This window comes from Eubalaena glacialis, chromosome 8, assembly GCF_028564815.1.
Source record: "Eubalaena glacialis isolate mEubGla1 chromosome 8, mEubGla1.1.hap2.+ XY, whole genome shotgun sequence".
Taxonomy (NCBI): domain Eukaryota; kingdom Metazoa; phylum Chordata; class Mammalia; order Artiodactyla; family Balaenidae; genus Eubalaena; species Eubalaena glacialis.
The window spans coordinates 65,645,153-66,162,197 of record NC_083723.1 but is presented as its reverse complement, the minus strand read 5'-3'; the positions used below and the strand labels follow the sequence as shown (position 1 = coordinate 66,162,197).

Below are 517,045 nucleotides of genomic sequence, written 5' to 3'. Positions count from 1 at the left end.
TCTTCTCTCCTATCTACCTATCTATCTATTTATTTATTTCTTTCTCAATCACTTACTTTTTCATATTGGAACTCATGAATATTCAATCCCTTTTCCCTCCAAATATAAATCAGTGGTGGCCAAGATACATATTTACATTTTTATAAAAGTCAATAAAGATAATTTGGAACATTTTACGTGGTGCAGATGAATACTATTTGACATTGGATATGATAATATATTCTATAATTTCCCCAGAATTCATCTTCCTATAAATATCAGATATGTTTTTCCTTAACTGGCCATGACTGTAACTGTGTCCACAATAGACCTTCCCTGCAAGGCTACAAGTGTTGCATCGTGAGTGGAGCCCTCTTAGATACTTGGCCTTTTCCCATCTCATTCCCGTGATGATTGCATCTTACACATAATGCCATTCTTCAGCAAGTGGTGTGGAGGCAAGGTTATAGTGTAACCATGTTCCTCTTTAAAGAACCAAGAGAATTCATGATACAAAGAGCTCTACAATAGATACACTTTTTTTTTTAGTAATAGCAAAGACAAAGTTGTAGCTCCTTAAGTTTCTAAAGAAAGAAATGGTTCATTTTCAACCTTTGAGAAGTAATTTTAAGAAGCAGTATAAGGAAACTCAGTCTTTTATTAGAGGGGGGAGGTGCCCAAGAAACTCTTATTTTTACTTCTGATTAACCAAAACACTGTGTGCTAAAACATAAAGTAGATCTCATCCAATTTCTGTGACAAAAAATACCAATCAAAGCAAAAAGCATCTTATTTGTCCTTGGAAGAAACCTGAATATAGTTCTTTGTCAAGAATTTGCCCAGTCCCAATTTTCACCCCTACAAAGGAAATAAATTCCTTACAATCAAAGGTAAGGCAAAGGATAACTGCATCCAGAACAACCCATCAGTATGCTAACTCTGAACCAGGCTCACAAACAGCTTGTTAGTTACTACCCAGGCCAGAGAGGGAGTCAGACAATAGACCATTTCAGAGGTCAGTTAAGGAGACGGCCTCCCACTTAGGAGTGCTGCCAGGGACATACAATCCAGTGTCTGACATCTGGGTTCTGCAGCTGCCAAGTCTGCCCCTTGTGTGGCCACAGGTGTTGGCTATAACTCTGAGACACATGCAAGAAGGAACAGTTTCATCGTGCATATGTGTGTTTATGTGTATGGTTTTTTCTTTTAATTTTGTTTCCCAAAAGGTACATAATTTATTTTGTTTCACAATTAATGTATTTCTGCATTACGACAAGGAACATTTGGGAGGCTAACAAAGAAGAAGTTTTTGTTCAAGAACAAGGGCAAAACAAAGCCGAGTTCTTACACCTACAGGGTACGCTGTACACTCATATGCTGTGTGTGGCATTGTTAGCTTAGTCATTTGAATAGGTCTTCTCAGGACCAGAGAGGCAGAAATGGATGCAGAAAAGCAAACAGGCAGTTGGGCTAAGACAAAGCCTAAATACTTATTTTCCTCCTATAGTCTCCCCTGCCGTCCTTGTTTTGGATCTTCATGAGAATGTGTGTTTATCAATGTGTATTTCTGAACCTGGGACAGACTGTATCTCATTTTCTATCTCACACTATGCCAGCTATAACCATCACTTAACACAGCTTAAAGCAGTAACACTAAGCTCTCCTCTTCCCCTTTCAGGAGACTTGGCTCCTGTTTATGAGGCAAATCTAGAAGTTGCTATCTCAGATAGGTATTTGAGGTTCCTAACCCTAAAGTTATGGGCAGTAGTAGAAATGGGTTGATTAAGAGAAGGGAACTAAAACTGGTAAGAACAATGAAGAGCTAATAGTCAATCGCATTTATATCTATATTTCCACAAACATACACGTTCTCCTTGTTTTGCCTGCTTCATAGCCTGTAATTAGAAATTGAATTTAATGGAGGAGGAATGAATCTTCAGATTTCATCTTACTGAATCTTTTCTAAAGAGAAATACCTGAATCCTTAGGCCAGTGGTTCTCCACCTTTTAAAGCCAATGTGCCCTACAATGTCTTTTACACAGTATCCCCTCTATATTCCAACAGCCAAGAAGAATTGTGACAGGTTTTACTGTGTATTTTCTATTCCAAAGACAGTAGATGAATTGAATATGCTTTTTCCAAGCACAGCCACCACCCCATTTTCCTTAAGAACCTGTGCTCTCTTGTTGATGTTCTGTCAGACTATGCTTAGCGCATAATAAATCCTCCCTCAGGATTCGTTGAATGGTTGAGTGAACCAATGAAATAAATCATGAAATTATCTATACAGGAGACTCCCCAAACGCAAAGGAATAGAATTTCAAAACTTTTGTCGTTTTTCAGGCCCCAGTAAGTTCCCCAAGGTATCATGCTATGTTTCCACAGCTGAAAGTAATGCTTAGTTTACCAAGCTTCTACAAATTGTGCCTTTTGTCTGTTTGGGGTATTCTCCATGTTTTTCAGGTTGTGTTTTCCTCTGCCCATAATGACTATGTATGTCCTCATGATGAGTAAGAACTGATGCTAGACAACACAGTGTAGTTTGGTGCTGTGGATTAACTCATTTGAGGTTTTATTCAGCAGCCAACTTTCCCTTGTATGTTTTTGGTTGTGTTTGTGTATATTCCTGTCCCAGAGTTTTTTTTTTTTTTTTTTTTTTTTTTTAATTTATTTTATTTATGGCTGTGTTGGGTCTTCGTTTCTGTGCGAGGGCTTTCTCTAGTTGTGGCAAGCGGGGGCCACTCTTCATCGCGGTGCGCGGGCCTCTCATTATCGCGGCCTCTCGTTGTGGAGCACAGGCTCCAGACGCGCAGGCTCAGTAATTGTGGCTCACGGGCCCAGCTGCTCTGCGGCATGTGGGATCTTCCCAGACCAGGGCTCGAACCCGTGTCCCCTGCATTGGCAGGCAGATTCTCAACCACTGCGCCACCACGGAAGCCCTGTCCCAGAGTTTATTAATCCTATCTGACCTGTTCTTGAAAATGTTTTCCTTTTTGACATGGTTTCCTTTGAGCACATTTGGGTTTAAGTGAACTTGCTTTAGAAAAAAAAATGTTTTTCTAGGAGCAGTACTGCACCTTTCTGTTAGTACCCTTCTGTACCTGTCTCACATCTCCTACTCAACCACTTCTCTTCCCTTATAGAGACATGTTTAGATCTTTCTACCCCAACTCCAGCTATAAACTCTTTTTTCCTTCTCTTTAGTGTCAAGCTTCTCAGGAGAGTGGTTTGTATTTGTGTCTCCACTTCCTTTCTATTCAATCATCAACTTTCTGTAATCTGATTTCCCATCCCTGCTTAGAACCTCCACGGAGCTGGTTCATACGAGAGTCACCTCCAACCTGCCAAATGCCTTATCTCTATTTCTTCGAGGCAGTTATCACTGTTGATTAAGTCTACTCTCCTGAAATTGTCTTTACCCTTGATTGCTGTGACACTGCTTTTCTGGTTTTCCTTCCATCTCTGAGACCATTCCATCTTGGACCATTGGGGACTTCTTTTCCTCACTCCAGCATTCCATCTTTGGCTCTCTTCTCTTCCCTTTCTGACTTCTCCCTGCACAGTCATATTCAGGCCTATCTGCCAGTGCTGATCCCAAATTGATCTCTAGTCCAGAACTCTCTTAACTTCCGTATCCATAGCCATAATTTTCTATCAGACATCTCTCTTGACTCTTACACTCAGCTTGTACAGCAGACCATGGTAGCTGTTGTTTCTGTTTGCTCCACACTCTTTCTCACATACCCACCCCACCCCCCCCTTCTGCTTCCCTTATCTTTGGGAAATTCCTTCTTCACTCCATGTGGTCCTGATGGGAAGTTACTATGTGTCAGGCGGACACATAGCCTGACCTGGTCCAGTCAGCATCCCTCCATCAACTGATACTAGATGTAAGGAGAAAGCAGCACCTCTTTTGCTGGCATACTGCTGACAGCCATCCTTCCCTCCAAGTTTCAAAGTCCTGACCATATCATTTGAGGCCCTGGATTACTCAAGCAAGAAATCTAGGAGTCTATCCATTCTTCCTTCCTACACCCCTCCAAACTAAATCGATGATAAACTTTTGTTAATTATATATCTTAAAGACTTGTCTCTCAAACGGGTACTCTCTTCTCCATACCTACTGCCCCTACTTGGGTCCAGGCTGGTGTCATTTCTCCTAACTGATCTCCCTGTACCCAGTTTAGCCCTCTCCCATTCATCCTCTACACTAAAGCCAAAAGGAACTTATTGAAAAACAGATTAAATCCCTCAAGAGCTTTCTGGTATCTTCTGGAGAATTGAAGCAACTTAAGGTCAATAGGGGCCCCCACCTGCCTCTCTAACCTCACCTTGTGCTCTTCCTACCCAGTCCTCTGCATTCTTGCCCTAGTGAGCAATGCCCTACACTCCTGAACATGCCCTGCCTTCTCTCACCATCCTTACATTCTCTTCTCTTTGCCTGTACTGCCCTGACCTTCCTTCTTCTTATTGTTTGTTTGTTTTGTTGTTGTTTATTTGTTTTCCAGTCATAAAACACTTATTAAGGGATGCTCTATGGAATATAGTGAATATACATTTAGGATCACAATATGAAGCAATTTCAGTCCTCTCAAAATTCAGCCCAGCCCTCAATGCTCTGCAGGTGTAAAACCACTGGTGAGACTCACTAAAAGCAGTTCATCACAGAAGAGGCTTTTTGTGAACATTCACAACTAGAGCTTCTGTTAAGTGCAAAACCACATCACATTACACTTATGCAGCAACAATGCACTAACATTGTTTTCATTAGTCACTAGTCATCAACTTGCATAAAACACCAGCACAATAGAGCTCACAAAATGGGCTAAAAAAATGAATGTGTCCTTGCAAAACACACACTGTAACGGAAGAAGAGACATTTTTTTTAAAAACATCTTTATAATTGCTTTACAATGGTGTGTTAGTTTCTGCTGTATAACAAAGTGAATCAGCTATATGTATACATATATCCCCATATCCCCTCCCTCTTGCGTCTCCCTGCCACGAGACATTTTTAAAAAGTATTATGCGCCCTACAGAAACTGCATTCATTCTAACGATCTCAAGTGACCCAACCTGTGGTAAATTCTTTTACAAGCTTTCAACCAGGCAGCACCTCCTCTGGGAAGCCTTTTCTTATTCCTCCTAAGCTGGGCTGGATGTGCTTCCATGGTCCTGTACTAACCTGTGTGCTCTTCTTTCAAGGTTCTTGACCCACAGGTATTGTAATTGTTCACTTGTCTACTGCATAGCTCTGCGAATGGATCCTAACATATATATACTTCCATGCTTAGCATGATGCCTGACATATAGTGTGTGCTCAGTACAAGTTGGTCAAATGGGCACATGATGGAATCACCACTGATTCAAGGAAAATGTATGAAATTATTCATCTATATTAGAATCACCATTGATTCAAGGAAATGTATGAGGTTATTATTCATCTGTATTTGCCTTTGAGTCTCTGTCGGAGGCCTTTCGCAACATTTTAGATGTTTTGTACTAGAATATACTACATTTCCTTAATGCTGCCAAATTTATCTTGAATCCTAAATAATTAAGCTCTTAAATTTTATGAAAGTAGAAATATACTTTTGGTTTGGTTAGCTGTATTAGTACTAATATAATATAACCTTTTAGACAGTGTTGATTAAGTCTTTAGATTAAATCTGGGGGGTTTAAGTGACTGTGCATCCATCTATCATAACTTGGGTTTTATTTTTTGGTTTTCCTTAATGTACAGAGAGCAGGAACTTTTTTCTGCCTTCTATTAAATCAACACTGATTAATACTAATTAAATTACATGGCTCTTTTTAAATCATAGATTTGTGTAGATTTAAATATACACCATAAAAATTAAATGCCTGCTTTTTTAATGGGCTGTGGCATTTGTTTTCATGTGACCTAATCTTACTGAAGGTTTTGGAAATATTAACCCTTTTGGTAGTAGTCCACATTCATGAAGGACAAGCTCATTTTACTTTTTTTTTTTATTTTACTTTTGAGGAAAAACAAATAATTACCTAAGACAACCATCATGTTGATTTTTCATGCAATCAAAACATTCTAAAATATTCTTTAACTGGTCCATTTCTTTTGTAGCCAGTGTACTGCATGAATTCAACTTTTTAATCTCTGTAATGGATTATAATGATTTTGTACAATATTAGTCAATCACATTTCTAACCACTGTGGTCACCACATAAATTATTGCAACCTCTAAAGTTCATCATTTTCATGGATACTTCCTTCTCCCTAGATGTAAAGATGAAGATATACATCATTTTCAATAGATGGAGAAAATAATAGTAGCCAATCTCTTAAAACTTTCATTTAGTCTATAAAAGGAAAAAGGAAAAAAACCACTATTATGTTGGTTAACAAAATTCTGCATTTCTGTTGTCTAAGTAACAGCTTGCAAATACTTTATAACATCAAGAAGTAATAAAATTTTTCATTAGACACCTTTTCAGCAAAAACAGTCTCCCAAAATAAATTTGAAAGGAAGTTCTTAATCTTTATTACCTTCCCATTCTTGATTAAAACATTGTGTTAAATGAGTATCAAGGGTCAACAATTTCTTTTCTTTTTCTAATTGAAAGACTGTCTCCTGAAACTATCTCTACTCATCTTAGGTTTACCACCCTAGAAACTTTATTTTATTTTTTATTATTATAATTTTTTTACTTTTAAAAGAAAGCTATATTTGATGAGGGGGAGGAAAAGGAAGAAAAAATTAACATTAGCCACTGTGGGATCAATTTTCTCTACTTGCTCTGTTTAGTAAACAGTCGAAGTAATGCCTTCCAAGGATGATTGATTTTTTTTTTAACATCTTTATTGGAGTATAATCGCTTTACAGTGGTGTGTTAGTTTCTGCATTATAACAAAGTGAATTAGCTATACATATACATATATCCCCATGTCTCCTCCCTCTTGCGTCTCCCTCGCACCCTCCCTATCCCACCCCTCTAGGTGGTCACAAAGCACCGAGCTGATCTCCCTGTGCTATGTGGCTGCTCCCCACTAGCTATCTATTTTACATTTGGTAGTGTATATATGTCCATGCCACTCTCTCACTTCGTCCCAGCTTACCCTTCCCCCTCCCCGTATCCTCAAGTCCATTCTGTATGTCTGCATCTTTATTCCTGTCCTGCCCCTAGATTCTTAAAAACCTTTTTTTTTTTTTTTAGATTCCATATATATGTGTTAGCATACGGTATTTGTTTTTCTCTTTCTGACTTACTTCACTCTGTATGACAGACTCTAGGTCCATCCACCTCACTACAAATAACTCAATTTCGTTTCTTTTTATGGCTGAGTAATATTCCATTGTGTATATGTACCACATCTTCTTTATCCATTCATCTGTCAATGGACACTTAGGTTGTTTCCATGTCCTGGCTATTGTAAATAGAGCTACAGTGAACTTTGTGGTCCATGACTCTTTTTGAATTATGGTTTTCTCAGGGTATATGCACAGTAGTGGGATTGCTGGGTCGTATGGTAGTTCTATTTTTACTTTTGTAGGGAACCTCCATACTGTTCTCCATAGTGGCTGTATCAATTTACATTCCCACGAACAGTGCAAGAGGGTTCCCTTTTCTCCACACCCTCTCCAGCATTTATTGTTTGTAGATTTTTTGATGATGGCCATTCTGACTGGTGTGAGGTGATACCTCACTGTAGTTTTGATTTGCATTTCTCTAATGATAAGTGATGTTGAGTATCCTTTCATGTGTTTGTTGGCAATCTGTATATCTTCTTTGGAGAAATGTCTATTTAGGTCTTCTGCCCATTTTTGGATTGGGTTGTTTGTTTTTTTGATATTGAGCTGCATGAGCTGCTTGTAAATTTTGGACATTAATCCTTTGTCAGTTGCTTCATTTGCAAATATTTTCTCCCATTCTGAGGGTTGTCTTTTTGTCTTGTTTATGGTTTCCTTTGCTGTGCAAAAGTTTTTAAGTTTCATTAGGTCCCATTTGTTTATTTTAGTTTTTATTTCCATTTCTCTAGGAGGTGGGTCAAAAAGGATCTTGCTGTGATTTATGTCATAGAGTGTTCTGCCTATGTTTTCCTCTAAGAGTTTTATAGTGTGTGGCCTTACATTTAGGTCTTTAATTCATTTTGAGTTTATTTTCACCACTATTATTCAACATAGTTTTGGAAGTTTTAGCCACAGCAATCAGAGAAGAAAAAGAAATAAAAGGAATCCAAATCAGAAAAGAAGAAGTAAAGCTGTCACTGTTTTCAGATGACATGATACTATACATAGAGAATCCTAAAGATGCCACCAGAAAACTACTAGAGCTAATCAATGAATTTGGTAAAGTTGCAGGATACAAAATTAATGCACGGAAGTCTCTTGAATTCCTATACACTAACAACAAAAGATCAGAAAGAGAAATTAAGGAAACACTCCCATTTACCATTGCAACAAAAAGAATAAAATACCTAGGAATAAACCTACCTAAGGAGGTAAAAGATCTGTACTCAGAAAACTATAAGACACTGATGAAAGAAATCAAAGATGACACAAACAGATGGAGAGATATACCATGTTCTTGGATTGGAAGAATCAATATTGTGAAAATGACTATACTACCCAAAGCAATCTACAGATTCAATGCAATCCCTATCAAATTACCAATGGCATTTTTTACAGAACTAGAACAAGAAATCTTAAAATTTGTATGGAGACACAAAAGACCCCTGAATAGCCAAAGCAACCTTGAGAGAAAAAAAACAGAGCTGAGGAATCAGACTCCCTGACTTCAGACTATACTACAAAGCTATAGTAATCAAGACAGTATGGTACTGGCACAAAAACAGAAATATAGATCAATGGAACAGGATTGAAAGCCCAGAGAGAAACCCACACACATATGGTCACCATATTTTTGATAAAGGAGGCAAGAATATACAATAAAGAAAAGACAGCCTCTTCAATAAGTGATGCTGGGAAAACTGGACAGCTACATGTAAAAGAATGAAATTAGAACACTCCCTAACACCATACACCCTAGTAATTTTAAGTGACTCTAAGTTTCTATGCTTGGCAATGTACACCTATCAGAGAGCGACTGTAGGATTAAAACCCTCATTAAGCAAAGCACTTGTCTCCTGGGTGTAGGTTATTTCCACTCAGGCTTTTCTAGTGTTCATGGAGATACACTGGAGGCACTATTTCTTTTTTCATGTAAATTGTGATAAAAGCCTCATTTCCCAGGGCCGTCTATCACTACCCTACAGGTTGGAGACCACTGGGCTTGCCACCTTTGTTGTGCCAGTGGCCAGCAGATGCCATATCCTTCGGCCCGGGCCTGCTTTGTTACACTTGCTACGTACGAAATGCCAGAAATATACCCAGCATTTGACAAAACATAAAACACAAGAGGCTCTATTGTTACCACTTTTCATTCCAGAGTATAAAATAGCCAGTAGCAATCACAGTATCAGCTGGAGCACCAGTGACAGGTTAGATCATCAGGAAATGCCAGGTAAGTGAGCCAATTTAAATGAAAATCATGTAAAGATATGACTGGGAGGGTGTGTGGTAGTTATTCAGACGAGCCCAAGAAAATTTGTTGGGAGCTAGTTTATTTTTTTGAAACATTAATATTTTTCCCCTTGCCTAGAGTGTGTGAGATGAACTACAACAAGATATGAAAAAAAGTGGTCAGGGGAGGAACTAGTGAAACGGAATGAGAGTCTCCAGCACCTAGAAATGAAGCCATATTATCTTGTGACTGACCTGAAAATAATGAGCTACTTAGTGCCTGTCTCTTTCTGGGCACCATTCTCCCATTAAGCCTTATTTCTCGTGGTGGTCCAGTCAGGCCAACCTCTTACTGCCTAGTCAGCCCACCACCTCCTTTCTAGTGCTCTGTCATTCCTCTGTTGGTGGTATTTCCTTTCTTTCCTGCATGCCAACCACTACTCAGTGCAGTTCAGTTTCTAGCTCCCTCATGAATGTTCTCTAAGCATGGAGTTCACATACCATCTCAGACCCCCACGGCATTCTTACTTCCTCACTATTTCTTCCACTTGCTTTCTGAAGATATTGTGTGGGTGGATTTTGACTAAATAAATTGTAAGATACACCAGGGCAAGCTGATAATTATCTTATGTTATAAAACACATTGCACATAGCAAATGCTCCTTGAATACCTCACTTCCAAACATTCCAGTAGTTGATCTTAAATGTTGACCATCCACACTCATCTAAAAGGTCTTCTATGCCAAAGTAAGATCTGCTATCACCACTGACATCAGATTTACTATCATTTCCTCCTCCACACTTTTCTCCTACTCCTTGTTTTAATGTGCTCGTCAGTATAAGCCCCCTCCCTACACCAGATCCTCTCCCAAAAAATTTATCTCTCGCCAGCTAAAAAGTTGGCCTGCTGTGCACACATCTCTACTCTCTGCCTATCCCTGTTACTTGGAGGTAGAAGTTTTTCTCACTTAGGCAATGGCATTCTTCCTGGCACCAGTCATGACAGTCACTATACCGAGCTTTTATTTTGTACCTTGAGACATTAGGTGTAAAGGATGAAAGTCAACAATATTTATGAATCTGTTTAAAAAGTACTTAGCAGGATGAGGACTTCATAAGGCAGCTGCCTGGTTCATTGATAACTCTGGAGAAATAACACAGTCCTAGAGACATTTTTGAAGCTCATGACTGAGTGTAGAACTATTCCATAATCACCAAACATGTTTATTAAGCACCTCCTTTTCTTCTTTGTCTTTTTTAACAAATCAATTATGTGTCCCTTCAGCTTAGGTTTGAAGCATAGGATTTCTCCCATAGGAGATGCTCAATAAATTCTGGATGGATAGATGTATGGAAGGATGAATGGATAAATGAAAGTGGGTTGTTGTCCATCACATCTGCACATGGTCACAGATCCATGAGAGTATCATTTGCTTTGAACTGTACAGTAGGTTCTGATCACAGTTTTATGCCAGTACACATACATACTAGTACATTCCCCCTTGGAACAAAAGACAGTTGACAGGGTGGATGTGACAGGTTGGTATTTAGTGATAGCAGTAATAATTTTAGCTTACATTTGCTAAGTTCTTCTTAGGTACCAAGCACTGTTCTAAGTGCTTTAGGTATGTTATTTCATTTAATCTTTTAAAACCCTGTCATTGCCAAAAGGTGGAAACAACCCAAGTTCCCATCAACAGGTGAATGGATAAACAAAATGAGGAATACATTGGAATATCATTCAGCCATGAAAAGGAATGAAGTTCTGATATGTGCTACAACATGGGTGAACCTTGTAAACATTATACTAAGTGAAATAAGCCTTGTGGATCAATATTGTATTATTACACTTATATGAACTGTCTAGAATAGACAAATTCATAAAAACAGTAAGTGGATTAGAGGTTAGCAGGGATTTCAGGTTGGGGAGAAGGTGGATGACAGTTATTACTTAATGAGCACAGAGTTTTTGTTTGGGGTGTTGAAAAAAATTGTAAATAGATAGTGGTGATAGTTGCACAACATTGCAAATGTATTGTAATTGATGCCACTGAATTGTACATTTAAAATGGTTAAAATGGCATATTTTATTATGTATTTTACCTCAATAAAAATTAGTGAAAAAACCCTATTATTATCCTAATTTTAAATTTGAGTATATCAGGAATGTTTAAACAAATAGGAGTTATATATTCTAACATAACAAGAAGTACAGGAGGGTGATATGGCATTGGTTCATGGCCTCAACAATATCTAGGTCATCCTCTCTTTGAATCTCTTGCCTTTCCCTAACGATAGTAAGAAGATGGCTGCAACTCTATATATTACTTCCACATTTGAGATAGAAAGCAGCCAAGAAGGGGATGACACCAGTCTGATCTGTTTCTTGTCTCAGGAAAAAACCAAAACTTTCCTTATGCCTCTAATAGATTTCCACTTATCTCTTACTGGGCAGAACTGTGCCTCCGGGCTATCCCTAGCTGCAAGGCAAGGGAGGCTGGCAAAATAAGTATTTAGTGTTTCCAACCTCTTCAGTGGAGGCAACAGGGAGATGGATTGGAAATGTCCGTTAAGGAATGAACACCATCTGGCACAATGACAAAAATGAGCAGCAGAGAAGTTAAATCAAAGCTTCTCAACCTGGCAGTTGACATTTTGGACTGGATAATTCCCTTTTGTGAGAGGCTGACCTGTGCATTGGGGGATGTTTAGCAGCATCCCTGGCCTCTACCCATTAGGTAACAGTAGTCTCCCACCCCCCAGTTTTGATAATCAAAACTGTCTCCAGACATTGCCAAATGTCTTGGGGGGATGGTGCACAAAGTTGCCCCCAGTTGAGGACCACTAGGTTAGATGATGGGCCAAAGTCTCATTGCTGAGAAGTGGTGGAGCTGAGGTTTGAACCCGAACATCTGACTTTACAGCCTTTCTTCTTCTGAGCAGCCTATGCAGTTGAACAAATGGCCTTGTAGTTAACAGGAGCTATGGATCAACTGGACTAACTTGCTATACACTGAGTTAATGAGACACGCATGAAATGCTATGCTGACCATCCATATGCTTTTCCTGAGTGCTTGTTATTTAGCCATAACCCCTTACAGTTTAGAAGTAATAGCAGATATAGGATGTAGGAGAAGGGATCAAGTAGCTTTATAACCCAAACATTCTCAACAGGGCAACTTGTTTCTTGGGAGGCAAATATGTCTTAGATATTAAATGGTCTGTGGCCCTCCTTACCCAACAGATCTTATCCCAGTATTTCATTTCTGTACAAGGGAGCATTTAAATTATTTTTTTTCTCTCTGAGGTAGCAAAATTAAAAAAAAAAAAAAGGTTGAGAAATATTGTAATAGCCTAAGCAACTAGGTGGAACAAGGAGTATTTTTCAGAAAAGGTGAGAAATACTATTACCTAAAATAAGATAATGTGGGATCTCTAGATTGTGAATGGTGAGTGAATTTTAGGCATCCTGCTGGGTGTTTTCATTAGATGCATCCCTTTGACTATGGTTGCAGTCACTAGTCATCCCAGTTAATTCACTTTCATGTCTCTCTATTCATGAATGTAATACCTTTTTATGTTTGTCTCTTTTTCATCACACTAGTTTCACTGGAATATGCCTTTCAAACAAGCAAATTCCCCCCTCCCCTTTTCTTCATGTCTGCATTATTCAAAGAGGCATCTCTCTAATGTTTTCTTTAAGAAATAAGGTCTAGAAATACACCCACAGTATTAAAATGTGTCTGGATCAGCAGCTGATTACTCACATCATAAAATAATAAGTAAAGGTAGTGAGGCAAACAAGTTTATGAGCCATGAAATTCAGTAGGTCTAAGTCTGATTCCTTGACGTTGGACAAGTTATATGACCATTTTCTTATGAAATGGGCATAATGTTTACTTCACAGTGTTGAGGTAAGAATTAAAGGAGATATTATATGTCAACTGCTTAGCAGAGAAGCTAGCCAGTAGTTAAGTGGCAAATATATGGCAACTACTGGCAATAGTGTCTGTAAATAATATTTAGTAAAGCAATTTTTTTTCTGATAGAAAAAAATAGATGGTAGTATGAGAATGGACTGGCTCAAATCAAAGTGATCTAAAAGGTTCCTCTTCACTCAGTGGTTGCCTCAGGACTGTATGCCAGGATTGACTCTACCTGTTCTGAATCTACCCATGGTTCCTGCCAAGCACAAAGACAAGATGCCTAATGTCCACGTAGAAAAGAGGCAACACTGGACCCTATCTCCCTTGTACTCCTCCCTAGAGCTGATGCTGTCCACCACTTTCGGCAAGTCACTTAACATCTATTTATCAGCATCCTCCTTTAACAAATTAGGAGGATGGTACCTGCCTTTCTCTCCTCATGAGATTGTTTGTGGAGAGCAAATGAACTCATTCATGTATATCTATTCTGTTTAAGGCAGAATAAGGCACAGTCCCTACTCACACAGAGTTTACATTTGATCCACTGGCCAGAGGATCTTTCTTATTTATTAAAAACCCTTTGCTTAGTGCTTAACACATAGTAAACCATCAAAAAAAATGACAATTGTTTATTTGTTGTTTTGTTATTCTCCAAAACATTATCAATTTAAAATACACCTTAGCAATGTCATGCTGACTGATGGCCTGAGGGAAGTGGGTGCCCATTGTTGCCTGGGTGCCTGAAGTAGGTGGTTTGTATGAAGAACTAGCTATGCTCCTGGGTACACAATTCAGTTGCCTATTGATTTTGTATAATAAAGTGTTCAGAGAATAGATTCCTTTTATAACAGATCACTTTAGCAGTCACTTTTATACTGACCATACTCATTTAAAATCACTATAACAACTACAAACCACTTTATTTGCTAGAAAGGCACATATTCTAGACTAAATTTTGGCTTAGGGAACTGCTATTAATTCCAACACATGAAGAGTCACAGGATAATCTTACAAAATGTTCATACCTAAGCACTGGATTTATCTTCTTTGACACTGTACCAGTCCTTAAAGAATTTCTTCTGGCTTAGAGGTGGCTGGTACAAATCCTCCCAGCTTTTGACTTGAAATTGTTGCTGGTCCCAACTCTGGGACTTGGAAATCTTATTGCCTTTTAGCCATCATCTCAAAAAACATAACTGAGTATGTGTATTCATCTCTTCTGAAACATTTCCCTTCAAATCAACCTAATTCACCTCTTCTCTCATCTCCTTGTAGTATTAATTTTATCACATACCAGCTTTCTTTTTTTTTTTTCTAACTGCACGAGTGGAATTGTCTGACTATAAAGTTGAAAGCACAAAAGTCATGAAATGCTAGGCGAAAGCTCTCCCAAAAACAGTAAATCCTCCTTATGGCCCTTTCTGCATCCTTCAGTACTCATTTAATAGCCCAATTCATCATCCTCCATCCTTTATAGGAAAACATTAATTTTTGGCTCCCTGGCTTTTGCATAATTGTGTTCAACCATTTCTTTTACTTTGGAATTTCTGGTTCATTTTTTTTCTTTCTGCCTTATCTCCTTTATTCTAAGGTGCAGTGGGGTTGGAGATGATTTATATTGAAGAAGAAAAATATACAGCCCCAAACAGGAATTTCACAAAATTTGAGGTAGGTTTCTTTAGACCCAGATGGAACTCTTTGTCTAGATTTATCCATCCCTTTTTGGTTTCTTGGATATGGTAAGGAATTCTAACATCTCGGCCTTTGGGATGGAGTAAAATGAATAGAGGTGCTCAGGAAATATCTCTTAATATAATAATAAATGCTCCTTTAACTGTTTACTTTATTCCCATACCTTATATCATTTGACACACCATGCAGTTTGAGTTCTGCCTGGTGGATGCCTGTGCCTTCGTGCTGTGTGGTATCATTCTGCTTAGGACGTCCTACAGCACGGTATCAACCTAGCCAAAGAACAATTATTATTTTCTCCTATAAAATAAAACTTTATTGTATCACATAAATACAAATGTAAAGGAACATTCTGTTTAATTAAAAGCCACACAATAAAACCTACACTCTACATTTTAAACATACTTTTTATAAAAGTCATATATAGTGCTAAGACTAAAGAAATACATGTATCCCAGGTACCAATAAGTACCTCACTAACATTTAGCTATTCTCAGTCACTGTAATCTAAACTCACTGTTTCTCTGGGCTTATGTAGATCCCAATTTAAATAGAGAGCCTCCCAGGGCTTCTCCATCTGAACCTCTTTGAGGAAGTTTCTAGAAAGCCTTACATTTCTCTCTAGTAACAGTGATCTTTGCCTGCTGGTTCTCAGTTTAAAAGAGGGGAGAAGCTTATTTGCCATTCCAAGAATAAAGACCCATTTGCCTTCCTAGGCTGCTACTTTCTCATCTAACCTAAAACATATAGAAAGTCCAAAAACAGCTAGCACCACTAAACTTAATCAAAAGGAATCTCATTGCCACTTCTCAAATCCCCACAACTTCCCTGTACCTACGTTGGCCTCAGTCTGCCTTATTTTTAAGATTAATCTCTTTCCTCAGAACCTTTTTCTTAAATTCACGAAGGTACAACATTACATAGTATTAAAGTTGAAATATTAGTATGGAGGTTCCTTAAGAAGCTAGAAATAGAGCTACCATATGATCTGGTGATCCCACTCCTACGCATATATCCAGAGAAAAACATGATTCGAACGGACGCATGGACCCCACTGTTCACTGCAGCACTGTGCAATAGCCAAGACATGGAAGCAACCCAAATGTCCACAAACACATGAATGGATAAAGAAGATGTGGTACATATATACAATGGAATATTACTCAGCCATTAAAAAGAATGAAATAGAGATAGCCTCATCCACCAGAGGGCAGACAGCAGAAGCAAGAAGAACTAAAATCATGCAGCCTGTGAAACAAAAACCACATTCGCAGAAATATAGTCAAGATAAAAAGGCAGAGGGCTATGCACCAGATGAAGGAACAAGATAAAACCCAGAAAAACAACTAAATGAAACGGAGATAGGCAACCTTCCAGAAAAAGAATTCAGAATAATGAAGTGAATAGTGAAGATGATCCAGGACCTCGGAAAAAGAATGGAGGCAAAGAACGAGAAGATGCAAGAAATGTTTAACAAAGACCTAGAAGAATTAAAGAACAAACAAACAGAGATGAACAATACAATAACTGAAATGAAAAATACACTAGAAGGAGTCAATAGCAGAATAACTGAGGCAGAAGAACGGATAAGTGACCTGGAAGACAGAATGGTGGAATTCACGGCTGCGAAACAAAATAAAGAAAAAAGAATGAAAAGAAATGAAGACAGCCTAAGAGACCTCTGGGACAATATTAAGCGCAACAACATTTGCATTATAGGGGTCCCAGAAGGAGAAGAGAGAGAGAAAGGACCTGAGAAAATATTTGAAGAGATTATAGTCGAAAACTTCCCTAACATGGGAAAGGAAATAGCCACCCAAGTCCAGGAAGCGCAGCAAGTCCCATACAGGATAAACCCAAGGAGAAACATGCCGAGACACAAAGTAATCAAATTGGCAAAAATTAAAGATGAAAAATTATTGAAAGCACCAAGGGAAAAATGACAAATAATATACAAGGGAACCCCCATAAGGTTAACAGCTGATTTCTCAGCAGAAACTCCACAAGCCAGAAGGGAGTGGCAGGACATATTTAAAGTGATGAAAGGGAAGAACCTACAACGAAGATTACTCTACCCAGCAAGGATTTCATTCAGATTAGACGGATAATTCAAAAGCTTTACAGACAAGCAAAAGCTAAGAGAATTCAGCACCACCAAACCAGCCCTACAACAAAGGCTAAAGGAACTTCTCTAAGTGGGAAACACAAGAGAAGATAAGGACCTACAAAAACAAACCCAAAACAATTAAGAAAATGGTCATAGGAACATACATATCGATAATTACCTTAAAAGTGAATGGATTAAATGCTCCAACCAAAAGACACAGGCTCGCAGAATGGATAGTAAAACAAGACCCATATATATGCTATGTACAAGAGACCCACTTCAGACCTAGGGACATACAGACTGAAAGTGAGGGGATGGAAAAAGATATTCCATGCAAATGCAAATCAAAAGAAAGCTGGAGTAGCAATATTCATATCAGATAAAATAGACGTTAAAATAAAGAATGTTAGAAGAGACAAGGAAGGACACTACATAATGATCAAGGGATCAATCCAAGAAGAAGATATAACAATTGTAAATATATATGCACCCAACATAGGAGCACCTCAGTACATAAGGCAACTGCTAACAGCTATAAAAGAGGAAATTGACAGTAACACAATAATACTAGGGGACTTTAATACCTCACTTACAACAATGGACAGATCATCCAAAAAGAAAATTAATAAGAAAACACAAGCTTTAAGTGACACAATAGACCAGATAGATTTAATTGATATTTATAGGACATTCCATCCAGAAACGTAATATAAAATGGCGAAAATCTCCCAGAGATCTCCATCTCAACACCAAGACCTAGTTCCACTCAACGACCAGCAAGCTACAGTGCTGGACAACCTATGACAAACAACTAGCAAGACAGGAACACAACCCCATCCATTAGCAGAGAGGCTGCCTAAAATCATAATAAGGCCACAGACACCCCAAAACACACCACCAGACGTGGACCTGCCCACCAAAAAGACAAGATCCAGCCTCATCCACCAGAACACAAGCACTACTCCCCTCCACCAGGAAGCCTACAGAACCCACTGAACCAACCTTAGCCACTGGGGACAGACAGCAAAAACAACAGGAACTACGAACCTGCAGCCTGCGAAAAGGAGACCCCAAACACAGTAAGTTAAGCAAAATGAGAAGACAGAGAAACACATAGCAGATGAAGGAGCAAGGCAAAAACCCACCAGACCTAACAAATGAAGAGGAAATAGGCAGTCTACCTGAGAAAGAATTCAGAATAATGATAGTAAAGATGATCAAAAATCTTGGAAATAGAATGGAGAAAATACAAGAAACGTTTAACAAGGACCTAGAAGAACTAAAGAGAAAACAAACAGTGATAAACAACCCAATAAATGAAAGTAAAAATTCTCTAGAAGGGATCAATAGCAGAATAACTGAGGCAGAAGAACGGATAAGTGACCTGGAAGATAAAATACTGGAAATAACTACTGCAGAGCAGAATAAAGAAAACAGAATGAAAAGAATTGAGGACAGTCTCAGAGACCTCTGGGACAACATTAACTGCATCTACATTCGAATTATAGGGGTCCCAGAAGAAGAAGAGAAAAAGAAACGGACTGAGAAGATATTTGAAGAGATTACGGTTGAAAACTTCCCTAATATGGGAAAGGAAATAGTTAATCGAGTCCAGGAAGCACAGAGAGTCCCATACAGGATAAATCCAAGGAGAAACACGCCAAGACACATATTAATCAAACTATCAAAAATTAAATACAAAGAAAAAATATTAAAAGCAGCAAGGGAAAAACAACAAATAACACACAAGGGAATCCCCATAAGGATAATAGTTGATCTTTCAGCAGAAGCTCTGCAAGCCAGAAGGGAGTGGCAGGACATATTTAAAGTGATGAAGGAGAAAAACCGACAACCAAGATTACTATACCCAGCAAGGATCTCATTCAGATTTGACGGAGAAATTAAAACCTTTACGGACCAGAAAAAGCTAAGAGAATTCAGCACCACCAAACCAGCTTTACAACAAATGCTAAAGGAACTTCTCTAGGCAGGAAATACAAGAGAAGGAAAACACCTACAATAACAAACCCAAAACAATTAAGAAAATGGTAATAGGAACGTACATATCGATAATTACATTAAATGCAAATGGATTAAATGCTCCAACCAAAAGACAGAGACTGACTGAATGGATACAAAAACAAGACTCGTATATATGCTGTCTACAAAAGACTCACTTCAGACCTAGGGACACATACAGACTGAAAGTGAGGGGATAGAAAAAGATACTCCATGCTAATGGAAATCAAAAGAAAGCTGGAGTAGCAATTCTCATATCAGACAAAACAGACTTTAAAACAGACTATTACAAGAGAGAAAGAAGGACATTACATAATGATCAAGGGATCAATCCACGAAGAAGATATAACAATAGTAAATATTTAGGCACCCAACATAGGAGTATTTGCCTTATGTATTGAAATCATATCAAGTATCTTTTCCGACCACAACGCTATGAGACTAGATATCAAGTACAGGAAAAAAATCTGTAAAAAATACAAACACATGGAGGCTAAACAATACACTACTTAATAACCAAGGGATCACCGAAGAAATCAAAGAGGAAATCAAACAATACCTAGAAACAAATGACAATGAAAACATGATGACCCAAAACCTATGTGATGCAGCAAAAGCAGTTCTAAGAGGGAAGTTTATAGCAATACAATCCTACCTTAAGAAACAAGAAACATCTCAAATAAACAACCTAACCTTACACCTAAAGCAATTAGAGAAAGAAGAACAAAAAAACCCCAAAGTTAGCAGAAGGAAAGAAATCATAAAGATCACATCAGAAATAAATGAAAAAGAAATGATAGCAAAGATCAGTAAAACTAAAAGCTGGTTCTTTGAGAAGATAAACAAAATTGATAAACCTTTAGCCAGACTCATCAAGAAAAAAAGGGAGAAGACTCAAATCAGTAGAATTAGAAATGAAAAAGAAGTAACAACTGACGCTGCAGAAATACAAAGGATCATGAGAGATTACTACAAGCAACTGTATGCCAATAAAATGGACAACCTGGAAGAAATGGACAAATTCTTAGAAATGCACAACCTTCTGAGACTGAACCAGGAAGAAATAGAAAATATGAACAGACAAATCACAAGCACTGAAATTCAAACGGTGATTAAAAATCTTCCAACAAACAAAAGCCCAGGACCAGATGGCTTCACAGGTGAATTCTGTCAAACATTTAGAGAAGAGCTAACACCTATCCTTCTCAAAGTCTTCCAAAATATAGCAGAGGGAGGAACACTCCCAAACTCATTCTACGAGGCTACCATCACCCTGATACCAAAACCAGGCAAAGATGTCACAAACAAAGAAAACTACAGGCCAATATCACTGATGAACACAGATGCAAAAATCCGCAACAAAATACTAGCAAACAGAATCCAACAGCACATGAAAAGGAGCATACACCATGATCAAGTGGGGTTTATCCCAGGAGTGCAAGAATTCTTCAGTATATGCAAATAAGTCAACGTGATACACCATATTAACAAATTGAAGGAGAAAAACCATATGATCATCTCAATAGATGCAGAGAAAGCTTTCGACAAAATTCAACACTCATTTATGATAAAAACCCTCCAGAAAGTAGGCATAGAGGGAACTTTCCTCAACATAATAAAGCCCATATATGACAAACCCACAGCTAACATCGTCCTCAATGGTGAAAAACTGAAACCATTTCCACTAAGATCAGGAACAAGACAAGGTTGCCCACTCTCACCACTATTATTCAACATAGTTTAAGAAGTTTTAGCCACTGCAATCAGAGAAGAAAAAGAAATAAAAGGAATCCAAATCGGAAAAGAAGAAGTAAAGCTGTCACTGTTTGCAGATGACATGATACTATACATAGAGAATCCTAAAGATGCCACCAGAAAACTACTACAGCTAATCAATGAATTTGGTAAAGTTGCAGGATACAAAATTAATGCACAGAAATCTCTTGCATGCCTATACACTAATGATGAAAAATCTGAAAGGGAAATTAAGGAAACACTCCCATTTACCATTGCAACAAAAAGAATAAAATATCTAGGAATAAACCTACCTAGGGAGAAAAAAGACCTGTATGCAGAAAACTATAAGACACTGATGAAAGAAATTTAAGATGATACAAACAGATGGAGAGATATACTATGTTCTTGGATTGGAAGAATCAATATTGTGAAAATGACTATACTACCCAAAGCAATCTACAGATTCAATGCAATCCCTATCAAACTACCAATGGCATTTTTCACAAAACTAGAACAAAAAATTTCACAATTTGTATAGAAATATAAAAGACCCCAAATAGCCAAAGCAATCATGACAAAGAAAAACGGATTTGGAGGAATCAGGCTCCCTGACTTCAGACTATACTACAAAGTGACAGTAATCAAGACAGTATGGTACTGGCACAAAAACAGAAATATAGATCAATGGAACAGGATAGAAAGCCCAGAGATAAACCCACACACATATGGTCACCTTATTTTGGATAAAGGAGGCAAGAATATACAGTGGAGAAAAGACAGCCTCTTCAATAAGTGGTGCTGGGAAAACTGGACAGCTACATGTAAAAGAATGAAATTAGAACACTCCCTAACACCATACACAAAAATAAACTCAAAATGAGGGGCTTCCCTGGTGGCGCAGTGGTTGAGAATCTGCCTGCTAATGCAGGGGACACGGGTTCGAGCCCTGGTCTGGGAAGATCCCCCATGCCACAGAGCAACTAGGCCCGTGAGCCACAACTACTGAGCCTGTGCGTCTGGAGCCTGTGCTCCGCAACAAGAGAGACCACGACAGTGAGAGGCCCGTGCACCACGATGAAGAGTGGCCCCCGCTTGCCACAACTAGAGAAAGCCCTCGCACAGAAACGAAGACCCAACACAGCCAAAAAAAAAAAAAAAAAAAAAACAAAAAAAAACCACTTGTCTGTTGATGGACACTTGGGATGTTCCACCTTTAAAAAAAATAAATAAAAAAAAATAAACTCAAAATGAATTAAAGACCTAAATGTAAGGCCAGACACTATCAAACTCTTAGAGGAAAACATAGGCAGAACACTCTATGACATAAATCACAGCAAGATCCTTTTTGACCCAGCTCCTAGAGAAATGGAATTAAAAACAAAAATAAACAAATGGGACCTAATGAAACTTAAAAGCTTTTACACAGTAAAGGAAACCATAAACAAGATGAAAAGACAACCCACAGAATGGGAGAAAATATTTGCAAATGAAGCAACTGACAAAGATTATTCTCCAAAATGTACAAGCAGCTCATGCAGCTCAATATGAAAAATACAAACTACCCAATCCAAAAATGGGCAGGAGACGACATTTCTCCAAAGAAGATATACAGATTGCCAACAAACACATGAAAGGATACTCAACATCACTTATCATTAGAGAAATGCAAATCAAAACTACAGTGAGGTATCACCTCACACCAGTCAGAATGGCCATCATCAAAAAATCTACAAACAATAAATGCTGGAGAGGGTGTGGAGAAAAGGGAACCCTCTTGCACTGTTGCTGGGAATGTAAATTGATACAGCCACTATGCAGAACAGTATGGAGGTTCCTTAAAAAGCTAAAAATAGAACTACCATACAACCCAGCAATCCCACTACTGGGCATATACCCTGAGAAAACCATAATTCAAAAAGAGTCATGGACCAAAATATTCATTGCAGCTCTATTTACAATAGCCAGGACATGGAAGCAACCTAAGTGTCCATCGACAGATGAATGGATAAAGAAGATGTGGCACATATATACAATGGAATATTACTCAGCCATAAAAAGAAATGAAATTGAGTTATTTGTCGTGAGGTGGATGGACCTAGAGTCTGTCATACAGAGTGAAGTAAGTCAGAAAGAGAAAAACAAATACTGTATGCTAACACACATATATGGAATAAAAAAAGAAAAAAGTTCTGAAGAACCTAGGGGCAAGACGGGAATAAAGACACACACCTACTAGAGAATCGACTTGAGGATATGGGGAGGGGGAAGGGTAAGCTGGGACAAAGTGAGAGAGTGGCATGGACATAGATACACTACCAAACGTAAAATAGATAGCTAGTGGGAAGCAGCCGCATAGCACAGGGAGATCAGCTCGGTGCATTGTGACCACCTAGAGGGGTGGGATAGGGAGGATGGGAGGGAGGGAGGGAGACGCAAGAGGGAGGAGATATGGGGACATATGTATATGTATAGCTGATTCACTTTGTTATAAAGCAGAAACTAACACACCGTTGTAAAGCAATTATACTCCAATAAAGATGTTAAAAAACTATAATGAGGTATCACCTCACACCAGTTAGAATGGGCATCATCAGTAAATCTACAAACAACAAATGCTGGAGAGGGTGTGGAGAAAAGGGAACCCTCTTGCACTGTCTGTGGGAATGTAAATTGGTACAGCCACTATGGAGAACAGTATGGAGGTTCCTTAAAAAACTAAAAATAGAATTACCATATGGCCCAGCAATCCCACTACTGGGCATATACCCAGAGAAAACCATAATTCAAAAAGACACATGCACCCCAATGTTCATTGCAGCACTATTTACAATAGCCAGGTCATGGAAGCAACCTAAATGCACATCAACAGATGAATGGATAAAGCAGATGTGGTACATATATACAATGGAATATTACTCAGCCATAAAAAGGAACGAAATTGGGTCATCTGTAGAGATGTGGATGGATCTAGAGACTGTCATACAGAGTAAAGTAAGTCAGAAAGAGAAAAACAAATATCGTATATCAATGCATATATACCTAGAAAAATGGTACAGATGAACCGGTTTGCAGGGCAGAAAGAGCAACACAGATGTAGAGAACAAACGTATGGACACCAAGGGGGGAAAGTGGTGGGCGGCAGTGCTGGTGGTGGTGTGATGAATTGGGAGATTGGGATTGACATGTATACACTAACATGTATAAAATGGATAACTAATAAGAACCTGCTGTATAAAAAAATAAATTAAATAAAATTCAAAAATTCAAAAAAATAAAACCCCTAAAAATAGAAAAAAAAAAAAAAGAAGAATGAAGTAATGCCATTGGTAGCAACATGGATGGACATGGAGATTATCACACTAAGTGAAGTAAGTCAGACAGAGAAAGACAAAGTTCACAGGACATTGCTTATATGCGGAATCTGAAAAAAATGATACAAATGAACTTATTTACAAACCAGAAACATAGTCACAGACTTAGAGATGGAATTTATGGTTACCATGGGGGAAAGGTAGAGGGGGGAGGATAGATTGGGAGTTTGGGATTGACATGTACACACTGCCATATTTAAAATAGATAACCAATAAGGACCTATTGTATAGCACAGGGAACTCTGCTCAGTACTCTGTAACCTAAATAACCTGGATGGGAAAAGAACTTGAAAAAGAATAGATACCTGTATATGTATAACTGAATCACTTTGCTATACATCTGAAACTAACACAACATTGTTAATCAACTCTACTCCAATATAAAATAAAAATTAAAAAAATAAAGTCGAAATATTAGATTTTTTTCACCCTTTACTGTCATGCTTATAGTGCATTTTATCTACCAGAATTATTTAATAACTTATTAAACACAGCTCCTTGTAAGGATATTAAAAACCTATCCTACGTAGCCCTTCCTAAGGAAGTGACAGCAAAATTCCCCCAAATATTGCCTGCTTGGAAAGTCATCTAAAAGTTTAGTGCTGAGGAAGTGACGCTGAACGTTTGGCAGCTTGGAATGTGTTCTTCCAGAGAGGCTGCCCGTGTGCACAGTTGGCAGAGGGGACCTGGACGGCATCAGAAGCTCCTTCAGCCACTCGGAATTGGAGGTCTTGATGGGATGGGAGAGTGGTAAGAAGAGGAAGCGGAAGCTGGCGTTGATTTCATGCTCCTCTGATTTGCCTCTTGTCCTCTAGGCACAGCCCAGAGATGCTCTGGTAGGAGTGGGAGCAGCTGGAGAGATTAAGAAAGGCCTTTTGTCCCTCCATTCACTCACAGACCAGATTTGGGGTGACAGATGTAAAATACACAGGACTTCAGGCAGGTCTAGAATGATCTTAATATTCTGAAGCTTATTCTCGATTAGCAAGGTTTTAATTGTTTGGAAGTAGGTGGATTTTCATTTTTGGATGTTTTGAGGAGAGCTTCACCCCCTCATCCCAATAAAACACTTAAATTTAATTTTAATACATAACACTAAACATTTCTGTTTCATTTTTCCCCTCTGAAGAATGATCATCACTAAGAATATCTATAAAAGAATCACAGGAAATAACAAAATCTCTCAAAATCTATTTTTATGTGCTGTTAGAAACAATCATGTGACTTTTTTTTTTTCTTTACTCAATCATTCTGGGGGAAAAAAAGGGTGGCCAAGGATCATGTGGAAAACTTCAGCATTAAAAATAAGATCCTAAGTAATCCAAAGGGAAATTAATTTCACTTTGAAGGTGTTCACTCACACAAACACTGAAATAATGAGTAAACTGGCTCTCCTGAGAAAATGCCAACTGTCGCCTGCTTCCCACTGGGCTCCAGGGGTAACCGGCCTCTCTCACTACCCTAACTTCTGACTCTGTGTCAAGGGATTTAACAAGGACATCTCTTCAGGCAATCAGAAACAATCTATTGTGTTATGAGACACCAACTTCTCCCACTAAGTCAGAATCGCTGATTTCCTTAACAAGTGAAACTATCATTGCTATTAAAAATAATAGTAATACAAGGCAACTTAGAAGGCAAAGGATGTCTAAGTTGATGGTATCTCATTTTACAGCCCTCCAGTCACAGTGAATCTGATGGAGTACCCATTCACACCCAGATAGAGAGACCAGTCCCCTGTGGTGCTGGGGGTAGGGCTTTGTTGACATTTCAGGTAAAAATAAATCAGCAATTTCAGACTTAAACTTTCTAGCAGATTTGAAAGTGTGTGACATGTAGATAATTTAAATGTATCTTCCATAATGTTCCATGCTCTTATATAAAAGGTAGAAGTTGAAGAGAAGAAATAAAGGTCCTGAGAAATCCACTAAATTAATAATCATTTATGGAAAAATTAGCAGTGGTGCTGTAAAGAGAGTAAATCCTAAGAGCTCTCATCACAAGGAAAAATATTTTTTTCTATTCTTTAATTTTGTCTCTATATCGGATGATGGATGCTCACTACACTTATTGTGTTCATCATTTCATGATGTATGTGTAAGTCAATTCATTATGTTGTACACCTTATACAGTGCTGTAGGTCAATTATATCTCAATAAAACTGGAAGAAAAAAAATTAGAAGTTGACTCTGAGGATGCCAGTTACAGACTTGGCTTGTTGAAACCACCTTCTTCTGTGTCCCCTTCCCTGCAAATCGACTTATTTTAGTATCTCCCACCATTTAAGGGGTGATACAGGCTCTGCCCCTCCAAGCTCCATACCTCAACTCTCATCCATTAAATTCATAAATATCTTCATCTGTTAGTATTTTTCAAGAGTAGTAGCAGATGTGGACCATGCTGTGAACAATCTTAGCAATACTGACTTTAAAAGGTTCACAGTTCCCCCCAAAGAAAATACCTCAGCCCAACTATATTCAAACTAGCGTCACATTTGACTAAAACAATACCTGCTTTTGATAAGTAGAGCTACATGCCAGAGGTTTTGGGGGTGGGGGGGATGGAGAATTAAAACCTGAATGGGAAAGTCAAAGGAGGACAAAACTTGTGGGTACATTATCTTCCCTTGCAGTGTTAACATGGAAATAAAAATTAAACACACTTAAATGCCCCGGGAGGAAAAAAATCTATGAAAACTTTTGAAAAGGGATATATAATGATTTATATGGCCAAGTCATCTAAAAAAAAAACTTAAAGAAACATATCTCTCCACCCCCAATCCTCAAAATATCTAAAATGAAGTTTAGGACATTAACCCAATTATTTTAACTTTAAAAATTCTTCTCCTAAACAAAATTAATAAAATAGAAACTATCAGATGGAATTTAAGAAATCCCAAGGTCACTCCTAGCAGCTGTTCATAACTTTGTTGGAATGCTGGTATATCAGAGGGTGCATTTCTAATCCTTTCCCCTCAGGTTCTCTGATACAGGCTGCCCTAAATTGAAATGAGTCCTTCACTGATTGCCTCCAGCTTTCCGCCTTGCTCTCCCTGGGCTATATTATTAATTTTGTGCTATGCTAGCGACTGTTTATGTTGACAGATTTCCTGAGGACTGTTGATGAGCCCACAAGGAATCCCACATTTTTTCTTCATTGGTGTATTCGTGGAATTTATAATTTCAACCCATGAGTTAACTCAATGGAGAGATTGTTTAAAACACTACTTGAGACATAGCAAAATATGGATTAACATAGCTAATCCAGTTCATTATCATCTTTATCAGGAATTGTTTGCTTTTGTGTATAAGTAAAAACAAATGTTCTAGTGTACAATTATTTTGAGCTTAAAGACCATGCTGGGCCTTCCCTGGTGGTGCAGTGGTTAAGAATCCACCTGCCAATGCAGGGGACATGGGTTCGAGCCCTGGTCCGGGAAGATTCCACATGCCATGGAGCAACTAAGCCCGTGCGCCACAACTACTGAGCCTGTGCTCTAGAGCCTGTGAGTCACAACTACTGAGCCCACGTGCCACAACTACTGAAGCCCGCGCGCCTAGAGCCTGTGCTCCACAACAAGAGAAGCCACCGCAATGAGAAGCCCACGCACTGCAACGAAGAGTAGCCCCCGCTCGCCGCAACTAGAGAAAGCCTGCGTGCAGCAACGAAGACCCAGTGCAGCCAAAAGTAAATAAATAAATAAATTTATTTTAAAAAAAAAAAAAAAGACCATGCTTATTAGAGAGAGACAAGACTGGGATCCTGTAGTTCCCTTTTGGGCCCCCAAGCTGTTTTCCGTATAGTCATGCCTGTCTATATATTAAATTGTATTTATAATAGTTTCTATATAGACTTGGATTGATTTATGTATATATGTATATAAACTTGAAGACAGAAATAAATAATTAACCAAAATATAATTCAAAAAGGAAAAGGACTGGAAAATATGAGAATAATTTAAAATATTGAGGATAAAATGAGAAAGTCTAACATATGTCAAATCAGAGCCACAAAAAGAGAGAATAAAGCTAATCAAGGAGTGATAATAGCTGAGAAGTTTCCAGAAATTCTGAAAGCTATTTATTTACAATTTCAGAAAGCATAATGTTCCCAAGCCAGATAAATGACAAAAAAATCAATGCCTAGATGTTACCTCACAGTGACTCTGTAGAGCAACAAAGACAAAAATTTTTAAAGCAACCAGAGAAAAGATTATTTCATGCACAGCAGACTGCTCCACTGTAATAACAGAAAACAGAAGGCAATGGAATAGTATATTCAGTGTTGAGAGGAAATAGCTATTAACTATCAAACCTCAGAGTGAAATAAAGACAGTTATAGATGGCCAAAAAGCACATGAAAAGCTGCTCAACATCACTAATTATTAGAGAAATGCAAATCAAAACTACAATGAGGTATCACCTCACACCAGTCAGAATGACCATCATCAAAAAATCTACAAAGGGAGGGGCAAGATGGCGGAAGAGTAAGACGCGGAGATCACCTTCCTCCCCACAGATACATGAGAAATACATCTACACGTGGAACTGCTCCTACAGAACACCCACTGAACGCTGGCAGAAGACGTCAGACCTCCCAAAAGGCAAGAAAATCCCCACGTACTTGGGTAGGGCAAAAGAAAAAAGAAATAACAGAGACAAAAGAATAGGGACGGGACCTGCACCAGTGGGAGGGAGCTGTGAAGGAGGAAAGGTTTCCACACACTAGGAAGCCCCTTCGTGGGCAGAGACTGCGGGTAGCAGAGGGGGGAAGCTTCGGAGCCACGGAGGAGAGCGCAGCCACAGTGGTGCGGAGGGCAAAGCGGAGATTCCCGCACAGAGGAGCGGTGCCGACCAGCACTCACCAGCCCGAGAGGCTTGTCTGCTCAGCCGCCGGGGCGGGCGGGGCCTGGGAGCTGGGGCTCGGGCTTCGGTGCTAGCCGGGAGGGAGTCCGGGAAAAAGACTGCAGCTGCCAAAGAGGCAAGAGAATTTTTCTTGCCTCTTTGTTTCGCGGCGCGCAAGGAGAGGGGATTCAGAGCGCCGCCTAAACGAGCTCCAGAGACGGGCGCGAGCCGCGGCTATCAGCGCGGATCCCACAGCGACAGGAACGCAGAGGGAAAAACGGAGAGATTCCCGCACAGAGGCTCGGCGCCGAGCAGCACTCACCAGCCCGAGAGGCTTGTCTGCTCACCCGCCGGGGCGGGCGGGGGCTGGGAGCTGAGGCGCGGGCTTCGGTCGGATCCCAGGGAGAGGACTGGGGTTGGCTGCGTGAACACAGCCTGAAGGGTCTAGCGCACCACAACTAGCCGGGAGGGTGCACGAGAAAAAGTCTGCAGCTGCCGAAGAGGCAGGAGACTTTTTCTTGCCTCTTTGTTTCGCGGCGTGCAAGGAGAGGGAATTCAGAGCGCCACTTAAACGAACTCCAGAGACGGGCGCGAGCCGCGGCTATCAGCGCGGACCCCAGAGACGGGCATGAGACGCTAAGGCTGCTGCTGCTGCCACCAAACAGCCTGTGGGCGAGCACAGGTCATTCTCCACACCGCCCCTCCCGGGAGCCTGTGCAGCCCGCCACGGCCAGGCTCCCGTAATCTGGGGACAACTTCCCCGGGAGAGCGCACGGCGCGCCTCGGACTGCTGCAACGTCACGCCGGCTTCTGCCGCCGCAGGCTCGCCCCGCCTCCTCCGTACCGCTCCCTCCCCCCGGCCTGACTGAGCCAGAGCTCCCGAATCAGCTGCTCCTTTAACCCCGTTCTGTCTGGGCGGGGAACAGACGCCCTCAGGGGACCTACATGCAGAGGCGGGTCCAAATCCAAAGCTGAACCCCGGGAGCTGTACGAACAAAGAAGAGAAAGGGAAATCTCTCCCAGCAGCCTCAGAAGCAGCGGATTAAAGCTCCACAAACAACTTGATGTGCCTGCATCTGTTGAATACCTGAATAGACAACGAATCATCCCAAATTTAGGAGATGGACTTTGGGAGCAGGATATATTAACTTTTCCCCTTTTCCTTTTTTTTGTGAGTGTAGATGTGTATGCTTCTGGGTGAGATTTTGTCTGTATAGCTTTGCTCTCACCGTTAGTCCTAGGGTTAGGTCCGTCCGTTTTTTTTTTTTTTTTTTTTTTTGGCTTAAAAATTTTTTTTTTCCCTAATAAATGTTTTCTTAATAATTTTTTCCTTATTTTCTATTTTTAAAAAATTTTTAATAAGTTTTTTCATATTTTTTATTTTAAAAAATTAAAAAATTTTTTTTCTTAATAAATTTTTTCTAAATAATTTTTTTCTTATTTTTAGTATAAAAAATTAATAAATCTATTTTTAAAAATTAAAAAAAATTTTTTTTCTTAATAAATTTACTCTTAATAATTTTTTTCTTATTTTTTATTATAATTGCTTTATTTTATTTTATTTTATCCTCTTTTTTTCTTTCTTTCCATTTTTTCTCCCTTTTATTCTGAGCCGTGTGGATGAAAGGCTCTTGGTGCTCCAGCCAGGCATCAGGGCTGTGCCTCTGAGGTGGGAGAGCCAACTTCAGGACACTGGTCCACAAGAGACCTCCCAGCTCCACGTAATACCAAACGGTGAAAATCTCTCACAGATCTCCATCTCAACATCAAGACCCAGCTTCACTCAACGACCAGCAAGCTACAGTGCTGGACACCCCATGCCAAACAACTAGCAAGAGAGGAACACAGCCCCATCCATTAACAGAGAGGCTGCCTAAAATCATAATAAGGCCACAGACACCCCAAAACACACCACCAGACGTGGACGAACCCACCAGAAAGACAACATCCAGCCTCATCCACCAGAACACAGGCACTAGTTCCCTCCACCAGGAAACTTACACAACCCACTGAACCAACCTTAGCCACTGGGGACAGATACCAAAAACAACGGGAACTACGAACCTGCAGCCTGTGAAAAGGAGACCCCAAACACAGTAAGATAAGCAAAATGAGAAGACAGAAAAACACACAGCAGATGAAGGAGCAGGGTCAAAACACACCAGACCTAACAAATGAAGAGGAAATAGGTAGTCTACCTGAAAAAGAATTCAGAATAATGATAGTAAGGATGATCCAAAGTCTTGGAAATAGAATAGACAAAATGCAAGAAACATTTAACAAGGACGTAGAAGAACTAAAGAGGAACCAAGAAACGATGACAAGCACAATAAATGAAATTAAAAATACTCTAGATGGGATCAATAGCAGAATAACTGAGGCAGAAGAACGGATAAGTGACCTGGAAGATAAAATGGTGGAAATAACTACTGCAGAGCAGAATAAAGAAAAAAGAATGAAAAGAACTGAGGACAGTCTCAGAGACCTCTGGGACAACATTAAACGCACCAACATTCGAATTATAGGGGTCCCAGAAGAAGAAGAGAAAAAGAAAGGGACTGAGAAAATATTTGAAGAGATTATAGTTGAAAACTTCCCTAATATGGGAAAGGAAATAGTTAATCAAGTCCTGGAAGCACAGAGAGTCCCATACAGGATAAATCCAAGGAGAAACACACCAAGACACATATTAATCAAACTATCAAAAATTAAATATAAAGAAAACATATTAAAAGCAGCAAGGGAAAAACAACAGATAACACACAAGGGCATCCCCATAAGGTTAACAGCTGATCTTTCAGCAGAAACGCTGCAAGCCAGAAGGGAGTGGCAGGATATACTTAAAGTGATGAAGGAGAAAAACCTACAACCAAGATTACTCTACCCAGCAAGGATCTCATTCAGATTTGATGGAGAAATTAAAACCTTTACAGACAAGCAAAAGCTGAGAGAGTTCAGCACCACCAAACCAGCTTTACAACAAATGCTAAAGGAACTTCTCTAGGCAAGAAACACAAGAGAAGGAAAACACCTACAATAACAAACCCAAAACATTTAAGAAAATGGGAATAGGAACATACATATCGATAATTACCTTAAATGTAAATGGATTAAATGCTCCCACCAAAAGACACAGACTGGCTGAATGGATACAAAAACAAGACCCATATATATGCTGTCTACAAGAGACCCACTTCAGACCTAGAGACACATACAGACTGAAAGTGAGGGGATGGAAAAAGATATTCCATGCAAATGGAAATCAAAAGAAAGCTGGAGTAGCAATTCTCATATCAGACAAAATAGACTTTAAAATAAAGACAATTACAAGAGACAAAGACGGACACTATATAATGATCAAGGGATCGATCCAAGAGGAAGGTATAACAATTGTAAATATTTATGCACCCAACATAGGAGCACCTCAATACATAAGGCAAATACTAACAGCCATAAAAGGGGAAATCGACAGTAACACAATCATAGTAGGGGACTTTAACACCCCACTTTCACCAATGGACAGATCATCCAAAATGAAAATAAATAAGGAAACACAAGCTTTAAATGATACATTAAACAAGATGGACTTAATTGATATTTATAGGACATTCCACCCAAAAACAACAGAATACACATTTTTCTCAAGTGCTCATGGAACATTCTCCAGGATAGATCATATCTTGGGTCACAAATCAAGCCTTGGTAAATTTAAAAAAATTGAAATCGTATCAAGTATCTTTTCCGACCACAACGCTATGAGACTAGATATCAATTACAGGAAAAGATCTGTAAAAAATACAAACACATGGAGGCTACACAATACACTACTTAATAACGAAGTGATCACTGAAGAAATCAAAGGGGAAATCAAAAAATACCTAGAAACAAATGACAATGGAGACACGACGATCCAAAACCTATGGGATGCAGCAAAAGCAGTTCTAAGAGGGAAGTTTATAGCAATACAAGCCTACATCAAGAAACAGGAAACATCTCGAATAAACAACCTAACCTTGCACCTAAAGCAATTAGAGAAAGAAGAACAAAAAAACCCCAAAGCTAGCAGAAGGAAACAAATCATAAAGATCAGATCAGAAATAAATGAAAAAGAAATGAAGGAAACAATAGCAAAAATCAATGAAACTAAAAGCTGGTTCTTTGAGAAGATAAACAAAATTGATAAACCATTAGCCAGACTCATCAAGAGAAAAAAGGAGAAGACTCAAATTAATAGAATTAGAAATGAAAAAGGAGAAGTAACCACTGACACTGCAGAAATACAAACGATCATAAGAGATTACTACAAGCAACTCTATGCTAATAAAATGGACAACCTGGAAGAAATGGACAGATTCTTAGAAATGCACAACCTGCCGAGACTGAACCAGGAAGAAATAGAAAATATGAACAGACCAATCACAAGCACTGAAATTGAAACTGTGATTAAAAATCTTCCAACACACAAAAGCCCAGGACCAGATGGCTTCACAGGCGAATTCTATCAAACATTTAGAGAAGAGCTAACACCTATCCTTCTCAAACTCTTCCAAAATATTGCAGAGGGAGGAACACTCCCCAACTCATTCTACGAGGCCACCATCACCCTGATACCAAAACCAGGCAAAGATGTCACAAAGAAAGAAAACTACAGGCCAATATCACTGATGAACATAGATGCAAAAATCCTCAACAAAATACTAGCAAACAGAATCCAACAGCACATTAAAAGGATCATACACCATGATCAAGTGGGGTTTATTCCAGGAATGCAAGAATTCTTCAATATACGCAAATCAATCAACGTGATACAGCATATTAACAAATTGAAGGAGAAAAACCATATGATCATCTCAATAGATGCAGAGAAAGCTTTCGACAAAATTCAACACCCATTTATGATAAAAGTCCTGCAGAAAGTAGGCATAGAGGGAACTTTCCTCAACATAATAAAGGCCGTATATGACAAACCCACAGCCAACATTGTCCTCAATGGTGAAAAACTGAAACCATTTCCACTAAGATCAGGAACAAGACAAGGTTGCCCACTCTCACCACTATTATTCAACATAGTTTTGGAAGTTTTAGCCACAGCAATCAGAGAAGAAAAAGAAATAAAAGGAATCCAAATCGGAAAAGAAGAAGTAAAGCTGTCACTGTTTGCAGATGACATGATACTATACATAGAGAATCCAAAAGATGCTACCAGAAAACTACTAGAGCTAATCAATGAATTTGGTAAAGTAGCAGGATACAAAATTAATGCACAGAAATCTCTTGCATTCCTGTATACTAATGATGAAAAATCTGAAAGTGAAATTAAGAAAACACTCCCGTTTACCATTGCAACAAAAAGAATAAAATACCTAGGAATAAACCTACCTAAGGAGACAAAAGACCTGTATGCAGAAAATTATAGGACACTGATGAAAGAAATTAAAGATGATACAAATAGATGGAGAGATATACCATGTTCTTGGATTGGAAGAATCAACATTGTGAAAATGACTCTGCTACCCAAAGCAATCTACAGATTCAATGCAATCCCTATCAAACTACCACTGGCATTTTTCACAGAACTAGAACAAAAAATTTCACAATTTGTATGGAAACACAAAAGACCCCGAATAGCCAAAGCAATCTTGAGAACGAAAAATGGAGCTGGAGGAATCAGGCTCCCTGACTTCAGACTATATTACAAAGCTACAGTAATCAAGACAGTTTGGTACTGGCACAAAAACAGAAATATAGATCAATGGAACAGGATAGAAAGCCCAGAGATAAGCCCACGCACATATGGTCACCTTATCTTTGATAAAGGAGGCAAGCATATACAATGGAGAAAAGACAGCCTCTTCAATAAGTGGTGCTGGGAAAATTGGACAGGTACATGTAAAAGTATGAAATTAGAACACTCCCTAACACCATACACAAAAATAAACTCAAAATGGATTAAAGACCTAAGTGTAAGGCCAGACACTATCAAACTCTTAGAGGAAAACATAGGCAGAACACTCTATGACATAAGTCACAGCAAGATCCTTTTTGACCCAGGTCCTAGAGAAATGGAAATAAAAACACAAATAAACAAATGGGACCTAATGAAACTTAAAAGCTTTTGCACAGCAAAGGAAACCATAAACAAGACCAAAAGACAACCCTCAGAATGGGAGAAAATATTTGCAAATGAAGCAACGGACAAAGGATTAATCTCCAAGATTTACAAGCAGCTCATGCAGCTCAATAACAAAAAAACAAACAACCCAATCCAAAAATGGGCAGAAGACCTAAATAGACATTTCTCCAAAGAAGAGATACAGATTGCCAACAGACACATGAAAGAATGTTCAACATCATTAATCATTAGAGAAATGCAAATCAAAACTACAATGAGGTATCATCTCACACCGGTCAGAATGGCCATCATCAAAAAATCTAGAAACAATAAATGCTGGAGAGGGTGTGGAGAAAAGGGAACACTCTTGCACTGTTGGTGGGAATGTAAATTGATACAGCCACTATGGAGAACAGTATGGAGGTTCCTTAAAAAACTAAAAATAGAACTACCATATGACCCAGCAATCCCACTACTGGGCATATACCCTGAGAAAACCATAATTCAGAAAGAGTCATGTACCAAAATATTCATTGCAGCTCTGTTTACAATAGCCAGGACATGGAAGCAACCTAGGTGTCCATCATCGGATGAATGGATAAAGAAGATGTGGCACATATATACAATGGAATATTACTCAGCCATAAAAAGAAATGAAATGGAGGTGTTTGTAATGAGGTGGATGGAGTTAGAGTCTGTCATACAGAGTGAAGTAAGTCAGAAAGAGAAAAACAAATACAGTATGCTAACACATATATATGGAATCTAAGGGAAAAAAAAAAAAAAGAGGTCATGAAGAACCTAGTGGCAAGATGGGAATAAAGACACAGACCTACTAGAGAATGGACTTGAGGATATGGGGAGGGGGAGGGGTGAGATGTGACAGGGTGAGAGAGTGTCATGGACATATATACACTACCAAATGTAAAATAGATAACTAGTGGGAAGCAGCCGCATAGCACAGGGAGATCAGCTCGGTGCTTTGTGACCACCTAGAGGGGTGGGATAGGGAGGGTGGGAGGGAGGGAGATGCAAGAGGGAAGAGATATGGCAACATATGTATATGTGTAACTGATTCACTTTGTTGTAAAGCAGAAGCTAGCACACCATTGTAAAGCAATTATACTTCAATAAAGATGTTTAAAAAAAAAAAAAAAAAATCTACAAACAATAAATGCTGGAGAGGATGTAGAGAAAAGGTAACCCTTCTACATTGTTGGTGGGAATGTAAATTGGTACAGCCACTATGGAGAACAGTATGGAGGTTCCTTAAAAAAACTAAAAACAGAGCTACCGTATGATCCAGCAATCCCACTCCTGGGCATGTACCTGGAGAAAACCATAATGCGAAAAGATACATGCACACAAATGTTCATTGCAGCACTATTTACAATAGCCAGGACATGGAAGCAACCTAAATGTCCATCAACAGAAGAATGGATAAAGAAGATGTTGTACATATATACAATGGAATATTAGTCAGCCATAAAAAGAATGAAATAATGCCAATTGCAGCAACATGGATGGACCTAGAGATTGTCATACTGAGTGAGGTAAATCAGAAAGAGAAAGACAAATGTTATATGATATTGCTTACATGTGGAATCTAAAAAAATGGTACAAATGAACTTAATTACAAAACACAAATAGAGTCACAGATGTAGAAAACAATCTTATGGTTACTAGGGGGAAATGGGGGGAGGGATAAATTGGGAGATTGGGATTGACATATACATACTACTATATATAAAATAGATAAAGAATAAGGACCCCCTGTATAGCACTGGGAACTCTACTCAAAACTCCGTAATAACCTATATGGAAAAAGAATCTAAAAAAGAGTCGATATATTTATATGTATAACTGATTCACTTTGCCATACAGCAGAAACGAACACAACACTGTAAATCAACCATACTCCAATAAAAATTTAAAAATTAAAAAAAATTTTTAAAAGACATTTATAGTTAAAACTGAGAGTTTATCAATAGACTCACACTAAAGCAACTTTGAATCTAAAGTTCATTCCTTAGAAAGACAATATTCTCTGATAAGAATTCAATTTATATAGAAGTCAATAGCAAAGAGATATTTTTTTAAAGTTCTCTCAACTTTGGAAATAGAATAGCTATTCATTTATCAATTAAGAAATGAAGTTTTTAAATACTTGAAGCTAAATAATAATGAAAATATAGCATGTCAATACTAATATTTTTGAATGATATCTGTCATCCATAATGCTTACATTAAAAAGTTTGAAAATGAACTAAGCACCCATCTTAAGTATTTAGAAAGGAACAAGGAATAAACTCAAAGAAAAGAAACAGTGAAAATAAGAGTAGGATTCCATGAAAACAAAAGTACAATAGAAACATCAATAAAGTTAAAAGTTGGCTTTTTGAGAACACTAATGAAATAGACAAAGCTTTGGAAAGACTGAGAAAAAAGAGAGTACAAATAATATAAGGACTAAACAGGGAATGGAAATACAGATACAGCACAGATTAAGAAGCAAATACCATGAGCAAATTTATGCCAATGAATTTGAATACTTAGACAAAAATGAAATACTTCTTAGAAACATATACCTTATCAAGACTGACTTAAGAATTACAAAACTTGAATAGTCCTAAAACTATTAAAGCAACTGAATCAATAATTTAAAATATTCTTACAAGGAAAGACCAGGCCCATGAAATTTTACAGGTGAAATCACTAAACATTCAACAGCTAATTTATATCTTTTATGGACTTATGCAGCAAATAGAAAAATAAGAACTACTCTATAAATCATTCTGCATAACCAGGCACCAAAAATAGACAAGTACAGTTTGAGAACAGAAATTATAGATCACTCTCGCTCAAGAAGCTAAACAAAATATTAGCAAATCCACTAGGGCTAAAAAAAACAATAAAACATAAAAGGTTTATTTATCATGACTTAGTTGGGTTTATCTCAGGAATGCTAGTGTAGTTTAACATTAGAAAATCTAGAATTATGATACACCATAATACATTAAGTGGAAAAACCCACATATAATCTCAATAGAAACAGAAAAAGCATTGGATAAAGTTAAGCTTTGATTCAACATAAAAAGTCTTAGGGGCTTCCTTGGTGGCGCAGTGGTTAGAATCCGCCTGCCAATGCAGGGGACACGGGTTCGAGCCCTGGTCTGGGAAGATCCCACATGCCGCGGAGCAACTAGGCCCGTGAGCCACAACTACTGAGACTGCGCGTCTGGAGCTTGTGCTCCGCAACGAGAGGCCGCGATAGTGAGAGGCCCGTGCACCGCGATGAACAGTGGCCCCCGCTCGCCGCAACTAGAGAAAGCCCTCGCACAGAAACGAAGACCCAACACAGCCTAAATAAATAAATAAATAAATAGAGTTCCCTTTAAAAAAAAAAAAAAAAAAGTGAGCATACACTAGGAAATTAAAAAAAAAAAAGTCTTAGGAAACTTTGAGTGGAGAATTTTCTTTATATGAATGAAAGTATCTACCAAAGCCTTAGTAAACATCATTCTTAATGATGAAAAGTTAGAAGCATCCCATTTGACATCAGAAACAGGACGTTTGCCCACTGTCATGTTTTGATCATCACTAAAGCTGGAGGCTGTAGCCAGACAATAAGATAAGAAAATAAAGACTTAAAGACTGGAAAGGAACAAACCCAACATTAGTTGTAGATACTATGATTATACATATAGAAAACCACAAACAATCTAAAAACAACGTATTAGTAACAACAGGAGAGCTTAGCAGCTTTACCCTCCTATTGTCTACAGCTCTAAGACCAATATACAAAATTTCACTGTCTTTCCAAACAACAGCCATAAACATTTTTAAATGTAATAATTAAAACGTACAATTTATAATTGCAACAAAAACATAAGGTATCTGGGAATAAATCTAATAAAAGGTATACAAGATTTGCATAGAGAAAATAATAAAACTTGATTGAAAGTCATTAGAGACCTAAATAAATGAAAAGATGCACCATATTTATGGATAGCAATATTTAATATTTTACAGATGGATATTCTCTCAAATTGGTCTATAGATTTAAAATCCCAGCAGGATTTTTCGTGGACTGGGCAAGCTAATTCTAAAATGTATATGGAAGAGCAAACAGCTAAAAAAACCTGAATCTCCTAAAAAATTGTGTGACGATTTGTACCAGGTTTGAAGACCTTTTTTTTTTTAAATTTTTAAATTTAATTTATTTTTTTATACAGCAGGTCCTTATTAGTCACATCAGTGTATACATGTCAATCCCAAACGCCCAATTCATCACACCACCACCCCCACCTCCCCACCGCTTTCCCCCATTGGTGTCCATAAGGTTGTTCCCTACATCAGTGTCTCAATTTCTGCCCTGCAAACCAGTTCATCTGTACCATTTTTCTAGGTTCCACATATATGCGCTAACATACGATATTTGTTTTTCTCTTTCTGACTTACTGCACTCTGTATGACAGTCTCTAGATCCATCCACGTCTCTACAAACGACCCAATTTCGTTCCTTTTTATGGCTGAGTAATATTCCATTGTATATATGTACCACATCTTCTTTAATCATTCGTCTGTCAATGGGCATGTAGGTTGCTTCCATGACCTGGCTATTGTAAATAATGCTGCAATGAACATTGGGGTGCATGTGTCTTTTTGAATTATGGTTTTCTCTGGGTATATGCCCAGTAGTGGGATTGCTGGATCATATGGTAATTCAATTTTTACTTTTCTAAGGAACTTCCATACTGTTCTCCATAGTGGCTGTATCAATTTACATTCCCACCAACAGTGCAAGAGGGTTCCCTTTTCTCCACACCCTCTCCAGCATTTGCTGTTTGTAGATACTCTGATGATGCCCATTCTAACTGGTGTGAGGTGATACCTCATTGTAGTTTTGATTTGCATTTATCTAATAATTAGTGATGTTGAACAGCTTTTCATGTGCTTCTTGGCCATCTGTATGTCTTCTTTGGAAAAATGTCTATTTAGCTCTTCTGCCCATTTTTGGATTGGGTTGTTTGTTTTTTAATGTTGAGCTGCATGAGCTGTTTATATATTTTGGAGATTAATCATTTGTCCGTTGATTCGTTTGCAAATATTTTTTCCCATTCTGAGGGTTGTCTTATCGTCTTGCTTATGGTTTCCTTTGCTGTGCAAAAGCTTTGAAGTTTCATTAGGTCCCAATTGTTTATTTTTGTTTTCATTTCCATTACTCTAGGAGGTGGATCAAAAAAGATCTTGCTGTGATTTATGTCAAAGAGTGTTCTGCCTATGTTTTCCTCTAAGAGTTTTATAGTGTCCGGTCTTCCATTTAGGTCTCCAATCTATTTTGAGTTTATTTTTGTGTATGGTGTTAGGGAGTGTTCTAATTTCATTCTTTTACATGTAGCTGTCCAGTTTTCCCAGCACCACTTATTGAAGAGACTGTCTTTTCTCCATTGCATATCCTTGCCTCCTTTGTCATAGATTAGTTGACCATAGGTGCATGGGTTTATCTCCGGGCTTTCTATCTTGTTCCATTGATCTATGTTTCTGTTTTTGTGCCAGTACCGTATTGTCTTGATTACTGTAGCTTTGTAGTATAGTCTGAAGTCAGGGAGTCTGATTCCTCCAGCTCCGTTCTTTTCCCTCAAGCCTGCTTTGGCTACTCGGGGTCTTTTGTGTCTCCAAACAAATTTTAAGATTTTTTGTTCAGGTTCTGTAAAAAATGCCATTGGTAATTTGATAGGGATTGCATTGAATCTGTAGATTACTTTGGGTAGTATAGTCATTTTCACAATGTTGATTCTTCCAATTCAAGAATATGGTATATCTCTCCGTCTGTTTGTATCATCTTAATTTCTTTCATCAGTGTCTTATAGTTTTCTGCATACAGGTCTTTTGTCTCCCTAGATAGGTTTATTCCTAGGTATATTATTCTTTTTGTTGCAATGGTAAATGGGAGTGTTTCCTTAATCTCTCTTTCATATTTTTTATCATTAGTGTATAGGAATGCAAGAGATTTCTGTGCATTAATTTTGTATCCTGCAACTTTACCAAATTCATTGATTAGCCCTAGTAGTTTTCTGGTGGCATCTTTAAGATTCTCTGTGTATAGTATCATGTCATCTACAAACAGTGACAGTTTTACTTCTTTTCCAATTTCTATTCCTTTTATTTCTTTTTCTTCTCTGATTGCCAGGGCTAGGACTTCCAAAACTATGCTGAATAATAGTGGCGAGAGTGGACATCCTTGTCTTGTTCCTGATCTTAGAGGAAATGCTTTCAGTTTTTAACGATTGAGAATGATGTTTGCTGTGGGTTTGTCGTATATGGCCTTTATTATGTTGAGGTAGGTTCCCTCTATGCCCACTTTCTGGAGAGTTTTTATCATAAATGGGTGTTGAATTTTGTCAAAAGCTTTTTCTGCATCTATTGAGATGATCATATGGTTTTTATTCTTCAATTTGTTAACATGGCGTATCACATTGATTGATTTGCGTATATTGAAGAATCCTTGCATCCCTGGGATAAATCCCACTTGATCATGGTGTATGATCCTTTTAATGTGTTGTTGGATTCTGTTTGCTAGTATTTTGTTGAGGATTTTTGCATCTATATTCATCAGTGATATTGGTCTGTAATTTTCTTTTTTTGTAGTATCTTTGTCTGGTTTTGGTATCAGGGTGATGGTGGCCTCATAGAATGAGTTTGGGAGTGTTCCTTCCTCTGCAATTTTTTGGAAGAGTTTGAGAAGGATGGGTGTTAGCTCTTCTCTAAATGTTTGATAGAATTCACCTGTGAAGCCATCTGGTCCTGGACTTTTGTTTGTTGGAAGAGTTTTAATTACAGTTTCAATTTCATTACTTGTGATTGGTCTGTTCATATTTTCTATTTCTTCCTGGTTCAGTCTTAGAAGGTTATACCTTTCTAAGAATTTGTCCATTTCTTCCAGGTTGTCCATTTTATTGGCATCGTGTTGCTTGTAGTAGTCTCTTAGGATGCTTTGTATTTCTGCGGTGTCTGTTGTAACTTTTCCTTTTTCATTTCTAATTTTATTGATTTGAGTCCTCTCCCTCTTTTTCTTGATGAGTCTGGCTAAAGGTTTATCAATTTTGTTTATCTTCTCAAAGAACCAGCTTTTAGTTTTATTGATCTTTGCTATTGTTTTCTTTGTTTCTGTTTCATTTATTTCCGCTCTGATCTTTATGATTTCTTTCCTTCTGCTAACTTTGGGTTTTGTTTGTTCTTCTTTCTCTAGTCCCTTTAGTTGTAAGGTTAGATTGTTTACCTGAGATTGTTCTTGTTTCTTGAGGTAGGCTTGTATAGCTATAAACTCCCTCTTAGAACTGCTTTTGCTGCGTCCCATAGGTTTTGGATTGTCGTGTTTTCATTGCCATTTGTCTCTAGGTATTTTTTGATTTCCTCTTTGATTTCTTCAGTGATCTCTTCGTTATTTAGTAACGTATTGTTTAGCCTCCATGTGTTTGTGTTTTTTACGTTTTCTTCCCTGTAATCCATTTCTAATCTCATAGCATTGTGGTCAGGAAAGATGCTTAATATGATTTCAATTTTCTTAAATTTACTGTGGCTTGATTTGTGACCCAAGATGTGATCTCTCCCGGAGAATGTTCCGTGCGCACTTGAGAAGAAAGTGTAATCTGCTGTTTTTGGATGGAATGTCCTATAAATATCAGTTAAATCTATCTGGTCCATTGTGTCATTTAAAGCTTCTGTTTCCTTATTTATTTTCATTTTGGATGATCTGTCCATTGGTGTAAGTGAGGTGTTAAATTCCCCCACTATTATTGGGTTACTGTCAATTTCCTCTTTTATAGCTGTTAGCATTTGCCTTATGTATTGAGGTGCTCCTATGTTGGGTGCATATATATTTATAATTGTTATATCTTCTTCTTGGATTGATCCCTTGATCATTATGTAGTGTCCTTCCTTGTCTCTTGTAACATTCTTTATTTTAAAGTCTATTTTATCTGATATGAATATAGCTACTCCAGCCTTCTTTTGATTTCCATTAGCATGGAATATCTTTTCCCATCCCTTCACTTTCCATCTGTATGTGTCCCTAGGTCTGAAGTGGGTCTCTTGTAGACAGCATATAGATGGGTCTTGTTTTTGTATCCATTCAGCAAGCCTGTGTCTTTTGGTTGAAGCATTTAATCCATTCACGTTTAAGGTAATTATCGATATGTATGTTCCTATGATCATTTTCTTAATTGTTTTGGGTTTGTTTTTGTAGGTCCTTTTCTTCTCTTGTTTCCCACTTCGAGAAGTTCCTTTCGCATTTGTTGTAGAGCTGGTTTGGTGGTGCTGAATTCTCTTAGCTTTTGCTTGTCTGTAAAGCTTTTGATTTCTCCATCGAATCTGAATGAGATCCTTGCTGGGTAGAGTAATCTTGGTTGTAGGTTATTCCCTTTCATCACTTTAAGTATATCATGCCACTCCCTTCTGGCTTGTAGCGTTTCTGCTGAGAAATCAGCTGTTAACCTTATGGGAGTTCCCTTTTATGTTATATGTCGTTTTTCCCTTGCTGCTTTCAATAATTTTTCTTTGTCTTTAATTTTACCAGTTTGATTACTATGTGTCTCGGCGTTTTTCTCCTTGGGTTTATCCTGTATGGAACTCACTGCGCTTCCTAGACTTGGGTGGCTATTTCCTTTCCCAGGTTAGGGAAGTTTTCGACTATAATCTCTTCAAATATTTTCTCTGGTCCTTTCTCTCTCTCTTCTCCTTCTGGGACCCCTATAATGCGAATGTTGTTGCATTTCATGTTGTCCCAGAGGTCTCTTAGGCTGTCTTCATTTCTTTTCATTCTTTTTTCTTTATTCTGTTCTGCAGCAGTGAATTCCACCATTCTCTCTTCCAGGTCACTTATCTGTTCTTCTGCCTCAGTTATTCTGCTACTGATTCCTACTAGTGTAGTTTTCATTTCAGTCATTGTACTGTTCATCTCTGTTTGTTTGTTCTTTAATTCTTCTAGGTCTTTGTTAAACATTTCTTGCATCTTCTCCATCTTTGCCTCCATTCTTTTTCCGAGGTCCTGGATCATCTTCACTATCATTATTCTGAATTCTTTTTCTGGAAGGTGGCCTATGTCCACTTCATTTAGTTGTTTTTCTGGGGTTTTATCTTGTCCCTTCATCTGGTACATAGCCCTCTGCCTTTTCATCTTGTCTATCTTTCTGTGAATGTGGTTTTTGTTCCACAGGCTGCAGGATTGTAGTTCTTCTTGCTTCTGCTGTCTGCCCTCTGGTGGATGAGGCTATCTAAAAGGCTTGTGCAAGTTCCCTGATGGGAGGGACTGGTGGTGGGTAGAGGTGACTGTTGCTCTGGTGGGCAGAGCTCAGTAAAACTTTAGACCGCTTGACTGCTAATGGGTGGGGCTGGGTTCCCTCCCTGTTGGTTGTTTGGCCTGAGGCAACCCAACACTGGAGCCTACCTGGGCTCTGTGGTGGGGCTAATGGCGGACTCCGGGAGGGCTCACGCCAAGGAGTACTTCCCAGAACTTCTGTTGCCAGTGTCCTTGTACCCACGGTGAGCCACAGCCACCGCCCGCCTCTGCAGGAGACCCTCCAACACTGGCAGGTAGGTCTGGTTCAGTCTTCCCTGGGGTCACTGCTCCTTCCCCTGGGTCCCGATGCGCACACTACTTTGTGTGTGCCCTCCAAGAGTGGAGTCTCTGTTTCCCCCAGTCCTGTCGAAGTCCTGCAATCAAATCCCGCTAACCTTCAAAGGTTGATTCTCTAGGAATTCCTCCTCCCGTTGCCAGACCCCCAGTTTGGGAAGCCTGATGTAGGGCTCAGAACCTTCACTCCAGTGGGTGGACTTCTGTGGTATAAGTGTTCTCCAGTCTGTGAGTCACCCACCCAGCAGTTATGGGATTTGATTTTACTGTGATTGCACCCCTCCTACCATCTCACTGTGGCTTCTCCTTTTTCTTTGGATATGGGGTATCTTTTTTGGTGAGTTCCAGTGTCTTCCTGTCCATGACTGTCCAGCAGCTAGTTGTGACTCTGGTGTTCTAGCAAGAGGGAGTGAGAGCACCTCCTTCTACTCCACCATCTTGGTTCCTAATCCTGAAGATCTTCTATAACGCTATAATAATTAAGACTGTGATTTTGGCAGAGAGTTAGAAAAATTGACAAATGGAGAGTAAGAGAATGAAACAGAGAATATACCCAAGCATATATGAAAACTTTATATGTAATAGAGGTGATATCACAGATCAGTAGTGAGACAAGTAGGGTATGGAGAAACAGGGGAAGAAGGGGCTGGGAATGACTGCTAACGGGTCTAAAGTTTCTGGGGGAAGTGATTAGAGTACTGTAAAATTAGAAGATGGTGATGGTCATACAAGTATGTAAATATACTGACAGCTGCCAAACTATATAATTTTTTTTCTTTTTTTGGCCATGCCACGTGGTTTGGGGAATCTTAGTTCCCCAACAGGGATGGAACCCGGGCCCCCTGCAGTGGAAGTGTGGAGTCCTAACCACTGGGCTGCCAGGAATTCCCGAACTATATACTTTAAATGGGTGAACATTATGGTATGTAAATTCAGTATCAATAATGTTATTAAAAATGAGTGTTCTACAGTAACACAAAGGGATAAATCTTTAGAACTATTAAGTTAAATTTTAAAAGGCAAAATGAAATCATATATTATCTACGGATATACACATACATGATAAAACTATTTGGAATATTGCAAAGGCAGGATAAACATACAGGAGAGTTGCTCCCTCAGGGGGAAGAGAAGGAAATGGAACAGAGGAGGAACCCATAGGCAGATGCAATGAATGGTATTGGTGATTCTTTCAGTTCTTGAGTTGAGTGATTATTTAAAAGTTTTCATTTTGATTATTTATAATTTACATATTTTACATTTAATCTCTTGAATGTATCAAATATTATATCAAAATATTTGAAACGTTTAAAATGATAATAATATAGGTATACCAACAAAAAGTAAGTCAGGAATAAAGGAGGAAATCAGATTAACCCCAGTCTTCCCCACCCCACCCTGAAAACCAAAGACAGTGCTCCAATGTCTACAAAGTTCTGATGAAAAGGATGCATGACTTGAAAGTTTTAAACCCAGTCAAGTTACCTCCTAGGATAAATGTAACAGATAGATAGTAAGCATGAAAGAATGCAAAGAAATCAAAATCCATGAGCTTTTCTTGGAATAAAAATTAATGAAAAACTACTGTATGACAAACTCAAGGCAACCAAGTGGATCAGTCAAAGGTAAAGAGTGCAGAAATGGAGAAGCCAAGGCAAGAAACAGGCTGGTGGTGAGCACCAAATCATTTAAAGTATCAATACAATCAAGAGTAAACAACTGTTTGAATGATGGTTTCAGAACAGGATATAAATGTTATAAACCCAAGCACTGTACAGAATAGTAAAACTAACCAAAAATGGTGTTAGAAGGGGAGAGGTGAAAGAAGGTAAACTGGTGTCTGTTTCCTCAAATTTCATAAGAAAGTCAATAGAGACTATGCAAAATTGAAGCATAATTTTAAAAATATATTGACTCTACCTCAGTGTTTGTCACTGGGGGAACTAGTGAATTTGAGGATGGGCATGTCTTTGATATTACGAAGGTCCTGTGCATTGTTAAGATGTTTGGCATCTCTAGAGCCCAGGCACTAAATGCCAGGATCACTTCAGTTATTGTGATCACCAAAAACATGTCCACGCATTTCTAAAACATCCTAAGGACTTGGCACTGCCTTAGATTGAGAAACACTGCTCTAACCTCAAAGTTTTTCAAGTATTTTTTTTTTTCTCTTCAATTTAGAGCAATGTTAGAGAATTAAAATCTCTTTATTTAAAATCACAGAAGGGATCATTGACCTGAAAATCATTCAATTTCATATTGGTGTCCCTTTCTTCTATTGAATTAAAATAAAAGTAAATTTAATACAGAATAAGCCCTCTTATCAAATACAAACATTTGTAAGTTAAAAAAATATTTGTTGAAACATGGAATCTGAAAAAATAAACATACCTACTTTGCATATTTAATTTTTTATTGTGATAAAATATAGATAACATAAAATTTACCATATTAGCCATTTTTAAGTGTACAGCTCTATGACACTAGTTGTAGAACACACATAGTTGTACAACTATCACCACTTTTCATCTTTGGAAATTTTTCATCTTCCCCAAATGCATATTTTATGTTAACATAATCCAAATATATAGTCATTTGCCAATCTTTTGATTTGGGGCCAAGATCTTTCCTTTGAGAGCAGCCCCCTGATTGGAATTCCCCCTGGCCATCTTTTTTGCATGAACTACGCCAATAACGCACTCTCCAGGATTTTCAGTTTCGATTTCTTTAAAATGAAACAAGAACCGAAAGACATTTGGGAGAAAATCTGAGTGCAGCATCCTCCTAGATCCCCCTCTACCTCCCAATATTTCACCAGTGTCATGCTCACACCTAATTTGAAAGCAAATTTTGAATAACCTTACATTTATCTAGTCTTCCTAACACTCAACCTGTTTTTTATGGAAACACTGATTTATTCTTTTTGCATTGGTATTTTATCAGTTTTCATAAGATTTAATTAAGTTATATGATTTTAAATGTTTGGGTTTAAACACAGTTGACTCTTAGAAAGTATCCAGCTGAACTGATGGGGACAGAAGAGTAGGGGCAGCTAGAGAGCTGTCTGCTTACTGTGAGCATTTTAAGTAAAGGGTATCACTTAAGAAATGACCTAGCAAGTTGGATTAAAAGTTAATAAATTTTAAATAATTTTTATAATAAAAATTAATAAATTACAAATAGTATGTACACCTGTGATGGTTAATTTGTGTGTCAACTTGACTGGGCCACAGGGTGCCCAGACTTTTGATCAAACATTATTCTGGGTATGTCTGTGAAGGTGTTTCTGCATGAAATTAACATTTGAGTGGGTAGACTGAGTAAAGCAGATTGCCCTTCCTAATGTGGGTGGGCCTCATCCAATCAATTGAAGACATGAATAGAACAAAAAGGCTGAGTAAAGAAGAATTCCTCTTGCTTGACTGATTTGAGCTGGGACATTGGTTTTTTTTCAGTCTTTGGACTTGAACTGAAACATCAGGTCTTCCTGGGGCTCCAGGTTACTGGCTTTCAGAATGACACTATACACTGGTTATCCTGAGTCTCTAGCTTTCTAACTGCAGATCTTGGGACTTCTTAGCCTCCAAAATCACATGAACCAATGCATATAAGTAAATACATAAATAAATAAACAATAAATAAATAAATTTATTTATTTATTATACAATATACACACACATTCTGTTGGTTCTGCTTCTCTGGAGAATTCTGACTAATACAATACCTGACGAGTAAATGCAATGTGAATCTTGGAACAGAAGAAGACATTAGTGGAAAAACTGGTAAAATTCAAAGTCTTGAATTTAGATAATAGTAATATATCAATGTTGGTTTTAAATATGTTAGATGTACCATGGTAATATAAGATGTCCATAGTAGAGGAAGCTGGGTAATACCCTGTACTATCCTTACAACATTTCTGTGAATCTAAAATTATACCAAAATAAAAACTTTGTTTTAAAACATAGCACATACCATATGATCCCTCTTTCTGAAACCACCTCTAATTATCTATTCTTCTCTTTGTATTTACGCATTCTGTTCACCAAACATTAGTAATCTTTACTTTGTGAAATTATTTACCTCTTCCTTTGTACCTTTCTGTATTGCTTGAATTTTTTAAAACAAGAATAGACATACATATTATTTCTATAAAACAGTAAAGTCATTCTTTAGAACATTTGAGTCTGTTTGACAGGGGGACTTTTAGAAATCATCCAAACTCTAAAAGCACTATGATGTTTGATTTGGTGTTAGTTTCTAATAACATGGTTTCATCTGTAACACTCTCCTTGTGGACCCAAAGGTGACTTTAAGATGAGGCTCTAAGATTATTAATACTATGCCACAGAACTAGAAGAGTGACCAGGTAATGTTAATATAAGATCATGATGTTTCTGACATACACAGCTTAATGGTCTACATCTCTGTGTTATTTTTGCTTTTTGTCAATTGTAAGCATCATAAGGGAAGGGAAGGCTTTTGGTTGCAGTTCTGCAGTTCTGTTCAGTGGAACAGTGAGGGGACAAAAAACTGTTAGGGATCCGTATCTCCAAGTCACAGAACTTGCCATTGAGTAATTGGAGGGATTAAAAGGACAGATTCCTCAATGTTCTAATACAGATAAGATTGTTTAATGCTCACTCTCTTTATCCTCTTATTTCTCCTCTTTTATCTTTGTTCTCTTCATCCTGTCTCTACTCTCTCTCCTGCCATCCAGTTTCTCCCTTCGACTTTGATAATTAGTTACTTGTAAATTCTCAAGGGAGCCATTTCTTTTCATTTTTCACTCCAAGACTGTGAAATACTTGGAAGTATTTCTGGATATGGCTCACATGGCAAGGAGATCTTCAAAGATACTTTAGGATCTTTAAAAATACCTCCAAGACTTCCTTTGCAGACAGGAAGAGTAGCCTCTTCATTCCCATGTCCCCATCACCTAGCATAGTCCTCACCCATCAGTCATGGTGAGGATTGCTAAATGGGTGACTTTGAGACTGGAAGTGATGGTGATATCTCTGAGCTTAGTCACAGCTGCAAACAGAACCTCTGGGGTTTTCTAGTTCTCACTCATCCAAGTACTATCTCTCTCTTCTTCTCTATTGTTTTCCTTTCTCGGCCCCTTTTCTTCTGTAATTTATAACTAGAGCCTTGTTGCCTTTATTCTGCACCTCCTGAATGTGCCTCTACTCTAGGGTCATTCTGCTGTTTGCATGAGGTCAGGTCTTCCCTTTAATTTGTGTTTCTAGAAAGTGATCATCTATATTGGTGGTTCTTAAACTTGATCGGGCATCAGAATCACCTGGAGGACTTGTTAAAATACAGACTGCTGGGTCCCAGCCTCAGAGTTTCTCACTCAGTACGTCTGGGGTAGGGCTGGAGGATCTGCATTTCTAACAAGTTCCTAGTGATGCTGATGCTGACACTGTTGCTGCTGGTCCAGCGACCACACTTAGAGAATCACTGATCTATGTGCTACAGAAGTTCTAGCCAGTTAGTTGTCTAATCTCCTCTGCCAGGGAGAAAAAAGAAATAGAGGTTTCATTGTCTAGAACTTAACCATGAAATAAAAATAACAGGAAGAATATGCATGTTTTGTTTTAAACCCAAAGTATAAAGGTTTTTTTCTTATAATCATCATTCTTTAATTCAAACCGTTCCATAGGCCATAAGTAAAGTTAAAACTCCTAACAGAGAAAAGACTATTGATATTTCTATCAGAGTATATAAAAAGGTTAATTATGATGTGCACATCTTTAAAGATCTCCTTGCCGTGAGCCATCTCCAGAAATACTTGCCATAGAACTGAAATAGAAATGATTATATGAGTAAATTATCACCCACACTCCTTGCATGCATCATTTCGTACTGCAAGCCTTTTCTCTTTTCAAGGAATAATGGTTTTACATTTTACTTTGTGATGGCACTCTAATTGCTAAATATAATAGGGGCATTATGCTACAAAGTTAAAAGATTCCAAGTGAAAAGATAAGTCAAATATAGTCATCTCATCCAGCCAATGATTCTTAAAGTGTGCTCCTCTTTTCTCCCAGCCGTCCCTGAATTCTGATCTCTCACAGGATGATTGAAACCAAATACCATGACAGAAAAAAGCTTAAAAGGGATGCTAGAATTCAACTAGTCCAGGCATCTGCAACTCTTGACTCACTGGCCAAATCTGGCCCACCATTTTTGTAAATAAACTTTTATTGGAAAACAGGCATGCCTGTTTGTTTACATATTTGGATGACTGCTTCCACACTACAATGATGGAGTTAAGTAGTTGCAACACAGACCATGTGATTCAAAGCCAAAAATATTTACTATTTCACTCTTGACCAGAAAGATTGGCTAACCCCTGCTCTAGTCCAACCTACTCATTTGGCAGGTGAGATAACTTATCCCGAGAGAGAAAGAGGTAGCTCAGGGTTATACATTCAAACAGACACAGGATTGCAGAATGCCAGGCATCGTCCTCAGCAGCTCCCATAAGAGCTTCGGTCCCCAGAGAGTCACATCCATCATTTACGTATTAGTAGAGAAGGGGATATTGGGGTAAGTTTGCATCTCATTACAATTTTCAAAGAGCCCTCCATATGACAAACCCAAAAAGAAAAGTGTGACAGACGTGTGCTTTGATGTTAGTCCAAAATGTATAATGGCATCATTTTTTTTCACACGTGCACAAAACACATTAACTGCCTAACATTTATGGCCCATTTCAATAATTAAAATGTCCTTTTCATTGATAAGAGAATTGTTAGGATCATCTTGTCTTTCAGAAAATGTACTAACATTCTGTCGTGTAATATTCTCCACAGTATCCAGAGCTTTCAGGAGAATGTGCCTGATGGTGTGAATTCTTATTTCCTCAAGGTATTAGACTCACAAATTGACAAAACCATATGGGTGAGTGTGTGCGTGTGTGTGTTTACAGAAGTGTTTTTATGTGGTTTATACATCTGTGTCTAAAATAAAATGATACGATGATGCTAGGTGTAGTGGTCCCCCGATCTCTCTTATTTGTATGTTAAGGAAATATGTCTATTCTGTAAATGAAGCCAAATTGTACGGTTTCAGGCAAATGCACAGAGTTGTACAATGAATTTAAGAGGAGTGTTTTCACCAAAAGAACCATTATTTTATTTGTTCATGCATCAGTGCTTTATTGGGTATCTCCTCTGTGCCAGGAACTCACTGTGCTGAGACTGATTCACAAAGAGAGTAAGACGATCTCACTGTCTGTTGGGGGAGGCTGTCATCTAAAGACATGTAGTACAATATCCCTGTAAGTTCTGCCGTGGAGAGAGCACTGGAAGAGACATTTGAGCAGAGCCCTGAAAGGTAAATAGGGGCTTGCCAGGCAGCTATGCTCATTCCAGGGAAATGAAAACACAATTTTAGTGTTACCTCTCTTGGGAGCCTTTCTTGACTCCTCAGTCTTATTTAGACATCCCTCTTTTGTGTTCCAATAGCATACATCTATCATAGGACTTTTCTCTCTGCCTGGCCTTCAGTAGGTATTCATTAAACTAATGCATGGTGAGTGAATGAATGGATGAGTGAGTGAGGGAGTTAATGAACATACAAAAGGCAGAGGTGTGAACCACTATGGCCTTTTCAGGGAACTGCTTATATGGCTAGAAGACAGGGCATGGGGAGGAGGGGACAGGCCCACTGGGAGAAAAGGCTAGAGAGGTAGATGAGGGTAAGAATATGGTGGACGTGTATACCACCCTAGGAACTTGTACTGTATTATTTCAGCAATTCCTTGTTGGTCCCTACTATGTGCCAATCCTGTGTTAGACTCTGGAGGTACAAGATCTGGCCCCTGCCCTTATGGAGCCTATTGTTTCACTGAAGCATGTTAACCATGGATCCACATGGGCTCTGCATACAGACTGCCTGGGTTCCAGTTTTAATTTACCCTTCACTAGCTATGTGGCCTTCAATTTCTCAGCACTTCAGTCTCTTTATCTATAAAATTAGAGTAATAATAGAACCTACCTAATAGTTGTTGTAATGATTAAAATGAGATAGTGTATATAAAAATGTCTCACACATAGGAAGTACTTAATAAATATTAGGCACTCTTATTGGGAAAACAGACATTGCACATAGAATTTTAAGTGTGTTGGAACCATAATTCGAAAAGATACATGCACCCCGTTGTTCATTGCAGCACTATTTACAATAGCCAAGCCATGAAAGCAACGTAAATGTCCATCAACAGAGGAATGGATAAAGAAGCTGTGGTACATATATGCAACGGACTATTACTCAGCCATAAAAAAAGAATGAAATAATGCCATTTGCAGCAACATGGATGGACCTAGAGATTATCATACTAAGTGAAGTAAGTCAGACAGAGAAAGACAAATACCATATGATATCACTCATATGTAGAATCTAACATCTTATGGAAAAACCCAAACGAACTTTTTGGCCAACCCAATTAAAAAATTATATAAATGACCTTATTTACAAAACAGAAACACTCACAGATTTCGAAAGCAAACTTATGGTTACCAAAGGGGAAACGTGGAGTGGGGGAGGGATAAATTAGGAGCTTGGGATTAATATACACACACTACTATATATAAAATAGATAACCAACAAGGACCTACTGTATAGCACAGGGAACTCTACTCAATACTCTGTAAAAGAATCTGAAAAAGAATGAATATATGTGTATGTATAACTGAGTCACTATGCTGTACACCTGAAACTAACACAGCATTGTAAGTCAACTATACGCCAAAATAAAATTTTTGGCGTATAGTAAAATTTAAATAAGTAAATAAATAAAGTGTGTTGGAGAGCTGCAGAAGGTGAGGCGCAGACTGTAATGAGAGTGTGACTGTAGTGGATGGTGACAGGCACAGGATCAGCTGACACAATCTGGAGATTCAAGGGAGGCCTGTCTAGGGGAAGAGTGGGTGGAACGATGTTCTAAAATAAGGAACACCTTGTGAAATGGGGAGAATTGTTGTGAGAGTGAATTACGATGAACACCAGTCTGGCTACAGTTTATGTATTGAGAGGAGTGGGGAGAGAAGAGTGACTGGAATTGAAGCTGGAGAGGCAGGCAGAGGCCAACTCATGGAGCGTCTTATGAGTCATGGTAAGATTTTGGTCTTCATCCCAAGTTAGTGGCAACCAATGAAAGGATTAAGCATGAGAGCAGAAAAACCAGAATTGTGTTTTTAAAAGATGGAGAGAAGTGGGCATATTCAAAAGAATAAAGGAACTGAATTAATTGGTGATTGACTGGATATAAGATGTGAGGGAAAGAAAGGTATAAGACGTCTCCCAGACTTCTGGATTGAGCTGTTGAAGGGACAATGAACCATTTACTCAGCTAGGAACATGAAAGGAAGAGCAGATTTTCAAGGTCAAAGATGACAGCAGTTGAAGTTGAGGTGCCAGCACAGATGGTGATGGAGTTCAGAATATAAATGAACAGAGGAACCTGGGCAAAATGAGATTGCCAAGGAAAGTATATTAAGTGAGAAGACAACCAAGATAGAACTCTGGGGATAGAAGAGGAATCTGGAGGAGACTGAGCAGAAGTGATCAAAGATATCAGTTAAAAACTAGGAGATTTGGTATCACAGAAACCAAGGGAAGAGAAAGGAGGATATGGTCAACATTATCAAATACTGTGTCACTTTTTAATAAGGACTGAAGATGGTCCACCTGATTTGGCAATTAGGATATTTCTGAACAGGGTCATTTAAAATTCTAGATGCTGGACACACTGATTTCTGGACATCCCACCTCATATTATAGCAAACATTAAAATGTGCCAAACTCCACATTAAATTTATCTCATAAAAGACATGAGATTAAAATTTTTCCCTTTGAGATTAGTACTAATTTTAAAAAGTTTGTAGTTTCCTTTTTGTATTTAAGCCAATCAATTTTTCTGTAGATCACAAACATTTTACAGGTTCTTGAAAACCCAGAGGAGGTAGACCGTTATCAATGACTACTACATTCAGAGAAGGCTACGCTGGGTTATGGAGTGAGTGAGTGAGTGATGAAGTGAGGACAGTAAGAATGGACTTCTTTTTCACAAGCATAACTAGAAAAGAAAGGAAAGAGAGGGTGAGAGGCAAACAAAGGCATAAAGTCCAGGGAGGGTATGATTTATTTAAGATTAGAGCTTTTCTGCTCAACATTACTAATTATCAGAGAAATGCAAATCAAAACTACAATGAGGTATCACCTCACACCAGTCAGAATGGCCATCATCAAAAAGTTTACAAATAATAAATGCTGGAGAGAGCATGGAGAAAAGGGAACCCTCCTACACTGTTGGTGGGAATGTATATTGGTACAGCCACTATGGAGAACAGGATGGAGGGTCCTTAAAAAACTAAAAATAGAACTACCATACGATCCAGTAATCCCACTCCTGGGCGTATATCCGGAGAAAACCATTATTCGAAAAGATATATGCACCCCAATGTTCACTGCAGCACTATTTACAATAGCCAGGACATGGAAGCAACCTAAGCGTCCATCGACAGATGAATGGATAAAGAAGATGTGGTACATATACACAATCAAATATTACTCAGCCATAAAAAAGAACAAAATAATGCCATTTGCAGCAACATAGATGGACCTAGAGATTATCATACTAAGTGAAGTAAAAGACAGAGAAAGACAAATATCATATGGTATCACTCATATGTGGAATCTAATTTTAAAAAATGATACAAGTGATGTTATTTATAAAACAGAAACAGACTCACCGATTTTGAAAACAAACTTATGGTTACCAAAGGGGAAACGCAAGATGGGGAGGGATAAATTAGGAGTTTGGGATTAACATACACACACTACTATATATAAAATGGATGACCAACAAGGACCTACTGTATAGCACAGGGAACTCTATTCAATATTCTGTAGTAACCTACATGGGTAAAGAATCTGAAAACGAATGAATATATGTATGTGTATAACTGAGTCACTTTGCTGTACACCAGAAACTAACACAACACTGTAAATCAACTATACTCCAATAAAATTTTTTTAAAAAGATTAGAGCTTTTCACAGAGTTTGAAAGAAAAAAGTAGCAAAAAAAAAAAAAAAGATTGATGATGCAGGAGAGACTATGAATATTTGATCAAAATGCTACTTGGGGAGACAGCAGATAGGAAGTGATTCAGAACATAAGTAGATTCACCTTCTTGAAAGTCCCTCTTTCTCTGAGTCTAGATGGAAGGAAAGGAGGACAAGTGGGTAGATAGATGTTCACAGCCTATAGCTATTATTGATAATGTTAAAGTCAAGACTATCAAGTACCTCCAATACCTCCAGTCAGCATTGCTCTTCTTAAGATCAGAGAATACGAGAGTGGCACTGAGGAGGTTACAGCAGTTAGCAACTCTGAGTTTCATAAATAGTCCCAAAGTACTCTGTGGTGTAGAGTGCTGTGTAGATGCCTGTTGGGGTTTGGCTCTGGTTCTTTTATAAGCCAAGAAGAGGCAAGTACTGTCTGGGAGTAAAATGCCCACCCACTTGTGTCAAGCAAATTGATTTGTCAAAGATACCATCTGATATATTAGTTGATATACACAGAGAAAGCAAGAGGTATATGGAAAGTGCATTAACTCTTTGGGGCCACTAGGGCAACAATAGTAAGTCATTGCTACAGTACTAAATGGTTCCCCGAATGGCCTCAAAGAGTAAATGCACCCCCAAAGAGTCTCAGATGGTCCCAGGTGGTCATTTGCCCTCAGAGACTCAGAGTGATTACAAGTACTTTTCAAGAGCTGGGTCAGCTCCACTTTACAGATAAGGAAACTGAAGTTTATTCTAGGCCACTTGGCCAGTTATGACAGAGCTTAGGTAAGACATTAGCCAGCTAAAGTGGTTAACTAATAATTAGCATTGCTTTCCAGTGATCATCTTAGTAAATGTTTGTCATTCAAAATGTAATTGTTCACAGTGAAATACTCCATATTTTTTCCCCATGGAGTACACACATGGTTCCAATAAGATGAAATTGAATGGTCTTTTGCAAGAACTTTATTTTAGTTGTGGGTTTTTGTTAGATGGTTGTCAGTTGTAGAAATTTGAATGAAAGCTCAAGTTAATAAAGGAGGTAGGAAGTAAGAGAAGTTGAGGGTAGGACCCAAGTTTTGAGAGTGTGTTTATCAGGCTTATGCATGGACTAAATTGGATCATCTTTGAAAGTGTCACTCAATGACCCATGAGTGTTTCAGAGCTGAAAGGAGCTTTGAGATCCTCGACTCAAGGGTGCTTTTTTACAAATGGAAAAATTGGCCCCAGAGTGGGCCTTTAGCCTTAAGCTAACAAAGTGAGACAGCCCATTTACCTGAAGGCAACAAGGAAGAAGGGCTTCCCAGGACTGCAAGTCTAGAGGCCACTTCCAGAGAGGTGGAGAAAGATAGTATTGTACATGGTCACTATTATAACTCAGGTTTATCATAAAAAAAGGCTACCAATTTTTTGCAAAATATACATTTGGTCACTAGGCCTTCTCCCCCTTCAAAGGAAATGACAATGTAAGTTGACAAAAAGAGCAAGAAAAGTTGGTTTCCAAATGATAAGCATGTAAAATTTAAGTCAAGGATGTTCCATCCCACGGCTTATCCACCTCTTCACCTCAAAGTTTACTGGAATGGCCAAGGGCTTATGGAATTCTGTGACCAGATGCCGAGTTGTGAATTTTCTAGAAAGAGAAAAATTAAGGCTGCAACAATAAACTGTGCTCTGTGAGCACAATTGAATCTTGATTATTTTTGATGATGCTTCTTAGTATAATATTATGAATGTGTTATTCTAAAGCTTACATAGAAGAGCAGTGCTGTGTGTAATTTTTGCCTAAAATGGTAGTTTTTTGGTCAGTGGACCAAGAATGAGGACAGCTCAGGGTTCTGGGATTGCATGAAATGGGACATTGGTTTTGTTTTGTCTTGTCTTTGGTGATTAGATTTAGGACATAAGTGCCAAAATAACCCATTTTAATCAACAAGAGGACTTCCCTGTTGATTTCTTGGCTGAGTTCAGTGAGTTGTACAAACACAGAAAAAGCAGACTTGAGTATAGGCAGAAGGGTGGCTCAAAAAGGAAATTCAACTTTATTGCCTAAATAAAAGATGCATGTGATTATTAACCAAAATAAATATAAGGGTCAAATGATTACAATTGCATTAATCTCTTTGGGGATTTAGGACTTCTCTAATATCTATAAATTAAGAATAGTTATTAGTGAATTCATAATTTAAGAATAATCCCTTGCACTATGTATGTCACGTGTTACACATTACAGAGTGCTTTCATCTATTATGACTTTGATGTTCACAACAAATCCGACGTGGGCCGGGCAAGTGTTATTATCCCCATTTAACAGATGAGCAAGTTAAAGCTGAAGATGGTCCAGAGCTCCTTCCATAGAAAACACTGTCTCTAAGGTCCTGTTAGCAGTCCCCTTCCGATGAATAATAACTTCTTTGCTCAAGTAAGGGCTGAGCCTTCGAGCACGACTGTCATTTAATATACGTGTTGACCAAAGATGTGTCCACTCTGCCCTGGAAACATAAGTAGTGTGCCACCAATATGTGTTTATGAAATTCAAGCAGGCTAACTTTTTCTAGCAATAAAGATTGAAATATAGCAGCACTATTCACACAATAGCAAGACATGGAAACAACCGAAATGTCCATCGACAGATGAATGGATGAAGAAGATGTGGTGTATGTATACAATGGAATACTACTCAGCCATAAAAAATAATGAAATAATGCCATGTGCCGCAACATGGGTGGATCTAGAGATTATCACACTAAGTGAAGTAAGTCAGAAAGAGAAAGACAAATACCACGTGATATTTATATATGGAATCTAAAATATCACACAAATGAACTTATCTATGAAACAGACACACAGACATGGAGAACAGACTTATGGTTGCCAAGGGGGAAGAGATGGAGGAGGGATGGACTGGGAGTCTGCGATTAGCAGATGCAAACTATTATATAGAGAATGGATAAACAACAAGGTCCTACTGTATAGCACACGGAACTATATTCGTTATCCTGTGATAAAACATGATGGAAAAGAATACGAAAAAGAATGTATATATATGTATAACTGAATCACTTTGCTGTACAGCAGAAATTAACACATTGTAAATCAACTATGCTTGAATAAATAAATTTTTTAAAAATGGAAAAAAAGATTGAAACAAATTAAGGAGAGTGCAAATTAAACGTATGTTTTCAGTTGATGGTAGGAATGTAAAGAGGAGCCTAATTAATGAATTTGTTAATGGCTCTTCCTACTTTGCTGGATGCCCAGTTATCAGTGCCAATGAGGTTTGGACTTTGGCCATAACATTTAGCTGTTTCTCCAAAAGCCATTTTCATTCATACTCCAGTTAAGGTTACCTAAGTTGTACAGTGCACTTTTGCAAGCTTGGTGGAAGTTCTGAATGCCTCCAGACCAGTGTTCCCTAAAAATCTGTAAAATATTCTTTACATGCCAGCTGTTGTGCTCCTTTGATCCCTCAATTTGCATATGGTACATTACTCTATAAGAGAGTTTTCTTTCTGTTTCACCAAATGCAGGTGCACAATCATGCCATGAGATCTCTCATAATTGGGCATGTAAATTACCCCCCCAGGTTGAAGGTCTAAAAAAATTAGTTTCTCATGAAGACAATGAAAACTGCAATATTTGTAATTTATATATTTTTTTCAATCGTCTTCCTGCCCATAGCAACCTCACAAATGGCACCAGTCATTGTGGGAAGGGTTTTTTAGCTGGTGTAGGTTTGTAGAAAAATTTTTTTCCAAAACCATAAATAAGTGATGAAATATATTGGCTCATTTTGCTTTCTGAAAAAGCCCACCAAATTTTTTTGTTTTTATGTTTACTTTTAAAATCTTCCCAGATACTTAAGAATTCTTGGACTCTGTATCTTCTCAAGTATTACTTTTTTCTTCTGCAGCCATTTTCTATAAAAATGTACTTGCCTCACACCAAGAATACCAAACTGAAATACTCAGGTGGAAAAAGGTTTTTTTCATTTCTCAGTTACATTTATGTGCACGGATGCTAACTGGAGTATAATAAAGGGATTATGAACCTTTAGACATTATGGAAAATCTGGGCTTCTTAAAATATCGAGTGTCTTTAGCCTTAATTCTATAACCAGAAGTTAAAAGGATATATGAAAGATCAAATAATTATCCTATTGCAAATCAGATCCCAGCAGTTACAGTTTATCCTATAACTCTTTGTAAAGTGTCAAAAATTATATCACATCTCGCATAAAGTGTATGATTTTTCATGCAAACTGAGATTTTCATTAATAATTCAGATTTTAAGATGATTTTGAATGTATTGATTATCAATATAAAATGAATTTTTATTGATATGAATTGTTGCTTTACTCTAAATTTGCAAAGTCATTAAACAAACACATAAAGAAGGAACACAAAAATTTTCTCCAAATGACTTCTTTCATTCTTAAGCTTTGTTCAAAGCTTGGGCTGATACCATGAAAGACAAAAAAAAAAAAAATTCTTCTCTGCTTTTTCTTTAACTTAGTTTCCAAGCCAAATTTTACAATCACATTTAGGTCACTGAACTTTGATTGTTTATATTTTATAGAAAGGAAAAAGAGTATTAGACTTGGTGTCCTTTATATGCCAAATAAGGCATAGTAGAGCCTTAAATTGTTTGCAATAATAATCAGATCAGAAGGAAATGCATGCTTTTATATTATACAGTATTCTGTTTGCTAAACTCAGACTGCCAGCCTCTTGCCACCCCACCTCAGCTAACTTAGTGGGTCCCTTCTCTGGATGTCACATAGGAAGCCTGTGCTGGTAGAGTGGGGGAACCTGAGACAGGTGAACTCAGACACCAACTTCAGGCTCAGAAAGATTCGAGAGAGTTCTAGGTCCAATAGGCTTTGCGGAAAAAAATAATTGTGTGCCATTAACATGGGCAGTTTGTCCAAATTGGTTCATCTTAAATATGCTTTCTGGTCAGCTGTCTTTCCTTTCCATTGATCATCAGGCCATTGGGAGAAATAAAAGGATTTTTGCAAAGTATTTGTCCTTCCAGGAGACTGCATTCTGGGTATGAAAATGTATCACCCCAATACCCTTTCCTGAGAGCCTGCCAGTCATCTTATCGTCCCTCACTCATCCTTGCCTGGAGCTCAAGTCCCAGGCTCCTTTTACCTATGGGATTTTTTCTTATCCACTTTAGATTGTGCCAACTTGCTTTCTTCAGCACATTGTTGGTGCTAAATAAATGGTGTCATTTGTAGTAATAATGGTGATGATAATGAATCTTAAAACACCTAACTAATCCCAGTGAACTCTCTGTGATGTTAAGGCTGTAGAACACATGGTTGACTAACAGTGATAATGACTGAAAACGAGGTGATAAATTACTATGCAGATTGCTGATGGCCTATAATTGTCTCAAAAGGAGGACATTTTATAATAGCCCAATCCTATTTAAACAAATATATGTGTAGTGTTGTAGACATATAGGATTGCATCTGTACAATTTTTACAGTAACCTGCTCCATAAAATACAGGGACACCAAACGTGGACACTCTTAAGGTCAAAGGCCATGAGAGGTAAGAATTAGGGTTGTGTTTGTCCTTTCTTGAATGTTGCATTGTTCCTGATCTGTAAGTATAACTTTAGAGACTCCACCAATATAAACACAAAACTACCTAGTTATGAGCCTGTGTTTACACAGTCCGGATCAAAAACATAGACATTCATTCGGGTTCATTTGCACTTGCTGTCAAAAATGTCCTAATTCTTCTTTTGAAAAGGAGTGATAATTCGTATTTTGATGCCATTCACTCTGCAGGTTAATTTAAATTTACAAATTTTATAAAAGGCCTTGTGTGTGTGTGTGTGTGTGTGTGTGTGTGTGTATGTATTTTTACCATGTTGCCATACTTTTTTTCTTTTGAGTAGCATTGTTCTTTTCTAAGGAATTGATTGTGTGGTAGACCGTCGGATCATTGCAGGGAGCACAGATGAAAAGCCTGTTATTCCAAAGGATTAAATTACAATTCTTAGTGAACCATTGCCAGGCTATGCTTTCAAACCCCGAGAGGACTGGAAATAGGAAATGTTATGCCTTGAAAAGGGGTGGGTACCGTTGAGTGGTTGAGAAAGAATAACCATCCTAGTAAGTGTTATTAAATTCTCTTCAAGTAAAATCATGAAGCAAATAAAAGATGATAAAAATCTGTAAAACATCCAAATGATCAGGAATAATAACTGAGTTTGTAAGCAGTAATGATATCATGGGATGGATTTTTATTGAATTATAAAGATGGACAAGGAAAATAATCTAATAGATGTAGCATATGCACATGAATATACAAAAATGATTAAGATCCAAACCTCACTTCAAGGCTCAAGAAATATGGGGGCAGAGGACCTAATATTTGCAAATCACTGATAGCTTGCATATGAGCTCTCTTGGGAAGGATTATAAAATGTAGTGGGGAAACAAAATGAAAGGGAGTCTCTACCAAGGTTACTTGGAGCAGGATAAGTGAGCCTTCCCCAAAAGTCTGACCTGCTAAAACCAAGAGTAGAAATCAGTTGTCTTTTGAGACTCCAAACACTAGGGAAGTATCATATAACCTGGGAGGGAATGGGATAAATAAATTTGGGAAAGCAAACACCATAGAGAAAAGATGTTTTGAAATTCAATTCCGAAATATGCTAATGGATTTGGAGGGAGATAAAGGATTTAGGTGGCCAATGGCATAGAGACCTTGAAGGAGAAAAGAAACTGACAATTTAGACAATGGGGACTCTACAGGATGCCACTGTGGTTTCTGCTAGTTTATCACTATACAAATCAGGAACAAACTCCACATGAAATGCTGTAAAAAAAAAAAAAAAGAAAGAAAAAAGTTCAAAAATATGCACTGACGGTTTCCCATATTTTGGGCACATATCAAGTATGATGGCAGGTGTTTGGGATAAAAAGGTGGGTGAGATACAGTCTGCTCATTAAGAGTTCACTGTATATTGAAGAAAAGAGAGACACATAAACAGATAATCCCAGTAAAAGAAAATGGAGCAAATGCTACAAGCATATGTAGTACAAAGGAAGCTGAAGAGGTACAATTTGCTTGGCCGGGAGAAATCAAGAAATGCTTTGGAAAGGGGATAATGTTTGGATTGGAACTTGAAGGATGAATAAGAGTTCTCCAGGCACAAAGAAAACAGATGCAAAGAATAAGGTGCATACAGTGTAACGAGTTCAGGGCGTGTGAGGTTGGAGAATGGTGGAGTCAGACTGTGAAGGGCCTTCTGTACCATGCTGAGGGGTCTGGCCTTAACCAGGTAAGAAACAGAGAGCATTACTAGCTTTGAAACAGGGGAATGACCAGATCTAATGTGTGTCTCAGAATGGAAGCTCTGGCTGTGAGGGGTAAGGTATGGCTCAAGTCTTGTGGTCATTGCAACAGAAGAGCAGGGAGATGAGAGAATGGATTCCATAGAATCTTTGGAGATAACATGAATAGATTTTCATGAGCTATTAAATGTTAGGGGTGAGGAAGAGGGAAAGTTGAAGGGGCCCCGCCCCAGCTCCTGAAATGGTGATGCTATTAACTGAGATAGAGAATACTGGAAAAGGAATACACCATTTACGCCTGTAGCAGGGCGACATGTGGCGGCAGGGGAGGCTAACAAATCTTTTGTTAAAATCCTCCTTGTATAGTGGAGGAGTCTCCAACTCCGAAAGGATCAGCCAGAAGAGTGTCCTCGCTCTGCCTCACCCGACTATGTCCTTGAGGAGACTCAAGGGGTCAGAAAACATTTCACTGGAATTTTACTTAATTTTTAACTACTACAAAACTATATATTTTTTTTAAAAGGCATATTCAAGTGTGTCACATACAAAATGTTACTACAGTAGAGGCCAACAACATGCTTACTGGCCTCGCCAGGTTAACTCTCTTGGTACAGCCCTCAGAACAAATGAAGCTCCCTCTTGTTACTTAGAAATGGAATGGTATCCTTAGATCACAAGGCAACTTGTATAAAAACTCTATTTTTTACCATTTCCAACAGTTTATCATTGTAATCAAGAAAAATCTTGATAATATGCAAGAAGTAAGAAATCACAGAAATAAATTGGTTGCTGAAGCTCACGTAAGATAATTGTCATTAATCCCCTAATTTTAATTTTTGGCATTCATCAAAACAGGCTTGTTTTCTCACTGAATTTGAATAAATATGATAAATCTGAACTAATACAATGTTTACTAAAAATATTCTTCCTATCTGTTTTATATATTTGTGATTCTTCATAAGTTTCCTTCTGAAAAGAGGGTTCTACTCCTAAAAAAAGTCTTTTTAAAAACTGAAACGTAAAGTGTTATACTCCTTCTTTTTCTACTGACTTTTGTTTCTGAGATTGTTAAGCAAGTCTTCAATTTATTGGACTCGTTTAAGATTCTAAAACCATCTTTTCTCTCTTCTCACACACATCCATATTTTTCTCCCTGCTCCCCACTTCTCCCTCTGAGCTTGGTGTTTGTGTAAGACAATAACAGGAACAATCTGATTTGGCAGGATAATAATCAACCAAAATGTGTCTCTTCTGTTTTTCATTTTGCTTGATTACAACATCAAAATGCTAGAATGGGTGAACTATTTTGAAGTCTGGGCTTTGAAAACACCTGTTTAGTGATGTGGATGTGTGAATTTTCCTATTGAACAATAATAGCAGCTTACTCTGTCACTTTCACACTTTGATTACAAAAACAGTGGTCTGGACATATCCTGGCAAAATATATTCAGAGGTTATGGTAGCAGTTGAAATTCTCATGGAAGAATAAAAATGTACATTAGGACAATTTACACTTATTTTATTTGTTATACAATCTTATATAAGCAATGATCAACTCCTCTGTCCTAAGTAACTTTTTAATGTGTTATGTGAACTTCAGCAGCAGCTTCTTGATTGGGTCTCAAGCACTAATCAGGCCCCTCACAAGTACATTGGATGCTTAGACATCTTGCCTCCATCATGAAGGGTAAGTAGGATCATAATGACTAATCACATTAGCATGATTTAAAAATGCAGAGCGTGAATAGCTTTTTTCCCCAAGATTTGTAGTAAAAACATACGCACAATAAGACTGCAATAATTCATTACACCATTGGCTTGTTTATATTATAACATATTTATGTGCCCAGAAGAATGAAACCATAAAACCACCATTAACAAGCAGAGGAAAGAGACTGTTTTTTTAACTGAATTCAGGATGAACATAGAAAAAAATATATTTCAAAGAAGGGAAACTGCTATCTTGTTATGTCCTCTAAGACATTACAAAACCCAGTCTCACTAAAGATCTTTTTAGTAACCTATATTTTGTACTTCCCACTAAGAACCACTTTCTGCCCATAAAGCCAAACAGTGAGTTCCAGGTGAAGTCACTGCAAATCACAGAAGCATGTCACTAAGGGAAAATTCATTCCCATGAATTTTCATGGGAAAATTCCCATGTTTCCCATGAAAGCAAAAACCCTTACCTTCGGGGGAAGATATCCCATTTACAAAAAGTATATTGCCACCCAAATGGATGTAAGTTCACTGACTCCCTCTCAGGACTTGGGGTGTCTGCTTTAGGGCTGAATTGGTCTGCTAAATATTAGCTAGGTACTGAGCAAGGTGCCTTAGATGCAACTATGAAAAATGACAAACGGTTCTTGCCTTCTACAAGCTTACCATCTAGTGAGGAAAGCACTAGATACTAATTATAGTATCAAGAGTTCTGTCCTGGAGGGTGTAATGACAGTGTTGATACCTGGAAGGTAAGCAGGAGTTCAGGGGAAAGGACATAATGATGCAAAGTATTCCAGGCAAAGTATTCCATTACAAGGAATGTTTAAGGAACTGAGAATAGTTTGTGATCAAATGATTATTGAATATTTGTTGAGTGCATACAGCTAAACTATAGATTACAAGGGAGAAAGTGGTGAAAAACAAAGCTAAAAGGGATTCAGGGGGCCAGATTTATCAACTTAAACATTCAGGGGCCAGGGGCCTATCAGTGCAAAAGATAGACGTGGTATCTGCCCTCAGGGAGCTAATAGTTTAGTAGGAGAAAAAGATTTTTAAAAATCAACACTAATGTCAAATTGTGATCAATACAATGAAGAAAACAAATGGATGTGAGGAGAGAGTAACAGGAAGAATCTACTTAAGATGGGCTCAGAGGAGACATCTCTGAGGAGGTGAGATTTGAAGGATGAAAAAGGGTCAGATCATGAAGGGCCTGGTGAACCTTATTAGTGAGTTGTGGGTTTTGTGGGTTTTTTTTGAATTTTGTTTTTTTTTTTATACAGCAGGTTCTTATTAGTTATTTATTTTATACGTATTAGTGTATATATGTCAATCCCAGCCTCCCAATTCATCCGACCACCCCCTCCCACTTTCCCCCCTGTGTGTCCATACATTTGTTTTCTACCTCTGTGTCTATTTTTGCCTTGCAAACTGGTTCATCTGTACCATTTTTCTAGGTTCCACATATATGCGTTAATTCACGATCTTTGCTTTTCTCTTTCTGACATACTTCACTCTGTATGACAGTCTCTAGGTCCATCCACGTCTCTACAAATGACCCAGTTTCATTCCTTTTTATGGCTGAGTAATATCCATTGTATATATGTACCACATCTTCTTTATCCGTTAGTCTGTCGATGGGCATTTAGGTTGCTTCCATGACCCGGCTATTGTAAATAGTGCTGCAATGAACATTGGGGTGCATGTGTCTTTTTGAATTATGGTTTTCTCTGGGTATATGCCCAGTAGTGGGATTGCTGGGCCATATGGTAATTCTATTTTTAGTTTTTTAAGGAACCTCCATACTGTTCTCCATAGTGGCTGTACCAATTTACATTCCCACCAACAGTGCAAGAGGGTTCCCTTTTCTCCACACCGTCTCCAGCATTTGTTGTTTGTAGATTTTCTGATGATGCCCTTTCTGACTGGTGTGAAGTGACAACTCATTGTAGTTTTGATTTGCATTTCTCTAATAACTAGTGATGTTGAACAGCTTTTCACGTGCCTCTTGGCCATCTGCATGTCTTCTTTGGAGAGATGTCTATTTAGGTCTGGGAGTTGGGGTTTTATCTTGATGGTTATCCATGTTTAAAGGTTTTAAGTAGAGGAGAGATGCAATCAACTTGTATTTTAGACAAATCATTCTGGCTGCTATGCAGAGTCTGGAGATGAACAAGGCAGAAGGAAGAGGTAGGGAGATCAGCTGGATGGCTTTTCCAGTGAACTGGGTGAGAAAGAATTTCCTAGTGCCAGAATACTTTAGTAACGGTGCTATTAGGTAGAGGCATTATTAAAATATTTAACAATCAGTTTGGCATGAGCATTAACTCATCAGGATGGGTGGTAGCTTCAGCACTGAGCAGGGTCTGCAGACGTCTCTCTGCTGGGCCAGGCTGGATAGACAGGTGGAACCCAGAGGTGAGGCCAACACAACTGGGGCTTAGACTAGCAGCTCTTTGCAACCAGTATGGAAGTATTTCAATATTTCAGCAACAGACACAACTGTAGTAGTCTGGGAATTTGGTATAGAGAGCCAGGGAAAGATTCAGGAGATGGTTAGGAAAGAGAAGGCTTACATTTGGGTAATGCGTGAGATGAGCAAAAGGGAGGGGTTAGTGATTAGGCTCTGGGTTCTGCTTGGGCAACCAGGTAAACTCATTTATTTATTCAATCATATTTATTCAGCACTTTATGTTTAAGACACCTGAGAGATTTGAAATGTCAAGAGGGCCGTTGGATATGTGAGGCAGGAACGCGGGAAAGATCTGGACTGCAGAAATAAATGTGGGAGTTTTCAGTACATCATTTGAAGCTAAAGAGTGGATGAGGTCCCCAAAGGAGAGACAATAGACCCAGGATGGAGGCCTGAGCAACTCTGCCATTTAGAGTTTGTCAAGAGGAAAAGGAGCCTTTGATGGCAGAAAGAGTGGCTACTATTGTACAAGGAAAACGAATCCTGTGAGGTTTCGGAAGCTAAGAGCGGAGAGTGTTTCCAGGAGGAGGGAGTGGCCGGCTGTGTTCTAAGCTGTGGAGAGAGTGAGTAAGAAAGAGAGGACTGGAGACTCTCACGGATTTAGCAGCACAGAGATTGTTGGTGACCTTGATGAGAGCAATTTCAGTGGGCGGTGAGCACAGAGGTCAGACTGTCTAGCACTGGAGGTGAATGAGAGGTGGGGAGGTAGAGATGGTGTGTACAAGACAACTTCTTGCAGTGATGTGGGACTTGGATTTTTTTTTTTTTTTTAAAGGGAAGAGGCTTAAGCAAGTTTAATTGCTAGTAGGAGAAGCAGTAAGGTATTTTAATAGATTCCAGGGGTCAGCAAACTAGGGCTACTGCCTGTTTTTATAAATAAAATTGTATTGGAACCCAGCCACTCCCATTCATTTATGTATTATCTATGACTGTTTTTATGCTGTAACAGCTTACTTACTTTAGTAGTTGTGAAAGACACCCTATGACACAAAACCAAAAATATCTACTCTCTGACCCCCTTACAGAAAAAGTTTGTTAGCCCCTGGGTTAAACTAAAGTATTACATGCCCTTTTAATTTCCACAGAAATGCAAATAAATACATACCATATATAAATGCATACATAATGGCATACACTGACAATTTCCCAAGTCAAAAGTGCTACGGAAATTCTCCTTCATTAGTTTACCAATTTATCAATTACAAAAAAAAGACAAAAAGACGTAGCTACTGCTCTTCTGTGCATACTACATATCTGTTGTTGACAATATAAAGTAAACACATTTTATTCACTACAGCACACCTAGTACCTGGCGCTGAGCCTGACATGTGATAGGTGCCCAATAAACACTGGTTGAAGCAAAGAAGAGAAGGAACCAGGTGCTGTACTAGGGAATTGCCTGGGGCAAGGGGTAGGGGAGCTTTTTAGATTTGGGTAAATAGCAGAGGATTCCCTGTGTAAATGAACTTAGAACCATCCCAGTGAGGTTTGTGAGGGCTGGAATAGATCACATTCCTCTAGAATTAATCTGGAAAGTGAGGGGGAAATGGCTTGGGGGGATCTGGCTAAAGCTGAAGAGTATCCTTGATGTGAAAACAAAATCACAAAGTGGCAGTTTGTAGTTTGGCAGCAGGAGAGGGCAGTCTGCACAGTTCTTTATTTGTTGTGATGAAACAGAAAGTAGAGATGAGCTGAATTTATGTACAGTTCAAGCCAACTTATTCCTCAGGAGCATGTGTTGCTCTGTTAAAAAGTAGGTTAAAGTAACAAGTCAAAAAATGAAAATTTCCAAAAACATTTTGTTTAACTGAAAACAAGCATATATAAGTTGACCAATCTTTTGACATAGGAGCAAGGCTTTTGAGCACAGGGCATCACTCTTGAAGAGAGAACATCCATAACATTAACTGAGATTTAAAGTATGGGTGTCTTTAAAGGAGAATGAAAACTTATAGATAAAGGGGAAGCGATCTGAGTGCAGAATTCTTCTAGAGTTTTTCCCACAATCTTTTGCAGCTATATCGCTCACACTTTATGAAGCTTTTGACTTGTTCACTAGAAACAACTCTTTTCTTTGTCTTCATATTTCATCTATTTATGTAATATTTAATGATATCACATCATTAAAATAACAAAATGCAAGTGTCATAAACAGACGTAGGAAACAACTGCTTCACAGGGAGGATACAATTCATATCAGAAGGTAACCTACTAACCTTGTTCTGTGGTGGGAACGCTGGGGTACAAAGGGAATAGGCGGTGATTCTGGTGATTCCAGGAAAGGGAGGCAAGTTAAGAGTGTTTCTCAGGACTTCCCTGGTGGCGCAGTTGTTAAGAATCCGCCTACCAATGCAGGGGACACGGGTTTGAGCCCTAGTCTGGGAAGATCCCACATGCCCCAGAGCAACTAAGCCCATGTGCCACAACTACTGAGCCCACGTGCCACAACTACTGAAGCCCGCATGGCTAAAGCCTGGGCTCCACAACAAGAGAAGCCACCACAATGAGAAGCCCATGCACCACAACGAAGAGTAGCCCCCGCTCTCCACAGCTAGAGAAAGCTCACGCGTAGCAACGAAGACCCCACGCAGCCAAAAATAAATAATAAGTAAATAAATCTATTAAAAAAAAAAAGACTGTTTCTCTGTGAGTGTGGTACAAGCATGTTACAGGGCCCCAGCTGGTGCTCCTTGAGTCACTGACAAGCTGCCAGCATGGCTGGGTCCCCTGAATATTGACTTGGGGCAGCTGTCCCAAGTCATCACACTCTAGGGACTGTGCAGTATTGTGCCCTGGAAAGCATGCATTAAACACTTGCTTTAGCTTCTTCTGGAATGTAGTATGTGGAATAATAGATGACTCCTCTTAACAACGCAACTACCAGAGAATTACAACTGATGAGGGACCAGCCTTATATATCCCGTAGCAGATTTAGCTTTGCAAGGCACATTTAACGTTCTCAAACTGCTGAATCTAGAGAGAGACAGTAAAATCTCTGTAAGCATATTCTGGCAGCAAGTCACCTGGTAACTAACAAAGAACACCCAAAATAGCAGGCAAAGATGACTGAACAATATAAAAGTCGAGAATCAAAGCAGTGGTTAATATATTACCATGAACTGAGACTGGGGAGCCCACGTTTTGCAGCAAAGGCCCAGCCAGCTTTCTAATTTATTTTATGCTAAAATTGGGTTGATAAAAAATGACCCTATTCTCTGCTGTCAATACTTTGGAAAAATTTTCCAATAGTTTGGAAATGAGGGAAATAAGATTTCCCTGTGAGAGTTAACTGTAAAACCAAGAATGTCATTGATTACATATAGATATGCAGTCTCTCAAGAGATCGAGTATTTCCAATATGAAACCATTTCATATTGTTCTATATCAAGGCCTTAAGTAATGGTAGAACTTGAAGGAGCCTAAAAGGTTCAAATGTTAGGACTCAGAAAGGTTACATGATATGTTCAAGGTCCTAAGGTCAATTATGAGTTAATCCAGCCTATGACCTAGGTCTCCCAGGTCCTAGTCTAATGTTTTTCTCATTATAACACCCACCTTCTAGTTGGACTTTTCTGATTAGCTGGGGTCACTGTATCCTTAGAGATACGGTTACTATAGCTGAGGAACAAATTACCCTACAAATCAATGAGGTAAAACAACTGTTTATAATGCTTATTGGGTCTGTGGGTCACAATTCAGATAGGGGCTGTGGAGATGACTTGGGGCTAAGATCCCCTGAAGACTCACTCACTCACATGTCTGCTGACTGATGCTGGCTATCGCTGGGATCTCAACACCTACAAGTAGCCTCTCTATGTAGCCTGAGCTTCCTCACAACATGGTGACTGGCTTCCAAGAGTGGGCATCACAAGACAGTCAGGCAGAGGCTATATTGCCATTTATGACCCAGCTGGGAAGTCATGCAACATGACATCCACCCCATCCTCTTTTTGTTGGGGCAGTCATAAAGTTCTACCCCAGTTCAAGGGGAAGGGAATAGACTGCACCTCTTGACGGGAAGTGGCAAGGTCCTGGAACAGCGTGTGGGGTCAGAAATATTGCTGTGGCCACTTATGGAAATGACAATCTGCTACAACTAGAATTAAATGCCTTCTTTACAAGAAAAAATTAGAGGGAGAAAAAAGGCAGCAGAAGAACAACTAACAAATCACACCTGAAGTCTGAGTATGCCTGCTCCCATTTCTCTCCCTCTGGGGAACTTTGCAATCTGTGCTTACTGCAAATTGAATGGGAATAAAGCATGTTAACTCAACATGATTGAAGCTTTTATTTCATTTAACTGTCTAGTTTGGTGTGTTGGAAAGTGTGTTTCCAGCTTTTATGCTAGGGATAAGATGTATCCTTCACAATGAGGAAAAGGGGAAAAACTATTTTAATTGAAGAACTTATTTTTTAAAATAGATCATGTACTAGACTATAAAGAAAACATCAACAAATCTCCTAAAGCACAAAGTGCACAGACATTCTCTGACCACAGAACAATAAAACTATAAATTAGGAACATTTAAACAAAAATTTCCCACCCACTTGGAAATTCAAAAATACCCTTCTGTATATCTCTTGGGCATAAAAGGGGAAATATGATTGCAATCATAGAATATTTAGAAAATAAAAATAATGAAAACACTACAAATCAAAACTCATGGGATACGGCTAAAGCTATATTTTAAGAGGCACATAAATCAGTAAAGAATGAATAATGACAATGCCAGCAGCAGCAGCAATGGCTAACACTTTCTATTCTAGGAGCTTTATATGTATCGACTCATTTAATCCTCACAGCAACCTACAGGTAGATGCTATTATTTTCATTCTCATTTTACAGAGGAACAAATTGCGACACAGAAGGGATGAGTGATTTGAGCGAGATCATGCAACTAGCCCCTGTCATTCCAGGCACTGGGGTTACACAGTGACCTAGAAGGCAAAGTCTACGCTCTCTTACAGCTGTGAGCTCCTCATTACTGCTGGGCAGGTGTGGGAGTGCCAGCTTCTCACGAGGCCTTCACGGATGCCTTCCTGGATGGGAGGGGCAGAAGTGCCTCGTTACCGCCGGGTGGTGGCAAAAGCCCTGAAGCTCCCCTAGGCCTTCTCTGGCAGTACCCCATCTGGGATGGGGAGAGAGGCCTTGTTACTGCCAGTGGGGGTGGAAGTCCAGGCTCCCCGTGTGGTCTCCACTGGTACTGTGGAGAGGGGAGGGAGGAGAGTGTGTATCATTCATGCCTGGTGGGGATGAAAATCCCAGCTCCCTATGTATCCTTCTCTGCCGCCACCTTGGCAGGTGTGTTGGAGTGCCTTGGTACAGCCTAGCGGAAGGCTGAAGTCTAGTCTCCCCTCTAGGACTTGGCTGGCATGGGTGGGAGTGGGGCCACAGTTTTTTTGTTTTTTTTTTTTTTTCTGTGGTTTTTGGCTGGAGTAGAGCTGCTTAGATAATTCTAAAAGTTTTCTATTTCACTAGGCTGACCTATTCCTGGTTCTCTGGCTAAGCAGAGCAGGCTTTGATTGAAGGTTTGTTTTTTTTTTTTTTGTCTGTGCCTGTTGGCGTTTGCAGGTTGCTAGCTTCTTCAGCTCCAAGTCTGGGATATATGAGGTAAACAAACAAACAAGGTAGGAACTAACCATGTGTCATTCCTCAGGTCTCAAAGTCCCTAGCTGATCTGCCTTCCTCTCTCTACCTTTCAGCCTTCTTCTGTTTCTTTTATATGTAATGTCCAAGGGTTTTAGTTTCACTTAGCTGTTGGAATATGGGAAAGTACATCAACTTCATCTTCCCAGAAGAAGTTGTCTCTTATGTTAAGAAAAAAAAAATCTGACAGGATGTGTTGATTCTCAGAGCAGGAGGAGAGTCAGAATGACAGAGAACCACTGATAGTGAGGGGTGGAGGGGAGAGAAAGGGGGTGGGATCTTGTGCACAAGTGGACAGGATGGCCCTAGATGTGAGCATGGAGAGTTCATCTGAAGTCACAAGAGGAAAAGATGAGAATCTATTAAAAATGCAGGGAGTTTGGTGGTGAGTGGATGAGGATGTCTCAATGGAATAAGGGAAGCCATCAACTGAGAAAGGGGGCCGGGGTCAGGGAAGGCTGGGGATTTGCAGAGAGAAGCTGCTTTGAAAGGTGGTGGAGAGAACTGACTAGAGAAATACAGAAGGATTTCTCTACATCCTGAAGCCACATAAATTTAGAAGGAAACCAGTTAGCCTAGTTGCTTGTTTTCCTCCAGAACTAGGTATAGAGTAGGCAGATAAATGTGGGTTTAATCAATAACTGTGCCAGATCAGATGAGAGAAGGAGGAAAAAAAAAAAAAAGAGACATGGAGGGTGTGTATAAAGGAGTGATTATGATGATGAAACACAAAGTCAGTACCATAGCATGGCACAACTACAGAAGGCACTATTTTTATTGTATTTTGCAACACAGAGACCCAGCATAGACTCTAATATGGAAGAGGAAGAACCTGAGTAAATGGCCAGTGAATATTTGGGGGTGATTGAATTGGGAGCCCTAATAGGGCTGGAGAATTGTTAAGGTGGGACTGGTAAATCAGAGGCACCCAAAGGTAGGAGATGATGGCCATAGAGAAGATATTTGAAATTGAGATTTAGGAGGTGAAATAGATATTAGAAATGAAAGATCTAGGATATGAGAAGGTGTAGCTGAAGTGAGGTGGGGGGTGCTTAGCAAACTACATGCCCTTAACAAACTTCCCATTGAGAATAACTAAAAACAATGAATAAAATATAGAAATATATATATATTTAAATGCATCAGTGACCTGCTAATAAAGTAAGGCCAAAATGAATTCAAAGCAAGGCCCAAGTGAGATGACCCAGGCACTGCTAATGGCCTTTGCACTGAGGACTTTTGACAAATCAGGGGATATTGAGATCCAGTGTTCACAGCCTTGTGAAATATGGATGATAGCTGACAAAGCCTAGGTCCAGCCCAAAGAGGGCAGCATAAAAGACAATCCTACATAAAGCTCGAAAGGGTATACTAGAAATAAAATTGCCCCCATTGCAGACAACAAGGACATTTGCTTATGTTAAAATTTGGCGCTGGTAAAGGAGAAGAAAAATCTTTCCTGAAAGTTTCTAAGTACAAGCTAGCCCTCATGTGTGAGTTTTGTTGCCAGAGTTGCACTACCTGGGTGGTCTGGAAAACCTTCAAGCTGAGAATTTAGTTTAAAGTGGCCCTCCTTCAGTAGTACCCATGAGCATCTGGCAGAAACACATGCAAATCCTTTTTAAATGAACTCCCTTCTATCTAGGCTTCAAATAATTCCCATAGAAATATGAATTCACAATTAAAAAAGAAAAGCATCATGAGCGAGACCCAACAAAATAACAAGCAACTCACATCACCCACAAAAAGTCAATCAGGTGTTGGAAATATCAGATAGTATAAAATTTATATATAATTTATAATGATTAGAGAGCAGAAACTAGGGAGTCATCTGCAGGAGATAAGATTTTTACATAGAAAATACAAAAGTATCTATACATAAAAATAGAATTAAGATTTTTTTTAGTAAAATTGATACTTATAAGGTCAATATTTTAAAAATGCATTTCTATATACCAGCAACAAAAAATTAGAACGTGTACTAAAAAGACAGATGCCATTTACAGTAGTATCAAAAATATTAATTACCTAGGAAGAGATTTAACAAAATATGAGTAAGACCTGTATACAGAAAATCATAAAATGACTGAGAGAAATCAAAGGAAATTTAAATAAATGGAAAGAGATACTATGTTTATGGGTAGGAAGATTTAATATTATAAAGTTGTCATTGCTTTTCAAATTGATCCATAGATTTATTTTATTACATTTAAAATCCCAACAAAGTATTTATTTTGACTGGTGGGCATTGAGGAATGGATAGTGGAACTTGGCAAGTTGGTTCTCAAGTGTATCAGAACGGACACTGAAAATCAGTTGAGAAAGTATGAGCTTTAAATAACTGATGCTGAGACAACTGGTTATTAATATAGAAAAAAATGTATCTGAACCCCTACCTCACACCACATGCCAAAAATCAATTCTAGGTGTCTAAAAGACACAAAATTAGGTAGAGTTTTTAAACTTTTTGAAAGTAATAAAAGAAAATGCCCTTTTCAATTAAAGGATGAGAAGAATCTCTGAAGCGAGACAGAAAAGCACAGAGAGTAAAGTAAATTACTATTAAAGTCAACTACATTAAAATTAAGAACTTCTGTTCATCAAGATATACCATAACAGAAGTGAAAAGATGAGCCACACACTGGGAGAGGGTATTTGCTATACCCATATGACAAAGGGTTAGTATCCAGACCATATAAAAACTATAAGCCATTCAGAAAACTACAACCTAATTTATTTTAAATGGGAAAAAGATTTGAATGGGCATATCACTGAAGAGAGAACACAAATGGTAAAATAACATATGAAAATATGTTCAACTTCATTTGTAATCAGGGAAATGCAAATTAAAACCACAGTGGCATATTATTTCAATCTCATCAGCTTGACAAAAATTTTTAAATGTGGAATACCAAGAATTAGAGATGTGGAACCACTGAATTCTTATACAGTGTTTGTGGGAGAGTAAATTTATTTCAACCATTTTGGAAGATAATTTGCATTATCTATTAGGTTGAAGGTATGCATGCCTTTTGACTCAGCAATTCTACTCTCTGATGTTTGGCCTAGAGAAACTCTTGTACACATGTAGTGGGAGATAGGTACAAGATGTTCATAGTAGCATATTTGTAAGAGCAAAAACTAGAAATAACCAAGATATTCACCAACAGTAGAATGGAGTAAAATTCTGGTATATTCATATAATTGAATACTATACAGAAATAAACATGAATAAACTGTAGTTATTTGCAACAACATGGATGCATCTCAGGAACATGTTATTAAGTGGAAAAAGTATGTCCCAGAAAGACCCATATGGTAAATTCCAATTATATGAAGTTCAAAAGCATGCAAAAATCATATATACATACATATATATGTATATATGCATACACACACACACACACACACATATATATATATATATATATATATATAGAATGATTAGGAAAGATGGGATTGGAGAGGGACACATAGGGGCTTAAATGTTCTATGTCTTAAATGGGACAGTAGATGCACAAGTGATCATGTCATTGTTACTTTTTTTATCCTTAAACATTTATTTTATAAATACTCTTTTGTATATATCCGATACTTAATAAAATGCCAAGGCTCTTTGGAATTGAGGAGGTAAAAAGAGCTTTATCACAGAATGATTTCATGCTGGAAAGTTAGAAACAACAACAAAGGTCCCCAGTAAAAGTCTGGTTAAATAAATTAAGGTACATCTGTATAACAGAATAGCATCCAGCAATGAAGTGCATACACTGACATGAGATGTTCCTTGTATAGTAGATGAAAGAAGTTACAGAACAGTATGATATCTCATTTACATAAGAAATATAAAAATACACATACATAAGAATATAAAAAGCGTTTAGTGAGTACACCAAAAAGTTAACTGTATTGGAATCTGGGTGTTGACTATTAGAATTATATTTAGGTTTTTTTTTTCTTGATTTCTTCTCATTTTTTCTACCAGAAACATATATTACTATTATACCAAAAAAAGTCAGAGAAAGAGTAGCAAAGAATATCTAAGAAACATCAGAAAGAAGAATGTAAATATAAAATATTTGGAAACGACCTTCACAAAATATATTAACATATTATTTGAAGAAAATGGCTACACTTTTATTAGGGTTAAAAATGAGATTTGAAGATAAATGGATTTATCTATCTATCTATCAAGTTTCTGGCTAAAAGGCAATATAATAAAGATTTAACTTCTTCCCAATTTAATTTACAGGATTAAAATAATCCCAAACAAAATCACAATGAAGTTTTTTTGTTGTTTTTTTTAAAGGGCAAATCATTCATTAATTGTTTAAAGATTGCAAGACAACATCTGAATTTCTGTAGCACAATGTAAATGTTTTACTTTTTTGATAAAGCAGAGTATAATAGAAAAAACAATTAGTTTCCAGTAATATCTATATCTCTATTCAGAATTAAGTCTTCCACAGACATGTTACCTGGAAACAAAAGCCTGTTACAATAAGCAAAGCTTCAACCAGAGCGGCTCCTTTTCGGGCCAGGGAAAGGTTCATCCCTATAGGAGGAGGATGTGCTATGTAAAATGGCTGCAAGGTCACAGCCTTGAGGGCGTTGGAAGTCTGTTATCCTATTCCACATTAAGTAGTTTGGTGAACTTCAAACGTCCGTTCATCTGCAACCAAGCTGGCAACCTTTAACTGATTATTTCAAGCAGGTAAAAAATAAATTAAAAGAAATCCCTACACTGATGTTCCTTGATTTACACTGTTAAATCGTTCATTAACATGTAATTCTGGCTAAGAATTACATTTGAGACTCCTTGCTCAGATTTTGGTTAACAGTACAAATCTTTCAGAAATTCAAGTTCTTATTAATCAATAATTTGTCAGCTAGGATACATTCAGGCATCAGCTGCAACTACAGAATGGGTGCACTGCCTCAGCGCTTTGGAAAGACAGAATCTAGAACACTACTAGCAGACAAAATATCTGTTACTAGACAGCATATGTGCAGTACAGCAAGACAAAAACATATATTCATATGTTGGCTTGTTTAAGCCTCAAGCCCTCAATCCTTTGTTGAAATACAATAATTTCATTCCTATGGTTTTCAATACCAAAAACTCAACCTCCAGGAGGGCTAAAGTCTAATTTATACTCCAAGTAGCAGTGCAGTTCGCTTCTACTGAGGCTGAATCCATAAAGACTTCAAGACCACGTCCAGAAGACAAGTTATTATATATAACACCCTAGAAGGTCTGAAACATAATAATCATATACATAGCTGGTCCTCCAGAGCTTTTTACCTATAACATGTTTTTTGATGAAAGTTATTTAATGTACTGGAGATAACTGTGACTTACTGATCAAATATTTGAATACTTATACTTACCTGGGATTTCATTTCTGCTGAAAGAAAAAGGAAGAACAGGACTCACTTAAAAAAAAAAAAAAACAAACTTTAGAAGTGAAAGTAAAAATCTTATCACACACTATCACTTTTGGAAGCAGCATAGAGGGACAGTCAACGGTAAAACACTGGTGAAATAGGTCAAAACTCTAGGCCAAAAATCCATTATTATTATCATCAGTGACAGTACAACTGTGCCCTTCATAATTAATAATCACTCCTAAGAATCTTCATTTGGCACCAGATGATGTGTTTAAGAGAAACACTCTGGGAGGTTTTGAATCAAACTTGGTTTTTTGTTAGCCAAGTTACAGGAAAATTTTTAAAGTGGGGGGAAGGGAAGAAGGAAACGGACCAGAAAAAGAATTTAAGCCATAAACCAACAAAGCACTGATAGTTCCAAACATGTCAGACACTAAAATGACTGATACAGGCTCAAGTGGTTTATAAAACCTATAAAAAGACTACACCAGCAAAGTCCCCATTTATCTGTAGAGTTCAGAAACTAAAACAAGGAATATTTTAGCTTAAAACCTTATCTCGAGAGAATCATATACACTTCACATGAATAAAAATACCTGAAACCAAACATTTTTAATAGCTCCAATACCCAAAATATAAAGAAAAAAAATTAATTCAGAAGACTGGGCAATCTCTATCTCCCCTCCACACTAACCACCCATCCCATGGAAGACCAAGGGAGAGCAGACCTTCCAGACTGATGCAACGCCTGGCTGCTGCAAAATTCTATGGAGACTCCTTGTGGAACAGCAGTTTCCCATCTCTTGTGTCTCTCCCTGTCATGATCATGCAGGAAGCAAGTCTGGCTGTGCTATTTGTTATCGTTGTCTGTCACCCATCTGCAACATGATATTGCACAGATAAGTACAAAGTAATGTATCTAGTTCCCTTTCCCCCAGAAGGTTGAGGCTCAGGTACAGGGGTAATTCTCCTGTGCACACAGTCATTATTTAGGCCGACTCAGTGACTTCAACAGGCTTAATCATGTGATCAGGTTTGTTGCCAGCTGCATAATGCTCCCACATCTGTAGATAGAGCCGCTCTAGTTCCATTGTGTATTGTTTGGTGTTGAACAGAGGGCTAGATATTCTCTGCTTCCAGACTTTGCCACGAATTCTCTTCAGGTATTCTAGATCAGTTCCCAGTTTCACAGCTATGTCTTCATATTCTTGTCTATTTTTAGCAATAAGCTCAAGACAGCCTAAACAAGTGAGCTGGGAAGCTGCAACTCGGGAAGCAAGAGTCTCTCCTGGCATAGTCACCATGGGTGTCCCTGACCAAAGGACATCCATCCCTGTGGTGTGTCCATTACAGAGTGGAGTGTCCAAGCAGACATCAGCCAGCTGGCCTCTCCGAACATGTTCCTCTTTAGGAGCAACAGGTGAAAAAATGATACGGTTCTGGGGAAGGCCCATACTTTGTGCGTACTGTTGAATATTAGGTTCTCCTACTGCTGGAAAACGCAACAGCCACAGTACACTATTGGGAACACGCTTCAGAATATTTGCCCACATCTGCAAAGTAGATGGGTCAAATTTATATAACTGATTAAAGTTACAGTACACAATGGCATCTTCCGGTAACCCGTACTGAGAACGTGTGGTTACAATAATGGTACGGGGAACCTCCTCTCCAGTGGCAGCCTTATTGTTGATCTGGGTAGTTGCCAGTCCATTGCTAATACTGAATCCATTAATTGTTATCTGAATTTGTCCTCTGTTAATCATTTCAATAACTGCTTCTGCAATCGTATTCATAGGAATGACAGGCATATTAAGAGCTATATTACTGCTGTCTGCGTCGTCTCCTCCATCAGGACATTTCATCTTGACAAGTTTCACATCTGGTAGACTATCAAGAAATGCTTTGAGGTCGGTGCCATTCAGCACAATTCGATTATCATAAATGTGCCCATTGGACTTAAAATCGATGACTGCTTTTTTCTTCAGGTGAGGGAACATATTAGCATGATCACCAATAAAGAAAGTATGGGGCATATAAGCCAGTTTCTCAGAATACTGCTCAGCAACTTCAGCAGGTGAAGTTTCCTGATCAGTGACGATATAATCCATGAAAAGCGCGCCACTAGTCCCAGGGTACCCCAGCCACATTGCCTGAATAGGAGCTGGCCTGAGAGCAAAGAGTTCATTTCGAGCACCCCTGGTATAACCATTCATATTTACAAGGATGTGTATACCATCTTGATGGATGCGATCAGCTGCTTTTCCATCGCATGGAATCTGAGAAAGATCAATGAAATGATTGGCTTCTGCCATCACCTTCACTCGGAAGTTTGTGCCATCATCTGGGCTCAGGGCATAACAGAATACCTCAAATTTATCAGGATTGTGCATGCCTGGAATAGACTGCATAAGATGAGAAGTAGGATGGTTCCCAAAGTCAGAACTCACGTATCCTACACGCAGTCGACCATCACTGAGCTTCAGGTCTTTTGGATGTTCATACGGTGGTTTATGAAGGACATTTATGTTATCCAGGCAGAGGTTCCCATGCCTCTCAGCAATAACCTTCCTGAAGCCATGAGAAAGAGGATAGAGCATACTATGATGAGGCTGCACAGAAGGCAACCTATTCTTCTCTAACTGGTCAGCCACAATGCTGACCAACTTCTTCATTCGCTCATCATAGTCTGTCCAATCACAGACAATCTGCAGGCAATGAGCCAGATTACAATAAGCGTCAGGAAAATCAGGTTTAAGCTTCAGAGCAGTGCGATAAGAAGCAATTGCTTCTGGAATATTCCCTGAATCCTTGTGAATGGAAGCCAGATTGCTGTGGGCATCCGCAAATGCAGGGTTAATCTGAATGGCACGAGTATAACACTGCAAGGCTCCCTGAACATCCTGCATCTCCTTTAGAGTGTTTCCCATATTAAAGTAGGCCTCAGCAAAAGTAGGACTGATTCGAATAGCCTCCTTATAATGCATCAGAGCTTCCTGCAGTTTTCCCTGCTGCTGCAATACACTTGCTAAATTTGAATGGGCAGCAGCAAACTCTGGGAAGACTTCTAATGCTTTACGATACAAGCGAACTGCCTCTTCAATGTTTCCCTGTTCTCGTTTGATATTGGCTAGGTTATTCAGAGAGTCTGCATGGGTGGGACACAGCCAGAGAGCTGTATTATAACAATCTTCTGCTTCGGCAACACTGCCCTTCTCTTTGAGAGCGTTGGCTAGGTTGCAGTAAGCGTCAGGGAAATGTGGTTGCAATTCAATAGCTCGCCTGTAGGTGTCTATTGCCAGATCTATCAGGCCTTGCTCATAGTATACACAAGCCAGGTTGCCATGTACCACTGCATGATTTGGACTCAAGCTTAGGGCATGAAGGTAAGCTGCCACAGCTCGGTCCAAAATCCGTGCCTCTTTGAAGACATTTCCTAAATTGATATAAGCATCCAGAAAATTGGGGTCAAGGGTGACAGCCTTTTCAAAGTGATGAATTGCAAGCCAAATCTCCCCTTGTGCATTGAAAACACAGCCAAGATTACTCCAAGCTACTGCAAAGTTCGGTTGCGTCTCAATTGCTTTCAAATAACATGCCTTGGCTTCTTCCAAGCGACCCAGGGCTTTGAGCAGGTTCCCCAGGTCACTGCAAACACAGTACAGATCAGGATTGTACTGAAGAGCAGAGGCGTAAGCTTGTACTGCCCCTTCCATGTCGCCTGCTGCTACCAAAGCGGCTGCCAGGTTAATATAACCATCAATGAAATCTGGTTTGAGACGCAATGCATGCCGGTAATGCTCAATTGCTTCCTGCAACTGCCCGCTTTCCTTGTACACATTCCCCAAATTCGAATAGGCTTCTGCCAGAAGAGGGTTCTGTTTAATTGCCAGAGTACTAAAGTGGGCAGATCCATCCAGCCTTCGACACTGGAAGTGTATAGATGAAAGTAATAAAAGTACACCAGTATTGTCTGGCTTTTGTCTCCAGAGCTGCATGCAGTGTCTCTCAGCTGCCTCAAAATCTCCCGCCTGATATTCTCGACGTGTCAACTCTGCTAACCCTTGGAAGGAAAGCATACGTTTCGTTGGTTATGTGCTGTCGGCCACGTTGCCCACGGAAGACGCCATCTGGAGCTTCTGGAGGGAGTGCGAAAAGAGGGTAACTGAGTCCCGCTGCCGCCACTACTGGCAAGAATGTTTCTAGAGGTAGCAAATACAAGGGCAGCAGCCGTACCACTGCTTTGGCAGGCTTAAGCGGCGGCAACAGTTACATACACTGAACCTTAGGAACTCTGGTTGGCCATCTATCTCTCACGGTCTTGAAAAAATCACAATGAAGTTTTTTTAATTGATAAAATGGTTCTAAAGTTTATCTGGAGATGCAAGAGGGAAGAGATGTGGGGACATATGTATATGTATAACTGATTCACTTTGTTATAAAGCAGAAACTAACACACCATTGTAAAGCAATTATACTCCAATAAAGATGTTAAAAAAATATAAAGTTTATCTGGAAGAATAAATGGGGCTATTGATAATAGAATTCTGAAAATCAAAATTAAGAGGTTAGACTTGTTCTAATGGATAAATTTTAAAATGAATGATAAAGCGACAACCATTGAACCACTATGATACAGTCAAATAGAAAGCTCTTAAACATCTAGTAGAAAGTGCTCAAACATCTCTTTATATTTTTAGAAACAGTGAATGTTGGAGGAAATAATGGTAATAGAGAAAGTATAAAATAAATAATGTTGGAATAATGGTTAAGGAAGGGTAGTTAATTTTTTACCTTAAAATACGTTCTAAAACAAATTTGACTGTATTTACCTAAAATAAATTATAGATAAGTTAATGTAAAAAAATTTAAATCATTATTCAGAGGGAGCACAGAAAATATGTAACAGATTCACGATGGTATAAGTCACTAAATCCAATGACTTTGCAGGACCAACTGATAATCTTGACTACCAACACTCTTTTTCTTCCCTTTGCTTCCTTTGACTTCTATGACACACACTGCCCTGATTTTTCACCTCACTTTGGTTGCTACTTCTCCAATTCCTTTGCAAGATTATCCTCCTCTGAAAGCCATTACATGTTTGAGTTCCTCAGGGCCCATTCCTTCTCTACACTGTCTCCCAAGATATTCACATTTATACCCACAGCTCCAATTACCACCTCTACTCAGGTGACTCAAATTTAACTCTCCCCCAGGCATTTCTTACCTATCAGTATAAGTCAGAATCCCTGAAAGAGACAGGTGGCACACTCAAATGTACCGTAATTAAGGAGACCGTAGTCAAGAGATCATTTGCAAAGGGTTTGGGGAAAACAACAGAGGACAGTAGTCCAGCATCTCAGGGAGCTTTTACTGCCTAGGCTTAAAGGAGGAGGTTAGGGACTTCCCTGGTGGCTCAGTGGTTAAGAATCCACCTGCCAGTGCAGGGGTTCAAGCCCTGGTCCGGAAAGATCCCACATGCCACGGAGCAACTGAGCCTGTGCGCCACAACTACTCAGCCTGCACTCTAGAACCCGCGAGCCACAACTACTGAGCCCGCATGCCGCAACTACTGAAGCCCGCGTGCCGCAACTACTGAAGACCGGGCACCTAGAGCCCGTGCTCTGCAACAAGAGAAGCCACCGAAATGAGAAGCCCACTCACTGCAACGAAGAGTAGCCCCCACTTGCCGCGACTAGAGAAAGCCCGGGCGCAGCAAAGATCCAACGCAGCCAAAAATTAATTAATTAACTTAAAAAAAAAGGAGGAGGTGGAAATGATTACTGGATTCGAGAGAGAAAAGAAGAGGAAGAGGTGGGAGGAAGAAGAGCAGGAGGAGCAGGAGGCAGAGGAGGAGGGTTTGAAGGAGGCAGGGTGGAAAGAGGAGGAGGTGGGGAAGAGGAAGAGATGATGCAGGATGTATATCGTATAGAGTAAATACTCAGCCTTCACGCTTCTTCCTTCATGTACCTCCTATGGGCTGAACGCAACTAGAAGGCAGAGCACACGGGAGCAGGTGCTGGGGATACATGGAATCTTGACATCCCACACACGTCAATGTCTCTGGACAGGGATCAGCGTAGAGATGGGTGGAGAGTGGCTCTAGATGGGGAGGCAGAAGATATCTACCTAACAGACACCTCCTACTTGGCTTCTTCTCTAGGACATCCCAGGGATATTTAAAACTCAGCAGGTCCAAGATTAAACTCATGAACTGCCCACTCCACAACCTCTCAAGAACAAAACTAATGAAAAACAAACTGGTCCTCTTTCAGTATTTTCTGTGTCATCAAATGGTATCAAGGTCAGGTCTGTCTTCCCATAACTGTGCAGGAATGGATTGGAGTGGGGCAAGTGTAGGTGCAAATAGATCATTGAGGACGCTATTCCCCTAGTCCAGACAGAAATGATGATAGAATGGGCTGAGGAAGTGTTGGTAATGACGAACAGAAGTGGATGGATTGAAGTGGATAGATTGAAGAGATATTTAGAAAGCAAAATTGTTAGGACTTGTTGTTAGATTGGATGTTTGGAGGTAAAAGTAATGTGGTTGTCAAAGATGACACCTTCAGTGATTTCCCATAGATCTTAGGAAGGAGACACAACTCCTTAACATGGACTTATTGGCCCTGCGTGGTCAGCATCCCCCACTTCCCACCCTTCAACCTTCCACCTTCACTTATACCAGGCCCCTCTGAGGATGTGGACTATGTTCTACATTCTTTCAGTCCTTCCTGTTTCCTATGCTTGCCCCTGAGCAGGACCTTTGCACCTGCTATTTCCACTGCCTGTAATGCTCTTAGCCAACTACCTAAGTCCTCTTTATCATTCTTAGCTCAGTCACCACTTCCCCAGGAAAGCTTCCCCTGACTTCCCGAACTAGACCTAACCCGCCTATGAAAGCGCTCCTATACTGTGTCCTTCCCTCTGTAGCCTCTATCCTTTAGTAGCTTACACACACTTGTGTGGCTTTTCAGTTAATGTCTAACGTATTCTCAATCCCCCACCAGGATATGAACTCCACGAGGACAGGGACTGTGTCTTTCTTGTCTCACAATAGTCTTATTGCCTCTCGTAGTGCTTGGCACCTTGTAGTACACACACACATACACACACACACACACACACATGCACACACACACTCTTTAACGAATGAATGAATAAAAGTAAAAGCAATGGAATATATCATGCAGAAAAACACTGATGGATTTAATAGACTTAAATTATAATCTTCTCTATATTAAACAAGAGTAAGGAGTAAATGATAAGTGATAAACTTAGAGATATATTCATAATATAAAGACAAGAAGACTATATCTCAGTAGAGTTCTTGCCACATCAACAATACAAATAATACCCAACAGGAATTGACAAAAACAAAACAAACCAAAAAACCCCCTAGAACAGAAAGAGTTATGACAACTTTTCACTGTAAAAATTGAAACTCCAAATAAAACTGGCCTAAACAATAAGGAAACCCACTGTATCACGTAACCAGAAGGACAGGATGGCTTCCCTCAGGATCATGAGACGGTACCCAACGATCACCGGGGACAGCATGCTTTCTCGTGCACATTCATCAGAGGAGAAATGCAGTCTCTTTGCTAGCAATACAATACAAATCCTGGGCTTCCCTAGTGGTGCAGTGGTTAAGAATCTGCCCGCCATTGCAGGAGACACGGGTTCGAGCCCTGGTCTGGGAAGATCCCACATGCTGCGGAGCAACTAGGCCTGTGCACCACAACTACTGAGCCTGTGCTCTAGAGCCCGCGAGCCACAACTACTGAAGCCCATGCGCCTAGAGCCTGTGCTCCGCAACAAGAGAAGCCACCCCAATGAGAAGCCCGTGCACCACAACGAAGAGTGGCCCCTGCTCACCACAGCTAGAGAAAGCCCGTGTGCAGCAACGAAGACCCAATGCAGCCAAAAAATAAAATAAATAAAAATAAATAAAAATAAATAAATTTATCAAAAAAACAAAAATACAAGTTCTTCTCTTTAGCTTCACTGAGTCACTTTAGGACCAAGCTGGATCAATTCTGCTGTCAGAGGATGCCATGTTCTGATTTTGAACCACTCACTAGCAAGAGAGATTGGATTACCATGTTTGGTTTGTGTTAATCAAGACCCATTCCTGGCACTAGGGTCAATTCCAGAAACCACACTGTTGTTGAGGAATCAAATACAAGGTCCCCTAATATTGGCCACAATCATGGGGGGAAATGGTCAGCCTTAGGAGTGAGGCAGATGCAAGAAAACAAACATGGCAGTGAGGTATCATTGTTCAACTTGCAATTTTAAAGTTTGTTTGCATTTAAAAAAATTATTCATTGAAAATGGATTATAAATTGATTTAATCTTTCTGGAGGGCAATTTGGCAAAATACGAAAAAACCTTGGAAACATTTATGACAAATTTTGGAAAGTATACATGTGTGTAGAAATAAGGAGGAAACACAAAAATGTTCTTGTGGTTGTTACTGGCTGGCAATTTTATGGGTGACTTTTTCTTTTAAATGTTTTCCAAATATTCTTTAGCCTAATTTTGTTTATTTAAACACAAAGGACACGAAGGAACCTCTTCTTTCAGAACGTGGACCACTTTCCGTCAGGAATATCCTCTGGAAGCTTAAGCAGTAGGCAAAGTAGTTGCAGGGTTTCATTGCTCCCTTAAGGTAATGAAGAGAAAATAGCAAACGATGTGAATCAAAGATTCTGAGTTATGGAATTCTCTGCTTCTAAAGTTCTAGTTTGGCCCAATTGGTCTGTAATCCAGGGGAAAAAAAGAAACAAGGCATAAAACACTGCAGAAAGATACGTAGTTACAACAGAACATTTAGCATAAAGCTTGTTCTTCTAAAATTCAACCTCTAACTCAACTCCATAGGCTCTTGGCTATAGGCCTTAGTGAGTAAACAGTTGAAGCTACATGACCAGACTTAGCTTGATCTACTGTCACTTTTGCTGAGGAGAATAGGTTGGACAGTTTTAAAAACTTGAGCATAGGAAAATATCTGAGCTCATTTTTAAGTTAAGTGTCTGAACGTCCGGGATAAAGGAACGTGTGTTAGCGAACTGGGATTTCCAACAGATCTTTAACCGTGAGGATCAGTGACGCTGTTCTTTCTCCAGGTTTAATTTGATAATTTCCCCCATTCTTCTCAGACCACTCTTTTGGTTCTCTTTCTGCCTTTATAGTCACCCTTCTGAGTAACCTTGGGCAAGTCATTTAACCTCTGCTGTAGCCTTTCTGAAAGAGCCTTCCATCGTGGATTTCCCTCTGTCTAAACATCTCTAAAGCTTCCTTGGAGTGAAAGATCAGGAAAATCTATGAATTTAGGATAGCCCTTAGGCTAATGAGGGGGTACTGCATTTTTACACAGTCCTCCTTTTAAGGGCTTAAAAACAGATCTTTCACCTAGATAAGAAGGGAATATGCCAGCATCAGATTCTACCCCATCAGTCTCCCAGCAGTTACAGCAAGCCAACAGCTCAGCCTGTGCCTAAATTGGCCATGAATAGACAAGTAAGGACAGCAGAGAGGCAGGAAATGGGGTTCGGTTGATTTCCATCTATTAGCAGCAGCTTAAACTGGTACGCTGGGCAGCTCTGTCTCCCATTGGCTACAGCTGCTGAGAGCAGCAGGCTGAGGGTTGACCTATATCTGTCGGGTGTCAGTCAAACCCTGAATTTGTTTGTAGCAAACTTCAGTGTTCCAGAACGCCAAGTTTAACTTAACGCCCAACCACATACGATATTTTTATCAGGAACCGTGATATTCTCCACCTACGAGGAACTTACATCTGTGGGTTTCCCCCCTCCTAGATTTTTTTTGCTTTCTTTCTCACTGCCTCTCCCTCCTGTCACCCTGTGACCAATTTTGTCGCCCTGCATCTGTGTTATCTTCTGGCTGGGAGGGGTTGTGATGGTCACAGCTGTGCTCCTTCTAGCAATCATGGTCACACCGGCCCTTCTCTGCCTGCCCCAGTTTCCATCTGACCAAGTTGTGCCCATCCCTTGCACTTGCAGTTGTTACGCAGGTTGGCACTGCCTCATGACCACGTGTGCCCTTCTGGGCCAGCGCGAGTTTCAGAATGTGTCAGTTGCTAATACAACTGCAGCTGTAGACAGACAGAAATATGTTCAAAACGTGAGTTCTAAACTTCCTACACAGTAACTGTTTCTTAATAGTTTTTGAAGACCAAATAATCTTTTTTTTTTTTTTTAAGATAGTGTTTAAGTATTCGGACGTTTATTTTCCTAGATTAGAGAATAAACTACTTGAACTTTCATGTAGGCAGCTAACCATCCAAATGTGGCAAAGCTCCTTTCCTTTGTCTTGGGTCTCAATCAGTACATGGATATTGTTTTGTCTCAATCAGTATGTGTATGTATTTATTTACACTGACATCACAATGTGAAACTTAACCTACTCAGTTCTGCCGTCACACTAAAGCATCGGCACACTTAGGCTTCTATTTATAATGCAGAAACTGCTCTCCATGACCTATTATCATCTCTTCACTGGGGCCCTGTAGTAGCAGAAAAGAAGCCCAGATGATGGAAAATTATTCTAGCAACTCAGGTCCCCATGCACACAAGCCACATTGCAGTAATTTGAGATGGAAAAGACCTATTAAGTCATCCCACTGATTCTCTGAGGGCATGTGGTGGTTTTTTCCCTCTCCAATACACTGATCTACGTTTTAGTGCCTTTTCCAATTGCAAATGGCACAAGTGACGGGGCCTCCATCCCTCCTGGGGGACAGGGCAGCACAGTCTATAATAGATCTCTCCATTAGGGCATGAGACTTGCTCAGCCGCCTAAATTATCTTTGTTTTGACTTTCATTTCCATCACTCCTCCTGCCGTCCCCTTGGACCACACGACATAATTTCTCCCCGTCCCCGCTATTTACACCCTTCAAGTCCTTGCGGCTGATGAGCCAGTCCCTGCTAGTTAGAGCCAGTGGTCATGCTGGGAGACCTGTCTCTTTCATCTTCCCTCTGAAGGCAGTCCCTTCAGGCTGATAAATCAGATCTGTTGCTCTTCGATGAACGCTCATCAGTTTCTCAATAATTTGCCTCATTTCTTTGTCACTCAGGCTGCTCAGGAAAATCCCCTTTGTTTGTCTCCATTGTTGCAAAATAAGATGATGGTGGTAGAATCTCTGCTTACAGCAAACAGAGCACATCTCTTCAGCCACCAGGCATCCTCCTGCCCCCAGGACACTGGCGTCACCTAGTCCGTTATCTTTAACTCTCTTACTTGGGGTGTGGAGCTACTGTGTTAACAGGACTTAGGTGTGTTTGTAGAGACAGGAAGAGTTGATCTGTATTTCACCTGACCAGCTTTCCTTGTTGTATATTTAGTTAATGCCCATTAGCTCTTTAAATCGTAGTTTGCTGCCCATCTCAATTCCCCATTGGAAAAGCTTCCTTGAACTCCCTCAAGAGAATGCTAACCTCCTTTCCATTAATACTCCCATGTTTTCTGATATTAAAGTGGACATCAGTCACCATATCAGACATCTTTGCCAAACGGGGAATTCTGTTGCTATGAGCGGGGCAGGATGGCCCCTTTACCTTGAATGAGCTGAATGTCACCGCAAACCAGGAAATTTGGGGAGTGGCTTTTGCAGTGCCAGCATCAACAGTGTTCAACCTGTCCCTTCTCTAACTCCCCAGGTAATGGCTCCCCTGAGTGCTAAAGCACCCCATTTAATAAGGTCTTTCCTAATGTGCTCAATGCTCATATTTATGCAATAATAATAACCAACATAGTGCTTTACACACTGTTTTCATCTAATTACATCATCCTACTTAACAGTCACAGCATCCTGTGAGAAAGGAACTATCTTCTTTATTTTACCAGGGAGGAAACTGAGGCTTAGGGATGTTCCATTGCCCAATTTCACAAATATTCAGTTAATTACCCTTTCCATTCCCCTTTTGTTCTCCTTCTGAAATCATTGGAAAAAATGCTCCATGAACAATATGTGAAGAGGCGCTAACTGTATACAGGTTCCTAAAGTCACTGGGATGCTGGCCATTGCATAATATTTTTCTGTACTCTTAGTTGGCAAAAATAGAGTGAATAGACATCATCCACAGTTCAGTATGAGTCCTATGGTTTATCAGTAGGATAACTCAGTTGTTATTCGATGACAGAAAGAGTATATTAAAATTTATAAGACATAGCCTGCTATCTCTTTCTAAACAATAATGTAATGTTATTAGGCATGAGCTAAAAGTGAGCTTATCTCCTCCAATACCAGTTCAGACCCTGAGGGTATCTGTTTTTCCTGCAAAACTGATAAAATTATATACACCTAAGATAAAAGAAGAAAGAACTATATATGTCAATACATGTTAATAACATGATTTGAAGAAACAAAGGACCTGAATAATACTGACTTTTTTGAGTAATTTAAAAAGCAGAAATATAATTTTCTACCAAATACATGGTCAAGGAAGCACAACATCCTAATATTGTGCTAACAGCTAAGCAAAAGATGATGTTTATTGCATCACTTGTTTTCAAGGAGTGCTTAGCAATATTTTTAATTTGGCACAAATGTGATTACAGTAGGAGAAAGACCTGTACTGAAGGGTTTTTATGCTTTAAGGGATTGAGGCAACATCCAAATAAAAGTCTCATCAGAGCCAGCATTTTGAACAAAATCCAGATCAAGAAATGTATGCTGTTAAGTGAACTGCTCCTTGCTGTGTCCTGGCCAGAGAAAGCAAATTGCGTGTGTACACATAAACTATCAACGCACAGAAACACGCAGAAGTCTCCGTCTCTATCAAGATGGAAGGCAGAATTCTTTTTTCTCCATCTCTATTAAGACAGAAGGCAGAATTATTCCTTCTGCATCAGCTTGTGAGCCCTCACTGTCTCATGTGTAACTAACTTTAAACTGTACTTAGTGGCTGGACTGGATGGTGCCTGTAACTTTCTTGCAACAAATTATTAAGCAAACGCAACCTTGAAGATGCACCCTTGAAGATTCCAGCTGTATTTCATCGTACCCAGGGTTTAATTGTAAAAAAGAAAACTCTTATTGCTTATTTTTAATTACTGCAAATTCAAACACATGTTTACTATGGTGAAGTTTAAAAATACAATGAGAAAAAAGAATCCGATAGTTTTTATTTAGAAGTAACCAATTTTGACACACCCTCCTACTGCCTTATCTACATAGCTATATATATGTATATATTCATCTTTTTTTTAAACAGTAAGTTGTTGGTTTTAATAGTCAATAATACTGACTTCTTTGTTCCTTTAACCTAAGATCTCTGAAGCCCTTATGCAAGAACTGATGCTGTTTTGAGCTGATCTAAAAAAGGTGAAAAAATGCTGTAATTAAAAGTTTTTAAAAACACATTTACTTTATATGACTCTCATGAGATTTGAATCTCTTAAAAGTAAAAGACACCTTCTACAGCCAAACCTTGGATAAATACCTAGAAAATACATTACACCTACTACCTACATTACACCTACCTACGTACTATTCCACTATTAGTCTATATGAACCTTTTCCGTGGATTCCAGTGTACCAGTGATTGACAACACAATGCAAAGGGACTGACATTGACTAGACCCAGCTTTGGGAGCTTAGGGAAAGGGGCAGGAGTTTGAGACCAGACCTAAATCACTGATGTCAACATTAGGCTCATTTTCTTTCCCAACTACCTCCCCCTGACCATGCATGTCATCTCTGCTCCCAAGAACAGATTTTCTCAGGACCATTTTTTTTTAGGAATTTTCCAGCTTACTCTTAAGATAACTCTCAAATACTAAAACATCTATGAAGTCCCTAGATGGGAGTTTTGATTTTTAAACTGTATTGAATATTGTATTTCATCAAATCTAAGACACTATCTATTGTTAAGTTGTATCATTATTTTAAAGTGATACTAAGAAAAAAGATGCTGCCAATTAAACTATCATATACCATTAATTTCAAATTTGATCCAATTTCAGAGATGTTAAAATGTGAAAAAGTATCTTACAAATGAACTTTGGCATTTATTTAAACCTACACATTGCATAAAGAATATTCAGTCACATACCATGAACAGATTTTTAGTGCCTACTACATATTAGGTTATGTACAGAGAAGTTAAAATTAGAATAGATATCTTTGACATTTAACTTGTTTATTTTTTTGGATTGAAATCAAAGCAAAATGTTCATATTTTAATGTTTATGTTTCTATAGAGAATACTCATTTTCTAGACCGAACTTTATGGTCTCAGAGTGGAAGCAGAGGCCATCCATGTGGTCTTGAGTCTCTTTATCTCTTTGTAATGTATCCTCAGAGACAACAGAATTTTAAGTTAGACACCTTTTTACTTCAAGAAGCATGTCTGGGTTCTTTCATCTTCAAGATTTCAGTTAGTCACTTAGTTTTTTAAAATTCATCAGGCTTGGAAAATGCAGATTTATTCCCATCTGTGTTTATCATATTTTCTGCTTGGCCAGTTTAATCACCAGATTTTATAGTTAAAGACAGTGAAACTTAGGCCACTTAACCGATTTGTCCCTCAGCATTCAGGTGGGTTCTTTCTTGTCTAAGGAAGTCTGTCCAACACAAAGTACAGTCTCGTTCAAGGCTCTTTTAATCTTACAGATCCAAATATGTTCTTTCAATTGCCTAAGATATCTATTCTCTTCTACACCTTCTAAAATCAAAGTCCATATTTCCATCTTCTTTTAAATTGTTCTGCCCCATATTGGCAGCTGCTTTCTAGTATCCAAATCTAGAACCATGTAGTTTCCCCTTGGGGAGAGAAAGAAGCAGTCCCTATTTATGCACAAAAGTAATTTGCTACCTGGAATATAAATGTAGAGCCACTAGCCAGCCAAATATGAATTCGTGCTGAGTGGGAGACAGTGAGGGAACTGTCTTACAACTTTGTATCAGTTCCCAGCCTTTCCTCTTTGAGTTTTACCTTGTCTGCTCCTTTTCTTGCTTTAAAATGATTATCTTTCAAGCACAAGAGAGAAATAGAAATAGAAATATTAAAAATATTTAAAACGTGAAATTTTTATGACGTTTTTAAAAAAAGCATATTCCAGGAAATATAGACACCTGTGATCTTTGGTGGAATTAGTTTACCTAGCTGTGTACTGAAAGGTAATGGTCTTTTGAGCCCCCTCTCGAACACTATCCTGCCCCCTGGGGCCACAGATAAACCTGTTAGCTAGAAAACAAGCTGGTTGAGGCTGAGCAAAGATTTATGTATATCACCCAGGGCAAACTTTTTTCTGAAAAGGTGGGAAAAGCCTCAATAGCTATGAGGAAGGTGGATTCCAGAAGGCATGAATTCGCAATGGTCCTGAAGGGAATCCTGCAAGGCAATTCGGAGAAGATGGTCAGAGAATGAGGGCCGAGCTAGGAAGGGGCAGGATTGATATGTGAGCCATAGTCCTGCATTGCGTTTGGGAAATGGCTGCATTTGGCAAAAGACATCCTTATTCTTCAACGAACAGAAACATTTGCCTCCAAGTCATCTGGATTTTTTGCTCCCCTAAATAAATACTTCTGGATTCCATCAGAGTGGGAGACAAACAAATTTAGTTGTTTAAAATCCCACTCATATTTCTGAGCCGTTTTCTTATCAATTATCATTGGAGTATCTTTCACTTAGTAAGTAACTGAGGTTCTAATTCTTGGTCTTGAAATGTGATACCAGACCCAAGCCATATTCTTTGAAATCATTGGGTTAATGTGTCTTCATCTAGAAACGTGACTCCTCCTAAAACGATTTCCCTTAAAAACTGTGGGGCATTTAACCATTCCAATTTTATCTAACACAGATGATTAAAACACATTTAAGCAAGTGTGTGTGTGTCTGCTACAGACTGAATGTTTGCGTCTTGGCAAAATTCACATGTTGAAATCCTAACCCCCAATGTGATAGTATTAGGGGCTAGGACCTTTGGGAGGTGATTAGGTCATGAGGGTGAAGCTCTCAAGAATGGCCATAGTGCCCTTGTAAAAGGGACCCCAGGGAGATTTCTGGGCCCTTTCACACTGTGAGGAAACAGTGAGAAGACAGCTCTCTACAAACCAGGAAGCAGGGCCTCACCAAGACACCAAATCTGCCGGCACCTTGATCTTGGACTTCCCTGCCTCCAGAACTGTGAGAAATAAATGTTTGTTTTTTTAAGCCACCCAGTCTATGGTATTTTTGTTACAGCAGCCTGAACTAAGATAGTTTCCAAATGGATGATGATATTTTCAAAAAAGAATTTTAGATGTCTTTTTGTTTGTATTATATAATAAAGGACGTATCTAAATTCAAAGCTGTTTTTAATGACAAATAAAAATTGTAAATGCAGATTCAAATAACAGTGTAGTTATAAAGTGCTAATATTTTCTTTATATTTCAGTCATTTTTGGTAATATAAACATAAGCGGAATGATTAAGGAAAAATGAAATTATCTCATGGCTTCATTTCCTGTTTTCATTACTCATTAAAACTTTGATAAGTGTGGTGAATGAAACGTACTACGCAATTACAATGTGCCAGAGGTTCCTTTGGACACAACCTACATTAATTGTAAGGTTATTTTTAAATGAAGTATGTGTGCCAGCTGACAGATATGAACTTCTTAGATAAACAACCGTCTTCCTCTGTAGAATTCTTCTGTTCTTCAGCTTCTCAGTATAACACAATAACCAAGATAGCCAGCATTTATTGAGTGCTTACTATGTGCCAGGCACTGTGCTAGGAGCTTTAAAAGTATTATTTTATTGAACTCTTTTGAGAACTCTGTGAGCTAGGTGTGATTATTATCTCCATTTTACACACACGGTACCATATGCTTAGCTGTGTGTTTTCTGTGTGCCTTCTGAGTAGAGGATTTTAAGCAGGGAACTAAACTCTGGTAGTCCTATAGAATAATTTTAGCATAATAAGAAATTACTTGAAGGGCCAATTTTATTTTCAGTAATGGGTACACAGACAGTTTGCTGCCACCAATGGGCTTGATGCTATTTAATAAATTTCCCTTATCCTATACATAATTGCGTTCATAATATATTGTTATTTTATTTCTAAGTTTTAAAACATTTGCAGAAAATTTTGTTTGCGGGTGTGTGTGCACAGGCACATGTGTGGTGTGTAAAGCATTCTTTCTAGTAATATGTGTAAGACCTATTTTTTTCTACATTTAGAAAAATGTAGAGAAGCCCAGATATGAAAATAAAAGCCATTGGTTATGCCAGTGCCCATAGGAACCACTGTTAATATTTTGGTATATATTCTCCCAGTTGCTTTTATCCATGCATATGTAAAGATATATTTAAATTCAACTGGAAACATACTTTATAGCTTGGTTTGGTTTTTCTGATTTTTTTAAATTCTTTTGATAATAGTATATCAAAACATTTTCTTATAATCATTAAAATTTCCTCTACATAATTCTAACATAGAATTCCATTGTATGGTTATACTCTTAATTATTGGACCAATTCCTTATTGTTGGACATGTAAGTAGGTGGAAAAACTTTAAATATAAATTCCTAAAGTCTTACTCATGTTATAGGTTTTAGATCTTTAATGATTAAAAAATTATAATAATATGCTCAATAAAAGCCTTGGACTAAATCTCTATTGATCTGAATTTTAATCTAAAATTACAGGGCTAAAGGCAACCTCAGAGGAATTTAGTCCATTTTCCTATTTCTAGATAGGAATATATCATCGTCCCAGATATATCTTTCTAGAAACTATCTTGAATTTAATGAGGGAAGAAGAACCATAACCTTACCACTGTAGTATTACAGAGACTTGGTGTCAGGAGTACAGGCTTTGAAGGTACATAGACCCTAGGACCAAATACCAGATAAAGGCCTCTGATCTTTGAGTTTATTACTCTCTCTTATTCTCAGTTTCTATGAGGATTCCACTGCAGGGTTTCTGGAAGATTCCATGAGATGATGTACACAGAGTGCCCTGCACAGTGTAGATGTTGAACATATGCTAGTTCTTTTTACTTACCCTGTCTTTCTCAAATCTGTAAGATTTCCTTGCATTCTTTCTACAATTAAAAAAAGAAAATGCACATACCATACTTATGGCACTAAATAAACCTGAAGATCACTATTAAGTCCTCTGAACTAGTTTGACTTTTTCTAGAGTCTACTTTCATAATTCTTTAAACATTCAGACCCTCCTAAATTGTGGGACACCAAATTACACAGGATATATTACCATTGGTCTCGCCAGTGATACAGATGGTGGGAAATTCCACCATACTTTATATATTATCTCACTGCCACTATAGCAAGAACTTGCTGAATTCTTTAGAGATTATGATGTTATTAACTCAGGTTCCATTTATAGGCCAGCATGACAAGGACAACTGCTTTCCTGTGTTGCATTTATTTCTTGATACTGATTCTTCCTCTTGCTTAGAAGCAGTTCCTTCATTGTTTCAAGTTAGTTTCATTAATTTGGATCAGTTTTCCAATGTCAGACTATTTGCTTTTAATCATATGGTCTTGTCATCTGCATGTGTACTTTATTCTTAAGTTTAGAGGCAAATGAGTTAATATGCACCCTCACAGATCAACAAGAAACCATTACACATCTATGCAGTAGTGACAGAGAAATAAAGGCTACCTCTTTTGTAAGCAGTTTTTTTTTAATGTGAGCCCAGTAGCACTGAAACTTTCTTCAGCCTTACATATTTGAGTAGATTTTAGTATGTCATCTGTGTGGATTATGAGTTTGTAGGCTTTGGCTCTGAAAGCTGTAATTACCAATGTTTGAAAGACATCTGTGAGGGTGAGGATATGGAGAAGATAAGCCAAAAGCAAGATATATAATTACCACACCCTGTCTTCCTATTGGGAACTCTGGATGTTTTCAGCAATTAGGACCTTTTAGACAGGTCCTTCTCCTATCAGAGTGCAACATCAGGTTGCTCTGAATGTAAGTAATCGATCTTTCAGGCAGGAAGTGTCCTCTCTCACATACACTATCAGCTCATAGGTCCTTCAATGACTAGGGGTGGAAAAGATCCATACTTATCTATTACTGAGTGAACATATCCCTGACTCTCCTGCTATAAAGGCAATTTTTATAGAGGGAAAAACACTGGGCCTGCAGTCAGGAGAACTGATTCCCAGCTCTGAATCTCTCATGTGCTGTGACCCTGGCCAAGGCTTCAAGCCTCAATTTTCCCATCTGTAAAATGGAAATAGTATAACTACCTCACAGAATTATTACAAGCAAGAAGGTCATATTTATGAAAGTGCTTTAAAAATACTATGAAATTTCTATACAATTCAGGATATAGAAAATAAAAAATCATGTAGAGTTGCACCATTTCTTTGGAATGTTAAATATTTGTTTCTGTTTTCATCTATGGTTAAATACTGAACATATATGCTTTCAATATTTATGAATGCATTGAATGCACAGCTCCGCTATGAGTAGCTATGACTTGGAAATATTGGGAGAAATGACAAGATTCCTTGTTATTGATAATTAACAAAGGAACCATTTCTTTCAAAGGTAAGGGTAGCTTAAACCTGACTCACAGTACTTTGCTCTGCCTCATTTTAAGAAAAACTGCTTAAAAGTTTTCTAAGAATAAGTGAGGTAAGATTGGCCCTTGAGTAAGGAGAGTGGGCAGCTAAAGACTAAAGCTTCTTTCTCAATAACAAGTTTAAGTGCCTTGTTTATTTTCATGTGATTAAATGACACTTGTATAAATACCTTACTGAGTAATGGTGCTGTGGCAAAACTGAAGTTTATTTAAGACACTGCTCCACCCAAGGTGAGCAATTAAAGCAGGTATGTAAACTAAGTCACCTTTGGCTTCTCTACTCAACCCGATGAGTAAGTAGTACTAGAAAGGAAAAATGGTGTGGGGTATATGGCATGGCTGGAGGTGGGAAGAAATAGGAAGGCAGAAGAAGCCTCCCTGAAAGAATGAAGGAAGTGTGAAGGGTGGTAGGGAAACTATAACAATTGAAAATTGATTCCGACTATTGATATCAGTCTATCAAGTTAATGCAAATTAAGGTGGCATGAGATTTCTTTAAAAAAAAAAAAAAAAAGCCTTTTCCCCATACAGTGTAATAATAACCACCTTATTTTAAATGTAGCCAAGAAGGGCTGTGTTTGCTCATGTGATAGTATACTTCCCATACTTTCCATACTTCCCACACCTGGGGAAGTATCAGCTACTATTGATTTAGCGCTAATTTATACCTGATGGTCAGGACCAACTATAATAGAGGAAAACTGGTACAAATTAGTGAGGCCCTGTGGTCCCAGTAAGTGGTCTGGGGCCCAACTGTTGTATATCAATACAAATAACTCTTTCTGGGAAGGAATGGAAAAAATATTTTAAATGGATCTGAATCTGCTCTCAGAAGCTCTAGTGCTATTGGGCTAAAGATCTCCTTTAAGAATGTTAGGAATGGGTAAGATCAAGTTACATTCTTAGATTTTTATTATGTTTAGCTTATTAATTTGGGAGGTAAGCAAACTAGAAGCAGAACAGGCTTTAAAACATCTGACTTTGTTATTATATTATGAATAATAACTGTTAGCTGGTCCATTCCATTTACCTTTTCCTCAATGAAATTCTCTATAAAGAAATATCCATAAACTAGTCTTACATTTTAAATATCGCTGCAGATTATTTGGAACCATAGAATTAGATACCAATCCACTGAAAACTGTTTTCTTTGGGTAATTTCCACGAATTGACGTCAGTTATCAACATCTCTTTGTATTTGGCTAAACACTGAGAAAATATGTGGGGCCTGCAATTAGATTTACTGAACTTTTATTCATTTCTAATCCAGTTTCCCAAATTTGCCAAATCATAAGCATCACCTGGGGAACTTGTTAAAAATTATACAATCCTACCCCTCCTGCTCCCAGACCTGCTGAATTAGACTCTCTAGGGAATGAGGCTGAAATCTGTATTTTTAGAAGGGCCCCAGGAATGCCTGATGAGATAAATGTTTGGAAAACAATTCTATGTCCTTGTCGTATTCCTCATGATGTCAGAGCTCTTCAAACCCCAATATTCCCTTCTGACTACCCCTCTCCTCAGTGATTGCAGGCTTTTTTTCTGTTCCACCCCACCTAAGAAATAAGGCACATTCCCACCAACCACTGTGGCCCTCAGCAGCAGTGAGTCTCTGCGGCAGTTGCAGTGGAGAGCATCTACCATCTTGGGTAGGGAGGTAATGGAGTAAAGGGATGGAGGTGTGGTCTGGAAAAGTCTTTCCAGAGATTCCCCTTGACAACCAGTTGTAGATGACATTGCTACCTCCTCAAATGGCCATGCTCAACTTCCTTTGCTCTACATAAATTTTTTCTTTACCTTCACTCTCTTAACGTCCCTTCCTCCTGTAAATGGAGGGGGAAACATTGTCCCGTTTTGTCAAACTTGTGCTCTTGATCAAATCCTCTACTGCCTCATGGAAACTAAATCTATTAATCCTCCTCATTCCAACTTCAGTTTTTTCTCTTTTGGCTTCTATTGGCATATCAGTAGACGTTTCTTCCCTATTCTTTTTAAACTAAAGCAACATATACTTTCTTGGACTCTGATGAACCCCAAGATCCCATTTTACTTCATGCCTTATGTTTACTGTCAAATTTCTCAAAAAGAGAATTCTACATTACTTGCATTCATCTTCTCACCCTTCTCATCAACCCAACTGTACCCTGGCTTCCACAGAGCCACATTTTATGGACACTATTGGTGTGAAGACTTCCAGTGATGAGATCCAATGACTTTGCTTAGCCCTTAACCTTCCTCCCCATCTAACAGCTTTTGACATTGCTGATCACCACATCCTTTTAAAAACTTTATCAATTAGTGATCATTTAACTATAAGAACAGAAACCTATTCAAATGATTGAAACAGCAAGGGGGAGGGTAATATAAGACCAAAGAAACTCTCTCACAGAAAGTATAATAGGGCTGCACAAGGATTAGCATCAGGAACTAGGAAGCTATCAGTAACCAATAAAGTTTTAACAAATAATTCTCGGGCACCTGCTATATTCCAGGCACTCCTAGGTGTTCAGTGACCAAGTAGTAAACAGAAGAGACAAGGTCCCTGCCTTGAGAGACTTTATAACCTAGTGGGGAAGGCTTACATAAACAGGTAAACAAATGTGTATTTACACCGTATAATGAGCACTACAGATGAAACAAACTGACCTAATGATACATTGTTATAGGTTATTAGTGATAGGCAAGGACTCAGAAAGGATACTCAGAAGACAAGGCATTTAAACTGAGATCTGAAGAATGGGAGGGAGCCACTCAGGGCAACTGAGGATTGGGGCTGTGGAAGGAGTGTTTTAGGCTGAGGATACACCTGTGTGCAGGCCCTGCAGTGGTGTTTCGGGGGAAGTGAAAGGAGGCCACTGTGGCTGGAACTTAAAGGGTGAGGGGGAGAATAGAGGGAGGTAAGGTTGGAGGAGGCAGAAGCCAGAGCAGGCCAGGCCTTTTAAGTATTTAAAGGAATTTGGATCTCATTGCAAACTAATTGGAAAACATTGAACTGATTTAAGCAGGAAACAACAGGGTCCAATGTATTTCCAGGTTTACCCTGACTGATGAGCAGAAAATAGATGAAAGGAGGCAAGAGTAGAAGGTAGAAGACCAGTTGGCAGCTATAGCAATAGCTCAGGAAAGAGATGATGGCAGTTTGGTTTAATGTAGTAGCAGAGGAGATGGAGAGAAGTGGATGGACTACACATCTATTCATGAGGAGCAAATAAGAGGACCAGCTGATAGGTTAGAGTTGGGGAGGGAAGGAGAGGGAAAAATCAAGAATATTGCCTGGGTTGTCTTGTGTACAATAACTGGGTGAATGGTGATAACATTTACTGAAGTGGGAAAAAGTAAAGATAGAATTTCTTTTTAATAGTGAGGGGAGGAAAGCAGGTTTATAGAAATTGAGAGTTTAGTTCTATTTCAGATGCATTAATTTCAGATATTCACGGAGACTTGACATGTCATACAGACAAATGAATATCTGAATACAGATTTTGGAGGAAATGTCTAGGCTAAAGAGATTAATTTGGGAATTTGTTACCATTTTTAGTATTTAAAGCTATGGGAATGACTGAGATTACCAAGAAGGTGAGTTCACAGAGAAGAAAGCAGAGAATAGAGCCCAGTTTTTAGAGGGCATTAGAGGAGGAAAAACCCCTGAAGGTCACTGAACAGCAGTGGTTAGAGAATTAGGAGACAGACAAGCCAATAGAAGAGATTTTGTTTTCAAGAAGTTGAGCCTGACCAACTGTGTTGAAAACTGCTAAAAGTTGGAGTAGGATGAGGTCCAAGGAACATCCATTGGGTCCAGCAATATGGAGGCTGTTGACAACATGGATTAGCAGTTTTCATTGGCGTGGTGGGGGTGGAAGTCAGATTTGAGTAGATTGAATAGGAAATCAGAGTTAACCTGTAGACATCTCTCTCAAGAAGGTTTGCTGTGAAGGGATCAGAGAATTAGTATTACAGATGGAAAGGGATAGCATAAGAATCTTTGTTTTTTTCTAAATGTTAGGATGGAGCATGTTTATACATATTGGGGATAATCAAGAATTTGATGATGAACAAGAGGAAGGGAATAACTGAAGAAATGAAACCCCTAAGAAGAGGGGAAGGAATTTAAATCATAAGTAGAGGAATGGCTTTTGATAGGAGAGGAAGAAAGAAAGGAGAGATGGGTCCAAATGCCAAAAGATTTGTAGATTTGATGGTAGGAATATACTGGAGTCGCATCAGGGTAGGCAGGTGTGGGGATGGTTTTAGAAGATTGAAGAAAAGGGATAAGACAGAAAATAGTCGTCATGGGAAAATAAACATACTCTCAGTTTCTCTCTCTCTCTCTCTCAGGTCATCTGTTCTCATTTTGATTTTCTGCAAGTCACTTCATTCGTTTCTTTCAGAAGGCAGGTTTCCTCCACTTTTCTGTTTCTGTGACAGAAGATGGCCACCCCATGCACAGGTTTCTGTGATCACCCAGTTCATGCCCTTAATAGAATAACATTGTAGTTCTTAATTCCAAATTCCCAGGGGAGAAAACCTGATTGGTGCAGCTTTGGTCAGTTATCGAACTCAGGTCAAACCAACCATGGTCAGAAGAACAAGGTCAAATTGTACAAACATAGCTGTCAAGCCCAAACCCTCTGTGTGTTGGCGGAGGATTAGTTCTTAGAGAAGGGGACGTGAGCTCCCAGGTATCCCACAGACATCTGCCAAACATCCTCTGAGACACCAAATTCTTTAATTAAGAAGTTCTTGCCTTCTGCCTTCTTTCCTAGTTTTGTTTTCTTTGGATTGTTTGTTTATTTGCTTACTTTTCCTCCTCCACTAATGTATAATTTCTCAAAATTTTGTCCTTGATCCTCTTTTTCTTTATTTCTATATTTTTCTCCCTCGCCAACTTCATTTGTGCCCATGGCTTCAACTATCATATGTACATGGATAACCCCCCAAACCATACCTATGCTCTGCTCAACTATCATTTAAAAACTGCTCTTAAAAACTCCAAACGATTTTTTTTCTCTTTTTTCCCCTTGTATCAAAATCAGATGATGAATGTTAATTAGTTACGGTAAACATTTCATAATATAGGTAAGTCAAGTCTTTACGCTGTACACCTTAAACTTATACAGTGCTATATGTCAATTATATCTCAATAAAACAAAGGAAAAAACTGTCTCCACTTGAATATCCTCTGGTTCTCTTATTTATAGATGAGCTCATTATCTTCTCCCAAACCTACTCCTTCTCTTGGCTCCCTATTCCTGTTAAAGCCACCACTATCCTCTTAGGCATCCAAGCCTGAAGCTTCAGAGTTGTCTGACGTCCTACTTTCAAGGTCCATCAGCTAAGAAGGAGTATCACCTGCATCTTTTCCTCCCCTCCATGTCCCCTATCATTCTCCTAACTCTCATTACCTAAACTCCCATGGACTATTCTTAAAGTCTACTAAATCATCTTCCAGTTTACAGTCTCCATCCAGGTTGTAAACTATTCTTGCATTAATATTCAAAAAGCCCAGCTCCATTCATGTTCTCCCCACCCGCTCAAGAATCTTCAACAGCTCCTCCCTGCATACTCGATAAAGGGCAAGCCTTGCCTGGCAACCTCCATGACATGTCATCAACAGACCAAGACTTATCTTCCATTTACCATCAGTCGAGGCAGACTGCTCGATCATCTCCTAACACATCCTGTGTATCCCTAGTGACAAGATTTCCTCATACTCTTCTTTCCTGAAGCCTTTCCTCAAAAGTGATCTTTCCCTCCCATTGCTTCCATTGGCTTTATTTGCATCTCTCTTATGGAAGACCTGTGTTTAGACATGGTTTCTACCTTTATCTGTAGAAATTACCTTTTTCCCTCTGAGAGACTACAATTTACCAAAGTGTGAAAACAAGGATCCCTTACAGAGTATACAAGAGCGTCGCACTTTGAAGGCATTTAATAAGTGACTTGATGAGGAGTTACTAAGGCCTGATGCTAGTATTATTGCTATTAAATCCTCATGTAGGCCTATTAAATATATTAATATGAACCTTCTCAATAGGATGCTTGGTAGGACACTGGAAACCTTTTCAATGGGATGCTTGGTAGGACACTGTGCTATAAAAAGTTTGAAATAATTTTAATAACTTCTCTAGTCAAGCACTGCTGATGAGTTGATTGCACCTTAACAACAGTCACTCAACACACTTATGTGGTAAAAAGTAAAATTCAGTCACAGAGGAGGAAATTAATCAACACATTTTAATCACTCTAAACTCTCACTTAAAAGAAATAGTATTATGATAATCAAGCACAGTCTCTTCATAGGACCACTACTGCTCTCATGTACTGTTGACACCATGTTTGGAACTAAAACAAATGAAATGTCACAGCAAAGAGAGAATATTTGCAGTTTTCTTGTCCCCAAATCTTTATTTAGCCTCTGAATGTGTTGGCTTTGTACAATATAGTCTTTTAGTTAAATGATAAAACTCTACTTATGTATCAGCTTAGGGGATGTGCCCCTGGCATCATAGCTGGCGATAGGAATTGCTGTGGAGATGAAAGCTGAAAAATTGGTGGTCCTCATCACTATTTTCCATCCAGGTAGGAATAATTGCATACTTACTCTTTTGATATTTATCAGTTAAAAAACAAGATACCCCCTCTTTCTCTTGCTTCTTCTGAACTTCTTTTAAAAACAAAGCATAGGGACTTCCCTGGTGGTGCAGTGGATAAGAATCTGCCTGTCAGTGCAGGGGACACGGGTTCGATTCCTGGTCCGGGAAGATCCCACGTGCTGCGGAGCAACTAAGCCCGTGCAACACAACTACTGAGCCTGCGCTGTAGAGCCTGTGTGCCACAACTACTGAGCCCATGCGCCACAACTACTGAAGCCCACGCGCCTAGAGCCTGTGCTCCTCAACAAGAGAAGCCACCACAAGGAGAAGCCCATGCACTGCAATGAGGAATAGCCCCTGCTCGCCACAGCTAGAGAAAGCCCATGCACAGCAACGAAGACCCAGTGCAGCCACAAATAAATAAAGTTAAATCTTTTAAAAAAAAAAAAGCATAGGGAAAAGCTCCTTGACATTAGTCTTATCAAGGATTTTATGGTTATGACACCCAAAGCATCACAACAAAAGCAAAAATCAACAAGTGAAACTACATCAAACTAAAGAGCCTTCTGCACAGCAAAAGAAACAATCAACAAAAACGAAAAGACAACCCACAGAATGGGAGAAATATTTGCAAACAACATATTTGATAAGGGGTTCATATCCAAAATATATAAGCAACTCATGCAATAGCAAAAAACCCAAACAATCCAATTAAAAATGGGCAAAGGATCTGAGTAGACATTTTTTCCAAAGAAGATATTCAAACGGTCAACAGGTATATGAAAAGGTGCTCAACAGCACTAATCATCAGAGAAATACAAATTAAAACCAAAATGAGATACCACCTCACACTTGTTAGAATGGCTATTATCAAAAAGTTAAGCAATAATAAGTACTGGTGAGGATATAGAGACATGGGAACCCTTGTGCACTGTTGATGGGATTGTAAACTGGTGCAGCCACTATGTAGAACATTATGGAGGTTCCTCAAAAACTTAAAAATAGAACTACCATATGATCCAGCAATCCCACTTCTGGGTATATATCTGAAGGAAATGAAATCAATATCTCAAAGAGATATGTGCATTCCCATGTTCATTGCAGCACTATTTACAACAGCCAAGATATGAAAATAACCCAAGTGTCCACTGATGGATGAATGGAAAAAAATTGTGGTATATATACACAATGGAATATTATTCAGCCATAAAAAGAATGAAATCCTGCCATTTGTGATGACATGGATGAACCTTGAGGGCATTATGATACGTGAAGTTAAGTCAGATGGAGAAAGACAAATACTATATGATCTCACTTACATGTGGAATCTAAAAAAATCCAAACTCATATAAACACAGAATAGGGGCAGGGGCTGGGGAGTGGGGGAAATGGGTGAGGGTGGTCAATGGTACAAACTTCAAGTTATAAGATGAGTAAGTTCTGGGGACGTAATGTACAGCATGGTGACTATAGTTAACAATACTATATTGTATATTTAAAAGCTACTAAGAGAATAGATTTTAAAAGTTCTCATCATAAAAAAGGTTTATAACTATGTGAGGTGATGGATGTGTTAAGTAACCTTATCGTGTTAATCATTTTTCACTAAATACCCATATCAAATCATTACATTACACACCTTAAACTTACACAATCTTTTATGTCAATTATATCTCAATAAAGCTGGGGGGGAAAGAAACAAAGTAAAATATTTATTATTGACATGAAATGTTCCTTTCTACTTAATTAAATATATATATTTTTCAGTTTCCTTACACAGGCCTCTTGAGAATTGCTCCTAACAGAGAGATAGAACTAACTACATATCAGCAGATGTCACTCTCTAAGTGATCCTCCTCAACTGTCCTTCTGTCAGTTTCAGTTGGTTATTTTTTTTTCCTGCAAATTTCAACTGCCTTTTCTCCATTACCAATTTCAGTTTCCATTTTCAACATCTGATGAGCCTCCAAGAGCCACTAGGACTAGTATTTTTTTTTTTAAACATCTTTATTGGAGTATAATTGCTTTACAATGGTGTGTTAGTTTCTGCTTTATAACAAAGTGAATCAGTTATACATATACATATGTTCCCATATCTCTTCCCTCTTGCATCACCCTCCCTCCCACCCTCCCTATCCCACCCCTCTTAGGACTAGTATTTTTCACTTTGCCTGCATAAGGCTCATAATACAAGATATGCTTTCCTTTTGAATGCTGGCCCCAGTGTGAATATCTGTATAGTTTACAAAAGCCACATGGAACATTTTTCTACTCTGTGGCTATGTCTTTGCAACAGTGATATACTTCTTATTATCAATTTTTTTTTTCTGATGAAAGGCACAGTTCAGTTCATGGGACAAGCACTGGTTAAAATTTGCTACTCTTTTCAACAACATTGAGCAAATATTGTCTACCAGGTACCAAGCACTATTGTAGAGATTCAGCAGTAATAAAACAGATAAAAAGTCTTGCCTTCATGGCTCTTACATTCTACACGGACAGAACAAAAAATAATTAAAATATACAATAGGTGGGTGGTGATGTGTGCTCTGGGGAAAAAAAAAGTAAGAGAGTAGGGAACATCTAGGGGGTGCTTGCAATTTTAAAAAAGAGTTTTCAGAAAAGCTTTCATTGTGAAGGTGATGACATCTGAGTGAAGACCTGGAGGAAATGAGGGAGCAAGCCACGTGGGTAACGGGGGTAGGAACTGCTCAGGCAGAGGGAACACCTAGTGCAAAGGTGCACGTAGCCTGTCACAAGCAGTAAGGAGTTTTACTGTAAGCATCTGCCAGGGACAAAAATTCAGGCAAGGCTCTTTTTGTTGCTGTTATAAAGAATCCACCTACAAGAGAGTTTAATCAGCTTAAGATGAACATCAGTGCAGATCTGTTTAGTGTTCTCTCTCAGCCGTGACCTCATTTCTGATACTGACAGCCTGGACTGCCTCTTAGATTTGGTTGGAGCTTGGATGCATCCCCTGGCAAACCTGGATGAAACTAGAAGAGGGAGGTTTTGGTAGCTCTGTAGGCCCGTTAGTTATCTCATTCTCTCTTCACATGGGGCTACATATCAATCAGATGTAGCCAATGATTCCAAGTTTTAATGTAACCTAAAGTATAGTCCATTACCATATATGAACCAAGAAGTAAGTGTAATAGTTCTACTTCAGATTAGCTAACGGTGGAATCTTGTTCCACAAACAGCCAAGACACGGGTTACTGAGAACAAAGGTATTTCCCACGCCACCAAATTGTGCTTTCAGTGTTGTCTTCTTCTAGGTAGGTCAACATAGTAAAGAGGTCATTACCAACATTAACATATATAGAATTTCCAGGGATTGTTACACTTATATTCAACAAATAGAGATAATCTGCAAGGGACCTAACCATCCCATAGCTAGCACAGTCGGGTAACAATGCTCTTCTCGCCCAGCAATCCACACTTCCTTCTAAGGGGGGGTCCCAATTTACTGAGGGGTATGTTTTCCTAAAGCTTCTTTTCATACCCTTGGAGCCCACTCCCAAACTCACTAAGAATAAAATACTGTTAAGAACTCAACAAATGGACATTTGAAAGCCGATACTGGGTTTAGTTTATTTTAGCCCACCTTTGATTTGTTTGGAGACTGAATTCCTTACACATAAAGATCAGTATTTATTTCATGAGAACAAAGGTTTAAGAGGCAACCAAGATATATTTAGTAAAGAGAAGGTGATTGAACCTCCAAATAGGTCATGGTGACTTATCAGCAACTGAAAATAGTATTTTAAGATCATACTAGTTCTCTGTGTGCATCATTTAGGTTTGTTTTGGTTGTCTGATTTAAGTTGGCGTTGGCAGTTTTGAACAAACACAGAAAGACTTTAACATATGGCTAGGTACGTTGTTTTAGATCCAAATCAGGTATTGATCATTAGGACTGTGGCTTGGTATAAATTTAGAATTACTGTAATCTAAAGTGTTGGGGTCGTTACATACTTATATTTAGGAGTGGCCAGAGATAACATTTCTATTATGAAACCATGCTGTAATCAAATCGACAACTTGGAAATTTACCAGCATTTTAAAAAACTTCACATATTTTAATCCGTCAATTTTTGTTCTTGATATTCTGAAAAAGTCATCAGAAAGAAGCCATTTATCATTCTTTTTCCCCATGAAGGAAGGCAATTTCCTAATGAATGAGGAAATCTTTCATTTTAGATGGAAAAAATAATACAATAGGTCAATTATACTAAATTTAAAAGAGTAAAGTTTTTACTACATTTATATTTAATATACGTTATTCTGGAAAGCAAATACATGTGAACACAATGGGGATAATAGTAGTATCGTACCTTGTGGATTATAGGAGGATTGAAGGAATTAACACATAAAACATTCTTAGAACAGTGGCTGACACATGAAATGCTCAGTAAATGTTAGCTGTTATTCTACTATGTGATAAAGTGAGGAACTGTCACTAGTATTCATGGGTGCAATTCTTGCATTTTACAGAAAAAGTGGTTTCATCCACTTTTTACAGAACCTAGTATGCTTTCTGTTCTGAGGGCACAATGAAGCTGAGAGGGATGGCTCCTCTAAGTGAAACTGACCCCTGCATTTAGTGCCTGAAATCAGAGGAAGCTTGTCAGTGTGGGCAGACACCAAGAGTAGACCAATCTGATCTCCTACTTCTTTTTTATCTCATGGAAACGAATGGAGGGTATCTGATGTGGACCCTTCAATCAATTGTTCCTGCTTAATGTTTAAAACTTTGGTTTACTGTGGGGTAAACTTCGGTTCCTGACAGTCATCCAAAATCTTAGTTTCTCTTCAGTTCCACTGCAGAATAAAAACTAAATTTACCCCAGTGGATTGTTACATCAAGTCTGGTATTATTTCTCCCAAGAGGCCATCTGCTTCTGGGAAAAGACAACAGGGTGTGCCCTCCATTACACCTCCATTTAACTGACGGTGCAATGATGTACAATTCCTTGTTGACCCCTGCAATTCAGAGTTATTGTCTTGGAACATAAGATTTGATGATCTCTTTTCACTCCATAGGATAACTGTAAAAGTATCCACCCAGTGTTCAATCCAACCCCCAGACATTGCTTCTGATGGCCTTAAATTCTTTTGATTAGTCTACGCACCACAAAAACTCAGATTACTAAAATTAGTGGGGAAGGGATGGATTCTTCTAAAACATCCCACCACCAGAACAGGTGTACTTGCAAAGTAAAGTTTGCCTAACGTATCCTCTGTCTCAAGTGGTACAAACGGCCCTGGAGGGTGGAGCCCTCACAACCTGCTTCCCTGGGCGTGCGCGTCTGTGGGTGTCGGGGTACGCGCAGGACACACACGGACCCATTCTCCCAGGGCAGCCCAATCACGGTCCCCCTCTCACCTCAAAGCCTGTCAACTCTCACGCCCCTCCTTGAACGCACAGCCCCTTTCTCCCCCTTCGCTCCTTCGTATCCCGCCTCCAAAGTACGACGCCCACTTTCATTGGCAGGTGCTCCTCTCACTCCTACCCTGAAACCAATCACTCGCGTTCTGGTGGAGAACGACGGAGACAATGGGAATTCTCGTTGCGGCAGCTGCCGGCCCCGAGCGCCGGGAGGCGGTGCAGGGGGCGGGGTACGGGTTGGGGGGTTAGGTGCCTTATGGAGTGAGGAGCGGGCAGAGGAGGCGGCGGCGGCGGCGTTTGCGGTGGCGCGGCTCCGCGTTCAGCCAGGCACCTCGAGGCCCTTTCCCCCTACCAGGTCCCCAGAAGCAGGGATCCCGGCCCTCCCTGCAGCTGCCGGGCTCTCCTGCGCGTGCAGCCCCGCGAATCTGCGTGATCCCGGCGGCTGCCCCTTTTCCCTGTCAGCGCGATGCCCGGGGCGGCGGCGGCGGCGGCTCCGGGCTCCTCGCGGCCCCGGCCGTAACCGCCACACCGAGCCCGGTCGGGCGGTTGGGGCCGTTGGACGTTTGTTTTCGCAGCCTTCCCCTCCCCCCCTCGCTGAGGCGGCGGGGGTGCGCGTTGCGAAGGGGGAGCCGAGAGACTCCTCCCCCTCCACGATACCCCCGCCCCTCCCCCTTACACACTCGCACGCACTATCGCGCCGGCTCCCACACGCTCGCGCGCCTCCCGCTCCGCGCCTCGGTGTTGGCCGGCATCGTCCAGGGCCCGCGGAGCCACCATGTCCACTGCCTCCTCCTCTTCCAGTTCCTCTCAGACTCCTCATCCCCCGCCGCAGAGGATGCGGCGCAGCGCCGCGGGTTCCCCGCCCGCCACCCCCGCCGCCGGGAGCGGGAACGGTGCGGGCGGCGGCGGCGGCGGCGGCGGCGGCGGCGGCGGCGGCGGCGTGAGCTGCGCCCCGGTTGCGGGAGCCGGCCGGCTGCTGCAGCCCATCCGCGCCACGGTGCCCTACCAGCTCCTGCGGGGCAGCCAACACAGTCCCACGCGCCCGCCCGCCGCCGCCGCCTCGCTGGGCAGCCTCCCGGGGCCCGGCGCGGCCCGCGGCCCCAGCCCGCCCAGCCCGACGCCGCCGCCGACCGCGGCCCCGACCGAGCAGGCGCCGCGGGCCAAGGGCCGCCCGAGACGGTCCCCAGAGAGCCACCGGAGGAGCAACTCACCTGAGCGACGGAGCCCCGGCTCGCCCGTGTGCAGAGGTAGCGAGCCCAACCCTTCCGTCCTCCCGGGCTGCGTCTCCCCGACGGTGCCCTCCGTGGAAACTTCAGCCTCTCCGGGCTTCTCTTTGCTAGTGCATTATCGAAGGTGTGAAAGTGGCTTTGGGAACCTCACCCCCCTGCGGTCGCTGCGGGGCTTGGATGAGCGAACTGCGGAGCAACTTTTATTCGACCCTCCTGCCGCCCCTCAGCTTTTATCTTCCATCACTCGCCTGTATCGAAAGGTTTTTCAGTTTAAGAGCTGATTAGCTCACTCATGTGTTTGCTGTTTGTAGTGGGGGAAGGAGGAGCTGGGCGAAACACTTAAAAAAACACGCACACAAACTCTCCGGCAGCAGATAAGGTGGTGGTTGTAATCTCTACAGCCTCTTTGTGCTTTCCTACAAAGTTCCTATAATGTGTCTGTGCCTACCGGGATAATTTTTTTTCTTTTTTGGGGGTGGGGAGGTGGAGGCACCAGTTATGATGTAAGGATATCCTGTTGGGTGTGTAGAGGGGACAGTTTTGGATGTGCAATTGAAGTGTATAGTGTTTGGTTTGGCTTTTTTTTTTTTTTTTTTTGGGCTCCCTCTTTTCTCTACTTTATATAGTCATATGCATCAGGGCGGTACTGCACTGGAAACAGTTTATGCCCAACTCAAGACTTTCATGGTAAATTTGTAAGGACCTATTTGTGGAGTGTGCTCACTTTTTTCCTTCTATTTTTAAGTACACTTAACAGTTCAGTTGAGCTGTTAAAGGATCTCAAGTTTCGTTTTTCTTAGGTGTCAAAGGTAATGGTGAGCTGGTGGATGCTGTCGGCTTCCCTTAATGTTTTGTGTTTTGGTGTGGTTTGGTTTATGTTTAGGGACACGGTGAATGATCTAGTTTAGTCCTGGGGGAGAAAAGGAAGTTTAGCCAAAACAGGGATGTAAAGCTCATAAGGGAGGGAGGAGTAGCTCATGTTATTAGATACCACGCTAGGGCTACAGATGCTGCTGCTGCATTGTGGAGAGAACGGATCATACCGAGGGTAAAAATCTCTGCTTGGAAGGGAATCACTGTGGAGCCTGTGCAATGTTTATGTGGTATGTGTAATTTTTTTAATGGAGTTTTCTTGATGAAGGTCTTAGACTTGGAGAAAGTGATTGTGTTAAGATAGATTGCAGTTCTGGTGTTTTGTTTTAATATTTCTGAGCTGTAATTAGCATGTTGCTAAGGCCCTTGTTTTCAGACCACTTGATGGTGAGGCAGGGTAGGATGTAGTGCAGTGGTACGTGTACAGGAGCACCGAGAAATGCATCCTGTAATCAGTATGCACCAGAAGGAATTTGCTCCCCCACTCCTCCCCCAGGTCAAGCCAGCTGCAGAAACTGACATCCTCCAGCAAATCCTGAATGAATGAATGAAAACAACGTGATCGCCCTAATAATGACCACAACTGAACACACATCTTTGGCTGTATTTTATAGAAAAGGCCACCATTTTCTAACAGATTAATGCCATATGCAACTCCTTTGCACATTTTCTAGAACTGTATGAAATGAGAGGTAACAGAATGAAAAGAAGGCAGCAGTTACATAAATTTTTGAGTGATTTAGTTTCAACAGTACATAGATTGAGTTTTGGGATTTTCTTTTAGGGACTAATGTAAGAGCCATAAAATAAGCACTGCAGAAAGACTGTGTTCAGAGGGTTTTGTGGGCATAGTGAGTAGTTTCAGCAATTGCTGCAACAATATATTGGTCATCTAGTACCTCCTCCCCTTTTGTTGATAAACACATCTTACAACAGATCGTAGTACAACTTGTTTTTCTGCATCCTTCAAAAGTCTTAATTGCTTAGGAATTACAAGGTCCATCATCAAGTAGTTTTAATGAAATTTGTGACCAGGCTTAAACTGTCCTCTTTGTTGTAGTAATGTCACATCTGAGTTTAATGCAATTTTAACACAATCATGATGAAAACGCTTCTCTGAGTCTGGTTGTTCAGGAGACAGATTTGCATCAGAGAGCTTGTATTGGGAATAGAGGAGGCCTTTCTGCTGTTTTTAACACCAGGTGGTTTTGTCAGTTTCTTACATTGAAATGATTTTGAATGTAGGCTCTTCTGCCCCCAGTTCCCTGATGATATTACCTTTCTGTTACTTCTCCACATCCCACCTTGCTCCTCTCTACCTAAGTTAAAACTATACAACTAATCTATTCTTTTTACTTATCTATTTAAAATTCATGCTATGAACAGTTGAACAATTTTTCAAACAATTATCTACTCAGTTTCTTTTGAATTCTGCAAGGTTCTGACTTCAGTGGATTGTAGCCTCCACAGGTCAAGGCTCCTGCCGCTGCTGCTGCTGCTGCAGACACTGACATCACTATACTGCATGAATGAAAAACAACAACGTGCTCCATTTCTGGCTCTCCACCTCCTTCCTTTTCTGCACACTCCGTGTGTGTGTGTGTGTGTGTGTGTGTGTGTTTAAGATGGTATTACGCTGCATTTGAAACTACATTTAAAACTGTTAAATTAGGTAGGTGGTGGCTCAGGGATATGTGTTTAGTATAGAAGCATACTGCTTACAAAAAGCTTCAAGTGCTATGAGCATTTGGACTAGAGGTGACATAACAGCATTCAGTATTTTTTTTATCTGGACTGGTGGTTATGGAAGAAAATACAGAAGATGTAAACAATTTTCTTTGTAATTGCTTTACCAAGAAGAAGTTATGAGACAGTGTAATTTCTTAACATGTTAGATCATTATTGTCTCCCTCTGAAACATTCTTAATATGCACATTTATAGGGTTAAGTCTAGAATAATAAAGAAATGATACTCAGATTATTTCACAAGGCTGAGGAAAAGCTGAATTATGTAAATAGGCACAATTTTAATATGATATTTATAAAATCTAGCAAGAAGATGGTAATTTTCTTTATTTTTGTAGCACAGTTTTAGATAATTTCAATGGGTATCATAATAGAAGATACATAAATCTCCAAACACCTTGCTCTGTATAGAGAACATGGAGTTTTAAAAATTGAAATTATCTTGTTTATGCATATGATCATATTTTTGTTTGCATTTTTAAAATTTTCTTTTGTATTTTTAAAACTTCAAAGTTTGTTATTTATATTCATTTCTTCTGCCTTTAGCAAAATGTCACCCTCCCCCTTGTTTAGTTCTGAAGGGTCTTGAAGTGGTGAATGACAAGCTACTGAATGCATCCTCAGGCTCCCTGTGATGTGTTTTTAATAGATGTAAAATCATAAAGTATTATGCAAATAGTTATTTTTTTGTAATGGTAATACATAAGTCTACCTTTGAGAGAAATAGAACAACCCAAATGAGAATATAGCGGGATGTTGTGTTAAAATTAATGATCTTTAAGCTAAAATCATGAGTAACAATGAAAATATAATAAAGTTGCTTCTTTCTGAAAACTTCATAAAGCAAAACCTATGAATTCAAAAACAGAACAAATACAATTTTATTGTGCAAGACAGTAAATAGCAATTGCAGGTCCTTTTGTGGTTTTTTGTAAGGATTGAGCACTGAGATGAATTATAAATTCTAAAAGATATAAAAACAGTTGCGTTAGAGCACTCGATGTAGAATACCGCTTATTTTTAAGTGTACCAAACCTAATAACAAAAACATGGAAGAGCTTGTAATTTATATAGTTCCTGCTATGGAAAATAGCATGTGTTGATTCCTGATTTAACATGCCTAATATCATTAACTCTAGAGTGAAATTTGATAAGAATTTTTCATGAGTACCTTGAGAGCCTTATTATTTTATACATTAAGATGTTATGATTATATTTTAAAAGAAAATACAAAGCCAGCTAGCATATAATGCTGAATGACTGCCTGCAGTGTGTGTGCATGTATGTGTGTGTGTGTGTGTCTGTGTTTTGATCAATTAATTTGCTTTCAGTTTTTTATTTTTCATTAAATTTTCCCTTGAGTCCTTTTTACTGCTATGCTCAGTTTGTGGACTTCCAACATTTTAAATTACTTTTTTTCTCTCTCTTTTTAAAGATACTCAGACATTCTCTTATAAAGTTACTTCTCAGGCCGATATTGTTGAAAATTAAGGTCCTCCTCTTGTCCCCCCACTTTTAAAAATAGTTTTCCTTGAGTGCTTAGAGTTAACTTGTTTCAAAGCTTTCTTATACTAGACTGAAAACAGTTAAAGCTTTGACTGTTTTTCCTAAAGAGACAGGTTTCAGATACTGATTTTTGGGAAAGGTTTTCAGCCTTTGAGAACTACACTAAGTATCAGCAGCGTTCATTAACTAAATTTTCCCATTAATTATGGTACGTAAAATTTCTACATCAGTGGGTCAATAGCAAAATAGATAAGTGAATTTATAGAAGTTTTTTTATTCTTAAACTGTTTTATGTTCAAAGATTATATTCCTTTCAAATAACTATTATTCTAAGCATATTGAATATTGTATACCTAGGGTGTATAAAAAGCACCTTGGTCAATTTAACTGTATGTAAAGTCGTGTATATATATTGAGCTAAAAATTCTTTCATGATTTACAGTACTTTTTACAGAAGGACATTTCATTCACTGCAGTGTATATTGCTTCAAGGATTTAATGCAAATTAGGATACATACATTGGGGAAGTGTTGAAGGGTAATGGTATCCTTGTGATTTTTATTTGTGATAATGTGGACTAAATGTGAATAAGAAAACAAAGGAGTAATTGGGCTCCATGGCAATGAATAACAATGGAAATAAACGGCAGTGTTCAACAAATGGCGAGTAGGAGAGGATTTTTCTTAAATCTGAAATTTAAAACATTGCTAAAAGCCTGTTTTATCAAAGCTTCCAAATACAGCTAATAATCTGCCAAGAAGTATATACTAATGACTTTGTTATTCTTAATTTTAGTTTAGTCTTTTCTCCAGAGTTTAAATCCCCAGACACCACCACGATAGGCTTTTTCACAGCACCTGTCCTGGGTCTGTGCCTGGCACTGTTGTCTTTTGTCTTCAATATATAATTTTGTTCTCTCATTAAATGTCAAAGAAACCAAATCACTGATGCTGTTTCTGTCCTATATTCTATTTATTTTAACAAGAGGTTGAGCTTATCTGATGATGGTCTCTAACTGGGTTTGCCAAAAGTAAGTGGAGGAAAGAGAGAACACTACTCACCTATTGATGTGAAAAACCTGAGTGAGAAGCTGATGGAAGAGCCAGAAGCCAGTCTCTTTCCCTTTCTACCTCTCATCTGAACCCCTAGAACTGACCATGACTCCATGGATCATCCAGTTGTTTCTAGAAAGATAATACTTGTGCTTATTCTGCAAAACAAATTATAATGGATTTATAGTAATTCTAAAGAAAACAGGATTATACTTAATTATGAACAAATTGTGGAAAAATACTTTCCTAGTATTTCATTTTTGAAGGAACAAACATGGCAGATACCTTTAAGCAGTGTTGTTTACCTCAGGTGAATGTTATTGTGGCAGCTTGCAGGACGAGGCAAGTTCATGAATACCTGAATAACCTCCCCAATATTATGTTGTATCTCTAATTGTTGTAGGTACAAAGGAAGAAAACATGTGAGCGCTTTACTCTATATAAGGCAATATATACTTTCATTCATCAAGAAAGTGGATTTCAAATCATATCTTCCGATTCCAGATACAGCGTTCATTCCACAGGATTATCCTATTTCTCCTAATTAAAAAGAGACTGATATTGGTCATCAGCTGTGATTTCTGAGCTATAAGAATTACTGAAGAATAGGTTTTCTATTGGTTCCACAGCACTATTACACTGTGCTGGGGTATGCTTTGACATTTTCAGAATGTCTAAAAATGTGTCAGAGAGAGAGGGGGAGAGAGACAGAGAGGAGGGTATGAGCAACAGTGTGTGTGAGAGAAATCCTGGTTCCTGAGGGGTCAAGGATATGGACTTGGTTGTATCTGGCCCTGTGTACTTCTAGAATCTGTGCTGTTCTTGAATCGTATTATAGTGAGAAGTATGTTTCTCTGTGATTATTAAAAGTTAGTTATACATGGTGGTAAACTGGTAAATGCTTCAGGAATTACTAAGCAGAGATTCTGGTCTCAAGTGATTGTCCTGGCAACTGGTACTAGGTTAATTTAGCCCCACCAAGAGCTAATAGTTATCACTGCAGTTTGTGGGTTTGAACTCTGTATATTTGTAACTTAAGGAAATGCAACTATGGTGCACCTTAATAATGGCTCACCAAAAATAAGGATGAGTTAAAGAAACTAGTGAGATCCATTATTGTGTGGGAAGGTTGATGTCCAAAATTGTCTTCCCAGTTATTAGAATTCAGAAATCCATTAAACTTTTGGATGTTTCATAACAAGAAGGCAAAAACTGCTAAAACTTGCTGCCTAGTGTCTAAAGATAAAATACCTATCAACTACTGACAGTAATATCCCCTTAGTTAGCCAGTATGGCCACAGGGTGAACTTCTGTTAGTAGTCCCTATAGCTAATTTTAACTTTTATATTACTAAAATATCAATTATTTAGTGAAACATTTTCTAAAATTATTATACAGTTGTTTTCTTGAGCAGAACAAACAAGACATGAATGAACTCTTTGTGGCTTAATTAGCTTTGTTAATACCTATGATATACCTAATAAAATGATTGCTGTTGATACTATTGAATATAGGATTGAATGAGCACTGACTGACAACTAGAGTTGCCCTATAACTGATTCTATAAATTTGCTTTGGGGATTGTCTTATTTCTGGTAAAGGTGGAATGAAGCAGTGTGTGGCTACATTTATTCCTTAATGGAATAACCTGGCTTTTTTCTCTAGAATTAATTATCAAGTTAAAGACCAAAGAAATGATTTTCCAAATGGTTCCATAAAAGAGGCTTAGAAACAGAAAGGTATACTGAAAAATATTAGATTTGGAGTCAAGAGACTTGGGTTATATTTCCACTTCTAACATTTGACTTACAGTAAGTTCTTAACTCTTTGCATCTTATTTTCTCTATCTTTAAAATGATATAGGTGGGCTTTTTAAGAGTTTGGTTGGGTAGGGAAAAGATTCCACTATGGAAAGGAAAAGTAAGTTTATTAAAGGAAAAGTAAGTTTATTATTTACTGAGGTATAACTGACAAATAAAAGTTCTGTATATTTTAAGGTATACAGTGTGATGATTTGGTACACATTTACAATGTGAGATGATTACCACAATCAAGATAATTAACATACCCATCACCTCACATAGATGCCTTTTTTTTTTTTTGATGTGTGATGAGAACACTTAAGATCTATTCTTAGCAAATTCCAAGTATACGATACAGTATTATCGACTGTAGTCACCATCTGTACATTAGATTCCCAGAACTTACTCATAACTGAAAGTTTGTACCCTTTGACCTCCCCACTTTTCCCACTTGCCAGTCCCTGGCAACCATCATTCTACTCTCTGTTTCTATGAATTAGACTTTTTTAGATTATGCACATAAGTGAGATCATATTTGTTTTTGTTTTTCCCTGTGTATTTGTTTTTCTGTCTGGTTTATTTCACTCAGCAAAATGTTCTCCAGGTTCATCTATGTTGTTGTGAATGGCAGGATTTCCCTCTTTAAAAGACTGTATAATATTCCATTTTATATGTATACCACATTTTCTTTATCCATTCCTCCGTGAGTGGACACATAGGTTCTCCACATCTTAGCTATCGTGGATAATGCTGCAAAGAACATGGGAGGGCAGATATCTTTTCAAGATACTGATTTTACTTCCTGTGGGTATATACTCAGAAGTGAGATTGCTGGATCATATGATAGGTCTATTTTTAAGTTTTTGAGGAACCTCCATACTGTTTTCCATTCCCACCAATTTATATTCCCACCAATGTTATACAAGGGTTCTCTTTTCTCCACATCCTCACCAACACTTCTTATTTTCTTGTCTTTTTGACAATAGCCATTCTAACAAGTGTGAGGTGGTATCTCATTGTGGTTTAAATTTGCATTTCACTGGTGATTAGTGATGTTGAGCACTTTTTCGTGTACCCTCATTAGCCATTTATATGTCATCTTTGGAAAATGTCTATTCAGATCCTTTGCCTATTTCTTAATAAGGTTATTTGTGTTTTTTGCTATTGAGTTATATGAATTCCATATATATTTTGGACATAGCAAATGTATATATCCACAACACCATACGCTTATCAGATGTATGGTTTGCAGATATTTTCTCCCATTCCATAACTTGCCTTTTTATTTTGTTGATTGTTTCCTTTACTGTGCAGAAGCTTTTTAGTTGCTTGTTTATTTTTGCTTTTGTTGCTTGTGCTTTTGGTATCATATCCAAAATATCGCCAAGACTGATGTCAAGGAGCTTTTCCCCTATGTTTTCTTCTAGGAGTTTTATAGTTCCAGGTCTTAAATTTAAGTCTTTAATCCATTTCAAGTTAACTTTGTGCATGATGTAAGATAAGGGTCCAGTTTCATTCTTTTGCATGTGGATATCCAGTTTTCCCAGCACCATGTATAGAAGAGACTGTCCTTTTCCCATTGTATATTCTTGGCACCCTTGTCAAAGATTAGTTGACCATATATGGGTGGATTTATTTCTGGGTCCTCTGTTCCATTGGTCTATGTGTCTGTTTCTATTGCCAGTACCATATTGTTTCTATAGCATTGTGTAGACTAGGTGATTCTTAGTAAAATTAGTTATTTACTGAGCTTTTATGTCAGCAACTAGTCTTCACCGGAACTCAATATAGAACACTTTTATAATTTCTCTTTCTCTCTTGAGAAGTTAAGTAATCTGCCCAAGATCAGGTGGCATGCACAGAAGGCCCAAAGGGCCATGTAACTCTCTAAGTCCCGACTTCAGGTCAGGTGAAAGTTGCTTTTGGAACCCAATTAATTATGGGGCAGGAAAGCATGCACAATGGGTTATCCCATTGCTTATACAGTTAAGTCACAGAAAGGCCAAAAATAGCTTTGGTGGGGTGTGAAGAGAAAGCTAAATGGAACTAAACTCTAGGGTCCATAGAACTTAAAATAGCTGCAAGTATTCCCAGCGATTCAGGCCTCAGATATGTATATAAATATGTCATAGCACTTCAAAACCTTATTATGTCATTAGTAAGCCTTCCCCATGGTCCTTAAAGTACTTACCACTTTGTTAAGACAGAATTTAGATTTAATTTTTAAAATTGCCTTTCACATGAAATCTTAAAATCTGGGTAGAATGAGTCTTTTGCATTTTCCTATTTGATAACGTAAGCTTTACATTTATAATAAAGCATCATAAGGCTCCATTCAACGATAACATTGTGATTCATAACTTTTACCTTTTTTTTTTTTTTTTTAAATTAATTGATTTATTTATTTTTGGCTGTGTTGGGTCTTCGTTTCTGTGCGAGGGCTTTCTCCAGTTGCGGCGAGCGGGGGCCACTCTTCATCGCGGTGCGCGGGCCTTTCACTGTTGCGGCCTCTCGTTGCGGAGCACAGGCTCCAGACGCGCAGACTCAGTAGCTGTGGCTCACGGACTCACTTGCTCCGCGGCATGTGGGATCTTCCCAGACCAGGGCTCGAACCCGTGTCCCCTGCATTGGCAGGCAGACTCTCAACCACTGCGCCACCTGGGAATCCCACTTTTACCATTCTTTGATAATTTAGCAGCATTCAAAATAGTATCTTTTTATATTTCACTCTCATGGCAAAGCAGCAAGGTGCAGTATCTTCTCAATTTATGCCTCCTTGGGCTCTTTTCCATTTTCTAGGTTTGCTGATGTGATGTATAATAGAAAAGATATTTCAATCTCCATTTTAACAATTTCTTTCAGGATGTTGTGGCGTTTTTCAGTGTCACTTGTGCTTACTCTAAGCCCTCTTTGATAGTCAGTGTGGAGCATGAATCCTTTCATAAGTAACATTAGAAATGGTATTTTTATTGTTATTGTTATGATACTGAAAGTGTTATATAGAGTCTATGTGATGAAGTTTCTCATGACTTTTCTTGTGTAATTACTTTACTAGTTAAATACATCAGTTTATAAGTTGGATTAATGAAGTAATATTTGTATCTTAGAAGATAACAAAAACTAGTAGAGCTCAGTTGCTCAGTTACCTTAAAGAACTTTGCTATACTTATGTAAACCTGTGAAATGATCTTCCCACGAATGTGTAAAAGGATCATAGTAAAATACAGACTTGTTTATATATTAGCTGGTAGTCTATAAACAAATTATGATATTTTTGAGTGTTCTGTGACAGTGTCATTTTCTTTCTTCCAAAGTGTTTTGGAGGTACTCTGGTGCATCTCCCTGAAAAGAATCAACTGTCCTTTTCCTGCTTAAAGTCAGGTTATTTCATTTAAGTGTCTAATACTTACTAAACAGGGATTAGCAAACATTGCTAAATGCAGTTTCATTAGCATTGTAAATTTGGGAGTTAGACTGTGCTCAGAAATCAGGTTTTGGAAAAAAGCTACAATATTCTGCAATATTTTGATCAGATAGCTTTAAAAAACTTATTTTAAAATTCTGTTCTTTCTTTGCATATTTAAGTGACCTGTTATTGAAAAATACCTGGTCAGTTGATTGCATTTGCCCACTCTTTGTCTTTTTGGTTAACACATGGCCAAAGATGAGTGTAGCTTTAATGTAATTTCAGTGATAACTGTTCATTCAAGAAATTTTTGTTTTCAGGTATTGTAGTTGTTGGCAGTATGTTGATGAGTAAAACTAATGCATTTTCTCCCTGTTTTACACAATAAATATTTATTGAGTCCCCGCTATGTCTGAGGAGCTCTGTTTAACCCTCACAGAATACGTATTCTAGGTGCAACTGGGGTGCTCACATTCATTTTTCTCAACAAGGTCAAGTCATTTAAAATCTGCCAAGAATTTGACCCACTATTTTCTCTGAGGTTTGGACTTCATATGGGAATTATTATGTTCTATGCTTATCTTTCAAGATTAGGTTGCACTTCTTTGTATTCTTTTTTAAATACCAAATACTTGTTTATATGTGTTTTTCCCTTATTAGATGAAGCTTAGGAGAGCATTATCTTGTGGCTTCTATATTATATCTAGGTCTAAGCTATATTGCTGCCTGGACATATTATAATATTCTGCTAAAGTTTGGCCTAGCATGGTGGGATTAACATGGAATCAGCTTCTGAAGCTGTTATATTTGGAGAAATTCAAAAAACCATCATCCCAAAAATTTGTTGGGCATTTTCAATTAAAAATCTAAATGTTTTTAGATCTGTCATAAAGATCCTGATTATACTAAGCAAGCAATGAGAATATAAATTACATATTAATTTGTTCTTTATTGCAATGCAAAAATTTTAAAGTGTAGAGCAGATTTGGGGGTGGTTGTTTGCTTTAGAGAATATCTAATTTACGTGCAAGTAAAATTATTCAATTTAGCAAAGTGTTATTTACACAAACTTTTTAGGAAGTCAGTTACACAAGATTGAGGTTCATCTGAGGTTGTAAAAATATATTACAGAATAGTGTAATTTCTCATTGCTACATAAAATGTTCTACTGACATTTAGCAGGATTAACTAATATCCTAAGAAGTTGTTATAAATGAACATGAATAGATCTTTTCCATTTCCTTTCTAGTCTGAGTTTTAAAATTCTAAGAAATTTTGTATTCAGTTAACCCCTAAAAGGGAAAGAATTCATATGTACTAATGATTTTATTTCTCACATTTCTCTGTGGAAAGGTATGCTTTTAAATTAGATAAATATTCCAAGTTTTTTTCTGGATTATTTTGTCCTTATAAAAAAAAAGTTATTACTTGAGTTATAATTTCCTACCAAACTGTTCCTAACCAGCTTAATGGAGGAAATATTTCTTCCTTCATGAAAAACTTTCACCAAACCTTCTACTGTTATCAGTGTCAGGAGGACAAGGCAATAAGTAAGCATAATTAGACTAGAAATATGATTAGTACTGTGGATTATGATTTTATTTATAATTGTATAATCCTACAGTCTGATTTTAACTTAAAGTTTCTGTATATACTTAAGGACGAAGAAATTAATTGGTCACCCATATACACACTACTGTATATAAAATAGATGACTAATAAAGACCTACTGTATAGCACAGGGAACTCTACTCAGTACTCTGTAATGGCCTATATGGGAAAAGAAACTAAAAAAGAGTAGATATATGTGTATGTATAACAGATTCACTTTGCTGTACACCTGAAACTAACACAACATTGTAAATAAACTCTACCCCAATAAAAATTTAAAAGTAAATAAATAAGTATACATTCACAGGAAGTTGCAAAGACAATACAGAGAGCTCCCACGTATCCTTCACCCACTTTTCCTTTAACGGTCATATTTTACAAAATTATAGTATGACATCAAACCAGGATTTTTATATTGGTGTGTGTGACTGTGTGTGTGTGTGTGTGTGTGTGTGTGTCATTTTATCACATGTGTAGATCTGTGTAACCACCAGTATAATCAAGATACAGACCTGTTCTATCACAGATGTCAGATGCCACTCAGATCTCCCTCGTGCTGCCCGTTGTAGTCACACCACTCCCTCCCCCTACCACCCTGACCCGTAGCAACCACTGATCTGTTCTCCATCTCTATAATTTTGTCATTTTGAGAATGTTAGATAAAAGGAATCATACACTATGTGACCTTTTGAGCTTGGCTCTTTTTCACTCAACATAATGCCCTTGAGATCTATCACAGTTGTTCAGAGTATCAATCGTCTGTTACCCTTTATTGCTGAGCAATATTGCACAGTATGGATGTACCACAGTTTCCTTACCCGTCACTTATTGGAGGACATTTTGGTTAAGGTTGGGTCTGTTACAAATAAAAATGTTAAAAAAATTTGTGTACAGATTAAAAAAAAATTAATTGGTCACCTAATTTGATTATACCTAAGGGCTACACAATATCTGTGTGCGTGTGTGTGTGTGGTGTGTATGTATGTGTATAAAAGAGAGAATGCTGTAAGGTTTGCATTCCTTTCTCAGCAATCACTGGATAATCACTGGCTCCTGATACTTTCTCCATATAGAGTAGAAATTCATGGTCATCTTTTCATAATGCTATAAGTAATTTTAATATACTAAGTGGTAGTGACTTAGGGACTTTACTTATCTCATGTAAGATAAAACCAATGGACAACTAACTAGATGAGAATTCTGAACATCTTCCTTGTGGTTATGGGGAAATTTGCTATTTATAATACAATTATGTTTCCTTTGGGAGGCATGTCTTAAATGCTGAACTCTTTGAAGTATTTACTTAAGGATTATTTGGTAAAAAGTTGTTGGATGGGTTTGGAGAAACAAATTAATCAGTTTACATATAAATTCCCTTTTCTGAATCATCTAACATAATTTAGAATGACTATCCAGTTATCTACAGTTTAATTTTCATAGTAAGTGTATGATCATTTTCTCTGCTGGAGTTGGCTTTGTGATTTTTGAGCAGAATATTATGTTGGTATTTAAATTCAAAGTTGAAAGAAGTGTTGAAAGCTGTCGTTATTGCATTTCTACTGACTGGAGTGGGTATTCTTATAGGTGGTAACTGTATATAGCAAATTAAAACAGACATGATGCTTACATCCTGCAAGTCTACATATCCGAATATTTTAAAATATCATTATAATTGTCTTTGGATGTTTTGCTCATGCTCTTTACCTTCTTGCTGATCTTGTTACCATCTGTATAAAAAGTTTTAATTTAAAGTATATTCCACCGATGTTTCACGTAGAATATATCATACTCCCTTAGGTAACATGCTTTGAAAAAGTGGCCTAGTGTATTTTTCTATGCTACTAACAGAAAATCAATAATTTATTAATAAGACTTTCAGACCCAGAGCATCATTGGGTTGGGTTCTTAACTTCCTTGCAGCATAATTACTAACTTTTCCTCCTCCCTCATTTCTCTCATCCTACTGATCACTATATCTTATCCCATCTCCTTAGAATTATGTCCTGAATCTGGTAGCTTCTTTCCATCCCCTCACGGCTCCGTTATTACTTATTGCTTGATTTGTTAGAGCTGCTGCCTCTTAAGTGGTTCCCCCGCCATTAGTCTCCCCTCTCTAATTTACCCATTGCACAGTCTTTCTTTATAAACATAGTCTTTCTTTAAAAAAAAAAAAAATTCTGAAGTTCACAATCCTTTGCTTGACATAAAAGACTCATCTCAGCATCCTCGATTGTGTACCTCAAGTTCTTTGTAAACTGAACTCACTTTGTATTGAAAATGCTATTATCTTTCAATAGCTCCATACTTGTTCCTTGTCAGGCAAGGACTCCGTGTCAGTGTAAGGTAATCTACTGATTACTGTAAATTAGATTAAGTTAGATCATTCTATTTATGGTGACAATTGTAATAATTTAGCAAGACTTACTCTAAAATTTGGCTCAAACCATCTCCAAGGTAATTCAGACAAAGGGAGTTAAGCCCTTCTATAGTAGAGACTTCTAAGTATTCACCAAACCCTGTTTTGTCTCCCTCTTGGCCCACATCAAGACTCTTTTTCCTACCCCTTCTTACAAATAGATAAGGCTTTGTGATATACAACATTTTCATCTGTGTTCAATAAAAAAGCACTAGTTTGATCCTCGTCATTCATTCTCTTCCCTCATCTGCCAGCTGGAAGCAGAGAATCTAGCAGAGGACTCCAACCAAGGCCCTGGGGGAATGGTGGAGCCATAAGATGAAGGAAGTCTGAATCCCTGAATGATCATAGAGAAGGCCATCTGTCAGCCAGGAAGATACACCTTGGGTTTTTATTGTGATAAGCTACGAATTTTAAAAAATTGTAGCTGTTAGCATTAGCAACTTTACTGCACCTCACAGTTTAAAGAAAGGTGGTCTACCAGCTGCTACTACTGGAGCCACTTTGAAAATTCACCTTGGGAGTCTCACTCTTACCTCGTGTGATCCATCACATAGGCAAGTGTGGTTCATTGTTATCAGTGCTTCTGTCAGTATGCAAGAGATACTTCATCAAGTTTGATTGTGTGATCTTGGTGGAATGTATTTAGTTTTATATAATTTGCTATTTCATTAACTGAAGATGCTATAACTACTCTTTGATTAATAATTTAAGAGACTATTTTCAAAAAAATTTGGAGACGTTATAAGAATTGATAGCCATGTGGAAATAAATCCATTGTCTCCCAGAGTGCCTGGCAGGACACGAAGTTTAGTGGTCTTATTAAGTGGTCTTGTTATTTTATATAAATATGTTATTTTTCTTGGATATGCACTATATGAAGAGTTATTTATTATATGAACCTATCTTAGAGCTGTTTGTGAAATACCTAAGCATGGAAATCATAGCCTTTTATGTAAATGTGGAAAATGGGATGATAGAGATCTGAATTCAAGTTATTTTTGTCACTGTCTTGCACTTTATTCACAATGATTTTAGATGAGCCTCACATACAGAATATTAAAAAGAAACATGGAGCCATTCTATTTGAGGCTCTTCCAGAAAGCCTCCTTTGCTAATGAGTTCCATAATATTTGCCAGGTGATTTCTAGTTTTTGAGTATTAATTTATTTAAAAGTAAGGAAAGGATGGATAACTGATATCCACAGGTTCAACAAAACTTGAGTAGTTGTGCTAGGTGTTAGAGAAACAAACAGAAAAAGACAAGAGCTTTACTTTTAGGAAGGAGCCTACTCTCTGGTAGATAAGTTTTACATTTATCATTTAAGTATAAACAAAATAGTGAATCATACTAGGTTTCACTTTCTTATTTCATTCTTAAATGAAAGTAAAATAGCTAAAATATGGGGCGGGGGAAGAGACAGATACATGAGTGATTTGACATATCCATGAAAAAGAAGTTAACTGTATTATTCATAATGTTTGAATATATATTGTTCGTACTTGTCCTGTCTCAAACACTACATAGAAAGGATTTAAAAAATTCTGGTCAGAGGTGAAGAAGGAAAGAATGGAGAAAAAAGGCAGACAAAAATCCAGTTGACCCATCTCTTTTCTATAGTGTGGTTTTGTTTTCTTCCCATGTTGAGATGAGTCTTTTTAGTACATCTGGAAGTGTTGTTCAGGTTTTTATTACAAATGCTCTAGCTATTGTAGGTATTGTTAATGATTCAAGCTATATCCAAAAGTGTAGTCTGATATTTGTTCACTCATTTCTTGGGCTCTTGGATTGAACAATGTTCTTTCATCATTTAAGGGAAAAAATTAACTTAGATGCTAATAACAAACTCTGGAACTTTGTGGCTTCAGTCCATTTGTAGCTCCTGGGCAGTGCCATTTTGATTGAAGTACAGTTCAATCAGTAATATCAATAGACTATTTTTGGCTAAGATTATAATGGCCAGTTCTATGCCTGTTCTGGAGGAATAAAATATGATGCTCTTCTAAAATATTTTATGACACTTTTCCCCTACACTTAGTCATGCCACTAGTAGTTTTATTTTATTTTTTCTGAAGTTGATCCCAGTCCTTGGCAGTGTTTCCTGGCAACCTTTTATGCACAATATTTGTAGAATTGTTGAGGTGGAAGGTGTCCTGTGTATGCAAACACGGAACTGGTTTTTACCATGTTCTGTTTTACTCCATGGCCTCTACAAAGGTATCATTTGTATACGACCTTTTCCTTCAGGATGTTTCCTGCAGCTTTGGGCCATATCCAGCTTTAATGAAGCATCCAATTTTGGATAAATTACTGCTTCACAGCTACATATTTGATTCTTTGATGTCAATATTTATGAAAGTAAATGCTAGAATAAACATCTGTGTTTCCTTATTTCTGAAGCCTTCATTCTGTTGAGCCTATTGATTTTGGGTTTATTCTACAGAAGCGTAGTTATATATTTCCCAGTCAACAACATATTCACCATTGCTGGATTTGGGGACACAATGTGGGGGAAAATACAGCTAGTCAGCTAGATTTAATTAACTAGCTTCTTTTGCATGAAGCAAATCCGTGGTATCCAGATGTATTTTCAGTTCAGAGTTCTGTTTATCATTTGCCTACCACCAGTAAATAAGCTTGACTAGCAGTCATATCTTATTGAGGTTAAGCAGTTACTCTTTTCGTAAGCCTTTCTCCTTAATCTTTTCTACTTAACCATGGAGTTAACTGTTTACCCTATTATTATGCTATTAGGAGCTAATCTGTAGGTTTTATTACCTAAACAAAATGTTTATAACTTAGACTTAAATGCTTGAATCTTATTTTCATTATAAATTGTATGTTGTTAAAATGTATTTGGATTTAGAATTCTACAAATTTTCAGTATAGATTTAAGAAGAGATATTTACTTGTCTAGGAGACTGTTGTGCTTTCTCTGCCATATTAATTCTTTATTCTTTATTCAAATAAGAGATGAGAAAGCTGATAATTTTCAGATTCTTTTTCAGGATCAGAGGAACTATAGTCATCATACAGATTTCATCATAAAGATCTTGTATTACATGGTAAAATTTGGTTGTCCTTTTGTAATAGTGGTAAGACCCTGATTCCATAATGTTAATAGTCAATCAGTTCTTTCTTGGTCTTGAAAATTATTTTAGGACTTTTTGTTCTTTATTGACCTGTCCCATAGATACTGGGATGATGTGGACAGAGGCTGCTTACTTTTGTTCCTTCAAAAAGCAGATCCTTATAGATTTAGCTCCTTGCAAGGTGAAGGTACTCTTCAAGGCTTCTTTCCATCTTGTTTTTTTTCCAAATGACTCTCTCTTCAAGCCCCTCAGCCCATTATTCTACCTTTTCCCATGGTAAACTCCACCTTTCCCCGTAAGAGGAATTTCCGTTCCTTGATCCATTCCTGGTTCTTGCTGCAGGCTTCTGTAGGATTGACTTTCAAACTTTACTCTGTAATTGCCAGCTCTAGAGAAAGGGGATGGGCAAAAATTCTATTAATGGAGTGACTATGGATGCCCCATTTCAATTAGTTTCTTACTAGGTTGGGCAGGAGCTAATTTCTCTACTAGGTTACCTAGGAAGAAAGTATAACTCTCTAAGACTAACATTAATTTTTCTCAGAGTCAACACAATAAAATATTGGAGGAATATTAAAATGTTTAAAAATATATGTATATATATATCTGGTTCTATAAGAAATTTAATAACTACATTTGGTTATCAGATATTCTGGAAATTCTTAGTCTTACAGATGTGCTGAGAGAATAACTATATGAATTTCCAATCCTTCTCTGGTCATTTCTTTCATGTAATGATGGAAGACTTACCTTAGAGATATTGAGCATTCTGCTACTCTCTTCCCCTTTGAAAGTTACTACCTGAATGGCTCACACATTCCAGGAGCCCTTATGTTAATTCCTTTCCAAGCTGTTGGTTGTTTGAAGCTTATTCTCTGGTAGATTCTTCAGGATAGACTTATGGGAACAATATTCCTTGAGTTCTCATGTATTATGTAGCAAGAATATACAAGACTATAAGAAGTTTTAATCTATGGGTTTTTATACTTGAAGGTCACTTTAGCTTCATTAAAATGTGTTCGATTTGGGCTGTATCATTTTCTCAGATACATGTATAGTCTTTCAATATGTAGTTTGAAGTTATGTTTTATTCCAGGAGAGTTTTATTATAGTTTTTAGTATTTTTTGCTTTGTTGCTTTGGTCTTCTTCAGGGACTCCTACTAAACATATATTGGACAGTCTTGCTTATGTTACATATTAATTATTGTCTCTTAAAATCTTTTTACCTCTTCTTTTTTTTAATTCTAAAATTTGTCTTATGTTCCATTTTCTACTTTTGGTAAGCCATTAACCCACTGTGTGCTTCTTGTTAACTTAGTCTTCATTCCTGAAATAAGTTTTTCTTTTATTTCTAAATCTTTCCTGAGTTTGATCACCTCTCTTTTCATATCTTCCTTGCTCTCAAACACAACATTTTTCAGTTTTTCTAATTCTGAGGTTTTTCGTTGCTTCTGTCATTTAAAGAATATTTTTAGCTTGTTTTGAACTATTAGATCACAGTTTTCCCTACTTTAAAAATCAAGGAGTTTGATCAGTAATATTGGTTGTCATACTGTGGTAAAGATATAGCCCATTCTGTAGCCTTTATTATAGTCTTTTTTGTAAGTTTTTTTTTTTTTAATTGAGATATAATAGTGGATCTGTCTCATTTGGTTAAAAATTTTCTAAGCTCTACCACTGCTTTAACTGGAAGTTAAGTGCTTTGAAACAAAATTTTGTTAAACATTTTGTCTTCTGGTTAAGGAATATTTGCTTTCCTTTCACTTACTGTATTAATATCCATTTTTGGTCATCTTATTTTGGTTGTTTTATAGTTGCTAATACTTTGTGATTATTTCTTTAACATTTGAGACCATTAGTTATGTAAGATTTTAGATGTTTGGAAGCTCTATTAATCGAATTCATTGGAAGTTCATAAAGTTTATAGAATGTTCTTCTACTAATTATGACTTTGCCAGGGTTCCTTAAAGAAATACCATTTTCCACCAGAAAAAAAATGAACTTAAAAATCTTTAGCATCTCAGCTGCCATATATGTAATTTCTTTATAGATATATTCCAGATGTCAGAACTCCATCTTAATTTGTTGTGTATTCCTCCAGTGCTTGTCACCAGCCTTCATGGCCATCTTGGTGAAGTTTTCTTTTACAACCTTGATACAAGAAGATACTCTCTTGGGTTTTCTTTGAAAACAGGCTGAAGGCCTTCCTCCAAATGTCGTATCTCAATTTATGTATCATTTGACACAAATTTGAGTGAGCTATAGCCTAGAGAAGAATCATTCCTAAATGGCTGCTTGACTACATTTTTTGTTTGTTTTTCTTGACAGACCTCAGGTTACAGGCTGTGTCAGGCCTCATTTGGTGAGAAGCATGTTTGTTTCTCTTGTCAGCTTCTTGACTGGTTCCTTTCCAGATTTCTGCAGGGCAGCCATATGGTCATTTCGGCATGTTTTCTAGATTGCTTCTATGGCAGGATTCCAGGTCTTGATTAGTGTTTCAGAATCTACTCACACTGAGAGGGCTTTAGTTTTTGCCCTTTAGTTTTATTTCAGATAGCATATTCAGATCTGGTGTCCTTCCTGTCTCATCTGAAGTTCATTTGATTTTGATGATTTTATTTTATGTGGCCCATGTATTTGGCTAACTTTTTATCTTCTTATATTTTAAGCAAGAAAGGCCCATAAAGGCCGTTGGTGAGGTGCCTAGACTGTGCTGATTTTGGAAAACTGAATGTAACAATAATTCTATTAGATGATCAGTATTAATGTGCATTAGCTTTGCTAGAGAGGTATACCAGTCTCCTCCTTTCTACTTTTTTTATTCTTAGTTACATAGTTCTTTAAATTTGTTTTTTTCCTGGTGGGGGGGGGAGGGATTTATTTTGAAAATTTCTCTCTGTAACCGTGAGGCAAGGAGAAAATTACTCATAATGTTGGTAGTGATGTTTAAGAAAAAATTGTTCATGACACTTATAAAGATTAGTAAAGCAGACTTTATTCAGGGAGACTATCACGATAGTTGTAGGGACCACTGCAATGTGGTTTTGCAGTGGGGGAGAGAGATTGGGCTCAAACTTGGAATACAACTAGGAGAACTGGGGATGTATAGCCAAGTAGAAGGGTGGGGTAAAAATTACTAAGAGGAAAGAAACAAACATCAAAATAAGGGGGATTCTGGCTAAACAGACCTAAACAGGATTGTTGATGAAGGCAGGCCAGGTGGTCAGATATTACATGGGGGATGGTAGAGATGAGGAACCTAATCAGATATCCAGCGTGATCAATATTGAGGGTGGGGGATTCTGGTTAAACTGACATAGTAGGATTCTTGCTAAAATTGGACAATGCAGAGATGAACACAGAAGCCCAAAAGTTAGGGCCTAATTGGAAAGAGTTCAGAGGAGCCTGACTAAAGTTTGGTCAAGGAGAGACTCTTTAACAGTGATAATAAATTTAAAATTATAACTTTCAAGGAAGTAATTCTCAATACAGAAATACTGAAGCAAATCTCTATTAACAAAACAGACCTTTAGGAGCTTCCCTGGTGGCATAGTGGTTAAGAATCCGCCTGCCAATGCAGGGGACACGGGTTCGAGCCCGGGAAGATCCCACATGCTGCGGAGCAACTAAGCCCGTGCGCCACAACTACTGAGCCTGCGCTCTAGAGCCCGCGAGCCACAACTACTGAGCCCACGTGCCACAACTACTGAAGCCTGCGTGCCTGGAGCCCGTGCTCCTCAACAAGAGAAGACAGTGCAGTGAGAAGCCCGTGCACTGCAATGAAGAGTAGCCCCCACTCACCGCAACCAGAGAAAGCCCGCACACAGCAACAAAGACCCAACGCAGCCAAAATAAAAATAAAAAATAAATAGATTTATAAAAATACAAAACAAATCATACCTTTAGTTAAGTTCATGCTTAACCTCAGTGAACCAACAGCAAGATATTCTCTACCCGTATTTACTTTTGGTTATTTTTGATCACTAAATTAGGAACTATATCATTTCAGGTTTTTTTGAAGTTGAAGAAAAGCAACTTAATGTCTTATATTCAGTCTCTGCTCCATGAATTTGTTATTTTGATTTCAGTGATAAGGATTGAAATTATAATATGAAGGAGCAAATTCAGACATCATGAAACACTTATTTTCTCTTAAAAGATAAAGGTTTTAAATAAACAGGCTATAAAATACTGTAATATTTGGAGACTCAGGCTTAAATTCTTTAATCAAATTAATTATTAAAATCTAAATTTTACTTTGCTTATATATTTTATTTAATTTTTCTTGGACACTTTGATTTTATAAAAAGGAACCTACTTAATGTATTTTTTCAGAATTTCTTGTATTTTTTAGGAAGCAAATTTTATTGTAGTTAACTTTTGTGTGCAAAATGCCCTGTTTGGGTGGGAGGGAATCTTTCCAAAGAAGCTGTATTGAACTTTTTGTCTGTTATCTCATCTTTCTAAGAAAGCATTCCTAAGCATTCTGTCTAGAGTGCTTTGTATTTAGGTTTGAAGGTTCTTATTGTCATGGCTGGCACTCAGTTTAGAAAGTGACCTTTTTGAAGGAGATGACTAGAAGTTTAAATTTACTAGATTCTAGAAGGTTAGCTGCTAAGTGCAGATTTCGAAGAATTGTTTGACTTTTTTGCAGCAGGCTATTTTCTTGGATTTATATTCAAACTTTCAGTGCCTCTAAATGGAGTAGAATATAATCAACAAAATGATTTTATTTTTGAGCACCTGCAACTCTAAAGGATCTAGTCCCAGTCCTTTAGACACAGGTTCTTAAGCTTTTAGTACCAGTAGATTCACTTGAGATACGTATTTAAAATTCACATTGTTTGGTTCCACTAGCAGAGAGTCTCACATTGTTGATGAGAAATTGGGCCCAGTATTGAGCATATTTAACAAATGTCTAACACTTTGAGAAACATTGCTTTAGGACCTCAGTGGTTCCCAAGGCTGATGATGCATCTGAATCAATTTGGTCTGGTTTAAAAAATATGTTGAGGGCTTCCCTGGTGGCGCAGTGGTTGGGAATCCGCCTGCCAGTGCAGGGGACACGGGTTCGAGCCCTGATCCAGGAGGATCCCACATGACGTGGAGCAACAAAGCCCGCACGCCACAACTGCTGAGCCTGTGCTCTAGAGCCCGCGAGCCACAACTCCTGAAGCCCGTGCACCTAGAGCCCCGTGCTCCCGAACAAGAGAAGCTACCGCAATGAGAAGCCGGCGCACTGCAACAAAGAGTATCCCCCGCTCTCTGCAGCTAGAGAAAGCCCGCGTGCAACAACGAAGACCCAACGCAGCCAAAAATAAATAAATAAATTTTTTAAAAAAAGAGAGAAAAGAAAAATTTAAAAAAAATATGTTGATATCTGGTTCCACCCTATAGCTACTAAATTAGAATCTCTGGGAGTGTGGCCCAGTAATGTGCATTTTTAACAAGTTGCCTGATGATGCTTATACAGAGAGCCACGTCTCAGGATCCCATCTTTGAGATCCATTGCTTAGTTCTACCTATGCCTGAGGGCCTTGAGCCTTTTTGTTCTAGGATCTCCCAAGATCTAATTTCTGGGTGATACACTGTATTAGAAAGCTTTTGCTATTACTTCTCAGACATGCCCAGATGTTGACACTGTACTGACTAAAAAGTATTGCCTTTTTTTTTTTTTTTTTTTAACCATTCTTTAACATTTTTCTAATCAATACTAGGTGATTTAAGGCATACACACACACGTACACATTATGGGATTTAATGGCTGCTTCTTTTTGAACATAATTGTTAAAACATAAAAAGATTTTACACACTTTAGGAACTTAAATTCAAGACAAAATATTATTATATATGTGTGTTTTGATACTACTGACTAACATTGTTAATGTGATATTTTTATGTAAAACTAGTTATTTAATGTGAGTTCTATGTAGAAAGGTCTGGAAAAATTGGTATTTATTACTTAGTTATCTTAAGCATTTTGCTGCATTGTATGGCTTGAGGATTCTTTAGAGTTGTAATAAATGTATGGCTTGAGGATTCTTCAGAGTGGTAATAAACCTTGAATAAAGTAAGAAGCAGTTTATTCTTGGTGGTGGTGTTACAATGGCTAAGTTTCATGCAGTTATAGTCTTTACACAGTAGTTGAAGGAATAATAGCTCTTTTTCAAAAGGTTTAAATGCTTTCTTAAGTTTAGATGTGCTTTGCTTGTATAATCAGTGTTTAATGGAAAGCTCTGGCGAATAATCTTTCTTGAGAGCTAAACACAGAGAATCAACAATTTTTATTTTTTAGTTACTTATGCACACTGAACCTATGAAAAAGGTTGGAGTGTGTTAAGGTCCAAGAAAAGAATGTGAGCACTTTTTATTACGTGTGTTAGTTTACATTCTGTATGGCTACATTATGTCACTCAAAAATATTGCATCCTCTTTACCACCTGGTAAGGTTGGTTTAGAAGGTGTAGTGGCTTGTTTCATATTTCTCTGTAGCTAAAGTTCTTAAAGTTTCTAATAATAACTTTTTTTTAATTTGCAGAACTTCCACTTAACTTTGTTAATTTTCTCCTTCAGGTTAGCTGCTTAATACATCAGATTTCCAAACTCACTAACCAGTCAATCTTCAGTCACTGCTACTAAAGTAAAAATTGTTGGGAACAATTAGTTTAACATATTACAGTGCTCTGGCAGTTAGATATTAAGCAGTTTTGCCTATTTAGAATAATGCCTTGTATGCTATTCAGATGCAGAGTTATCTAATACAGCTCCTTGTTTTTAAACCTATTATACTATTATCACTTTAAAGTTAAATTTCCAATTGGCTGTTAGAAAGCAATAATTATTTTGTATAGTCCTCAGTAGGAACCCCAGAGGAACCCCAGGCCTACCACTGCTCCCTCATCAGGGAGGGGAATTGGAGGGGGAAAGTACAACCTGTAGATGGATATAATGAGCAAGTCTTTTTACAGAATGCTACATGAGGAGTCATTTTCTGGTCCTAACAATGATGCTAGTACTGGAAATAGATGTGATTTTTTTCTAACCATCATATTTTATTGCTGAATTTAGTTATTCTCTATTTTATCCTCAAATATTTAAGTAGGCGATGTTAGCAACAGGATTATAAGTGGCATGGTAAGAGTCTTACTACTTGAAAGTTTCCCTTGATGTAGTTAGAGTACATGATTCTAGCTATCTGCTGCCTAATTTATTTTTTGCATTGTTTGCTTCCTGTCCTTCATTGGTGTGCATGTGCCGTAATATACCACTTTATATTATAGTTTAATTATACATATTGTATCTCCCTCAACCAGAATGTAAATTCCTTGAGGAGAGTCTGAAACTTATTTTGTAATTCCTCTTGGTACACGGAACAGTGCTTTTCATATATAGTAGTAGACATTCAGCAAGTTTTATTTAGTGGTAGTGGTTACCTGGTTTCACTACATATGAAATTACTATTTTCCTGATGCCTGTTTAGCTTAAGTAATGATGATAAGTATTTCTTTAATTGATTTTCTTTCATACTTTAGAATATTTATTTTAGCAATTTTATTGCTACTATTAATTTTTTATTAAATTTTATTATTTAAGCTCTTGTAAATTCAAAGATTGTTTGAGTATACTAATGTATGTTTCTAATTAATAAGGTATCCTCTTGTTTGATCTACTTGAATTGAGGTAATTTTGTAATAATTAGAGAAATACTGTGATCAGTTAAAAACTAAATACATATTCTAATCACAACTGTAATCATGAAATAAGAAACAATTTATTGTGTTGAATATATAAATAATATAGACCTCCCTTATCCACAGGGGATATGTTTCAAGACCTCCAGTTGAATGCCTAAACCTGCAGATAGTATTATACCCTGTGTATCCTATGTTTTTCTTATACATACATACTTATGATAAAGTTTATTTTATAAATTAGGCACATTAAGAGATTAACAACAATTAATAACAAAATAAAAGTTATAAGTATATGCTGTAATAAAAGTTATGTGAACATGGTCTCTTTCAAAATATCTTATACAAATATAATGCCTTTTCCATTTTAACTTAGTACTTATCACACACTGTGGCCCTAACTTTTGCAGTTTGAGGTGCAACAGCAAAGCAAGCCAAATTTCTTTTTCCTTCTTCACAATTTCACAGATAAAAGATTTGTTCTTACCATAGATCTTAGCAACCAGAGCATTTAATTTTTTCTCTTCCTTTATTAAGTTGAGAACTTTGACATTTTCTCTTCAAGGGAACGCTTTACAGCTTCGCTTTGGCATATCCAGATTGCCAGCATCACTAGTCTGGTGCTTTGGGCCATTATTAAGTAAAATAGTTGTTATTTACACACAAACACTATGATACCAAGACAGTCAATTTAATAACAGACAGCTAGTTAAGTGACTTAACAGGTGGGATATGCTGGAGAAAGGGATGATTCACGTCCCGGGCTGGATGGAGCAGGATGGTTCTCATCACACTACTCAGAATGGTGCCCAATTTTAAACTTATTATTTTTTAACATCTTTATTGGAGTATAAATGCTTTACAATGTTGTGTTAGTTTATGCTGTACCACAAACTGAATCAGCTATATGTATACATATATCCCCATATCCCCTCCCTCTTGAGCCACCCTCCCTATCCCATCCCTCTAGGTAGATCACAAAGCACTGAGCTGATCTCCCTGTGCTATGTAGCAGCTTCCCACTAGCCATCCATTTTACATTTGGTAGTGTATATACGTCAATGCTACTCTCTCACTTCATCCCAGCTTCCCCTTCCCCCCCATGCCCTCAAGTCTGTTCTCTACGTCTGCGTCTTTATTCCTGCCCTGCCACTAGGTTCATCAGTACTGCTTTTATAAATTCCATACATATACGTTAGCATGCGGTATTTGTTTTTCTCTTTCTGACTTACTTCACTCTGTAGGACAGATTCTAGGTCCATCCACCTCACTACAAATAACTCAATTTCGTTCCTTTTTATGGCTAATATTCCGTTGTATATATGTGCCATATCTTCTTTATCCAGTCATCTGTTGATGGACATTTAAGTTGCTTCCATGTCCTGGCTATTGTAAATAGTGCTGCAGTGAACATTGTGGTACGTGTATCTTTTTGAATTATGGTTTTCTCAGGGCATATGCCCAGTAGTGGGATTGCTGGGTCATATGGTAGTTCTATTTTTAGTTTTTTAAGGAACCTCCATACTGTTCTCCATAGTGGCTGTATCAATTTACATTCCCACCAACAGTGCAGGAGGGTTCCCTTTTCTCCACACCCTCTCCAGCATTTATTGTTTGTAGATTTTTTGATGGCCATGCTGACAGGTGTGAGGTGATACCTCACTGTGGTTTTGATTTGCATTTCTCTAATGATTAGTGATGTTGAGCATCTTTTCATGCATTTGTTGGCCATCTGTATGTCTTCTTCGGGGAAATGTCTGTTTAGGTCTTCTGCCCATTTTTGGACTGGCTTGTTTGTTTTTATGATACCGAGCTGCATGAGCTGCTTGTATGCTTTGGAGATTAATTCTTTGTCAGTTGCTTCATTTGCAAATATTTTCTCCCATTCTGAGGGTTGTCTTTTGGTCTTGTTTATGGTTTCCTTTGCTGTGCAAAAGCTTTTAAGTTTCATTAGGTCCCATTTGTTTATTTTTGTTTTTGTTTCCCTTACTCTAGGAGGTGGGTCAAAAAGGATCTTCCTATGATTTATATCACAGAGTGTTCTGCCTATGTTTTTCTCTAAGAGTTTTATACTGTCTGGCCTTACATTTAGGTCTTTAATCCATTTTGAGTTTACTTTTGTGTATGGTGTTAGGGTGTGTTCTAATTTCATTCTTCTACATGTAGCTGTCCATTTTTCCCAGCACCACTTATTGAAGAGGCTGTCTTTTCTCCATTTTATATTCTTGCCTCCTTTGTCAAAGATAAGGTGACCATATGTGCGTGGGTTTATCTCTGGGCTTTTTATCTTGTTCCACTGATCTATATTTCTGTTTTTGTGCCAGTACCATACTGTCTTGATTACTGTAGCTTTGTAGTATAGTCTGAAGTCAGGAAGCCTGATTGCTCCAGCTTCATTTTTCTTTCTCAAGATTGCTTTGGCTATTTGGGGTCTTTTGCATTTCCATACAAATTGTAAAATTTCTTGATCTAGTTCTGTGAAAAATGCCATTGGTAATTTGATAGAGATTGCACTGAACCTGTAGATTGCTTTGGGTAGTATAGTCATTTTCACAATATTGATTCTTCCAATTCAGTAGAATGATATATCTCTCCATCTGTTTATGTTATCTTTGATTTCTTTCATCAATGTTTTATAGTTTTCTGAGTATAGGTCTTTTGCCTCCTTAGGTAGGTTTATTCCTAGGTATTTTATTCTTTTTGTTGCACTGGTCAGTGGGACTGTTTCCTTAATTTCTCTTTCTGATTTTTCGTTGTTAGTGTATAGGAATGCAAGAGATTTCTGTGCATTGATTTTGTATCCTGCAGCCTTACCAGATTCATTGATTAGTTCTAGTAGTTTCCTGGTGGCATCTTTAGGGTTTTCTATGTATAGTATCATGTCATCTGCAAACAGTGACAGTTTTACTTCTTCTTTTCCAATTTGTTTTCCTTTTATTTCTTTTTCTTCTCTGATTGCTGTGGCTAGGACTTCCAAAACTATGTTGAGTAAGAGTGGCGAGAGTGGACATCCTTGTCTTGTTCCTGATCTTAGAGGAAATGCTTTCAGTTTATCACCACTGAGAATGATGTTTGCTGTGGGTTTGTCATATATGGCCTTTATTATGTTGAGGTAGGTTCCCTTTATGCCCACTTTCTGGAGAGTTTTATCATAAATGGGTGTTGAATTTTGTCAAAAGATTCTTCTGCATCTATTGAGATGATCATATGGTTTTTATTCTTCAATTTGTTAATATGGTGTATCACATTGATTTGCGTTTATTGAAGAATCCTTGCATCCCTGGGATAAATCCCACTTTATCATAGTGTATGATCCTTTTAATGTGTTGTTGGGTTCTGTTTGCTAGTATTTTGTTGAGGATTTTTGCATCTATGTTCATCAGTGGTATTGGTCTATAATTTTCTTTTTTTGTGATATCTTTTTCTGGTTTTGGTATCAGGGTGATGGTGGCCTCGTAGAATGAGTTTGGGAGTGTTCCTCCCTCTGCTATATTTTGGAAGAGTTTGAGAAGGATAGGTGTTAGCTCTTCTCTAAATGTTTGGTAGAATTCACCTGTGAAGCCATCTGGTCCTGGATTTTTGTTTGTTGGAAGATTTTTAATTACAGTTTCAATTTCATTACCTGTGATTGGTCTGTTTATATTTTCTAATTCTTCCTGGTTCAATCTTGGAAGGTTGTACTTTTCCAAGAATTTGTCCATTTCTTTCAGGTTGTCCATTTTATTGGCATATAGTTGCTTGTAGTAGTCTCTTATGATCTTTTGTATTTCTGCAGCGTCAGTTGTAATCTCTCCTTTTTCAATTCTAATTTTATTGATTTGAGTACTCTCCCTCTTTTTCTTGAAGAGTCTGGCTAAAGGTTTACCAATTTTGCTTATCTTCTCAAAGCAACAGCTTTTAGTTTTATTGATCTTTGCTATTGTTTGGTTTGTTTCAATTTCACTTATTTCTGCTCGGATCTTTATGATTTCTTCCCTTCTACTAATTTTGGGTTTTCTTTGTTCTTCTTTTTCTAGTTGCTTTAGGTGTAAGGTTAGAATGTTTGAGATTTTTCTTGTTTCTTGAGGTGAGCTTGAATTGCTATGAACTTCCCTCTTAGAACTGCTTTTGCTGCATCCCATAGGTTTTGGATCGTCATGTTTTTGTTGTCATTTGTTTCTAGGTATTTTTTGATTCCCTCTTTGATTTCTTCAGTGATCTCTCGGTTATTTAGCAGTGCACTGTTTAGCCTCCATGTATTTGTGTTTTTTTTACTGTTTTTTTCCTGTAGTAGATCTCTAATCTCATAGTGTTGTGGTCGGAAAAGATGCTTGATACAATTTCAATTTTCTTAAATTTTCCAAGGTTTGATTTGTGACCCCAAATGTGATCTATTCTGGAGAACGTTCCGTGTGCATTTGAGAAGAAAGTGTATTCTTCTGCTTTGGCGTGGAATGTCCCAACAATATCAGTTAAGTCTGTCTGGTCTCCTGTGTCATTTAAAGCTTCTGTTTCCTTATTTATTTTCCGTCTGGATGATCTATTGTTGTAAGTGGGATGTTAAAGTCCCCTATTATTGTGTTACTGCCGATTTCTCCTTTTAAAGCCGTTTGCATTTGCCTTATGTATTGAGGTGCTCCTATGTTGGGTGCATAAATATTTATAATTGTTTTGTTTTCTTCTTGGATTGATCCATTGATCATTATGTAGTGTCCTTTCTTGTCTCTTGTAACAGTCTTTATTTTAAAGTCTATTTTATCTGATATGAGTATTGCTGCTCCAGCTTTCTTGTGATTTCCATTTGCATGGAATATCTTTTTCCATCCCCTCACTTTCAGTCTGTATGTGTCCCTAGGTCTGAAGTGGGTTTCTTGTAGACAGCATATAGACAGTCTTGTTTTTGTATCCATTCAGCCAGTCTGTGTCTTTTGGTTGGAGCATTTAATCCATTTACATTCAAGGTGATTATTGATATGTATGTTCCTATTACCATTTTCTTAATTGATTTGGGTTTGTTTTTGTGGGTCCTTTTCTTCTCTTGTGTTTCCCACTTAGAGAAGTTCCTTTAGCATTTGTTGTAAAGCTGGTTTGGTGGTGCTGAATTCTCTTAGCTTTTGCTTGTCTGTAAAGCTTTTGATTTCTCCATTGAATCTGAATGAGATCCTTGCTGGGTAGAGTAATCTTGGTTGTAGGTTTTTTCCCCTTCATCACTTTAAATATGTTCTGCCACTCCCTTCTGGCTTGTAGAGTTTCTGCTGAAAGATCAGCTGTTAACCTTATGGGGATTCCCTTTTATGTTATTTGTTGCCTTTACCTTGCTGCTTTTAATATTTTTTCTTTGTATTTAATTTTTGATAGTTTGATTAATATGTGTCTTGGCATGTTTCTCTTTGGGTTTATCCTGTATGGGACTCTCTGCGCTTCCTGGACTTGATTGACTATTTCCTTTCCCATGTTAGGGAAGTTTTCAACTATAATCTCTTCAAATATTTTCTCAAACCCTTTCTTTTTCTCTTCTTCTCCTGGGACCCCCTATAATTCGAATATTGGTGCGTTTAATATTGTCCCAGGGGTCTCTGAGACTGTCCTCAATTCTTTCATTCTTTTTTCTTTATTCTGCTCCCTGGCAGTTATTTCCACCATTTTATCTTCCAGCTCACTTATCCGTTCTTCTGCCTTAGTTATTCTGATATTGATTTCTTCTAGAGTATTTTTAATTTCAGTTATTGTATTGTTCATCACTGTTTGTTTGCTCTTTAGTTCTTCTAGATCCTTGTTAAATGTTTCTTTTATTTTCTCCATTCTGTTTCCGAGATTTTGGATCGTCTTTACTATCATTACTCTGAATTCTTTTTCAGGTAGGTTGCCTATTTCACCTTCATTTATTTGGTCTTGTAGGTTTTTACCTTGCTTCTTCATTTGTAACATATTTTTTGTCATTTCATTTTTTTTTTTTTGATGAGTGGGGCTGTATTCCTGTCTTACTGATTATTTGGCCTGAGGCATCCAGCACTGGAGTTTGCAGGCAATTGGATAAAGCTGGGTCTTGGTGCTGAGATGAGGACCTCTGGGAGGCCTCACTCTGATTTATATTCCCTGGGGTCTGAGGTTCTCTGTTAGTCCAGTGGTTTGGACTCAGAGCTGCCACCACAGGAGCTCGGGCTCAACCTGTGGCCTGGGAACCAGATCCCATAAGGCATGTGGCGCAGCAAAAAAAAAAAAAAAGAAGAAAAGGAGCAATACAATAACAAAGAATAAAAAACAAAATAAAATTAGAAAGATAAAAAATATATTAGGAAAAATAATAATATAATTGAAACAACTGCAACAAGGTAAAATAAAACTGTAACAGAAAAAAGAAAAAGAAAAAGAAAAAAGGGGGGTGGGGGAACAAGCCAAAAGGAGCAGAACAATAACAAAGTATAAAGAATAAAATAAAATTAGAAAAATAAAAGATTTATTAGAAAAAATAAACATATAAATGAATGAAGAACAATTAATCAACAAGGTAAAACAGAACCCCAATCTAAAAGAGGAAAAAAGGAAAAAAAGAAAGCCTTGGCTATGGCGGGCGGAGTTTAGGCAGGGTTGGAACTTAGGCAGGGGTGGGGGTTATGGTGGGGCAGGGCCTAGGCTTAGGACCCATGCAGCCAGAAAAGGTCTTGGGGGCGGGGCCTGGGCGGGTGATGTTCAAGTGTCAGGCAGGGCCTCTACTTAGGACCTACAGAAGGGGAGAGGCAGCACGTCCAAAGGAGGGCCTTCAGAGTGTGGCTTTCTGGGGTTTGGAGGCAAGGCTGTGGGTGAGGGTGTGTGGGTGCGGTTTAGGCCCAGCTCATTGGAGGGGTTCTCTGAGTGTAGAGGTAGGGCCCTGGGTGGGGGTGTAAGGGTGGGGCTTGGTCTCTGCGCAGCAGGAGGGAGGCTCTGAGGGCAGAGAATTAGGCCCAGGAACCCAACAGGCTCTCTGGTGCCTAAGTGGACAGGGAAAGCACTGGCCACGTTCCCTTCCATTCCTCCACACCCCCACTCCCCATCTCCCCTGGGGTCTCCCCAGTCCCCGCTGGACCCCTAACCATGCGTGTGTCCTGCTGGGTGTAGGAACTCCTCCCCTCCCCCAGCCACCCCTCAGGGGTTCCAGTCCAGTAGGTCTGGCCTTTACTTTTACTTTCCCTTCCCTCCCTCCCAATCCCTCAGGACCCATGCAGCTGGAGGGGACCTTCGTGGGCAGAGGATCAGGACTCAGCAGGCTCCCGGGGGCCCAAGTGGGCAGGGGAGACCTGGCCATGCTCCCTTTTGATCCTCTGCCCTCCCAGTGGTCCCCCAATTTCCCCCTTTGGGGGTGGGATCCCTTCCCCTCCCCCAGCCACCCCTCAGGGGCGCCAGTCCCATCCCACCTCCGCTTCTCCCCCTCTCACTCCCCACATGCCCCACGTCCTACCTGGTCGCTGGGGGTTTCTCCCGTCCCCTTAGGTGTCTGTGGTCCCTCACCGGTGCCTGGTAGGTGCCCTAGTTGTGTGGAGACGTGAGTTCCATGTCCTCCTAGTCCGCCATCTTGACTCTGCCCCCCAATCTTAAACTTATGAATTATTTCTGGAATTTTCCATTTAATATTTTCAGACCATGGTTGACTGTGGAAAGTGAAACTGAGGGTAAGAGGGGACTACTATAATGCAAAACCAGTGTTGATTTTTATTGTTGCACTAAATTGTAAAACCTGAATTGGTAGGCAATAATACCGCAAATTAAATAAATAAAAATTTGGGAGAATCAAGGCTTAGATGTTGAAGCAGTTAAAATCTAACTCATTGCCATGATAGTTTGGATAATAGGAATAAGTCATCTTATTTAATAACTTATTTAATAAGTTAAAGTAGAATCGCACTGCTTATGATGAATCTGTTGGTAAATAAGGCCCTACTGATATTTGGTTAAGTGGGGTTATTATGGCTAATCATATCTTGGAAGAGTACTATCCTTGCCAATTTTTAAACTTATTTTGAATTTTTACCCTTCAAATAATTTACATGGAAATTACTAACAACTACATATCTTTGAAATTTTCCTTGTGTGAGCAATGGTGAGAATCTTTTAAAGCACATGTTTGAAATATAACCTTTCAAGTATATTTACTTCATATACTCTAATTTTTCAAAAAATCATGACTGGTAGGGTGAATTTTTTTTTTAAATATTTATTTATTTATTTATTATTTATCTTGGCTGTGCTGGGTCTTAGTTGCGGCACACGGGATCCTCATTGCGGTATGTGGGCTCCCATTTGTGGCATGCGGACTCTTAGTTGCGGCATGCATGTGGGATCTAGTTCCCCGACCAGGGATCGAACCCAGGCCCCCCGCATTGGGAGCGCAGAGTCCCCCCCACTAGGCCACCAGGGAAGTCCCTGGTAGAGCAAATTTTATAACAGGATATCGATACCATGTTGTCCTACCTTATTCTTTCTATTTAAGGCAGACCGTTTTTGTTTTTTTGGTATTGGTAATGTGTGATGCTTGTTTACACATTCTTAACACAATTAAGCAATAGCGTTATATCACAGAATTAGAGCTAACTGGCCAATCTGTAGATTGAATTTAGCACCCAATTCATATTTTTCCCTTTTATTACATTATGTTTATGGTAACCACATGGAGATATAAATTTCAGGAAGTTTCCAGTTAAAAAACCTCAGGCTCTCACCCAATATAACACATTTATACAACATTTAAAAGTACAAAAGCTCCTTTTGGTTAAGGGACAATACAAGAAAACTCATGAATTTAATGACACCAGAAGTGCCGGTCCGCGCTGTCCCAGAAAAAGGTTGCCAAATCTGTTTCTTGGCTCTCTCGTTGGTAAGAATGTCCCCCTCTGATACTCAGAACAAGGTGAGTGTTTCTACACCAAATGTTGGCGCCTAGGTTTTCAGAGTCCAAGCTGATGGCCGCCACTGGTCCTTGGGACTTGGGAGCACCCAATTTAAAGTCCCTTATCCCAGTGGTCTTCACACTGAAGTAAGGCCACCCACTTACGAGATACAGGAAGAAAATGTAACTTCCATTTTTTTCATACATATTTTTATTTTTTATATCATGTGTAAATTTCTACTTAGGTTTACACTATGTATAACATATTAGTCATATAATATATACCTCATTTATAAATAAATAACTGCACATATTGCTGCATACTTAGATATTTACTATTAGGAGTACTCAGTCAAAATAACTTGAAGACCACAGTTCTGACAGTAGCTAATCAGAGAGAATGGACACTAAGGGAAGAAATGGGATCCTTTGAAAGGGATAGACAAAGGTCCAGTGATTAACAATATAATAAAAAAGTATAGATTAGAATATTATATGTATCAAGGGATTTGTTTATAGGTTCTTTATATACTTATTATAAAACATAAAAATGATCCCTATTGTTCACCAAGTTAACAAGAGTTTTAATAACTATAAGTAGACTACATACAACTTTCATAATAGTTTGGAGCAGTTTAAAGTTCAGGCACAGGTTTTTCGCATATAGTGGCTTTTCATTTTCTGGTTGTGGCTGACCTTTATTTAGGCCTTTTTTTATTGCTATAAATGTTCTTTTTCAAGGGATAAACTGTTTTTGTCTTTTTTTTCTTGGTGGAGGGAATGTAAAGTAACTTTAAAAAGTTTTAAACAAATTATTATAAATCAGATTATGAGAGACATGTTAATTTTCCGTGTTTCCTGAAGTTGCTAAAATTTGTGCATATTGCTTTTATAGCCAGAAAAAATATTTAAAAGAATTAATAGAAGTAACTCCTAGTAATAGAACTAAAAACAATCTGCATATCTTCTAAATTACCTATGGCAGGGGAAAAGGTAAGAAGGAGAAAAAGAAGTAAACAGTAAAACATAGAAAACAAGTAGCAAGGAAGCATTTATAAGAGGAAGAAAAAAGTTATGACAGGTTTAATCAAGTTTGTTATAACAATAAATATAAGTGGGATGAACATACCTTTTATAAGAAGACATACTCTAAAGTTTTTTCAAAAAGCCTAATTACATACAGTATACAAGAGTCGCACCTAAACAGCATGATTGAAAGAAATTGAAAATAAAAGAATAGGCAAACCAGATACATTATAATAGAAGGAAAGCATAAAGGGGTGATAATGTTCAATTTGACAGAGCTTGAAAGTAATAAATGGAACAGACTACAATGGTGAAGCATATAAGCCATAATGATGATGTCATGAATCAATATGTAACCAAATTATACAGAACTAAATTTCTATAAACTTTTTTTTGTTTGTTTCTTGTTTTTGGCCACACGGCGCAGCTTGAGGGATCTTAGTTCCCCGATGACCAGGGATTGAACCCATGCCCCCTGTAGTGGAAGTGCAGAGTCCTAACCACTGGACTGCCAGGGAATTCCCCAGAACTAAATTTAAATGATAAAAATTGCAAGAGATAAAGAGAATTGTTACATCTCAAGAGTAGTTTAGAAACTTGAGTAGTTCTCTAAGTCTGTGACAGATAAAGCTAATAATTTTATTATTACCATATTCTATATTTTTATTTCAGCTGATATACAAGAAAAATAACTATTCTGAAAACAGAAAATATATGTTCTCCATGACTCATGAAATATTTATAAAAATTGACCATGATTTTTGGTCACAAATAAAATTTCACGTGATTCCAAAGAGTAGAAATAGATTGTCCTAGACTCTCTGCCTATGGCAAAATAAAATTAGAGCTAAGTAATAAAGATAGGAAGGAAATTTTGTAATTTTCAGATCTTCTCTAACACTCTTGGGTCAAAGAAGAAATCAGAACTGCAATTGTCAGATAAAATTGGCCCTCCAGCCCTCTGTGTCCAAGGATGTGGAACCCGGAGAGGTGGATGGCCAAATGTAAGGGACTTGAGCTTCCTCAGATTCTGGTATCCGTGAGGGTCCTAGAACCAGTCCCCCACAGAACTGAGGACGACTGTATGTAAATAATATGATAGTTCACAGTATGCTGCATTTTCTTTTGTTTTCCGATTAAAAAAACCCAATTTTGTATTTTGGTTTCAGAAGGGTAGTTAAAGGACAGTATTCAATAACAAATGTTTCTTGGCCCTCTGTAATGTGCAAGACATTTTGTTTGATGTGAGATATAACTCTGAGTAAGACTGAGCCTTGGTGCTTGTAATCCACTGGATTTTATTATTCAATGCACATTAGTAGTAACTTATTTGAGATGCATATATGAAAAATCCTTTATATTTCTTTGTAAAGAAACTATAGAGTTCAGTATGATCATTTTAATTTTCAGCAGAGGTACCTATGGTACCTATATGGAGAGGAGAAGTAGATTATTAATAAGTAGATTGATTGAACTGTGTAGAATGTCTGGAGATCTTGGTTCCTTTTTACCTCTATCACCTGTTAGCAGTTCTGTTTCACTGGACAATTTAATTTTATCCCTCTGGGCTTCAAATTCTTCATCCATAAATGAGGAAGCTGAATTAAAATATAAGATTCTTTATACATGTTATTTTTGTGTAGCTGTGAATAAATTCATAAGTATTGAGCATCAACTTCTTTTCAATCTGTAGGGACCAAACTTATGCTCTAGTTGGGGAAGAAAGACAAATTTAGGGCTCCACGCAAGCAGAGGAGAGTGCGTATATCTTTAAAAAGGACAGAGATGGAGAAAAGAAGAGCATTGGGAAAGGTTTCACAGAGGCAGTGTGACACCTGAGCTGATCTTGAAGATAAGTTTTTGTCAAGTGAACAGGGAAGGAGAACATTTTAGGTGCAGGAGATAATAGAAGGTATAGAGGCAGAGAAGTGAGTGTTTTACATTTGGGAAATTGCAGTTAGTTTGTATGGCATTTAGTAGTTAACATGGGTTTATGGAGGAGTAGCAAGACATCAAGTATTGATGTATATGGGAGCTGAATTGTGAAAAATAATGGGCTTTAAGTTAAAGACAGTGAATAACCATGGAAATTTTTTTAAGCAGTGGAGGGGGGTGGCACTGTAAGATTTAGTTAGGGTGGATGCAGAGATAGCATTTAGGAAACTGGCAGTTGAGACATGATGAAGTCTTAATTAAAGTAATGGCAGTGGAGATGATATACAGGTTTTAGAATAGGTCTCTAAAATGGATGGGCTTTGTAGGGTGTGACAGCCCTGGAAGTGTGTGCAAAATTTAATATGTGAATGTATTTTCCTCTGGGAGAGGGTCTATAAATTTCATCACATCATGCAGGAGGGCTATTAGGGTAAATATATATTGCAGGGAAAATTGACAGAGTGATATTTTACAAACTATGAAGGTTAAATAATTTTAAGTTTTACTTTATTCATTAGTGACTAATCTAATCTTTTTTCACTTTTTTATAGTGGACAGGCCAAAATCTCATCAAGTTCGAACCTCTGGTACAATCAGGCGAACCTCTTCTTTGGATACGATAACAGGACCTTATCTCACAGGACAGTGGCCACGAGATCCTCATGTTCATTACCCTTCATGCATGAAAGATAAAGCTACTCAGGTAAAATAAGCAAATCAAAATCAGTTTTATTATCCTGCAGTTCTTCTGTTTTGATCACAGTAAAGAAAATTAATTTAATCAGATTTTCCCAGTTATTAAATGTATTCAACCAAAGAAGAAAGCCATTTCTTTTAATAAACTTTAGACTAAGTATTTTTATCATCTCGGTTTTGAAAGTTTTAAAATTATTTAATATTTAATAAATAGCACATCAGTCTACATTGCGTGGTTTTTGAGACTTATAGTTTTAGGAATTATTTTCCTACAGAAATTAATGACTAGTAACTGTATTAGAAAATACAGGCATATCTCGTTTTACTGTGCTTTGCTTTACTATGCTTCTCAGATATTGTGTTTTTTTACAAATTAAAGGTTTTTGGCAATCTTGCGTGGAGCAAGTCTATCGGCGTCTTTTTTCCAACAGCATTTGCTCACTTTATGTCTCTCTGTCACGTTCTGGCAATTCGTTAAATATTTCAAACTTTTTCATTATTATTATATTTGTTATGGTGATCCGTCATCAGTGATCTTTGTTGTTACTATTGTAAAAAGATTATGACTTGCTGAAGGCTCAGATGATGGTTAGCATTTTTTAGCAATAAAGTATTTTTAATTAAGGTATGTATATTGTTTTTTCAGGATGTAATGCCTTTGAACACTTTAATAGACTACAGTAATAGTATAAACATAAATTTTATATGCACTGGGAAACCAAAAATTTGTGTGACTCTCTTTATTGCGATATTTGCTTTATTGTGGTGGTCTGGAACCGAACCTGCAGTATCTCCAAGGTATGCTGGTTTAAGTAATTTTTGAAGAAAAGCTTGTACAGTTCCTGGAAATAATTTATAAAGTATTAACACATGGCTAAGGAAATATATGTTAAAGGAATTTTTTTCTGTTTAAAGCCAAAACTAAAATCCTTGAGAGAGAAATAGAAAATTTCCTGTTTGTCACACCTTCCCTATTTGTGGATCACAGCTTTTGACTTGACAAGTTTTCCTTCCATGTCAGAAAAAGATCTGAAAACATCTTAATTTATAATTTCTGAATTCTTGACCATATCTTTATAGCAGTAGTCGATTAGCATTATGAAGAATACTAAAAGTATAAGAGATGGTTATTGGCCTTAAAGAACTTACAGCATAGTTAGGAAGATAAGATGTAAATGTAAGAAAATTGGTAATAGAAGATAGAGTATTATTAGGTGTTAGATGAATGGAGCATTTAAATGTAAAGGAATTCAATGGAATGGGAAAATTTTTGGCTTTGTGGGTTAGGGAAATAGAAGGATTAGAGTTTCATGTCTGAAGAATGAGGAAAAGGGGAGAAAATTTTGGACATGATCTATGAGAATCTTCTCCAGTTTTGTAATTTTCTCAGGCAAGCTTGAAACCATAAAATTAGCTTCTTTATCATGCATCCTATCAATTTTGTCTGTGTAACATTTTATGTCACCCACTCCCAGTCTTTTGCTTTCCATTCTTTGTGAGGGAAAGGAGGAGTTTGAGATGGTATGCAGTGGGATTCTCAAGTAGAAAGTACTAGCAAAACTTAGAGATGGCATAGACGTATATACACTACTAAATGTAAAATAGATAGCTAGTGGGAAGCAACCGCATAGCACAGGGAGATCAGCTTGGTGCTTTGTGACCACCTAGAGGGGTGGGATAGGGAGGGTGGGAGGGAGGGAGATGCAAGAGGGAAGAGATATGGGAACATATGTATATGTATAACTGATTCACTCTGTTATAAAGCAGAAACTAACACACCATTGTAAAGCAAGTATACTCCAATAAAGATGTTTAAAAAAAAAAAAAAAACTTAGAGATGTGGGCCTGCACACTTAGAAATGGTCACAGATAATTCAAAACTATCTTTCTGGAGGAGTTGGACTCCCAAGTATGACAGAGTGTAGGTATAGAGTAAAGAAAGAAGCTCAAGAGATCAAGGACTTGGTTTTTAGAAATGCACACAAGGGAAGGATAAAAAATTAATGTATTCACCTGGTAGCAACAAGAAGAGAAAGGAGTTTAACATTTACTGACTGTGTACCATGTACTTTGTGTTTTTATATCCTGTGTTTCATTTAATTCTCACAAGAACATTATAAAATTACACGATGGGGAAGCAGAAGCTCAGGGAAGTTAAGTGACTTAGTATCATAAACCTAGGAATTGTTGGAGCCAGGTTTCTAATACAGGTTAATTTGTCAGCCAATCTGAACTTCAATTTTATGGTGCTTTTAGGATAAATGGAATAGTGTGTGTGCATGTGTGTGTATCACTTAGTAGAGTAATTGACACCATTCTTAAAAATGGTAGCTATTCTTTTTAGGTTAAAAAGAAACCCTACCTCTTATTGAATATATGCTTTATGCTGACACTCTCCAAAAACATTATCTTATTCATTCTTCACCAAAACTCTAACAAGAGGAGACAGAAAAAGAGCAAAAGCTAAGAGAAGAAATGAAATAGTCTAGCCTTAGAAACCAAAGGGAAAGTTGTTTTAAGAAAGGAAAAATTATTAACAGTATCAGGTGCTACCGACAGGTCATGGAAAATAGGGACAAGATTTAGGGATTAGGGGCATATTGTCTTGGAGAGTGAAATATTGATAATATGTTAGAGAAGGAAGCTCAGATATTTGGGAGTTAAGAAGAGAGTGATATGGTGATAGAAGATAAGGGCGCTGGGTAGGTTTCTTAACCACATCTGTTTCTTTATCTGCACAATGGGATTAATGAAACCTAACTCATGGTAATGTTGTATGACTAAATAGGGTAATATTTGAAAGTGAATATGGCAATACACATGTTAGGTTATTAGTAGTAGATACAGACAGGCCCATTTGTAACATCTGCAGGATCTGGAGCAAATATAAATGTAGACCTACATACCATATACATACTAAGTTAAATTAACAAACTGTTACATAAAATTCCCCCAAAAGCCTGAGGTCCAGGGTAGGGGCTTCTCTTGCCTGGGTCTGCATGTAGATCGTCTATTTGAGAAACCTGACAGTGATAGGAAGGCCAAATATAGGCCTCATTTTACATATGATATACTGAGGCTTAGAGAAGTTTAACTTGTACATGGTTATATAGCTAAATAAATATGAAGAGATCTGAATCCAGATTTGGCTGATTCCAAAGGTTTTGTGTTTTCTCCAGTTCCTCACTGCCTCTCATAGTAATCACTAAAGTGTATAGCACTTGACCTAGTGCTTGCCTTACAAGCCTAAGAAATGGTCTTGCCCCGAAGCATTATTAGTTTAATTGAAGGTATAAGAGATGAACATATGAGATGGTTGTTATTGTCATGTCCATACCTCCTTGATTAATTCTTTAACTCTTGGGGAAGGAAGTAGATTTTTTTTTTTATTTATTCAGTGGAAATCAGTAAACAGAAAGTGGTACAGTCATTGTGCTACAGATATTAAATACCCAGGCTGTCTGGCTTTAGTGGAGGGAATCTCTAGTATTTTCTACCTTTCATATTTCCATATTTCAGCTACCTTAATTATTGAGGGTTAGAAATAGAATTCCTATTGCTTAATGTATTTATACAGTGGGCCTTTTTAAAAGAAGTAGCATAGTGTTGTGGGAAAGACTGTGGACTTTAGAGACAGATCTTGTGTTCAAATCAAGGCCCAATGTGAGGGAACTTTCTGGGATAATGGAATTGTTGTATATCTTGATAGAGATTTTGGTCACATGGGTGGATTATTTATTAGAACTTACGCAAGTATACACTTTGCATTCTAATATATAACTTAACTTTTAAAATATAGAATATAAATACTGAAATCTAATTAAGATGTTTAGAGGTGAAGGATACTGCTGTCTGTCTGCAACTTACTTTGAAATGAATAAAAAATAAGATCAATAGATGATAGATGAATATATATGTGATGAAGCAAACGTAGCAAAATGTTAAATATAGATTCTAAGTGTTGGCTTTCTGAGTATGCACTGAGAAGTTTTTTCAACTATTCTATTTGTTTGAATTTTTAAAATAAAGTGTTGGGGGGAAAATCATGGCCCATTGAATTAACTGCTATGTGTCTCACACTTCAGTTTCCTTTTTTACAAATTGCAGTTAATAATACCCAGGTTGCACATACACATATTTATTCTGAGGACTAAAAGAGACAGCTTCACATTTTTGAGGCCAATGGGGAGATGGATAATTGCCAGTTTATTAGACTAATCTGTGTAGCTTAATAGAAAAACTAAAAACCATTTGTAGAATTTGATGTTACTTTATTACATTAACCCTGCTGATACAACCTTTTTTAAACAAGTTTATTACCGACACTTAAAATTGAACTTGTAGTTAAGGTTACTATAATCAGACAGTAGCATTTCCTCAGTTTTCACCCCACAGTCCAAAGTATAAATCTTCATCTATGGACAGATACGAAATCTACATGTGAATGTGTTTTTAAATGATAAGGTAACATATGCTCTTTGTAAAGTGGTCAAACAATAAAAGTAATACAGAGTAATAATCAGAGGTGTTTCCTCTGACTTCCCAGGTATAGTAATGATTAGAGCTGTTAACAAATATTCTCATCCTCTCTCCTTGGCATATGATAAGATTATACTTCTCTGCCCACTTGAAGTTAAGTGTGGCCATGAGACTTGCTTTGGGAAGAAGCTTTAAAGAGCTGGTGCACCAAAACTAGACAAGTAACACCGCAAGAAAGAAAATTACAGGCCAGTATCCCTGATGAACATCAATGTAAAAATCCTCAGTGTAATATTAGCAAATCAAGTTCAACAATACATTAAAAGGATCATACACCATGATCAAGTGGGATTTATTCCAGGGATGCAAGGATGGTCCAACATCTGCAAATCAGTCATTATGGTACACTACATTAACAAAATGAAGGATAAAAATGATACAATCATCTCAATAGATGCAGAAAAAGCATTTGACAAAATTCAACATCTCTCAACAAAGTGTGTATAAAGAGAACATACCTCAACATAATATAGGCCGTATATGATAAGACCACAGCTAACATCATACTCAATGATGAAGAATTGAAAGCATTTCCTCTAAGATCAGGAACAAGACAGGGATGCCGAATCTTGCCACTTTTATTTGACATAGTATTGAAAGTCTCACCCAGAGCAATTAGGGAAGAAAAATAAATAAAAGGCATCCAAATTGGAAAGGAAGAATTAAAACTGTCACTATTTGCAAATGATAATTTACTATATATAGAAAACCCTAAAGACTCCACCAGAAAACTGTTAGAATTAATAAATGAATTTGGTAAAGTTGCAGGATACAAAATCAAGATACAGAAATCTGTTGCATTTCTATACACTAATATCAAACTATCAGAGAAATTAAGAAAACAATTCATTTACAGTTGCATCAAAAATAATAAAATATCTAGGAATAAATTTAACCAAGAAGGTAAAAGACCTGTATGCTGAAAACTATAAGACATTGATGAAATAAATTTAAGAAACAAATAAGTGGAAATATATTTCATGCTCATGGATTGGAAGTATTAATATTGTTAAAATGTCCATACTATTCAAAGCAATCTACAGATTCAGTGCAATCCCTATCAAAATTCCAATGGCATTTTCACAGAACTCACACAATTCTGAAATTTGTATGGAACCACAGAAGATCCATAGCCAAAGCAATCTTGAGAAAGAACAAAGCTGGAGGCATCGTACTCCCTGATCTGAAATTATGTTACAAAGCTGTAGTAATCAAAACCGTATAGGCATAAAAACAGACACATAGATCAATGGAACAGAATAGAGAGCCCAGAAATAAACCCACGTATATATGGTCAATTAATTTATGACAAAGGAGCCAAGAATATACAATGGGAAAAGGATAGTCTCTTCAGTAAATGGTGTTGGGAAAACTGGACAACCACATGCAAAAGAATGAAACTGAGCCACTGTCTTACACCATACACAAAAATTAACTCAAAATGGATTCAGGATGTTCAACATACGCAAATCATTGTGATAACACCACAGCAACAAAAGAGAAGACAGAAATCACATGTTCATCTCAATGGATGCCGAAAAAGCATTTGATAAAATTCAACATTCATTCATGGTAAAAAAAAAAACAAAAAACTCACCAAAGAGGGTATAGGGGGAATATATCTCAACATAATAAAAGCTATTTATGACAAACCCACAGCCAATATAATACTCAACAGTGAAAAGCTGAAAGCCTTCCCTGTAAAATCTGGCACAAGACAAGGATGCCCACTGCCACCACTTCTATTCAATGCAGTATCGGAAGTCCTGGCCACACCATTCAGACAAGAAAAAGAAATAAAAGGTATCCAAATTGGAAGGGAAGAGGTAAAATTGTCATTATGTGCAAATGACATGATACTTTATGTAGAAAACCCTAAAGACTCCACACAAAAACTATTAGAACTGATAAACCAAATAAGCAGGGTAGCAGGGTACAAGATTAACATACAGAAATCCATTGCATTTCTTTACATTAACAGTGAAATATCAGAAAGGGAAAGTAAAAGAAAAATTCCATTTAAGATCACATCCAAAAAAGAAAAAAAATACCTAGGAATAAACCTGACCAAGGAGGTGAAAGACTTATGTGCTGAGAACAATAAAACATTGATTAAGGAAACTGAAGGTGATTCAAAGAAATGGAAAGGTGTCCCAGGCTCTTGTATTGGAAGAATTAATATCATTAAAATGTCCATACTACCCAGAGCAATCTACAGATTTAATGTGATCCCTGTCATATTACCCATGACATTTTTCACAGAATTATAACAAATAATACTAAAATTTATATGGAACCACAAAGGACCCAGAATTGCCAAAGCAATCCTGAGGAAAAAGAACAAAGGTGTAGGCATAACCCTCCCAGACTTCACACAATACTGCAGTGCTACAGTAATCAAAAAAGTTTGGTACTGGCACACAAACAGGCATATGAATCAATAGAGAGCAGAATAGAGAGCCCAGAAATAAACCCACACACCTACGGTCAATTATATCTTTGACAAAGGAGGCAAGAATATACAATGGAGAAAAGACAGTTCTCTTCCGCAAGTGGTGTTGGGAAACTTGGACAGCCACATGTAAATCAATGAAGTTAGAACACTCCCTCACACCATACACAAAAATAAATTTGAAATGGCTTAAAGACTTAAATATAAGATGTGACGCCATAAAACTTCTAGAAGAGAATATAGGCAAAACATTCTCTGACATAAATCATACCAATGTTTTCTTAGGTCAGTCTCTCTCAAGGCAAAAGAAATAAAAGCAAAAATAAACAAATGGGACCTAATGAAACTTAAAAGCTTTGCACAGCAAAAGAAATAATAAAGAAAATGAAAAGACAACCTATGGAATGGGAGAAAATATTTGCAAATGATATGACCAACAGAGGCTTAATTTCCAAAATATACAGACACTCATACAACTCAATAACAAAAAAACAAACAACCCAATCCAAAAATGGGCAGAAGACCTAAATAGACATTTCTCCAAAGAAGACATACAGATGGCCAATAGGCACATGAAAAGATGCTCAACATGCCTAATTATTAGAGAAATGCAAATCAAAATTACGATGAGGTATCACCTCACACCAGTCAGAATGGCCATCAACAAAAAGTCTACAAATAATAAATGCAGGAGAGGGTGTGGAGAAAAGGGAACCCTCCTACACTGTTGGTGGGAATGTAAATTGGTACAGCCATTATGGAGAACAGTATGGAGGTTCCTTAAAAAACTAAAAATAGAGCTACCATATGATCCAGCAATCCCACTCCTGGGTATATATCCAGAAAAGACAAAAACTCTAATTCGAAAAGATACATGTACCCCAATGTTCATAGCAGCACTATTTACAATAGTCAAGACATGGAAGCAACCTAAGTGTACATCAACAGATGAATGGATGAAGAAGATGTGGTATATATTATATAATGGAATATTACTTAGCCGTAAGGAAGAATGAAATATTGCCATTTGCAGCAACATGGATATACGTAGAAATTATCATACTAAGTAAAGTAAGCCTGACAGTGAAAGACAAATATTATGATATCACTTATGTGGAATCTAAAAAATGATACAAATGAACTTATTTACAAAACAGAAACTGACTCAAAGACACTGAAAGCAAACTTATGATTACAAAAGAGGAAAGGGGGAAGGGATAAATTAGGAGTTTGGGATTAGCAGATACAAACTACTATATATATATATATATATATATATATATATATATATATATATATATATATATATATATAAAATAGATAAACAACAAAGTCTTACTGTATAGCACAGGGAACTATATTCAATATCTTGTAATAACCTATAATGGAAAAGAATCTGAAAAAGAATATATATATATATATGTATTTATGAATCACTTTGCTGTACACCTGAAAATAATGCAATATTATAAATCAACTATACTTCAGTTTTAAAAAAAACAATGTAAGACCCATTTTTCAAAAGCATGGCTTGGCGTTTTTTTCCTGTATGTATTAGATTCAACATCAACCAACTAGTTCAAGAAAATAAAAGAACCAATAATTGGTGATATTCCAAAAAGGCAAAAAAAAAAAAAAAAAAAAAAAAAAAAAAAAAAGGACTTGAATGTAAGATCTGAAGCCATTGAAATCCTAAAAGAAAACATAGGCGGTAAGACTCCTTGACATGAGTCTGGGTGATGATTTTTTGATTTGAACCTTAAAGCAAAGACAACAAGAGAAAAAATAAACAGGTGGAACTACATCAAACTAAAAAGCTTCTGCACATGAAAGGAAACCATTGACAAAATGTAAGGCAACCTACTAAATGTGAAAAAAATACTTGCAGATTATATATCCTATAAGGGGTTTATATACAAGATACATAAAGAACTCATAGAACTCAACAGCAAAAAAACCAAACAATCTAAAAAACAGGCAGAGGATCTGAATAGACATTCTTCCAAAGATGTACAGATGGCTAACAGACGCATGAAAATGTGTTCAACATCACCAATCATCAGGGAAATGCAAATCAAAACCACAGTGAGCTATCACCTCATACCTGTAGAAAGGCTGTTATCAAAAGCACAAGAGGTAACAAGTATTGGTGAGGATGTGCACTGTTGGTGGGAATGTAAATTGGTGCAGCTACTACAGAAAACAGTATGGTGGTTCCTCAAAAAGTTAAAAATAGAACTACCATATGATTTAGCAGTTCCACTTCTGAGCATCTATCCAAAAGAGATGAAAACAGTAGCTCAAAAAGATATACATACCCTCATGTTCACTGTGGAATTTAAAATAACCAAGATAGGGGTACAACCTAAGTGTCCACTGATGCATGAATGGATCAGACAAATGAATAGATAAAAAATATTATTCAACCATAAAAAAGGAGGAAATCTTGCCATCTGTGACAACATGGATGGACCTTGAGGGTATTATGCTAAGTGAAATAAGTCAGATAAAAAATCGGTATTATATCACTTACATGTGGAATCTAAAACAAAACAAAAAACCCACTGTCTCATAGATGCAGAGAACAGATTGGTGGTTTCCAGGGATGGAGGGGGGTTGAGAGTAGTTGAAATGGTTGAAGGGAGTCAAAAAGTACAAACTTCCAGTACTAAAGTCATGGGGATGTAATGTACAGCGTGGCACCTATACTTGATAATACTGTATTGCGTATTCGAAAGTTGCTAAGAAAGAAAATCTTAAAAGTTCTCATCACAAGGAAAAAACTTTCTGTAAGTATGTATGGTGACAGATGTTCACTAGACTTACTGTGGTGATCATTTAGCAGTATATTCAAACATTGAATTATGTTGTACACCCAAAACTAATATAATGTTGTATGTCAGTTATACCTCAATTTAAAAAAAGGTAGTGCGTTCACTCTGAGAAGGGTAGCATCAAGCATACGTGCATATTTTACCAATTGTTTTTCTTTTTTTTAAAATGAAGAGTGATTCATTGTTTGAAATGCCATTTCATCTTTGAAATGAAGGTTGTTTTGACTCATAACCTATAATTTGGTGAATTTTTTAGTAGATTACTTAATAATTGGTCATAATTACATATCTGGAATGAATACTATTCATTTATGGAGTTCTTTTTTAAAACATACAGTGGCAGTTGAAGTGTTTAAAATTTATTATATTTGTTTCAATATTCAGAAATGAGGTCTGAAATTTTTTCTTTCTCATAATGTAATCCTTAGATTTCTGTGTTATATTTGCTTCATAAAAAGGTTTTGCAAGATTTCCTTCCTCTGCTCTGGCATGGTGTAAATATCATCTCTGTTATCTGTTACTTCGATCTGAAAGAATTTTCCCTATGAAGCTGACTAGTATGATTTTGGATTATAGCTTTTTAGTAAATCTCAGTTTATTCCATGGCTCTTGGTCTTTTTTGATTTCTATTTCTTTAATTTATTAATTAATTAATTTATTTTTGTCTGTGTTGGGTCTTCGTTTCTGTGCAAGGGCTTTCTCTAGTTGTGGCAAGCGGGGGCCACTCTTCATCGCGGTGCACGGGCCTCTCACTATCGCGGCCTCTCTTGTTGCGGAGCACAGGCTCCAGACGCGCAGGCTCAGTAGTTGTGGCTCACAGGCCTAGTTGCTCCGCGGCGTGTGGGATCTTCCCAGACCAGGGCTCGAACCCGTGTCTCCTGCATTAGCAGGCAGATTCTCAACCACTGCGCCACCAGGGAAGCCCCAATTTCTGTTTCTTTTGTTCAGTTTTTTGTTTCCTAGAATATAATCCACTTCATCCAAATTTTCAAGTGTATTTTCGTAGTTTCACAAAGTACTCTTCTATAATTCTTTTAATTTTCTGTATATCTGCAGTTTTTCTATTCTCGTTTTTATTTATTTAATTTAATTTATTTATTTTTGGCTGTGTTGGGTCTTCGTTGCTGTGTGTGGGCTTTCTCTAGTTGTGGCGAGCGGGGGCTACTCTTCGTTGCGGTGCGCGGGCTTCTCATTGTGGTGGCTTCTCGTTGCGGAGCACGGGCTCTAGGCACGCGAGCTTCATTAGTTGTGGCACACGGACTTAGTAGTTGTGGCTCACGGGCTCTAGAGTACAGGCTCAGTAGTTGTGGCACACGGGCTTAGTTGTTCTGTGGCATGTGGGATTTTCCCAGACCAGTGCTTGAACCTATGTCCCCTGCATTGGCAGGAGGATTCTTAACCACTGTGCCACCAGGGAAGCCCTCTATTCTTATTTTTAATGTTGTATATTTGTGTTTGAGTGATTAAATTTATTAGGTTATATAGTATATTAAAATTTTTATGGTGTTGAATTAATTTTACTGTGGTTTTTTTTTTTTCTAGTTCATTGCTCTCTGACTTTGCCTCTCTTTGCCTTTCTTCTGCCTTCCTGGCATGTGTATTGTTCTTTTTCTGGATTCTGAAGATGAATGCTTAATTTTGTATTTGTGATATTTACTGTTTAGTAAGTGTTTTATGCCAAGATTTATCTTCTGAGCTCAGCTTTGGCTAGTATATGTTTCCATTATTTGTATTTTCAAGATATTCAATTTCAGTTTTGATATCCTGTTTAGCATATGAGAGTATTTTGTTTTGTTTTTAACTTCTAAATGGTTAAAGTTTCTTTTCCTAGTAAAACTTTAATTTCTAGTTTTATTGCATTATAGTATAGACTAATAGGTTTTTGGAAACTTCATTGAAATTTTCGTTGTAGCCTTTGATTTGTTTTTTTCTTAATTCTCTGTATTTGAAAATGAGGCACAGTCTTTACTTTTAGATAAAGAATTCATTACGTATTAATTCTGCCTTATTAATTATATTATTCAGTTTCCATATAGACCACTTTATTTATGTCTGTCTGTTCTGTCATGAGCTGGATGTTCTTGAGTTAAAATTTCTGTTGATTTTTGTTTCCAGTGGTCGTTTGCCTCATATTTTGACGATAATACAGATGTTTTAAAGATGTATGTTCATTATGTCTTTCTTATGGTTGATACTGTTTATTGTTACAGAATGCTCAATGTCTTAATATTTTTTTCCCTGAACCGAACCTTTTCATGATATAAATTAATATTGTAAACTCTCTTTTCTTTTCATTGGCCAAGAGCTCTGGTTTTGAATCAGATGGCTTGGTTTTGAATCTCCAGCATTTTTTAGCTTTGTAATTTTGGGCAAATTACCTCTTTGCCTCAGTTTCCTCATTTGTTAATGGGATATTATACCTCATAGGATTGTTGTAAGGGTTAAATTGGGGTAATGCATTTGAAATGCTAAGAATAATGACTGAAACATTGTCAATAAGTAATTACTATTAATTATTTACATTTACTAGCAGAGGGTTAAAGATAGGTGGACATCTGGGTATTGGCCATGGCACTCTTAATTCACAGCTGAGAAGGGGAACTTCAAATAGAAATTTCTTCCTTCTTTCTTCCCACCTGTTTCCCATGGTTTTTACTTCTTAGTGTTTTTGTCTTTTGTCTTTCTGTTCTGATAAATCTTGCTTATTGCTGGAAATAATTAGCTTTGAGCCATTTATATGTATTTTTGAGTCATCTGCCATACTTCTCCTTGTTAGGGAAAAATGACATGGTAAACCTGACAGTTTTTTAAAAATGTCTGATGGCCAGTTGAGGTGAGAGTAGCTTTTACTCTATATGAGTCCTTCCACTTTGACTGCTTGTCTATCCCCCTCATTCATCTTCTCTGAAAAGTTGGTATCAGAGAAAGATTTCAGAACTTTTCATTTACCTCCTGTATTTTTTGAAGGGTAAGAAATGGAATGGTTAGATTTTTAAATGAAATTCTGTATACTTCTGCTTTCTTTTCTCCAGATGATATTTTTCTTTGATATTTTATTGTTTTTAATTAATTTTCAAATTTTACAGTATGAAACATTTCAACATGCCAGAAAGTACATAAAGTAACCTTTTATTTTTCTTCATTTCATTAAGTTTGAGTGTATGGAGTTTTGTGATCCTATCTCTATGCCAGCATTTTTCCCTAGAAATCTTTTTTATATTTAAGAAACAGATCTGGAATAAGTACTTAGTGTTTGACTTTAGCCAACATTCGATAAAATTAACAACTCCAAACTAAAATATATAAATTCTTTGCTATTGAAATTACACATTTAAATACTCTATTCTTTTCTTCCCTTCATGAAAGGAGCTTGGTTGGGGAGGACTCTCATCAAAGGAGTAAATGGTATATCTCAAATTAGTAATAGGTATAAAAGAGAACTTTCAGGGCTTCCCTGGTGGTGCAGTGGTTGAGAATCTGCCTGCTAATGCAGGGGACACAGGTTCGAGCCCTGGTCTGGGAAGATCCCACATGCCGCGGAGCAACTAGGCCCGCGAGCCACAGCTACTGAGCCTGCGCGTCTGGAGCCTGTGCTCCGCAACAAGAGGGGCCGCGACAGTGAAAGGCCCGCGCACCGCGATGAAGAGTGGCCCCCGCTTGCCGCAACTAGAGAAAGCCCTCGCACAGAAACGAAGACCCAACACAGCCAAAAATAAATAAATAAATAAATAAAATTTAAAAAAAAAAAAAAAAAGAGAGAACTTTCAGTTTTACCACTCTGATCAGAAACTCATTTCCTGACCAAAAGTCATTCTTGATACAGCTGTTTGGGTTTCCTGTGCCCTTGTTGAAGAGCTTGCTGTTAAAGTTTGCTTAAGAACTGGTAGTTGCTGGAACAATTTTGGACGGTGGTGGGAAGCTTTTCTTGAAATGAAAGCAAGTCTAAAGATTTGGCCATCTTGGCCTCCTAGATTGCATTCCAGGGACCTAAATTGTTATTTTTATGGAGCTGGTCTCCAACTGGCTCTTGAGTAAGTTTATAAAGATTCTATCTTGTACAGGATCGCCTTTCTTTTTTTTCAGCCATTAGCTAATTAAAAGACAGGATTGTATAATTCTAGAGTTGAACAATCCACATGATAGTAGTCATGTTCCTAGTTTAGGGAGTAATATTTTTGGTTGCCAAAGGAATATACTCAGCTGTACTGATGAGAAATTTAAATCCATAGCTAAAATATTTACTGTTTTACTCATCAGTTTCAAATACTGTCTTTAAAACTAGCAGAAACTCAAAATTCTACATATTAATTTTTAATAGTTAATGTATTGATTTAAATCAAAAGTAGAAGGTAAATAGCAAAGAGCCTTCCCCATACTCCTGTTGCCCATACCCCCAGTTTTCTTCCCGTTACCAGAAATATTTTACAGGTAACAAAAACAGCCTGTTTTCCTTTATCTCCTCCCTCACCTTTACCCCTAAACTAGCTCTAGGTAAAGTTGTGAAATACGTTGTATTTATTTGGAACAACCCTCTCACTCTATCTTCTTGACCTTTGTTGTCTGGTACATTGGTTCTCAACCTTTTATATCTTAAAATCCATCAATTTTCTATCAAAAATCCTGTGATAATAATAAACAGCATTTATTTAGAAAGACATTTATTAGAGACATTAAGCTTTAAGAATTTAAGAGTCAGATAGAATCATATCATAGTTAAGGGTGGGTGCAGTATGAGAAAGCAGTATGCCTTTCAAGTTGTCAATAACTTGGTATAAATTTTTTAATAAATGATTGGCATAGAATACATCATATTGGTAGGAAACATTAGTACAAACCAAGTGAAAACAGCTTTTTTGTGCTGTTGAAATTCTTAAAGCTTTTGGGAGATAACACTAGTACCTATTAAAATGAGGATCACATAAAATAATCCCTGTTAAGCTTCTAGCACAGTAAATAGCACATAGTAGATGTTGAAAAATGTTACCTGCTTTGTATTGGAGTCTATAGTATTTTAGTGTCAGCAGGTTTAAATATAATAATACTGAATTGAGTGGACAGTATTACTGTTATCAGTAATTGATTGTGCAATTATGAACATTAAATCTGGATTGGTAAGAAATGGCATAGAAATGATGCAACTAACTCCAGGGCATGATAGGGCTCTGAAACACGGTTAAACAATTTCTGGTGGGTCAGGGTTCATTCAGTCAGAAGTAGCTATTGTTTTCCACTGTACATTCTTACAAGTAAGAAATGGTACCTTAGATTTATAGGTCCAAGTATGGGACAGTGGACTTACATTGCTACAGAAACTCCTACTCCCTTTCTCATTACTTAGGTATCCCATTGATGACATTCATGCTATCATCAGTTGAACACTACTGGTTGTTATGACTTCAGAATGGTATGGAAACATTTTTGGTAGATATCTAGTAGTCACCTATGTTGCTGATTTTCTGTCAGGTGTGAGACATTAAAAGCTATTAAGAAACAATAAAAAGTAATTTATTGGATAATACTGAGGCAGCTATAATCCAGTGCAATTGTTAAATGTATTTTTTTAAAGTGTTTGGAAATATCACTTTTGAAAAAGTAAAATTGCTCTCATTTTTTTTACAAGTGGAATCAGTTTTCTGAAACACAGCCACCAAAGCAAATTGTAATTTTAAAAATTATAGCACAAAAGAATCAATATGTTTTAATGCTCTCTAAAAACTGAAAATTAGATCTCATCATTTGGTTTTAAATTTATCCACAATAATAGTGAGAGAACTTGTCAGAATGGGTATTATTAAGTGTAAATACTGAATAATAAATTGAAATATTGTTTATACTTTTAATTCCTCATAGTACCATCTCCTTTTGGTTAAAGCAGAAACTGTCAAGAGTCAATTTAATAACTGTTTCTGTAAGAAGCCAGAGAATAGTATTTCTGATATACAGTTTATTTTATGTTACATTAGTTCCTTTGTTAAATGTTCTCACAATGACTTGAGAAACCTGACTGGGTAGATTATTAATGTACAGTGCCTCCTACTCTTTTCTGTTATATTACTCGACTAGTGCCGCTGTGTGATTTGAAACTTGGCAAGAAAAGCATGACAGAAAACATCAATTAATTTTGAGAAAATACAAACAATGCTTGGGACTTTCAGGTTCAGCAATACATGGCTTTTTTTTAATTGAAAAATGAGATTGATTTGTAATTTCCTCTTTGACATAAATATTTTTAATAACAGTTTTATTGAGATATGATTTATATAGCATACAGTTCATTTAGAGTGTACAATTCATGGTTCTTAATATATTCATAATTGTGCAACCATTGCCATAATCAATTTTAGAATATTTCTGTTTCTACGAAAAGAAACCATTAGCAGTCACTCACTATTTCCCCCCAGTCTTCTTTTCCTCAGCCATAGGCACCCAGTAGTCTACTTTCTGCCGCTCTACATTTGCATTTTCTGAACATTTCATATCAATGGACTCATACAATTTGTAGCCTTTCGTTTCTGCCTTTTTTCATTTAGTATAGTATTTTTAAGTTTCATCCATGTGGTAGCATGGTATCAGTACTTCATTCCTTTGTAATGCCAAATAATATTTCATGGTATGGACATACTACAGTTTATTTGTACATTCATGAGTTGGTGAACTGCTATGAACCTTTGCACACAAGTTTTTGCGTTTACGTATGTTTTCATTTCTCTAGGAATTGCTGGATCATATGGTAGCTCTATGTTTAACTTTTTCAGGAAAACATTTTTATAGATATTTTTTCCTCCATAGAATTAAAGTACAACATGAAAGACATATCCAAACTGAATTATAATTTCCTGTCAATATTCTCATCAATAACTTTCCACTAATATTTCTAGGTGTTGGATATTTCAGTTACCTTCAGTTTTCGGTTACTCTAAACACTTAAATATTTCAGCTTTTCTAAAGTCTCCAATTCCATTCCCATAGCCAGTGATAAACTACATACAGGCATTTGCAGTTGTGAGAGAACCCCAACCCCTAGCCAAAGGAAACGCTGACTAGGGAAAAATATTTTATGTGATGTATACTAACATCTTAGCTTACGTGTAACCTGTCTTCCAAGATAGATTTGAAGTTTGCATCTAAAGTTAGAATTTTTGTAATTCTATGTTGGGCTTTCTCAGAGTAGATATACATCCCCACTTACTGATTCTGTTACATAGCTATCTTTCTCATTTTTTTAAAATCCTCCTTCTAAATTTGAAACAGGAGTCACTGCAGAAGATTTGGAAAATACCAAAAATCTCAAAATAAGTTGCATTTAATTCTAATATCCAGACAGCCATTTTTAACATTTTGATGCATATCCACTTATATTTTGATTATTTGCATTTAAAAAATAAAAATTTTAAAATTACAGACCTTTTTTTTTTTTTTTTTTTTTTTTTACAGACCATTTTAAAAATAGAGTTCAGATGATACTGCAGGTAGTAAATATGATTTTATAATTTATTTTTTATGATTTTAATAAATCATAACATTTACTCATGCCATTAAGTATTCCTAAACATGACTTTAAGTCTTTTTATTAATCTTGATTTTTCTCAGCTGGAAAAAAAAAAAAAGGATTTACTGTAGAATTATCTAGAATTCTTACCACCATTTATATTTTGAAATATCTCTTTAAAGTCTTTTTCTCTTTGTGTGTACTTGCTTACTAAAGTGGGATTACAGTCCATGTAGTGTGGTTTTTTGTATTATAAGAATGTGCCACAATTTTTCTTTTCTCAATTGATAGACATTTATTTCCAGTGTTTCTCTTGGTGTACATCTTAGGTTAATTCTTAGAAATAGATTTACTATGAATATTCTTAAGATTTAGGGCACATTTATGATTGCTTTTTCTCAAATTAACATTTCTTATAGAGTAAGGCAAATACTTTTATCATGTCTAGCACAGATGCAATAGTTGATTTCTGTGGTATTTCTTATTTTTAAAAATTGCAATCCAGAGATTTATCACCAACACCCTCCCTCCCCCTCACCTTGAGATCTGGAAACAGAAATATAGCTTCTTAACTCTTCTGAATAAGCTCCCTCATTAATAATCTAGAAAGTCACAAACCATTACTTCATAGACTTCCATTCAGTTATGTGTTGAACACTTTTGAGGCCTAAATAGACATGGATTTTATAAATTTTACTTAAATATTCAGGCATACCTTAGTCCTTGCTGGAGACTACTGTTTAATGTTCCCTGGTAAAGAGAAATTTCTCTCTAGCAATATAACTTTCTACATGGCTCCAAACAATATTTACATTAGTTTATGTTAATTTCCAAAGATGTAATTATATGCAAATTGATATTATACTTATAAATGATTATTAGCCTATAAGAAAAATGAGTGAGTATATGGTCAGCTTCTTAGAACACAGATTGTGCTGGGCTTATCTGAGAATTCCAGATTTGGTAATTCTGCTATTGAGCCTGAGAATTTGCATTTCTAACATGTTCTCAGATGATGCTGATGCTGCTCATCCAGGGGCTGCACTTTGAAAGTGATCTAACAAAATAAGCGCATAAGTTAGTATATAGCTGAAGCATGATGAAAAAATTTGAGTGTGTAACTGCTATCACTGAATTCCTAAAGCTTTTTTCAGCTGAACTCTTCCTTTTCTTTACTCCTTGTCAACTAGTGAAGAGGCTATTTATGTTTATATCTGGTTATAAAACTATATATACTTATATACTGTTACCAGAAAAGCAAAGCATAATATTAGAATCACAGGGAGTTCCCTGGCAGTCCAGTGGTTAAGACTTTGCCTTCCAATGCAGGGGGTGTCGGTTTGATCCCTGGTCGGGGAGCTAAGATCCCACATGCTTCAGGGCCAAAAAACCAAAACATAAAACAGGAGCGATACTGTAACAAATTCAATAAAGACTTAAAAAAAAAAATGGTCCACATCAAAGTCTTTAAAAAAAAAAAAAAGAATCCCAGTTTTCTGTACTCTTTTTTAATCAGGATAGTCTTTTCAAGATGATCTTTTAAGTTAAAAGTTTTTAAAAAGTTAAAAAAAATTTTATTAGTCAAAAGAAAATCAAATCTCTAAAAGACATAGTTGTAAACTCTAAAAGACATAGTTGTAAACAATGAAGGGTTTGTCATTATCTATTTTTAAAACTTTTCTGTAACTTAAAATCAGACTCTAATCTTAATTATTAATTTAATTATCATTGATTTTTCAAGTAATTCTGTTTCATTTCTTGCCAGCTTTATGAGTACCTTAATATTAAGGATCATCTATGTAAGTACAGTAAAATAATTCGCAGTCAGTAATCATATTTCCATAATAGATTATAAACTATAATAAATTTCAAGGCTAAGGGTGAACCATACAAAAAATAGATTTTAAAGTTTTACATAGGATTTAAATAAGTTTTAAATAAGATTAAGAGAATTTTGTGACGTGATTAGTTTTTTTGTTTTGTGGGGTTTTTTGGAACTGACTCTAGGCTCTTGCATGTTGAAAAAGAATATTTTCTTGCTAGGGGTTAGTTTGACCTGTTCTGAAATTGATAAAGCAGGAAAGCATATTTGCCCTTGCTAGTCTGTGAATAAAGATATAAACAACAAAAGCACCCATTGTTCACATCTGGTAAAGGACTCTTATCTAAAATATGTAAACAACTCTTAAAACTCAACAATAAGAAAACAAACAACCTGATTAAAAAATGGGCCAAAGACCTCCTAACAGGCACCTCACTAAAGACGATATACACATTGCAAACAAGCATATGAAAAGATGTTCCACGTTATATGTCATCAGGGAAATGCCAGTTAAAACAACGAGATACCTCTATACATCTGTTAGAATGGCCAAAATCCAGTACACTGGCAATGCCAGATGCTGACCAGAATGCAGAGCAACAGAAACTGTTGTATGTTGCTAGTGGGAACAGGAAGTGGTACCGCCACTTTGGAAGACGGTTTGGCAGTTTCTTACAAAACTAAACATACTCTTACCTTACAGTCCAGCATTCATGTTCCTTGGTTACCCAAAGGAGTTGAAAACTTATGTTCACACAAAAACCTGCATACAGATATTTATAGCAGCTTTATTCATAATTGACAAACTTGCAAGCAACCAAGGTGTCCTTCAGTAGGTGAATGGATGAATAAAGTGTGGTACATCCAGACAGCAGTATATTATTCAGCACTGAGAAGACATGGAGGAACCTTAAATGTATATTACTAAGTGAAAGAAGTGACTCTGAAAAGGCAACCTACTGTATGGTTCCAACTACCTGACATTCTGGAAAAGGCAAAACTATGGAAAGAGTAAAAAGATCAGTGCTTGTCAGGGGTTTGGAGATGGTGAGGAATGAATAGGCAGAGCACAGAGGATTTTTAGGTCAGTGAAAATACTATGTATGGTACTGTAATGATGGATATATGTCATTATACATTTGTCCAAACCCATAGAATGCACAACACCAAGAGTGAACCCTAATGTAAACTATGGACTCTGGTGATAATGATGTGTCAGTGTAGGTTCATCAGTTGTAACAAACGTACCACTGTGGTGGGGGATGGCTGTGCATGTGTCGGGGTGAGGGGTATATGGGAAATCTCTGTAATGTCCTCTCAGTTTGGCTATGAACCTAAAACTGCTCTATTTAAAAAGAGTCGTAAAAACAAGTGTGTAGTCCTGTGCAGTAGGACTGTTTTCTGTTTATTTCACTCAGAGAAGAAGCATTCATCACACAGGAAACCAGAGCTAGGAGGATGGGCGTGGGGGTTGGAGAAGAAGCTTCATGGGCTGGACTTTGGATGATTCTGAGAGGTGAAAATTAAAAAATGGCTTCTTCCACCTGTAGGTATCCTTTTCATATAGAGGGGACTTTTTTTACCCAAACACCTTTTTGTCAGCAGTCTTAGAGATAGACTTTGGTTCTGCATTACTCAAGTGTATGAAAGGTTCAGGCAGCTAGAAAGGAAGAATCCCCTTAAGTATGGTGGCTGAAGAGCAAGCTATTTTATATAATACCAATTACTGAAGATTATACTTCTTTCCATGCTGTCTGTGGAGGATGTTATAACGCATAAAATGAGTGTTCTGGGGTCATATCAGTAAGAAAAAGTAAAGCAGGTTTTTAAAAAAGTATTTGTGTGTGTATTTGTATATTTGAGTTTTGAAATGCTAATTGCATTGTACATTGAGTAAAGGAGTATAGTATGTAATATTTTCCAAATTTATTTGACCGTGGAATTCTTTTTCATATATTTTTTACTAACACCCAGGAACAGTGTTATAAGTAGCACCATTCATAAAATTCTACTCTAGATTAATGGACGGAATAACAGTTGGAAGGAATCACTTGCTGATATGAAAGCATAGAACTTTTGCTACTTTGTGGTGGTGTTTTCCTAATTTAAATGGTAAAACATTTCTCAAATACTCAGATGTAACAAATTGGATACAAATTAATTCATCCTCTGTAACTTCACAAGCATGAGCTTTAAATAGATTTGAAGACCAAGTAGCCATCTTTGGTTTTCCTTTGACTAAAATAATTTGTTTAAAATCAATGATTAGATCAAGCCTCTTAGATAGCCTCATCCACCAGAGGGCAGAGAGCAGAAGCAAGAAGAACTACAATCCTGCAGCCTGTGGAACAAAAACCACATTCACAGAAAGATAGACAAGATGAAAAGGTAGAGGGCTATGTACCAGATGAGGGAACAAGATAAAACCCCAGAAAAACAACTAAATGAAGTGGACATAGGCAACCTTCCAGAAAAAGAATTCAGAATAATGATAGTGGAGATGATTCAGGACCTTGGAAAAAGAATCGAGGCAAGATCGAGAAGGTGCAAGAACTGTTTAACAAAGACCTAGAAGAATTAAAAAACAAACAAACAGAGATGAACAATATAATAACTGAAATGAAAATACACTAGAAGGAATCAAGAGCAGAATAACTGAGGCAGCAGAACGGATAAGTGACCTGGAAGACAGAATGGTGGAATTCACTGCTGCGGAACGGAATAAAGAAAAAACAATGAAAAGAAATGAAGACAGCCTAAGAGACCTCTGGGACAACATTAAACGCAACAACATTCACATTATAGGGGTCCCAGAAGGAGAAGAGAGAGAGAAAGGACCAGAGAAAATATTTGAAGAGATTATAGTCGAAAATTTCCCTAACATGGGAAAGGAAATAGCCACCCAAGTCCAGGAAGCGCAAAGAGTCCCATACAGGACAAACCCAAGGAGAAACACGCCAAGACACATAGTAATCAAATTGGCAAAAATTAAAGACAAAGAAAAATTATTGAAAGCAGCAAGGGAAAAACGACAAATAACATACAAGGGAACTCCCATAAGGTTAACAGCTGATTTCTCAGCAGAAACTCTACAAGCCAGAAGGGAGTGGCATGATATACTTAAAGTGATGAAAGGGAAGAACATACAACCAAGATTACTCTACCCGGCAAGGATCTCATTTAGATTTGATGGAGAAATCAAAAGCTTTACAGACAAGCAAAAGCTAAGAGAATTCAGCACCACCAAACCAGCTGTGCTGTTCTATATGGCAGCCCGTAGCCTCTAGCTGCATGTGGTTATTGAGTATTTGAAACGTGCTAGTGAGATTAAAGAACCGAATTTTTTGTGTTATTTTATTTTCATTAATTTAAATTTAAATTATTACATGTGGCTAGTAGCTTTTGTTTTGGACAATGCAGTCTTTAGAATATAATTGTATATATGTGCAATTAAAATGAAATTTTTCTTTGGGGAGTATTTTTTGGAAAAGTTGAAACTATGATGAATATACTTCAACAATTTATATGCATGTAATGAAAGGATTCTTCCAGTGGTTTTGTACTTTTTAAAAAACTGTATATTTTACTAGATAGATTTCAGGAACATAAATATTCTTTTGTAGTTAGTTTTTATGTATTTCTTTTATATAACCAATACTACATTCTGAAATAATCAAATAGGTTTTCACATTCAATTTTAAGAAAAGAATGACAATAGGAAGAAAGAAGATACTCTGAGATGAGAGACCTCAGATTTAGTTTCATTTGCCATTGGTGTGCTTGGCAGTATTAAGGCATTTGCAGAATTTTTGTGGCTACTGATTTAACTCTAAGTTGGAGATACAGTTTATGTAAATTTCCTTTGAAAAAGTTAGAGCCATACAAAATGAAAATAGTGTTATAAATGTTTTCGTTAATTATGGAACATGCCAGAAATTTTATTCATTTTCTGTGAATATGCTTTTGAGTTTTAAACACTGTGATCCTTAATCATTTGATTTTTGATGAGAGCAATGTCTCTGCTTGGTAGAAAGGTAAAAGTATTAAGGGATATAAATTCTCGAAATAAAAGTTTGACTAAAACAAAGTCATAATTTAATAATTTTAGCATAAATTATTAAAGATATGACTACTTGGGGGGATTATTTTCAGAGTAGTTTTTCTTGTCTAGGACTGAGATTAGGAAAATTTAATAACTAAATAATTATTTGCAAGCAGTTTATTTAATATATTAGTACCTCTTATCTTTGCAATTACCAACTGAAAAAAATATTTTACTCAGTATTATGACTAAATAGTTTCACTTTAGTATTTGAACTGTTTAAGCAGTTTATGTGTATTTTTATTCAACTAGCATTCAATTGTTATTGGTTTTATTTTGCAGCATCATTACTTTAAAGAGGTGGTAATTATTTAAAACTTTGTCCACAAGCATTTTGAATTGTATAGAACTGATGGCTTCTTCATAAGTTGTGTATTATGTAAAGTCACAGGTGCAGCCTCAATATGAATGATGACCTTTTCTGTATGTAATAAAAAGTAATTTTTGAAGCAATATATATTTATATTGGGTTGGCCAAAAAGTTCGGGTTTTTTCCCTAAGATGTTACAGAAAATCCCCAGTGAACTTTTTGGCCAACCCAATATTTATATATGATAATCATTACCCTATATCTGTCTTAAAATAGTGGTTTTAACTTTCCCTAAGTTGCATTACACTAAGAGTCTTCTCATATATTAAGGATGGTAGTTCAATATTTTTAAATTTTTAATACAACTACTAAATGATCTTACTATTTGGCATTTAGTGATTTGTGTTATGTTTGGATGTACTGTCTGTTATGGGTTAAATCACTGAAAATGAAGTTTTAGGTTAAAGCAATTCTGTTTTCTGCCATGTAGCTCAGGTTGTCTTTAAGATGCATTGTTTTAAATTATAGTCAGTTTAGCTTAATCTTGTTTATTTTTATAATAACTTTTTCTATTTTTATAGTAACTTTATATTTTTATATAAAGATGCTTGATGTTTTTCAAAAAAGGATACTATTATTAACACACTCTTTCCTGAGTATAGAAAGAGTAGTACATTCAACCCTTTACCTAACTAAATATTTGGCATGTAGGTCATCTGTAACCCCACTGCTTCTAAGCACGTTCTGTTAATCTTACTTCTCTTTAGTAAACATAACATTTCATAATTAGTTTGCCTATTCTCTTTAAAAACACCAATATGCATATTTCACAGTTCTCTTTGAATTTGATAAATTTAATGTTGATGTAAAACACCAAACGTTTTGAGTAACATTACTCAGAGACATCTTAGATTGATCATATCTAATTCAGAATAATAAACATTCCACAGGGTCGTGAAAGTCTTAGCTTTTAAGGGATTCTAGTATTCAGTATAACCCTTTAATTGGTATGTGCTAAGATTTTGAAATATGTTTGATTTGCTGTGAGATTAAGGATAGAGGCAAAATTCTTTATTTTTTATTTTACTTACTTATTTTTTTAAAGACACCTAGCTGTTGGGTAGAAGAAGGCACAGAAAAGAGATCACATCAGCGTTCTGCATCATGGGGGAGTGCTGATCAACTAAAAGAGGTAAGTCACTTCTGTTTTCAGTCTATGTCCTGCTTTGGTCCTAGCAAATTATCTTGACTATTTCCTGAATATAAAGATACTTCCTATATTTGTGACAAACTTACCTCTCTCAGAGTTTTAAGGGTTGCCTTCCACATTTCGGTGAACAATTCTGAGTTTACATTATTTGTGCCCTTCATATTCTTTATATATATTTCTTATGTACCCACTCAGCTTTTGCCTTTCCAGAATGAAGTCTGATTTTATGTAATTTTGTCTTATTCATTTTAGTTATATTTTGTTTCCACTTCAGCTTTCTTATTCTTGAGTTACCGCAACTAGAACTATAGATCACAATTTTTACAAAGGTAGGATAGTGTTTTCTGCTTCTTATAATTTTTTAATGATATCCAGCATATTGTCACCCTTTGAGACCCAATAGTACAGTGGAATCCATGTCTTTGAGAAACAGTTATTATAACCCATTCCCTTATTATGAATAACCCAAATTATGATAATTTTATGTATTAATATATTTTTTGATTATTTTCCTGTAGTGTTATCTTTTTTTTTTTTTTTTTAATTTAATTAATTTATTTATTTATCTTTGGCTGTGTTGGGTCTTCATTTCTGTGCGAGGGCTTTCTCTAGTTGCGGCAAGCGGGGGCCACTCTTCATCGCGGTGCGCAGGCCTCTCACTATCGCGGCCTCTCTTGTTGCGGAGCACAGGCTCCAGACGCTCAGGCTCAGTAATTGTGGCTCACGGGCCCAGCTGCTCCGCAGCATGTGGGATCCTCCCAGACCAGGGCTCGAACCCGTGTCCCCTGCATCGGCAGGCAGACTCTCAACCACTGCGCCACCAGGGAAGCCCTGTAGTGTTATCTTTTATCCATCTAAATTCTTATTTATTTGCTTTTATAAAATTACAGAAACTTAGAGTTGGAAGGTCATCTAGTCCATCTCCTATATAAACACTCCTTAGAAAACGTTCATCTAGTCTATTAGAGTCATTCTCAGTGAGAAAAGCTTATCACTTTGCAAGAAAACCAAACCAGTTCTGTTTGTTGCTGCTTAAGTTGTTAGTTTATTTTGTACTATATTGAACTCAAAATTATACCCCTAAGTTTTGATTCTGCCCTCTGTATCAATATTGAATAAGTCTAATTTAAATATTTGAAAGGCTTGCAATATGTCATTTTCCTCCAGGGTAAACATCGACATTTCTCTCAAATATATTTCATATGCCATAGTTTCCATACCTCTTAGTATCATTTTCATATACTATAGGTTATCAGTATTTCTCATATACTGTGGTGTCTGGACTGAGTAGATATAGTAGTCTATTAGCATGATTTTGCCTGTGATTGTATTACATTTTTAGGAACTTCTTTATATTATTGATGTACAGAAATCCTCAACTCCTATCTACGCACACAAACACATATGCGCAAAATCAGCTTTTCCCAACAGCAACAAAAAACAAAGGAAGCTGAGTCTAATATATCTAGTCTAAAATAGGTACATATCTATGCATAGACTATTGAGTAATATTGAATAAAAAGTAAATTTGCTCTTTTATCTTAGAGGTAAATACAATCTCAAAGTTATAGCCAAGATTAGGTATAGTTGAACTTTGGACTACAGCAATACATGATATACACTATTAAAAAAGGAATGGCTGACATGACTGAGTGAGAGATTTAATTACTTTCCTCACAAAGCAATCCTAAAGCTGGACAAAACTGTCAAAACAAATTCAGCACTCTGGAAATCAACCAAATAAATTGAGAAACTTTATTCATGAAAAGTACTGAACTCAGGGTAAGAATCTTAGCTGCAAACAAATAGGGAGGACCAATGGCTCTGCTAGTCTGAGATTGTGGTCTCATTTGTGACAAGCAACAGACTCATGGAGTAGCAGGATTTTATAGAGAGTTCTAGGAGGTAAGACAATCTTGGGGGCTTGATAAGTTCACCACATATCACAGGTTGATTGGAGGCTGTAGACAGGCACAGCAGAATATCAAGTGGGCCCAGTCACCCACGTATCACTGGTTAGTGGAGCCTAAGAATATCTGGAAAGGAGATCAAACAGGCCTAGTGGTAATAAAATCTGAGGCCAACTTTTAAAAGGCCCAAACTCTGAATGCACTCCTCATTTCACACACAAATCCTCATTCAAATACACACACATCCTGAGAGTGGAAGCTTACTGGATTGAGATGTTTGAGTAAAATCTCTGAATAGTTTTTGGCTAAACACTAAGGTGACACTGGAGACCAGCTTAAAAAGGTCCTAAAAAGCCAGTCGTAGAAAGAAAAATGAGGGGGGGGAAATGGAGTAGAGATATCAGCAACCACACATTGTGGGGAAAACAGACTTTCAGTCCATCAGCCACCCTCAGAGAAAATCAGAATCTAGAGTTGCTCCAATATATTATCTAAAATGTCCAACATTCAACAAAAAATTTAGAGATATGCAAAGAAACAAGAAAGGATGACCCATAGTTAAGAAAAAAAAAAACAGTCAATAGAAACTGTATCTAAGTGTCTCCATATGTTGGATTTAGCAGACTAAAACATCAAAGCAGCTATTATAAGTATGTTCAAAGAACTAAAGAAAACCATGTTTAAAGCATCAAAGGGAAGTAGGACCACAGTGACACAATGAATAAAGAATTTCCACATAGATGTAATTATTATAAAAAATATACAAACAGAAACTGTAGCATTAAAAAGTATAGTAATTAAAAAAAAAGTCACTAGATGAGCTTGATAGAAGATTTAAGATGGCAGAAGAATCAGTGAATTTGAATATAGGTCAAGAGAATTTATATACTCTGAAAGAGCAGAGGGAAAAAGATTGAAGAAAAGTCAAGCCTCAGAGGCCTGTGGGGAAACATTAAGTTCATACATATACACATAATGGGAGACTGAGGGGAGGAGAGGGGAGTTAAAAAATATTTGAAGAGATAATGGCAGAAAACTTTCCAGATCTGATGAAACACAATCTATATAGATTCAAGAAGCTCAACAAACCCCAAGTAGGAAAACACACAGAGCTGCACATAGACACATCATAGTTAAACTGTTGAAAGCTAAAGGAAAAGAGAAAATCTTGAAGCTGGAAGAAGAAAATGACTCATTACACACAGGGGACCAATGATACCTTTAACAACTGGTATTTTTCGTCAGAAACAGTGGAAACCGTAAAGCATGACATATTCAAAGTGCTAAAAGAAAAATATCAACCAAGGATTCTATATTCAGAAAACCCAGTCTTTTAAAATAAAGGTGAAATAAAGTATTCCTAGATAAAGATTGAGAGACTTTCCTGCTACTAGACTGTCTTACAAGAAATACTGAAGGTATTGACTCCAGTTTAATTCAAATCAATAGGAAGAATTGAAGAGTGTTGGCAAATATGTGGGTAAATATAAAACAGTCTATAGATAGATTTTTCTCATTTTTCTAAGATTATATATATAAAACAATAATTCTAACACTGTTGTGTTGGGTTTATAACATATACATTTAATATATATGACAATAGTAACACAAAAGAGAACAAGGGAAAAGACATATTTTGGAATATAGTTTCTCTTTTACTGGAATTAAATATTATTTTGAAGTAGATTATAATAAATTCATAAAGCATTTATAAAGAATTCATGTTATAATCCCTACAGCAGTTGCTAACAAAATAACTCTATAAGAATAGAAAATAAAAAGTATCAGAAATGGATTAAAAAGATACAATAAAAAATATTTATCACAAAAGAATGCAGTATAGGAGGAAGAGAGAAATAAAAAAGATGTGACAAATAGAAAAATAGCAAAATGGCAGAATAAATCCAACTATTTAAATAATTACATTAAATGTGAATGGAGTGAACATTCTATTCAAAAGGCAGAGATTGTCAAACTGGATAAAAAAGCAACAATCAGCTATATGTTGTCTATAAGAAACACATGTTAGATTCAAAGACACAAATAGGTTGAAAGTAAAAAGATGGGGAAAGATACACAATGAAAACAGTAGTGATAAGGAAACATCAAGACAAAATAGACTTTAAGACAAGAAGTATTACTGAAGACAAATAGAGACATTTCATAATGATTAAAAGGTCAATACATTCAGGAAGATATAGCAGTCAAAAATTGTATGTACATCTAACAACAGTCTCAAAATGCATGAAACAAAACTGTGGAAGGAGAAATTCAGTTTCTCTAATTGGGGATTTCAATACCCCACTCTCAATACTTGAAAGAACTACTAAGTAGGTAGAAATCAGCAAGGAGATAGAGGAGTTCAACAATATCATCAGTCCGTTTGACCTAACTGACATACATAGAAAACTCTACCCATTGACTGCAGAATACACATTCTTTTCAAACATGTGTGAAACATTTTCTGGGTGAGACTATATACTGGGCCATAAAACAACTCTCAGTAGGTTACAAAGGATCGAAGCCGTATAACAGAAAGAAATCTTTAACAAACCCAAATATTTGTGAATTAAAGAACACTTACCTAATACCACAAGGGAAATTTTAAATACTTAAATAAATGAAAGCAAAAAGACAACTTAGAATTTATGTGTACAGGTAAAGCACTGCTTCAAGGAAAACTTATACCTTAAGTGCGTATATAAGAAAAAGAGAAAATTCTCAAATCAGTACTTTAAGCTTCCATCTTAAGAAACCAGACAAAGAAGAGCAAAGCAGAGCAAAAGCAAGCAGAGGAAGGAAATGATAAAGAATATAGCAAAAAGCAATGAAACAGAAAACTACTGGAAAAAAGCCAATGAAACTAAAAGTTGGTTCTTTGAAAAGATCAACAAGGTGTACAAACCTTTAGCTAGACTGACCAAGAAAAAAAAAGACACAAATTACTAAAATCAGCAGTGAAAGGGGTGACATTACTATCAACCTTACATAACTTAAAAGTATTATAATGGAATATTATAATCAAATTTATGTCATCAATTTAGAAAATAAGATGAAATGGATAAAATTCTAGCAAGACACAAATTACTAGAAAGAAACAAATTACCAAGACTGATTTAAGAACAAATAGAAAATATGAGTAGACTTGTAACAAGTAACTAAATTGAATGAGGAATTTAAAATCTTCCCACAAAGAAAATCCCAGGATTGGATTTGGTGAATTCTATCAAATATTCAAAGAAGAAACAATGTTAATCATTCACAAACTCTTTCAGAAAATAAAAGAGAAGGGAGCACTTACCAATTCATTTTATAAGTCCAGAGTTATCTGATTTCAAAGGCAGGCAAAGACATTAACATTTCAGATCAATATCTCTCTTGAACGTAGATGCAAAAATCCTTAACAAAATATTGGCAAACCAAATCCAGTAACTTATATAAAGGATTATACACCAAAAGCAAGTGCGACTTGTTCCAGAAATGCAAAGTTCTTTTAAGATCCAAAATTCAATTAATGTAATAAACACTATATTAATAAAATAAAGAACAAAACTGCATAATTATCTCAGTAGAGTCACAGAAAGCATTTGCCAAAGTGCAGCATCCATTCATGATAAAAAATCTCTAAACAAACCAGGAATAAAAAAGAATTTTCTCTGCCTGTTAAAGAGCATTTATGAAAAACGTACAGCGAATATCATATTCAACGGTGAAAGCCAGAATGCTTTCCTCCTAGGATAAGAAATAAGGTAGTGATGTCCACTGTCACCTTGTCACCACTTCTATTCACTTGCACAGGAGGTTCTAGTCAGGCAAGAAAAATGAATAAAAGAAATCCAGATTGTTAAGGAAGTGGTAAAACTGCCTTCATTCACAGATACATGATCCTATATGTAGAAATTATAGGGAACATACAAATATATTACTAGAACTAATACAAGTTCAGCAAGGTTGCAGAAAAAAAGATCAACCTACAGAATTCAAGTGTTTGGTTGTTTGGTCTGAGGCGACCCACCACTGGAGCTTACAGGCACTTTGGTGGGGTGAATGGCGGACTCTGGGGGGGTTCACACCAAGGAGTACTCCCCAGAACTTCTGCTGCCAGTGTCCTTGTCCCCGCGGTGAGCCATAGCTGCCCCCTGCCTCTGCAGCCGACCTTCCAATGCTAGCAGGAGAATCTAATGTGCTGTCACAGTTGTGAAAACTGATTAAAGGCAGAGTCTATGCGACCAGAGGGCAGACAGCAGAAGCAAAAAGAACTACAATCCTGCAACCTGTGGAACGAAAACCACATTCACAGAAAGATCGACAAACGGAAAAGGCGGAGTACTATGTACCAGATGAAGGAACAAGATAAAACACCAGAAAACCAACTAAATGCAGTGGAGATAGGCAACCTTCCAGAAAAATAACTCAGAATGATGATAGTGAAGATGATACAGGACCTTGGAAAAAGATTGAAGGCAAAGATCGAGAAGATGCAAGAAATGTTTAACAAAGACCTAGAAAAATTAAAGAACAAACAAACAGAGATGAACAATACAATAACTGAAATGAAAAATACACTAGAAGGAATCAATAGGAGAATAACTCAGGCAGAAGAACAGATAACTGACCTGGAAGACAGAATGGTGAAAATCACTGCTGTAGAACAGAATAAAGAAAAAAGAATGAAAAGAAATGAAGACAGCTTAAGAGACCTCTGGGACAACATTAAACACAACAACATTCGCATTATAGGGGCCCCAGAAGGAGAAGAGAGAGAGAAAGGACCTGAGAAAATATTTGAAGAGATTATAGTCAAAAACGTCCCTAACAGGGGAAAGGAAATAGCCACCCAAGTTCAGGAAGCACAGAGACTCCCAGGCAAGATAAACCCAAGGAGAAACACGCTGACACACATAGTAATCAAACTGACAAAAATTAAAGACAAACAAAAATTATTAAAAGCAACAAGGGAAAAACAACAAATAACATACAAGGGAACTCCCATAAGGTGTTAACAGCTGATTTCTTAGCAGAAACTCTACAAGCCAGAAGAGACTGGCATGATATATTTAAAGTGGTGAAAGGGAAGAATCTACAACCAAGATTACTCTACCCGGCAAGGATCTCATTCAGATTCGACGGAAAAACCAAAAACTTTACAGATAAGCAAAAGGAAAGAGAATTCAGCACCACCAAACCAGCTCTACAACAAATGCTAAAGGAACTTCTCTTAGTGGGAAACACAAGAGAAGAAAAGGACCTACAAAAACAAACCCAAAATAATTAAGAAAAAGGTAATAGGAACATACATATCGATAATTGCCTTAAATGTGAATGGATTAAATGCTCCAACCAAAAGACACAGGCTCACTGAATGAATACAAAAACAAGACCCATATATATGCCATCTACAAGGGACCCACTTCAGACCTAGGGACACATACAGACTGAAAGGGGATGGAAAAAGATATTCCATGCAAATGGAAATCACAAGAAAGCTGGAGCAGCAATACTCATAGCAGATAAAATAGACTTTAAAAGAAAGAATGTGACAAGAGACAAGGAAGGACACTACATAATGATCAAGGGATCAATCCAAGAAGATGATATAACAATTATAAATATATATGCACCCAACATAGGAGCACCTCAATACATAAGGCAAATGCTAACAGCTATAAAAGAGGAAATCGACAGTAACAATAATAGTGGGGGACTTTGACACCTCACTTACACCAATGGACAGATCATCCAGACAGAAAATTAATAAGAAAACACAAGCTTTAAATGACACAATAGACCAGATAGATTTAGTTGATATTTATAGGACATTCCATCGAAAAACAGCAGATTACAGTTTCCTCTCAAGTGCACATGGAACATTCTCCAGGATAGATCACATCTTGGGTCACAAATCGAGCCTTGGTAAATTTAAGAAAACTGAAATCATATCAAGCATCTTTTCTGACCACAATGCTATGAGATTAGAAATAAATTACAGAAAAAAAAGGTAAAAAACACAAACACATGGAGGATAAATAATACGTTACTAAATAACCAAGAGATCACTGAAGAAATCAAAGAGGAAATCAAAAAATACCTAGACAAATTACAACGAAAACACGACGATCCAAAACCTATGGATGCAGCAAAAGCAGTTCTAAGAGGGAAGTTTATAGCAATACAATCCTACCTAAAGAAACAAGATACATCTCAATCTAAACTTACACCTAAAGAAACTAGAGAAAGAAGAATGAACAAAACCCAAAGTTAGTAGAAGGAAAGAAATCATAAATATCAGAGCAGAAATAAATAAATTGAAACAAAGAAAACAATAGCAAAGATCAGGAAAACTAAAAGCTAGTTCTTTGAACATATAAATGGAATCTAACAAAAAAAATTAAAGATTGATTCTGAAGAACCTAGGGGCAGGATAAGAATAAAGACTCAGATATACAGAATGGACTTGAGGATACAGGGAGGGGGAAGGGTAAGCTGGGACGAAGTGAGAGAGTGGCATGGACATATATACACTACCAAATGTAAAACAGATAGCTAGTGGAAAGCAGCCGCATAGCACAGGGAGATCAGCTAAGTGCTTTGTGTCCACCTAGAGGGGTGGGATGGGGGGGTAGGAAGGAGATGCAAGAGGGAGGAGAAGCAGGGATGTATGTATATGTATGGCTAATTCACTATGTTAAACAGCAGAAACTAACGTACCATTGTAAAGCAATTATACTCCAATAAAAATGTTAAAAAAAAAGCTGGTTCTTTGAGAAGATAAACAAAAGTGATAAAACTTTAGCCAGACTCATCAAGAAAAACAGGGAGAGGACTCAAATCAATAAAATGAGAAATGAAAAAGGAGAGATTACAACGGACACCGCAGAAATGCAGAGCATCCTAAGAGACTACTACAAGCAACTGTATGCCAATAAAATGGACAACCTGAAAGAAATGGACAAATTCTTGGAAAGGTATACCCTTCCAAGACTGAACCAGGAAGAAATAGAAAATATGAACAGACAAATCACAAGTAATGAAATTGAAACTGTGATAAAAAATCTTCCAACAAACAAAAGTCCAGGACCAGATGGCTTCACAGGTGAATTGTATCAAACATTTAGAGAAGAGCTAACATCCGTCCTTCTCAAACTCTTCCAAAATTGCAGAGGAAGGAACACTCAAACTCATTCTATGAGGCCACCATCACCCTGATACCAAAACCAGATAAAAATACTACAGAAAAAGAAAATTACCAATATCACTGATGAATATAGATGGAAAAATCCTCAACAAAATACTAGCAAACAGAATCCAACAACACATTAAAAGGATCATACACCATGATCAAGTGGGAGTTATCCCAGAGATGCAAGGATTCTTCAATATACGCAAATCAATCAATGTGATACACCACATTAACAAACTGAAGAATAAAAACCATATGATCATCTCAATAGATGCAGAAAAAGCTTTTGACAAAAATCAACACCCATTTATGACAAAAACTCTCCAGAAAGTGGGCATAGAGGGAACCTACCTCAACAAAAGAAAGGCCATATACGACAAACCCACAGCAAACATCATTCTCAATGATGAAAAACTGAAAGCATTTCCTCTAAGATCAGGAACAAAACAAGGATGTCCACTCTCACCATTGTTATTCAACATAGTTTTGGAAGTCCTATCTACAGCAATCAGGGAAGAAAAAGAAATAAAAGGAATACAAATTGGAAAAGAAGAAGTTAAACTGTCACTGTTTGCAGATGACATGACACTATACATAGAGAATCCTAAAGATGCCACCAGAAAACTACTAGAGCTATTCAATGAATTTGGTAAAGTTGCAGGATACAAAATTAATGCACAGAAATCTCTTGCATTCCTATACACTAACAATGAAAGATCAGAAAGAGAAATTAGGGAAACAATCCCATACACCATTGCAGCAAAAAGAATAAAATACCTAGGAATAAACCTGCCTAAGGAGGTAAAAGACCTGTACTCAGAAAACTATAAGACACTGATAAAAGAAATCAAAGGTGACACAAATGGAGAGATATACCATGTTCTTGGATTGGAAGAATCAATATTGTGAAAATGACTATACTACACAAAGCAATCTACAGATTCAGTGCAATCCCTATCAAATTGCCAATGGCATTTTTTACAGAACTAGAACAAAAAATCTTCAAATTTGTATGGAGACACAAAAGACCCCGAGTAGCCAAAGCAATCTTGAGGGGAAAAAACGGAACTGGAGGAATCACGCTCCCTGACTTCAAACTATACTACAATGCTACAGTAATCAAGATACTATGGTACTGGCACAAAAACAGAAATATAGATCAATGGAATAAGATTAAAAGCCCAGAGATAAACCCATGCACATATGGTTACCTTATCTTTGACAAAGGAGGCAAGAATATACAATGGAGAAAAGACAGACTCTTCAATAAGTGGTGCTAGGAAAACTGGGCAGCTACGTGTAAAAGAATGAAATTAGAACACTCCCTAACACCATACACAAAAATAATCTCAAGGGCTTCCCTGGTGGTGCAGCGGTTAAACATCTGCCTGCCAACGCAGGGGACACGGGTTCAAGCCCTGGTCCGGGAAGATCCCACATGCCGTGGAACAGCTAAGCCGGTGTGCCACAACTACTGAGCCTGCACTTTACAGCCCGCGAGCCACAACTACTGAAGGCCGCGTGCCTAGAGCCTGTGCTCTGCAACAAGAGAAGCCACCGCAATGAGAAGCATGTGCACCACAACGAAGAGTAGCCCCGCTCCCCACAACTAGAGAAAGCCCGCATGCAGCAATGAAGGCCCAATGGAGCCAAAAATAAATAAATAAAATAAATTAATAAATTTAAAAAACCCCAAAACTCAAAATGGATTAAAGACCTAAATGTAAGACCAGACACTATAAAACTCTTGGAGGAAAACATAGGAAGAACACTCTTTGACATAAATCACAGCAGGATCTTTTTTGACCCACCTCATAGAGTAATGGAAATAAAAACAGAAATAAACAAATGGGACCTAATGAAACTTAAAAACTTTTGCACAGCAAAGGAAACTATAAACAAGACGAAAAGACAACCCTCACAATGGGAGAAAACATTTGCAAAGGAATCAGTGGACAAAGGATTAATCTCCACAATATATAAACAGCTTGTGCAGCTCAATATTAATAAACAACCCAGTTAAAAAATGGGCAGAGACCTAAATAGACATTTCTCCAAAGAAGACATACAGATGGCCAAGAAGCACATGAAAAGATGCTCAACATCACTAATTATTAGAGAAATGCAAATCAAAACTACAATGAAGGTATCACTTCACACTGTTTAGAATGGGCATCATCAGAAAATCTACAAACAATAAGTGCTGGAGAGGGTGTGGAGAAAGGGAACCCTCTTGAACTGTTTTTTTTTTTTTTTTTCAAACACATAGACTTTTTAAAATTTATATTTTTATACAGCAGGTTCTTATTAGTTTTCCATTTTATACCTATTAGTGTATATATGTCAATCCCAATTGCCCAATTCATCACACCACCACCACCACTGCCCCCCGCCACTTTCCCCCCTTGGTGTCCATATGTTTTTTTGTTCTTTCTCTAATTGCTTTAGGTGTAAGGTTAGGTTGTTTATTTGAGATTTTTCTTGATTCTTGAGGTAGGATTGTATTTTTGATTTCCTCTTTGATTTCTTCAGTGATCTCTTGGTTATTTAGTAACATATTGTTTAGCCTCCATTTGTTTGTGTTTTTTACGCTTTTTCCCTGTAATTCGTTTCTAATCTCATAGCGTTGTGGTCAGATAAGATGCTTGATATGATTTCAATTTTCTTAAATTTACTGTGGCTTGCTTTGTGACCCAAGATGTGATCTATGCTGGAGAATTTTCCATGTGCACTTGAGAAGAAAGTGTAATCTGCTATTTTCGGATGGAATGTCCTATAAATATCAATTACATGTATCTGGTCTGTTGTGTCATTTAAAGCTTGTGTTTCCTTGTTAATTTTCTGTCTGGATGATCTGTCCATTGGTGTAAGTGAGGTGTCAAAGTCCCCCACTATTATTGTGTTACTGTCGATTTCCTCTTTTATAGCTGTTAGCATTTGCCTTATGTATTGAGGTGCTCCTATGTTGGGTGCATATATATTTATAATTGTTATATCGTCTTCTTGGATTGATCCCTTGATCATTATGCAGTGTCCTTCCTTGTCTCTTGTTACATTCTTTCTTTTAAAGTCTATTTTATCTGATATGAGTATTGCTACTCCAGGTTTCTTTTGATTTGCATTTGCATGGAATATCTTTTTCCATCCCCTCACTTTCAGTCTGTATGTGTCCCTAGGTCTGAAGTGGGTCCCTTGTAGATGGCATATATATGGGTCTTGTTTTTGTATCCATTCAGCGAGCCTGTGTCTTTTGGTTGGAGCACTTAATCCATTCACGTTTAAGGTAATTATCGATATGTATGTTCCTATTACCATTTTCTTAATTGTTATGGGTTTGTTTTTGTAGGTCCTTTTCTTCTGTTGTGTTTTCCACTTAGAGAAGTTCCTATAGCCTTTGTTGTAGAGCTGGTTTGGTGGTGCTGAATTCTCTTAGCTTTTGCTTGTCTGTGAAGCTTTTGATTTCTCCATCAAATCTGAATGAGATCCTTGCTGGGTAGAATAATCTTGGTTGTAGGTTCTTTCCTTTCATCACTTTAAATATATCATGCCACTCCCTTCTGGCTTGTAGAGTTTCTGCTGAGAAATCAGCGGTTAACGTTATGGGAGTTCCCTTGTATGTTATTTCTCATTTTTCCCTTGTTGCTTTCAGTAATTTTTCTTTGTCTTTAATTGTTGTCCATTTGATTACTATGTGTCTGGGTGTGTTTCTCCTTGGGTTTATCCTGCCTGGGACTCTCTGCGCTTTCTGTACTTGGGTGGCTATTTCCTTTCCCATGTTAGGAAAGTTTTCGACTATAATCTCTTCCAATATTTTCTCTGGTCCTTCCTCTCTCTCTTCGCCTTCTGGGACCCCTATAACGCGAATGTTGTTGCGTTTAATGTTGTCCCAGAGGTCTCTTAGGCTGTTTTCATTTCTTTTCATTGTTTTTTCTTTATTCTGTTCCACAGCAGTAAATTCCACCATTCTGTCTTCCAGGTCACTTATCCGTTCTGCTGCCTCAGTTATTCTGCTCTTGATTCCTTCTAGTGTATTTTCATTTCAGTTATTACATTGTTCATCTCTGTTTGTTTGTTTTTTAATTCTTGTAGGTGTTTGTTGTTTAATTCTTCTAGGTCTGTGTTAAACATGTCTTGCATCGTCTTGATCTTTGCCTCCATTCTTTTTCCGAGGTCCTGGATCACCTTCACTATCATTATTCTGAATTCTTTTTCTGGAAGGTTGCCTATCTCCACTTTATTTAGTTGTTTTTCTGGGGTTTTATCTTGTTCCTTTATCTGGTACATAGCTTTCTGCCTTTTCATCTTGTCTGTCTTTCTGTGAATGTGGTTTTTGTTCCACAGGCTGCAGGATTGTAGTTCTTCTTGCTTCTGCTGTCTGCCCTCTGGTGGATGAGGCTATCTAAGAGGCTTGTGCAAGTTTCCTGATGGGAGCGGTGGATACAGCTGGGTGTTGCTCTGGTGGGCAGAGCTCAGTAAAACTTTAATCCGCTTGTCTGATGATTGGTGGGGCTGGGTTCCTTACCTGTTGGTTGTTTGGCCTGAGGCGACCCAACACTGGAGCCTACCTGGCTCTTTGGTGGGGCTAATGGCGGACTCTGGGAGGGCTCACGCCAAGGAATACTTCCCAGAACTTCTGCTGCCAGTGTCCGTGTCCCCACGGTGAGCTACAACCACCCCCCACCTCTGCAGGAGGCCCTCCAACACTAGCAGGTAGGTCTGGTTCTGTCTCCTATGGCGTCAGTGTTCCTTCCCCTGGGTCCTGAGGCGCACACTACTTTGTGTGTGCCCTCCAAGAGTGGAGTCTGTTTCCCCCAGTCCTGTTGAAGTCCTGCAGTCAAATCCCACTAGCCTTCAAAGTGTGATTCTCTAGGAATTCCTCCTCCTTTGCCAGACCCCCAGGTTGGGAAGCCTGACATGAGGCTCAGAGCCTTCACTCCAGTGGGTGGACTTCTGTGGTATAAGTGTTCTCCAGTTTGTGAGTCAGCCACCCAGCAGTTATGGGAATTGATTTTATTGTGATTGCACCCCTCCTACCATCTCATTGTGGTTTCTTGTTTGTCTTTGGATGTGGGTTATCTTTTTTGCTGAGTTCCAGTGTCTTCCTGTCGATGACTGTTCAGCAGTTACTTGTGATTCCGGTGCTCTCGCAAGAGGGAGTGAGCACACGTCCTTCTACTCCGCTATCTTCTCCTCTTGCACTGTTGGTGGGAATGTAAATTGATACAGCCACTATGGAGAACAGTATGGAGGTTCCTTAAAAAACTAAAAATAGAATTACTATATGACCCAGCAATCCCACTCCTGGGCATATACCCAGAGAAAACCATAATTCAAAAAGACACATGCACCCCAATGTTCATTGCAGCAGTGTTTACAATAGCTAGGTCATGGAAGCAACCTAAATGCCCATCGACAGATGAATGGATAAAGCAGATGTGGTTCATATATACAATGGAATATTACTCAGCCATAAAAAGGAACGAAATTGGGTCATTTGTAGAGATGGGGATGGACTGAGAGACTGTCATACAGAGTGAAGTAAGTCAGAAAAACAAATATTGTATATTAATACATATATGTGGAATCTAGAAAAATGGTACAGATGAACCGGTGTGCAAGGCCCAAATAGAGACACAGATGTAGAGAACAAACATATGGACACAAAGGGGGGTAAGCGCGGGAAGGCCTGGTGGTGGGATGAATTGGAAGATTGGTATTGCTATATATACACTAATATGTGTAAAATAGATAATAAAAAAAGAAAGAAATCAAGTGTTTGTCTAGATATTAGATATGAACAATCCCCTAAATCAGAAAACAATTTACAGTTGCATCAAAAATATTATAATATTTAGGAATAAATTAAGCAACAGCAGTTCAAGATTTATACACTGAAAACAAAACACTGCTGGACAAAATTTTAAAAGATTTAAATAAATGGATAGACAGTTTATTCATGGATTGGAAGACTCAGTATTATTATTAAAATGGTAATTCTCCCCAAATTGATTCAGTATAATCCCTGTTTTCTTCCCAGGGTTTTTGTTTTTGGTAAAAATTGACAAGCTAATACTAAAATTTTTGTGGAAATGCGAAGGGCCTAGATTGGCCAAAAGTAATTTTGAAAAGAAGGAAAAATTTGGAGGACTTGCATGGTACAATTTCAATACTTTCTTATAAATCTATATTAATAAATTTGGCAAAATATTAGCATAAAGAAGAAAGAAATATAGATAAATGATTCAAAATTGTGAATCAATGAATAAACCCTTATATTTTATGGTCAGTTAATGTTCGACAAAGCTGCCAACGCAATTCAGTTGAAAAGGACAGTGTTTCTGATAACTGGTACTGGAATAATTATATATTCATATATAGGAAAAATAGTTAAGTCCTTGATGCTCACTGTAGAGATAAATGAACTCAAAATGGATCATAGTCCTAAATATAAGCTCTAAAATTTTAGATCTTCTAGAAGACCTTGGATTAGGCAAGGCATTTTTAGATACAACACCAGGAGTAAGGCCATAAAAGAAAAAAAAACTGAACTTCATTTAAATGAACGTTTACACTACATGACTAAAGGAATGATAAGACAAGCCCCAGACAGAAATATTAGCAAATCATATCTGATATAGGACTTATATCTGGACTATATAAAGAACTCTTAAAAATCAATAAGAAGACAATGCACTTAAAAGGGGAAGACACTTTGATAGAAGTATTTCATCAAAGTTGTATGGATGGAAAATGACCACATGAAAAGTTGTTCAACCTCATTAGACATTAGGCAAATGCAGATTTAAACCATGAGATACAACTACACACCTACTACAATGACTGTAATTTAAATGACAGAAAATGCCGAGTGTTAGCAAGAATGAAGAGCATCTGGAACCCTCAGACATTGTTGGGAATATAAAATGATACAGCCAACTTTGGAAAACAGTTTGACAGTTTCTTTAAAAGTTAATCAGAAACTTTGCATATAACCTAGCAATTCTATTCCTAGGACTCTGTATAAGAAAAATGAAAACACATGTTTACACTGAAACATTTACACAAACATTTATAGCAGAATTATTCATAATAGCTAAAAACTAAAAAATATTGAAATATCCACTGTTTGGTAAATGGATAAACAAAATGTCATGTGTTCATGCAATAGCATACTGTTCAGCAATGAAAAGGAACACTATACTGAATACTGATACATGCTACAATGGGAATGAACTTCAAAAACATTTTACTAAGTCAAGGGTCAGCAAATTTTTTTCTGTAAAAAGCCAGATAGTAAATATTTTATGGTTTGTGGGCCACAGAGCCTCTGTTGCAACTACTCAACTCCACTATTGTAGTGTGAAAGCAACCATAGACAATATGGAGTGGACATGGTTATGTTCCAATAAATTTTATTTACAAAAACATGTGGCCAGCTAGATTTGGCTTGCAGACTGTAGCTTGCCAATCCCTGCTAAGTGAAAGAAGCCAGATGAATAAGATTACATATTGTATGGTTTCATTTATATTGAAATGCCAGAAAAGGCAAATCTATAGAGGGAAAAAAAGCCCATTAGTGGTTGCATGTGGCTGGATTGGGGTAGGGGTAGGGGTGATTGGCTACAAATAGACTCAAAGCAAATTTTGGGGGTGATGAAAAAGTCCTAAAACTGAATTGTGATTATTTTGTACAACACTACAAAGTGATTACAACTTACTGAATTTTACCCTTACAATGGATGAAGTTAAGGGAATGTAAATTATATTTCAATAAAGATGAAAAAAAAGGAATAAACATAAAAGACTAGTAGGTTTTCCATGTTATGTCCATGGTAGATATTAAATTTTAAATGATATATAACTGAGGCTGGAAAAATGAGTACATGGGTAAAGACTAAAAGTAAAAATAAGAATAGTTATAAAAGATGACAGAATTGGAATCTGAGGAAATTATGAAAGCTAAAACTATTATTGAAATAGTAATATTTTTTTTCAGTTATGTGCTACTAAAGTTCAGTGTTTTTTTTTAACAAACAACTTTTGACCTGCTTCCTTGTCTCGGCACCAAATTCAGCTGTATCACATCCATTCTTCCTGAGTCACATACATGCTCTCCCCCTCAGATAGTTTGCATCTGGATTTCTGATTTAAATGTCAGTGAAAGCACCTGAATAGTCTGCTTCCACTTTGCTCCAAGCTTTTAAGACTACAATGTGAAAATTTTTCAAAGAAATACATAAGTAAATATATTTTAGCTACATTTAAGACAAGGAAAACCCCTGCAGACCATGAATAGAAGGGAAATCCTTAGTGATGAGTGAATGTTGATGTTATCTGACTCACAGAAATCTGGATCGTGTTGGCCAGGTTTCTGTGAGTTAAGCCAAATTTAAGAGACTATACATTTTAAGAGAGTCAAATATATCTTGCAAATGGGAGATTGGAACTGGGCTGTCTGCATAAAGCAGGGAACTGGGACCATGTTTCCAGGTAGTAAAACTAGACCTGAAAAAACTCCACCTGACACTGTTGGTGTTCCTGTGGGCCAGACAAGCCTCTATACAAAAATGGAAATAGTAACCAAATATGTTGTGTGTGGATATGGTGTCTGGAATAGAGCTCTACCCATGCGGGAGCAAAGCCCCAATCTTCCTGATTTAAGACTTTTGCTCTGAAGCTATGCAACTCTGAAGCACTAGTCTGAGCAACCATGAAACAATATGGCAGTAAAGAGTTCACAAAGTATATAACTCCCACATACAGAGAACTTGCAAGTAAGTATTTTAGGGTATGTAAGGAAATCTATTGCCATAAGAGATAGCAGATACATTAAATAGAGTCATATCTGAGAAAATAAGAATAAGAACACAATCCCAAAAAAGAATTCAGAAATAAGAATGTTTAAGAATTTCAAATGAAACAGTAGCTCACAATGAGAACAGAAGTAAATAAGAACAGGCAGAATGAGAAAGGATCCTTTCTAAGTCTTATATATAATAAAAGTTGGGGAAATTAAAAATAAACTCTTTGATGGCTTAAATTGACACAGCAGAAGAGAGAATTAGTGAATCAAAAGTCTCAACTGAGAAAGTCTGGATGAGCAAATCATCTAGAATATAGAATAAAAAGATAGAGGTTGACAGAATGGCCAGCATTAAAAAGTCTACAAACAATAAATGCTGGAGAGGGTGTGGAGAAAAGGGAACCCTCCTGCACTGTTGGTGGGATTGTAAATTGGTGCAGCCACTATGGAAAACAGTATGGAGGTTCCTTAAAAAACTAAAAATAGAATTACCATATGATCCAGCAATCCCACTCCTGGGCATATATCCAGAGAAAACTCTAATGCGAAAAGATACATGCACCCTAGTGTTCATAGCAGCACTATTTACGATAGCCAAAACATGGAAGCAACCTAAATGTCCATCGACAGATGAGTGGATAAAGAAGATGTTGTATACATATATACAATGGAATACTACGCAATCATAAAAAAGAATGAAATAATGCCATTTACAGCAACATGGATGGACCTAGGGATATCATACTAAGTGAAATAAGTCAGACAAAAACAGATATCATATGATACCACTTATATGTGGCATCTAAAATATGATACAAATGAACTTATTTACAAAACAGAAACAGACTCACAGACATAGAAAACAAACTTATGGTTACCAAAGGGGAAAGAGAGCAGGGGAAGATAAACTAGGAGTTTGGGTTTAGCAGATACAAAGTATTATATATAAAGTAGATAAGCAACAAGGGCCTACTGTATAGCACAGGGAACTATATTCGATATCCTGTAATAAACCATAATGGAAAAGAATATGAAAAAGAATATATAGATATATAACTGAATCACTTTGCTGTACATCAGAAACTAACACAACATTGTAAATCAACTGTACTTCAATTTAAAAAATTAAAAATAATTTTTAAAAAGATAGAGGTTGAAAGTATGAAAGAGGAGTTAAGAAACAGGAAAATAGACTGAGTAAGGAGTTCCAGAAGGTAAGAATAGTAGGCATCAGGGAAGAGATATTTCTTAAAGGTTGAAAATATGCTAGATTTGGAGAGTGATGTGTCTTCATATTGAAAAAGCCCATCAATTCCACGAAGGATAAACAGGACAAAGAAAAAATTTCCATCCTAGGTAAACTGAGTTGTAGATCAAGGACACACACACACACACACTTACTCACTCATTCTTGCAATTAGAAAAAAGATTACCTACAAAAAAATGGGAAACAGATTATCAACACATTTGTCAGAAACTAATTGATACCAGTATACAGTGAAGTTATGGGTTGTGTCCATGTTAAGGAAATGAATCCAAGTGAGACGTCATTTTCTTTTATGAAAAGATTACTTTTCCTTCTTTGAATTATGTTTACTGGAGGGACGTTAACCCAACCTTTATTTATATTTTACAAACCTAACAAATGTTTAAGTGTACTTTTCCATTGGTTAGGTATGTGGTTCCCTGTTTACATAACACAATTTAAAATTAATTTATAAAGCATAACTACAGTTTAAGAAGTCTGCTAAGCAAATTATAAGGATTTAATTAGTACTTATCACTTTTTTATTGTTGATGGTGCTTTTATTTTTATTTTTAATTTTTATTGGAGGATACTTGATTTTACAATGTTGTGTTAGTTTCTGCTGTACAGCAAAGTGAATTAGTTATACATATGCATATATTCACTCTTTTTCAGATTCTTTTCCCATAAGTCATTACAGAGTATTTATCTATTTCATATAGTAGAGTGTATATGTCAATCCCAGTCTCCCAATTTCTCTCTCCCTCCACCCTTCCCCCCTGCCACTGCTTTCTCCCCTGGTAACCATAAGTTTGTTTTCTACATCTGACTCTATTTCTGTTTTTATGGTACTTGATTTGTATACATTTAATAGAGGTAGAAGAAAGGTAAATTTTAAATATATTTTTTAGCATACATCGTCAGCCTGTAGTGGCACTGCATTTGTTCATGGAATAGCATCAAATGAATAAGACTGTATGCTCAATATTGTGTAAAAGCATCTAGAATTTCAAAAGAAAGAGTAGATACAATCTACTTTTTAAAGAGCTTAATTACATATTAGCAAAATCAACTAAGACTTTAAGGGATAATCACAAAAGGACTTTATATTAACTCCCACTATCCTTATTCAGTGAGAGAAGTTCATCTCTTGTGTATGGTGCAAAACTAGAAGCTCTTACACACCTATGATTCCTTCAAGTGAACATGCTTTCCAATCTCTCGTAATAGTTAAATCTTCCTACTTATTTCATGGTTGCAGCTACTCCTTTTCTAGCTAGGGCCTACTGCAGGTGAATGACTTCATGGGTGAAGGGATCCCAGAGGCTCCTTTTGTCTTTCTTGCTTACCTCTCCTAACTCCACAGCTACGATTTCTGACCCCTCTGGAGTTGGAGCTTGGGGGAGAGAGGGAGAGGTAAGGGGAATAGAAATGTTCCTACTTGACTGGTACTGTTATCAGATGGCTGTCAATTAGCTGGGCTTGACAGATTTTTAAAACTGACCTTCTTTTGTAGAGTAATTTCATGGGTTCTTTGGACATCCCTTGTTGCTGCACATCTCTTACCTACACTTCTATCTTACTCTCTCCTTAGCCTCTAGAATTCTAGAAATAACATTCAGTTTCTCAGCTGCTGAGCTCTGTTTACCCTTTTAGGTGGTCCTCTTAAGTAGGACCTAAGACAACCCTCCACTATGACTCTCACTTTCAAATTTCCCAAATGGTTACTGGGAAGCTTGCACATTAAAAAAATCTGGTTAATATCTGGGAGTTTAGGCTGATTCTAAAGCAAGAGTAAATCTCCATCATCCTAGCTCAACATTTTCAGTATCTGGGGTGGAGTCATGTTCCAGTCCATCCGGTCTTCTTATCTGTGAGGAACAATCAGTCCTTTCAAGTTGTTCCATTAAAACTCCTTTCTCTTCATTTGAGGCAAAAGAGGAAGTATACCCTCCACGTCTCGGATTTGATTTTTTCCTACTTATAACCTAATAAGTTAGCTTTTTACTATTTCATGGATGCTGGCAGAAGTCATGAGGCTCGTGGTTTAGAGACAATGGACTTTATTATTCACCGCACAGCAGGTATCAAGACTATCGAGTTTGCATTAGTTCCCCTGAACCCCAAGTCCAGTGGGGGTGATGGGGAGGGCCTAAATGGATGCCTACACATATAGTAGATCACGTTGTAGAAGAGAAACAGAACTTGGAGAATCCACTGTTTTTATAGTAAGCAGTAAGTAAACCTACTCTTTATCCCAGAGAGAATATAAATGATATGACTGTATTGTTGTTTTGACTTTATACTATTTCTGATTTTGATAAAGATAAGTTGCAAAAGGTGAGTTTACTATTCTTAAGTCCTTCAGTGGATAAAAGGAAGAATCATGGATTGCTTCTTTATCTCACCAATAAGCCCTCTTCTCATTACTGGGATAGTTTTTCTCTAAGTGAAATGATTAGGGAAGTTTCTTGCTTCTGATCAAATAGTGATTAATAAATATTGTTGTGGTCTTCCGTTTTTAAGTAAGAAAAATAAAAGTTTCCTTATAGTTTTAGTAAGAGTATACATTCTGCCCTAATGAAAAAAAATTGTTTTATCATACTATACTACGGGAAAATTGCAATTATATTTTCTCTGGACCTAAAAAACAACAGTCTGAAGAATTCTTATTTAGTTATGTGGTAAAGTCTTTTAAAAATACAAATATTTATCCAATAAATTCTGAGTCCATATTAAATTGAATTGTAAAGATGTTTTATAATATTTTCATTGTTTAAAACTGGATCCAATATGAACAATATTTAAGGTTATTAAACTGCTTATCGAAAAAGAAATATATCAGTAAGTTAGTATGTAGTCAGTTAATTGCTTCATCAAATTTTTGTTCACCTTTATTGCAGTTTCACATCTTGCAATATCTCCAGCATTAAGAAAGGAAGTTACTTTGCGAAGTGGTTGAGATTATGAGCCAATATATAGTGACTGGTAGTTATTTGCGAACATTAACACAGTATTACTTTCAGCAGCACTGATAGGTAATAGAAAGGGGTTACAAACTAAAGGCTAAAGGACTGGGTCTGCCATTTATTAGCTGTGTTACCTTGGGAAAGGTACTTTATTTTTCAAAGTGTTTCCTCATCTGTAAAACAGTTACAATATATCTGTGGAATCTAGTGGGTTTATGAACCAAGTGTTCTTTAAATGTTAGTCTGATATTGTTGTCAACATTCCTCTGTTGACAAATATGCCTTATTGGTAGATACATGTCTATATTAAAAACTATTTTATGTGTATAACAATTGTCCCAAAGCTAGCTATATTTGTGGGGATGGATCTCTTTAAATCTCTCTTTGTTACTGGGCTGGGGGTTTGTGTGAGTCTGCATGTGGGCAAGCATGTCTGTCCGTGGGCATGTGTAAAGGTGATGTGCATGCAGGTGACAACTCCCTGTGCATGTGTATGTGCTTACATATCTGTGTTCTTTATATATGCACGTTTGTGCATACGTATGCCTATGTTTGTGCATTTGGATATCAGAGGGCTGAATGAACAGCATTTATTTCATTAGGGTTTCATTAGAAAAACAGGAAAACAGCATGAATTATTCATATTTAAACAAAAAGAAGTTTTAAATTTTTATTTTTAGTATTAGAGTAGGTAATGTTGCATTTTAAATTCCTTTGAACACTGTCAAAGGATATAATGTGTAAAATTTGTTTTTAGACTGCAGAACCTTTCTTTTGAGACATTGATCTTTACAAGCACTAAAGTTTGTCACATATTCTCTTTTTTTCATATAAAAGAGAATAACAGCTTGAGATTCATAACTTCTGAAACTATATTTTCAGAAAAATTTGTTGGGTTAATATCTTTAGTAATTGTTTGGGGGCCTTTTTTTCTTAACAGTTCAACTATTGTCATTTGTATGTTGTTCCCATTTGTATGTCTGTCCTCACTTTTTGTAAGATTTCTTTATCTCCTTATTAACTTGATCCTTTAGGCAATACAGAATAGTGACTAAGAGAGCAGACTCTGGAATTCCACTTCCTAAGTTCATATACTTGTTTCACCACTTTGTGGCTTTCAACAAGCTAACCTTCCTACCTCTCAGTTTCCTCACCTATAAAGTGGGGATAATAATAGTACCTATCTCATATGTTTTTACTGAGAAATGAATGAGAGAATTCATATAAATGCAAGTGACAAAGTGCCATTCCTGGCGTTAATCTAGCTCTCTTCTCACTTTTTTTTTTCCTCTTTCAAAAGCCCCAGGATCTTGCTTCCCTTCCTACTGCAGCCACTTAGTCTGTTTAAGATGTCTCAGTTCCTTGGCCTACTATAGAATTCATTCTGAGAAATTTTACCCTCCCTCCCTTTCACTACCTGAGGCAAAAGTACTCAACCAGTCTTTTGAGGCTCAGAGTTTAGTTTTTTTCTGTTTTTATTTTTATTATTTTTTTTAAAAAATTTTATTTATTTACTTATTTATTTTTGGCTGCATTTGGTCTTTGTTGCTGCACGCAGGCTTTCTCTGGTTGCGACGAGCAGCGGCTACTCTTCGTTGCAGTGTGCAGGCTTCTCATTGCGGTGGCTTCTCTTGTTGCGGAGCACAGGCTCTAGGCGCGCGGGCTTCAGTAGTTGCGGCACACGGGCTTCAGTAGTTGTGGCTCGTGGGCTCTAGAGCACAGGCTCAGTACTCGTGGCGCACGGGCTTAGTTGCTCCACGGCATGTGAGATCTTCCCGGACCAGGGCTCGAACCCGTGTCTCCTGCATTGGCAGGCAGATTCTTAACCACTGCCCTACCAGGGAAGCCCTTTTTTCCTGTTTTTAAATGTTAACAATAGTGGGGGAAACTAATAGGACAAATATAGCAAATAAACAAGGGTGATGTTATCAGGTTTCCAAAAATTTACAGTGAAATGTGTTCCTAGTTCTTAGATTTTAAGTGGGGCCAGTCTCTAATTTTTCTTCATCTAATCCCACAAATATTTTAGTCATTTCTTTGTGAGTATGTATGCTAATTCTTCTCTCTACAATATTATTTCTTCTTTGTGACCCAGGCTTACTTAGTCCCTAACTTTTTTAAACTTTGGAGCTCACGTGCCTAGGACCCCTTTCATGTTTAAAGAATGCTACTATCTCCTTCCCTCTTAATTTTTTTTCTTTAAGCTTCATTGAGATATAATTGACATATAACATTATATAAGTTTAAGGTATATACAACGTAATGATTTGATATATGTATATATTGTAAAGTTATTACCACGAGAAGGTTAACACATCCATCACCTCCACATTTTTATAATTTTTGTGTATGTGGAGTGAGAACTTTTAAGATCTATTCTCATAGCAACTGTCAAATATACTATAGAGTATTATTCTCTAGAGTCACTATGCTTTACATTACATCCCCAGAACTTACTCATCTTATAACCAGACGCTTGTTCCCTTTTAACCACCCTCACCCATTTTCTGCCCCCCACCAGACCCTGTTCTCTGGTTCTGTGAGTTGGTTTTGTTTTTGTTTTTGTTTTTCAGATTCCATATATGAGTGAGATCATACAATATTTGGCTTTCTTTGTCTGACTTATTTCAGTTAGTATAATACCCTCAAGGTCCATTCTTAATTTTTTCCTTAAGGCCACAGCATTGCTAATGAATATTTAGAAACACAAGTAAGATTCATCTATAGTTTAAGAAATCCAGTCAGTATTACTTAGGGTTCCCTTTGTAAAGGAAGGTTGTATGGGCATTTCATTGTAGTAACTAGGGTGGATAGGCCCACCAAAGTGAGGACCAAGAGCTTTGTGTGATGCATTGGAACATGGGATTGATTAGAGAGGTTGTCTTAGGCAGAGGTTTGGAACTACGGATGAGATGGGAGGGGTGTGTGAGTGTAGGGTGGAAATTACAACTCCCTCTGCCCCTTCCTCCCAGAGATACCTTTGTGTCTACAGTCTACTGGTACTGAACTTAGGGAGAAGAGATGGCTTCGGATGACCATGGGCTCTTGAGCATCAAAGGGAAAAGAGAAGGGAAATTCTAAGTAAAAGCTGTGGGAGGTGAGAATATTTGCAGTTGTTATATAGGTCAGCCCCTCTTCTGAATGTGGTATAAATAACACAGGAACCTCCTATATTCTGAAGCAAAGGAGGATTTATTGTATCTTGTTTTCATTTTACATGGTTCTTGAGTAAGAGTTGTAATGTTTTGAGTATATATATTTAGTAAGATGGGCTTCCTTTTTACTCTGATCTCTTCTAAGTTGTAAACAAAAGCAGAACTATGTTATAATCCAAAGATAAACAGTATTGTGTGGAAACTATAAGGTTGCATAGTTTAAGTTGATATTCCAAGCAAAGTAAGGTGCGTACCATTATGTATGCTTTTTGTTTTCAGGGGTTTGGTAAAGCTATTTAGAACAAAAACTTTTCTGGCTTAATATGATATCTCAAAGGCCTTTAAAAAGAGAGTGATTAGGATTGATCAATTTTCAGATTATTTTTGTTTATTTTTAAAGATTATTTTTTAAAATGAAAAAGTACAAATTGCTTTGATTAATCTGTAAGCATTATGGGCTCTTCTCTACAAGCTCTTGCCAGTTTTGAAAAACCACTGAAACATCATTAATATTCAGAAAACACTTAATTTTATACCCCTATCCTAATTAAATAACTTGTACAATTTGAAATTCTATTTATTTTTATCATAGAATATAATCTCTCTTGATTTATAATGATTACCTACTAATTTTGATTCCTTTTCTCATGAAAATTAATGTTCTCTAGAAGAAAACGATGTCATTTCAACAGAGAGCAAGGAACACAAATATTAACATAGATAATCTTATTTATATATCTTTGCAAGGAAATTGTATGGGATGTCCATAAGCTACAAAGAGTTTCAAAAAACTAGAGGATCTTACTTAAAAGAAAGGATATAGATTATTCTTTTAGGTGCTTTATTTTCTTCCATGCTGCTTCTCTTCTGTTTGTAAGTTTTCCCAGCAACCTATATACATTTCCCCTTGACCATTAACAGGCTTTAATAGCAACTATTTTGCTTTTTATTGCCATGCTTATTCCAAGTAAGCATTTTGCTAACATCTCTTTGAGGAAATCAATATATTTTACACACTTTACTTTGTATTTGCACTTTGCCTAGTAGGTAACATAAAACTGAGCTCACTGTATGTGTTCAAGGAGTACCTATTAACTGATTAATGTCATCTTTTCTACAAGGAAAGTAATACCAATATTAAGTAACTTCCCCCAAATTGCTAATGATTCCCTTTGAAAATGCTCAGGTATATTTTACTTCAGGTCTAGCACAGTTTAAGAAGATTATACAGCACCTAAAATATGTTAATAGTTTAATGAATTCCAAGCCATATTGTAGAAATGACTTTTCTCTTAAGCCTTAAGTCTGGGAGTTTTACTGTTCCATTTAGGAGAATACACTCCTGAGTTATATTTGTTTTGAAAAGTTGTGTCACTGTTGCCAAGTATCTGTCAATGGAGAAGTGGATAAAGAAGATGTGGTACATATATTCAGCAATGAGGAAGAAGGAAATCCTGCCATTTGTAAACAACATTGATGAACCTTGAGGGCATTATGCTAAGTGAAATAAGTCAGACAAAGAAAGACAAATACTGTATGGTATCACTTGTTTGTGGGATCTAAGAAAAGCTAAACTCATAGAAACTGAGAGTAGAGTGGTGGTTGCTAGACTGGAGGGTAGAGGAAAAGGGGAGTGGTCAAAGGGTACATACTTCCAATTATAAGATGAGTAAGTTCTCGGGATCTAATGTACAGAATTTTGATTATAGTTAATAATACTGTATTATATATACTTGAAAGTTGCTAAAAGAGTAAATCTCAAATGTTCTCACCCCCAAAAAGAAATGGTAATTATGTACTGGGATGGAGGTATTAACTTATGCTACAGTGGTGTCATTTTGCAATATATAATAGCATCAAATCAACATGTTGTACAGGGACTTACCCGGTGGTGCAGTGGTTAAGGATCCGCCTGCCAGTGCAGGGGACACAGGTTCAGTCCCTGGTCTGGGAAGATCCCACATGCAGCAGAGCGACTAAGCCCATGCGCCACAACTACTGAGCCTGTGCTCTAGAGCCCGTGAGCCACAACTGCTGAGCCCACATGCCACAACTACTGAAGCCTGTGCACCCTAGAGCCCATGCGTGGCAACAGGGGAAGCCACTGCAATGACAGCTTGCACGCACTGCAATGAAGAGTAGCCCCTGCTCGCTGCAACTAGAGAAAGCCCGCCTGCAGCAATGAAGACCCAATGAAGCCAAAAATAAATAAATAAATTTATTTTTTAAAAAAAGTTGTACACCTTAAACTTACACAATGTTATATGTCATTTATGTTTCAATAAAGCTGGAAAATAAAGATTTTGTGACTAAGAGTAATATAATAGTAAGATATTAAATACTAACAAGTAACTAATGCTAAATGCCATACGATTTACACCATGGGATTTACAATTTTAAAGTGTTTAGTAATTGGTCTACCAGATCCATTTTGTTTATATAAGATGGGAACTTAAAAACTTAATGAGGTCCCTACATTAAGAGATTGGGTTTGACTTTAATCAATAGGCATGTGAAATACTAGTTTTTCACCTTAGAAAAAGTGTTTAAAGTGGAAGATGTTTCTGGTGTTACAAAGGTAAAATATGAAATAATCTGGGGAAATTTAGTCTATGTATTTACCAACAATATTTGAATCGTGTAAGTGAAGCATTTGTAGCTTATATTTATTTCTTATTTTCAATAGTTTTAATTATTAAAACTTGGAGAATAAATCATTGTAGTGAAATATTGCCTCTTCTTGAAATCTGTGATAAAAATTTTATTTTTTAACATCTAAAATTAAAGAAATAAATACTTAAAGCTTGGTATTCACTTCTGTTCTCTCCTTGCTTCTCCTCCCTTCTCCCCAAAGCAGATTGCCAAACTGAGGCAGCAACTACAACGTAGTAAGCAGAGCAGTCGGCACAGTAAGGAGAAGGATCGTCAGTCACCTCTCCATGGCAACCACATAGCAATCAATCACACTCAGGTAGGCTAACTTCTTGTCCAGATTGGAATAATTCCTTTTAAAGGGTTCATTATAAAGAAGAACCCATCATTTTAGGATTAAAAAAAAATTAATGTAAATCTCTAGCTCTGTTACATTACAATGTTTGTTTTAAGAAGTTTTTGTTTTTGTTTTAGCCCTATGTGTAATCTTTTAATAACAGACATAACAGAGTGTAGTGGTCACAAGGATGACTGTTACTGGCCTGGGCTGAAATCCTAGCTCATTCACTTACTAAGCAACTCCGGGCATTATCTTATTTAATCTTCCTAATAGTACCTTAACCCATCTCTCTCTGTGTCTCTTGATGTATTTTACCCCTATCTGACTTAGGAAGAAATTGAGAATTCGTTTTTTTGTCCTTCCGCCCCTACCCCAAACATGTACTCACATACCCCATGGAACAAACTTCGGGAAATGCTATTCTAGACCAAATTTACTTACAAATGTTAACGTAAATTTTAGTAAATCAAATATAGTCGTATAGCAGGAGAAACCCAAGTAGTGTATCAAAAAAATCTAATTAGGGGTTGTTTCACAAATGTAAGGATAATTCAACATTAGGAAATGTATTAGGTTAGTTCATTGCATCAGAAAGTCAAAGTAGATGCTGAATAACATAATAACACTTGATAAAAATTCAGTATCCATATGTGATAAAAACTTATCCTAAAATAGGACACTTCCTAATGGGACTAACTGCAAATGTAGTTAGATCCTAACAATAAAATACTGGAAGTATTTCTGTTAAAATAAAAATGAAGTCATAGATGTCTGTAATTATTGATGTTATTTGCTAGTAGTTTAGAGGTTCTAGACAGAGCAGTAAGAAATGTTATCACTATGTGCATACGATATTGTTGTATATTTAGAAAATCAAAGTGAATTTACTAAACTATTAAAACTAATGATAGGATGGCTAAAATGGAAGATATTGACAATACCAAGTGTTGATAAGGATGTGAAGCAACCAGAACAGCCACACATTGCTGGTGACAACACAAAATGGTACAGCTACTTTGGAAAGAAGTTTGGCATTTTCTTAAGAAGTTAAACATACACTGACCATACAGCCCAGGAATTCCACTCTTTGGTATCTGTCCACAAGAAATAAAAACATATGTCTACACAGTGACTTCTATATCATTGTTCATGGCAGCAGTATCTATAAGAGTCAAAAAATGGAAACCAACAAATATCCATGAACTGGTAAATGGATAAACAACACTTCATACATCCATATAGTGTAATACTATTCGGCAGTAAAAAGGAAGGAACTACTGGTACTTACAACAACATGGTTGAATCTCAGAAACATCATGCCAAGTGAAAGAAGTCAGAAGCAAAAGGCTACATACTATATGATTCATTACATTAAATCCTCAAAAAAGCAAAATGATGCAAAGTATTAGGGGTGGGAATTGACTGTAGAAAAGCCTTAGAGAAATTTTTTGCATGATAGAAGTTTCTAAAATGTGATTATACTGATAATTGGATGACTATATATTTACAAAGCTCAATGAGCTACATACTTAAAATGGGAGGATTTTATTGTATGTCAGTTATACCTCATCAAAGCTGTAAAACAAACATGTAGTTGGCAAGCAAGCCTCAGACATTTCAAGAGAAAATTCACATATGCCTTACTTTTTCTTCTTAATCTGGTAGAATTAATATTTTATTCTTATTCTGTTTATTTCAAGCACCTTTTCTGTAAGAGCCCAATGCATTTATAGTATATCTATTGACATATTGATTTAACAGAAAAAATTTATACACTTGTTCCCAATTTACATTGAATTTTTTGGCATTGTAGTTATGTTTAAAAATAATTATCTTTTGCTATACATACTGAAATAGTTGTAGATGAAATATGAAGTCTAGAATGTGCTTTAATATACTCAAAGAACAAAAACAAGTGGATGTTTAGATGAAATCAAGTTAGAAATGTTGATAAGTTTTGGAACTGGATGACGTGCACCTGAGTGTTCATTATACTATTCTGTTTAATTATGTTTATGATTATAATTTTTCACAATAAAAAGGAGAAAAACTGAGAACTTAATGATCAGATAAAATGTAAACATATAAAAATCAGTTGTTTTCTCCTATACTAGTAAAGGTAAACTACTGTTTCCCTCTGCTTATAACATTCCTGACACCAAATGCGTGAGATTTTTTTCCCACACCAACCAGTTCTCCGACTCGCCAGACACCAACCAAGTGTCCTACAATTCAGTTATAACACTAAATATGTGGAGTTAGCACAGACCTCATGGATGAAGGACTCCGCCCCACAAAACTGCCCCTCTTCAGATGCCAGTTGAAAGGTCCAGATTGTCATTGTACTTTTGCCCTACTGGCTATAAAGAAGGGATTCCCACAGCCCCTTCTTCAGGTTCAGTAACTTGCTGTAACGGCTCAAAGAACTCAGGGAAACACATTTCCTTGTTTATTACAAAGGATATAGTAAAGGATACATGCAGATGAACAGCAGGATGAAGAGGTGCACAGGGCAAGGTCTGTAAGTAACTCACGTGCAAGAGCTTCTGCTCTCATGGAGTTGGGGTGTGCCACCCTTCTGGTACATGGATGTGTGTTCACCAACCTGGAAGCTCTCTGAACCCATAGTGTAGGGATGTTTTTGGAGGCTTCATCACATAGGCATGATTAATTATTAACTCAGTCTCCAGCCCCTCTCCTCACCAGAGGATGAGGGGGATGGGGGTTGGACTGGAAGTTCCAAGCTTCTAATCATGGCTTCTTTCTAGTGACCAGCCCCCCCGTTCGGAACCTGTTCAGGAACCCACCAAGAGTCACCTCATTAGAACAAAAAACTCTTGGTCCTATCTCCCAGGAAATTCCAAGGGATTTAGGAGCTATGTGTCAGGACTGGTGTCAAAAACCAAATATTGGAACAAAAGATGCTCCTAGTGCCCCTGTCCCTCAGGAAATTACAAGATTTTAGCAACTCTGTGTCACGAACCAGGGGTAGAAACCAAGTAACCAAGTACATATTTCTTATTACGTTACAACTAGCAATAACATGTTAGTATATATATAATGAAAAATATAAAATGCCTAGGCTTAAAAGAAATATGCAAACTATAAGACTTTATTGAAGATATGAAATATAAAATAGAGACAAATAGGAAGTCATTCATGCATGGGAAGACTCAATATTTTTCAAATAGTAATTTGCCCAAAATTAACGTACAAATTGAGTTCCAATGGAAATGTAAAAGGAATTGTTTTATTACTTTAAAAGTTATTTTCAAAGGTAATATGGAAAAGTAATGCCAGTTAAAAAGAAAATTTGAAAAGGCTTTCCCTATAGAATACCAAAATGCAAAATGTAACTGCTATAAAGTTATAGCAGTTAAAGTGGAGCTCTGTATAGGGATTATCAAGTAACAACTCAAGGAAATCAAATACAGAATCCATAAAGAAATGTTGGGGCAGTTTGATTACTACGTGGGAAAAAAATACTACTTCATAACATACACAAAAATAAATCATGGTAGGTTAAATATTTAAATATGAAAAACCATAAAAGTACTGAAAGATATTTCATACTAAAGTAAACAGTAAATGTATGACAAAGAGTTACAACTTTAATATTAAAAAAGCTCATGCATTAATAATGAGACAAAGGACATTTGTGGGCAGCAGTTTACAGATGGCAGGAGCACAGCACTGAGTGTGGGAAATATATTATTCATTTAATCAGTGACTAGCTGTCTACCTCATTATGAATCATATATATCAACTTTAATCATTCAGAATAAGGTAGAGATCATATACTGTTCTTCTTTTTTACCTTGTTCATCTTTATTTTTCTTATTTCCTTTCTGTTCTTTAAGTTCCTTGAGCATCAAAGGGCTTGTCTTACACTTTGTCGTACCTCCTGCAGGACAGCTATGAGAGGTGGTTAATTTTTGACAACTCCTCCAAAGGACTTTTTTTTTTTTTTCATTTTCTTTTTTTTTTAATCAGTCATCAATTTTGTACACATCAGTGTATACATGTCAATCCCAATCGCCCAATTCAGCACACCACCATGCCCACCCCACCGCGGTTTTCCCCCCTTGGTGTCCATACATTTGTTGTCTACATCTGTGTCTCAACTTCTGCCCTGCAAACCAGTTCATCTGTACCATTTTTCTAGGTTCCACATACATGCGTTAATATACGATATTTGTTTTTCTCTTTCTGACTTACTTCACTCTGTATGACAGTCTGTAGATGCATCCACGTCTCAACAAATGACTCAATTTCGTTCCTTTTTATGGCTGAGTAATATTCCATTGTATATATATACCACAACTTCTTTATCCATTCGTCTGTCGATGGGCACTTAGGTTGTTTCCATGACCTGGCTATTGTAAATAGTGCTGCAGTGAACATTGGGGTGCATGTGTCTTTTTGAATTACGGTTTTCTCTGGGTATATGCCCAGTAGTGGGATTGATGGATCATATGGTAATTCTATTTTTAGTTTTTAAGGAACCTCCATATTGTTCTCCATAGTGGCTGTATCAATTTACATTCCCACCAACAGCGCAAGAGGGTTCCCTTTTCTCCACACCCTCTCCAGCATTTGTTGTTTGTAGATTTTCTGATGATGTCCATTCTAACTGGTGTGAAGTGATACCTCATTGTAGTTTTGATTTGCATTTCTCTAATAATTAGTGATGTTGAGCATCTTTTCATGTGCTTCTTGGCCATCTGTATGTCTTCTTTGGAGAAATGTCTATTTAGGTCTTCTGCCCATTTTTGGATTGGGATGTTTGTTTCTTTAATATTGAGCTGAATGAGTTGTTTATATATTTTGGAGATTAATCCTTTGTCCGTTGATTCGTTTGCAAATATTTTCTCCCATTCTGAGGGTTGTCTTTTCGTCTTGTTTATGGTTTCCTCCGCTGTGCAAAAGCTTTGAAGTTTCATTAGGTCCCATTTGTTTATTTTTGTTTTTATTTCCATTACTCTAGGAGGTGGATCAAAAAAGATCTTGCTGTGACTTATGTCAAAGAGTGGTCTTCCTATGTTTTCCTCTAAGAGTTTTATAGTGTCCGGTCTTACATTTAGGTCTTGAATCCATTTTGAGTTTATTTTTGTGTATGGTGCAGGGAGTATTCTAATTTCATTCTTTTACATGTAGCTGTCCATTTTTCCCAGCACCACTTACTGAAGAGACTGTCTTGTCTCCATTGTATATCTTTGCCTCCTTTGTCATAGATTAGTTGACCATAGGTGCGTGGGTTTATCTCTGGGCTTTCTGTCTTGCTCCATTGATCTATGTTTCTGTTTTTGTGCCAGTACCATACTGTCTTGATTACTGTAGCTTTGTAGTATAGTCTGAAGTCAGGGAGTCTGATTCCTCCAGCTCCGTTTTTTTCCCTCAAGACTGCTTTGGCTATTCGGGGTCTTTTGTGTCTCCATACAAATTTTAAGATGATTTGTTCTAGCTCCGTAAAAAATGCCATTGGTAATTTGATAGGGATTGCATTGAATCTGTAGATTGCTTTGGGTAGTATAGTCATTTTCACAATATTGATTCTTCTAATCCAAGAACATGGTATATCTCTCCATCTGTTGGTATCATCTTTAATTTCTTTCATCAGTGTCTTATAGTTTTCTGCATACAGGTCTTTTGTCTCCTTAGGCAGGTTTATTCCTAAGTATTTTATTCTTTTTGTTGCAGTGGTAAATGGGAGTGTTTCCTTAATTTCTCTTTCAGATTTTTCATCATTAGTGTATAGGAATGCAAGAGATTTCTGTGCATTAACTTTGTATCCTGCTACTTTACAAAATTCATTGATTAGCTCCAGTAGTTTTCTGGTAGCATCTTTAGGATTCTCTCTGTACAGTATCATGTCATCTGCAAACAGTGACAGTTTTACTTCTTTTCCTATTTGGATTCCTTTTATTTCTTTTTCTTCTCTGATTGCCGTGGCTAGGACTTCCAAAACTATGTTGAATAATAGTGGTGAGAGTGGACATCCTTATCTGGTTCCTGATCTTAGAGGAAATACTTTCAGTTTTTCACCATTGAGAATGATGTTTGCTGTGGGTTTGTCGTATATGGCCTTTATTATGTTGAGGTAGGTTCCCTCTATGCCCACTTTCTGGAGAGTTTTTATCATAAATGGGTGTTGAATTTTGTCAAAAGCTTTTTCTGCATCTATTGAGATGATCATATGGTTTTTATTCTTCAATTTGTTAATATGGTATATCACATTGATTGATTTGCATATATTGAAGAATCCTTGCATCCCTGGGATAAATCCCACTTGATCGTGGTGTATGATCCTTTTAATGTGTTGTTGGATTCTGTTTGCTAGTATTTTGTTGAGGATTTTTGCATCTATATTCATCAGTGATATTGGTCTGTAATTTTCTTTTTTGTACTATCTTTGTCTGGTTTTGGTATCAAGGTGATGGTGGCCTCATAGAATGAGTTTGGGAGTGTTCCTTCCTCTGCAATTTTTTGGAAGAGTTTGAGAAGGATGGGTGTTAGCTCTTCTCTAAATGTTTGACAGAATTCACCTGTGAAGCCATCTGGTCCTGGACTTTTGTTTGTTGGAAGATTTTTAATCAGTTTCAATTTCATTACTTGTGATTGGTCTGTTCATATTTTCTGTTTCTTCCTGGTTCAGTCTTGGAAGGTTATACCTTTCTAAGAATTTGTCCATTTCTTCCAGGTTGTCCATTTTATTGGCATAGAGTTGCTTGTAGTAGTCTCTTAGGATGCTTTGTATTTCTGTGGTGTCTGTTGTAACTTCTCCTTTTTCATTTCTAATTTTATTGATTTGAATCCTCTCCCTCTTTTTCTTGATGAGTCTGGCTAAAGGTTTATCAATTTTGTTTATCTTCTCAAAGAACCACCTTTTAGTTTTATTGATCTTTGCTATTGTTTTCTTTGTTTCTATTTCATTTATTTCTGCTCTGATCTTTATGATTTCTTTCCTTCTGCTAACTTTGGGTTTTGTTTGTTCTTCTTTCTCTAGTTCCTTTAGGTGTAAGGTTAGATTGTTTACTTGAGATTTTTATTGTTTCTTTAGGTAGGCTTGTATAGCTATAAACTTCCCTCTTAGAACTGCTTTTGCTGCATCGCATAGGTTTTGGATCGTCGTGTTTTCATTGTCATTTGTCTCTAGGTATTTTTTGATTTCCTCTTTGATTTCTTCAGTGATGTCTTGGTTATTTAGTAACGTATTGTTTAGCCTCCATGTGTTTGTGTTTTTTACATTTTTTTCCCTGTAATTCATTTCTAATCTCAGAGCATTGTGGTCAGAAAAGATGCTGGATATGATTTCAATTTTCTTAAATTTACTGAGGCTTGATTTGTGACCCAAGACGTGATCTATCCTGAGAATGTTCCGTGCGCACTTGAGAAGAAAGTGTAATCTGCTGTTTTTGGATGGAATGTCCTGTAAATATCAATTAAATCTATCTGGTCTATTGTGTCATTTAAAGCTTCTGTTTTCTTATTTATTTTCATTTTGGATGATCTGTCCATTGGTGTAAGTGAGGTGTTAAAGTCCCCCACTATTATTGTGGTACTGTCGATTTCCTCTTTTATAGCTGTTAGCAGTTGCTTTATGTATTGAGGTGCTCCTATGTTGGGTGCATATATATTTATAATTGTTATATCTTCTTCTTGGATTGATCCCTTGATCATTATGTAGTGTCCTTCCTTGTCTCTTGTAACATTCTTTATTTTAAGGTCTATTTTATCTGATATGAGTATAGCTACTCCAGCTTTCTTTTGATTTCCATTTGCATGGAATATCTTCTTCCATCCCCTCACTTTCAGTCTGTATGTGTCCCTAGGTCTGAAGTGGGTCTCTTGTAGACAGCATATATATGGGTCTTGTATTTGTATCCATTCAGCAAGCCTGTGTCTTTTGGTTGGAGCATTTAATCCATTCACGTTTAAGGTAATTACCAATATGTATGTTCCTTTGACCATTTTCTTAATTGTTTTGGGTTTGTTTTTGCAGGTCCTTTTCTTCTCTTGTGTTTCCCACTTAGAGAAGTTCCTATAGCCTTTGTTGTAGAGCTGGTTTGGTGGTGCTGAATTCTCTTAGCTTTTGCTTGTCTGTAAAGCTTTTGATTTCTCCATCAAATCTAAATGAGATCCTTGCAGGTAGAGTAATCTTGGTTGTAGGTTCTTCCCTTTCATCTCTTTAAGTATATCATGCCACTCCCTTCTGGCTTGTAGAGTTTCTGCTGAGAAATCAGCTGTTAACCTTATGGGGGTTCCCTTGTATGTTGTCTTTTTTCCCTTGCTGCTTTCAATAATTTTTCTTTGTCTTTAATTTGCGTTTAATTTGCGTTTAATGTTGTCCCAGAGGTCTCTTAGGCTGTCTTCATTTCTTTTCATTCTTTTTTCTTTAGTCTGTTTTGCAGCAGTGAATTCCACCATTCTGTCTTCCAGGTCACTTATCCGTTCTTCAGCCTCAGTTATTCTGCTATTGATTCCTTCTAGTGTAGTTTTCATTTCAGTTATTGTATTGTTCATCTCTGTTTGTTTGTTCTTTAATTCTTCTAGGTCTTTGTTGAACACTTCTTGCATCTTCTCGATCTTTGCCTCCATTCTTATTCCGAGGTCCTGGATCATCTTCACTATCATTATTCTGAATTCTTTTTCTGGATGGTTGTCTATCTCCACTTCATTTAGTTGCTTTTCTGGGGTCTTATCTTGTTCCTTCATCTGGTACATAGCCCTCTGCCTTTTCATCTTGTCTATCTTTCTGTGAATGTGGTTTTTGTTCCACAGGCTGCAGGACTGTAGTTTTTCTTGATTCTGCTGCCTGCTCTCTGGTGGTTGAGGCTATCTAAGAGGCTTGATGGGAGGCTCTGGTGGTGGGTAGAGCTGACTGTTGCTGTGGTGGTCAGAGCTCAGTAAAACTTTAATCCACTTGACTGTTGATGGGTGGGGCTGGGTTCCCTCCCTGTTGGTTGTTTTGCCTGAGGCAACCCAACACTGGAGCCTACCTGGGCTCTTTGGTGGGGTTAATGACAGACTCTGGGAGGGCTCACACCAAGGAGTACTTCTCAGAACTTCTGCTGCCAGTGTCCTTGTCCCCACGGTGAAACAGAGCCACCCCCCGCCTCTGCAGGAGACCATCCAATACTAGCAGGTAGGTCTGGTTCAGTCTCTCCCGGGGTCACTGTTCCTTCCCCTGGGTCCCGATGCGCACACTATTCTGTGTGCGCCCTCCAAGAGTGGGGTCTCTGTTGCCCCCAGTCCTGTCGAAGTCCTGCAATCAATTCCCACTAGGCTTCAAAGTCTGATTCTCTATGAATTCCTCCTCCCGTTGCCGGACCCCCAGGTTGGGAAGCCTGACGTGGGGCTCAGAACCTTCACTCCAGTGGGTGGACTTCTGTGGTATAAGTGTTCGCCAGTCTGTGAGTCACCCACCCACCAGTTATGGGATTTGATTTTACTCTGATTGCGCCCTTCCTACTGTCTCATTGTGGCTTCTCCTTTGTCTTTGGATGTGGGGTATCTTTTTTGGTGAGTTCCAGTGTCTTCCTGTCGATGATTGTCCAGCAGCTAGTTGTGATTCTGGTGTTCTTGCAAGAGGGAGTGAGAGCACGTCCTTCTACTCCGCCATCTTGGTTCCTCTCCTCCAAAGGACTTTTGAAAGCAACCTTATAGTTGTTAAGTGAGTGTTACTGAACTTAACATGATGTTGTTGCCACACTACTTAGTAATCCAAAAGGCTTTCTTAAATGGTTGATAAAATGGAAATGAAAAATACTAGAAGGTAATTGTCACAGGGCAGGGAACAAATCTTTTAAACACATACACAAGCACAGAGCAGAGCTGAAGTTTCACATGATACACTCAACTTACATGATTTCAACTATGCTTTTCCAGTAAAAACAAAAAAGAAAAAGAATTAAACCGTGCAGAGGACACTCGATTTCTGCCATTCTACTGGAAAAGTGTATACAGTTTACAATCCTACTTACTTACATAAAGGATTCATAAAGGATTATTATACTTACATAAAGGATTATTTTGACTCTGTAATTTTTACCTTACTTCCTTACTTTGGAACCTAAACTGCTGTATGTGTATCTGAATTTATATTGTATTTGAAATTTCAAAATAACTCTGCTCATTGAGTTTCTCTTTTAAGATTTACCATGCTCTTTAGTTCTTGATTTCTTTGGCCACAAATAATTTGGTAACACCTTATCTTCTGTTTTGTAGGCTACTGGATCAAGATCAGTCCCTATGCCACTGTCAAATGTATCAGTGCCAAAATCATCTGTTTCACGTGTGCCCTGCAATGTAGAAGGAATAAGTCCCGAATTAGAAAAGGTATTCATTAAAGAAAATAATGGGAAAGAGGAAGTGTCCAAGGTAAGGTTACATGGGATGTTTGAATCACTTTTTTCTTTAATATTGTGGACTGTCTCAAAAGTTTTTTTGGGGGGGTTACAGCTTTATTAGATATAATTCACATACCATACAGTTTACCCATTTAAAGTGTACAAGTCAGTGGTTTTTAGCATATTCACAGAGTTGTGCAACCAATACCGCAGTCAACTTTACAGCTTTTTCATCACCCCAAAAAGAAACTCCATACCCTTTAGCAGTCATCTCTTATTTTCCTCCAGTGAGGCAAAAACTAATCTACTTTCTACGTCTATGAATTGGCCTGTTCTAGACATTTCATATAAATGCAGTCATGCAATATATGGCCTTTGTAACAGGTGTTTTTCACTGAGCATAATGTTTTTAAGGTTCACCTATAGTGTAATATGTATCAGTACTTCATTCCTTTTTATTGCCAAATAATATTCAATCATACAGATTTTATTATCCAGTCATTAATTGATAAACATTTCCATTGTTTCTACTTTTTGGCTATTATGAGTAATGCTGCTATGAAGTTTATATACAAGTTTTTGTGTGAACATGATGTTTTCATTTCTGTTGAGTATATACCCATGAGTGGAACTGCTTGTATGGTAACTCTTTGTTTAACCTTTTGAGAAGCTGCCAGACTACTCTCCAAAGTGGCTGCACTGCACCATTTTACATCCCCACCAGCTGTGTATGAAGGTTCCAATTTCTCCATCTTCAGCAACACTTGTAATTATGTGTCTTTTTTATTGTAGCCATTCTAGTGGATGTGAAGTGGTATCTCATCATGGTGTTGACCATTTGTATATCTTCTTTGGAAAACTGTCTATTTAGATCCTTTGCCCATTTCAAAATCAGGTTGTCTTTTTATTATTGCTTGGTAAAAGGTCTTTATAAAGTTCTTACCTTCTAGATAAAAATCCCTTATTAGATATATGGTTTGAAAATATCTCCTATTCTGTGGGTTGTCTTTTCACTTTTCATTTTCTTTTGGGTCATATCTAAAAGATTGCCTAATCTAAGGTCACAGTGATTTATTCTTGTGTTTTCTTCTAAGAGTTTTATGGTTTTAGTTTTCTCTTATATTTAGGTCTCTGATCCATTTGAATTAATCAAAAATACTTTATAAATTACCTCTGTCCCAGAAAGGAAATCTGGACACTCCTGCATATGAACGTATATTTGACCACATTTTAAAGATATACTCAACAAAAGAAAACATCAAGTAGCATTTGGCTTAATTATCTATCTGATGGTTTTTTAGAACTAAAATATGATTTAATTTATGTCAAATGTATATCTAATTCCTTCAAATAATGTGTAGGTTTTAAAACTGATTTAGAGTTCATCTCAAAATTCACACAGTTCAATATTATATTTATAAAATTGAAAAAGAAACTTTTTCCAACTCTGAATATTGCTTAGCAGATATAAACATTAATCACAGTTTATTGTATATGCTTCCAAATATGTGTATGTATGCTAATATATATTGAATCACTGTATGAATGTACCATAATTTAAAAGTCCCCTACTGATGGGCATTTAGATTGTTTTCAGTTTTTGTCATCATAAGCAGTGCTTTAGAAAACATAGTGTACTCTTGGCAGACAATTCCCTGGCTGTGAAACTGCTGGGTCAAAGCATTTGCACGTTTTAAATTTTGATGAATATTGCTAAAATTACCATCCCAAAAGGTTGTGCCAGTTTACTCTCCCTAGAGTTAAATTTTTATGTTATATTCATTAGGCCAAAAAGGAACCCTTTGGAAATTGTGCTCTTAGTTTAGCTGTGTATACCATTAAAATGTTTCCTTTATACATTAAGTAACATTTAAGAACAGTAATGTAAGGAAGTAAAATTGGTCTAATTTTTTGAGGATGAGATAATCAGACACATATTTGCTAATTCTTTAAGAACTGCTAAGCAAAACTATACTAGAAGATGAAACTTAGTAACATAGTTCTGCTTGAATACACTTTCTTCTCACATGCACACAGAACATTCTCCAGGATAGATCATGTCTTGGTTCACAAGCCTCAGAAAATTTAAGAAAATTGAAATCATATCAAGCATCTTTTCTGACTACAACACTATGAGACTGGAAATCAGTTCCAGGAAAAAAACTGTAAAAAACACAAATACATGGAGGCTCAACAGTACGCTACTAAATAACCAAGAGATCACTGAAGAAATCAAAGAAGAAATTAAAAAAATACATAGAAACAAATGACAACGAAAACACAGTGATCCAAAATCTATGGGATGCAACAAAAGCACTTCTAAGAGGCAAGTTTATAGCAATTCAATCTCACCTCAAGAACCAAGAAAAATCTCAAATAAACAATCTAACTTTACACCTAAAGCAACTAGAGAAACAAGAACAAAGAAAACCCAGAGTCAGTAGAAGGAAAGAAAACATAAAGATCAGAGAAGAAATAAATGAAATAGAAATGAAGAAAATAATAGCAAAGATCAATGAAACTAAAAGTTGGTTCTTTGAGAAGATAACCAAAATTGATAAACCTTTAGCCAAGACTCATCAAGAAAAAAAGGGAAAGGACACAGATCAATAAAATTAGAAATGAAAAAGGAGAAATCTCAACTGACACTGCAGAAATACAAAGGATTATAAGAGACTACTACAAACAATTATATGCCAATAAAATGGACAACCTGGAAATTCTTGGAAAGGTACAATTTTCCAAGACTGAACCAGGAAGAATTAGAAAATATAAACAAGTAATGAAATTGAAACTGTAATTAAAAATCTTCCAACAAACAAAAGTCCAGGACCGGATGGCTTCTTAGGCAAATTCTATAAAACATTTAGAGAAGAGCTAACGCTGATCCTTCTCAAACTCTTCCAAAAAATTGCAGAGGGAGGAACACTCCCAAATTCATTCTACAAAGCCACCATCACCCTGATACCAAAACCAGACAAAGATGTCACAAAGAAAGAAAACTACAGGCCAATATCACTGATGAACATAGATGCAAAAATCCTCAAAAAAATACTAGCAAACAGAATCCAACAACACATTAAAAGGATCATACACCATGATCAAGTGGGATTTATCCCAGGAATGCAAGCATTCTTCAGTATATGCAAATCAATCAATGTGATACACCATATTAACAAATTAAGGAATAAAAACCATATGATCATCTCAATAGACTCAGAAAAAACTTTTGACAAAATTCAACACCATTTATGATAAAAACTCTCCAGAAAATGGGCGTAGAGGGAAACTACCTCAACATAATAAAGGCCATATATGATAAACCCACAGCAAACATCATACTCAATGGTAAAAAATTGAAAGCATTTCCACTAAGATCAGGAACAAGACAAGGATGTCCACTCTTGCCACTCTTATTCAACATGGTTTTGGAAGTCCTAGCCATGGCAATCAGAGAAGAAAAATAAAAGGAATCCAAATAGGAAAAGAAGAAGTAAAACTGTCACTGTTTGCAGATGATATGATACTATATATAGAAAATCCTAAAGATGCCACCAGAAAACTACCAGAACTAATCACTGAATTTGGTAAAGTTGCAGGATACAAAATTAATGCACAGAAATCTCTTGCATTCCTATACACTAACAATGAAAAATCAGAAAGAGAAATTAAGGAAACAATCCCATTTACCATCGCAACAAAAAGAACAAAATACCTAGGAATAAACCTACCTAAGGAGGCAGAAAACCTGTACTCAGAAAACTATAAAACACTGATGAAAGAAATTAAAAATGACATAAACAGATGGAGAAATGTACCATGTTCTTGGATTGGAAGAATCAATATTGTGAAATGACTATACTACCCAAAGCAATCTACAGATTCAGTGCAATCCCTATCAAACTACCAATGGCATTCTTCACAGAATTAGAACAAAAAATTTTACAATTTGTGTGGAAATGCAAAAGACCCCGAATAGCCAAAGCAATCTTGAGAAACAAAAACGGAGCTGGAGGAATCCCTGACTTCAAACTCTACTACAAAGCTACAGTAATCAAGACAGTATGGTACTGGCACAAAAACAGAATTGTAGATCAATGGTGCAGGATAGAAAGCCCAGAGATAAACCCACACACATATGGTCACCTAATTTATGACAAAGGAGGCAAGAACATACAATGGAGAAAAGACAGCCTCTTCAATAAGTGGTGATGAGAAAACTGGACAACTACATGTAAAAGAATGAAATTAGAACACTCCCTAACACCATACACAAAAATAAACTCCAAAAGCATTAAAGACCTAAATGTAGGACCAGACACTATAAAACTCTTAGAGGAAAACATAGGAAAAACACATCTTTTTTGACCCACCTCCTAGAGTAATGAAAATAAAACCAAAAATAAACAAATGGGACCTAATGAAACTTAAAAGCTTTTGCACAGCAAAGGAAACCATAAACAAGACAAAGAAACAGCTCTCAGAATGGGAGAAAATATTTGCAAATAAAGCAACGGTCAAAGGATTAATCTCTAAAATATACAAACAGCTCATGGAGCTCAATATCAAAAAAACAAACAACCCAATTAAAAAATGGGCAGAAGACCTAAATAGTCATTTCACCAAAGAAGACATACAGATGGCTAAGAAGCACGTGAAAAGATGCTCAACATCACTAATTATTAGAGAAATGCAAATCAAAACTGCAGTGAGGTATCATCTCACACCGGTCAGAATGGCCATCAAAAAATCTACGAACAGTAAATGCTGGAGAGGGTGTGGAGAAAAGGGAACCCTCCTACACTGTTGGTGGGAATGTATATTGATACAGCCACTAGGGAGAACAGTATGGAGGTTCCTTAAAAAACTAAAAATAGAACTACCATATGACCCAGCAATCCCACTACTGGGAATATACCCTAATTCATAATTCAAAAGGACACATGTACCCCAATGTTCATTGCAGCACTATTTACAATAGCCAGGACATGGAAACAACCTAAATGTCCAATGATAGATGAATGGATAAAGATGTGGTACATATATACAATGGAATATTACTCAGCCATAAAAAGGAACGAAATTGGGATGTGGATGGACCTAGAGATGTGGATGGACCTAGAGTCTGTCATACAGAGTGAAGTAAGCCAGAAAGAGAAAAACAAATATAGTATATTAAGACATATCTGTGCAATCTAGAAAAATGTTACAGATGAACCTATTTGTAGGGTAGGAATAGAGACGCAGATGTAGAGAATGGACATGTGAACACGGGGGGAAGGCGAAGGTGGGACAAATTGGGAGATTAGGTTTGACATAAATACACTACCATGTGTAAAATAGATAGCTAGTGGGAACCTGCTGTATAGCACAGGGAGCTCAGCTCGGTGCTCTGTGACGACCTAGATGGATGGGATGGGGCGGGGGGGACGGGAGGGAGGTCCAAGAGGGAGGAGATATAGGTATACATATAGCTGATTCACTTCATTGTACAGCAGAAACTAACACAACATTGTAAAGCAATTCTACTCCAATTAAAAAAAAAATAACATAGTTCTGCTTTTAAGTAAGTCATATTCTAATTTCACAGTAGCCACTTCAGAATTACTCTGGGGTAACCTACACAGTTATAACTAAAATATTAATTTTAAGAATTTTTAGATTTATGATTAAGTGTGCCTCAAAGTTTTAATAAATCAAAATGTCACCATCAGTGAACCTGTCAGTAGCTTCCTAAGCCTTTATATTTCCCATCATTATTTTGTGTAAATGTGTAAACTTCTAAAATCTGTTTTGTTATTCTAATTCTTCTGAACCCCCTCCCCAACAAAACAGAAGTTGGTTAAGGAAATTGATATATATTATCCAGTTAAAGATTCAGAAATGGGAATACAAAATGATTGTATCAAATAGGACATGAATAAAAGATAACTCAAATTCTTAAACTTTTTTTAGTTACAAATTGATACATTATTCTTTTACTAATTACCAATATTGACATTTTATTAAAGCAGCATTTTCCTTGACTTAAATATCTAAGTTTTAAGAAAGACCTCTGTCATGAAACCCTCATATATTTTCCAAAATGATCTTTCTTTTTTTTTTTTTTTAACATCTTTATTGAAGTATAATTGCTTTACAATGGTGTGTTAGTTTCTGCTTTATAACAAAGTGAATCAGTCATACACAAAATGATCTTTATGGGTTGTTCTGAAAACCTCACACACCTATCACATAATTTTGTCCAAAAAAACCCCCAAAAACCTGCACCAATGATTTATTCTTAGAATTGTTCATTCTAAAATTTAGTGCAGTGTTGTAATTAAAATCTAAATTTAGTTAAGTAAAAGAAAAATTTTAAATAATAAATAATTTTCTTAGCGTTTGACCAAGTAACTTAATATTCCTTTGGGAATACTTCTTTCCTAAATTGGAAAATTTTACTTTTTTTGTTTGTTGACAAAATTAACTAATATTCCATAATTGAATATTCTCTTTACAATAGCTTGGTCATCGTCAGGTTGTGAAAATGGTATAGTTTTGGTTTAGCAACTCTGCATAGATGAAGTTTTTATTTTAGGTTTTGACCTTCACTTAATTTGTTGTAGAAAAACATTGATATATTTTGAGTCTTGCCTAATTTTATCTTACTTCATTTTCCCTCTGACAGTGTTTCTAAAATCTCTGAAATGACAAAGCTCAGAGTAATAGCAGTAAACAGTGAAAATAAGTTGTAAATAAACTAAGAATATATTGGTTCTTTTTTCCTAGCATTTCAATCTTGTCTATGTAATGACAAAAATACTGTAAATATATACAATTGTATTTGTTGACCTCACTTTGTTAGCATGCTGATGAGCAAGATATATCTTTACAGCAGAAGCAGAGTTAGAAAGAGTCCACTGAAGCTCTGATGCCATTTAATTGACCATGTCACCAGGAGCTCTAAACTTTAAGTTCTTGGGGTTTCCCTGGCGGTGCAGTGGTTAAGAATCCGCCTGCCAATGCAGTGGACACGGGTTCGAGCCCTGGTCTGGGAAGATCCCACATGCTGCGGATCAACTAAGCCCGTGTGCCACAACTACTGAGTCTGCGCTCTAGAGCCTGTGCTCCGCAACAAGAGAAGCCACTGCAACGAAGAGTAGCCCTCGCTCACCGCAACTAGAGAAAGCCCGCGCTCAGCAAAGACGACCCAACGCTGCCAAAAATAAATAAAATAAATAAATTTATTTAAAAAATAAAATAAAATAAACTATAGGTTCTTTATTGGTAAAAACATTGTACTTATGAGGTCTAGGGTCTTCTCGGGTCAAAAATATATGATTCATATATGATTCTATGATTATAATTTCATTTCTATTGTTTATTTTTGCCACTCAGAACAATGCATTAGAACTAAGCAAAATTCATTAGTAGTCCTACTCAGTTGGATACCAAATTAGAAGAAATGTTCTGAGTTATCTTAATATCCTCCCTTGAGTACTAATAGAATAAACCTTTTATTATAAATTTTGGGTAAACTGCAAAATCTGTTCCTGGCTTGTAAAAAAAATAAGAAGAAGAAAGAATGAACAAACGGAAATCCATACGTGTGAATATGAGATTTCTCTTTTTTTATTATCAAGTCAAAGTGACTTCTTGAGCGGTTTGACTAATTCTTAAAGCAAATGTTTATTGAATGTCTGCTGTGTGCCAGGCACAGTGCTAGGGATACAGTATTAAAAGAAGCCCCTGTCCTTGAAGAGTATTACTGGGAGTGCTGACCTAAAAGTGACTGGCAGAAATTAAGACACAAGATTGGTATCTTTATTCTCTGAAGAATCAACTGTGGTGGCGATAATACTGCAAAATGAAATCAAAAGAAACACCAGTGCTTTCTATATGGATGGAGTATATGAACTGTCACTGACGGTGTGATGGTTGTTGCTCTTCCAGCCTGTGGATATCCCGGATGGTCGGAGAGCCCCCCTCCCTGCTCACTACCGGAGCAGCAGCACGCGCAGCATCGACACGCAGACCCCCTCTGTGCAGGAGCGCAGCAGTAGTTGCAGCAGTCACTCACCCTGTGTCTCCCCCTTCTGCCCCCCGGAATCCCAGGATGGTAGCCCTTGCTCAACAGAGGATTTACTCTATGATCGTGATAAAGGTGAGAATGAAATCATCCATTTAGAGGGTTTGTTATAAGGCCTTGGTCATTCTACTTTCTTTGTCTTAGACCATTACATCACCTTTTTTCTTTCATTGAATGGTGGGATTGTAAAGGATTGGTTGATCTAGGTTGGTTTGTTCATTGGTTTCATGTACCCCCTTCTTTGTGACTTTCGCAAACATCTTCCATAAATGTGTCAGAGGAGCACAGCGCATGGTTATAACAGCTAATGAAAGCTATAAAACGAGTGTGTACAGCTTCACATCATGTAACACACAGTTTTTTCCTTGGTATTGTCCAGAGTTAAGAATGGTTATGGTAGAGTTTATGTTCCTCGTGCCTGAGGTTAGACTTCGTATTCAGATTAATTTGGGAGGAAATAATTTCTAAAAAAATCTGTTGGAAGAATGAGTATATTTTTAACCAAGTGGGATAAAGTTTAAAAAGTACCTGCAGCACATCAGGGAATACATTATAGTATGTAGATGAATTATTAACGAACACCAATAAGAGTGCAGAACCCGTGGGGTTTCTTATTGCCTGTCAAGCCCTGTCTGCCCATGTCCTCCTGTCCTCGTGTCAGGCACTTGGCTACCACTGTTCACTCTCTTCTTTCAGTTTCTAGCCCCCTCAGACTCAAGACACCGAAGGTACCGAAGACTGCCCAGCTTCCACCTTCCTAGCTACTTACAAAGAAACACTGAACTTCCTTTGTAACACATTTATTGCTTTTCACCACAGAGAAGAAGATCATAGGCAACACAAATTTTAAAACATGAAAAAATTAAAAGTTTATAGAATATTACAGGATTTTATGGGCCTTGTCCTGACTTGACCCCCAACCCCCTCAATTTGTTTTATTTTGAGGTATTAATACATTTAAAGTGCCCAAATATTAAGTGCTAAGCCCCCTGAATTTTTACACATGTATGCACTCATGAAACCACTACCTGGATCAAGATACAGAACATTTTTCGCATCCCAGAAGGATCCTTAGCCCCCTTCATAGACAGTATCCTTCTCCTCTCCACCTAGAAGTAACCACTGTTGACTTCCATCATCATAGTCTAATTTTTCCCTGTTACTGGATTTCACAGAAGTGGATTGATGCAGTGTGTATTCTTTTGGTCTGGCTTCTTTCAGTCATCATTACGCCTAACTCTCTGCTGAGATGTTGGATGGAAGCTACTTTGGACTTCGTCCTCTGCTTTTATTTCTGTGGGTGGATCTCAACAGTTCTCCCCTTTTCACCTTTTCCTTATTGGAAGCCTTGTGAACTCTCTTCCTCCATTAAGGATGTACTGAAAGTAGTACCTTAGTTAGGCATCTCTCTGCTTCAAGTGGAATGTCGATTTTGTAGAATGCAGACTAGGAAACTTTCATTTCACTGAGGCATCCTACGACAGCAAACACTTCAGTCACTTCCTCGCATTTTTAGTATGGATGTTTCATAGTAAAACAAACAAGAAAACACCTTGCTTCTAGTAGGAGTATTTGTTTTGAAGCTAAATGGAAATGTTAAATAATCTTAATTTATTGTAGGCTGCAGAGGTGGTATATGGTGAAACAGATCTTGTAAAACCCATATTTTTTTATTATACCACTAGAAAAGATAAGTGCAGACCACTTTTGCTACTTATTAGCACTTACAGTTGGGTTAAGATGAAAAGTAAAAATAACAGTGATAATAAGGCTAGGCAGTTAATTCAGAAGTTTTGTTTTCTTCTGAGTTTAATACTGTGGATAGTTGAGAGATGCTGAACCAAAAGGGAGATGTATTAGGAAGTTGATAGATGAATTCCATTTTGGTTAGCTGGTTGTGAGATTGTCTTCTTGGCCTCTACGGGACTATATTCTATGAGGCAATCTCACAGCCAGTTAGAACCACATTCTCTTTATCTATTCATCTGTCCATGGACACTTAGGTTGTTCCCATGTTTTGGCTATTGTGAATAATACTGCAATGAACATGGGAGTGCAGGTATCTCTTCGAGATAGTACAATATTCGGAATTCTGGCTGTTCCTTAGAGAAGTTAGACTTTTTCCTAAGACTTTGCTTTTGGTTGTATATTTTTCTCTATGCCCTTTTATTCTTTTATACCAGATATCTGCCTGCATGACACAAGTGTCTTATTTTTCTTCTGTTCCTCTTGTTTGTTTAATGTAAAATGAGAACATCGGTCCACATCATCTCTAAGGCCAACAGTTTTTCCCCTAATAGTTAAAACAAATTTTTTTCTTAGTAAAACAAGGTGATAATACTTGTTTTCATACCTCATACCATTATTGGGGTTAAATGAGATACTGGAAAAAAGTGCTTAGCACAACTCTTGGTATGTAGTAAACACTCAATAAATGGTGTTGGGTGTGACTAATAGTGATTTTTTTTTTAATTTCTTTAGAAACTAAGAAGACTACAGAATCATTTAAGACACTTTTCTGTTTTCTACAAAACTACCTCAGTTTGGGAATTAAGACCTCATGACATAAGTTTCTTAATATATCTACCATATTTAGCTTTGAGGCATTACTTTGTGATTAAGATCAAGTTTATGTTACTGTTCTCTGGAAAAAATGTGTGACCTATTACAATGTGCAGTTTCTAGTTCTCAAATCAGCTACTTTCTTTGTGAAGAGAAAATTAAAATAGTATCTGTCTCTTTTATATATGTATGTATACATACACATACATGTATTTTAGGATTGGGAGTGGAGATTTATGTATTTCAATGGAGTTTATGCTGCTGGTTTATTCAAGACACATTTGTTGAACATCTGCTGTATGTCAGGCACTCTACTGGAGAGTGGAGAAATACAGAAGAGTAAGATGTGGTATCTGTTTTTAGGGAATCTGTAGTCTAATAGGGAGTAATAGTAATGTTAACAAGTAATACACTATTATACAAGTATGTTCAGAAAACTAAAGGTACAAAGGAGAGGGAGTTGTCAGTTTTGCAATTTCTGAAACTTACATATTTAAATCATTCAAACTATAGAATAATCTCTGACTCACTACTTCAGAATGGACAGTCCAAATTCTTTTAAGATACTAATTCTAGCTTACAATTTGCATTTTTCCACAGTGAAGCTTAAATTGGTCTTTTGTTTCTTTACATTTATTTCCAGTAAAGAGAAAAAAAAGGAAGCTATAGATTTCTAATAGGTGTGCATCATTAACTCTGAAAACAGAATTGATACTGTAATTCTGTAGTCAACTAGAATTGATTTGGAGTACCTACCTATTCTGTAGTTGCTGTTGTAGACTAGCTAGTTTAGACATCCTTATGTGCCTGGATTGGCATGCACAGGTGGGGAGAGGGATAGGCATTGTGAGTACATAGCTTTAATGAGAGATGTGCTAGTTAGCTGATTATTTTTCTAGTACTCATCTGTTATATCCTTATCCTTTTCCTGACTTTATTATTTCTGCTTATTCCTAACATCTGTTTTTCTCCATGACACATATATAATTTGAGACCTATAAAATAATTTTAGTTGATTAGCATAGTGGTTGTTCTTTGGCTGTTTCAATTGCAATGCCAGGACAAAAACACTCTCATTATTGAGAAAAGTCCAGCCTTTAAGAGACTATTTTCAGGTTTTAGTTTTTTGGGTTTGGTGGTTTTTTGACAGATTTTTCCAGTGACCTAAAGACTGAAGGCAGCCTGGTAACATGTGTAAAGTTGCTAGGCTTACTAACCTAATAACAGCCACAGTTCCTACATTATGATCTGTGTGGAGAATTCAGGGATCCAGAATAAGAGCTCTTATTATCTTGACATCTTCAGAATATATCCTAAGAGCTAGCCTAAATTCTTCTACATTATCATGCCCAAAATGCAAGGGAGAAAAACAGTCATTTATATAATGTAAATGGCAGTGTCAAATATTAGTTCTTTTAGCAGCTCTGCCAGCTTTCCTTAATAAGGTAGCAAGCCACAAAATCTAGACTTCAGTCTGCCACTTATAGTTGATCTTTGGCACAATTCACTTAGGCAGGTTGTTATAAAATTCTGCAGTTTTGCAAGATATTGTGGAAACATTGATTATTCTAATCATGATGTCAACTGAACCATTCTACTCAGGTCAACTACCAAGAGTTGTATTCCAAGAGTCCATAAATTGATTACTTGGAACTTAAACTATGTTTTCCCACAGGAACAATGTATATCATGTAGATGGAGTTTCCAGGGCAAAATGCATATAAGCCTATTTAACTCATATTATGATGTAACTCATAAATATTAATATTTCTAAACTTTGGGTATTAGGACTGAGCAGCCCATAGTTGCAGGAAAGAAAAAAAAGTATTATCTTTTCAGGGTCTAGGGCTGACCCCAGGCAGACTTTTAAAAGAGACTCTTTTTGATATCTTATTCCTTTCTGTATACATTTTAAACTCTATTTACATTCATCTTTAGGGCTCTATTTCTTAACATTCTTTGACCTTTACCCTTACCATACTTTAACTCTCCACCTTCTAGATATCCTAATCAGCCAAGATTTTGTGGCACTTTTCTTTTTGTGGTTTATATTGTGAAAATAGATATGTTGGATATACTTCTTTTAGCTACCACACCTTGCAAATTGCTGCTTTTGAGCCTGAATCTGTTTCTCGATCAAAAGATTCTCCCCACATAATTCTAGGATGCTTATTATCCTAGAAGAACCTCTTGCTGGTAAAATTACAAAGAGTGTAGAAATCTTATTCCAACAAAGGAGTTATTCCATAGGTTAAAAAGTGAACTTTTCTAGAATTACATCCCTAAGGTCATCTTCCCTGTTTTGCTTTTTCAAGAGTACATCTAAAATTACATATACTCCCATTATCTGATGCGTATAAGAAGCACCCAGTAAATGCGTTTTCCCCCTCTTTTGGAAAATGTCTACAATTTTACTAATGGCAGTTGCTGTGCTGGCTTTCTATGGATGAGTTACTATCCTTAATTCAGAATTAGTAGTAAGTATACAACTCAGTTCTAGCAGTTACAACTCAGAGTCTAAAACAAAAGCAAACCAAAATTTATTAATATGTCCACATATATAATTTCACTTCATCTTCTATTATCTATTTACTAGACTATAAGCTCCATCAACAGCAGGTAACTTTATTTTGCTCATTACTTTATCCTCAGCAACTAGAGTGGCGCCTAGCATTAGCATGGAGTAGTGCTTGGTCGAGATTTTTTGAGTATTCCTTCTTCATGGTATGTCCATTTTTTTAAGAATATATTTTTATAGCTTTGTTGAAAATATTACTGTCTTTTTCCTTACGTGATTAACTTATATATGTTAGGCTTTTGAATGTTCAGGAAGAGTATGATAATCCTCCCCGCTACCACCAACCAAAAAAAGATAATAAACAGTCACCACTCTAAGATTATGCTAACTTCGTGATGATAGGCCTTTGGTGAGAAAGAAGCCATAAAGTTCAAATTTCCTGTTGAAATTAGGGGAAGGGAAGTAACTTTGCTAAAATCCATCTCGTCTTCTACTCTGATCATGACTGGGGAAAAAATAGGGTATGGGCTAGAGGAAAAGGGGATCTGTTGAATTTTTTTCTCCCTGTTATCTTTTATGTTCCTCTGAGAAGAAATATGGACACACTGAAGCCACTCCTTGCACTGTCTCCTTGTGAGACTAACAGAAGGCAGACCCAATGAAGCTGTTGCCTAAACTCTAAGATTCTACTGAGGAGAAGCATGGAATGTTAGATTGGAACTTGATCGTCTAGTCTAATGAGGACACTAGAGTTGAGATAGATCAAAACAGTGAGGCAGATAGCATGATGGTAATGAACTCTGACTCCGGTGCAGCCAGGTTGAATCTCTGCTCTGCCACTTACTAATTATGTGTCCTTGGGCAAGTTAGTCAACCTCTCTGTATCTGTTTTCTCACCTATAAATTAAGGAAAATGATGGCACCTGCCTCATAGGATTGTTATGATGATTAAATTTGCCCAGGTGACTTTACCTTTGTTATCCCCTGTAATATTATCACAATCCTATGAGTAGGGACATTGTCATTATTTTAAGAATGGGGAGCCTAAGACTTAGAGAAATGAAGTTAACTTTCCTAAATTTTGTGAAGTCCAGATGCCAACAAAGATCTTCTGTAGGAACTTCATACTACTGCTTGCTGCCTTTGCAGGAGGAATAGCCATTACACAGTCATTGAGCTATGAAAGACCCTGGTGTGTGGACAACAGTTAAAAAAAAAAATTGTGTGGCTGGAGCATAAGGGTAAATGGTAGGGAGTAGAAAGCAGTGAGAGTGGAGAGGTAGGTAGAAAGGCCACTGTTTCATAAGGGCCTTGCAGCCTTGCTGAAAGAAATGAAGACCCAAGCAAAGATCTTTTGTCAGCTAAAGCAGGGGTCCCCAACCCCCGGGCTGTGGACCCGTAGGGGTCCGCAGCCTGTTAGGAACCCGGCGGCACAGCCGGCAGTGAGCAGCGGGCGAGCAAACAAAGCTTCATCTGCCGCTCCCCGTCACTCGCATTGCCACCTGAACCATCACACCCCTCACCCCACCCCACCCCACCCCCGGTCTGTGGAAAAATTCTCTTCCATGAAACCGGCCCCTGGTGCCAAAAAGGTTGGGGACCGCTGAGCTAAAGGACGTGACCAGCTTTAAGGATAAAGCTACAGAAGTGGAGAGAGACAGCAAGAGGGGAAGATAAGATGCTATTTTAATAGCCTAGTCCTGTCTCTCCAAACTTGATTTATTACATACTTTTTTCAGCAATTTTTAATTTGTACCCGTAATATAAATTTATATATTTCTAAGTTATGTAATTACATAATTCAATCCATATATGAAATATTTGCTGGTAAAGCTTAGTTTCTTATTTTTAGAGATAAAAAGTAAATACATATAAATGTTGTTTTCTTCCTGCATATCAGCAGATTGTTTAGTGCACCTTAATTGGGAGACCACAGGTGTAGGGCAAAGGAATTGGAGGAAATAGACTGAAGTCATCAGCAGCATTTGGTGGTTGATTGGTGGTACAAGGTGAGGGATTAGAAAAATGAGGATAAAGGCAAAATTCTGGCTTGGGACATAAGAAAACGATTACCACTATTAATAAGGCAGTGACTGTCAGAGAAGGAACAGGCTTTAAGATGACTATTACATAAGTTTAAGATTCCATTTGGTTATCTGCCGAAAAGATGTTATAATACCATTTCCCTTTAGCAAGAATTGGGAAAAAAAAAAAAAAGAGAGAAATACTGAGTTTTACCTGATACCTAGCATTTTGTTTTGTCTTCTGTTTTGTACATAATTAAGTGCTCAGTAAATATATATAAGTGTACATTTAAAATTATATTGAAACTTTTATTAGAAGTTTTCATTTTTTCCCCCTGTAGGATACTTTAGGAGCACTTTAATATGAACAGTGTGTTTCAGTGTTTTGAAAACTGATGTCCCTAGAAATTTTTTCATTTAAAAACCTCAAGAATATAAAAAAAACTAAGATTGCATCAGACTGATTTTGATTTTGCTGAGAAACTTAATTATATTACTTTTCAAGATATAAAATATTCTGGGTAATCTGAAATTTATTTTCAGTTTAGTTTTACCATTATGATTTATAAGAGACAAGATTTTAGTCTATAAATTGGTTTGCAGACTGTCTTCAACAGAGTGATTTGCTTTCATTTTTTAACTGCCACGTCGGATAGTCAGATTCAGAGTGATTTGTTCGCATTCATGTAAGATTCCGAGTGAGTAGTTAGCATATCAACGATGCCAAGTCAGATTTGGAGACAATAATAAGTAATGTTGTTCTGCATATCAGGATTATGTTTGCAGAAGAAGCATTGTACTTATTGTGAGTACACAAAAACAAAGGCGCAACTATGATTTGTTTGCTTAATTTGTAAATTAATATCAATTCAGTGAATATGGAATAAATGATTAAAATATAAAACACCTTCCACATATGACAAATATTTAATTAATGGGCCTAACATTTGGAATGTAAGTTAAGTCCCATTAATTCAAAACACAGTCTTATTTGAGACAAAGTTCAAAAATATAAGTAACAAGGATTATGTTACATTTTCTCTCCTTACCCTTTGCTGAATGCTGATGTAAGGGAGATCTTAGCTATAGCTGATGTATTGGTTTATTAAAATTTTGTAACCTCATAAAAGGTTGACTTTGAAATTGTAGAGAAACGTTAGAGACTATTTGTAAAAGTCAAATGTTCTCCTTACTCTTCCACAGTTGTTTTTTTTTTCACTGAAAATGCAGGTTTTCAATACAATCAGTAATGCCAACTGATTCCAAAAGTTTGTTGTCAAGAAACGCTCGCTATACAGTTGTTTCTCCTGATTTCATTAGACCATCAAATTACACTATAGCTGATAATTTCATTTCCTGATGCAAAAAAAGTAATTTTTTAAATTGAAGCATAGTTGCTGTACACTGTTATATAAGTTACCGGAGTACAATACAGTGATTCACAATTATTAAAGGTTATACTCCATTTATAGTTATTATAAAATATTGACTATATTCCCCCTGTTGTACAGTATATCCTTGTAGCTTATTTTATATCTAATAGTTTGTACCTCTTATTTCCCTACCTCTGTATTGCCCCTACCCACTTCCCTCTCCACTGGTAACCACTAGTTTGTTCTCTATATCTGTGAATCTGCTTTTTTGTTACATTCAGTAGTTTGTTGTATTTTTTAAATTCCACATGTAAGTGATATCCTACAGTATTTGTCTTTCTCTGTCTGACTTATTTCACTTAGCATAATGCCCTCCTAGTCCATCCATGTTGCTGCAAATAGCAAAATTTCGTTCTTTTTTATGGCTGAGTAGTATTCCATTGTGTATACATACCACATTTTCTGGAAAAGAAGTAATTTTAATACTAGAATAGCAATTCTGTTTAGATCCTATTTAGTTCATCATATTTATAATCTTATTCTAAATTGGCTAACTTTGTCACTAAGTTTAGTGTTGGTTGAACTCTATGCTCGTTTTCTCAGCCTGTTATTCTAGCTTTGAAAGATAGAATAATAATTACATTCTACTGGCTCTTGCTACACATGTAATAAAAATATTTTCTATGTAGAGGAATCTATAGAATCTGTATACTTTAGGCATTACTTTTAAAATTTCAGAATGATAGATCTCCATATGCTAAAGGATGCCATCATGAACTGGCAGAGTTCCTACTAGGCAGTCATAAACTGGAGAATCTGGTACTCCAAATGTTACTCGGCTTCCCCACCAGACACAAAATCTTACCTTTATATACCTTAATAAAGTTAGTGTGCAGACCTATTAAAAATGACGTTTCTGTTACTCTCTTGTACCAAGAAAGTGGAATAGGCACTTCATTTCTGAATGGTTCACCTTTGTTAATTTGTGAATTAGGAATGATGTGTTCTTTCTACTATTGTAGCAGTATTTATTGAGAGCTTATTCTGTTTCAGGTACACATTTTTCACAGCCATCGTATCAGTAGTTATTCCCATTTTATAGATCAAAACACAAGGGGATCACACTTTTCCTAGGCCATGCAGTTAGGCCTAGACAGAAGTCAGGTGGCTTGACTCCATACCAGTGTTTTAACGTTTTCATGATTGGTTCTCAAATTTGGCTGTACTTCAAAAGCATTTGGGAGCTTTACCAAAAAAAAACAGCCAGCACATGCCTGGGAATGGGCCCCAGACTAATTAAATCAGAACCTCTTGAGGGGTGAGGTTTCAACACTGGCATTTCACAGTATTGTTAAAACATCTTTGATGAGTCTAATGTGAAACCAGGGTTAAGAACCACCACCCTGTAATTATATTGCTTATTTTAGAATTAATTTTACTTAATTTGATAAAGTAATCTGATAGTAGGAGATAAAGCACGTATAAAGACTTAGGGCTAGAAAAGAAGCATGGCAGAGATTTTACATACCTTCCTACATAAATGAAGCAACTTAATATATATGATTTTTTAAATTCTAGAATTATGGGCCATACAACTTAACATACCAGAAGTAATGGAGGCCGTTTATAAGGAGAAATTCAGAAAACTCTAAAACTATAAAAGTACACATAGTTTAATGAATCTTGTTTCTATATGGAATTTCAGACTTCAGTAATATCTCTAACTTTTCCAAGCTTTAGTTCATTATGATGTGTTTTAAAATGTTTGTCAAACTACTTATATTTTAATCGTAAATATGGTACACATGCATAAGTATAATCTTTTATAATAAAATAGTCAATAAAATGTTTCCATACTCTTAATTTTGAGATCTGGGTGATTCTGTTATAAATATAGATGAAACTATTATGAATGCAGACAGATATGTAAATAATTATATTCATCACATTTAATTTCATTCGTTATGAGGTAATAAGAACATAAAGTAACATTTAACTTAATCTCAATTACATGTCTAGTTATTATCCTATTGTGGGATAACAGAATGAGAAAATGTATCATGCTTGTGAACAGAAGGGATTAAATTAAGATTACCATGAGACTGCATCCTGAATCTCCTGAGCAAGCATGCTTACCTCACATTTATAATGTTCTGTTAATGAAATGTGGTTATTAAACTCAACACAGAGTTCTAAATGCAGGAGTTAGACAACCAAGCTTGGAATGGGTAGAATAGTTTATTCATGGGAGTTGTTTTTAAAGCATGCCATTTGTAAAGCAAAAAAAAATATTTTGGTACACTGTTCCTTTTTTGTATGTTAGAACCTTTTTTAAAAATCACAGAATTTCAGAGTTAGGAATGGCAGTTCCTTTAGTTATATAGAAACTTAGAGAGGCAGCTGTGTTGAAGGTTATACAACTATTCAGCTAATGACAGAGCTAAAACCCCAGAAAGTTGTCTCCATTCCCTGTTCCTCTTTGCACTCTATCAGATTGCATATTTACCTGAGGAAAAAAACCCCAGATTTAAGAAATCTGTTTACAGCTCCAAATTTTTTTCTTTCAAGCTTTGTCTTTCCAGACCACCAAACATTAAATGTAATATATATATATATATATATATATATATATATATATATACACACACACACACACACACATATATATAAATATATGTATATATATATTCTCAACAAACAGTTTTTATTGAAAAGTCAAGGCAGTATAATAGCACTGAATACTATCTTTCTGGGATAGCAATATATTGTGTTTGTTTGTTTAAACATTTATCGCCCTCCTCCCCGCCCCCAATAAAAGAATGTTTAAGTGGGTAAAACTCTGTAAAAATATAAGCCTCGGAAATTAGAAAAATTTCAAGGAGAAAAACCATTTAATATGTAATTCATTGTAGATTGTTTATAGGAAGACAGTTAGTTTTGCAGATTATCCAACTCACATCTAGCTTTCAATTCTGGGAAGCTCCCTTGAAACCATCAGTAATGTTATGAGAGAAATCATGTGGTAGGTCTGATGATGTAACAAGAAATAGAACACAGGAGACTGTAACAGTGGCCAAGATGACTTTTCTTACATGATAATAGGGTGGATTCTTAACTACTGACATGGTCACACCCCTGCTGATGGCAGAAAAGGCTTGTTAAAGGCATCGAGCCCATGGTTTTAGGCCGATCCTGCGTGCAGTAGGGCTGTGTTGTTACCACCAGTCCTCTCCATGGAGGCACTACACGCCATAGCTACTTTTTCATGTATGTCCTTATGGCTGGTCGTTGCTTGGATAATAAAGCAAGGTCAACCTGTATTTTTGGTATTATACCGAGTTCAAGGCCTCATTCCCACCAGTTTTTGATTGTAGACCAGTCGTATTGGTTTAGCCTAGCTCAAATAGCAGCAAACTCGGACTCTAGTCAGGTTAATGATGTTTTGCATCTACCTAAGAGAAAAAATAATATTCCCTCTCCTCCCTCCCATTTGTTTAAGCTATATAGGATAAATGTTGAGTCTAAGAAAATCCTCAAGTCTGAAGAAACCCAACGTAACTCCAAGACTTAATTCCTTCCAAGAGACTATGCATAATCTGTATGGACATGTGTAACAGTAGTGATGTTTCCCAATAATGTGGCCTTGTTATTTTGCAGGCAATGATTTCCCAGTCAGAGATATAGCCATATTCAAATATAAGCACACATCTGCATGCCCAAGACTTACATAGATGCTCTTTGAATCATTCACCAAATACACTCTAAGTGTGCCTCAAGGGTCTACTTTCTAAGCATGTATTATACTTCATTAATGATGATTAAAAAAACCCTCCCTGTTACTCAGATTCTGAATGTTGGGCCATGTACTGTATCCTAAACTGAAGCAACTTATCAAAATTGTGATACCTGAAATTTATGGTACTGATGCCATCTTTCAAAATACATACGAAAATACTACATCTCAATAGGTCATGTGCTTAGTATTTTAGCATGCGGGATTGGTTTGCATTAAGTCAGAATTTGTTTAAATAGGACTATTGTATTTATAAAGGTATGTTACTGACTTTACAACTTGGCATCTTAAAAAGATAATGACACATTTTGGTGGATATGAATTTCCAAAATCCTTTGCCAGGTAGGAAAGGGAGAAACTGCATATAGGTTTTATGGCTTTTCATGAATAGACCATTTCTTTTTGGTCAAAAATACAAAGAAAACATGTTAGATAGAGATGCTTTTAGATTCCTCGTGCTTCCAGCAGCGAAAATACAAATAGTGCTCAAAAAGTTCTTTTATATAGACATTTTAAAGGCAAAATTCTGAACATTACCTTTTTCATTGTGGGCCAAGGGAAAGTATATTGTGTTACAAGCCTATTTTTCCCTGCATATATGTTATTCACAGTGTTTAGTAAAACTAACGTTTCTGCTAAGAACTTTTGTAATGAAGATTATTCCACATGTTAAAATTTTCAATTAAATTGGTTGAACAGTGAGAAAATATAGAGAATGCTGTATTTAATCTCTTAAAATTCTGCATGGCTATACATATTACCCCATTTATTTACCTTTTTGACATACATAATGATGTATTTATTTTCAGGATTACAGCTCTACTTTACTCAAAATGCAGTTGTCTGGACCAAAATACCTGCTTTTTATGTTCTGTGGTATGGCAGATTACTATTGCATTGAAGCTTTTATTCATAAGATATGTACTACACAAGGATGTTAGAAACAGCTTTGCAATAAAGGAAGCTCTGTGGTGGAAGCAAAGGGGCAATAGTGGATAAACTGTGCAAAAGGCTGCTTGTTTGGAAATCAAATTTAATTTAAAAGAGCTTTCAATCACTAGTTAATATAACTGCTTTAAATTTACAGACAGTGGGAGTAGCTCACCGTTACCCAAGTATGCTTCATCTCCCAAACCAAACAACAGCTACATGTTCAAACGGGAGCCCCCAGAGGGATGTGAGCGAGTGAAGGTCTTTGAGGAAATGGCGTAAGTAATGTCTTTTCTGTCAGCTGGGATCTGCAAAGCTGTAAAGCTTTTTACTGAGACCAGTTGATTACAGATGAATCAACTACTCCATCCAGCTGATAATGTGTTTCAAAAGCAAATTATGAAAAGAGAGTTGAATAGGCAAAAGAGATCTTATTGAAGGAGAATTAGAGTCTGTGTGCTGGAAATATGCTAATACAAAGAAACTTGGAAATTCATCCTTACTACCTAAAAGATTTATTTTTAATCATTAAGAATTTTCCTTTCAAAAGTTCTATTAATTTAGATGGCTAAAAAAAAAAAAAGACATTTAGCGGCAAAGTGAATATCCATGTGTGGCTAGCCTTAACGATAGTGATACCACAAGCCAGAGGGAACTCACTAACTCGTCTCCTTCCCTGTAGACACATCTAGCATGTGTATTCATTGAATTTAGACTTTCTGTTCACAGATTTTTTTTTTCTTTTTGAAAGTTCGGTATGTATGAAATAGAAATTAAAGGGAAAAGTGGTTCATGCTGTAAATACTTGGCAGAATAACTCAAAAAAAGAGCGTGTGGCTCTTGGACTCACTCATCCCTTTGTCCCAGTGCAGGTGCCCTAGTGGAGGCTGCTGGACTCTTGTAACCTAGAAGGGGACAGAGACGGGTCCTGCAGGAGTTGATGGCTTAGTTCCCGGGCAGGGGAGGAGAGGAGGGGCTTGTGGACGCTGTTCTGTTGGGCTGACTCATCAAGAAACTACTGAAACTTTTTTTCCTGGTCTGTGTTAGTAGAAGTATGTCTAGAGATACAGAAAAAGGAGGAAATGCTTAAAGCCAAATATATGATTGGGTAATCCCTCTCCCAATATACTTAACAGAAAAGGTCATTTTAACATCGCATAATCCATGTTTCTAAATGAATGAAAGCAAACTAATCTCTGAAAAATTCTGTCTGCCCAGTCTTTTGAAAATCCTTTTGTTTTAAATGTCACCTCAGTGCTGTGTACATCAGTAGTATGCCAGCTGACTTGTGCTATGGAAGATGTTTACCCCTCTGTGTACACTTGATTCATTCCCTGCCATCCACATTTTAGCTGTTTTAGAGAACTCCAATTAATTCAGAAAGTGCTTAACTTTTTAGTGATTGTAAACCTAATTTTGTTTTATGGTTTTAGGTCTCGCCAGCCTATCGCAGCCCCTCTCTTTTCATGTCCTGACAAAAACAAGGTTAATTTCATCCCAACCGGATCAGCTTTCTGTCCTGTAAAACTTCTAGGCCCTCTCCTACCTGCCTCTGACCTGATGCTCAAGAACTCTCCTAACTCTGGCCAGAGCTCAGCTCTGGCCACCCTGACCGTCGAGCAGCTCTCCTCCCGGGTTTCCTTTACGTCTCTTTCTGATGGCACCAGCGTGACGGGCTCCACAGAGACCTCTGTCCAACAGCCATCCCAGCAGCCACAGCAGCTCCTGCAGGAACTGCAGGGTGAGGAGCACATCTCCGCTCAGAACTACGTGATCATCTAAAGCAGAGGGGGAGCTGGCCTCTACCCTGTGTTCCCTGGATTAGGAACTAGATCTCAGACATCTATCTGCATGGAGTGACAAACTTCCTGACACCACCACCAACAACAGAATACTTATCAGCATCATAAAGTATCTCTTAACACCGATCTTGGCAGGGACGGAACTCCTATTCAGCAGTTTTTGTGGAAAGCAGTAATGCTTGCAAAAATGTGTGTATCATTCAGCATTTTAAGTGGAGACTATGCATTTCATAGTATGTTTGACAGATTAGTACTGTGTCCTGTGTTTTGTTCCAAACTCTTCAGTATAAATAAGCTCTATATCAGAAAGTTGCCTGTCTAAATAGAAAATGTCTTGCTGTGTTTTGTCCTATGGAAAAATACTGTACTTCAGAATTATGTTTACAATTGATCCAGGTGTTTGTTTCTAACTTCTGTAATACATACAATGCAAAAAAATAAATAAATAAATGGCCACAACAGTTGCACAGTGCCCACCCTATGGCCTAGCTTCAGGTACTTCAGTTGAAGTCTAAACTCAGGTAACTTGGAATGTATATCATATTGGGATATTAACTATTTCACAGCTAAAAAGCTAAAGAGGGAACATCACTCTTTTGCCTTTTCTTATTTTATGCATTTCCCTTTCCTCATTACATTCCACATTCTTAGAATAAGAAGTGCATTCAACCCTAGGAGAACAGAAATCCTGGACATGGGTGAACATGAGGAGAACCAGCAAATCTGTGGTGTCTGACATCACTTTTGTCATGTGGTTACACGTAAAACAACTGTTGCATTCACTGTTTCAACATGTGTAAATGTGGCTTTATTTTGTTTTTGTTTTTTTTTTTACAAGTTCAGGTGTTGCTCAGTTAATGACTGATACAATGTTGCAAATAAAGTGTCCAGTACTAGGCTGTACAAAAACATTCCACCTTGTGTGTGTGGAATTTAAAGACAAGAATGTCTAGGTCTAATTTCAGGACCAGTGCAGTTTCACAGGGGGATGGCTGAGGTTTTTTTTGTTTATATTGGCCATCAGGGTCATGAAATGCTACTGTTGTATCAAAAGGCATGTTAATGTTTAGTTTCTCTTTTGGAAATTCTTTAATTTGCATGTTAAGAAATGACACACTTTTGGTTATTGTTTTCCTCAAGCAGTTCAGGTGCATGAGTTGCATTCACACAGAGAGAGCATATGTGAGTCTCAGAATTCAACATAAGTAAGCAGGTTATGTGGTGACTTACAAATGCAGTAGTTTGAAGCTGTCTCATTCAAGCCTCTCATAATAATACCATGAACAGTTCTGCTCACATTTTGGATGCACTAAGTAGAGCATAAACCCAAGTAAAGAGCCCTGAACTTGCAGACTCACCCTAACTTCTCTAAGTGTGAAGAGAGCCCTAGATATTCCTGATTGGTCAGTGGAAGAGCCCAACTTCAGACATTGTTTTCTGCAGCACAAAGAGAGTATTCAAAAGCAAAGGGAAGTTTCTGTATTTTTATTCCATTGCTTTCAGTTCAATAAAACAGTTGTTTCATCTGCACCTGAAGTGTATGGCACAGTTTTCTTAAGAATTAGGGGAACAAGGTGCTTACAGTTACAGGAACGTTTCAGTTCCTTTCAGTCATTCCTGGGTTTTTCTTTGTTTTATTTTCTAAGGAGGTTGAGGAAGGAAGAGTTGATAAAGAAGAAAGCAACACCATTGATTTTTTTTTTTTAAAGAAATGATATATATATATGTGTATATGTTTGTGTGTGTATGTGTTCTGTGTATTATTTTGTCATGATCCCAATTATCTTCTTTCCACCAAAGTTTGCAGTAATATTCTCTCCTGAAGGTGCATTCTGGCTCCTTTAAATTAGTCAGTGTTATATTGTAGGAGACTGTCATGGGAAAGGACTCAGTTTACTTTTGCCATTTTCACAGGGGAACCTTTTAAAACAATCTATTCAGCAGAAGACACCTTTAACCCTAATAATCTCAGGCCTTGATGAAAATACTATATTTTGTAGATTATGGTTAAAGGGAGAAAATATTAGTTCTGTAAGATAAATATGAGCTCCATTAACTTCTGATATCTGGTTTAGCATTACATAATGTGTTGATCTTATGCTCTGCTTTTGTCCAAATAAGATGCAATAGTATCAATATCAGTTTCTGAACGATGGACTGAATATGCTTTTTTTGGTAATGAAATCTGATGTACGATACTTATAGTGACATGTGCTTTTATTTTCTCATGAGAAAACTAAATATTAATTGTGTTGTACATTTGTTCTTAGCATATATTAAAGTTTTGAACCAAATGTGTTAAAGCTTATGCTTTGCCATGTAAATTTCCCAGAAGTTGTTGAGCTCAAATGTATCCTACATCCAGCTGTAGAAATTTGTCAGAAATTGTTTAAATTTTGTATATAGTTGTACTGTTTAATTCTAGCCACTGCGCTGAACAGTATTCGAGTTACCATACAATATGGCTTTACACAAGGAAATGTGTGGCTTTTGTTTTGTATTTTTTCAGTATAGAAGTTCCTGTGTCTTCTTATTTAAATAAAGTTATTAGTAAAACTGGAATAGTTCACATATGTTTTTGGAAAGACTGAGCTTTTTAGCATCTTACCTGACAGGGATGAATTCAGCTCAGGGAAATGGCAGTATTCAGTACTCACTCAGTTCCTGACCTGCATCTCTGGGTTGTAGGTAGTCTGACTGGATCAGATTTCCACAGCCTGGTTTCCTCTTGACATTTAATTTACACACTTTCCATCACAAGGTAAGAAGCCAGATGTCTGAATTTCCAAGTCTTTGTACTGCTCCCAGCTATGAGCACCTTAAAAAGAGAAAACATTGTCCCCATGTTATTATTTTATGCCTAAGAATTATTTATGAAAATAAGTTTTTTATGTTCAGTGAAATCGCCACAAAGGAAGTTGCAGCAAAATTTAAAAAATTTTCACTCTTTTTATATATGTTTTCAGGATAATAGGGAGAAAAGCTTTACGGAACAAAGGAGTGTTGATGTTCTTCCCAGTTACCCAAATAGGGTCATCATAGGCCACGTGGTGGCTTGAAAGCAAAAACAAACCACTTTGAGAAATAATTTACCAGCTGAGTGTTCTTCATTTCCGAAGCACATCTCACTAAAGAGATTGATAAGATTTGACTTTTAAATTGAACTTAAAAATAACGACTTAGTAGCTGTGTTTTGGGCCTTAAAAAAATAAATATAACCTTTTAATAGTGAGTTTGATCTTCTTCAGGACAATATATGATTTAGGCAGGAAATTATCTACCTTATACAAGTTAAAAACTCCATTGCAAATGAATATGAAGGAAAACTGGAATTCTCAGCCCCATCTCTGCTTGACTTGACCAGATTATAAGCTTAATATTAAATGGCCCTGAGAAGTCAGTATTTGCAAAATCAAACCTAAGGAACAAGGAAGGGGAAATCAGTTATAAGAATTTACACGTTTAACCCTATGTTAGCTAGAAATAATCACTTAAAGTTTATTTACGAATATCGCAAAATAAATATTCACCCCCACCCCACAGTGTGAGATGAGGTCCCTTCTAGCTTTCAAGTTCATTTATCCCCGACATATTCCCTCCTGCTCTCTATGAGCAGCTTCCATCTTCTACCCCATCTTTGGTACTCGCAAGTCTTTCTTCCCTGTAAAATCACTCCTTTGGGGACCTCAGGGCTCCTTAGAGCTGCAGGAGCTTTGTGAAGATAGATCCTGTAATTCACACCTTGAGTCAAAAGCTAAATGCCATAGTCTAGCCCCACGGTTCCAGTTGTCTGAAAAGCATCTTCTCTCAGACTTCTTGCCTTATTTCAACTGCAGTGATTAAATGCAATGAAGACACTCTCTTGTCCCTGTCACACCAAATCAGCTCTTCTCCTTTACTCTCCTATTCCTCCTATTTCCCAAAAGACAAGGACTGGAATTCTATGTCCTGAAGTTTTCTCCACCTAAATCAGAGTTGCCTTTCTGTCTTCCTATTATCTCACCACTAAATATCAAGCTGTAGAGACATGATGGTGGCAGATTAGACAGCCATGCCATGTGGATGAAATTTCTTTTGAAATAGGATTCTAATGGCAAGGAAACAAAATAAGTTTGCTGGACTTCCAATAACCTCTATAGCTGTAGACCAGGGATCAACCAACTACAGCCCATGGGCCAAATCCACCCCAATGCCTATTTTTATAAATGTTACTGGAACAAAGCCATGCTCATTTGCTTATGTACTGCCTATGGCTATTTTGCTGTACAATGGCAGAATTAAGTAGTTACCACAGAGACAGTCTGGCCCACAATGCCTAAAATATTTACCATCTGGTCCTTTACAGAAAACATTTACTGACCTCTGACATAGACTAAAGAGTAAACTGGATTAGGTAACTTGTGTCATAAATGTGGTGGTTTTAAAAATATGGCCACAGTCTCTTCAGCAAGTGGTGTTGGTAAAGCCGGACAGCCACACGTAAATCAATGAAGTTAGAATATTCCCTCATACCATATACAAAAATAAACTCAAACTGGCTTAAAAACTTAAAATATAAGACATGACATCATAAGCTCCTAGAAGAGAAGGTAAGCAAAACATTCTCTGACATAAGTCATAGCAATGTTTTCTTAGGTCAGTCTCCCAAGGAAATAGAAATAAAAGCAAAAATAAACAAATGGGACTTAAAACTTATAAGCTTTTGCACAGAATAAACAAAACAAAATGAAAAGACAGCCTACGGAATGGGAGAAAACATTTGCAAACGATGAGACCAACAAGGGCTTAATTTCCAAAATATACAAATGCTCATACAACTCAATAACAGAAAAACAAACAACCCAATCAAAAAATGGGCAGAAGACCTAGACATTTCTCCAAAGAAGACAAACAGATGGCAAACGGGCATATGAAAAGATACTCGACATCGCTAATTATTAGAGAAATGCAAATCAAAACTACAATGAGGTATCACCTCACACCAGTCAGAATGGCCATCATCAAAAAGTCTACAAATAATAAATGCTGGAGAGGGCGTGGAGGAAAGGGAACCCTCCCACACTGTTGGTGGGAATGTAAATTAGTGCAGCCACTATGGAGAGTAGTATGGAGGTTCCTTAAAAAACTAAAAATAGAGCTACCATATGATCCAGCAATCCCACTCCTGGGTATATATCCAGAAAAGACAAAATCTCTAATTTGAAAAGATACATGTACCCCAATGTTCATAGCAGCACTATTTACAATAGTCAAGACATGGAAGCAACCTAAGTGTCCATCAACAGATGAATGGATAAAGATGTGGTGTGTGTATGTATATATCCATTATATGTATATGTATTAGCCATTAAAAAGAATGAAATAATGCCATTTGCAGCAACATGGATGGACCTAGAGATTATCATACTAAATGAGGTCAGTCAGAGAAAGACAAATATCATAGGATTTCATATTATATGTGGAATCTAAAAAAATGATACAAATGAACTTATTTACAAAACAGAAACTAACTCACAGACATAGAAAACAAACTCATGGTTACCAAAGGGGAAAGAGGAAGGAGGGATAAATTGGGAGTTTGAGATTAATAGATACACACATATAGAAAATAGATAAACAACAAGGTCTTACTGTATCGCACAGGGAACTATATTCAATATCTTGTAATAAACTATAATGGAAAAGAATCTGATATACATATACATATATATATCACTTTGCTGTACACCAGAAATTTATAGATTGTAAATCAACTATATATATATATATATATATATATATATATATATATATATATATCTCCACAAACTTTTTTTATATTCCTCCCTTCCAGAGGTAGAGCTTTATTTTCCTCCCCTTAAGTGTGGGCTGGACTTGCTTTAGAATAGAATACAGCAGAAGTCACTTTTGAGCTTAGGTTATAGAAAGCCAGGCTGCTGTCTTGCATGTGCACTCTCCTGGATCACTTGCTATGGGGAAGCTATTTGAGAGGATACTCAGGAAGTCTATGGAGAGACCCACATGGCAAGCCGCAGAGTCCTCTGGCCGCCAGCTAGCAGGGAACTGAGGCCTCCTGCCAGCAACCATGTGAGTGAGCTTGGAAGCAGCTCCTCCAGCCCCAGTCAAGCCCTGAGATGCCTGCAGCCCCAGCCCACAGCTTGACTGCTGAATCTCATGAGAGGCCTCAAGCCAGACCAGCTAAATCACTCCTGGGTTCCTGACCCTCAGGAAACTGTGAGAGAATGTTTGCTGCTTTAAGGTGCTAAGTTTTGGGATAATTTGTCACATAGGGTTAGAGAACTGATACAATACAGCAGCTGCCCTCCGTGCCTGCCCCCAGACACAAATACCCATTACTGCCACCAATATCACCTAGAGCAGGGGTCCCCCACCCCCAGGCCATGGACCGGTACCAGTCTGCGGCCTGTTAGGAGCACAGCAGGAGATGAGCAGTGGGTGAGTGAGCGGAGCTTCATCTGCTACTCCCCATCACTCACATTATCGCCTGGACCATCCCCCCCATCGCTCAAATTACTGCCTGGACCATCCCCCCACCCCCCCACCCCCCGCCCTGGCTTCTGTGGAAAAATTGTCTTCCATGAAACTGGTCCCTGGTGCCAAAAAGGTTGGGGACCGCTGACCTAGAGTCTTACTGTATCATTCTGTCCTCTGGGTCCAGAAAAGGAGGCTTGCCTTTTTGGAATGGACACTTCTTGAATGAAGCCCATTTGGACTAGGTCCAAGACAAAGCTTTCTCATATAAAATTTTGTTATTTGAACAACTCACATGATAGTAAGTCTACCAGATGTGCCTAAAAGTTGTCTAACACTATACCATCTTACCTAAGACAATCCAATGGAGGGAAAAATTAAACCCTTACAGGAAAGGATTCCCTGTGGGAAACAATGCAAAAAGAGGGAGGACAGGTGATCAGTTTTAAAAGCTGGAAAAGAAGAAAAAGCAGAATCTCTAAAGAAAATGAGAAATATTTCCATCTCAAGTATCTTTTTTTTCCTTTAGTGAACAGGAGGCTGGTGACCCATTGATTCTAATGGCCTATTCCATTCCAGAGGCACTTGCATCTCTCAGGAGAGGAAAATTTTTTCAAAGGTTCCAGATCAGTTGGGTGATGACCCCTCTCATTCAAAAAAGCCATTTTCTTAAAAATGACTAAGAATTTGAATAATTAGATCATTTTCCCTCCAAAAGATTTTCTGATAATAAGAAATGGGTCGCCTTTCACACTACAGATTCTACTCAAGTTTTGGTATCAGTTTTAAGCAGGACTTTGATGACATCCCTTGAGCCAGATCTGGGTGTGGGCCTGCAGGCAATGGATGTTATTTCAAACCACTGTCGGGAAGCAGACTGGATAAAAGGTGGTTGGAGGGCTCCACAAGGACCTGCCAGACGGAGAGAAGGGTTCATGTGGGAAAGGCAAACCATTTCTCAGGTTTTCGATTCCACTTTGTAAAGGAAAAGGGTTATACTCAAGGGATAGAAGTTAACAAAGGCCACTGCTCATGTGTTGCAATCAACAGCCTGCCATTTTTCATATGGACTGAAATCCAGGCAAACAGGGTAATCTTAACTCACTCTCCATTCATCTGCCCGTTTGATTACAGACAAACACCTGGTGTGGTCTCCCTTGCCTCCCTTCCCAACTGACCCCCCACGGAGCTTCGTATGAAGAACGTATTTCGTTTTGAACCCCTGACCCTTTCTCCTGATCACTCTGCTAAATTCAGGTCCTGCAGGAAGACAATAAAGAGGTAGGAAGAGGAGGCCAAAGATGGTTACACCTGGGGAACAGCATCTGTGGGTGGGGCAAGGAGAGGGCTGAGGTGAGCTTTCACAATATTCATATGCCCTTTTGAAATATCTGATTCTTTTCTTACAATGAGCATGTATTCCTTTAGTAGTGTTTTCTAAAAGAAGACAAGGAAGCAGCATGACCTTCATTTTTGCAGAATTGTTGGCAGTCCTCTTCCTTCTGCCTGCAACCACCTTCTTACTATCCATTCATCATTCCTGCAGCCGAAGGTGCATATGACTGGACTGCTTCACATACTCCTGATATAAAGACAAGGTGAAATTCAAGGGGAGTGATCAACATGAAAATAAATGTTTAGCCTCACTAATGGTCAAAGCAATGCAGATTGAAACAACTTGTTTCCTTTAAACTAGCAAAGATTAATAAGAAGGATAATATTCAGTGCTTAAGGGGGCGGCAGGGATATGGTCACCCTCATATATGCCATTAGAAGAATAAATTGGTACAGCTTTCTGAATAAGAACATGGCAGCACTTACACAAACCAGTGTGACCCCGTAGTTTTGTAAAAACACATATATATGTGAGTTTAAAAAAGACATGAAGAAGGTACAAAAATTAATAGTGGTTATATCTAGGTTGCGGATAATTTGTATTTAACATTTGCATTTCTGTTTTTCTATGTTTTCTTTAGTAGCAACTATTAGCCTTATGACTTGAGAGAAAATACATGTTAATTTCTAAATATTAAGGGAGGGAAAAAAGTATGGAGGAAAGGAAGGAAATGCTAGCAAAAGATTTAGTTTTAACGACAATGAGCCGCAGATCTCTTAAAATCAAGGTGGATTGACAGAAGGTTTGGTACAGCGAATTTTGGTCCAGCAGGAGAATCCGAAAATGACATAGAGTTTCAGATGTTTTCCTCTTAGAAAAAAATGGCCCCAACAGCCTCATGCTCAGGTAAAGAAGATTAAATGATTTAAGCCTGGGTATAAATTGGGAGTTTGGGATTAACATATACACACTACTGTATACAAAATAGATAATCAACAAGGACCTACTGTATAGCACAGGGAACTACACTCAATATACTGTAATAACCTAAATGGGAAAAGAAACTGAAAAAGATTATATATATATATATATAAAACTGAATCAGGGGCTTCCCTGGTGGCGCAGTGGTTGAGAATCTGCCTGCCAATGCAGGGGACACGGGTTTGAGCCCTGGTCTGGGAAGATCCCACATGCCGCGGAGCAACTGGGCCCGTGAGCCACAATTACTGAGCCTGCGCGTCTGGAGCCTGTGCTCCGCAACAAGAGAGGCCGCGATAGTGAGAGGCCCGCGCACCGCGATGAAGACTGGCCCCCGCTTGCCACAACTAGAGAAAGCCCTCGCACAGAAACGAAGACCCAACACAGCCAAAAATAAAATAATAAAATAAAATAAAATAAATAAAATAAATTAAAAAAATAAAAAATTAAAATTAAAAAAAAAACTGAGTCACTTTGCTGTACACCTGAAACTAATGCAACATTGTAAATCAACTATACTCCAATATAAAATAAAAATTTTTTAATGATTTAAGCCTGGCTTGGAGTTGGAGGTGCATTTGGGAAAGGCTGCAGCTTTAGTTCTGAGGACAGAGCATTCCCTGGAGTGTGGAGCACACTAAGAGCCCTCCACTCAGCGAGATGGATTTGTGAAGCGGGCACCCAGGGGCCCAGCAGTCTGTCCTGTTGTTTACATTTCTTGAACCGCCTCATCTAGAAAACTGAAAAGGACCCCCTGCCCCAAACAAACTATAGAAACCTGAAAATGGCTAAGAGATTGTTCTTCAATGTGATTCCTGTTTCTTAGTACACTCTTTATTGAGGGTTGTTTAGTCTAGTTTTACAGATTGCCTAAAGTGGATACATGTGGGATGGACTCCGACCAGGATTTGGATTAGAGGCGATTGGGAATCAAAGCACGAGACAAGCTGCAGTGAAGTCCTTGGCTTGAGAATCACCACTGTAGGAGGACTCGGCCCCTCCTATTTGTCTTTGAATCTGTAGCTGGCATAAGCCAATTGGGTGGAAAGCAACTTGGGACATTTCCTTATTTCTCCTTTTTGGCAAGTTTCTGCCCCTTATTCACCAAACTGAGTCTCTGAACTTTGCCATCTGTGATTTTGGTCAGCTGGCAGGCCACGCCTGGTAGAAAACCATGTCTCTCCCACATCCTGGGACCCAGAGGAAGTGTGGCATAAGGGCATATGGTCCAGGTTTGGCATCACACAAGAGTGAGTGATGACCCTGTGACCCTAAGGGTCTTGGTTTGTAAAATAGAGATAATAATTCTTAATCTGCTTGGGCTGCCATAACAAAAGACCACAGGATAGGTGGATTAAACAACAGAAATTTACTTCTCACAGTTGTGGAGACTGGAAGTCCTGGATCAAGGTCCAGCAGGGTTCAGTTTCTAGTAAAGACTCTTTCTGGCTTGCAGATGGCTAGTTTGCCCTCACATGGCCTTTGCTCTGCACCAGTGTCTCTTCCTAGGGTGCTAATCCTATCAGGTCAGGGCCCTGCCCTTCCTTATGATCTCATTTACCTTAATTACCTCCCAAGGCTGCATTTCCAATATAGTCACATTGAGGGGTTCAGGCCTTCAAAATATGAATCTTTGGGGAGACACAATTCAGGGCAAGCAAATACCTACTAGGAAAATTCAAATTAGAACCATGAGATACCACTTTATACCTGCTAGGATGGCCATAACCAAAAAGACAAATAATTACAAGTCTTGGTGAGGATGTAGAGAAACTGGAACTCTGATACACTACTGGTGGGAATGTAAAATAATGTAGCCACTTTGGAAAACAGCCTAACAGTTCCTCAAAAGATTAAGCATAGAGTTGCCATATGACCCAGAAATACCACTGCTAGGTATATACCCAAGACAATAAAAATGTCTACACAAAAACTTGCACACAAATGTTCACAGTGGCATTATTCATAATAGCCAAAAAGTAGAAACCATTCAAATACCCATCAATTGCTGACTGGAAAAATAAATTGTGTCATATCCATACAACTACTAATTCAGCAATAAAAAGGAATGAAGTACTGGTATATGATACAACATGGATGAACTTTAAAAATATTATGCAAAGTGAAAGTGTAACCAAGCAGAAGCCTAAGGGACCTTCCTGGGACAGACTTTAAATGATCTGTACTTGCTCTTAAAATATTTTGTCACTTTGGTTAAGTGAAAACTATTGTTTCACAGTGACCTATGATCTTATTTGACCAAGTGTTTTGAAAACTTTTTGATATTTTTGACAAACTTCCCAAATACCAAATTCTAATTAAAGTTCTTTTGACCTCCAGCTAACTTTGGGATACTTCAGAGGGCCCCTAAGGCACCTGAGAGAGAAATATTAAACCAACTAGGATTATTTGGTATGCTAAATTACATGGGAAGCATTATCACACGAGGGATAAACCTTCTTAGGTTATACTATATGGATGTCATTAATATAAATGTTCTAGAAATTATAGGAAGTTCCTAAAATTTAAATATGCCTTGATAGAATGTTATCAGTCATAATTCTAGTTATTACCTTAAAATGTATGTCACAGCAACTTGGCTAAGTCCGTTTGTCAACTGCATTGCAATCAGATCTTTAACCATGCCTTCTTATGTCTTTAGTCATTCATAAACAGTTATTGTTTCACTCTGATGCTTTTGCAAAAATGCTTTGTCATCATGAAGAGTCAAAGAAAGGACTTTTTGACAAGTACAGGTTTCTGATAACTTTCAGATAATACTGCTGAACTGAGTAAAAATTAAAGAATTGTAATGGAAACCCTGATGGTTTCATAAAACTGTTAACAAAAAGGATTAGTTACATAGGACTGAATGAACTGATAAATATGGTTATAATTTTATGGTTTTTGTCCAAAACATTATTGGCTTTTAATCTGTTTTCCAGATATAAGGAAACCTTTCCCCTTAAGCTAAATATAATTTATAACAACTTGGTAAATTACACTTTTGTAAGTAAAATTGAAACACTTATCTTTTCCCTCTACCTGATCCTTCCAGAAATTGGAAATTCTTGGGTTTCCAGCAGGCTTATCAGGTGAATAAGAGAGGTCACCTCCTGACGGGTGCAGGAATATCAAGATATTCGGGGGACTTCAAGAAGAGAGAAATTCACCCAAATCTATAGATATTGCAGGCACAATCTGACGACAAGCCCATGGTATGGCTTTCCTGGTCTTGAGAGGCCTTTTAAAAGTTCAATCTGAGGTTCCTTATGAAAAGTTCCAGCAAAACCAATTTAAAAGGGCCTATGTGATCAATTAACCAGACTTACTTTGCAACAAATTAGTTTTAATTTGGCTATATTTGGTAAAAATGAGCGCAATTTTAGAAAGAAAAAGATTATGTTTCAATGGATATTAAATTCTAGTTTTGTTAATTGAGGTCAATATTTACTGCTTAAGACTCACTTCCCAAGTAGCTCCTTGTTGCTATGTTACATTATTGTAAAGTCTGAGTTATTAGGAGGATATTCTAAGCTTGTTTCTGAAGTCAATCACAGTACTGTATCTTTGGATGAAGATCAGATGCCCCATGACCTGCAACCAGGAGATTATGCACACTGGAAAAGGCATCATTTAAAGAACCGTTATCAAGTATTCTTAAATACCTCATGCACAATGAAACTGAAGGGAGTTAACTCTTTAATTCATATTTCCCACTTAGGAAAGACCTCTGCATTGGACTGGTCTATAGAAAGGTCTATTGATCCCAAATAATATCCACACCAGGACAAAAAGAGGATGACAGCAATGGTAGGCAGCTAACCCAAGAATCCAGACCAGGTCTATAAGCCCTATCATACTAATTTAATTGAACTCTTTACCAAAACTTTGTCTCCCTATCAACACTGAAAGTTATTGTTTTACTTCTAACCATATTTTGCCCCCAGTGTTTAAGATGGAAAGAAAATTCTCTAATGAAGTTGTCACAGAGTATAACTACTCATGACACATATCACTCCTTGCTTTAGGTCTACTGCTTGAAGCACATGTACAATGTTTTGCATGACAATTCAGTGTAATTGATAAAAATGTATAGCCTACAAACTGTTTCCCCATCAGCATACCTCTGTGCTTATTTATTTTGTCTGATTATTTTCTCCCAATGTGGATAAGTAGGCAAATTATATACACATACACACACACACACACACACACACACACACACACACACACAAAGTAGGCCTAGCACCGAGGGACATCATGGACCCAGGGCAGGCAGCAACCATCCTGGCAACAAGGGACAATTATTTTGATTATTAATGCTTTCTATCAAAAGTGGGAAATGTGGAGGAAATTTTCACATATTGAGGTCTGGGAAAGTAATTCTGGCTTATACATGACTTAAATTGAACTTTAGGCTAACCAAAACAGCCCGTTTGTGGCCTACTAAACATACATTGTACATCTGCTTTAACCACTGAAGAAAAAATTACTTTTTTAAAAAATGGAATAACTGTAGTTCAGGCATCCAAAATAGAGCTGGATGGCCATTATGGACGTGGTTTCAGACTATTTTACTATATTACTGAGAACTTGAGTTTTCTAAACAGTATCAGACTCAAGGACACCACCAGATGTTCTCAAAACAATATCTGCTAGCAGCTGCCAACTGCAACCTTACAGTCTCAAGGTCTCCTCTTGTAACTGTGAAACCTTTCTCTTACTTGAGGAATAGTAGTGGCAAACAAGGCAGCTCAAGCTATAGCCTCCCAGCTAGGCCCTAGATTCTTTAGCCAGAATAGTATTAGATAATAAAATTGCTTTATATTATATTTTGGCAAAAAAGGAGACATATGTGTATTGACCAATAGCTCCTGTTATGTATAATTTGTATCTCTGGACTGGACAGCTGCATGTAAATCAATGAAGTTAGAACACTCCCTCATACCATACACAAAAATAAACTCAAAATGGCTTAAAGACTTAAATATAAGATGTGACACCATGAAACTCCTAGAAGAGAACACAGGCAAAACATTCTCTGACATAAATCATAGCAATATTTTCTTAGGTCTCCCAAGGCAATAGAAATAAAGGCAAAGATAAACAAATGGGATGTAATCAAACTTATAAGCTTTTGCACAGCAAAGGAAACCATAAACAAAATAAAAAGACAACCTAGGGAATGGGAGAAAATATTTGCAAATGATGCGACCAAGGGCTTAATTTCCAAAATATACACTCATACAACTCAATAACAAAAAAACAACCCAATCAAAAAATGGGCAGAAGAGTTAGACATTTCTCTAAAGAAGACATACAGATGGCCAAGAGGCACATCAAAAGATGCTCAACATCACTAATTATTGGAGAAATCAAATCAATCAATCAAATCAAATAAATCAAAGCTACAATGAGGTGTCACCTCACACCAGTCAGTATGGCTGTCATCAAAAAGTCTACAAATAATAAATGCTGGAGAGGGTGTGGAGAAAAGGGAACCCTCCCACACTGTTGGTGGGAATGTAAATTAGTGCAGCCACTATGGACAATAGTATGGAGGTTCCTTAAAAAACTAAAAATAGAGCTACCATATGATCCAGCAATCCCACTCCTGGGTATATATCCAGAAAAGACAAAAACTCTAATTCGAAAAGATACATGTACCCCAATGTTCATAGCAGCACTATGTATAATAGTCAAGACATGGAAGCAACCTAAGGGTCCATCAACAGATGAATGGATGAAGAAGATGTGGTATATATATACAATGGAATACTACTCAGACATAAAAAAGAATGAAATAATGCTATGTGAAGCAACATGGATGGACCTAGAAATTATCATACTAAGTGAAGTAAGTCAGACAGAGAAAGACAAATATCATATGATATCACTTATATGTGGAATCTAAAATATGATACAAGTGAGCTTACAAAACAGAAACAGCCTCAAAGGCATAGAAAACAAACTATGGTTACCAAAGGGGAAAGGGGGAGAGAAGAGATAAATTAGGAGTTTGGGATTAGCAGATACAAACTGCTATATATAAAATAGATAAACAACAAGGTCCTACTGTATAGTACAGGGAACTATATTCAATATCTTATAATAAACTATAATGGAAAAGAATATGAAAAAGAATATATATGTGTATATACATACATATATACATATATATGTGTATGTATATATATTATATATGTATAACTGAATCACTTTGCTATATACCAGAAACTAACATAACTATAAATTACTATAATTTAACACAACTGTAAATTGACTATACTTCAATTAAAAAGAAAACCTGGAAAAGTTGAAACGCAAATATGGAATAATTCAAAAGGCTACTTGTTTACTGGATGTATGTAAAGAGGACCCACTCCAAAACTTATTTTCCTGGTTGCCATCTAAAATAGGAGGACCATTTTGGGGAATACTACAAGGTGCATTTTAATCATTATCCTTATTGTAATATGTCTACTAATTTTCCAACCTTTGTACAGGTATTATGACAAAGCAATCAAAGAGAGAGGTAATGTTTTCATAATACGAAATGCTGATGCTAAGCTTGGAACTGGAGAGTATATCCAACTCTGTGTCCATTCCCCAGACTGAGGCAGGACTATGCCACATTTCAGCGGGAAGTATCCAGAGCCCCATTCCCTCCAAGATTTGGGGAAAGTTGAAACAGAGTAGGGGCTAAAACCAAGTCCTCCTAAAAGTGAGTTCCTCTGCCGAGTTAATGGTTAACTTCTTTAACCAAAACTTTATTCCCTTTCTTGTCCTGCACTGGTTCCCCATCAAGTTTGAGGAATATGAAAGAAAAGAAGGGATTGTAATCAAGTAGAACGCTATGGGGCCTTCCCTGGACAGACCCCTCCATATCCTCCATCTACCTCTTGTTTATAGAAAAACTTTAGCCTCCTAGACTTTCCCCGAGTTCCAAAGAACAAATTTAATTAGAGACGCAAGGAAATGCAGAAACAAAGGAAAACAGTCAAGCAAGACAAAATAATAATAGTTTAGCCATTAAACAAAGTCAAGGACCTTTAGCTCCTCCTCAAGGGCTATAGATAATATTCTGAGCCATATCCTTGAGCTGTTTTGCAGCTACTGAAACCCCCACCAGGTGGAAGAAGTTAACTGAATGCTGACCACAAGCAGGTAGACCCCAGACTGATTAGAACCAGAAGGTTGATGATGTTGACTCCTGATTACCTCACCACCAACCAGTCAGAAGAATGTCCACAAGCTGATCATGTACCCCACAACCTTCTCCCTCACCCTGCTTTAAAAACCGTTCCCTGAAAGCCATCAGGGAGTTTGGGCTTTTTCCTTTGGAAGTTAGCTTCTGGTACTACTTACTTGGTGCCCTGCAAAAAACGCTGCACTTTCTTTCACCGCAACCCATTGTCAATAGATTGGCTTTGCTGCACACGGGCGAGTCAACCCAAGTTGGGCTGAGTAACAAAAGAAGCCAGTTACAAAAGACTACATTATCCCATTCTGTCCATTATAGGTAAATTCATAGAGATAGAAAGCAGATTAGTGGTTGCCAGGGTCTGGGGTAGGGCGGAATAGGGAGTCACTGATAACAGGTTACAGAGTTTCCTTTGGGGGTAATAAAACATGCTCTGGAATTAGATAATGGTGATGGTTGCATAACCTTGTGAGTACGCTAAAAAGCACCGAATCATACACTTTAAAAGGGTGAATTCTATGGTATGTGAATTTTAACTCAATTAAAAAAAATTTTTTTAAATGCACACACACACACACCAAAAAAAAAAATCCTACCACATAGGATAGTTAAGACGATGAGTGGGCTTATGTGCACGTGGCACAGTGCCCAGCAGAGCTCCTCATGGATAACAGCTGTTTTTATTTTCCACAATCTACGTAGGGTCAGAAAGAGTGAAGGTAGTACAGCCATAAACATGGTCACATTAGCCTAACATCTCTGCCTCTGATGTCCTCAGGGACATTCACTGCAGGGCCCTACCTCCTTCTCTGCCGTCCACTGCCTGGCGTTTGCACCGTTCCTCGCTCTCCGCTGGGTGGTCTGTCCGGCTCCCACCACCCAGGCTACTCAGGCGAGAGGCCCAGGGGTGCGCCTCCGACCCTGTCCTCCCGCAGACCCCCTAGTCCTCCCTGCTCAGGCCTCTACAAGCAGCCCGGCTCTGCTCACCCCGCCCACCCCCGGAAACCAGGCCAGGAGACCAGGACACTTCCGGCTTCACCCTGGACCCACCCCTCTCTCCTCTCCAGGTGCTTCATCTTTAACCATAGGCCTGGTTTCTAGGGCAGAAAAACCTGCTTGGCCCTGGGCTGCTCTCACCACAGGCTCCCCATTGAAGCCCAAGATAAAGAGGCAAGGGCTCCCCCAGGGCTGGTTCTGAGGGCAGCTAACAGATGGGTGGCAGACTGCAGGTAGCAAGAGCTCAGGCTAGTAAGTCATCAGGATTTGTTCTCTCCTGCCAGCTTCTTCCTTCAAGCTGGAGCCAAAGTCACAGCTCACCCAGGATGGCAGCTCCTACCGGCAGGATAAAAATACCCTTCAGTTTGACTACTGAGCCCACCCCACGTGTGACCAATTCAGCCATTAAGGGCAAGGAGAGAGGAAACAGGACAGAATGGCTGTGACTTCCCTACAGGGAAAGGCAGTCCGAGGAGCCTCCTGCTTGCTGACACACGGACGATGCGGGATTTCAGGGCTCATAGGAAGTTCCAATCACATCGGTGCCCTCAGCATCAGCATGAAACCTCTGATGATTAGCATGAATGTTTCTGACTTTTATTGTCCATCGACCCCTTTGAGGATTTATGGGAGCTCTAGACCATTTCTTCAGGAAAAAAATCCACAGAGGTGCATTTTCACAAAAAATTACATATGATCTCAGAGGATGTACAGAACTCTTGATGCTAAGAGGTCCATAAATCCCTGGGCCAGAATAGACTCTATAGTAAGGCAGAAAGAATTTAGGACCCAGCCATCAGAAATAGCAATGAGGTGCTGGAAAAGGATGGAAGCAAGGATGTTGATCTGTCCAGCGCTGCGTCCTAAGAATGCCTTCTGTCTGTGCTGGGGACAGGGGCACAGTGGGGGATGCTCTAAATGTGAGACAGACCCTTGGGCACCCACAGTTCAGGGCCAGAAACAGCAAGGAGACACCTCGGATCAAAATCAATAAAAGAGCTCCCTGGGAAGTAGCTGGAGAAGGAAGCCCCAGAGAGCTGATATATAATCCAGCCTCTACTGATGAGGCATTTCTAAAATCGATTGCCTCATCCCTCACTGGCAGAGGCGGCCTCTGTCGGGTTTTAGAGGTTTCCTGGGCACTTCCAATCAGCTCTCTGCTGGGCCACATCATGAAATCACCACCCTAATGCCAGAGCCAGCAGTTATCCAACGCTGAGATTGCTGTTCCCACCGGGGGGGTGGGGAGGTGGGTGGGGCAGGGTTCCTAGCAGTGGAAGCAGGAGCATCTCAGTGCCCTTGAACATACTGGAAGTGCCACGAGAGTGTCAGGCCATTGGACCAGCGGGGAAAGGAAGAGGTTTGATAGAGAGCCTGAGGGGCCCCAGAATTCCATTGAGAATAATCATGTTCTTCTCCAGGAGGACACAATGACTGTGGCTCCTCTTGAGAACTCTAGAGCCAGCATTTGGGCCTGTTGAGAGCAATAGAGTCCTCAGGTCAGTCTCTTACCGATTAATCATCAGAAGGCAGGACATAGGTGTATATTTTGTATTAAGGTCAAAGATCCTATTTTCAAAGAGGTTTGTCAGTTGATCAAAGAAGTCTAACTGAGAGCACTGGAGCAGCCCGGGCTGTCTCCAAGGTCTGGCCACCACCTGCCCTCTCCCCTGCTCCACCCCCTGTCTGGTCTATACCTCTCTGCTTCTGCTGGCTTGGTGTTTCTGATTACAAGCCTCCCATTGCTTTAGAGTAACTGTGCATTGCTTCTGTTAATTTTGGTATCTACAGATTTGTCCAGCTTCAGAACCCAAACTCTAATGACTGCCCTATATTACTGTGCTAGATTCTATTCCAAAGGGTGTAATTTAATGACTAGTCTAAAACCTCAGCTCTCAGTTTCTAGCAAACACCTTGAAGTAAAAGAAGCCTTGGCCCAGGAGTCAGGCAATGTGGGCTCTAGTCTTGGTTTTCCACTAACTTATATGTCTTTTATGTCCCTTGGGTCCCTCAGTCTCGTCACCTGGATATGAGCAGATTGGATACAAAGAGCTCTGTGATCCCTTCTGACTTTCCTGAAGTCAGCTATAGGTCAACTGCAAGGTAGGGATCCTCCATGGGCCACTGAGAGCACCAAGCCTTCCAGCCCCAGTGCTGGGGGTGACCTCAAAAGGGACCCCAGTGGGGTTCCTGGAAAACATTCCAGTTCTTTAACACAGCTCATTCCATATCCCTCTGGAAAGACTACACAGTGTCTCCTCAAAGTCCTTCCAGCGGAAACTAGAGTGGATCGCTATTGCATTCTCCTTCCCAAGGTCCATTCCCTCTTCCTCTAGTAATGGCACCCTAGTTTTCCCTTAAGGAACTATCTTTTCTTTACTGCCAGTCCTTGAGGGTTGAGCTCCAGGGATAGGCTCATGAAAAGCTGGGCAAATAGCCTATTTTTCACCCCAGTGGTTGACTGATGATTGGACCAAGGACAAAAGGCAGACTCAAATCAAGACTTTGGCTGGAGATGCTGGTGGCCTTTTGGCCTCCTTATGAGAAGAGTCTGTTGGAATGAAGCAACACAAGGGAATCAGAGCTGGGAGCTGAAGAGGGGATAATTGTTGAGAACATCATTTGAGCCCCTAGATCCAGCCATGCATGAAAGCCTACACCTGGACTTCTTAGTTACCTGAGCAAATAAATCCACCCCCACTTTCTGTTGTTGTTGTTTAAGTGAGTTTGAGTTGAATTAGGTGTCAGTAATGTGTTCTTTGAACTTTCTGCTTTTCTCATTCATGCATGCCCCTCTGTCAATGTTGCCAAATCCTAGCCATTTTTGATTAAAAGAAGAGGAAGGGGAGGAAGAGGAGAAAGAAGAAGAAGAAAAGGAGAAAGAAAGAGAAGGATAAGAAGAAGTTGTTAAATCTAAAAGCTGCATGAAAGGCAAGGTCTAATGTAGTGCTGGTAATTATATAGCACTGTTGCCACCACTCCCTGCCCTGTACCCATCACAAATATCACTCATTTATAAGAATTCTTCTCAATGCAGAATTCTTGGCAGCCATTGCCAATCATTTGGAGTTGCCTCCAACCTGAAATCTATTTTCCAACAAAGCTAAAGAGACCTACATCATTACACTGTGACTGGGACTGGGAGATGGTTTAAACCAAAGCAGAGGATTAACTACCATGGCCTGTCTGGAGGACACTAGTTGATCACAAAGACAGAAGCAACTTTGATATACTGGCAAAATCAAACAGTGCTAATAGTTAGCCCTGAGCCACTGCCAGGGTCAGCCCTTGGGGAGGGGTCTCAGAGAGAAAAGCATAGAGTTTGGTTAATTGGCCCCTGGAGCTGAAGCATGGGCAGGAGAGGTCTGGTGGGTGCCATCTTAACCCAGAGGGCTAGGCAGCCTCACATGGCAGCCTTGGGGGGGGCCTCAGCCCTGGCCCACACCCAATGTCAACACTGGCCACAACATGATGGTGAGCCCCACCTACACACCAACTGGCAACTCAGGGCTCCCAAGGCTGCCAGTTCTGAGCAGGTAACATTTTCTTGGGCATAAACCTCTGATAACAACAAGTGCTGGTTCTTTCTAAGTTGGCACATTTCTAATTCTGAAGCTGACGGATGCTTTTCCCACTCTCCCAGAACTCAAAATCAACTTGACATTTCTAAAATTACATTTTGAAGGCAATGAATCTATAAAGTGCAAATAGAAACATTCTGGCTCCCTCCCGTAAATGTGAATATTCTTTCTATATTAGCTGAGACAGGGGGAGTGGGGAAGGGAGACTTGCACCTCCAAGGGATAGAAGTGTTCAAGGAGCAGGTGCTCTCTGAATGTCCCTGAGAGTTCAGAGCAGCCTCACGACATGGGATGAAAATTAAGCAGAAGCAAGACTGGGCACGAAGAGGCGAGGCACCTTCGACTTCTAGACGAAGACAGCCCGGCCCCGCGGTGGGTCCCAGAGGAAGCCCCCTGGCTGGGCCAGCACACAGGACACTTAAAAGAGAATCAGGCAGCAGCTGCTTCTCCTTAAACTGGAGAGGTGGTCGAAGGGGCTTTGTGTGAGCCACGATCGAAACACACCTATCAAGAGGGATCAAGAGGGATCAAGAGCCTGGCCGAGAGGACTGCAGATGGGACAGGGAATTGAATCTTTTTTTTTTTTTTTTTAACAAAAATGTAAAAATCCAGGGAGAAAATGCCTTTTTTTTTTTTTTTTAAATTGTAGCAAAGGCTGTCCAGTGACCACAATCCTCTTCTCCCCTTCACCCACAGATCAACCGTAAAATGCAACCTGTTAGTATTTAAAGTGATCCATTCAACAGAAAAGAACCCCGCACCCCTTGCCCTCTGCCAGCCAAGCTCCCTGGGCCTCCAGCCTGGACAGAGGGAGTCAGGCCCTCCTGCTTCACCTCCTTACAGGGGCTGTTGTGGGTTTTTACAGCTGCAAACAAATGGGACCCAGGATGAAACTATGAGGCCTTAATCAACATTCCACACAGGGCAGCTCCATTCAGCAATCATTAATCCAGTGCTTACAAGGTGACTCCAGGGCGCTCATTACTGGGGAGACAGAGAAGATTTGGGGAAATAGAGGCCTTGTTTTCTGGGATCGCAACACCCGGTGGTAGAGGCAGATGCAGACAGCACAGGCCTTCTGAGGAGATGGGAGGACAAGGGAGGGAGATGAGGAGCATTTCTCCAACGGAAAACTGCGGGCTACACTTTGAGAGGTCCCTGTGGGGGAGATGGGGTCTGAGGAGGCTCCTGAGGGGTGGGTAGCATCGTGGAGGTGGCTGAGGGCACGGAGCCGGGGCATCCTGGGTGGAGTGCGCAGCAAACGCACAGGCCGAGATGAGAGGGAGTCTTAGGGGCACAGCAAGCCCTCCTGTGGGGCGGGGGCAGGGTAGTGAGCTGAGGCCCTGGGGGTGCACACCAATCTCCTCAAAGACCACGAATGCCGGGCTGAGGAATCTGCTAAATGAGATTCTAACGAAAGAGACCCCTGTGGAGAGCCGTGCTCCTCCGGCCCGGAAGTGAGCTGAGCTGAACAAGCCACATACGCACCGCCGGGGTCCCGGTGCCATCTTACCTGCGTCTCCTCCCGCGCAGAGGGAGGAGCGCCTTCCGCAGGCCGGGCGCCAGGCTGGGCCTCCCCTGGGCTGGGCAGGCCCAGCGTCTCTGTGCACGTGGAGAAGTGGCCCCAGGAGACCCTTTAGAGGCTGGGGACTGAGGCTGCAGGAGCGCAGCTGCGCTCCTAACACCTCCCGGCCCAGCTGAGCTCGTAGAACCAAGGCCTGGCTAGTCCGTCGTAGACTCCGCCCCAACTCAGTGAAAGGCGTGGAACACGGGCTTCTGCGGACGTGTGTGGCCTCTCAGCCCATCACCGGTGACACGGGCGGGAAGGAGAGGCACCAGCCCTGGGGTCTCTGACAAAGGTGGATTATCTGAGTCGCTTATGCGCCCACACGCAGAACTGCCGCCCTCATCCCTGCCCGCGCTGGCAAGAGTCCCCGCCCCTCCCCCACTGCCGTACCTGGGGGATGCATGGGTCACATCAGCAGCTTCATGCAGGTGGGACCCGTCCTTCTCCCCCGTCCCTCTCCAGCCTCTACTCCCACAGCACCTCCCCACTGAGTCCACACGACAGACTCATTTATTAACTTGACTTTGCGTGTCAAATATCTTTTCCGTTTAATTAAAAAAACAAAACAGTTAATGTCACAAGGGGCTCCAGAAATACATGCTTTTGAATTCCAGCCATGGAGAGGACTAAAGGAGAGCTGGGATCTGCAGATATGGCTGCTTTCCGCAGAGGGATTTGTGCAGCCCCGACAAGCTCACTGCCCTTGAGAGAACCCACCGCACAGCAGGCAGGGGCTGTGGGACAGAGTCTTTGGTTGGCGGGAGCTTCACCCAGAGCTCTCCGAAGGTGGCTCGGCAGGAAGAGGGAGTCTCCCTACAGCCCCCCTCTAAGGGGGGACACGGGCAAGGGGGTACAAGAGGAGGCATTTAAGCCTCCCTAGCCTCCCGCTGCCTCTGAGGCTGTAGGACACCTTATTTAAACCTAACAAAAAGTAGGTTTATGATTTGAACTTGGACCTCGTAGCAGCCCAGGGACACGTCGGCACGATGCAGTTGTGGGCAGGAAAACGGTGGGCCTGGAAACCGCTCCCAGATCACCCTGTATTGTCAGGTCCACATAGAGAGCACACGGGAACCCTTTACACCAAATAAAAGTAAATAATTATACCAATATAAACAGGGCCTTTGACCCTTTCATTTTATTAAAATGGCACGTAAATATTAAAACAGCATACTGATCACTTCCTACATCTGCAAGCCCCGGGGTGTGCTGATTTGCAGCCGCTTGTGGGCTCCTTCCTGGAGGCTGCAGACTCATGCATTCAGCAATTCATGTTCTTTGTCGGTTTTCCCAACAGCATCAGGATTTGATAATGGGTCGAGATCGGCGAAAAGGCTGAACCAGGCAGTCAGGTCCGAGGAGGGCTTGGCAGGCTCTGGGGAGAAAAGAGCAAACATGAGCACACCTACCTTGCTAACTCCCACCTCTGCCAGGCTGCAGGCAGGTGGGTCCAGGTGCATCTTGAAGAGGGAGGACGCTCAATCTGACAAACCCCATTGTTCTTTGTCTCTAAGCCTTGTTAGGGTATTCCATGCCCCCCTGTTGGCCGGTTGGCTGAGTAACATTTTTAAACCATGGTCTTTATACAGTTCAATGCACAGTGATCCTTTGTGTTAACCCACACCTGCACCTCCACCCAGCGATGGCCACAGCCCGCAGAGCTGCCTGAAACCCCAGGCCCCATGCTTCACCGCCACCAGGAAATATCAGTCATTTCAGAAATCACACTGAATGTCTCAAGAAGCAAGGTGCTTCCTGGAGGAATCTTTTCAAATCTGCTGGGTTAAGAGAAACACCGTGGTTACTCTTTTCAGCCTTTAAAGCAACAGGTCCAGAAGGGGGGAGGGGGGGATGGCACCTAGGCCTGACTGCCCCTCTTCTCTCAAGGTCACTGCCTTCTTTAACCCTCTCCCATCAGAGGAAGGGGGCCTGTGATAGGCCTCCCCTTCCCCACTGGGCTCTAAATTGCCCCCATACCCCTTACACTCCAGCCTCAGTGGAACAGCCTTCAGCTGTCCTTTCACCAAACCACCTGCCCTAACTTCTTGAGTGCCACGATTACAGAGCCAAATTATTTTCCAGATGAGGAGAACATTTTCAAAAGAGCGCCTGATGCAAGTGATTTACAAATAAGTTGGGGGCTCTTCTCTATATAAATCATTCCACATGAGAATCTAAGTTCATTGGCTTGGATGACCCATGCTTTTTTTTCTTTCTCCAACAGGTGGGAGTATCAAAAGCATGAAGTAAATGTCTCTCTGACAGGTTATCCTTCTAGCTGAGGGCAGCTAGGAATGTGCTTGCCATCTGGTTGAAAAGAGTCTCAAAAAATATTGGTAGCACAAGTTGCTAAAAGTGGTTATATGAGAGTGATAGAGAATATTGATGGGACTATACCAACATACACAGGGCTTTTAATCTTTTCGCTAAAAAGCACTTAAACATTAAGACAGTGTACTGATCACTTTATACTTCTGATTCTCCTCCCTTTGTTGTTTAAAGTCTCCTGTGGATATATTATTTTATAATGAGATAACAATGCCTCTATTATGGAGATAAGCTATTGCAAGCAAGACTAGTTAGTAACTGTGCAAGTTATTACTATGTAACATTAATTTCACATTGTGTGCAGTTAGCCCCCAAAACACTTGGTTTATTTTGATATGATAAACTGAGACTTCAGAGATCTCAATATAGCTTGGTGGGAGCGGGGGAGACATCATTTTTTTTTTAAAAAAGGGAGTAATTTCTCTTTCTTCAGTCATGTAGGAGGTCACACAAGGAAACTGTATGGGGCAAGATTGACTTAGGAGGATTAGTGTGTTCTTGATAGAGAATATCAAGATATCTTAGAGACAGCACCAGCGAAAACACTCTCCACAGCTCCCCTCCCCTTCCCAGCACCTTCCGATGGTGGGTGTGGCCCTGCTGTGAGGAGCCAGGTAACTATACCTCAGGGGCTTGGGGGTCCTCACATTCCCCAGACCTCCACTGCCGGAGGGAAAACCAGGTGCAACTATTTGCACGACACCCAAAAAACATCAAGGGAATGCTTTCTGATGAAAATAAAATTGGCACTTCCTTTAACTTCCTGTGGTCAACACAGGGAAAGTGGGTGATGACCAAAGAAAGAGAGAGAGCTGCAAATACAGATGAGATCTTCCTCAGGCAGATGTTTTGTCTCAAAAGAACAGATTTCACAAGCTCCAAAGGCCCTCTTTTGACAACTAAGACACCTGGCTCTTCCTGAAAAGCACTAACCAAATGCCTTGTCTGGTGGAAGCAATGGTATTTTCAGCTAAGGATCACCAACCTCAGTGGCCTTTTCTCCCTTACTGTTGTCATCCAATCTTGGGAAGCACCCGGTCACATGGAGATAGATGTTTGAGTCTTCCTCATTAGATTTGATAGAGGGAGTTATGAATTAGGACATTAAGCCAGGAAAAAAGTTAGAATGTTAGTTCCTAGGATCATGCCGAACTCTCCACCCATGCAACCCCTCCTTTGAACCCAAGGTGCTCACATGGAAATTAGTAAAGAAATAAAGAAAAGGGTGTTAGGCCAGTGAAAATGAAGGCAACTGTCATTTAAGGGGGATAGAACACTGTATTACCTTTCACTGCAGGGCTACTGCCATTTGGACTGCTTGCCTTTGGTGCTAGCCATGGAGGAGAAGTAGGATTGACATTGCTCTCTGACAAGCCTAATGTTCAAAACCAGAGGTTGTTAGATCTAGGGAAGGGCAGTTACACTGCCCCATCAGTTCCTGGGGCACACACATGGCTCTCAACTCTGATGGCCTTCAAAGAGAGAGAGGAGGGTGGTGTGCAAAGACCCTTCTCCCATGTTCCTCATACCCGGAATATGTTTCAGGGGAGAGTGGATATGTATAATCATGCCCACCTTAAAAGTAAGGGAAACTAGGGAAAAGACTGCATTTTGAAAAGCAAATGAGAAATTGCTAAGGTTAAAGCATTTTTGCTTTCACTTTTATACCCATTTTTCTTACCAAGTGACATCATTTCATGGTCACCCCAAAGATTATCAATAGTGTTGCAAGGAAATCAAGTGCCTTGTTTTCCTGTCACAAATGGGGAAAGCTTAAAAAAGTAAACACCATTAAATGTAGCAACAGAACTAGGGAATGGCTGGTCTTCTCTACTTCCAATATGATCCAGTTCATTTATTTTCCATACAGCTAATTTAAATTGGGAAGTTTAGTTAATACAGAGAAGTAAATGGTAGTCCAGTCCAAATATATGAGGGGAAAGAACATCCCCTTAACTTGATGTCGTACCCTTACAAATGACATTGATCTTGTCTAACCCACTGTTCTGAAAGGCCCCCTGTGCTCTGCCTGCCCCTAATGATTAAGAGGCATTCAGCAGTCCTGCTTTGGGGGAAGCAAGCCTAGTTTCCCCCCAGTATTTACTGTCTGTGCTGGATGTTTCAGCATGACTCATTTAATTTAGAACTTTACCATATACTTCTTTGCACGTCTGCTTTAATTCTTCATGTGTAAGTCCTGTCTTCTCAGTGAGACAGGGAACTGTTTCTTCAATGTGCTCCATAACACCTAATGTGGTACAGGTAGGTGTGTGTGGGTTAAGGCCATTGCTGATTCTCACTGTGAAACGTAGACCATCAGATGAGGCACCACTGTTGAGTCCAAATGGTTAAAACTGTATCCTTTCACTGGGATGCTCTGGTCGCAGTGTTTTCTACAGAAAAGGTTTTGTCTCTGATAAGGCCCCCATGAGACATCACGTTGAGATGGCAGAGTTCAGCTGGGGCAGTGAAACCAATTTCTGGAGCAAGCAAGCCACTCAGTATATGCCACAAAAATGATAAGATGTAATGCTGTTTGTTTACCCTACCATTCTAAGATTTGTGATAAGGGACCTAATTATAGAATCATACTATATTGATTAGCTTGTACTTTTGTCTCATCTCCTAGAGTTCTGAGCCCCTTGAAGGCAGGGACCATGTATTATTCATCTTTACATCCTTTAGTGCACTACCTGGCACACGATGGGTGTTGAAATTAAGATAAACTATTGAAGAACTCTTTTAAATCATGAGAAGTACACTTATGAAGCTTTGTTTTAAGAGATGGCAAAGCAATGCTTGGCGCAAGTAGATGCTATAATACTCACTGGTTGATTATTTCATTTTAGGCAAGTAAACACAAACGTCTCTATGAAGACTAACCAATGACAAATGAAACAGGTGGCCTGTGACCTATTTATTGGGTCTAAAATAATGAAAACATAGAGAGGGTTTAAAAAGTATTGTTATCCATTGGAAAGGTACTTGAACATGTTGTTAACATAATTCACAAACAACAAAAAGCACCAGATTTTAAAGGAACTTTTTGGGAAGATGGAAATGTTCTAACACTAGACTGTGGTGATGGCTGCACAATATAAACTTACCAGAAATCCTTGAACTGTTCTCTTACAATGGGTGAATTTCATGGTATGTAAATTATAGTTCAATAAAGCATTTTTTAAAAATGACCAGTATTTGGTGTAATCCAGGAGTAACATAACCTCCCTGTTTCCTAGAAAATTGGCCCATGGGCATTTTCCTTCTAAACCCAAATCACATAAATAGTGGTAAATGTAGAAAGTTAAAATTGCAGTTTCGTCGGGTGCCAAATAAAGCTCAAAGAGGTAGCATCTAACTGGGTCAATTTTACCTTTTTCCCTACAATCCTCTTCTGGACACCAAATGTCAAGACCCACCTGTGCTCTGCAGAGCCTGTGTAACTTTTCCTCAACGCCTGCAGCCTGGCCTCCATCTCTTAGGGCAGTGGTTCTCAGAGTATGGTGCCCGTGCCACTGGCAGGGGCATCACCCACTGAATCAGAATTGCTGGGGGTGGAGCCCGGGGAAGCACAAACCCTTGGCAGCTGTCATGTAGTGTAGTGTGAGAGGCCCTGCCACAGATGGTCCCCAAGGAACTGCCATGGTCACCATCTCTGTCAGGATCAGGGTCATCTTGGTTGAAGCCAGAGCCGGGACAAGGAGAGGGGCCCTCCTCGGAAACAGAGAGGTCTGCTTTCAGGACCCCATCTCCCAGGTCCTGGAGCTTTAAGCTCCTTGACCTTGTCAAGCTCTCTGAGTTCAGAGAGGCCCACACTTCCAGAAAGATCCTGAACAGATGCAGAGAAAAGGCAGGGGAGGGGTATGGAAGTCCACCGCTCCAGGATCTCTGAATGCTATTTGATACAGTGGGAACACGAGAAAATTCTTCCCATTTCAAAAATATGCACAACATTTGTTCTTTAAAATGGCGGCAGAGAATGCTGGAAAAGAGGTGGTTCAATCATTGTCTTTTTCAGAATATAAAGTGGAACACTTTCCTACAGGAGGCAGAAATAAAGCCACATACCAAAACGGAGCTCCCCTCACTTTATGTGATGGACATGTTCCCAAATGGCTATAAACAAATAAAATGACTGTATATCAAGTCATATTTTTAAAGTACCAGAAATACAAGTCGTATTTTTAAGCCTATAATTTAAAGGATTATAATGGCAGTCTCCTTTATAAAGACAATGTCTTCTAATTCGATTCCTTTGTAACTATGGATTTTTGAATATTGCTCATCTAAACACTCATGAACATGTGGAAGTGATATGTGGAGTGTGACATGTGGAATCTATGGGTTTGGGGGCTTCTCTGCAGCAGAGGACGTGGAGAAGGATAAGCGTAAAGACATCCCCCTTCGGGGACTAAGATGATGGGGAAAGTATACCTACAAGTTTCCCATCACTGTTCCCTTGTCCCATAACGTGAAGCAGAAACAGCAGCCAGTTTGCCAAATCACAATCTCTCCTCAGAACAGCTATTAAGCATAAGTCTAACAATCCAACTATATGCACATGAGGGGAGAAAATGGTACAGTTGTGACACCAGCTATATACATATATTTTAAGCAAATACTAAGCTGAGCTGCAGTTTCACCCTCACTCATATCACTTTGGGAATTATTTAGGGGAGGGGTGCAACTAGGGTAATTATGGATGGAACGCCAAGCCAGACTTCAAATGTCTTGGCTCCTATCAGGAAAAAAATGCTATTTAACGAGAACTTACTGTTGCTAATGTTCCTGTAACTGCCATCAACTGTTCTCTAGTTGGTATTAATTAGTTGGCTGAGGCGTTTTTAACAGGAAGGTGTGGCTGGAAAGATGTCTCCCCATCTCAGAGAAATTGTTTCAGGAGATGGGTGGTGAAGAGTGGAGGCAGGAGAAGCTGAGAGCTCTGTGAGCAAGATGACGAGCCTAGCTGTCGGTTCCTGTGATATGTCAACCGTGCTACCCGTTTGCAGGAAACACATATAAAATTTTATTGGAGCAATCCTGCCCCCCTTTACTTACATAAGGGAAAATATAAATCAGCCAGAAATAACACCGGCCAGCTAGAGCAGCAAGTAAAGCCAAAATAATACCACCCAGAGTAGCACTTCACCATGAATGTAATATTTCACTAACTGGGAAAGCAAAAGCCCAGGCTGGGTTGATGAGCACAGCCCAGGGCGCTCTGGGGTGGGGTTGGCCATGAAGGGGAAAGTGGGAAGACCATGGTCTTGGTGGCCAAGCACCAGCCTGCTGTCCACACCTTCTCTGAGCCCCCGTTTCCATACCTGCAAAGGGTGGATAAAAATTCCTGCCTCATTAGGTTGTTGTATGGATAACATGGGATCTTGGTGGTGAAACGAGGGAATACAGAGGCTGTAAAGAGCCGGCCCTCAATAAATCTAAGCTGAATCTCAATTTCTGTATAAGTCAGCAGACAGGAGAACCAACCCCTGAGATTGTCTTAGGACTGTTTTCTTTCCAATTAGTGATTCAGTGTCAGTTGATCTCTCCCTTCCTTCTTGCCTGCCATCCATCCATCCATCTACCCATCCATCCAGATGTCTCTGTCGAACATCTTTTCTAGGCACTGAGCTATGATCGGGAAATATGATGGTAAGCAACACAAACATGGGCCCTGCCCATGACAACCTTAAAGCAGACAAAAAATTAAATCAATTTTACAATGAGGTGAAATAAGAGGAATGATTAAGTACTGGGTGCAAAGGGAATGGAGAGCAGAAACACCTAACACTGACTGCTGGGGGAGTCCCTGGATGAAATGACACTGAACAGGAGAACCTGCAGGATGAGAAGTTAGCCAAGCAGAACAATCATCATGACCATGCAGGTGGGTGGAGTGCTCCGAGAGGAGGGGAGGGTCAGACTCCCTGGAGTCCAGCTTACAGACGTAATAAATACATGGTTCTCCAGCTGAACAAGGTCATTGAGTCATGCTAAGTAAAGGCGTTGGGGGGTATGGGCAGTGATGAGACCGGGGCAGGCCTTAAAGGACTTTGTAAGCCAAGCTGAGGAGTTTAGACCTTATGTGAATGGTGGATAAAACCACAACAGCTTGGCAAGCCATGAGACCTTTCTGGGGTCCCTTGATTTCCTCATCTATAAAGTGAGGGTAGAGTAGATGGTCACCAAGGTTCCTTCGATGGACTAACGGAGGCACTTAAATTCTGCAGATACCCAAGACCTGGGGACGTGCCCAGCAGGCTTAGAAAGTGCTGCTTCTTTGATGGAACAAACAACGCCAATGGCTCACGCTCTGTGTTCAGGTTATCTTTAAATGCGGCCCGAAGCCTTTTCTTTCACATTATTCCATTTGAGTCCTGGAAATATGTTAGCCTGGAGCAAGACTAAGCCAGAAACAGCAAGAGGAGAGCTCTGGTTGAGGAAAGGTAAATCTAAGAGAATGATCACACTAAGCTTTCCATTACATTAGCTTTAAATGGAAACCCACCCAGATGGCAAGAGCACCTCGGAATTAGGTAAAACAAAAGAATATCCAGAAGGAACAAAGGGCTGTATGTTTGTGAGAATCTGGAACAAGACTCCTCACTTTGGTTTCCAGAATCCTAAATTAAAAGATGTCCTGGTGCACTTATTTTGAGGAGATGGTTATCTTTTCAGTATCAGCGTCTGTTTCTAAATTAAATTTTGGATGTTGGTGGGGAATTAAGAAGAATGTTTAATGAGGCCCATCAGCCTTGCCGGGTTTCTACCTCAGGCAGCCCCTCTGGCTGGCCCTCTTCCTACTCACTTTAAGAGGCCTCAGGAAGGTACAATTTTCTCATCACTGTATGACACAGAAAACCCCAGCCCCTATCATGCTGGCAACTTCAGAAACCCTTAGAAAGTCTAGCTAAAATTAACTCCTTCAAATTTTTTAGCACAACTTGATCCTAAATGTAAGTTCCTTTGTTTTGCTCTCCTAGAGGTTGAAGTAGGTGGGGGAAGGAAGATATAATTGTTCTCTTACTAAATCCCCCTTCCTTTCTACTTCCCCAGAGCAAAGGAGAAGAGTGAGGACAAAGGCCAAAAAAGAGAGGAAGGCAGAGGAGAACAGAGAGATAAGGAGGCGAGAAGACTGAAGAGGTGGAGGAGGGAGGGGGAGGGAGGGGGAGGGAGGGGGAGGGAGGGGGAGGGAGGGGGAGGGAGGGGGTTTGGAGTGCGGAAAGGCGCTGAGGTATCTGCGGCTGTGGCCTGGAGCCACCCACCTCTGTCCTCTGAACACTGCCCCTGAGGATACAGCTCTGCCTGGACCTTACAAAGAGCTACAAAGGCGGTGGGGAGACTGAGCTAGACAGCACTACAGTGAATGAGGGGACGATGGCTAGCACAGGTGAAGATTTTGTAGACAATCTCGATTTCATATATTCTATTCTGGAAGGTCACCCAACTTTTGTGGTTGACACAACCCTGCCTTCCCACACCCACATGCCTCCTCCACGGCTGAGTGGTTTCCCCCGTCCCTGTGCACACCCAGGAAGCCCAGAGCCAGGATAACAGTCTTTACAAGTCCTGCTCCTCCAGAAGCACCCAACGCAAGGCCTGAGGGAGCCTGTCCAGGAATCACGTTTGCCGTCAGAGACATGGTACTTGGAGGCAACAGAACAGAATGGGGAAAGGCATGGATTCCGGAGTCTGGTGGCTCAGGCCCACAATCCGGCCTGCCTCCTACCAGAGGTATGATCTCGGGCAAATTACTTACTGCCCTGTTCCTCAGTTTCCCAGGCTGTAAGTTGGAGATGATGCCAGTACCTGCCTGGGAAGGGTGTGGTGAGGATGAAGCAAGTTAACACACGTAAAGCACATGGGAGTGCTTGGCCCACAGCGCAGGCCACAGGGACTGCTGGTTCTTATTATTTTACCACGATAAAGGGCAAAGTCACAGAAGCAAACAGTTTTAGACTTCAGCATCTCTGAAGTAGGGGTTAACCCAGGGATAAGAAGATGACATTTGTGGAAAAGTAGAAAGCTCCTTCAGATGACTTGGGTCTCTCCTGATAGATTATTTAGTGAGTCTAATACCTCGTATTACAGATGAGAAGGCAAAGGCCCAGAGAATGAGTAGCCTGACCAATTGCTGCAAAGTGAGTGCAGGGAAGGGAGTTTACAGAATAAAACCCAGGCTCTGAACTCCCTACCACTGTTTGCCTCGCTGAGCCAATATGCCAATGAGCCTTTCTACTCCATGTTTAGTTTGACTACTTACTTATTTCAGTGGTTTATTTGATTTAGTTTTTGAGATGATCTGGATAATCAGGGGAAGTAGTTTCAATATGAGGTGTCAAAAGTTTAATGATTATTTAGATTCTTTTGCAATTCATGTGTATAGATGGATTTTCTCGACCATGGATGCAATGGGAAAAAATCTAGAGCCAACATCCACCTTTTGCTCTTTTTTTAGGAGGTTGGAGGGAGTCCTGACAAAAGCACAGAATATGGTTAGAACTGGATTACATGATCAATCATCAAAGCAGGGAGCCCACTCTTTATCCGTACATGTGTTTTGAAGGTTTCCTGAATCAGAGGGCAGCACTGGGGCAGAATTGTTGGGGGTGCCTGCTGGGAACCTGTAGGTGTATAGAAGCTGAATGGGCTTCCTCTTTAAAACACTGAAGTTCACTTTTTTTTCTGTCATTTTGAGTTCCATAGACATTCAATTTATGGCTGTTGGCATGCAAAGGAAACAGGATAACTCAGAGGTTACAAAATAACTCCTTTAACATTGATCTTGATAGAACCCCAGCAGAGGAAAGGAAACTTTTAGCAGCCAGAATGGTCCCTTTATGGTAAATCAGATCATGTCCATCCTTGGTCCAAGATGCTGTGATGGTTCCGAGTTCTTCCAAAGGCTATGAGGCCCTATGTGGCCCTACCTGTCTCCTCTCCAAGTGCCTCTCTCTCTCACTCCAACCCCAGTGCTCCTCCTGCAGACCCTCGACCATACCTGATCTACCCCGTCATTCCCCCAACACTATCTCTGGCTCTACTTTTTCCTTTTCTCCATATCATTGGTCACTTTCTAAGCTACAATGTAATTTTATTATGTTTACTGTTCATTATCTCCTCTCCATTAGAATGTGAGTTCCAGGAAGGCAGAAGCCTTGTCTGTTTTGTTCTCAGGTGAATCACCAGTGCCTGGCACCCAGAGGACTCAATAAATATTTGTTGGACAAATGAGAAACTTGCTAAAGTGCTACTGGGGCGGTAACCTCCACTGAGACTCTGTTTGCCTGAGAAATAAATGGCCTCCCTTTGAAGTACCTCTTTCTCTTTCCATAGTGCGAGCTTGCATCTCTCTTGCCGTCAGATCACCTCCCTCCTTAGACCCAAGTGTGGTCGTGTGCATTTCTCCTGGCCATGGGGCAAGGCTGAAGTGCAAAGCCCACAGCCACCACACTTGTCCTAGCTCTCAGGCGGAGTTCTGGAGACAGCGCCCTGGGCCTGAGCTGAGATATTCTTGCTCCACCTGTTCAGGAAGAGGGCGTGTGGCTCTGACTTCTCAGTGTCAGCCTGGGGCGCTCACAATAGAGTGACACTTGGCCACACCAGCGAGGGAGGAGCACTGCCACCACTGCTCCTGGGCAGCAGCAGGGGCCCTGGTGTCTCCAAAGCTGGGGGCCCCAGGGGGATTCATCCTCCAGCACAGCTGGAGAGTCTCCAGCAGCCCCCAGCTCTGAGCTGTGGATCCCGCTCCGGCCCCTGCCTCTCCCGACTCTCCCACGCCTTGTTAGTGCCTCTGCCACAGGTGGGTGGTGGTGAAACCCAGTCTTTGTCAGCCTTGCTCATCTGAGGTCCCAGCAAAAGAGGTGGTGAAACCCAGGGGTGAAACTCGGGGCAGAGATGTAGTTTTGGATTGCAGTTATCCCTCCTATCTCTAACTCCATTACTGAGAATAAATGAGATGGCTACAAAATAGGACTCAAAAAGGAAGGTGAAAGGAATCATGTATTTCATAAAAAAGAGCGAAGACTTTTCTTTTGGTCTCGCCTACCAACTCTTGCCATGTCCATGATCTCATCTCCAAAGACCTGAGGGTTTTTTTTTTTTAATTTAATAGCCCATAATTACTTAATCATTCCAGCTCTGCCACTTGTTCTCAGCTTTAAGTGCCAGATAAACACGTTGTTTATTAAGGAGATAGCCTAAATTCATGGAAAAACCAAAACAATTTGAGAATTTCTTAACAGTGATTCCTGTCTTACAATTAAAGCATGAAAGGAGGAAAAAAAGTGTTGAAATACTAAAATGGTTTCCTTCTCAAGGTTTGTTTGCTTAGAAACTCAAACTTAAAAATTTAAATTTCAACCTGAGTGTTAGTTTTTGCACTCGAAATCAATGTGCTCTCCACATCAGCAATTCTTAACCAGCACGTGGGCTGCTGGTGAGCCTCGGAGTACCTTAAACCCTTACCAATGCTGCCGATCGCTTTTGATCAGTGTGAAAACTCTACTTCTGCTGTGGTCGGGCTTCAGGGGACTGTTGGGCCATGTGTTTCAGGCAGAACAGGATCAGCTGAGCTGAGGGCATACTCAGGGTACTGGTGAGCCCGGATGGAGAGGTAAAAAGCACCCAGAAAGCTCCATGTCTATGGGAATGTGGAGAATGTTGCCTCATGAGTATGTGGGAGAACTCAGCTAGGGTGATGGCCAGGAAGAGATGGCGAAGTCAACAAGCCACAACCGTGAAGGCAATCTGATCCCTCAAGTGTGCCATGAAAAAGTCTAAAATCAAAGTAAGACAGTAAGACTGAGAACCACCCCTCTAGCCTTTGATTAATAGGAAATGTGAACAGGAGGAGAAAATTATGAGAAGAAATAGATTTTAAACCCTAATACATATCTTAAAGCTGGAACGTGATTCTGAAATTTGAGCTAAAGAGTCACTGACTGTAAAAGGAAAATTTAAAAACCAAAAAAAAAAAAAAGACACCGGCTATAAGATAAAACCCAGAAAACATTAAAAAAAGATAAGGAAAAATTGGCCATTGGATTTCAAAAAACAAAAAACAAAAAATGAACCAACAAAAAACAAAAAATGAACCAACAAAAAAACCCATTTCAATCCCTGTGGTACATACCTTCCAGTGAGGCCTGTAAGTCTTTCATATTTTGATCTAGAAGCTGTGAAGGAAGGAATCCTGAGCCTGTCTGGGGCTTGGGGTCTGGCTCTCCTGGGGCCGCAGTGGGTGCTGGCTCCTTCAGCCGACCGTCTCCAAACACAGCAGCCCACTCTTTGCTGAACTCGCCCTCTTCCAGGGAGGAAGCGTTGAAGATTTCACTCAACAGCAGCAGGTCATCTTTGTCAGCACCTTCAGGTTCCGGGGTCCCTGCCATTGGGCCCAGGCAAGCTGATCAAAGCAACAGAACACGAAACATATCACCACCAAGGGCCCAGGCCCTAGGGAATAAATGTAGTGGGGGCTGGGATGGGACAGACCAGGTGATGGCTAGATTTTTTAAAAAGTTCATCAAAATATAAATTAATCCCCTTATAGCCTCTCAAGAAATTTTGGAATTAAATTTCTAGTCCCATTGAAACCAAGCAATACCCTGTGAGGACTTCCTGGGGACAGCCCCACCCCCCATGTCCCCTGCCTCTTGTTCGTATAAAAGCTTTAGTCTCCTAGGCCTTCCTAGAGTTCGAAAGAGCAAATTTAATCAGAGAAGTAAAAAAACAAAAACAGAAACAAAGGAACACAGTCAAACAAGACAAAATAATAATAGCTGAGCCATAAAACAAAGTCAAAGACCTTTAGTTTCTCCTCAAGGGTTATAGATAATATCCTGCGCCATATCCTTGAGTTGTTTTACAGATACTAAAACCCCCACCCAGTGGAGGAAGTTAACTACATGCTGACCACCAGCATGTAGACGGGTTGGAACCAGAAGGTTGCTGACTGAGATTCCTGTAACATCACCTTGTTACCTTACCATCAACCAATCAGAGAACTGTGTATGAGTTGATCAGACACCCTGCAAGCCACACCCCTAAGCTTGCCTTTAAAACCCTTTCACTAAAAGCCATCGTGGAGTTCTGGTCTTTTGAGCATGAGCTGCCCGTCCTCCTTGCTTGGCTCTACAATAAATGCTGTACTCTCCTTCACCGCAACCTGGTGTCAGTAAATTGGCTTTGCTGCTAGTTGGGCAAGTGGACCCTTGTTTAGTTCTCACTCACTCTCTTTCCTTCAAAGCAAGTCCAGTTTCTGAGCATCATTAGAATTGCATTGAAATAGTTTCCACAAAATTCTAGAGTGTTGGTTTCTCCTTAATATAAAAGCACATTTACCACCAATACATTTCTCAGACATGAAACAAAGCCAGGATTGAAGGCATGTTGGAGATCTTAGTTCCTTGTTTGTATAGCTTCCCAAATCTTCCCACACAAGCCCTAAATTCACAACCAACGCACCATGTGGCAGCCTGCCCTGCCATCCAGGATGAGAAGGGGAGCCTCACCAGGCCCAGACTGACCCAGGGAGATGGGAGGAGAGGTATCAGGAAGTCTAACAATGACCAAGAAAGACATCCTTGCTTCCTGTCTCATTTGCGGCACCCCAACTGCATAAAGCAAAGGAAAAGCAGGTCTGGTTTGCCTGAGGGCAGTGGTGAAAGAATGACAGGAAAACAGGGCAAATCACACACGGAACCACTAGAGGATGAGCTTCACAGACTAAAGACACAGCCCTGGAGGGTTGGAGTGAGCACTGGACCAAAGGAGGAGCCCCTGGACCATCCTTTACTTGCTGTGTGACTTTGGCAAGACCCTTAACCCCTCTGGGCCTCTGTTTTTTCATCTATAAAATTTTATTAATAATGCCCACTTGAATATCATCAGGAAGATCAAAAGAAATACAACTGAAACCTCATTGCCGGTCCAGAAGAAAGACTTTAGAGATTCATTCTTACAATATGAATACTGACAAACTACTAAATAGTGAGTACAAGTAGAATGGGGGCATTACTATCACAAATCCTATAACCTTTCATTGAGTTTTCCACATATTTTGAAAACCAAGAATTGAAGATTTTTTTAAACTCTGGCTTTGTTATGGTGTCTAATTGCCACTTGGAAACTACAAACATTTTTGTTGTTAAGTCATGAAGAGAGGGAACAATCATGATTTATATTTTCTCTGAGCTAGATGGTAATGCTAACACTGTCATATTAAGTGAGATGAACAGGTTTCCCTCAAATATATGAGATAATTTTTTAAAAGCCTTCACATGAATTAGATAAAGCTCTTATATCTCTGTCGGCTTTAATGGATTTATTTTCAACAACACTTTATAGAAAGATCTATGATAGACGGGATTTTGGATGTGCTGCTCGGACTGGCTATCCATCAGGGAGGGGAGGGGTCCAGGCATGCTCATATCACTGTGGTTTAAAAATAGTGGCGAAATACCACCTTAATTGGACAGCTGTCTAATTTAAGCATTCTTCTTGTTTGTGTTATCACAGAGGTTTGCACTAAGATATAGCCTGTAGGTGTGGTGGTGAGAAGATTGGGAAAATGGCATTTTACTAAACAGGCTTCCGAGACAGTTCTGTAGTGACAGAGTAGTGCAGGAACCACTTAGGCCTGTGCATGGTAGGGAAGGCAGGGCAGGAGAGGTGACGCAGCTCACCGCTGTGAACAAAAGAAGGAACCTCAGCTGTGACAGGGTGTGTCCATCAACATGCATTTGGGTGTCCTTCCTCCCTCTCCCTCAGTCTCTCTCAGCATCACCCTTTTTACATCTATTAACTTCACAAATCTCTGTACTTCCTACTTTCAGTTGGGACCTGAGTGCCCAAGTCTTTTCTCATGGTTTACTTTCTGGCCTGACTGAAACCAGATGATTGCTGAACCAAACTCCTTTTATTGGAACCAATTCAAGTTGATGTACAGGCCCTAGAGAAACAGATGACTTTAAACGAACATTGAAAATTATGTGCATTCCTCCCAAAGTCACTTTACAGCTCTCCACTGAGTCAAACCCTGGGGGAGCCTTCATTGCTTTCATCTAGATGTCAATACAGGGAAAATCACAACCAACATTAGCAACTACAAATAATAAACCTTGAGAGCCTTTCAGAAATAACCACAGACTGGAAGAGCTCTTTGTGTTTACTGTTTCGGTTTTGTGCGATGGCATTTAGAGTAGACCTCTTTGGGTTTCGCTAACTTAGCATCCCTTTCCTCCTCCTCTTTAGTTTCCCTTCGGGGAGACACCTTCTCCTCTGATCCTGGTGAGATACCACTTAAGATGCCTCACCACCTCATCCCAGGTGGATGTGTGACCTAGGCTGGCCAGAGTCTTTCATTTCTCAGGGCATGGTGACTGGCTCAGGGATGGGCATATGCCAGAGGCTTCCCTGAGTTTGGAATATGGAAGCTGGAAGGAAGAAGGGCTCTCTTCTTTGGAATTCTAAGTTCTAAAGATGCAGAGTTGAGGCTCCCAGTGATGACAGAGCCAAACAGGGAGGGAAGAGTTAGAAACAGAATCCTGACAACCCTGTTTAAGCCCCTGGATACAGCCTTGCTTAAAGTCAATCCACCTAAGTTACATGGACCAATATCCATACATTCTTTTATTTTCTTTTAATTTTAAAGCTAAACTATTTAGAGACGGATTTCTATTACTTCCAACCAAATGATTCCCAACTAATAATCTATCCTATCCAACTCAAATTTAGTGACTGAAATAAGAAAAGGACCCACAGGGAGGATGATACTGTCCAGAGCTAGTTCTGAATTGAGATTTAGTCTAAGGTCTACCATTGAATGTGGCCTATTACTTAGTGTCCTGGTTATTTAACAGTTAAAGCAGGCTGCACTGTGGATATTTTCTCTTTTAAGAAAACTTGTTAGCTGAAAGCAATGAAACTGACAATGACTTGAACCTGAAAACAGGGAAACCTCCTAATTATTGCCCGGATAATTAAGATGCTTGAAATTACTGTACATAACTTGTAAGAAAATTACAAGTAGAAAAGGACAGGTTTAGGTCTGTAACCAGATAAGTCAAGACTTGAAAAATAACACTAGTCAGTTGGCTCTTAAGAATCATGCTATCATTTTCTTTGGAAATAATTCAACTCAACTGTGAGAAAATGAGGACACACAAAGATACGATAAGCTCTTTGAGAGAAGCCTGGTGAGAGTTACAACTGGAGTCACAGCCTCCACCGTGTAGATGAGCAAGCGTTGCTCCTGGGTTACGGAGCCTCACCCTGCCTTTGTCTTAAAGAATGAACAAAGAGATCGCAGGGGCCAAATCCATAGATACTCCTCCCAGCCCCCTTCATGCCCTTGCTGGCTCTCAAGTCTCCATGTTTACTTTCCTATCAGTAACCCAACCGCAGATATTACTACAAAAAAAAAGGGCAACACATGTGACATACTCAAATTCTCACTGCTTGGCCTCCAGCTCTACGACTCTTCACGCACTCCCTCATCCTTTGCAAGATTAGCCCTCCCTATGCTCTCCCCATGCTTGTGGGAGCCTGCTCTGCTCCCAGTATTATTCCAACATCAGCATCTGTAATCGTTCATTCTCCAAGGCTTCCTCTCCCTGACCTCAGGTGTGTGCACAGCCAACAATGTCAATCTTCACTTGATATTGCTGTCTCTCCCCACACACCCCCTGTCAACTTACTGTCCTAGTTTCTTCTTTCTTCTACAGCCACACACTCTACTTTATCACCACTCTTTTTGGGGCTGTCTGTAATCAAGTTCCTGCCCCCACCTACATTGAAGTGGCCCTCTTGAAGGTTAACAGAGAGATCCTCATGGCAGATTCCAATCCCCTTTGCTCAGGCTTTGACCTCTGTAGCACTTTGCACTAATGCCCACTCTGGAAATGTTGTCATCTCCTGTGAGTCCCCATCAAGTGGCTCTCTTGGATGTCCTCCTATCTCCTTGACAATACTTTCCCTGCTGCCTCTTCCTATTCTGGTTGCCCTTAAGATTTCCTCCTAAGCCATCATCTCTCTCTTCCCTACATTCTCTACATAGAAGATCTCATTTGTTCTCATGGTTCCAGTGTTGCTTGGAAACATTCTCAAATCTCCATCTCCAACTCCAACTTCTTTCTTGAACTTGGATGACAAATTCCTACCTGGGGGCCCTTAGGGGTTTGCCCATTGGCGAGCCTGCTGGAGCTCCATAAAAGGCACCCTCCTGCTGTATACCTTTGCTTAATTCAGCTGTGAGGTTATTACTCCCTTCCTCAAAAACCTTCAATGGCCCCCTCTGACTCCTGAGTGAAGTAACACTCCTTATGGTGGGTTCAGGACCACTACAGTCAAGCTTTAAGGCAGCCCTTTCAGCAGCTCACCAACACTGCCTTCAGGGAAGCCTACGATTCAGCAAAACTCCTCTGCCTGCCATTCCTCAAACATGCTTTCCTGCCTTCCTGTCTGGCAACCTGCTGTTTTCTACCAATGAGATGCCCAAAGAGAAGAGTCATACTCAACTGAAAGGGATCGTATAAATCATCTCCTCTAACTCATTTTACAGATGAGGAAAAATACACCCAGGCTAGATGACCTCAAGGTCATATAATTTATTAGTTATAAATTATCTGGCTGGAGACCCTTGGCTCACAGGTCAAGTTGTTTTTTCAGTGCACCACACTGCTTTCGCTTCAGAGCCTATTAAGGGTCTCATATATAAACAAATATTTAAGTTTTGTAAAGTTTGTAGGGTTTCTAAGGTCATATGGCTCCACTGGTAGCTAGGCAAAGCTCACAGCTGCAGGCACCATGGCAGAATGGTCGAGATGACAGCCCCACTCAGCACGTTTACCCTGCCCTGCCCTGCCCAAGGATTCAAAAATAAAAACCCTATGCCTCTGGGAAAACATTCCCTAGGAGCAGTGATTCTGGCCCAGTGAGTTTTCAATGAGTGAAAACTGACCTTCAGAGGAGGCTCTCAAGTTCAGACTGAGTGTGGGTGACAGAAAGCTAATGTAGGGACCAGGTGACAGCCCACTCAGGTGATATTTTTGAAATCATACTGAGTTTCATGACCTCAGCAGAAATTAGGAAAACAGAAGATGGAAACATAACTACACAGACCCAAACTGAGAGCACAGGAAAACAAGCAGATAAATGTCACAGAAGTTCCCTTCATCTGTGTGTGAAACAGGAAGACACTCTGGTTTGCTCCCTGGTCCCCACTCTCAACATTATGACTAATTGTAAAGGCCACACGCTTGAAACACACATGAAAAACCCCAAACACCAACACTATCCTCACACTTGGGTAGGAAACCACCTTATGAAGCTGTCTAACAAGAAAAATAGTCTTCATTATTAAAAAAAGGCTCTGGTAACAAATTGTACTTGTTTGGAATTCAAGAATATTGCTTCTAAAAACTCCCTTCTGGTGAAAAAAGACATGGATAGTAATAGCAGATGGAGGAAAACCCACCCTGCCCACTCTCTGGGACACACACACACACCCCCCCCCAAACAAAAAACAAAACAAAAAACCCCTCCCCCATCAGAGAAAAAAACCCCAACAATGCTAGACCCTGAGTAGGCACTCAAAAAATACTTTTTGATGAGCCCGCAGCTCCATTGTAGCATTAGAGCTTAACATGCAAGCAATGTTACTGGAAAATTTGATACCTGGAGCAGGGGTAAAGCTACACAGAACACTACAGACTATAAGGTGATCAAATAAGAACAGTATTTGGTTTTAAAGCACACCATTATCTCATGAAAGGAACCAAGCCAGCAGTTTTCTCCCTAGGAGACTGAGGGAGACAGGGATAAGGGAAAGTTTATGAGAAAAGATAATGAGCTTAGTGTTTGACACATGGCTGTGAGGAAGCAATGGGATTCCTAGTTATATATATATATATATATATATACACACATAGGTAAGTACAGGAGACAGTTCTGAATGACTGGGCAGGACCTGGGTGCAGGGATAGAAATGCATATTACTGCTACAGGCTAAAGCTTCTCACCCAGACATATGGGAGCTAGTGAGTGAGTGTCTCAGTCATTTGCTAATTGGCCAGAATTTAGAATCGCAAGTCTGGAGATAGAAACCAAGGAAGCAGCCAAAGACAAACATTTTCATTGTAATATGAACAATTAAACCATTTTTAAATTGGTCCAGTTAGTCCTGTCCTAGACAGGGATATTTTGGATAAGGCCGAGTTAGGAGATTTAGGTGAGCTGAATTCATGGAACTCTCTTCTGCTTTATCCCACCACTTTCTGTTCAGTTATCTGAGAGTTATTTTTCTTGGACCAACTTTGAGGAACACAAGACTTTACATGTTATAACTCGTGAATTGAGACTAAGGACTGTCACATGTGGTCACAGGGTGATTTCAGAGCCACTTTCAAGTATCTCAAAATGTCACTCAGTTTCTTTTTCATTTAAAACGTTTGTATAAACTGGCTAAATATTGGTTTTCCATTACATTATCTATTTAGTAGGAGAAAACACATTTCATTATGACACTGAGTCGGAGTGATTTTCTGGGCCACGGCTCCTGGAGAATTGTGTCCTTGTTGTAGACAGAAGCGGTCTGCTCTCTGATAACACTGTACCAGGGCTTAGCCATGACTTGTCCAACAGAATCACCGCTGGGAGTGAACCAGCCTCCAAGCAGCAGGGTGCTAGAGCTTACAGCTCCCCGAGTCCTATAAAGTCAGCCATCCCTGGATTAAGCTCTTTTTATTTCTTGATTGTTTAATGTCTTACATATTATAATCAGTATTTTAATTCAGGAGTTGGGCCTTCTGGCAGTTTTCCAAAGGGCACACATTTGGAAGTCAACTAATTAAGAGTATTCTTTTCTTCCATCACCGCAAGTTCTCTGTACACTGAGAGAATATTTTTATACTCGTGGCCATGTTAATTTTTAAGCTGATGCTACCCCTGGGGCTGCGGACGCAGAAGAGGCAGATAGAGGGAAAGCACGCCTGGTGACTCAAGGGGGGCTTTGTGGGTTGGCAGAGATAAAGGGAAAGGAGAAATTATGTGACACCGCATTTAACCAAGAAAATTTGTAAATCAATTTTTCTGCCTGAGAACGAGTACACATTTTGAGGAAGAGCACATTCATCTCTTTAGCTTCAGAATTAAATTCAGTGCTCAAAAAAAAAAAAGTACATGAGCCGCAATTCTACGAAACAAAGATTGTAACTATAAACCAATGAGGCGTGGAAGTTGTTTTAAATAAGTAGAAAGACATCAATCTTATTCCAACATATCTTGGCATATGCATTAGAAGAAGCTCATGAAAGTAAGCCTGTATCTTGGGCAGTTAGCATTTCTGACTTAATTCTGTGAAGAAAGGCGTGGCTACTGGGTTAGTGTTGTACCACTATGACCAAGTTTAAAAAGTCAAAATCCAAAACCAAGAAACTTTTTTTGGAAGAAGCAGGGAAACACGAGACTATAGACTCAAATGTGCTTGTGTCTGTGTAAAGAAACACTGGAGGATGCACTAGGGGATGGGAGTGTTGGAATAGAGAGGAGAGTGGGCAGCAGCAATGGAAGTGAGAGGTTTGCTTTTGTTTTTTTTACTGTATACATTTTTATCATTTTGATTTTTGCACCAATGTGAATATACCACCTACTCAAAAATTATGTTTATTAAAATAATGAAATTAAATAGGAGATAATAAAAGCAAAGAGCAAACTATATAAACAAGAGGTTGGGAATAGGATAAATCATATTCCTATCAAAATAAATTGAAGCTTATGTATAATTATAAATAATTTGTTAAATGTTAAGACTTGCTAAAACTAGGTGGTGGGTACCTATTACTTGTTATATTATTATCCTTATCTCACCTTTGTAAGACTGAAATATTTCCCCCTCCAAAAAATAATTTGTTTAAAAGCACTTTTATTTCATCAAAATATTCTATCCTTAAGCCAAGGGAGAAACATTTTTATGAAAATATAGGCCATGTAATGGCAATCTGCATTAATTATTTGCTTTTTTACTTTCATAACCTGGTGTGACTTCAGTATTTACAAATATGTAGACATTCTGATAAATACGCATGGACATTCATGAAATACTGCACAGTGTGTTGCCCAGAATGAAAAATTAATAAGGAAAGTGGGTCTCTGCCCTCAAGTTTATATGCCTTAGCCTTGGAAACTTTTTTTTTTTTTTTTTTAAAGCCTTGGAAACTTAGTGCTAGAGTTGTGATGCCTTTCCAATTTTGAAAAAACTTTAACCAATGTCCTCTGTTTTCCAGACTTTCTCCTCTCACACTCTGGGAATTAAATCCAAATCAAGCAAAGACTGAGTAGAGAAAATCATCAGCCCTAGGTAACTGGGGCCGGCAGGATGATCTTGGCCCACTTCTAGTCCTGTAAGAAACCTGTAAGACCAGGGCAGATGGTATGCCAGCCACCCAGGGCAAGGGATGCTCTAGAATTTGGCTGAGAATCTCAGGGGTAGGATGGAAAGCAAAGGCTATGACCAAGCTGAACACACTCAATTTCTTGGGATCGCTTAAGACTAGGCATGTCTCATCCAAATCCATAGTTCTGGAATCTCTTATTGGGGGTTATTTAGTAAATGATTTTAGGTCTGGTGAACTTGGGTGTGAGACCTGGCCAGGCAAGCTTTCCCTGTGCATTTAACTAAGGTTCAATGAAGATAAGCACAGTACATCAGCAGGGCAACATTTCTTTCTTTCTTTTTTTTTTAATTAGATTTTTCTTTTTTTGAAAATTGCCTAAATTCATAATTTATAATCTATTTATTTATTTTAAAAAATTTATCTATTTTTGGCCACACTATGCGCGGCACGTGGGATCTTAGTTCCCCAACCAGGGATCAAACCCGCAACCCCTGTAGTGGTAGCGCAGAGTCTTAACCACTGGACTGCCAGGGAAGTCCCAGCAAGGCAACATTTCTAATCCTACCATCTCTGCTTACCGTTTGGAGAGTGTCCCTGTGTCAGAGACGATGAAAGACCCTTTGCAAACTTGATCTCCAATCCTGGCAATACCCCAGCAAGACTGTTGCTACTGGCTCCAATTTACAAATGAGAACAACTGAGGCTAAAAGAGTTTAAGTATGAAGCAAGTTACTTAAGGCCACAGAGATCATTTATAGGAGAACCATATTTAAATTCAGGTCTGTCTGATTCTGAAAGCCATGGTTTTTTTCTACTCCAGCATTCAACCTCTGACATAATAGCTTTTAGCTTTAGTAGTTTGAACATTATGTAATTACACTAAAGATGACAGATCTACACATAATATTTGTGCTTGAGCATATATGAAGTCACTTATAAAGACAAATGACAGTCACCTAAAAACAACTGCTTGGGAATGCAAAGCTATTCAAAAGATAAAAATTACATTTTCCTGCATGTAACAACAGGATTTAAAATATTAAACAAATTATAACCCCAAAGAAATGCATAAATCTTACCACCTTCCTCGAGTTTCATGTCTAATAGTTCATCTATAGGTTCATTAGAGGAGAAGAAAGAAAAGAAAATTGAGTCATTTTCATTTTGTAAGGAGTTTGAGTCAAATTACTAAAATTGAGTTGTTTTTCTTAATCTAAATTACCTGAGCATGCATTATGTATAGAGCTTTTGTCTAAGGCAGATAAAACACTTTTTCCATCTTCAGCTGTAAATATAACACATGCATTTGGTTATCACCAATTCAGAAAGGTGTGTGTGTTCATACACTAACGCTAAGGTAAATACATGGCTTCAGGAAGAAATGGTATCCACAAACTCACTCACGCAGAAGCAGGGGTCCTCAGATGATGTTTTACTCAAGCTGCTGGCTCTCAATGAATGCTGAGTTAACAGCCCTGAATCCTTGTTTTGTTTGGTAGAAAACTATATGACACTGATCAACAATTCTCCTTCTATGGACAAATGTGTGACTTAAGTACTGGAAGATCGACTGATGGTGCGCTAAGGAACCTCAGCCACGTGGGCCTGGCTAAAATAAAAGGGCAGATTACGGGTGAAAGAAGCCAACCTGTAAAGGCTACATTCAGCGTGATTCCAACTATATGACATTCTGGAAAAAGCAAAACTATGGAGACAATAAAAAGATCAGTGGTTGCTAGGAGTTTGGGGGAGGGAAAGGTGAATAGGCGAAGCAACGGGGGATTTTTAGGACAGTGAAACTACTCCGCATGTGGTGGATACATGGCATTAAACATTTGTGAAAACCTACAGACTGTACAACATCTAATGGAAACTATGGAATTTGAGTGATAATGATATGTCAGTATTGGTTCATTGATTGTTTACCCTGGCGGGGGATGTTGCTAGTGGGGGTGGCTATGCATGTGCGGGGGCAGGGCATATATGGGAACTCTTTGTACCTTCTGCCTGATAAAGTGTGTGTGTGTGCGTGTGTGTGTGTACACACAATATAACAGCCTTAAAACTTGGTTTGCTCATATGTACATTAGACTTTCTACAGGTCCCAGAATAAAAGACAGATGGCACTTCATTATAATGGATTCCATTCTGTGTATATATAAAATAAGGAAATCAACATTTACAATCTCAAAATATTATGCAGCTACCACAAGCAAGTGAACATACGGCACAAAGAGAAAATTTGATCCCCCTGTATTGTCGCATGTTGTATAAATATATGATTTATATTGCTAATTTGAATAGAATCAACTGGAGTTTACATTTTTCCCACAAAACTAAAATTTTTCTATTCAATTACTTAGATTCCCACAGGATTCGTGCTGTCGGCCCTGCATGATCCTGAGGCTGGAGGGTGTGGATCAATACAGTCAGAGACTCTTACATGGCCAGCCTGCCTCTCTGGCTTCTTCTACCACTTATTCCCTCCGTCAACCTCTAGGACATTGTTCCTCTGACCTTCTCCTGGTCCTCCCTGGCTCATGGTCTTTGCCCAGGCTGTTTCTTTTGCTTTGATAGGTCTTGCAGTAGCCTTGACTTAGCCAGTTCCCCGATGCCCTCAAACAGGTGAAGTCACCCTAACACACAGGCCCATCGCCCTTGCAGCCCTCACCCAAGGTGGAGTTGCCCAGTTACTTGTGTAATTGTTAGGTTACCACCTGCTTCCCCTTTTGACTGTAAGCCCCATCCTGGAAGGGTCTACCACCATGGGCCCAGAGCCCTGTGCTGTGCCCGCCACAGAGGTGGCTCTCAATTAACATCCGCTGAACAAATGAACAAGTACATGAGTAAGTGAAGGCATACAAGCATGAAGGGATGACAGGAAGCCAGGCTGTAGAGGCAAAAAGGTGACAGTTTTTTTTTTTTTCCCTGTTGAAAGACAGATGGGGGAAAAGCAAAGGAAGCAGTAAATGGGAGAAGAATAAAGTAGGTGATGTGGTTGGAAAAGTAGGAAGGAAGATGGAAGGAAGACAGAGTGTGAAGGGAAAAGATGGAAGAGAGGGGGAGTTCCAGGGTGTAATCTGCCACCTCCTGTCTCCTGGAAAGGCTGCCCCAGCAAAGGGCAGAGGCAGATACGTTCCAAGAGGGCCAGGCTGAACAGGCGGTTGGGGTAATTTTAGTTCTCTTCCTATCACCTATAAAACTTTCCCCTGCGTCTCCAAGAATTTGAGTCCCAATGAAAGGCTCAGCTTTCCACCCTCAGTTCTGTCACACTTTACCCTACCCCGTGCTCCTCATGCGAGAACCACCAGTGAACAAATGGGCTGTAATAGCAGAAGGCAGGAATAGCTGACAAGCCCTTCACAGCACACTGTCTGGTCCACCAGTGCTCTGATCTGTCTTCCAACCACACGAGGGTCAGTACGCCAGAGGGATCTGGTGTCACTCAGTACTGAGCAGGCCCAGGAACCACCTGGAAGAGCAGTGTCTGAGCTCTCCCATCTGTTCCCAACCATGACCAATACACACCCCATGACACAGCCAAAATCGAACTCCCCTGATGTCATCATGTAATCTCTTTACAACCATCTCTACAGCCCAAATGGCAGTTACAACTCGTAATGGTAACAGCAGAAATGTTATCACCTGTTGTAAAAGAAATAGTCTCAATTGTGATGCTGCCCTGACAGGCTGCTGCTGAAATGAATAATGATGCTGTTTTCTAGTTCAAAATATACAACCTCTCTCAATAACGCTATAGGGTCAACAGCACTGATATTTGAAAATTTAAAACTTAAATGATAGGAAGCCAATTAATATAGAATTTTCTCAATTGGAAAAAAAGGTCTAGAAGAAGTTTACCAAAAAAGAAAATGAGCTGGCTGTTGTGCAGCAGTATTTCAGAAGCAGTTCTCAATAAAAATCGAAACTTACTCTTAAAACTAGAGGATTCCTTGTGCTGGTTTTCATCCTCTAATGAAATTAACCTTAAAATTAAAAAACAAAGTTTAGTAATGTTGTTCTGAAAATGTTATACTTAGGATAGAGCCAGACTTTCTGTACAATATCTATTACTGTACATACACACACACACACAATATGAACATACAGTCATTTACATGCTATACATTTTTGGAAGAAGAAATAAATTTGCTGGCTTTCTTCTGTCCCTGTACTAAAACTGGTTAGTAGTATCTTAACATCTGAATTTAGTTTCATGCCAAGGCACATATTCTGTAAATATCTAGGTGGGCAGTTATGTATAACAAAGATAGATATTTACAGTTATCACTTTAAAAACATAGTTAACAAACTGATGGACAAGCAGGTGTTTATTCTGATTCCTGGTGTTACAGGAGAGGATACCTCAGGAGGTTAGCTAAATTACATAAGGCTGAAAGCAGGATCATTCTCAAATCCACAAGACTGTCGCCTACTGAACTCTCACTATTCATGGGTAAGATCATGGCACAGATACATCACCACCCTGAGATTCAGCTGGTGCCTCTGAATCCCCCTCCTAGCACAGTGGTTCACTTCACCTGCCATTTCTGAACAAAATTCTTATTAAATTTCATTGTCATTTAAACTAGTTACTAGGTTATACTTTTTGAGCTTTAAAAAAGGAAGTACTAAAAATAATGAAGAAATATGAAATTAATTAAAACTAACCACCCAAAACTAATCTTCGGTGGTTCCTCTCTAAGTAAAAGTTAATGCTTTATTTTGATTGCAGTAACATATACGGTGAAAAGAAGGCACCAGAACTCACTCCAGGCCCTGCCTCTTACTATACTAGGGGCCATGGGCAGTCCCTTAACCTCTCTGAGCCCCACTTCCATCATTAACACAACAGAGAAATGCCTACATTAATTACATGGAGGGTCTTCATGAGAATGAGTTGAGATAACATGAATAAAGCACCTGGCACTGTGTTTCATACACAGTAGGTGCTCACTAAATGGTAGCTAGCATCACCATTACTACCAGGAATAGGTTAAATTGCTTCCCCCTAAAATAGTCAATTGTACTAGATTCAGAGCACATTCTATAGCTGTTCCTACAGTGAAAAACTGTCTTTGTTCTGCACTAAAGAAATTTTCTAGTATTTGCTTTAAAATTAAAGAAGGCTACTCTTGGTGGTAAATACTTCCATCAGACAAAAAAGATATATTTAAAACCTGATTTAGAAACACAGTATAAATGTAAACCTGTTTTAGCACAAGACTGTCATCTAAACTTTTTTGTGTGGAAAAGGAAGAGCAAATGGAGGTAAGGTAATCTACTTTGCTTTCCTAGGTTAGCCAGCTCAAGATTAACCCCATTCCCACGGGCTATGACATCTCAACAGAAAAAGACATAGGTTCACATGTAAACCTCCTCCTTGCTGTATGAGATGAGAAATCATGCAGCATATACGTTGAAAAGTTCATCTCAGTGTTTAAAAATGACTGGAGGAGCCTTCTCTGTAAAGAGGCAAGAAATGACGATGGAGAGTCACTTCCTGCGCTCAAAGCTGCTCTCCGCTTCACAGAGGAGAAAACAGAAAGTCTGCATGTAGAAACAAAATGTCAAGACCCAACACTTGTGTATCATAACACCTGAGTACTACATGTGTTGTGAGGTAAGCTAATAAGTTATTTCCTTCTGTGAGAGAAAAGCCGGGGATTTCCTATCTAGGACAGGATCTTGTAACTGATGGTGACAAAAGGAATAGATGGGGTGCAGAAATCCCAGAGAGCAGGAAGCTGGGGCTGAGGCCAGGGAGCACTGGGGACCTTTGCCCTCTCTTGCCCCAGTCAACTCCTCACAAGTTGCCCTTCCTAAGACCCCAGAAAGGGGTCTCTTCTTGGGATAAGTGAGTCCCGGCCTAGCAGGAATATGTGAGGGGAGGAGTTTGGCCTCAATTTTAGTACATCTACTCAGAGAAGTGAGGAAGTAAAGCAATCACTCTGTGTCAGAAACCCCAGCAGACTCGGTCAGCGAGGATGGCGGTGGCCTTACCTGTGGGAAGAAAGGTTTGCCAAGAGAAGGAGCCGTGACTTACTGACTTGGCTCCTCCACTGAGGCCTCTGCACTTTCCTGCTGGGCGATCCTCTTCCTCTCTTCTTTCTCAACCAGCTTTTTCATAGGGTCTTGTAAGCTCTTGATCAGGATAATAGGAAAGAAAACAAAAGAAAATGAAAGATCAATTAAAAACTCAACTGCCACTGGTCCCAGTAATCAAACCCTGAATTAGAGGTTTGGGGAGGTAACCTTGAACCAAACAAGTTGACAGAAATGAAATTTTGGACGTTCTCAGACCTATCCAAGAAATACTAGCTTATAAAAGAGAGTTGTTTTGCCACTAGATTTATGTTTTCCCTTTTGTGATAAGTTATTCAAAAGAAGGCCTTTTGGCTATTGCTAACTTTATGTTCCATCTTTAACATGCAGATAAGATAAACATTCTGTTCTGCTTGCAGCCCACACACTGACAGAGTAGAAGCTTTCTCTCCCCCAAAGATGAGACAATTTTTAATTTTGTTTGCTATTTTGCAATCTAAAACAGCTTATTTTTAAAAAACAAGAGGAAACAAACCCTTTTTTTTTCAAACCCAAAATAGTGGCTTAACATATTCTGACAAGTTAACTCCCACGAGTGGACAGAGCAGGTGCATCCAAATCTTTGTAGGTTAAAAACGGGTGAGAGTCTTTTTTTGGCACATAATTTCTTTGAGAGACTGTTCTTAAAGTTTATTAAATATTTAAGGAAAGGTTTTTTTTTTTTTTTTAAAAGCAAGTGCCAAGGAACTGTACACCAGTGACAAAGCCTGAAAAAGCAAAACATTCCTGTAACAACTGAATAATGAGTTATACAAAAAGATCTCTATTTCTGGCCTAATTATAATACAAACAAAAAAGAAATATCTCAAGATACTTATCCTGCTTATATTCTCAGAACTATTAAAATCCAAGTCCTCATCCTTTGGGTCTTCACCTCTCTGTTCCCGTCTCCCTCCTTCCCATCCTTCACTTTTCTAGTATGACACACACACAGAGGAGGCAATAACGTTTCATATGCCAGCTCGGACTGATTATTGATGGCTGACCGGAGGGCTGGGTGAAGATGGTCTGAAGGCTGAGTCTTGGCGGAGTGGAGCTGTGATTGGTTTTGGTGTCTGCCATGGACACCAGATGGACACTGGTGTCACTCCTCCTGCTAGAATAATTTTCCTATAACACCCAGGACATCACGTTACCCTTTTTCTCAAGAACCCATTGTAGTTTCTTATTTCCTTCCATTTCTAGTCTAAACTTCTCTGACCAATTTAAAAGATCTTCTAAAATGTGACCCTATCCTACTCTTCCAGATGCTTTCCCACTAACCTCACATGTTCTTCCGTTCAATTAGGCTTCTCTCCTCACGGTCTCCTGTGTGCTAGTTGCTCCCTTCCTATCTTTGCTTATTCTGCTGCTTTAACCTAAAAAGCTCTCTCTACTTATCTGTCTAGCCTCAAAGTCCTATCAGTCTCTGCAAAGTCCAGACCAGTTACTACCATTTTCCATAAAGCGTCATTCACCGAGCATGCCAAATTCAAGAACGTCCTTCCATCTCCAAACTGCACTTACAGTTTTATTAGTATTTCATTATACATATCCTGTATTATGTTTTGTCTCTTAAAAATATTTTTTAAATTAGAAAAGTAATAAAACCACATGTAGAATGTTTGGGAAGTAAAAAAGGAAAAATTATTCATGATTCCATTTCCCTAAAATAGTTATTATTTTTATCATATTTCCTTTCTGTTTTTTTTTCATACTCATATGACTTATACAATTGGAATCCTTGTTTGTATAGTAGATATTTTTATAGAGCATAGATGCCCTCTTAACCAATTTAATTTATGTAGATATTTCATAATCAAAACGATTTGAGTGCAGAATATAAAAAAGATTTTACATATCTTAAACATTTAATATTGAATTAAAAAATATAAATGTGCACTCATTTGCCAATATTCTAAGGTAGGGCTAAATGTTCTCTTTGAATATATGTCCTCTGATTAGGATTCTGAAGCATTTTCTTGCTTAAACCACATCCATAAGGCATTGCCATCGTTTTTAATGATTCCCTATTTCTGGACATTTAGATTAGTACACTCAGTCAGCGAATAGTGTTTGAGCACATACCAAGGCCAGGGGCTGTTTTGGGTGCTGGGGATACATGGTGCACAAGACAGACAAAATTAATCAGCTAGTGATGGATCCAGGCAGAGAACTGATATAGGGGGATAGAAAGTGACTGGGTCATAGGTAGCAGGTAGCAGGAATGTCCTCTCTTAGAAGTGATATTTCAACTAAGAGCTAAATGGCAGGAAGGAGCCATCCACGTGCAGCTCAGGAGAACCACAGGCCCCAGGTGCAAAGGCCTAGCGGTGGGAACAGCTTGGCTTGTTTTGGCTGTAGAGCAGTGGGTAACGGGACAAGTCTCATGAGACTGGGATAAAGAGGTCAACAGGGGTCACACAGGGAGAATGTTCCTTTACCCACATTCCTCAATACTTAACATTTTGCCCCCATTAGTTTCCTTATACTCTTTTGCTCTTTCTGTCTCTCTACTGCATGACAACTAAATGGACTCTATGATCCTTGGCTGGAGGGGGAAATGCTATGAAGGACATCATTGGAACAAATGAAGCAATTGGAATATGGACCATAGTCTTGGTGTTCTTTATATATATATGTGTGTGTGTGTGTGTGTGTGTGCATTTTGGAAACGTGCAACCACAAGGAGGAGTTCAACAGATGTCAAGGACTTACTCTTTTCAATTGAGCTGCCAATCACGGCACCGTATTCACCCACACACTCATACACACACGCGCACACACACACACACACAAACCCCACTTCCAGCAGTTTTATTCTCTAAAGAGTGGTCCAACCCTGGTCAAAGTGAAGCCAGGAGAATTTCCAGAAAAGGCTCCGATGGCTCCAAGTCTTGCTTTTAGATTCTGTGACGCTTTGCTCAGGCCTCCTGGTTTGCTCAGTTATCTTCTCTCTGCTTTTCCTTTGTATCAATCAGCACTGGCAGGGCCAGGACAGCTGCTCTCAGCCGGCCATGTCTAGCTGCCACAGCGCTCGCCTAAGCCCCTGAGATGCCCTTGACAGCTCCATGGTTCTCATCCCTTCTGTCTCTAGCCTGACCTCCCCTCAGAACCACACTCCAGCAGCTCTCAGACAACGCCTTTGTAATGTAAACCACTCATTCCTTCTTTTCAACCCCTGCCCCTGTTGGGCCATTAGCAGGCACTCAATTGTTGGCCCCCTGTCACCACCATCACAGTTAAGTCACTATTGTGCTTCACCAACAGAATGGCTGCAGTTCCAATTGCTACTTTATTATTAATAATTCCTGTGACAATCACTCTTTCCTTCCTACTATTACCATTGTCCTTAAAACAATTTTGTTGTTGCCACTCAAGAGAGGTGCTGTGTATGCACCTGTTGGTTGATAAATTAATGTACATAAGGTTAAACTGCAAAAATTAGAGCTCTTTAGCTAGGAAATTCAAAGGCTAGGGGAATAATGTGAAAAGGCTTATAAAATCATAAGCAAAATTAATACTGAGCACATGGGCTTATTTATTAAATATTAGAATTTTGAACTAAGGGGACTCGTGTGTGTGGGGGGGGGTGTGTGTGTGTATCTTTACTGAGATATAATTCAGATACCACAGAATTCACTCATTTAAAGTGTACAATTCAATGGTTTTCAATATAGTCATAGTTGTGTGATCATTACCACAATCAATTTTAGAACATTTTCAGAAGGCGTCTCTTGAAGCAAGAGAGAGTTTTAGATCAAACTAAGCTATATGTTCCTCTGCAGAGCAAGGGAAAAAAACCTGCAACACCACATATGGAACTTGTTTCTTACAAAAGATGGTACACATTGAAGATATAAAGAGGCTTAGAGGAACTCTGAAACATTATGGAGGACAAATCATGTCTGCTTTCCTCCTTCAAAATTAGTTCCCGGGTGTGACTGTCAGATACAGGATATTCTACATGGTGAATCACGATGTTTTCCAAGGTTTGATTATAAAGGCTCAACTGGGGGCAGGGGGGTGGAGGTGAATTCTTCAGATTAAAGTCCAAAACTCAGCTGAAAACGCTTAACCCTGTAGCATCCTTAAAAGTCAGAGGTGACAGCATCTTCTGTGTGACGTGAACATCTGCTCAGGCAAAATGAATCTAAGAGGCCTGGCTGACTGTGCAGACAAGGCAGCCATCAGATGGAAGTAGTTTGAATCACTGGCTGATGGAAGCCATGTTCAAATCCATGTCCAGAATAAAACGTCAAAGCATTCTGTTTCTAAACCCCAAACCCTCTAGGTCCTTCGTTAAAATTGCTTGTGAAAATCACTATGAATTAGAAGCAATACAACATCATATAAGACTGAAAGGTTCTCTGTGAAGGAAGGAATGTTTTTAGACCAAGTAACCTTTCTCTGTTAAGGCTGCACTGACATGCTAATAGTTTCCATCAATGCTTAAATGGTTTCAGGAAGCACACACGCAATATGTAAGATCAGCGTGACAGAGGAAACTTACAGACCGAGCTTGCAAAAGTGTCTTAGAAAGGAAACAGCTTAATATAATAAAGGGAGTTACTACTTCCTGTATTAGGAAAATAAAAGCAACAGCAACATTCATCTGAATGAAAGCAAAACTACTCAGCAAAACAAATTTCACAGGCAAAAGGACAGCAATCAGCCCTCATCTAACGACCTAAATTTAATGTTTAACTTTGACAACTGGGTAACGTTTCCTCTAATCTTTATTACTTTTAATTTTCTTAGGCTACTTCCCATTAATTACACAATATGTATATAAAGGTGCCAAATAATTGTTTATAAAAGGAAATAAAAGTGCTCAAAATAGCATGGCATGGTTAAAAGATGCTGAACTCAGTTGGGTTTGTGTACATTTGTGATTGTATAATTAGTAGCACGTGAGGAATAAAAAGCAGAGGCCATGATGATGTGTATGAGCCACATAATTTATGGACATTTAGCTCACATGTCCTCCCCACCCATGCAGCTATAAATTTATAAAGGCACTGTACAAGGAACACAAATTAATCTAGGACCAGAAGGTACTCTTGAATTCTACTGTAGAACAAAAAAGTTAAACAGTAAAACTAGAGAAAAATAAACACAATCTATTCTTTAAAATAAGATGGGGACTTCCCTGGTGGCACAGTGGTTAAGAATTCGACTCCCAATGCAGGGGATGAGGCTTCGATCCCTGGTCAGGGAACTAGATCCTACATGCATGCCGCAACGAAGAATTCGCATGCCACAACTAAGACCCGGCACAACCAAAAAAAAAAAAAAAAGATCGAAAATTAGTACTGGGAAGGCATCATAGTGTACTAGAAAGAGATGGACTTCGGAAATAGTTCCCGTAGTGCTGTGCCATGGAAAAGGGTCTTCACCCCTCGGGAGCCTCTGTTTACCCATCAGAACAAAGGAGACAAGTAAACCATTCTTGGGACATTGTGAGGATTAACTGAGATAACGCCTTTGCAGAGTACCAAGCTCATAGTAAGCACTCAAAACGTGCTTTCTTATCAACGACTTTTAAAGATCTAAAAGGAATTAGATGTCTTAAGGGCTCATTTTGTGTTAGGTGCCGCATTCCATGTTTCATACATCTCTCAAAACCCAGATAAACACTGTCTTTCTGATTTCCTGACATGGACATGGAGATCAGGGGAGGTGAAGTAATTTGCTTAAGGCCATTCAACCATTAACAAGTAGAAGCAATATTTAAATCCAGGTCTTTACAATTCTACAACTAGTTAAGAAACTGTATTGAATAGCCAGGCCAAGAATATTTACTGAATTCCCCCTTCATATGAAATGCCAAGGAGATGGAGAGGACTTCATTTCAAACTCTAAAGGAAGGGTCATGGTATCCGAGGACTGACATATAAAAGATGCTTTTCGCCTTCAAGCAAATACTTTAAAGTGCTATTTTTAATTGAAAATTTATAGCTGTACTTTTTAAAGGTGGTGATTCTGCTTTCTCTACCCTCCTGCCTCACGGCCAGAACGCCACCTGAAAGAAGTGCCACAAGGCAGAGTGAAAGAAGCATAAGCATCCCTGTTTCCAGATCTACCATGTACTGGGCATGTGGCCTTGGGCAAATTACTAGACCTTTCTGAGCTTCAGTTTCCTCATTTGAAACATGGAAACAAGAACAAGTATGCCCACTTCCCCAAGGCTATTTTGAGGATTAACTAAAATATATGCACTTTCTATATGTCAATGCTGAACCTGACGTATTATTCATTATAAGACCCAACCTTGGTACATTAGAGTCACACGTACCATGACAAATTCTTCTAGACATTATTGCACTTCACCCTTAGCAGAGCGCCTGGCATAAAGTAACTACACATACAATGATAATATTTTTTCCTTTTCCCTCAAGGAAGAGGTAGAAAATAAGAAGAGGTGGTGAGGGGAGAAGCATCTTACTGTTGTGAACAGGGCCTGGGCTACCAGCTGCCCTGAAGAACCAATGTCAGTCATCAAGGATGAATGGATGACCAGCCACGCTTGGGTTTGTCCCCATCCAACCTGAAATACCTCAGATTTCAGTGGTAGCCACGGTCAGTCTCTCTACCCCTCCTCTCCCAGTGACCTGGATGCATCCCAATTTGCTGTTGGCAATGATCTGGCCTGGAGCAGCTTGGGGAAAAACATCATTCTGCTAAATGCTGTGTAAAGTAAAGACACTGAGAAAAAAACTTGAAAGTCTAAAAAGATATTCTGGATGTTCACCATGAGTAATTGCCATGTTGGGACTGGCAACTAAAACTGCATTGCAGGGATATTTACCCAATTTTCATAAAAACTATTATGGCTTTATTTTCAAAGCAAGTAACTACAGAGCCATGTGGCTTGTCGGTAAATGTTCAAGTGATTAACTGAGAAATGGGGTGGGTGGAAGAAGGCTGTGAGGCATACGAATTTGAGAAAAACAAAATTTAGAAAAAGATGTTTTTTGAACTGTGAGAGCTAAAAGCATTTGAGTCTGTAGAATGATGTTCCATATAACAGTGCTAAATCCTAGACCCCAGGAGAGAGAGGAGGGAACATTGGCATATCCATTTCAATGGTTATTTTTGAACATGCACAGTTAGGTTTTCAAATTCAGGTTTCCTTATTGTTAAAATCTTGGCACAGACCAAGAGCCAGTTGCAAAGCCAAAGCTCATTTTTTAGAATTAGCCTTGTTACAGGGGTGGGACACCCTCCTGCTTTTCTGGGGTGCAGGCTGGCCCTGCCCTCTCCTATCCCTGGTGGGAATGACCTGAGCCCAGACCAGGGTCTGCAGGGCAGAAGGGCTGCCAGAGCGTCTGGGGGAGTAGGGAGGGAGGAGGTTGGGTTTCCCTGGGCAAGGTTAGTGAGATCTCCTATTCCACTGCCATACAGCCTTGCCTGTGCAAAACTAATAACCTAGGGTGAAAATGGTGCATAAGAAAGTAATTGAAGCTGGGCTCCGGAACCTGACAACCGCAACAAACCCTTCTGTATCGATACTGCCAATGGCTGTCTTCTGGACCCACTACGGAATGTTTAATAAGTCCATCCCTACCACACCCCCATGGAGCTCCTGGTGCCACCACCAAGGCTGCCACCCTCACAACCACCACCACCACACGGCTGGGCAGTGACAGAGCTAGACTTAGAGCCAGATCTGGCTGGCTCCAGGGCTTGTGCTCCCACATGCTTTGCTTTATCCCATAACCAGAGTCAAAAACCGGCTTTCCTCCCCAAAACACTGCAGTGGGGCACATCACAGGACTACACTCTGCTACTGACCATTGCCATTCAATATAGGTCCTCATCTCTTCACAAATACCAGGGCAGAAGGACATGCCTTCCCGTCAACCAGCCCCCAGGGAGCGTGTCCACATCTTCAAAGGGCCCAATGCTCACTTCTCTATAAAGACATCCAACTCAGCGCATGTGCCAGCACGCCAGATAGGGGAGAAAAGGCCACTGGTACAAACAGAATTTTAGATTTTCCAATGAAAAGCCACTTGACTCCTGAGGACTATTTTTTTTTTTTTTCTTAAAAAAATTTTTTTTTCCTGATGCCTGTTCTGGATATGTGGGGAAATGTGTAAGTAAGTGACATCCTGAAAGGATGAAGCAAACATGACCACATCTGAAGGCTGGTGATTTAAGACAGGTACTGCTTTCCTATAGACAGCATTTCTTTCAGTTTTTTTCCAAAAAAAAAAAAAAAAATGTTTTAAACTCTTAGTCTAAATTACTTTCTCTAAAAAAGCTTTCAAGATAGGGCTAGTCACATTCTATTCCTATCCCCATGACTTGGTCGTTTCTACCATGTAAAAGACATTCCCGGATGATGTGGAATCAGTATAAAATTAACACACTAATGATAATTCATGCAAAATATATATGTTTAGTAGCATTGTAATGAACCAATAAATATTTATTGCTTGAAAATATGAGATTAGGGAATTGCTTCTTTCATGGGAAACCACTCAAAAGATAGTCTTTCACCTTTCAACTTGAGCTGTTACAATTATTAGATTAACAATTTTTTTGTTAACTTTAAATTTCAAGGCTAAATTTTCCATAAAGTTAAAATGCTACAAAAATGTATTTATCATGAAATTAGAATGATGAAGGAATATGTCAATAAACGTAGAATCAATATAATCAGGCCTGAGTAAAAATGTAATAGCTGTTGTCACATAAAATAGTACCACAAAATATTCCTAAAATGTCAAAATAGTCACTTGGAAAAATTTCAAGTTGTGTGAGGTGAAGACTCAATTCACTTTTATAATAAAAATATTATACAAGAAAGAACTACACATATTTTCTAGAGAAAGGCTCAGTAGAAATAAAATGAACTTCTGCGACACGAGTTACACCTCTGTAATTCTGCAGCAAAAGACTCTTCCCTCCAAACAGGATGCACTGAGTGTTTAACACATTAATTATCATCCTTCATCAAGCATAAAACTAACAGTCAGGAAATACAGCTGCAATAGCACAATTATCAACACACTCAGACTACGCCCCGCAGCAAAGAAAGCAAATGGGTTGCTTTTCATTAACAGAGCTTGGCACACCTCCCCAAAGACAATGTTTTCTTTCCAGCCAGCATCCCAAAAGGCATTTAAGGGGCTATTTGCTTAGGTAAATCCAAAGAACAAGTAAATCATGAAAATATTTAATTAAATTTCCAACTATTCATTATTGATATACAGGACCATTCATATATATACATATGTGTGTACACATATGTATACCTACATGTATTGAAAGATGATTTGATCAAGCCAAAATCTTTTATATAAAAGACTTGTATTTTTAAAACATTATTAGTGCAAGAGGGTTGGTAAGTAAGTTTATAGTCCATGCTTGACTGTGATACATAAGGTATTCATGGTTTTCATTCTCATAGTTTGTGGCGTACAATATGATATGCAACGTGCCTCCATCTGTGCAGTAATGGGCCGGGTAATAACTGTTCTATGACACGGGTTTGAGTCCATATAAAGAAAGTAATTAGCTACTAGCTTCAGATTCTAATATAACATGTCATCATTGAAAGCCTAGATGAATAGCATTCTAAAGAGATAATAAAAACATAGTTTATTTGGTTGACTTCTGGACACTTAACATTCTTAACATTATTATAATCTTATTACACCTTAACAGATGTATTACTCCTACCGAATTTATATTACAATTGAACTATAAACTGTTAGTTAAACCATAATTTAAGGAAGGCTTGGGGGATGTAAAAGGCAATGGGTAATCATCTGCCCAAAATATTTGGAATTATATCTGAAGCACTGCCATCAAACTTTCACTAAATTCTCTGCCCAGAAATCCTCTAGCATAATCAGCTTGGTCCTCTCTGCAGGAAAACTATCACAGCAAAATTTAAGGAGTCATATTTTCCTCAGCACAGAAGGCCAGGGATACACATAGGATCCCTCTATGCTTGAAGTTGCTTGCACAACTTCAATTTCATGATTTTATACTGTACTTTATATGCAATTAACTCAAATCTGAAAACTGTATCTGAGATAGGCATTATCTCATCTTCCATCTGGCCAACTTGTGTTATGTACAGTTGTCTTTCAAATGACTGATAACCTTTGTATTTATTATAATATAAACTCTGACACACATTTATGCCCTAAAACCTAAAACTTGCTGCCTTACCAAAGATTAATCCATGGGATTCTGCTCAGGCCTGTGTAAGAAATGTGAGTAGTGTGAGTTATAATAATTTTAATCAATCTGCCTTGGTCGGGATAGCTGCTTCCTAAGGCGCCGAAAGCAGCAGTAAATCACAGAGAAGGCACGCAGTCCTTACCAACAGCTGTAACATAGTCAGTGTGATAAGGAAGCTTGCGGGTTCGCTGTGTGCAGAACATCTGGCTGGACCAAGGACGATGCACAAGAAATAAAAGGTCCGTCCCCTCAAGTGCTTATAGTTCAACTGTGTTTACTATGCGGCATGTCAGCAAGCACCAATGAAAGAGTAAGTGACCAGCTGACAAGGGGATCAGGAAAAACAAACTCGATGGCCAGGGGATCTGTCTGGGGTCAGGTCAGGTACATCACAAGGTGAGTGGACTGTCTTGCGTTCCTCTTGGGACCTCCAATTAAAGGGCCATGGTCTTAAAGTGTTTCTGTCTTAGTACTTTCGTAGATGCAGTGACATTATAAACATCTCAAAATCCAAGAGTTGTTTTAAGGCAAAAGAAAAAAGAAAAATCTTCTTAATGTTTTGTCAAGCAAAGTGATGAGACCTACTTACAAACTGCCTGAAAAATTAAAAGGAAGGTAATTTCAAGGTGAAGTTTAACTAGTTCTTTCCTGGTCTTTTCCTTTCAAAGATACGACCTGGCAACAAAGCACCCAGTGTTCTGTCACCGTTCTGAAAATCCTTTTAGAACCCAAATCACTTCCGTATCTCGATATGTATTCACCCTCAGCAACCATTACAGAGCAAAATTATTCCACCTTCAGCTGTAATACTGAGAACCTGACATTTTGCATGTATTCCTTTTGGGTTGAGAAATCATTGAGTTTAATGTTGCTTCTTCAATTAGAAAATATGACTGTAGTGTTAGGAAAAAATCATATTCTATATTGGATGGTACTCACAGAATAAAATGATATTTGTTAGAAGTAAGGGAAGAAAGGAAAATGTCTTCTTAAGTGAGTATATTTTAATTTAATACGTAAAAAGTAATAAAGTGTACTAGATTTGCACAACTTTCTCTTTAGCAACGTCAAACAAGTATTTTAAAGCAGCAGGGCCAATCATTAGGCTCAAGTTCACCACAATTCATCTCCCAGTAACAAGTACCAAGGTTCAACCTGTGTTTTTGGATGGCTGTGGCTTACCGTTGTATTGAATACTGATGTGGTAAAAAAGACTCTACTAGGGGGCATAATTCTCTCTTTGACATTTAGAGTCTGTTATAATAATGATGCTTGCTTCAATAGACATTGCTGGTGATAGAAACAAATCTTTACTTTTTATAAGATTTTCTAACAGCCTCTCTAGCTTTCATACCTTTAACGTAGTGAATTCATATGGCTGATAACCTTTGAAGCTCTCATGGATGGCTGCCATAGTGTGAGAAGTTTTCTCCCAAAAATGGAGCAGAGTGGTCTGTAAAGAAAGACAGTAAAGCTATTAGCATTTTAAATGCCCAGATTTAATCAGGGGTCCTAGAGAAGTGTGCCCATCTGTGGCTTTCAAGGTTTGTTTGGGTTTTTTTAAAATATTTATTTATTTATTTGGTTGCACTGGGTCTTAGTTGCGGCATGCGAACTCTTAGTTGCGGCATGTGGGATCTAGTTCCCTGACCAGGGATCAAACCTGGGCCCCCTGCATTGGGAGCGCAGAGCCTTAACCACTGGACCACCAGGGAAGTCACCCTCAAGGTTTTCTAAAACACGATTTTGACTTATCTCTGCAGCCTTGTTTCCTACTATGCCCCTACTTACACCCTGTACTTCAGCCAAACTTAAAGGCTCCCTGTCCCCCTACAGCTCATGCTGCTCCGCCACCTGGGACATTCTCCTCTCCATTCCCTTTGTACTTGTCCCATCTGATCCATCCTCCAAAACCCAGGGCTAGTCATTAACAGTGGACTTTTGTGATTCCCTCAGCTGATTCCATTTCTCCCTCTTCAAGCCTGCATTGGATTTTGTAGATCTCATTTCACTTAGCACACCCTGTTCTGCCCTTGAGGTAGAGAAAATACAGTCAGACGTTACTGTCTCTGACTTCCTTTCTAAATTTTAAGTTCCTTGAGGACAGGAAATCTGGTTTTATCCACTGTATATTCTTTACAACATCCAGAGTTTGCCTCCCACCCTCAGTTGGTGCTCAATAGTACTGTTGATGGATGCGAGTACCATTCTGAAGGAACTGAGAGGCAACGAGGAGACAAAAGCAAGTTCATTAAATTATGGCAACCTGATGAGGAAGTGACCATGCCGTGAGAATTACAGCAACAATGCTAAGGGAGTTCAGAGGAGGCTTACTGAAGGAGGGGACACTCTGTCTGGTACCTCAGAGTGGAATTTGGAAAGGCACAAGTGGAGAGGGAGAGCACGCAGGCAGGGGGAACCACCTAAATAAATGCAGGGAAGTGGGGAACTACAGTGTATATACAGGGAATAGCTAACATTCGGTTTGATTAACTGTAGGATGCTAAAAAAGAGAGATGTGGGAAGTAAATTATGAGAAAGGCAATCTGAACTTCATTATGCCCAAACCATACTTTGGGCTCAAATACCATTTTTCTGTTATCTAAACCTTGCAAAATTCTTGGTCCGCTGCAACAAACATCACTTTGTTACCTGGTATGTTGCTAGCATATGAGACAAGAGATTGCATCTGCTCGCTCCCAGAAGATCCACTTTTTGACACACATCCATCTTCAATTTGTCAAAGCTTTTTTTGGCAAGGCGAACTTGTGTTTGCACCTATGAAAGTAAAAGAGAATCTCTGAACCACTCAAACTATTTGGTTAAAATTTGTCAGTAAGAAAACACCAGTAGCGGGATTAACTCTTTCATGTAAGAAAACACCTCTGAAAATTCCAGGCAAGTGAGAAGATGCCACAATATCCATTCTTTACTTCCAAAGGACCTAAATGACAGTACTGTATATCATGATTTTACAGCAGACTTACCATCCTAGTATTTTTCTCAGTCGAGTGGTAGAACTCCTCTCCTCTCAAGGCATTCACAAACTGACCATAGTGGGGAGAAGTCTGGAAACATGCAGGGTGGTAAGGGGATAATATTTGCCTTACTGTTTTCCTATGGTTCTTTGAAGCTGACTTCCCCATATACTCTTCACTCTCCTTCCCCTAATGTTAACATCTTACATAACATGGCACATCTGTTAAAAACATGAAATTAACACTGATACAGTCCTATTAACTAAACAACAGATGTTATTCAGATTTCACCAGCTTTTCCACTAATGTCCTTTTTTTCTGTTCCGAGATCCAATCTAGGAAATTGTGACACAGCCTAAAAAACTATCCCCATTGACAAACTTTCAACTTTTTATTATTGCATATGTATACCAGCAATCCTCCATCCATCCCTAAGCCGTGCAGTAATTCAGGGTTGGAGGGAAGGTCAGGAAGATTCAGAAATGTTATTCTACATATTATTTGATAATAATACAGAAAGTTTTAAAATTTAATACAGCTACATTAAAAATAGTGGAATCAAAATTTCCCCTTCCTCTAACCTGAAGCATCACTATATCCTATTTTAACCAGGGAAAGGTAGTCACATATTAATTTATCTCAGATAATTCATGCAGTTGTAGTTATCAGGTAGGTAACTGGGAGTTGGGAATAATGCTGACTCATTAATGGTAGCTCTTTCATCACAGGATACCTCGGGTGGGTATCTCGGGGGACTCGAGGACAATGTCTACCTTGATCACCATTATATGATAGGCACCTGGCGACCTGGTACAAAGCAGGTGCTGAATATATATTTGGTGACTGAATCAAGAAAATTTCCAGACCATTTCTAAAGGTAAAGTACCTGAGTACCATTTTAAAGTAGAACCTTTAAAGTAGTCTTAAAAGTGATAGTTTTATTTTTTAATAAAAATAAACATGAAGATTATTTGATTTAAAATATATTAATTTTACCACTAATAATTTATATTCACAGCTTTTAAAATTATAGAGTATTATACAGTAATAGTAGCAATTGACACAATTGTTATCATTTGTAACAATTTAACAATCAAAACGATTCAGCAATAGATATGATTCAAAATTAATATTATACAATCGACACAAGTGAACAATTAATACAATTCACTCATCACACGTCAGCTGTATTCTCTGTTAGCCTCTGTTATTGCCCTCTGATGGCTGAGGGTAAGAGGCTTCATCAGGGGAAGTAACTGACAGGCAGGGCTGGCATTCTAGATTAGCCTGCCTGACTCCAAAGCCACGCTCTTCTGCCACCCCAAACGACTTCCACTAACCATTGCAAAATCAAGAAGCTCACCATTATGATTCTACCCAGAAGCACAAGTTTTCCTGTAGGCTCCTGTGGAATTGGAAAATAATCAGGCAGTACCTTTAATACCATATCGACAGAATTAATACCCTATATGAATAGGGTCTTGTTTCTGTAGCTGTGTAAAGCATTTCCTAAGAATTCCTCTGTATTCCTAAGCCTACAGAGCTTGGAAAACCAGCAAATGAAGCCATCCAGCTCCTCTCAAAGCACACCATGAGCTTAAATAAATCCCAGAACTCGATCATTCCTCACTGTGAAGTGGAGAGACTCTAGGGAAAGTACTGGGGCGTAAGGACTATAAAAAGAGTTAGGATGTGTTAAGTATCAGTGATTTGCTGCCTTCCTTTGAGAGGAATAGGCATGATACAAAAGAGAAGACCCAAGTTCCTGAAGGGAGAAGTGGAAGAGTGTGGAGGGCAAGAAGTTTAAGCAGCTGAGAGTTTCACTGCAGATCCCCACTGGTTCACCAGTTGCTCGAGCCAGGAAGAACTCAACTGGGATCCTGAGAGGCCTCTGTCTTTACCCTTTCCTCCTGAAGGGGAAGGAGATAAATACATGTGTGAGCTTTCATGTATGCATTCATTCAACACATGCTTAGTGAGCGTGAGCGCCTATTATGTGTCAGGACCAGTGCTCGGCGCTGGGAGGTCTGTAAAGGAATGAGACACATAGCAGGCGGTCAATAAATACTTAAGAATGAATGCACAGAGGCACAAGGACCCCCTAGTCTTTTAGAGAAGACAGATAAGTTAGCAACTATATTATTATACAATGGGAAAAGTAAAACAACAGAACTAAGAGTGAAGACAGAGGTAGCACAGACAAGGGAATGATTAATGCTGGGGGTGGCATGGGCAGGGGTGTTGATCAATGGCATTATAACCCCAACTGCAGGCTTTCTAGTATCCACACCCTTAGCCCTGTAACTTTGTAGTCTCCTCCCACTCTGACACTGGGCTTGGTATGTGACTTGCTTTGGTCAATGGGCCAAATGTGATGAAACTGGAAGCTTGGGGGGAAAAATGCTAGCATGCTTACACTTTCTCCCTCCCTTCTCTGAGACTGCCGTGAGAACATGCCCAGGTCAACCTGAGAATGTGCCTGGGCTGGCCAGTTGGAGAGGTGCTGAGGCTTGTGCATGCAAGAGACACGAGGAGGAGAGCCCAGTGGTCCCAGCAGATCAGTCTTTGGCAAGCTTATGCCCAGACATGTGAAGGAGGCCAGCCACGGTCAGCAGAGCCTCTCCCCTCCCCACAGCTCAGGGGTGAGCCCAGCAGAGACCAGAATTGCTGTGCGAACCCACAGACCTGTGAGCAATAAGAAATGCTTATTGTTTTAAGCCATTGAGTGTTACAGTTGCTTATTTCATAGCATGATTGGGGCCATATACATAACTGATATAAACGGTAAGTAGGGGGCAGTGAAGGCTTCTGAGATGGCGGGATATCTGAGGTGAGTCTTAAGGCATGAATAGGAGTACATAGTAAATACAAGGTAGCCATGAGGCTGGCCTGCTTATGCGGAGGTTCTAGATTTTTCTAATTAAATGCAAATTACTTTTCTGTGGGGATGTGAATTTTGCTTTTTCCTTTACATTAACATAATCAGTTACACATAGATATTCTTTTATCCTAGAAGAAAACTTAATTCTTTTATAGATATTCTTTTATCTTAGAAGAAAACTTAATTCCCTTGCTTATAACACAAAGCTCATGAATTAACATACATTGAAATGTGCCCTAATTTAATTTTGTTTGAATTTTGTAAAGTAATTTTAGAAACCTAGAAGACGACTTCAGCACTTGACCCAGTGAGTTCTGAAAGGCCATATGCTTTGTGTGTCAACAATGATTATTAAAATACTTAATGCACTGCTGAGTTGCCAAATGTTGAGCCCTTGCCCTGCCAAACAAGGAGGATGTTACACTGTTGGGCATTTTGAATACGGTAAAGTTCATTTAATATTTTGTGCTCCATGTCTGTTCTCTAAAACACATTTCCAGTCTGCAGCCCGAGGATAAAACACCAAGGACACAGGCGAGCATAGGCCACCATCAAGAGTCTAATTTCATATGCTTCCAGATGCACTTAAGTAAAAAATGTTTTGATTATTATTCCTTTCAATCCCAAATAAATTATATTCAATTACAGAAACATCTTGAGGAGCTCCTGTAGTTTTCAAGGTTCTTTAATAAAATCTTCAAATAAATGTATCTTTTTTTATTTCTTAATTTTACTCCTGTTGCCCCAGCTTTGTTCTCTTATTCTCCAAGCTCTAGGAAATGATCACATATATTTGACCCTCTTTAGCATGGGTCCTGCCTTCCCAAGGCTGCAGAAATTCAATTCACCAGAGAAAGGAGTAATGTCTTGTGTGCCAAAACTACAGGGCACTTCTCTGTACTTACTCGTCCTAACCTGAAATTCTACCTCTTAGCCCCAACTTGAACTACATATGATGAAGCCAAAGCTATTCGTACTCAGTACAATCTGGCTTCTCCATTCAGTGGGAAAAGTCTTCATATTACTACACAACCAAATAATTTGAGAGTAGCTTTGCATTTTTTTCCTAGTGTTTTCTTTCCTTTAAAAGTAAAAAAAAGCCACACCCCCCATCTTACTGTTACTTTTACATTGTCTTCTAGAAGATGGATTTGCCTCTTATATATATATATTATATATATATATATAAATATATATACTTTAATATATATATATTTTAATATATATATATTATATATACTTTATATATAAAGTATATATATATAATATATACTTTAATATATATATATTAAAGTAAATATATATCTTCCACGTGCCGATAACAGTGAGCAAAATGGAGGCCTCATGATGACAGTCCACTGGGCATTTTCATAGCAGTGAGGAAATAACTACAAATTGAGTGAGGTGATCAGAAGGAAAGCCACACAGTTCCATAAGAATGATTTACCAAGAAATCTGAACAAGAGGATGTTCTGGGAAGTGGTGCTCAAGCTCTCTTCTGAAGGACTGAGCATGGTTAATTGTACAAGGAGAGAGAGCTCCAGCAGGGGGAGGAGGATGTGCAAAGGCCCTGGGGTAGAGGGCAATAAGACAGGCCCCAGAAAACTAGTGTAGCTGGATTGCTGAGAGCAAACAGAAAGGTGGTATGAGATGAGGCAAGAGAGGTGGGCTGGGGCATATCTCAGGGCCTTGGAGGTGTGCTCAGGATTTTAGTTTTTATCCTAGAAGCAGTGGAAAAACATTGGAGTCTTTGAAGCAAGGAAGAGATAGAACCCTATTTTCAGTTTGAAAAGATCACTCATTGCAGTGTGTGGATGGATTGGAGGGAGATGAGAATAGATGAGGATAGATCTAGAGTCAAGGGGAGAGATGATGGTAGCTTTAAACTTGGGTAGTGATGCTAGATATGGAAAAGAATGCTCTGATTGGAGAGATATTTAGGAGGTAAAACAGACTGGACCTGGTGAGGGGTTAGATGTTGGGGGTATAGAGGATGACTCCTATGTATCTGACCACACCAAGCCCAGTATCACTGTCTAATTTTCCTTTTCCACCAGGTGATTCTACTCATGTCAGTTCTTGTAGACACCTCAGACCACATCAGGATTCTTGGCTTGCTTTCTCAACCAGTTCTCAATAGTCCTCCCTCATTAACTTGATCTATTCACCTCTATCTATGCATCCTACATTCGGAGAAAAATTTTAAGATCAGAGAATATACGAATTACTTCTTTTGACTTTTAGGAAGGTGTCAGAAGACAAAGTCTAGCCTATCTGAAGTCACTTGGAAAACAGAAGGTCAGATATTTGGCTTCATTAAAAGAAGACTTTTTCTGAGGCCAACATACTAAGACCTCTAGAGGGTCAGATGATCAAACATCTTGCTGAGTCATTTTACTGGACCTGATTTATCCTATACTTACCCACTGATGGCAGGAGCAATTCTGACATTGTATTACGCACAGAAGTATGTATAAGTGACTGGGTGTGCACCATGCATGTGTGTGGGCAGCCACGTGTAGACTTTAGGAGCTATCTATTTTTGGTCTTCCCTTAACAAAACCCTCACCCTGCTTTCAAAAATGTTCCTTTTCTTTATTCTAATAATGTGGCTTAAATGGGGGTTGTTGGTATGCTCTTTTATAGACCACCCCTCCACTCCTACTGACTGGCCCAGGGATGAGAACCTTAACCCAAGCTGAGTCAGTCACAAGGCACCATGGATGCGTGATTCAGGGAAAGGCACTTGGTTCAAGCTGGACGAATCAGAGCCCTTCCTCAGGATTTTTTAACTTGGAACTAGAGAAAATAAGTCTCAATCCTTTTCTAGGGACTTCCTGCACTAAGGGCAGGAAGTCGTGGCATTTGAATTTCCTGTGGTATGAAGAAAATTGGTCTGAGAGAATAAAGGTGATATATAGAGAAAAGCATAGAAGAGACAGAGTCCTAGTGGCATTCAAATTCCTGGATCCCGCTGCCCTTCCTATGGTCACATGAGATTTCTCCCTTTGCCTCAAATAATTCAAGTTTCTGCTAGGCGGAACCAAGCACTAATACAGGCTGCTCACTTTTGCCTTCTTGGAAATTCATATGAAAGGTTCTATAATAAGGATCCTTTTTTAACTTTGATTATTCCAGGGTTTCTAAAATTTATTTAAACAGAGAACCCTTCCCATATTTCATATACCACCTATTACATGCAATACATTTTTTAGGGGGGAAATCCCTGTTTTACAGAAGAAGAAATCACGACTTAGATACTTAACTGATATATAAAAATTAGAATCAAACTCAGGTGTGTTTGGTTCTCTAATTGATGCTCTTTACATTAATCCATGGGACACAGGGTAATTGATCTACCATTGACCATGTAACTCACAGTGTTCCAAGTCTATGACATGCACAATAGGTGCAGGTACCATTTCAGGAATCGACTATGCTGGCCTTATCAATTTAGATGTAGGCATAGGGAGACTCCCAAGCCACATAGCCTGAATAGTACTTCTATCAGAAATCTAAGGCTCTTTAGCTCAGACTCCTCAACAAAGTGGAAAGAAACCAGTCCATCAAATTCCCTTAGGTGCACTGTGGTCAGTGGATTCCCTGATTTCTAGAGGAAAAATATGCAGAGAGGGTATCGTTTCATTCTCTGCCTAGAAGCTGATGCCAGCACTGTTACCACCACCATCATCATCACCACCACCATCATCATCATTATTTTTTTTTAAGGTTTAATTAAGTTTTTAATAGGATAAACATTAATCTTTTTTTTAAAACATTTTTATTGGAGTATAATTGCTTTACAATGGTGTGTTAGTTTCTGCTTTATAACAAAGTGAATCAGCTATACATATACATATGTTCCCATATCTCCTCCCTCTTGTGTCTCCCTCCCACCCCTCTGGGTGGTCACAACGCACCAAGCTGATCTCCCTGTGCTATGTGGCTGCTTTCCACTAGCTATCTATTTTACATTTGGTAGTATACATTAGTCCATGCCATTCTCTCACTTTGCCCCAGCTTACCCTTCATTACTTTTAACCAGCTTTATTTATGAGGTAAGATTTAATTTTAGGTGTACAACTCGATGAGTTCTTGGACAAATGTATACAATCATGCAACTACCATCAGAATCATGATATGGAACATTTCTATCATTCCTTAAAGTTCCCACTGCAGTCAATTCCTTCCCTCAAGTCCTAACCCCTGCCAACTACGAATCTGCTTTCTGTCACTACAGATTAGTTTTTTCTAGAGTTTCATATCAATGTAGTCTAGTTTTTTTTTTTTATGACTGGATTCTTTCACTCAGCATAACCCCTTGGAGATCAATGTTGTTACGTGTATTTACAGTGTGTGCTTTCTTATTTCTGAGTAGTATTTAATTGTATGGATACAGTGCAATTTGTATACTCATTTGGGTTGTTTCCAATTTTAGGCTATTTTGAATAAAACATCTGAGCATAAGTTTTTGTGTAGACATGCTTTTAATTCCTCTTGGGCAAATATCTAGGAATAGGATTCCTAGATCATACAGTAACTGTAAATTCACTTTTATAAGAAACTGCCAAACTGTTTTCCAAAGTAACTATATCATTTTGCATTCCTACCAACAATGAATCCAAATTCCATTTGCTCCATATCCTCTTTAACACTCGGTATTTTCAGTCTTTTAAGTTCTATCCATTCTAGTGGATGTGTAGTCATAGTTATTATAATTTTAATTTGCATTTCTCTAATGACTAAAGATGTTGAAATTCTTTCTATGTCTTATTTGCCACTTAAATATCTTTAGTAATGTGCTTATTCAAATCTTTTGCCTATTTTAAAAAATTAGGTTTGTCTTTTTATTACTGAGTTATGAGTTCTCTATATGGATAATATAAATCCATTATCAGACATAAGTTTGAAAACATTTCCTTTAAGCCTGAAACTTGCCTTTAATTTCCTTAAAAGTGCCTTTTGAAGATAAAACATTTAAAATTTTGATGACATCTAATTTACCAAATTTTTCTTTTATCTAGTTTCTCTTTTTGTGCCTTTTTTACCAAAACATTCCCTAACTCAAGGTCACAAAGACTTTTTCCTTTTTTCCTTTTTTCCTTTTCCTTTCCTTTTTTCCTTTTTCTTCCAGAAATTTTGTATTTTCAGCTATTACATTTAGATCTATAATCCATTTCAAGTTAATCTTTGTATGGTATGAGGTATGGGTATAGGTTGATTTTGTTTTCCCCACATGCGGATATCCAACTGTTCCATGTGTTGAAAAACTGTCCAACTGCCCATTGTATTGCCTTGGTTGGCACTTCTGGCAAAAATCAACAAGCCATTATATGTGTGGGTCTATTTCTGGACTCCCTATTCTATAATTTTGATGTATATGTTTATCCTTATACTAATACCATGCTGTTTTGATTACTGTAGCATTATAATGAGTCTTTAAGTCAGGTAGTATAAGTCCTACAGTTTTTTTCAGAATTGTTTTAGTTATTCTAGGTTTTTCATATTCCTACACATATCTTAGGGCCAGCTTGACAATTTCTTCAAAAAAGCCTTCAGGATGTTGATTAGCACTGCACTGAAGCTACAGATTTACTGGGAATTGACATCTTAACAATATCTTCAGACCAATGAACATAGTATATCTTTTCATTTATTGGATCTTTAACATTCTTTTAACATTTTGTTTTTCAGATGTTAGTGCACAGATTTTGCACGTTTTGTTAAATTTATTGCAAAGTATTTCATATTTTTGATGCTATTCTAATTTTTATAAATTTCAAGTTCTAATTGTTCATTACTATAAATATGGATTAATTTTTGTAATTTGATCTTATATGCTATGACCTTGTTAAATTCAATGATTAGTTTTAAAAGCTTCTTCTGAAAGATTTTTCAGAATTTTCCCTCTCTATAATATATCTATGTAGACAGATCTATGTACATATATCATGTTGTCTGAGAATACAGACAGTTTAACTTCTTCCTTTCCATTTGTATGTCTTTACTTTTCTTGCCTTATTGAACTGGACAGGATAATGTTGACTAGAAGTTGATGTGAGCAAACATACTTGCCTTATTCCTTATCTCAGGGGGGAAGTGTTTAGTCTTTCATAATTAAGTATGATGTTAGCTGTATGTGCCCATTATCAGTTGAAGATATTCTCTTCTACTCCTATTTTGCTGAGAATTTTTATCAGGAATGGATATTGAATTTTACCAAATGCTTTTTCTGGATCCACTGAGATGATCATATGGTTTGTTTTTGGTCTATTCACCTAGTAAATTACATTGACTGATTTTAAATTGACCTCCATTCCTCGGGTAACCACATTTAGTCAAGATTATATTTATTTCTGTTAACAGTCCTTGTTCTGAAGTCTATTTTGTCTAATGTTAATGTGGCCACTTCACATTTCTTTTGATTAGGATTTATAGGCCATATATTAATGTATCCATTTACTTTTAATCTAGCTATATCTTTATATTTAAAGTGAGTACTGAGACTATTCTCAGCTCTGTCTTACTTTTTTAAAAATCCAATCTCTAACTCACTTTCCTCCATTTTATCTATAGAGAACTATATGAGACTTAAAAAATATTACCAGTAAGAGGAATTGGAGTTAGTCTGGCGTTAAAGTGAATCCACTCTGCTTCAGGATAATCCCATTTTTTTCCCCAAGTTCCTTAAAAACCACCTATATAGTAATCAGTTCTGGATTTGATTAAGAATCAAAGTATATTAAATTTTTGAGTTTTAAAAATTCTCTTTTAAAATAGGACAATATTTGCTTGTTATATTATTTCTGGCATCTCTGATTTCTCAAACCTTACTGGCAGTATTTCTGTGCTTGGATACATGAGTTCTTTCTGGGACATAATTTATCTAAGTCTGGTGACTAAGTTATTTAAAAACAACTAATACACATTAGCCCCTTTCATGGACTGAGCCTCAAGTTTTCCTCAAGAGGCCCTTTCTATCCTTTCCAGTTTTAATACCACCTCCCTTAATGGAGGAGAAAGTATAATAGGAGTTTAATAGTTCTGCTTTCTTTGCTTTTGCCATTAAAATTAAATCATCCAAAATTATTTTCTAGCTCTGTCCACAGTAAAGGTCTAAATATAATGGCTAACTCAGAAGCAATGAGCACCCCTAGCACCCAGATCATGGTCTCTAACTATCATATCTCTCTTAAAGGAATCAGGGTTCTGAAATGGCTGATTCCAGGGTTAGGGCAGGAAACATATAAGATGACCCTGAAATATTATGCTGTATAAGAAAGCAAAGAAGACCACTATCAGGGTCATGTCAAAAGGATTCAGGAGTCAACCTGAAGAGGCTCTCACTAGCTGAAGATGAGACAATTTGAACATCAATAAAGTATTATCAGCAACAATTAAAACACATCCAATAGATTCAAATCTCTGAGTTCATAATGATACTTAAAAACAAAGAAAGGAACAAATTAACTGAAAACCAAAAAACCTCATTGGGCACCTGTAGAAAATGCCAGTGAACCAACTCAATTATTGTGACAAAGAACCAAACATTTATCCTGACTTTCCTATCAAACTGTACTGACCTGGTAGTCGATGAGGGAAAGTTACTCATTACTGAACCATTCAAATTTATTAATGAAGAAGAAATACATAATATATTAAACCATCTGTTCCTAATAGTGGGCCTGTCTTCACACTCACAACAGTTTTGTTGTTATTAGGATGTTTCATAAACCTCAATCATTCCAAGTTTTAGCCTTCCTGATATCACTCTTACTTGTAAGTCCCTTCTTTCCTCCCAAGAAATATTACTGAGCACCTACGGTTCTAGGTGCTGAGCATAAGCAGGAAATAAAGTCTCTGCTTTCATGATGGTTACTTTCTACTGGGTAAAACTGGACAATAAACAACAAAAGTAAACCTATTGTTTGTTAGATGGTGAAAATGAAGCAGCAAAGGAAAGATATATTTGCAGGGTTTGGGAGGGGTGGTAGACGAGTCTGTTTTAAATGGAATAATCTGGGAAAAGCTTCCTGAGAGGTGATTTTGGACCAGATTTGGAGGAAGTGAGGAAGCAAGCCATGCAGATATGGGGGCGGGGGTGGGGCGGGAGTGGAGCACTCTGTGCAGAAAGAATGGTGAACGCAGAGGCACCAAGGCTGCTGTGTGCTTGGCTTGTTCAAGGAACTGTGGTCGTAAGTTATATGCTTCAGTTACGTTTAAGGTAGGCTAGGCTAAGCTATGATGTTTGGTAGGTTAGGTGGATCAAATGCATTTTCAACTTATGATATTTTCAACTTATGATGATTTTATTCGGACATAATACCCATGTAAGTTGAGGAAGATCTGTACATGTTCAATGCTGCAGCTGTGATGGTTAATAAGCAGTATTTTGCCAAAAACAAGGAAGATGTGGTTGTCATCTTACTTGATTTCCTCTTAAGCATGCAGTTTGCACTTTAACAATTCAGGATAATAAATAAGCAGTGATAATTTTAAGGCTTTTCGTTACTGCTGAAATTACAGATAAAATTGAATCTTTTAGCTAGCATTCCCTTTACATGAATTAATAAAACTTAATTCAAGACAACAATTTTGGATCCACCTGTGTAATTAGGACAGGCACACATGTGGCTGACATAATCTCAACTCATTTATACGAACACTTTCATTCAGATACTCATTTTCAGATACTAATAGGAAAAAAAAGCCAATTTCTTCCCTACTCTGTTTTCACAAGTTCAAGTTTATAACATGTTCTGATCATGAGTATAAAAGTTACCTAGGAGAGTGGAGCACACCAATGCCTCAGGGTGATGTATAAAATATTGTATAAAATATTGTACTAGGAATGCATAAAACATTGTACTAGGAATGTATAAAATATTGTATATTTTATATACAAATGTATAAAATATTGTACTAGGAATGTATAAAGTACTGGATGAATGCTTTCATCAAGTAGTTATCTCAATGAAGATTCAGGAGAAGTAGAGACACATACCACAGTCTACACTCTTTCAAATTTCCAGGGAAGAGAGTTTTAACTCTCCTTTTTTTTATTTCACCTCATCATGTGTTCCAAGTTGGGTGAGGAGAAGAAAAAGGAGTGAACACTTCCGGAGGGCAGTGTTTTACAAATGCTTCATACTTCAGTTCTTCAAAGTAGGCAAAATTATCCTCATTTGCATAGAAGAAAAAACTGAGGTCCAAAGTAATTTGCCTAAAACCAAGCAGCCAGTAAGTAGAAAGGCAAGGATGTGGCCTCGGTTGGATGCTGTCTCGTCTTGTATAAAATACAGACTCCACACCCATACCCTGCCTGCCAGCCTGCAGCCCATTTGCCTCCTCTCTCACATCACCTCCCAGGCACCACGTGGTCTGGACATACTGAGCTGCCATTCTCCAGCTACACCAAGACAAAGCCACTCCCACCTTCTGCAAGATTCCTCTGCCTGGAAAGCCCTCTTCCCCTTGTTGTGCACATGGCAACTCGTGCTCACATTTATGGTTTCCACTCAAAGGTTTTCTCCTTTGAGAACCTTTTCCTGTAATGCTCCTCAGCTGAGTTAACAGCTTCTTCCTGTCTATAATCAAGGCACTTTGCAAACTGGCTTAGGACCCAAAACTATGGTATGTGCTACCTGCTCCCATGTAGGCCCAGCTACCCTCTGGACTGTAAGCTGCATGAGGGTGGAATTACACTATTCAATTTTATAAGGCTAAGTCTACATGCCTCCAGGTAGCAGGTAAACAAAACACCGAATGAATAAAGAGAGGACACCAGAAGGAGTGAACCATCAGGCCTTGTCCTCCCACTATGTAATATGTATAACATGTTCTGTTTGCTCAATTACCGTTAGACTTTCCCAGACACCATCCCTCTTCCTCCACCACTATCACCACCACTCACTGATTAAGTATAATACACATGTACATATTCTCATTTGATTCTCACAACACTCCTACACCATAATTTTGTTTCTGTTTCACAGAGAAGGAAGCTGGTTTTCAGAACCATTAAGTAACTCACCCAAGCTTACTTGATGAGCAGGGGAGGGGCAGGATGTGAAAGTCCATGCTCATTTCACCAGATCACTTTGCTTTCCTAATTGTAGCAAATCTCAAACCAGTGAGGTTAACTGTATATTACCCAAAATGCGATATCAGCACTTCACCTACTACTCTTTTTTCCTTGTTAGCTTGTCAACTCATTACATCAAAATAATCTAATTGTGATTCTGGCTTCTTGTTTTAAAATACAAACCATGACTCACTATGCAATACATTCATTCACATAGGAATCAAAGAGTAAAAGGTTTTCTATTCTCAAGCCCTTGGCAAGTTGAAATAAATGTTTAAAATGGTTCACAATTATGTTATTTGCGATATGCAGATATAGTTCAGATTAGTTAGCTATCACACTGCCCCAAGTGTCTTTTTTGTTTGTTTGTTTTTAACATCTTTATTGGAGTATGACTGCTTTACAATGGTGTGTAGTTTCTGCTGTATAATCCCAAGTGTCTTAATGTTTGCTCAGCTGGTGATTTTTTTTTTTTCTGTTTTCTGTTTTTAATTTAAGAAAGCAATTCTGTCATCAGAAAATTTAACCGACTGGCTTCACTTCCTCTTTCAGGTCATTAGTGGAAGTATTAACTCAGGTCACAAGACAGAACCCAGGACACCCACCTTATCAATTTCTCTCTAATCTGAGAAGCACACACTTCAGGAGACAGTAAAAGGCTATATTACTGTCTCTTTATCCCACTGATATTTTTGTATTTTATTGAGGTTTTAAACATATGTCATTATTCCTTTTCTTTTCACTACTGTTTTATGGATCATTTATTCATGTCTATGTGCCACGTGAAGGCTGGCAAGTTTGCCTCTGTCTCTTGTCTGCCTAAGCTCAAACCTGCTTGTACTTCATATTACAGTATATTTTTATTATACTTATTGATGATTCTGTAAGTAATCATAACTCACAAACACAAATAAACTCCTAAATCAATAGGTGAACTGATGTGCTAAGAACTACCTTGCTTGAGGGGTTGTGTTAATTCACTGTGTTGTAGGTCCTGGATAAAGTGAAAAGGGAAAAAGATCAATCCTCTCCCTTTGTAGACATTTTGCTGCCCTTGAGTTCCAAAGTGTGGTGGACCTGGGAGTTCAGGGCAACCTGGAAAGACCATCTCATGAACAATACTGTCACTGGTTCCCCAGAACATCGAGGGTGAACCCAGGCTCTGTAACCGGCATACATATCCTTTGTGATCTGCCTCAGATCCTTGCCTCTCTCTCTCTTTCTCATTCTTTTCTCCAGCAAATCTTCCAACTTGTTCTTTTCTCCCAGTGTGATCTCTCAACTCATAAAGTGGTTTCATCCTCTTCCTCTTCACATGTTGTTCCCATTGATGTCATATTTCTTCTCCTTTCTTGGCCCTTCACAATCCAGCCTGTGCCACCTCTTCTAGAAAGCACAGTTGGATCCCCAAGTCTGACTGCAGATGCTCCTCTTTTTGGGCCCCGATGGCACCTTATTATACACCTCTACTATCTCACAGGACACATCACATTGCATGGTCATTGTCATTTTAATTGACTATATTCTTCTATATTCTGCACGGAGCTTGTGGCAGGGACCATATCTTGATTATGTTACCCTGGTACTGATTGTAGGAGCTAAAAATGCTAGTCAAATAAATTGTTTTTAACCTGGTTCATAGTAATATATACCATCACACGCTTTGGGTCTGTAGCTTCTACTTTTATAGTCTGATGACTGACATTCTCTCACTTTGGGGGTGTGTATATGTGTGTGTGTGTGTGTGTGTGTGTGTGTGTGTGAATTTAAGAAGAAGACATTGTCGCAGTAATTGTATGCCAAGAAGGGAGCTGGTCCAGCTCCTTCAATTTCCCATCAGTCTAAATCTTTAAAACATTTTCTGTGTTGAGATTTGACATATTTCTGTAGCATTTCTTTGCTCCTTCCTGCTGGAAATCACCTCATTCCAATTTTTTCTAGGTCAGCTCTTCTGGAAAACTTGGGTTTTATGTTCTTTGTACACACCTAATTCATTAGCATTTTGTGTCAGTGGTCAATGGTGATTCCTTTTGTTATAGGCCTGAGAACATCTCAGATTTTCAGTTGATGGGCAAGTGCTCTGGTGGCTGAGGCTGCCAGCTGTCCATCAGTATGCATGTGCCCTTCTACAGTTTCCAGTCTCCCCTGAAAAGAGGTGTGGCCATGGGACAAAGTTCTCTCCAGCAGCATGTGAGCACAGGTAACACGCACCATCTCCAGGCTTGGCCTAAAGCCTTTCTACATGTGCTCCTGCAGGCTCTGTCTCCTTTTGGGATGACTGGGATGTCCACATCTAGGGGGCACTGGAGACATACCTAAGGACTGCAAAGCTGCTGTCGGCCTGGTCCCTAAACGACTTGGAGGAAGAGCCATTCCAAAAACCTGGACACCTGCCCAGTACTATTTGGTGAGCAAAAACAAAACCAAAAAACGCTTCTATTGGCTTAAGCCATGGAATTATGGAATTTGGGGTGTTTCTTTGTACCACAGCCTAGCCTAGGCTATTCTACCTAATATAGGCACGGCTTTAAGAAAAGGTTAGTTAAATGCCAAGATGCTAGAAACAATGTTGGAAGCAGGTTAAAGTCTATTAGTCCCATAGACAACTGTCAGCTATCCAAAGAATATGTTATTTTCATTACTATTTTGATCATCAACAAGAATGTCATCAATAATATCAGGTAATTACTAAAGTGTTCAAAAATTCATTTTAGTGCCACTGAATTTTTAAAGAAATGTTTTAAAGCAACCATGGTGGGGCTGGGGGGAGTGTGCTAAGTGTTGGGGGGGGTGAATTTGAAAACACTGAAATTGCTGGAAAATTCTTCAGTGCTTTTTTTGTCATTAGAACTGAGAAGCCTTAGATGATGCTCTGGTGAACTTCTGATGCTCTTAGCCCAAGTTAGCCAAACCAGCTCCTAAATGCCTAATATATGTTCCTTGGAATAGGAGAAAGTCGTTTTTCATCTTTTTATATAAAAGAGGTCTCTTGATATTTAGGGCTGGAAGATATTTGCTTGAAATGGTGAGGAAATTAGAAAGTAGGATATGTAAACAAAAAAGACATCCCTCATTAAAACGGTCCTTTTCTTTTTAAAGTGCCTATAAATAATTGTCACTAAAATTCATTTCAGTCTGTGCTTTCTTTCAGGTATGCTCTGTGCTTCTATTCTTCCCTTCCTCTCCCCAAACTCCTTAATTTCAGCTTTTTTTTTTTTACTATTTTACTGAGGTATAGCTGAGAGTGCAAAATATGAAGCTAATAGCTCCATATACTTTTAAATATGTATATACCCACATGAGTACCACCCAGAACAATATATAGAACATTTTCAGAGCTCCAATAGGCTCCTTTGTGTTCCACTTTGGACAATACCTCCTCAGAAATAGAATATTTTGACCTCTATCACCATGGATTAGTTTTGCCTGATTTTGAACTTCACATAAAGGAAAGCATATACTACATATTCTGTGATGTCTAGTTTCTTTCACTCAACATCATGCTCAGGAGATAACATCCATATATTGCAATCTAGTAATAGTTAATTCTTTTTCATTGCTCTGTAGTATCCTAGTGAATGAATAACACCACAATTTATCCATCTTACTGTTGATGGACATTTGGTTTGTTTTCACTTTGGGGCTATTATGAATAACACTGCTATGAACATTCTTGTATATGCATTTTACATGAACACTCATTTTCCTTGGGTGTTTGCCCAGAAGTATACTATTTTTAGTAGCTAATGCCAAACAGTTTTCCAAAGTGCTTCTATCAGTTAACACTTCCACCACCATGTATAATAGTTCCAGTTGCTCCCTATCCTCATTAATATTTGTGACTGTCAGTCCTTCTAATTTTAGCCACTTGGTGGGTTTTTAAAAAAATTTATTTATTTAATGTATTTGTTTCTGGCTGCGTTGGGTCTTCGTTGCTGCACGCGGGGCTTTCTCTAGTTGTGGTGAGCGGGGGCTACTCTTCCCTGCGGTGTGCGGGCTTCTCATTGGGTGGCTTCTCTTGTTGCAGAGCACGGGCTCTAGGCGCGCGAGCTTCAGTGGTTGTGGCACTCGGGCTCAGTAGTTGTGGCTCACGGGCTCTAGAGCGCAGGCTCAGTAGTTGTGGCGCACGGGCTTAGTTGCTCCGTGGCATGCGGGATCTTCCCAGACCAGGGCTCGAACCCATGTCCCCTGCATTGGCAGGGGGATTCTTAACCACTGTGCCACCAGGGAAGCCCCATTTGGTGGGGTTTTATTTTCACTTCCCTGATGGTTAATAATGTAAGTACCTTTGCATATTTGTATTGGCAATTTTGATAACTTCAAGTGCCTTTTCAGATTTTTTGCCCATTTTCAACTAGGTAGTTAATATTTTTCTTTTTGACTTGTATAACTTCTTTAAGTCCCTTTTTGGATATATGTATTGCAAATATCTTCTTCAGTCTTTATTTTTTCTCAATGGTATCTTTTAATGCATAGACTTTTTAAATTTTGATGAGGTGCAATTTATTATTTTCTTTTGTGGTTAAGTGCTTTCTGCACCCTGTTTCAAAACTCTTTGCCTGCCCCAAGGTCATTCAGATATTTACCTAGGTTTTGTTCTGAAATATTTGTTTTATTTTTGGACTTTAAGTCTATGATCTATCTCTCATTAATTTTTGTGATATGCTATGAAGTAGGGGTCAGGTTTATTGTTTTCTATATGGATAGCTAACTGTCTCAGCACCATTTATTAAAAAGCCCATTATTTCCTCTAGTTAATTGCAGTAATGCTTTTGACACAAATCAGGTGACCATATATGTGTGCATTTTTTATGGACTATTTAGTCTGTTCCATTGGTCTTCTGAATTATTCTTTAGTCAAAACCATACTGTCTAATTACTTTAGCTTTATAATAAGTCTTAATATCTAGAAATGTAAGTCTTCCAGCTTTGTTCTTGTTTTTTAAGATCACCTTGGCTATTCTATGTCTTTTGTATTTCTATATAAGTTTCTAATCATTCTGTGAATTTCCTATTGGGATTGTGATTGGTGTTGCAATTAAGATCAATTTGGAGAGTTAATGACATCTTAACAATGTAGAGTCTTCTGATCCATAAACATGGCATATCCCTCCCTTAATTTAAGTCTGCTTTAACTTTTCTAAGCAATGTTTTATAGTTTTAGTAAGGTAGTCTTGAATATCTTTGGTTAGATGTATTCTTAGGAATTTGTCATTTTCAGTTTTTAAATGTGGCTAAGAAAATAAGACAGTGCTTAATCAAGAAATGTGAGACATTACTAGTATTCACATCACCTTGCTTAAGAGGTAAAAAGAGCACAACTCAAAGGCAAAATAAATATATAATATAAGTATAGTGAAAACTACCTATAAGATTAAATGTTAAAGTCTCATTTTCTAAAAGTTGAACATATCTGAGCATAGCTATTACTGAAGCAATGTTCTTTGAACCTACTTCTTTATTATCTAATTAAAGTTGCCACTAGCTACTTGCATAGCTTATGTTAGAAAAATTTAATGCTCCAGTCAAATTTCTTTCATTTGTTTTGCTGTGCTATTCCCTTCGTCACCCCCTTCTGGGCTTTCACACATCTTACAACTCTGCCAGGAAAATCCTTGCTCTCTCCTTCCCCTTTTCACCTGGCTACTAACTATACTAACAGTCTTCAGCTTAACTCATAATATCTCTAAGAAGCCTATCCTGATCCACCAGACAGAATTAGGCATCCCTGCTATGTGCCTCAACAAAATCCTTCAGATCCTCTATCCTAGCACTAGACTCTGCATTTTGACTGTTTGATTATTGTCTGTCTCCCCTACTACACTATGAATTCTATGAAGACAAGGGTAGCAACAGCCTTATTCACATTTTATCTTCAGAGCCTTGAAGATCAAAGTACCTGGCATATATTAATTGCTTGATAAATACTTGAAGGAATTACCATGAAATCTGGGCAGAGCAGAAGAATGGACTCTTTTCTTTTCCTCCTTGAAAACTGGAGTAAATAGAGACCAACCACTAGGCTGTCCCAAAGTGAAATCATTAACAAAATTCTCATTGTCCCTGAAATTTTGGTATGGGTATTATACTTCTTCCTAATTTTTATTGTTGGTAAAACATAAAGTAATGAAAAAATGAATTAAAGGATTACCTTGAAAGAAGACCATTCTTCCAGAATAACCAGCAGATCTAGTATTCAGGATTTATCCTATTTTTAGAAATGTTTTATCTTTAAAAATATTATTTTTGTTTGGTGTGTTATGACTCAATTTTTTTCCTTTGTGTTACATAGCTCCTTTTGAAAGAAACCCACTGTCACTACAAGGTTGGCAGTGTAAATGAGAATCCCTACAAGGGAGATCATATCCCTGGATGGTTTATCCCTGCCTGCATCACCACTCATGTCTTCAAGAAATAGTCCCCCAAATAACAACAGTGGCATGTACAGGGACTTGAAGTGACATTTCCCTAACTTTCCAATGTGCAATGAAGATAGACTAGACCCTCTAACCATAGCTTTCCTAAAACCTTGAAAGGGGAAACAGAGAAAAGAGAAGGAAGCTACAACTGAACAGACTGATTTACAAGATTGAGTTTGGTTTTTTTCAGCTCTTGGTCTCCTATGGGGAATTAAGGAAGATCAGTTTAGCAGCCATCAAACAGAGACTGAATAAAGGAGGCAAGAATATACAGTGGAGAAAAGACAGCCTCTTCAATAAGTGGTGCTGGGAAAACTGGACAGCTACATGTAAAAGAATGAAATTAGAACACTCCCTGACACCATACACAAAAATAAACTCAAAATGGATTAAAGACCTAAATGTAAGGCCAGACACTATCAAACTCTTAGAGGAAAACATAGGCAGAACACTTTATGACATAAATCACAGCAAGATCCTTTTTGACCCACCTCCTAGAGAAACGGAAATAAAACCAAAAATAAACAAATGGGACCTAATGAAACTTAAAAGCTTTTGCACAGCAAAGGAAACCATAAACAAGACCAAAAGACAACCCTCAGAATGGGAGAAAATATTTGCAAATGAAGCAACTGACAAAGGATTAATCTCCAAAATATACAAGCAGCTCATGCAGCTCAATATCAAAAAAACAAACAACCCAATCCAAAAATGGGCAGAAGACCTAAATAGACATTTCTCCAAAGAAGATATATAGATTGCCAACAAACACATGAAAGAATGCTCAACATCATTAATCATTAGAGAAATGCAAATCAAAACTACAATGAGGTATCATCTCACACCGGTCAGAATGGCCATCATCAAAGAATCTACAAACAATAAATGCTGGAGAGGGTGTGGAGAAAAGGGAACCCTCTTGCACTGTTGGTGGGAATGTAAATTGATACAGCCACTATGGAGAACAGTATGGAGGTTCCTTAAAAAACTAAAAATAAAACTACCATACGATTCAGCAATCCCACCACTGGGCATATACTCTGAGAAAACCATAATTCAAAAAGCGTCATGTACCAAAATGTTCATTGCAGCTCTATTTACAACAGCCAGGACATGGAAGCAACCTAAGTGTCCATCGACAGATGAATGGATAAAGAAGATGTGGCACATATATACAATGGAATATTACTCAGCCATAAAAAGAAACAAAATTGAGTTATTTGTAGTGAGGTGGATGGACCTAGAGTCCGTCATACAGAGTAAGTCAGAAAGAGAAAAACAAATACCGTATGCTAACACATATATATGGAATCCAAAAAAAAAAAAAAAAATGGTCATGAAGAACCTAGGGGCAAGACGGGAATAAAGACACAGACCTACTAGAGAATGGACTTGAGGATACGGGGAGGGGGAAGGGTAAGCTGGGACAAAGTAAGAGAGTGGCATGGACATATATACACTACCAAACGTAAAATAGATAGCTAGTGGGAAGCAGCGCATAGCACAGGGAGATCAGCTAAGTGCTTTGTGTCCACCTAGAGGGATGGGATAGGGAGGGTAGGAAGGAGACACAAGAGGGAGGAGATACAGGGATGTATGTATATGTATGGCTAATTCACTTTGTTATACAGCAGAAACTAACACACCATTGTAAAGCAATTATACTCCAATAAAGATGTTAAAAAAAAAAAAAAAAAAAACAGAGACTGAATCTAAATTTCCTTGTGCTCCTAAAAGTCCTTACCCAATGGCTTCCCTGGTGGCGCAGTGGTTGAAAGTCTGCCTGCCGATGCAGGGGACAAGGGTTCGAGCCCTGGTCTGGGAAGATCCCACATGCCGCGGAGCAACTAGGCCCGTGTGCCACAACTACTGAGCCTGCGCGTCTGGAGCCTGTGCTCCACAACAAGAGAGGCCGCGGCAGTGAGAGGCCCGCGCACCGCGATGAAGAGTGGACCCCGCTTGCCACAACTAGAGAAAGCCCTCGCACAGCAACGAAGACCCAACACAGCCAAAAATAAATAAATAAATAAATTTATTTAAAAAAAAAAAAAAAAGTCCTTACCCAAGAAAGTGAAGATTATATCTTGACTGTTTAGCATCATTCTGAAAACCCTCTTCCCTGTATATTTGTTCCCTTAAAGGCTATTCTACCCTCCTCTTCCTTCCCTTCCCCCTCATTTATAGCATCTACAGCTGTGGCTCTACTCTGCAGCTTGAACAGCATAGCCGTATCAGAATACAGCCCAACAAAAGATACACACATACTGATGTGTGTGTGTGGAGTTGTAGAGGGGGGTAGTTTTGGTACAATTCTATGTATTCAGTTAACAAATAGTTATTAAAACTCCTGGCAGTGTGGTGAAGTGGAAAGGGCATCTGATAGGCCTGAATTCTATGCATGGACCAGAAACTTCCTAGCTTTATAACACTGGGCAAGTTATTTAACATTTCTGAGATCCTGCTATTAGAGGTAAAGAATAATGAGATAAATAACAGAGAGAATGGATATCAGATCTTTCTTTAAAACTGTGACACATAATGCTGTTATTAGGAGTTACGTGTAAGGTCCTGTGTTTAGCACAATGCAGGTCCACTATGTATCTGCTCACTTTGTGTCTCTGTGTCACATTTTGGTAATTCTCACAATATTTCAAACTTTTTCATTGTTACTGTATTTGTTATGGTGATCTGTGATCAGTGATCTTTGATGTTACTACTACGATTTGCTGAAAGCTCAGATGATAGTAGGCAGTTTTTAACAATGAAGTATTTTTTAGTTAAGATATGCACATTGTTTCTTTAGACATCATGCTATTGCACACTTAACAGACTACAGTATGGCAGAAACATAACTTTTACATGCACTGGGAAACCAAAAAAATGCGTGCAACTCACTTTACTGCAATATTCACTTTATTGCTGTGGTCTGGAACTGAACTCGCAATATCTCTGAGGTCTGCCTGTACATTAAGGCCTGGTGCCACTTCTAGGCTCCAAAAGGACTAGAGAAAGGGCACGCACGCTGCCTTGAGCTCCAGCTGTACCTTTTATCGGTAAGATGCAACGTGCTCAATGGTGAAAGGGCTCCACTCTACTTTGAAATAATAGCTGAATTTATATCATGGTTTGTTTGGTTAAGAGGTGAAATAGAGCAGAAAAAAGGAAATTTGCTTTAATCATGCTCCTTGGGGAATATATCACAATATAAAACTCACACGATAGCTTTCTCTCTTCCCAGGCTACTGATAAATAATGCCTTTAGAACACATTTAGGTTTGGAGAAATAAATCATACTTGAATATATTTAAAACCTAATGACCTACTGTGGATTAAATACCTATTGTGTGTTAAACATACACCCAGGAGTACAAAGAAGATAAAGTTACCTCAGAGGCAGAGGAGAGAGACCTACAAACCATCTGTAACATTATTTTAAACTAAATATGGTTAACATTTGGAAGAAAATGAAAAGAAAAAGAGATAAATGAAAATAGTTCTATCCTTCTTCGGTTAAAAAAATAGAAAAAGCTCAAATTCAAACAATACTATGAGACAGTTAAAACTGGTATTTTAAATAAAACTCAATTTTAACCCTAATCTTTTAAGAATTATAACTGAATATATGCATGTACCTAATGTCAAAAATACAGAGCAGACTTATGAAACTTTGAATCAAATGATCTATCATGCATCTATCTATTCATTGATGAATGATTATGCTTATGTAATGGTTCTCAAAATATACTTTCTGCAGCAGCAACATCAGGACCACCTGGGAGCTTATTAGAAATGTAATTCTTGGGCTCGATTAGTGGACATTTGGTCCTGTCCAAAATGTGCATTGAGACATTTGGTCAACACCAAAAGGTCCTTGACACTTGGTCCTCTCCAAAATCCATGAGCTTATTTGGTCCATGCCAAATGGTCCTTGATATTTGTTCCTTTCAAAATTGTTCATGCTTAGAAAATATCCTGGGGTTCAAATAGCCCATAATGTTTGTTTATACTTTTGGTTTATAGGATTAATACATAAAAAATACTATCGCATGTTTTATTGGTCCAATAATTGTGCTATGGCTGTATTAACAGTAATAACGCTTCTTGCCTCAGTAGCCTAGCTGGTAATAGAACATGGAATTAGATAGACGGGTCAAGGTTCAAATTTTGCAGAAGAGTGGGATTTATATTAACTATGCCTACTGAGGAAGAGTCCTACAGTTAGAGAAACACAGAGGACAAGTGGAGGGTGAGATCTCATGATGCATGGTGCATTAATATGTCACTGGGCATTTGGCTGAATGTGGCTGGGTCGTTCTATAAGTGTGAAGTTTGAAAGGAGGAGCTTGGTTAAGCCACTATGTAAAATGGGGATCGAATGTGGTGATGTAAACACTTTACAGAGTGTCTTGCTTGTTTGGAAGCAATGAGAATAGATGTGGCTCTCCTACCACATAGTGGTCAGGTGTAAAAGCCACCATGAGGGGGATACCAGGCATTTAATTAACCCCCCTACAACTATCCCATTGCCCAGGATTAATGGGTAATGTTTCCCTTGAATCAAGGCCATATAGAGGTACGATCTTGGTAGACAGCAAGAAGCATCTGCCACTATTTGGAGAGATTTTAGTGGGTGTGACTCTCACACTTACCTGCCAATCAGCATGGAGCACCACACCCTGGGCTGATGCCTGTCTACTGGCTAACCCAGCCAGGCTGAACTGGGTGTTGAATCCATAAGACATTAGTAAGGCTTCCCCTATCATTAAACCAGTGACAACTGCTCAGAAGTCTACAAAAGAAAAAAAAAAAAACAACTTCTTCTGTTGCTTGGCAATGTGACATCTTTATTTGAAAATTCTCAGCAGAATATTATACTCACAAAAAGAAAAGCCAATGCTACATAATAATGGCTTTTGTTACCATTTCCATTCCTTTAACAGAGATAGGAGTAAAAGGTACTGGTGCTGTGAAGAGAGGAGAATCTGCATGGACAAGTGGTCAGGATTTGGATAATATAATCATTCAAGATGGGACAGGAAAACATCAACACCACTTTGGTGATGTTGAAGGGGAAGTAAGGAAACCCTGAATAGGTTAAAATGACACACAGAGAAGAACCAAATGCAACACCATCACAGCTACTTTGAAGAATTCTCTATGATATTCATGATAAAGAAGTCTTGTTAATGCTACCAGTAAGAAACTCATTAACGAGGCAAGTAAATAAACAGAACTCAAAACAGACATCGGCCTCCAAACCCAACTTCACTGCATGTAAATGAAATTCCAGAGGAGTATAAAGTGATCAGATGTGGAGAATCAGTTCTTATGCACAATTCCATTGCTCGAGATGATGATAGAATCCTATTTACACAACTCATGATAATATTTGATATTTAAGTGCCAGTACCACAATATTCAGTGATAGCACCTTCAAGATGGCACCAACATTGTTCAATTGTCTACTGTGCACAGTGTAGTACTGGGTTATATTATGCTGTTGATTTATGTACTAACAATGAAAAGGCAAGAGACACATACAGATATACATGAGAAAGTACTTGCATTTGCACGAAAAAGAAATCCTGACATTAACCCTTCATTGTGCATGATAGATTTCGAGTTTGCAAATATGAATGCAATTTGACTACTACTATCAAATGCACGAATAAGAGGATGCTTATTTCACTTTTCACAATCTTGAAAAATACCTTCTCTGAGTCTAACGTGCGATATGCGACAATGAAAAGTAACACCTGTCTAAGTGTGCACCATTTGGGCCTTTGAAAAACTTAAATGAAACTTTTGAGTACATTGTGGAGAAGGCAAAGAAAATTTAGATGACCTAATGGATTAGGCTGGGAGAGTGTACGTCTGTGGAAGGCTTGGCAGAGGCAGAGTAAGACCAGACACTCCAAGATTTCCACCAGAAACTTGGAATGTTTACACATCAGTATTGAACGGTGATCACAGGACAAACAATGCAGCGGAAGGCTAGCACTGTAAATTTCAAAAGCTGACAGTAGTATATTGTCCTTCAATTTGGAGCCTCATTGAAGTGTTAAAAGACAGACAGGAAAGCAATGAACAAGCTATCACCCAGGTTTTTGGTGATCACACTCAAATATGGCCACCAACTTCACCATGATACCAATAAAACAAAATGCATATAACTGAAATTGTTAACAGATAAGGTCAATAATCAGGTTTACATATACTTGAGAATTGTTAACAGATAAGGTCAATAATCAGGTTTACATATACTTACATATGTATACTTACATATACAATTGCTCGTCAACTTAAGAGTAACCCTGCCGAACATCACGACGAGGAAGAGTAAGAATAAATGTGAATTTATTACACATTTCATCATGAATTACAATAAAAATAATGTAAATACAATTTTAACAAAGTTGAGTATTTGTATTATTTAATGAATCATGGCCCAAATGTCTCACTGGATGTTTTGGACAGGAACAAATACCAAGGACCTTTTGGCATGGACCAAATGTCTCAATGGACGTTTTAGATGGGACCAAATGTCCTGCAAGGCTCCGGTCCCACCCAGACCTACTGAATCAGAAAACACGATGGGGTTTGGCTATATGTTTTAACAAGTCTTCCAGGTGATTGATTGTGCTGCATGTTAATGTTTGAGAACCAGCCTCCTGGAGTGAAAAGGTTAACAGCATGCTCCTTGAAGTCAGAGAAATTTGGGTTCAAATATTGCACTTAGACTTACTGTCTCTGTGACTTGGAACAAGTCATTTAACCCAAGCATCAATTTCCGAATTAGTAAACATGGCAGCAAAGTAGAGACATGGTACCTTTCAGGGCTATTGTTAGGATTAAATGAGGAAATATATACAGATGAGATCTATAGTGTATGTACATCAAACACACAGTGCTTGATGCAGAGTAAGCACTCAGTAACTGATGTCTGTTATTTTTCCAGGCATGGAAGACCTTGTGTTCAATACTGCAGGAAACACTGTGCTAATCAGACATGGCTTCTTTCTTCAGTCTGGAAAAGGAGCTACACTGGCTTACAAATAATCATGATGCAAAGTAGAAAGTGTTAGGTGGCAAGTGAGTGGGTCCCTCACCATGGTGCCACGCAGTTTCTTATATTAAAGACACCCTAATGGAACTTGATGGAATTGGGATTCAAAAACTAATATCTAAAACGTTCCTGGGATGTTTTGTTATTTATATGAAAAGAAAAGTTTTTGAGGCATCATTTCCTCTTATAATTATCAAACTGCTTTCATAAGTACAAAATAAATAGAATACCTAATTCCTATAATACTTTTGAGGAACAGTATTCATATATAAGAGAGTATAAAAAAGACTGTGACAATTTCATAACACATAATGACATGTTTATTTGGTTTCTAAGTCTCCTCATTTCTACCCTGGAACACTCTCATCTATTTCCTCCTTTCCACTCTTGTAGCAACCCACACAGAGCTACCAAAATAATCTTCCCCCAAAACTACTTTACCACAATCACCTCCTTGCTTAGGAACCTTCATAATGACATAATTTTCATGACGTCAGATACAAAGTTACAGAGTCAAGATTCAAACCTGAACAACTATATCCTATCACCTTTTGGAATCACCATCACTGATACTATTTTTAATAGTGAGTGTGGGGTAAGGGTGGTAGACTGGCAGCGATTTTTGGTAGAAGTAGCTCAGGGATTATAAATATAGGAGGGCAGGAGGTGGCTGGGCCTTAAGAACCATTTTGGGGGTGAAGAAGTTTTTTTAAATGTGGAAATACCACAGTTACTGGCAACCCAAGGGGTCAGGGCAGGGAAAGCTCCGGGGAGAGGAAGAGAGAGCCTTTTAGGCTGTGGCTCACCAGGGCTGGGAAGAAGGCAGCATTCAGGGCAGCACTCATGGGAAGCAGGTCTATGGTTTTGACAGGAGCATCACCTGCGTTCCATCTCTCAGTTGTACAAGGAGGAGGGAAAGACTCCCCCGGAGAGGCCAAGGGACTAAGCCGAACTTTTAGAACAGCGGATGCAGAAGCCATGCTTCCCAGTGAACCAGCCTTGATAACCGGGGAGAGGAGAGAGTTAAAGCAGAAACCAAGGTAGGAACAAACCAGGGAGGCACCCCTCTTTGAGGAAGTCTTCGTCGATTCAGATGCCACCCTCCTGTGGGCCTTCAAGTGAAATAGGATCCTCCTGAGCTTTCATAATATCCAGTGATCATCTCATATAGCACTTATGTTGCAAGCATTTGCTTAGACATTTGTCTCCCCCACTAAACACTAAACTCCTCGAGAGCCAGGATCTGTATTATTTGACTGTATCCCTAACACTTAGCCCAGAGCCTGGCACAAAGCAGGTGCCCTGAGTAAAACACCAGTGAGTGCATGAATGAATGAATGAATGAAACGAGGGTAGAGCTCTGAAAGGACGCTTGTAACTCAGTTAGTCCAATCCTATTGTTTTGCAGAGAGGTTAAAGGGCTTGCAAGGCCCTTTAGTGCTAGAGGTGCGGGGTTTAGTGCTAGAGTTGTTCCCGGAACCCAGAACATGCGGCCACCCTTCCTCCTCCTTGCCCTGCTGGGATCATGGAGACAGCTCCCACAGACGTTCTAACGTTTGTTGGCTCCTTGTTGGGAATGCACAATACATTTTCCCATGGAGACAGGTTTTTTCTTTTTCTTTTTTTTTTTTTTAATGGTGGTTCGGTTCCCAGGCCAGGCCACAAAAGCCTATTTACCCTATAGCTGAGCTCAACTATAAAACCAGCAGTAGCTCTGAGGCCTCACTGAACCCCCAGCTCCGAGCCCACAGTCTGGGGGGCAGGTGGGCAGCTGGCTCTGTAGGGGGGAAGGCAGAGCTCCCTTGAGCAGACCAGGAGCCTGGGGCACGGGCTAGGCAGGGGGGCTGGGCAGGGGGCCCGGGCAGCAGCTGCATGAGGCTAGGCAGCCTCTGAATGCCTTGGTGGTTCTTAAGTGGATTGTTTGTAAGTTGGGAACTGTCTGTACTTAGAAAGGCGGATTTCAAGAGGTAGGGGATCCTATTTCACTTGAAGGCCCACAGTAATGAGGGTTCTTTATTCGTAATGAAGTAGCCACTAATTGGAGGGACAGGCTCAGGAGGCCTGCTGGAATTTTGTACTCCTGGACCAGAACTGAGTAATATTATGCAGTAGCCTGGCAACTCCTCACTTCTGCATAAAATTCATATAAAAATCTACCATGAAGTGCCTATTTGACATTCACTGTGTTTATTATTAATAATGATAATAACAGGGTGGCTTATATACAGCATTAAGCTGAGAAAGTGAACGAATTCTCACTTTCCTCAAGTTTTCCCCCTCCGGCCAGATTAGGAACATTTGGAAAATCCTTACACTCAGAGTGGGCTGAAAACTTTCGTAGTTACCCTGAGGAGACATGGCTCCAGTTTCTAAGGGCTCGTCCAAGAGATGATCTCTTTCCTTCCTTCGCCTCCTCAGAGGCAGAAACCTTCCATAAACTCATGAATGTTGTAAAAGCAAATGTACAAAAAAAAGCAAATGTACAAAAAAAAAAAATAGTGTCAATGGAACTGAAAAAGTTACAGTAGGTGAATCAATTATAACAAGGTAATAGTGTTAGCCTTTCTGGACTTAATGAAATGTGATCAACTACATTGGAATGTTCTGGTGCCCCCTGGAGGATCCTAAAACCTACCAAAACTGGTTATTTAGTACCTTTCTTCAGATGCCTTAGAAAATCCTACAGAGGCAATGTGCTTCTTCTCCCAGGCTCAGATCAACTTAACCTGACTCAATCACACACAGGGGGACAGAGCAGGAACTAAACCTCACATTTAAAAGGTTTTACCCATCGTAAGTTTATCATTAGACTGCAGGTTTTTGGATCAACGACAGAATCTATTTTTGGTTTGTAAAGTTTATAAATCTGACAATGCAAAGCTCACAGCTACACGTGCAATCTCTCAATTCTTCTGGGCTGAGTGTTTAGTGAACAAGGAAGTTTGCTTCTGTGAACCTTGCTTTGTTTTGCACAGGCATTCTGGAAAGTTAAACATTTAGCTTCTCAAATTTTACTGCACTGGCGTTCCTCAAGGACATGACTCCAGTATGATGATGACTAAATGGCCATCAGAGTTGTTTATTCCATAGCCACAGAGCAGTCAGCAGATGTGAGGAACCATTGTCTGACTTCAGTAAGCTCCAATAATAATAAGCTTCAATAATCTAACAGGATTATAGCTGCCCATCTGCCCTCCCCACATCCAATTTATATGAGAGTGACTGAAGTTACTATCTTGGTGCATAATGTGACTGATACCCGCCAGCCTTAGATCATTACATCTGAAAGACACAGACCAGGTTTCAGTAAATTTGCAAAGACTCATGCTGGCACTTTATTGTGACTACTGCAATAATGGTTACAATAAAAATACAATATTATATGTAGAATTAATATAAACTTCTGCTGTCACTTTTTTCAGTGCCATTCCATCATACTATACTGAATGCTTAATTTCTTAATTTGAATATTATAAAGGAGTGTACCAAAGTTCAAACCATGAAGTCATCAAATGTAGTTTCAGACTTTCAGAAAAGCTGCAAGAATTCTTTGTATTCCTAGATACACTTCATCTAGATTCTCAGAATGCCAACATTTACTACACTGTCTTTTCTTTTCCTAAATGCATGTAAACACACATATTTTTTTTCCAAACTGTTTAAGTTGTGAATGTAATGTTCTTTTATTCCTAAATATTTCAATGTGTATGTCCTAAAAATAAGGAATCCTCTTATGTAAACAGTATAATTATCAAAATCAGGAAATTAACATTGAAATAATGTTATCTAATCTACAAAACCTCATTGAGATTTTATCAATTGTCCCAATAATATTTCTTATAGCAAAAGAAAATCAAAAATTACACACTGCGTTCAGTTGTCATGATTTTTCAGTCTCCTTTAATCTGACGGTTCCTGAGTTTGTTCTTGTACAGGCCAGGTATTTTACAGAATGTCCCAGATTTTGGATTGTCCTTTGTGTCCTCATGGTTAGATTAACGTTATATGCTTCTGGCAGCATAATATAAATGTGATTCTGGCTTTTTCTCTACAAAACATACTTGGAAACACATACTATTGATCGGTCCCATTAATAGTAGTGTTAACTTTAATCTTTTGGTTAAGGTGCTGTTGTCAGGTTTCTCCACTTAGAGTTACCATTTTACCCTTTGTAAATAAAAAGCAGCTTGCAGGGGTATACTTGGAGACAATGTAAATATGTAAATATTCTATTCTCAAACTTTCATCTATTAGTTTTAGCATTCATGGATGATTCTCTCCTGTATCAATTATATTTATGATGGCTTGGCAAACGGTGATTTTCTAATTCCATCATTCCTTCTATATTTACTAGTGCATTTTCTACTAAAGTTTTCCCTTCTTCCTTATTTATTTGTTTACTTGTTTGTTTATATCAGTGTAGCTCATGGATCCTTACTTTATTCAGTAGTATTAAATTTACTATTATTACTTATTTAAATTAGTTTAATGATTACATCATCCCAGATTTGGCCAATGGGAGTCCCTTAAAGCTGGTTCCTCTGTCATTCTGACATGTCCCTATCATTCTTTAAACACATTCTTACTTTGGGGCATAACAAGGTGTTCTAATTCTTTACCTGCCCCAATCCTGAATTCAGCCATTTCTCCACGGAGCTCTATATACCTCATTCCCTACTTTCTTTTAGTGGAGAATTTGGGTATATAGAAACCTAGATCTTGGCTCTAGGTATGCTCACTGCTACTGGGGTGAAATTGCTTCAAGGCCTTCTCAGAGGACAGAGCTGGGGAATGTTTATACATACATATAAACAAATATGTGCATATACACATGCACTCATGTGTACAATACACATATTATAATCCATGCAGACTTATATCCAGTTACATACATATGTATGTGTATATGTATGTTCGTGTATGTGTTAGAACCCATGAGTTCACACCTATATCTCCAATTTCAATCCAGTACTGCAGAGTTCATTCTATTTTTTTCTTTTACCCTGATTGTAGCTTCCTTCTCCCGAAGTACAAAACCTGACTGCTCAATCCTAGAACATACAAAAAATGACTTCAGAATTGCTAACCTATGCTTCTGCAGAAAGAGAGGTCTGCTACCCAGAGTTCAATATTTACTTAGAGTTATTATGTTTTTAGCCTGAGAGCATGTTGTCATAATACTGCATTCAAAGCTACTTGGGTTTGCTTCCCCCCACCCTTCTTCAGTGTGATTATATTATTTACTTGAAATATAATTTTTTTCTTATCCTCTGTTTGATCAAATCTATTTTTATCTTTCAGAGATGTTTTACAGTTCTCCTTATAAAGACGTTACAAATTTCATGTTAAATTTATTCTTAAATATTTTATCTTCTTTATTGCTATTGTAAATACAGCTTTCTCTACCTTTGTATATTCTTTTATAGCTTGCTGATTTCTGAAATCTCTTATTTATTTATTTATTTTTAAATATAAATTTATTTATTTATTTTTGGCTGCATTGGGTCTTTGTTGCTGCGGGCTTTCTCTAGTTGCGGCGAGCCGGGGCTACTCTTCACTGCGGTGCGCAGGCTTCTTATTGCGGTGGCTTCTCTTGTTGCAGAGCACAGGCTCTAGGCACACAGGCTTGAGTAGTTGTGGCATGCGGGCTTCAGTAGTGTGGCTCGTGGGCTCTAGAGCGCAGGCTCAGTAGTTGCGGCGCATGGGTTTAGTTGCTCCGCGGCATGTGTGATCTTCCTGGACCAGGGCTCGAACCCGTGTCCCCTGCATTAGCAGGCGGATTCTTAACCACTGTGCCACCAGGGAAGCCCATGGAATCTCTTATTATTTTGTTTGGTTTTACCATTGATTTTTTAGGGCTTCCTAGGTCCGTAATTATATCATCTGCAAATAGAGATAGTTTCACTTTTCCAATTCTTATGTCGCTAATTGGTTTCTCATGCCTACTTGTACCAGCTAATATTTCTAGTACATTGTTGAATGGTAGTGAGACAATTGGCAACCTTGCTTTGCGTCCAATCTTAGTGGAAATAGTGCTAGTGTTTCTGCATTAAGCTGGCTTTAAGACTAATGCGTGTTTGTACTTGATCATAAAACTATATGTTTACTCAGCCATAAAAAGAAACGAAATGGAGTTATTTGTAGTGAGGTGGATGGAGTTAGAGTCTGTCATACAGAGTGAAGTAAGTCAGAAAGAGAAAAACAAATACAGTATGCTAACACATATATATGGAATCTAAGGGAAAAAAAAAAAAAAGGTCATGAAGAACCTAGTGGCAAGACGGGAATAAAGACACAGACCTACTAGAGAATGGACTTGAGGATATGGGGAGGGGGAAGGGGGGTAAGATGTGATAAAGAGAGAGAGTGGCATGGACATATATACACTACCAAACGTAAAATAGATAGCTAGTGGGAAGCAACTGCACAGCACAGGGAGATCAGCTCTGTGCTTTGTGACCACCTAGAGGTGTGGGATAGGGAGGGCAGGAGGGAGGGAGATGCAAGAGGGAAGAGATATGGGAACATATGTATATGTATAACTGATTCACTTTGTTATAAACCAGAAACTAACACACCATTGTAAAGCAATTATACTCCAATATATATGTTAAAAAAACAAAACAAAAAAAAATCTGTATGTTTTCAGAAAATATCCATCAATTCCTTTTCCTTGAGTGACTTTATCAGGAATGAGTGTTGAATATTTGTAAAAGATTTTCAGAATCCATAATTATGTGATTTTCTTCTTCAGATATATTAACAGGGCTATTAAATTAATTGATTTCCTCATATTGAGCCATCCTTGTATTCCTGGGATAAATCCCACCTGGTCATGGTGTATTATTTTATTCACGTAGTATCAGATTCTATTCTCTAATATTTTATTTAGAAATTTTACATTAATATTCATAAGTGATACTGATCTATAATTTTTTGTACTGTTTCTATCAGGTTTAGTTATTGAAATTATACTTGCATAGTAAAAACAATTCAGAAAATTTCCTTCATTTACAATATTCTTGAACAATTTATGGAGCACTTATGAGACTATTTGGTCTTTGAAGGTTTGGCATAATTTCCCTGTAAAATCTTCTGGTCCTGGTGCTTTTCTTGTGGGGTAGTTCCTTGATAACTTTTTCTATTTCTTCTAAGGAATTTTTCTGTATAAGCTATATCAAATGAGATCAAGTTTGGTAAACTAATTTCCTAGGAAATTATCCATTTCACTTAGGTTTTCAACTTTGCAGAAAGGTCTGAAATTCAGTTCTTATATTTCTAAATTCTTCTTATTCCAATAATTATCTCCCTTTGTGTATGTGTGCATTCTCCCTTTTTTCTTGAGTTAGCTAGTGGCTTATCTAATTAATTTATTCATTAGATTTACTGTTTGTCTGTTCTCTACCTCAATTTCTATGTTATATTTATGATTTCCTTCCTTTTGCTTTATTCTAGTTTACTTCTTATTCCTTTTCTAGCTTTTTAAATTGAGAATTTATTGCCATCTTTAACTTTTATTAAGTGTTTAAGGCTTTGAATATTCCTTTGATCATTGCTTTATATGTATCCCACAGATTCTGGTATGTGGTATTTTTCATTATTATTTTCCAGAAATTCAATTTACATAGGATCTTTTTTTGGTGAATGTTTCATGTGCACTTAAGAAGAAGGTGTATTTTCTATTGTCTGAGTATAAAGTGTAATATATATCCTTATTGATTATACTGTTTAAATCTTCAATATCCTTACTTTTTTTTTACTTGATTTGTCTTATGCTGAGAGTACTATGTTAAATTTTTTTATTAGTAGGTGTTTTTTATTCTGTGTATCCCTTTCATCTCTTGTAAATTTCGCTTTATAAAAGTGGCTGCTGAATAATTTAGTACATAATCTAAATGACATAAATGTTTTATCTCCATTGTGAATTGTGGCTTTTAGCATTAAAAAGTGGGGGTTTTTTACACATAAAAGGCTTTTAAAAATTATACTTATATCAATATTGCTATACCTGCTTTCTTATTTTTTCCACTTGCTTGGTGTATCTTTGCTTATCCCTTTATTTTTAGTCTTTCTTAATAATTTTATTTTGGATGCAGCATATAGTCGAGTCTTTCTTGGAGTGTCTCATGGAAAATCTTTTCTTTTATTAGGTGAGTTAAGCCCATTTACATTTATTGATAAGGCTGATATGTTTGGTCTCAACTCTGTCATATTTTGGTTCATGATTAGTATGGGAATTACATTCTATGTTTTATTTCTCTATTGTTTTATTAGTTCTTTAATTTGATTTTTTTTTTTGAGTTTAGTGGCACTATTCTGTATGCTTCTGTAGTGGTGAATACATGACATTAAACATTTGTTAAAGCCCATATAATCTGTAACACAAAGGGTTAACTCTAATGTAAACTACAGACTTTGGTTGATAATGCGTCAATGTTGGTTCACTGATTATAACAATATCCCACACTATATATGGGATATTGATGGTGAGGGAGGGGTATGTGAAAACTATGTATTTTTGGTTCAATTTTGCTGTGAACGTACATATGGACATTTTAAAAAGTACGTACCTGGGACTTCCCTGGTGGCGCAATGGTTAAGAATCTGCCTGCCAATGCAGGGGACACGGGTTCGAGCCCTGGTCCGGGAAGATCCCACATGCCGCAGCGCAACTAAGCCTGTGTGCCACAACTACTGAGCCTGCGCTCTAGAGCCCGCAAGCCACAACTACTGAGCCTGAGTGCCACAACTACTGAGCCCGCACGCCTAGAGCTGATGCTGCACAACAAGAGAAGCCACCACAATGAGAAGCCTGCACACCGCAACAAAGAGTAGCCCCCACTCGCCGCAACTAGAGAAAGCCCGTGTGCATCAATGAAGACCCAACGCAGCCAAAAATAAGTTAATTAATTAATTAATTAATTAATCAACTAAAACGTATGTACCTGTGGGAAGGGTGAAAACAACAAAGATGGTAAAGATGAAAAAATGATAAAAACTATGTTTCAGATTCCTTAAAAAATATGTCTACCATTTGCCAACCACATTAAAAGAAAAGAAGAAGAGCAAAAACAAAGTCTTCCTATTCGAATTGAGCATGAACCAACACTGTAGAGAGATTTATAACTGAAGACCACTGTCAGTTCACCAGCCAACTGAGTGGCATTTCACACTGAAAAGCTGGAGAGCTGTGTCCACTTGGCACATGGTGGCAAGTATATCCCAATCCAGTCTTTCTCTACACTGGGCTCTAAAAAACATTACTTTACAGTCTATTGCAGTATTTAAATATGGTTTTAAGTTGTGCCAAACTATGTATCATCAACTGTGTTCTCCATTAGGTGTTGGGAAAGAGTAAAGTCATGATAATAAAGGCATTTGAACCATTGTTCATGCTTCTTGAGTAAACCCAGTCCCTACTTTATCAGCTCAGAACTGAGAAGCTGTGTTCTTTAAGGAATCAATGTGAGGAGTACAACTCTCAATGCCACCTCTCTCATTTTTTCCTCCTCTTGGCTTTTTGCTACTAAAATCAATTAACTTTATACTAGAAAGAAAGCATCATTTTGTCTTATTCTGGGGGAATCCCCCCCCCCCCCGCGTTAGTTTAATAGATATGCCATTGAACATTACAGAGAAAATGTCAGGAAAAAACCACAACTGTTCTTGCCCCCATTTGACAAAGCTTCATCTCAGATGATTTACTAATGAGTCAGTTAAATCCAGCTTTTCAATAGTGCCATACTTCCTTTCAGAACTTTTCCTTTTTGGTTGCTTGTGTGAAACCCAGGCCCAGCAAATATACATCACAATCCCCTTCTACCCACCCGGCGTGGGCGGGTAGTGCCCTGAGCACTTTTCACTATTATTTATAAAGTTAGTTGTTCTGAGTTAATACATCAATATTTTTGTCTCAAATTTTACTTTACCAGGAATTTTTTTGGAGCTATTGATCTATGTGTGTGAAGAGGCAGATATAGCACAATACAATGGTAACAATGAATGCAAATTCAATAAATACAAACTGCAACATATAAAGACCCTGAAGATACAGTTTAGTTGAGATAAACCGCTACCATCTTCTCCTTGATGTACAATGCGATTATGTCCTGATAAACTCAATGTAAGTTGAAAATATCCTAAATCGACAATGCATTCAATACACTTAACCTAGCCTACCTTAACAGCTTAGCCTAGTCTACCTTAAACATGCTCAGAACACATACATTAGGCTACCATTGGGCAAACTCATCTAACACAAAGCCTATTTTATAATAAAGTGTAAAATATCTCATGTCATTTATTGAATACTGTACTGCAAGTGAAAAACAGAATGGTTATATGGGTCCAGAATGATTGTAAGTGTCTCGGTTGTTTACCCTCGTGATCCTGTGGCTGCCTGTGAGCTGTGGCCGCTGCCCTGCCCAGCATCATGAGGGAGGATCGTACTGCCTATCGCTAGCCCAAGAAATATCAAAATTCAAAATCTGAATATGGTTTCTACTGAATCCCTATTGCTTTCGCAGCATTGTAAAGCTGAAAAATCCTAAGTTGAACTATTGTAAGCTGGAGACAGTAGTGAGAAAGTAAAGGGATTTCTGTAAAAACCACGTTAATTAGTTTCAATGTCATAATAATACTACATTTCAAATTTGTGAAATGTTAGTGGACCAAATTTTTTACCCTCTCAAATGACTAAATTGCCTATAGTCAATTTAAAGGACTGTTAGGGGGAACACACTGTTCTTTGGGAACGAAGCAGAAGACCAGCCTGTGTGAGGTTCCTCAGAAAGGCCTCCGGCGGTGAGCACAAGAGACAGGTAGGATTCAGAACAGGATTCAGAACAATGACCAAAAAGAAACCACAGAATTTAAGGGTAGAAGCAGAGATGGATTTATATGAAACTAAGCAAGCTTGAGTGAGGGTCCCTTTGAAGACCTTACACCTAATTTTGTGGGGTTTTTTCCTAAAGAGAATTCCAAATAGTATATAAGCCTGGGCTTGTAAAACCTGGACCTGCCCTGAATGGAAGGTCCTTAGAAATCACTAAGACGGACTGTCTGATTTTGCAGATGAAGAAACTGAGGGTCAGAAAGGACAACTTGATGAGGTCAAAAAGTGGATGTCAATCATTAATTAAAAGTCAGCCTTCTTTGCACAGGGAACTCTACCTAATGCACTGTCATAACCTAAATGGAAGGGAAGTCCAGAAGGGAGGGTATATCTGTATGGGTATGGCTGATTCATTTGTTGTGCAGTGGAGGCTAACACAACATTGTAAAGCAACCATACTCCAATAAAAATTAAAAAAAAAAAAAAAAGTCAGCCTTCCTGTGTTTCCTGTAGAAAGGACTGCATTGTACTACTTACACTGCAATAACTACCCCGGCCAGGCCCATAGGTTCCTTCCCAGGGAAACTGCCCCACTCACAGCCTCTGCTGAAGGAGCAACCCCAGCCTGTTTCCTGAGGAGGAGTAGCTTTGTGGTTTACCCTGTGACCCTGCCCCTCACCCCCACCTCCATGCCATCAACACAGGTGATTGGCCCTGGGGTTGACACCTGACCCGAGGGAGTCATTCCATCTGGGTCAATAACCTGGGAGGTCATCTGGTTTAAAAAGCTCTGCTCAAACACAAAAGACTTTGATGAACTAGCCCAGTCAAGTTCTCTCTCCTGGAAATCTTAACTGGGGAATACGGAAAGAGACAGACAATTAGCAGCAGACCCAGAGAGTGGCTGTGCAGTCAGCTAGGAAGCTGTGAGTTCTGTCTGCTGAGGGAGAGATGAGATAAGCCAGTTTTCAAACCCCGAGGGACCCTCTGGTTCTAGAGTCTCTGGGGTGTAGTTGCATTGCTCTTCCTGAAAGCCCTGGCATGGTGGCTCCGGTGGCTGCTTTCTTTCCAGCTTGGTCCTCATAACCCCTAACCCCATGCTGACCACCACCCCTGGGAGAGCACCAGATCCTTGAGCAAAGTGCTGGTTCAGCAAAAACTCAACTCCCATGTTTTTGAAAACCTTGATAGCAAAAAGTGGGAAATGGCATTCAAAGTGAGGTCTGAATTCATCTTTGAGGAGAAATTGCTCCTTTGTCCTTGAGGAAAGCACTTTAGTAGGTCTTTGATTATTCAGAAGCAAGAACATATTCTGGAAAGGAGGCAGAAGGGAGAGAGAAGGAGCTAAAGTGATCTGCATTATAAAGTAAGTGCTAATCTTCCTGGTGGGTGGATTGTGTCTCTAACACAGCTTCCCCTTAGGCAAGTAAGACTTTACTCTTCTCTGAGAACCTCAGTGGGAGGCAAGATGGGGCCCTGGCGCTCCCAAGTGGGAGAGTGAAGCTGTCTCTGTGACATGGGGTCCCGCTGGGTCTGGAGGAGAGGCATCCTCCTGAAGTGGACTCTGAAGGTACCTGGTGGGTGAATTCCATCAGGAGTCACACATCTGCATTATAATTCTCTTCTGTTACAGGATGACAAGGGATGACCTGCAGAAAGTGGCCTGGCAGACTAGAGGCCGACAGCTGACGGAGGACACAAGTGTCAGCCACAGCAGATTGGAGGAACACAGCATTCCTATGGAATTCCCAAGGATGCTTGGGCTGGGACTCCTGGGAAAGTCCTGTACGTCCAGGAAAAACGGGAAAAGGTTTTGGAGCACCATTATTGGACTGTTAAAGTGAAGCATGACCACTATATTTGAGAAGTGAATGAGATATCTGGGTTTCACATGGTTTCAAAGAACCTCATGAACATGGTAAGTAATTAAAATCACCATTTAGTGTCACCTATAAAAACAAAGGAAGAGTTTTTAGGTATGAATAAATGCATGTATATATAAAGAATAAGTGAATGCATCCTTTTTTTTTTTTAACAAGCATCAGAGAATTGATTCAAACAGAACTAAACAATTAGGAAACATTAATTCATACCCTAGAGGTAGAATAGCCTCCAAAATTGGCTCTGAAGTCCTAAAGGACTGAAATTCTTTCCAATTTCCTGTGTTACCATTCTCAGCCTATTGCCTTTGCCATTAGCTGGCACCCTTCATGGTCCCAAGAAGGCTGAGGCAGTTCCAGGGGTCACATCCAGACATGATAATATCCAGGTAAGCACAAGGAGTGGTCTTTTATTTTTTGGCCGCACCATGCAGCTTGAGGGATTTTAGGTCCCCAGCCAGGGATTGAACCTTGGCCTTCGACAATGAAAGCACAGAGTCCTAACCACTGGACCGCCAGGGAATTCCCAGGAGTGATCTTTTTCTGAGTATCCTTCGTAGGAGCAAAGACATTTTTCACAGAAGGCTTCTTACCAACCTGATCAACTTCCTCTCACTAGCCAGAATTGGGTAAGCTACAAATTCTTAAAAACCATTTAGTGTCAAAGAGAATGAAATTATCAAGACTGTCTTCGACCAGTGGTTCCCAAGCTTGTGCATACATCAGAATCACCTGGAGGAGCTTATTAAAACACAGGTTGCTGGGCCCCACCCCCAGAATGTCTGATTCAACAGGTCAGAGGTAGGGCTCAAGAATTTGCATTTCTAACAGGTTCCTAGGTGACGCTGATACAGCTGGTTGGGGACCACACTTCGAGAACTACTGTCTTAAGACCAACCATTTGGAGGAAAATGGATGTTGGGGCATCAACCAAAAATGTCTGCCAAAAGACATAACTTTGTCAGAAGAATATTTTGTATACTCTGGAATGAAATATTTCTAAGAATTTTCTTTTGAAAACTAAAGTTTCCGTAAGTTATGTATGTGACAAACAATACCGATTGTGGTCTACCACAAGCCAAAATATGGAAGTAGAACACAAGCTAATGGCCTATGGCAGAAAATGTGGTTTGAGCAAATGTCACCCATTGCCACAAACATCCACCCATCCTGCCCTGCACACTGTGCTACCCCACACCCCTTCCCTTGCGTACTTCTATTCGCTTTTCCAAGGCTGAGGCTGTAGCAGTAGCAACCGCCTACTTGCTGAATTGACACTGACCTCAGTTTTTCTCTTGGCAGAGGAGACAATACGAGCAAAGGAATGAGTATAAGAAACAGATCATTGTTTGGAGGAAACTAAGCACCTTGATGTTTTTGCAGCATAAAATATAAGGTTGGAATTGGTGTGAGGTAAGGCCCTAGATTTGGACAAGAGCAAAACCACAGTGGGCTTTGTGGGATGTTGAGGAGCTTGAACTTGATCTTATGGCCTCAGCAGCCACTGAGCAAAGACGTGATGTGGTTGGATTTTGGTTTTGTTTAGATCACACTGGGTAGTGTGGAAGGCAGACGTGAAGCAGGGAGGCATGGTAGAAACCAGTAGTCCAGGAGAGCTTGAAGGAGAGCCAAAATGGTAGGCTTACAGAAAACACGGATCTGGGAAATATTTAGAAGGTCAAAATCTACAAATCTGTGATCTGTTAGCCATAGAAAGTACAAGAAAATAAGGCATGCAGATATTCCTTAGGTTTTTTTTTTTTAATTTATTTATTTATTTATTTTTGGCTGTGTTGGGTCTTCGTTTCTGTGCGTGGGCTTCCTCTAGTTGCGGCGAGCGGGGGCCACTCTTCATCGCGGTGCGCAGGCCTCTCACTATCGCGGCCTCTCTTCTTGCGGAGCACAGGCTCCAGACGCGCAGGCTCAGTAGCTGTGGCTCACGGGCCCAGTTGCTCCGCGGCATGTGGGATCTTCCCAGACCAGGGCTCGAACCCGTGTCCCCTGCATTGGCAGGCGGATTCTCAACCACTGCGCCACCAGGGAAGCCCCATTCCTTAGGTTTTTAACCTCAGTGAGAATAAAGAAGTGAGCTGTTATGGGTAAGGTGATGGGGTAGTGATACAGGGGAACAAGGAGATGAAATCAGTTTTAGATGCCCTGTATTTATGTTCTGGCCCATCTCCTCATGAAAGTATAGATGCTCAATTGGTAGTTAGGCATGTTAGGATGGGTTTGAGAGACAGGACTAGATGAGAAAGAAAGATATCAGAGTCACCTGTAGTTGAATCAGGAGCACAAATAGATCACCCAGGAAAATCATGAAGGTTAAAAAGAATATTTAGCCAAAAATAGGACCCTGGGAAAGGTCAACATTAACATGGTAGGCAAAGGAGCAGAGAGCAATGAAAGAGAGCAAAGAGAGGAGGAAGACTAGGGTATAGAATTTCAGAGAGTCAAGGTCATAGCGTTTGAGGCAGGAAGGAGTAGTCAACATTGCAAAATACTGTAGAGAAGAGGTTCCTTAAGATAAGGCCTGAAAACTGTTGATAGGATTTGGAATGGGGAAGTCATGAGAGATTTCAGTAGAGTAGCTGGGCTGAATTACAAGGCAGTGAAAAAGTGGAGACTTTTGTTCTTGTTGTTGAGAGTTTTGATGGGAAGGGCATGGTAAGAAAGCAGATAGTACTCACTGAAGTAGGGGGCATGGTCATAAATTGAGGAGGGTTATGAAGGTTTGGGACAGTCAGGAGAGGAAACTGTTCTCTAGGTGTTCTGGGAGGGTTGGCACTGTCTGTACTTGGGGCTTTTTCATTTTTCAGAGCATTTTGGTAACCACAAATCCAGGAAATAATATATATTTTAAATGAGTGTTTCACTGGGTCTCAGGATTTGTATAGTGCTTAAAGGAATAGATACAGGTGCATGTGGTAGAGTGCATTTTGCAAAAATGGCCACAGTACTATTTCCAGTCACACATGGAAGAGGCTTTGTAGCTAACTGCCTTAATGAATAGAAGGCAGAAATGATGCTGTATGACTTCTAAGGCAAAAGGCAATGCAGCTTCCAGCTGGCTCTTTATCTGGGGATGCTACCATGCTGTGAGGAAGCCCAAACCGCCCACTTGTCTGATGCTTGATGCTGGTTGCTGGCTGGGTTCTAAGGGCAAGCATCCTGAGAAAAAGAGCCAGTCCAAAGCTGCATTGTCCTTTGCCTTGGAAGTCACAAGGGTCATTTCTGTCCCCTGTCTGAATTCCTGACCCACATAATCTGTGAGCATGATAAATGGATGTTTTATTCTACTAAGTTTTGGAGTAATTTACTCAGCCATAGTAACTGGAACAGCATCCAAATATCCAATCAAGTAAACATGACTATTAGGGAGAAACAAGATATCCTTGTATCCCAGACACAGTCATAAGACATATTGAAAGTTATTGTTCTGATCTCTCTTGAATACAAGATATTTTTATTCACTTCCCAGACTTCAGCTTAAATGTACCCTAAATGTCTATGTCCAAGCCACAACTTTATCCCTAAAGTGGCCTTTATTCAAATACTTTCCTAACTCTAATTTTTTAAAACTATTTCTGTATTTATGACAATTAATATTTTATCACACCTATATAGCTTCCCAGTGTGCTAACCTATTTTCAAAAGTAATTTTTTGAGTCTCGATACTACCCTTTTCTACTCTTGAGCAATAATGTAGACATACACACACACACATACACACACACACCCCCCACTTATTTTTAAAACAAGCCTTTCCAATATGTCACCAGGCATCAAGAAAGGTACAATATCTCTACCTCTGCCATAGAGGAAACCATAAAAAATACTGTGCTTATTCCCAGAAGCACAATTCTGAAATAATACAGGTCGAACTACGAGGAATTACCTGTAAAATTTCTAGAATGATAAATCATAAGTATTCTTCAATGTCTCTAATCCACAGAATCTTAAAAAAATAGATGTTGAAATTGTTTTGCCTAAATAACAGAGCTAAAATATTTTTCAGATCATTAAAGAGTAAAATAATTAAAATCCTCTTAGTAATTTCTAAGAAATAGTTAAGCAACATCTAAGAAAGCACGTATACATAAAACTGTATTTTAAAACACTAATCATGGTTTCTGTTTAATTTCTATTTTCCATATTTTAGAGCTCAAATGCAGAAAATGGAGATAATAATACTCTTTAGTTCTTGGGATATTATTTCTTTTCTGTTTTAGATTTTGAGCACATTGACAATTAAAGGGGAAAAAGTACACGGTTTCCTTATTATCCCAATGAGTAAATACTAAGTATATCAACAGTGCACTCTTCTCTGCCCCACACCAACCTTGACATCACCAGAAACTTCCTACATCCAAAATCACCAATCAAATACCATCCTCTTTGATCACAGCTTCCCATCTTCAAGACTCACTTTCTCAGGAACCCCCCAGTATAATAGCTAATAGCCAGGGCTTCATTCTCATTGATGCTTTAGATCCACTGACCTCTGTCCTCACTTTCCTCTTTGTCTAGCTTGGATTGTATGGGCATCATCTCAAACACTCTTTGGCTACTTGGCGCTTCTTGTTTCTACTCATGTCATAAGTTCCTAGAAAACTCCAACCATGGAGGAACCAACTATGGGTGGAACCAATCTCCTATCTTCTCCATGTCTGTGCCTGCAGCAACATGTGTGCTGCTGAAGAAAAATCAACCACTGGGGCAGAGAGGTATTATCTTGTAACTGCATGAGTAGCAATACACGTATCTCACGTGGTGCCAGTGTGTGAATTAGAACAAGACATCCCTTCCTCAAGACACTTTGCTTCTCTGTCAGAAAGCTGTGGTGGTATCTTGATTTTGCAAGAACAAGGTACTTTACTGCCATCTGCCAGAAACTTGTCATAACAAATATGTAAATCTATGATGTTTATGATGTGAACAGTTCCCCTCTGAGGTATGGCAACCTTGTGCAATGCCTGCACAGCTGTACATAGTGGCCCTGATGACTACCCTCATTCAGGCACTCATGCCACTAAATGTTTCTTTAGTCAAATATATCATGCCTTTGCCTGTCTTCTTAAACCCAACTCTTCTTTTTTCCCTTTATTCTCAGGGGATATCTATTCCTGATACTTCAAGAAAACTGGAGCCACCATATAGGAACTCCCTAATTTTCCTATTATCATATCCACAATCTTTCCATCATTTACACCCACGCTTTCTGTCTTTCATCTTCCTACCAAGACCAGTCCCTTTGTGTGGGCTCTGTATTCCAATCCTGTCGATTCTTTCATGGAATATGTCACGATTTTAAATTCTGTATTCCTCTATATGAAATAGTTACTGCATGCCTATCTCCCAATTAGATCCACTCCCAGGGCAGGAATCATGCCTGTGTGGCTCAGCACTGGATCCCTAGTGCTGTGTACAGAGTAGGGGCTCAAAAGATCTGTCGAATGGGCGAATGCTAACACCTAAAGGCACCTGCTAATTGAAGTATTGCTCTTCCTCTTTCATTACAATGGATTGAATGACAGTATTAATGTAAGCTTGTGAAGAGTAAGGCAAGCCAGCTTGTCCAATTTATGTAAAATAGTACCATGTCATGAGATGGCCAGATAGCCAGGAAATGCCTTGGGGGAATGTTACATGTTGATATCTACACGTTTATACCTATTACTTACATAAATCTATGATTTGTTTTTCTTGAAATTGCTGTCTCTTATTAAGCTGTGTGCCCTCAAGGTTGCCTAACACCAGTGTGTTCAAATGGGAGGAAACTGACACATGTTTGGAGAATGAGTTACACCAAGTGGAGGATGAAAACTTCTAAAGCAGAACACAAAGAAACCCGGGGATTATTCTGCAACAATAAAGAAGCTGCTGTAAGGTGCTGACTTGGAGGAGAGCTGCTGGATTAAAGTATCCTGCAGAAGTACAGCGCAAACCTAGCCCACTGCTTCCAACTGAGGTTTAGTTGTGGAAAGACAGGCAGGAAAAATCTTAGAAGCAGACACACTGCTGGTTTTGAGCATGCATGTGTTGCGTGTGTGCTCTTACACACAGACACACAACACACAGAGAGACACACACAAACACACACACCATCCAAAACCTGGCAGTATCTCTAGCTTTCCTGTATGAGGGTAGTCATTATAATGCTTGTTTTTTCTTGTTATCATCCCTAAAAATAAGCAGAGCCTTAGTATCCAGCAGTAACTTCAAGCTTATTTCCTGCTGTCTTCCGTCCAGAAAGCTTGGCTGGTATGACTGGTCTCGAAACCAGCTCTCTACTAAGTCAAGCTCGGACTGAAAGGGACACTAGATTTGGAGTCAGCAGGAAGGTAGGTCTGTGCCCAGTTGTGTCAGGCTCTCCGACGTGACCACGTGTGAACCAAACTCTGGGAGTCTCTGCTTCCCTCCTTACAATGCCTCTCTCACAGCACACAGGCTGTGACTTAAAAAGTGGAAGATGAAGAAAATGGAATGCTCAGAGTGTGAGGAGTTATTATTAGAGATCCTTCCTGCATCTGGCTTATGAATTTTAACTGTGATAAAAATACATTTAGTTTAGAATAAAGTGGCAAGTTCTTCCAAATTAGATGGAACTTCATGTCCCCACGAAGTTCTGGGACGATAGGAATCTAGGGAAATGCCGTACATGGACTCTACTACTCATCTGAACACTAAGCCATCACACATATTCCTTCTCTCTGATGAGTGTATGTCTTATCTCTCCGACTAAACTGTATAACTGTTCCAACAGGGTCACTCAATAATTGGTCAGTGAAATCACTGAAGGAAGATCAAAGAATGAAAAGTAAGCCTAGAGTTTCTGCTGACATATAGTCAGTTGATTTATCTTTGAAGTGAGTGCTTTCTTTGTAAGTGTAACTTTTTGCTCCAGAATCAAAGCAAAATGGTAAAAAAAACACAAATATTGCCACAGAGAAGGGAAACATCTAGGCACCCATGCTGAAATGAATCTTAAAACATCTCCTTTTAAAAACCTGATTCCTCCCTTGAATCAACATTCCCATTAATTTTGTAGCTCCTGTTCTTCATAGAATGGTCAGTCTGTCCCTCTGGGAGACTCTTTCTAGGAGATTGGCGGGAAGGGTACCAGAATTCTGACCAGTGTTTCAAGGAAAAACTCTGCCTTTAGAGAGGGAAGGCCATATGATGTGAAAAGGACAAGGTAGGGCTTGCTGGTCTGATTCACAGGAAGACGATGAGTAACAGCAATGTTGTCAAGTGCTTTTGAGAAAAAGAATTATTCTCTAAATGACAAGGGATTCTCAACTAATGCACAAACAGGTATATAAAAATGCTTGACAGAATACATGAAAAAGGAACATGATTTCTGATTGAAGCAGAGGTTGGAAAAAAACAATAAAGGGTACCAATTGGAGTCACAAATCTAACTCAAGTTCCTCATAGGGTGTACTGGGCCCGAACTAGAGGAATCATGCACATCTCATTATTAAGTGGAAACAATGCAGCCAGATAAGGTTAGCGGAGTACTTACCTCTTTGGCTTAAATGTTAAAGGCTTTCCAGATCTCTTCACTAGAAAAACTGCAACTCTCATGTGGACAGATACACACTTAGATCCAAAGGGGACACAGCAAGATCATCCATTGGCTCCCACATCTAAAACATCCAACCATGTCTACCTCTTACTGCTTTAAAATCTACAGAAAGGGGGGATGTTTCTCAGCTCCCTTAGGACTCTTCCCACATGAATAATTTCTTCAGGATCTTTATCACCAAGTAGTGCTGCAACCTGGTCTGATAATACAGCCTGAAGAGCTTCAGTTTTACCCTGAGGGAGTGTGGGCCAGCACTGGGTAGACAAAGTGGGCACGGTCATGGAGAACACAGAGGGTTGGGAGGCTAATAGATAAGCACAGTAGATCCTTAAGCAGAGACGCAGCATGACAAGACCGCTGTTCAGAGAAGCTATAATTTCGGTAAAGTGTGTGTGTGTGTGTGTGTGTGTGTGAGAGAGAGAGAGAGACAGACAGACAGACACATCTGTTAGGAGATCTTTCATTAAAGCCCCAGGTGATGAAAATCCAAGATTGGGTGGCCACAATGAGAAGCAAGAGGAAGGGACCAATGCAAGGAGACTTTTGAAGGGATTCTAAGCAGGATATGATGGCTGACAGGACAAAGGGGATGACGCTAAGGAATGAGTCAGGTTTTGAGTTTGGGGCCTAGAAGACTGGTAGGGCCAATCAACAAATGTGGTAAGTTGTTAAAAAAAAAAAAAGGCCTGTCTGGGGAGGAGACTGGAAATCGAGAGCCGGCAATGTCATGTTGAGTTGTTGGGACACTGTAGTGTGGCCTGTGAGGAGACCTTAGTGTTTCCCAGAAGTTCTCATATATCTTTTTTTTTTTAATTTTTTTAAATTTTTGGCTGTGTTGGGTCTTCGTTTCTGTGCGAGGGCTTTCTCTAGTTGTGGCGAGCGGGGGCCACTCTTCATCGCGGTGCGCGGGCCTCTCACTATCGCGGCCTCTCTTATTGCGGAGCACAGGCTCCAGACGCGCAGGCTCAGTAGTTGTGGCTCATGGGCCTAGTTGCTCCGCGGCATGTGGGATCTTCCCAAACCAGGACTCGAACCCGTGTCCCCTGCATTAGCAGGCAGATTCTCAACCACTGCGCCACCAGGGAAGCCCAGAAGTTCTCATATATCTTAAGTGAGAAATCAGGCTTAAACAGAGAGAGATCTTGCAGTCCACACGGAGATTGTGGAAGTGAAGTAATGAGAGCTGATTCGGTTGCTTAAAGAATGTGAGGATGATGAACAGAGCAGCTGATGAAGATTTTGAGGAATGCCCTGCTAGTCAGCTCGAGAAAGAAAAGGCACCGTCCGTGGGATGAGGGAAGGAAAAAGGAAATTTACCAGAAGAAGCAGAAGAGTGAATAGCTGAGAAATTAATCATTTCTTCTCTTTTTCCGAGACTTTGGGTGTAGTTCCCTGCACTGGTGTTAATCACGCGGGTGTCCACTTTTCTTCCCGACTGTCTGGAAACCTCTTCAGGGTAGGGACCCTGCAACCCTACTCTGTCCCTTCAGTGTCTATCTGATACACCTCCTCGATAGAGAAGTAGCTACGGAGAAAGCCAAGTGTCAGGGGCACAGGTGGAAAGGTAGTAACACTGCTTATTTTGTGTGTGCTTGGTTCCCTGGCAACAAGAAAGCAAACAGCAATGAGCTATCGCTTCACATCTACAAGTCCTGCTCTGGACTTCCTCTCCCCTGACCCAGTCTCCCTGATCCTCCCTCCTTTACAAACCCTTCTACCCTGTCCTCTGCTACTCTAGTCAAGGGAGAAAGAACTCCTCCCCATCTCCTTACCTCTTAATGCTTTAAGGGGAGGCACACAAAAACAACTCATTACAGATTTAGGCTGTATCCTACCCAAAAAGGTAAAGTGGAGTTTTTAATACTGGCCGTTTCACAGAATTGTTGAGAAGCCTAGTAAAGTAATGCACGCAAAATTTCTTGGCCCAGGGCCTGACCCAGGATGTGTTAACCATCACTCCCCTCAGAGCTCATCTTGCATATCTAGCACCGAGCACATAGTCATGGCTCAAAAAGCAAACGAATAGTTTAAGCTCAGTTATATAAAGCCTTCATCACTCATCACAAAGGCCTCATGTTTGGGTGACTGTAAACCACCTATACACATTCAAAACCAAGCTCCTCGTAACTACAGATTTCTCTTTTATAAAGAAGATACATGCTTTTATTTGCAGTCTGAAACAGATATTCAGTGTTTTGACAAAAATGTTAGAAAACTGGAATGAAGTAGAAATAAGGTTAGAAATATTTTAATCCAATCTGACCCTCCCACCATACACTGTAGATAAAAATAAATTAAGAAAGCAGGGCAAATGAAAAGGATTTGCTAAATATTTGAGATAAAGCACAGTGTCGTGTTTGGAGGGTGACATGGAGGTAAGGCTCTTTAACTGTCTTTGAGAGCCTTTAGCATATCTGAAGGAAAGAAAAATACATTAGAACAAGTACAAAATACTACATTAGAACCATTACAAAGGAGCATATTAACCTAAAAGTGAATTCCTGGAAGTTCTGGGTTTTAAGCCAGGCTTAGGGAAGATAGTGGCCATAAATTGACAGGGAGGAAGTCAAGGAAGAGACTTCCTGTTTGGATGATACAACCAGGAAGGGCAGGGAAGTAGGATGCTGCACTTGCCATGTGAAGGTTGATAAATACAAAAGGGGTTTTGAGGAGAATCAGAGAGATGAAACTGATGAGGTATTAATGTAAAAGGATCTGAAAGAACACATGGATACAGGAAACTAGATTTAAATACAGTTGTCTACTTAAGGCCATTTTAGATTCTTGGACGTAATGCAAGAGTTTCACGAAGATTTAAGCCACAGTTGGGAATACTGGTTGAGTTTCAGCTGGAGATGCTGGGCCCCTCTGCTATGTGTCCAGTTAACCAGTATACCTTCATGGTTTGTCATGCTTTTCTACTTTCTCACTGTTAATTGTTATTTTTCAGGAAATCCGCTGATAGCATTGGCTTCTACTTTTGTAACTGCAGATTTCTTCTGGACTAAAGTGCAATGTTTCACGTCTGATTTATTTTTATCACTGTTCCTTTCTATCAATGCAAAAAATCACAAATTTCATTCTCTTTCATGGTCAGTGAGTATAGCGGATGAAAGCCTACATAGTGTATGTTCCAGTTGTGGGAAATTAATCTTTTTTGGAAATAGTCAGTGTGCTTTTCTGTTTGCCTGTCCATGTACCTGACCTTCTCCATTGTCAGCCTGGGGCACAGATCTGCCTGGGATCTGTGGGAGGCTGTTCATTTGGACTGTTACCAGAGAAATACAGAGAGAAAGTGGTACTTCCCAGCTCCTGACAGACCAAATGAGGTTTTCAAGTCTGCAGCAAGATAATAAGCTTGAAATTCACTTTGCTAGGCAATAAAGCACTACACAGTTTTTCTCTCCCACTTTAGTAGGTGGACTTGATCATACTTTTCTTGTGGTTGGAAGGGAGAAAGCCTGCCCATCCTCTCTGGCTGGGCAGTCCATCAGGGAAGTGTGCAGTGACACAGGGGGCCCAACTTTGTTCCAGGGAGGGAAAGCGCTGAGGGAAAAACTAAAGGTAGAATGTGGTCTGCCCCACTATCTGCTTGGGAATTCGCAAGAGGGTTGCCTCTCAACCCTGTCTGTAATCTAAATAAGGTCAGCTGCATCCAAGTAAAGGAATGAATGCAGTTGACAATGGAGGGCTGAATTCAGCTCCCTAGTATCTCCCTGGGCTCTCAGGGTGTGGAAAGGAAGAAATCCAGAGGATCTCACATGCCCTGTGGAAGGAAAAGGAAGGTGGCTAAGGGAGCTGGTTAGTGTCCTTGCCGGGGAGTGTTCTTGGCTCCAAGTGGGGCCAAACTGGAGCCTAACGTAGTCTGAGTTGCCATTAGGGCGATTCATTAGGGGAAGGTGGCTAAGGCTCCTAGAACGTTGCCAGAGCAGAGGAAAGAGACCAGGAGTTAACCCAGCCACGGGCTTCCAGGACACCATCTCCCTTGGCCCCTCCAGGACACAGTCAGCCAATGCCCTCCAGGGCAGGATAAGGGGGGGTGAACTTCTAAAAGAGCATCCCAAAAGGGACTGTTTCAACCAGTGCTAACAGGAAGCAGAATTTTGAACAGAGTCAACATTTAAACTGAAGCAAGAGAGGCTATTTAACCTCATTTAACTGACAAGTCCAGAAGTCCCCACCACACATGCTCAGAAAGAAGCTGCTTGTGGTCTAGAAAATAAGATGTATGCATACATATGACAACCCCTTCCCACCTGGCCCTGCCACATTCTGTGTGACAATGAGAAAGTTACTTAACCTCCTTAAACTTCAAAATCCTCATCCATGAAGAGGGGATCATAGTATCTACCCTCTAGAGAATTTTGATGAGCCTATTCATATAAAATACTTAGAATAGTAGCTGGCACAAGATAAACTTTTAATAATATACTTGCTAATTTTGTCATCATTTCTACTGATACATACAACTTCAAAGTTTCTGTTGTCCTATTCAAGAGTGTCTGCACATCTGTCAAGAAATGTCAAAGCACTCTGTTCCTGAAATTCTTCATTTTTGATTTCACAGCCTCTAACGCATCCCCACAAGCACAGGATGTCATTCTGGGACAAATGAGAAATTTTGTTTTCACACCATCCGTGACTCTTTCTCAACATCTTGGTACTCACTGCAGGAAGTAACTCAAAGCCAGGACGTCATTGCTCATGAACAATGTTAGCTGTAACAAACCACAGAGTAAAACGACGGCAGTGCTGCAGGACCTGGTGCTGGATACTTCTCTGTCTCAGGCTGATCTAGTGCTAAGAGGACAGGCCAGCTACAGGCAATAGTCAAGCCACATGAGCGAGGAAGGATGCAGAGGAGGAGGATTTATTTGTGATGCTGCAGGCTTTTTTTTTTTTTTTTTTTTTAACATGCATATCGGGACACTAACAGTGCCAGATTGCTCCTGGAAAATTCCCTGTATTTAACATGTGAAAATTAATTCTCGGAACTGTTTGCTACATGCTCACAAAGCAGCATGATCCTGAGTAATCAACTCTAGATATTAACTAACCTGAGGCTCCATCCCAGCTCTTTCAGTTTTCTGAGTCAACCAGAAGAGCATTAAGGAAAGTTTAGTTGAAACGGGAGAAGAGATTTAATTAGCAAGGTTAATATTGATTGTAGATGAGCAAAGTAAGTGTATTTGAGTGTCTGTGATATACAAAATCTCTAGGCTCTAGGGTTTAAGCAAACATTTATGATGAGTACCAAAAAGCACCATAATGCTTAGTATAGTAGAATTTGGGGGGTTTCATTTAAGTGACTTTTCCATATAATTCAACTTTATTTTTTAAAACAACTTTAAAAATAAGAAATCTTCATACATTTGACACCTGTCTTCAGGGATATCTTGTCTTGTTAAACAGAGCAAAATCACCTTTTTTGATGGATCACTCATCATTGGAGCATCAGTTATTCCACAGTGGTGTGCTGGGAAAATATGTCTCAAGGTATGATCCATGGTCCCCAGGCAAGGAAATCACCTTGGAAGCTCATTAAAAATCAGACTCAGGACTTCCCTGGTGGCTCGGTGGTTAAGAGTCTGCCTGACAATGCAGAGGACATGGGTTCGATCCCTGGTCCGGGAAGGTCCCACATGCTGCGGAGCAACTAAGCCCGTGTGCCACAACTACTGAGCCTGCGCTCTAGAGCCCGCAAGCCACAACTACTGAGCCCGTGCTCCACAACTACTGAAGCCTGTGCGCCTAAGAGCCTGTGCTCCGCAACAAGAGAAGCCACCGCAATGAGAAGCCCGCGCACCGCAAGGAAGATTAGCCCCAGCTCACTGCAACTAGAGAAAGCCCGCATGCAGCAACGAAGACCCAACGCAGCCAAAAAAAAAAAAAAAAATCAGACTCTTGGGTCCCACCTCCAGCTTCCTGAATCAGAATCCTTAGGTGGGACCCAGGATTCTCCATGTCCAATTCACTTCTCAGAGGATTCTTATACACAACACAGGCCAGAGAGGCCCTAACTCAGGGTTAGTTGGGTATGTAGGAAAATGTCCTTTACTGAAAATGTGGCAGGAGGCCACCTATCTTTCTGTGCCTATTTGTTGTAGGGTCTCTGTTACTCTTCTCTTATGAGTACTAATCTTTCCGCAGTGTACTGGCTTTAAACCTACAAGCTGATACACAGGATCCTTGGCTGGGTGCTGGCCTTTGTGATGTCAACTTTCCATCCTTGAGCCTTATACCATCTGTTCAGGCTTGGGGGCTCTAGAAGGTATACTGCTGTGGGATTCAGGCGCCTGGCCCCAAGGAACCCATGTGGAGACACCAGCCATTTTACTGAAAATTGCACTCAGAGGTGCTTCCCTGGTGGCGCAGTGGTTGAGAATCTGCCTGCCAATGCAGGGGACACGGGTTCGAGCCCTGGTCTGGGAAGATCCCACGTGCCGCGGAGCAACTGGGCCCGTGAGCCACAATTACTGAGCCTGCGCATCTGGAGCCTGTGCTCCGCAAGAAGAGAGGCCGCGATAGTGAGAGGCCCGCGCACCGCGATGAAGAGTGGCCCCCGCTTGCCACAACTGGAGAAAGCCCTCGCACAGAAACGAAGACCCAACACAGCCATAAATAAATAAAAATTAAAAAAAAAAAATTGCACTCAGAGGATAAGACGGAACAGGAGAAATGCTAAAAGCCAAACACAGAACATGACTAGATGTTCAGAAGGCAGACAGATTGATGGGCTGGCTTGGTGCGAAGTAAAAAAAATCTGAACAACTCCTTAAGGGTACTGGTAAAAATGAGCCCTTGGGATCAGAGAAAATGAGAACAGAAGATGTGGAACGTGCTGGAAGAGGTAGCTGCTACTTTAATGTGAGGCTGGGTCTCTTCCACCACAGAAACATTTTCTCCCACAGTGACTAAGCACTACATAGGGATCCATTTATCGGATTTGGAGGAACTCAAGGCAGAGGTGGTGGGAAGATCATTGACTGTGGAGTCAGAGGACTTGGGTCGAATACTGACTTACATATGTGGCTATGGGCAAGTCAGTCAGACCCATGGCACCTCAGTGGTCTTAGCTGTGAAACAGGACAAAGAATTCATGCCCTCACTGAAGAGTTGTGTAGCTCCAATGAAGTAATGAATATGAAACAGCTTTGTAAACTGAAGACACCTTACAAATATTTAATCAGAAATATCCTGCACTGTATACATATTTAAGTTGCTGCTACATCTTATCTGTAAGACAGAATGCTAAGAAAAACCCTAGGCTGGGAAAAAATTCAAATATGTTAATTATCTTAACATAAATAAACCTATCATATTGTTCAATATGGAGCTTAAATATCTGCTGTGCTTTTGTATCATGAAAAAGATAGCTTTAAACAAAAAATGAACAGTACTTTGACTTTTGCACAACTCATATTTAACATTCTCTTGAAATTGGTTGTTCTCATTTTCTTGATTGAAGAATAAGTGAAAAAGTCAATCAAGTCTTCATTTCATTTTCAAAATCCTCTTTCCTAACATCAATTTCTTAATGTCTACTTTACTTACATGATTTATTAGCTGAAATTGCAAAATGGTGGGGGAAATGGGAACATGCCAGGGAGAGAAGAGGGACAAGTAAGTCGATACAGTATACAAGAGGTTTGCCCAAACCTAAAATACACTATGGATGGGAAAGAGGGAGGCTAACTTAGGAAACCTAACCATTGTCTGGCTTCACATCACTACTTTTAGTTGTTATCTTTTCATTATAAAGTGGAAGACGTGCAAACATTTTTTTAAGGCAAAGCTAGTTCTTTCAGCAGAGAATTAAAATTAAAAGCAGACGGAGGCCCGGATAATAAGTAGCAATAAATGCTTTTGCTGACATAGCTTCAATTTACAAATCACTGGCTTTTCCTGGCAGCGCTTGGGGAAGCAGGGTGAGGAAGTATCGCCTACACAGCCTGGATGAGGAAGATATGGAAAGCTTTAAAATTAAAGATGTGTTTCAACTTCTTATTCTAAAACACTTGATTTATGGTGACCATGATAAAATTCCAGTGAAACCTGAGTATGCTATGCAGCCTCTGGAAACCCTGGGAGTGACTATGTCCTTACGCCTTCCCTGTTGTATCTGATTTTGACCTGTATACTTTGTGAGTGGGAGCCCAGTCCATAATGTGTGCACAAAAATATGTGTGGTTTAGAATCTGTATGTATTTCCATTTTTTTTCCTACACTTGAGCAGCAGAAGGCCCTTGTGAGAATATGAAAAATAAACTAGTAATAAATAAATACTAGGAAGCCAAAGGGATGTAGATTGATTTATGGCAATTGATATCACTTCTTAAGAAATTTTAATGACAAACATAAATACTCTTGGTTTAGTTTCCAAAACCTGGAAGACTACCAGTAAAAAGGAACTGATAAAATTGCTAGATTTAGAGAAGAGAGTTGAGAGATGCTATAGGGAAAATTTTTCTCTGAGCCTGTTAAGTAGCATGAATGAGAATTAGAAGTGGATGATGAACACAGAACAAGTCATTGAAGGCAGCAGAAAACCCCCAAGGTAAGAGATCAAATATCAACCTATAGATGCTGCAACCCAACTCAAAGGCCCCAGCATGGGTGGAAAATGTGAAGACACTCCCCTCTGAAACAGCGGTCCTCTCCCCCTTTGATTCTTCTTTGGGAAAGGATTTTCTCTAAATTCTCACTTGGTGCAAAACACAGAATTCATTCCTTCTAGGACGCAATTGAGGGGGGATGGAAAAAGTTATTTTTCTACTTCTTCACCTTTTCCCAGTCCCTTGAGGAGAAGCATAACTGCGTATTCCAGTTCTCTTAGAACAGTGAAGGCTTTTAAAGGAAACTTTCTCATCTTTCTTGATTTTGGTGGTTTTCCCTCAGGCGTTGTTTTTGATCCTTTTATTCCTTGGTGACTTGGCCACCTCACATGACTCTCCCTGCTGACGGCTTTCGAAAATGACTTCATCCTCCAACCTCCTCCATCTGGCTGCCTGTATGATATCACCTTTGGAACTCAGCTTCCCATCTTTGCCTCTAACGCCTGTCTTCTCTCTTCCCTTTATTATTATTAAAAACAAACCAAAAAACCCTCCTCATTTTTGTCAAATTAGGAGAGTTTTCTGTCATTATCCCTTTCCTTCTACCAAATCTTATCTGTTCCCACTCTAATCTCATTTATTCTCATTATTTTTTATACATATTCTTTTAAGGATAACACATGCACATGGCACAAAATTTAAAAGGCACAAAAAGGAATGTAGTAAAACTCCAACCTCATTCTCATTTCTGCTTAACTCCTCCCATCTCCTCTCTAATCTAGTCCCCTGCCCCAGAAGCAATTACTATTGCCAGGTTCTCCTGTATCTTTCTTTCCCTAATTTAAGATTAAAAAAAAACTGAAAGGGAACAAGATCCTAAATGTAATATATTTTACTCCACTAACTTCTTTTCAGCTTTCTGTCTATTTGAGAAATTTCTTCATTTATTTCCCATGCATTCATCTACGGGCTTTCCATATGGTTCTTCCTCCCTAGATGTGGGTATTTTTCAAGTCTCTGCCTGGACCTCTCAGAACATGAACTAATACCCATGAACTATTTTTGCTCATAAGAATGCAGAGTCCCATCTCTAAAGGCCCAGGAGGAAAAAAAAAAAAAGATTTAAAAGAACAAAGCAGAAAAAAAAAAAAAAAACCCATCCCTCAATTTGTTTATATAATTAATCTATCTTGAGTAGTATCCCTTATTCCAATGTCAGCAGTCACCAGAAGAACCACAGTAAGGAATCAGCATCTAAATGACAATGGTTGTCTCAGAATCACAGCTGGGGAGTGAATTTAAATAGATGGATGGACAGATAGATGGGTAGTTGGACAGAAAGAGCCAATCAACTGTGAAGTGTTACCAAGCCCTAAAATCATATTTCATTTGATGAGAACAACAGAAGCCTGATTAATGCATGTGGGAATTTCATTTCAAAGTTATACCAATGGCCTTTCAAGGGCCCGCTTCTTCTTAGGGCTCCCTGAGTCCATGTAAAATTGGCCAGTGTAAGATTTTAGGGCTCCTAAATATGAGTTTCATTTATCTTGTGTAATGATTAAGTGTGGGATAATTGTTGAATAGGAAACAGAATTTTTTCACTTGGGATAATATTCTTATACCCAGAATTGTCCTGAGAAGTTTATGCTAGAAGGGTAAGCACATACACTTTGATGCTTTCTGTTTAAGGTTTTACTTTTACTAAAAACTCATTAAAGGAGGCAAAGGGAAGCCTTCTAAGAGGAGTGAGCTGAATCATGCACGCTTTAGTGAGCAGAGCTCTATGCCCAGGTCATATACTGGGTCAAATGAGGGCCTCCCTGGCTAATTTCCCTCTGAGATTAAAATTACATCTGTTCCCTAGAAATCAAGGAATCATCAAATACCTTTTTTTTTTTTTTTTTAAATCTCAGAACTGTGAATGGAAAATACCAGTTTTCTATTGACTCATTCTTTTGATTGTTCAAACACTGAGGTGTGGATGGACTTGGACTTGAGATGAAGGAGATTCTGAGTTTTACTGACAGACAGGAAAACCTGTGAAACCACTGACAGTCCATTATGGGGCCAATACTGCTCGGATAAATCTTGTCAGGAATGCTTTATTAGGGGTTCACAAAAATAATTCAATCATTTAAAAAGTGGTATTCAAATTCTTTCAATATACCTTGATGACAAACTAACACAGAACCCAGGTGTCTTCCTAAAGCGATTGTGATTCAGAGCTTTCTTTCTGAAATATGAACTCTCCATAGCCAATTTATAAATCCAGTTAGATATAAAAGTGGCAGTTTAGACAACCATCAAATCATTATTTTCTTCTGTCACTGAAAAGTCTGGTTGGAAAGAAGAATGTATTTGAAGAAAATTCCTCTTAACTCTAATAAAAGTAACTTACAGTGCTATAAAGCTATTGGCATTCAGGAAATAGTAGATACATTGCTCCTGTTTGAAATTAAATAAAATCCACATTCTATTTTGTGTGTCTAAGTAAACCACCATTTTGTAAAATAAGAATAATAGCATAGTGGAATAGATCCCTAAAGCATAAACATTTAAAAAGAGAGTGTTAAGTTAACCCACCAGGGTGCAACTGTCTTCTTTTATACTAAGTTCTTGAAGATGGTAAAAATTGCAACCAAGTTACCATGAGGGAATAAGAGGACTAGCTGAGAAAGATGATATTTGAGCTGTTAACCAAAAAGAACAGGGTAATCTAGAGGGATATACTGACATGACAGACTTGGAGACAAACTATAGAGACAGTAAGTAGTATATCATCCTACTTGAATACAGTAATTTTCCATTAAACCATAATCTAAAATGACATCTTCTCCAGGAGCTACCAAAAGGAGACAGAGGCAGATGGAATAGTCTGTGGTTTCAAGAAGGGGGGAGGGTGTCATGGGCACCAGCCACCCCCCGAACCTGCAGCCAAAAACACAATGTGATGAAACATGGAAATAATGAATTCATCCGAGAGATTCTAGCTGCTGAGGCACTGAGAAAGCCATGGTTATAAGATTTCGATCTGGAACCTGATGGTTCTATTCAGTGGAATCTGTATGTTTTGTATATTATCATCCACGAAATTCTACAGATCAGGCTTGCATATGCCATCCAAGACATGTAAGTCTTAGGAAGAAAAGTCAGACAATCTGGCAAAAGGAAAACTATCTTTGGACTGGATCAGTTCACACTTTGATAATGAACTTTTGCCCAGAGTCCATTCTGAAACTTGAGAGTTAAGCAAGCTTTTCCTTCAAACATTTAGAGAAATGCCGTATGCAAAGATTTTATACCTGTCTCAAGACAGAGGAAAAAAATCTACTTTAAGCTGACACGTTAGCTTATACGGTATTACATACGTTTATTTTTTTTAAAAGTCCAAATATTTACCATTCTTATAGAAATTAGACAATATGAATTATGAATTATTTTTAAAAATAAGTGTATTATTATTATTTTTTTGGCTGCACTGGGTCTTCGTTGCTGTGCGAGGGCTTTCTCTAGTTGCGGCGAATGGGGATTACTCTTCGTTGTGGTGCGTGGGCTTCTCATTGCGGTGGCTTCTCTTGTTGCAGAGAACAGGCTCTAGGCGCACAGGCTTCAGTAGTTGTGGCACGGGGGCTCAGTAGTTGTGGCTCACGGGCTTAGTTGCTCCGCGGCATATGGGATCTTCCCAGACCAGGGATCGAACCCGTGTCCCCTGCATTGGCAGGAGGATTCTTAACCACTGCGCCACCAAGGAAGTCCCTGAATTATGAATTAGTATGTGTAGATAGTATCTTCCAAGATGATAACATCAAAATCAAATGACTCCTTGCTTGTATAGCCTGAGTCTCAATCTTATTCAATGGCAGGATTAAATAAAACACTGAAGAGAAATTATAACACTAAAAATAAATTATATTTGTTTATTATGTATTTGGAATTAAGAGCAGGGTCTTGAAGAGTTATTTGTACACCAATGTTCGTAGCAGCCTTATTTACAATAGCCAAGGGATGGAAGCAACCCAAATGTGTCCATTGATAAATAAACAGATAAATAAAATGTGGTGTATACATACAATAGATTATTCAACCTTAAAAAGGCAGGAAACCCTGCCACATGCTACGACATGGATGAACCTTGAGGACATTATGCTAAGTGAAATAAGCCAGTCACAAAAAGAGAAATACGGCATGATTCCACTTATATGAGGTAATTTAAAGTAGTCAAATTCCTAAAAACAGAAAGTAGAATGATAGTTACCAGTGGCTGGGGGAGGGGAAAATGGAGGGTGGCTGTTTAATGGGTATAGAGTTTCAGGTTTTCAAGATGAAAAAATTCTGGAGATCTGTGTACAACGATATGAATATACTTAACACTACTGAACTGGACACTTAAAAATGGTTAAGATGGTACATTTTATGATCAAAAACCATCTTCAACATGTACTAGAGGTGCTTATAAATTAGAGGACAGCAAATATTTTTCTGTAAAGGGGCAGACCATAAATATTTTGGCTTTGCAGACCACAGTCTCTGTCCTTAACTACTCGACTCTGCCGTGGAATTGTGAAAGCCACAGACAATAAGTAAATGAATGGGCATGGTTGTGTTAACGATAAAAACCTTACAAAATTAGGCAGCTGGCCCATGGGCCACAGGTTTCTGATCTGCGCGAAAGTATTAATATCTAAATAAGAGACAAATATTCACACTTTGTAAACACCAAGGCCTCCTCTACCCAAGAATTAGGAGTGAAACATTCTTGTTTTCCAGTGTCCAAGATTAGAGCAACAGCAATAGGACCAAGCAAACGCAACAAGACCATAACTTGCTTGTAGTAGGAAAACACTACACAAAAGGACATGTTAGCCCTGCTCAAGTGTATATACTTCTTTACTGATGAGCTTAATGATTTTAGAGCTTAACGATTTAGAGGAAAAGCACAAATATTACAGCTGGAAGAGGGCTTGGTGATCATCTAGTACCTATCCTCTCCTTTAGTGGATGAGAAATTGCAACCGGCTTATTACCCCAATCGGAGCTGTCACGGCTGGTGTAGGCAGGGCTGGGGACAGAGCGTAGAGCCACCCCACTCTGAGGTCATGCTCCTTCCTCCTCTCTATTTCCAGTCACTAGCAGAAGCCAGCCAGCCACCAGCTCTGCAAGAATTAGCTGTTTCATGCATGCTTTTCCAAATGGTCCTGGCTTAACCCTGAAACTAATTTTTGCTCTTCACCAAGTTCAGTGGAGAAAATCAATAAAGACATACAAGGCCGCAAAGGCCTCATCTCATGAAATTCAGAAATGAAAGCGAGGGCATGATGATCTGTTCCCTTCCCCGTCGTGCCATGTGAAAATAGCATGTTTTTCTTTTGGCGTTTAGGTAGTATAAAGAAACAGCAACCCAAGGGTGGAGGTTAGCAGCTAGATTCAATCTTCTTGGGGACCACAAAAAACAGGCACCCTAGTTAAACAACCAAAACAAATAAGAAGCACACATCAAATACCAACAAATGAAAATGGAGGGTTGTGAAACAGATACGATAGTGTGTGTTAGTTTTACAAAAGGAACTTTCACCTCATCAAAGGACTCAAGCCAGTGCAGAGAATTTTAGAACCAGAAAAGACAGAGAGATAAGGGGTCAAATCCTCCCTCCGCTTTTATGTATGAACTGGGCAAAGCCCTGGGAGTCAAGGTACTGCCTTCACAGATACTTACTGCTGGTCTACTGTATGGACCAAATCCTGACATTTTCCACACTCACTCAACACAACTTGCTGGGTGGAGCCCCGCCCTTGGCCCTGAACAGAGGCAGAACACCAGGTTAAGCCTGCAGGCTGGATGGCTCAGGCAAAAAGGAAAGGCCTTTATTGCAGAACAGGGAGATGGCTGAGCAGTGACACGCCTGCGTTACTTGACATCTCCAGATCCTATGGGACCTGCCCTCAATCGCTAAAAGAGCCCGACCTCTGACAAAGACCAAGGATTTCAGCAGTAATTAATGATACTGTCAAATTAATTAACCCAAGTCTTTGTCCACAGAAAAGAAAACCCTCTGATGTCAATACTGCTGTTTACTAGTCCTTGATCAAGCTCTACAGACCCAAACCTTCAGTGGGGACACAGGGACACCACTGACAGATGACTCTAATATGTCCGGACCTATTAAGCCACCACCATTTGTTAACAAACCTTCTCACCGTAACATACCCTTCGAGAATATGTCTAGTGAATTCACAGCTCTCCAAAATCTAGCATTCTTTTAAATAGATACAAGCCTGAGAACACCAGTGTATCTTTCACATTCCCTACAATACCTTTTTGATACCCTTTTGAATTATGGTGATGAAACACAAGACAAATGCTGTAGGATTTCATTAAGCCACTTAATAAATGGCCCTCATTAAAATGCCAGTTCCCTTGTCCTTGTCTATAAGGACTCCAACTAATCCAAATGCCCACATATACATTTCCATATTATCTCTTTAGAGGATTCAGAACTATTTTCTTACACCTAGCACAGCTTTTATTCCATTTAGAATAATTACCCTCTATCCCATTTCTTTCAAGAAAAACAAGACACTTAACTGACCCCAGGAGGACTCTCTCAAGGGCATCAGGCTGCAAAAGCTCTTCTGTGAGCTCACAACTTAAGCTGATGTAATCTGCTACAAGAAGCTGACTTCTATTTTTAAGTTATACCCTTTTACTCTGCCTTCAAAGGGCACATATATCACACGTTGTAACTGCTCATAAAATACTTTGTGGCCTCCTCTCCCATCCATTTCCCTCCTGGGGTGAATCACACCGGCAGGAGCGGTTTCCAATGGCAACAGCAGCCCAGCCCTGCCCATTTAAATTCATCCACCATTTCCCATTATTTGGTCATTAGGAGAAGAGCTACACACGGCCCCACTCTCCAGGTGTCTTGTTTACCATGGTAATTTTGACAAGCAACAGATGACTAGCAGGGTCCTTCTCGAGGGCTGAGATCAAGCTTTCCCACCTCTTTGTATTTCCATTCCCAAAGATAGGCACTTAATAAATGCTTATTAACGTTGCCACCGAGAGCTCTGCCATCGGCCCGTGTGCTCAAAAGGTGCCAGAATGAAAACAGATCCTTTGTTTTGTTTAATTTTAAGTTTTTCATTCATCATTTCAGTCATGCTCACTGCGTGTTATTTAAAAAGTTGCTTAGCATCTTGAAAACACTAGGAAAAAAGCCTTGGTTGGAAGTGAAAGTACATTTGATCTTGCTCTTCATTTATTTATACGTATTCTGCTCATTTCTAAAAACGAATGAAGAGCTCTGTAATTAACGTGGTGCTGTTACTCAGTCTGGCGGAGGTCAGAACAGGACACTTATTTCTCTCTTGTCCACTTCCCTCTTCATTCCCTGGGTACCCCTGTCTTGTCTGCGGCTCGCCCAGCCTCAAGGCTTGGGCGCTTCCAATCCCTTCTCCCCACTGAAATCTGAGCGAGCTTGTGAGAACACAGTTGGATCATTCCCCTCCCCTTCTCAACACCCTTCATTCCCCTCGGCCCTCAGGGAGATGTCCCTTCAGCTGTGGTCTGCTTATCTGCCCCCCACCCCCTTTGCCTTTCACACTCTGGTTGCAGGGACCTAAAAGGAGTTAATCTCATCCTGTTTGCCTTCACCTAAAGGCCTTTGTCCACGTTGCTTCCTCAGACTGGCACTCTGCTCTGCTGTCCCTAGTCCCTCCACCCTGCTCCTTCCCTCTCATCCTTCAGGGCTACTTTAGATGCCACCTCCTCCAGGAAGCCCGTCCTGGGTGTTCCTGTGGCACCATGTGCTACCTGAGACAACAGTTCACCTCACCACACCGTGTTTACTTGCTCTGTCTCCAAGTGACTGCCCGGGACAGCAGGGCAGCCTCTGTGTCTGCTTACTCACTACTGTATCCCGCTGCAGGTGGCCTGGCACAAGGTGGGCTTCAATATCATTTGCTGGATGAATGAATCAATGAATAAGTGCACACTAAAGATTGCAACCAGCCAGGGGGGGGAGGGTCACACTTGTGAAGTATGAATTAGAATGTTGTTTCCTCAGAAAGTATGAACCCAAAGAAGAGCATTTAGTTCAGGATTCATCAGTTAGAATGTGAGGGAGGCAGCTGGCTCTGAGGAGACTAAATTCCCCCTCCCACGGTGACTCCAAAGGAGCTGGACCACTCTCCCAGAGGACTCAGAAAACACATTTCAGTAACACTTTCCTGAGAGATAAATGGAGACTCTGTTTAAAATGGAATCCCACTGGGACAAAACACTAAAGCTGCCTCAAAGTTAAGATTCATGTTATGAACTCCATGCAAACAGCAACCTCCACAATTTAAATTCATTCCAAAGAGGGCAGCAAGCCACAAACTAATAATGCTACTTCTTACCTGCAAAACCGTATATATCAATTTCCAAAACATTATAAGGTCAGTTGCATGTGGTGGGAACGCTCTACAGGTGTGAGAAGGCATGAATCTGGCACTCAAATGCCATGGCTGGCATCTGGCCATCTGATATGGGTGCTAACTTGGACCAGGTGCTGGGCTGGCCCTGGGATTGTGGCCCTGGGATTGTGGCAGTAAAGAGAACTAACCGGGTCCCTGTCCTTGTGGAGAGTCTAGTCTAATCAAATATACACTTGAATACAGACTTCTTTTAAAAAAATTATTTCCCTAAGTTCTAAGTACACCATGTTCAGCTATTAAATTAAATCCAGCACACATGGGATTGTGGAGTAAGGCATTGCTTTGGCTACTTCTGCATGGCAAAGGATTTTTTTTTTAAAAAAACCCATATTTTCCAAAATCGACAGATTGATGACACTACAGAGTGGGTAATGTTTCAACATTCAAATCAAATGACAAAGGGCTTGGTTTATTTCATCCTTACACAGCTAGTAACCACCCTTCAAAACAAAACCAAATAAACACAATTTCACGTGAAATTCTCCTGCCTTCCAGAATAATTTTATGTTTACTTTATTACCTAGCACATAGAAAGTGCACAATAAATGTTTGTTGAATGAATATGAAAATGCCTTTGTCAATTTTAAGTATGTTCTTTAATTCCCTTTCTTTCCTCTCTTAAAGAAAAAATTATGCATATTTTCTAGGATTCTGACTTTCATTTCCCCGTCTGATATTGTGCTAGTTACTTAGGTATCATTTCCCTCCTCTGTAAAATAAAATCTGTGTCTTGGTTATTGTGAGGCTTAAAGGAGGTAACAGATAGAGAGTGACTGGCATTATACCCTGCAGATAATGTTGGGTTTTTTGTTTCCTTTTTCCTTTTTTAACCTTTCCACTCCATCCTCCTCCAATCCCCAAATAAAGTGTCAAAGACAAACCAAATTACCGGCCTGATTAAAAAGTCAGGAAATTTCAAATGTAGTCTGGGCTTGCCAACATCTAGCTATCAACCTTTGAAAAGTCTTATTTACTATTTTGGGGCCTAGGTTTTCTCTTTTATAGAATGAGTGAGTTTCACTAGCTCATCTTTAAGGAACTTTTAAGTTCCGATTTTCCATGAGCTCAGAAACCTGCCTTACTAAGGCATTGGATATTGCTAACACACTAATGCCATCTATGATCAGAAAGAAAACGGACTCTGAGTCCCTTCCTAGAGATGGATTCTAAATTACAAACCAAAGTAAAACTTGCCTTTTAAAAGAATTTGTGTCAATCTAATACCTGGGTCAACAATTGGTGACCCTATTCTTAAGCAACAGAAGGTCCCTCTTTTCCCCCACTCCACACATTCCCCCCCATCCTCTCACATCCCACACATCTAACCTCCTGCACACCAGGGTTTCCCATTCACAGCTCTGCAATGATGTACTTAGAAATCTAGGTATTTTAAGCAATACCACAGTTACAAATGGATCATTTGAAATGAGTTAGACAATTGACACAATATTATGTCAAACCTAATATTTGCTTGATTTTTTGGTCTTTCATACCCTGAAATATATCCAAGTCGACCAAACAAAGACCTACCAAGGTTATACACACACACACACACACAAAATCTCGCTGCATTTTCATAAATATTCAGTGTATGACTGCCACCTAGTGGTGCAATGTATCCTAGCAGGACCAAATCTCCAAACAGCTAAAGGGACACGGACACTTAAATAAACAATGAAACATTGTTCCTCTGCTGCTCACCAGTCATTTCAGGGAAATTTAAGAGCATATCCATCTCCTCAGCTATCTATTTTGCCCATACAAATAGCTGAAGGGTCTACTGCAGATGGAGTCAATGCCACATTATTTAATCCTACAACTAAACGCAACAAAGGAGCATTATTACTCTATTAATTTTAATATTCATTAGCAATTAAAAAGGATTTCCCCAATAGTCTGTTCTTACCTTCCAGTTTCATTTGGTCTAATCCTGATTTTTAGTTATGCATGAAAAAGCATCTACAAGTGACAGCCTTACAAAAAGTGCACATTATATGAAAATCTGACTTTAATTAAAACCAGTTACTAAATCCCAGCAATTTCCAGCTGTCTCTTCTATCTTATCCTTAGAGAATTATAGATCACATTAATTGGTATTCTGTCACGTAAAGAGACACCAGCAATGATTAATTGCATCCTTGGTGCTTTTGATTTACATCTTCTTTACTAGAGGGATTCAAATCACATCTCATTACCTTCCAGCAGGTACCCCTTTTGGTAACCCTCATGAAATCTCCTACCTTCCTGAACTTCTCCATTTGCTTGTAGAGGTCTGGATCAAGCTCCTGGGACACGTCCTTCATCCATAATAATGCCCCTCTGTATTCAGTCCGGCACTGCTCCATGCGGTTCACAGTCAGCCAAGTGTCCGAGATGGCCCGATGCCGAAAAGTCTCCACTTCTTGGTGAAAGCGACACAAAGGATTTCGCAAGGCCAACCTAGACAAGAGGGTAAAGCCACAATCTTGAAACTAAGAGGGCCAGCAATTTGAATCCTTGATAGCTTACCAGTCTTAAACTCATGAGCCTAGAATAGTGCCTGAAACATAGTCGAGGCTGCAGAAATACTTGCTGAATTATAACTGAAATGTATGTGAACTGGTGAGTCAACCAGAGACGATTATCCATGTGCTGATCCCTTAGATTACTGTTACTTAACTGTATCACTGGGGAGTCTCTCCATCAGTATTGTTGGGGGTGGCCTCATGCCTGGGCAGAGTACTTGTTTAAAGCTGGAACCAATCTTGTGTTAACGGAGGAAGGTCAAAGCATGACTATTTCCCATTTCTGCTCTTGGCCACTCCCTGCCTTCTGCCTCCCTGAAGCCTGGCTCTTTGGGAAGGCATGGATGTGTGCAGGATGAGGTCTCCCTGTCTAGGCCATTCTGGATTCCTCTCCAAAGGCCAGGGCATCTGCTGCTTGCTTCAACAGTCACAGAGAATGAAGTACGAACAGAAGCGTCTTAAATGGTCTAGGAAGCGGGAGAAGTACATTTACTGAGGGTCTACTGTGTTAGGCACTTTCAGATAGGTTATGTGATTTGATTCTTATTAAAAAAATAAACAAAAAACTTAAGGATACTACACCAGAAATGAATGTATATTATACAAAGAAGTGGGTATAAAATAATTATAATATTGGCCATAACATACCGTTATTTATTCAGCAAAAATTGTTTGATGCATATCAAAGTTTGGATAAAATATTTATTTGGGAGGGGAAGGAGGATACTGCTTCTTTCATCTTCCTCCCCCAAATGAGTAATGTCAGATGAATTATACTCTTAAAATACAGTAGTCTCCATGAAGCTGTGGGGCATAGGTTCAAAAAATAAAAGATTAGTATTTACATCTCAATTTAACTGCAAACTTGTTATGGTGAAGGGAAAAATGGTGTCAGTGAGCTGAAGTCAGCCCTTGGCAGTTCCATCAATGTCTGAAGACATATGTAGAGCACTCTAAGATTATAGATGGGGCAATAAACTGTTTAAAAGAAAAAAATTCCTTTTACTATTTTCTCTGGTTTTCCTCTTGTCTGTAAAGCATCATTGTTAAATATTCAGCACTTCTCTAAAAATAGCTTGCTCACATCATCCTACCTAGATGTTGCAGGCTGTTTTCAAAAACATATTGTTGTGCCATAAAGTAAGCTTGTGTTTTATCACCATTGGATTAAATTTAATACTCACTTTTCATCAAACTGAATGGGCTATTGTAGCAATGACTACCATTTAAGTCAGTAAAACAAATGGTGGTATGAAGGTTTATAAAATTGGAGACTTCTATTTAAAGAAAGAGTCCTCAGCTGTTCCTCTAAGGATCCTGTTCATTTCTGGTCTCCTTTATCTCTTCCTTTAGAGTTTGCCAATTTTCCTAAACTGGCTGAAACAGTCTTGTGAATAAAATATTCTCGATTTTTTTGACTGTTATAAAGTTAGAAACCTTTGAAGATATAATGACATGATGATAGATGTTAAAATCTTGAAGAAAAGAAAAAGGCATATAAAGTCACCTCATTTTTTTCTGTAACTTGTTTCATATAAAATCAGAAAGGTGAAAACCCATTCACTTGTGGTATAAGGGACTGAGTCTAGACCAAGAAAAAATCCAATAACTGGAAACATCAAACTTCAGTGAAAGACTGGCCCACGTTTCCATTCATTAAAATCTACCCAATGGGAATAATTAATAAAGCACCTAAAGGTCTAATCCAAAGACATTTATTCTTTAGTAGGAAAAGGTAGAAGTGGACACTAGCGGACAGAGGGCTTGGGTTAAATGTATCATGGCATGCCCAGATAATGGAATACTATGCTATGGACGTTTTTAAAAAGGTATATATGGACATAAAAAAAGTTAGGATTATTTGAACAAAAAATCAATTTGCTAAATAATCAGTATGCAATACTATTCAAAAATTGTATGGTACGCTGCTGTTTATATTACAAATATATTCTGGCAAATCCCAAATTATGTCCATTTGAGGTTTGAGAATTCAACTTTATGGGAGTTTTATGCAATCTTCCTACTTTCCTCACGTGCAGAGGACTAGTTTGGATTTCATGTGCCTGGTGAGCAGTTGAGTACCATGGAATCAGAGTCATCTCGCAGGAGGCCACCTTCCAAATTGCAAGCTGTCCAAGCTACATTAATTTATGGATACAGGGCAGTTTGCTGGTTTACAGTATCATTTACATTGTTTTGGTTGATTTCTTTTACTGTTTTTATCTGTATCCAAAGGTTAGACTATATAAACTTAAGGTACCATATGCTTTGTGAGATAACTTTGTACACAACTATGAAAGTGTATAACTGGATAGCAACATTATAAATTAATTATATGATCAGTAACAGTAACTCTTGTGGTGACTGTGTCCAAGGATTTGGCTTGTTTCCCATAAATGGATGTTAATCTTGGCATGAAGGTATGTATAAGAATTTTTCCCACTGAAATTAGTGATAATTATATGTATAGTTTAAGAAATATATAATGCTTATATATTTATAAATAAATGTATAAGAATTTATGAAAGATTTTTCAAGAATCAATGATCCTTGTAAGACTGGGGCAAGCGTATATGCATTGAAAGTATCAAGGGGTTAAAAGCAAGTCAATCTCTATTAGCAAAATTTGAGTTATTTTTAATTTTCTCCTTTTCGTATGTTCCTGTTTTAAAATTTTTCTAGAATGAGTATGTATTATTTTTGCAAGGAAAACAGTTATAAATAAGATTAAAAGGTGCAATTCAAGATTATAAACAAACACTTCTCTTGGAAAACTGGGGTAGAGAACTATTGGAAATTGTTGCATTCAACTATGAAAGTTGGGGTCCAAATGTCATTAGAGAGAACCAAAATGCTCAGGAGGGGGAACCACTGAAAAACGAACACAGTTGGTTCTCTTTCTTTCCACCCCACCTTTCTTGGATCTTCATAGGAACACCTGTATAACAGGTGGTGGCCTGCTTTTGGTCCACTGGGAGAGAAAGCAGTAAGGAAAAATTAACAGCAGAAGAAAATGTTGGACAGTTTGGGTGAGTGAAATTTTTGTGGCCCAAATATTTTTGGAGACTACCTACAAGCCTTATTTAGGTATAAAGTCTGCCTAATATTAGTGAGTGACATTTTGGGGGTCTTGTTAGTTACTGGGGAAGGAGGAGGAGAGAAGGAATGTCACCTTCTCAGATACAAAGTGTGACTCTATGCAGTGGCTCCTGTTTAGTCTACATGGACCTTGAACATAAGGTATGGTAGTGTTAAAAAAGAAATCACTGATCTATTACCATTTTCTCTGCACCAGAGCTTCTCAAACTTGAATGTGCATGGAAAACAACTGGGGACCCATTAAAATGCAGGTTTGGATTCAGTAATTCTGGGGTGGGGCCTGGATTCTGCATTTCTAACAAACTCTCAGGTGAGGCTTTTGATGCTGCTGATTCAGGGTCTGAGCAGAACCGTGGAGGGCGTCTTGAACAGCAGCACCCCTCTCAAGTTAACTGCCCCCAGAGGGCACTCAGGGAACCCTTCTGCCTGGTCTCATTAGGCTCCTGCTTTAGTCAGCTGCTGGAAGGAGACTCGATGGATTGCTATGAGCAACACTGAAGGTCAAATATAAGCCTAGGATAGCACTCACGGTGACTAGTGTATAACTATAGACCAGAAGAAATATGAAAACATTTTTTAAAAGTTAATAGGGAAGGAAAAAGATTACACGTTATCTGGATCAGAGTTAAGTACGAACAGACTAACAACTGTGAACAGAGGAGCTCCTCAATCTCAGGCAAGAGCCTTCTAAAGACCAGTAGGAGGTTCCCTTCATGAATGAGCGGGTCCCAGGTTCTCAGGAGACCTCCCCCAACAACAGAGCCCCAGTGCAGGCCACACACCTTTGCTGGGAAGAAAAGCAGAGGGCCTTTCCTGTCGCTTGCATCATTTTTCCTGCTCTGGTTTTATCTTGGAAGCCTTGGGATCGGAGAAATTTTCCCAGTTCGTTTTCTTCTTGAGACAAGACTGATGGAGAAAAGACCAAAAGGAGCCATGAACAATGAACATTTTTATTACAGAGAGGAGAGACACAAATCACAAGGTCCTCTCTCTTCTAGAGGCAAAGACGAGACGAAATTAAATCCAAGTGGCAGGCTACAAGGTAAGCCTCCACCGCATTTAACTTTCATGCTGTTCTTCCATTTACGAAACGAGAGATCAAATTCACTTGAGTGCATCTGTCAGTGCGTTTGGTGCTCTGTAATCAGAACCAGAAAATGACCTCTGTACTAAAAAGCGAGCTGATAATGTGCTGCTTCGAGCTGAAATAAAAAAGTTGGGTTTGTCAAGTATGACTGTGGGAATCTTTTGTGGCTGCCTATAATGTAGGGCCAGTTTCCCCCTATTATTCCCTCTTCCTGACTTTTTGATCTCTGCTTTCTGAGTTACATTCCACTTGATTGTAAAGCAATTCAAATACCTTATCCATGGCATAGGTCTTGGCTGGAGCAGGGGGTGGAGGTTGAGGGTATGTAGGTAATTAAGTTGGTGACTTGGTGGATTTTTAAAATGCAGAGCTGGAACCCAATCTGAATTGCTAATGCCTAATCTTGACCTTACTCTTTGTTCTTATTTTATAAAATTGAGGTATAACTGACATACAACATTGTATTAGTTTCAGGCGTACAACATAATGATTCAATATTTGCATATATTTGGCTTTATTTTTTAAAGACAACCTCAGAGGGCGCTATTGGTGAGAAAGTGACTGGTACAAGCTCTCTACAGACTGATTTGGCAGTAAATATTAAAAAGTCAGAATTGTATACATCTTTTGACATTGTACTTCAGTTAGGAGTAAACTACATCCTGAGGAAGTAGTAAAATGGGCACAAAGATGTATATACAGATATAATCATAGCATAGTTATTTATAGTAGCAAAACATTCTCTTTCCCTACCTTGGGGACTGATTTAATCAATGCAGTGCATCCACACAATGGATGCGTGGGCTGCTGGCAGCTACTGGTCTGAATACACATTCACCAACAGCTGAGCCGCAGGCAAGCAGTGACACTGAGCTTCCTAGAATGTTTTTTCTCTGAACACAGACTTTGCTAGGGACACACTTTGAACACTACTCTTATTTCACATTTCTGTATTGACGCATTTACCAATCATTTGTCTCTAAAAGTGCTTTCTAAATGCCACCAGGATTCTTGTCTGTTTTCATGAACAATCCAGACTTCTTTCAGAATGCATCTCATTCCTGACACCATCCCCCCAGCAAGAGCTGTAAAACGTTAGCCAGGAACCAGGAATCCAGAAGTGAAGGTTAAAGCTACTACTGCTTTCTTATTAATTTGTGACTAGCTTACACTCAACATTCCACGGAGAAGAGGCTTTAGAATCCATTCTTCCTGATGGTCAGTGACTACCCTCCTTCCTCTTCTGTTTCTCAAAATCAAGTTCATTGGTTAAAGCCTAGCTCAAAAGCTACTTCCTCTGTGAAGCAGGTGATCCCTCTTTCTCTGTGACAGCAGCGCCCTCTCGGCACCTGGTACTGGGGTGTCCGTGGGTGGGCAACGTGTCTATCTTTCCCGTGAGAACCTAAGCTTTCTCAGGGCAGGGATCTCATCCAAACTATGGATTCCCAAGGCTGAGCATAAAGTCTTATTCAGGGCACTAATTAAATGCTTGTGAAATTGAACTAACTATAATTTTTGCCTTGTTATCGCTGTATACTTTACTTCACTTTAAATGTTTATCTGATATTTATGTCCTGGTTCTAGGTAATTTTTTTAAATTCCTATAATTATATGAAGTTTTGTTGTTTTTTAATACCTTCCATTCTTCCTCCTTTCCACTTACTAATATGGGACTCACTCAAATGCACAATAAGGAAAAATTTCACACTTTTGTTTATAACAGTATGAGGCTACTGTCACCTTTTTTACCTTGAAACCTCAAGTCACATACAAATGAACACATGAACTTAAGGCTAGGAAGAAACCAATTCATGGTACCTGAATGACTACAAGGGTGGTGACATGTACTCTTTCCTAAATAAACCTAAGTAGATTGAAGCACTTGAGAATTCATTTTTGGTTATTTTACACACTCGAGGATTAAACTTGGACTGGAAGACAGGCTTCATTTTAAGAGCTGAAATCTGGTAATGGGCAGTGCTGCTCAGAGGGTAGTGGAAGAAGTTTGAGTGACATCAGGCTCCAGGTTGGATGACTTAGTGATGACTGTCATCTTCCAAGAAGGGATGTTCATTCCTTAATTTTAATTTTAAAATTCAAATACTGAAATAAATTTATAGAAGTTTAAAATTCAGGTGCAATACGGGTATCAGATAACTCAAATGTTTCTACTTATAAGGTTTCACTCAACTGGGACTTAATTCAGAGACAAATAAAAACCTATTCATGTTTAACTCCTAATTAGATTTTCAGATGTGCCCTGAAAAGGGAACCAAAGAACTACAAAACCAATTAGCTTGGCAGCATTAATTCACTTAGCACAAATTTATGGATGATCACGTCACATCGTGGGTAAGAGCAAAAGTGGCTGGAGAGGTGAACTGGGTCAGATTGTGTAGGAATTTGTAAGCCATGGAGTAGAAGTATACATCTTACTTTAAGTGCTTATTGGAGGCTTTTCAGCAGAGAAGCAATATGATCCAATGTACATTTTTATTTATTTATTTATTTTTTAAAATAAATTTATTTATTTTATTTATTTATTTTTGGCTGCTTTGGGTCTTCCTTGCTGTGCGTGGGCTTTCTCTAGCTGCGGTGAGCGGGGGCTACTCTTCGTTGCAGTGACTTCTCTTGCTGCAGAGCACGGGCTCTAGAGCGCAGGCTCAGTAGTTGTGGCACACGGGCTTAGTTGCTCCGCGACACATGGGATCTTCCTGGACCAGGGCTCGAACGCACATCCCCTGCATTGGCAGGCGGATTCTTAACCACTGTGCCACCAGGGAAGCCCCAATGTACATTTTTTAAAAACCTTTATTTTGAAATAATTTTAGGCTGATAGAAAAAATTATAAATAGGATACAGAGTTCCTGTGTACCCTTCTTCCCCTAATGTTACATAACCATGGTAGAATGATCAAAATTAGGAAAATAGCATTGGTACAATACCACTACCTAACCTGCAATCTTATTGAATTTTCCTAGTTTTCCCATTAATGTCCTTTTTCTGTTCCAGGATCCCACACTGAGTTGTCAAGTCTCTTTAGTCTCCTTCAACCTGTGACAGTTCCTCAGGCTTTTTTGTCTTTTATGACCTTGACGCCCTTTAAGAGTACTGCTCAGGCATTTTGTGGACTGTCCCTCAACTTGGGTTTGTCTGCTTTCTCATGATTAGACTGGGGTTACAGACTTGGGGGAAGGAAACCACAGAGGTGGAGTGCCCTTCTTAGTGTTTCATAGCAGGGCTACCGGAGATCAACACACGTTATTACTGATGGTGTTAACCTCCATTATTTCGTTCATGTCATGTCTACTGGATTTCCCCACTGTAAAATTATGATTTTTTCCTTTTGTAATTATTAAAAATTTGGGGGGTAAATACAGAAGACTATGTAAAGATCCAGTTTCTCCTCAAACTTTCACTCACTAATTATAACATCTTTCAGTGAATATTGCCTGCCACAGTTCTTACTGTGGTGTTTACCTAATGGTGATTTTGTGGTTCCCTCATTCTTTCTAGATTTATTAATTGCAATTATTTTATAAGCAAGAACTGTCTCTTCTCCATTTTTTTTTTTTTTAGAAATAATAGCATTTAATAATGTGAATGGATATAAGCTTAACACAAAAGTCAGACATATTTTTATTCTCCAGCAGCAAAAATATAGAAAACATAATTAAAGAGAGGATTCCATTTAGAACTGTATCAAAGAAATATTACGTGCATAAGAATAAATCCAAAAAATGATATCCAATACCTGTAAAGGGAAAATTCTAAAATTCTGTGAAGCAGTATTCAAGAGTACCCAACTAAAAAGATATAAACTATGTTTCTGGATAGGGAGACTTAATATCATGAAAATGTCAGTTTGTTTTTTTGTTTATTTCCATACACACTTAATGGACATTTATCTTACTTCATGGGTTATAACCTAATACAATCAGTTATTTACTTTGTTGCTCAAATTGTCCCAGCTTTGACCACTGGGAGCTCTGGGAGATTGCTGACTGCTCTCTGACCGCAGTGCAGATGATGCGCTGGAGAAGGAAAAAGTGGAGGCAGGGAGATCAGTTAGGAAGCTGATGCAGCAAACCAAGTAAGAGTGATGATGGTGGCCTGAACTAAGGCGGTGGCCGTGAAGAGGTACAGGAGGGAGAATCTGAAAGCAAAGTAGGTGACAAAATGGACCAGCATTTGTGACTGACTGGATGTGGGACAGAGGAATGTTGGGGGCAGTGTGTCATGTGTCTGGATTTCCTCATACCCAAGACTCTGGAGTTCTAGCCCTGGAGAAGTCTTAGCTCAAACACTTAGTAAATAGTAACACAGATAATTTACAAAATTCTGCCTCTAAGTCCTAGGATTTGGTACTTCCGAAAAACAGTCTTCATAAAAGATTACTAATGAAGGAAAATGCCCAACTGTTAATTTGTGATTACTGGAAAGGGGTTTGGCAGTAGTCAGAAACAGACAAACTTCTCATAGTTTAGTCTCAGAAATACAGAAATTGTACTCTTAAATGACCTACAAATGGAAATTTAAAAACATACTAACATACAACTTGAAATTTAGTATTTCAGAGACAACTTTGTTGGTAATGATTTTAAGATGGGATGACCATAGGAAAATCTTGTTCCCTAAAAAACCCAATATCTGACATAGAAAATGTTCAGGAAGAAGCGCTGTCAACAAAATATAGTCAATGAATTAACTGTAAGTGCTTTCTCTCTCCATTTGGTCATTTTAAAAGGAACAAAATTGGACATAAGAGAGCCTGGGCAATCAAATAAAAACAACGCCAAATCCCAAGATATAAAACTGAGAAAACTTTTTTATAATTAGGAAAATAAATGGCACATACTTATCCATGGTAGACTCAATGTAAAATTCTTCTGTTATGGTACTTGCATTGAAAAACAGCCTATGTAAAGAATTTCTGATAAAATGATTAAAGACCCCACCCCACCAATTAAAGAGCAAAGACAGACACTCCTAAACAGTAGTTTCCTTGTCTTGCTTCCTAATCATATAAAATTATATATTAAGGCAAAATATCCAATTTCTTACTGTCTATTTGGTCAGTATTCACACTTATGGCATACTTACAACAGATTCTCTTTTGATAGAGTACAATTGCTTTAGACAAGTCCAGACAGGTTCTCTGAATCGAGTGAAACAGCTATAATAAAAATACAAACAAAATGCTAAACAAAACAGCCAGCAGTGAAATAAAAAATAATTATATTGAATATAACCATAGCGTTTGATTTGCCCACTAAAAGCAAGATTGTATGCCTAAATAAGCTTGGTGTTACGTGGTGTACTGAACAGAAAATGTGACCAAAGCTTTTAAATATGCTCCTATTTTTCTGTATTTATTAGAATTCATCAGCTCTGCGATCTAAATTGAGATCTGCAGAAGGATGATTTCCTCCAGACATTGAAGTAATAGCTGAAAACCAGAAATCCTAAGTGAGGGGCCCAATTAGAGGACTTGGTAAACCAGAGACCCAATATTCCTTCATAATCGAATTTATTTCTTTTACCACTTACTGTCTTTTTTTTCAAATGGAAGATCTGTCAATTAAGCATCATATTTAAAACACAACATTAGCTTATTTTGTGATCCTAATGCATTTTACAGCATGCTTAAACAACTCTATAAAAACAAACAAATATCAATCAGCTGAATGTTCTGTCTGCTTTGAAGAGATCTGGTAAAATGGAGTTTAGCTAGCAGCTCCTATCACTCCTCATTTTCCCAATTATTTCGTAAAATATACAGAGAAGAAACCTAATGTCATGCTATGGCCATAACAGAGAAAATTAAGGGAAAAGCAGGTGGGCTGTATGGAGAAGAATCTAACTAGATTTTAACTTATGGTGGCTCTGGTCTTTGCTTCAGAAATGGAGACAGTTCAAGAGAAGACAGAACAATTGTAAATCAACTATACTCCAATAAAAATTTAAAAAGAAAAACAGAAGACAGAGCAGAGACTTCACACTTTCTCCATCCTCTGTCCACCAACTCAGAGACCAGGGCTGCTATCAATTAGAAAACCTGGCAGACAAACATTATGCCTCTGAGGAGCCATCCAGGGAAGCAGGGCAAGGCATTCTTCTCTCTCGCCTGGCTTACTGGCCATGGTGATGTAGCAATTATGCCCTGGTATTACAAAGCACTTCACAGTTGAGTCAAAACAGAAGATTGGCTTCATAATATAAATGACCAAATGTTCTAATAAAAATGAATGCATGCATATATACTTAAAACATTAAAAACCATTCCTATGAATGCTTAATATGATAAATCTTGGTCATGTAGAGTATAAATTTTACTAAATCTCATTTCATTACACTTCATCCTCTACCTATTTAGGGAAAAAACAAAAACCCTTTACCATAAAACAAAACAGAAAATCAGCAGTCTGAGTATGTTCCTTAACAAATGCTTGATACAGTATTCTGGGTCACAAACTATCAACACATAGTAATTCCTGAACATAGGAGCAAGGACGTTAAAAAAAGTATGTTCAAGAGCTATTCTGCTGTTACTGTTTACTTTTTTAAAACTGAAGTATAAATTAAATGCAATAAAATGCACACCTCTGGAGAGTTCAGTTCTGTGACTTTGACAATTGTATACACTCTTGTAATCATACCCAAAGTAAGATAAGAAACATTTCCACCCTCTAGTCAGTCTACTCTGCTGTGGCATCCACTAAAAGACTTCTGTCACCACAGGTTAGTTTTGTCGGTTCTTGTACTTAAGAGCTGTTTTTCAGAAAATGATTTCATTAACAAGCAATTCTGACAAATATTTAAACTTAGTGAACATTTCTACATGAACTTCCCAACAGATTGTAATAGAATCTGACCCTCATTACAGCTTGGCATACAAGCTTTCTTTGCCAGCAGAATACAAGTTCTTGTTTCATAAGCTAGTCTTCTATGGACAACTTAGTTGAAAAGCACATCAAAATGGTCTGCACATCGTTTTCATATGCTTTATTGGTGGAATCCATTCTCCTTCTCTATAAACATCAACATCAGTATTAAAACATTCCTGCAACAGAAGTCTTTATCATGTGTAAAATTATTAGTCACAGTTAAGTACTTTGGATGCTATGTGCCTAGGACAGCAGGTATTTTGATTAAAGTACAGTTGGTTCAGTGAAAATGCTGCTGCAAGAACCTAAATATAAATATAAAATTACTGTATTGTGTTTCGCGTACTAGAAAATAACATATTAAATTACTTTTTGAACAATGTTTGTATTTACTAGGTTGTTAAGAGGAAAAAAAATAAATCTGTAAGATGTGAAAAGCATATGCAACTTACAATCATTTCAATTCTATTTAGAATACTAAAATCAGAATAGAGGCTTCCTGGCTCTACTTTTCTCCGTTGAAGCAATCTCTGCTGGAACATCTCTGTCAAACCCAGCTTCTGTTAGAACAATTCCACTGACAGGAGAAAGGGTTGGGAACTCATCTTAACTGCATTAACACGTACACTTATTCAGTTAATACTTACTGAATGTGTACTGTGTGTCATGGAATCTGACCCCCTGGTGGAGGGAAGGCAGGCAAACAAACGGACACTTGAGATAATTCCATGAGAGATGAGTACTATGAATAGTGGCCCTGGGTCTGGTTCTACCGTCAGATGCACAGAATGAATCTTATCCCTCTTCCACGTGACAGGCCTTCCCAGAGAACTGACAACTAACATATTTCCCCTCAGCCTCTCTGTTCCAGAATAACCATGGCTTGCACCACCCTGGCCACCCTTCTCAGAAAGCTTTATGAAATCTTGAGCTTTTGATTTTTGTCTCATTAAGTGTTCAGCTCATTAACTTTAGCTTATGTATTAGATTTAGATATCATTCTGAATTCTTATCAGACAACGTGACATATTATTTCTCTCTGTGCCCTGTCATTCACGGAAGTGTTAAGTATGCTTTTTAAATTTTGTTTTTTTTTAAATCAATTTTTCTTGGAGTATAGTTGATTTACAATGTTGTATTAGTTTCTGCTGTACAGCAAATGCTTTTTAAATTCTGATCTAAAGTACTGGTAGAATGTCCAGCAATCAGGGAATTAGTGGGCCTTTTACCAGTTGTACTAGTATTCAAGGATCATTCAGCTATGAATTCAGCTTACTGTATTATTAACTAGTCTAACTAAATATTGGTTAATTCAATTCTAGAATTTTCCAGGATTCAATACAAGCTTATTAGACTCACTTTCCAGGATCTTTTGCCGTCATCCTTTTTTCTTTTTTTTCTAAATGTAAACATATGCCTGACCGTAGTGTTGCTATCACTGGCAGTGGCTCTTTGAGTGCATTAATGTTTTTCAACAAACATTAATTGAGAATTTACCACATTCCATGCATTCCAACGAAGTGCTTGAAAAACAAATTAACTGAGGCATACTGGGGGTTACAGGAGAATTTGTGGGTTTTTTAAAAATACGCTGGGATTGAGTTAAGCTGATCCTAGATTTTCCTTATGAACTAGCTGTTTGCAGTATGTTTTCAAATACAAAGCACACCTGTGCTTGCCCCCGTGAATACATTCTCAGACCCTGAGCCTAGCAAGGTGGCTGTGCTGGGGCTAAGGGCAATGAAGCGCTCACCTCCAGCTTGGCATCCAGGTCTGCGTCGGAGGCAACGACGTGTTCGTCTTCCTTCTTCCCTGTGGCTTTAATAAAGGCCTGCTTCGTTTCCCAATACTTCTGCTGCATCTTATTTACAACTGATTTATCTTGAGCATATCGATCGTGTAAATCCCAGGGATAACTGCTAAAAGGCATTCGAAGAGCCATTTTACTCATGACTTTCAAAAAGGTTAAGATATTATAGTGTGAACAAATGTATCCAAACATTTACAACATTAATAAACATATAAGTACTTTCTTACATGGTTATTACACCAAAAGGTTAATCAAGTCTAACTTATACCAAAACCTTAAAAGTTAGTGAGGAAATTAAGAAACTTTTGCAGGAAATTGAGAAACTAAACCTTGAGGAGTTTAGATACCAAAAGACTGGACACACTCCTTTCAGAAGTAGACAAAGTGAGGCCAAGCCAGGCAAGGTGACTGCCTCAAGCACCCAGTGAGTCAGAGATAAAGCCTAACACCAATGTTCTCTCCAGCCCAGCATTACGGCCAACACTGAAGTGATGGCAGAAAAGTAGAGATAAGGGGCTGGAAAACAGCATACTACAAATCTGTCGCAGAGGTACCTAACACAGTCAAACTCATAGAATCAGAGAATAGAATGGTGGTTTCCAGAGGCTGAGGAGGAAATGGGAAATTACTAATCGATGGGCATACAGTTTCAACGGTGCAAGGTGAATAAGTTCTAGAGATCTGCTGTACAACACTGTGCCTAGAGTTCACAGCACTGTCTTCTACGCTTAAAAGTTTGTTAAAAGGGTAGATCTCATGTTTAGTATTCTTACTATAGTCAAATAAAATTTTGAAAAATAAAAAAGTATTAAAAAATTGGTTATGGGTTTCTCATACTAAAACTTTAAATTCTTAAACATAAATGCTTAAAATACCGATAGGAAGCCATTCTTCAGGAACAGCACTGTGAAGATCATATCAAAAAGTATGTAAAGAAGAAATTGGAAAAAAATTCAATTGAGAATGAAATGGAATTCTGTAAAAGTGACCAGGGTACCCAAATATTGACAGAAAGTTTGCCACTGGTGTTCCATCCCTCCTTGCTTTGTCTAAACCTCCCTCCTGTCTAGGGTTCCGGTCCAAAAGCTCACACAGGACCCCCAGGCATCTCCCTCTGCAGACATGTAACTTCTTCCACCCCATCCCATTAGCACTCAAAATGTGCCAGACTTGTGTCCTAAAACAGAAATTGCTTTATACTACTATACCAAAATATGTATCTCAAAACTCGATGATTTACATTCTCCTGCCAGACAACATTTACAAGTTTCAATTCACACATTTGTTCTTAAAAAATCAGAGTTTCAGATGACGTCCTTAGCAATGGTTATCTTTGGAAAGAGGCGGAGGATTACGGTTTACTTTGTATCTTTCTGCATCATTTCAAAGTTTGGAATAAGTCCAGATATGTCATGTATAGGCATGATGACTGTACTTAATAATATTGTATTCAACACTGGAAATAGGCTAGGAGAGGAGCATTACTCTTCATGTGCACTCATCACACACAAAAAGTGGTAACTATAAAAGGAGATGATATGTTGGGACTTCCCTGGTGGTCCAGTGGTTAAGGCTCCGTGCTCCCAATGCAGGGGGCCCGGGTTCGATCCCTGGTCAGGGAACTAGATCCTACATGCATGCCACAACTAAGAGTTCGCATGCCACAACTAAGGAGCCCGTGTGCTACCCACCTGCTGCAACTAAAGACCCAAAGCAACCAAATAAATAAATAAGTAAATAAATAAATAAAATAAATTTTAAAAGATGGTATGTTAACTAGCTTGACTGTAGTAATCATTTCACTATGCATATCAGATTATATTGCACACCTTAAATATATATAATTTTTATTTAAAACATATAAATAAAAAACATTTTATTATGAGCTTAAATCACAGAAAATAAGATGAAAATATGTATAACTTTTGTGTAAAAGATAATCCCTCTACATAGTATGTGCATTAAAAGATGGTAAGAATATACTCCCCCAAACTGTGGCTATTTCAGGGGAAAGGAATTTTTAAGAGTGGGGACTAGGATGGACTTCTTTCTATTGTGTTTTTTTTTGTTTTTTTGGTCAAAGGTCATGGATTAACAACAAAAAAATTCTATTTCGAGGGGAAAAAAAAGGACTTTAGAGGTCATTTAGTGAACATGCCTCACCCGTTATTTAACAAATGAGGAATCTTAGGTTTCAAAACGTTAAGAATCTTGCACAAAATCACACAGGATCAAAATCCAAGGCTCTAAATCCCAGCGTACTGTGCATTTCAATGTTCTCTGCAGCCCTTGTATTTCAGCAGCAAGCAATGAAGTGGCACGGTAATGGGAGAAGGACTATGGGGAAGGGCTCATCTCCTGGGACTCTCCAATCTCTCCTAGGTGGATGACAACTACCTACTTCCCTGAGCCTGCTGCCAGGATATGACAGCCATTATGAGGGTCACAGGATGAAGCCATCCTTTTGTCTTAATGAGGCAAGATGGAACAATTAAAAAAATAGTCTGACAACCCTTACAGAGCTGTCAAATGGGGATACTCAGGGAAACTAAATCCCTTAGCTATTTATTAATTACCTTTTAAAGCTCATTACATTTTAAGACATGCAAAATTCTTTTAAAGTTTGACATTTGATATTACAGAGGACTTGGACCTGATTGCTTCTCTACTGAGAGAGGAGGGATTAAAAAGTATATTCCTTGGGGCTTCCCTGGTAGCGCAGCGGTTAAGAATCCGCCTGCCAATGCAGGGGAAACGGGTTTGAGCCCTGGTCCAGGAAGATCCCACATGTTGCGGAGCAACTAAGCCCGTGCACCACAACTACTGAGCCTGCGCTCTAGAGCCCGTGAGCCGCAACTACTGAAGCCCGCGCGCCTAGAGCCTGTGCTCCGCAACAAGAGAAGCCACCGCAATCAGAAGCCCACGCACCACAAAGAAGAGTAGCCCCCACTCGCTGCAACTAGACAAAGCCTGCGCGCAGCAACAAAGACCCAACTCACCCAAAAATAAATAAGTAAATAAATAAATTTATTAGAAAAAAGTATATTCCTTATTATAATCAATTGTACCTTTGAAAAATGAAAATATGCACTGCACTGTTTCATGATACAAATTAAAGGAGGTACAAAACAACAAAGATCTGCTTGCCCAGTGGATCAAGGTTTCAGAAGGGTTCAGAAGCACTGCTTGTAACAGAACTGGAATTTTTAAGTGGTTTAACATGCTGTTAGATGCTTTATAGGCATGTAAAAGGCAGTGATAACATTGTCATGTAATTACCACATCTATTTTATTCAGCATTATCTACTTCCAACCATGACTGGCTCCTGAATGTTCATGAAAGTTGAAGTCATGACTATATATTAATAAGTCTGAGTTATTTTTATTGTTATTAGTTATATTGTTATTTTATAGCTGCCCTATATAAAATTCCCTTATAACCCTAATATTAGACGTTGTAAATAAGACAGATTTAAAAATGTATCAACTCATTACACTGAAAAAATGGTGGTGAGAAAAGCCATTGTTAGATTCCCAGGAGAAAGTTACACATAAATGAATTTCTTAGAGAATATTTTTGGTTATTGGTTTTCATATTACATTTAGTAGGGATACTGAAAACTTGACTATACTCAACATTGGGTGTAGGCTAACAGGTTATTTACTGCTATTGTGACTCTTGATTTTTCCATTCAGTAGACATTTATTGAGCATATACTACGTGCTATCCTCTTTCATTAGCCTCCCCCAATTCAGAAGAGACAACAAATTACTTACCATTTGTGTCCTGACATGTTTCCTTCTTCTTCTTTTTCTACTGTTGATGATTTGGGGAGAAGGGACAGGGAAAAAGCATGAGAGGATAAGTTATATTATAACCTGAAATAAAACAAATATGTTTAACAGTTACACACTATATTACAATTATACATTAATTTGACACATATAAAGTTTTTCAATCTAAGCCATTTCTAGTTGTATCTTGGGGGCCAAACATTATTACACAGTATCACTGTACCCCAATGTCTAGAGTAGTCTAGTTAAGTAACACTGGAAGAAACATCCTCAATGAAGTTTAAGAAGTGAACAGGCAAGTTGAATGAAAAAAGCAGGTTGCAAAAGACTACATAAAATTTGAGACCGCAACATTCCAAACAATACTCTATATTGTTGAAATATACAAACATTATATAGTGAAGGTATAAAGAATTGCATATGAATGACGAACACTAAATTCCAAACAGCAGTTACCACTGCAGTGGGGATGGGGAATATTATTTGAGAGGAGTATAAAGGGACTTTGTACCCATAATATTTTCTTTGATAAGCTAGGTGGTAAGTATACTGCATCTGTATGTCTCTTTACAGATTTTAAATCTTTCATAATCAGTATTTCTAGAAGGTAAACCAACACATTGCAAAAACAAAAACAAACAAAAAGAATTGATAACCCAGAACAAGATACCAAGAAGGATACAAAGGAGGAAAATGAGATATTTCAGTTTTGACCAACCAAGTACTGTATTTTCATCTCATTAGTAAATATGGGAGTCACTTGATGCCTTTGCCCCTCACTCCATTTGCCCCACTCGTGGGAGCTAGCCAACCCCAGGGAGGGGTAGAGCCAGCTAACCCAGCCACACTTGCCTACCAGTTACTGGAAAGAATGGAGAGCTCGCTACCTAAAGGAATGGCCTCTGACCAGACACAGACTGCTGGCCGCTGGAGTGAATGCTCAGCGTGTGAATGCTCTAGCTACTTCAACAACATGAACCCAATCATTCTCCCTCTGCCTCAGAAAGGGTCCTAACAACCAGGACCCCTAACATGAGCAGAGTTTCCAAGGCTTTTTTTTTTTTTTTAATTTATTTATTTGGGTGCACCGGGTCTTAGTTGCAGCACATGGGATCTTCGCTGCCATGTGCAGGATCTTGATTTGCGTCATGCAGGATCTTTAGTTGCAGCATGTGGGATCTAGTTCCCTGACCGGGGATTGAACCCGGGCTCCCTGCATTGGGAGCACACAGTCTTAGCCAATGGACCACCAGGGAAGTCTCTTCAAGGCTTTTAAAAAATGTTTTGAGGGAACGCAATTGAGGTGTTGATATTCCAGGCTTCAGGTATAGGGATAGGAAAGAGGAAGGACATTTTCTTCGAGTGTCCGGATGCCTCTGAAATGACAGCATCCCATAACCAGCATCTCTCTTCTTCCTGGAGAGCATCCATGTGCTTTTTGGCCATTTGCATATCTTCTTTGGAGAAATGTCTATTCAAGTCCTTTGCCTATTTTTTTAATTGGGTAATTTTTTTGTTATTGCATTATAGGAGTTCTTTATATATTCTGGATATTAACCCCTTCTCTGATATATGGTTTGCAAATATTTTCTCCCATTTGGTAGGTTGCCTTTTCACTGTTGATTGTTCTGTTTGCTGCAATTTTTTTGATTAATTTTTGATTATTAATATATTTAACAATGAGTTCTTTATAGTATAATAGATAATAAAAATCACTAAACCAACTGCCCTTTTCCTGAAGTTTCAGGCTATTCCCAGATTATGATGCCATACAGCAGTGTTCCTCACGGTATTGCTTACAGGTCAATTACACAGGAATCTTCTGGGGTGTTAACATGCAGATTCCTGGGCCCCATCCCTTACCTACTGAACTAGAATTTCTGGAAATGGGTTTGGGAATCTGCATTTGTAACAGGTTTTGCAAGTGATTCTTAAGCACATTAAAGTCTGAGAACCACAGCTAAATGGCACAAAGGAAAAATCCTCTCTAGAAATAGATCATTCTTGAACAAACTTCTGGATTATATATGGCACTTGAACAAAGGAATCATGGGTGGCAAAATCAGGTCAGCCTACAGGGGATATCTGAATGTCTCATGAGATGGCAGTTGCAGCCAGCACTTGCATCTCTTTTAATGTATGTTTCAGTCCCATACACCAGGGACAATTAATAAACATTTTAAGATTTACTGACAAAATCCATCTCATCTGGCCTATCACCTTCTAAATCCACAGTGTCAAAATCACTACTTAAAAAAATTGTTATAATTCTCATCTGTTCATTCGTTTCATTTCAACAGTTTGATTTATCAAACACGCATCGAGCATTTAATTAACATGTGGCAGGCACTGTCCCTGGCCTCAAGGAACCTATAGTCTAGATCAGCTCTGTCCAATAGAAATATACTATGTGCTACATAAGTAATTTTAAATGATCTAATAACCATATTAAAAAAGTAAAAAAGAATAAACCCACACATATATGGTCAATTAATTCACGACAAAGGAGCCAGGAATATACAATGGGGAAAGGACAGTCTCTTCAATAAATAGTGTTTGAAAAACTGGACAGCTACATGTAAAAGAACAAAACTAGACTAGTGCCTCACACCATGCACAAAAATAAATTCAAAATGGATTAAAGAATTAAATGTAAGACCTGAAACCATAAAACTCCTAGAAGAAAACATAGCCAGTAATCTCCTTGACATAGGTCTTGGCAATAACTTTTTGAATCTGACAACAAAAGCAAAAGCAACAAAAACAAAAATAAATAAGTGGCACATCATACTAAAAGGCTTCTACTTTCTGCCTAGCAAAGGAAACCATCAACAAAATGTAGGGCAACCTACTGAATGGGAGAAAATATTTGTAAATCATATATCTGATATGGGGTTAATATACAAAATATATAAAGAACTCATACAACTCAATTAGCAAAAGCAATCTGATTAAAAGATGGGCAGAAGATCTGAATAGACATTCTTCCCAAGAAGACATACAGATGGACAACAGGTACATTAAAATATGCTTAACATTACTAATCATCAGGGAAATGCAAATCAAAACCACAATGAGATATCACCTCAAACCTGTTAGAATGGCTATTATCAAAAAGATAAGAAATAACAAGTATTGGCGAGGATGTGGAGAACCCCTGTGCACTGTTGGTGGGAATGTAAATTGGCATAGCTACTATGGAAAACAGTATGGAGGTTCCTCAAAAAATTAAAAATAGAACTACCATGTGATCTAGCAGTTCTACTTCTGGTTATTTATCTAAAGAAAATGAAAATGCTAACTCAAAAAGATATTCACACCCCCATGTTCACTGAAATCTTATTTACAATAGCTAACACATGGAAACAACTTAAGTGTCCACTGATGGATGAATGGATACAGAAATTGTTGCCTCTGTGTGTGTGTGTGTGTGTGTGTGTATACACACACACACACACACACACATATATACTTATAATGGAATATTATTCAGCCATAAAAAAGAAGGAAACCTTGCCATTTGCAACAACATAAATGTACTTTGAGGGCATTATGCTAAGTGAAATAAGTCAGGTAGAGAAAGACAAATATCTTCTGATCTCTCTTATATGTGGAATCAAAAACAAAGAAACAAAACAAAAAAACAAGCTCATAGATACAGAGAACATATTGGTGGTTACCAGAGGTGGGTGGTGAGTGGCTGGAGAAATGGGTGAAAGGAGTCAAAAGGTTAAAAAAAATGGGCAAGTATACAAATAGACACCTTACCATACAAGATATACAAATGGGAAAAAAATCATATACAAAGACCCTGATAATATGGGGATTATAAGAAAATAACAGATATGAGATATCCTACACATTGATTAGAATGGTTACATTCCAAACAAACAAACAAAGCTGAAAATACCAGTCCTAGCAGGAATGCAGAATAACAGGAAAACTCATTCATTTAAAAAAAAAAAAGTAAAAAGAAAAAGTAAAAAAATTTAAATAATATATTTTATTTAACCCAATATATCTAAAATATTATTTCAACAGGCAATCAATTAAAAAATTACTAACTATATTTTGCATTCATGATTTTGTATCAAGTCTGAAATATGGTATGTATTTTACACTTATAGTACATCTCCATTGAGACCAGCCACATTAAATGCTCAAAGGCTACATGTGGTTATTGGCTATAATATCGGACAGTGCAGGCTGAGCAGGAAAGACAGACGTATATAAACATAATTTCTAGATCCAAGAGACTCTTGACATTTGCAAGAGACATATAAAAAGATCTTCATGTATCCCCAAATTTGTAAATTCTGCTGTAAAAATATCATTTTCCCTTTAAAATACAATAAAGCCTATGATTAGCTAATACTTCAATTCACGATTCTGCAGAGGAAGCTATTTCTCCACTTCTGCCACAAAGCACTTATGAAAGAAGCCCAAAATGAATGGTATCAGGTCTCAAGGTTGTTAATGGCACAGAGAAGACTTCCTAAAGTTCTACTTGTGGTCACCTTACCTTAGGAGACAGGTAAGGAAGAGCAAGTATCAAGTTGCTCACGGACTGTGAGTCCCATGATAAGAAAAAGAAAAGCACCAATATTGTTAAATTCAGCATGAATTGACCACATGAATGTTTGTGTTTCACTAAATTCTGTCTCCCTGGGGACAAAGCAGATGAGCCAATAATATTTAAGACCTACTCAAAGAAGTACGGGCCCAAGAGTTAATAGATCAATGAAAAGTTAGTTCCTAATTGTGATGTAGCAACCCTGAGGGTGGGAGGATGAGTGAGTGAGAAGCAGGTTCTATGTCTAAGACAAGTAATAAAGGGGAAAGATGTCTCCCTACTCAGAGGTGGGACTGCTGCTGAGGCCAGCACCATCTTCTTGGGTGACACTAAGACAACCGACCTAATCCTCTTAGACTTTCCCAGGCTGCACCGTGATGGGATTGTAATACTTCCACCTCAGGATCCGAGGCCAGGTATTAAAACCAGGAGCTGTTCTCTGACACACACGTGTGGTTGCGAGACCATCTCGCCATGTGGGGAAAACTGGGAGAAGAGGGAGGAGGGATACTTTGTTCAGATTTTCTACAGGGGTTCTGTGCAGTCATTATGATCAGTCTCCTCTATGCTTTTCTTCATGCTTGGTATGTTGAGTCTTCAATTTTATCCACCCATGTGGACAGACCACAACTGTCCCATTTGTTTTTATTTCCAATAGCCATTGAAAAGCCATTTTGAACACACTGGTTGGTCAATACATAAGCAAAAGTTTTTTCCAAATACCCCAAGGTTCATAGAACACTAAAGCAAGCCTGGTTCAAACAAAGTTTGATGCATTGCTACAAAGAGGAGTCAGTCTGTCGGTGGCTGCCTCCAACCCTGATACTGGATTTTCCTCCTTGGAAATGTAACATGGCAAAGTATTTTCATTCCATACAGGCTGCCTTCAGCTGCACTGAACATTTGTTCCGGCCCAGAACACTTCTCTATGAGTTTATGGAGTTAGTTGATGGTACCTCTGATTACATTTGAATTATGCAAAGAGTCTAAAATTCTTGAGCCAACGCTTACTCAGAGTAAAGGTAAGATGAGTAGTTATATTTCACCATATCAATATTCTCAACCCACAAAAATATTTCAGTAAGCCTCCTCTTGACTCACATTTCCTGAGTGTGTCCTGTTTCTTATGCAGTTTCATGCCTCAAATTAATTACCTTTCCAACTTTAGGAGTAGGTTTTTCTTTTCCCTCAGTGAGCAGGTTTTCTATTAGTTGGAGTACTAGCTGAAACTGAGTCCAGAATCCCTTTTTCCTATATCTGTACTGAGCATATGGTGGATTCTCTTGAATTGCAGATCGGAGCCACAGCCAAATTTGTCATTTGTCTAATTTATTCAAAAATCTCTATTTTCTAACTAAAAATTGTCACCATCTTAGAGCACTTCAGTTCTGTTGTGCACACCAGCATTTAGCTTTCTTTGGGAAGTGGGCCATTTTTCCCCCCAAAAGAAACACTTTTCAAGAGAACAGAACAGAGTCTTACAGTGATGTGGGTGCATGGGGGTATGTTTGAATCATCCCATAGTAAAATCACTCATTCCCAAACACCAGCTTCATGGCACCACATGTCATTGAATCCAAGGTGCAAATCTGTTCACATTCCAACCTTCCTGAAACCAGGATGTGTCGTATAATTGATACCTTGTCAACTGTTTGGCAGTCATTTTTCTTTCTTCATGGAACATAAAATGGTAAAAGAGCTTATAAGCAATGGTTTCTTATATTTGATGAAATACAGAATAATTCTTTAAAACTAAACCTCTATAAAATTACACATCACTATTTGCCATAGACTTTTGGGGCTATTTGTATATAAGTGAACAGGAGAATCTGAAGTCAGGGGATGCCAAGTGCTGCCTGTGATGGGGAAGAAGTGCCATGGATGAGGAAGGTGCCCAGGGTTAGACGAACAAAGAAGTCAGGGCACCGAGCTGGCTTCCTACATAGCTTCTGGGCTGGGATTCTAAGAATCAGTAGTTGCTGGTCAGGGGAAGGGTAGGAGTGTGTGTGGATATGTGGGGAGGGTATTATACCAGGCAGAGGGAAAGCAATGAACAAATTGCTTCCACAGTAGAACTGCACGGTGTGTGTGTGCAACCAACTGTAAGCAGTTGTGCATTCCTAGAACTTGAAGAACAGGAGCTGTGACCGGGGACACATGGGGACCAGTCTCTCCTGGAGGGTAGACATTTGATGCTATTTCAAATGCAGTGGTAACCTTCTATGTCCTGTCTTTGCTAGAGTTCCTAATTGACTTTCCGTAACAAATGTTGGGATGCCTGTGGCAGGTCTCTTGGGTTTAGCTTCCAGTTGCAGGATACTAATTTATATAATTTTCTCCTCATTCCATCTTTCCGTTTTCTCAGAGATCAACTTCATCTAGAAATATTACCAGTTTTCAATAGTGGGTTTTGTTTCTCTGATGCATAACCTCAGAACTAATATAAGCTGTATAATTTAGAGCCTAGAAGGAGTTGAGAAAACAACGGAATGAAGCCCCTTCCTTTTAAATTGGGGAACCTGTGATCCAGAGAGAGCAAAGCAAATCAGCTTCAGAGCCAGGGCTCAGATACAGGCTCCTGATGACTTGCCAAATGAATAGAAGAAACACACATTTGTCAGAGGTTCTAGGTGCCACATTAAAAAATAATTTATGTTTGTACTTTATATTTTGTTCAATGTATTTTTCATCTTTTTTTCCCCAGAAGTTTACCTCTAGTCACTTTCTCTTATGTCTATAATGATTTTTATAATTTCCCATGTAGAGAAGGAAAAGTGTTTTAAATATAAATATTTAAATGGTTTCAGTAGAAATGGGGAGGAAAAACTAAAACAATTCCTCCAGGCATAATTAACTATATTTATTATTATTATTATTTCAATCTTGATTCACCAAACTGTGTTCACACGTAGTTGATAAAGAGAGATCCCTGTGGAAGGTGGGAAGTTGAATTATCTTCTATACTTTCAAAAGCTAAACATTAATTAAAGTAATGTGATTTTGACTAGCTTTTATGGGTGTTTTTCTATGTCTCAGATATCACACAGCCTTCCTTTTCAGATTTTGATAGGGTTATGACTACTTGAGCATTCCATATAACTTTAAATGGATTCTGTTTCTAGCTGAGTTTGGGTCTCCTGCAAATGATTTTTGACATTTCATAAATTCACAAGCAAATGTGAAACACCATCATGATTTAATTTTATGAGTCATGCTTTAATTTTGTGAGTCAGCAAATCCTACAGGAGGAAAGCAGAATTCTAACCTTATTCAAGGCAGCTAAAAGATAGATGAGTTTTTATTTAAACCCTACACATGCAAGTCACTATAAAAATTTGCATTTTCTGTTAATGAACTGGGGCTTAGGATATTTTTAAATGATCGTTCACATTTGAAAACAGCTCAAGTATTATATACAGGCATTAATTAAGCTTAATAACTCCCTAACTCTATTAAAATCACATCCTGAAGTAAATATTTTTAACGCCAGTATAACTTGTCTCCCAATATGCTGCTCAATATAAAATCCGGTAAACCCATGACCATGCCACAAATCTGTCCCTCCTCCAAGTCACTTCACTATCTGGCCTCACTTGGCTCAACTGTAAAACAGTAGACTAGGCTAGCTGACATCTAGGATGCCCTCAGTCACAAAACCATAAAGCTAATTTTAATTATTTTCAGAGACATTTATATCTAAGAGAAAACTTAGAGATAATGAACACAACATCTTCCTTTTTAAAGATAAGGAAATTGGGTTTCTAGAAAGAGAGACTTTTCCAAGATCAGGTTAAAGATCAAGTTTATGAGGAGGAATTCTGGGACTGAAACACTCATCAGCCGATTAGCAACCTGGTGCTTTCCTGAGTCTCTTCGAGATGTCTCTCAAAGGAAAATGTCAAATATAGCATCCCATATTTGAAGAAACTTTAAAAAAAAGCCAATGTATTCTCTAAAAGGCTTTCCTCCTTAACATTAATATTAGTTAAATATATTATGTCCCCACGAAACAAACTAAAATCAAAATAAACCGCAAACTCAAATTGCTCACAAGGGGCACAATCTAGGTCTTGCTCTTCTTTCTCTTGCTTACAGCCCTGCTTGCAAAGGAGGAGTGAGGGTGAATTTTGTGCTACAACAAAAATCATGATGGTAGTAATGAAGAGGCTGGCACTGAACACAACAAATCTCAAGGAAATCTAAAAGAGCAAATAATACGAAATGGATTAGAAGACTGGAAACAGAAAAAGAACAAATAGGGTATCTTTGCTAAAGAAAGGATTTTTAAAAACGCTTGCTGTATAAATTATATTCACCTTTGATTTTATTTAGGTTGGTTTATGTAACTTTCAAATGTCAATTCAAATTTAGCATACATATGGATTTTAATCTCTGGTACTTACAGTGGCTTTTTCTCTAAAAGCTTAATCTCACAAGGTGAAGAATGAAGGAACACCCTAGTCAGACCACGGTCTCAATCAACTTCTGTCAAGAAATACTAGAGCCTTCAACTGCCAGCATAGAACATTATTAAATGATGGGAATACATGTTTTCCTTAAATTAAATTTTAAAACTGCATTTTATAATTGGGATAAAATTTTTTTATGAAAGATTAATCTGAGATAAACTAACTTTCTCATCCGAGACTGTGATGTCCAATACATCAGCCACTTGAAATATGGCTAGTTTGAAATCAGATATGCTTTCAAGTAAAACACACACTATAATCTGCAGACTTAGTAACCCCCCCAAAGTAAAATATCTATTAAGAAATTTATATTTTATACTCATTTATATTTTATGTTGATAAAATTATATGTATTTTATATTGATATATATGTATATTTAAATTTTATATAACTATATTGCTCTATTGTATATAAATATATATTTACATATTATATGTTATATTTAATTATGTTCATTCTTATTTATATTTTATATATGTATTTTTATATTTTATGTTGAATAATATTTTGGATATATTGGGTTACAAAAGTATATCATCTAATTCCCCCTGCTTCTTTTCAGTTGTTTCAATATGCCTCCTAGAATGTTTTAAATTACACATGTGGCTGCCCTTATATTTTTATTGGACAGCCTTGGTCTAAGGCATTAAACAAAGCAGCAAACAGCTAAAAATTAATTCCGTAACTCAGGTCATCAATATTCTGTACAAATATAAATACCTTTAAACAGTTTTCTCCCCAGAATCTCTGACAATTATCCTGTCAGAGATGTCATTACAAAAATAAAATCTTATTTATATACATGTATATGTATATATACAAAGACCATATATGTGTATATATAGGTGTATATATAATCTTTTAAAATGAACTACAAAATGGCTACAATCCACATTTTCATAATAAGTTGCTTTAAAAAGGTCCAACTCTATATGCAAAATATACTGCTTTAAATCAGATTCACAGGAATGATTATGTGACGTGGATGAACTACCTTTAGACCATCAAAAGTGAGAATATAAGGACAATCAATCTCTCTCTCTCTCTCTCTCTCTATATATATATATATACACACACACATATGCACATATATAAATACCTACAAATATAAAATGCATACATATATTTATAAATGAAATATACATAATTCATATATAAATATGAATGGTTAATAATATTACAAGTGTGAAGGAAGAAAAAGAATGTGAATGTAGTGACGACACCTATATGAAATTACACATAAGCATAATGTCAACAATCAGAACAATTTGGGAGATACTACTGTTTACAAAGTTCTCTTTCTTTAAGGTTAAATTCATAATTTAAAGCCTCTTAAAGAGATGATCAAGTAATTTCTTAGGCCTCCACAGGATCACTCAGAGATAGGAGAGAACTTGCAGATCATTCAATCCAATCTTCTCCTTTCATAGATGAGCCAACTGATGCCCAGGACTGAAGGAAATTTCCCAAGGCACAGAGTAAGCTTTTTTCATTAGTTTTAAATTACTGAAACGCACATATACCAGTACGTGGTTTATAAAATATCTATGCTGTGCACAGGTCCTGTAAACAAACCAACACAGCTCCTTTCTCTGGAAACGGCACGGATTCAAGGACTTCCATTGGTAAAGTAGTGGCCCCTAAATCATGTTGGAGTTTGGGCTAGTTTAAGAGCAAGGGATGAAGGCAGCCCAGGCAGGGGAGGGAGATGCAAGAGGAGGACCTTTAAATAAAAGTCAGCAGCAAAGGGAAGCAGGCAGAAAGAGAGAGCTTTGTATTTTCACGTACCGCAATTAACAGAGCCACCCTTGGGTCATCTACTTGATGTTATTTGAGAACTAATAAAAGATCCCTTTTCCAGGTTCTTGCTACTTTCTTAGGGAAGACGTTTACTGGAATAAACGGCAGCAATAGTGCTGTTATTATTAATGGTGAATAAATTATTAGCCATTATTAATAGCAAATAAGGCACAAGACCAGTTATTTTGGTGGGAATCAGGAAAGGCAGGTCCATTGGACATATACCTGGTAAGGCACGTAGAATACCAGGTAGAACCACCAGGAAGTAGCTCAAAGGCACAGAGCTTCAGGTCAGGAGTGCAAAGAAGAGAGAAGCAGGAAGCAGAAAGAGGCAAGTGGTTTGGTACCAACACAAAGTTTACCTACTTCACAATGATGCCCATGCTGCCTAAGGCAACACTGAGGAAAGAGTATTAGATACAAGGACACTCAACTCCTGGCCTTCAGGGAGCAGCAGGTAGAAGGAAAATCCCCAGGGTGGTGATGACGAGCCTCCCTCCTCATGCTCTGTGGGGAATCATGGCCCTGGGCATTGTGCTGGGCCCCTTCTCTCACGGCTTCCACTCCTCATCACCACTACTCACTTCTTTGGAACCATCCAGCACCATGACTATAACCACTGCTGTTCCTTTCTCTTCAGAAGGGACAGGTCTTACCCTTTTGCCCCTTCCCACCTTGGTCCATCTATTAGCCCTTCTCTTTCAAGTTAATCAACCTCCCTTTCTGCCGTCAACCCATATTCTCCAACCTGTTTCTTCCTCCAGTTACCATCCTCTTCCTTCTCTTCACAAAGTTCTTCTAAGCCCACACAGTCTGGTTCCTTTCTCCAACACACCAGAGAAAGGTTTTCACCAGGAATCCAACTCAAGTCCTCCTCTCACTTGACCTTTGACTAAGCTCCCCTCCTTGACTTCTCAGAAAACACTCTCTACACTTTTGTAACTTTTCAGTTTCCTTTGTTAGCGCCTTTCTCTCTGTGTGCAAGTCTTGAATATCATTGCTCTACAAGGTTCCAACCTTGGCCGTCTTCTATTACACTTTACTTGCTCTCTCTAGGTGATTTAATCCACTTCTGTGGCTTCAACCAACAGCTGTATGCCAACGACTTCCAGAATTAAACACCTCTCCAGAGACTACAGTAGGGGGATCAAAACGTGCATTTGGTGCTCTGGAGAGGTATTTAAATCTCCATTTCCCTATGGTCATCTTCACCTGGATGTCCGATAGGCACTTCAAATTCAGCACCTCTAAAACTAAAATGATCTCTCTCCATCTCCACCCCCAAATGTTTCTTCTTTCTGTGGTCCCTATGTTAATTACCAGCACAAAATCTACTGAGTGGCCCAAGTTGGAACCTTGACTTCTTTCTCATCTTTAGCCGCTGGTCTCCAAGTTCTCTCCATTCTACCTCCTAAAAGGCTACTAAATACATCTTCTCCTTTCTAGATTCACAGCCAGGGCTTAGTCTAGGCCTTCAGAGGCAAAACCATCCCTGTATCTGCCCACTCCAATCTTTTACACCATGGTCTGAACTATTTCTATAATATGCAAATCTAATCATACCGCTCTCCTACTTAAAACGCTTTAATTGCCTTCTCTTGTCACTAGAGAAAGTCCAAACTTAGCAGCAAAAAACCCAAGCCCCTTCACATTCTGGCCCCTTTCCAAAAATGTTTACTCTACCTCACACAGAACTATTCCTTCTGGTCATTTCAGAATGCTAGAACTTTCCTGAATACACTATCTCATTTCAAGGCTTTGCAAAGTTTCCCTCCATTTGAAATGACCTCCCCTCCTTTGTCCAATTGGCCAAACTTACATCTTATTTCAAGACTCTCAAATGTCACCTCCTCCGTTAAGTTTTCCCCAACCCAACACCTGCCCTCCTGCTCCCCAGGGGCCTCCCACTCCTGTCCTCCCCACCGAAGAATTAACTGCCCCACACTGATGCTAGTGGTGCCTTGCACTCCCATTATTCTCCTGCGATGAGCTGATGACATCTGCATGCCCCACACTAGCCTGGAAGTCCCTTGAAGACAGGGACCCTAACTGGTTCATCTTTGCCTCCTTACACCAAACACAGAACCTGAAACACAGTAGGCCTTTAGCAAATATGTGCTGGACAAAGGGCAATAATTTTGTGCTACCATTTACGGGGCGCTTTACACGCGTGTAGCACGTAGAGTTAATGCCCACACCAGAAGGGGATACAACCCCATTTTGCAAGTGACAAAAAAAGCTTAGAAAGGTGAAATAATTTGCCCAAAGTCAACAACTAGTAAATTCAAGGCTGCTTTTGACTTCTGAACTCCTGTTTCTAAGCACTCCACTCTACTCCTGGACCAAAGGGACTGGATAATGGGCTTGGTTTCTATAAAAACAATCTCTCCTAATCACAGGCTCAGGCGCTGTGTTAGCCCCAAATCCATTACCACCATGGTGCTTGTGCACAACGAAACCTTGCTGAAGACTCCTGGCGGCTATCAGCGTTCCTACCCATAAGAGGGGGGGGGGCACCATTTATCACAATTAGCTCCTTGGTCCCTGGCTTAGGATGCGCTACCCCAGAAACATGCAGAGAAGGCTGGATTTCCCCCACGTACCATTAGGTTTCCATGCCCTATTCTGGGAACAGAGAAGTGGGTGGGTGTGAGAGATCATGATACGGATTTTAATGTGTGCTCTGGGAAAATAGCTGCAAAACTTTATAGTCACTCGTTGTACAAATACACCACAGAATGAGAGGAACTTCCCACTCTCAAGTCTAGACTCTCAGGGCTAGCAATATACCATTATCTATATATTCATTGGTCCATCACTGAATACATATACCTCGTGTTTCCCACCCACAGTAATGCATTGCATTCAGTTGTCTTTTTCAGTCACCCTCTTTTAATTCTATGTATTTCCTGTTAAATGTATTCTAAAATTGACCTCTTTAATTTCCTCTATTTCTAATGACTTTTTAATGTCAGTCCCTTATTTTCTACTAATACCTCTACCGCCTCTCCATGACTATCCAGCACATAATTGAAATCAGTCCTGTGCTTACCCTGATTAATACATTTAAGCCTCTCAATTCACAGGTGATCAAACTTGCCCAAGGTCACTCAGCTAATAAGGGATACACATGCACACTGGGCTCCAGGCATGAGGACTATTTGCCAGTATTCCTTCCCTTTGTATACCTGGGTACTGTGTGGTGAACTCTCTCTCTCCACTCCCAACCTTTTCTGACCTGCCAAATTCCTACTGGCCGTTTAAGGCTTAACTCAAGGGTCACCTCCTCCACAAATCTTCTCAGGTTTTCTCTGCTCTCTCTCCTGTCTGGGTTGGGTGCCTCTGCCCTGGGCTTCATTCCCTCCCTGCTTTTCCTGAAATGTAATTGTCACCTGACCCCTTGATCTCCCTCACTAGGCTGCAGGCTCCTCCAGAGCAGTGTAGAGTCTGGGTCTTGTCTTGGGATTCCCAGTTCTGGAACAATGCATGGCATATAACACACACATAACAAATGCTTGCTGAAAACTGAGTAGTGACCCCACTTCTCTGATTTGGCCAAAGGCCTGATGAATGACATCATCTGACTTAGGAGGAGAGTCTTCCTATCATGAGCAATGCCATTTTCTCAGCTTTCCATGAACTCATTCTCTCACTAGGTTTACACTGAGACAAGTAATTACCATTAGTTGAGGAATTACCACTTCTCAGACACTGACATGAATGCTTCCTGCACAGTATGCTTATTCTGACAACACTGTCCAGTGGACATCATCCTCATTTTATGGATGAAGCTCAAAATCAGTTACTTATCCTAAATAATTGGCCTACAGTCACGGAGAAGAAAGGTTTTGTTTTAAAATAATGTATAAAACGCCTTATAGTCATCTCTGTCCTGGAGAGATTCATTAGTATTTGAAATTACTTACAGTGCATTAATTTGGATGCTAGAGTAGTGAAAGCATGGTCAACCAGGATTTATAGAGGTTCAAGGCAGTTCTACCATATGCATTACCCAGGGCAAATCATGCCTGTAGTCCTAATTTTCTTAGCAGATAAATGGGGATTATAATACCTACTTACCTCAAAGGGGGTTGAATATCAAAGATCATGTTTGCCAAAATGCTTTGTTAAAGAAGAGGGCAAAGGCCCGTCTTAGGGCACTATGCTGGATAAAGAGCTTGATGCAGTGTTTCGTAAAGATTAGTGGGAGAACCCTGAGCATCAGAGCCACCTGAGATGTTAATAGCAGATGGAAGAATCCAGGCTGGGAATCCACATTTAACAAGCCTTCAAATGATGCTATCAGACACAAAAGTTTGATAAATACCAGGTTAGGACAGTGCTTCTCAAACTTTAATGTACATATGAATCACTTGGGGATCTTGTTACGACGTAGATTCTTATTCAGTGGACATGGGTAGGGGGAGGGCGGGCTGAGATTCTGCATGTCTTACAAGCTCCCCAGGGAAGCCAATGTTGCTGGTCTGTGGATCACATTTGAGTGGCAGGGGTTTGGAAGATCTACCCCCACTGGAACAAATTAGCTTTGCTTTATTCCTCGACCACAGATTGCATTCCCCAACTTCAGGGAGGATTTCATAAAGCCCAAGCTCTCAGTATTGGTACCAATATTACTTGAACTGCTCAAAACCAACTGGAATGGATTCCCCAAGCTCTCAGTATTGGTACCAATATTACTTGAACTACCCAAAACCAACTGGGATGGATTCTTTATCATGGAGGAAAGGCAGGAGCATTCTTTTCAGATATAGACAGCACATATGTTTAGCATGTGAAAGAATAATTTACTGCTACTACTTGAGTCCTATTTACTGTGAAAAGCATTTTATATATATTATGTCTAATTCCCACCACAACCCCACAAGGTGGATTTTCTTGGTCTATGGATAAGGAAGTAATGACCTAAAAAGCTTAAGTAACTTGCTCAAGGTCACATGGCTAATTAAGTGTTGCAGCTGGGGTTCCAATTCTGCTCTATTGAGATCCAAAACCTGTCCTCTGCCCATCCTCCATGGCATTAAATATGATAGTGGTATAAAACGTGACAGCTTGAGGAAAAAAATGTTCCTCCTGTATGTATCGGTATTTGAGTTAAAGGTTTTGCTGAGGCAGATTCTGGATGGGGGTGAGGATGGGAATGAGGTTAATTAATTAGTGATCTATGTTGCCTCATGGACAAAAACATACAGATAGCATCTTTGTCCATGGTTCCCATAAATCTGATAGTGCAGATGGAATAAAAAGGACATTAGTAGCCGGTGCACTGATCCTAAATGTTGCCACCTACCCTCAGGCTTCTAGATGTGGGGCTCAACCAATAAAGAGGAAAAATTCTTCCTGATCCTTGTGGCCTATTAACTTCACCGCCTTCTCCTGTATGAGGTTTCTACAACTTAAAAGTTCACACCAATACAGGTTTACCCTGCCTTGTCATTTCACAGTTGCCACACTTCTCTTCCTCTGATAAAACTGCCTGCACCTGAAAAAAAATGTACTGTTTAGTCAAATACACTGAAAATACAGCAGTTTTGAAGGTTTTCTTTTGAGTAACAAAATTTTCCATATTTTTCATAAGGTTGATGTGGAGAGAAGTGCGTGGTAATAAAGATGCTCAGAGAAAGCAGTCAGATAGAGTCTCAGGTGGACCAAATGAAGGAAGGACAGCTATAAAATAAACTTGCTAGGCATTTACCATCCAGTGTCTTTAGCATTTAATGCCCTATGGATGGAGTGTCCAAGGTCAGTTTTTTTAGCCTTGGGTCTCTCTGCTATTATAATGAGTATTCAGTAGCTTAACTGTCATTTTCTAAAGATTCATCTTTAATAACAGTACAACTCTTTACCTGTGTAATGCAAAAAAGATCCAATTAGAAAGCTACATCTCCTTAAATTAAATATATACATGGCAGTCTGAAACCAATGATAATCGAAGTATTAAGCATTATAAGCTGATTTTGCCCTTATGTATTCTCTACACATGATGTTTCAAAAATAAAGACTGCAACCTAAAACAATAAACAAAAACAAAAAAAATGGTTTGAAAACTCACTTAAAAGTAAAAAAAATGTGTGTTTTAAACAGAAGGTAAGAAATTGAGTCTGGAGCACTGATTTCAAACTAATAAGCATTTCCTATTTCATTCCCCCACCCCAAGGAACAGTTCAGATCTCAGAAAAACTAAACTAAAGGTCCACAGAAACCAACCTGATATTTTTCTGGCAAGGCTTTACTGAAATGTTTAGACATGAACATGTTTGCAATGAGTCATAATTTGTAGGACCTTAATGGCCAGTGCCTTTCGTGCGTTTCTTCCTACATTCAATAACATTTTCAAACCAGCTGGTGGTACATTTTCCAGGCCCTGATAATTTTTATAAAGTTACCAGATCTCAGTTACTAAGGCTGCCACCCAGCACCCTTTCTCGTGATAATTTTTTATGCTATCTAAACAGAAGAGAACCTGATTCCCTTTCTGAACTATAACTCTCCCCCAACCAGCCAGTTAATGCCTTTCGCCAGAGAAAGGGCGCACGCACTATTTTTAAGACCCCCAAAGAGAAGTTGAGGGGCCTTCGGGGCACTCCAAGTAAAAAGGCAATGGGAAACGTTAATGGGGAGCCGTTCCGGGCAAAGGCAGACGCAGTAACAGGATATGTTCCTTTCTAGAGGAAGCGGGAGCTGCGATAGCCGCGAAGCAGGAAAGGCGGTGTCAGCAACACCCAAAGGAAACGGGCGCGCCAGGGTTTGCAAGGACGTGGCCTGCTTAGGGACTCTCGCTCCAGTCGGGTCCGAGGTTGGTGAGCACTTCGCCCGCGGGAGATCAAGCTCAGGCCTCCCGGTACTAGTGGTTATAGAGAGTCCCCATCTGCTCCCTGCCACCTCCGCCAAAGATGGGCAAAAGGAAGAGAAAAAGCAAACACCAGGAGCCGCGGCAGGTGAACTCGTCAACAAGTCAGCCCCGGACGCAAGTCCCTGCCCAGGAGGGACCTCGGGGTCCTGGGGCCGAAGGCGTTGGGAAGGCGAGGCACGGCGTGGGTGGGTGGGTGGGGTGGGGTGGGCGGGCGGGGAAGGGGGTGCTGCACACGCCGGGTCCACAGATGCGGCTGGAGCGCGGAACGTTTCCCTCCGCGCCCCACCGGGGCTGACGCGCGCTCTCCAGGCGCGCGCGCATCCTCCAGACCTTCCCAGGCCCCAGGGCGGAGGCGGGGAAGGGGAGGGGGCTGCGGCGGTTCTCGAACAGGGATAGGGGGGCAGGAGGAGGCGACCTGCTTGTCACCGGCGCCCGCGGAGGGCTGGCAGCCCCAGGCCCCCGACCGCCCCGGCTGCCGGGCGTCTCCCAATGCAGCCTGCAGCCCGCCCAGCTCGCCCTCGCCACGGCCCCGTAGGGCAGGTACCTCGGAGCCCCGGCCGCTAGGAGCCTCCCGGCAGCGATCCGAGCGTCCCTCCAGCTCCCTCATCTGACGTCGGCGTCAGCAGAAGGCGAGGGAAGGGGGCGGAGGGAGTGCAGGAACCGGCTCTTCCTGCGGCGGTCGCCGCCAGCCGGAATAGCAGCCGGCGGAACCCGTGAGCGCCGCAGCGCAGCGCAGCGGCCGGGGGGAGCGGGCGCTCTCGCCTCTCCGCGAGCGCCCGGGGCCGGGGCCCCGCCGTCGTCTCCCCCCCCCCCCCCCCCCCCCGCTTCTCTCTCCGAAGAATCCCGGCGGGCGACCCCTCCCAGCAAGACCCAGGGACCCAGAGAAGGGAGGGGGCGATGGCCTCACCTTGTTTGGGGCGGGTCCGGGATGGGGGGAGTGAGTCTCCCTCTCTCTATTCCCTGGGGTCTTTCCTCGACCCCCATCTCCTGGGGTACACCCCGCTCGGATCTGCTGCCCAGGGTGACCCCGCCCCTGCTCTCCCGCAGGTGTTCCACGTGTCCAAAGCATTTGCGTCACAATGACCTGGGCGACAGGTGGGAGCAGCAGCAAACGCCCCAGGGTTCCCACTGTGCTGTGCTTAGCGCGTGCTGCTTGCTTCCACTGTAGATTGCCGTGGCTTTAGAGGACAGGAGACTTCATGACTTCAATGCCAAGAAAAGTTACAGAGCCCTGTACCTGGGAATCAAGTTTGGGCTTAAAGTAAAAAGGCTCTGTGAAAAAAAAAACTGTATATGTATATATATCTTTCATTCCCATATATTCATATATCTTTTATACTTAAGTTACTGACGCTTATAGTAATTTCATCTTCTCTTATTCTTTGTTATCGGGAAAGAACCAAACCCTTCTTTTTTGAGTACCCTGCAGTGATCACATGAAGAAAAGGTGTTGGAGTAGTTGCTTCCTAAAATCATCTATGCGGAAAAGCAGTCCCAATGTGCTATGACTCATCCCTGATTATGTTATATATTTATTTAAAAGTTCATTGAATAGTCACTGATTGAAACAATTTAACAGGGTGGAAGGAAAGATGATTATTGAGTAATGATACAAACAAGTCTGAAATTCACAGGTGACAAGAATGGGCTGCTTGTTACGTGCCAGGCATATGCTGTATACTTTACATTTAAACCTTACAGCAACCCGGTCCTGTGGGTAGAGTATTATCCCTATTTTACAGATGAAAACACTGCCCAGAGTACCATAAAGGCATTCAGCCAATAGGATGTTGAGCAGAAGTTTGAATCCAGGGTTGTCTGAACCAAGAGATTTAGTTTAATCTCAAGGTAGAAAGGTGTCTGACCAAGATGCAAAGAGAAAAAGTATAGGAGAAGATGTTGACATTTTAATAGAAAGGTAATAAGATGGTACAGCTCCAGGAATTTATATAACCTTTAAAGTTGACATTATTCTTTGGATATATTCTTTGAGGCTTCTGTTTGTCACAGATGGATTTGAGCCTGTCCCAGTAGGGCACAAAATATGGAGCTGAGCAAATATCAAGGCCTTGAGAAATGGTTATGAATAAACAAATACTGATGAATAGGATCTACAAAATAGCAAATTGATAAAAACCTGAGATTCAGGAGAAATTTGGGGAGAGAAAAACATTGCTCCTATATATTTGGCATTTACAAGAAGCATTCAAATGAATGTGTTGACAACACAAGCCAAATGATTATCCTGTTTGTAAAAAGGAAAAAAGGAAAAAAATCCTTTTAAAATGAGAAAAAGAACCTTCCTTGCAAAAGAGAGATGATTAAGATATTTTGTTTTAAAATATTTGATTCCAAGTACCATTAACTTATGTGTTAAAACCTAGTTTAGGGAGTTTAAAAGAAACATTATTTTTAACAGAATGAAGTGCTATTTCTATCATAGTAGGTGCTCAATAAATGTTGGCTGAATGTATCAATCAGTAATCACAGCATTGAGAGAGAAATACATCACAACATTTCCTGATTCTAATGTTCTCCTTTCCACCAATGGTGATTTACTAGTTACATGAAAACGTGTTAGAAACCCTATTTATCAAAGGCTGGCTTTGTGGCAGATACTTACATTTGTTAATGAGCCAAATCTAGATATCTAGAGCCAGTAGCATGGCAGGTTGCTTGTGTGTTCAAAGTATCTCCTCAAAATGCAGATAATTAGAACACAGGCACTGGGGGAAGTGAGCAAGAAAGCTGATTTATGGAACTAATTACTCAGGTTTCCTTTTACCTTACAAAAGGCCAAGGTGGAAACCTGGGCCATGAGTCTAATAACCTATCATGGAGGCTAAAAGCAGTTTCTAAGACAATGTCTAAAAGTGAACAGACATGTGATACTGTCTAGTCAACATGGCACTGAGATTCCTTGGGCTCCTAGAGTTTAAGATAAAGCTTTAAATGACTTTTCATCATTATTTGTGTTGTCCTAACATTTGGGATAATACTTGAGGGAGAAAATAATAAACTGGTGCTCATCCTACATCACCACAGTGAGTGCTTTTCCTTCCCATTTAAAAAACTGCTCCATCTGTAACACTTCCATTGTTTCCGGGTATCAAGTTGTTGTTTCAATTTTGCAGAGCACCCACAAGGTGCTAGTGAGAACCGGAAACAATTTCTAAGAAGAGAACGGCTATTGAATGATGGAATCTTAAATTGTGAAAGAAATAATGTGCATTTTCCCGAGTGTAACAGGATCACAAAGAAACTTTTCCACAGAAAAAATCCGTACATATTCAATGATTTTTTTGAGGGCTTTCCAGTTTCCAGATGTGTTAACAGGACCACATGAATTAGGAATTGTGTTAGGCTGCCATTAACAGAGACGCAGAGTAACAGTGGATTAAATGAGATAGAGATTATTTTCTCTCACCTTAAAAGAATTGGAAAGTAGGCTGTCCAATGCTGTGTGGCCTCTACTAGGTCCTCGGGGTGTTGCCCTCCTCTCCTTCTATCCCACCATTCTTAGCAAAGCAATATTGTTTAAAGGTATATCCAAGCTAGGATATGGAGAAATGGGAAACTTCATACATTGCTGGTGGAAATGTAGAAGGATGCAGACAATTTGAAAAACGGTCTAGCAGTTCCTCAGATGATTAACTAGAGTTACCATATGACCTAGAAATTCCACCCCTTCATATATATCCAAGAGAAATGATGACCTATGCCCACACAAAAACTTGCACATATAGCAACATTATTCAAAATAGTCGAAAGGTGAAAACAATCCAACTATCTATCAGTGGATGAATGAATAAACAAAATATAGTGCAGTGGAATATTATTGGGCCATGAAAAGGAATGAAATACTGATACATGCTGTGACTTGGATGAACCTTGAAAACATGCTAAGTGAAAGAAGTCAGCCACAAAAGTCCATGTATTATATGATCCCATTCATATGAAAATCTAGGATAGGGAAACCTATAGAGACAGAAAGTAGACTGGTGTTTGCTGAGGACTGGAGAGAAAAAGAAAACATACATATCAACTTATATACATGCATTAAAATGTAAATATGGATATATATAGACACAAATTATTCATCTACATATAATACAATATATTTTAATGCACTGTTTATATTTTTAATGTTCTGAATGCTCCTTAGGCTCCCAGCCAACAAGAGCAAGTGAGGCAGAATGCCCTTGTGCCTCTTGGTGAATGGCCACCATGATGCAAATATGTGCTCTACCATTCATCCAGGCAGATATTTACAGTTTTCTACAGCTCTGAAATCCTTTTATTTTCTGACTCATCTTTGACAGCATCATCTATACTCTTGGTACCTGTCCAAGAGTAAGCTGCTGATATAGAGCTTAAGCTATTATTATCAATGTGTTTAATAAGAGCTATACATGCGAATCTCTCGAAAGCTCAGTTCACTAATAAGAAAAACGTTTTTTCTTCAGAGTTGCTAGGAGATTAAAATTAGATAATCTTTAAAGTAAATTTTGGAAAAAATGGCATTTTAAAAATTATTATTAAATTTGTCTGATTTTTATCGGTGATAGAAATTTCAAGAAGGGTTAAGCTAAATTTTATTGGCAAAAATAAAGTTATTTACTGTATTGGGTAATACAGATATTAGATGTACTCAAGAATATGTACTAAATATCTTGACCAATTTTGGTTTAATTCTTGTGATCAGTTGTGCTCTCTACATAGCAAAACAAAGCTTCTATTATACTCTCAGCAGGTTTAGTTATATCTTTAAGCAAATTTGTGTGCGCGTGTAAAAATAGAACAAATGTTTAATTAAAAACATTAGCTTTTGTTAATTAATAACTTCCTTTCCCTTCAAAATTAAAGCTACAATGAAGAGAGGAGGCTTATTTTACACTGAGGAGAAAGGTAATTCTTTTCCTTGCCACACCAGCTTAGATTTATGTATAAATAATACAGCTTCCCACACCTCCACCCCAGTATCATTCACTGGAAATTCTGCAAGAAAAATGCTGGTGATGGCATCAAAAAGGGACACCTCATTCACTGCAGGTGGAGAATTTCGTTTTATCGTGTGCCATCCAGTATAATCCTGCTTCTCACTAGGAACTGTGCTGGGATTTGGGCAAACCTTAGCCCAGAGTTCATAGCCGTGCCTTGGTCTTGGCAGATTTAGGGCTAATGACCCCCTCAAAGGGTCACTGTCTAATAAAGAACAGGACTTAACTGAAAGATTAGGATGGAACTCTCTAGGTCTTTGGTATCTCTCTTTCTCTGTGCACAGGTGGGAACCTAGTTCCCCAACCAGGGATCGAACCTGCGTCCCCTGCATTGGAAGGCGGATTCTTTACCACTGCACCACCAGGGAAATCCCATTGATCATCTCTTTATATACTTTTTTGCTATCTGTGTACCATCTTTGGTGAGGTGTCTGTTCAGAATTTTTGCCCATTTATTAACTGGGTTGTTCATTTTCTTATTGTTGCATTTTAAGATTTCTTTATATAATTTAAATAACAGTCCTTTATCAGATGTATTTTTGAAAATATTTTCTTCCAGTTTGTGGCTTGTCTTCTCATTCTCTTGATAGTGTCTTTTGCAGAGTAGAAGTTTTTAATTTTAATGAAATCCAATTTACCCATTTTTTTCCCATGGATTATGCCTTTGTAGTTGTATCTAAGAAGTCATCACCAAACTCAAAGTTATCTAAACTTTCTCCTATGTTATCTTCTAGAAATTTTATAGCTTTCTGTTCTACATTTAGGTTTTGATCCATTTTGAGTTAATTTTTGCAAAAGGTAAAAAGTCTGTGTCTAGATGCACATTTTGGCCTGTGGATGTCCGGTTGTTCCAGCAATCATTTCTTGAAAAGACTATCCTTTCTCCATTGAACTGCCTTTATTTATTTGTCAAAGATCAGATAACTATAAGTGCAAGTGTCTATTTCTGCACTTTGTTCCATTGATCTGTCTACTCTTTTGCCAGTACCACATTGTCTTAAGCACTGTAGCTTTATAGTAAGTCTTGAAGTCAGGTAATGTCAGTCCTTCAATTTTGTTCCTCTCCTTCTTTGTTCCTCTCCAACAATATTGTTGGAAAAAATCAACCTAGAGTTACCAGTGAAAAAATATTAAAAAGCAAAGTCGACTTTTTCAGATGTACAAAGCTAAAAGTTTCATCACCAACATACCTGCGTCTCAAGAAATTCATTCATGATTTTGAATAAATTTTATTATATAATCACATCGTATGTATTTCAAAGTTGCAGTCTTTATTTGTCATGCAGGTGTTTTGTCTGCAGACACTACTTGTTTGGGATCCGAATCCCATGATCCTTTGTATTAACACCAAAGACTATCACAGTCCTGTGACTCACAGATTGAGAATCATTGTTTTAGAATATAAACTTCATGAGATATTAAGATATAATCCAACGTCACAGGGGAGATGGATTAATTAGGATAAAGGCTGGGCTATAATAATATTTAAAGAATATAGTGGCTTAAACAATAGTGAGCCTTATTTCCTTCTCATAAAACAATCCACTCAGGTGGACCAGGTCAGTACAGCAGATCAGGTGGTCAGGGATTCAGCCTCTTTGTTATCCTCAAAGTATTGCCCTCACTGCAAGGCCAAAGAGGCTCCAACCTGTGGGAAAGGGGGAAGGCAAGGGTGAGGGTGTGTTTCCTTCAAGGGCATGACCCAAGTTACACGCATGTTTTTCAGTCACATCCTATTGGCCAGAACCTGGTCACATGGCCATGCCTTGCTGTAAAGGAAGCTAGAAAATATAGTCTTCAGCTGGGCAAGAAAAAAAGAATAAATATTTGAGAAATGATTAACAGTCTCTGTCAAAGCAAGTTAGTGATGGCGTTAAAAGTAGAAGGGGAAAAGTGCGTATGACTGGGAATTAGGAAATAGGGGTTATAGTGCTAATTCAGCCTTACTCCATGATTAAACCAAACGTTCGGCCCATGCTTCACCTGAATTACCCTTCCTATCTGCACAGAGAAACTGAGTGCACTAAGTCCGCGCACCACAACTGCTGAGCTCGCTTGCCTCAACTGGAGAGTCCACGTGCTGCAAACTACAGAGCCCACGCACTCTGGAGCCCTCGCGCCACAACTACAGAGCCCACACTCCCTGGAGCCTGCACGCCACAACTAGAGAGAGAAAACACACACACCACAACTAGAGAGAAGCCCGCACGCCCCAACGAAAGATCCCACATGCCTCAGCGAAGATCCTGCATGCCACACCTAAGACCCGACGCAGCCAAAAAATAAAAAATTAAATAAATAAATAAATAAAATATTTTTAAAAAATGATCAACATCATACCTCCTTAAGGAATTGCAAATTAAAACGAGACACCACTGCACACCTACTAGAAACCAAAACACTGAAAAACACCAAACAGTGGTGAGAATGTGGAGCAAAAGGAACTCTCATTCATTGCTGGTGCAAATGGAAAATGATACAGACACTTTGGAAGATAGTGTGGCAGTTTCTTATAAAACTAAATATGCTCTTACCATATGAACCTGCAATTGCACTTCTTAGTATTTATGCAGATGGGTTGAAAACATGTCATGAACCTCCACATGAACGTTTATGGCAGCTTTATTCACAATTGTCCAAAATTGGGAGAAACCAAGATGTCTTTTAATAGGTGAGTAGATAAACAAACTGTGGTACCTCCACACAGTGGAATGTTAATCAGTGTTAAAAAGAAATTTGCTATTAAAAGACATGGAGGGACCTTAGAAACATACTTCTAAGTGAAAGAAGCCAGTCTGGAAAGGCCACATACTGTATGATTCCAATTATATGACATTCTGGAAAAGGCAAAACTATGGAGACAGAAAAAAAAATCAGTTGCCGGGGGCTTGGGTGGAGGGAAGGAAGGATAAATATTTTTTCCCTAATATCCAGTATTTGAGTGACATTATCTGTTTTACTTATTTCAGGTAGGAGCATACATCTGGTCTCCGTTACTCTGTCTTGATCAGAAGTAGAAGTCCTTCCATTAATGAGTTAACAGTAACTTTGTATTATGTATTTTCTTGGTCAATATTATGTGTATTACTACTATTTTGTGGGGGAGACTCTAGGAATTCTTTAATATTGAAGAAGGGTCCTCATGAACACTCCAACTGAAAAGTGGGCAAAGGCCAGGGACAGACAATTCATAAAAGAAGAAATTATAATAGTAAAAAATTTAAAAAGCCATTTTTCAATAAAAAAACTTTCAACTTAAAACATTTTTGTTTATCATACTGGCAAACATGAAAAATATCATTTTCAGTGTCGATGAAGATATGGGATATGGACAATGCCATACTCTCATAAACTGAGGATAAAACAAAATTTTTTCCAGTATTATTGAGAAATAATTGATATACATCACTGTATAAATTTAAAGTATACAGCTTGATGGTTTGATTTACATATAATGTGAAATGATTACCACAATAGGTTTAGTTGACATCCATCCTCTCCTATAGGTAAAATAAAAATTAAAAAAATTCTCTTTGTGATGAGAACTCTTAGACTCTATTCTCTTAACAACTTTCCTATATATCATAGAGCAATCTTAGCTATAGTCAACATGTTGTATATTACATCCCTAGTACTTACCTATCTTATAACTGAAAGTTTGTACCTTTTTATCATCCTCCTCCAATTTCTCCTCTTCCCACCCTTTGCCTACAGTAACCACAAGTCTGATCTCTTTTTCTATGAGTTTGGTGGTTTTGGTTTTTTGATTTTTTTAGTTTCCACATGTAAGTGAGATCATATATTATTTGTCTTTCTCTGACTTATTTCACTTAGCATAATGCTGTCATGGTCCATCCATGCTGTTGAAAATGGTAGGGTTTCCTTGTTTTTTTATAGCTGAATAATATTTATATATATATTAAATATATATATATCACAACTTTTTAATACACGCATCCACTGATGGACACTTAGGTTAGAAACAAAAATTTTACGCACCTTTATGGAGGGCAATTTGACAATGCATGCAAAATGTTAATTGTACATGCCTACGATGTCACACTTCCACTTTTAGGATATTTTCCCACAGAAATAATTAGGTGAGTGTACAAAAGTGAACATTTGAAGATGAGCATCACAACACTGTTTATAATATTAAAACTTTGAAAACAGTAAATTGTCCTTCTAAAGGAAGGGTTAGTTGACTAAGTTATGGTACATTTACATATTGGAACACTGACAGCTGTTAAAAAAATGAGGTCAAGATGTTTTCTTTCTTTTTTTTTTTTGAGTGAAAATAGCAGCTTGCACAACACCATGTGAAATATGGTTCTATTTAAGTAAATATTTTATATATAACATTAAAAGCATAGGCTTTTAATGATATTCACTAAAATGTTAACAGAGGCTGTCTCTTTTGGCTGATGTTGGAGGAGGGGGAAAGTTGCATTTTCACTTATACTCTGTGGTAATGCTTGGATTTTTTACAGTGTACATATAGAATTTTATAATTTGCAAAAATAAGATTTAAATTTTAACACTAGAAATAAATAGAAGAGATCCTCACCTTTGAAGATGTTTGGAAATACTGGTTATATGATTTCTAAAATTCCTTATTGGTTTAATATTCTATGCTTCTAACCTCTAGACTAACCTTTAAGATTCCTCCCAGAGCTAACAGTCTGTGGCTTCCTCCCCCTTGCTGCTGCTGTCAAGACAAATGCGAATTGCTTAAGTAAAGCTGAGGCCCTCCCTGATGGTGAGAGCCTTACACTGGTTCAAGTTCTACTTAGTTTTCCTCATATTTCAAGTGATTTTATTCCTGGATGACGATCTTGAGCTGGTTATGGGAACGTGCAGAAAGGCCTTGGGGTTGGAAAAGCTAGATATGGTTCCAAGAAACTCTGCACTTCTTTGGGGGTCAGAGGTAGTTCAGATTTGAGTGGGAAGGGGATCATGAATTTACTTTTCATATCTATCTAGAATTTTCTATTTTACTCTTAGGTTCAGGATATCACTACTAGGATGGCTTATTATTTGTTTAAGAAGAATTTATTATCCCCAATTTGATGACTCAACCATGTTTTCTTCTCAGAGCTCTTCCTCTTATGTGTTCAGGCAAGCTGAAAAGCCTCAAAATTATTTTGAAATCCTCTCTAGTAGTTTACCTCATATACTCAACTAGCCGTTAAATTCTGTTTCACTGTAAGTTTATGATTCACTACAAGAAACTACAGTTTCTTTTCTAGCGTCTCTCAGCTTTTCTGTCCTTTGTTCTCAGTCTTATTTCCATTTCCATTGTCTTTCCAACCCTGGCTGTTTCTTATCTGGAACTTAAAAACTTCTTTCCAGCTAGAATTGTGTATTTACATCAATACTAAGCCAGTTTAGATGGCTGCAATATAAGTATTTTAAGTACTTATTTTTGTACCTGCTTTATGCTAAGAATTGCGTATGTGTGTATATGATTGTGTGGGTGTTGTGGGCGATGGTGGAATGGGGGGGGGTAAAGTAATAGAAGACAGAACCAATGCCTTAGAATTACTCTTTAAGTATGAGGTTAATTAAACTCTATTATGATTCCCTGGCTTCAGTCGCAACTACAAAATCTTCCAAAGATTACATCAAAATCAAATGCCTGATCAAGAAATTCAAAACCTTCATCAGTCCTAATTCGCCTTCCTCACCTTCCAACACTGATTTCTGCTTGTCCTCTCTTGTTCACCAGCCCCTACATTCACCGCCCCTCCCCGCCCCTGGACTCATTCACACAAGAATGATCACCATCCGCAACTGCCAAGGCCAAACTCTCACTGAAGGTGTCCTTCAACTCTGAGTTTAAGGTTCCCCAGCACCTCCTGGCCCTTCTCTTATCATGACCACAACTGCTGCCACAACGTTTTCTGTATCTCCCAAATGCCTGTTAGAGTTCTCATTAAAGGCTTGCCAAAACAATCTTAATCGAAAACTTTCTCAATCAGGAAAATAAGGACTACTGGACTTACAATCCACACCCAGCTCAAACAGTTTGTATTTTCCCACAAGAGATGTACATAGGTAATTAGGTCTTTGAAGGCAAGAACTCTGACTTCTTCATCTTGTGTGTCCCCTCCACATCTACCAGAGTGCTTTAGATGTACAATCTTAGATGTTTAATGAAAGTTTGCTGAATTAATGAATGAATAGTTTGTATACAACTAGGCCCTCTGAGGGTGGATGTCAGTTATTTCTCTTGGCTTTGTGTTGGTAAGGTCTCTCCATTAATTCTTAGCCATTTTTTTAAACCTAAATTTGACATTCAAAACTATTATTATTAGTGGGAAGCAGCCGCATAGCACAGGGAGATCAGCTCGGTGCTTTGGGACCACCTGGAGGGGTGGGATAGGGAGGGTGGGAGGGAGATGCAAGAGGTAGGAGATATGGGGATATATGTATATGTAAAGCTGATTCACTTTGTTATACAGCAGAAACTAACACACCATTGTAAAGCAATTATACTCCAATAAAGATGCTTAAAAAAAATAAAAACTATTATTATGTAATACTGATATGGCTTGATAGTCTTTGTTATAGTTTCTTCCACACTTATTTTATCCTAAAAATCATGTAAGCACTTTTTCTATAGACTATAAATGTGTGTTTCCTTCCAAATTTGTATATATGTTGAAATCTAATCCCCAAATGCGATGGTATTTTGAGGTAGAGACTTTGGGAGGTGATTAGGTCATGAGGGCAGAGCTCTCATGAGTAGGATTAGTGCCCTCATAAAAGAAATCCCAGAGAGCGCCCTCCCTCTGTGAAAACACAGGAAGAAGAGGACCATCAATGAACCAGAGAGTTGGCTCTAACCAGACAATGAATGTGCCAGTATCTTGATCTTGGACTTCCCAGCCTCCAGAACTATGAGAAATTTCTGTTATTTACAAGCTACCCAGTCTACAGTATTCTGTTATAGCATCCCAAATAGACTAAGACAGCTTGTGAAACATGAGCATTCCCCAGCCCTTTTGGCCCTTTCCCAGTCTACAGAATCAGAAAATTCTGTGGAAGGTCCTGAGAATCTGTATTTTTAACACCCAACCCAGGTGATTCTTATGGCCAGAGAAATTTGAAAATCCTGTTCTATTGAGAAACTTAATAAGTATTAGTTGAGGTCAATGGTTATCTTTGATCTTTATGGCAAATACAATTCCATGAGTATTAACTTGACGTCAGAATGCCTGAACTCCAACCTTGTTAATTACTGTCTGAGTGATTTGGGGCTAGTCCAGTGTTTCTCAAACTTGTCTGTAAATTAGAATCACGGGGTCTCTTTAAAAAATTCCAAGACCCAGGCCACAGCCAAGACCAATTGAATCTCATTCTCTAGGGCTGTGACACAGGCATCAGTATTTTTTGACGTTCCCCAGGTGACTGATTTCAACATGCAAACAAACTTGGGAATCGCTGGACTAATTTACCCTCTCTAAGCCCGTTTCTTCATGAGTAAAATGTGGACAATAACTTCCATTCTGAAATGTTACTCTAATTAGTGCATGTGAATATACTTTATAAATGATAAAACTTTATATAAACCTAATTATATTTTAGGCTTTAAAATATTTTGAATAAAAATAAACAAATATGCAGATAATAATTTTAACATTTTCTATATATCTCTTTTTTAATGCTTATAATTGTGATTGTCAGTTCAACAGCTTAGCATGGTAGATTCAGCTTGCAAAGGAAACCATCATTCAGAAATTTTAGGTACATTTCCTTCAGGTGGTAGTAGTTTAGCTGCGGCCCAAGTTTAAAGCAGTGGTTCTCAGCTCTTACAGTGTATCAAAGTGCTCCTTGGCTGGGGTTTATCCCCAAAGATTCTGACTCAATAGGTCTGGAGTGGGACTCCAGCAACTATAAGTTTATAGAGATCAACATGTCATTCTGTTGCCCTGTTGCTAACCGTGGTGAGTTTGCTATTTATGTTTAAGCCTTCTGCTTTAACCACAAGATTTAGTCATAAATGTTCTACTTTTTTCATGTCAGAAATACCTCTTCATTATGTAAAGCAGAGAACAATATTAGAATAGTTTAAAAAATGTTTGAAGCCATGTGGGTACCATTCCTTATTACCACTACCATTCAATCTTTATTCTAATATAATCTTACAATTTTTATTCTAATATGAAATGGCCTTCTTGATATATACTCAACCTTCCCAATGACTATGACCACTCTCTGCATTTCTAAAAATTCAAATGAGAATGTGTGTTTCCTCTGCTGGCCTGGAATCTGTCTCTTTAGGGTAGTGATTTTTCAACTTCATTGTGCATGAGTAGCACCTGAGAGGCTCATTAACAATGTACCCTCCATCCCAGACCTGGTGGATTAACCTTTGGGTTGAGGCCCAAGATTTTGGATTCTAAGCTCCCTAGGTTATTCCAATGCACACTAAACTTTGAGAACCATTGGCTCTATGGAACAAAGAGGCTGGGATAGCTTTGGTAAGGTACAGACACTAAGGGAGGGCTCACAGTATCCACACACAAAACTCTGTAAGGAACTCTGTGTTCCATTCTCTCCTCCCTCCTGTGCAAATAGTGGTAAGTAACTATGTTTTTACTCAGTGACCACGAGAAGAGTTACTAAGAATTGGTTGGTGTTAGTTCACAACCTCAGGAGCTCCCTGGGTGAAATTTGAAACTGACCCACACCCCGACCCCACCCTCACCCCCACGCAGAGAGAAAGGAGAGACCAAAGTAAAAGGCAGGTGACTCTATATTGGTAGGTGGCAGTTAATAAGCAAGGGAACTTACGTACAAGGCTAGTCTTGGGCGGCTGCAAGATGAGCAGATGTCCTCATTTGCCCACTAGAATCTTAGGCATACATACAGAGTACATAATGGTGTTCTGTCACATATACTGTCCAGATGGTCTCAATAACACATAGCTCTCTCAATGCTGTGTCCTTGAAATGGCTCCCACTGTGAGAATGGTGGGCGGAATGTAAATTCCAAGGACAGGGGAGGGTGTAAGAAGCCTCCAATTGCCCAGGTCCAGCTCTTGGTTAACTGGTGGTCACATCCTCTGGTTGACCTCTTCCAACAGTTGGTAGGCTTGGAGCTGTAAGGCCTATTAACTTTTGTTGCCAATCCCAGCATGCAGCCTGGGTCAGAGAAGACGCAGTAAATACTTATTGGTTTACAATGAGGAAATACTCCTTTCCCTGTTCTTTCTGTTTTCCTTTCCCTCTTCAACCTGACCTTTTCCCACCTTTGTCTTTTTTCCCTGGTTTGTTGGTTTGTGGTCCATTCTTGAAGAAACATCCATCTAGAACAGATCTAGACACAAAAAGAAAAAAAAAAAGAACTATATCAGAAATCACATCGATAACAATTAAATCACCCAATTCATCTTTAAATTGCACCATTAGCATATTTGGTAATTCACTTGGGTTAATTATTTTTACTGTTATATATAATTGTATTTGGCCCATCTTTCATTTCATGACTATGCTTTTATTTGTTTACTTTCATTTACTAGCACTTCAATACATCCTGAAGTTTTATCTGCCTATGATTTCAGATAAACTGTGTTCTTTCTGCAAAACATACAGTAAGTGATTTCTACTAAAATATGTTAGATTGGTAGGAACATATGATATGGATGGGTCACTGAATTTTCATATTCTATATTTTATGTCTTAAAGAAACTTGTGAATTGTTAATCATTTTTTATGTTAAATCAGTATTGAATAAGCATTAGACTCAGCAGTATTTGAAGCCAGTAGAATCTTAAGACTAGACTTAAAAAAAAAGTTAGATTAGGATAAGAGCAGGCAAATTGATTATTCTTTTCCCAAATCCTTTGCTTAAAACTCCAATTATACATACAGCTCTCTGCCCTCTCCGCACCATTCCCTGCTTCCGTAGACAAGTTGTGTTCTTTATTGTGGTTTGGAAAGGGCTAACCATAATGGCTAGATCAGTACTGTTTAAATAAGAGCTATAATCGTATCCACACCATCTCTATGTTTGTTTAAGCTCTATTACTTCTCATGTAAATTATGGCAATTGCCCCTCCTCCCGGAACTACCCTCCCAACCCATTCTCTAGCCTGAGACTAACTGAGGTAATCTTTCTAAAGTACACATTTTGTTATTTCTCTCTTTTGCTTAAATTCTTCTGTTGGTCTCCTGTGCTGTGTTCTCTGTTGTTCTGGCCACCCAAAATGACTTCTTTATACATGGAAATGAAATGAGATTCTTAAATTCAATATTAGAGGGCACATATGCCTGTCCTTCCTGGGGCGTGGCAGCTAAAAGAGGAGAAGCTCAAGAGCTGTTAATGGCCATGTTCTTCACCAGGTACAGGAACCCATGGGGAGAAGCAGATATGAGAGACAGGGAGCAAGCTGCTGGTGCTATTAGAAGCCCTGGTTCAAGTTGCCCCTAACCCTTGGCTGTACCCCTTTCCTTCTAGAAGTTGGTTGTTCCACCCTTCCTTGTGTCATATGAGATACCCCAGTACATTCCTATAGTGTCCCTCCTTTCACCTAAGTCAGTTAGAAGTAGGTTTTTGTCACTTGCAAACAAAAGAGTCTTGGTTAGAATAGCTTGTAAGGAAAAACACAACTGCTCCTGATACATAGCAAGCACTCTGTTAGCCGTTGTCACTATGATTTGCCTGATTATCAGTGTCATCCCTGTAACATAAGGATGCGTATCTGCCCCTAAGCTTATATTAATGCAGAATTGGCACTTAAGTAATGATTGGTAAAGTAATCAACATTAGTGCAATTGAAGAAAAAAAAAAAAGAATAGCTTGTAAGGCCCTGCATGATATGGCCCCAGCTTATCCATTCAGTCTCCATATAAATCTTAGGAAGATGCTCAGCTGCAAGTAACAGAACACAGACAAAGAGACTTAAATAATAAAGGCATTTTGTTTTCTCTTGTACCAAGAAGTGTAGACAAAGATAGTTCCAGGGATGGTTTATCAGCTCAGCTAAATGATAATACCTTAGCTCTTTGCAACTCTTTGGGTCTTTCCTTGATCACAGGATGGCTGTAGCAGCTCCAGACAGTCTTTAAGACCTATGTGAGCATCCTAGATAAGGAAGCAGAGGACAACAGCTTTCTCCTTGGGAGGGTCTGTTTTTAGCCTGGAAAGGAAGCCTCAGCTGACTTCTTAGATCTCATTGGCCAGAACTGGGTCACATGCCCAACCCTAGACTCATGATTGTGAAGTGAAAATTACCTTGACTCATTCTCTAACTGTCCTTAAATCCCTGGATCTGTGCCAATTATCTGAGGCTCTGTTAGCAGAGAATGGAAAGTGGGGCTGTAGCATAGCAAGAAACCATGTCTCCCACACATATAATTTCCACTATCCTCCCTGTCCTTCTACTACCACCAGCACCACCACCCCAATTCTAAGAGCCAGTCTTACTGAACTGCCTTCAGTACCCCAAAATGCTATGCTCTCCGTGGTGTCTGGGTCTTTGCACATAATTTTGCTTTGCCCAGAACTCACTCTCTTTCCTTCATTTACTAACATCTTGGTCTGCGTGGCTCCTACTTCTTCCTTTAGGCCTCAGTTTACATATCATTTCCTTTGGAAAGTCTTCCCTGACCCCCAACACCCCCGGTACTCCAGCACCCTCTTGTTAGCCCTGTCTTAGACCCTGCCAAACTACAGATCTTCCTCGACTTATGATGGGTCTTGATGGGGTTGTGTCCCGATGAACCCATTGTAAGCTGAAAGTATTGTAAGTCGAAAATGCATTGAATACACCTAACCTACCGAACATCATAGCTTAGCCTAGCTTACCTGAAACGTGCTCAGAACATTTACATTAGTCTACAGTTGGGCAAAATCATCTAACACAAAGCCTATTTGATAACAATGTCTTGAATAACTCATGTAACTTATTGAATACTATACTGAAAGTAAAAAACACAATCGTTGTCTGGGTTAGAATGGTTGTGATTGTGTGACTGACTGGGAGATGCCCGATGTCATGAGAAAGTATCATACCGAACATCGCCAGCACAGGAACAGATCAAAATTCAAAATTCGAAGCATGGTTTCTACTGAATGTGTATCACTTTTGCACCATCATAAAGTTGAACTATCGTAAGTTGGGGACCATCTGTATATTGTAATTTTCTGTCTACTTATTTATAATCCCCACTAGACTGTAATCTTTTGATGGCTTATTGACTGAGTCTTATTTCTCTATGACCTCACCTAGAACCTGTACATAGTAGGTGATCAATAGATATTTGTAGAAGTAAATGAAGTGAAGCAATTTTGGGGTGCACTCAAAAACATATGTTAAAACCACTTAAAAAAAGTAATAGGGACATAGATATTAATTTACTTCTGATTTCTGTTAAAGGGAATAGACAAAAGAGTGGTTTGTTAAAAAAAAATTCCTTATAGACATTTAGATGTAAAAGTCTTAGCTTTGGTGGCTTCCAAAGAAAGAGAATGGCAAAAGATGATTTCTAGTTCAGGCAGGGTGATATTTATTTTGCTTGTCTCGCACAAAAGCTAAAGATTCTAAGAGTTTTTGAATGGTTTTTAAATAGTTTTCCAAACGGGCATATTTTTGCATATGTATTCAAACATAGAAACTAAATGTAGCTAAATGAATTTACTTGAATTTTATAAGATGCTATCTTACTCTGTAACTACTTGCTACCATTAGGAAAAAGCAATAATGTGACATGACAAGACACTTTCAATTCCTTTTGTAAGCAGATAAGTTTAAATAAGGAATGAATGAATGAATGAAATAAAGTGGGAAAAAATAATGACCAAGTTTGATTACTATAATAGAGCAGCACTTTGAAAATTGAGCACTTTGAAGTTAAATATTGAGTTTGTAATTTATATGAGGTAGTGAAACATTCATTCACAATTTTTTTTAAAAGAGAATTTACCAGGCACAGTGAGTTGGGGCCTCTTTGGATTTTAAACATAGTATTGCCACTTTTGGGTGTCATACTGTGACATTTTTCTGGGTGACACCCCAAAAGCTGTCCATTTGGAGTGGGGCCCAAAGCGGGAGGGGGCTGTCCAGCCGGTCCTAGCAGCAAGGCAAGCATCTCTGCCTTGGCTCTTGTGAGCTAGTGAATCCAGTGCTGCTGGAATAGTCTGTGGCCCATGCAAAAGCTGTATGGAGCCCAGGACAAGCCCCAGCAAGACCACCGCAGAGGAGACCTTTTGTGTTTGGGAAAATGCAAAAGCTACTTTATCAAGTGACTCTTCATTGAGAAATGAGTCCTGGCTTATTGCTAGGTTCATGTAGAGACTGAATCACTCAACCATCTGGCATAAGATGGCCATGGTACCTCAATGCCTGACATGAAATAGTGTTGTCTCAGACACTTAGCATAAAGCCAGGCATTCCCAGAAGTAATCCACATCAAGTGGGTTGAGATGGAAGAGAAACCTATGAGGCTGAGTCTATGAGAAGCCTGAAGACACAGGTAAATTGTATGAGCAGGCAGTTGCACTTCTACATTACTCTTTCTTCCTTATGACTCCTGGGGAGTTTCCTATGACTAGTGGACCAGGGACAGAGTAACTTGAACCTGGTGTACAGATGGCTTTGCATGATACGCTGGCACCAGACAGATGAGAGGAAGTGCTGCTGTTCTTCAGGGTGGCCCTGAACTACAATTGAGAAGGGAAATGCTTACAATAGTTAAATTTTGAGCAATAATTTTATGTTCACTTTGTCTAGAAGGAAACATTTTATTGTCTACTTTGCCTAAGGTCAGGATCTACGCTGATCCTTAAGCACAGAGGTGCTCAGAGGTGAGCACAGAGGCGATATTCAAAATCTATAACAAGAAAGGCAATTGGAATCTATCACTGAAACTGGGGCTGAAGACCCCCTGTTGTGCCAGATGTTAACCCTTTTATTGCTGAATTGTAGGGAGTCAGAGATGTCTCTGAGGAAAGAACCAGACTGACTTGGGCAATGGTGGATATACTGGGGCAGGGGGCTTGGGACAGTGGCAATATTTTAGAAATGGTTAGGGTTGAATGAGTACATACTGGGTAATTTTGTTGTTCTGGTCTGACTAGATGGTCAGGGACTTAGAATGATCAAGACTGGAGAATTGATGACAAGAAGGTTTTAGGGGAGGGTGGATGGACCTTTCAGAATGGGCCCAGAGTGTGAGAATATGTGTGTCCATGTGAATGCTCACTAAGAGGCCTGCATTATTAAGAGGTTCTTAATAACCAGGAGAACAAAATGACTCCTTCTATGGGAGCCAGTCATCCTCCTTCTCCAGCTAGCCTATTGGTTCATGGATATAACAGCTATGATGGCCAGCATGGAGGCAATGCTTGGACTGAACAACATAAATTTCATCAAAACTGATTCATATACTGTTAGCAACAGTGACTAGCAATGTGCTTCTAGGGGACCTGATCTACTACCCTGTGGCAGATAAATTATTTTGAGTTGGAAATGCCCTTTCATCATGGAGGAGCAGCATTTATCATCACTGGAATAGTCTTTCTGGATTTGGATTCTCTTTCCCTGCTTACATGCCTCTAAAGCATCACAGGATTCCATACATGGCTTCTGACCAAGGAACTCACTGCATCGCAAAACAAGCAAGGCAATAGGCTACTAACAGCCTGGCCTTACTGTATAGATATCCAACCACCCTGATGAAGCTAGACTTCATTGGAAACTTAGTCACAACACTATCTAAGAAGTAGCCCCTTGTGACATTGGTGTGCTCTGGTGTAGGATGTAGAACATGAGCAGAACCAGTGACCAATATGTTTGATATCGTTTTCATAGCCAGAATGCAACCTAGGACCTAGGGGTGAAGACACCTCTTACACTACAGCTACTCTTTCACTTTCAGAGTTTTGGCTTTAATTCTTTAAAATTATTTCTTTAACTCTTTAGTGTAAGGAATTCAGTATTCATTGAAGGGATGCTTCATCTAAGGGTTAAAAAAAGTATAGGTTTTATTGAATTGGGAGCTGAAGCTACCACCTAGATATGTTAGATTCTTTGTGCTATCAGGGCAAAGATCCTTGGCAAGCTGTGGTGTTGGCTGAAAGCCAGGAAAACTTGGAACAAGTTGAGAAGAAATCTATCTTATAAGTCAGCGGCATTCTTGTGCATGCCTGCAGAATGGGGGACTTGCACCAGTATTTGCTTGCTAAGTATGCTATTTATTCTCGTGTTTCCTTTTAAAATGATAATGAAAATAATTATTTTTTTCTTTTCTTTCCTCTTTCTTCCAGGGGTATATGTTATCTAAGTAGTGGTTGAATTTATCATGTAGTCTATAGGCTGTAGAATACTGAGATGGGATTGTGACAGAACTGAAGAGGAATGGACCCAAGCCAGAGGTCCTGGGCTCCACAGCCAATATCTCACCTCTGTGTGCAGTGGATGGAAATGACTGTGGTTGTCTCCCATTGCTGTTGTGTGAGAATTGGTTGGATCATGTGTTATGAGTGGTTTTTTTTTTTTGTTTTTTGTTTTGGATATAGGAAAAAAAGGTATGTATTAGAGAGAAAGAGAGAGACAGAGACAGAGAGAATGAATGAATGAATGTGTGTGTGTGTGTGTGTGTGTGTGTGTTCTGGGCAGCCAGAGGGTGGATTGTAGCAGATGGCTTTGGGGTAGCTGTATGGTCAACTGTGATTTCTCCTTTCTCAGAGAGATTATTTCTTTGCACATAGACATAGGCCCAGGAGATTTTATCTGTGCTATGTGATTCTGTCTACCTAGTCATAGATGTTTGTCTGGGAGTTTCCACTTGATTATGTTCAGCATCTCGATGATTAACATTTGGAATGGTGAGACAGAGAGTTGGAAAGCATTTGATCCCAGTCACATTAGTGGCAAATTCTAGAGAGAGATCTATAAACTCATTGATGCCCCGGAAGCTCACCAACTCCTGTCCTTTTAAGCCTTTGTCCTTTACCCCTTCACTGGATTTCATGAAATGCTCTGAAACCCCTCCCATAATCTTCCTTTGTTGTCTAAGTTAGCCAGCATTGTTTTACGTTATTCACAACCAAAGAATATTAGTTAGCTAATACAGAAATTAAAGACTACCTATGTATGGGGTGGTCCTAGATGTGGTTGCTTAATTTTAATAAAAAATCATCAATTATTTGTGAAGAAGAAAACTATAAGAAGAAAGGAAGACTTCCAAGCTAATCTCTTTCTTCATGGGGTTACACTGCCCTCCCTCTTCCCTTAATTCTGCGATGGAAGAAACTCAGCATTAATTATTGGAATAATTGTATTTATTTTTCTAAAGTTAAAATTTGGATGTACAGAGGAGATGGCATGGGGAGGAATGAAAAACAGCATCTAGTGTAGCTGGTTTAGTGAGAGAACTGGGTCAGATGGACAAGAAGTAAAGATACAAAAACTTGGAGTAAAGGCAAGCAGAGGATCAAAACAAGTGTAAATACATAAGCCGGATGAAGTCCTCCAGTGCTAGCTTCCTCATACCTGTACCATTTTACTAATCCCACTGCCACTGGGACACAAGTAGATGTTCTGGTGGTAGTGGATACAGGCTATAAAGAAACTTGCCAAATAAATAGAATTATATATTGGTGGCTTTAGATATATCATTAATGTCACCTTCTCCCTGTTTATTTTCATTCACTGGTCTTTCCAGCTTTCTCCTCACTGAAATCTAATATCCTCTATTATATATTAATGAAGTAGTTCTCAAACTTTAGTAATCCTAACAATTACCTAGGGGGTGCTTGTTAAAATGCATATTCTGGGCTTGCCCCTCAGAGGTCCTAATTTATTAGGTTCAAGGTAGGACGTAGGAAGCTCTACTTTTAATAAGAACCAGGATTTTCAAATGCAATTAGTCATTGGTTGAGTGACCATGTGTAAATTATTTTCCAAACCAGAACACTTGTGAGAGTGAAGTGAGTTGCTACTAATAATTATTCTGGAAGGACAAGTGCAAACCAGCACTGTCCCATGGAAACCATGACATGGCCAGTAATTGATCACATTTGAGAAACACTGCTATGTGAAATTAAATTTCAGTCATAGCAACTCAGACAACTCAGACTTAAACTGATTGTGGTTATAAAAGTCCTTGTTATATATGAGAAATTTTTGGCCTTAAGGAAAGGCAGATGGAAGTCCCTTTATTTTTCAGGTGGGGGATCGCCTGCCTGCTGTACCCCCAAAATTAATATAACCTTTGATAGGCTTGTTTTGCCAGTGATTTTTGAGACAGTTCAAGCACTTTTAAATCACACAAAAAATCTCCTTTATTCCTCCCTCCTTTCATTCCTCCCTCCCTGCCTTCCTTCCCTCATCAATTTTTTAAGCCAAATATTCATTGAGGAATCCAGAAGACTGAGAAAGAGTCTGGGAGAATGCACCATGGACCCTCATTCCTCTTACTCTTCATAAAATGCAGAGACAGCCCAGCTCTTGAAACTGGTGCAATTTACTGCAATCTGTTTTGGATAGATGTTTAGCCAAGCATAATTAAAAATACAACAGAACCATATATTTTACTTTAAGTCTAGTTTAGCAATTCAACCAGAAACACCTTAACCTTGAATGTTTAAAGGAGGAGTTACCTCAAAGTATTTTTAAGCGATGTTAGACTGTAAATATGAAATTTTGTCTCTTTTGTCTGGCATGATGGTCGTTGTGTTTAGAGTTATTCTTGTGGGTGAAGATTAGGTTTCACTTTGTTCTTTTCCAGTTAATTTCGGGTTTGCATTGTAGAAAACAGATCAAGTGTGTCAGAAAGTAAGCACCTGCTGGGGAGGAGGAAGGCATTAACTATTTCAGGCACTAATAAGAAATGGTACTTGATGCAGAAGTAAATTAGTCAATTACATTCATGGTGACAAGGACAAATTAATGTTTCTTTAAAAATTCCTGACCTTTTGAATTATTTGCCCCATAGAAAATGATCTGTCTCCCCAGTTTTTAAAGTTAAGAGTTGTAGTGAGCTTGGAAGAACTTTATGATTACTTTTTCTCTCCTTTATCAAAATAGAAAAGGGATTTACTTAGGAAGATAAAATCATCATTATTTGATCTTTGTTAATGCTGTGTCATCTTATAGATGTTTTTAAAGACTTGGAACATGAAGCACTTTGATAGAGAGATACATATTTTTATAAAAGTTTTTTTTTTCTTTGACCTTTCATTTTTCATATATAATTACTGGAAACACAATTTAAAAATCACAAGGTGAAATTCTTAATTTAGACTTAGCTTTCGTTAAGGAATTCAACAAGAAGCAAATGTCAACTCTAAATAACCCCTTTTTAATGCATAGGCCATACTATGGTGTGTGTATTGTCTGTAAAATAAATGTCATGTTCAGCTTCTGTTAACCCACATTATGCCAGGAAATTTCCTAATGGCTCTTTCAGACATTTTTTTCTTTCTGTAAATCTATTACTGTGAAACTAGTTCCTTCCTGACTTCCTATTATGTTTCTCTGCTATTACATTATTGGTGTTTATTGTGGTGTAATAATCTGTCTTTATAAATTAATTTTGTCTTTTTGTCTTAATTTTTTTCAATGCTCTTGATTTTTTTCAACTTACATTAGCATTTTTATTATTAATTCCTTTTTGAAGAGGCATTCATACTTAAATGAGATTTATTCTGTTTGCAAAATTTAATTAAAATTTCCTTCTTCCTCAATACATTAAACCTGTAATTGTTCTTGGATTTTAATATTTTCTATTATTTCAAATCAATAGTGGAGAATGAAAACATTCATACATTGATCTAAATGATTTTTCTCTATTTTCCTATCTTTCTAGCAGCTACTTGAACATTTTTTTATCAACTTTGAGATCCCTTGAATATAAAAACATATTCTTCTATTTCCTCTATGTACAGGAAGTTTTTCTATAGTTCTTCATCTGTAAACTTACACATTCCACAGTTGTGTTATTTGTCTTCTCTGTGTCCATTCATTCAGCCAGACATTCATTGAGCACATATTAATAAGATACTGTTAGGTTATGTTTATTTGTTATTGTTTCTTTCCAATTGCAATTTTTTGGATTATATTTCTAATGCTGCTCACAAAAAGTATGCTTAAAGCAAACTCTCTTACTCTGATTTATTCTCTTATATAGTTAATTGAAGTGTAGTGTGTTTATAGATTTAAGAGCCATGACTACTAAATAGATACACTAGTAGTTATGATAATTCTAAAACTGCCCAGTTAAATCATATAGATATATAGTGGTGGTCTTTCTGCACATATAAAATTTCATTGAGATTTGCAAAAATTACAGAAAACTTGATGACCTTTAGTGACAATAATTTTAGTTAAAATGGCAAATTAAACACAAATTAATAAAAGCTGTAACTTAGTATCATTTACTATGCACCAACCTGGTCAAATCAGTAATTTCATCTATCATAAGAAAAGCTAGATAAAGATGAAAAATTCTTGGCAGTCATGTTGAAATTATTCCATTCACTAAAAATTAACCTTTTTCAAATAAAGTTCTGTTTTTAGATCTTTACAGGTTACTCTATGAGAAAAGAATCAGGAGAAATGGGAAATAAATTTAAAATGGACAGTTTGCTCAGCTAATTTAATTAATTGAAAGCCATTGCTATTAGCCAACTCTTTCCAGCCAGGCTTGGTAGAACAGAAGGTACCTTATAGAGCAACTAAACTTTTTTTATAGAGCGACATTTATTGGGCCCTTTTAATAAAGTCTATTTTGTTAGTTTAATTTCTATTAGAGGGAAAACACACACACATACATACATACACTAAAAGGTCACAATTAATTTCAAAATCTTGGGGTACAGGAACATCTAAACAAAATTCTAGTTCAGTTAAGCATCCCTCATTGAGCAGATATTTACAGAATACCTGCTCTGGTCTGGGCAGAATGCTGGGGAATCAAGATGACTCACCTGAATCCTGAGTGAGGATGAGGCCTTATTCATGCTAGATTTAAAGTGTGTGAAGCTCATTGGAAATACATGAAATCTTGTTGCCAGCTGAATAGGATGCGATACAATTCTGAACAGTGTTTAAACATTTGATGGTCTGTGTTTCAGCGTGCTCATTTCCTAAAACCTAGAGATGTGGCACAATCCAAGAGAAGCCCCAAGCTCTGCTCCTGCATCCCATCTTCTGCTCAGTTGGATCTCTTGCCAACCCTTCTTCTACTAGGAAGTTTCATCTTCTCCTCAAAGTCTCCAACTACTGTCTAAACTAGGTTTATTCATCTTTGTAGTCACCGATGTTCCCAGGACTTAATATTTTATCTTTCAAAGTATACCTTCTTTCTGAGATTTATTTTTCACTTGCATTTCCTGCCTTTATTGTTGAAAGCATCTACAAAATTTATAGGTTAGATTTTTTTTTGAGTTAGTTTTTTTCTCCCCAGAAGATACAAGTTATAAAGCCGCTTGCAACTGAGGCTAAATCATTTTTGTTTCTAATTCAACACCTAAAATAGTGTTCTAGCTCCCTACAGACTGTTGGTATTAGTTTTCTTAGTTTGATCCATGTGGCTTTGAAGATTTTGAAGTGCCTGTGAATGTAAAAGTACCGAATACGAGCAGGATTAAACAAAATGTCCTGTGTGTGCTTACCGACTGTGATGCTTAATGGTCTTGCTCAGGAAGAATCATGGCATCTATAGCTCAACATCTTGGAGAATTTAGACTGTATTTAGGAAAGGCCACTTCTCACCAAATGGAGTTTTAAAATGTTGACAGGTGTCCCATTCTGAATCAGATAGTGTATATTTTGAGCTTTTTTCTGGAAAAAATTGGACATAAATATGACCTGATGTATATATCTGTCATTTTTACTCAAACATGTTTTATTATGAAGTGACCTACTAGAATTTTTATATATCTACTCTTGAGATATTTGCTATTGATCCATTTCCGTTGGCATTATGAGTGGATGAACTTCTATACATGTGGACCTTGATGCAGGGTAGAACAAGCAGCAAGCATTTTGATTGTAGCACCCATTATAGAATTTTCTCTTAATGAGGCTTATTTCTAGCTGGATATATTGGGATTATATTTGATGCTTGCTAAGTACACAGTAAATGATCATTTGAAAGAATGTGTGAATGAATGAACAAACGGACTTGAAAGTAGAAAAATAAAGCAAATTCTATGCTTTGCCTCTAAGAACACTTTGCAGAGGTAGATAACTTAAATTACCCTCAGGGGTTGAATCTAGTATGGACAGGGATAAGACTTAAGCAAAGCCAGAACAATGTATCTAGGGTGGGGGTGAGGTAATGAGAAATGTACAGTAAGTTACTGAGGACTTACTACGTACCCACATTATGCTACAAACTTCCATAGATGTTATCCTCTTTAAATCACAAAATAATACTATAAACAAGGTATTGTCCATAGGATTGTCTACAATCCTATAGACAAGTCTTGTTTTACAAGGGAGGACGGAGAGGCTTCAAAAGTTAGGTCACTACCCAAGATTATACAGCCTATAAGTGGTGCAACCCGGATTAAGCTTCCAACACCACAGCTAGTGATCTTATGACAGTGGCCTTGTCTGGATTATAATATTCTTCTGCTGAAACAAATGGAATCCCTACAGCTATAAGGTCAGTTCAGGCATGAGAAGGAATGAAAAAAGAAATATTGCATAAGATTTCATTCATCAGGGAACTATAGGGATTTAGGAACACAAATTAGCCTAAAAGATATGAATTCCAGACTAATTCATCTCATGTAAGTATTAATTTATGATTTATTTATTCATCCAATAAATACTGATTTGTTATCCTCCATGTACCATAAGCCCATGCTGCTCACACCTGGCATGGGTCTTGGGTACCTCTCTGGTAGGATGTTGCATTTTATTTGGCTCTCCAAAGTGAAACCTATGTTTGCAGGTTCTGTCCTTGAATCCACCCACCAAAACTCAGATGGTAATTTGCCTCTTTATTGTAGCCAGGGGCTCCCAGTTAGTGAGAGAGGCTGATATAAAGGGGAGTGAAGAGGCAAAGGAGGTAATTTGTCTCCATTTCTGCTGATAAGGCCGGGAAGGCAAGTTTTCCTGAGGCTACGATAATCTGGAAAGCTGTCTCACTTATTACCCACAGCATCTGGAAGCTCTGTGGCTAAACTGCAAAGATAAGCTGATAAGTGTATTTTGCCCAATAACAGACACTGAACTATCTAATCTTCCTTTAGTATTAGAAGGTGGTCTGGGAACACCAGGTGTTAGAAACAGGTTTTCTTGTCACTTGTCTGACCAGTTGCATGTGCACAAAGTGTGCAGGTGAAAAACCTAAACCAGATTAAAAATTAACCAGTTAATTGTGAGTATAACAGAGATAAAGTGAGTTTTGAAAATGCCAAAGTGCTATAACATATTTGTTGTTATTATGAGTCCTTTATGACGAACTTCAGTGGACTGGTTATGTCACAATTAGTAGGTATTAAAATCTCACGAAGATTTTCTTATGGACAGCCAGGTGGTATAAGGTAATACTTCTCTAACTTTAATATGCATATGAGCCCCCTGGGGATCTTGTTAAAATCCAGGTTCTGATTCAACAGGTCTGGGATGAGGCTTGAGGTTTTGTGTTTCTACAAAACTCTCAGATGATATCGATGCTGCTGGTTCATGGACCACATTTTGAATAGCATGGGTGTAAAACTGAGGGCGTTATCGTCCCTCAATTCACGAGAATTTATGAAACTTCTGTCCTAAAAATACATATATATATATAATATTTATTATGTATATCATTATATATACTATGTTGTATATTAGTATATATTTATAATATGTAAGTATAAATATATATTATATATATAAAATATATATTTAAAAATATGTAATGTAGCTGGTGCATGACTCATGGTATAACAGCAAATCATCAAATCATCTTTATTTTCATCTTTCCTGCCCCAGTAATCACTGGGTGTTCCTGGATGAAAATTTCTCCAGACCCCATGACTTTCCTGCTCATGTTTAAGTAATAGATCATCCTACTGTCAATTAAGATCATGAACAAGGCTCAATTCAGTAATTAGATTTGGGGTCCCAAGATATTAACTAAGCTCTGACCTTAATTTAACAGGCAAACCTCCCTTGGCCCAGCAAGAGCCTGCTTCCCTGGTAAGTCTGCCCTGGAAAGAGGCCCTCATTAGCCTTTCTCTATTTACTTATCTTGGGCCTTTTGGTTTAAAGCTGATTCTTTCCTCCTGGGGCACTTTTGTGGAGTCTTCATGATTATGTTTGCTGGTGACCTCCCTCCTGCAGTCCCCTTGTTGCTGGCTGGCAGAGCCACTTGGATTCCAGGTGGCCACTTGCATCTTCTGCTTTGGACCCGAGGAATCTGGCCTCACCTCCAGCCTCTTGCTGGACCCCTATTTGGCCAGATTCTCTCTTATCAGCTGCCTACCTCTGGTCCACAGGAAACACTCTCATGTCCTATACCCTGAAAAACTCTGGCAATGCAGATGGACCTGCCCCCAGAGCAGTTAGTCAACCATCCATGGTCCTCTAGATTTCCTGGACAGAAGGCAGATGGCAGGCCTGGAGTCCCCAGAGTGCAGGGATGTACCACTCAGGGTCACCGAGGGGACCCATCTGAGTCCTTCTCAACAGAGTGAGGTGGTCAAGCCTATTAACTAGGCAACAGCTCTTTCCAAAGTGCTCTCTCTTCACAAATATTCCTTCTCCTTCCCTTTCTCAATCCTCTCATATTCTCAAAGTGGGTCAGAGGGTTCAGAAGTTATGGCATGGATTCTCAGAAATTTCCTTTGAAATTCTTTATATGGCAGTTTGGTACCTCACTTTTAAATCACTCTTGTTACTGTAACGGAATGTCAACAACCTAAGTTTAGCAAGCACAACATACCATGTAGTAAGTGTGATACATTTCCCCATTTGACAGGTGAAGAAACTGAAGCATAGAGAGATTAAGTAAAAAATGCTGTATGTGAAGCTAAAAATTTTTGCTCCTAAGTTTGTAACCTAAACTGCTATTCTGGGCCTGTGGTAGAAAATTTCCAAATATTTGAAGGCAATATAATGATAAATCCAAAAGAGAATATTAAAAAGCAAGTGGTATGTCAGACCTGCAGAGTAAAATCTTTGGATAACATTTTTGGTTTTAGGTCTTATTTATTATTGCCTTAAAAGAGACATCCTTGGACTGCATTTCCTAAAGTGTGTTCCATAAAACATTAGGCCCATGGTTCTTTGAATCATTCAACACATTTACTGCATGCTACACAGGGAATTCTGTTCCTCTTGGGGATTTACAGCCTATTACCATGTTTCTAAGAAATCGTGTAGAAAAGAAAAGTATGATTTAACCCCAAATTATTTGATATTGGATTTTTCTGTTTGACTTAAAAATTTTTTTTTTGTAGTACCAGTAACGTTCTTTGGAAGTTCCAAAGAATTGGCTCTTGGGAATTTTGTAATGGATTCACTGATTCCTTCAGAGATGAGTGAAGGTGCATCTATTAATTATATTTTCTTTTTCCTTTGGCTGTAAAGAATGTTTAGTTTACAATCACCTTTTGCAGTAATTTGACAGACTTCCAAAAGCACATTTTAAACCTAACTTGGAACTAACCCCCTTTATAAATAACACTGAAAATAAAGCAGGAGTGTGTTAACATCAGTTTATGTAAGATGTAAGGTTTGGTGCAGTGGTCCTCAACCTTGTCTGCATATTAGAATCACCTGGGAAGCTTTTAAATATCTGAGGCTCAGGCCACTCTGGGTCAATTAAAGCAGAATCTCTGGAGGTAGGATCCAAGTACATATCTTGAAGTAGGCTCTGATTTGACCTTCCCACAGTCCATGTGAAAATAACCTAGATACTTAGGTGAATTCAAACTACCTCTCTGAAAAGGAGATCAAATTATCTACCACCAACAGATTTAGTCTGCTGAAATAAAATAGTTAAAACATGTAAGATTTTCTTTCTTAAAAAAAAAAAAACAACTAAATGCATACTACTTAACATTTCTACATCATGGCAATTATCTAGGATATTCCTTATTGAGGCTTTGTAATTTATGACCTTTTGTGTAAGCCCCCTCTCCTCATTTGGCTCTCATTTGTCAATTTTATATTTCCAAACTGCACTCTACTGAAAATAAGGAAATTAGATCAATATAGTTATGTTAATGGAAGTAATATGCAGCTCATTTGAAAGAGAATGGCAATATATATTTTCATAAGTTCTACATTACTCAACGCATTGACCAGAAATGTGTTAATGATATAACGCTGTTATTTTGAATGTCTGAGAGCTCCTTTGATGGCACCTTAGAGATAAAAAGCTACTTAATGTGCATGAAACTGGAATGAATGACTGCACTGAATATTTAAATTATCTTTAATGTCCTGTTTTTAGCAGCAAGTTTTATTCAAACTCATTAACTATTATTCCTAGGAAATAAATTAACTATGCATTTTTGTTCATCGCAGCTCACACAATTCCTTGTTATTTTGTTTGAATAGTGAGCATAATTCTGTTTGCCAAATAAAAGAAAAACAAAATCATAGAGCTGTATATCATCAAAAAGTCTACAAATAATAAATGCTGGAGAGGGTGTGGAGAAAAGGGAACCCTCCTACACTGTTGGTGGGAATGTAAATTGGTGCAGCCACTATGGAGAACAGTATGGAGGTTCCTCAAAAAACTAAAAATAGAGCTACCACATGATCCAGCAAGCTCACTCCTGTGCATATATCCCCAAAAGATGAAAACTCTAATTTGAAAAGATACATGTACCCCAATGTTCATAGCAGCACTATTTACAATAGCCAAGACATGGATGGAAGCAAACTAAATGTCAATCGACAGATGAATGGATAAAGAAGATGTGGTACATATATACAATGGAATATTACTCAGCCATAAAAAGAATGAAATAATGCCATTTGCAGCGACATGGATGGACCTAGAGATTATCATACTAAGTGAAGTCAGACAGAGAAAGACAAATATCATATGATATCATTTATATGTGGAATCTAAAAAAATGATACAAATGAACTTATTTACAAAACAGAAACAGACTCACAGACATAGGAAACAAATTTATGGTTACCAAATGGGAAAGTGGGGGGGGTGTGGGAGGGACAAATTAGGAGTATGGGATTAACAGATACAAACTGCTATACATAAAATAGATAAGCAGCAAGGATTTACTGTATAACCCAGGGAACTATAGTCAATATCTTGTAATAGCCTGTAAAGGAAAATAATCTGAAAAAAATATATAACTGAATCACTTTGCTGTATACCTGAAACTAACACAATATTGTAAATCAACTATTCTTTTTTTTTTTTTCCAAACTGTATTTATTATAATGGGTCAGAGAAGGAAAAAAATTCACCAAACAATTAATAATTGGCTGCCATTTTGTCTTACCTATTCACAAGCAACATAATAATCTTAACCACACAATGATAATAGAAGAAAATATAAATAGTGACTACAAAATTATATCCAAACACCACTTTGAAATCATTTTTCTTCAACAGAATCCTCCAAGGAACATTTAACTCTGCTATTAATGTACATAAAATGCTGCTGACATACTGCAAAATTCAGGCTAATTTAATAAAGCCTGATGAGCCTTACTTCATGTTAAGATGATGTAGTAATATGTTGCTAAATGAGTCTCTTCATATTACCTTCACAGCAATGGCATAACTGATGAGCCATTAAAAGGAAACTGGTGTAGCAGTATTACTGGAAACATTGATAGATCATTCTGCAATTGAATTTTTTTTGGTTCAACACAGAGCATAGAAGCCAACATCTTTATTAACAATAGGTATGGGGGGAGGGATAAATTGGGAGATTTGGATTGACGTATACACACTACTATATATAAAATAGATAACCAATAAGGACCTACTGTATAGCACAGGGGACTCTACTCAGTGTAAATCAACTATTCTTCAATTAAGAAAATAATTTAAAAACTCATAGAGCTCTAAGAAACACAATGCCAGAATCACGTGATTTAATAAGAACAAACCAGGAGTAAATTCTTGGGATTTTCTGCCATAAAAACTCCATTGCACACATTTCTTTGCTTTCCCCTTCGGGCCTTGCTCTTGTCATGTATTGTTTCTTGGTTCTGTTTTTAGTGGGAAAAACAATAATGATGGTTTCTATGTAATTAGGAACTTCCAAGATACCTTTGCGGTATCTTTAGGAAATAGAAAACTATTAGATGATTTCACCCTGAGAAGGCAGTAGAAGTTGAGCAAATGGGAAGGAGGAGATAGAAATGTGAAAGAATTGCTTGTTGGGATATTTGAATGAAGGTGAGGATGCAGAAGGAGTCTTGCTGGAGAGAAAATGGATTTGTGTAAATGGAAGACTACTTGCTATTCTATGGAGAGATGCCAAAGGATTAGCAACAAGAGACATTAACATTTAATCTTTTTTATACTTATCAAAAAATAGAGAAACTAAGGAATAAAGTAATCTTGGGTACACATATATGGTGAAAAAGTCATCTGCAAATTTCAGAAATATGAACTGCCTTCTAGGGACTACTATTTAAATGTCACCTGCCTAAAATAATACATTTTAATTGGACTTTGATTGGCAAGTTCTTCACTACTTCCTTTCCTTTTGTGAAGATATGTTTCAACTGGCAATACGCAAGAGTGTGTGGCATTTTAAAAAGGGAAACGGTGAGTAAACACTATTACCTGGATCTGAGCTCCCTGACACAGACAACTGTTTCGATATAATTCTTCTTAGTTGTAGTTTACTAGCCTGAAGGGCGTCGTTAAACTGGTTTCAGTTTTTAAAAAAAAAAAAAAGTACAGGTAACAGAAAGCACTAGAAAGGGAATTTGAAGATGCTAGACTGAGTCCTAAAAAAAATTACTCTGTGAACGCTAGGAACTAACTGGAGCCTCAGTTTCATCAGCTGTCCAGGCGAGATGCCATTTAACGTCTCTGAGGTCCAAAATTGTATGAATTGTATAAATTAGCCCAGAGCTAGGTAGAGCATTACTTGCTTAAACCAATGGTGACATCTGGTGGCTGGATGTGCTAATGACGGTTTCAGCTGCCTTCCAGCTTCCCCAGGGCTTGGTAAAGCTGTTTTTTAAAAATGGCTGCCTTTTCCATTTGATAATGTTCTAAGGGCCAGTTGGAAGTCTTACTGTTCAGATTTGGTCTCTCTAATTTATTGTTTATATTATGAGTTAAAAAAATTATGATTAAGTAGGTGAACGAACAATGTGTTTTTTTTAGGGAATTTGATAATCTTTTTCTTTTAAATAAAAAAAGCTCTAACTTCCTCTGGCTCTGGAGCTACCTCTCTGAAGCAGATTATGTTGCTGCCATGCAATTGCTTGCAGTGCAGGCTGTTAAAAGATAAACTGAGGCATATTAAAAATTTTAAGAGTTTATCTGAGCAAAAATAGATTCGAATTGATTGTCAGGTTTCTGCAGGGATAAACAGTAAATATTCCTGGCAGTATGGAACAAACTCTTGAATACAAAAGGCATCCCAAAGAGCGTGCAAAAGATACTACCCTCCCAAGATCCAGAGCCACTCCTGAAGATAACCATAAGAAAGACAATTCCCCTGAGAGCTGGCAACAGTCTGCGGGACCCTAGCAACCCACATTTTTGTCTGCCTGTATTTTGGGGGCCCCCAACCTGACAGCTGCCAACTCTAGTTCTCAGGACACAAAACGGGACAGACAAGAAGGCAATAGCTGTCTGTGGAAGAGACGGGATCCACAACCAACGGGTACCCAAAAGCAAATTCACGAGTCCCAATTCAAAATGTAATTCTTAATTTTTTTTTTTTTTCCTGCCAATCTGCATTTGGGAAGGAAGGGACAACGTGAAATTTTACCTTCCTCTCTTCACCAGGCACCACAGATAGAGATCTGAAGAGCTGACCCTGGTGAGAATTCTCACCCCTTGCTCACTTCTGCCAATTTTCCCAGGATTCTGTGTGCAGGCTCTGCAGCGAGTGGAGTGTCCCAGCGGCTCTTACCCTGGTCATGAGAAACTGCTGAGGAGGAAAAATAATTTTCGCTCGACCCATTTTGGTGAGTGCTTGGCTGAGACCCTTTTTCTCCAGGGCACCCCGTAGTAATGGATAAGCGTATCCAGGGTTAAAGTTCTCCACTGTGGCCACTGTAATTCAAGATTATTTTCGGTAAGGTTAACTTGCTTGTTCAGCCTTGAAGCAAAATTTTGTTCCCTTGAGGCCTCACACTGGACCTAGTCCGGCTTAAGTTGGACCGGGACCCGGTCTGGTTTCCAAGTCGGACCCAGGCTGACCCCAGACACGGTCTGGTTTCTAAGTCGGACCCAGGCTGACCCCAGACACGGTCTGGTTTCCAAGTCGGACCCAGGCTGACCCCAGACACGGTCTGGTTTCTAAGTCGGAACCCGTTGGACTCCAGTCGGTTTCCGGACCCAACCCGGAAAAAGAGCCGCTCAAAGAAAGTTTGAAAGCTCGCGACGCAAAAGCTGCAGAGGTAGGAATGAGGAGGGCCTCACCCAGCACCAGCAAGAAAGCGGCGAGCTCAAGGGGCTCACAGGTACATTCACCTGCTTGCTTGTTGCTCCAGAGGGTCCTCGGGGGTCTCCTCTGGTGCCCTCTTCTGAAACCAGGACTGTTAAAAGATAAACTGAGGCATATTAAACATTCGGAGAGTTTTTTTGAGCAAAAATCGATTTGAATCAGGCAGCATTCCATCTAGCAGATAGAAGGGGGCTCCGAGGATCTATAAAAAATGAGATTTTTATAAGCAGAAGGGAGCAGGAACAAGGACGTTGTGCTAGGCAACAAAGTGGTTGGTCATTGCAAGGTCGCTTCCCTTTAAGGGATGGCAGGGGTCTGTCAGACAGATTACTTACTCAGTGCTGATAGGTGATTCCTGATTGACTGGTTTTAGACTCCATTTCTGGGAGAACTGAAACTGTAATTAATTTATGTTTTGGTTTGGTGACGTGGGGTTTAACGTAAGTGACTCCATTTGGGGCCTGTTGTCTTGTTTTTACAAGACTTAAATTTAAAAATAAATTAACTTATTTATTCTCTCACCTATTCAACTCCTACTCTTGTGTCAACCTCTGTGTGAACCAGGAGGGATTAAGAAATAAAAGCACATCCCTTGACTACTGAAGCCTCTGGTTTAGAACCTGTGCAAATGGCAACACAGTGGCCTGGATTTGGGCTCCCTTTTGAAATATAGACAGCAGCAGGGTAAGTCTTGATTTTCACTTTGTTTGTCATTATTTCCTGGTTTGCCTTTCATGGTGGTGAGGTCCTTACCCCTGCCTTCTGAATCTCTACTCCTCTCAGACAACCCTTAGCTTCTACACATGGTTGAATGAATGAGCACTTACTTAGGCTTACTATTTTCCCCTACATTTAATATTCACAACTTGTGATTTGTAAAATCTTGATATTCCCTTTAGTGCAGAGTGATAGCACCTCCAGCTTAGTCCTTTTCCAAACTATCTGGCTGACTTAGAATTCCCACCTTTCCCAGTCTCTGCCATAGTGCTCAATTTTATCTTTTTTCATAGCATTTAACATTATTTGCAATGATTATCTTTATTAATTTGTCTATAGCTATTTTTTCCCCCTATGATGTACGATGAGAAACCTAAGTGTCAGCACATTTAAGACAATTTCCCTGAAACCTGAGTAAGGGGCAAAGTGAGGAACCTAACCCAGGCTTTTAGACTTCCTAGTTTGGGGTCCTTACCATACACCCAAACTGCCTTAATTCCTGGAAGGGTGAGACTCTCCTTATCCAAGTTTCTGGACAAGAAAGTGGATCCAACCAGAGAGAATGTGGAGAGGGATGCCTCTCTCTGCTTTGTATCCTTGTCCACTGTGGCTTATCAGTCAGGAAGTGGAGTCATAGGCAGGTATATACTCAGTTTAGTTTCCCCAGAAACACTGACAGGTGGTGCAAACAGAAATCTGAATTATTTATAAATGACTGTAGGGAAATATTTACTTTGGGAACTCTTACCATTTTATGCTTGATTCATTTATAGTCTACTATTTAGAGCTGCAGTTGGCTTTACTATCATTTATTCTTTCGTACACTGAGTCAGTGAGCCTTGATTCAGCAGCTACTACGAGGATAAACCAGATTAGGTTATCTTCTTAAGCATTTAGGAGTCAAAGTAAATTTGATTGACTTACAGTTGTATTTTAAATATATTGCCCCCTCATTCATGTTCCCCTATATACTCTAGAGGGAGGATGAATTCTGGAACACACAACAGTGACATAGAGGATGGCCTGTTATATCTCTCCCCATATTCTAGGGTATGTATATGCAAGCACCTAACAGTCCTTGTCACATGGCAGATGGTCAATATATACTTGTTAACCGACTGCCTGAATGAATATGATGATACCATCTTTCTGCTTGAAATCCTCTAAGGGCCTCCTATTGTACATACAGTGAAGTCCTTTCTTTGACTCTGACCTTCAAGCCCTGCTTACCTTTCTAACCTCACTTATGCAGCCCCATCTGCACTAGTCTTTTTACACTCTCTCCTATCCAAGGACTTTGGCACATGTTTTCCCTCTGCCTGGAATGCTCTTTTTTCTGTTCTTCTTCAGGTCCCAGGTCAAGTGTCCTGTTCTCAGAAAGGCCTTCCTTGACCTCGCTATTTAAGCATGTTCCCTTACCTTTCTCCATTTCAGCAACTTGTTTGTAACCTTTGTAGCATTTATTTCAATTTTCAATTTTCACCTCTTTCACTGTCATTCCTAGGTCTAAAACCCCATCATCTCAGGCCTGGACTATTCCTGCCCTCCTACATTTTGTCCTCCACGTCGCAACCAGAGTGAATTTTTAAAATAAATAAGATAGATTGTCCTAGTTACAATCCTGGCTCTGCTCTATACAAGCATGTGTGACGATATGTGATGAAATGTCTCTGGGCCTCCGTTTCCTTATTTGTAAAATAGGGATAGTACAGTTGACCCTTGAACAACACAGGTTTGAACTGTGAGGGTCCACTTACATGCAGATTTTTTTCAATAAGTAAATTTAACAGCTGGTTGAATCTGCAGATGTGGAACCTTGGATATGGAGGGCTGACTGTGAAGTTACACGTGGATTTTTGACTGCGTGGGGCGTCTGCACTCCTAGCCCCTGCGTTGTTCAAGAGTCAACTGTAGCAACACCCCTTTCATAAGCTTGCTGAATGATTAAATGAGTACATATTTGTAAAGCACTTAGAACAGTCCAAGTTCATAGTCAGCACTATATTTTAGCTTTGAACATATAATAACTGAAACTCCCATTACTTCTCATTATACTCTAAGTAAAATCCAGACTTCTTAACCACAAGTCTCTGAGGCTCTACATTATCTTGTTGTCTTGCCTCTCTCTTCAAACTGACTGCTTACGACTCTTCTCCTTGCTCCCTATTCACCCACATCGACCTTTTCTTCCAGGCTTCTGGTCTTAAAACCTGCTTTACTAGAGCTGAGAATGCTCATGCTCTAGATCTTCGTGTAGTTCTCTCCTCACCAATTCAGGCTCTTCTGAGAAACCTTTCCTGACCACCTTATCCCTCCCCCTCCCCCTCTCGTTCTTTATTCCTGCATCCCTATTGTCCTTTCCTTAACAGTTGTCATGACCTGCAATTATCTTATATCAATATATTGATCTATTTACTTGTTTTTTTCCAGTCTCCCACACTCTCAAGTTATCTCTATGATATCAAGCACTTTGTCTGCCTGGTTTACCTTTCTATCCCCAGGATATAAAACAGTGCCTGGCATCTAGTAGGTGCTCCATAAATATTTGTTGGATAAATTGCAAAACAGTCTTACAAGTGTACTTTACCATTGGTGGAATTATTGCCATTTCTGCCATTTCATACTTCTTGGCTAAGACATAAAATCTATGGTATAATTTAATCTCCTTAAATCAACTATAAGCATTTGGCTGGGATTAAGCAAATTCCAAATTTACATGATTAGAGTACAAGGAATTGTTTTGACCTCTCATAATTGTATGTTTCAAAGCTTTTTTTGTGTTTTCAGTGCCCGGAGTTATTTAAATAGGTCTGCATTGTGATATTTTTCAGTCAATACCATTGTTATTAAATCTTTTTGTAAAAATGCTACCTCTGATCTTTCCTGATAGATGGAATTTAAATTCTTTGGAATAGTTGAAGAAGATAAAGAAAGAAGGAAATAAGGCTGGGGTGTTCTCTCGAGACTCCATAGCCTAATGTGCTTTGAGGAATGTATATTCTGATTCATGGCACATTTTACCAGTTTGGTAAAAATGGAGTATAGTGATAGCCCACTGCAGTGTTATATACAAAGTATAATTGAGAACCCTAAGAAAACCATTAGAAATCCAACTGAGGATTTCTTGTGTGTCTAAAACTGAGAATAGGAAATCTGCTTTGACCTGATACCCTCCCTCACTTCCCTCATTTCTGGGGTCTTATAGAAACCTAATCAAGTAAGCTGGCCTAGCAAGAAGGAAGCATTGCAAAAAAGCAAAGGAGTTCAGTCTGTCTTCTCCTATGTCTAATAGAACAATCTGCCATTATTAAACAACTAAAGAAATTTAAATAAAATCAGATGATTATTCAATGTGCAGATCATTCAAGATATAGGTGAATATCAGAGAATGAGAGAAATTCCATTTAGAATCTTTTTTTTTTTTTTAATAAATTTATTTATTTATTTATTTATTTATTTTTGACTGTGTTGGGTCTTCGTTTCTGTGCGAGGGCTTTCTCCAGTTGCGGCGAGTGGGGGCCACTCTTCATCGCGGTGCGTGGGCCTCTCACTGTCGTGGCCTCTCCCGTTGCAGAGCACAGGCTCCAGACGCGCAGGCTCAGTAGTTGTGGCTCACAGGCCTAGCCACTCTGCGGCATGTGGGATCTTCCCGGACTGGGGCACGAACCTGTGTCCCCTGCATTGGCAGGCGGATTCTTAACCACTGCGCCACCAGGGAAGCCCCCATTTAGAATCTTTGACGTCCCTTTCTAAGATCTGCAAATGTAGCAAACATATGAGTCCTTAAATATTGAATGTAACTTCAGCCCATCCCTCAATTCTTTCCTGGGCCCACCTTGTCTTCAACATCAGTTCCTGGAATCTCAAAGAGGGAGTGAAGCTCACCACTTGGTAGAAGATGAAAGGTGGAAATCTGATGGTTTGTTTTTAGGTAGTGTCATAGTGTTCTTGCTTCAAAGTGTTCCTTCAGATGGGTCTCATCATATTATCTTGGCTTCGAAATGGCTGCATCAAAGCAGCTTCATCAACAGATCATACACTTAAAATAGAAAACAGGCACATTACCTCAACACGAGTAGTTGTTATGCTATCTGCCTTTCTGAATATGCTTCACCGACATCCACGCTAATGAAATGAAGTCGATTAGAACTCAGCAGTGACCTAATTCCATGTCTAGCACATCAAGAGCTGTTTGTTTATACCAGTTATCAGAACAGGGTTACCAAACTGTAGAAGTAATTTAGGTGGCACTTTCTAAACAATGTAGATCAATTTAAAGTGGATTCACTGTGGTAAGTGACTCATGATGGAATAGTGAGATCAAACCTATAATAATGTTTATAAAAGGAAGAGAACGTGAGAAGAGTAAAATATCTTAAGTTATAAAAATTCTTCAGACGAATCGATTTAGTTAACTATTTATTGAGTGCCTACTATGTACCAAGCATTGGGGGTACAGCAGTGGACAAAATGGACCAAAAAATTCCCTACCTTCATGGAGCTGTCGTTTGTGAGGGAAGGTCAATAAAAATATTGAAAGTTAAATGTGTACTGTGTCAGAAAGTGATAAGTGCTATGAAGAAAAATAACACAAGAAAGGGGAACATTTCACTTCTAATCTGTCACCAAATTCTGATGGTTTTACTTTCGAAATATATTCAGAAACCAACCACTTCGCCACTTCCACTACTCAGCTCAAGCTGCCAATGTATCAAGGGCAGAATAATGCAGTAGCCTCCAGATTGGCCATCCTGCTTTAACTTGGCCCCTTTCCGTTTATTCTTTTTTTTTTTAGCTGCACCGTGCGGCATGAGGGACCTTAGTTCTCAGACCAGGGATCAAACCCTGCACCCCCTACCTTGGAAGCATGGAGTCTTAACCGCTGGACTACCAGGAAGTCCCCCTTTCCATTTATTCTTAATACAGCTCCCAGAGTCATCCTGCTAAAAAGAAGTCAGGCAGTTTCACTTGTCTCCTCTAAACTCTCCAGTGGTCACCCAGAGAAAAGCTCAAGTCTTTAATATGGGATTGGCCAAAAAGTTCATTCGGTTTTTCCATAAGATGTTATGGAAAAACCCAAACGAACTTTTTGGCCAACCCACTAGTAGCCTCAAGGCCCGGCATTATCTGGCCTTTGTTTGCCCTTTGTGCTCATCTCTTATAGCCCTGCTGGCCTGCTTGCTCTTCCTTGAACACTGGGTATCTCCTGCCTCAGGGCCTTTGCTCTTGCCCTTCCTTTGCCTAGAAATCATCTCTCTTACTCTTTTTGCTCTGCGTGTCACCTGCTTTCGAATCAACTCTGGCATCTGCCTGGGGCTGTGCTGATGGTTATTTCACAAAGCAGAACAAGCAGGGAGTTTGACTTCAATTATTACCTTTCACCTGTTTTGCTGGCCACACTATCAAGCACCTGTGCCTCATTAAAAGGGTGATAGCACATGTTATGTCTTGTCTGTTCATCACTCCCATCCAGTTACTCAACTACCAATTTTCTCATTTCACCCTCACCTTGTTCATTGGACCTATGCTCTTATGTTCCTGGATTATGCCCTTGGTCCATTAGCACTAGGACCCTGCCTGTCTGTCCTGGTGCTGTATGTTTGAACTGCCTTGGGAATGCACCTTCCTTCTGACTTAGATCCAGGGAACTTTTCTAGCTGAAGGCTGTCACCAACCTCATCCATGCCTCCTCATAGCAGGCAGAATTTGGACATCATGAGCTTAAGAAGGCAACTTCCATTTTAATGTGAGTAATAAATAGAAAAATGTTGTCCGACAAAATTTTACCTTAGAGCTGATAATGGCCCTTAGGGTGGAGTGGAAGTTCTTTATGCAGCTCTTTACTGAAAAGGAGGGAATGTTATTTTTATTGGCTATTTAGATTATTAATCCTACCATCAATTGGTAGAGTTATTAATAGGTGTGCTCTCTGCAGAGATCTGTACTTTTCTTGTCTATCCTTGCTCCACATTGCAGCAGTGATAAATTCTGTTATCTTTCATGCTTTTTGGTTTTTTCATGTTGCTCATCTTTGGGTGGTAAGATTAAAGATTCAGGTATGGCCTTGGAGGAGGGAAGAGAACATGGTCCAACTAGCTTTCCAGAGCCTTCTGCTAACAGACAGCAGAATATATATGTGTGTGTGTGTATACACACACACACACAAACACGTTTTAAAATATATACAGTATTTAAATGAGACTATGGACTCTGTCTCTCTCTCTCTCTCTCTCTCTCTCTCTCTCTCTCTCTCTCTGTATATATATATATATATATATATATATATATATATATATATATAGACTCTGGTTGGGGCGATTTGATTCTTCCTAGTTTCCCATAATTTATAACATAGCATCTCAATTCCTGTTTTATTTCTAACAGTCGGTATTCCAGTTATCTACTACTGTATAACAAACCATCCCAAACCTTAGTGGCATAAAGCTAAAACCACTTTTTTACATACATGAAATTTGTTGTTAGGAGTTTGCACAGCACACAGTAGGGATGGCTTGTCTCTGCTCTATGATATCTGAGACCCTAGCTGGGAAGAAATGAGTGGCTGGGGGTGACTGAATGGCTGGGGGCTGGGAATCATCTGGAGGCTTCTTCCTGCACATGTTGGTACCTGGTTTGGGATGATTTGAAGGCTGGACACAGCTGGGACACTGTGAGCTGGTGTTTCTACCTGTGTCCTTTCCATGTGGCTTGGGCTCCCAACAATATGATATTCTTTACACATTAAAGTGTTGTTTAGTACTATCTAAAATAGAGCTGCTCAGTGATGAAAGTAGCTTTCACAAATTTCATGTTCCGAAATCTCTTAGGCCCTTATTCAAGAAATTGTTACTCTTATTTCACAGTTCCAGTAGGGGTGCACCTCATGTACCTTGGCCTATAGAAGATTATAAGCAGCCAATTAGACAGTCAAGGGTGACTGCCAGAGTCAGGTGAACAGATAGGGCAGTCACTGTCAGATTGGTATCGGGATACAGATTCAGTTTTAATCCTTTAGAGGAGGTATGTAAATCTTCATTGCAACTCAGAAAGAGCAACAGTGGGGACCACTGAGTGTAAGAATCACTAGATCAACATGAGTCACTAGCCCTTTAAGACAATATAGTGTGGGAAGGGACCAATTTTATGTACTAGTCAAGGACAGGTTTTGTAGCAAAGCACTCAGGTTCACATTCCTAGTTCTATTTCTTAACAGGTGTGCTGCCTTGGTTCTGTAAAATGTACTTATCAGATCCACCTCATAGGCTTATTTTGGAGGAAAGGGGAGATTAAGTGAGGTAATGTCTTTAAAGCAGAGTGTGGATGGTAAAAGCTGATAAACAATCCTACCATCTCTGAGAGTCCCACTGATGACCCTGAATCATTAAGAGAAGGGCACATTATAATAAGTGTGCTCATTTATTGAAACTAGAAAATGTATCATAAATATTATAAAGATTAAAATTATAAAGATCATAAAGTAAAATATCTGGATCAGACAATGTCCTGACAGGAAAGAACCCATTAAAATTGGATAATTGAAGAGAGTTGAAGAGAGTTTTGCAGATATGTGAGCAGGGTATAGGGAAACCACTGGATACAGAGAACAGGGTGGAAAAGTATTATCACTCCGAGGTCTCGGGGGAGGGGATGGGGTTACCAGTACTCAGACAAAGTGAGGATGAGAAGAGGGTTGCTGAGACCCTTGTTGGAAGGATGCAGCTTGCCTGTGGGGACCCCTTAGGGAGGAAGGTGGAAGGAAAATACCCTGACCTCACTCTTTCTCTAATCTGCTGGAAGCCAGTGGGCAAGGAAGGCAGTTTGCTCATGAGGGCCATGCAAGTTAGCCTTCTGGGACTGGGAACAGAGTGAACCAACAATAAATAGCCTTTTTCATCTTCCGGACAAGGGAAAGATGAAGAGATCAACTATGTGTAGTTTGTAAAACATAGAACTTCAGCAAAGGAGATTAATGGAGCTTCCCTCTCTCCCTCTGTCTGTTTTGGTGTTCTGTGGGTGAGGCACAGGGTGATTTAAGATGCATTTAGCATTTAGTAGTTTTCCAGCAGCCTGTTTAATGCAGACATTCTTGTTCCTACGTTGCCATCCTTACTCAGCAGGCCTGTTAGGGGATGAGAACTACGTTAGAAGCTGTGGGAAAAACAGGCTAAGGGGGAAACTCGATCCTTATCTTGCAAGAAGTTATACGTAGTTAGGGAGATAGGACAAGCCCATGATAGCCAGCAATTCAAGATGATGTATCATTATACATGCCTCAGGAGTTCGAAGAGGGACGTCATTGAGGTCTTGGAAAGGTTCTTGGCTGGGGCAGTGCAGGGGAGCTGTACTTTGAAGGTGGGTGAGATAGAAAGGAAAGCATTCTATGTGACCAGAATAAATGAAGGAGTGATATTTGGGCTCCAGTAGCACCAGCCAGAACAAGTATTACCCAGTAAGCAAGGTGGAACCAGTCTGAGAGTTTTAGAGGATCTCAAATCTGGTTTAGGGGAAAATGTAGTATATCAAGTCACTGGGGAATAAGGTAGGTTTACTTTTTTGCTTGTTGCCTTGATAAATCTGGAAGGAACGTCCTGGAAGAAATAATAACAATTTCTAATGTTGACTTCCTTGATTAACATAGAGTCTTTCAACGTGACCAGGTAAATCCAGTAATTTTTGTCAGTTTTTCTAACTGCTGAATTGCAAAGAAGTGCTGACTTAGAATCTTGAAATAATGAGGTTATTAGATTTACATGAATTAATATGGTTGAAGGAATTTGATTTATACATCTTCCTGAGACTGAATAGTTAATTAACTGACGACTAAAATAACTTTATAGATTTATCTATGAAGAATGCGTTCCTAAATACTATAAGGCTTATTTATTTAACCCACTTTTGAGCTTCATGTAAATGAAATCACACAGTATGTACTCTTATGTGTCTGTTTTCTTTCAGTAATACATTTTTGAGATTCATCCACGTTGATGTGTACTGTGGTTCATTAATTATCATTGCAGTATAATATTCCATAATCTATTCTGTTATTGATGGGCACTTTAAAAAATTTTGGAGTTGTTTTGAATACTGATGTTGTAAAACGTTGTCGTACATGTACATTTTGTTAGGTATATATTTAGGAGTTTAACACTAGGTCATAGGATATTTATATCTTGAACTTTACTAGTAATGCTAAATTATTTTCCACTTATACTAATGTATACTATGATCAGCAGTGTTTGACAGTTTTCATTGGTCAGCATCCTCATAAACTGTTGATATTATCAGATTTTAAAAAATGTTTAGCCATTCCAGTGGCAGCTCAGTCATACTATATTGTAGATTTACTTTACATTTCCAAGCTTATATAATGAGGTAAGACTATTTCCCTATATTTAGTTTTATTCATTGGATTTTCTCTGCTGTAAAGTGCCTGTTTAAGTCTTTTGTGCATTTTTTAAATGGGTTGTCTTTTTCTTATTGATTTGTAAAAGTTTTTAATATATGAGTCCTACATTGATTGATTATAGGTACTACAATTAGTGTTTCCTTCACCCTGTGGCTTGCCTGTCACTCGTTTAATGGTGTTTTTAGGTGAACTGAAGTTCAGTTTTATTAATAACTGAAGTTCTTAATTCAATACAATCTAATTTACTAAGATTTTTGGTGGCTTTTCTCTCTTTTTTCCTTTCATTCTTTCTTTCCTTTGTCTAATAAATCATTTTCTATCTCAAAGTCATGAAGATATTCTATATTATCATCTAAATGCTTTATTATTTTGCCTTTTACACTTAAGTCTATAATAGAGATTGACTTTTTGTGTGGTGTGAGATGGGTTCCAACTTCATTTTTTCCCATATGTTTACCCAGTTGTCCAAACACCATTTATGAAAAACGTGGTCATTCTCACTGCTCTGCAATGTCACTTTTGTCATAAAGTGTTTTTATATGTACGGGTCTATTTGTGTTCTCTCTGTTCTTTTTCGTCGGTTGTTTCGAATAATCTTTCACCAGTATCATAATCCTTTCATTACCTTAGTTTTATGTTAAGTTTTGATATCCAGCAGCGAAAATCCTCCCACCTTGTTCTTTCCTTTTGGATGTCTAGAATATAGACAATTCTTAGACCTTTGCCTTTTCTTATAAATCTTAGAACCAGCTTGTCAAACCACACACACACACACACACACACACACACACACACACACACACACACGATCGGTTGGTATTGTGATTGAGATTGTGTTGAGCCTATAGATCACTTTGAGGAGAACTAAATCCTTATAACATTGATTCTTCCAGTCTCTGAATATGGTAGATATTCCTATTTCTTTAGGTCTGCTTTCATTTTGCTCAACAAAGTTTAAGAGATTTGCATATCTTTTATTAGTTTTAATCCTTAGGTACTTAATATTTTTGTTGCTATTTTCAACTATATTTAAAGAATTGTTTAAAATAAATATTTTTAGTGAAATATGACATCCAAACAGAAAAATGCAGAAAACACAAGTATTGCAGCTGAATGAATTATCACAAAAACATACCCTGGTTATTACTACTTAAATCGAGAAATAGAACATTGCCCATGCCTCAGAAGCCATCCTCATGCCCTTCCCAGTTAGGATATCTTCTCTCTTCCCCAACGGTATCCTTTAATCTGATTTCTAACACTACAGATAAGTTTTGTATGTTTGAATTTTATATAATTTTGAACACATCATGCATTCGTCTTTATTTGGCTTTGCCTCAACAATATGTTTTTGATATTCATCCATGTTCTTGCATGTAGCAACAGTTTATTCATTTTCATTGTAGTTCTGATTTACCGGACCTAATGACTATTCAGTTAACAACTCTTCATTATAATGGCTTTTGAAAATTTATTTTTTGGAATGACTTTTTATTTAGTAAAATGACTTTTTCAACCCTAAAGCATACTCAATGAATATGCTATAGGAAGTGATGTTTTAACATTTGATTTCAGGCAGACACATTCACCAAAATTCTTGAACAATTGTTCCTAGTCAAAGAATATCATATGGAACAAATTCTAATTGTGTGTCACATCTGCATGAACCCAAAATGTGTTGTTTTTATTATTTTTTAAAAATTTATTTATTTATTTATTTATTTTTGGCTGCATTGGGTCTTTGTTGCTGTGCACGGGCTTTCTCTAGTTGTGGAGAGAGGGGGCTACTCTTCGTTGCCGTGCGTAGGCTTCTCATTGCGGTGGCTTCTCTTGTTGCTCTAGAGCACAGGCTCAGTAGTTGTGGCTCACGGGCTTAGTTGCTCTGCGGCATGTGGGATCTTCCCGGACCAGGGCCCGAACCCGTGTCCCCTGCATTGGCAGGCGGATTCTTAACCACTGCGCCACCAGGGAAGCCCCAAAATGTGTTGTTTTCAATGGATACAAGAGAGAGGCAGCAGTGTTATCTCCCATGACTCTTCAGACTGCTGTGTTTCTACTTGCTTCCAGGAAATCTCATGTTTAGCCTTTATTTTGCCCTCTATTTTGTTTTACTATGCTGTTACTTTGTTTATAAGTGCAGTTTGAGTGCAAAAACCATAACCCCCAAAATGCTGAAAAGTTGTTATAAAAAATGGTGCAGAATACCATGATATCACTTATATGTGGAGTCTAAAATATGATACAAATGAACTTATTTACAAAACAGGAACAGACTCACACATAGAAAACCAAACTTATGGTTACTGAAGGGGGAAGGGGAAAGGGGGAAGGGGGTAGGGGAGGGATAAATTAGAAGTTTGGGATTAGCAGATACAAACTACTATATATAAAATACATAAACAACAATGTCCTACTGTATAGCACAGGGAACTATATTCAATATCTTATAATAAACCATAATGCAAAAAAGAATATGAAAAAGAATATATATATCTGACTCACTTTGCTATACACCAGAAACTAACACAACATTGTAAATCAACTATACTTCATTAAGTAAATAAATAAATACATAAATAAATAAAGATGCAGAAAGAAGAAAAAAGAATGAATACAATAAATCTTTTTTTTTAAACTAATTAATTAATTTATTTATTTATGGCTGTGTTGGGTCTTCGTTTCTGTGCGAGGGCTTTCTCTAGTTGTGGCAAGCGGGGGCCACTCTTCATCGCGGTGCGCGGGCCTCTCACTGTCGCAGCCTCTCTTGCCGCGGAGCACAGGCTCCAGACGTGCAGGCTCAGGAGCTGTGGCTCACGGGCCCAGTTGCTCCGCGGCATGTGGGATCTTCCCAGACCAGGGCTCGAACCCGTGTCCCCTGCATTGGCAGGCAGATTCTCAACCACTGCACCACCAGGGAAGCCCCCTACAATAAATCTTATATCACATTATATTGTATGTGCAAACTAGTTTTTAACTATTGTTTTTCACTTATATAAACTTGTTTTTGTTTTTCAGTTGATACATATTCTATCTGTGACTATTGTTTGGGTCTTTATGATTGGAATAAAATGCATTAGTTTTTTCCATTAACACTAACAAAAATACTTTTCATTGAATGTTTTTGCTTTAGTAGCTGTGACATTGTGATTTATAACAAGAAATATATATTTGGCCTTCTTCCACTGCTCCTGGCACATAGGTCTTAAAACTTTGGGAACTTCCTAAGTGATGAGAACCATAAAGGTGTCTTTTGCTATGTTAATGAGGTAACTTTTGGATCTCACCTAAGGATGGGGTCTGGTTGTCAGGAAAACCAACTATGTGATTGGAGGATTGGAACGTTCCAACCCACTGAGGAGGGGAGAGGGGCTGGAAGTTGACTAGATGGCCAATGGCCAATTATTTAATCAATCATGCCTATGTAATGAAGTCTCCATAAAAACCTAAAAAGAACAGGATTGGGAAAGCTTCTGATTTGGTGAACACGAGGACATTGGGGGAGACTGGCACTCTGAGAGGGCATGGAAGCTCTGCACCCTTTCCCCATGCCTGTCCTATGCACTTCTTGCATTTGGCTGTTCTTGAGTTATATCCTTTTATAATAAACTGGTAATCTAGTAAGTGAAATGTTTCTCTGAGTTCTGTAAGCCACTCTAGTAACTTAACTGAACCTAAGGAGGGCATTGCTGAAGCCTCCAATCTATAGCTAGTCAGTCAGAAACACAGGTGATAACTGAGGCTGGAGAGGGATGCAGTCTTGTAGGACTGAGTCCTTAACCTGTGGGATATGATGCTGTCTCTAGATTGGTAGTGTCAGAATTGAGTTGAATTGTAAAACACCCAGCTGGCGCCGAGAATTGCTTGGTGATGTGGGGAAACCCCCTCCACACACTGGAATTAGTGATCAGAGTCATTAGTAGCAGTGTTTTCAGGAATGAATTAAAGTCATTGAACAAAGGATAGGTATATTTCATTGTATGACTATCCCATTTGTCCATTATATTATTGATGGATTTTTTTTTACTGTTTTCCTATTTCTGGTAATTAAGAATGTTCCAAAAATGAGGGGATATATGTGTACGTATAGCTGAATCACTTTGCTGTACAGTAGAAACTAACACAACATTGTAAGGCAACTGTACTCCAAAAAAATTTTTTTAAGAGAAGAATGTTTCTATAAATATCCTGTACAAGTTGTTTGGTATGTATGTGCTCAGATTTCTGTTGGGTATAAACTTAGGAGTGGTTTTTCTGGGTTACACATATATGTGCAACTTTAATAGATAATGCCAAAGAGTTTTCAAAACTGCTTATGCCAAATTAGATTTCTACAGCCAGTGTGTGAGAGTTAGGGTTGCTCTAATCTTTGTAAGCACTTGGTATTGTCAGTCTTTTGCATATTATCCATTCTGTCAGGTGTGATTGATACTCTATTTAACTTGTATTTCCCTGATTATTAAAAAGTTGAGCATATTTTCATAGGTCTACTGGCCATTTGGGTATTCTCTTTTGTTAAGTGTCTGTTTGAGTCATTTGCCTATTTGTCTGACAGGTATATTGACTTGTAGGCATTCCTTATGCATTCTGGATACCAGCCCTTTGTCTGTTGCTGGTGTTACAAGTATGTTCTCTTATCATGTGTCTTGCCTTTTTACTCTTATTAGTGGTGTCTTTTGATGAGCAGAAATGGTTAATTTCTTTGAAGTCCAGTGTATCAATCTTCCCTTTATGATCAGTGTTTTTTGTGTTGTTAAATAAATCTTCACCTACCTCAAGGTCACAAAAGTTGTTTTCCTATGTTATCTTTGATATGCTTGATTGTTTCACCTTTCACATGTAGATCTACAATCCACCTGCAATTGATTTTTTGGTATGATGTGAAGTAAGGGTCAAGTTTCATTGCTTTTCATATGGATATCCAATTGACTCAGTACCATCTTTTGAAAATATGACCCTTTTCTTCTGCCCTACAGTGCCACATTTGTCATAAATCAAGTGACCATATATGTGTGCTTTTTTTTTTTTCTGGGCTCTCTACCCCTCCATTGATCTATATGTCTACTATTGTATCAGTAGCACATTGGCTTAATTCCTATAGCTTTCTAAAAAGCCCTGATAATTGGTAGAGTAAATCCTCCAATTTTGTCTTCTTTATGCTTACCTTGTTTATTTTTGGTCTGTTGCATTTTATAAAAACTTGAGTGTCAGGTGGTCATCACACACACACACACACACACACACACACACACACACACTCTGCTAGAATTTTGATTGGAATTGCATTGAAAGTATGGTTTAATTTGGGGAGAATAGATATGGTACATCCTTTTATTTATATAGATCTTTAATTTCTTTCAATAATATTTTTTTGTGTAGAAGTCTTATGTATCTTTAAAAAAATTTATTTCTAAGTATTTGAATTGTAGATGTTATTGTAGATGATGTTGTTTCAAAAACTTCATTTTCCAGTGTTTCATGCTGGCACAGAGAAATACAGCTGATTTTGGTCTGATAACCAGTGACCTTGCTAAATTCACTTATTAATTCTAATAACTTATTTGTAGATTCTTAATTCTCTACATCCTCAATTATATTGTCTATGAATAATGACATTTTTATTTCTTTGGGATTCCCCTTTTTCTAAGGGTGGAGACTTTTGAGGTCCCAGCCTAAAGCAGAGGGTACTTTACCACGTTTCCCAAACTTGGACTCTTACTATTGTCTGCCTGGTCCTCTAACTGTGGGGATTGCTGCTATTAATATATAGTTGTGCAGCTCAGAATCTCAGCTACCCCTTCCAGATAGATAAATGTTAACAGGCAAAAGCAGCCCACCAACTCTGGGTTCTCTCCCCTTTGGCCTGGGTGTTCCTCACTCTCTTAGCTCTTTGATACTTTTAAGAAGCTGTTCTAAAAAACAGCATTTCCCAATTTGTCCTCAGTGAAAAGATTAGTATTCATTACCAAGTCTGCTATTATTAAAAGCAAAGGTTTCTTAGATGTTTTTCCACGGCAGCCTTGGGAGAGAAAGGGTGCTGAGCCTGAAGACTAAATTCTGACGTCTATCTGGCAGAAAAGTGATGAGTCATGGGTGAAGGGAGCTGACAGAGCCAGGTCAGAATGACCTGCTTGCTTTGGCTGTACTCTGGGGTTGCAGTGATCATGGATAAAGCCAAAATTCTAGAACTCTGGGTACTGGGGATGGGTGTAAGGAATACTCCTGGGTGCACATGGAAACTTCTTTCTTATCTATGCTAAACACAGTGACTGGAGTTTACCCAAAGCTGTTTCTCTCTCAAGCATCCATTTTCATTTTTAATTCCTGAGACTATAATGGCACATGGGAATCAGTTCAAGGAAGTAAAATTGAGTTCTAAATTGTATAGTTCAGGCAAGTAGGTATGATAGAGAAGGCATTTTACATGTCCAGAGACCAGAACACCATTTATAGAGTAGGCTTATTTTAGAGCATTTGCCAAGTCAGATTCACAAATAGTTGGTACACAGAAGTGGCTCTGTTCTATAGAGACCTTACTTGAAATGGTATTCATTATAGAGGATATTAACCATAGTAATTCTGGGCTGGGATCTCCTCTTATAACATGCATTTCCATAAGATTCCATCTGAAAACTGATATAAAACCTTGTGCTAAGTAGCCTGCCTTAGCCATCATCAAAAAGTCTACAAATAGTTAATACTGGAGAGGGTGTGGAGAAAAGGGAACCCTCCTACACTGTTGGTGGGAATGTAAATTGGTACAGCCACCATGGAGAACAGTATAAAGGTTCCTTAAAAAACTGAAAATAGAGCTACCATATAATCCTGCAATCCCACTCCTAGGCATATATCCCAAGAAAACCATAATTCAGAAAGATACATACACCCCAGTGTTCATAGCAGCTCTATTTACAATAGCCAAGACGTGGAAGTGACCTAAATGTCTATCGACAGATGAACGCATAAAGAAGATGTGGTACATATATACAAGGGAATATTACTCAGCCATAAAAAAAGAATGAAATAATGCCATTTGCAGCAACATGAATGGACCTACAGATTATACTAAGTGAAGTCAGACAGAGAAAGACAAACATCACATGATATCACTTATATGTGGAATCTAAAAAGTGATACAAATGAACTTATTTCCAAAACAGAAAGAGACTCACAGACATAGAAAACAAATTTATGGTTACCAAAGGGGAAGAGGGTGTGGGGGGAGGGATAAATTAGGAGGTTGGGATTAACATATATACACTACTATATATAAAATAGACAACCAACAAGGACCTACTGTATATCACAGGGAACTATGCTCAATATTTAGTAATAACCTATAAGGGAAGAGAATTTGAAGAAGAATATATTAAAAAAACAAGTAGCCTGCCCTAGCAGAGGGCTGAACCAGGATGTTTACCATGACTGAGACTTGTTGAAATACTCTTCCCCTTGCCTTTCCCTTTTTCCCTGAAAATAGAGTATTAAAATACTCTATTTCATTTGGAAGTATTACCTCTTTAAAATTTTTTTCTGCAAAAAAAAGGAAAAAAAAAAAAGATAAAATCCTTCCCTGCTGATAGAGCTGAAGGATCAGCAATCAATTTACATTTTCACATGAAAATGGCTGAAGGCCTCTGGGAATCTCTGATTCCAACATCCGTCCAGTTTTAGTTGATTCAGGGACACCTAAACACTGGAGTCAGCTTTTCCCTTTCTTTGCTCTTTAAGAGTCTGGGACTTTGTGCATTCTTCATTAGCTCTTATGAAAATGTAGTTTTTAACTATGTAAGCATTTCCCGCAAAGTGGTGTTTTACAGCCTTATTAGAGGCAGCATTTTAAGGCAAATGAATATTTTCAATAAAACTTAACCTGCTGTAAAGTTAGAAACAGTCTGGCTTAGGTTATTACTAATCCCACATGACAAAAACATCTGGATGAACTGCCATAGCTAATATTTTTCAAGTGAGATCCAAGCTAAAGATTGTCCACCCTATTAGGACTCTTTTGATAGAACCTACCCTTTGTAACCAAATACTAGGAATGAATCTTTAATAGTTATCAATACAACATAAAGTAGTACATCAGAATGCAGAAAAATCAGGGTATAAGGACAATTTTAATAAAATTGTAATAAGAGGGGTAAAAATATAATAAGAGGGAATACCTAACAACAACAGCAATAACCACAAATGCCTCAGACAAACAAATCATTCCTGCACATACCTATGAAAGTATTCCCTTCATTCCCCCACCCGCAGAAATTAATTTAATTGAGTGGGGAAAATCTTGAATGTAACTGATCTTGTATACTGCACTCCATTGCCTTTGAAAGCCACCTCTGTTTTATGTGGTGGTGAATACACATAAATAATAAAAGAGGTCAGAGGAAAACAGAATGCATTTATATTTTTAGTTGGTTTAAAAAGGTTTACAAATTTTGTGACCTTGAAAAATAGCAAATATTCTACAGCCGCATTTATGCTATTGACTTGATATTTCAATATAAATTGAATAAATCCTGGATATATTTTTTGTTTGCTATTAATTCTCGCAGAGTATTCCCAAATAAACGTTCTCAACAGGGAAGACTGAACTGATGTCATCAGAAGGAAGAAAGACGTGATTCTCAGATGAAAGTGCCTTAAATGGCAATGAAAACAATAAAAAGCATTGGCATAGCACCTTGAGAATCAAACTTTAGAGAGATGCGAATAAGGCACAAAGAGGTGGTAAAAAAAATCCTAAATTACAGTTTCTTTAGAATAACACCTTGTGCAGTGTCAACATATGACAGGCATTTACTGTTGTGCTATAATGAAATACCTTGAGGCAAAATGTTGGGATTACATTCATTTTAATTGAAACCAGATTTTTAAGGTTTATAGCCCCTATAACATATAGAGACATACTTCTGCTACACATGATTAAATCGGCTCCATTTGGAGGCAAGGAAAGAGAGGATGACAAGGATTGGAAACTCAGGCACTAAGTAAGGAAAATAGGAAAACAAAGAACTCCAAGACTCATGTAACTAATACTTTTTTTGAATTATAAACGATTACTTTAGACACTAAGACAACTGTTATTTCCATTACTTTACACTGTCTTCCAACTATTTCTTGGCTAGTGCTGGGCAAAGTAAAATTTGGACACCCAAACAGGCTTTCTTCCATCACCATGAAATCCTCACAAACTTGCTTGAAGGATGCCTTAATATGTATAACTAGAAGAGGGGACGACTTCATGGCAGTCGCTAGGGACACTGAGATGACAAAAGCGCAGTTCTTTTCTTCAAGATTACCATGACTTGTTGGCAAATAATTGTAAACACACTGGACACTCATTACAAAAGAGTTTTGTACAAAACAGAGACATAGGGGAATAGGGAAGGAGTAAGATGGAGGTGGGTGTAGGGAAGGCATAGAGCGAGCCCAGAAAGAGGTGCCCTTGAGCTAAATACCTAAGGATAAGCAGGAGTTCACCAGGCAGGGAGGGAAGAGAAGATACTCTGAGAGGCAAGTGCACAGACCTGGAGGTGCTTAACAGATCAGAGCTGCACATAGAGCACAAGGGATGATACTGGGAATGACTGGTGAGAGGGGTGGAGAAAATGCTCACTGAGGATGACAGACTGAGGATTTGGGTGTTGTTCTGTGGTCCAGGGGGGCACATGTAAGCATTCTGAATAGAAGCATAAACTGATTCCATTTGCTCTTTAGAAAGACCATTCTCTCTACTCTGTTGATAGCTGATTGCAGGAAGCAAGACTAGAGGAACGAGGGTTGACTAGGAGGCCATTGCCAGAAACCAGCATCTGAATCAGGACAGAGTTGTGGTACAGAAAGGTGTGATGATAACTACCAAATTTCAGACTAGAGTTATGGTGGTTTAATTTACTAGGATAGGGAATACAGGTTTAGGAAGGAACGTAATTAGTTGAGCTTTGGACTTGCTGTGTTTGTCATCCTGGGTGTTATCTCAGTTGATTAATGATAGTGTAGAAGACAGGTAGAGGGTGGAATGACTTGGCATTGACCTCAAAGGCAGATGGATATGCAGCTAGGTAGGCTGGCAAAGTACCTCTCTGGAAGGTATTCATCCCCTGTGTCTGATGTTTAGGAGAAGGAGCGGCTTTCACCCCTTCCACTCTGTGGCCAGTGCCAATCCCATCTCCTAGCACTGCAATGAATGTGGCTTTTAAAAGAAAAATATCCTTGGAAGTTTAATAGGCTGCCAGTCACTCTCAACCTCATGTTACATAGAGCAATTAGTAATTAACTGAGCTGATCTTAGATTTGGAAGAAATGGGAGGAACTAATTGGAGAATATGGGGGAAACTGCAGTTTCTGGACGGTGGCAACTAGGCAGCTGGGGATGCAAGAAGCCACACAAATTAGGAGATACGGGTAAATAAAAGCCAAGTTCCAGGAGGAACAAGTCCAGATAGGGAGGTGGGAGACACCAATTATAACACTTGGAAATTTTTTTTAGAGGGTCCTCTTTGCTCTAATCCTCCTAATCTCCAACAATTGGAGCACAATCGAAGGAACCTAACATTTATGTCCTAAGTGCCTTTAATTTAAAGTAGATAAGACCATATCTGTGAACCCATTTTACAGATGAAAAACCTGAGGCTCGGAGAGTTAAATAACTTGCTAAGTGGCAGAGCCAGGTATCTCTGCCTAAAAGTCCACATACTCTTTCTACTCTATCATATTGGATCCTGAGATGAGAGAGGAAAAGAAAATTAATAGGATGAGCATGGGTGTTAAAGGGAAAGAGTGGGTAATATTATTTAAATGTATTTGATGGATATAAGTCCTTGGAAAAGATCCCATAACTTCTTGTTGCAATGCCTGTATTCAGGCTTCTTCCCAGATCCTCAGATCTCAAACCAGGGCTCTGATGGTTGCATTTAAAATAAGCCAAACCTCACAGAAACAGAAATATAGATCAATGGAACAGAATAGAAAGCCCAGAGATAAACCCACGCACATATGGTCACCTTATCTTTGATGAAGGAGGCAAGAATATACAGTAGAGAAATGACAGCCTCTTCAATAAGTGGTGCTGGGAAAACTGGACAGCTACATGTAAAAGAATGAAATTAGAACACTCCCTAACACCATACACAAAAATAAACTCAAAATGGTTTAAAGACCTAAATGTAAGGCCAGACACCATCAAACTCTTAGAGGAAAACATAGGCAGAACACTCTATGACATAAATCACAGCAAGATCCTTTTTGACTCACTTCCTAGAGAAATGGAAATAAAAATAAACAAATGGGACCTAATGAAACTTAAAAGCTTTTGCACAGCAAAGGAAACCATAAACAAGACCAAAAGACAACCCTCAGAATGGGAGAAAATATTTGCAAATGAAGCAACTGACAAAGGATTAATCTCCAAAATATACAAGCAGATCATGCAGCTCAGTATCAAAAATGCAAACAACCCAATCCAAAAATGGGCAGAAGACCTAAAGCGACATTTCTCCAAAGAAGATATACAGATTGCCAAGAAACACATGAAAGGATGCTCAACATCACTAATCATTAGAGAAATGTGAATCAAAACTACAATGAGGTATCACCTCACACCGGTCAGAATGGCCATCATCAAAAAATCTACAAACAATAAATGCTGGAGAGGGTGTGGAGAAAAGGGAACCCTCTTGCACTGTTGGTGGGAATGTAAATTGATACAGCCACTATGGAGAACAGTATGGAGGTTCCTTAAAAAACTAAAAATAGAACTACCATATGGTAGTTACCATATGGTAGCTACCATATACCCAGCAATCCCACTACTGGGCATATACCCTGAGGAAACCATAATTCAAAAAGAGTCATGTACCAAAATGTTCATTGCAGCTCTATTTACAATAGCCAGGACATGGAAGCAACCTAAGTGTCCATCGACAGATGAATGGATAAAGAAGATGTGGCACGTATATACAATGGAATATTACTCAGCCATAAAAAGGAATGAAACTGAGTTATTTGTAATGAGGTGGATGGACCTAGAGACTGTCATACAGAGTGAAGTAAGTCAGAAAGAGAAAAACAAATACTGTATGCTAACACATATACATGGAATCTAAAAGAAAAAAAAAATGGTCATGAAGAACCTAGGGGCAAGACGGGAATAAAGACGCAGACCTACTAGAGAATGGACTTGAGGATATGGGGAGGGGGAAGGGTAAGCTGGGACAAAGTGAGAGAGTGGCATGGACATATATACACTACCAAACGCAAAATAGATAGCTAGTGGGAAGCAGCCGCATAGCACAGGGAGATCAGCTCGGTGCATTGTGACCACGTACAGTGGTGGGATAGGGAGGGTGGGAGGGAGGGAGATGCAAGAGGGAAGAGATATGGTGACATATGTATATGTATAACTGATTCACTTTGTTATAAAGCAGAAACTAACACACCATTGTAAAGCAATTATACTCCAATGAAGATGTTAAAAAATATATATATGAGCAACATAGTCTAACGATTTAGGCTGTAAATCATGCCTTTATAACAATAATAAAAATACTTTACTATATTGAAAAAAAAAAAAAATAAGCCAAGCCTGAAAATCATTATTTTACTTTCTTAAGATGTCAATTAATCACTGGTTATAAGCTAACCATCCAGTGGCTTTGCTTCCCAAATTACCTAACATTGTGGGAACATATTGACAGCACTATGTTTTAAGAGTATGTAGACTAGAGGGTTTATAATTTTAAATGTACTTAAATTTCATGATCTCATTCAGTCTTCACATCAGTCCTACATAGTGACAGTGTTTTTTTATTTTTTGTTTTTAATTTGAGTTGAGGAAATGGAAGATCAGAGAGGTTAAGTGACTTACTCAGACCCACACAGCTAGGAAGAGCTGGTGCCAGTAACTAGAAAAAGCATGTCTTTTGACTTATTAGCAATATTCTTTCCACAATACCACACAGATGTGGTGGTGTGTGCTCGTAGATTTAGAGAGAGAGAGAAGGAAGGGGAGGGAGAGGATATATAATAGAGAAAAGGAATGCAAAGCAAGATTCAATAAAAATCCAGGGAACTGACAATTTCTTTGCTTTCAAACACATCATTTATGTCTTTCAGACATTCATTCTTTTGTTTTGTCCAACTTTTTTCAAAGATCCTTAGGGTCTCAAGATTTCAATGAAGTGCCACTGATGTAGCCACACAGGCTGCCACTGAAGGGTCCTGGAGGCTGGGGAGTTAATAGAGCTCAGAAGTTCATTGCACTGCGGTCAAACGCAGAACCAGAGTTACAGTTTTCTTGTAGGTAATGAGCTGAGCTTGCTGCATGGTCTAAAACGGACCCACCATATGATGCTACTTGATGCAAACGACAGTAACTGTGAATGGCATACATGCGAGGCTGACTCTAGGGGGCAGAACTCTTAACATCCCTTGGATTAAATTCCTTCTACCCATCAGCTTTAGTGGGTACCTGTCCAAGTGCCTGAGTTTTCAAAGTGCAACACTTGATCTTTACCAAGTAATTCAGCCATCAGACCCTTCCAGGGCTTTCCTTCAGCACTTCCACACTTCTCAGGAAATACTGATTTCTGCTGATTGACTGTCGTTGACCAAGGATTAAGTGGTCGTTGTTCTGTCTTTGGAGAGGAGCAAAGCTGGCACCCAGGTATATCTACAAAGCTCAATGACACCTTTCCCCTGGTTGTCTTGCCTACCACTGCTGCTGTTGAAAGCAGGCTAATTAGTTAGTTCATTCCAGAAATATCCATTTAAATCTGTACTAGCCACTTTAAAATATCTTCATAATACAGCTTTCAAGGTGCAGAGAGAACACTGATCCTAGTGTCTCTTTCCCCTTGAATGCCATGGTTTAAAAACTAAAAAATCTGCTTTGGTGAAATATACAAAGTAAATTTTAAAAATCTGTCAAAGTATTAAATGCATAAGTAATAGCAAAAGAGTTGAAACTCTGCACTTGCGGCACACTCAGGGTCATTGCTTTTGATGAATATTTTCCCTTTGAAGAGGCATAGCTAATATAAGTAAGTAGACCAAAGAGGATATTTAAAATATATCCATATATTGTCTTTTGTTAAGATCTTTAACCCTGGAAAATCATGTCCATAATCGTAGCTCATTATCTTAATTAGATCTGTCCTACATTATCTCACAATTTATTCTCTTTACTTCATAGGTGATCAGCCTTCTGAAAAGAATGTGAGCAGAATTTTCTGATTTTTATTGTGATAGTGTCTGTCTTCTCTTTCAAACTCTATTTAGATCTTTGGGGTGTTATAATGGTGGTGCTATATTTAATTAAAAATTACATTAGAAAGATATTAATATTCATTCTGATGAATGAACACAGGATTAACTCAAGAATTAAAATCTCAATAATGGCTAATGAGGTGAACTCTGCTGGGATGTCCATAAAAACAGAGATGAACCATAGAAATGACTAAAAATCTGAAGCTTTCCTGTCTATTGTCATGCTCTGTGTACGGGGAGCAGCCCTCTTCAGTAACAAGTCATTTCCGCGTGTGCTTGCCTAGGAGCGTGACAGCACCTGATGTACTTGACCCTCAACCCTGCCCTCAGGCTCCAAGCCCTTAAGTGATCAAGATCCCATTGCCGGAAAGCTATACCTTCTCTCTTCCTTGATCCCTCTCATTCAAGTTAAAAACATAAGGGGTAGCTATGTTTCTAACAGCTTGTCAGTTAAAATGGGTTTATAATCCTTTGAGGTAGGAAATATGTACTGAACTTTCAATTTTCTGGCTTGTAATATAGATTCTGGAGAAAAACTACAGTTGAGGAACACAGAATTGTAACTATTTATGCAAATAAGAAGGGAAAATTGTAAAATTAAGGTTAGCAACTGTTTGTGAGGACAGTTCTAGAAGCATTAAGAGCATAAAATGTTGAGGCAAATATAGACATTGCTCGGCCAATTCTGGGACCCTCTGGGTCAGGTTGGTTCTGTAGGGAGAGAGAGTCATGTGACGGGGTAGATAATTAGGACCACGGAAATTCACTGTGGGAGAGGGCTCAGGCAGTATATTCACGGGCAGAGCTCACGTCGCAGCAGAGCAGGACGGGGCCTCAGTGAGAGTATCATGGCTGAGAGACCAGAAGTCTTTATTGGCTACTGTTGGTGCTTTTCCAGATAACTGTTTCATGGCAAAAGTGGTGGGTAAAAAAATGGAGAACAAAACCAAATTTTGTTGTATCCTAAAGGTATCCTTGGAAGAGAGGATAGTGCAGTGTGGTAGAAAGAGCTCTGAGCTGAATCAGAAGTAATTTCTATTCCTCCTTTGCCTATGAGAAATTAATCAAATTACATAACCTCTTTGGGCCTCAGATTTCTTCTCTCTGAAATTAGGTTGGAGTAAACAATAATCACTAAAATCCTTCCAACTTTAGAGTTCTGGGAAACTTATGGAGAGTCCAAGTTTCTCCCATACATACGGTATCATGATAAAAGCAATAACCCAGATGTGGTGGATTGATTGCAAAAACTGCATCAGTCATTTCCCTGTCAGCATCTGCCTCCCTCTCAATGACTTCGCAGATGTTCCCATCAAGAGGTGGAGTCTATACCCACACCCCTTAATATGACCTGGCCTTGTGATTTGCTTTGACTTACAATATGGGGTGGAATTGATGGTGTTCCAGGTCCAAGCCTAGGCCTCAAGAAGTTCTGTGCTGTCTTGCTCTTTCTCTTTCTTTCTCCCGGACCCCCGCCTCCACCTATGGGGACAAGCCTGGGTGAATTCACTGGAGGTACGTGAGAAACATTTGGAGGAAAGCTGAACCGTTTCAGCCAAGGCCACCTGGTTCAGCAAGTCCCCAGCTGACCTGATCATTGACCACAGACACATGAGTGAGCCCAGATGAGATAAACCAAGCCCAGCCCAGGTCACCAGAGCTGTGACTCCTAGACTTGTGAGAAATAATAAATGGTTCTTACATTATGCCCATACGTTTGGGGTATTTTTATACAATAAAAGCTAACTGCTACGTGAGACTTCTCTGGCTCTACCCTCCACTCATTCACCCAAGAATTCATTTCCTGGTAAAGTCCTCTTTCTCTGGCCCTGACTATTTCTTGGGGCCCTTAGGCAGTATTTTCATAAGTGCTCATGAAAATCTGGTGATCAGCCAGATAGCACCCGCTGGGTCCTACTACCAGTTCTGCTGGACACTGCTGTTCCACCTGGCATGTTGATACTGCACTGGTAGCAGCTCTTGCTCCATCTTTCTACTGCCAGCTGGTTCTCTGGCCTCAACAACAAGTGTTTCAAGGTGCCAAAGCTTTGTCCAGGGAAGAATGACAAAGTTACAGAAATGCCTTGTTTGTTCTATTCTCTGTTACATGGTTACATACAATACACCAGATATCTTGAAGACGTTTAAATTAAATAAATCTTAGGTTTTATTTATAGCCCCTTGTCTTCCTAGGGCTTAGAGACTGGACCAGAGAAAGAAATGTGTGAAGATGCCATGTTACGCCCAGCACATTTCTCCCCTTCAGTGATTAAAGCTCTGGTGTTGGGTCAACTTCGACATGCCCAACTCTTTCCTTCTTAAGGATGAGTGTTTTCCTAGGAGGCTCCTTTGTACTCCCAGTGAATACACTTCTGGAAGTTTGCCACACCATTATATGAGATACACCCAGATGTGTTCAAATTCTGGCCCAGGATGAAGCTAGGATATCCCATGGTGATTGTTTTGAAATCTGCTTCTTGTATCCAGAGAGAGGAACACTGGGAGCCAAGAGGTAGTTACTTAAGTGTCACTTACGTATCAGCTGTTTCTCATTGCAATGTGCATCTTCGTTTGCACATAATATTTTCAGTTCACTTTAACCCAAACACTGACAGAATCTTTTCAGACCCATTCTTCTCCATTTATTCACACCAAAAAGTTTAGTCATCAGCATAGCCCCTGCTAAAAATTTTGTGGGGAGAATGAGGATGAGGTTTATATTGCATAATATATTAGTTAGTCTAATCTAGGCTATGCTGTGGTAACAAATAAACCCTTGAATCCTAGTGACTCTACACAAATAATACATATTTCTCTATCATGCAGAATCTGATGCCCTCCTCCATTTTTTCCAGCTTTATTGAGATATAACTGACATGTAACATTGTGTGAATTTAAAGTGTATGTGTTAATTTTATATACTTATGTATTGGAAAATGATTACTACCACGATATTAGCTGACACCTTCATCATGTATGACTACCATTTCTTTTTTGTAGTGAGAGCATTTCAGATTTACTCTTCCAGCAACTTTCAAGGACATAATACAGTGTTATTAACTATAATCACTATACCCCTTCTCCATCTTATAGCTACACTGTCTGGATTACATAGCCTCCCAGGTCACCAGAGCAGGGAAAAGGAAAGAACAGGAGAATATTTAGGTGGGAAGTTACATATCCCTTTTGCTCACCTTCCACTGGCATGATCTGATTGCACGATCCCACTTAGGTTCATGGGGCTTGGAAATGTAGAGAAACACGTTAATATTAGGTAGGCTCTTATAGTCTCTCCACTGTCTTCCCTTCTAGTCATCAAATCTCCAACTACTCCCTTATTCACACACATAGGCCATCTCAAGCCAGCCTTAGGAGAGACATCCCAAAGTCCAATCCAGTCACTACATCAAGTTCTATGGAATACATAGGCCTCTTCATGAGTTCTATGTGAAGCTCTTCATGATCAGGTGATCTACGAACTGAAAGGAAAATTATATAGACTTCCCACCTCTACTGGATATATATTGGTGGAAAGGGGCAGGATAACTACAGTACACATTCCTACTTGGAAAGGGGAAGATTGAGGACACACAGCAATGATGAAATCCCACTGGGAAGACTTGGTGAAGGCTTCTCTCACCTGGGGTGGTGTGTTCCTGGATTAGGCCTTGGTTCTGAGGCTTGAGAGCAGTTCTTTCATCTGTTGTACTCCGTGGCTGCAAGCTGTGCCCTCTGAGATGTTCTTTCTTTTCCATTAGTCTCTTTAACACCTCTGAAGTGGGTGTTGGGGAACATGATCTCCTTGGTAGCTGCACAATTTTCTCAGCAACCTTCTTTCTCATGGAGCACTGGGGACCCAAGAGTTGCAAGTCTCAAAATGTCAGTAGTTTTTTAAGTGCAGACTCATGGTTTATTTGACAATGCATTTCCCTCCCAAACATAGTAGGCTTCTGATGTATTTGCTTCCAACAAGCTCTATGTGCCAGTGATCACACCTAAAGTTCTTTTCTAGACAAAGTTCTACAATCTGCTTTGTTTCATTGCTTCACACTTCCTTGCATTTCTCTGTCAACTTTATGGTGGCTACCTTGAAGATGTCTGGATAATAGGTGGGAAATTCACACACTTAACTTGATCTTTGTCTTGAGTCATTTCATCTGACAGGAAAGATTCACTGTGATTTTGTTGCAGAGTCTTTGGAGATTCCCAGTTTTAATCTCTGAGCTCTAGAAGTAGTCACTTTTTCAATTTGCAAGTCCCTAAATTTCTGAGCTGTTCCCATTCCTTTCATTTCTGTTTGAGCTTATTTCATCCTTGTAAACTTTTGTCAAATATAGCTAAAATTTGCTTTCAACATTCTTCCCCTAAACCAGTGGGCTCAGAAGAATATTGTCTGCTTCCCAAATTACCACAGGAAATAATTTTACCAAATGCTTTCCCACTGTGTAAAATGGATCCAACACTGGATACCTCACTGCCTTCTGTCTAATTGCTAAGCTGTTGCTACATATTTTAGGTTTCTTTGTTATGGCCTTTTATCACTGGTACAATTTCTAAATTTGTTAGGATAGACTAGAATATGCTGTGGAAACAGATATCCTCATCCCAACCTAGTTGTTGAACACCATGAAGTTTTCTTTCTCTTCACACGAAATCTCTAGGGTCCTGTCTTATTTCACTATAAGCCATGGTTATAAGCTACCATCAGATCAGAAGGGTATAAATTGTGAAGAAAATGAAAAAGGAAGTTCAGAGTGACATTTTGTTTAGCAAAATTGGATTATATGTCAGTATTATTGTCATGTATATTTACTTGTATGTTTATTCAATGTGATTAAGAAAATTTATAGTGCCTGAATCATTGGTTTCCCTCCTTTGAGAGAGCAATGGCTAAGGATAGGGAGAGGAAAGTATTTTATTACATTTACCAGAGTGAAAATTAGCAGAAAGTTTGTGCTAGTGAACATTTAAAATAAAATCTCCTCTAAGTTATAATCATATTAAAATTTTTTGCATAGGTAACTAAATAACTGTTGCACTTTCTTCTGGTGACTTATTAGTGGAAAATAAACACAGATACTTTTATTTGTTTTATAGTTTGTAGCAGTACTTTCAGCAACCTTGAGAGGTAGGCATGGCATAGCTGGTATATTTATTATCTTCATTTAATGTTGTGGAAACAGAGGCACCTGCCACAGTTCTTGGCACATTAAGGGTCTTAAAGAAATATTCTTGAATGGATGAACAAGTGAACAAAAGGTTGAATGAGTAAATGAGACAGGTTAAATGACTACTTCTAGGTTGGTTAGTACTTGACACAATCTAACCAAGTTTTCTTTTTTTTTAAAAATCTTTATTGGAGTATAATTGCTTTACAATGTTGTGTTAGTTTCTGCTGTATAACAAAGTGAATTAACTATACATATACATATATCCCCAAATCCCCTCCCTCTTGCGTCTCCCTCCCACCCTCCCTGTCCCACCCCTCTAGGTGGTCACAAAGCACCGAGCTGATCTCCCTGTGCTGTGCACCTGCTTCCCACTAGCTATCTATTTTACATTTGGTAGTATATATATGTCCATGCCACTCTCTCACTTCGTCCCAGCTTACCCTTCTCCCTCCCCATATCCTCAAGCCCATTCTCTACGTCTGCATCTTTATTCCTGTCCTGCCCCTAGGTTCTTCAGAACCATTTTTTTTTTTTTTTAGATTCCATATATGTGTGTTAGCATACAGTATTTGTTTTTCTCTTTCTGACTTACTTCACTCTGTATGACAGACTCTAGGTCCATCCACCTCACTACAAATAACTGAATTTCATTTCATTTTATGGCTGAGTAATATTCCATTGTATATATGTGCCACATCTTCTTTATCCATTCATCTGTTGATGGACACTTGGCTTGCTTCCATGTCCTGGCTATTGTAAATAGTGTTGCAATGAACATTGTGGTACATGACTCTTTTTGAATTATGGTTTTCTCAGGGTATATGCCCAGTAGTGGGATTGCTGGATCATATGGTAGTTCTATTTTTAGCTTTTTAAGGAACCTCCATACTGTTCTCTACAGTGGTTGTATCATTTTACATTCCCACCAACAGTGCAAGAGGGTTCCTTTTTCTCCACACCCTCTCCAGCATTTATTGTATGTAGACATTTTGATAATGGCCATTCTGATTCGTGTGAGGTGATGCCTCATTGTAATTTTGATTTGCATTTCTCTAATGATTAGTGATGTTGAGCATCCTTTCATGTGTTTGTTGGCAATCTGTATATCTTCTTTGGAGAAATGTCTATTTAGGTCTTCTGCCCATTTTTGGATTGGGTTGTTTGTTTTTATGATATTGAGTTGCATGAGCTGCTTGTAAATTTTAGAGATTAAATCTTTGTCAGTTGCTTCATTTGCAAATAGTTTCTCCCATTCTGAGGGTTGTCTTTTCGTCTTGTTTAAGTTTTCCTGTGCTGTGCAAAAGTTTTTAAGTTTCATTAGGTCCCATTTCTTTATTTTTGTTTTTATTTCCATTTCTCTAGGAGGTGGGTCAAAAAAGATCTTGCTGTGATTTATGTCATAGAGTGTTCTGCCTATGTTTTCCTCTAAGAGTTTTATAGTGTCTGGCCTTACGTTTAGGTCTTTAATCCATTTTGAGTTTATTTTTGTGTATGGTGTTAGGGAGTGTTCTAATTTCATTCTTTTACATGTAGCTGTCCAGTTTTCCCAGCACCACTTATTGAAGAAGCTGTCTTTCCTCCATTGTATATTCTTGCCTCCTTTATCAAAGATAAGGTGACCATATGTGTGTGGGTTTATCTCTGGCTTTCTATCCTGTTCCATTGATCTATATTTCTGTTTTTGTGCCAGTACCACACTGTCTTGATTACTGTAGCTTTGTAGTATAGTCTGAAGTCAGGGGGCCTGATTCCTCCAGCTCCATTTTTCTTTCTCAAGATTGCTTTGGCTATTCGGGGTCTTTTGTGTTTCCATACAAAATTGTGAAATTTTTTGTTCTAGCTCTGTGAAAAATGCCATTGGTAGTTTGATAGGGATTGCACTGAATCTGTAGATTGCTTTGGGTAGTAGAGTCATTTTCACAATGTTGATTCTTCCAATCCAAGAACATGGTATATCTCTCCATCTGTTTGTATCATCTTTAATTTCTTTCATCAGTGTCTTATAGTTTTCTGCATACAAGTCTTTTGTCTCCTTAGGCAGGTTTATTCCTAGGTATTATATTCTTTTTGTTGCAATGGTAAATGGGAGTGTTTCCTTAACTTCTCTTCCAGATTTTTCATCATTAGTCTATAGGAATGCAAGAGATTTCTGTGTATTAATTTTGTATCCTGCTACTTTACCAAATTCATTGATTAGCTCTAGCAGTTTTCTGGTAGCATCTTTAGGGTTCTCTATGTATAGTATCATGTCATCTGCAAACAGTGATAGCTTTACTTCTTCTTTTCCGATTTGGACTCCTTTTATTTCTTTTTCTTCTCTGATTGCTGTGGCTAAAACTTCCAAAATTATGTTGAATAATAGTGGTGAGAGTGGACATCCTTGTCTTGTTCCTGATCTTAGAAGAAATGGTTTCAGTGTTTCACCATTGAGGACGATGTTGGCTGTGGGTTTGTCATATACGGCCTTTATTATGTTGAGGTAAGTTCCCTCTATGCCTACTTTCTGGAGAGTTTTTATCATAAATGGGTGTTGAATTTTGTCGAAAGCTTTTTCTGCCTCTTTTGAGATGATCATATGGTTTTTATTCTTCCATTTGTTAACATGGTGTATCACATTGATTGATTTGCGTATATTGAAGAATCCTTGCATTCCTGGGATAAACCCCACTTGATCATGGTGTATGATCCTTTTCATGTGCTGTTGGATTCTGTTTGCTAGTATTTTGTTGAGGATTTTTGCATCTATGTTCATCAGTGATATTGCTCTGTAGTATTCTTTTTTTGTGACATCTTTGTCTGGTTTTGGTATCAGGGTGATTGTGGCCTCTTAGAATGAGTTTGGGAGTGTTCCTCCCTCGGCTGTTTTTTGGAAGAGTTTGAGAAGGATAGGTGATAGCTCTTCTCTAAATGTTTGATAGAATTCGCCTGTGAAGCCATCTGGTCCTGGGCTTTTGTTTATTGCAAGATTTTTAATCACAATTTCAGTTTCAGTGCTTGTGATTGGTCTGTTTATATTTTCTATTGCTTCCTGGTTCAGTCTTGGAATGTTGTGCTTTTCTAAGAATTTGTCCATTTCTTCCAGGTTTTCCATTTTATTGGCATATAGTGGCTTGTAGTAATCTCTCATGATCCTTTGTACTTCTGCAGGGTCAGTTGTTGCTTCTCCTTTTTCATTTCTAATTCTATTGATTTGAGTCTTCTCCCTTTTTTTCTTGATGAGCCTGGCTAGTGGTTTATCAATTTTGTTTATCTTCTCAAAGTACCAGCTTTTAGTTTCATTGATCTTAGCTACTGTTTCCTTCATTTCTTTTTCATTTATTTCTGATGTGATCTTAATGATTTCTTTCCTTTTGTTCTTCTTTCTCTGATTGCTTTAGGTGTAATTTTACATTGTTTATTTGACATATTTCTTGTTTCTTGAGGTAGGATTGTATTGCTATAAACTTCCCTCTTAGAACTGCTTTTGCTGCATCCCATATGTTTTGGGTCATCGTGTTTTCATTGTCATTTGTTTCTAGATATTTTTGGATTTCCTCTTTGATTTCTTCAGTGATCTCTCGGTTATTTAGTAGTGTATTGTTTAGCCTCCATGTGTTTGCATTTTTTCTAGATATTTTTCTGTAATTGATATCTAGTCTCATAGCGTTGTGGTCAGGAAGGATACTTTATACGATTTCAATTTTCTTAAATTTACTGAGGCTTGATTTGTGACCCAAGATATGATCTATCCTGGAGAATGTTCTATGAGCACTTGAGAAGATAGTGTATTCTGTTGTTTTTAGATGGAATGTCTTGTAAATATCAATTAAGTCCATCTTCTTTAATGTATCATTTAAAGCTTGTGTTTCCTTATTTATTTTCATTTTGGATGATCCGTCCATTGGTGAAAGTGGAGTGTTAAAGTCCCCCACTATTATTGTGTTACTGTCGATTTCCTCTTTTATAGCTGTTAGCAGTTGCCTTATGTATTGAGGTGCTCCTATGGTGGGTGCATATATATTTATAATTGTTATATCTTCTTCTTGGATTGATCCCTAGATCATTGTGTAGTGTCCTTCTTTGTCTGTTGTAGTAGTCTTTATTTTAAAGTCTATTTTGTCTGATATGAGAATTGCTACTCCAGCTTTCTTTTGATTTCCATTTGCATGGAATATCTTTTTCCATGCCCTCACTTTCAGTCTGTATGTGTCCCTAGGTCTGAAGTGGGTTTCTTGTGGACAGCATATATACGGGTCTTGTTTTTGTATCCATTCAGCTAGTCTGTGTCTTTTGGTTGGAGCATTTAATCCATTTACATTTAAGTTAGTTATCAGTATGTATGTTCCTATTACCATTTTCTTAATTGTTTTTGGTTTGTTATTGTAGGTCTTTTCCTTCTCTTGTGTTTTCTGCCTAGAGAAGTCCTTTAGTATCTGTTGTAAAGCTGGTTTGGTGGTGCTGAATTCTCTTAGCTTTTGCTTGTCTGTAAAGGTTTTAATTTCTCTGTCAACTCTGAATGAGATCCTTGCTGCGTAGAGTAATCTTGGTTGTAGGTTTTTCCCTTTCATCACTCAAATATGTCCTGCCACTCCCTTCTGGCTTGCAAAGTTTCCGCTGAAAGATCAGCTGTTAACCTTTTAGGGATTCCCTTGTATGTTATTTGTTGTTTTTCCCTTGCTACTTTTAATATTTTTTCTTTGTATTTATTTTTTGATAGTTTGATTAATATGTGTCTTGGCAGGTTTCTCCTTGGATTTATCCTGTATGGGACTCTCTGTGCTTCCTGGACTTGACTGACTATTTCCTTGCCCTTATTAGGGAAGTTTTCAACTATAGTCTCTTCAAATATTTTCTCAGTCCCTTTCTTTTTCTCTTCTTCTTCTGGGACCCTAATAATTCGAATGTTGGTGTGTTTAATGTTGTCCCAGAGGTCTCTGAGACTGTCCTCAATTCTTTTAGTTCTTTTTTCTTTATTCTGCTCTGCAGTAGTTATTTCCAGTATTTTATCTTCCAGGTTACTTATCCATTCTTCTGACTCAGTTATTCTGCTATTGATTCCTTCTAGAGGATTTTAAACTTCACTTATTGTGTTGTTCATCACTGTTTGTTTGCTGTTTAGTTCTACTAGTTCCTGGTTTAAAATTTCTTGTATTTTCTCCATTCTATTGCCAAGATTTTGGATCATCTTTACTATCATTACTCTGAATTCTTTTTCAGGTAGACTGCCTATTTCCTCTTCGTTTGTTTGGTCTGGTGGGTTTTTACCTTGCTCTTTCATCTGCTGTCTGTTTCTCTTTCTTCTCATTTGTTTTTCTTTTTTGAATTTTATTTTATTTATTTTTTTATACAGCAGGTTCTTATTAGTCATCAATTTTATACACATCAGTGTATACATGTCAGCCCCAATCGCCCAATTCAGCACACCACCATCCCCACCCCCCCATGGCTTTCCCCCCTTGGTGTCCATACGTTTGTTCTCTACATCTGTGTCTTCAGCTTCTGCCCTGAAAACCGGTTCATCTGTACCATTTTTCTAGGTTCCACATATATGCGTTAATATACGATATTTGTTTTTCTCTTTCTGACTTACTTCACTCTGTATGACAGTCTCTAGAACCATCCACGTCTCAACAAATGACTCAATTTCGTTCCTTTTTATGGCTGAGTAATGTTCCATTGTATATATATACCACAACTTTTTTATCAGTTCATCTGTCGATGGGCATTTAGGTTGCTTCCATGACCGGGCTATTGTAAATAGTGCTGCAGTGAACATTGGGGTGCATGTGTGTTTTTGAATTATGGTTTTTTCTGGGTATATGCCCAGTACTGGGATTGCTGGATCATATGGTAATTCTACTTTTAGTTTTTTAAGGAACCTCCATACTGTTCTCCATAGTGGCTGTATCAATTTACATTCCCACAAACAGTGCAAGAGTGTTCCCTTTTCTCCATACCCTCTCCAGCATTTGTTGTTTGTAGATTTTCTGATGATGGCCATTCTAACTGGTGTCAGTTGATACCTAATTGTAGTTTTCATTTGCATTTTTCTAATGATTAGTGATGTTGAGCAGCTTTTCATGTGCTTCTTGGCCATCTATCTGTATGTCTTCTTTGGAGAAATGTCTGTTTAGGTCTTCTGACCATTTTTGGATTGGGTTGTTTGTTTCTTTAATATTGAGTTGCATCAGCTGTTTATATACTTTGGAGATTAATCCTTTGTCCATTGATTCATTTGAAAATATTTTCTCCCATTCTGAGGGTTGTCTTTTCGTCTTGTTTAAGTTTTCCTGTGCTGTGCAAAAGTTTTTAAGTTTCATTAGGTCCCATTTGTTTATTTTTGTTTTTATTTCCATTATTCTAGGAGGTGGATCAGAAAAGATCTTGCTGTGATTTACGTCAAAGAGTGGTCTTCCTATGTTTTCCTCTAAGAGTTTTATACTGTCCAGTCTTACATTTAGGTCTCGAATCCATTTTGAGTTTATTTTTGTGTATGGTGTTAGGGAGTGTTCCAATTTCATTCTTTTACATGTAGCTGTCCAGTTTTCCCAGCACCACTTATTGAAGAGACTGTCTTTTCTCCATTGTATATCCTTGCCTCCTTTGTTATAGATTAGTTGACCATAGGTGCGTGGGTTTACCTCTGGGCTTTCTATCTTGTTCCATTGATCTATGTTTCTGTTTTTGTGCCAGTAGAATATTGTCTTGATTACTGTAGCTTTGTAGTATAGTCTGAAGTCAGGGAGTCTGATTCCTGTAGCTCCGTTTTTTTCCCTCAAGACTGCTTTGGTAATTCAGGGTCTTTTGTGCCTCCATACAAATTTTAAGATTCTTTGTTCTAGTTCCGTAAAACATGCCATTGGTAATTTGATAGGGATTGCATTGAATCTGTAGATTGCTTTGGGTAGTATAGTCATTTTCATAATATTGATTCTGCAAACACAAGAACATGGTGTATCTCTCCATCTGTTGGTATCTTCTTTAATTTCTTTCATCAGTGTCTTATAGTTTTCTGCATACAGGTCTTTTGTCTCCCTAGGTAGGTTTATTCCTAGGTATTTTATTCTTTTTGTTGCAATGGTAAATGGGAGTGTTTCCTTAATTTCCCTTTCAGATTTTTCATCATTAGTGTATAGGAATTCAAGAGATTTCTGTGCATTAATTTTGTATCCTGCAACTTTACCAAATTCATTGATTAGCTCTAGTAGTTTTCTGGTGGCATCTTTAGGATTCTCTATGTATAATATCATGTCATCTGCAAATAGTGACAGTTTTACTTCCTCTTTTCCAATTTGTATTCCTTTTATTTCTTTTTCTTCTCTGATTGTCGTGGCTAGGACTTCCAAAACTGCGTTGAATAATAGTGGTGAGAGTGGACATCCTTGTCTTGTTCCTGATCTTAGGGGAAATGCTTTCAATTTTTCACCATTGAGAATGATGTTTGCTGTGGGTTTGTCATATATAACTTTTATTATGTTGAGGTAGGTTCCCTCCATGCCCACTTTCTTGAGAGTTGTTATCATAAATGGGTGTTGAATTTTGTCAAAAGCTTTTTCTGTATCTATTGAGATGATCATATGGTTTTTATCCTTCAATTTGTTAATATGGTGTATCACATTGATTGATTTGCATATATTGAAGAATCCTTGCATCCCTGGGGTAAATCCCACGTGATCATGGTGTATGATCCATTTAATGTGTTGTTGGATTCTGTTTGCTAGTATTTTGTTGAGGATTTTTGCATCTAAATTCATCAGTGATATTGGTCTGTAATTTTCTTTTTTTGTAGTATCTTTCTCTGCTTTTGGTATCAGGGTGATGGTGGCCTCATAGAATGAGTTTGGGAATGTTCCTTCCTCTGCAATTTTTTGGAAGAGTTTGAGAAGGATGGGTGTTAGCTGTTCTCTAAATGTTTGATAGAATTCACCTGTGAAGCCATCTGTTCCTGGACATTTGTTTGTTGGAAGATTTTTAATCACAGTTTCAATTTCAGTGCTTGTGATTTATCTGTTCATATTTTCTATTTCTTCCTGGTTCAGTCTTGGAAGGTTATACCTGTCTAAGAATTTGTCCATTTCTTCCAGGTTGTCCGTTTTGTTGGCATAGAGTTGCTTGTAGTAGTCTCTTAGGATGCTTTGTATTTCTGTGTCGTGTGTTGTGACTTCTCCTTTTTCATTTCTAATTTTACGATTTGAGTCCCCTCCCTCTTTTTCTTGATGAGTCTGGCTAATGGTTTATCAATTTTGTTTATCTTCTCAGAGAACCAGCTTTTACTTTTATTGATCTTTGCTACTGTTTTCTTTGTTTCTATTTCATTTATTTCTGCTCTAATCTTTATGATTTCTTTCCTTCTGCTAACTTTGGGTTTTGTTTGTTCTTCTTTCTCTAGTTCCTTTAGGTGTAATGTTAGATTGTTTATTTGAGATTTTTCTTGTTTCTTGAGGTAGGCTTGTATAGCCATAAACTTCCCTCTTAGAACTGCTTTTGCTGCATCGCATAGGTTTTGGGTCGTCGTGTTTTCATTGTCATTTGTCTCTAGGTATTTTTTGACTTCCTCTTTGATTTCTTCAGTGATCTCTTGGTTATTTAGTAATCTATTGTTTAGCTTCCATGTGTTTGTGTTTTTTACGTTTTTTTCCCTGTAATTCATTTCTAATCTCATAGCGTTGTGGTCAGAAAAGATGCTTGATATGATTTCACTTTTCTTAAATTTACTGAGGCTTGATTTGTGACCCAAGATGTGATCTATCCTGGAGAATGTTCCGTGCGCACTTGAGAAGAAAGTGTAATCTGCTGTTTTTGGATGGAATGTCCTGTAAATATCAATTAAATCTATCTAGTCTATTGTGTCATTTAAAGCTTTTGTTTCCTTATTTATTTTCATTTTGGATGATCTGTCCATTGGTTTAAGTGAGGTGTTAACGTCCCCGACTATTATTGTGTTACTGTCGATTTCCTCTTTTATAGCTGTTAGCAGTTGCCTTATGTATTGAGGTGCTCCTATGGTGGGTGCATATATATTTATAATTGTTATATCTTCTTCTTGGATTGATCCCTTGATCATTACGTAGTGTCCTTTCTTGTCTCTTATAACATTCTTTATTTTAAAGTCTATTTTATCTGATATGAGTATAGCTACTCCAGCTTTCTTTTGATTTCCATTTGCATGGAATATCTTTTTCCATCCCCTCACTTTCAGTCTGTATGTGTCCCTAGGTCTGAAATGGGTCTCTTGTAGACAGCATATAGATGGGTCTTGTTTTTGTATCCATTCAGCAAGCCTGTGTCTTTTGGTTGGAGCATTTAATCCATTCACATTTAAGGTAATTATCGATATGTATGTTCCTATGACCATATTCTTTATTGTTTTGGGTTTGTTTTTGTAGGTCCTTATCTTCTCTTGTGTTTCCCACTTCGAGAAGTTCCTTTCGCATTTGTTGTAGAGCTGGTTTGGTGGTGCTGAATTCTCTAACTTTTGCTTGTCTGTAAAGGTTTTGATTTCTCCATCGAATCTGAATGAGATCCTTGCTGGGTAGAGTAATCTTGGTTGTAGGTTCTTCCCTTTCATCACTTTAAGTATATCATGCCACTGCCTTCTGGCTTGTAGAGTTTCTGCTGAGAAATCAGCTGTTAACCTTATGGGAGTTCCCTTGTATGTTATTTGTCATTTTTCCCTTGCTGCTTTCAATAATTTTTCTTTGTCTTTAATTTTTGCCAGTTTGATTACTATGTGTCTTGGCGTGTTTCTCCTTTGGTTTATCCTGTGTGGGACTTGCTGCGCTTCCTGGACTTGGGTGGCTATTTCCTTTCCCATGTTAGGGAAGTTTTCGACTATAATCTCTTCAAGTATTTTCTCAGGTCCTTTCTCTCTCTCTTCTCCTTCTGGGACCCCTATAATGTGAAATGTTGTTTCGTTTAATGCTGTCCCAGATGTCTCTTAGGCTGTCTTCAGTTCTTTTCATTCTTTTTTCTTTATTCTGTTCCACAGCAGTGAATTCCACCATTCTGTCTTCCAGGTCACTTATCCGTTCTTCTGCCTCAGTTATTCTGCTATTGATTCCTTCTAGTGTAGTTTTTATTTCAGTTATTGTATTGTTCATCTCAGTTTGTTTGTTCTTTAATTCTTCTAGGTCTTTGTTAAACATTTCTTGCATCTTCTCGATCTTTGCCTCCATTCTTTTTCCGAGGTCCTGGATCATCTTCACTCTCATTATTCTGAATTCTTTTTCTGGAAGGTTGCCTATCTCCACTTCATTTAGTTGTTTTTCTGGGGTTTTATCTTGTTCCTTCATCTGGTACATAGCCCTTTGCCTTTTCATCTTGTCTATCTTTCTGTGAATGTGGTTTTTGTTCCACAGGCTGCAGGATTGTAGTTCTTCTTGCTTCTGCTGTCTGCTCTCTGGTGGATGAGGCTATCTAAGTGGCTTGTGTAAGTTTCCTGATGGGAGGGACTGGTGGTGGGTAGAGGTGACTGTTGCTCTGGTGGGCAGAGCTCAGTAAAACTTTAATCTGCTTGACTGTTGATGGGTGGGGCTGGGTTCCCTCCCTGTTGGTTGTTTTGCCTGAGGCAACCCAACACTGGAGCCTACCTGGGCTCTTTGGTGGGGCTAATGACAGACTCTGGGAGGGCTTATGCCAAGGAGTACTTCCCAGAACTTCTGCCGCCAGTGTCTTTGTCCCCACGGTGAGCCACAACCACCCCCCACCTCTGCAGGAGACCCTCCAACACTAGCAGGTAGTTCTGGTTCAGTTTCCCCTGGGGTCCCTGCTCCTTCCCCTGGGTCCCAATGTGCACACTACTTTGTGTGTGCCCTCCAAGAGTGGAGTCTCTGTTTCCCCCAATCCTGTCGAAGTCCTGTGATCAAATCCCACTAGGCTTCAACGTCTGATTCTCTAGGAATTCCTCCTCTTGTTGCTGGACCCCCAGGTTGGGCAGCCTGACGTGGGACTCAGAACCTTCACTCCAGTGGGTGGACTTCTGTGGTATAAGTGTTCTCCAGTCTGTGAGTCACCCACCCATCAGTTACGGGATTTGATTTTACTGTGATTGTGCCCCTCTTATCGTCTCATTGTGGCTTCTCCTTTTTCTTTGGATGTGGGGTATCTTTTTTGGTGAGTTCCAGTGTCTTCCTGTCAATGATTGTCCAGCAGCTAGTTGTGATTCTGGTGTTCTCACAAGAGGGAGTCTCTGTCTTCTCATTTTGCTTAACTTACTGTGTTTGGGGTCTCCTTTTCGCAGGCTGCAGGTTCATAGTTCCCGTTGTTTTTGGTGTCTGCCCCCAGTTGATAAGGTTGGTTCAGGGGGTTGTGTAGGCTTCCTGGTGGAGGGGAGTGGTGCCTGTGTTCTGGTGGATGAGGCTGGGTCTTGTCTTTCTGGTGGGCAGGATCATGTCCAGTGGTGTGTTTTGGGGGTATCTGTGACCTTATTATGATTTTAGGCAGCCTCTCTGCTAATGGGCGAGGTTGTTGTCCTGTCTTGCTAGTTGTTTGGCATAGGGTGTCTAGCACTGTAGTTTGCTGGTCGTTGAGTTCAGCTGGGTCTTAGCATTGAGGTGGAGATCTCTGGGAGAACTTTTGCTGTTTGATATTACATGGAGCTGGGAGGTTTCTGGTGGACCAATGTCAGCTCTCCCACTTCAGAGGCACAGGCCTGACACCCGCCTGGAGCACCAAGACACTGGCAGTCAGACAGCTCAGAAGAAAAGGGAGAAAAAAAAGAAAGGAAAGAAGGAAGGAAGGAAGAAAGAAAAATATAAAATAAAATAAAGTTATTAAAATAAAAAAATTATTTAAAAAAATTAAAAAGTAAAAAAAAAAAAAAGAAGAAAAAGGACAGACAGAACCCTGGGAGAAATGATAAAAGCAAAGCTATCCAGACAAAATCACACAAAGAAGCATACCCATACACAGTCACAAAAAGAGAAAAAGTAAAATATATATATCTTTTGGGAAGTCTGAGGTCTTCTGCCAGCATTCAGTAGGTGTTCTGTAGGAGTTGTTCCACATGTAGATGTATTTCTGATGTATTTGTGGGGAGGAAGGTGATCTCCACATCTTACTCCTCCACCATCTTGAAGGTCTCTAACCAAGTTTTCTAACGTTCTGTTAATCCTGCCTCAAAGCAGCTTCAGAATGCAGGTTTACGCTTCTGCTATAAATATTTTCTTTGGAGTTTTGCTGATGAATTGAAGTTTCATAACAAAAAGAAAGCAGATGGCTTTTAGGAAGGGCTTATACTTGCCCTTTGGACTGTGTTTCTGTTTTGCTTGTTTATGCAGAGTGTGCACGAAGGTTGCCAGAGCCTTAATTTCAAACTGCATCATTTAATAAAATACAATAAGGAGAATTAAGAAGAAAGGCTGCAGGGGAACATCCTGCTTATTATCTCTGAAATGAGAGAGCTATTTTTTCTTCCATCAGTTGCCAGTGATGGGCCTTTTGTTTCCTTTCGTCCAGGCACAGTTGTGATATTCAATGAGAGGACTGTGAAGTGCCACTTTAAAGCCAAACATTCAATTCCTCCTAATTCACAAGGGAGAGAAGGATCAAGTTGTGCAGCTGGGAGGTGATGTTTCTTCCCAGCAGCTGTCACTGAAGAGACACGTGCAGACCATAGAAGTCATTTGTCACAGAACCCATCCAGAATTTGCTGTGTGCATCTCTCTTGCTAACGTGACATGAAATAGTGAAGCTTTCAAAATCAAGTATGGAGACTTCGCTGTGTTGACATGGGCAAAATGAAATGGAGAGCTGAGGCAATTATGTGGATAAATCAGGCCAAAAATATCCAACCATTGAGAGTAAAGTTCCTTTAGCTCGAATTATTCAGAGTGACTGTCCATGTTCATCAATTTATCAGGATAATGAATTTTATCCTATACTTTACTTTGTCACTACAGATATATCTTTAGTCTATGAATTTGAATGACTTTGTGATATTTTATTTCACTGGAAATTATAATAGGAGTTGAATGAGCAAGCACTATGTTAAAAGATTGCTGCTGCAGCTATGATAACAGTCCAAGAGAATTTAAACTTCATTATTCAACTAGCAGATATGGCTATTGGAATGGGGGGGTAGAGAGGGAGGTGTGAAATCTGTTGAGAATCAAATGCTTGTAACTAATCTGTCTCTCCGATTTAGCATTCCATTATCCTAAAATATCTCGGTCCATAGCTCCTGGCTGCTTTTCTGGTCATCTGACAACTGGCTAAATGAGCCTGAAAATTTCATCAGGTTTCATATAAATAATAATATATTATTATGTTATACACACAAGTGTATCCGTTTGTGTATTTTTAATATCCCTTATTTATGTACGAGGAGATAAATATTTCAAATATGTGAAGGATAAGCAAGGTCAGTCCTCATGTCTGCCCATGCCTTGGCTTTGAGCTTCCTGCCTGGAATCCTCAGCATGCTGTGCCCTTTAGCCATCCTTCCTGTTTCTTCATGCTTCCAGAGCCACCAGTATCATGCTTAAGAGGCCAGGGGTCTCCCAGGGGGCAGTGAAAAACCTTTGAGCACCTAGCTACTATCTTGGGTGGTCTGATCCTTGTCAGAGTCTCCTATATATCAGGGACAACTTGCCACTCAGAAGTTACAAATAAATGCCTAATATTGACAAGCTTTTAAATTTTTATCATAAAATTATAGTATGAGAGAAAAATCTAAAAGAATGATCCTATTGCTTCCAGTCACAATAATATTGTAAAGTTACATTTTGAAAAATGGAAATATGTGTATGCCTTCTGATTGAAAGAGAAATACATTGCATAAAGTTATCAGGAAAATAAAATCACTAGAATTCAATATCTAGCAATAACCACTTGTTATGTGTTGAATATTTGTAACCCCACCCCTCAGTTTCATAGGTTGAAGCCTTAACCCCAATGTGATGGTATATGGAGATGGGGTCTTTGAGGCATAACAGAGGTAATAAAGCCCTAACTCAATAGGGATGGTGCCCTTATAAGAAGAGAAAGAGACACCAGAGCTCACTGGCTCTCTTCTCCTCTCTCTGCCATGTGAGGACACAGCGAGAGGCCATTTGCAAGACAGGAAGAGCGCTCTCGCCAGAAACCAACCCTGCTGGCACCTTGATCTTGGACTTATAGCCACTAGAACTGTGAGAAAATAAATTTCTGTTCTTTAAGCTACCCAGTCTATCGTATTTTGTTGTGGCAACCTGAACATACTAATACAGACTAAGGTTTTTAATCTTTTTATACTTTAACATTCTTCTAGACTAAAAAATATATATACACACAGGCTCCCAAGGCAATAGAAATAAAAGCAAAAATAAACAAATGGAACCTAATCAAACTTATACGCTTTTGCACAGCAAAGGAAACCATATGGACTCAGAGAAAATGTTTGCAAATGATGCAACTGACAAGGGCTTAATTTCCAAAATGTACAAACAGCTCATACAACTCAATAACAACAAAAAAAACCCCAATCATAAAAGGGGAGAAGACATAAATAGACATTTCTTCGAAGAAGACATACAGGTGACTAACAGGCACATGAAAAGATGCTCTAATTTTTAGAGAAATGCAAATCAAAACTACAATGAAGTACCACCTCACACTGGTCAAAATGGCCATCACTAAAAATCTACAAATAGCAAATGCTGGAGAGGGTGTGGAGAAAAGGGAACCCTCCTACACTGTTGGTGGGAATGTAAATTGGTGCAGCCACTATGGAGAACAGTATGGAGGTTCCTTAAAAAACTAAAAATAGAGTTGCCGTAAGATCCAGCAATCCCACTTCTGGGCATATATCAGTAAAAAAACTATAATTCTAAAAGATATATACACCCCTATGTTCACTGCAGCACTATTTACAATAGCCAAGACATGGAAACAACCTAAATTTCCATCGACAGATGAGTGGATGAAGAAGATATGGTATGTATGTGTGTGTGTATATATATATATATATATATATATATATATACACACACACACACAATGGAATACTACTCAGCCATAAAAAAATGAAATAATGCCATTTGCAGCAACATGGATGGACCTAGAGATTATCATACTAAGTGAAGTAAGTCAGAAATAGAAAGACAAATACCATATGATATCACTCATGGGTGGAATCTAAAATATGACACAAATGAAACAGAAACATTCATAGATATAGAGAACAGACTTGTGGTTGCCACGGGGGAGGGAGGGTGGGGGAAGGATGGATTGGGAGTTTGGGATTAGCAGATGCAATCTATTATATATAGAATGGATAAACAACAAGGTCCTACTGTATAGCACAGGGAACTATATTCATTATCCTGTGATAAACCATAATGGAAAAGATTATGAAAAAGAGTGTAGATATATGTATATACATGTATAACTGATTCACTTTGCTGTACAGCAGAAATTAACACAACATTGTAAATCAACTATACTTCAATAAAATAAAAAAAATTAAAAAATATGTACACACATATACATACATAAATACATTCAGATATAGTAAGATCAGTGATGGTTAGATCAGTGACGTCCAACAGAAATATATTGTGAATCACATACATAATTAAACAATTTTAGTGACTACATTTAAAAGCAAAAAGAAAAGGGAAAATAAGTTCAACAATATTTTAAATTTAATCCAATATATCTAGAATATTATTTCCAACCTGTGATCAATTTAAAAATTACTCTTGAGATAATTTACATTCTCTTTACATCCTGTCTTCGAAATCTGATGTATACTTTATACATACAGCACATTTCAGTTTGGACTGGCCACATTTCAAGTGCTATGGCCACCATATTGAACAGAGCAGGTTAAATCCAGGGCCTTCAGTCCTGGATTTGGGCTGGGTCTCTGTGGCTTATTTGCCAAAAGACCTTGGGCAATTTAATTAATCCTTTAAACCCTGGGTTCCTTATGTTTAAAATGGAAGTAATAGAAGTGTTTACATCATAGGATTGTCATGGTGCCTAAATAATATGCTATGTAAAGCATGAACACTGCATGGTAAATAGCATTCAATAGATGTTGGCAAAAATTATTTATGTAGTCATAGAATATGAATCCGTATTTTACAATAAATGATGATTTGTATATTTAAAACCATTTTCCCACCTAATCATATCTTTCCATAAATTCTAAATTTATAGACACATGATAGAAAGTGAAATGTGTTACCCATGAGGATCATGCCATCTCATTACAATGCAGTGTGTGTGTATGTTTCTGTCTACACCTTGGGAAAAGTACACAGGTGAGAACATACTATCATAAAAATCTTCCAGGTTTCAGAGACACCCGAACTGAATTCTAAGATATAATGGGTTGCCTTATGTTGAGAGCTCAGGAAAGTAGTTGTAATTGTGGTGAATGATAAAGCATCTTTTAATTTCTTAGTTGACATGCGTCATATTACTGCAACCATTGCCGAATTAAAGAGCCATTTCATTTATTGACAATCTCAGCAAAAAGGCTAGGAAAATCAATTCTGAACATGAATTATGGCATTTCTTTGAATATCAGCTATTTCTGTTGTTTCTAAAATCTGCACTATGGTATTCTCTGTTTCCTAGTGGTAGGTTATTAATGAATTCTGGTTGCACCTTGTTATAAATTTTGTCAGAAGGATAATAGCACGGTAACCTGGCACAGTAACCTTCCAACAATCTGTAACTTGATTTGCTGACAATTCCTATCCTCAGCTCCTGTAACTAGAGGAGAAGAGGTGACGTAGAAGTGTCGATCAAGGGACAGAGATTATCAAAAAAGTTTAAATAAATCATTAAAATGCTGATATCTTCCCACATGACAAAGATAAGAAGAGGAAATAGTATAATATGAAAGCATTTTTCATGAAATGAATATAATGGAATTGGAGAGGAGGAAATTCTATCAACCTACTTGCATTCATTACAGTCTGAATTTTGGCCTTTGGTACTTGTCTTCACGTGTCCTAGTTCCTGTCCTCATTCTCTGTCAAGAATAGCAAATCAATATGGCCTTTTTGTGAGGACCTGAACTGGCCTTAAAACTATGTTCTTTTAAAAATAAAACTGTTAAATTCATCATTTAAAAATGTATCTGGTGGGAGTTAATACCACAGTGATTTCTACCACCACTCATTTAAAATTACTAGAACAAACTCTTTAAGAGTTAGTGGTCTTACGTTGTTCTTTTTTCCACTTCCCCCACAGAATTTTATTCTAATGAAATACATATATATTTGACAGTTTTTATTGATTCTCCTATCATATTTCTCTGCTGCCAAAATATGTTTATAAATTGGAATTACTTTTTTCATAATTTTGTAAAATTTTGACTTAAATTGTTTTCCTCTATTGAGTTATAACATTTTTATTAACTAATAATTTATAAAACCAAAGTAAACATTAAATTTGTGGTACATTACTCTTGTAAAACATAAAAAAATTATTAAAAGCTTATTTCTTCATGAGAAGAATTGTGTCTCTGTGTGTGTCTCATGGGAAGGGGAACTTAGGGTGTCTTAATCAGCAAATACTTCTTAGAGAGCAACATTTCAAATTATCCTCTGACACAATACACCATAAGGAGGTATGCTTCGGTAAAATGGGAAAAGAGCAACTGTGAAAAGGGAATGGGGCAGAGAAAGGAGAACTCAGTAGATAAAACTGCAGGTGTATTCTCCTGCAGATCAGTTTTAGGAAAGAACAGACTACATGTGGAAACTGAGGATCCGATTGGGAAATTGAGTTCCTTAAAATTTCTGTGCCTATATTCCCCTTTGGAATAATCTTGAACCCCCAGGGGTCAGCAGTCCCTCTTGGAAGGCCTGGATTATAACATTCCCATAATTCTTGGTAGAACATTGATGAATGGAAAGAGTTTGAAGAAAAACCAAACAAACCACTTTCAAGCTCTCCATCATACTCTAGGCGCGGGGGCTGTATTAGACAAAGAGCAAGTTCAGTCACTATGGATGCTGGAAAGACCCTGGATTTGAAGGGCTGGGTTTGATTTGCTGTTTCATTACTCATTAAAAACTAAACTGCCATCATCCAAAATGAAAATAAATAAGGAAACACAAGCTTTAAATGATACATTAAAGAAGATGGACTTAATTGGTATTTATAGGACATTCCATCCAAAAACAACAGAATACACTTTCTTCTCAAGTGCTCATGGAACATTCTCCAGGATAGACCATATCTTTGGTCACAAATCAAGCCTTGGTAAATTTAAGAAAATTGAAATTGTATCAAGTTTCTTTTCCAACCACAATGCTATGAGACTAGATATCAATTATAGGAAAAAATCTGTGAAAAATACAAACACATGGAGGCTAAACAATACACTACTAAATAACCGAGAGATCACTGAAGAAATCAAAGAGGAAATCCAAAAATACCTAGAAACAAATGACAGTGAAAAAAAAATGACCCAAAACCTATGGGATGCAGCAAAAGCAGTTGTAAGGGGGAAGTTTATAGCAATACAATCCTACCTCAAGAAACAACAAACTTCTCAAATAAACAACCTAACCTTACACCTAAAGCAATCAGAGAAAGAAGAATAAAAAAACCCCCAAAGTTAGCAGAAGGAAAGAAATCATAAAGATCAGAAATAAATGAAAAAGAAATGAAGGAAACAGTAACTAAGATCAATAAAACTAAAAGCTGGTACTTTGAGAAGATAAACAAAATTGATAAACCACTAGCCAGGCTCATCAAGAAAAAAAGGGAGAAGACTCAAATCAATAGAATTAGAAATGAAAAAGGAGAAGCAACAACTGACCCTGCAGAAATACAAAGGATCATGAGAGATTACTACAAGCCACTATATGCCAATAAAATGGAAAACCTGGAAGAGATGGACAAATTCTTAGAAAAGCACAACATTCCAAGACTGAACCAGGAAGCAATAGAAAATATAAACAGACCAATCACAAGCACTGAAACTGAAATTGTGATTAAAAATCTTGCAATAAACAAAAGCCCAGGACCAGATGGCTTCACAGGCGAATTCTATCAAACACTTAGAGAAGAGCTATCACCTATCCTTCTCAAACTCTTCCAAAATACAGCCGAGGGAGGAACACTCCCAAACTCATTCTAAGAGGCCACAATCACCCTGATACCAAAACCAGACAAAGATGTCACAAAAAAAGAATACTACAGACCAATATCACTGATGAACATAGATGCAAAAATCCTCAACAAAATACTAGCAAACAGAATCCAACAGCACATGAAAAGGATCATACACCATGATCAAGTGGGGTTTATCCCAGGAATGCAAGGATTCTTCAATATACGCAAATCAATCAATGTGATACACCATGTTAACAAATGGAAGAATAAAAACCATATGATCATCTCAATAGAGGCAGAAAAGCTTTCGACAAAATTCAACACCCATTTATGATAAAAACTCTCCAGAAAGTAGGCATAGAGGGAACTTACCTCAACATAATAAAGGCCATATATGACAAACCCACAGCCAACATCGTCCTCAATGGTGAAACGCTGAAACCATTTCTTCTAAGATCAGGAACAAGACAAGGATGTCCACTCTCACCACTATTATTCAACATAATTTTGGAAGTTTTAGCCACAGCAATCAGAGAAGAAAAAGAAATAAAAGGAATCCAAATTGGAAAAGAAGAAATAAAACTGTCACTGTTTGCAGATGACATGATACTATACATAGAGAATCCTAAAGACGCTACCAGAAAAGTACTAGAGCTAATCAATGAATTTGGTAAAGTAGCAGGATACAAAATTAATGCACAGAAATCTCTTGTATTCCTATACACTAATGTTGAAAAAATCTGAAAGAGAAATTAAGGAAACACTCCCATTTACCATTGCAACAAAAAGAATATAATACCTAGGAATAAACCTGCCTAAGGAGACAAAAGACCTGTATGCAGAAAACTATAAGACACTGATGAAAGAAATTAAAGATGATACAAACAGATGGAGAGATATACCATGTTCTTGGATTGGAAGAATCAACATTGTGAAAATGACTCTACTACCCAAAGCAATCTACAGATTCAGTGCAATCCCTATCAAACTACCAATGGCATTTTTCACAGAGCTAGAACAAAAAATTTCACAATTTTGTATGGAAACACAAAAGACCCCGAATAGCCAAAGCAATCTTGAGAAAGAAAAATGGAGCTGGAGGAATCAGGCCCCCTGACTTCAGACTATACTACAGAGCTACAGTAATCAAGACAGTGTGGTACTGGCACAAAAACAGAAATATAGATCAATGGAACAGGATAGAAAGCCAGAGATAAACCCACACACATATGGTCACCTTATCTTTGATAAAGGAGGCAAGAATATACAATGGAGGAAAGACAGCTTCTTCAATAAGTGGTGCTGGGAAAACTGGACAGCTACATGTAAAAGAATGAAATTGGAACACTCCCTAACACCATACACAAAAATAAACTCAAAATGGATTAAAGACCTAAACGTAAGGCCAGACACTATAAAACTCTTAGAGGAAAACATAGGCAGAACACTCTATGACATAAATCACAGCAAGATCCTTTTTGACCCACCTCCTAGAGAAATGGAAATAAAAACAAAAATAAAGAAATGGGACCTAATGAAACTTAAAAACTTTTGCACAGCACAGGAAAACTTAAACAAGACGAAAAGACAACCCTCAGAATGGGAGAAAATATTTGCAACAGGCAAAGGATTAATCTCCAAAATATACAGGCAGCTCATGCAGCTCTATATCAAAAAAACAAACAACCCAATCCAAAAATGGACAGAAGACCTAAATAGACATTTCTCCAAAGAAGATATACAGATTGCCAACAAACAGATGAAAGGATGCTCAACATCACTAATCATTAGAGAAATGCAAATCAAAACTACAATGAGGTATCACCTCACACCAGTCAGAATGTCCACCATCAAAAATCTACAAACAATGCTGGAGAGGGTGTGGAGAAAAGGGAACCCTCTTGCACTGTTGGTGGGAATGTAACTTGATACAGCTTCTATGGAGAACAGTATGGAGGTTCCTTTAAAAATTAAAAATAGAACTACCATATGACCCAGCAATCCCACTACTGGGCATATACCCTGAGAAAACCATAATTCAAAACCAGTCATGTAACACAATGTTCACTGCAGCTCTATTTACAATAGCCAGGACATGGAAGCAACCTAAGTGTCCATTGACAGATGAATGGATAAAGAATATGTGGCACATATATACAATGGAATATTACTCAGCCATAAAAAGAAATGAAATTGAGTTATTTGTAGTTAGGTGCATGGACCTAGAGACTGTCATACAGAGTGAAGTAAGTCAGAAAGAGAAAAACAAATACCGCATGCTAACACATATGTATGGAATCTAAAAAAAAAAGGGGGTTCTGAAGAACCTAGGGGCAGGACAGGAATAAAGACAGATGTAGAGAATGGACTTGAGGACACTGGGGAGGGGAAGGGGAAGCTGGACGAAGTGAGAGAGTGGCATGGACATATATACACTACCAAATGTAAAATAGATAGCTAGTGGGAAGCAGCCACATAGCACAGGGAGATCAGCTCGATGCTTTGTGACCACCTAGATGGGTGGGATAGCGAGGGTGGGCGGGAGATGCAAGAGGGAGGAGATATGGGGATATATGTTTATGCATTCCTGATTCACTTTGTTATACAGCAGAAACTAACACACCATTGTAAAGCAATTTTACCCCAATAAAGATGTTTAAAAAAAGAAAACAAAAACAAAAACAAAATCTATACTACCAGTTTTGTCATTAGTGAAATTGGGATATCTATAAATAGATGTTTTAGAGTTACTGTAAAGATTCAGTGAAATAACATAGTTAAAGCACCTGGTTCATAAATCAAATAGTACTCAATTAAAAAAGAAGTAAAAAAATGTATATACATGTTCAGTATTTACTTTTGGCAAAATTATTTAGAGGAAGGATGGGCTCAAAAATGTCCAATGATTGGTCTCAGAGATACTCACTGGAGCAACCAGGTATTTGCTGAGGGATAATCTCACTTGTCATTTTTCAAGAAAAGAGAATGAAACAACAAATTACTGCTCTCCCAAACTTGGGTTGGAAAACTGTAGGAATTTTCTCAGCCATCTGCGAGCAAAAGATGATATATGCAAAAGCCACTCAGAGAGAAGGCCTCTTATTCCAGACACTTATCAGCTGAATACAATGCCCAGCAAACAGCTAGAAGTTTTCATTTCACCAGAGAAGGGCTCCTGCTTTGAAAGGTTTTTCAAAGTTTCCATGACAAAATATTCTTTCACAGTCTCTGCATCAGTGAGCTGCTTTGTATTTCTAGCGCAGCTAAGCAATTAAAAGAAGATGAATAGATGTATTCCAGCATGTGTGATAACAAATGGCATACTTAAGGTGACAAGGTTTTCTGTGTTAACTGGCTTTGCAGTCACTTGCAAGTTTTTGAAAAATATTCCCTTTTATTGGGAGTTTTTTCCTGCTTAATCTTAGCTTAAAGACTATTTTTTCTCAAAGCAAATTGGAGGAGAAGTCATCTTTGATGCGACAAAATATATGTACATATTCCCTCTGTGCAGAGGAGCTGCTGCTTTTTTTAATGACAGCTCAAATTGACTAAAGTTTTAAGCATCAAGCTCTTCACCATTACAAAAGATGCTCTTGGCAACAAATGATGAGACTTCTGCAGGAAACTGAGGTGGTCCGTTTAAATTGCTTCTCTATGTTCATGCTTTTTTTGTAGGGTCAGTGCACTAGGGAGGCTCTCCGTGGATCTTGGACTCAGGATATTTTTGGATCTAGATTATTCCCAGAAGCAGGGAATAATGGGAATTTAGATATCATTTTGGTTGCAAGTTGATGGAAAGAGAAGCAGATGGCATTAAAGCCCTTCTAATATAATCTTTAGTCCTTATCAAGTCTGCTTTATTTTCTCTTGCTTTTGGAAAATTCACCTACCCTGGACTTCAGTTAGGATCTCTCTAGTTATATGAATTTATGTTTACTAAATCTGATAATTAGAATCCTAGGGCATACTAACCTCCTGCTCATTTATGTGCTCTTTTGCAGCTTCAGGAAACAGGCAGTGTGGTATAAGGTAATACACACCAACTTGCAGGAAGATGAACCTGGATTCAGGTTCTGACTCTGATACTTTTGGCTCTGTGACCTTGAGCAAGTTACTTGACCTTGTTAAGCTACAAGTTGGCAAATGTAAAATGAGGCCCTGGGATCGATGATCACTTTCCCTAAGGGTAGTAATATGGCCTTGTGGTTAAGAAGCTATCTTTGCCATCATATAGACCTGGATTTGACAGACCTCTTCTACTTCATAACTATGAAACCTTGAGAATTCCATTTAATCTTTTTAGGTTTGCTTATTTCCTTACTTAAAAAAGAATTTAAATGTTAAAATAATAGTAATTACCTTGTAGGGTTGTTGTGAGGATTAAAAGTGATAATACATGTGCTTGATAAAGAATAGTTCATATTAGCTGGGAACTCTTTAAAAGGATTATGTACCATTGTAGAAAGTTCTTAATAAAGACTCAAATCTTAAAACACTGAAATGGGACTTGGATTATAATCTAAAATGTTCATTTTATAGATAGAAAAAAACCAAAACAAAAACCAAGTGGAGATTGTGATGTGCTCCAGATCCCACACCAATACCCCATACCTGACTCCAGTCCTCCCATAATGCTAAGTGCATGTGGCACATTCAACAGATAAATATGCTGTTCACTCCTAGTAATTCCTGATAGAGTATTTCACCCCCAAATCAGTGAACTCACCAAGAACAACTTCTTTGTGGGGGAAAAATAAACCTTTATGATCACTGTATTCTCTTTCCTACCTAAAATAGCAAAATTTTCATGAGTAAACAAAGAAATGGACAAATAAGATTGAGGGTTCAACCTTCAGCAGAAGAGTTAAGACATTTTTCAAGACAGAGTCCTTTGTTTAGTGAGAATCCATGTGTGCCTTTCAGTAAATGAAAAAAATATCTGCAACTCTTTCATAAGAGTTGTTACGAAATTTTTACATTGAATGTAAATTTTGTATTCCAGTTCTCATCCTCTCCATAGAAGATGTTTCCAACCTTCTCCAACCACAGTTCCTTCAAGAATTATTTTTATTGTACTTTCACAGAGACATTTTGTTCCTTAGTTTCATTTTAGACGCTTCACTTCATTCAGCTGAAACTAGCTAGGGGTCCCAACGGAGAAAAGGGAAAATGTGAAAATTCAACTGTAAAAAAAATACGTATTTTATGACCTACACTTTGTGAAGTTACTTTGCTGTGTGTCCTGGCTAAATGGTGCCTTTAGACATAATGAAAGCTTACTGTCTGATAGACTGCTTGAAGAGGTTAGAGCACTTCCCAGCTATTTAAAACGCTAAAGTGGGAATGTTAAATGCCAGAATGCCCTCCAGTGTTGTTATGGCCTGCCTGGTAAACACATCTTGCCTTTTCATAGTCCTATGCATGGTGTCTTTTAAAGATATCCCTTTCACTGTTCCCCTCACTCCCTACCCTTTTCTTCTGCAGTGGAAAAGAACTTATGCAAAGGCATAGAGAACAAATAACAGTACAGGATTTATCTACAAAACATGTTGAGGCTGGAGCTGTAATGTTTACCCATATTCTCCAATCTCCATCTGAATAAATAAAGTGGTATCGTGGGGTAGGCTGCTCTATAGATAGCGAGTTTCGAACTCATTCATCCAGAGAAATTTCAACTGATACAGTTTGCCCATCAAATGGATTTAAAGTTGTATTGTCACTGTGCTGCTTTCCACCGTGATTGTTTTTGCCCTGTGGTTCCATGTCTTAATAGACTGTTTGATTGTACATATATGCTGCTTCGTTCATATGATTCAGTTTGTAATGGTCTGTATGTACAACCCTGCTGTCCAGTAATAAAGCAGAACATAACCCCTTCCGTGATTTTAACTAAGGAGTTTATCTGTTTCTAGTGCTATTTTCTGAGAGTAAATAAGGAAATCCTTTTTGCTGATGACTTTTCTTTTTTTTTTCTTTTCTTCTTTCCCTCCCTTTCTCCTTCCCTCCCTCCCCTGCCCCCATTCCCTTCTTCCTTTCTTTGATCTATGTATCCTTTCACAGTTTGGGTTTGATGAATATTTCTGCTGAATTTTTGTGAAGAGAAGATAAGTTATCAATGCATTTTCTCCTTGTTAATGGCTTCAGTGGCCTATCATTTATTATCTGAGTGCTGTGTGCCTTGAATAGACAGTGGAGTACATGAAACAGGCTTTCACTTGGTGATCTGCCCCCAACTGTAAGGGAATAGTCTTGGACCTTTGATCGAAATCAAGGGCTGTCATTTGCCTCATACTTCGCTGGTTCCAGGAAGGAGGCCAGGATTATTTTCCCTTGGAAAGAGAATCAGCTATGTTTCCTTCAAATGCCTAGATTTTACTCTCAGGCTCAATTATCTATGAAAAGAGCTTTTATAGCAAAGAGACTTCACCATAGAGAAATGATGTTAAGTCAAATGGAATATAAAGAAAACCATATTCCAAACTCTCTCTGTTAAGTAATTTAATATTAACTGAAATCTGAAGTTGCAGAATATAAAAAAGAAATAAACAATAACTCTGCTGCTTTCTCAAGGGAAAGATTACTCAGCTGCCTTGCTGAAGTTGGCTCCTGTGTCCTTTCCACAAAATCACCCTCTTAAGCACTCTCTCTGACTAAAATCCTTAAAACATCAATACAGGCATTACAATTTTATTACATTTGATGCTGACTCAAAATGACTAGGTGTAGAACACCACTGAATTTCAAACTCACCTTGACACATGAAAGAATTGGGCAGCTATAAACAGGTTGAACTGGTCTAGATACAAGGTGAAGAAGAAAGACTGTATGTACAGAAACCAGTGGGGCACAACTGTGGGTGCATAAACAGAGCAGAAGGTCAGAAGACACATATGAGGCACTTCATTCCAGATTCTCCTTAAGTATTACCTCCTCAGAGAAAATTTCTCTGACTATCTAATTAAATATAGAATACTTCATCACTCTCCATCCCTCATTCAGCTTTATTTTTCATTATAGAAATGTTATTTTATATTAAATGTATATTATAATATATGTTAGATATACTAAATAGATACTAGATGTATGTTATAAATATATATATATTTTTAAAATGTGATTATTATCTGAATTTCCCACTAGAATACAAGCTCAATGAAGTCAATAACTTTGTTTGGCTCACTGCTATAGACTCAGCACCTAGAATAGTACCTGGCACTAAATAAGTATTTGTTGAAACAAAAAATGAAAAATGAAAAATATAAATTGGTTATGTTAAAATGTAGCTGGAAGGCTTAATTAGGAGCATTGGTTGCTAGTAATTCTCCCAGTCACTCAACATTTTTTAGGCCTTGTATGAGAACCCTGTTCTGTTTGGTACACAATGGTGATATTAAAAACTTGTCACAGGTCTTGAAAGCATAGATGAAAAATACATATAGTTCAGCCTTTGCAAGAATTTCCTATGGGATCTATTACATTTGGAAAAGTCAAGTTCTGTGATCTCTCTTCGGGGGGAAAAATGTAACAGGAATATGAGATTTAATAGTACTCACTGAATATATGTAAAAATATCTAATATTAAATGAAAAAAAGTAGCTAACATTTCTGTAGTGCCAGGCAGTGTTTTAAGTACTTTATATTTATTAGCTCTTTTAATTCTTAAAAAAATCCTTTGAGGTAGTTTTTGTGATTAGCCCTGTTGTATAAGGAGCTTTGACTTTTTTTACTGGTTCTTGGGAGGGAGCCTCTAAATCCTTGCAATTTCCTCAGTTATAGGAATGTCTTTGCCATTCATGGTGGTCCCTTTGTTATTCATGATAGTTATGCTAATGAGATGGCTCATGGTGGTCCTTAGATAGTTTCAGGATGGGGGCCAGCTATGCCAGAAAGACCAACCTCGTGATTAAAGGGTTGGGTCTTTGAGCCAAGCAATACCGGCTCAACCTCCTGGGGTGGTGGGAGGATGGGCCTGGAGATTGAATTCCATCATGTGGCCACTGATTCAGCCAATCACACCTACATAATGAAACCCTAATGAAAACTCTGGACACTGAAGATTGAGTGAGTCCAGGGATGTGTCCTGACTCTACAGGGAGAAGACATGGAAGTTTTGCATTTGGAACCCTCCCAAAATATGCCTTTTATGTACTTCATCTTTTCACTGTTTCTGAGTTGTATTCTTTTGCTACAATACAACTGTTAAGAGTATAGCACTTTCTTGAGTTCTGTAAGTTGTGTCAGCAAATTATTAAACCTAGTAATGGGAACTCCCAAATTTGTAGCCAATTGGTCAGAGGTGTAGCTGGCCTGGGAACCCTTGAACTTACGGTTGGTGTTTGAAGTGAGAGCTGTCTTATGGAGGCCTGAGCCCTTAACCTGTGAAGTTTTGCCAAACTCCAAGTAGTTAGTGTCAGAATTGCATTGTAGCCCCACTTTCAGATGTAGAAATGGAGGCATGCAGATTTGCCCAAAGTCTCAAAGCTAGTAAGTGGCAGCATCAGGAATTAAATCCAGGCTATCTACCTGCAAAAAATATCTGCTCTTAATCATTATGTTATTGTCTCTCTTAATCAAAGAGCTCTTTTCAGTTTTCAGTAGAAGTAAGATAAGAATGAATCCGTTAGGATTTATTACCCTGTTCACAGTTTGATTTCAAACTTCTGGAATCCACAACTTTGAGAGAATATATTTCTGTTGTTTTAAGCCACCCAATTTGTGGTAATTTGTTATAACAGTACTAGGAAACTAATACAGTATCTCAAACTTAATATGACCAAGACAGAACTCTTTTTTTTTTTTTTTAATTTTATTTATTTATTTATGGCTGCGTTGGGTCTTCATTGCTGCGCGCGGGCTTTCTCTAGTTGCGGCGAGTGGGGGCTACTCTTCATTGCGGTGCGCGGGCTACTCATTGCGGTGGCTTCTCTTGTTGCGGAGCACGGGCTCTAGGCATGCGGGCTTCAGTAGTTGTGGCACACAGGCTCAGTAGTTGTGGCGCACGGGCTTAGTTGCTCCGCAGCATGTGGGATCTTCCCAGACCAAGGATCGAACCTGTGTCCCCTGCATTGGCAGGCGGATTCTTAACCACTGCGCCACCAGGGAAGTCCCCAAAACAGAACTCTTGATCTGCCCCCACCCAAAACCTATTTCCCCTTAGTCTTGCTTTCTCAGCATATGGCAACCTTATCCATCCAGTTGCCAAAACCAAAAATTGAGGAATCATCCTCTATTTCTCTTTTCCTCTCCTCCCACCTCTAATTCATTAGCAGGATTTAAATACCTATCTGTTGTCTTTATCCTACCAGATCTACCTTTTCCACCTCCATTTCTCTCCAGTTCCATTGTTACTATGCTGGTCAGAACCACCATCAACCCTGGCCTGGACTACCGTGACACCATCTTCACTGGGTTCCCTCCTTACGTTCTTGCCATGTCACACTTAAATAAAATCCAAACTTCTTACTGTGGCTTACCAAACCCTGCTTGATCTGGCCCGAGCCTACCCATCTGAATTCATCTCACCTCACTTCCACTTACTGTGCTTTAGCTGTACAGATATTCTTTGTTTCTCAAGTAGACCAACTTAACTTACCTTAGGCCTTTGCACTAATTGTTTCCTCTGTCTTGAATGCACATCCCTTGTTCTTGATGCAACAAGTTTCTTATTGTAAATTAAATCTCAACTTCAGTATCACCTCCTCTAAGAGGCCTTTTACTGACCTGGTTTAACTAGCCTCCCTGGTATTTTTTCTTTGTCACATTAGCCTATTAAAATTCTTTGCATTGCACCCATCATTATCTAACATTTTTCTTCTTTATCTGTCTATTTTCCTTTACTAGATTATACGCTCTGTAAGGCTAGAGCTTGACTGGCTGATCACTGCTTTGTGAACGCCAGAGCAGTCTTTGGCATGTAAGAGGAGCTCAGTAAATATTTGTTAAATGAATAATTACCATTCTCCCAACCCCTTGCAAAACCGTGTAAAAAATATTGACACAGGTTCAAAGTATAGAGCCTTGAAGATTTTGACAAATCTGTAAGATGGGCGTGAACAATCATCTTACATGTTCCTTCTTCCTTTATAAGAGTTCTTTATTCACTGTAGTTCCCTTACTGGGCTTGTATAGTTCTCCTTGATGTTGATATATATTGGGGTGGTTACATGTCAAGGAAAAATATACATATTTGTTTTTCAAAAAAATGTACGGAAGCTCTAAGGTTGTTAGTATTGGGGGGATCATTGTATAAAATAAATGAATAAATATGCTGTTAAGTGGTACCTATAAGCTATTAAGATCTATTGAGGCATGCCTAATTTAATCACTTTAAATCACGTGCTGTGAAAACAATTTTTACAGTTCACTGAGAGTTTTAGAAATTTTATTGTTATTAGAAAACAATGAAAAACAAAACTTTAAATTTCTGAAAAAGGCTTGCCTTTTAAAGGAACACTTATGATTGTCTTCACTCTTTTTAAAATATGAATTTCAATTCAATATCTGTTTAACTCTGCTTTCAGAAGTTGAATTTTAGGTTGATGTAAAAATGCATGATAAATTCATGTAATATCTTAGCACAGGTAGTACCCTAACAAGTAATATACTGACAGAAAAATGCCTGTTTTTATGTGGTCTTAGCTCAGAGAAACATTTTTAAATGTTTGGAACAAAAATCAAAGACTATTTTGAGATGTGAAAATTATATGAAATACAGTGTCCATAAACACAGCCAGGTTCATTCATTTATGTACTGTTTCTGGCTGCTTTCCCATTACAATGACAGCATTGAGGAGTTGTGACAGATCACATGGCCTGCAAAGCCTAGCTATTTATTACCTGGCCTTTTACAGAAAAAGTTTGCTGACCCCTGATCTAACATATAAAAATATGTGAAAAATAATTTTATCTTTCTGTTCATCTTAACCATCTAATTAGACAGCAATGCCGTATGTTCTAAACTCAAATCAGTGTTTTCTTGTATCTAATAACTGTTGGCATTCAGTATAAGGGCAGCAACACAAACATATATAAGAAAATGGTACTACCCACATCAACTGTAATAGCACATATCTCTAGAACTTATTAGTCAAAATGTTCTTGCCTAGACCATATGGGAGCAGGGGACTGTCTTTGTTAAGGCATCATTTACATTCAGGTGCACCATTCCATCAAACTTGTATTTAAAGTCCTCGGTGCTGTGACACAAAGATGAACAAGGAAGTCCCTACTCTCTAGGAGTTCCTGATCAAGCAGGAAGTTCACATTTTCATTCCCCAAGCAACTCAATGAGATTCTTATTATTGCTATTTTAGAGGTGAGACAACAGAAATGCAGGCAGAGATCAGGCAATTTGTATAAGATACCCTGAAACATTGGAAATTCCTATTTTTTTTTTCCTGGATTCAGGTTAACATAGTAATGAAATATATATATATGTACATATATGTGTGTGTGTGTGTGTATCTATATCTATATATAGATACACACACACACTTTTATAAATAGCACAGAGCTGAGCAAGTATGTAGGGAAAAGGGAGAGACGATCCATACTCTGCAGGGAAATCTGTCAGGGAAGTCCAAGCCAGAAGGAATTCCCTGCCCATGTTATTTCTTTCAACATCTAACAGATTCCTGTATATGTTCCAGGTTTAAAATTGTTGAGGGTCAAGCAGAGGGGACACTGGGAGTGGGAGGGCATCAGACTGGAGTCTGTCTTTTAGCAAATATATTTCAATGGATCACAGACACCATACCAACTTCCTCATTAAAAAAAATATCTCAAAATAGACTTGGTGGAGCCCTGTAAAGTGTAATGATATAAGGAAGAGCAGCTTGGGTGCTGAGAGACGCTCTGAAGTCTGACCTTTCTCAGATGTGGATATAATGACCCACTTTCATTCTAGTTGGAGAATAAATTCAGATAAAGATACATGCTGCCGTCCCATGGAGCCCACATGTGGCCTTACAAATGAGCGTGCTGCTAGAGCTCAGAGTGACCAGGTTTATATGGGCACTGGTAGTCACTTCTCTGGCTCCAACTGGAGAGGCAATTCAAAAGAATAAAGGTCTAGACTTTACACTTTGCCAGAGTTAGGAATTGGCTCCCCCCGGCCTCAGCTATGTATACGAAATTATATAGGTACATAAAATTATACATACACACACACACTTTTTTTTTCCTTTCCCTGAACAATTGGAGAGTTAGTTTCAGGCTTGCGGGATTCATGTCACTTCCCCTTTCAGCCTATATCTTCTAAGAAATGGACATAACCAAACATTATTTCATATTCAAGACATCTAACATTAACATAACACTATGACCTATTGATCTAATATACTGTCCATATTCAAAATTGCACAATTGTCCCAATAATGTCTTTCATAGGCTTAATTTTTTTTTCAGAATTTATAAATCCACAATCTAGTCAAGGATCATGCATTGCATTTACTTGTCATACTTCTTTAGGGTCTTTCTAGGACAGTTCCTAGCCCTTTTGGGGGCATTTTTGAAGAGTCAAGTTTAGTTATTTTGCAGACTGTCCTTTAATTGGGATTTGTCTGATTGTCTTACTATGATAAAGGTTAAACTTTTTTTTTTTTTCAGGAATATTACAAAAGTGATGTGCTCTTCTCAGTACATCTAATTAGTAGACACATTAGGTCATTTTGTCCTATAATTGGTGATGTTAAGTTGATCATTTAATTAAGGTGGAGTCCATCAGATTTTCCTGCTATCAAACATATCTTTTTCTCTTTGAAATTAATAACTAATCAGTAGAGTTATATTTTCAGACTATGTGAATATCTTCTTCTTCAACAGTGTGTCACCCATGTTTTGGCATCTATCGTTGCTTCTCACCTGAATCAGTTACTACCATGGTGGTTTGCCAATGGTGATTTTCTAATTCTATTGACCCTTCTACATTTATTAGAATTCTTCTGTAAATAAGAGCTTTTCTGTCTCCACCCCACTTAAAAATATTATTTATTTATGATTACAACACACATACACATACATAAGCACATACATATATGATATATTTTATATCTGTGGGAACTGATGGATTTTTAAAAATTTATTGTTTTATAATTGGTTTCTGCCATTCTTCATTATGATACTCAAATTAGAATCAGTTTAATTTAGGCACACATTAACTTAGTACTACTGCTTGGAATCTGAGATCTGTGTGATTGTAACTCTAACCTGGACCAGAGCTCTCCTGGGAAATGTAAGACTATGGCCCGTAAGAGTTGGAAGAGACATTAAGCATTACCTTCTCATGGACAGTAGGAATTTTCTATCTAATGTCTTGTGTCCATCTGTGGGAAGTGTCCATCCTATTTGCTTTCTCTGGAATGCTTTTCTTCTCCCCAGTCAAGATGCCCTCCATATATCTGTCATCACACATCTTCTGCCATCTGGTGGTGGGTTACTGAGTCTACAAGAAGAGACCAGGCAGACACAGCCCTTAGGTATTCAGAGACCAAAGCAGGACCTGTGCTGTCCAATACTGTCCACACATCAAATGGCAATGCCTAATTATCAGGTCACTTCTTTGTAGCTAAGAGTCTTTCATTTTAAATGCTTGTGAGTTTTTGCAGGAGGCAAGCGGATATGAAATATTTACTGGTCTCTGTTCTGGGACCTGCCATAAATGCTAAGTTAAACCTTGAGAAGCTCTACAAGGTAAACTCTGTTATCCTAATTTTATAGATCAGGAAAAATAGAGTTAAATATTCTGTCGAAGTCATGCAGCTCGTAAGTGGTGGAGCCAAAATCTGAACCAAAGTTAGCTGACTTTGAAGCCTGTGTTCTTTCCACTCATTATACTAACTCTAAAGTGTGTTCATCCCTATATGTGTGTATGTGAGTGAGAGAGAGAGAGAGAGGGTTATTTATGTCGTAAATCATTGGAGACCTCCCAAAATCTCAGACTGAAATTAATTGGGTTATAAATTATTAAGATATGTTAGAACATAATATTATACTTTTTAAGGTGAATGCTCTTCACTGATATCAGATTTCCTCATTTCCACAATAAATATAAGGGAAGCAGTAGGGTCAAGTATTTAAGAGATCCTGGATTTAGTAATCAGACCTGATTTTGTTCAAGTTTGTCTCTGCCACTTAAATGTGTGAATATGGACAAGTCAGTAGACATCCCTAAGTTTTAGTGTCTCATACATATAATGGTTAGGTATATATAACATTTGGTTTATGGAGTTGTAAACATTGAGTTAGATAACGTAGGTCAAGTACTTGATTCAGGGCCTGACAGAATTTGTGCTCCATTACTGATGACGATTACCATTTTTAATTATGAGAGCAGTGAATGGGAATCTTTGTAGGTCAGTAAATATTCCTCAGATCTGGAGACTGTCTTGATGCATCTTCTTAGAGATGAAACAATGAATTACTCTTGCTTTTTCTCCTACTTAACATTTAAATTAAAGTGTTTCATAACCAAACAGTTCCAGAGCCTGAGCGCCTGTTAATCATACAGCCATCTGTGAGTAATACATAGAAACTCTTAACTTTTTCCTTTCTCTATTTGTTACTAACCAGAGTCCTCAGAGACCACCTGACTTGGGAAGAACAATTGTTTGAGGTCATCATGACAGTTTTAAATCATCGGAGGGTTAAATGTATTTTAAAGGACATCTGTAAGACAAATTTTGGTATTTATGCCAATGTCGTTGAGACAAAGAAGTGGAGCATTGCTTTCGTTGTTTTCAAATATTCTTAGTGAGACCTTTTTTTTTGTACGAACATGTGCACTCCTCCCTTTACTTACTGCTTATCAGTAGAAATATATGACATTTAATTGATTTGGTACATTTGTTTTCTTGTTATATTTCATCATTTTGTAAAGTACTTTGCAATGGATTCACTTAAAAATGTTTATTGAATACTTGTTATATGCCAGGCAGTAAGTCACTTTACAAGGTAGAGTATAAGAAAAACATTAGTAAATATAAAAATATATGTGCCAAGCACTATGCCTGGTACAGGCATTATAAAAATTAACAAAGTTATTAAGATATGTTTTTTTCTCAGTGAACTTAAAGCCTTGTTTATCATCATAATTTAATATTATTAAATACATTTAATGGGAGATGAGGAAGCTGAAGTTAAAAGAAGTTGAAACAACTTGCATAAGGTCACACAGAAAGTGAGTTTTAAATTGCAATTTGTGTTAATCAAATATTTTTATAATACTGTTTTATTTCCTACATTGACTTTGGAACTACATCTCATTTTTAAAAGACATTGATCTTGGATAAAAATATACATTTTTAACTTATAGTCTACTTAGAATCAATATTATATAGCTTGCTATATAATGTAATAATCATATTTCCGTTTTCCTCTTTCTAGCCTTTGGACTATTTTTGTCATACATTTTTATTTACATATATTATAAACCCCATGATATATTGCTATTAGTTTTGTATAAATAGTAACTCTCTTTTAAACTGATCTAAAAATAAGAATAAAATCTTATATATTTATCCATGTAGCTACCTTTTCTAGTATTTTACATTCCTTTGTATAGATCCATATTTCCATCTCATATCTTTTTCTTTCGGCCTGAAACACTTCCTTTAACATTTCTTGTAGTGCATGTCTTCTGGTGATAAATTCTTTCAGCTTTTCCATGTCTCAAAAAGACTTTATTTTGCCTTTATTTTTTTTTTTATTTTGCCTTTATTTTTGCAAAATATTTTCGCTAGGTATAGAATTCTATGTTGATGGATGTTTTTGTTTTTCAGTACTTTAAAGAGGTTGCTCCATTGACTTCTTACTTGCTTTGTTTTGGATGAGAAATCTGCTCTTTTTTCTATATATATATATATTTATAATATATATATTTATGTAACGTGTTCTCCCTTTCCCTACCCTCGCCCCCTTTCCCCAGGATACTCTTAAGATTTTCTTTACCACTAATTTTTACCAATTTGATTAAGATGTATCTTGGTAGTTTAATTCATATTTCTTGTTCTTGGGGTTTGTTGAGCTTCTTGGATCTCTAAGTTTATGGTTTCCATCAATTTAGGAAAATTTTGGCCATAATTTCTTCAAGGATTTTCTGGGTTCCTCCCTTTCTTCTCCTTCACCGACTTAAATTACAAAAAATATTAGGCCACTTAAAGTTGGCCGATACCTCACTGATGCTCTGTTCACTTTTGTGAATACTTTTTTCTATGTTTCATTTTGGATAATTTGTATTGCTACTTTTTCCAGCTTACTATTCTTCTCTTCGAAATATCTAATCTCTTATTATTATTATTTCTTTTTTTCTAAATTTTGGCATCACCCCCCGGAGCTGCCGTGAGGGAGTCTCTGCATCTCCGCAGCCACTTACTTCCAGCGGTGATCTCGTGAGACTCCATGCTCTTGGCCATTTCTACCCCTATTGTCATTCTTATCCAGTATAGTTTTCATCACAGCCATCATGGTTTTCAAATCTTAAAGTCTGATTGCCCCAAATATCTGGCTTCAGAGAATCTCCCTTTTAAAAAAAATATTTCTTGTTTCAGCTTAATATTCTGAACATATGGAATACAGTTATAATAATTATTTTGATGTTCTTGTTTGTTAATTCTAATATTGGTCTCAGTTTGGATGGGTTTCAATTGATTGATTTTTCCTCCTCTTTATGGGTCGTATATCCTGGCTTTTTTGTATTCCTGGTTAATTTGAATTGGATACAAGAATTGAGAATTTTATCTTATTGAGTGCTGAATATTTTTGTATTCTTATAAATATCCTTGTGCTTTGTTCCAGGATGCAGTTAAGTTGCTTGGAAACAGTTTGAACCTTTTGGGTCTTGCTTGTACAATTACGTGAGTCTGACCAGAGCATCATGTAGTCTAGGGATAATTATTCCCCATGTCTAATGCAGTACTTCTCTGAGTACTCTACCCAATGCTCCCAGAGTAATGTGGCTTTCCAGTCTGGCTGGTGATAACAGGCACCAGTCTTTGTCCTGTCTGACCATTGAGTACTATTCCCTCTGATTTGCAGGGCTTCAGGTAGTTTACTCGAATGAATGTGTTGAACACTTGAAGAAGACTCTCTGGAGATATCCAGGCTTCTTTCTTTGTGCAGATCTCTCCTTTCTGGTCCTCTGTCCTGCAAACTCCATCTGCCTTGTTTTCCTTGGACTCTAACTTCATCTCCTCAACTCACAAAGTCTGATGGGCTCTGCTTGGTTTCTCCCTCCTTGAGTGGTGGCCTGGAAACTCTCAAGCCAGGAAGCTGGGATAATCACTATTTCCTGTCTCTCAGGGATAACTGTCCTTTGTTGACTGATGTCCAGTGTTTTATATATTTTGCTTTTTTCTGTTTCCTTATTTTAGGTTAAAATAACCTAAATAAAAATTTATTAATGTATTATTTATCATTAACATTTATTAATTTAATTAATAAATCAAAATTTATTAATTTAGAGTAACAAAGTTTATTCTATCTTCGTTGAAAGCAAAAATTCCCTCTTTTAGCACTTTAAAGATGCTGACTCATTGTTTCTAATGAGAAGTCAGAGTCTCCCTATTGTTGTTCCCCCATATGTAATAATTTTCCCCCTTTGGCTGCTATTAATATATTTCTTTTTTTTTGATGTTTGTTTTACTATCCTGTGCCCAAGGATGGTCTTTTTTGTGTTTGTACTATTTTTGTTTTGCTTAGCTTTATGAATCTGTGGGTTGATGTTTTTCACCAAATTTGGGGAGATTTCAACTATTATTTCTTCAAATATTTTTATGCCTCAATCTCTCTCTCTCCTATCCTTGTGAGACTCTAATTATGTCCGTTAAACATCTTTTTACAGTCCCATTTGCTGTTTATTTTGAAAAATCTTTTTTTTTTATCTCTGTTTTTCAGTTTGGGTGATTTCTACTGACCTATCTTCAAGCTTACTAATCCTTTTTTTTTTTCCATTGTCTAATTTTCTATTAAGCTCATTTAGTGAATTTTTAATTTCATATATTTTATTTTTTAGTTCTTGAATTTCTATTGGGTCCTTTTTATAATTTTCATATCTCTACTGATATTCTCTATCCAATCATTCTATCCATAATTTCAAGTTCTTGAACATGTTTATCATAGCTTTTTAAGAGTATTTCTCTGATAATTTCAAAACCTGCATCATCCTGGGGGCTTGCTTCCATTGGCTATTTTTCTCTTTTGACTTTAGGTCATATTTTTTGCTTATTTGCATGTACAGTAGTTTTAAAAATGTATACTGGACATTGTGCACAAGACATGATTTGTGGATTATGCTGTTTTCTTTAAAGAATTTGAGGTTTTTTTCTGGCAGACAGTTAAATTGTGGTGATCACTTGGAGCTTATAGAGTGGTGATTCTCAGCTAGGGGTAGTTTTGCTCCCCCCACCCAAGGAGATATTTGGCAATGTATGGAGATATTTTTGGTTGTCACAACTTGGGGTGACAGTGACATATGACAGTGACAATGAAAGTGGGTAGAGGCCAGGAATGTTGGTAAACATCCCACAATTCACAGGAAAAGCACCCCACAACAACTAATTATCTGATCTAATGTTTCAGTAGTGCCGAGGTTGAAAAACCCTACTGTAGATGTTTTAGACATTGTTAGAAAGGGTTTATTTCAGTTTTTCCCCCCAGTCCTAGAGCATGTACCTTATTCTAGAGTATTCTAGAGTATTCCTTCTCTAGAAAATACTAGAGGAGAACATTTCTGCTAGATCTACCTTCTTATCCCATTCTCCAAGACCATTTCTATGCTGGCTAATAAGACCATACAAATGATGCCTTCTTTCTACCAGAGATAATAATAGCTGTCTTCTCTTGTATGGTTTCTATTGCCAGGCAATGTGCCAATAGATTTACATATATTTTATTTTATTTTATGTTCATAGCAGCCCTATTTTCCCTGATTTACATTTTTATTTTTATTTTTATTTTATTTATTTACTTATTTCTATTTTTGGCTGCATCGGGTCTCAGTTGTGGCATGCAGGCTCTTCCTTGTGGTGTGCAGGCTTCTCTCTAGTTGTGGCTTGCGGGTTTTCACTTTCTAGTTGTGGCACGTGGGTTCCAGAGCATGTGGGCTCTGTAGTTTGTGGCACGCAGGCTCTCTCGTTGAGGCGTGTGGGCTCAGTAGTTGTGGTGCACGGGCTTAGTTGCCCGGCAGCATGTGGGATCTTAGTTCCCTGACCAGGGATCGAACCCATGTCCCTTGCATTGGAAGGCGGATTCTTTACCACTGGACCACCAGGGAAGTTCCCCTTCCCTGATTTACTTTTAAGGAAACTGAGGCTCCAAGAAGTTAAGTAACTTGTAAATTTTCAGAGGTAGTGAAATGAAAGAACTGAAACATAGGCCTAGGTCTGTCTGACTTTAAAGCCTCAAATGTGTATCAGTCAGGGTAGGCTAATTGCTGTAGCAGAACACCCCCAGATCCTCAGTGGCTGAACACAATAACCATTTATGAAATTGTTCTTGTTCATATTAAATTCTAGCATTGGTTGATGGAAACTTCTGCTTCACACAATCCTTCTTTCTAGTGGCCCCATTATTCCCAGGGCCTTGGAGTTCTCTGCTGCTCCACTTCATCAGAAGACAATAAAAGAGAGTGCAGAGGATCAAGCTGGAAGATTTTAAGACTGATAAGTAGAGAATATCGCTTCTGATGACACACAATTGGGCAGAAGTCTGTTATAGAGCCCACCTACCCACAGGGAGGCTGGGGAATAGTGTTTAGCTATGTACTTAGGAGGAAAAGGGAATGGGTTTCAGTGAACAACTAGCTAGTCCCTACCACACCACATTAAGCCAAATTCTCTCCTAAGTTCCTCCTTGGGGAGCATTTATACACTTTGCTCTAAATTTAGCTTTTCTAGGCTGGGGACCTGTTTTAGTGTCATAGATAATTCTCTAGGCAAGTGAAAGTTAACAGAAATCATATCCTGAGAGGATGTGGATCTTTAGTTCATGTGTCACATTGTCCCTCATCAGGCCAATAATTATCACCATCATCATTATCATCATCATTCCCAATTTTAAGCAATGCATTTTTGATAATTTTTGACATTTTAATCTACAGTTACTATCTACATTATTTTAATTAAGACACTAAACTTCCTCTCCCACCACTGTCATCTATCATGCCCTTGGACCTGGGCCACCATGGAGTCAATGCCTTGTTTTCTTGGCCTTTATCTTGCCCAAGTATCAGACTTTCAGAATGGTGTCTTCCAGTGAAACTCTGAGTCTGTAAACACAAAATGAGTATCAAGAACTTTCTAACTGCCCTGAACAATATCAGTGCTAAATTAATAGTCAAAAAATAATCACAAGTATGAGGAGGACACATCCAAAAAGAGCTGGCTTAGATTCCTTTGGGAAATGGTAGTGACACCTGGGAAACCAACAGTTAACTGAAAAAGAGGCAAATTTGAAGAGCACTTTAGTCAACTTGCTTTGCTTAGCCCACCTGGGTCTTTCTTTTGATTTAAGTACATCTCCCATCTGTTTGGTTGGAGTGTTTGAAGCAGTTCCCTGGATTTCATTCCAATCGCACCTGCCCTAATCCAGGACCTCCTTTTCCCTCCTTCTGACAACACATCCAGATTTTCTGTCTTTAGCGTCTTCCTTCTTAGTTCATCCTACAGAAGACTGCCATTATCTTTGAAAGTGCAGTTCACATTATGTCTTATACTTGCTCACAAATTTTCAATGGCACGCTGTCTCCAGTTTCTTCCCTCATCTACCCTCTGATCCAGCCAGACTGGTGCCCTTTGTGTTCGAGAACTTGTTCCATGCAATCCCATACTTGCGCTATCATGAATGCCACCCCATATACCTGGATACCTTCTCATTCTCATCTCCACTCTTCAAAATCCTACCCTGTTTTCAGGGCACAAGTAAAATTTTATCTCTACTGTGAAGTCTGCACCCATGTTTCTGGTTAAATAAATCCCTCTCTTGCTTGTATTTGGGTAGCACTTTGTACTAGTTACAGTGTGCTTTGTGTCCCATCTTCCCCAGTAGATCATAAACTTCTGGGGAGTAGGTGGCTTGTGAACCTTCTGATGCATCTCCCACAGTCCTAAGCTGTGGTTCACTGAAGATTAGAAATGCTTATTGGGCAAAATTAAAAGAAGTATGTGACATCAACTGTACAAAGATCTTTTCCCTGAATTAACCTGAAAACTAATAACAGACTACCTCAAAATTATTTGATAATATGCTTGAGATAACCTATTTAGGCACAACCTAAAAGTACATTTAAATGGTCTCTTTTAAATAAAAAAACAAATGCTTCAAACAGTTAATTTTTAAATAGATCTATAGTATCTTTTAATAGCCTGTATTTCCTTAAAGATAATATTAAGTAGGAAGAATGGTTAGAACTATTTCTATAAAATGTACTGTAATTTCAAATTTCCAAAAAGGCGTCTTAAATGATAGGTATTGAGTGTCCCTAGGATGATGCCACTGCAGGTGGCTACTTTAGCAATGTCCTGGATACAATTTTGCATCTAGATTGTCTTTGCCTAGGAGAGGCACAACTTTTGTTGGAAAGCACAACTGTTGGTGCAGTGGGGCAATTGGAAAGTGTTACATTGGAGGGAGATCCTTCAGAGAGAATGTGTATCTTCATCAAAATTCTAAATGCATTGAAACTGTCATTCAAAGAGTTAACATCTGCGAAGAATAAAAAATGCAATGGAGAGGTTTCAGGCAAAGCATGGGGAGACTGATAAAATTATCAGTGAATTAAATTCAGACAGATGGCTTTGGAAAGGAATGAAGTACACAAACCTTCCGTGGATTATAATGACTCTCATTCTGACAGGGGCTTTGTCAACAGGGTAAGCCTTTTTAAAAAAAAGAAGAAAATCTGGATTTTAAAGCAACTGGAAGTCAGATTCTTCTCCTTTTCTGAAGGTGTTGTTTAGTACTGAAAGCAACACAACAACAAAACCTGATAGAGTCTGGACCGTCTCAGAGTCTAAATTGCCTGGTGTAGGTGCACAGCCTGGTGGAAGGCACATGTAGGCACCCTGGGTGCTGTTCCTTCTCATTGTCCTCAGACTTGCTGCCCACATCAATGGGTCCTTGGCAGCTAAAATATTTCTACAGAGCAGAGGCCAGTCATTAGCTCTGCTTACAACAGCGGGATGACAAGAGAACCTTTCGTCCATTAAACACACTCGTGCACACATATGCACACTGAATAAAGAGAAATCAACTGATTTTTGCTCTTTAAAATTTCAATTTTTATCATTGTTGGTTACATTAAAAAATAGAGCTCCTAGAAGAAGTATCCTAGTTGATACTCACTATCCTTCTACATTTAGATAAAAATGATGAGAAAAATAATATGTTATTTCTCTCTCAGGGTTTCTTTTCCTTACTGTTTCTATTTCATCTTCACTTATTTGGCTCTAGGGACCCCCTCTTTCAGGTGACAGGCCCTGGCGTATTCACGCTTGGACGAGGATGGCCAGGTTGCTTCTAAGCAATGGACGTTGCCTTTGTTCCAGACCAGATGTTCTGTCTCTCCCTGGTAACAGTTTGCATTGTGGTGCCTTATTATCCAGCACTCTCTGGAACTGGTGCCAGGGTAGCCTCCGAATCTGCCAAGAGCAGCGCTGAATCAATGAGACAGCTGGCAGCCTCCCTGGGGAGGAAACATTTTTACCTTTTTGATTCATGCAGTCTCCGCTAGTTCTGGTCTAGGATGCCATGAATGATTTTTCTTAGCGACAGGTAAGAACAAAAAAGCTTTGTAACCTAATTCAATAGAAGCTGGAGACTCAGTGTGCGACTGATTTAAAGGAGAAGACGACGAAGAGGAAGTGTACACACAGTCCATTGCACTTTCTCCATAATCGACATCTATGCTTCTGCCTGTGTTGGAGTTGTCAGGTTTGCTGGGAAGAGAAGCTTGAGAATCAAGAGTATTGTGTTTATTGACCTAGGATTAGGATTTTAATCATGTCTCTGAGATTGCATGTTATCTACAAAAACAAGAAGATTACTCTTTTTTAATTTTTTAGCTATAAAATTCACTGATCTATTGCTAACTTGGCTAAAAATTCAAGGTTACTTTAATGGGTTTGTTCACATCATTCAGGCTTTAATGTTTCGAATACATTTATTTATCAGGGCTATGAATTTGGGTAAAAATCATCCATGTTTACACTCAAGCAAAGGATGACAGCTCAGTTTGGGTCCTCGCCCTAGGTCATACACATGTCAGCACACTTTTTGAGTCAACAAGAACACTAGTCCTGAACACCCTGTTCTCCCACTGCCCCATGAAATCAGGCCAGTTCTTAAGCCATTGTAGTCAAGAAGGCCATTAGGAGATGAGATGGCACAGTACCTGAGCTCCAGTCCTGGTGTGACTGAGAGGAAAAAAATGTGACAGTAACAGAATTCAGGGACCTTGCAGTGTATCATCCCTATCAATCATGGCAGACGTATTGGCAATATGATGGATGACACCCAACCACTGACCTTGGTGGGTTAGCCTTTGTCACATAAGTACCAGAATAAGTCAAAGCAGTGGGTCAACCCACCATCAAATAAGAGCGATAAGCTGTGACAGCAGCAGAGGGAAAATGAACATTAGTGTCAAATGTTGTCCATATTTCTGAAGAGCAGTTATCTTATTGTTCAACCATTGAATGGGATGGGTTATTTCAGGAAGAGGGAAAATCAATCATCAATGCATGCTTGTGGCAGTATGAGTTTTCCTCTCTTAACTAAGGTATAACTTAGAGTAGTTGGTCTGTAAAGTAGGCACTCTCATAGGGTGAAAACTATTATAACATAGATTTCTTTACTTAAAACCTGAGAAAAATTAGTCTAACCAGTGAACAAACCCCATACAAACCAAAGTTTCAACTCCATTTACAAGACATTGCCTCATCTACATGCAGTTCAACATTCAGTTGGTGACGGACGGCTTGGTTTGGGAATAGAAATAATTTAGCCTGGGATTCCTGGTGATTTTCCCATGATGGTCTTAGAATTTGTCTCTCAAGCATTCTCCCAAAGCTTCACACTTACAAATGACCTACCCCAAATCTATTTTCTCAGTTTACATTTTATTTGATTGGTCATAGAAAGTAAGGAGAAATTTTCAATAAGATATCTCAGTATGCAGCAGGACATGTGGAAGGCTCAATGGCTACAGAGGATAAAGGAAACAGAGAAAAGGTTATGATCAACTTGCTTTTCATCAAAAAGTGAGGTTAGAACAGACTGAAGCAAAACCTGCCCGTTTATTTTCCAGATGGCTTTGTGCCATGTGATAAGGGATTCTATCAGCTTTATCAGTGGTAAGAGTTAGTCGCTCTAACCATACCCCTAAGCCAGTGGAATCACTGAAAATACTGTATCATATCTTTTGGAATCAACATTTAAAAAGCAAGAGACCCAGATATCATGTGATTCTCTTTCCTTCCAAGCCAAAATATTCAGGTTGGCATCCTGAGGCACTCAGTCAAGGGCAGTAGACCAGGTGGTGCATTAACAGTTAAGGGTCAGACCCTGCATCATTCTAATCCAGCCCATTCGCGTTGCTATGCATTCCCCCCACAAATATCTTCTGTGTGCTTCCCACCATGCCAGCCATCAGTACAAAGGATGTTTTAAGGCAAACAAACGAGATACTGTTTATCATAGCAGGCTTTGTAACTTTTGGAACTTCAGGAGGTGGGTACAAGCTGAAAATGCATATAGAGTCAGGAAAGATTTAGGGCGGAAAAGGAGCAATATATTATATGCATATCGGCTTTATTAAGGAGAGAAAATCCCCAGGGGTGTTTCAGAGCGAACCTTCCCTCTTTTGAGATTGATGTCAGGGAGGATGAACATATCCTCTCGTGGGTGACCTGATATAAGCCATTTGTCTGATCCAGCAAGATATTTCTTATATTCTCTAGTTCTTGATATGGGAGTAGACACTGAGAAGTCAAAGCATCTGGATGCATTGTGTTTGGCTGTGTGGACTACTGTACGCAGAAAAAGATAAAGTGTAAGCCCTGATGGTATTCTGGGTGCATTTCTCTCCTTTCTGGATGAATGCCTAAGATGTTGCTAGACTGAAAGCTGAATTGGTTCTCTTGGTAGTCTTTCCCATTCTTCTCAACTGCAGGATTTATAAAACATTGCTCTTTCGGTCTAGGTATAATTTTGGGATCACATCATGATAACTCTATGTGTGTGCCGGGAGGGCAAAGTTGCAAAGCAATTACTCAGCAGTGCTGGGGAAAGAAGCAATTACTGGAACACATTTTAGCCCCGCTTGTCAGAGTGAGTTTCACTTGGGCACAAGGGAAGCATTTAACTTGGGCAGCATCCCTTTTTGGAGGCTTAATTTAGTTTTTTCTTCCCTTTAATTGTGTGATTCCAATATTTTAGCTACAATCCCTAGGCTGTAAGAACCTTTAAACAGCTCTTGATTATGAAGCAGGGCATGGGTTTTGAAGAAGAATAAACAGGGAGCTGTATAATTTATAGGAAAACTGCATGATGGACTTTTCTTCACAAAGAACATTGGGTTTATACTGGCACAAGCCAAATACCTTTGTAATGAATAGTCAGTAATCAGCAGCAGCTACAGTAAGTGCTTGAAATTTTTTCTTTTATGCGCTATGAGTCCATAAATTAAGCATCTGATTCTGATTGCTGTCACGAATGCATACACCTAATGCTACCCAGCCCCACTGCTCAGATCTCCTGCATCAGCTCATGCTCAGTATAGAACATTACGAAAAGTAGAAGGCAAGTCTCTTTTAATATGTTCAATTTCCATCTACTTTAAATACCATAATGGGAAAAGAGTGTTGACAGTACATTCCACTTTCCTATTTGGATCTAGATCACAGTTTGGATTTGAAGACAGCAGTGTTATGTTCTAGAATGTAAGAAAAAGAGTCTATATCAAGAGCCATTAAAATGAACTGAATTGCCAAGGTGGTTTACAAATATTATTATTATTATTTAGCAGAGATTTATCTAAATTGTAAGCTTTCAACTTGCTCATTCCACTAAGATTTTGCATATGCTATTTTCATCGCTTGGAGTGTATCCTTCCTTTTTCTATTCTCTGCTTCTCAAGATTTCTAATTCTAACCAAAAACCCAGACAAAATACTTTAGGAAATTATTCTTTTCTAATCTCTTCTGCAAGCAGATCCTTTTCAGTCCCCTACTTAATGATTCGTTGGCTGCTGTGAAGTTAATGTGAACAGATAGCTATTAATTTATAACTATGATGCTTTCTAATAGTTTAAGAGTATTTTAAAAAACATAAACATATTTCTAATTGGAACAATGTTACATGTGGTAGTTATGGCTCCAGGCCAAGTCACAAAATCTATTGAATCCAAAGTATGGGTTAAGTGCAAATATTTAAAATTAAAAAGTAGCATCAGAAAATAATATTGCAATATTGACAATAAAATAAGTTATTAGAGCCTTATCTATGCCAGCACTATTTTAAGTCATTTACAAGTATTAATTAATTGACTTCACAATATTCCTGTAAGTACTATGATTTTCATCATTTTACAGAGGAGGAAACTGAGGCACAAGAAGGTTTAAGCAACTTCTCATGTTTGCATAGCTAATATGTGGTTGGGCTGAAATTTGAGTCGAAGTTTAACACAAACTCTTATGATTTTAACTGCAGTGTTAATTGTATTTAATTTTAAAAAAATATTGTGGTAATTGAGGTATGGAAGAAAGCAAACTTAGAAGACAACTTTAGTAAATATATTCAGAAGATAACTTTGAAACCCTAGTTGCTTTAGAAGTTGGCAAAAATTATTCTATTGAAGTCTAAACAGTTGCTGCTTTCTTATCAAGTTTTTTTGACTTACAAAAGCAATAGAGAGAAAGGGTTTAAAGAAAGCAAAAGAAAGCAAGTTAAAAATTTTTTAATGTGAATTTGGTAAGAATTCAAAACAGAAAAGAGAAAGGGAATTAAAGAGAAATTAAGAGAAACCGAAAAACTTTAAAAAAGTAAACAATAAGCATGGAAGAGAAATATATGGAATTGTAACTTATGCCCAAGTTCCCTTATGAATGATCCAAGAAAGAAGAAAAAAAAAAGGACCTATGGGATCTGATAGTTTCCTCAAAGACCCACTAGGCGGCAGTGTTGTCCGAGACAGCTTTGTGGCCAAGGCTGCTTAGTCAGGGTCTAGGATTTGTAGGGGAAGTGAAGTGAGAAATATATATGGGATGTTTATTATTCAGTTGTCATAATTTGGAGAATGGCTTAATGATTGTCACTTGTTACCTTTGAATTTTTTTAGTTTTTTTTTTTTTAATTCAGTAAATTATAGTATTTTAGGGACAGAGAATATTGTATCTTCCACAGAGCATGAAGTTGAGTTTTCATATTTGGAAAAATGGCTGAGGTCATTCCTACAGAGTGAAAAAGCTAAACTTTGCCATGGGAGAATCACCTTCCTACTCAAGATACTTCCTCACCCAGGTAAGTTTCTTACTGCATCTCAAGTAGTGATCTGAACATCATATTCACCCAATTAGAATTGTTGAATAAATATCATACAGCATTTGAAACCTTGATTTTTATATAAATACAGTGATTTTTGTAGTTTAAGCCTGAAAAGTATCTGTTGTGTCATCCTATCAGCTGAGCACAGTGATTTTTGCAGCTTCCTTTTGTATTTCACTGTTACTTGCCTGAGGAGGAAGCAACATTGAATGCAGGAAACCCAAGAGAAGATTTAGGTAGAATGTAAACACTGTAGAGAATTGAAGTGTTCAGCTGTGCATTAGGTAAGCAAAATTCCAGCAAGTCAAGATCAGCAAATTTGTGCGATGTTCTGGTAAGCCACTTCCCTTCTGCAGCCCACTCATTAATTTTCGGAAGCCTGACAGAATGGCTAAAAGGATGATCAATTTCAAGTGTCACTCCTGGTGTGTTTTTAGCCTATGTAAAAGTAGTTCCTGACAAGTAACCCTGTTAGTGCCCTCAAAATGTCTTCTATTATTAAATATTGGGAATAAGCTGAAATAATTAAACTAGCTTTTTTTCTGTCACCAGAGTGGTTGGTTTAGAAGATGATGAGATTGGTGTCTATTACTGACTTTTAGGTTGGCTTAAGTGCTCAAACGAGCAACACCCTGAGAGAAATGAACATATTTCAGGGGAACTACTTTTCCTTAATGGATCTGTGTGAAACAAATGGAATATCTCTACTCAATTTCCAAGTGATTGCATAACCTTGTTATCTAGTAGATAAGAACCTCTCTCCTTCTCCTCCCTATCCATTTTTGTTCTAATATGTTGCTTTAATTTTGGGTAGATAACTGGTGTCACCGGGACCCCTGAGCTGACCCTGAAGGAGCTGCGGGTAGCCCTGTAGGTGTTTCTCTACCAGAGGAACAGGATGGAGTGTCTTTCCCTCCTTGAGTTTGCTTCTCCTCTCTTTCTCCTTCTCACTCACTCATTTTTTGCCTTCTTTTCTAGATGCCATTTTTTCCTCCTCTTCCTTTTGATAACACCTTCTACCCTTAAGTGTTTAGCCCCAAACATAGGCAGTGTGTAGGTATTTTGATGTCTATTGGCACTAAAGCATTTGCTGCTGTTGGTCTTAATTCCTTTCATGTCCTAATATTTGGTGAACGGATATTATTCCCAGAGCACTTGGTGAGAAAAAGGGAGAGAGTTATTGCACAACCCACTTACAGAATCTCTACTGCAAATATGTGGAAAATTCTAAGAAAGATATAGCCTTCAGGTCAAACCAACACTGCAAGGCCTTGAGGAGTGGGCAAATGTGAAAACTACACACAGGGGCCTGACAGTTAAAGCAAGTAAATGGCATAGGCCTAGCAAGGATGGAAAAGAAGGGGAGAGCAGCTGGTCCATTCATAGGGACTCCACTGCTTCTGCTGTTCTGAATATGGGATCTGCCTGAATTTACTTGGTTTGATGCCAAGTAATCCTATATATATATAGGAGATACAGATATATATATATGTGTGTGTGTGTGTGTATATATATATAAAATATATGTATGGTCCTGGAAAGAGAAAAAGAAAGAAAATGAAATGAAAAGAAAAGAAAGGAAAAGAAAAAATTAAAGAAAAGAAGAAAAGATAAACAACAATGTATCTGCAGGCCTGGAGTACCGTAGGCAGCTTGTTTGCGGTTCCTACCATAAATACTATAAATTCTGGAGATAGAATATTGTAATTTTGTTACACCTGGGAATCTTAATGCACCACAGTGTTCTGACAGAAGTTTGAGCATAAACAGTTTTCTAGATGAATGTTCATATACTCAGTTAAAACTCTCTAACTCTTCAGAATGTGAAATTCTGAACTAAGACTGGAAACAATAAACTGACTAATTAAACATCACCTACTGTTAAGATACAAACAGCTATTAATTTATAAAGCTAATTGGATTGGAATGCAGTTAAACCAGAGTTACATTCTAATTGCTGTTTTACTTTAGAAAATATCAAAGACCACGAGATAATATTTTTATGGTGATAGTTCTTAACAAGTCATGCAGGTCTTCAATAGAAGCCTTTGTTAGAATGCTGGTATTTGAAAGAATTTAAGTGTAACAGGCCAACTTTATGGAATTGACTCAGAGTGCATTAGAAGAAAAGGGATTTGTAAAGGACTTATTAAAAATGCAGCCTTCATTCCATATATGCTGATATCTAATAGTCTCATAATGTGGTTTTAAAAAATTGTGTTTTCTAGAATGCTGTCTGAAATAGATTATTTGACAAGCTGAGTTGTTTTCAATACCTTGAGCCCGTTAATAATTGTTTCTTTTGTCTTGATAGAGCTGTCAGGCTGTTTCTAATCATGTTGGCTTTGATGTCTATCAAGAACAGACACACAAAGAGAAGGTTGGGAGACCTGTTTGCCATTTCACTCCCTCACAGATGCAAAGTAACCTAGTGGAAGAGCATGTAGGGACAGTGTGACATGGAGTAGAGGACACAGGGTCTTCTAGTCTGAATGCCCCATTGATGTTTCAGCCTTGGACTGTGAACACTTCCGTTCAGATATGTGTCTCAGGTGTCTGCCCTCAAAGGAGGGTCTCAGACCTCAGGTACTCTTCCTTTCATAATCTAAATTAAAATACCCTCAAACAGACCTGGGAGTCATTTCAGTTTTCCTCATCGGTGAGCTTCCTCTAGCTTTTACCCTCTAGGTTTTACCTATAACTTGAATCTGGGGGGCCTGCAGGGCTTTCCTGGGAGTCCCGAGCGCACCCACGTCCCTGGATTCCCCACAGCCACCACCACCCCCCCTCCCCACCAGGAAGCGTCAGCCACAGCTTAATCCTCGACACCCAGGTTATCAGAACGCTATTTCCCCCTACAACCCCCCACCGCCGCTGCGGGCTCTCAGCGAAACTGAGCAACACCCAGGAGCTGCGCTGAGTCCTTGAACAGGGCTCCGGGGGCCTGCAGACGTTGGCTTGGTGCTTCGGGGAGCCGCCAGCTTGCCCGCCGGTCCGGGAACCCTGAGCCCGGCCTACGGGCGCCGCTCTTTGCAGGAGCTCAACTGGCATCTCCACGCTGCCAGCGCCCCGCTGCTCCTGGCGGCCTGCACAGGCCTCTCCTTGGCGCTCGTCAGTCACGCATTCCCCCCACTGACCTTTCCTTCCGGTCTCTGTACTGGGTACCCATTTCCGGTGCAAACAATGGCTCATTAGCAGGTCCCCCTCTGTCTTTTCCAGCCTCGTGTCAGTCTGCAGCCCGTCAGCAACCTGTCACCCGCAGTTGGGAACCAGTGCTCCAGCCCCTTGTTCCCCGCACACATCTCCTCTCTGTCTGGCGCTGGACGAGCCTCAGTGCTAGCTCAGGGCGCTCTCGTGTGGCACCAAGACAGACAGGGTTAGGAGGACCCAATTTGGTCACCTGTCAAAGATTATGTCTCTATGAGGCAATTTCAACTAGGCTTCTAGATTTTCCCGACACCCCTCCCACCCTATTTAACACATATCCACGTGCCCACAAGCGAGAACTCTGAACTCTGTTCAGGATTTTAACCTGAACAACTTTAGGACTTGGAAGGCGAAGGTGTGTGTGTGGGGAGGGGGGAATATGAAATGAATGGGAAGAAAAAACGATTGCAATTACATTGCCACCAATACACCCCCTGTGGTGAAAGTGATAAACAATGGGCTTGGAAGAAATATTCAGGAGGCTCCTTTAAGATTTTGCACAAGAGAAGCAATAATCTATTTTGTTTTAGAAATAGGCTTATTGCTTCTGAGGCTGAATGGTTTTGCCATATAACTACACTTTCTTCTCTTCAAGTCCTTCACCTTTCTCTCTCCCTCTCTTTTTTCCCTCCCTTACTAGATGTAGTAGAAAGCTACTTCCTATCTCCATGACACTGAGTTCAGTAAAGCTGCATTTCCTTGAGAGTAAGAAAAACCATGCAACCCCAAAATGTGTGTGATGTGCGTATATTTCATCCCTGGGCTTGTCTTTCTGTGAGCAGTGAGTTTGAACACACACAAACACACAAACTACTCCATAACAATTTCTTTGTCATATCTGCCTAGATAGGTAATATCTTACGTAAGTAAAGTCTCTAATTAATTTTTATGACCTTGGCAGCCTTCTGTAATTCTTTTTCTTTAGCACCATTGTGTACACAGTTACCATAATATTAAAATTTTTCTAACAGTTTTTATTCCTTAATCTGCTAAACTATTTCCAATCTGTGGAACTTTAAAAATCTTTCCTTTTTCTTTTTTCTTTTGAAATCTTTTTTCCCCTTAAATGGGGAAATTTTATAATTAGGTTGCACGATAACATCGGTAAAATGAATAAGAATTTCTCAAGATTTAACCTGTTATGTGCTATCTTTAGACAGCAATTTGCAAGGTGCCTGAGAATGCACCTGAGAATTTATATGGACTGCATATTTTAAAATAATTGAAGTAATAGTTCATGGGTGGACACAGAGTATAAAATTCTGTAATAGTTCCAGTTTATTCATACTGTTATCCTTGCCACCAGCGTCTGCTTTATTTTCTGACTGCATTTGTTAAGTATTCTCTAAAAGCTGTATGAGAATTTAAACTTCTCTCTCCCAGAGGACAAGGAAAGACTGACAGATGAGGCTCTCAAGGGGTCTTTTTTGATTTTCCCATTTTCCAATCAAGCAGTGCATTTTATGCTATTTCAGTTTTATGACTGACACAGAGTAAAGGCACAATTTCATCCATCTTAGCTTAGTTAGGTATGTAGGCCAACTGGCATGTGCTTTTTACATTGAGAGGATTCTCACTGCTAATTGCAAACAACTTCTTTTTAAATTTCCTGGTAGTAGGATTTTTATTATATTTTAGTCTGGAAGCACAGCATTTCTCTGGTTTTGTGTGTGCGTGTGTATGTGTGTGTGTGTGTGTGTGTGTTTGTGTGTGTGTGTGTGTAGCCAAAAGTCAGGAGCCCTGTCTTCCCTTTGCTTTGTTATGGGTAAATTGTAGAGGTTTCTTGCTACAGATTGTGCACTTGGCATCATCTTTACAAGCACGACAGACCTTTCCACTTAGTTGCAGGATGTGTTTCCAAAGACAAATTAAATCTTTTCCACTGAGAGCAGAATCGTTTTTTTCCCAGCCAGAAAACATCTAGTTAGCTTATGTTATTTACAGAATCCCCCATATTATGGCATAACTTTCTCATTGTGCATCTTCAGAAATGCTGCTCACAAGATTGGGTATAATCAGGAAGTGGGTGGTATAACCAAATAGCCCTATACTGTGTTGGGGGCAGCCTGGAACCAGAAGCTTTAGAAAACAGGTGTAAGAACTCCTCACATTTCTGTTCTCCTTTGACGGCTGGGGGAACTTTCACAATAAAGTCTGGTATTGTTGCAAAGTCCTCCTCAAAAAATCTCCCACTCCCCCTTCAGTTAAGGAGCTCTTCATCTGTGAGGTATTGTGATTGTCGATACTTTATGCTCAGGTTAGGCTCTTATTTACCAGCCTGGAGACCTGCCAGTTATACAAATCAAGAAGGGCTTTGCTCATCTGCTTGTATATTTTGGTGCTATGAACTTCATGGTCAGTGTTCTCTGCCAAAGAGCCCTGCAAGACAACACTCTGATGTTCGCCCTGGCCCTCCTTTTTGTCTCTGGCAGCCACTCTCATCCTGTGCAGGGCAGTTCAGTGGCACCCCAGAGCCTCGGTCATCTCAGGATCCTCCCATCCTCTTGGAAGTCAGGGAGCCCATTGCACTGCAGTGTCTCCCACCAGTGTCCTGGCCTTAGACAAAACCACCTAAGTGCTTTTCAGAGATACTAGCCCTCTTCTCACCAGTGTATTTCTCAAGGCCTGGGTGAATGAAGTGTCAGATCCGCTTGAAGGACATAGTTAGAGGGTAGATGGTTGATGAGTTGCCTATGATTAATCCATTCCAGTATTATTTCATGAACTCCATTCAGATATGTATCTTGTATATCTTCCTGTTTATTTTAAGGGTGCTTTTTTTTTTTATGGCATCTCGACTTCATTTTGTGTTGTC

The 517,045-nt window shown here is 38.5% G+C and overlaps 2 protein-coding genes and 1 pseudogene across 14 annotated transcripts; 1 reads left to right on the top strand and 2 right to left on the bottom strand.

Annotated features, from left to right (window-relative positions):
• Positions 1 to 79,470: 79,470 nt before the first annotated feature.
• Positions 79,471 to 82,683, bottom strand: LOC133096238 (UDP-N-acetylglucosamine--peptide N-acetylglucosaminyltransferase 110 kDa subunit-like; annotated as a pseudogene).
• A 27,991-nt stretch (positions 82,684 to 110,674) lies between these two features.
• Positions 110,675 to 236,277, top strand: GLCCI1 (glucocorticoid induced 1). Of its 2 annotated transcripts, none has more exons than XM_061198544.1 (8): positions 110,675 to 111,366; positions 148,897 to 149,048; positions 173,695 to 173,781; positions 201,917 to 202,033; positions 212,282 to 212,434; positions 220,339 to 220,549; positions 233,832 to 233,952; positions 235,108 to 236,277. In XM_061198544.1, exons 1-8 carry the CDS (start codon positions 110,895 to 110,897, stop codon positions 235,454 to 235,456), a joined length of 1,662 nt encoding a protein of 553 aa, XP_061054527.1. In that variant the 5' UTR covers positions 110,675 to 110,894; the 3' UTR covers positions 235,457 to 236,277. The 2 variants fall into 2 exon arrangements, with proteins under 2 accessions (XP_061054527.1, XP_061054528.1); XM_061198545.1 differs by having other exon boundaries at positions 110,860 to 111,366; positions 201,920 to 202,033.
• A 22,457-nt stretch (positions 236,278 to 258,734) lies between these two features.
• ICA1 (islet cell autoantigen 1) lies at positions 258,735 to 401,355 on the bottom strand. Of its 12 annotated transcripts, XM_061198543.1 has the most exons (15): positions 400,851 to 400,987; positions 382,575 to 382,676; positions 378,741 to 378,906; positions 375,204 to 375,276; positions 369,796 to 369,919; positions 365,651 to 365,849; positions 299,294 to 299,419; positions 297,996 to 298,094; positions 286,401 to 286,498; positions 284,288 to 284,340; positions 281,577 to 281,639; positions 281,434 to 281,466; positions 271,096 to 271,365; positions 261,247 to 261,336; positions 258,735 to 259,008 (listed from the first exon to the last, which is right to left on the bottom strand). In XM_061198543.1, the coding sequence occupies exons 2-15, from the start codon at positions 382,589 to 382,591 to the stop codon at positions 258,887 to 258,889; spliced, it is 1,533 nt and encodes a 510-aa protein (XP_061054526.1). In that variant the 5' UTR covers positions 382,592 to 382,676; positions 400,851 to 400,987; the 3' UTR covers positions 258,735 to 258,886. The 12 variants fall into 12 exon arrangements, with proteins under 12 accessions (XP_061054526.1, XP_061054515.1, XP_061054517.1 ...); XM_061198532.1 differs by lacking the exons at positions 261,247 to 261,336; positions 400,851 to 400,987 and adding an exon at positions 401,214 to 401,355; XM_061198534.1 differs by lacking the exons at positions 261,247 to 261,336; positions 400,851 to 400,987 and adding an exon at positions 401,214 to 401,355 and having other exon boundaries at positions 382,575 to 382,614.
• Between the last annotated feature and the right edge of the window lie 115,690 nt (positions 401,356 to 517,045).

What these genes read in the sequence shown, in the direction of transcription:
- GLCCI1 (XM_061198544.1), top strand. Translation starts at nt 110,895, where the DNA reads ATGTCCACTGCCTCCTCCTCTTCCAGTTCCTCTCAGACTCCTCATCCC. An exon ending in CGGCTCGCCCGTGTGCAGAG is followed by an intron (nt 111,367 to 148,896) that starts GTAGCGAGCCCA and finishes ACTTTTTTATAG; the next exon opens with TGGACAGGCCAAAATCTCAT. An exon ending in GTGCTGATCAACTAAAAGAG is followed by an intron (nt 173,782 to 201,916) that starts GTAAGTCACTTC and finishes TTCTCCCCAAAG; the next exon opens with CAGATTGCCAAACTGAGGCA.
- ICA1 (XM_061198543.1), bottom strand. An exon ending in TCAGTGGAGGAGCCAAGTCA is followed by an intron (nt 284,341 to 286,400) that starts GTAAGTCACGGC and finishes TTTAATTTTAAG; the next exon opens with GTTAATTTCATTAGAGGATG. An exon ending in CTTACAGGCCTCACTGGAAG is followed by an intron (nt 261,337 to 271,095) that starts GTATGTACCACA and finishes TTTGAACATTAG; the next exon opens with GCTTGTCAGAGAGCAATGTC.